The sequence below is a fragment of the Sorex araneus genome, chromosome 4 (assembly GCF_027595985.1).
Source record: "Sorex araneus isolate mSorAra2 chromosome 4, mSorAra2.pri, whole genome shotgun sequence".
Taxonomy (NCBI): Eukaryota; Metazoa; Chordata; class Mammalia; order Eulipotyphla; family Soricidae; genus Sorex; species Sorex araneus.
The window spans coordinates 74,965,982-75,443,481 of record NC_073305.1 but is presented as its reverse complement, the minus strand read 5'-3'; the positions used below and the strand labels follow the sequence as shown (position 1 = coordinate 75,443,481).

The following is a 477,500-nucleotide window of genomic DNA, read 5'->3' as shown; positions in this document are numbered from 1 at the left end:
GGGTTAGTGTTAGGGTTAGGGTTAGAGTTAGGGGGTTGGGGGTCAGGGTTGTGGTGCTTACTGGTGTGCTTTTGCAAGGAAATCCTTGTGGATTTTATTCCCTTTGTGAAAATATAAACACTCTGGCTTCATCCTCTGACTGTCCGGTAGTTGGCGACCCCACAGATTTCCTGCTGACCTGATCCAAGTTCAGGAACGGGAAAAAAATCAACTTTCCTGACCAGAAAGTACCAGGTCAGGAATAGTTGGAATCTGGCCCTTTAACACTCCGGCCGGAAGTGTGGGTGACATCACCGAGTTCCTGTCTGAGGGTGGCGGCATTTCCATTCGGCCGCAGAGCATGGGGACTGGGGCAGGAGGGGAAGGGGGATCCCGGGGCGGACAGGGGGTCCTGGCTGGGTGGCTTTGTGCCGTGGCGGGGGCGGGGGGGAGAGGGGCGGCGGCCCCACCCGGGTGGCCCCCTCGCTCTGCTGAGGTTCCTACAGTTCGTTCCTGCCCTTCAGGGAGACGAGGGGTTTCTGAGGGAACTTACCTCAGGGCTGCCGGCGGGCGAGAGTTCCGGGGAGGCCTGGCCGCGCCCGGCGGGGCTCGGGGCAACTCCGGGCTCTGCACTCGGGATCCTCCGGGGGTCGGGGGACCCCATGGGGTGTCGGTCAAGGCCCCGCCCTCCCCGCTGCCCTGTCGCTCAGGCCCGGCCACAGAGAGAGACAAGAGGGAGCCCCAGTTCCCCAGTTTCCCGCACGTGGGCGGGGCGTGCGCGGCCGCCTCCCCATTGGTTCCTGCGGGGACACTCGGAGCCCCCGGGGGTCTCGGGCTGGGGCGGGGGGTCACCCGGGAATGTTCCCGGGCCGGTCCTTGTCGGGCCACTTCTGTCATTGTGATTATGGAGTCGGGGCCGAAGGGTCGGTTTCCCTGGAAAGGGGGGAGTTAGTCTCTCTTTTAATTAAAAACAAAGTTTTGTTTCATAATACTTGACCGACATCCCGCCGCGTGCAGGGTCCCTCCTGGCTCTGCACCAGGGGACTCTCCTGGCGGGACTCAGGGTCCTGTGGAATGTCAGGCTCGGTCCTGTCAGCCCCGTGCACGGCAGATGCTCTCCCAGTGCACTGCCCTCTGCACTGGCCGGGGACTCAGGAGTGTGTGGCTGACCGTTTGATTTTCCCGGGTTCCTGCGACTGCGGTAGGTTTTTGGGATCCTGGGAGATGCGGAGCTGAAGAGACTCTGGCAGAAGTGGGTCTAGCATCCGGGCTGTGTTGGAGCAGAGTGGTCCTTGCAACCAAATGTAGCAGGTGGTAGGCTGGTCACTTCCAGGATGTACCCCTAGATGTACCATAATGCAATCTAGGATTTCCATTGGTCACCACACCCTTATTTCTTTGTTTTACATAATTTTTAGATTTTTTTAGGGTGAGGGAACACATGGCAATGTTCAGGGGTTATTCCTAACTCTGCACTCAGGGATCACACCTGGGGGTGCTCAGGGAAACATGGGATGCGATGCCGGCAATCAAACCTGGGTAGACACGTGCAAGACAAGAACCCCACCCACTAAATTTCTGTTATTATTATTATTATTATTTGCTTTTTGGGTCACACCCAGCGATGCTCAGGGGTTACTCCTGGCTCTGCACTCAGGAATTACTCCTTGCAGTGCTTGGGGGACCATATGGGTTGCCGGGGATCGAACCCGGGTCGGCCGCGTGCAAGGCAAACGCCCTACCCGCTGTGCTATCGCTCCGGCCCCATTTCTGTTATTATTAATTGTAGTTTTTGGTCCACAGCTGGCAAGTGCTAAGGGCTCACTCTTGGACCTTAGCTCAGGCGTGGCTCTTGGCAGTGCTGGGGTGGGGAAACCTATGTGCTGTTGCATATTAACTCGGGCTCAGCTGCTTGAACGAAAAGCATCCTATACATTTACTATCTCTGCTAACTCTCTGATTTTATTTTTCCTCAGACAAATAATTTCTGCTTTACCTGTCAGGTTTCAGAGCAATCCCTCATTGACGGAGGTATTTCTCCAGGACCAGAGGCTCCCCCTTCTGTTCTGGTGAGTACTTGCAGAAATGGGCTTTTCAGGGACCTGTTGCAGTAGGTTTTAGATGTCTCCCCTAGTACAGCCAGGAGGTTGGTCTTGCTCAGGACGGACCTGGGTTCAATCTTCCCATACCCCATAGGAGGGTCTGAGCATCAAGAGATCTGGCCCAAAAACCACAAAGTAAGAAAAGCTGAGGGGGCTGGAGCGATAGCACAACTGGTAGGGCATTTGCCTTGCATGCAGCCGACCTGCACTCAATTCCCAGCATCCCATATGGTCCCCTGAGCACCGCCAGGAGTAATTCCTGAGTGAAGAGCCAGGAGTATCCCCTGTGCATTGCCAGGCGTTACCCAAAAAAGCAAAAAAAAAAAAAAAAACATGCCGAGCAATAGGAGTGCAGACAGGGCACTTACCTTTCATGCGGCTGAGAGGTTTGTTCTCCAGTACTGCATAGGGTTCCCTGAGCACTGCCTGGTGTCTCCCAAACCTCTTTTTGGCTGCTGTGGGCTTCTCTCCAACCTCATATTTTAGTTTCCCCCTTTATGCTACGAACTTGGAGTTGATCAGGGACTCTTCCCCTCTGTCCATGTGTCTCTGGATGTAGGGGAGCCGTGCCGTGTCCCCCACCAGTAAAGGAGGGGATCAGCCCTTGAGCTACTCTCCCTGGTCTATCTCACTACTTGGGGAGCAATCGAGCTGGGATTTGAGAACACACCTGGCAGTGCTTGAGAGCTACGCCCTGCTCTGTTCACATTAGCAGTGCCAGTGGGTACTGGTGAAGGTCCCCAAGGTTCCATGTGGCCAGCATGTGTTCCAGCCTTGTGTGCTCTCTCCTGCCCCTCTGTTCATACACTCATTGGAAGTTCTTAGATGTTAACATGATGGAAAACTTCCAACAAGAGGCTGTCAGAAGGAAATAAAGGCGTTGGAGTCTTTGAGCAAAATTATAGACTTTCATCATTTTGATTTCTTTGGGGCCAAATGTATGTTCCGCCTACTTTTCTTACACAGGATCACATAACTGAATGAGTAAAATGACATAATCTGTGAAAACTTGACCTGTAAGTTCTAAGCATCCCAGGGTGTGCCCAAAAAGAAACAAACCAAAGAACTGAGCCTTGAGATTTATTCCTGAATTTCACACATCTCTGTTGGCAGACGACTTTCTCTGTGCCTTTGTCAGAGGGGAGGGGAGTGGCGATCTCAAATCCAGCAGTACTCAGGGTGTAAAATTGAGTCAGACGGATGCTAACCTTGGAAATCACAGCCTGTTTTCAGCTCAGAGTCACACCCAGAGCTGCCAGGTGTCCGAAGCCCTGCCATGAACTCTACCAGTTGGGCCGTGTCCTAGCCTCCACCAGCATGCCAGTCTGTTCTTATCAGAGGGTTCACAGGATTTATGTAGAATTTGGATTCTGGGGTAAGAAATAGGCCAGTAGTGCAGGCTCTGGCCTTGGAAGCAGACCGCCACAGTATAATAGTTTCATTTTCAGTTGGTCATGCCTTCGATGCCAATGGGTCAATTCTGGCTCTGCTTTGATCACCCCTTGCAAGATGTGGGGACCCTTTCCATCTGATGGAGATTGAAACTTGATTGAAGTACATGCCAGGCAAGCACCCTATACTCTGTGGTATCGCTGTGGCCATCATAAAAAGGGTTTTACTCTGGTTAAATTCCAGGAAGTTGTGATAGCAAATGTACTTTTTACTACTAAGTACACAACTCACATTTCTTGAGTGTGTGATTTTGCTTTGGGATCACATCCACTAGTAGTCTGGGCTTCCTTCTGAGTCTGCACTCAGGAATTACGCCTGGTGGGCTTTGTGGACGTATGGATGAGGGAGGTCAAACCTGGGTAGCTGTGTGCAAGGCCAGTGCCCACCTTTCCCTGTGATTTATTGATCTGACTCGGGATCTGATTTTTACCTATTCAGCTATATATGTTTTCTCAGAAATTCTAGAATTTTCAGTTAGGGTAGACCCAAGAGCCCTAAGAACATGTTAGCAGGGCAGCTGCTTGCTTTACCTTCCCTGAGAGTGAACAGCATCGTGGATTACAACGCACTTCTGTGTCCCCTGGAGAGGAAGGGACATCGGGCAATGTCTTCCTGGGTGGGTATGTGAGCTCAGCCTGAGGGTGATGCTGGTCAGGGCCATGAATTGTGCTCCATTCTGGAGCTCATAAGTCTGACTTCTCTTCCAGCTGATTCCACGGAGCCACCTGCTGATCCTTGGGAATTACAGAAGCTGCAGGCAATGGTGACGCTTCACTGACACACTGTTCCAGGTGGGAGGAAAACGATGTGGTGACATGATGCAGTAACAGGCACGTACCGGTTTCTAGGGTCTTTGTATCTTGAGTTTCAGGAAGTAGTCCTGGCATGTAATTCCTGGCCTGAGTGCTCCGACTCTCTGCTATTTGAGGCTACTTTGTCCTTGTTTGTTGGTTTCCTTTTATTTGGATTTAGCCACAACCAGCAGTGCTCTGTGAGTACTTCTAACTCTGTGTTCAATTATTCCTACCAGATCTCAGGGACCCTATCGGGTGGTGTGGATTCAAGACTGTCTTCTGTTTCATTTTTTTTCTTTTCAGCAACATTTAGTGATCATTTTTTTTTTATTAGTTTATTTTTAGAGAGTCATCGTGAGGGTACAGTTACAGATCCATACATCTTTGTGCTCATGTTTCCCCCATACAAAGTTCGATAACCCATCCCTTCACCAGTGCCCATTCTCCACCACCAGTAAGCCCAACATCCCTCACCCCCTCCCCAGTCCCGTCTCCCCCCACCCCACCCTGCCACTATGTCAGGGAATTCCCTTTTGTTCTCTCTCTCTGATTAGGTGTTGTGGTTTGCAATAAAGGTGTTGAGTGGCCATTGTGTTCAGTCTCTAGTCTGTATTCGGCCCGCATCACCCTTCCCCCACATGACCTCCAACCACATTTTACTTGGTGGTCCCTTCCCTGAGTTACCCAGAATGAGAGACCAGCCTCCAAGCCATGGAAACAATCTCCTGGTACTTATTTCTACTATTCTTGGGCGTTAGTCTTATAGTCTATTATTCTATATTCCACAGATGAGTGCAATCTTTCTATGTCTGTCTCTCTCTTTCTGACTCATTTCACTTAGCATGATACTTTCCATGTTGATCCACTTATATGCAAACGTCATGACCTCATTTTTTTCTCTCAGCTGCATAGTATTCCATTGTATAGATGTACCAGAGTTTCTTCAACCAGTCATCTGTTCTAGGGCACTCGGGTTTTTTCCAGATTCTGGCTATTGTAAACAGTGCTGCGGTGAACATATAAGTGCATATGTCACTTCGACTATACTTTTTGGCTTTTCTGGGATATATTCCCAGCAGTGGTATTGCTGGGTCAACATTTAGTGATCATTATATTTTAGGACAGGAATGATTGTGTGCTTTATATCTGTTTCACTTATAGTACTTGTCTTTGCAAAGTAACTGTATTTTGATCTATGAAACATTTTCCTTTTTAAAAATTTTAAAAAATTTTTTAATTAGTGAATCACTGTGAGGGTACAGTTAACAGACGTACATATTTTCGTACTTGTGTTTCAGTCATACAATGCTCGTGTACCCATCCGTCCACCAGTAACCATTCTCCACCACCGATGATCCCAATATCTCTCCCACCCCCTCACTCCATACCCCACCACCTGAACCCGCCTCTGTGGCAGGGCATTCTCTTTTTTTTTTTTTTGTGAGGTGATGGGAGGATCACAACGAGTGATCCTCCTGGGTTACTTCTGGCTGTTCACTCAACGTTGCAGCTGGTAGTGCTTGCTGGACCAGATGGGACAGTGGGGATTGACAGTCCTGCCCACTCTCCCCAGACCCACTGTAGTGTAACTCCATCTGCCGCTTTGTTTTCTATTGTATTTGTTGTTATCCCACAGCTGATGTGCTCAGGGCCACTGGAGGCCTGCTACCACCTGCGGGCCTTCGGTGAGAGCAGCCTGGGAGCAGGGCTGGGCTTTGTGTTCCCCAGGCACAGTGGTTCTGATGGGCCAGGATTATTGACAGCAATGCTGATAATTTTCACATGTTCATTTCTCTGTTTCTGTTTTTGTGATTTGGCCACACTTGGCAATTGTCAGGCTTGCTGCTGGGATTCAGGGGATCTACCCAGGTCAGTCAAGAGCATGGGACAGCCCCCCACGTGCTGTACTATCGATAAGCTTCCTGTGAATAGTTCCTTCCATTGCTAAATGAATCACCTTCTTGTACAACCACAGGGGCCTTTATTAGAGGGGAGGGGAGTAGCAAAATCAATTCCAGCTGTACTCAGGGATAACTCCTTAGGGATTCAGGGTGTAAAGTTGAGTCGGACGCATGCATGGCAAGTGCATGCATGGGAAGTTCTCACTTACTGTCCCCTTCAAGCCTTCGAAATCACAGCTTGTTTTTGGCTCAGGGTCTCACCAGGAGCTGCCAGGTGTCTACAGTCCCGCCATGACCACTACCAGTTGGGCCTTGTCCTAGCCTCCGCCTGCATGCCAGTCTGTTTTTATCAGAGGGTTCACAGGATTTATATAGAATTTGAATTTTGGGGTAAGAGATAGGCCAGGAGTGCAGGCCCTGGCCTTGGAAGCAGACTGCCACAGTATAATGGGTTCATTTTCAGTTGGCCATGCCTGTGATGCTAATGGGTTACTTCTGGCTCTTCTCATTGATCACCCATTGCAAGACGTGGGGATACTTTCTGTCTGATGGAGATTGAAACTTGACTGAAGTGCATGCCAGGCAGGTACCCCATGCTCTGTGCTATCTCTGAGGCCAGATTTTGCTCTGGTTAAATTCCAGAAAGTTGTGATAGTAGATGTTCTTTTTCCTACTAAGTACACAACTCACATTTCTTGAGTGTGTGTTTTTTCTTTGGGATCACATCCACCAGTAGTCTGGGCTTCCTTCTGACGCTTCACTCAGGAATCACTCCTGGTGGGCTTTGTGGACTGTAGGGATGAGGGAGGCCAATCCCGGGTAGCTGTGTGCAAGGCCAGTGACCTCCCTTCTCTGTGTTTTATTGATCTGTCTGCAGGATTTGATTTTTACCTATTCAGCTAGATATGTTTGTTAAAAATTATAGAATGTTCAGTTAGTGTGGACCTAGGAGCCCAAACAACGGGACAGCAGGTCAGCTTCTTCCTTTACCTTACGTGAGAGCGAAGGGCATCATGGATTACAATGCACTTGTGTGTCCCCTGGAGAGGAAGGGACATCTAGTAATGTATTTCTGGGTGGGTTTTGAGCTGTGCCTGAGGGTGACGCTGGTCAGGTCCATCAGTTGTGCTCCGTTCTGGTTCTCATGTGTCTGACTTCTCCTCCAGGTGATTCTAATGGAGCCACCTGCTGATCCTTGGGAATAACAGAAGCTTCAGACAATGGTGACACACCATCTGACACACTGTCCCCAGGTGGGAGGAGAATGATGTGGTGACATGATGCAGTGACAGGCAGGTACTTGTTTCTAGGGTCTCTGTCTCTTGAGTTTCAGGAAGGAGTCCTGGGATGTAATTCCTGGCCTGAGTACTCCGACTCTCTGCTATTTGAGGCTACTTTGTCCTTGTCTGTTAGATTCCTTTTATTTGGGTTTAGCCACAACCAGCAGTACTAGAGGAATACTTCTAACTCAGTGCTCAATTATCATTCCTACCAGATCTATTGGAACCGTTCAGTTGGCATGGATTCAAGACTGCCTTCAGATTATTTTTTTTTCTTTTGAGCAACATTTAGTGAACATTATATTTTAGGACAGGAATGATATTGTGTGCTTTATTTCTGTTTCACTTATAGTACTTGTCTTTGCAAAGTAACTGTACTTTGATCTATGCAACATTTTTTTTTTTTTTTTTTTTTTGCTTTTTGGGTCACACCCAGCGATGCTCAGGGCTTACTCCTGGCTTTGCACTCAGGAATTACTCCTGGCGGTGCTTGGGGGACCATATGGGATGCCGGGGATCGAACCCGGGTCGGCTGCGTGCAAGGCAAATGCCCTACCCACTGTGCTATCGCTCCGGCCCCAACATTTTTCTTTTTAAAAAAATCTTTTTAATTAGTGAATCACTGTGAGGGTAGAGTTAACAGATTTACGTATTTCCGTGCTTTTGTTTCAGTCATACAATGCTCAAGTACCCATCCTTCCACCAATTCCCATTCTCCACCACCGATGATCCCAGTATTCCTTCCACCCCCCACTTTATCCCCCCACCCCACCTTGCCTCTGTGGCAGGGTGTAGGATGACATTACTTTGTCCTCTCCCCTGTCACCCTACAGCAGGGAATTCCCTTTGGGTGGTGATGGGAGGGTTACAAAGAGTGATTCTCCTGGGTTACTTCTGGCTCTGCACTCAATGTTGCAGCTGGCAGTGCTTGCCGGACCAGGTGGGACAGTGGGGATTGATAGTCCTGCCCATTGTCCCTGGACCCGCTGTAGTGTAACTCCATCTGCCTTTTTGTCTTCTATTGTATTTGTGTTCTCACACAGCTTTGAGTCACTAACTGGATATTGTGTGTCCCTTTCTCATCCCTAGAACATAGAATAGGGACTGTGGGATATGGCATTGGTAGGGTGTGGTATCTAGTGATTTGGTCCAACCCATTGTTGCTATTTTTGGTCCTGTTGGGTCTGTGCTCAGGTGTTATCCTCTGCAGTGGTCATTGGATTTATTCCTGGGGTGGCTGCAGGCAAGTCCAGAACTTGCAGGAACCTTCTAGTCTAGTGTCATTGTAGTAGATCTGCCTTCTTGTGAGGGATTCCTGGGCTCATCAGCCCCAAATGTGGATGGAGGCTGTTTCCTCCCAATTGGAATGGGGAAGGGAGTGAGGCCCTGAGCTCCTCTAGGGCGCTAGGGTGTCTCATTCTCACGCCCCATAGTATGGGGTGGGATGACATCACTCCTGCTCCATATGTCTGTGTTCAGGACATGGTGACCTTCCCCAACATGGCCATGAGTTCCACCCCAGAGGAAAGAACAAGTGTCAGAAATCAAGTTTTTGCAGGGTACAGGTGAGCTCCAACCTGCTGGAATATCTCCCCAGTCCCTGGCTTTATGTCTTATGAGTCCAACTTATTTTATTTTCTTGCTGTATTTCATTTTTGGGTCAGCTGGCAATGCACATGAGTGACTCCAAGATATGCACTCAGGAATCACTCCTGATTAGATCCCCAGCATCCAATATGGTCCCCAGGCACAGCCGGGAATATTTCCTCAGCCCAGAGCCATGATTAAGCCCTATACATTGCTGTGTGTGACCCAAAACAAACCAAATACATTTACTTCTCTTTCCACACTTGACTTGAGTGCTTTGCTTCTGCTCTTGGTATTGTTTGGGGGACACATTCGGCATTTTCATTTTATTTGTAATTTTTAAATTCCATTCATTTATTTTTTGGCTTTTGGGTCACACTCAGTGGTGTTTAGGGGTTACTCCTGACTCTGCCCTCAGGAATTTCTCCTGGCAGTGCTCAGGGACCACATGGAATGTTGAGATTGGGACCCCGGTGATTTGTGTGCAAGGCAAATGCCCTGCCCTGCACTATGCTGTCATTCCAGCCTCTAAGATCAATTTTGTCTTAGATTCTCACCCACTTAGCCACTGTTTTGCTCAGTGCTTGGGGTCACTTCAACTGATCTTGGGAGAACAGGTGGCACCTGGCATCAACCCAAGGTTCCCACCCGGAATGAGGTGGTGGCGGGTGAGTGCAGGGCCTGGTACGGGGCCTGTGGGCCTTGGGGGTGCGGGAACTGCCAGGAACAAGGGGGCGTGGGTGTGCCAGCCCTCCGGGGACGGGACTTCTTTGGACCCTGTCCAGGAAAATTTGACCCCGACATGGCTACTGTTTTACTTAGATGGGAACAATATCAGAGCACTTAGAGCCTTTGCTTTCCATGTTTCAGACCCAGGTTCCATTCCATGAGCATGACCAGAACTGATTCCTGAGTGCAGAGCCAGGAATAACCACTTAGTATTGGCTGAGTGGTCTTCGAGAGAAAATGTAATAGAAGACAGATTTATTTTGAGGGGCAGAGCGGCAGCTCCCGAAAATCAAGACCATGCTGTTGTTGCTGATGTATTAATTACCATGATGTCTGGGACCATCCAGGAGGCGTGGTCGTCATAGATGCTTAGTGTTTGCAAATGAAAATTTGCTTTTGGGGGCTATTTTTGGTGTTTTTATGAGTGCGAGGGGGTCTGTCCATGCCTGTAGATGCTCAGGGCTTACTCCTGGATCTGGGCTCCATAAGAGATGCCGAGGATTGATCAGGGTGAGCAAGGCAAGCACATTAGCCCTTTACTGTCTGTCTGATTTCAATGTTGGTGTTTTTGTACATCAGGAATTTCTGCTCTCTCACAGCAAGTTGCAAAGCCTCCGCACTTCTCATCTCGCCGTGATCAGGCGACCCAGGCTATTGGGGTGAGTACTGTGGTTAAGTTTTTTTTTTTTTTAAGTAGTCAGACCTTGGGTTTGTGTGTTCGGCCGACAATGTGGAGCTTGGTGCAGTAGTAATTTCTGAGTGCAGAGCCAGGAGGAAATCCTAAGCATCCATCAGGTGTGACCCAAAAAGGGCAAAAAGAATGTGTAGGACTATGTGCTTCTTAAAGTCACAGAGCAAAGCACCCCCTTTGTTTCATCTTTCCCTTAGCAGGCTACCCACAGTGTTGTTTTGAGTAGTGCTGGTAAATAAGATATTTGAAGAAAGAAATTAATTTTTTATGGGGGTCCGGGGTGAATAGAACCTTTGCCTAGGGCTCACTCCTGGTGTGCTGGAAATAATTTATTTAAAAGGGCCAGAATATAGCAAGTATGGTACTTGCCTTGCTAGCGACCAACCCAGGTTCTATCTGTGGCATCTTATCTTTTCCCCGAACCCCACCAGGACTACCTCATCCAGAGTAGGAATAATCCCTGAATACTGTTGGTTTTTGCCCCAAACCAAAGACACGCACAGAGGATGTGAGAGTAGAGAACAAAGAATAAGTATTCAGGATAAAACATGGGCTTCTGCAGCATAATATAAGTCCAGACACAGTGGATTTAAGGATCCACTGTTCAGTTCTTTAAGTGTTTTACTGTAGAAATTGTCTTTGCACATGAATTTACTTTTGGGTTTCTTTTCTTCATTAGTTACCTTTTTTGTTGCAGTATTTGGGGGCCACACCCTGCAGTGTTCATGGCTAACTCCTTTCTCTACTCTCAGTGATCATTTCTCCCAAGGGTCAGGAACCCATCTCGGGTGCTGGGTATCAAACCTGGGTCAGCCAAGAGCAAGGCAAGCACCTTCTCTACTGTATCACTACCTTGGCCCCAACTATAATGCTCATCTTTAAAAAGCAGACTCACTCCAGATGCTCCAACTGTGAGACAGTTTTTTACATCCTGTTGTATAGTAAACACCGGGACATGAGGATAATTTTCTTATCCAAATACATTCCTGCACAACAGTAGTGAATGCTGGATGCAGGCCTATGTAGATGTGTCTTTGGGGTTTAGGGCATTCCAGAGTGAAATCTGCAGTGTTCTGGCTGGAAGGAGTCCTAAGGCCAGGGAACAGAGGCGTGTGTGCTGGTGAGTTGTGTAAGTTCACAAAATAAAAGAGTGAGCTGCGGTGGCAATGGCGTGGTCTCTCATCCACCACATGCTTTTGGTGGCCATGATCTGTTTCCCCCAACACGGGCTGCAGCCACCGACAACAGACACATGAAGGAATGAACAGGGCCGCCAGGCGGTTTGGTGATCAGGTGCTGTTTATTCCATTCTCCCCACGTATTTGTTCCAGTCTCACAAAGCTCCCCGTTCCAGTCTCACACTGACCCTCATTCCTATCTCCTCTTGTCCTCCGAACTAGTCTCTCCGCACTCCGTCTTATAGCCTAGGTCTTGAACCCAACTTCCAAGCATCCTTGGTAGCAACTATACCCATGTGAGGCCACACAATCAACATAGTTTAAGTTAAGAGAAAGATCTTCTGCAGCCAGAAGATCCTCTCAAGGGCAGAATACCACCTAGAGTTGTGTTTCTCCTTTACTTAGTCCCACAACTATTTTAGATTTACTTCTAAATAATCGTTCTCATCAATTTGTGTGGACACAAACTACATGAAGCTTGTAGGGTCGCTGTCCTCGGGACATCTTGCTAAAGATCCCAGAGTATAGATCCGAGACCACAGTTCTCAGGCCACTGTAGTCTTTCCTAACCCTAGCAGGATCCTAATCCAGTTGTTACTTTTGGATCATAAGTGAATTTGTCCATGCTCTTAACTTATAATGCTCTTAACTTACAGTTCCGTATTATAGCACTTGGCCTATCCTGATTCTATGCCAGGGTAGCTCACAGTTTGCCCTGGGTCCATCTAGTCCCTCATCAGGACCGTGCATTTGAGGTGCCAAGAAATATGGACAACAAAGGCTTTAGTGTCTCGAGAAAACAGATGCCCAGGAGTTAATATTCATCGGATTTAAAGGACTTCAAAGTTCCAAAAGCATAGACTTAACTGTCTTCCTGTCTACAGAAAAGACATTGCTATGAAGTAAACTATGCAAAAAGGAGAGGAGAAGGAGAAAAGCAATATTTCACTTATCAAACACATGGGGAGGCGCGGGGCACTCCGGAGGGCACTTTGGTCCTGCCACAAAGTCTGCCTTCACAGCCGCCCTGCCTCAGGGCACCAATTCCTCCTCTACCCACAAGACCAATGGCGGCCCGAGCCAGGCAACCGCAGCTAGATTAGAAAGGATTCCTGAAGGGCCGTCTGTGGCATCACTTCCGTTTTTGCCAGGGGCCTTAAAGAGCCATCGCTAAGATTTAGAGAACCCAGGTGAACTGGTGGTGTAAGGGGAATGGACTAAACAAAGGAGTGGAGAGGCAGCTGATGGGGCGGTGAGCCACAGAGTGAGGAGCTGCGGGGGGAAGGAGAAGAGACCTGATCCTGTACTGATCAGTCAAAAATTCAACCAATGCTATCACAGTCCCCCAGGAAAAACGCGGGTGGGTTGATTGAAAGTAAAACAGGCAGGTAGGTGCAAGTCACCTGATGCTGGGGAATTAAGATGGGGTGAGAGCAGTGACTCCGAAGCCAGCCCTGGAGATGCAGAGAGGAACTGGCCTGGCAGCAGCCCAGAGAGCTGGACAGACACTGCAAAGGGGAAAATGCTGGAAGAACACAGTCTTTGGAAAAAGCCCAACCACTGGACTCTTGCCTACAAGGTAAACCACATCAAGGCAGTTTCAGAAACAAATACAGAGGATGGGTAAGAGGGGTAGTACAGCGGGCTGGGCACTTACTTACCTTGCATGCGGGCAATCTGGGTTCACACCTCAGAATTCCAAATGGTTCCCTGAGCATCACCGAAGAGCAAGAAAGAAACAGCACACTGAATCACTTTGGACACGAGTGGCGCCCCCAAAATGCCTCCAAACTGTGTGCCCGGAGCTTCTGGCCCAGGCGCTGCCAGCGAGTGATGCAATTACCAAAAGAATTTTCCCTGGACTTCATATAGAAATCCAAAACCTCGAGGCTGCGATAGCAGCCACGCGACCTAATATCTTTTGATTGTCAGCAATGTGTAAATGTTCCTTTTTGGCAGGGCTTACCGTGGGGGGAAACTCCAAACAATAGTACTGAGTTTTTTGTTGAAGGGTAAAAAATTGTAACGATAGAATTTTAGGCAGAATTTTCCCTGGACTTTATATAGAAACCCAAAACCGCGTGGCCTCGGCAGCCTAATGTCATCTAATCATCAGCAATATGAAATGGTTCCTTTGTAATGGGTTGGACTTTGGGGGGACCATAATAGGGTTAAAGTTTGTAGCGACGTGTAATTTCTGGCTGTACTTTCCCTGGACTTTATACAGAAATTCAAAGCCGCGAGGCCGCTGCCATGGCCGTGCAACCTATTGTCATTTAATCATCACCAATATGAAATGGTTCCTTCTTAGCGGGTCGGACTTTGGTGGGAAATCCTAACAAGAATAGTAAGTCTGTTGCTGAAATATTGAAGGCTATCAAAGTGGTAGCCATCTCTATAGACTGAACTAAGCCATATCCCCACGCCGGCTGAGAAGAAATATCCTTCTTTCTCGGGAAGAAACGCGGCGTGGCGTTAACCATAGTATGATGTCCATTAAGCTGACATGGACCTGGTGGCGTGGGAATGGGATACAAGGGAATAAATTATTATGTACTTGGAACAGCGGGACGCTGGTGGAATCTCGAGCCGGGGCCGATACCAGCATATTACCTTTGATTCCAGAAACTGCTTGCAGACATTCTACCAGGCTATCAAGTAAGCCAGAGCCCCACGCCGGCTGATGACGGGAAATAACCATCTTTTTTGGTTTGTTTTCCCTTTGTCAGGCAGCGTGGTGATTACTAAACAGGCATGATCTCGGTGGCCCGGGACGAGGGGGGAAAAAAATAGAAAAGTTATGTAACAAACAGCGGGACTTAATATCTCTACATTCTCAGCAATGGAGAGCCATCAAATGCTTCCTTGACAGTGGGACTGTCTTTTCTTTTTTGGGGGAAACCCTAGCAACAATAGTGAGTTATGTGTTGAAACATGGACTGTAACCAAGATAAAGCGTAAACGAAGTGAAACTTATCATTTACAAGGGCAGGGACTGGGGGGGCGGGAGAGGGTGGGAGGTTTAATGGGGTGGTTGGTGATGGAATATGGGCACGGGTGAAGGGAAGGGTGTTTGAGTATTGTATAACTGACATAATCCTGAGAACTATGTAACCCTCCACATGGTGATTCAATAAAATTTAAATTAAAAAAAAAAAGAAACAGCACTGTAGTGCTGTCGTCCCATTGTTCATCGATTTGCTTGAGTGGGCACCAGTAACATCTCCATTGTGAGATTTGTTGTTACTGTTTTTGGAATATCGAGTGTGCCACATGTAGCTTGCCAGGCTCTGCCGTTGAGGTGAGATACCCTCAGTAGGTTGCCGGGCTCTCTGAGAGGGGTGGAGGAAGACAGAAATCAGTATACATTAGGAAACTTATTATTTTACAGGCACGAAAGAACAAAGTATTTGCACTGATGATTAGTTACCAAAGTTGACCGTATTTATGATTTTATTTATTGAAACTATCTGTATGTTTCAGAGCTTTGGCCAGAGTGATAGAACAGTGGGTAAGGTGTTTGCCTTGCACATGACCAGTCCGGGTTTGATCCCTGCATCCCATTTGATGCCCCAAGTAACGCCAGTAGTAATTCATGAGTGCAGAGATATGAGTGACCGCTGAGAATCACTGGGTGTGATCCAAAAAGCCAAAACAAAATAAGAAGCAATCTCTTTTTTATTGTTTTGGTTTGTTTGTTTTTAGACTACAGTCAACGGCACTCGGTGCATACTCCTGGCTCTGTGCTCAGGAACCACTCCTAGTGGGACTCCAGGGACCATATGTGCACATGGTATTGAACTAAGGCCATCCCCTTGCAAGGCAAGCACCCTACCCACTGTACCACATCTCCACACTCACACAGCACTCTCTAAAGGAACATATACTCCCAGGAGTAAACCCAAAGTTCCTACGGCTCCTACCTGCTGCAAATGCCTTCTCCCGCACTTGTGTCTATCCACTGAGCTCCTCTCCAAGGCCCAGCTCGCCCTGCCTTACCACCCACACGGCGGCCTTCTTTCTATGAATCGCTAGAGTACTCACTGTATTGTTTGTCCATGATCTTCCCATGTAAACACTAGCAAACTTTTTAAACAGACATAGTTTCTGTGAGTCATTTTCACAAAGACCTATTTAAGTTTTATTTTTTAATAACTACAGAAACTTCAATGAAATTATCTTATAAAAGTTTCCATGTCTGAGGCTGAAGAGATAACACAATGTGTAGGACCTTGCGTTGTCCACAGCCAACTAAGGTTTGATCCCCAGCATCCCACATGGTCCCCGGTTCACTGCTAGAAGAAGTTCCTGAGTGCAGAGCCAGTAAAGCACCCTGCTTGGTTTATTGATCCAATGAGAGAATTAGCAATACTTTATTGAGTACCTATTTTATTAGTCTGAGCAAGCTGAAATGACTGTTTTAACCAACTAAACTCATGGTTTCACACAGTCCAATCTAATGACAGGCCCAACATATAAGTCCACTAATAATGAAAAAATTGGTGCACTCTGAAGGTCACTTCCTGGAGAAGTTAGGACTGGTGAAGTGGTAAGAGGAGGCCAGCACACAGCAAGAAGACGTCAGAAGACAAAGTGACCAGAGTGGATTACCCACTTAATTATCCCGAATACAAATGACCCAGATACACTGCAAGTCTTATTGTTTTCTATGAACTAACAGTGATCAGCACCCTTTCCCCAAAACTTTATTAATACTTCATTTCTCCCCCAAATTACTAACATAATCTGCTACATTATACTAATCAGCCAACTTTAAAATCAAGATTGAAGACAGATGCTTGTGGAGAGCCTCCACGGGGCCATGCTTCGTAAACAACACCTGTTTCTTGTTAATTGCACCGTGCTTCGTAAACAACTCCTAATAAGGAAACAGGATGTCTTGCCACACCCATAAGCTGTCACTAACCTATCAGATGCAGACACGTGGGCGTAAGCAGGCAGCGAGAGGTATATAAGGGGGGAGGTCCCCTAGCTAGTCGGTTCTCCCTCATGCGTCCCCTTTTCCTCCTTACTCCACGTCCCCGTTCCTGATTTCTTCTCTAACGCATGAGAAAGTTCCTGAATAAATCATAGCCAAAAGGACCTCCGAGTTGCGTGTTTCTTCGCTGGACGAAGCGGCGTGTGGCAGCTGGTGGCCCGTACGGGGAACCCGACCTCCAGTACCCCCCGGTGGATTCAGAACTTGCTGCGATTTATTCAGGACTAAGGTTCACGAGAAATCGTGACGATGAGGTTCCTGTGGTAAGTCAGGACTAAGGTTCACGAGAAGTCGTGACGATCAAGTTCCTGTGGTGAGTCAGGACAATAATATCCATGGATGTGTATGTTTCGTTTGTTGGTTGGATGTTTGTTTGTCTTTCCCTTTTTTTTTTCATTTTTGCTTTCTATGCTTACTCTAAGGATCAAAAGTGCGATAAGGCCGTACAACCAGGACAAGTAGTGTTAGAAGAGACAAAGAAGGACAGAGGCAGCCGTCATGGCATTATAGCCTCTGAGCCAGAGGAGGGTTCGGACGTGGAAAGCGAGGCCTCTAGGGGAACCCCGCTGATGGAGGGATGCGCCCCAAAAAAGAAAGGAAGGCCCCAAGAACCATCCATGACCCGTCCGTCTCTTTATCCCTCGCTACGTCAATTTCAGCAGGGACGGGCTAACGGGGATTCTGACCCCCCTATTGAAGAGGAAGCTGTGATACATGATAGTGACCGATACTTACCGCTAAAGGGCTCTGAGGATGATCTGCACCCTTATCTTAACAAAGCGGGAGGCGGACTTTCTTTTGCAAAACCCAGGCTCTGGGCAGAAATTAGGTGAGAGCTACAGTTAACTTATCCTGTTTTTGAAGATAACAATCAACAGCGATATCACGGGCCCCTAGATTTTAAAATAATTAAGTCCTTGGCAGAATCAGTAAAGATGTATGGAGCCAACACGGCATTTACCTTAACTCAAGTAGGCTTATTCAGATATTGTATGACCCCAAATGATTGGCAACAGGTGGCTAGAGCGGTGTTGACGCCCAGACAATACTTAGACTGGCGTACCTTCTTAATGGAATTTGCAAAATTGAGCAAGCTCTTACTGCTGCTGGCAATACACGCGTGCAGCCTGAATTTCCTATTTTACTTTGTGTGCTTTCAACATATGGGCAACCTACTGCAGTCCTATGGCAGGAGGGACCCCTTCTGTGGATTCATCCTAGGGTCTCTCCGGCAAAAGCCGTGGAATTATACCCTGCAGCTGTAGCCCGTTTGGCTATGATTGGTATTCAGGACTGTTTGCAATACTTTGGAAAACTTCCAGATACTCTTATTACCCCCTATAATTCCACTCAAATAGTTTCGTTGTGTAACTTACATGATGATTGGGCGATTCTCCGATTTTCTTTTCCCAATGTTATTGATAATCATTATCCCAAACATCCACTAATGACCTTCTTTAAAACCCATCTGGTAATTTTCCCCAAAGTCACCTCTTATGTACCCCTTCAGGATGTTCCAAACATTTATACTGATGGTTCAAGTACAGGCTGGGGGGCTTATATGATAGAGGGTCAAGATCCTATTCGTATGCAATTTCCAACTACGTCTCCTCAAGTTGTGGAACTCCGCATTGTCTTGACAGTGTTTGAGCATTGCCCCTTTGCTTTCAATTTGATCTCTGATTCACGATATGTCATAAATGCTCTTTGCTCACTTGAGGTAGCAGGACTCATAAAGGCCTCCAGCTCGATAGCCTCCTTGTTATCTGCTTTACAGCAAATTCTTTGGACCCATGGAAAACCATTTTTTGTCACACATATCCGCTCTCACACAGGCCTTCCGGGTCCCTTAGCAGAAGGCAATGCTTGTGTTGATGCACTCACTAGACCATCTTGTTTTGTTATTCAGTCTCCTTTACAATTAGCAAAAAATTTTCATGACCGTTTCCATGTTTCTTCTCGGACCCTTCAACATAGATTTCAAATACCTCGAGCCGAAGCTCGGGCAATTGTTTTACATTGTCCACACTGTGTCCCTTTTCTTCCTGCCCCCTCCATGGGCATAAACCCTCGTGGTCTTGTGCCTTTACGCATTTGGCAAATGGATGTTACACATTTCTCGGAATTTGGCAGGCTCAAATATCTCCATGTATCCGTGGACACGTGCTCCGGTATCATTCATGCCACTCCCCTTCCTGGAAAGCGGTCCACAAATGTTATCTCTCATTGCCTTGAAGCATGGGCAGCCGGGGGCATCCCAGCCCAACTGAAAACAGATAACGGTCCGGCATACACCTCTGCTAAATTCACCGCATTTTGTGCCCAGATGGGAGTCTCTTTATCTCATGGCCTCCCATATAACCCACAAGGACAGGGCATCGTTGAGCGTGCCCATTCCACCCTTAAAGCATGCCTAATAAAACAAAAAGGGGGAGTTGGCCTGGGACGGCCCCCTCGGGAAATAATCTCTATTGCACTTTTTACTCTAAATTTTTTTATTATTGATGATAAGGGCGCCTCCTCTGCAGACAGGCATTCTTCAAAGATCCCTGTGTGCCAAGGATATGTTAAATGGAAGGATATCCTTTCTGGTGTATGGCATGGCCCGGACCCCGTGTTAACCTGGGCCAGGGGTTCTGTTTGTGTTTTTCCACAGGACAGGGCAGAACCAGTGTGGATTCCTGAACGTCTGACACGGAAGACCACGCCTCCAGTAGATCAAGAGGTGGAAACTGGTGCTCCTGTTCAACCTGGTTCCTGTGATGATACGAGCTGAAGAAGCAGCTTTTTGGGCCATTGCACACCATGGCCTGCTTTTATCCCTTCCTTACCCACCTTAATAAGACCAGAGTAGAAGTCCCCTCTATTTTATCAAAGAGTGGGTGGAGGTGGGAGTAGTACTATCCTTATTGCTTCTCGCTGCTTTGGTTTTTTGCCTGGTGTCTATACAAAATGCAGCAAGAACAACTATTTACAAAGGCGTGGTATTTACAGGTATTCGTGGCCCTGGAGGCACAGCAATCCCCGTAGCTTTGGCTTGCAACTTGGAAACAATAATCTCGCTTAGAACAATCAGGTCTAGCTGGACGTAGCAAAGGTATTATGCAGCTGAGAGCCCTTAACTGCAGGGGACCTCCTGTAGTTGAGGAGTTTGAAAGGGTGCACTATACCCCACCTGACCTGGTGATCAGATGCAGTTTATTCCGTTCTCCCCACGTGTCTTTTCTAGTCTCACAAAGCTACCCATTCCAGTCTCACCCTAGCCCTCATTCCCATCTCCTCCTGTCCTCCAAACTAGTCTCTCCACACTATTTTAGATTTACTTCTAAATAATCGTTCTCATCAATTTGTGTGGACACAAACTACATGAAGCTTGTAGGGTCGCTGTCCTCGGGACATCTTGCTAAAGATCCCAGAGTATAGATCTAAGACCACAGTTCTCAAGCCACTGTAGTCTTTCCTAACCCTAGCAGGATCCTAATCCAGTTGTTACTTTTGGATCATAAGTGAATTTGTCCATGCTCTTAACTTACAGTTCCGTATGATAGTACTTGGCCTATCCTGATTCCATGCCAGGGTAGCTCATAGTTTGCCCTGGGTCCATCAGGACCCTGCATTTGAGGTGCCAAGAACTATGGACAACTGAGGATTTAGTGTCTCGAGAAAACAGATGCCCAGGAGTTAATATTCATCGAAGTTAAAGGATTTAAAGGAGTCAAAGGAGTTAAAGGACTTCAAAGTTCCAAAAGCATAGACTTAACTGTCTTCCTGTCTTTTCCTACAGAAAAGATATTGCTATGAAGTAAACTATGCAAAAAGGAGAGGAGAAGGAGAAAAGCAATATTTCAACTACCAAACACATGGGGAGGCGCAGGGCACTCAGGAGGGCACTTCGGTCCTGCCACAAAATCTGCCTTCACAGCCACCCTGCCGCCGGGCGCCAATTCCTCCTCTACCCACAAGACCAATGGTGGCCCGAGCCAGGCAACCACAGCTAGAATAGAAAGGATCCCTGAAGGGCCCTCTGTGACATCATTTCCGCTTCTGCCAGGGGCCTTAAAGGGCCATGGCTAAGATTTAGAGTGCTATCACAGTCCCTCAGGAAAAATGTGGGTGGGTTGAAGGTAAAACAGGCAGGTAGGTACAAGGCACCTGATGCTGGGAATTAAGATGGGATGAGAGCAGTGACTCTGAAGCCAGCCCTGGAGATGCAGACAGGAACTAGCCTAGCAGCAGTCCAGAGAGCTGGACAGACACTGGAAAGGGGAAAATGCTGGAAGAACACAGTCTTTGGAAAAAGCCCAACCAATGGACGCTTGCCTACAAGGGAAACCACATGAGGCAGTTTCAGAAACACAATTTCACATCCAGAGGATGGGGCAAGAGGTGCACGTGGGCAATCTGGGTTCACACCTCAGAATTCCGAATGGTCCCCTGAGCATCACCGAACTGCAAGAAAGAAACAGCACTGTAGCACTGTCGTCCCATTGTTCATCGATTTGCTCAAGTGGGCACCAGTAACATCTCCATTGTGAGATTTGTTGTAACTGTTTTTGGCATATGGAATATGGCACATGTAGCTGGCCAGGCTCTGCCGTTCTTGTGAGATATGGTCCGTAGCTTATTGGGCTCTCTGAGAGGGATGGAGGAAGCCAGAAATCAGTATACATTAGGAAAATAATTATATTACAGGCAAGAAAGAACAAAGAATTTACACTGATGATTAGTGACCAAAGTTGACCGTTTTTATGATACTATTTACTGAAAATCTCTGCAAATTTGGGAGCTGAAGAAGCAATCTCTTTGGCCAGAGAGATAGACATGGGGTAAGGTGTTTGCCTTGCACATGACCAGTCCGGGTTTGATCCCTGCATCCCATTTGATGCCCCAAGTACCGCCAGTAGTAATTCATGAGTGCAGAGATATGAGTGACCGCTGAGAATCACTGGGTGTGATCCAAAAAGCCAAAACAAAATAAGAAGCAATCTCTTTTTTATTGTTTTGGTTTGTTTGTTTTTAGACTACAGTCAACGGCACTCGGTGCATACTCCTGGCTCTGTGCTCAGGAACCACTCCTAGTGGGACTCCAGGGACCATATGTGCACATGGTATTGAACTAAGGCCATCCCCTTGCAAGGCAAGCACCCTACCCACCGTACCACATCTCCACACTCACACAGCACTCTCTTAAGGAACATATACTCCCAGGAGTAAACCCAAAGTTCCTACGGCTCCTACCTGCTGTAAATGCCTTCTCCCGCACTCGTGTCTATCCACTGAACCTGTCTTCAAGGCCCAGCTCGCCCTGCCATCCCATCCACACGGCGGCCTTCTTTCTATGAATCGCTGGAGTACTCACTGTATTGTTTGTCCATGATCTTCCCATGTAAACACTAGCAAACTTTTTAAACAGACATAGTCAGTTTTTGTGAGTCATTTTCACAAAGACCTTTATAATATTTTTTAGTAACTACAGAAAACTTCAATGAAATTATCTTATAAAAGTTTCCATGTCTGGGGCTGAAGAGATAGTACAATGAGTAGGAACTTGCCTTGTCCAGAGCCAAATAAGCTTTGATCCCCAGCATCTCACATGGTCCCCGGTTTACTGCTAGAACTAGTTCCTGAGTGCAGAGACTGGAGTAACGCCTGAGCATCTCCAGCTGTGCACCCCTACACACACAGAAAAAAATTTACACATCTATATGTCAATTTATATTTGGAATCTACAAAAAGAGTGGGTCTACTTTAATTTCTTAAATACTGGTAGGTAAACAAGGACTGTCTGGACAGATTCTAGTCCTCAAGTCTACGAGTATAAGGCCTTAATACATTAATACTGCCAAGGGATTGGATCAAGCCTAACAGACGTCCACAAATGTACACATCTTTGCAACACTTGTTAGATGACTTATGGCCCTCTAACTTCCAAAGTCTTTGAAATGTAAGACTACTGCCCTAGATATGAACAAGACTGCCTTGGGCCACAGCAATAGTACAGCTGGTAGGGCATTTGCCTTGCATGCAAATGACCTGGGTTTTATCCCTGCCATCACATATGGTCCCCCGAGTACCAACAGGAGTGATTTCTGAGTGTAAAGCCAGGAGTAACCCCTGAGCATCACCATGTGACCCCAAAAAAGAAGACAGGCAACAAAGCACAACAATAGTATTAGCATTATCTCTGCCTTGACTTTGCATCGTATCACAATATTTTTATTCATATTACAGAGATGTTACTGAACATCACTCAATTTTATCACCGCTTTTAAGTTTCATGTATCTTAAACTTGCCATTTAGATCACCTCTGCTCACAGCCTTCCTATCTAAATGAGGATCTGGTAACTCTCCCCAGCATCATTCAGCTACCAAAGTCTAGCATCAGGTCCAGACAGCTCTTTCTCAGCATTCCATACTTCTAAGTGATCTTCAGAGGCCACTCCATACTGATGATTTCCTGTGCACAGTGCAAAAAAGAGTTTCAAGCAGCTATCATTGAAAAAAAAAAATACAGTAACTATTCCCAAGTTTTAATTCAATGATCTTGCTGTTTAATGTGTTAATTTTAAAAGTAAACATTACTATATGACAAGTTTGGATTCTTTTCATTTTGATAACTGTATTTCAGTGTAACTGGCATTATTTGTAGATATGTACTTTATGCACCAAAAACTGTTGTTCTGATAAGGGATTCAAAGCATAAAAAAAATCATAAGAACCCAAGATCCAAGGAGCTACAGAGCAAAACACCCTGTTTGGTTAATTGATCCAATGAAAGAATTAGCAACACTTTATTAAGTACCTATTGTATTAGTCTGAGCAAGCTGAAATGACTGTTTTTAACCAAAAAAAATGATGACTTCACTCAGTCCAATCTAATGACAGGCCCAAAATATAAGCCCACTAATAATGAATGAAAAAATGGCTGCACTGTGAAGGTCACTTCCTGGAGAAGTTAGGACTGATGAAGTGGTAAGAAGAGGCCAGCAGACAGCAAGAATACATCAGAAGACAAAGTGACCAGAGGGGATTACCCACTTAATTATCCCTAATACAAATGGCCCAGATACACTGTAAGTCTTATTGTTTTCTTTTTATTGAATTTTTTTTTTTTTTGCTTTTTGGGTCACACCCAGTGATGCTCAGGTTCTGCACTCCTGGTTCTGCACTCAGGAATCACTCCTAGCGGTGCTTGGGGGACCATATGGGATGCCGAGGATCGAACCCAGGTCTGCCGCGTGCAAGGCAAACGCCCTACCCGCTGTGCTATTGCTCCGGCCCCAAGTCTTATTGTTTTCTATGAACTAACAGTGATCAGAAACTTTATTAATTAATCAAACACCCTTTCCCCAAAACTTTATCAATACTTCATTTCTCCCCCAAATTAATAACATTATCTGCTACTTTATACTAATAAGCCAACTTTAAAATCAAGATTGAAGCCAGAAATAATGCCTTATATTTATACGCCACATCCGTGTGCCTAATGTTCAAAAGGCACTTTAAAACTTCACTGTATCACTGTCATCCTGTTGTTCATCAATTTGCTCGAGTGGGCGCCAGTAATGTCTCCATTTGTCCCTGTCGTATGCCAGTGTAGGCTGATGGCGTAATGAGGGCTCTTTCAGGGTCAGGAGAATGAAGACCGTCATTGTTACTATTTTTGGCATATCAAGTACGCCACGGGTCGCTTGCCAGGCTCTCACTTTATAACTTACAAAATAATTTCACAGCCATGACTCTACTGGATCCGAATCACATCCCTGCAAAATTTCTGGGGGATATCACGATTCTCCAGATTGCAAAACATACATCCACCAAAAGGACTCACAGAGGGGCTGGAGTGATAGCACAGCGGGTAGGGTGTTTGCCTTGCCCGGGTTCCAATCTCAGCATCCCCTATGGTCCTCTGAGCAACGCCAGGGGTGATTCCTGAGTGCATGAGCCAGGAGTAACTCCTGTGCATAGACGGGTGTGACCCAAAAAGCAAATAAAGGAAAACCTCTCCATTTATTTTCCTATGACTACAAAGGCATGAGAAATGACACGCTTTCCACATTTCTCACATTCAATTTCTCTCTAGTATGAAATCGCTTGTGCTGATTAAGGCTGTCTCACAGTCCTTACATTAATATGGTTTCTCTCAAGTGTGAATTCTCCTATGAGTAGTAAATATAATACTAAGGTTATACTACTACTGTATAATGCCTTATGTATGTCAGGCCTTCCCAGACGCCTGACATACATAAGGCTTCTCTGCACTGTGAGTACCCATATGTGTTTTCAGGGCAGATGATCAAATGAAGGCCTTTCTACATGCCTTACATTTCTAAGGTTTCTCGACAGTGTGCATTCTGTTATGTCTAGTCAGCTGAGTATTTGAGAAAGGTCTACGCACACTCCTGACATACAAAAGGCTTCTCTCCCAAATGATTTCTCCTATGTACAGTGAGCATTGAGGATGAGCTAAATGCCTTCCCACATTCCTGACACTAATAAGGCATCTCTCCAGTATGACTTCTCATATGTTGAGTAAAGACCCTTCCACAAACTTTACAATTATGAGGATTCTCTCCATTGTGAATTCTCCTATGTACTGTAAGATAGGAGGACAGCTGAAGGCCTTCCCACACTCCTGACATACATAAGGCACGGATTTCTACTATGTACAATAAGATACGTGGAACTGGTAAAGGTCTTCCCACACTCCTGACATACATAAGGCTGGGATTTCTACTATGTACAATAAGATACGTGGAACTGGTAAAGGTCTTCCCACACTCCTGACATACAAAGGGCTTCTCTCCAGTATGAGTATTCATATGCCTATTGAAACCTATAAATTAGTGAAGGCCTTTCTGCATACCTTACATTTATAAGGTTTCTCCCAGTATGAATTCTCCTATGTACAGTAAGCACTGAGGATCTGCTAAAGTTCTGCCCCCACTCCTGACATATATAAGCCTTCTCTCCAGTATGAGTATCCATGTGCCCTTTAAGGGCTGCCAATCAAGTGAAGGCCTTTCAACATGTCTTACAGTCACTGTTTCTCTCCAGTGTGATTATCCTTGTGCACAGAAAGGCTTGAGTGATAAGCAAAGACGTTTCCACAGTCCTGACATGAATATGGTTTCTCTCCAGAATGACTCTTTCTGTGATGAAAAAGATCAGAAGAGCAAGTTTAGACCTTCCCATCCTGACATGAGTAAGTTTTCATTCCTGTATGAATTTCCCTGAAGACACCAAGTTGTGAGCACAAGGTAATGGCCTCTCCGCATTGCTCATATGCATGAGGTTTGTCTGCAGTGTTATCTCTATGATGTATAATAAGATTTGAGGGGGAAGTGAAAGCTTCCCCACAGTCCATATACATAAACGGTTTTTCTGCAGTTTGCAATCTTTGCACTGAAACACTGCGATGACACCTGAATCAAAGTTTGTTCTCCCTGGTAACAATCCTGGGGATTCTGTCTATTGGGGGTTTCAAAGGGAACATTATTCTTAGACGGGGTCAGTCCATGATGACTTTACTTATGCAAATGTCAGCATGCGGGACTCACCATAAACGGTGCTCCTCTCCCACTGTCCTGGGGCTTCTGCCTTGAGGGGTTTGTGTCCAGAAACTGAGGAGAACAGACTGTGAGGAGTTTTTCCCAGGGGAAAGCTTCTTCACTGTGAGGTTGATCTCTCCACTCTGATCACCCTCAGAAGACATTAGGCCTGTCTCGGCATCCCCATGGGGCAGAGGGCGAGATTGCTCACTCTGAGACACTGTCACACAGTGCAGGATCAGAGACATTCCACTAGGGCTGGCTGCTTCCCTGTAAAAAGCAGAAGAGAATTCCAATGACTGCTCCATTCCTTCATAGTCTCCCTGTCAAAAGAAACTGAGACCAACATTACCACGACTAGGAATGCAATTTCTGATAGGTGGATGGATGTTCTATGGGATGACCCAATGTTTCCACATAGTGACTGCACTTAATTGAAGGCTGCACCATCATTAATTTGTTTAAATTTTTTCAATTCGATAAACACAGACATAAAATGGAAATAATACTATCTGCAGAATTTCAAAGCCGTAGTTTCCAACAAAATAAAATACACCCGAGTCCTGGTTTGTTTGTAGCACAGTGTGGAGCCCCGGATCCGTGTGTTAAGGCAAGGCTGAAACGCAACACAGCAAGATGGACCATGGGAGCTACTGTAAACATTTCACCACAAATAAATCCTCTCCACGACCAATGAGGTTTTTTGTTCTTTTTTGGTTTGTAGGTTGTATTTATTTGAGGTGGACCACACCAAGAGGTACCACGGATCACTGATGGTGGGTCCCATGGAACATTGCTGGGAATAGAACCCAGTTTTCCATCCTGTGGAAGGCAAGTCCGCCCCAATACTCTATCACTCGTGGCAACAAAATAATTCATTTAAACAATTAACTCTCCTGCCTTCTTTCAATTCATTGAAAAATCAGAATATTTCTTCAAAATTAAAGGTAGTAGGAATTGGGATAAGAATGCTAGAACAGTGGGGAGGGTATTTCCACTGCATATGGTGGACTCGGTTTGAATTCTGGCATCCCAGATGGTGCCATTAGTACTTTCCTGCGTTATTCCTCAGTGCTGAGCCTGAAGTAACTAATCAGCATCGCCGTGAGTGAATGAAAAACAAAACCAAGAAATAAAAATAATAATAATAATAATAATAATAACAGCAACAATAATAATATCCTTAGATTTTAAAAGGACTGATTTTAGCACCCAGTAAGACTAGGGTCCCTCTACTCACAACAGTAGGCTACAAAGTTCCACCCTGCAGTGGCCAGAACTCCACTTTCAAGTCACATTCTAGATCCAAGGAACTATCCTGTCAAAATATTTATATTCAACATGCTAATCTTACCAATTCACTCGTTTTTGGTGACTCAATTCCCAAATCAAATTGTTGCAGTGAAAACCCCTGAAGCTACGATTTCCTTTCTGAAATCAAACATAAAACACAATGAAAGAGTTAGTAGTGTTGGGGCTGGAGTGATAGCACTGTGGTTAGGGCATTTTCCTTGCACAAGACCAACCCAGGTTCGATTCTCAGAATCCCATATAGTTCCCCAAGCACTGCCAGCGGGAATTCCTGAGGGAATGATCCAGGAATAACCCTTGAACATTGCTTGGTGTTATCCAACAAGAATTAAAAAAAAAGAATCGGTAATGGAAAGTATTCGAAGGACATCCATTGTGGGGAATGCTGGGAGCAGCTTGCGAATCCACGAAGTAGTGTTTTGGGTTATGTTTTTTAAACAGGCCTGGTGATACCTAGGAGCATATAAGATGTCAGGGTTTTAACCTATGTCTGCCATGTACAGGACAACTACACTCCCGGCTGTAATAGCTCTTTGTCTCAAATCAGCAATTTTTCATAGGCTCATGCATTCACTCTGTAAACAGAAAAGTAAAAGACACTTCTTTTTTACTTCTTATTTTTTTTTTTTTGCTTTTTGGTTCACACCTGGTGACTCACAGGTGTTACTCCAGGCTCTGCACTTAGGAAAAGCTCATGGTGGTGCTCAGGGGACCATATGGGATGCTGGGAATTGAACCCGTGTTGGCCACGTGCAAGGCAAACGCCCTACCTGCTGTATTATGGCTCCAGCCCCACAAATGATATTTCTTAGTGGATTAGATAGAATAGCAGGGAGGCACTTCCCTCACATGAAGCTGACAGGGTCTGATCTCTGAGTACCACCAAAAGTAACCTCTTAAAACTTCCAGGAATAAACACTGAAAATTCCGAGTCTCAAAGTCAAAAATAAATTTAATATACTGACAAAACATGCTAATGATCTGAGGGCAAAAATAAGCATGAAAGAAAGAGTAGAGTGGTAACTAGATTCCCCTGAAAGGGCACACCATCAGTGCAGGCTGAACAACAGAATGGTGAAGCACAGACAGTTGCCCAATGGCTGTGAATCCCATGAATATTCTACATACCTGACAGGTAAGGGAAAATGAGAACAAAGCCAAGAAAGGAAAGAACAGGATCTTTCTATGACAAGCAGTTCATGAAATTAAGGGCACAGTGAGCGTGGCACAGACACCTGTATCCAGGAGCCCGAGGCCTCTAGGGTCAGCAGCGTGACTCACATGAACTCAGGCATCCACACACTTCCCAGAGCCTGAGCCACGGAGGGTCCTCAGACATTTACCTGCACACATGCCTCTTCTTCCTGGGCTCAGGGCTCCTCCTTAAAGCCCAGGAACTCCTGTCCCGGTAAAGAAATGATATTGGTGACAAGCCAACCCAATGTGTCCCAAACAATATTAAACTAATTCCTAAAAGAGCTTGAACAGAAACTCCACTTTTGATATACCCCAAATTAGTAGTTATCAGTCACAGAATTCCGAAGTTTCAATTTCAGTCTGAAATTCTTATGCTGAAGCCCCCCAAAAAGCACAGAAAGTGACTCCAAGCACTGAAATACAACAGCAACTGATGACGTGAGTCCCTAAAAAAAAAAATGAACTCATGCTCAGAGCGATAGTCCAGCAAGGTGGGCACCTGATGACATACAGAGAGAGGTTTGATCCCTAGCAACCATACAGGCCAGGAGCACTGCCACGAGAAATTCCTGAATATACAGCCAGAGTGACCCCTGAGCACTGCTGGGTATAGGCCCCTCACACAATCAAAACTGAAAACAAATAATAACAAATGATGTTACAGGCCAGGTACAATAGAACACCTGCCATATAGTTGCTGACCCGGTTTAGTCCACAGCACCCCCATGGGCCCCTGTGGTCGTACAAGAAGTAGATTCATCTAGCAATGGAAGGAAATATTCACAGGAAGTTTATCGATAGTACATCACGTGGGGGGCTTTCCCATGCTCTTGACTGGCCTGGGTAGACACCCTGCATCCCAGAAGCAAGCCTGACGATTGCCAAGTGTGGCCAAATAACAAAAACAAACAAAGAGAAATGAACATATGAAAGTTATCAGCATTGCTGTCAATAATCCTGGCCCATCAGAACCACTGTCCCTAGGGAACACAAAGCGCAGCCCTGCTCCCAGGCTGCTCTCACCGAAGGCCCGCAGCTGATGGTAGGTCTCCAGTGGCCCTGAGCACATCCACTGTGGGATAACAACAAATACAATAGAAAACAAAGCGGCAGATGGAGTTAAACTACAGCGAGTCCAGGGACAGTGGGCATGACTGTCAATCCCCACTGTCCCATATGGTCCAGCAAGCACTGCCAGCTACAGAGCCAGAAGTAACCCAAAAGAATCACTCGTTGTGACCCTCCCATTACCTCACAAAACATAAGGGAATACCATACCAGAGATGGGGTGGGGTGGTGGGGTATGGAGTGGGGGGTTGGGAGGGATACAGGGATCATCGGTGGTGGAGAATGGGTACTGGTGGAGGGATGGGTACTCGAGCATTGTATGACTGAAACACAAGCACGAAAATATGCAAATATGTTAACTGTATCCTCACGGTGATTCACTAATTGAAAAAAAATTTTTTTAAAAAAGAAAAATGTTGCATAGATCAAACTACAGTTACTTTGCAAAGACAAGTACTGTAAGTGAAACAGATATAAAGCACGCAGTCATTCCTGTCCTAAAATATAATGATCACTAAATGTTTCTGAAAAGAAAAAAAAATGAAACTGAAGAGCCTTTTTATTTATTTTTTTTTTGCTTTTTGGGTCACAGCCAGCAATGTTCAGGGGTCACTCCTGGCTTTGCAGGAATTACTCCTGACGGTGCTCAGGGGACCATATGGGATGCTGGAATCGAACCCGTGTTGGCCGTGTGCAAGGCAAATGCCCTATCCGCTTTTCTATCTCTCCAGCCCCGAAGAAAGTCTTAAATCCATGCCACCCGATAGGGTCCCTGAGATCTGGTAGGAATAATTGAGCACTGAGTTAGAAGTACTCACTGAGCACTGCTGGTTGTGGCTAAATCCAAATAAAAGGAAACCAACAGACAAGGACACAGTAGCATCAAATAGGGAGAGTTGGAGCACTCAGGCCAGGAATTATATCCCAGGACTCCTTCCTGAAACTCAAGATTCAGAGACCCTAGAAACCGATACCTGCCTGTCACTGCATCATGTCACCACATTGTTCTCCTCCAACCTGGGAACAGTGTATCAGATGGCTCTTCAACATTGTCTGCAGCTTCTGTAATTCCCAAGGATCAGCACGTGGGTCCAGGGAATCACCTAGAAGAGAAGTCAGACCCATGAGCTCCAGAACGGAGCACAACTCATGGCCCTGACTGGAAGTCCCCACACTGGATCCAGAAAGGCCCTGACCAGCATCACCCTCAGGCACAGCTCAGAGACACAACCAGAAAAACATTGCTAGATGTCCCTTACTCTCCAGGGGACAAAAAAGTTGCTGTAATCCACGATGCCCTTCGCTCTTAGGGAAGGTAAAACAAGCAGCTGACCTGCTGTCCTGTTCTTAGGGCTCTTGGGTCTACCCTAACTGAAAAGTCTATAATTTCTGAACAAACATATGTAGCTGAATAGGTAAAAATCAGATCCCGGAGTCAGGTCAATAAAACAGGAAAAGGTGGGCACTGGCCTTGCACACAGCTACCCGGGCTTGACCTCCCTCATCCCTACAGTCCAGAAGGCCCAACAGGAGGGATTCCTGAGTGCAGAGTGAGAAGAAAGACTGGGCAGACTACTGGTGGATGTGATCCCAAAGACAAACACACACTCAAGAAATGGGAGTTGTGTACTTAGTAGGAAAAAATACATTTACTATCACAACTTCCTGGAATTTATCCAGAGTAAAAACATTTTTATGATGGCCTCACTGATAGCACAGAGCATAGGGTGCCTCCCTGACATGCACTTCAATCAAGTCAATCTCTATCAGATGGAAAGTGTTCCCACGTCTTGCAGGGGATGACCAATGAGCAGAACAAGAAGTGACCCATTAGCATCGCAGGCAGGACCAACTGAAAATGAAACTATTATACTGTGGCGGTCTGTTTCGAAGGCCAGGGCTTGCACTCCTGGCCTATCTCTTACCCCAGAATTCAAATTCTATATAAATCCCGTGAACCCTCTGATAAGAACAGACTGGCATGGCGGTGGAGGCTAGGACAAGGCCCAACTGGTACAATTCATGGCAGGGCTGCGGACACCTGGCAGCTTCTGGTGTGAAGCTGAGCTGAAAACAAGCTGTGATTTCCAAGGTTTGCATCCGTCCGACTCAACTTTACATCCTGAAATCTTGAGAACTGCTGGATTTGAGATCGCCACACCCCTCCCCTCTGACAAAGGCACAGAGAAAGTCATCTGCCAACAGTGATGTGTGAAATCCAGCCATAAATCTCAGGGCTCAAATCTTTGGTTTGTTTATTTTTGGGCCACACCCTGGGATGCTCAGAACTTATAGGTAGAGTTTACACAGATTATGTCATTTTACTCATTCAGTTATGTGACCCTATGTAAGAAAAGTAGGCGGAACATGCATTTGGCCCAAAAGAAGTCTAAATCATGAATGTCTATAAATTTGCTCAGACACTCCAACCCCTTAGTTTCCTTCTGACAGCCTCTTCTTGGAAGTTTTCCAGCATGTTCACCTCTAAGAACTTCCAATGAAGGTATGAACCGAGGGGCAGGAGAGAGCACACCAGGCTGGAGCACACACTGGCCACATGAAAGCTTGGGGACCTTCACCGGTACCAAATGGCACTGCTAATGTGAACAGAGCAGGGCACAATCCTCAAGCAAGGCCAGTTGTTTCCTCAAATCCCAGCGCGTCTGCTCCCAAAGTAGTGGGACAGACCTAGGGAAAGGAGCTCAAGGGCTGAGCACCTGCTTTACTGGTGGGGAACATGGCACGGTTCCCCTACATGGAGAGACACACGGATAGAGGGGAAGAGTCCCTGATCAACACCAAGTTTTTAGCAAAAAGAGTGAAACTAAAAGATGAGGTTGGATAGAAGCCCACAGCAGCCAAAAAAAAGTTTGAGAGATGCCCGGCAGTGCTCAGGGAACCCTATGGAATACTGGGGAACAAACCCCTCAGCCACATGACAGGCAAGTGCCCTATATGCTCTACTATTGCTTGGCTTTTCTTTCTTTTTTTTTTTTTTTTTTTTTTGCTTTCCGGGGCAAACCTGGCAATGCACAGGAGTTATTCCTTGGTCTTCACTGAGAAATTACTACGGGTGGTGCTCAGGGGACCTATGGGATGCCGGGAATTGAGTACAGGTCAGCCGTATGCAAAGCAAATGCCCTACCAGCTGTGCTATCGCTGCAATCCCATCGGCTTTTCTTTCTTTTTGGTCTTTTAGGCCACATCTCTCGATGTTCAGACACTCCTATGCGGAATGAAAGGATTGAATCCAGGTCCGTCCTGAGCAAGACCAACACTGTCCTGGCTGTACTAAGGCTCCTGCCCCTAGAGTGAGACATTTATAACCTAGTGCAACAAGTCCCTGCAAAGCCCGTTTCTACAAGTACTCACCAGAACAGAAGGGGCAGCCTCTGGTCCGGGAGAAATACCTCCGTCAATGAGAGATTGCTCTGAAACCTGACAGGTGAAGCAGAAATTATTTTTCTGGGGAAAAATAAAATCAGAGAGTTAGCAGAGATAGTAAATGGATAGGATGCTTTTAGTTCAAGCAGCTGAGCCCAGGTTAATATGCAAGAGCACATAGGTTTCCCCAACCCAGCACTGCCAGGAGCCACACCTGAGCTAACCCTGAGCACCTGCCACCTGTGGACCAAAAACTATAATTATTAATAATAAAAATATACTGTGTGGGGTTATTTCTTGCACGTGTCTACCCAGGTTTGATTGTCGGAATGCTGTGTTGCCCTGAGCATCACCAAGAGTGATCCCTCAGTGCAGAGGTAGGAATCACCCCTGAAAATTTTCATGTGTTCCCTCACTATAAATATTATGTAAAACAAAGAAATAAATGCTTGGTGACCAATGGTCATCCTAGATTTTATTATGGTACATCTAGGGGTACATTCTGGAAGTGACCAGACTATTACCTGCAACATTTGGTTGCACGAACCCCTCTGGTACAACACAGCCCAGATGCTACACCCGCATCCACCAGGGTCTCTTACAGCTCTGCATCTCCCAGGATCCCAAAACCTACCGCAGGCGCAGGGAACCCGGGAAAATCAAACGTTAATCCACACATTCCTGAGTCCCCGGCCAGTGCAGAGGGCAGTGCACTGGGAGAGCACCTGCCGTGCACGGGGCTGACAGGATTGACCCTGACATTCACAGGACCCTGAGACCCGCCAGGAGAGTCTCCTGGTGCAGAGCCAGGACGGACACTGAATTCTGCAGGATGTCGGTCAAAAATTACAGAACACAACATAGGTTTTATTTAAAAGAGAGACTCGCCCCCTCCCTTTCCTGGGGAACCGTCCCTTTGGCCCCGACTCCATAATCCCCACAATGACGGATGTGGCCCACAAAGGACCGGCCCGGGAACATTCCCGGGTGACCCCCCCAGTCCCAGCCCGTGACCCCGGGGGCTCCGAGTGTCCCTGCAGGAACCAATGGCGAGGCGGCCTCGCACACTCCGCTGACCTGCGGGGAAACTGGGGAAACTGAGACTCCCTCTTGTCTTTCTCTTTGGTTGGGGCTTAAGCAACAGGGCAAGAGGGGAGGGTGGGGCCTTGACTGACAACCCATGGGGTCCCCAGACCCCCATAGCATCCCAAGCACAGAGCCGGGGGTCGCCCCGATCCCCACTGTGTGCGGCCAGGCCTCCTTGGGACTCAGGCCTGCTGGCAGCACTGAGGCAAGTTCCCTCAGAAACCCCCTCATTTCCCTGAATGGCAGAAAGGGACAAACCTCGGTAGGACGCTGGGGCCGCCAGGGTGGGGCCGTCGCCCCCTCCATTGCATGGAGTGACCCCGCGGGGTACCCCATGTCAGCCCAGGGCACCCCCTTTCCCTCCAACTCCGCTCCCAAAGCTCTGACAATGGCGGCCAATAGGAAATGCTGCCACCCTCACTTCCGGCCGGAGTTTTAAAGGGCCAGACTCCAACTATTCCTGACCGGGTACTTTCTCTAAGGAAAGTTGATTTTTTTCCGTTTCTCATCTTGGATCAGGTCAGCAGGAAATCTGTGGGGTCAACAACTACCAGATACACAAAGTATGAAGCCAAAGTGTATATGTTTTCACTAAGCAAATAAAATCCACAAGGATTTCCTTGCAAGTAACCACTAGTAAGTGCCCCAACCCTGACCCCTAACCAACACCACAAAAAACAATGCTCAGAAATCACTGAGCGTTAATATACAGATATCATAATGTTTTCTGTTCAATGACCATTTTTGGGGGGCACGTTCTGTTGTGCCGAGCACTTTTCCCTGACTGCTCAGGGATCACTCCACACTGGGCTCGGGGAACCCTCTAGGGTTCTAACCATGGATCCTGGGTCAGCACCTCCCAACTGAACTGTCCTGATTGTTGTTTACATTGCACTGAACTTCCAATTGCTGGAGTAGCTCCAACTGTTCATGTATTCAGTTACAGGAGTGGGCTAGAAACTAAGTGAATCACATGCCCAGAATTTGTTAAACTAATTTTGTGGGTGACCTAGAATCAGGCTTAGGAATTGGTGAATGGAAAAGTATTTATTACATGTGTAATCAATATTCCTTTATATGGATCTGTGTGTGCTCATAGCCATTGGTGTTCTCACGCTGCACTTCTCACGCTGACAACCACCTTTCAAGTCACATTGTCGCTCCACTGAACTATCCCGCCAGCATAAAAATATTCCACAGGAGAATCTTGTCATTCACTCCTATTTGGTGACCACATTCTCAAGTCAAATTGCAGCAACAACAAATCCTCATGCTGTGGTTTGAGTTCTAAAATCAATCACAGCAATCAAGGTAAGAATTAGTCGAATAATCCCTGGGTGGATAGGCCGGGCAGGTGGAGGGCATCTCTGGTTCTCACAGTCAAACAGGCACCCAGCAAATGGAAAGTCCTTCGGGAGGATTGCTGTGAGGAGCCTGACTATCCTCAAACTAGTTCTTGGGCTTTTGTATTTGACTAGAACGGTGACATTTGGTGGAGCATAAAGGATACTGGGGATCAAATCCCAGTCGGGCATGGGTAAGACCAACACCCTCCCCTCCCCGTTGTACTGTCGCTCCTCCCAACTAGCTTTGTTATGGGTGCAATCCTTCACTGTTAAACATAAATGTGGAAGAAAATCTCTTATTGGGTCAGAGAGAGAACAGCAGGTTGGTGTACAGGGTGTCAGGGGCTGTTCCCTGAGTACCGCACAAAGGAAGGCTTGAGGACCACGAGGAAAAACCTACAGCAACACAAGGCCCCACAACAAAATAAAAGGTTCCTGGACAGGGTCCAGCACAGTCCTGTGGTGTCAGGGTCAGGAAGACCAAGCCCCGCCCCCCCCTCACAGTAGACCCAGAGCTCAGCCCCGCACCCACCCGCCACTGCCTGATCTGAGGAGGTGGCAATGGTGGCCAAAGGGTTCCCCCAGGATCACATACTAACACACACAACCCCTGTGTCTCAGTACAACCTCACCACATCCTGCAAAAAAATGCATCCCCCTTAAGCCTCCACCGAGACTCCAGAACTGCCGGGGTATCGGGAAACAAGTGAACAACAAGCATGAAAGTGCCCCTCACACTACCGCGTCCCCATCACTCACAGTGTGGTGACGGGGATGAGCAAGGCTCTCACGTGGGTTCTCGTGTCCTGTCACAAAATTGGCCTTCACAGTCAGTTTTCCGCGAGAGACCCTATATTCTCCTTTATCCACGTGCCCTTTATAATGTTTCCAGGATACCAGCCACTGGAGGCACTGAGTTCAATCTCCCTGGGTGCAGAGTCAGGAGTAAACCCAAGCACCCAAGCAAGGACAAAGTTCACAAGCCCACCAAATGTGTATTAAAATAAAAAACAAAGGGGAGAGTGTGGACTGATAGCACAGTGGGTAAGGTGATGGACATACACACGGCCGACCCGGGTTCAATGCCCAGCATCCCATATGGCCCTCAGAGGACATCCAGGAGTAATTCTGAATGCCTGAGCCAGGAGTAACCCCTGTGCAACACCTGGTGTAACCCCCCACAAAAAAGGGAAGATGGGGGTAGGGAGATAGTACAGCAGGTGGGCAAAGGTATTGCCCATCAATCCAGGTTCCATCCCTGACAACCCCATACGGTCCCCCACCAGCCAGGCATGATCCCTGAGTGCAGAGCCCAGGAAAAAACCCCGAGTCCTGCAGGTTTGTCCCAAAGCAAATTTCAAAGACCAAAAAGAGTCCAATGGAGGCAATGCACCGGATTGGGGAACATGCTTTGCACGCAGGGCCCTCTGATTTGATGCCAGGCGCCATCTGGTCTCTGAAGATCACTTGAAGTGACCCCAAGCACTGAGTCAAACAGCAACTGAGGGGATGAGACTCTTCTAAATAAATGATCTTAGGGGCTGCAATGACAACATAGTGGCAGGGCATTTGCCTTGCACGCAATCCACGGGGTTTGAATTCCAGCATTCCATAGCTCAGGGTTCCCCACTTCAGTCAGGAGGAACCAGCCTCCACCCACATTTCAGGCTGATGAGCCCAGAAATCCCTCACAGGAAACCAGATGTGCTACAATGACACTATACCAGAAGGTTCCTGCAGGTTCTGGGCTTGCCAGCAGCCACCCCAGGATTAAATCTGATGAGCACTGCAGAGGGTAACACCTGAGTATAGACTTAGCAGGACCAAATAAAGCAACACTGAGTTGGACCAACACACGAGACACCCCTCCCCCGCCAATGCCACATCCCACAGTCCCTGTTCTGTGTTCCAGGGATGAGAAGGGACACACAATGTCCAGCAAGTGACTCAAAGCTGTGTGAGGACATGTGGGCCCGTAGGACTCGGAAGTCCTCTTTCAGGGCCACCCCAAATCCTTCCCATGGAATGTGTAAGTGACTTGACCCCCAATACCTCTGCTGGCCCTAGATCTTTTGCTCCCTCAGAACTGCACATACACAGCAGCGAGTGAACAAGAGACAGTGACTAAACAGGCGAGGCTCTCTCAGCAGGAAGAACAAAACAGGGAAATGCATGTCCCGGGGCCAGTCACTGGAGCAGCCAGGGTGCAGACAGGCCTGTACTCCTGGGTCCTGCTGATAGTCCGGGGTGAATCCGGAGCAAAGAGCTAAGAGGAAACCATGAGCAGCTGCACTGTGGCACAAAATCAAAAATGAAAGAACACAAAGTAGCAGGATGGAGTAACAGGACAGTGAGTCCAGGAAACCCGGGTAGGGCTGGCGATCCCTGCTGTCCATATGGTCCAGCAAGAACCCTGAGGTGCAATGTTGGAGTGCAGAGCCAGGAATACTCCCAAGAATCACAGGGTGTGGCCCCCCATCACCTCCCCAACAAAACAACCCCCATCAAGTAGTTAGCCTTATACCACTAGTACCCAATAAGATCCGAGTCTGACACCAGTGACCCAGGAGCACAGAGTTGGGAGTACTTCTTGACCACAATTAAGTCTAAATATAACAAAACAAACAGGGACAAAAGTGGCCTCAGAGATCACTCAGTCACCCCTGCCAGGAACCCTGTCCCAGGGCTCCCTCATAAAATAGCTCAAGACAGATCGGCCAGGAAGCTTGTTCACACCCGTGTCCTCCTGTCACTCTTCTCCTACCTGTGGACAGTGAATCAGAAAGCGTGTCACCATCTTCCCATCTCTAATTCCTGAGGATCTGAAATAAGCTCTGTGCAAGACCTGGAGGAGAAGTCAGAGCCATGAGCACCACAGAGCAGCACAATCTACCAACCTTGCCCAGAAGTCCCAGCACTGCAACTGGAAACTCTCTGACCAGCAAAAACAATCCGGCACCAGATCTCTGACCCACCTGGAAGACACTGCCAGAAGCTCCTTCCTCTCCTGCAGACACAAGTGGGTTGGTATCCGGGCTGTCTGACCAGACCAGAGTGTTGGGCTCGGCTACAGGAGAGGAAACTGAGCCCTGGGACCTTCCCTGAATCCTACAAGAAGGTCCGTACAGGCCCGCACCAGGGCTGCCCCTTGTCCGGCCCCCAGTGAACACAGCCCTGAAAGTGGCTCTGCCATGGGGCAGCTAAAGGAATTCAGCAGGGATGAACATTCAGTCACCCTCTGGCAGGGTGGACAGGGAAACGTGCATGGGACATTTCTACTGGAGCCCAGGGTCACTTCTATGTCCAGGTCAGCCCAAGGTACAGCCCCAGGTCTGTTCAGTTAGTACCCATCTCTTCTGGGTCCTGACTTACGCTAATCCCAATCAGCACAACTGCATAGGCCTCACCCAGCACTCGCTCCTGTCCTGCAGCAATATATTTGAGAACTGTACAAACAGCGTGTTGTAGCGTATAAGTATCCTATATCTGGGTGTTGATTAAGAACCATGATATGAACTATTTCTATTATTTAACTACAAATCTTTTATTCCGGGGCACAGAGAGGTAGTACAGCATAAACTATCAGCTTACCCAAGACCAGTACCCATGCAAAGCTTATGGGCGACTGGCAGCAGTGATTCCTGAGTTCAGAGTCAGGAGTAAGGCCTGAGCACTTTAGGGTGTGGCGCAGAAGTACGGCAACAACAAAATGGAAACTAACAAAGGAGGGGGAAAAAAAGAAAAATTCACATGCAAAGACAAATTCTCACATGAACATTTAAACAGTCAAAGAGCGTGTCCTTAAAAGCTTGTTTAACGGCTTTTTCTATGCAGCAGAAGCCTATGGTTTCTCCTGAATCCTCATTCTTCTCTGTCTCTGCTCTCACATATTTCATGTGTGTGTGTATGTTGGACCAGAAAAGGCAGTGCTCAGGAGTGATCCCTAGCTCTGCACTCAGGGATCATTCTCGGCAGGTATGAGGAATCCTGAGGTGCAGGGCTCAGCCTTTGCTTGGCAGGTGCGAGGCATGCACCCTAATCTCTGTAATACGACTCCTGGCATTGCTGAGTAAAATCTTCCCCAGCACACTAGAAGTAATCCCTGAGTAAAGCTCCCCTGTCCACAAAACACTATCTGCCTCCAAACACAGAACCCAGAAAAACAAAACTACTCACTGTACTCACCCAGTGGGCAGTCTCCGGGAGTCACCAGATCAGGGAGATCTGAAATGAGAGGGGTTTCGCTTCTTGACGTGTGAGAATAAAAATTCAAATTCCTGACCTAAACAAAAAAAAAAATTTTGGGGTAAGACAGATAATCAGGTAAGATGTTTGCCTAGCTGGCCCCAACCAATCTTCCACATCTGATACGACCCCCTGAGCACCGAGGGAATAATTCCTGAGCCCAGAGAAAGGAGTAAAACCTGAGCATCTCTGGGTGTAATGCCTTTGAAAAAATTATAAACAGCAAACCAAAATAGGATAAAACGTAAATTTTCTTTGGCAAACCCCAGTCCCTTTTGATACCCACATCCGGAAGGTGCTCAGGGGACCATATGGGATGCTGGGAATCAAACCCAGGTTGGCTGCATGGAAGGCAAATGCCATACTCGCTGTGCTGTCGCTCCAGCCCCCAAACCATTTACCCTATTAAAGAACATTTCCAGGGCCATTTTATTAAGATGGTATCTTTTCGAAATATATAGCTTAATCCATATCAAAGTCTAAAATAATATCTTGAATGCGATGTATGCAAAAAGATGATAAAGCAGGTAAGATGCTTGTAAATATGGGCGACCTGTATTCCAACCCCAGCATCCATGAATGTGTGAACGCTCTCAGGGACGAAGCCCTGACCAGGTGTAGGCCTGACCACAGTCCCTCAGGCATAAAACAGGAAGGCCTGAACAATGAAGGTTTGGCTCATTTTTGATTTATGATTCTCGGCAACATTGTGGTTGATGTCCCTTCAAAACACAGCCTCTTAGCCAAGACAGAATCAGGGCAAAGATTAAGAGAATGGTGAACCTTGGCAGTCCTGAGTGAGGGGCATTTATGCATGTATGTCTTTAATTTACTAAAGACAAAAAGCGCAAACTGTTGTTAAAATGTCTAGGATTGGGGCTGGAGCGATAGCACAGCGGGTAGGGTGTTTGCCTTGCAGGCAACTGACCCGGGTTCGAATCCCAGCATCCCATATGGTCTCCTGAGCACTGCCAGGAGTAATTCCTGAGTGCAGAACCAGGAGTAACCCCTGTGCATCGCCGGGTGTGACCCAAAAAGCAAAAAAAATAAATAAAATAAAATGTCTAGGATTAAAATTGATGAGAAAACTAAGTTGCAATATCAAATAGGTGTAGAAAATAAACTTATGTGAATATTGTTATATCTAAAAGATAGTGCTGAGAGTATCCTGCCCGCACGGCAGAGCCTGGCAAACTCCTCGTGGGGTATTCAATATGCCAAAACAGTAACACTGATGGGTCTCATTCCCCTGACTCTGAAAGAGCCTCCAATGTAGCACCGTTGGGAACGACAGGTAAAGAGAGGCTGCTAAGATCTCAGGGCTAGGACTAATGGAGACGTTACTGGTGCCCGCCCAAGCAAATCCATGAACAATGGAATGACAGTGATATGCTACCTGCCCCGAAAACATAATCACCCCAATGACTGAAGAGGCCCCCCAAGGAACGGCCCGGGAACATTCCCGGGTGACCCCCAGCCCCAACCCGAGACCCCCGGGGGCTCCGAGTGTCCCCGCAGGAACCAATGGGGAGGCGGCCGCGCACGCCCCGCCCACGTGCGGGAAACTGGGGAACTGGGGCTCCCTCTTGTCTCTCTCTGTGGCCGGGCCTGAGCGACAGGGCAGCGGGGAGGGCGGGGCCTTGACCGACACCCCATGGGGTCCCCCGACCCCCGGAGGATCCCGAGTGCAGAGCCCGGAGTTGCCCCGAGCCCCGCCGGGCGCGGCCAGGCCTCCCCGGAACTCTCGCCCGCCGGCAGCCCTGAGGTAAGTTCCCTCAGAAACCCCTCGTCTCCCTGAAGGGCAGGAACGAACTGGACAAACCTCGGCAGGGCGAGGGGCCACCCGGGTGGGGCTGCCACCCCAGGCCATGGCAGTGATCGACCCCGCAGGGATCCCCTGTCCGCTCTGGGCACCACCTTCCTCTCAACCCGCTCCTCATGCTCGGACAATGGCGGCCTACTGGAAATTCCACCCACTTCAGACAGGGACTCTGTGACGTCACCACACTTCCGGCCGGAGTTTTAAAGGGCCAGACTGCAACTAATCCTGACCAAGTACTTTCTGGTCATGAAAGTTGATTTTTTTCCTGTTTTTCGTCTTGGATCAGGTCAGCAGGAAATCTGTGGGGTCTCCATCTACCGGATAGACAGAGTATGAAGTCAAAGATTTTATATTTTCACAAAGGGAATAAAATGCACAAAGATTACCTTGCAAATACCCACCAGTAAGCACCACAACCCTGACCCCCAACCAACACAACAAAAAAATAATGCTCAGAAATCACTGGGCGTTAATATCCAGATATCACAATCACAATGTTTTCCGTTCATTTAAACCGTTTTGAGGGGGCATGTTCTGTAGTGCTGAGCACTTTTCCGTGACTGCTCAGGGATCACTCCACACTGGGCTCGGGGAACCTTCTGGGGTTTCAACCATGGATCCTGGGTCAGCACCTCCCAGCTGGACTCTCCTAGCCTTGATTGTTGTTTACATTGCACTGAACTTCCAATTGTTGCAGGAGCTCCAACTGTTCATGTATTCAGTTACAGGAGTGAGCTAGAAACTAAGTGAATCACATGCCCAGAATTAGTTAAACTAATTTTGTGGGTGACCCAGAATCAGGCTTAGGAATTGGGGAATGTTTAAGTATTATATCTATAATCAATATTCCTTTATATGTGACTGTGTGTGCTCATAGCCATTGGTGTTCTCATGCTGCTCCTAGCTCTGTGCTCAGCAACTCTTCAAACAGTGCTCAAGTTCGACTATGCACTAAATTGAACTGGGATCTAAAATGGATCAGCCATTGGGCTGGAGAGATAGCACAGTGGGTAGGGCGTTTGCCTTGCATGCGCCCAACCCTGGTTCGATTCCCAGCATCCCATATGGTCCCCTGCCTGAGCACCACCAGGGGTAATTCCTGAGCGCAGAGCCAAGAGTGACCCCTGTGTATCGCCAGGTGTGACCCAAAAAGCAAAAAAAAAAAAAAAAATGGATCAGCCACATGAACAGAAGGTCCCTTCCCTGCTCTCTAATGAGTAGTCATATAGTAGTTTAGCAGTGGGTGAATTGCACTGTAGCACTGTGGTCCAGTGGTACATCAATTTGCTCGATAGTACAGAGGGAAGAGTGCTGACCTTGCATTCGGCCAACCCAGGTTCGATCCCCGGCATCCTAGATGGTCCCAGAAGCACCGCCAGGAATAATTCCTGAGTGCAAAGCCAGGAGTAACCCCTGAATGGGTGAATTGTAGCACTGTCATTTGGTTTTTCATTTATTTTCTCAAGCGAGCACCAGTATTGTCTCCATTGTGAGATTTGTTACTGGTTTTTGGCATATCAAATACACCACAGTCAGCCTGACAGGCTCTGCCATGCAGGCGGATACTCTCGGTAGCTTGACGGGCTCTCCGAGAGCGACAGAGGAACCAAACCAAGGTTGGCTGTTGAGTATAAGTATCCCATATCTGGCTGTTTACGAAGGACAATGATATGAACTATTTCTATTATTTAACTAGAAATCTTCTATTCTGGGGGACAGAGTGATAGTACAGCATGTATTAATAGCTTACCCAAGACCAATAACCGCGCAAACCTTATGAGCAACTGGCAGCAGTGATCCCTGAGTTTAGAGTCAGGAGTAAGGCCTGAGCACTGTAGGGTGTGGCCCAGAAGTACAGCGACAACTAAATGGAAATTAACAAAGGAGTGGGAAAAAAATAAAAGTTCACATGCAAAGACAAATTGTCACATGAAACATTTAAACAGTGATAGAGCATGTCCTTAAAACCCTGTTTAATGGCTTTTTCTATGCTGTAGAAGCCTATGGTTTCTCTTGAATCCTCATTCTTCTCTGTCTTTGCTCTCACATATTTTGTGTGTGTGTGTGTGTGTGTGTGTGTGTGTGTGTGTGTGTGTGTGTTTTGGCCAGAATCGGCAGTGCTCAGGAGTGATTTCTAGCTCTGCACTCAGGGATCAGTCTCAGCAGGTATGAGGAATCCTGAGGTGCAGGGCGCAGCTTTTGCTCGGCAGGTGCGAGGTGAGTGCCCTAATCTCTGTACTACGGCTCCTGGCATTGCTGAGTAGAATCTTCCCAAGCACACTACAAGTGATCCCAAGTAAAGCTCCACAAAACCCTATCTGCTCCAAACACACAACCCAGAGAAACAAAATGACCCATGTACTCACCCAGTGGGCAGTCTCCGGGAGTCACCAGATCAGGGAGATTTGAAGTGACGGAGGCTTTGCTTCTTGACGTGTGAGAATAGAAATTCCTGACCTAAACGAAACACCAATTTTGGGGTAAAACAGATAATCAGGTAGGATGCTTGCCTTGCTGGCCCGAACCAATCTTCCGCATCCGATACAACCCTTTGAGCACCGAGGGAATAATTCCTGAGTCCAGAGAGAGGAGTCAAACCTGAGCATCTCTGGGTGGAACGCCTTTGGAAAAAATATTAACAGCAAACCAAAAATAGGGTAAAATGTAAATTTTCTTTGGCAAACCCCAGCCCCTTGTGAAAGCCACATTGGCAGTGCTCAGGGACCATATGGGATGCTGGGAATCAAACCCAGGTTGGCTGCATGAAAGGCAAATGCCATACCCGCTGTGCTATCGCTCCAGCCCACAACCCATCTACCCTATTAAAGAACATTTCCAGGGCCATTCTCCTAAGATGATAGCTTTTGGAAATATATAGCCTTAATCCATATCAAAGTCTAAAATAATATCTTGAACGCTATGTATGCAGAGATGATAAAGCGGGTAAGGTGCTTGTAAATTTGGGCAACCTGTACTCCAACCCCAGCATCTGTGATGTCGTTGATCTCTCCCAGGGACGAAGCCCTGAGCGGAGAGCCAGGTGTAGGCCTGACCACAGTCCCTCAGGCATAAAACAGGAAGGCCTGAACAATAAAGGTTTGGCTCATTTTTGATTTATGATCTCGGCAACATTGTGATTGATGTCCACCATATATCCCTTCAAAAGGGAGCCTCTGAGCCAAGACAGAATCAGGGCAAAGATTAAGAGAATGGTGATGGGGCTGGAGTGATAGCACAGCGGGTAGGGCATTTGCCTTGCACGCGGCCGACCCGGGTTCAAATCCCAGCATCCCATATGGTCCCCTGAGCACCGCCAGGGATGATTCCTGAGTGCATGAGCCAGGAGTGACCCCTGTGCATTGCTGGGTGTGACGCAAAAAAAAAAAAAAAAGCAACAACAAAAAAAAGAGAATGGTGAAACTTGGCAGTCCTGAGTGAGGGGCATTTATACATGTATGTATTTAATTTACAAAAGACAAAAAGCACAAACTTTTTAAAATGTCTCGGATTAAAATTGATGAGAAAACAAGCTTGCAATATCAAATATGTGTAGAAACAAATTTATGTGAATATTGTTATATCTGACAGATAGTGCTGAGAGTATCCTGCCCACACGGCAGAGCCTGGCAAACTCCTCATGGAGTATTTAATATGCCAGAACAGTAACATTGATGGGTCTCTATCCCCTGACCCTGAAAGAGCCTCCAATGCAGCACTGTTGGGGATGACAGGTAAAGCTAGGCTGCTAAAATCTCAGGCCAAGACTAATGGAGACGTTACTTGCGCCCGCCCAAGCAAATCCATGAACAATGGAATGACAGTGATACAGAGATTGTTATATCTGATTACAGGATTTTTAAGACTCTCTAAGAATTTTTGAATCTTTTTGTTGCTTCAAGAGGTATTATCTATTTATGTTTATTTCTTGGAGCAATAGCACAGCGGGTAGGACGTTTCCCTTGCACGTGAGGTTTGATTCCTCCGTCCCTCTCGGAGACCGGCAACCTACCGAGAGTATGCCACCCGAATGGCAGAGTCTGGCAAGCTACCTGTGGCTTATTTGATATGTGAAAAACAGTAACCACAAGTCTCACAATGGAGATGTTCCTTGTGCTGCTCGAGCAAAACAATGAACAATGGGACGACAATACAGTACAGTGCAGTTTTATTTAGTCACCTTAATCCTGACTTCCATCGCAAAGACCCATTATTTACAAGTTAACATACACGCAAAATCAAATGCTGGTCACTACGACGCCCAGGTCATAATCAGCAAGTACCTTTCCCATATATTAATGATGTTACTGGAAGCTTGTCACACGCTACCTGGATTATTCGCTTCTTGGCTGCACTCATCCTGCCCGCTAACACTCCTGGTCCAAACAAAACTTCTCTTCCATAGAGGAGGCTGTTCTGAAGGGATCGACTCATGCATTATGCATTTTATGATGTCTAAAAGCCCTGAGAGTTATACATGGGTCTTCCAACATTTACAAACACAAGATTTCTCTCCGTTATACATTTTCATATGTCTAGTAGGGGTTACAGATTGAGTGAAGGCCTTGCACATTCCTTACATATATAAGATTTCTCTCCACTATAATGTTTCAAATGCATAGTAAGGCTAGAGGGCAGACTAAAGGCCTTCCCAGAAGTTGATTATGTGATTTCTTTTCGGTATGATTTTTTTCTGTGCTTAATAAGATGCCAAGTTTGAGTGAAGGCCTTCCTACAGTCCTTACATATGTAGAGTCTGTCTCCAAGATCAATTTTCCTGTGACTCTAAGGCTTGAGGGCATAATGTATGCCTTCCCACATTGCTCACATATGTAAGTTTTCTTTCCAGTACGAATATGCTATGTGTAATAAGGAGTGAGTGAATGTGTTCCCACAGTCCTTATAAATATGAGAGCCATCCTTAATTCATCTCAAAGTAGGTAAAAATGACTTGACCCTGAGGCCCTTTGCACCAACTCCCTGGGACAGGCCTATGCCCAGAACTGCACACACAGCAGCGTGTGAACGTGAGACTGTGAGACTGTGTGACAGAGCAGGTGAGTCTCTGAGCTGGAAGGACAATATAGGGCAAATGCCAGTCCCGAGGCCTGAGACATTTGTAGCCATCAGGGTACATACATACCCCACATACCTAGGGTCACCAGATGCCCCTAAGGGGTGAATCTGGAGTAGAGAGCCAAGAGGAAGCCCTGAGCAACTCCACTGTGGCAAAAAAATAAACATGAAAGAAACCAGAGCAGCAGGATGGAGTAACATGACAGCGGGTCCATGGACAGTGGGTAGGGCTGGTGATACCGCCCTCCCATATGGCCCCTCTAACACTGCAAGATGGAAACCTGCGTACTGAGTCAGAAATAACCTCTGAGAACCATGGGGTATGGCCCCTCCCCTTCAGCCACTTCCAAAATAAAAACACCCAAATGAGTGTAATCAGCGTTGGGCCCCTTGCACCCCATATAGTCCCCTATCCTGACAAGAGTGATCCTTGAGCACCACTACTGTGGCCCATTCAAATCAACAAAATAAACAACAAAAAAGTGGCCTCAAACAGAGAGCCGGTCCTCAGGCCAGGAGTCACATCCCATCTCTCCTTCCTGAAACTACCCGAGACTCGTGGCCCACTGTGACCCGTCACTGCACAGCGTCCTCTTGTCACTCTCCTGCCTGCGAATGGTGTGGCAGAGGGTGTGTCACCATCTCCTGCCTTTGTTTTTCCTGTGGATCAGAGGAGGCTCCAAGGAAAGGACTGAGCTGTGAGCACCAGAGAGGAGCACAGCCAGCCCCACCCCCACCTGACCAGAAGTCCCTGCACTGGAGCAGAAATGTAGTGACCAGACGGAGACTTAACACCGGCTCACAGACCCATCCTCGGGGAAACACGGACAGATGCTCCTGCCTGTCCAGGGGACAGAGAAGTGGGTTGTGACTCGGCAGCGTACTGGGACAGGAGCGCTCGGCTAAGCCTACAGGGGAGGAAACCACAGCCCTGTCAAGCCCCGGGACTCCACCCAGGCTCACAGGAAGGTCCCTAAGACCAGGGACTCTGAGGACAGGAGCTTCTGCGCAGATGCGGCCGCTGCAGGCCCCAGTGGTCACAGCCCCATTAAAGGCTCTGCCATGGGAGCACCCACAGGGACTCTCCAGGGAACAGAAAAGGGGGTTTGGATAAACCTTCAGCTGCCCTCTTGCAGAGTGGATGGGGCATGGGCCTGGGCGCATGAGAGGAACATAGTCTGGCATGATGGGAGTGGGGGTGCACAGAGATGAGGTCCAGCAGTTAGAGGCCATGGCAGGTCTACTGGTGCTGGGGCTCCCAGTATGATGCCAGTATGCAGCACAGACTGCAGTTTCAAAGCACTTTCAAAGGTTTTCAGGTGTCAGAAAGAAAAAACAGTGGGCAGGGCACTTGTCATGCATGTGGCCGACTTAACTTCATATGCTGAATCCCGGAGAAATACTGGGTGACCCTCCCATCACCTCACAAAACAAAACGGAATTCCCTGCCACAGAGACAGGGTGGGGTGGTGGGTTATGGAGTCCCCTCATCTTGCAGGATGTGATCAATGAGCAGAGCAAGAAGTAACCCATTAACATCGCAGAAATGACCAACTGAAAATCAAACTATTATGCTGTGGCAGTCTGCTTCCAAGGACAGGGCCTGCACTCCTGGCCTATCTCGTACTCCAGTTCAAATGCTGTATGAATCCTGTGAACTCTCTGATAAGAACAAATTGGCAGGCCGGTGGAGTCTAGGACAAGGCCCAACTGGTACAGTTCATGGCAGGTCCTGGTGTGACCTTGCAGCTCCTGGTGTGAACCTGAGCTGAAAACAGGCTGTGATTTCCGAGGTTTGCATCCGTCCAACTCAACTTTACACCCTGAATCCTTGAGTACTGCTGGATTTGAGATCACCACTCCCCTCCCCTCTGACAAAGGCATAAAGTCGTCTGCGAACAGCGATATGTAAAATGCAGCAATAAATCTCAAGGCTCAATTCTTTGGTTTGTTTTATTTTGCGCTACACCCTGGGATGATCAGAACTTACAGGTCAAGTTTTCACAGATTATGTCATTTTACTCATTTAGTTATGTGATGCTCTGTAAGAAAAGTAGATGGAACATACATTTGCCCAAAAGAAATCTAAATGATTAAAGTCTATAATTTTATTCAGAGACTCCAACCCCTTCGTTTCCAGCTGACAGCCTCTTGTTGGAAGTTTTTCAGTGTGTTCACATCTAAAAACTTACAATGAAGGTATGAACAGAGGGGCAGGAGAGGAGCACACCAGGCTGGAGTACATGCTGGCCACATGGAAGCTCGGGGACCTTCACCGTTACCCACTGTCACTGGTCCTGTGAGCAGAGCAGGGCACAGCCCTCAAGCACTGCCAGGTGTGCTGACAAACCCCACCCCATCTGCTCCCCAAGCAGTGCAGGGAAAGGAGCTCAAGGGCTGAGCACCTGCTTTACTTGGGGTAACATGGGACGGCTCCCCTATATCCAGAGACATGTGGACAGAGAGGTAGTGTCCCTGATCAACTCCAAGTTCGTAGCAAATAGAGGGAAACTAAAAGATGAGGTAGGAGAGAAGCCCACAACAGCCAAACAGAAGTTTGGGAGACACCAGGCAGTGCTCAGGGAACACTATGAGTACTGGGGAACAAGCCCCTCAGACGCATGAAAGGTAAGAGCCCTGTCTGCTCTCCTATTGCTCGGCTTTTTTTTTTTTTTTTGCTTTTTGGGTCACACCTGGCGATGCACAGGGGTTATTCCTGGCTCTTCACTCAGTAATTACTCCTGGTGGTGCTCAGGGGACCATATGGGATGCCGGGAATTGAGTGCAGCCTGTGACCCCCGGCAGCTCCGAGTGTCCCTGCAGGAACCAATGGGGAGGCGGCCGCGCATGCCCCACTGACCTGCGGGGAAACTGGGGAAACTGAGGCTCCCTCTTGTCTCTCTTTCTCTGTGGTTGGGGCCTGAGCGACAGGGCAGCGGGGAGGGCGGGGCCTTTTCTGACAATCCATGGGGTCCCCTGACCCCGGAGGATCCCGAGCGCTGAGCCTGGAGTCACCCCGAGCCCCGCCTGGTGCGCCCTGGCCTCCCCGGGACTCGCACACACCCGCAGCCCTGAGGGAAGTTCCCTCAGAAACCCCCTCGTCTCCCTGAAGGGCAGGAACGAACGGGACGTACCTCAGCAGGACGCGGGGGCCACCTGGGTAGGGCCGCCGGCTAGGGCACTAAGCGACCGCGCCAGGAACCCCTCTCCGCCCCAGGTACCCCCTTCCCCTCAGACCCCGCTCCCCAAGCTCTGAAAATGGAGGCCGACCTTTAATTCCACCACCCTGAGGCAGGGACTCTGTGACGTCACCCACACTTCCAGCCGGAGTTTTAAAGGGCCAGAGTACCCGGTCAGGAAAGTTGATTTTTTTCCCGTTTCTCGTCTTGGATCAGGTAAGCAGGGAATCTGTGGGGTCTCCAACTACCGGATAGACAGAGTAGGGATTACCCGTATGGGGTTCTTTGAAACTAAACCTTAGAAAGCAGAAATTCTTGACCTAGTGGAAAATAACACAAAAGTAGGGAGGAGAGACAGTAAAGTGGGTAGGGAATCTGCCTTGCATGCAGCCAACCCAGATCAATCCCAGCATCCCTTGGAGTCCCCGAGTACCATCAGCAGAATTCCCGAGTGCAGAGCCGAATGTAAACCCTGAGCATCTCCTGATATGGTACACAAGCCCAACCAAAACAATAAGGAAAAACTTTCACTTGCAAACCCAAGCACGTGCAGGGACTAAGACACGGGTGGCCCCGCTACAACACGGCAGTCAATAAAGGAGAGAGGATAACTGGGTCTCCTGCTGCAGACGGCCCTGCCCGTGGAAGTGAGTCTGAAGGTTCTACTCGTGATGCCAGGGAAAAGGGCTCCTGACAGGGCCGAGCACAATCCAGTGCTGGCAGGTTCGGAAGGGCTAAGCCCCGCCCACTGCAGGCCCTGTAGCCCCGCACCCACCCGCCTCAGACCATTCCAGAACTGGAGGTGATCCTGGCCAAGGGGAGCCCCTGTGATCACTCGGTCACACTCGCGATCCCTGAACCCCGGCACAGCCCCCACTGCACCGCCCAAAGCCTCTGGATCCCTGAAAGCCTTCGCCACATCTCAGAAACCCCCTGATATCGGAACCAGTGAAAAACAAGCGCGACCTCGCCCCCCAATCTGGTGGGGCCTTGCCTTTTACAGTGCAAAGATGGGGAGGCTCGAGCACTCCCAGAAGGCCGCTCCGGTCCTGCCACAAAATTGGCCTTCACGCCGGGCTTCAATTCCTACACTACCCAGGACACTAACGGCAGACAGAGCCAGGCAACCACAGCTAGAATAGAAAGGATTCCGGAAGGGCCCTCTGTGATGTCACTTCCGTGACTGCCAGGGGCCTTAAAGGGCCATGGCTCATATTTAGAGAACCCAGCTGAACTGGTGGTGCAAAGGGAACAGACTAAATAAAGGAGTGGAGAGACAGCTGATGGGGCGGTGGGCCACAGAGTGGGGAGCTGAGGGGGAAGAAGACCCCTGATCCTGTACTGGTCAGTTAAACATTGAACCAATGCTATCACAGTCCCTCATAAAAATGCGGGTGTGTTGATTGAAGGTAAAACAGGCAGGTAGGTACAAGACACCTGACACTGGCGAATTATCAAGATGGGGTGATATCAGTGACTCCAAAGCCAGCCCTGGAGATGCAGAGAGGAACTGGCCTAGCAGCAGCCCAGAGAGCTGGACAGACACTGGAAAGGGGAAAAGGCTGGAAGAACACAGTCTTTCGAGAAAGCCCCATTTCTAGGATTCTAGGCTACAAGGGAACTTATACGATGCTGGGAATCGAACCTGGGTTGGCTGCGTGGAAGGCAAATGCCATACCCGCTGTGCCATCGCTCCGGCCTCCAATCCATCTACCCTATTAAAGAACATTGCCAGGGCCATTCTCCTAAGATGATAGCTTTTGGAAATATACATCCATAATCCGTATGAAAGTCTGAAATAATATCTTGAATGCTATGTATGCAGAGAGAAGATAAAGCGGGTAAGGTGCTTGTAAATATGGGCAACCTGCATTCCAACCCCAGTATCCATGACGTGCGCGAACTCTCCCAGGGACTGAGCCGTGAGCTGAGAGCCAGGTGCAGGCCTGACCACAGTCCCTCAGGCATAAAGCAGGAAGGTCTAAACAATGAAGGTTTGGCTCATTTTTGATTTATGAGTCTCGGCAACACTGTGGTTGATATCTTCCATAAACCCCTTCAAAACAGGGTCTCTGAGCCAAGACAGAACCAGAGCAAACACTAAGACAATGGTGAATCTTAGCAGTCCCGAGTGAGGGGTGATTATGCATGTATGCATTTAATTTACTAAAGACAAAAAGCTAAAACTGTTGTTAAAAAGTTTCGGATTAAGGTAAAATAACATTAAAAAAAAGTTTCGGATTAAAATTGATGAGAAAACAAATGTGCAATATCAAATAGATGCAGAAAATAAATTTATGTGAATATTGTTATATCTGAAAGATAGTACTGAGAGTATTGTGCCCGCATGGCAGAGCCTGGCAAGCTCCAAGTGGCTTATTCAATTTCCCAAAATGGAAACATTGATGGATCTCTTTCATTGGGAATGCGGAATAAAGGAAGGCTGCTGAAATCTCAGGGCTAGAACGAATGGAGAAGTTACTGGCGCCAGCTCAAGCAAATCTATGGACAATGGGATGACAGTGATATCTATTTATATTTAAGAGATATTACCTATTTACATTTACTTCTTGGAGCGATATCACAGTGGGTAGGGCATTTTTGCCTTGCACACAACTGACCAGGGTTCGATTCCTCCATTCCTCTCGAAGAGCCTGGCAAACTAACGAGTATCCCACCCCCATGGCAGACCCTGAGAAGTTACCCATGTCATATTTGATATGCCAAAATTAGTAAGCACAAGTCTCACAATGGAGGCGTTACTTGTGCAGCTCGAGCAAACCAATGAACAACAGGACGGCACTGCAGTACAATGCAGTTTTATTTAATCACCTTAATCCGGACTTCCATCACCAAGTCCCATTATTTACAAGTCAACGTACATGAAATCCAAACGCCGGGACACTGCTATTGCTGATTCCCAGGTGAGAATCAGCAAGTACCTTTCCCTTATAGCAATGATGTCACTGGAAGTTTGTCACACGCTACCTGGATTATTTGTTTCTTGGCTGCACTTCTGCAGCCCCCTAACACTCCTGGTCCAAACAAAACGCTGGGGGTGCTGTTCTGAAGGTATCAACTCATGGAGTGTGCAAGTATGCAAAGGTCTTCGGACACATACAAACACAAGATTTCTCTCCGGTATACGTGGCTAGTAAGGGTTACAGGTTGAGTGAAGGCTTGCACATTCCTTACATATGTAAGATTTCTCTCCACTATGACTTTTTAAATGCATAGTAAGGCTAGAGGGCAGAGTGAAGGCCTTACCACAAGTCAATTATATGGTTTCTTTCCGGTATGATTTTATTTTATTTGCTTAATAAGACGCCAAGTCTGAGTGAAGGCCTTATCACAGTCCTTACAAATGTACAGTCTGTCTCCAAGATGAATTTTCCTGTGATTCTAAGGCATGAGTGCATAATGTAGGCCTTCCCTCATTGCTCACATATGTAAGTTTTCTTTCCAGTATGAATATTACATTGTGTAATAAGGAAGACTGAATGTGTTCCCACAGTCCTTACAAATATATGGGTTGCCCCAAATTCATCTCAAAATAGGTAAAAGTGACTCGACCCTGAGGCCCTTTGCACCAACTCCCTGGGACAGACGCATACCCAGAACTGCACACACAGCAGCGTGTAAATGTGAGACTGTGTGACTGAGCAGACGAGTCTCTCAGAGCTGGAAGGACAAAACAGGGCAAACGCCAGTCCTGGGGCCTGAGACATTTGTAGCCATCAGCGTACATACATACGCCTCACACTGGGGTCCCCAGATGCCTCTCAGGCATGAATCTGGAGCAGAGAGCCAAGAGGAAGCCCTGAGCACCTCCACTGTGGCAAAAAAATAAACATGAAAGAAACCAAAGCATCAGGATTTGGGTTAACATGACAGTGGGTCTAAGGACAGCGGGTAGGACTGGTGATACCGCCGTCCCCTAACACTGCCAGATGGAATCCTGCATACCGAGCCAGAAATAACCTCTGAGAACTACAGGGAAGGCCCCTCCCCTTCAGAAACTACCAAAACAAAACAACCCAAATTAGTGTAATCAGTGTTGGACCCCTGGTACCCCACACAGTCCCTGTCCTGACAGGAGTGATCCTTGAGCACCACTAATGTGGCTCATTCAAATCAACAAAATAAACAACAAAAAAGTGGCCTCAAACAGAGAGCCGGTCATCAGGCTAGGAGCCACATCCCATCTCTCCTTCCTGAAACTACCCAAGACTGTCGTCCCAGTGTGACCTGTCACTGCACTGTGTCATCTTGTCACTCTCCTGCCTGAGGACGGTGTAGCAGAGGGTGCGTCACCATCTCCTGCCTTTGTTTTTCCTGTGGATCAGAGGAGGCTCCGAGGAAAGTACTGAGCTGTGAGCACCATAGAGGAGCACAGCCAGCCCCACCCCCACCTGACCAGAAGTCTTTGCACTGGAGCCAGAAATGTAGTGACCAGACGGAGACTCAACACCGGCTCACAGACCCATCCTCGGGGAGACACGGACAGATACTCCTGCCTGTCCAGGGGACAGAAAGGTGGGTTGTGACTCGACAGTGTACTGGGACAGGAGCCTCAGCTCAGCCTACAGGGGAGGAAACCATAGCCCTGCCCGAGCCCCAGGACTCCACCCAGGCCCCACAGGAAGGTCCCTCAGGCCAGGGACTAACTCTAAGGACAGGAGCTTCCACGAAGATGTGGCCCCTGCAGGCCCCAGTGACCACAGCCCAACTGGGGCTCTGCCCTGGGGGCACTCACAGGGCCTTTCCAGGGGACAGAGAAGTGGGTTTGGGTAAACCTTCAGCTGCCCTCTTGCAGAGTGGACAGGGACATGGGCCTGGGCACTTTTTCCAGGGACCAAGGTCACTTCGGGGTTCAGGTTAGCCCCAGGCAGTCCCAGCTCTGACCTGCTGGCCCTGGGCCTGTCCTGCTCATGATTCACTGGAATCCCAAGTCAGCACATCTGCATGGGCCTCATCTAGCACTCGCTCCTGCCATGCAGGAATATTTCTGAAAACCACACCATGGTGTGCTGTACCACAAAATTATATAAACATCCAGGGAATTTACTCTAAACCACGTTATGTGTGTCTGACAACTGGAGATTCTAGAGTGAGTCTACTTTTAAGTCATGAATATTGTATCTTAGGGACCAGAGTGGTTACCACAACGGGTAAGGCATTCACCTTGCACTTGGCTGACCCAGGTTCAGTACCCGAGCACATATATGGGCCCCTGACCCCTGCCAGAAGTGATCCCTGAGCTCAGAGGCAGGAATAAGCCACGAACACTGCAGGGTCATCCCATTGCTCATCTATTTGTTTGAGTGGGCACCAGTAATGTCTCCATTGTGAGACTCGTTATTACTTTTTTGGCAAACAGGGGCTTGCCACGCTCTGCTGTGCAGCTGAGAATATCTGGGTAGCATGCCAGACTCTGTGAAGGGGCAGAGGAATCGAACCAGGGTCGGCCATGTGCAAGGCAAAAGCCCTACCCACTGTGCTAATGAAACAAAACAACGACAAAAAGTACTCAAGTGTGAATTCTGCGGTGCCTACCCCGGGTTGCCAGATGTGAAGAAAACTGAGCGTCAGAAAGGAACACAGCCATCCCCGCCTCCATCTGACGGTAGGTCCCATGGTAGGACGCATTCAATGTTCCGTCTCACCAGAGGCACAAAGAGACGGCAACCACAACAATTGATGAACAATGGACCACGGCACAGTGGCCCTTTAATTCAGAACCGAACAGCATACTTATAGAACATGTGAGAGTGTTGAGATACAGGACTGCATCTGTTGTGAGTCACCATTTACAGGTCAACCATTTCAACAGAGGCATTTCTTTTTGGGGAATTAAGTCTAGGAGACGTTCTGTCTGAGACTATACTGAGAAGTTCGCTCAGGGGCTACAAGCATCTATCTTGCTTTGCTCTTAACCTGCTAGTACATATGAAATAATTAAGTTTACTTCTTATTAATATTTGCAGTTATCTGGATACACACAGAAAGAAACATATTCTCAAAATCTTGCTTCTCTGGGGTCCAGGAGCTAAGGTTAAAAGCTGGATGGGCTTTTACCATAAATTCCACATGGAATCCTTGGAACAGTTTAGCTTCCCCTACCCTATGGGGTCGGGTCTTTTAGGTCATGATGGCTTGTAACAATATAGTGCTTCATGATTTCTAGACTATTGCATATTGAAGACAGGGGAGCTTTGCTGCTTGCCACAGGTCCATCCAGAGATTCTCTGTGGATTCAGCTTTCTGGGCTGTTAAAAACTACAGCAACTGAAGACTGAGCAAATTAATTATGACCAAGTAATTATGCCCGGGAGTATATATATTTCAGATTCAATTAACTCTCAAATATCAAGAGTACAGCTTTAATGGCTTTTCTGTTTTGAAGCAAAGAACATAGCTCGATAGTAATAGATTATAGATTATATATAGTGGAAAGAGAAATGCAAATCAGTTACTACAGACATGAAGTATAAAACGGGACACGAGGACCAACCCCAGAATGGACCCATACGTGAAGCTAACAGTCAGTACACCATACTTGTAATTTTGTGTCCTTGTTTGGCATTTTGGACAGATACCAATGGTGTTTTCCATTCTGGTGAATATTAGATTGCTGGAACTTTACTGCTTCCAAGCAAAAGTCTGACCTTTCTTTTTCTCCCCTCACTACTGCTGAATTGAGGTCATTGGAAGCCAGGTTTACCCTTTATTACTAGTAATCATAGTTACGTGGAATTTCCTACTGAGATGGGGGTGGATGTTGGTGAATCTCTCATGTTCCCACCATTTGTAAAACATCTGATTCAGGGGCCTCTGGATCATATCAAAAACCGACAAATGTCTTTCTATGCACAGTAAAGTCCATGCAAAGTGTCTCTATCCACCCTATTAAAGAAACTTGTCAAGGCCATTCGGCTTACTTAATACTTTATGAATTTTTTTCCTTAATGTTTTTCTAAATCTAAAGAAACCTGAATATAGACAGTGCAGAGATGCTGCAGCAGGTAAGGTACTTCCCTGCACACAGCTGATGTGACACCAACCCCAGGGACACATAAGTTTCCGTGAGTCCACCCCAAACGTGGATTGCTGACCTCAGAGGCAGGATGATGTCCTGAGCACAGCTCAGTGAATCTCCCAAGAGCATACTACTAGAGGGCCTGAAGAATGGAGATTTGCCATTTTTCTAATTTCAAAGGGTTTGCATCATGGTTAATCTCTGTCATTAATCCCCACAAACCAAACCAGGGCCTGTGAACCAAGCCAGAGTCTGAGCAAAGAATGAGACAGAGGTGAGCCTTGACAGCATGAAGTGAGGGGAGGATTTGGTACCTGTTTATTTAATTCTAATTTAATCACCATTTTCCGGGCTTCTATCACTAGGGCCCATTAATTACAAGCTAACAGACTCATCAAGTCCAAATGCTGGGACACTGACATTGCTGCACCCGAGTGATAACAAGCAAGTACCTTTCCCTTATGTGCTGACGTCATGGGAAGTGTGTCCCACAATACTCGGATTATTTCCTCCATATCTCCACATTGGGTCACCCCACTTCCTTATACAAACAGACCATGTATTACTGAAGGGGCCTGTTCTTACTTGGGGTTAGGGCATGTCATCCAGTATGAATTTAACATTGTCTCCTAAGGCCTGAGTGGAACAAAAAGGCCTTCCCCCATTCTTAACATTCATAAGATTTCACACTGGTATGCATTTTCATGTCTAGTAAGGGATGAAGACTGAAAAATTGCCTTTTCAATTTCCTTACATATATAAAGCTTCTCTCCATTATAAGTTCTCAGAGGCAGAGTAAAGCCTGAGATTACAGAGTGAAGGCCTTCCCACATGATTGACATTGATGAGGTTTCTATCCACACTGAATATGCTGAGTAAATTATGAGGACATACTGAAGGTTTCCCACCTGTCTGACGGCCTGCGGATTCTCCCCACAATGAATTTCCCAGAGCTTAGCAATCTTTAGAGACTGAGAAAAGGCCTTCTGACATTCCTTAAAAACAAATGGTTTCTCTCCAGTATGCATTTTCTTCTGCCTAGAGAAGACTAAAGAATGAAGGAAGGCTGTCCCACACTCCTCACATAGATAAGGGCTCTCTCCAGTACAAATCCTCTTAAGCACAGAAAGGCCTAAGGTTAGAGTGAAAGCCTTTCCACATAGCAGACACTGATCAAGTTTCTCTCCACTGTTTAGTAAGATCCCTAGATCGATAGAAGACATTTCCACATTGTGTACAAACATAAGGTTTCTCTCCAGTATGTGTTTTACTATGACTAGAAAGACTTGAGGAAAGACCAAACACCTTCCCACATTCCTAAGATACAAAAAGTTTCACTCCAGTATGAAATGTCCTATCCTGACGAAGGCTGGAGGTGTGAATGAAGGCCTTCCCACACTCCTGACATATATAAGACTTCCCTCCAGAATGAGTTTTCAAATGCACAGTAAGGCTGAGGATAGAGCATTCTCATATATATAATGTTTTTTAAAGGATAAGTTTCCCTATGATTCAAAAGGTCTGAGAAACTGGAAAAGGTTTCATCCCAGAATGCTCTGACCCCACAGAAATGAATGCTCAGTTTAGTTACAAGAAAAAGGCTACAGGTGAACACCTTGTGTCCATGACAAAACCCTAGAAAATACAAAAAAGGAATGAACAGGGCTAGAGTGATAGTACAGTGGGTAGGGCTTTTGCCTTGCACACAGCTGACCCAGGTTCGATTCCCTGCATTGCACATGGTCCCCTGAGCACCTCTACAGGTAATTCCTGAGTTCAGAGCCAGGAGTGACCCGTGTGCATCGCCAGGTGTGACCCAAAAAGCAAAAAAATGGGAATATAAAAATCTCCATTTTCTATATGCCCAGATTGGCGCCTATCAGAGACACAATACTCAAAGAACTACTGAGTCATGCTGAAGACTCCCAAGAATCATTAGAAGTGAACCTGCGCAGTGAAGGTTCTGCGCAGATACACTAGCGTGGTATCTGTTGGGGTGAGATCAAAAGCAAAAAACTTCTTGGACCCAGAGCAATAGTACAGCAGGTAGGGTGTTTGCCTTGCATGTAGCTGACACAGGTTCAAACACAGGTATTCCATATGGTCCCTTGATCAACGCCAGGTGTAATTCCTAAGTACAGAGCCAGGAACAATACTGAGCATAGCCAGGTATGACCTAAAATGCCAAAAAAGAAAAATAGGAAAGAAAATGAACATTTCACTGGAATGATAGTACAATGGGGCAGGTATATACTTGATATACAAACATGGATTTCATCCTTGGCATCCGTATGGCTCTGGAGCACTGCAGAAAGAAATTCCCCAACATATACTCAGGAGTAATCTGCATATTGCCAGGTGTAGCCCCCAAACCAAATAGAAAAAAAAAAAAAAACAGCAAAATAATAAATGAAGTTGCAAGCCTGGTGCAGTGGTATAGTGGGCAAGGCACCAGCCTCGTAAGATGCAGACCGGGTTAATCCACAGGACTCCCATGGATGCCTGAGCACTGCCAGAAGTGATCCTTCAGCACAGAGCTAGGAGAAATGTGGATGTGAGCGCTGAATCAAAACCAAAAGGAAAAACTAAAATGAATACACTCAAGTGAAGGGTAGCACAAGAACTATACTAATTCAGGAATAGGAGGGAGTTACTTAGAGGAACTTGAGGGACAGTATGGGACATAGGGTGCTTGCCTTGCATGTGTCTAACTCAAGTCAATCCCCTAAATCCCATTTGATTTATGTTTTTTGCTTGTTGGGTCACACTCAGCGATGCTCAGGGGTTGTTCCTGACTCTACAACCAGGAATTAATCCTTGCGGTGCTTCTGGGACCATATAGGACGCTGGGAATCAAACCCTGGTTGGCTGCATGCAAGGCAAAAGCCCTATCCACTGTGCTATCACTCTAGCCCCACCTGAATGCCATTTGGACCACAACGTCCAGCAAAAGGGGTCCCTGAGTACAGAGCCAGGAGTAACCCCTGAGTACCTACAGGTTTGGACCAATAAGAAAAATAGAAAGAAAAGAGAGGACCACAAGAAATAGTGGTCTGTACAGCTGTCAAACATCCTGTCCATCAGAATCCCAGTCCTTTCTGAACTCACAGGAGCCCCAGTGGATCTTCAGGAAAGTCGGCCACACATGGTTCCCAGCGACAGCCTGCAGGTGCTGGCAGGTCTACAGCATCAAGTCCCCATAGAGCTTCCTCTGAAGGCAGCGTGCAGGCACGTTCTTCTTTGGGGGTGAAGCTTACGGCCACATCAAGGAACATTCTGTGTCTGGTACAAAAGTGGGCATTAGTAAGGGCTTGTTCAAACCCACTCTAGGTAGTGAGAATGGGACCCCCAGGGCCATAGAGGGAATCAGGGCCAACAGTCTCAGGAGAAACGATATTACTTGTGCAACTCCGGTGGATGGGCCCAGAGATCACGCTAAGGTAGCTGGATTGGGTAAAATGTGAGGGTGCTATACTATAAGGTTTCAAGCAAGAGTTGCACATTAAAACCCCAGGCTCAGTCCCAGCACCACTGTTCCAGTAAGCTCTTTAGACAGGAACATCTGAGCACAGACCAAGCAGGACCCCAAATGTGATGCTGGGTTGAAACCAAAAACACTAAGCACACACACCATGCATGCCACAGCCCCTGATCACTAGGGAGAGAACAGGACACTCAATGTCCATGTGTGCCATAGGATTCTGAACTAAGGGTTCAGGGCCGCCCTCAATCCCTCTCAAAGCAGGGAAGCATCTTGGTCCCGAAGCCCTCTGCAGGCTGGAGAGACCCTTTCCTCCAGCTCCCTGGAACCAACACATGCCCAGAACTGCGCACACAGCAGCAAGAGAACGTGAGACTGTGTGACTGCGCAGGCAGAGGCTCTCCAGAGTGGGAAGGACAAAATAGGGTAAACACAGGTACTGGGACCCGAGTCACTGTAGTTTCTAGGGTGCATATGGAGTCAGCACATCTAGAAGCCCCTACCACTGGTCAGGGAGAATCGGTAGCACAGAGCCATGAAGAACTTGTGAGCACCTCCCCTGTGGGACAAAAAATAAGAAAAGAAACAGAGCAGCAGGCTGGAGAAACAGGACAGCAGGCTCAGGGAGAGTGGGTAGAGCGGGTAATCCCGACTTTCCCATCTTGTCCCCCAAGCACTGCAGGTCCAATGTTGATTATTAAGCCAGAATTTACCCTTGAAAATCATAGGGTGTGACCCTCCAATCAACTTACCGCACCTAACCTCACCTTACCTCAGAAAACAAACCTGAACAAATCAGCCTATTTTTCCGGTACATCAAAAGATTCCCAAGACCTGGCATGGGGGATGCTTGAGCACTGAGCTGCAAGTACTCCTTGAGCATCCCTGGGTATGGCCTCCAAACACCGTCACTGTCACTGTAACTGTCATCCCGTTGATCATCAATTTGTTCGAGCGGGCACCAGTCACTAGTAACATCTCTCATTGAGAGACTTATTGTTTGTTTTTGGCATATCCAATATGCACGGGTAGCTTGCCAGACTCTGCCACGCAGGCTCGATACTCTCGGTAGCTTGCCGGGCTCTCCAAGAGGGGTGGAAGAATCGAACTCGTGTCGGCCGTGTGAATGGTGAATGCCCAACTGCTGTGCTATCGCTCCAGCCCCCAAATACAAATTCAACAAAACAAACAGGGACATCCCAGGACTCCTTCCAGAATCAACTCAAGAGACCGATGGCCCTGGAAGCCTGTCATTGCGTTCTGTCATCTTGTCACTCTCCTACTACCTGGGGATGGTCAGCAGGGTGACATGTTACCACTGTCTCCAACGACTAATTCCTGAGGATCAGCATGAAGCTCTGCCCAAAGACTTGGATGACAAATCAGATCTGTGAGCATCAGAGAGGGAACCACCACAGGGCCCTAACCAGAAGTCCCTGCCTGGTGCCAGAACTGTCCTGACTGGCATCACCCTTCGGGACATGCTCACAGACCCACCCAGGTGAGACGCTGTCAGATGCTCCTACGTATCCAGGGGATGCAGAAATGGGCTGGCATCTGGGCTACCCATGGTGAAGACAGGAGCAGCTGAGCTGCTGTCCCATCCCTCAGGTGCCTTGGGTTCACTCTAACTGAAAATACTATAATATCTAAACAGAAATCTTGTATTACAGATGAAAATTAGGTCTGGGAGCAGAGTGACAACATATCAGGGAGGGAATTTGTCATGCACATGGCTGACTCTGGTTTGATTTCCCGCCACCTCATAGGGTCTCCCCAAGCTCAGCAACAGTGATTCCTGAGCTCACATTCAGGAGTGAGCCTGTAGCACTGCTGATTGGCCCCCAAACAAAACCACGCAAATGAAAGAGTAAGTTGCGTTCTAATGAGGAAAAAGAAGATCTAATTTCACAACTTTTTAAAATTTACCCAGAGTAAAAGCATTTTTATGATGGCCAAAAAGATAGCACAGAGCACAGGGTGCTTGTGGCACGCAGCCAACCCAGGTTTATTCCCCATCACCCAGAGGTTCCCAAGCTGTGCATGAGGGGATCAATGAGCACAGAGCCAGGAGTAATTGCTTAGCATTGCCCAGCAGAGCCTCCAACCAACAAAGAATGAATTTATGGGCTGGAGCTACAGACTGCTAGGGTGTTGGCCTTACATACAGCTGACCTGGGTTCAGTTCTCGGAACCCCACTGAATACCATAAGCATCAAACAGAAAAAGCAAATGGAAAAAAATTGTATTCTGTCAACACCCCAATCCACAGCCAGTTTTATAGGACAAAGTTTTGAGTTTTAGGGCCACAAGTGGCAGAACTTTGAGATTATTCATGATAGTGCTTGTGGGACCCTGCATTGTGCCAGAGATTGCCCCATGGCAGGCTGCTTGCAAGGCTAGGGACTGCACGCCTGGCCTATCTCTGACCCCAGGAATTCAAATTCTATGTAAATTCTATGAGCCTTGTGGGAGGAACACAGACTGGCACGATGGGGGTGGGGGTGCACAGAGATGAGGTCCAGCTGTTAGAGGCCATGGCAGGGCTGCTGGTACCTGGGGCTCCCAGCATGATGCCAGTATGCAGCACAGACTGCAGTTTCAAAGATTTCAGGCGCCAGAAAGAAAACCAGTGGGTATGGCACTTGCCATGCATGTGGCAGACTTAACTTCACACCCTGAATCCCCAATGAGTGATCCCGAAGCACTTCTGGGTCTGGCAGCAATCCCAAATCCCATCCCTCCTTACACACATAAATAAAAGCAAAGAAGAAATTGTCTTCCAACAGCAAAGGTTTGGAATCCAGCCTTATATTCTTAAGAGTCAGTTCTTTACTTTGTCTTTCTTTGCGGGCCACACCTGACAGGACTCAGAGCTAACAGGCCAGGCTTTAATGGACTATGTGATTTTACTCCCTTGATAGATATTTTTGCGTAAGAAAATGTAGGGGAAAGATTACATTTACCCCAAAATAAATCTTAATGGTGAAAGTCTTTAATTTTTCTCAGAGCCTCGAACTCCTTTTCTTCCTAACAGCGTTTTGTTGTGGAAGGGCAAAACTGACCCCTGTTAATGTGGCAGAAATCAGCAAAATCAGTCTTGGATACCCAGCAATGAAAGTAGCCAATCTGAACCCACCTGGGAAAGCTCCTAGGCCCAGCAAGTGGGCTCAAACAATCACTATGCCCCTAGTCAAAATGCCCAGAAATTTCTTTTGATAACCCTAAAAGAATGAGTAGGTTATGTAAACAGAACTATTACTGGAAACTTATGTTTGCCTATTGTCTGACCACTATTATGCTATACACTTGTCAAAATACCTTTGTTGGATAACTAGCTAAGTTTTTTTCTGAAATAGTAAGACATGTACTGCTTATATAATCAAACCCTATATAAACTGCTTGCTGCCTGAAGTCAGGTTCGCTGTTAAGAAAGCACTCTGTGGGTGAGATAGTTGACCCCAGTACACTGGAATACAACTCCTACTGCTTTTGCATTATCAAGTTAGTGTCTGTCCTTCTCGCTGCTTGGGAACCCATAGTTCTGGGTTTAACCATTGAAATATTCCAGAATGTTCACATCCAAGAACTTACAACAAATGTATCAACAGAGGGCAGGGGAGAGCACACCAGCCTGGAGCTGTTGCTGGCCAACTGGAAGCCTGGCAAGGGGAGGGAGAGGGGGCTGCTCTGGTACCCACTGTCCACTGGTACTATGAGCAGAGAGCAGGGAGCAGCCCTCAAGCACTGGCAAGTGTGGCCCAAAACCCCACCTCATGTGCTGCCCTAGTAGTGAGGTAGAACCAGGAAGAGGAGCTCAAAGGGCAGAGCACGTGCTTGAAGGAGCTGGACTGGAACTTCAGAGACACCTGGACAGAGGGGCAGAGTCCCTGTCCATCTCCAAGTCAGTAGCAAAAAGAAAAACCAGAGGAGAACAGGCAGGGGGCTGGATCGATAGTACAGCAGGTAGGGTTTTTGCCTTGCATGTGGACTACCCGGGTTCAATTACCAGCATCCCCCCCATATGGTTCCCAAGCACCAACAGGAGTAATTCCTGAGTGCAGAGCCAGGTCTGATCCAAAAAAAATAAAATCAAGGAAAAAAACAAGCAGGAGATATATTCACAAAGCCCAAAAAAGATGTTCAAAGAATGCTCATTGTCATGACAAATTCTGGAGTGTGACTTTTCTCTGGAGGAGTTTTGTGCCAAACCCAGCAGTGTTCATCGAACCGTACGAAATGATGAGGCAAGTTACACACAAGCCAGGTGCCCTACTAGCTGTACCATTGCCTAACACACCTGGTCTGGGAGAGATGGACAGTGGGGAGGGCTGTGCTGAGACACTTGACAGATGAAGCCAAAAATCTGTATAAAAAATTACATAGGGTTAGCAGAGACAGTACAGCTGATAGGTTGTTTTTCTTTCTAGCTGAGAAACCACATTCAATTCTCCACAGCAGATACGGTCCCCGAGCAGTGCCAGGAACAATGTTGAGCTCAGATCCTAGACTAAGCACTGATCACTGAGTGCTGTGAACCAAAATCTACAATTAAAAAAAATAATAATAAATAAAATTTTTTTCTGTGCAAAGGGGTTGTAGACATAGTACAGCAGGAGAAGTGCTTTTCTTGCAAACAGAAAAAACAGATTTGACTACTGGCATGTTTCCCTGAGCACTATCAGGAGTAACCACGTATAGCCAGGTGTGTCCCACACTAAAAATAATTACTAAAAATGAATTAACTGAAATAAATCGATAAAGGCGAGGGAACCAACGGTGACCATATACTGCACTATGGGAGAGCTCAGGGCACCCAGTTAAGTGTGCATGTTACTCCTGCTAAGATTTCACACTAGGTTGCATGACCCCTGAGGTCCTACGCAGCCCTGATGCAGTGCCCCCTCTGCCACCAGTCTCAGCATCCTCTTACAGCTTCCTGTGGGACCCCAAAACCTACCAATGAGTGGGGAAAATGTGAAAGTGAAAAAGCTCCACCAGATACTATTGAGCCCCAAAAAATGAGGAATGGTAACCCCTACCTCCACAGGGCAGGAGGCTAGTACAATGAGAGGACATCTGCCTTGTATGCTACTGTGACTGCAGCCAGCAGCCCCTAGGATCCCCTGAGTACCCCCAGGACAGATCCCTGAGTGCAGAGCCAGGAGTTAGCCCTGAACAAATACTTTTTTAAAGGAAAAGAAAAAAAAAAAAACGCCTCCACAGATACCTTTGAAAAGGGTGTCTGTGACCCTTAATGACTCTGGATTCAGTCTCAGGAATGAAAGGCGGCCAGCAACAGGCTGTCCTAGGGACACTCCCCACATGACCCCTGCCCCCAGCCTGTGAGGGGCTAACACATGCCTAATGCGACCATACATGCCCCGGGGAAGCTGAGGCTCCTTCTGGCTCTGACACTATCTCTTTGGATGGGGGCCTGAGCGACAGGTCAGCAGGGAGGGCGCGGGCCTCGCGTCCGGACTCGTGTCCCAACACCCCTTGGTGTACCCTGACCCCAGCAGGGATCGCTGAGCAAAGCCAGGAGTCGCCCCCAGCACCATGCGAGTGGCCCGAAACACATTGAACAATAATTTAAAAAGAAACGACTCTCTTGTTTGTTCCGTTATTTTGGTTGTTCTGGAACTTTCTGAGCAACCTCACTCACCAGAGCTCATGTTCCTCCCCGGCCCCACGCTGCTTCTCACACCCGGGTTTCTTTGGAGATTTCGAGGTGATCGCTCCGACCGTGCTGGGGGACCCTGTATGGTGGCGGGGACCGGGCCAGCGCCCTCCCAAGACTGACGCCCCCCTCCAAGTCTCTCTAGAGAGTCTCCTCAGGAAAACTCCCGCTGCTCCCAGAAGTCAGTGAATAAAGGGGGGGCGCGGTGCCGGGTGAGGGGCCACAGCCGCCGTCCCCGTCACTGGGCAAACCACTGCCCACTCGGCAACACTCTGCTGGTGACACAAAAGGCCCTTGGGACGCCCCCTGACCCCCAGCGTCCCAACGCCAGCGCCTTCTCTACACCTCAGCAGGCAACAATGGCCGGACTGGAACTTCCGGGAAGCAAAGTGGCCCGGTTCTGTGACGTCACTGCATCTTCGCTCACGGCCTTAAAGGGCCAGGCTCCAAGGACTCCTGACCACCTAGTTTCTGGCAGGAATGTAATTTTTTCTTGTTTCATGCCTTCAGTCAGGTGATCAGTATATCTAGGGGTTACCAGGTCCAGGAAAAATGGAGAGTGAGGGACTGAACAGATGGCATATGCCAAAAGTCTTTATATTTTCATGAAAAGAATAAGAGCTAGAGTGATAATGCAGCGAGTAGGGTGTTTGCCTTGCACACGACCAACCTGAGTTCGATTCCTCCAACCGTCTCAGAGAGACTGGCAAGCTACCAAGAGTATCTCACCTGCACAGCAGAGCCTGGCAAGCTATCCGTGGCATAATCTATATGCAAAAAACAGTAACAAGTCTCACAATGGAGACGTTACTGGTGCCCGCTCGACCAAATCGATGGGCAACAGGATGACAGTGACAGTGAAAAGAATAAAATGCACTAATATTACATGCAAACTACCTCCTGGACCATACCTCACCATGGTCTTATCCTGCCTGTTATTCCCAAGAAACAGCATTAGCCTCCAAAACAGAGACCTGGAGGAGAAATCAGAGTGGTGAGCAGAGAGAAAATCAGAGTGGTGAGCAGAGAGAAGACAAACTTCTAGCCCTAATCTGGAAAGTTCCTGCTTGACCCTGGAGATGTCGTGGTGGGAGGCACCTGGGGTACCAAGTCAAGCCCCAACTCAGAGAGACACTGCCAGTAGCTCCTTCCTCTCCTGAGGATGTAAAGTAGGCAGATTTTTGGGCAGCCAGGAGACAGGAGACGGGTGACGGGCTCCGTGGACAGAGGAGGATATTGCAGCCCTGAGATCCAGGACTCCTCCCTGGATCCCAAGGAAGGTCCTTTTGGGCCCAGCCAGGGGCTGCCTCCTAGGCAAGGAGCCCCTTTGATTAAGCACGCCTGAGCTTCAGGGCTGCCCACAGCAACCACAGCCCCCAAAGTGGCTCTGCGTGGGGGCAGCCACAGGGACTCAGCATGAACAAAACTTTATCCTCATTCTGCTCACAAAATTATCATGAGTGTGTATGTCTCCGTGTGAGTGTGTTTTGATGTTTGGGTCACAACAGGCAGTACTCAGGGCTTATTAGAACTTGGCACTCAGGGATGACTCCCGTTGTGGTTTGGGGGACTGTTTGGAATTCCACGGATTGAACCTGGGTTGGCCTTGTGCAAGGTAAATGTCTTCCCCGCTTTACTGCCACTCCGTCCCTTTCAAAATAATTTTTTTTCCAACAAAGCAGAAGTGATCCCTATATATCCCTATATAAGAATCTCCTCCTCGATGCAGATCAAAACAACCATGAGATACCACCTCACACCACAGAGACTAGCACACATCCAAAAGAACAAAAGCAACCGCTGTTGGAGAGGATGTGGGGAGAAAGGGACCCTTCTTCACTGCTGGTGGGAATGCCGACTGGTTCAGCCCTTCTGGAAAACAATTTGGACGACTCTCAAAAAATTAGATATTGAATTCCCATTTGACCCAGCAATACCACTGCTGGGAATATATCCCAGAGAGGCAAAAAAGTACAATCGAAACAACATCTGCACATGTATGTTCATCGCAGCACTGTTTACAATAGCCAGAATCTGGAAAAAACCCGAATGCCCCAGAACGGATGACTGGTTGAGGAAACTTTGGTACATCTATACAATGGAATACTATGCAGCTGTTAGAAAAAAGGAGGCCAAGAATTTTGTAGTTAAGTGGATGGGCATGAAAAGTTTCATGCTGAGTTAAATGAGTCAGAAAGAGAGAGACAGACATAGAAAGATTGCACTCATCTATGGTATATAGAATAACAGAGTGGGAGACTAACACCCAAGAACTGTAGAAATAAGTACCAGGAGGTTGACTCCATGGCTTCGAGGCTGGCCTCACGTTCCGGGGAAAGGTCAACTCAGAGAAGCGATCACCAACTACATTGCAGTCGAAGGCCATGTGGGGGAAGGGAGTTGCGGGCTGAATGAGGGCTAGAGACTGAGCACAGCGGCCACTCAACACCTTTATTGCAAACCACAACAGCTAATTAGAGAGAGAAAACAGAAAGGAATGCCTTGCCACAGTGGCAGGGTGGGGTGGGGGGGAGATGGGATTGGGGAGGGTGGGAGGGACACTGGGTTTACGGGTGGTGGAGAATGGGCACTGGTGAAGGGATGGGTTCCCAAACTTTGTATGAGGGAAGTATAAGCACAAAAGTGTATAAATCTGTAACTGTACCCTCACGGTGATTCTCTAATTAAAAATAAATAAATTTAAAAAAAAATAAAAAAATAAAAAGTGCCAAAAAAAAAAAAAAAAAAAAGAATCTCCTCCTCAAAAAAACCCAATGACCTGGGATTGGTGTTTGAATATTATGTAATCAAATACAGTAAACTACATTATAAAATAAAAAATAACACCTTACTTTAAAAGTAAACCCATTACAAGCAAAATTTACCCCAACAGCCAGGGTCACCTTGTCAGGGTCAGGGAGCTTATGAAGAATTGAGAGATACTTCTCAATTTTTATTTCAATAAAGAAATTCTTTATCAGGAAAAAACATCAAAATAGATTGGAGAAACATTAAAGAGAATACAGTGCTTCCCTTAGTGAAACCAATCAATCCTTGGCATCCCACTTGAAACCAGAATCACTGATGGAAACAATTTCTGAAGGTAGAGCCTGGAGTAACCTCTGGGGAACCACAGGTGTGCCCGACCCCCCCCCAAAAAAAAAATAAAATAGAAGGTAAATTTTCACTTACAGCCCCCAGCCACATGCTAGGACCAGGCACCCAGGATTCTTAATGGCGGATGCCAAAGAAAAATACGAACTTTAACAGGGTCCTTCGCCACTGGGGGCTGAGGAGCTGCCCCTCAAAGAGATCTGGCAGTTTACATATGCATGTCTACACCAAAAGCGTCAGGAGAGCTTCCGTCTCAAACCCTGGTTGAGAGGGTTGGGATGGTCAAGAATTCTGCCATCAGCAGGTCCGGCACCCTAAGACCCACAGCCTCCCATGCTCTGCTATGCACCCAGGCCTCAGTGCCCCATCGCAGAGCTGGAGGAGGAGATGCCCCCAAAGATCACACGCTCACACCCAAGACCCCTGTACTGCACAAATTTCCCCCCACTGCAACCACAAAAGCTCTACATCCTCCTAATATCTCGGGAGCACAGCGGACCCCAGGAACCAACTGGATATGGTTGAGCGGGAGTGAAAAACAACCACAAAGCCCCCAAAGCTGGCGTGGCCCTGTGGGTCACAGTACAGGGACTGGAAGTGAGAGGCACTCACGCCCTGCCACTAATGGGTCTTCAGTGTCCCTCTTTGATGGTGAAGTATCACTTTGTCCATTAAACCCATGTCCATAAGAAGCCTGATCCACTTGACATCGTTAGGAAATAAATGTGCACATGGAAGACTCCTGTCTGTGACGTCATCCATTCCACAAGGAGCCTTAAAGTGCCAGGTTCCAAGTATAGACAGACCATTATGCCAGCCCAGGTGAATCTGTGCCAGGGTGATGGGCTCGGATAAAGGAGAGGAGAGGCAAGTGCTGGAGGGGCCGGTCACAGAGTTCAGGGCAGTGAGTTAAGACTGAGTCCCCTTATCCTGTACTGGTCAAACTTAGAACCAGTGCTGCCACACACGCCTCCATCATAAAAACAGAAGCAGGCTATTCAAGGCAAAGCAGACAGAGGACTCATGGGTCAACGAGTTTCTCCGGGAAGTCATCCATCAAGATGGGGAAAAATCAGTGACTCTATGCCAGCCCTGAAAATGCAGAGGAACTGGCCTAGCAGCAACCCTGAGAGCTGGAGAGACAATGAACAGGACCGAAGTCTGACAAGAACATCAGAGAGCACTGTACAGTGAGCACTCCACCCCTTGAAAACACGCAAGCAGAGAACTCTCACTTACAAGGAAACCCCATGACACAGCTTTAGAAACATGTTTTCAACCAAGAGTCTGGGGCCGGTGAATTGTACTTTGGCTGAATGCTTGAGTTGAACATGGTTTCACTGATTTCCATTCCGGGATCCAGAACAATGCCAGGACAAACTCCTAAGAACTGCCAAGTATGTCATAAATTACATAAAAGTTACTTCTATAAAAATCCCATATATGGACCAACACTAAGAACAAAGGTGCATAGGAGCTAATGAGCACCAAACCTTGCAGGATCATTTTGTAGACTTGGTCTTTTGGACAGACCCAAAACGGTTTTAATCAATTTGGTGGCTAGTAGGATTGAGATTATGCCAATTCCAAAAGCAACTTTTTGTCATATTTTCTCCTAATATAACTGAAATGAGGAGAGTGGAATCCAGGACCGTGACCGCCCTTTATGTCAGTCATCATGGTTGATGCTATGGCCTGCGGAGATGGGAGTTTGGGCGCTCTTCCAGGTTCCCACCATCTGTAACACATTTTCCTCAAGACGCCCAATCCACCCTTTCCTAGACCATCAGAAATCTTTCTATGCATAGTCAAGTCCATTTCAACTATCTTCAATCCACCCTATCAAAGAACATTGACAGGGCCATTATCCTAAACTTTTCAGAAATATTTATCCTCAATGCTTAGGTAAATCTGATAAAAATCTGAATACAAGGAGTGCAGAGCTGATAGATCGGGAAGGTTCTTAATTACACAAGACAAATGCAAAGGAAGATTCCAATTATTGCCCCATTCAAGAGTCTCTCTGTCAAAAGAAACTGAGGCCTACAGGTTGGTTTCTAACATTTCCACCACGGGGAATGCAATTCATGACAAGTGGATGGATGTTCCACTGAACAACCCAATGTTTCTACATGGTGGATGCACAAAATTGAAGGCTGCGCAATCATTAATTTGTTTTAATTTTTTCCAACTCAAGAAACATATACATAAAATGGACAGACGGCCGTCTGAAGAATGTTAAAGAAATAGTTTCCAGCAAAAAAACACACCCAAGTCTGGGTTTGTTATAGCACAGGATGGAGCCCATAATGTATGTGTTAAGCTATAGCACAGGGGGAAGTGCATAATGTGTTAAGCCAAGGCTGCAACCCTATCAAGGAGGATGGACCATGAAGGCCACTGAAAACACCTCACCACAAATGAGTCCTCTCCAGGATCAATGAATTGTTTTGTTCTTTTTAGGTTTGTAGTTTGTATTTATTTTGAGGTGGGCCACACCAAGCGGTACCAGGGATCATGGACGGTGGTTCCAAGGGACCAGCCGAAATGCTGGGCATGGAGCCACGTTTCCACCCTGGTGGAAGGCAAGTCTACTCCCAAAGCACTATCACTAGTGACAACAAACCAGTTATTTAAACAATGAACTCTTGTGCTTATTTTTTTTTGCCTTTTGGGACACACCCAGCGATGCACAGGTTATGGTACTCCTTGCTCTGCACTGAGGAATTACTCCTGGCGGTGCTCAGGGGACCATATGGGATGCTGGGATTTGACCGGGGTCGACCACGTGCAAGGCAAACGCCCTACCCGCTGTGCTATCACCCCAGTCCATCTTGTGCTTACTTTCGACCCAATAAAAAATGATAGTATTTCTTCGAACTTAAAGATACAGGAATTGGGGTTGGAATGCTAGCACAGTGGGGAGAGCACTTCCACTGCATGTGGTGGATGCAGTTTGACCCTTGGCATCGCACATGATACCCTGTGCACTTCCAGGAGTAATGCCTGAGTGCTGAGCTTGAAGTACCCGATCAGCATTGCTGCGTATGAATGAAAAAGAAAGAAATAGTAAACATAATAACAATAGGAATATCTTTAGATTTTAAAACGACTGATTTTAGCACCAGTGAAACTACAGACCATCTAAACCAGCATTAGACTGCAAAATTCCTCCCTGAAGTTCCTCCTTTCAAGTCACATTCTTGTTCCAATGAACTATCCTGACGGCATAGTATTTATATTCAATGTGCAATTCTTACCAGCTCACTCGTCTTCAGTGACTCTGTTCCCAAATCAAACTGCTGCAATGAAAAACCCTGAAGCTGCGATTGAAGTTCTGAAATCAAACACAACACACAATGGAAGAATTAGCAATGGAATGTAGTCCACTGAGGTCCATTGTGGAGAATGCTGGGAGTAGCTTGGGAATCCACAAAATAGCTTTTTGGGTTTTCTTTTTTAACCAGACCTGGTGATACCTGGGGAACCATATGCAATGCAAGGAATTCAACCTTGGTGAGGCTTAAGAAAGGGAAGTACCCTCCCTGCTGTACTATCTCTCCAGATTGAATTACCTTGGTTATGAGCTCACTCATTTGTCAGGATCCTGGCCATTAGACCCCGGCAAACTGGAGTATGATCCCCCAGCCACCGGACTTACTCCCTATAGGAGAGGGAGTGGGAAGGGAAGAAGCCTCTGCCCTGCCCCCCTGCGCACCGCGGCCACCCTACCACCGCCATCGAGAAAGAACCACGCAGAGAGGGGAGAGTTGGAGGTCAACACAACTCTCGTTTTATTAAGCTCAAATACCAATATTTAAAGAAGAAATTTTAGGGAGGAGTGGGTGGAATGGACAGCTGGTTATCAGCTCTGAAGTAAACATTTTGCTGGGCCCTTTACAGATGTTAATTGATGATTTATGTTCCCTCTTTCCAAGGCCGGGTATGCTTAGCTCAGACAAGCGGTGACTTTCAAGTTTCATCCCACTATCTCCTCGACCAGGGAGCCCTTCTGGGTGGAGTGCTGGCACAGGGCCTTGGGGCCCTGTTTGAAGAGAGCCTGTTTCTGTCTCTAAGGGCAGGGGATTTGGCCAGGGTCTCAGACTGGCTGCTGAGACCCCAACACTCATTCACTTTTTAAATGCAAAACAAAACATATTCTTTCTGGGTTAGAGAGAAGTGCAGGTAGGGCATTTCCCTTGCATGAAGCTGAAGAGCTGATTCCTCAGTACCAACAAAAGTTACCACTGAAAACGGCCAGTAATAAATATTGAAAATTCCCAGGCCCAAAAACCAAAATAAAAAAATTGCAATATACTAACAGAACATGCTAATTATCTGAGGGCAAAAATAAGCATGAAAGAGAGGGCAGAGGGGACTCTAGCAGCTCCTGAAAGGGACCAACACCACTGGAGGCTGGATAGACAGGATGGTGAAGCACAGATGGGTGGCCAAGGGCTGTGAATCCCACGACTATTGTACATGGCTGACAGATAAGTAATAATGAAGACAAAGCCAAGAGAGAAAACATCAGGATCATTCCATGACAGGCAATTCATGCAGTGAAGGGCAGCATGAGCGCAGCACAGATGCTGCATTCAGGAGCCCGAGCCCCCCAGGGTCAGCAGCGCATTTCACAATGATTTTCTGAGGACTCTCCTTGGACTTGGGCCCTGTGCTCTGTGTGGATTCCCTGTGAATGTGTGAAAGGTGCTGCTGACCCTGGAGGCCTCTGGCTCCTGGATCCAGGTTTCTGTGTCACGCTCACACTACACTTCCTTCACCCAAACTGTCAATCATAATGGTCCTGCCTTTGCTTTACTCACTTTGCTCCATTCTTTTTCATCTGTCACGCATCTGTGAGGTTCAGGACCCTACGTGCCCCATCCCCCTCTATCCGTTACTAGCCTGGCTGCACAGCCTGCAATGTTGGGGTGCCATTTTTAGGAGCAGCAGATCCACCTCCCACCCTGCCCCCTCTATCTCTACGTTTGTGTTTTCCCTCAAATCATCAGGATGGTTTTTGAGCATCCTGAAAAAATTACTTTTATTTTGTTGTGGGGACTTGTGTTGCTGTAGGTTTTTCCTGGTGGTCCTCAGGCCTTCCTTTGGGCGGTCCTCAGGGAACAGCCCCTGTCACCCTACCTGCTGTTCTCTCTCTGACTTCCTAAGAGATTTCCTTCAGTGTTTGTGTTTAAAAGTGAAGGAGTGAGCCCATATCAAAGCTAGTTGGGTAGAGCTACAGTACAGCAGGGAGGGTGTTGGTCTTACCCCTGACCGACCAGGGTTTGATCTGCAGTATCCTATATACTCTCCCAAATGTCACCAGTTCTAGTCAAATACAAAAGTCTAAGAATTAGTTTGAGGATTGTCAGGATCCTCACAGTGATCCTCCCGAAGGACCTTCCGTTTGCTGTGTACCCGTTAGGATTGTGAGAACCACAGAGATGTCCTCCACATGTTCGGCCTATCCACCCAGGGGCCATTCAGCTAATTCTTACCTTGCTTGCTGCAATTGATTTCAGAGCTTAAAACACAGCATGAGGATTTGGTGTTGTTGCAATTTGATTTGTAAATGAGGTCACCAAATCTGAGTGAGCTTGCAAGGTTTCCATGTTGAATAGATAGTTTTATGATGGCGGGATAGGTCAGTGGAGCAAGCATGTGACTTGAGAGGTGGGGGTCCAGGCTCCATCCCCAACAAATAGTCTGACAGCTCAGGAAGAAATCCAGAGCCTAATGCTGGGAGTGCAGGGCCTTAGTCCCATTGGGTACTGAAATTAGTCGAATTAAGACTTTAAAAAATTGTACTTTTTATAATAATGGAATAATGTGAATTTGCCATGTATGGAAAGTCAGTACAACTGTTAATTGTATCAAAGGACTGGCTGTGGGCCCTAGCGATAGTGCAGTGGGATGGGCACTTGCTTTGTATGATGTGTGCACCTGGGCTCCATCTCCAACACCTCACATGGCCACCAGCACCCCACATGGACTAATCCCTGAGCACTGCTTGGTGTGCCCCCTCACAAAATTAATACTAGGCTGGAGCAATAGTGCAGTGGGTAGGGCGTTTCCCTTGCACGCAGCCGACACAGGTTTGATGTCCAGCCTCCCTGTGGTCTCCCGAGCACCGCCAGGAGTATTTCTTGAGTGCAGAGCCAGAAGTAACCCCTGTGCATCACTGGGTGTGACCCAAGAAGCACAAAATTAATACAAAAAGAAAACAAAAATAACAAAAATCTCACTGACCCTGAGAGTAATGTGCTTGTGCTGAAATGATTGAAATGGCCCCTGTGGTCCATCTCAAAATGTCATGACCAGGCCTGCTTGGGGCACTGGCTCTGCGTTCAGCTTTCCACGCAGTCCCAGACCCAGACAGTGACTTATACACCTACAGAGAAGATCATTAGCCAACTCTCTGGTGAGAAACACAGGACTCCTGATAGCTAATCTAGAGGTTTCTGGGCATTGATTCTGCCAATGCTTTGGGCAACTGGGCATAGGTTTGAACAAAGCAAAGGCAAATTGGTCCTTTGAACAAATTCTGCAACTGTTCACAGCCAGGGACCTGTTGTGCCAATATCCACCATCAAATCCCAAATGAGCCCCAGCGTTTTTGTTGGGTCAGATTCAAGGAGACATGGAGATATCAAGAAATAAAATTTGGAGGAGTGTATTCACACCAGCTGGCGGGCTGTCCTGCTAGGCAAGAGCAGCAGCTTCACAGCAAAAGCACAGGCTGTTGGTCAAGAAATACCTCATCCTGGCGCACCTGTCATTTTCATAAGCACCCACAAAATTACTTTCACTCACTGAGCCCATGTCCTGAAAACCAGAAGTTATGTAAGCATAGTGAAGCAAGCATTAATATAGAAGAGAGAAAAGATGGTTACACAAAAAAAAACCAATCAACTATTGATCATTAACCACCTCACTGTTGTGGGCCCTAAGCCATTGTTCCTATTTTACTCCTTGACTGGCAGGCGCCCTTCAAGAAATTCAGTATAATAATATGGTTATCAAATAACTCCACTAAATAAAATGTAAAGTTCTAAACTAAGTTTCATCTTTTACTATTAGAAACATCAAATCATAGCTGAACAATTGGTCAACATGTCAGAAAAAAAGGCTTTCTCCTGCACACCCACTGTACAATTCTTCTTGACTTCTGTTTTAAATTTTGAAGAATTCTAGTTTTTGCTACATAATTCATCCACTACTAAACTACTAAATGGCTACTCAGTTACAGAGCAGTGAAGGGAATTTCTGTTCATGCAGATGATCCATTTTAGATCCCAGTTCATATTAGTTCATTTTCGAACTTGAGCACTGTTTGAACAGTTGCTGAGCACAGAGCTAGGGAACACCAATGGCTATTAACATACACAAACACATATACATGAATATTGATAACACATATAATACTTTCCCATTCACCAATTCCTGAGCCTCATTCTGCAACACCCACAAAATTAGCTTCACTAATTCTGGGCATGTGATTCACTTAGTTTCTAGCTCACTCCTGTAACATGAACAGGTGGAGCTACTCCAGCAATTGGAATTTCAGTGAATTGAAATCAAAAATCAGGGTTAGGACAGTCCAGCTGGGAAGTAGCTACCGCAGGTTCTAGGGTTAGGACAACAGAGGGTTCCCCCAGCCCAGTGTGGAGTGGCCCTGAGCAGTCAGGTGTAAGTCCTCAGCACTACAGAATGTGCCCCACCAAATTAGTTAACACAAAACATACTCCTGGATAAATTAACACAAAACATAATATATGGATATTAACGCCCAGTGATTTCTGAGCATTATTTTTTGGTGCTTTTGTTTGTGGGTCAGGGTTGGGGCACTATTCTGGTGGGTATTTGTGAGGAAATCTTTGTGAATTTTATTCCCTTCGTGAAAACATAAAATCTTTGGCGCCATAGGCCATGTGTTCACTCCATCTATCCGGTGCCTGGCAACCCCCCAGATACCCTGCTGACCTGATACAAGACGAGAAACGGGAAGAAAAATTATCTTTCCTAACCTGAAAGTACCCGGTCAGGAATAGTTGGTGTCTGGCCCTTTAAGACTGAGTGGCTAGAAGTGTGGGTGACGTCACAGAGCCCTGTCTGAGGTTCCAGTCGGGCACCATTGTCGCAGCTTGAAGAGTGGGGCTGGAGTGGACAGGGGGTCCCGGCGGGGTTGCTCAGTAGCCGGTGGAGGGGGACCACAACCGGGTGGCCGCAGCGTCCTCCAGAGGTTCGTCCCGTTCGTTCCTGCCCTTCAGGGAGACGAGGGGGATTCTGAGGGAACTTCCCTCAGGGCTGCCGGAGGGGTGCGAGTCCCGGGGAGGCCTGGCGGCGCCTGGCGGGGCTCGGGGCGACTCCGGGCTCAGCGCTCAGGATCCTCCCGGGTCGGGGGACCCCATGGGGTGTCGGACAAGGCCCCGCCCTCCCCGCTGCCCTGTCGCTCAGGCCCCAACCACAGAGAAAGAGAGACAAGAGGGAGCCTCAGTTTCCCCGCAGGTCTGCGGGGCATGCGCGGCCGCCTCCCCATTGGTTCCTGCAGGGACACTCGGAGCCCCCGGGGGTCACAGGCTGGGGCGGGGGGTCACCCGGGAATGTTCCCGGGCCAGTACTTTGCGGGCCACTTCTGTCATTGGGGTGATTATTGAGTCAGGGCCAAAGGGTCGGTTCCCCTGGAAGAGGTGGGAAAGGCGATTCTCTTTTATTTTAATTAAAAAACAATGTTTTGTTTCATTATCTTTGTCCAACATCCCGTAGCATTGAGGGTCACTCCTGGCTCTGCACTAGGGGACTCTCCTGGCGGGACTCAGGGTCCTGTGAATGTCAGGGTCAGTCCTGTCAGCCCCGTGCACGGCAGATGCTCTCCCAGTGCACTGCCCTCTGCACTGGCCGGGGACTCAGGAGTGTGTGGCTGACCGTTTGATTTTCCCGGGTTCCTGCGCCTGCGGTAGGTTTTGGGATCCTGGGAGATGCGAAGTTGTAAGAGACCCTGCCAGAAGGGGGTGTAGCATCCGGGCTGTGTTGGACCAGAGAGGTCCGTGCAACCAAATGTAGCAGGTAATAGGCTGGTCACTTCCAGGATGCAACCCAAGATATACCATAATGCAATCTATGATGACCATTGGTCACCACACCTTTATTTCTTTGTCTTATATAATTTACAGTGTTTTTTTTATTAGGGTGAGGGAACACATGGCAATTTTCAGGGGTTATTCCTACCTCTGCACTGAGGGATCACTCCTGGTGGTGCTCAGGGAAACAAGGGATTCCGGCAATTAAAGCTGGGTAGACACGTGCAAGATAAGAAACCCACACACAATATTTTTATTATTATTAATTGTAGTTTTTGGTCCACAGCTGGTAAGTGCTGAGGGCTCACTCTTGCCTCTTTGCTCAGACATGGTTCCTGGCAGTGCTGGGGTGGGGAAACCTGTGTGCTCTTGCATATTAACCCAGGCTCAGCTGCTTGAACTAAAAACATCCTATCCATTTGCTATCTCTTCTAGCTCTCTGATTTTATTTTCCCCCAGAAATATAATTTCTGTTTCACCTGTCAAATTCCGGGGCTGGAGCGATAGCACAGCGGGTAGGGCGTTTGCCTTGCACGCGGTCGACCTGGGTTCGATTCCCAGCATCCCATATGGTCCCCTGAGCACTGCCAGGGGTGATTCCTGAGTGCATGAGCCAGGAGTAACCCCTGTGCATCGCCGGGTGTGACCTAAAAAGCAAAAAAAAAAAAAAAAATCACTTGTCAAATTTCATAGCATTCCCTCATTGTCAATTTCTCCCGGACAAGAGGCTCCCCCTTCTGTTCTGGTGAGTACTTGCAGAAACGGGCTTTGCAGGAACCTGTTGCACTAGGTTTTAAATGTCTCCCTCTAGGGGCGGGAGCCTTAATACAGCCAGGACACTGTCTTGCTCAGGACAGACCTGGGTTCAATCCTCCCATGCCCCCTAGGAGTGTCAGAGCATTGAGAGGTGTGGCCCAAAAGACCATAAAAAAAAAAAAAAAAGAAAAGCCAATGGGGCTGGAGCGAAAGCACAACGGGTAGGGCGTGCCGTGCACGTGGCTGACCCAGGTTCCATTCCCAGCATCACACATTATTCCCTGAGCACCGCCAGGAGTAATTCTGAGTGCAAAGCCAGAAATAACCCCTGTGCATCGCCAGGTGTGACCCAAAAAGCAAAAAAAGAAAGAAAAGTCAAGCAATAGGAGAGCAGACAGTGCACTTGCTTTTCATGCGGCTGAGGGGTTTGGTCTCCAGTACTCCATAGGGTTCCCTGAGCACTGCCGGGTGTCTCCCAAACCTCTTTTTGGATGTTGTGGGCTTCTCTCCGACCTCATCTTTTTGTTTCCCCTTTTTGCTACAAGCTTGGAGTTGATCAGGGACTCTGCCCTCTGTCCATGTGTCTCTGGATGTAGGGGAGCCGTGGCAAGTCCCCCACCAGTAAAGCAGGAGTTCAGCCCTTGAGCTCCTCTCCATGGGTCTCTCTCACTACTTGGGGAACAGATGGGCTGGGGTTTGAGGATACACCTTGCATTGCTTGAGGCCTGTGTCCTTCTCTATTCACATTAGCAGTGCCACTGGATGCCGGTGAAGGTCCCCAAGCTTTATGTGGCCAGCATGTGCTCCAGCCTGGTGTGCTCTCTCCTGCCCCTCTGTTCATACCTTCATTGGATGTTCTTAGTTGAACATGCTGGAAAAGTTCCAACAAGAGGCTGTCAGAAGGAAACAAAGGGGTTGGAGTCTCTGGGCAAAATTATAGACTTTCATCATTTAGATTTCTTTTGGGCCAAATGTATGTTCCACCTACTTTTCTTACACAGGATCAAATAACTGAATGAATAAAATGACATAATCTGTGAAAACTTGACTTGTAAATTCTGAGCATCCCAGGGTGTGGCCCAAAAATAAACAAACCAAAGAATTGAGCCTTGAGATTTATTGCTGGATTTCACACATCACTGTTGGCAGATGACTTTCTCTGTGACTTTATTAGAGGGGTGGGGAGTGGCAAACTCAAATCCAGCAGTAATCACGGATAACTCCTTAGGGATTCAGGGTGTAAAGTTCAGTCGGACGCATGCATGGGAAGTTCTCACTTACTGTCCCCTGCAAACCTTTGAAATCACAGCTTGTTTTTGGCTCAGGGTCACACCAGGAGCTGCCAGGTGTCTACAGCCCTACCATGACCACTACCAGTTGGGCCTTGTCCTAGCCTCCACCTGCATGTCAGTCTGTTCTTATCAGAGGTTTCACAGGATTTATATAGAATTTGAATTTTGGGGTAAGAGATAGGTCAGGAGTGCAGGCCCTGGCTTTGGAAGCACCCTGCGATGGTATAATGGGTTCATTTTCAGTTGGCCATGCCCGAGATGCTAATGGGTTACTTCTGGCTCTTCTCATTGATCACCCACTGCAAGACGTGGGGACACTTTCTGTCTGATGGAGATTGAAACTTGATTGAAGTGCATGCCAGGCAAGCACCCTATGCTCTGTGCTATCTCTGAGGCCATCAAAAAAAGTTTTTTCTCTGGTTAAATTCCAGAAAGTTGTGATAGTAGATGTTCTTTTTCCTACAGTATACAACTCATATTTCTTGAGTGTGTGTTTTTGCTTTGGTTTCACATTCACCGGTAGTCTGGGCTTCCTTCTGACTCTTCACTCAGGAATCACTCCTGGTGGGCTTTGTGGACTGTAGGGATGAGGGATGTCAAACCCGGGTAACTGTGTGCAATGCCAGTGCCCTCCCTTCTCTGTGTTTTATTGATCTTTCTCCAGGACCTGATTTTTACCTATTGAGCTAGATATGTTTGTTAAAATGTTATAGAATATTCAGTTAGTGTGGATCCAGGAGCCCTAACAACAGGACAGCAGGTCAGTTGCTTGCTTTACCTTCCCTGAGAGTGGAGGGCATCGTGGATTACAACGCACTTTTGTGTCCCCTGGAGAGGAAGGAACATCTAGCAAAGTCTTTCAGGGTGGGTCTTGAGCTGTGCCTTAGGGTGACGCCGGTCAGGTCCATGAGTTGTGCTCCGTTCTGGTTCTCATGTGTCTGACTTCTCTTTCAGATGATTCCATGGAGCCACATGTCGGTCCTTGGGAATTACAGAAGCTGCAGACAATGGTGACACACCATCTGACACACTGTCTCTAGGTGGGAGGAGAATGATGTGGTGACATGATGCAGTGACAGGCATCTAGGTTTCTAGGGTCTCTGTCTTGAGTTTCAGGAAGGAGTCCTGGGATGTAATTCCTGGCCTGAGTGCTCCGACTCTCTGCTATTTGAGGCTACTGTGTCCTTGTCTGTTGGTTTCCTTTTATTTGGGTTTAGCCACAACCAGCAGTGCTCGAGGAGTACTTCTAACTCAGTGCTCAATTATCATTCCTACCAGATCTCAGGGACCCTGTCAGTTGGCATGGATTCAAGACTGTCTTCAGTTTCATTTGTATTTTTTTTATTTTGAGCAACATTTAGTGATCATTATATTTTAGGACAAGAATGATATTGTGTGCTTTAAAACTGTTTCACTTATAGTACTTGTCTTTGCAAAGTAACTGTACTTTGATTTATGCAACGTATTTCTTTTTAAAAAAATCTTTTTAATTAGTGAATCACTGTGAGGGTAGAGTTAACAGATTTATGTATTTTCGTGCTTGTGTTTCAGTCATACAATGCTCAGGTACCCATCCCTCCACCAGTGCCCATTCTCCAACACTGATGATCCCAGTATCCCTCTACCCCTCCCCACTCCATCCCCCCACCCCACCTCGCCTCTGTGGCAGGGAATTCCCTTTTGGGAGGTGATGGAAGGGTCACAACGAGTGATTCTCCTGGGTTACTTCTGGCTCAGGGCACCCACTTAAGTGTGCATGTTACTCCTGGTAAGATTTCACACTAGGTTGCATTACCCCTGATGTCCAAAACAGCTCTGATGCATCACCCCCTCTGCCACCAGGCTCTGCATCCTCTGACAGCTTCCTGCAGAACCCCTAGAACCTACCAATAAGTGGGGAGCATGTGAAAGTCAAAAAGCTCCACCAGATACTATTGAGTCCCAAAAAGTGAGGAATGTATCCCCTAACTTCACAGGGCAGGAGGCTAGTACACTGAGAGGACATCTGCCTTGTATGCTACTGTGACAGGAGCCAGCAGCCCCTAGGATCCCCTGAGCACCCCCAGGACAGAACCCTGAGTGCAGTCAGGAGTTACCCCTAAACAAATATTTTTTAAAGGTATAGAAAAAAAAAAGCCTCCACAGATACCTTTGAAAAGGGTATCTATGACCCTTAGGATGACTCTGGATTCAGTCTCAGGAATGAAAGGCGGCCAGCAACAGGCTGGCCTGGGGACACTCCCCACATGACCCCTGCCCCCACCCCTGTGACCATTTTTGTGAGGGAGCTAACACACGCCTAATGCAGTCGCACATGCCCCGGGGAAACTGAGACTTCTTCTGGCTCTGACACTTTCTCTTTGGATGGGGGCCCAGTGACAAGTCAGCAGGGAGGGCGCAGTCCTGGCATCCCGAATCCCGAAGCACAAAGAAGGGAGTCGCCCTGAGCACTGTGGGTGTGGCCCATAACACATAGAACAGTCATTTAAAAAGAATTGACCCTCACTTGTTTGTCCCGTTATTTTTGCTGTTCTGGAACTTTCCGAGACCTCACTCCCCAAGCTCTTATTCCTCCCAGCCCCGCGCCAGTCTCACACCCGGGTTTCTTTTGAGATTTTGGGGTGATCACTCCCGGCCATGCTGGGGGACCCTGCGTGGTCGCGAGGAACGGGCCAGCGCCCTCCCAAGACTGACACCCCCTCCGCATCTCTCGAGAGTCTCCTGAGGAAAACCCCGCTGCTCCTTGAAATCAGTGAATAAACAAGATAAACTCCCCCACGGTGCAGCGGTGCCAGGTGAAGGGCCGCAGCCCCCCACCCCACCACTGAGCAACCCCTGGCCCACTTGGTGACACTTGGCTGGCGAGACAAAAGGCCCTTGGGGACGCCTCCTGTCCCTTAGCACCCCAATGCCTGCACCTTCCTTGCTCCTCAGCAGGCAACAATGTCAGGACTGGAACTTCCGGGAAGCTAAGTGCTGGGTTCTGTGACATCACTGCATCGCCGCTCATGGCCTTAAAGGGCCAGGCTCCAAGGACTCCTGACCAGGCCATTTCTAGTAAGGAATGTAATTTTTTTCTGTTTCTTGCCTTTAGTCAAGTGACCCGAATGTCTGGAGATCACCAAGTACAAGACAAATAGAGAGTGAGGGATTGAACAGATGGCATATGCAGCAAAGTCTTTGTTTTTTATGAAAAGAAGAAAGATCACTAAGATTCCATGCAAACCACCTCCTGGAGCATGCCTTAGCATGGTCTTACCCTGCCTGTTATTCCCAAGGGTCAGCATTAGGCTCCAAAACAGAGACCTGGAGGAGAAATCAGAGCAGTGAGCAGAGAGAGGACAGACCTCTAGCCCTGACCTGGAAGGTTCCTGCTTGGCCCCAGAGATGTCCTGATGGCAGGCACTCTGGGGTACCAGGTCAAGCCCCACTTCAGGGAGACACTGCCAGATGCTCCTTCCTCTCCTGGGGATGCAAGTAGGCTGGAATTTGGGCTGTCTGTCAGGAGAGGAGTGAGGGGCTCGGTGGATAGTTGAGGATATTGCAGCCCTGAGATCCAGGACTCCTCCCTGGGTCCCAAGGAAAGGTCTTTATGAGCCCAGCCTGGGGATACCTCCTAGGCCAGGAGCCCCTATGATTAAACACCCCTGAGCTTCAGGGCTGCCCACAGCAATCACAGCCCCCTAAGTGGCTCTGTGTGGGTGTTGCCACAGGGAATCAGCATGAACAAAACTTTATCCTTGTTATGCTCACAAAATTATCATGAGTATGTATGTCTGAGTGTGAGTGTGTTTCAATGTTTGGGTCACAACAGGAAGTGCTCAGCGCTATTTGAACTTGGCAGTCAGGGAACACTGCTGTTGTGGCTTGGGGGACCATTTGGAATTCCAGGGATTGAACCTGGGTTGGCCTCGTGCAAGATTAGAGACCTCCCCAAAGTACTAGCAATCAGGCTGTCTAAATAAATTTCTGTCCAACAAAGTACGAGTGATCCCTAGAGAACTATCCCCTCCTCATCAAAAAACCCAACTACCCAGGATTAGTGTTTGAATATTAAATGTAATCAAATATAGTAAACTACCTTATCAAATAGAAAATAAAAAATAACCCCTTGCTTTAAAAATAACCCCTTTACAAGCAATATTCACCCCAACAGCCAGGGTCGCCTAGTCAGGGTCAAAGAGCTGGTGACGAATTGAGAGATTTTTCAACTTAACTTGAGAGAGCAGAAATTCTTTATCAGGAAAAAGACACTAAAGTGGGGGCGGAGAGACAGTTAAGAGAATACGGTGAAAATGATCAATCCTAGGCATCCCATGTGAAAACATGATCACTGATGGAAAAAATTTCTGAGAGTAGAGCCTAGAGTATCCTCTGGGGAATTACAGGTGTGCCACCCCCCCCAAAAAAGAAAAAAACAACAACTAAAATTGTCAGAAAAGTAAATTTTATTTAAAACCCCCAGCCACATGCTAGGACCAGGCCCCCAGGATTCCTAATGGCAGCTGCCAATGAAAAACACGAACTTCAACAAGGTCCTTCACCAATGGGAGCTGAGGAGCTGCCCCTCAAAGAGATCTGGCAGTTTGCATATGCATGTCTAAACCAAAAGCTTCAGGGGAGGATCCATCTCAACCCCTGGTTGAGAGGGTTGGGATGCTGAAGACCTCTGCCAATAGCAGGTCTGGCACCCCAAGACCCGCAGCCCACCATGCTCTGCTCTGCACCCAGGACTCACTGCCCCATCACAGATCTGGAGGAGGAGATGCCCACAAAGATCACACGCTCATACCTGAGACCCCTGTGCTGCGCAAAATTCCCCCCACTACATCTACCAAAGCTCCACATTCTCCTAAAGCCTTGGGAGCACAGTGGACCCCAGAAACAAATTAGATATGGTTGAGGGGGAGTGAAAAACAACCACAAAGTGCCCCCAAAGCTGGCACGGCCCCGTGGGTCGCGGGTACAGGGACTAGAAGGGAGAGGCGCTCACATCCTTCCACTAATTGGCCGTCAGTGTCCCCCTTCGATGGTGATATATCACGTTGTCCTTTAAACCCATGCCCGTAGGATGCCTGATCCACCTGACATCATTAGGATATAAATGTGCACATGGAGGACTCCCATCTGTGGCATCATCAATTTCAGCAAGGAGCCTTAAAGTGCCAGGTTCCAAGTGGAGACAGACCATTATGCCAGCCCAAGTGAATCGGTGCCAGGGGGATGGGCTCGGATAAAGGAGAGGAGAGGCAAGTGCTGGAGGGGCCGGTAACAGACTTCAGGGCAGTGCGTTAAAGGCGGAGTCCCGTTACCCTGTACTGGTCAAACATAGAACCAGTGCTCCCACATATGCCTCCATCATAAAAACAGAAGCAGGCTGATTCAAGGCAAAACAGACAAATGGCTCATGAGTCAACAAGTGTTTAAAACTAAAATAAAAAGAAAGGCGCGGGCGAGGGAAAGAGTGCCTCACTGCACCGAGCCAGGCACAGGGCCTAGGGCAGCAGTGCTGTCTCTCCCGCCACCCGAGTTCGGTACCCTCCGGCCACTTCCCCCACCCCAGGGAGGTTGATGGCGATGATGTGGCAGGCGAAGGAAGGAATGGAGCCAAGATGGTTGGTCTCACTTGCAGTTTATTCCAATCTTCCCTCTATACACTCTCCTCCCCAACTCCTTCTCTCCGAACCCCTTTTATTGATCATGGCCCTTCCAAAGGGCGCAATACATTGACGTCACCAAAGGCACCAAAAGATCTTACAGGAAGAACATTGAGGCAACATAATTCTCTTGTATCTGCAGGCCAGTAATCTAGGAGCTAGGCCCCCCGGAAAGAAGATACAAAACCAAAACTGAAGCCTTCCTTGGGCTGAAAGCACTCGGATTTACATCCCAAAGACCGGGGCTTGGCTGCCACAAGAAATCTACACGTCAATTACAAACTAGACAGCACCTGAAATTTACATCCCAAAGACTAGTCTGGGCCAGAGCCTGGAATCTACAATGTCAAGTCAGGCCTGGCTAGCACCTAAGATCTGCGTGTCAAAGACCAGCTAGGCTTCTTGTGAAAAAAGGGGAAACTGCCTCTGAAATTATCTCCAGAAGGCAGCTGAAAAAGGGAAAATATTCCAACAAATGAGTTTCTCCAGAAGTGATCCATCAAGATGAGGTAAAAGCAGTGATTCTGAAGCCAGCCCTGAAAATGCAGAGGAACTGGCCTAGCAGCAACCCTGAGAGCTGGAGAGACAACAGACAGGACCGAAGTCTGGCAAAAACATCAGAGAGCACTGTACAGTGAGCAATCTACCCCTTGAAAACATGCGAGCAGTGAACTCTCACCTACAAGGAAACCCCAGGATACAGCTTTAGAGACATGTTTTCAACCAAGAGTCTGGGGCTGGAGAATAGTACTTTGGCTTAATGCTTGTGTTGAACATGGTTTATCTGAGTTCCATTCTGGCATCCAGAACAAAACCAGGACAAACCCCTAAGAACTGCCAAGTATGGCATAAATTAATTAAAACGTACTTCAATAAATAAATCCCACGTGTGGACCAATACTAAGAACAGAGGTGCATAGGAGCTAATGAGCACCAAACCTTGCAGGATCATTTTGTAGACTTGGTCTTTTGGACAGACCAAAAATGGTTTTAATCATTCTGGAGGCTAGTAGGGTTGAGATTATACCACTTCCAAAAGCAAACACGCTCAGGGCACAAGCCAGGGAGGGTCCTCAGACACTCACTCCCACACAGGCCTCTTCTTCCTGTGCTTATGGGTCCTCATTACAGACAGGACATCAGCGCAGGCTTCACCCTAAAAAGCCCTGTCACCATAGAAACAGGGTATTAATTAGTGACAAGGAAAACATGACAAGCCATCCCCCTGTGTCCCTAAAAAAATCGGGCACATTCCTCAAAAGGCTTGAATAGAATCCCACATCTGATATGCACTAAGTGGGCAATTAACAGTTACATAAGTCCTAGGTTTTAATTCCAGTCTGAAATTGAGTCATACTGTAGCCCTCCCAAAAAGCCCTGGAAGTGACTCTAAGCTCTAAATAGCATGTGATGGGGTGAGGCCCTAAAAAAAATGAATTCATGTTCAGAGTGATACTCCAGCAGGGTGGGCGCTTGGTGACAGACACATCTGGGTTTGATCCCTGGTAATCATATAGCACTGTCAAGAGAAATTCCCGAGCTTTACTCCCTTTATCAAATCAAATTAATTAAATTTAAATTAATTAAATTTTCAGTTAATCAAATCAACTGAAAAAAAACAGTAATAAATGAAGTTGCAGGCCTAGTAAAGGAGTATAGCGTGTAAGGCAACTGAACTATAGATGCTGACTTGGTGTAGTACAAAGCACCCCCATGGGCTCCTGAGCACTGCAGGAGTGATCAGTCAGCACAGAGCCAAGAGGAATGTGGACTATGGCCCCAAATCAAATCCAAAAGGGTCGGAGTGATAGTCAGCTGGTAGGGAATGTTCTTTGCACACAGCCAAACCGGGTTCAATCCCCAGCATCCTATATTTTTCCCTAGGCACTGCCAGGAGTAATTCCTGAGTGCTGAGCCAGAAGCAACCCCTGAACAATTGCTGAGTGTGACCCCAAAAGCTAAATAAATAAGATGTTAAAAACAAATAAGGAAAACCAAAACAAACAAACTGAAGTGACGGGTAGTACAAGAAGTAAACTGATTTAACAATGGAAGGAATTTTTTTGAGGAACCTGAAACCAGTACAGTATGTGGGCACTTTACCATGCTCAGGCTGCCTGAAGATCCCCTGCATCTCAGCAGTAAAGCCTGACAATTGCCAAGTGTAGCCAATAAACAAAAACAGAAAAAAGAAAAAAACCTGATAAACTGTGATTCGCATCGCTGTCAATGATCCTGGCCTGTCAGAATCACGAATTCTGTAGAAGACACAGCCCAGCATGGTCGCTGCTTGCCCTTGCGGGTCTGGCCAGGCACAGTCAGCCCCACACTGCTCTCAGCACAGCCTGCAGGTGCTGGTAGGTCTCCAGCATCACGTCCCTGTAGAGCTTTCTCTGATCAGCGTCCAGGCATGTCCACTCCTCCGGGGAGAATCTCACGGCCATTTCGGGGTAGGAAACTGTGCCGTGAGCCAAAACACAGGGGAGTGGGAGTCAGGGCCCATCTCCACCTCATTCCCAGGCTGTGAGGATGGGACCCCTCAGAGCGCTAACAGGGCTCAGGCACTTTCCCTAGGAATGAACCAACCTCGATTTCTCTCCATTCACCCTCCTGGCTGACGAGGAGAAATCACAATAGACATCAATCCAAGGCACTCAGATCTAAAAAAATGTGAGGACGCTATACTACAAGTTTTCTGGAGGTGCCAGTCTTGCACACAGCCACCCCAAGGTCAACTCCACACCACTGATCCAGTGAAAACTGCAGAGAGCAACAACTGAGCACTGAACCAGCAGGGTCAAAATGTAAAACTGGGTTTGGCTGAAAACGTTAAAGACACACACACAATGCAAATTGTGGATGACTGGAAACTTCGACCTTTACTTGATTCCATGAGGTCACCTACATTTCCGTCAGATTCTTAAAGGGCCAGGCTCCAATGTTCCTGACCAGGTACTTTCTGGTCAGGAAAGTTAATTTTTCCCCATCTCTGGTCTTGGATCAGATCACCAGGAACACTGGAGGGTCTCCAGATCTGGAATACCAGGAGAGTGACACACTGAACACAGGGCATATGGAGTCAAAGTCCTTGTTTTCCTGAAGGGAATAAAATACACAAAGATTCCTTTGCAAACAGCCACCAAAACTATGCCTCAGATCTGACCCACAAAACACCACCCCCTAAAAATTATTGTTCAGAAATCAATGGTTGTTAATATTCAGCTATCATGCTCTTTTGTGATAACTGATTCATTTTGGGGGAATTTCTGTAGAGCTGAGGACTTATTCCTGACTGCTCATGGATCACTCCACACTGAGATCAGGGACCCTCTGGGGTGCTAAGGATCGAAACTGGGTCGGCTACTTCTCTGCTGGACTGTCTGAGCCTTGATGTTTGTTTACATTGCACTGAACTTCCCGTTGCTGGAGTAACTTCAACTGTTCATGATCTCCATTACAGGAGGAGCTACAAACCAATTGAATCATCTTGCCCAGAATGGGGTTCTGGGATGTTGCAGAAGGGGACTCAGGAATTGATGATGAATGGGAAACTATTTCATGTGTAAGCAATATTCCTGTGTGTGTTTGTGTATGTTCACAGCCATTGGTGTTCTCAAGCTATTCCTCTCTATTCTCAGAAACTCTTCAGACAGTGCTCAAGTTCGGCAATGCACTGAATTCAAACGGGATCTAAAGCGGTTCAGCTGCACAAACAAAAAGGCCCTTTAGCCGCTGGAGCAATAGCACAGCGGGTAGGGCATTTGCTTGCATGCAGCCGAACCAGGTTCGATCAACAACATCACACATGGTCCCCTAAGCATTGACAGGAGTAATTCCTGAGGGAGGAGCCAGGAGTTAACCCTGAGCATCGCTGGGTGTGATCCAAAAGAGTACTTTTAGTGCTGTGTAGCTCAGTAGTCACTTTTAGTTTAGTAGTAGATGAATTATCTACTACCACTACTACTGCAGCAAAAATTAAATTCTTCAAAATTTGAACCAGTGGTGAAGAACAGTTGTACAGTGGGTGTGCAGGAGACGATTTCTTTTTTAGAACAATATATATATATATATTTGTTACCTTTGATATTTGTTACATTAAAATATAAAATTTACTTAGTTTAGAAGTTTAGTTTGAGTTAGTGGATTTGTTCAATAAGCATTCTAGTACACTGAATTTCTTGTAACCCCTCCACTAAGGTGCCTGCCATTCACAGAGTAAAATAGGAACAGTGTTTCAGGATCCACAAAAGGGAGGTGGTTACAATAGCTAATTAGAGGGAGAGAACAGAAGGGAATGCCCTGCCACAGTGACAGGGTGGGGTGGGGGGGGAGATGGGATTGGGGAGGATGGGAGGGATGCTGAGTTTACTGGTGGTGGAATATGGGCACTGGTGAAGGGATGGGTTCCCGAACTTTGTATGGGGGAAGCATAAGCACAGATGTGTATAAATCCGTAACTGTACCCTCATGGTGATTCATTAATTAAAAATAAATAAATTTATTTAAAAAAAAAAGTGAACCACGGACACTCTGCGCCTAAAGACTTTGATTCCAAAGATGTAACACATTGGGGCATCCAGCGCAGCATCCGATAGCGATGCACTGGGACACCGAACTGGGCTACAACTCTGTGCTGCCGGGGGTGGATTTTTTTTTTCCTCCCCACCCTGTCTTCCTGCACGGAAAGCGGCGGGCTGGCGGCACCCACGTGGCAGGCGCCATCTTCTGTGACTCCAAACCCACAGGTATTCGGTTTTTACTGTTGGGGCTCCCAGGAACTCATGGGAAGGGGGCGTAACCGGCACGCCCTCGGCCCAGATAAATCCGGAGCCGCTGAGCGCGAATCGGACCCTCTGCGCCTAAAGACTTTGAATTCAGAGACTTCTTACAGCAATGCACTGGGACTGTGAGCTGGGCTATGTAATTTCTGGCAGAATTTTCCCTGGACTTTATACAGAAATCCAAAACCGCGCGGACGCGGCAGCATCCGCGCGACTTAACATTTATAATTATCAGCAATGTGAAACGGTTCCATTTGAACAGGTCTGACTTGGGGGGGAACTCCAAATAATAACAGTAAGTTTTTGTTGAAATATTGAAGGTTTTTAATGTAGCAGCCACCTCTGGACTGTGAACTAAGCAAAAGCCCCACGCTGGCCGACGCGGCGTGGCGTACACCATACTATGAGGTGCAGGAAGGGGGATGAGGGGGAAAAAGAAAAAAAAAAGGGAAAAGGAAAAAGGAAAAAAAAAGAGAGAGAGAGAGTTATGTACTTGTAGCAGTGGGGCTACATATCTCTTCATTTCCAGCAATGAAAAACTAATTATCAAATGTAGTAGGTCTGTCTCTCTTGGTTGGAAACTCCAACAACTATAGTGAGTTTTGTGTTGCATTATGGAATGTAATCAAGGTAAAGAAAAAATGAAGTGAAATTCATTAGTTATACAGTAGGGGGTAGGGGGTGGGGGCGGGGGGTATACTGGGGTTTCTGGTGGTGGAATATGGGCACTGGTGAAGGGATGGGTGTTTGAACATTGTATAACTGACATATAAACCTGAGAACTTTGTAACTTTCTACATGGTGATTTAATAAAAATTAAAAAAAAAAAGGGAGGTGGTTAGAGATCAAGAGAAGATTGCTTTGTGTAATCACTTTTTCTCACTTCTCTATCAATGCTTCCTTTGCAGTGCTTACAGAAATTTACTGGGTGCCAGGATATGGGCCTGGTGAGTAAACTAATTTTGTAGGTGCTGATTAAAATAACAGGTGGAGGGCTGGAGTGATAGCACAGGGACAAGGGCATTTGCCTTGCACGCGGCAGATCCGGGTTCAATTCCCATCATCCCAAATGGTCCCCTGAGCACCACCAGGGGTAATTCCTGAGTGCAGAGCAAGAAGTGACCCTGTGCATCGCTGGGTGTGACCCGAAAAGCAAACAGAATAAAAAAATAAAATAACAGGTGGGTCAGGATGTGGATTTACCTAATCCAAAGCCTGTGCTTCTTCTGGAAGGCTTCTGCACTTGCCTAGCAGGACAGCCTGCCAGCTGGTGTGAGTACACACCTCCTATTTATGTTTCATTTGAGGGCAACAACCAAGACTGCTCAAGAATTATTTCTAGGGGCCGGAGCAATAGCACAGCGGGTAGGCGTTTACCTTGCACGCGGCCAACCCGGGTTAGATCCCCGGCATCCCATATGGTCCACAAGCACTGCCAGGAGCAATTCCTGAGTGCAGAAACCCCTCAGAATCGCTGGGTGTGATCCAAAAAGCAAAAAAAAAAAAGAATTATTTCTAGATCTGGGATGAGAGATCAGTCCCAGTAGGGCTCGGGGACCATATGAGATGGCAAATATACATAGAACCTGGAAAGACCCGCAAAATCAAGGCCATATTTACTTCAGACAAACAACAACCATCTTTCCCGCAGTACTCACCCCAATAGCCTGGGTCACTGTTCCAGGAGAGATGAGAAGTAGGGGAGGCTTTGCAACCTGATGTGAGCGAGCAGGTTCCTGTGGTACAGAAGCACCAATACTGGAGGACACACAGTAAGGCGGCAGCATGCTTGCCTTGCTGACCCAGATCAACAGTGCATCCCTTACGGAGCCCAGAGCACTGCCAGGAATAATACCTGAGCCCAGAGCCACGGGTAAGCACTGAGCCTATGGGAATAAAATCCCTCCCAAATTAAAACTCACCCAAAATAGCCTAAATTAATTTGCAAATCCTAACTACCTGTGACAACCACGACCTCAGGATGGCCCTGGGCATCAAGGAAACTAATAAATAAACAACAGACAGCAGCATAGTTCTTTGTCTTTGGGGACCTGCCGGCCTGTCCCCATAATAAACCTGCTTCTATTTTATTCCTTTCGGGGGCACATAGCAGACTCTAAACGGGTCTTCCTGACTCTGCTCTCAGGAGTCGGTCCTGGTATTCTGGATAGAATCTGGGTCTATAAGGTGGAGAGCAAAGGCTCCAAGTGCTCTGACAACGCCCCGGCCCTCTAATAAAAATTGGGGGGTCTACATCCCCTCTGCACCCCAAAAAGCCCCGCGTCCCACTGGGTGAAAGGAACAGTGATAAACAGGCGCGAAAGAGCACCCAAGCTGGCTCCCAGTGTGGAGATGAGTGCGAAGTGGTGGTCGAGAGGGCACTCATGGGGGCCTGCCCCATCCTCCCACAAACTGGCCTTCAAAGTCCAGCAGGTAGAAGAGGCACCACGTGAGCAGATGGCTGGACCCGTGTCCAGGCGACCCGCAACTGCCAAGCCCTGTGTGACGTCACTTCCTTTCCTGCAAGCAGTCTTAAAGGGCCAGATTCCAGGTCCGCACAAAACCATTAAGCCCACCAAGGGAAGTATGAGCTGCGATGGGCATGGGTTCGCATAGAGGAGTGGAGAGGCGGCTGCTGATGTGCTCATCACCCAGAGGGCACAGGTGGTTAAGGAGACCCCTAATCCTAAATCAAATGTTCAACCAATGCTTTCACATGCAAGGCCAGCAGGAAAACCACAGGTGAAATAACCTAAGGTAAAACAGGTAAGGTGGCACCAGCTGGGGCCCAGAACAATGAATTTGTCTGGGAGGTAATAGATCCAGATGGCTCTGGAAGTAGACACTGAAGCCAGCACTGGAGACACAGAGAGGAACTGGCCCAGCAGCAGCCCAGAGCTGCAGACACTGGAACAGGAGCAAAGGCTGGGAAGAGAGACTCAGAGAGGACTGTCCGGTTGAAACACTACTCTTTGACAACACAGCTGACTCTCAACGACAAGGAAAACCCCAGGAGGCAGTTTCAGAAACAGGGTATCAAACTCAGCCTATGAACCAGGAGGGATCGTCCAGTAGTTTGATGCCTGCATTGAAATTGATCACCCGGAGCCCATCCCTGCATGGCAAATGGAGCAAGGAGTAACACCTAATCACAGCCAGGTATATCCTCTGCTGCCCAAACATCACCGTATCACTGTCACGGTCATCCCGTTGTTCATCGATTTACGTGAGCAGGTGCCAGTAACATCTTCATTCATCCCAGACCTGAGATTTTAGCAGCTTCTCCTTACTGTTTTTTCACAAGGATTGGAGGCTCTTTTCAGGGTCAGGGGAATGAGACCTGTTATTGTTACTGTATCTGGCATATCCCTAAACATATAGTGTAACAAATAAATCCCAGGATATGGAAAGATACTATGAATGGAGGGATACATTTAGCAAAAGAGCAGCAAACCATACTGGTCACTTTCAACCTTGTGTGGCCTTTTTAGCAATCTAAATAAATTATTTTTATCATTCAGGTTGGCTGAAGCAATAGCACAGTGGTTGTGTGTTCGCCTTTCACACGGCCGACCCAACATCGATTCCTCCGCCCCTCTCGGAGAGCCCAGCAAGCTACTGAGAGTATGGAGCCAGCATGGCAAAGCCTGGCAAGCTACCCATGTGTACTGGATATGCCAAAAACAGTAACAATAAGTCTCTCAATGAGAGATGTTACTGGTGCCCGCTCGAACAAATCTCTGAGCAATGGGATGACAGTGATCATTCAGGTGACTACTAGATGGTTTAGATTTAACCGCTTCCCAATGCAAAAGTTTTGTTTTCTAATACTATGAAGTGAAGTGTGGGATCCAAGACTGAGACCCAGGAATGTGACCATCATTATTATTAGTCATCACAGCTGAAATTGCCTGTGGGGATGGGGGAGGGAGGGCGGGAGCTTTGGGGCTCTCCATGTTCTCACCATATGGAAAACATTGGACTCAGGGGATCCCTTCCACAGTTTAAAAAACTAGCAAATGTATCTCTGTGCCCAGTAAAATCCATTTCAAACATCTCCAATCCACCCTATGAGGAGCCTTGCCAGAGCCATTTTCATAAGATGATAATTTGGGGTAATATTAATATCCAGTGCATATGTATATTTAACAAAAATATTAATATAAGGAGTGTAGAAACGATACAGCAGATAAGGTGCTTGCTTACTGACCTGGATTTCAAACCCTCATAAAGACACCTATGTCCCCCCATATGGATCCCTGAGCTTAGAGCCAGCAGAAAGTCCTGAGAAACTGGGGCTTGGCTCCCCAAAACCTAAAACAAGAAGTTTTGAAGAATGAAGGTTCATCTGCTTTTCCACTTTCAAAGAATTCACTGCAGCATCGTAATTGATTTCTCCCATAATTCCCACAAACCAGAGCCTCTGAGCCAAGCCAGAGTGAGAGCAAACAGTGACACAGTGAGCCTTGACAGCTCCGAGCAAGCGGTGTTTTTGTACCTGTTGTTTATTCGCCTTCCTCCTGCTTCTGTCACCAAGAAACATTATAAGTTAACACACACAGAATAATGACAAAAACCAGGACACTGGCATATCTGCAACCCGGGTGATAATCTGCAAGTACCTTTGCCTTATAGAACGGACGTCATGACGTCATGGGAAGGTTGTCAATGCAGCAGGATTATTTCCTTCTTGGCTGCACTTTTGTACCACCTGCGTCCTCACATTCAAAGAAAAGTTGCTGTATTGCAGGGGTCTGTTGTGACCTTAGGGATTGTTATTAGGGGATCAAACCATCCAGCGTGAATTTTAGAGTTTACTCAGGCTTGGACTGAAGCGATAGCACATTGGGCAGGGTGTTTGCCTTGCACAACCCAGGTTCGATTCCTCCATCCCTCTCAGAGAGCCCGGCAAGCTACCGAAAGCTACTTTCAAAGGATTCACTGCTGTTTTTACCCTATTTTCACCGTTTTCTGTGCCAAATGCACTGCACCTCCCACAGCCAGGGAGGGGCTCAGGGCCCCTCCTTCAGAAGGAACCACGTAAACTACTGGCTGACAGGACCCAGAAATCAGTCTAAGGCAGCCAGATATGGAGCAATGTGAGGACACAATATTAGGGTGTTCCTGGAGGTGCCAGCATTATACAACACTCTCACCTCATGGCCAATCTCAGCTCCACTGGTCAAGCAAGCACTGCAGAGAGTAAGACCTAAGCACAGTTTCAGTGGAACACAAAAGAGCTATATTCGGTACAGCCCGAAACACTAAAGACCCCCTCAGCTCCCCTCTAGGCATGACCACCATGACAAAAGGGACAAGAAGGTGACACTCATGTCCAGTGAGCTACCCGAAGCTGTGAGTGGATATATGTGCCTATAGGACTCAGAACTCACAGTTTGGCAAAAGTCCCCATATCCAAAGTCCCAAAAACAAAGACAAAGTTATCTGCCAAGAGCAGAGGTGTGATTCGATAGTATATTCTCCAGGGCCAGCTCTTCGGTTTGTTTTTGCTTGGGGGCTCAGAAGTGCTCAAAGATTACAGGTCAAGTTCTCAGTGATTATATATGATATTTCTTTCCTGGTTATGTGATTTTTCTAAGAGAAGAAGGAAAGAGAAAATTATACTTATCCAAAACAGATCTCAATGGTGTAAGTACATAACTTTGCTCAGAGCCTACAAGTCCTTCTCCTCTTGACAGCCTATTTTTGAGAGTATTCCAGAATGCTCACATCTAAGAACTTCCAATGAAGGTAGGAACAGAGAGGCAGGAGAGCGCACACCAAGCTGGAGTGGATGCAAACCAGCTGGAAGCCCTGATACCACTATCCACTGGTTCCCTGAGCACAGAGCAGGGAGCAGCCCTCAGTCACTGCCAGATGTGTCTCCAAATTCAACTCCATCTGCTCCCTGGGATAGTGAGGGGATCAACTTTAAATCTGTGGAAGGGGCCCCTTGAGTCTAATGTTTTCCAGATCTGGAAGCAGATGGAGTTGAATTTGGAGACACATCTGGCAGTGACTGAGATAGACCCAGGAAAAGGAGATCAGACGACTAAAAACATCCTTTATTGGCTGTGACATGGCAAGTCTCTGCTGCATCTTAGAGACTCATGGACAGAGTGGCCGAGTCCCTGACCAGCTCCAAGTCTGTGTCAATGGGGGAAAGAAAAGGCAGGAGAAATTCCCCCCAACCACCAAAACTTCAAATAATTCTCATGTGCCAAGACAAATTCTGGGGTGAGACCCTTTTGTGAGATGGGCTTGGAGCCATACCTGATAATGCTGAGCGGGCCCAGTGGTGTGCCAGTGCACAAGACAAACGCCCCTATGGCAGTGCTATTGCAAGGTCACTAGAGTGAGACATTTAAAACCTGATGTTGGTGCGGCACTGGCCCCGCCAACTGCCGAGATGTGATCCCAGGGGCTGCACCTGTGCGGCCTCTCCGCAGCTGCACGAGCATGACTCCAGAGGCCAGCTAAACTACTATGGTAGTGAGAGTGGTGGGATCCAGGAATGAGACCGCCCTTTGTTGTTAGGAATCACAGCTGAATGGAATTGCCTGCTGTGGTGTGGGAGCAGGGGGCTCTCCCATGTCCAGATCTGGAAAACATTAGACTCAAGGGGCCCCTTCCACAGATTTAAAGTCACAGCAAATGTCTTTCTGTGGGGGCTGGAATGATAGTAGAGTGGGTAGGCCATTTGCCTTGCACGTGGCCAACCCGGGTTCGATTCCCATCATCCCAGATGGTCCCCCGAGCACCATCAGGGGTAATTCCTGAGTGCAAAGCCAGGAGTAAGCCCGAAGCATCTCCAGGTGTGATACAGAAAGCAAAAAAAAATCTTTCTTTGCACAGTAAATTTCATTTCAAGAGTCTCAAATCCAGCCTATTCAAGGACCTTGCCAGACAACTTTCATTAGATACTTAATGTGAATATTAATCTTCAGCATATGTGTAAATTAACAAAAATATACATTCAAGAAGTGTAGAAATGATACAGAAGACAAAGTGCTTGCTACACAAGGCTGACCTGAATTATAAGCCCCTGTAAGGATACCTATGACCCCTCAGGTATGGATACCTGAGCCAGGACCAACACTAAGGCCTGAACCTGTGGGTGCGGCTCCCCAAAACCTAACACAGGAAGCCATGGAAAATGGAGGTTTTCCCATTTTTCTACTTTCAAAAGATTCACTGCAGCATCGTGGTTGATCTCTGCCATCATTCCCACAAATCTGTTCATCTTGGCCAAGCCAGAGTGAGAGCAAACAATGATGTAGTGGTGAGCTGAGACAGCTCCAAGCAAGGGGCATTTTGTACCTGTTTATTTAGTCATCTTCATCCTGCTTCCATCACCAAGACCCATTATTTACAAGTTAACATACACAGAAATCCAAGCACAAAGCAACAGGGTATCAAAAAAACAAAGAGAAAAATAAGCAACCTGAGATTCACCAGGAAAAGCCCTGAGTATCACTGAGCCCCTCCAAAAAAACAAGGAATTCTTACTGTATCTGACGACTAGTGTACTGATCTGAGAGCAAGGATATGCCGGACAGAGAAGACAAAGGTCACCCAGCTGATCCTGGAAAGGGCACCCGAGCCTGTACATTGGAGGCTGTCCAGCCAGGCTGGTGAGGCACAGACGGGGATCAAAAGGGCCCTGAATCCCCTGGACAAATCTACATGCATGAAAGATGAAGCAAAATGATAAAGGCAGAAACCAAAGCACTCGGTAATTCTGTGAATGAAAGTTCAAGGGGAAGTAGAACAGCATGAGCACAACACAGATGCCTGGATGCAGGAGCCCGAACCCCCAGACAGAGCCACATGTCTGTCACGAGCTCAGGACACCCACACACTGCCAAGCAGCTAGCCATGGAGGATCCTCGACAACCACCTGCACACACACCTCTCCTCCCTGGCCTCAGGGCTCATGCTTCCAGCCAAGAGATCACCACAGGCTTCACCTCAGAATGTCCTGCTCCCAGAGACATGGATCAGTGACAAGGAAAAGGCGACAGGTTAATCCCATGTGTCCGTACGAAATCGGGCAAATTCCTCAAAAGGTATGAAACAGTATCTCTATTTTCGATATGCTGCAGATGGCTGGTAATCAGTGACACAGAACCCAGGTTCCCATTTAAGAGTGAAATAGGAGAGACCAGAAAATACTGCAAATAGGATAGCTCTGGCATCATGCATAGTTTACACGCCTTTGACTGAGCACTGTATTTAATTTTGTCAGGGTCATACCAGAGATGATCAGGGGTCACTCCTGACTCTATACTCAGTAATCACCCAGCAAGTGCTTGGTGACCATATGGGATGCCCTCCTCTTTGTAGTTATCTCTCTGTCCTGGCACCATACTGAGTTTCCTGAGTCCCTCTAAAAGTGGTTACTGAGTGCAGTCAACCCAAGTGCAAAAGAAACCCCAAAATAGACAGAGATGGCAGGACCCCCCATTTTTTTTTTTTGCTTTTTTTTTTTGGTCACACCCAGCAATAATGCACAGGGGTCACTCCTGGCTCATGCACTCAGGAATCACCCCTGGCGGTGCTCAGGGGACCATATGGGATGCTGGGATTTGAACCCGGGTCAGCCGTGTGCAAGGCAAACGCCCTACCCGCTGTGCTATCACTCCAGCCCCAGGACCCCCCATTTTTTAAAAACTTTTAAAAATCAACAGATATTAACAGAGCCCAGCAGGTGGACATTTGCTTTGGTCAAGTGTAGGAATACATAGCCTTAGGTAGTTTAGGTTTATTAGGTTACTCCCGTCACAGTGCTCCCATTCCTCTGTGTTTATTTGTAACTTCTTTCTTAGTGTTCTGTTGACTTGTAAATATTGTTTTTCTCTTCTCCTTGAGTCCTTTGCATAGTTTATTCAGAGCCATGTCCTTTTTGTATGGACACAGGAAGACTTAGCTAATGCCACGCTTTTGTAACCTGGGAATCATTTAACTCTACATGATATTTTCCTCCTGGGCATCTGTTATCTTGACCTAAGCCTCAGCTGCCCTTACTTCCTAGCACCCCCAAAAGCAGGGTCCCGACGACGGACGGGAAGAACCCAAGGCAATCGGTGTGTTGTATGCTACCCTGGCATCGAGATGGGCCTGGCCAAAGTGCCTAATGTTTAACTATAAGTTAGGAGCTTGATCATGGACAAATGTTGTCATGATCCAAACAGTGATAACTAGATTTAGACCCTGCTAGGGTGAGGAATGATTAATCTGGCCTGAGTGCTGTGGTAAGATGTGGCAGTCTGTGGCAAGATGTTGCCAGGAGAGCTGCCTTACAAGCCTCAATGTATCTCTTGCAATGTCCATACAAAAATAACTAGCATTAAGATGTTAATGAGTGTCTGGACTAAGGAAAGGAGAAAAATAGCTTAAGAGTCAGGAAGGACTTTGAAATGCCAGCCCTCAGGAAGGGCTTTCTTATCGTGATTTTGCTACCTGGCAGTGTGTAACCTGGGGGCAAGGGCAAGAGGAAAAAGGGAGAAGAGAGACAAGGGATCCACAGAGGGCTGCAGTAGATCCAGAGAGAGGACTGAGCTGGGAGTGTGGGAGATGAGAAAGATGGAAGATTGAATAAATAGTAACTAATCCGCAACCAGCTTGGTCCTCGTTCTTCCTTCGACTGTCCTTGGCCAAAGGCCATCCCGATCCAGCCCATACATAGTGGTTCCAGAGCACTGAACGCGGGCAGTGAGACACAGCCGCCCAGAGAGCCCGTGAATGCACAAGCCCCTCGGCATGCCTTAGATTTTTACAGTCAAGGTCAATCCCAGTTGGATCATTAACAACATCTTATATGGACACCTGAGGCTGCCAGTAGTGATCGCTGAGTGCAGAGTCCAGGAGCAAACCCTGAGTCATGCTGAAGTATCATTATCCCAAGAAATACTGCAAGTGACCCTGAACACTAAAATAGATCAGGACCTGATGGCTGAATTCCTAAGAAATAAATAAACTTCTGTTGGGGAAGATAGTACAGCGGGCAGGACACCTGTGCTGTGCACAAATATCGGTTTGATCCCCTTTAGCCCACAAGCTCCCAGAGCATAGCCAGGAGTAATCCCGCAGTGTTCTCAGTGAAACCCCCAAACCAAATCAAAACAAAACAAAATTCTTGAACTTAACAGCATGGTGAGATTGTACTGGAAGTAATGCTCCGACCATTGGAGCTGACAACCGGGACAAATTATAAGCAGCTCCCAGGTCTCTGAGCAGCCCGAGATGATCATTTACACAGCCAGGTAGAATGTGTACTTGGACAGAAATTAAAACCAAAACCAAACCAAACACACTGAAGTTGTCTGTAATAGAAGCAAATGGATTTAGCACTGGAAAGAACTACTCAGATCACAGACCCTGTTGAAGACGCAGACCTGGCTATACCCCAAGAGTGCAAGGAGGTCTAAGCCGCAGGGTGCACCCCATGCGGGTCTTACCGACGGCTTGCAGGTGCTGGTAGGTCTCCAGCATCACGGAGACAGCTTTCACTGAGAGGCATCCAGACATGTCCACTCTTCCGGAGTGAAGTTCACAGACACATCGGAGAAGGTCACTGTGTCCTGAGCAGACACTCACAAGGTTGGGGAGTCAGGGCCTGTCCCCACTCTTGTTTTCTGGGGCCTGAGGACGGCCCTACATGGGCTCAGGACATCTCCCCTGTTCCCTTGAGAGGAACCAGCCTCCATGCACTTTCCTGGCTGACTGGCACAAGAAATCACAATAAGACAGCCACGTATGCGGCAATGTCAAGGTGCTGCACTTGAAGGTTCTTGGAGGCACTGGCCTTACACCATGGCCACCCCATGACACCCCATGGCCAAGCCCAGCACCACTGGTCCTGTGAGTGCTGCAGAGAGTAAAAGCTGAGCACGCCCCCAGGAGGACCGAACAGAAGCAACACTAGGGTGGACCAATACAGTAGACATGACCTCCCACATGATACATCTCACATTCCTGCTCTAGGGATGAGAAGGGATACTCAATGTCCAGTCAGAAATTCAAAGCTGTGGGTGGACATATGTGCCAATGAGACTCTGGAATCACGGTTCAAGACTGGGCAAAATCTCTCTAAGATTAAAAGTTTCTTGGCACCCAATAACTCAGGCGGCCCCAGAGATCTTCTGACCGGTATCCATGGGAACAGCGCATGCTCAGAGAGACACATAAGCATCTTTTGAACCCGAGACTGTGGCGAAGCAGCTAAGACTCTCCAGAGTGGGAAGAATAAAATAGGGAATCGCAAGTTGTGGGGTCTGAGTCATTAGAGGGGCCAGCACACCCTAGGGTCCCTGATGCCCGTCAGGTGGGAATCCTAAGCTCTTCCTCTTAGAAGCCCTGAGCACCTCCACTGTGGGAAGACGAGAGATATGAAAGGAAACAAAGCAGAAGGCTGGAGTAACAGTACAGTGGGTACAGGAACAGCGGGTAGGTCTGTCGATAACCCTGTCCCATATAGTCCCCCAAGCACTGTAGGCGCATTCCCTGGGTGGGTCCCTCCAAGAGTCACAAGGTGTGATCCCGCCCCCTAACCACTCACATCCCTAACAAAAAGAGCAAAACCCCCAAGAAGTCAGCCTGGCCTGTCATCTGTAAGGCCCGGGAGACCTGTCGTGATTGACAACTGATCACTAAACTGTGAGCTCTCCTTGAGAGCCACTGAGTGTCACACCAAAGCCAAACATAAAAAAGAATGTGGACAAAAGTGGCCTCAGACAGCAGAATCAGGCACTCCCACCGGAGCCACATCCCACATCTCTTTCCTGAAGTGACTCCCAGACAGTCCACACTGGAGACCTGTGCACTCCTTTCCCTGTAGAGCTTCCTCGCGTCACTCTCCTCCTACCTGGGGACAGCGTGTCAGACACCATCTTCTCCAGACTGTTATTCTTGAGGACCCCACCGAGGCTTTGACAGAGACTTGGAAATGTCAGAGCCGTGAGCAAGAGAGGAGCACAATCTGTATGACCCTGACTGGAAGTCGTGCATTAGATTCGTAAAGGTCTGACTGGGTGCACCCTTGGGCAGCAGCTCACATAAACACCCAGGGAGAGTCTACCAGATGCTCCTTCCTCTTTAAGGGATGCAGAAGCGGATTAGAATCTGGGCTACCCATTGCTCTCAGGGAAGGCAAGGCAAAAGCAGACCTGTGGTGTTGTCTCTCAGAACCCTTGGGTCCACTGTAACAGAAAATGTTATAACATCTAAACAGAAATCTAGTGGATCAGATAAAAATTAGGTTCTGGGGCTTGAGTGAAAGCACATCAGATATGGCACTTGCTTTGCATACACCTGACTCTGGTTTGTTCCCCGCATCCCATAGGGTCCCACAAGTTTACAAGCCCCCAAGTGATTCAAAAGGTAACTAATGAAACAAAGCAACAACAACAACAAAAAATACTCAAGTGTGAATTCTAAGGCGCCCTCCCCAGGTCGCCAGATGTGAAGATTAGTGAGGAGGTTAGGTCCCATGGTACAACATGTTTGATGGTCTCTCTCGCCAGAGAAACAAAGACATGGGGATGACAACAACTGATGGCCAATGGGCAGTGCATAGTGAGCCTTTAATTCCGAGCCGAATAGCATACTTATAGAACACCTGAGAGGTGTTGAGGGACAGGCCTGCATGTATTGTGCTTTATCATTTACAAAGGTCAAGCATTTCAACAGAGACAACTCTTTTGGAGGAATTAACTCAAGAAAACGTTCTGTCTGAGACTAGACTGAGAAATTCACTCAGGGGCTACAAGCATCTGTGTTGCTTTGCTCTTTACCTACTTGTACGTATTTAACAATTAAGTTTACTTCTTATTAATATTTGTATTTATCTGAATCACACAGTAAGAAACATTCCAAAACTTACTTCTCTGGGATCCAGGAGTTAAGGTTAAAAGCTGGATGTGCTTTTATCATAAATTTTACATGGAGTGTTCAGGCTGGTATACCTTCCCCTTCCCCTAAAGGGTCTGGTCTTTTAAGTCATGACAGCATGGAAACAAAACCATGATTTATGATTTCTAGACTGTCCCGTATTGAAGCCAAAATAGCTTTGCTGCTTGCCCCAGGTCCATCCAGAGATTCTTGGTGAGATCCAGTTCTCTGGGGTTAGAAACTATGGCAACTGAAGCCTGAGTCAAGTAAATACGATGGATGCCCAGGAATAAATATTCTAGTCAATTAACCCTCAAATAGTAAGTGCTTAGCATTAACTTTTTTCTTTTGAAGCAAAGAACATTGCTCTATAGTAATAGATTATAGATAATATCAGTTATAGCGGAAAGAGAAATACAAATAATTGACCACAGATGCAAAGTCTGGAATCACCAGTAGGTTTGATTTTATGAGTTAAAGATAAAATCGGAGGATTAGGAGAGCTCATGAGAGCACTATAACCTTCTATGGGGGAAGAAAACTGGCAATTTATGGATCAAGCCTAAAGCGCTTAGGGTTAACATCCAACACTCATGTGCAAAGACAAATTCAAGAGTGACACATTTAAAGTGGGTCCTTAAGCCCTCTTTTCTGTTTTTTTCTACACTACAGAAATTCATATTTTCTCTTGAATTCTAGTACTCTCTTTCATTGCTCTCACATCCTCTCTGTATGTCTGTGTGTGTGCATGTGTTTCGATTTTGGACGGCAACTGGCAGTGCTCAGAGGTTATTGCAGCTCTGGGATCAGGGCTCAGCCCTAGTGATGCTAAAGGACTATATGGAATACCACACGTAAATTGAACCTGGGATGGCCGAATGCAAGGCAAGCACCCTACTTGTTGTACTTGTTCTGGAACTTTCTAAGTGAATTATTTCCACCACATCAGGAGTGACCCTGAGCAAAGCTTCCCCAACACTACCAACAACCCTGGAAATCAATTATTTCTCTCTAAAGAAACCCCAAAACTTTAGCCCCATTACTCATCACAATAGCTGGAGGTAGTCTGGCCAGGGAGGGATTACATGTGTGGGGTGCTTTGCAAATAAACCTTTGAAATTAGAAATTCTTGACCTAGGGGAAAAAATCACAAAAGTTGGGAGAAGAGACAGTAAAGCGGGTAGGGAATCTGCCTTGCATGCAGCCAACCCAGATAAATCCCCAGCATCCCATGCAGACCCCGAGTACTATCAGCAGATTTCCAGACCCCAGAGCTGAATGTAAACCCAGAGCATCTCCTGATATGGTACACAAGTCCAACCAAAACAATAATCAAAAAGTTTCACTTGCAAATCCCACCCACCGCAGGGAGCACGACATGGGTGGCCCCACCCCACCATGGCAGTAAATCAAAGGACAGAGGACAACTGGGTCTCCTGCTGCAGATGGCCCTGCCTGTGGAAATGAGTCTGAAGGTTCTACACTCGTGATGCAAGGACCAAGAGCTCTGGACAGGGCCAAGCACAGTTCGGTGCTGGCAGGTTCAGGAGGGCTAAGCCTTGCCCTCTGCAGCCCCTGCAAATCCGCACCCACTCGCCTCGGACCCCTTCCACAGCTGGAGGCGATCCTGGCCAAGGGGAGCCCCCAAGATCACTCGCTCACACCCGAGACGCCTGCACCCTGGCACAACCCCCACTGCAACGCCCAAAGCCTCTGGATCCCCGAAAGCCTTCGCCACACCTCAAAAACCACCTGGATATCCAGAACCAGTGAAAAACAAGCGAAACAGCAAACCCAGCTGGCAGGCCCCGCCCCTCACAGTGCAGAGATCTGGAGGCGCCAGGCACTCGCGATGGCCACTCCGATCTTGCCACAAAATCTGTATTCACAGTCGCCTTGCCACGCCGGGCACCAATTCCTCCTCTACCCACGAGACCAATGGCAGCCCGAGCCAGGCAACCACAGCTTGAATAGAAAGCATTCCTGAAGGGCCCTCTATGACGGCACTTCCTCTTCTGCCAGGGACCTTTAAGGGCCATGGCCCAGATTTACAGAACCCAGGTGAACTGGTGGTGCAAGGGGAACGGACTAAATAAAGGAGTGGAGAGGCAGCTGATGGGGTGGTGGGCCACAGAGTGGGGAGCTGCGGGGGAAGGAGAAGGCCCCTGATCCTGTACTGGTCAGTCAGACATTCAATCAATGCTATCACAGTCCCTCAGGAAAAACGCGGGTGGTCTGATTGAAGGTAAAAGAGGCAGGTAGTTTCAAGACACCTGATACTGGCGAATTATCAAGATAGGCTGAGAGCAATGACTCCAGAGCCAGCCCTGGAGATGCAGAGAGGAACTGGCCTAGCAGCAGCCCAGAGTCCTGGACAGACATTGCAAAGGAAAAAGGCTGGAAGAACAGAGTCTTTGGAAAAAGCGCAACCACTGGACTCTTGCCTACAAGGGAAACCACAGAAGGCAGTTTCAGAAACACAATTTCAAATCCAGAGGATGGGGGAAGAGGGGTAGTACAGTGGGCTGGGCACTTGTCTTGCATGCGGGAAATCTGGGTTCACACATCAGAATTCGGAATGGTTCCCTGAGCATCACCGAAGTGCAAGAAAGAAAAAGCACTGTAGCACTGTCGTCCTGTTGTTTATCGATTTGATCGAGTAGGCACCAATAACATCTCCATTGTGAGATTTATTGTTACTGTTTTTGGCATATTGAATATGCCACGTGTACCTTGCCAGGCTCTGCCGTTCCGGCGAGATACGCTCCGTAGCTTGCAGGGCTCTCTGAGAGTGGTGGAGGAAGCCAGTAATCAGTATACATTAGGAAAATAATTATTTTACAAACATAAAAGAACAAAGAATTTGCACTGATGATTAGTTACCAAAGTTGACCATTTCTATGGTTCTATTTATTGAAACTCTATGCATGTGTGGGAGCTTAAGAAGCAATCTCTTTGGTCAGAGTGAAAGAACAGTGGGTAAGGTGTTTGCCTTGCACATGACCAGTCCAGGTTTGATCCCTGCATCCCATGTATTCCCCCAAGTACCGCCAGTAGTAATTCATGAGTGCAGAGATATGAGTGACCGCTGAGAATCACTGGGTGTGACCTAAAAAGCCAAACAAAAATAAGAAGCAATCTCTTTTTTTATTGTTTTGGTTAGTTTGTTTTTAGACTATAGTCAAGGGCACTCTGTGCATACTCCTGTCTCTGTGCTCAGGAACCGCTCCTGGTGGTGCTCCAGGGACCATATGTGTGCATGGTATTGAATTCAGGCCATCCCCTTGCAAGGCAAGAACGCTACCCGCTGTACCACATCTCCAAACTCAAGCAGCATTCTCTGAAGTAACATATACTCCCAGGAGCAAACCCAAAGTTCCTACACCTCCTCCCTGATGCAAATGTCTTCTCCCGCACTCGTGTCTATCCACTGAACTCCTCCTCTCCAAGGCCCAGCTCGCCCTGCCATCCCATCCACACGGCGGCCTTCTTTCTCTGAACCACTGGAGTACTCACTGTATCATTTGCACATGATCTTCCCATGTAAACACTAGCACACTTTTTTAACAGACACAGTTTTTGTGAGTCATTTTCACAAAGTCCTTTTTAAATTTTATATTTTAGTAACTATAGAAAATTTCAATGGAATTCTCTTTAAAAAGTTTGCATGTCTGGAGCTAAAGAGATAGTACAATTTGTAGGACCTTGTCTTGTACACAGCCAACCAAGATTTGATCTCCAGTATCTCACACGGTCCCCGGTTCACTGCTAGAAGTAGTTCCAGAGTGCAGAGCCAGGAGTAACTCCAGAGCATCTCCAGCTGTGCACCCCTACACACACAGCAAAAAGGTTCCACATCTATATGTAAATTTATATTTGGAATCTACAAGCAAAATAATATAAATAGAGTCCATTAAATTTCTTAAAAACTGGTAGGCAAACAAGGACTGTCTGGACAGATTCTAGCCCTCAAGTCTGGAAGTATAAAGCCTTAATACTTTAATACTGCCAAAGCATTGGATCAAGCCTAGCAGACGTCCACAAATGTAGACATCTTTGCAACACTTGTAAGATGATTTATGGCCTTCTAACTTCCAAAGTCTTTGAAATGTAAGACTACAGCCCTAGATATGAACAAGACTGCCTTGGGCCACACCAATAGTACAGCGGGTAGGGCATTTGCCTTGCATGCAAATGACCTGGGTTTGATCTCTGGCATCCCATATGGTCCCCTGAGTAGCACCAGGAGTGATTTCTGAGTGTAAAGCCAGGAGTAACCCCTGAGCAACACCAGGTGACGCCCAAAAAAGAAGATAGGCAACAAAGCATAACAACAGTATTAGCACTATCTCTGCCTTGACTTTACATCATATCACAATATTTTTACTCGTATGACAGTGATGTTACTGACATCAGTCACATTTATCACCGCTTTTAAGTTTTAAGTATCTTAAACTTGCCACTTAGATCACCTCTGCTAACAGCCTTCCATTCTAAATGAGAATCTGGTAACTCTCCCCAGTGATCATTCAGCTACCAAAGGTAGCTGACAGCTCTCAGGTGCTGACAGCTCTTTCTCAGCATTCCATATTTCTCAGTGATCATCAGAGGCCATTCCATAATGATCATCTCCTATGCACAGTGCAAAAAAGTTTCAAGCAGCTATCATTAAAAAAACAAGTAACTATTCCCAAGTTTTAATTCAATGATCTTGCTGTTCAATGAATTAATTTTAAAAGCACACATTACTATGTGACAAGTTTGGATTCTTTTAATTTCCATAACTGTATTTCAATGTAACTGGCATTATTTGTAGATATGCATTTTAAGCACCAAAAATTCTTATTCTGATAAGGGATTAGAAGCATAAAAAAATCATAAAAAACCACGATCCAAGGAGCTAGAAAGCAAAACACCCTGCTTGGCTTATTGATCCAATGAGAGAATTAGCAACACTTTATTGAGTACCTATTGTATTAGTCTGAGCAAGCTGAACTGACTGTTTTTAACCAACCAAAATGATGATTTCACACCGTCCAATCTGATGACAGGCCCAACATATAAGCCCACTAATAATGAATGAAAATATAGCTGCACTGTAAAGGTCACTGCCTGGAGGAGAAGTGAGGACGGATTAAGTGGTAAGAGGAGGCCAGCACACAGAAAGAAGATGTCAGAAGACAAAGTGACCAGAGGGGATTACCCACTTAATTATCCCAAATACAAATGACCCAAATAAACTGCAAGTCTTATTGTTTTCTATGACCTAACAGTGATCAGAACCCTTTCCCCAAAACATTATTAATACGTCATTTCTCCCCCAAATTCCTTTAACATAATCTGCTACTTTATACTAATAAGCCAACTTTAAAATAAAGATTAAAGCCAGAAATACCGACTTATATTTATATGCCACATCCATGTGCCTAATGTTCAAATGGCACTTTATAACTTCACTGTAGAACTGTCATCCTGTTGTTCATCAATTTGCTCGAGTGGGTGCCAGTAACGTCTCCATTTGTCCCTGGCACATGCCAGTGTAGGCTGATGGCGTATTGGGGGATCTCTCAGGGTCAGCTGAATGAGGACCGTCATTGTTAATATTTTTGGCACATCAAGTATGCCACGGGTAGCTTGCCAGGCTCTCACTTTATAACTTACAAAATAATTTCACAGCAATGACTCTACTTGATCCGATTCACATCCTTGCATAATTTGTGAGGGATATCCCCATTCTCCAGATTATACAACATACACCACCCAAAACAACTCAGAACCCCAGAACTAACATTTAAAAAATGGAGGAAAAAGGGAAACATATAGCTTCTCTCCAGTATTGTTCCTATGACTACAAAGGTGTTGCGTGAACGTTCTGCAATCGGAGGCGCTGAGATAGGAACGCGGAAGAAATATTCACTGATTGGAGGACTAAGGCTCGCTCTGGCTCTTAGCAAAGGCAGAGGGCCTCGTGGACCTCCTTTTATTGATCATGGTACCTCTAAAGGGCGCAATATAGTGACTTCACCAAAGGCATCAAAAAATGTTACAGGGAGAACATTGAGACAATGGAACATATTGTTTCCTTGTATGGGTAGGCCTATAGCCTCGGGAAAAGAATACAGAACTGAGAAGGGAAAGATACAAAACCGAAACTGAAACCTACAGGCACCTGGATACAAAACCGAAACTGAAACCTTCTTCAGGCACCTGGATTTACATCCCAAAGACTAGGCTGTGCTTGCCACTTCAAATACAAACTGGGCAGGCACCTGAAATCTGCATCCCAAAGACAAAGCTGGGCCTGCACCTGAAATCTACAATTTACAATATCAAAGGTCAGGCCTGGCTAACACCATCTGCATGTCAAAGACCAGCCAGGCTTCTGTGAGAGAAGGAAAAACTGCTCTTTTCAGTATTCTGAAATTATTTTTCTGAAGGCAGCTTGAAGGGGGAAAATGTTCAGCTTCATCCAAACCAGTCAGGACACACGAGAAGTCTCGCCCATTTTCATGGGTCCCTATGTTCCTGTCCGTAGTACGGTACAGTATACATGGGCTCACCCTGATAGCTCAGTCCAGCCCCAACACAAAGGCATGAGAAATAATACGCTTTCCACATTTCTCACATTCAATTTCTCTCTAGTATGAAATCGCTGGTGCTGATGAAGGCTGTCTCACAGTCCTTACATTAATATGGTTTCTCTCAAGTGTGAATTCTCCTATGAGTACACGTAAGTGTTAAGGCTATCCTACTACTGTATTATGCCTTATGAATGTCAGGCCTTCCCAGACTCCTGACATACATAAGACTTCTCTGCACTGTACGTACCCATATGTGTTATAAGGGAAGATGATCAAATGAAGGACTTTCTATATGCCTTGCGTTTCTAAGGTTTCTCGACAGTGTGCATTCTATTATGTCTAGTCAGCTCTGAGTATCTGAGAAAGATCTACCCACACTCCTGACATACAAAAGGCTTCTCTCCCAAATGAGTTCTCCTATGTACAGTGAGCACTGAGCATGAGCTAAAGGCCTTCCCACATTCCTGACACTACTAAGGCATCTCTCCAGTATGACTTCTCATATGCTGAGTAAAGATTGACTGCTGAGTGAAGACCCTTCCACAAACTTAAAAATTATGAGGCTTCTCTCCAGTGTGAATTCTCCTATGTACTGAAAGATAGGAGGACATGCTGAAGGCCTTCCAAAACTCCTGACATACATAAGGCTGGGATTTCTACTATGTATAGTAAGATACGTGGATCTGCTAAAGGTCTTCCCACACTCCTGACATACAAAGGGCTTCTCTCCAGTATGAGTATTCATATGCCTATTAAGGGCTCATAAATCACTGAAAGCCTTTCCACATGCCTTAAGTTTATGAAGTTTCTTGCCAGTATGAATTCTCCTATGTATACTAAGAACTGAGGATCTGCTAAAGTTCTTCCCCCACTCCTGACATATATAAGACTTCTCTCCAGAATGAGTATTCATGTGCCCTTTAAGGGCTGCCCATCAAGTGAAGGCCTTTCCATATGTCTTACAGAATCACTGTTTCTCTCCAGTGTGATTATCCTTGTGCACAGAATGGCTTCAGTGATAAGCAAAGACCTTTCCACAGTCCTGACGTGAATAAGGTTTCTCTCCAGAATGACTCTTTCTGTGATGAAAGAGATCAGAGGAGCAAGTTTAGGCCTTCCCACAGTCCTGCCATGAGTAAGTTTTCATTCCTGTATGAATTTCCCTGAGGCCATCAAGTTGTGAGGACAAGGTAAAGGCCTCTCCACATTGCTCACATGCATGAGGTTTCTCAGCAGTGTGAATTCTCTGATGTATAATACGTTTTGAGGGGGAAGTGAAAGCGTTCCCACAGTCTGTAAACATAAACAGTTTCTCTCCAGTTTGGAATCTTTGCACTGACACACTGCGATGATACCTGCCTCAAAGTTTGTTCTCCCTGGTAACGATCCTGGGGATTCTGTCTAATGTAGGTTTCTAAGGGAACATTATTCTTGGACAGGGTCAGTACATGGTGACTTTCCTTATGCCAATGTCGGAATGTGGGACTCACTATAAACAGTGCTCCTCTCCCACATTCCTGGGGCTGCTGCCTTGAGGTGTTTGTGTCCAGAAACTGAGGAGAACAGACTGTGAGGAACTTTTCCCAGGTGAGAGGTTCTTCACAGTGAGGTCGCTCTCTCCACACTGATATCCCTCAGAAGACATTAGCCTTTCTCAGCATCCCCATGGAGCAGAGGGCGGGATTGCTGACTTGGAGATATTGTCACAGAGTGCAGGATCAGAGACATTCCACTGGGGTTGGCTGCTTCCTTGTACAATGCACAGGAGGATTCCAATTACTGCTCCATTCCTTTATAGTCTCTGTGAAAAGAAACTGCGGCCAACATTTCCACGACTAGGAATGCAATTTATGACAGGTGGATGGATGTTCTATGGGATGACCCAATGTTTCCACATAATGAAGGCTGCACAATCATTAAATTGTTCAAATATTCTCAACTCGATAAACATATACATAAAATGGACATAGTACTGTCTGCAGAATGCCAAAGAAGTAGTTTCCAACAAAATAAAATACACCCGAGTCTGGGTTTGTTTGTAGCACAGTGTGGAGCCCCTATCCATGTGTTAAGGCATGGCTACAATCCTACACAGCAAGATGGACCATGGGGGCCACTGAAAACATTTCACAACAAACAAATCCTCTCTAGGATCAAGGTTTTTTATTCTTTTTTGGTTTGTAGTTTGTATTTATTTTGAGAATGACCACACCAAGAAGTGACAAGGATCACTGACGGTGAGTCCCATGGAACAGTGCTGGGAATAGAGTCCAGGTTTCCAGCCTGTGGAAGGCAAGTCTGCCCCAATACTCTATCACTCGTGGCAACAAACCAATTCTTTTAAGCAATTAACTCTTGTGCCTACTTTCAATCCAGTGAAAAATCACAGTATTTCTTCTAAATACTAGTAGGAATTCGGTTAAGAATGCTAGAACAGCATTAAGAATGCTAGGACAGGTTATGAATGCTAGAAGAGTGGGGAGGGCATTCCCACTGCATTTGGTGGACCCAGTTTGAATTCTGGCATCCCAGATGGTGCTCTAAGCACTTCCCAGAGATATTCCTGAGAGCTGAGCCTGAAGTAACTAGTCAGCATCACCGTGAGAGAATGAAAAAGCAAGAAATATGAATAATAATAACCAAAATTATATCCTTCGATTTTAAAAGGACTGATTTTAGCATCCACTAAGACTCTGGACCCTCTACTCAAACATTAGGCTACAAAGTTCCACCCTGCAGTGGCCAGACCTCCACTTTCAAGTCACATTCTTCTTCCAAGGAACTATCCTGCCAACATAATATTATATTCAATATGCAAATCATACCGACTCACCCGTTTTTGGTGACTCAATTCCCAAATCAAATTGTTGCAGTGAAATCCCCTGAAGCTGTGATTTCCTTTCTGAAATCAAACATAAAACACAATGGAAGGGTTAGTAATATTGGGACTGGAGTGATAGCACTATGGATAGGGCATTTTCCTTGCACAAGACCAACCCAGGTTCGATTCTCAGAATCCCATATAGTTCCCCAAGCACTGCCAGTGGTAATTCCTGAGTGAATGATCCAGGAGTAACCCCTGAGCATTGCTTGGTGTTATCCAACAAAAATTAAAAAAAAGAATCAGTAATGGAAAGTATTTGAATGACGTCCATTGTGGGGAATGCTAGGAGCAGCTTGCAAATCCACAAAGGAGCCTTTTCAGTTTTGCTTTTTATCCAGACCTGGTGATACCTGGGAACATATGAGATGTCAAGTTTTCACCTGTGTCTGCCATGTGCAATGCAACTACCCTTCCTGAGGTATCAGCTCTCTATCTCAAATCAGTATTTTATCGTAGGCTCATACATTCATTATGTAAACAGAAAAGCAAAAGACACTTCTTTTTTACTTCTTATTTTTTTGCTTTTTGGGTCACACCTGGCGATTCACAGGGGTTACTCCAGGCTCTGCACTTAGGAACTGCTCCTGGCGGTGCACAGCAGATCATATGGGATGCTGGGAATTGGACCCGGGTTGGCCACATGCAAGGCAAGCACCCTAACTGCTGTATTATTGCTCCAGCCCCACAAAAGTTGTGTCTTAGTGGATTAGATAGAACAGCAGGGAAGGCACTTCCATCACATGAAGCTGACAGGGTTTGATCCCTGAATACCACCAAAAGTAACCTCTGAAAACTGCCAGGAATAAACACTGAAAATTCTGAGCCCTACAGCCAAAAATAAATTTAATATACTGCCAAAACATTCTAATGATCTGAGGGCAAAAATAAGCATGACACAGAGAGAAGAGTGGTAAACAGATTCCCCTGAAAGGGTATACCACCAGTGCAGGCTGTACAAGAAACCACTGAAGCACAAACAGGGGGCCAATGGCTGTGAATCCCATGAATATTGTACATTACCTGACAGATAAGGAAAAATGACAACAAAGCCAAGAAAGGAAAGCACAGGATCATTCTATGACAAGCAGTTCGTGAAATAAAGGGCATCGTGAGCGTGAACAGACACCTGTATCCAAGAGCCCGAGGCCTCCATGGTCAGCAGCGTGACTCACATGAACTCAGGCATCCACACACTTCGCAGGGCCCGAGCCACAAAGGGTCCTCAGACACTCACCTGCACACATGCCTCTTCTACCCCACCTTAGGGCTCCTCCTTCAAGCCAGGAGATCACCGCAGGCTTCACCCCAGAAATCCCTGTCCCAATAGAGAAATGATATTGGTGACAAGCCAACACCATATGTCTCAAACAAAATTAAGCTAATTCCTAAAAGAGCTTGAACAGAAACTCTGATATCCCCAAATTGGTAGTTATCAGTCACAGAAGTCCCAAGTTTTAAATTCAGTCTGAAATTGTTATGCTGAAGAACCCCAAAAAGCACAGGAAGTGACTCAAAGCACTGAAATACAACAGAAACTAATGGCATGAGTCCCTAAAAAGAAAGTGAACTTATGCTCAGAGCGATAGTCCAGCAGGGCAGGCACCTGATGACGCACAGAGATAGGTTTGATCCCTAGCAACCATAAGGGCCAGGAGCAATGCCACAAGAAATTCCTGAATATACAGCCAGAGTTATCCCTGAGCACTGCTGGGTATAGTCCCCTAAAATAATCAAAACTGAAAAAAATAACAAATGAAGTTGCAGGTCAGGTACAATAGAATACGTGCCATATAGGTGCTGAGCCGGTTTAGTCCACAGCACCCCCATGGGCCCCTGTGGTCGTACAAGAAGTAGATTCATCTAGCAATGGAAGGAAATATTCACAGGAAGTTTATCGATAGTACATCACGTGGGGGGCTTTCCCATGCTCTTGACTGGCCTGGGTAGACACCCTGCATCCCAGAAGCAAGCCTGACGATTGCCAAGTGTGGCCAAATAACAAAAACAAACAAAGAGAAATGAACATATGAAAGTTATCAGCATTGCTGTCAATAATCCTGGCCCATCAGAACCACTGTCCCTGGGGAACACAAAGCGCAGCCCTGCTCCCAGGCTGCTCTCACCGAAGGCCCGCAGCTGATGGTAGGTCTCCAGTGGCCCTGAGCACATCCACTGTGGGATAACAACAAATACAATAGAAAACAAAGCGGCAGATGGAGTTACACTACAGAGGGTCTGGGGACAGTGGGCAGGACTGTCAATCCCCACTGTCCCATCTGGTCCGGCAAGCACTGCCAGCTGCAACATTGAGTGCAGAGCCAGAAGTAACCAAAGAGAATCACTCGTTGTGACCCTCCCCTCACCTCACAAAACAAAAGTGAGTGCCCTGCCACAGAGGCGGGGATGGGTGGTGGGGTATGGAATGAGGGGGTGGGAGGGATATTGGGATCATCAGTGGTAGAGAAGGGGTACTGGTGGATGGATGGGTACTCGAGCATTGTATGACTAAAATACAAGTAGGAAAATATGTATATCCGTGAACTGTACCCTCACGGTGATTCACTAATTAAAAATTTTTTTAAAAAAATTTAAAAAGGAAAATGTTGCATAGATCAAAGTACAGTCACTTTGCAAAGACAATTACTATAAGTGAAACAGATATAAAGCACACAATCATTCCTGTCCTAAAATATAATGATCACTAAATGTTGCTCAAAAGAAAACAAAAAACAAATGAAACTGAAGACAGTCTTGAATCCACGCCACCTGATAGGGACCCTGAGATCTGGTAGGAATAACTGAACACTGAGATAGAAGTACTCAGAGAGCACTGCTTGTTGTGGCTAAATCCAAATAAAAGGAAAACAACAGACAAGGACAAAGTAGCCTCAAATAGCAAAGAGTCGGAGCACTCAGGCCAGGAATTACATCCCAGAACTCCTTCCTGAAACTCAAGAGACAGAGACACTAGAAACCGGTACGTGCCTGTTACTGCATCATGTCACCACATTGTTCTCCTCCCACCTGAAACAGTGTGTCAGTGGCATGTCACCATTGTCTGCAGCTTCTGTAATTCCCAAGGATTAGCAGGTGGCTCCGTGGAATCACCTGGAAGAGAAGTCAGACCTATGAGCTCCAGAATGGAGCACAATTCATGGGCCTCATGATGATGGCCCAGCATCACCCTCAGGCCAGCTCACAGACCCACTCAGAAAGACATCCCCGGATGTTCCTTCCTCTCCAGGTGACAAAGAAGTGCGTTGTAATCCACGATGCCATTCGCTCTCATGGAAGGTAAAGCAAGCAGCTGACCTGCTGACCTGTTCTTAGGGCTCTTGGGTCTACCCTAATTGAAAATTCTATAATTTCTGAAAAAAGATATATAGCTGAATAGTTAAAAATCAGATCCCAGAGTCAGATCAATAAAACACAGGGAAAGGTGGGCACTGGCCTTCTACACAGCTACCGGGGTTTGACCTCCCTCATCCATACCGTCCACAAACCCACCAGGCGTAATTCCTGAGTGCAGACTCAGAAGGAAGCCCAGACTACTGGTGGATGTAATCCCAAAGCAAAATCACACACTCAAGAATAGTGAGTTGTGTACTTAGTAGGAAAAAGTACATTTACTATCACAACTTCCTGGAATTTAACCAGAGTAAAACCCTTTTTATGATGGCCTCAGTGATAGCACAGAGCATAGGGTGCTTGCCTGGCATGTACTTCAATCAACTTTCAATCTCCGTCAGATGGAAACGGTTCCCACGTCTTGCAGGAGGTTATCAATGAGCAGAGCCAGGAGTGACCCATTAACATCGAAGGCATGACCAACTGGAAATGAAACTATTATACTGTGGCAGTCTGCTTCTAAGGCCAGGGCCTGCACTCCTGGCCTATCTCTTACACCAGAATCCAAATTCTACATAAATCCTGTGAACCTTCTGATAAGAACAGACTGGCATGCCGGTGGAGGCTAGGACATGGCCCAACTGGTAGAGTTCATAGCAGGGCTGCGGACACCTGGCAGCGCCTGGTGTGACCCTGAGCTGAAAACAGGCTGTGATTTCCAAGGATTGCATCTGTCTGACTCAACTTTACACCCTGAATACCTGAGTACTGCTGGATTTGAGATCGCCACTCCCCTCCCCTCCGACAAAGGCACAGAAAAAGTAGTCTGCTAACAGATATGTGTGAAATCCAGCAATAAATCTCAAGGCTCAATTCTTTGGTTTATTTTTGGGCCACACCCTGAGATGCTCAAAACTTACAGGTCAAGTTTTCACAGATTATGTCATTTTACTCATTCAGTTATGTGATCCTGTGTAAGAAAAGTAGGTGGAACATACATCTGGCCCAAAAAGAAATCTAAATGATGAAAGTCTATAATTTTTCTCAAAGACTCCAACCCCTTTGTTTCCTCTGACAGCATCTTGTTGGAAGTTTTCCAGCATGTTCACATCTAAGAACTTCCAATGAAGGTATGAACACAGGGGCAGGAGAGAGCACCCCAGGCTGGAGCACATGCTGGTCATATGAAACCTCGGGGACCTTCACCAGTACCCACTGGCACTGCTAATGTGAACAGAGCAGGGCACAACCCTCAAGCACTGCCAGGTATGTCCTCAAATCCCAGCCCGTCTGCTCTCCAAGTAGTGAGATAGACCAGGGAGAGTAGCTCAATGGCTGAGCACCTCCTTTACTGGTGGGGGACACGGCACGGCTCCCCTACATCCAGAGACACATGGACAGAGGGGAAGAGTCCCTGATCAACTCCAAGTTTGTAGCATAAAGGGGGAAACAAAAAGATGAGGTAGGAGAGAAGCCCACAGCAGCCAAAAAGAGGTTTGGGAGACACCAGGCAGTGCTCAGGGAACCCTATGCAGTACTGGAGAACAAACCCCTCAGCCGCATGAAAGGCAAGTGCCCTGTCTGCTCTCCTACTGTTCGGCTTTTCTTTCTTTGCTTTGCTTTTTGGGTCACACCTGACGATGCACAGGGGATATTCCTGGCCCTTCACTCAGGAATTGCTCCTGGCGGTGCTCAGGGGACCATATGGGATGCTGGGAATTGAGTGCAGCTCGGCCGCGTGCAAGGCAAATGCCCTGCCAGCTGTGCTTTCGCTCCAGCCCCCTCAGCTTTTCTTTCTTTGTGGTTTTTGGGCCAGATCTCTTGATGCTCAGACACTCCTATGGGGTATGGGAGGATTGAACCCAGGTCCGTCCTGAGCAAGACCAACACTGTCCTGGCTGTACTAAGGCTCCCGCCCCTAGAGTGATACATCTAAAACCTAGTGCAACAGGTCCCTGAAAATCCCATTTCTGCAAGTACTCACCAGAACAGAAAGGGCAGCCTCTCGTCCTGGAGAAATACCTCCGTCAATGAGGGATTGCTCTGAAACCTAACAGGGGAAGCAGAAATTATTTTTCTGGGGAAAAATAAAATCAGAGTTAGCAGAGATAGTAAATGGATAGGATGCTTTTTGTTCAAGCAGCTGAGCCCGGGTTAATATGCAAGAGCACATAGATTTCCCCACCCCAGCACTGCCAGGAGCCACGCCTGTGCTAAGATCCAAGAGTGAGCCCTGAGCACTTGCCAGCTGTGGACCAAAAACTACAATTGATAATAACAGAAATATAGTGGGTGGGGTTCTTGTCTTGCACGTGTCTACCCAGGTTTGACTGCCGGCATTCCATGTTTCTCTGAGCACCCCCAGGTGTGATCCCTGAATGCAGAGATAGGAATAACCCCTGAACATTGCCATGTGTTCCCTCACCCTAAAAAAATCTAAAAATTATGTAAAACAAAGAAATAAGGGTGTGGTGACCAATGGAAATCCTAGATTGCATTATGGTACATCTAGGGGTACATCCTGGAAGTGACCAGCCTACCACCTGCTACATTTGGTTGCAAGGACCACTCTGCTCCAACACAGCCCGGATGCTAGACCCACTTCTGCCAGAGTCTCTTCAGCTCCGCATCTCCCAGGATCCCAAAAACCTACCGCAGTCGCAGGAACCCGGGAAAATCAAACGGTCAGCCACACACTCCTGAGTCCCCGGCCAGTGCAGAGGGCAGTGCACTGGGAGAGCATCTGCCGTGCACGGGGCTGACAGGACCGAGCCTGACATTCCACAGGACCCTGAGTCCCGCCAGGAGAGCCCCCTGGTGCAGAGCCAGGAGGGACCCTGCACGCGGCGGGATGTCGGTCAAGTATTATGAAACAAAACTTTGTTTTTAATTAAAAGAGAGACTAACTCCCCCCTTTCCAGGGAAACCGACCCTTCGGCCCCGACTCCATAATCACAATGACAGAAGTGGCCCGACAAGGACCGGCCCGGGAACATTCCCGGGTGACACCCCGCCCCAGCCCGAGACCCCCGGGGGCTCCGAGTGTCCCCGCAGGAACCAATGGGGAGGCGGCCGCGCACGCCCCGCCGACCTGCAGGAAACTGGGGAACTGGGGCTCCCTCTTGTCTCTCTCTGTGGCCGGGCCTGAGCGACAGGGCAGCGGGGAGGGCGGGGCCTTGACCGACACCCCATGGGGTCCCCCGACCCCCGGAGGATCCCGAGTGCAGAGCCCGGAGTTGCCCCGAGCCCCGCCGGGCGCCGCCAGGCCTCCCTGGGACTCGCGCCCGCCGGCAGCCCTGAGGTAAGTTCCCTCAGAATCCCCCGCGTCTCCCTGAAGGGCAGGAACGAACTGTAGGAACCTCAGCAGAGCGAGGGGGCCACCCGGGTGGGGCCGCCGCCCCTCTCCCCCCCGCCCCCGCCATGGCACAAAGCCACCCAGCCAGGACCCCCTGTCCGCCCCGGGATCCCCCTTCCCCTCCTGCCCCAGTCCCCATGCTCTGCGGCCGAATGGAAATGCTGCCACCCTCAGACAGGAACTCGGTGACGTCACCCACACTTCCGGCTGGAGTGTTAAAGGGCCAGACTCCAACTATTCCTGACCTGGTACTTTCTGGTCAGGAAAGTTGATTTTTTTCCCGTTCCTGAACTTGGATCAGGTCAGCAGGAAATCTGTGGGGTTGCCAACTACCGGACAGTCAGAGGATGAAGCCAGAGTGTTTATATTTTCACAAAGGGAATAAAATCCACAAGGATTTCCTTGCAAATACCCACCAGTAATAGCCCCAAACCTGACCCCCAACCAACACCGCAAAAAAACAATGCTCAGAAATCACTGGGCGTTAATATCCAGATATCATAATATTTTGTGTTCATTATCCGTTTTGGGGGTGCACATTCTGTAGTGCCGAGCATTTTCCCTGACTGCTCAGGGATCACTCCACACTGGGCTCGGGGAACCCTCTGGGGTTCTAACCATGGATCCTGGGTCAGCACCTCCCAACTGAACTGTCCTGATTGTTGTTTACATTGCACTGAACTTCCAATTGCTGGAGTAGCTCCAACTGTTCATGTATTCAGTTACAGGAGTGGGCTAGAAACTAAGTGAATCACATGCCCAGAATTTGTTAAACTAATTTTGTGGGTGACCTAGAATCAGGCTTAGGAATTGGTGAATGGAAAAGTATTACATGTGTAATCAATATTCCTTTATATGGATCTGTGTGTGCTCATAGCCATTGGGGTTCTCAAGCTGCTCTTAGCTCTGTGCTCAGCAACTCTTCAAACAGTGCTCAAGTTTGACTATGTACTGAATTTAACTGGGATCTAAAATGGATCAGCCACATGAACAGAAGGTCCCTTCTCTCCTCTGTAATGAGTAGTCATTTAGTAGTTTGGTAGTGGATGAATTGCACTCTAGCACTGTCATTCAGTTGCTCATTAGTTTGCTCGAGCGGGCACCAGTAATGTCTCCATTGTGAGACTTCTTGTTACTGTTTTTGGCATATCAAATATGCCACGTGGAGCTTGCCAGGTTCTGCTGTACTGGCAGGACACTCTCGGTAGCATACCAGGCTCTCCGAGAAAGACCGAGCAATCGAACCCAGGAAGGCCGCATGTAAGGCTCTACTGCTGTGCTATTATGACACAAAAATGAAATTCTTCAAAATTTGTACTAGTAGTCAAGAATTGTACCTTGGTTGTGCAGAGAAAGTCTCTTTTTTTGAGATATGCTGATGTAATGTTCAGCTATAATTTTATGTTTCTTATCACATTGTTCATCCAATTGTTCGAGTTGGCACTAGTAACGTCTCTATTGTGAGACTTCTTGTTACTGTTTTGGGTATATCGAATACGCCACGGGTAGCTTGCCAGGCTCTGCCGTGTGGGATGGAGGAATCGAACCCAGGTCAGCTATGTGCAAGGCTAACGCACTGCCTGTTATGCTATCGCTCCAGCAATGTATTAATTTTGTGAGGGGGCACATCAAGCAGTGCTCAGGGATGGGTCCTAGTGGGGTGCTGGGGACCTTCTGGGTGTTGGGGATGGATCCAGCTTTCTACTTCATACAAAGCCAAGCATCCTCCCCACTGTGCTATCACTAGGGCCCACCAACCACTTCTTTGAAACATTAACACTTGCACGAACATTCTACAGAGGCAAACACAGTATTCCATTAGTATGAAGAATAATACAATGTATTTAGGTTTTAATTTGACTAATGTCAGTGCCCAGTGAGACTAAGGCCCTCCACTCCCAGCATTACACTCTGGATTTCCTCTTGAGCTGTTGCGGGAACACAGATGAGGTGCAGGGATGGAGCCTGGACCCCACCTTTCAAGTCACATGCTCGCTCCACTGAGCTATCCCGCCAGCATAGAAATATGTCTATTCCACGTGTGAATCTTGCCATTCACTCCTATTTGGTGACAACATTCTCAAGTGAAATTTCAGCAACAACAAATCCTCATGCTGTGGTTTGAGTTCTGAAATCAATCACAGCAATCAAGGTAAGAATTAGTCGAACAATCCCTGGGTGGATAGGCCGGGCAGGTGGAGGGCATCTCTGTGGTTCTCACAGTCCAAACAGGCCAACAGCAGAGGGAAGATCCTTCGGGAGGATCCCTGTAAGGAGCCTGACAACCCTCAAACTAATTCTTAGGCTTATGTATTTGCATAGAACCGGTGACATTTGGGGGAGCATATAGGATACTGGGGATCAAACCCCAGTCAGTCATGGGTAAGACCAACACCCACCCCGCAGTACTGTCACTCCACCCAACTAGCTTTGTTATGGGCTCACTCCTTCACTTTTAAACACAAACACTGAGGGAAATCTCTTAGAAAGTCAAAGAGAGAACAGCAGGTAGGGTGACAGGGGCTGTTCCCTGAGGACCGCCCAAAGGAAGGCCTGAGGACCACCAGGAAAACCTACAGCAACACAAGTCCCCACAACAAAATAAAAGGTTCTGGACAGGGTCCAGCAAAGTCCTGTGCTGTCAGAGTCAGGAAGGCCAATCCCCGCCCACCCTCACAGCAGGCCCAGTGCTCAGCCCCACAGCCACCCGCTGCTGCCCGATCCCGGAGCTGGAGGCGATGGTGGCGAAAGGGGCCCCCCAGGATCACATAGTCACACAAACGACCCCTGCATCCTAGTGGGGCTCAGAGACTATATAAAATGCCAGATGTAGATCGAAGCTGAGTTCGCTGCTTATAAGGAAAGCACCCTACTTGCTTTACTATTGCTCTGGCAATTTATAATCAAATTATTTTCACCACATCAGTAGTGACCCTGAGCAAAGCTTCCAAAACAACACCACCCACCCCAGAAAACAACTATTTCTCTTTTAAAAAAATGCAAAACTTTAACCTCACTACTCACCATAACAAACAGGTAGGGGTCATCTGGTCAGGAGAGGTATTATTCAACTGGACCTTAAGAAGCAGCAATTCTTGACCTAGAAAAAAACGCACAAAAGTTGGAATAAAGTGGGTAGGAAACTTGCGTACATGCACATACAGCCAAACCAGATTGATCAACAGCATCCCATATGGTCCGCAAAGCAACGGCAGCAGGAATTCCCGAGTGCAGAGCCGAGAGTAAACCCTGAGTATCTCCGGATGTGGTACACAAGCCAAACCTAAACAACACTGAAAACATGTCAGTTGCAAACACCAGCAGGGACCCAATGACTGAGTAACCCAGCCCCATCATGACAGTCATAGAACAGAGGACAACTGGGCCTCCTGCTGCAGGGGGGCTGGGGCCCTGCCCTTCAAAGTGAATCTGGAGGTTCTACACTAGTGGCACCAGGACCAACAGCTCTGGGACAGAGCCAGCTCAGTCCCATACTGGGAGGTTAGGGATGGCCAACCCCTGCCCTCTGCAGGTCCTGAAGCCCTCAGGCCCGAAGCCACCGATCTCAGCCCTGCACCCACACGCTGCTGAACCTTTATAGAGCTGGAGGCGATCGTGGACAAAGGTACACCCCCACAATCACCCACTCATGTACGAGACCCCTGCATCCGGACACAGCCCCCACGACAGCCCCAAAGCCTCTGGGTCCCTCAAAGCCCCGCCGCGCCTCAGGAACAACCTGCTTATCAGAAACAGGTGAAGAACAAGTCCTAAAGGACCCCCCCAAGCTGGCGCAGCCCCACTGCTCACAGTGCAGGGATGGGGAGACGCAGTGTGCTCACAGGACTCCACTCACTTCAGGTCCCAACATTGCTCTAAGAGAGATGCATCTGCTGAAATGTGAGGATGCTCTACTGGAAGGTTACTGAAGGTGGCGGCCTTGCTCACAGTAACCCCAGGGACATCCCAGTCACTACTCCTATGAGCACTGTGGGGAGTAACAACTGAGCACGGAACCAGTGGGACCCAAAGGAGTAACCCTGCTTTTAGGCCAAAACACTAAAGATACACCCCCTGCACCCAACAGCCCATGTTCTAGGGAGAAGGGGACACTCCATGTCCAGCATCGACTGAAAGTTGTGTGTGCACATATGAGCCTGTAGGACTCTGAGCAAAGTTCAGGGTCACTGCACATGCCTCTCAAAGCAGTTAAAAGTGTCTTGAGCCAAAAGCCCGAGATCCTTTGCTCCGTCTCCCTGGAACTGGGGCTTGCTCAGAACTGTAAACACCTTCCCTTCCGGACCCAGCCTGCTCCGCGGCCCTGAGCACCCCGGGCTTCCCTCCCCTCCGGACTGCCGGCCGAGTGGCCGGCACGCCGACCCCAAGCGCCGCCGCCGTCCTGTCTTCCGGCAAAGGTCTGTGACGCTCCCTCGACCCGCCCTTCCGGACCCAGCCTGCTCCGCGGCCCTGAGCACCCCGGGCTTCCCTCCCCTCCGGACTGCCGGCCGAGTGGCCGGCACGCCGACCCCAAGCGCCGCCGCCGTCCTGTCTTCCCGCAAAGGTCTGTGGGAAAGGGGCGTGGCCTAAGAAAAGTGGGCGTCGCCTCATTGCCGGCGGCCAAAGCTCACGCGGCGGAAAGTAGTTTTCTCAACATCCTATCCAAGACTAACATCCTAGCTATTCGCAAGCAGTAGGACAATAAAATACAAGACTTCACATAAGAACATCTCAGTAGGAGACCAGGTTCTACACCGGCAAGTAAGAAGCCAACCACTATTAACTGAGCCTATCCACAATCCTTTTTCGCAACAAAAGGAAACAGGGACACTCATCATCAAGAGCCCTCTTTTATATCACCACAAACAACATGAAGAAACAGCGAAAATCCCCATTGCAACCAGAGGACGATCAAAGGAGTCCGGAAACCTCAATGGGCGCCTCCTACAAACTTGACCTCTCTGAGAAAGAATTCAGACTTGAAATCCTCAACATGTTCAATCAACTCAATGCAAAGATGGACAACTTCAAGGAAGACCTGGCGGAAACAATACAACAGACAGCCGACAAAATACGGGAAGAAATGAGAGCAGAAATAAAAAACCTTCAAAAAGAAATGAAGGATTCCGTACATGAAATCAAAAACTCTCTGACTGCCCTCAACAATAGGATGACTGCAGCCGAAGACAGAATCAGTATGCTTGAAGATGAGCTGCAAGAGGCCTACAGACAACATCAAACCATGGCAAGAGACCTCAAAATAGCTCTAGCCAGAATCAGAGTCCTAGGGGATGAATTCAAGAGGAACAACATTAGAATCATTGGACTACCAGAACCACAGGGAACCAACCCCAACGAAAAAGACACAGTCAAACAAATCATTGCGGAAAACTTCCCACAGCTGGACAATGCAGGCATCCAGATTCAAGGCGCCCGGAGAGTGCCAGCTAAAAGAGATCCTAACAGAAAAACCCCAAGACATATCATAGTTACAATGATGGACATCTTCCAGAGAGACACAATACTCCAAGCAGCAAGGTCCAAGAAGGAAATCGCATACAAAGGAGCACCCCTTAGGCTCACAGCAGATCTATCAGAGGAAACCCTCCAAGCTCGAAGGCAATGGTGGGATATAGTGAAAAAACTCAATGAAATCAACGCTTCACCAAGAATACTTTATCCGGCTAAACTCTCATTCAAACTAGAAGGAATCATACACTACTTTGGGGATAAACAACAGCTCAGGAACTTCATAGACTCAAAACCAAACCTAAAAGAAGCACTAAAGGGGCTATTGTAAGACAAGAACAACCTCTACAAGCACAACAAACCCTTGCACAAAGACGGCACAAAATCCCATAACAATAATCTCCCTTAATGTCAATGGTCTGAATTCACCAATTAAGAGACACAGACTGGCAAAATGGATTCAGAGACTCAACCCAACCTTCTGTTGCCTGCAAGAAACACATCTGAATAGCCAGAACAAACACAGACTCAAAGTCAAAGGATGGAAAACAATCCTGCAAGCAAACAACTCCCTCAAGAAAGCCGGAGTGGCTTTACTAGTATCGGACAACATAGACTTCAGGTTGAAAAAGATTAGAAGGGATAGTGAAGGCCACTTTTTATTAATCAAGGGATGTGTACATCAGGAAGAAATCACACTCCTGAATGTCTACGCACCCAATGAGGGACCAGCTAAATACCTACAACAGCTGCTAAGAGACCTCGAGAAGGACATCTCGAGCAACACAATAGTAGTTGGAGACTTCAACACTGCACTGTCTCCTCTGGACAGATCTAGAAGATTAAAACTCACCAATGAAATACTGGCTTTGAAGGAAGAAATAGAAGAGAGAGGGCTAATAGATCTATACAGGGCTTTATATCCCCAAAAAAAGGAATACACATTCTTTTCCAGTGCACATGGAACATTTTCCAGAATAGACCATGCGCTGGGCCACACAACATACCTCAACAGAATCAACAAGATAGACATTGTACCAGCTATCTTTTCAGACCATGATGCACTGAAGATAAAACTTAACTGTGGACAGATGCAGAAAACCAAATCAAACACCTGGAAATTAAATAGCTCGATATTGAACAATGAGTGGGTCAGGAAGGAAATCAAGGAAGAAATCAAAAGGTACCTAGAAACAAATGAGAATGAAGACACGAGCTACCAGAACCTGTGGGACGCAGCTAAAGCCGTTTTAAGGGGAAAATTTATAGCTCTGCAAGCGTCTCTCAGGAAGGAAGAAAGGGTCCACATAAATAACTTGACTTCACAGCTCAAGACCTCAGAAAAGGACCAACAAAAGGAGCTAAAACCAGGCAGAAGGAAAGAGATAATAAAACTTAGAGCAGAAATTAATGACATGGAAACCCAAAAGACAATCCGGAAGATCAATGAAACCAAGAGCTGGTTCTTCGAGAAAATAAACAAGATTGATAAACCACTAGCAAGACTCACAAAGAAAGAGAGAGAGAGAACCCTTATAAGCCGAATCAGAAATGAAAAGGGGGACATCACGACAGAAACCAATGAAATTCAAAAGATCATCAGAGACTACTTTGAAAATCTCTATGCCACGAAACAAGAGAATCTAGAAGAAATGGATAAATTCCTCGACTCCTATAATCTCCCAAGGCTGAACCAAGAAGACCTGGAGTACCTGAATAGTCCAATTAACATCAAGGAAATTGAAATGGTAATCAAAAGTCTCCCCAAAAACAAAAGCCCAGGTCCAGACGGATTCACTAGTGAGTTCTTCCAAACATTTAAAGAGGACCTTTTGCCAGTCCTTCTCAAGCTCTTCCAGGAAATTGAAGAAACAGAAACCCTCCCTAACAGTTTCTATGAGGCTCATATCTCCCTAATACCAAAAGCAAACAAAGACACCACAAAAAAAGAAAACTACAGGCCAATATCCCTGATGAACACAGATGCAAAAATTCTCAACAAAATATTAGCAAATAGAATTCAACAACTTATCAAAAAGATCATACACCACGACCAAGTGGGATTCATCCCGGGGATGCAAGGATGGTTTAACATCCGGAAATCAATCAACATAATCCACCATATCAACAAAAGAAAAGATAAAAATCATATAATCATATCAATAGATGCAGAGAAAGCATTTGACAAGATCCAGCATCCGTTTATGATGAAAACACTAGCCAAAATAGGTATAGAAGGGACCTTCCTCAATATAGTCAAAGCCATTTATCACAAGCCTATGGCAAGCATTGTCCTCAATGGGGAAAAACTAAGAGCCTTCCCTCTGAGAACAGGGACGAGACAAGGATGCCCACTCTCTCCACTTCTGTTCAATATAGTACTGGAAGTACTTGCAATAGCGATTAGGCAAGAAAAAGACATTAAGGGCATTCAGGTAGGAAAGGAAGAAATCAAGCTCTCACTATTCGCAGATGATATGATACTATACTTAGAGAACCCTAAAACCTCTACCAAGAAACTCCTAGAAACAATAGACTCGTACAGTAAAGTTGCAGGCTATAGAATCAATACCCAAAAGTCCATGGCTTTCCTATATGCAAATAATGAGAGAGAAGAAAGTGACCTGAGAAAAGCAATCCCATTCACAATTGCGCCTCAAAAAATCAAATACCTCGGAATCAGCTTAACAAAGGAGGTAAAGGACTTGTATAATGAAAACTATAAAACACTACTTCAGGAAATAAAAGAGGACACGAGGAAATGGAAAGACATCCCCTGCTCATGGATTGGAAGAATTAATATTGTCAAAATGGCAATTCTCCCCAAAGCATTGTACAAATTCAATGCGATCCCTATAGGGATACCCTTGACATTCTTCAAAGAAATGGAGCAAGCGCTCCTGAAATTCATATGGAACAATAAGCTCCCACGAATAGCTAAAGCAATCCTTGGGAAAAAGAAAATGGGAGGAATCAACCTCCCCAACTTCCAACTCTACTACAAAGCGGTAGTCATTAAAACAGCATGGTACTGGAACAAAGGCAGAGCGGCAGACCAATGGAACAGGGTTGAATACTCTGACATACACCCCCAAATATATGATCATCTAATCTTTGATAAGGGAGCAAGAAATGTGAAGTGGAGCAAGGAAAGCATGTTTAACAAATTGTGCTGGCAAAACTGGACGGCTACATGCAAAAAAATGGGCTTAGACCTCCATCTATCACCATGTACAAAAATCAGATCAAACTGGATTAAAGACCTCAACATCAGACCAGAATCCCTAAGGTACATTGAAGATAAGGTCGGCAAAACCCTCCACGACATTGAATCCAAAGGTATCTTCAAAGCTGACACGCCACTGGCTAAGCTAGTGAAAACAAAGATAAATAAATGGGACTATCTCAAACTAAGGAGCTTCTGCAACTCAAAAGAAACAGTGACCAAAATACAAAGACAGTCTACAGAATGGGAAAGGATATTTATGCAGTACCCATCCGATAAAGGGTTGATAACAAGGATATACAATGCACTGGTTGAACTCCACAAGAAGAAAACTGCCAACCCGATCAAAAAATGGGCTGATGAAATGAACAGAAACTTTTCCAAAGAAGAAATCCGAATGGCTAAGAGGCACATGAGAAAATGTTCAACATCACTAATCATCAGGGAAATGCAGATCAAAACAACAATGAGATATCATCTCACACCACAGAGACTGGCCCACATCCCCAAAAACAAAAGCAACCGGTGTTGGCGTGGATGTGGGGAGAAAGGGACTCTCCTTCACTGCTGGTGGGAATGCCGACTGGTTCAGCCCTTTTGGAAAACAATATGGACGATTCTCAAAAAGTTAGAAATTGAGCTCCCATTTGACCCAGCAATACCACTCCTGGGAATATATCCCGGAGAGGCAAAAAGGTATAGTAGAGATGACATCTGCATTTCCATGTTCATTGCCGCTCTGTTCACAATAGCCACAATATGGAAAAAACCAGAGTGCCCGAAAACAGATGATTGGCTAAAGAAACTCTGGTATATTTACACAATGGAATACTATGTAGCTGTCGGGAAACATGAAGTCATGAAATTTGCATACAAGTGGATCAACATGGAAAGTATCATGTTGAGTGAAATGAGTCAGAAAGAAAGAGACAGACATAGAAAGATTGCACTCATATGTGGAATATAATGTAACTGAGAAGTACAAGTTGGCAACGATGCAACTTCTGGCAGATATCTCTCTGGACTTAGTTACTAAAATACTAAATTACAGAAACCCAAAACTGAGAGGCCGCTAAGTGTGGTCACTCGACCTCACACTTCTTCATCCTCAGCAATGGAAAACAAATTACCTAATGCTTCCTTTTCAGCAGGTCTGACTTTAGGGGAGAGACTCTCCAAACAATAATAGTGAGTTTTGTTGAAATATTGTATGCAATCAAAGTGAAAGTAAAGTGAAATTTATTAGTTACACAGGCGGGGGGGGCTTAGGGTGGGGGGGCTAGGGGCGTGGGGGTGTTTGGGGTGTGAGGGGGCGGGGTGGAGCTATACTGGGATTCTTGGTGGTGGAATATGAGCACTGGTGAAGGGATGGGTATTCGAGCATTGTATAACTGAGATTTAAACCTGAAAACTTTGTAACTTTGTAACTTTCCACAATAAAAAAAAAAAAAGGATTAAAGGCTAAGCCTTTGGTTAAAAAAAAAAAAAAAAGAACTGTAAACAGCAGCAAGTGAATGTGGGACTGTGAGAGAGAGCAGGCGAGGCTCTCCACAGAGGGAAGGACAAAATGGGAGACGCACCTAACCTGGGACCTGAGTCACTCTAGCTACCAGGGCGCAAATGAGGCCAGCACATCCGGGGGACCAGTGATGAGTATCAGGTCAGAATCCAGAGCACAGAGCCAAGAAGGCCTGAGCACCTCCACTGTCGCACAAAAATAAATACAAAAGAAAACATAGCAGCAGGACAGAGTAACAGGACAGCAGGTCGGGCTGGTGAACCCAATCGTCACACATGGTTCCACAAGCACTGCCAGGTGCAATGCCAGGGTGCAGAGCCAAGAGTATTCCCAGAGTCACTGGTTGTAGCCCTCCAAAGAAAACAAAACACTCCGAAGCCAGCCTTTGACCCCTCAGCACCCTCTATGGTCCCTGAGACGTGTCAAAACTGATCCTTAAGCACTGAGGTATGAGTACCCTTTACACTGGGTGTGGTGCAAAAGCCAAATACAACTGACTCAAATGTGGGTTCATACAGAAAAGAGCTGGGCCCTCCGACAAGGAGTCATATGGCAGGGTCCTTCCTGAAACATCTTAGAGACATTCAGCCCAGGAAGCCTCCTGTCACTGCCTCGCCTCATCCTGTCACTCTCCTCCTACCTGGGGATGGTGTGTCTGATGGCATGTCATCACCCAGCCACACCCTCAGGCACCAGCTCACAGACCTGCCTGGGGGACACTGCCCGATGCTTCTGTCTCCCCAGGGGAGGCAAAATGGGTTGGCATCTGTGCTGCCTTTCGCAACACAAGCTCTGGGTTTGGCTACAAGACTGAAAACTCATCCCTGCCTTGGCCTGAGAATTCCTCCCTGGGACCCACAAAAGTTTCTCAAAGGCGTAGCCAGGGGCAGATTCCAAGGACAGGAGCTCCTGCACATCAGCGACAACCAACATCAGGACTGTACCCCCTGCAAAAAAAGCCTGAAATGTGGCTCTATAAGGGTAGGGGGTGAGGGGAATCCCTCACTCCCTCTCCTCTGAAAAACAACTTTCTACACATGCTCGAGCGCACGCACACACACACACACACACACACACACACACACTCTCACACACACACACACCCTTTACGTGCTATACTTTCTACAAATACACACATACCCTTTACCTGCAGTACTCACCTCATAGCCAGGGGTCTCAGCAGAGCTTGCAACTTGATGTTACAATGCAGAAATTCCTGTTCGAACAGACAGTAAAGCTGTTACGATACTTTCCTTGCTGACACCAGACAATCCTCTGCATCCCCACAGCCCCCAGAACACTCCAGGAATAATATCTGAGTCGGGGGCCAGAGTAAGCCCTCGGGGTATCCCAGGGCATAATAGCCACCCAAAAATAGCCCACACCAAAAATGGCCCAAAAAGAAAACTGTCATTGGCAAACCCCAGTCACCTACAGATCCACTGCTCGGGATGCCCCATCCCACCAGGGCAGCCAATAAAAAGTAGGACCGGAACAGGATCTCTTGCCATTGAGTGTGATTCGACTCTACCCCTCAAAGTGAATCTGGAGATTCTACAGCAGCGAGACTGGGGCCAAGGCTCCAACACGGTCAGCTGGGGGGTCAGATGGCCAAGCTCCTGCCCACGGCAGGTCCCTAAGCCCCAGGCCCACAGCCCCCGCTCTGAGCCCTGCACCCACCTGCCATTGCCCCATCTCACAGCTGGAGGCGATTGTGGCTGCAGGAGCCCCTCAAGATCACACACTCACACCCTCGACCCCTGCACCCCCCAAAGCTCCGTTGCACCTCAGGAACCACCTGGATATCAGGGAACAAGTGAAAAACAAGTGCAAAAGTGCCCCCCAAGCTGGTGGTGACCCGCAGCTCAGTATGGAGATGGGGAGGCACTGAGCACTCATGGGAGCCTGCTCCCGTCCTGCCACAAAATCGACTTCAGATCCCCACGTGCTCACAGGGGCCCCACTTTGTCCTTTACCCAAGTGAACAATGACTCTCACCCATTTCCAGGAATAGAATCACCAGGAAGGCCCCACTGTGATGTCACTTCCATTTCAGCAAGCAGCCTTAAAGGTCCAGACTTCAGATGTGCAGAAAACCATTATCCCCACCCAGCTGAATCTGTGGCTCGAAGGGGTGGGCTTGCGTAAAGGGGTGGAGAGGGAGCTGCTGGAGTGGCCTGTCACACATTGGGGGATAGTGGGGATTAAGGAGTATCCTCTGGTCTTGTGCTGGGCAAACAATGAACCAATGCTCTCACACAGTCCATCAGGAGAAATGCAAAGGGGGCTCTTTAAAGGAAAACAGGAAGATAGGAAGCATGTGGGGCATGGGGCAATGAGTTTCTGGGGAAGTCATCAATCAAGGTGGGGTGAAAGCAGTGACCTCCAAGTCAGTCCTGAAGATGCAGAGAGGAACTGGCCACGCAGCAGCCCAGAGACCTGGAGAGACACTGGAACAGGAGCAAGGGCTGGTAAGACATCAGAGAGCACTGTCCAGTCAACATTCTACCCCTTGATAACACACAAGTAGTAGATTTTTTTCTGTAAGGAAAACCCAGGAGGCAGTTCCAGAACAAAATTATAAACACAGAGAGAGAGTACAGTGCACTGCCACCTGCTGTGAACTTGGTCGACGTGAATTCCATTCCTGGTATCCCAAATAGGGTCCGAGCACCACCTTGAGTGACCCTTAAGAATTACCAGGTGTGCCACCAAACGAAAATATATAAGTAAGCATATAAAACGGGGCACGTAGACCAACCCCAGAATGGACGCATACATGAAGCTAACAGTCAGTAAACCATACTTGTAATTTTGTGTCCTTGTTTGGCCTTTTTGACAGATCACAATGGTGTTTTCCATTCTGGTGAGTATTAGATTGCTGGAACTTTACTGCTTCCAAGCAAAAGTCTGACCTTTCTTTTTCTCCCCTTACTACTGCTGAATTGAGGTCACTGGAACCCAGGTTTACCCTTTATTACTAGTAATCACAGTTACGTGGATTTTCCTACTGAGATGGGGGTGGATGTTGGTGAATCTCTCATGTTCCCACCATTTGTAAAACATCTGATTCAGGGGCCTCTGGATCATCTCAAAAAACAGCAAATGTCTTTCTATGCACAGTAAAGTCCATGTAAAGTGTCTCTATCCACCCTATTAAAGAAACTTGTCAAGGCCATTCGGCTTACTTAATACTTTATGAAATTTTTTCCTTAATGGTTTTCTAAATCTAAGGAAACCTGAATATAGAGAGTGCAGAGATGCTGCAGCAGGTAAGGTACTTCCCTGCATGCAGCTGATGTGACACCAACCCCAGGGACACATAAGTTTCCGTGAGTCCACCCCAAACGTGGATTGCTGACCTCAGAGACAGGATGATGTCCTGAGCACAGCTCAGTGACTCTCCCAAGAGCATACTACTAGAGGGCTTGAAGAATGGAGGTTTGCCGTTTTTCTAATTTCAAAGGGTTTGCATCATGGTTAATCTCTGTCATTAATCCCCACAAACCAAACCAGGGCCTGTGAACCAAGCCAGAGTCTGAGCAAAGAATGAGACAGAGGTCAGCCTTGACAGCCTGAAGTGAGGGGAGGATTTAGTACCTGTTTATTTAATTCTAATTTAATCACCATTTTCCTGGCTTCAATCACTAAGGCCCATTAATTACAAGGTAACAGACTCATCAAGTCCAAATGCTGGGACACTGACATCGCTGCACCCGAGTGATAACAAGCAAGTACCTTTCCCTTATGTGCTGACGTCATGGGAAGTGTGTCCCACAATACTCGGATTATTTCCTCCATATCTCCACATTGGGTCACCCCACTTCCTTATACAAACAAACCATGTATTACTGAAGGGGCCTGTTCTTACTTGGGGTTAGGGCATGTCATCCAGTATGAATTTAACATTGTCTCCTAAGGCCTGAGTGGAACACAAAGGCCTTCCCACATTCTTAACATTCGTAAGATTTCACACTGGTATGCATTTTCTTTTTTTTTTCTTTTCTTTTTTTTTTTTTTTTGCTTTTTGGGTCACACCCAGCAATGCTCAGGAGTTACTCCTGGCTTTGCACTGAGGAATTACTCCTGGCGGTGCTTGGGGGACCATATGGGATGCCGGGGATCGAACCCGGGTCGGCCGCGTGCAAGGCAAACGCCCTACCCGCTGTGCTATCGCTCCGGCCCCTGGTATGCATTTTCATGTCTAGTAAGGGATGAAGACTGACAAATTGCCTTTTCAAGTTCCTTACATATATAAAGCTTCTCTCCATTATAAGTTCTCAGAGGCAGAGTAAAGCCTGAGTAAAGACTGAAGACCTTCCCACATGATTGACATTGACGAGGTTTCTATCCACACTGAATATGCCGAGTAAATTATGAGGACATACTGAAGGTTTTCCCACCTGTCTGACAGCCTGCAGATTCTCCCCACAATGAAATCCCCACCTGTCTGACAGCCTGAGGATTCTCCCCACAATGAATTTCCCAGTGCTTAGCAACCTTTAGAGACTGAGAAAAGGCCTTCCGACATTGCTTAAAAACAAAAGGTTTCCCTCCAGTATGCATTTTCTTGTGCCTGGTGAAGGCTAAAAATAAAGGAAGGCTGTCCCACACTCCTCACATAGATAAGGGCTCTCTCCAGTACAAATCCTCTTAAGCACAGTAAGGCCTAAGGGTAGAGTGAAAGCCTTCCCACATAGCAGACACTGATGAAGTGTCTCTCCACTGTTTAGTAAGATCCCCAGATTGATAGAAGACATTTCCACATTGTGTACAAACATAAGGTTTCTCTCCAGTATGTGTTTTACTATGACTAGAAAGACTTGAGGAAAGACCAAACACCTTCCCACATTCCTAAGATACAAAAGGTTTCACTCCAGTATGAAATGTCCTATCCTGACGAAGGCTGGAGGTGTGAATGAAGGCCTTCCCACACTCCTGACATATATAAGGCTTCCCTCCAGAATGAGTTTTCATATGCACAGTAAGGCTGAGGATAGACAATTCTCACATATATAAGGTTTTTTACAGGATAAATTTCCCTATGATTCAAAAGGTCTGAGAAACTGGAAAAGGTTTCATTCCAGAATGCCCTGACCCCACAGAAATGAATGCTCAGTTTAGTTACAAGGAAAAGGCTATAGGTCAACACCTTGTGTCCATGATAAAACCCTAGAAAATACAGGAAAGGAATGAACAGGGCTAGAGTGATAGTACAGTGGGTAGTGCTTTTGCCTTGCACACAGCTGACCCAGGTTCGATTACCTGCATCGCACAGGGACCCCTGAGCAACTCCACTGGTAATTCCTGAGTTCAGAGCCAGGAGTGACCCATGTGCATTGCCAGGTGTGACCCAAAAAACCAAAAAAGATGGGAATATAAAAATCTCCATTTTCTATATGCCCAGATTGGCGCCTATCAGAGACACAATACTCAAAGAACTACTGAGTCATGCTGAAGACTCCCAAGAATCATTAGAAGTGAACCCGCGCAGTGAAGTAGCGTGGTATCTGATGGGGTGAGACCAAAAGCAAATAACTTCTTGGATCCAGAGCAATAGTACAGCAGATAGGGTGTTTGCCTTGCATGTAGCTGACACAGGTTCAAACCCAGGTATTCCATATGGTATCTTGATCAACGCCAGCTGTAATTCCTAAGTACAGAGCCAGGAACAATACTGAGCATAGCCAGGTATGACCCAAAATGCCAAAAAATAAAAATAGAAAAGAAAATGAACATGTCACTGGAATGATAGTACAATGGGGCAGGCACATACTTGATATACAAACATGGATTTCATCCTTGGCATCCATATGGCTCTGGAGCACTGCAGGGAGAAATTTCCCAACATATACTCAGGAGTAATCTGCATATTTCCAGGTGTAGCCCCCAAACCAAATAGAAATAAAATGACAAAATAATAAATGAAGTTGCAAGCCTGGTGCAGTAGTAGAGTGGGTAATGCACCAGCCTCGTAAGCTGCAGACTGGGTTAATCCACAGGACCCCCATGGATGCCTGAGCACTGCCAGAAGTGATCCTTCAGCACAGAGCTAGAAGAAATGTGGATGTGAGCGCTGAACCAAAACCAAAAGGAAAAACTAAAATGAATACACTCAAGTGAAGGGTAGCACAAGAACTATACTGATTCAGGAATAGGAGGGAGTTACTTAGAGGAACTTGAGGGACAGTATGGGACATAGGGTGCTTGCCTTGCATGTATCCAACTTGAGTCAATCTCCTAAATCCCATTTGATTTATGTTTTTTTGCTTTTTGGGTCACATTCAGCAATGCTCAGGGGTTGTTCCTGACTCTACAACCAGGAATTAATCCTGGCGGTGCTTCTGGGACCATATAGGACGCTGGGAATCAAACCCTGGTTGGCTGCATGCAAGGCAAAAGCCCTATCCACTGTGCTATCACTCTAGCCCCACCTGAATGCCATTTGGACCACAACATCCAGCAAAAGGGGATGTTGTGGTCCAAATGCACAGTTTTCATATGCACAGTAAGGCTGAGGATAGACAATTCTCACATATATAAGGCTTTTTATATATGTGAGAATTGTTTTTTATATATGTGTACTCCTGAGTACAGAGCCAGGAGTAACCCCTGAGTACCTACAGGTTTGGCCCAATAAGAAAAACAGAAAGAAAAGAGAGGACCACAAGAAATAGTGGTCTGTACAGCTGTCAAACATCCTGTCCATCAGAATCCCAGTCCTTTCTGAACTCACAGGAGCCCCGGTGGATCTTCCAGGAAAGTCGGACACACATGGCTCCCAGCGACAGCCTGCAGGTGCTGGCAGGTCTACAGCATCAAGTCCCCATAGAGCTTCCTCTGAAGGCAGCGTGCAGGCACGTTCTTCTTTGGGGGTGAAGCTTACGGCCACATCAAGGAACATTCTGTGTCTGGTACGCAAGGGGGCATTAGTAAGGGCCTGTTCCACCCGGTTGTAGATAGTGACAATGGGACCCCCAGGGCCATAGAGGGACTCAGGGCAAACAGTCTCAGGAGAAACGATATTACATGTGCAACTCCGGTGGATGGGCCCAGAGATCACGCTAAGGTAGCTGGATTGGGTAAAATGTGAGGGCGCTATACTAGAAGGTTTCAAGAGAGAGTTGCACATTAAAACCCCAGGCTGAGTCCCAGCACCACTGTTCCAGTGAGCACTGTAGAGAGGAACATCTGAGCACAGACCAAGCAGGACCCCAAATGTGATGCTGGGTTGAAACCAAAAACACTAAGCACACACACCATGCATGCCACAGCCCCTGATCACTAGGGAGAGAACAGGACACTCAATGTCCAGTGAGTGACTCAAAGCTGTACAAGGACATGTGTGCCATAGGATTCTGAACTAAGGGTTCAGGACCGCCCTCGATCCCTCTCAAAGCAGGGAAGCGTCTTGGTCCCGAAGCCCTCTGCAGGCTGGAGAGACCCTTTCCTCCAGCTCCCTGGAACCAGCACATGCCCAGAACTGCGCATACAGCAGCAAGGGAACGTGAGACTGTGTGACTGCGCAGGCAGAGGCTCTCCAGAGTGGGAAGGACAAAATAGGGTAAACACAGGTACTGGGACCCGAGTCACTGTAGTTTCTAGGGTGCATATGGAGTCAGCACATCTAGAAGCCCCTACCACTGGTCAGGGAGAATCGGTAGCACAGAGCCATGAAGAACTTGTGAGCACCTCCCCTGTGGGACAAATAATAAGAAAAGAAACAGAGCAGCAGGCTCTCTGGAGAAACAGGAGGGCAGGCTCAGGGAGAGTGTGTAGAGCGGGCAATCCCCATTTTCCTATCTTGTCCCCCAAGCACGCTGGTCCAATGTTTAGTATTAAGCCAGAAGTGACCCCTGAGAATCATAAAACGCAACCCGGAGATTCTTCTTGCAGCGATTTATTAAGAAACCTTCTCATGCAAACGGAAAAGAGGACAAACAATGGATGGACGAAGGAAGAGGAACCAGGGGGGAACCCACTAGCTAGGCAGCTTCCCTCCTTATATACCTCTCGCTGCTTGTTTACGCCCAAGTGTCTGCAGCTGATAGGCTAGTTACACCTTGTGGGCGTGACAGGACATCCTGTTTTCAAAGCACGGTGAAATTAACAAGAACAGGTGTTGTTTAGGAGGCACTCGGTCCTGTGGAGGCTCTCCACAGTAGGGTGTGACCCTCCCATCAACTCCCCGCAAGTCACCTCATCTTACCTCAGAAAACAAACCTGAACAAACCAGCCTATTTTTCTGGTACATCAAAAGATTCCCAAGACCTGGCATGGGGGATGCTTGAGCACTGAGCTGCAAGTACTCCTTGAACATCCCTGGGTATGGCCCCCAAACACTGTCACTGTAACTGTCATCCCGTTGATCATCGATTTGTTCGAGTGGGCACCAGTAACATCTCTCATTGAGAGACTTATCATTACTGTTTTTGGCATATCCAATACACACGGGTAGCTTGCCAGACTCTGCCGCAGGCTCGATACTCTCGGTAGCTTGCCGGGCTCTCCGAGAGCGGTGGAGGAATCAAACTCGTGTCGGCCGCGTGAATGGTGAACGCCAACTGCTGCCCTATCGCTCCAGCCCCCAAATACAAATTCAACAAAACAAACAGGGACAAAGATGTCAAACACCAGAGCATGGGGCACTCCGACCAGGAGACACATCCCAGGGCTCCTTCCAGAATCAACTCAAGAGTTTGACAGCCCTGGAAGCCTGTCATTGTGCTCTGTCATCTTGTCACTCTCCAACTACCTGGGGATGGTCAGCAGGGTGACACTCTCTCCAAGGTCTAATTCCTGAGGATCAGCACGAAGCTCTGCCCAAAACTTGGACGATAAATCAGAGCTGTGAGCATCAGAGAGGGAACCACCACAGGGCCCTAACCAGAAGTCCCTGCCCTGGTGCCAGAACTGTCCTGACTGGCCACACCCTTCAGCACATGCATGTTAATCGCGTTGTCGCGGTTTCCCTTCGCCAGCAAAGAGAGACGACACCGGTTGAGGGTCCTTCTGCAGCAGTTTATTGGAGATCTCCACACTTACACAAATGGGGGAGGAAGGCCCCGACCCTCAGAGCGATACCCTTTTTATAGAGAAGACCCCTCACTTCTGACGTGTTGCTCGCCAGTTGGCTGCCTTCCAATCACCCCATGGGGGGCGATGCCGGGGCCCGCGCTCTGGAGGTTATTTATTACCTAGGGCAGCCGGAGTCGGCGCCATCTTTGCTCCACGTGCTCTGGCTCCCTACAACTCCCCCTTATCTCTTTACTAAGGAGCCGGTCTCTGCGAGAAAGGGGGCGACGGACACCACTGCCTGTAAAAATATCAGGGACTGAGGTGGCCTCAACGGGTCCCTCTTCAGGATCCGATGAGGCTCCTCCTGTCCCGCCGTCCGCTTTTCCAGGCAGGGCAAAATTTCGACGGCGGCCCTATGCAAGCAGCTTGTCGCCCTGGGTCAGGGAGGAGAGAGACCCAGTGCAGTACCATCTAGTCTGACACCCTTCCCTGAGACCATTGCCGGTGCACCCAAACTCGTGCAATGGATTCACAGATCCCGAGTGTGCAGGGGCTACACTCAGCATAAAAAAAAAAAAGCACTGAGCAGCTTGATTTAAAGCGGCGATGCCTCCGGCGGGGGGACAGACCACCTAGGCTGAGCAACCGTTGGGACTAAACGATCTAAAAAGACTAGGCATCATCACCTACGCCAGCTTAAACTCTGCTAAGATTCAATCAAAAACAAGGCACGGTATTATACGCAATCAAAAACAAGGCACGGTATTATACGGAGGTGCAGAACAGAATGTTGTACAAGTATCATTCAGAGTCTTCCCCTGGGTAGGCTTGCACCAGGCGGTGATAGTACACTTCCACCTTACGTGAGGTCACGGCATTCACCTGATCTTTAATAAACTGAGTTAGGCGTTGGAATGCCCAAGGACCAAAGGAGATCAGTAATAATGCTCCAACAAGGGGCCCCAAAAGGGGGAGGAGATAGGGCAACACACCCCCCCCACGCCGACCAAAACGGGTGCTCATAAAACTCATGTCTCCTTTTTTCTAATTCTTCTTGGTGTTTTCTAACCCGGTCCCTCACTATACCCGACTTGTTGGCATAAAAACAGCATTTCTCCTGAAGTGTCAGGCAAATTCCCCCTTATTTATAAAAGTAGGCTTGGGCACGCACTGCCAAAACTGGGTTAGTCCGCCCCGAGCACTGGGCCGAGTGACGAGATATATAGTAAGAGTCCCTCAGTCCACGGTTTTCGTGTAGCTCATTGGGGTCACCGAAGATTTCCTCCCTGACAGTTGCACGGGGTCCCATACAGCTGTTGTAGGGGCGTGTAGGGTGAGCCGGTCGGCCCAATCCGGCCTCCGTGGGTTGCACAGTCAGCAGCAGGATCATCATTGCAAACCCGCAGGGTCTACTATCCTCAGAGTCTGTTGAAGGTCTTATCGGGTGCGGTTTCACAGGGGGGAGGGGTCTCAGGATTCTCCTCCCTGGAGACTTTGATGATCTAAGTTTCATTGCCAGGGGCCTTTCCCTATCTACCTGCCTACATCATATTCCCCCCTAGAGATTTCACCACCTTAAATCTTTAAGGGGAAAATGGCTGAAGGTCCATCTTCTGGAGCTGCTTCATGCTGACAAAGGGGCGCTGGCCCTGCCTGCACAAGGGGTGAAACCTCATGCTACCTTAGTTTTAGTGGGCCCCAGGCAATGAACTGGTTGGGATCCTGAAGTTATCTGAAAGAAGAGATCAGATCAATTAGACTGAGGAATGTCACTTTGAAATGATTAGACCTTGGAGTAGAATATTGCCTCTGATCTAGCAAGAGCAGAGTGATCTACAGTTTTAGATAACATTCTGCCTGGGATGGTGAGACAGAAATTAAAGCAGCAGAAACCAACACAACATAATCCTACACCTATTTCTGTCATAAAAACAATGGAAAGGAATAACTGCTTCACCCATTGGTTGATAGAAAATGACTTCCTATGTTCAGATTTTTCTAGTGGCCTAGAAGCACCACACCGCTTCTCAGGTTGGAAAAGCTACCCATCCACTGAAGCTGTCATTTGGAAGCAGTAGATGTTCGTATCTTGAATATATGAGCGTTTGATCATTTGCATGTCAATCTGCCAATCCTTTCCTCGGCAAGTTCCTTGAAGTTACAAGTGTTAGGAAAGGAGGCCCACAATTCATTAATGAAACAGAAAGCACAGTTCTGAGTTCCTTCCCATGAAAGATGGCTTTCACTAGTGTTGGAAGCTTAGTGTAACCCTTTATCAATTTCCTTTTGAAAACCTTGTTCCAATGCCTATTGTTCCTCTTTTGCAGAGTATCTTAGATGAGTATTCTCTGGATGGGGTATTAATCCCATGATGGAACGAGAATTAAGAGCTGTTAAAATTCTAGTTCTCTCCAAATGACTGTGTTCATAGAACTAAAAGTGAATACTTAGAACCAGTTTAAATGTCCACACTTGGCACTGTAGCCAATTGACAGGTTGGGGGAAAGCATTAATTCTGCACTTTGAGCTGAGGTTCCCCCCACTAAAGCTCTGGCTTCCAATACCCTGGTCAGACTAGTGACAGCATCTTCAACATTGAGTCCCAAAGACTAGGCTGCTTACTTTACAGTCAGCAAAACACATTATACCTGAATTACCCAAAAGGGATACCTTTTAGATCCAGATTAGAATACATTTACTAGATTACTCTGTAGAATTTGAATCTGATTCTTTAAAAAGCAAGTTACAGAAACATGGTTTTCTCTTCACCTTCATTTTAAAATTTGCCTGATGGCTTAACAAATCTGACTTGTTATTTTGCATAAACACAGCAAGATTGGAGAACTCTCCATTTGGGGTACCCCATTATTTACTGAGAAGTCCTGGGGGTTGGCTAAAGACAGGAGGCACGCCAATAATGGCATTAATTCTATGTGGCACGTCAGAGCTACCCAGGCCTGGCCATAAATGTCCCACGATGAACTGGATGGTCTCGAGCCTTCAGGTTGAACTGGAGGTGGCCTTTTCCGTAGATGCATCCTGGCAGAAAGGAGTCCATCCCCTCCCTTTTTCAGGGCTGGGAGAGATCCTGGTTTCCAGGGTTTTTCTTGATGCTGAGTAGGCCCAGATTGTGTCAGTCACACAGATTGCCGGATTTCTCATTTTCCATAGCAGTGATGATTTCCATTCTTTCCTTAAGCCAACTGGCCTCTAGGGTCTCCCTGAGGTTTGTAGGGTACTTGAAACAGTACCTGTTAAATACCTGCTCCTGTCATTTAGACCAATCCCTTGACTCTTTCCCTGAAAGAGGGCTTTGGGGTCTCATAACTGATTTTCCTGTCTGCATGAGGGGTAGACCCTATTACAGAGAGGAAAGACTTTTATCTGGATTTATGCAAACCAACATAGTGCCATGAAACATCAAAAACATACTGAAGGTACAAAAGAAGAGAAAAGCAAACATTTCACTTTACTCACAGTGAGATGCAACACACCCATTTGTTGTGGGTCCTAGTCAAAGAAGCTAAAATCTGTAGAGGAAAAGTGTACAATTTACATCATGTTTAACCCATTCAATTCCATGTTGAAAACCTTGACTTCCCATTAATAAAAGCACTGTACTGGGAGTACTAGAACAATTCCGCATGAGATTTAAAGAGTTTCTTAAAACAGTGATCAATTTCTTTCCTTCAAACACAACTTCAAACCTTCTACACATTCCTCTATATTTATTCTGTCCTGTAACTTTCCTTCAACTCATTTCAAAATCAACTTCACTTTAACAGGATTCCTTGCCTTTTTTCAACTGATGATATCTGCATCCATTATCTTTCTGACTTAAGACATACATCTATATTCTTTATAGTCCCACAAGTCTAAACTCTTATTTTTACTGAACTTAGTACAACATGATCTTCCAAGTTTGGGCACAAATTACCAATCATTTCATTTAACATGACAAAACTACTTTCAGTGTTATTTCAAAAGCATTAGGTCAGTTCTATAGATATTCAACAAATTTAAAGATGCTCACAACTAAAGTTCTTACAACATATTCATTGGGCAAAGGTTCACTCCACATAGAAATTAACCAGGAGACATCTTAGAATTCTGATTTCTAGGAAAACACAAATATAAAGATTAAAACACTCATAGATTACCATAAAACATTAAGGATCTCACACTTGCATACAAACTTCTATGTGATGGTCAGAGCTAGATATGATATCTGGTGACAAAGCTTTGCAATGAATAAAGTTATCAGAATAATAACATGCATTTTCATGTACTAGACAGACTGATTTAACAATAGTCAGTAAAATTTCCCACATTTTCCATGAAATACTCCATTCCTATCTCAAACTTTAACCAAGGCACAATGCTATGGCTTCAGACTATCAGGCTGACACCTGAGATTAATCTATTATAATTCTTCGCTAAGTATCTCTAGAAATTTTAGTTACCAAAAGTCTCAGAGATCAAATAAAATACCAGTAGGATAAGATTTGCAACCAAATTCATAACTCTAGAAACTCATGTCTTAACTAAACTATTACTCTTTGAACCTGCTTTTCCACAATTATTTCAGCTCACATTCTAATAATCCAATGCAGATGCATATGTACACTGACACAACAGCATAAGACCTTTAAACCATCAATTTTTATAAAACATGAGTAAACCTTCTTTGGCTTAAATCCAATAGTTTTTGTATCTTAGTTATTTCAAATCATGAGCTCTCTAACAATTCCACAATACAAACATGCTTTCAGACACAAAAAGAGTTCCTTTTTTTTTTTTTTTTTTTGACTAACCTTTGATAATAACATAGAAAAGACACTTGGACTGTCAATGTTTATGGAAACATAAGAAAACTATTTTGATGGCTTCTGTACCTCTGTTTGTAAACTGGCTAAATTCCTCATTAAGATTGGCTGAATCTTGTAAAATAAAGCCTTGCATCCTCTGAACGCTTTATTTCACTTTAGTTTTAGGCGCTACTTCTGCAGCTCTTCCTAGATAGTAGAGACTCTGAACTTCAGAAGAATTACAACTGTTAATAGCCATTAATGTTCTTACAATAAGAAATCTAGATTGAGAATTTCAATCCCTTCGTGGTCGCCACATTCTGATTAGAAATCTTTCTTTAAACCTGATCTAACAAGTTCCAAAGATACCTAAATCTTTTAAATTGCTGGACTACATATCACTCTGACTCCCTTGATTTTGTTTGCTCAGTTCTAAGAATTAATGACTTCAAACTAGCTCTAACACTCGAGTGTTCCACAGACAGACAGACAGACAGACAGACAGTCAGACAGACAGACAGACAATGAACTGACTAAAAAACACCACTACACGTGCACACATTTGCAGTTGATCGATCGATCTGACCCTTCAAAAACGGCAGGGAGAAAAACTGATAGACAGAGAAAGGAAAGAGCAGTCCCCAGGGCAAATTGAGCCCTGTCGGCCGATTGGGAACATTGCTCCCCGTTTCTCTGTCTGACCAGCCAGTTTCCTGCTTGTTAAAAACGGGTCAAGAAAGCGCTTTTGTTGATACAAGCCGGCAAAACTATGACCAAGTTGTTGAAACTTAAGGTTGCCAGATGTTACTATTTTAAGATCAAGACTACTTCTGAGGTGGATAGACCACCTTAGCGACACTCTTTTTCATTCCTGATATTATTAAACACTCAACCACATGATCTTGCATTTTCCTGACTTCTCTGCTGATAATAATAAGCATAACTAAGAGAAATATAATGAGACAAATATACACACACACTAAAGGCACTCGCGCAAATCACACTCCTGCACTCATTCGGACCAGTCCTCTTTCATTCCGGTGCGCACCCAACGCAGTACATTCACACAGAAATTCTTAAACCTGCCCTACGGGAGTCCACATTACCTTTGGTCTTGTCCCCCTGACAATGGGGTTGCTACAATGTACATCCGGCTCTTTCTAATAAGAAGCTAGCAATCTAGAGGCAAAAGGGGGGGGGTCATCCTATCCCGGGCCAGTCTTTCAAGTAGGGAAATGGTATAATTGGCATTTGCCCCATATTTTCTGACCGCTTCTGCCAACTCTTTAATCTGATTGAATTCTACCTGAGCATGAACTCTTCCATTCCCATCTCCCTCAAAGACAGGAAAGGCTAGTCTCATCTGCTTATACAGGTCAGCAGAAAGTAACGATGTTTGGGATGCATGGGCTCCTTCCGTCCCCCCGTGCGTATGGCGGGGGTGGGGGAGCCGAGGGTACGGGGCGCGGTAAGTGCGCTCTGCTGCTTCGGTTCCGATTACAGAGGTCAGGGGGGCGATAGCGTGCCGCTTCGTAGCGGTGTGCCGCTTTGTAGCGTGCCGCTTCCTGGTCTAGAATTTGCTCTTCTTCAGAACTCGAAAGGGAGTCTTCTGAAGAGCTCTCTTTGGGTTTCAGGCTGGCTGCAGCCATATCCCCCCAGGGATAGATTTTCCTCGGCCCACCCGGCCTAGAGCAAGTTGTGTAAACTGTGGGGGGAGGTGTGGCCTCCTCCTCTCCCGTCTCATTCTCGCCCCCTCCGGGCGGTCCTTTTTCCTTGGTTGCGAGTGGGTGAGAACTCTCCCCTCCCCCTTCCCTCGCCCTTGCCTCCATCGGGCAATCTTTTTTTTTTTTTTTTTCTTAATCCCGGGTACCCTTTCATGCGCGCTTAATCTTTCCGACCGCTCGGTTTCTGACAGACTATAGTCTGCCTCTCCGAGCCACCCCTCGGTTTCTGACAGACTATAGTCTGCCTCTCCGAGTCACCCCTCGGTTTCTGACAGACTTATAGTCTGCCTCTCCGAGCCACCCCTCGGTTTCTGACAGACTTATAGTCTGCCTCTCCGAGTCACCCCTCGGTTTCTGACAGACTTATAGTCTGCCTCTCCGAGTCACCCCTCCTGCAGTTCTGAACCCTCCCTTCGGAATGAAGGGGCCTTCCCCAAGGTGCGAATGAAACTTACCCGGCGTCCCGGGTTTCGGCACCAGTTGTTAATCGCGTTGTCGCGGTTTCCCTTCGCCAGCAAAGAGAGACGACACCGGTTGAGGGTCCTTCTGCAGCAGTTTATTGGAGATCTCCACACTTACACAAATGGGGGAGGAAGGCCCCGACCCTCAGAGCGATACCCTTTTTATAGAGAAGACCCCTCACTTCTGACGTGTTGCTCGCCAGTTGGCTGCCTTCCAATCACCCCATGGGGGGCGATGCCGGGGCCCGCGCTCTGGAGGTTATTTATTACCTAGGGCAGCCGGAGTCGGCGCCATCTTTGCTCCACGTGCTCTGGCTCCCTACACATGCACCCAGGGGAGACACTGTCAGATGCTCCTTTGTATCCAGGGGATGCAGAAGTGGGTTGGCATCTGGGCTACCCATGGTGAAGACAGGAGCAGCTGAGCTGCAGGCCCATCCCTCAGGTGCCTTTGGTCCACTCTAACTGAAAATACTATAATATCTAAACAGAAATCTTGTACAAAAGATAAAAATTAGGTCTGGGAGCAGAGTGACGACATATCAAGGAGGGCATTTTTCATACGCATGTCTCACCTCATAAGGTCTACCCAAGCCCAGCAGGAGTGATTCCTGAGCTCACACTCAGGAGTGAGCCCGTAGCACAGCTGACTGGACCCCAAATAAAAACACACAACTGAAAGAGTAAGTTGCGTTCTAATGAGAAAAAAGAAGATCTAATTTCACAACTTTTTTAACTTTACCCATAGTAAAATCATTTTTATGACGGCCACAGAGATAGCACAGAGCACAGGGTGCTTGCTGGCACGGAGTCAACCCAGATTCATTCCCAATCACCCAGAAGTTCCCACGCCGTGCATGAGGGGATCAATGAGCACAGAGTCAGGAGTAATTTCTGAGCAATGCCTAGCAGAGCCTCCAATCAAAAATGAATAAATTTATGGGCTGGAGCTACAGTCTGCTAGGATGTTGGCCTTGCATACAGCTGGCCTGGGTTTAGTCCTCGGAACCCCACTGAGTATCATAAGCATGAAACAGAAAAAGAATGGGAAAAAAGAATGGTATTTTGTCAACAACACCCACCAGCCAGATTCATAGAACAAAGTTTTGAATTTTAGGGCCACAAGTGGCAGAACTTTGAGATTACTCATGACAGTGCTTGAGGGACCCTGCATTGTGCCAGAGATTGCCACATGGCAGGCTGCTTGCAAGGCCAGGAACTGCACTCCTGGCCTATCAATGACCCCAGGAATTCAAATTCTATATAAATACGATCGGCCTTGTGAGAGGAACACTGACTGGCACGATGGGGCTGGTGGTGCAAAGAGATGAGGTCCAGCTGTTAGAGGTCATGGCAGGGCTGCTGATGCCTGGGGCTCCCAGCATGATGCCAGTATGAAGCACAGACTGCAGCTTCAAAGCAGTTTCAAAGGTTTGCAGGTGTCAGAAAGAAAAACCAGTGGGCAGGGATCTCGCCATGCATGTGGAGCCTTAACTTCATACGCTGAATCCCCAAGGAGTGATCCCAGAGCACTGCTGGGTCTGGCAGCAATACCAAATCCCCTCCCCTCCCTACACACATAAATAAAGCAAAGAGGAAGTTGTCTACAAACAGCAAAGTTTTAAAATGCAGCCATATATTCTCAAGATTCAGTTCTTTATTTTGTCTTTATTTGGGGGCGACATCTGACAGGACTCAGATCTTACAGGACAGGCTTTAACAGACTTTATGAGTTTACTCCTTTGATAAATATTTTTGTGTAAAAAATGAAGGAGAAAGAATACACTTACCCCAAAACAAATCTTAACGGTGCAAGTCTGTAATTTTTCCCAGAGCCTCCTACTCTTTCTTTTCCGCCTAACAGTGTTTTCTTGTGGAAGGGCAATACTGACGCCTGTTAATGTTGCAGAAATCAGCAAAACCAGTCTCGGTTTCTCAGCAATGAAAGTAGCCAACCGGAACCCACCTGGGAAAGTTCCTAGGCCAGCAAGTGGGCTCAAACATTCATTATGCCCCTAGTCAAAATGGCCCAGAACTGTCTTTTGTGAACCCTAAAAGAATGAGTTGCATATGTAACCAGAACTATTAATGGAAACTTATGTTTAACTATTGCCTGACCACTGTTATGCTAGACATTTGCCAAAACACCTTTGTGTGATAGCTAGCTGAGATTTTTTCAGAAACAATTAGACAAGTACTGCTTATGTAATCAAACCCTTATTAAACTGCTTGCTGCCTAAATTCGGGTTAGCAGTCAAGAAACCACTCTGTGGGTGAGATAGTTGACCCCAGTATACTGGAATAGAACCCTACTGCTTTCACACTATCAAGTTAGTGTCTCTGTCCTTCTCGCTGCTTGGGAATCTATAGTTCCAGGCTTAAGAGTTGAAAGATTTGGAATGTTCACATCCAAGAACATACAAACTGCCGGCCCAAACCAACCTGGCCCTGCCGGCCCAAACCAACCTGGCCCTGCCGGCCCAAACCAAGCTGGCCTTGCCGGTCCAAACCAACCTGGCCTTGCCGGCCCAAACCAACCTGGCCCTGACAGCCCAAACCAACCTGGCACTGCCGGGCCAAACCAACCTGCTCAACAGGACCAAAACAACCTGGCACTGCCGGCCCCAAGCAAGCAGGCCCTGCTGGCCCAAACCAACCTGGTGCTGCCTGCCCAAACCAACCTGGACCTGCCAGCCCTTCCGGCCCAAACCAACCTGGCTCTGCCAGCCCTGCCGAGCAAACCAACCTGGCCCTGCCAGCCCAAACCAACCTGACACTGCCGGGCCAAACCACCCCGGCCCTGCCTCTACAAACCAGCCTGGCCCTGCCTGCACAAACCAACCTGGTTCTGCCAGCCGAAACCAAACTGGCCTTTCCAGCCCAAACCAACCTGGCCCTGCCTCTCCAAACCAACCTGGCCCTGCCGGAGCGAACCAACCTGGCCCAGCCGGCCCAAACCAACTTGGCCCTGCTGGCCTGCCAGCCCAAACCAACCTGGCCCTGCCAGCCCAAACCAACCTGGCCTAGCCGGCCAAAACCAACCTGGTCCTGCCGGCCAAACCCAAACTGGCCCTGCCAGCCCAAACCTACCTAGCCCTGCTTGCCCTACCGGCCCAAACCAACCTGGCCCTGCCAGCCCTGCCGGCCCAAACCAACCTGGTCCTCCCGGCCCAAACCAACCTGGCCTTGCCGGCCCTGCCGGCCCAAACCAACCTGGTCCTGATGGCCCAAACCAACCTGGCCCTGTCGGCCCTGCCGGCCCAAACCAACCTCGTCCTGCGGGCCCAAATCTACCTGGCCCTGCCGGCCCAAACCAACCTGGCCCTGCCGGCCCAAACCAACCTGGCCCTGCCAGCCCAAACCATCCTGACCCTGCCGCCCGAAGCAACCTGGCCCTGCCGGACAAAACCAACCTGGCCCTGCCTGCCCTGCTGGCCCAAACCAACCTGGCCCTGCCTGCCCAAACCAACCTGGCCCTGCAGGCGCAAACCAAACCAACCCTGCCGGCCCAAACTAACCAGGCCCTGCCGTCACAAACCTACCTGGCCCTGCCTGCCCAAACCAACCTGGCCCTGCCGGCCCAAACTAACCTGGCCCTGCCGGCGCAAACTAACCTGGTCCTGCCGGCCCAAACCAACGTGGCCCTGCCGGCCCAAACCAAGCTGGCAATGCCTTCCCTGCCGGCCAAAACCAACCTGGCCCTGCCTGCCCAAACCTACCTGGCTGTGCCGGCCCAAATCAACCTGGCCCTGCCAGCCAAACCATCCTGGCCCTGCCTGCACTGCAGGCCCAAACCAACCTGGCCATGCCTGCAAAAACCAACCTGGTTATGCCGGCCCAAACAAACCTGGCCCTACGGCCAAAACAAACCTGGTCATGCCTGCCCTGCCGGCCCAAACAAACCTGGCACTGCCAGCGCAAACCTACCTGGCCCTGCCGGCCAAAACTAACCTGGTCCTGCTGGCCCTGCCGGCCCAAACCAACGTGGCCCTACCTACCCAGCAGGCCCAAACAAAACTGGCCCTGTCCTCCCAAACCATCCTGGCCCTACCGGCCCAAACCAATCTGGCCCTGCCTCGACAAACCAACCTGGCCCTGCTGGCGCAAACCAACCTGGCCCTGCACGTCCACCCAACCTGGCCCTGCACGCCCAAACCAACCTGGCCCAGCCCGCCCAAACCAACCCGGGCCTGCCGGCCCAAACCACCCTGACCCTGCCTGCCCTGCCGGCCCAAACCAACCCGGGCCTGCCGGCCCAAACCACCCTGACCCTGCCTGCCCTGCCGGCCCAAACCTACCTGGACCTTCCGGCCCAAACCAACCTGGCCCTGCCTGCCCTGCGGCCCAAACCAGCCTGGTCCTGCCGGCGCAAAACTAACTGGCCCTGTCGGCCCAAACCAACCTGGCCCTGCCGGCCCAAAGCAACCTGGCCCTGCCGGCCCAAACCAACCTGGCCCAGCTGGCCCAAATCAACCTTGCCCTGCCTGCCCTGCCGGCCCAAAACACCTGGCCGTGCCGGCCCAAACCAACCTGGACCTTCCGGCCCAAACCAACTTGGCCCTGCCTTCCCTGCCCGCCCAAACCAACCTGGCCATGCCGGCCCAAACCAACTTGGCCCTGCCTGCACAAACCAACATGGTCCTGCGGGCCCAAAAAAACCTGGCCTTGCCGGCCCAAACCAACCTGGCCATGCCTGCCCTGCCTGCCCAAACAAACCTGGCCCTGCCTGCCATGCCGGCCAAAACCAACCCGGCCCTGCCGGCCCAAACCAATCTGGCCCTGCCCGCCCAAACCAAACTGACTCTGCCTGACCTGCCGGCCCAAACCAAGCTGGCCCTGCTGGCCCTGCCGGCCCCAAACTACCTAAACTTGCCGGCCCAAACCAACCTGGCCCTGCCAGCCCAAACAAAACTGGCCCTGCCTGCCCTGCTAGCCCAAACTTACCAGGCCCTGTCGGCCAAAACCAACCTGGCCCTGCCTGCCTGCCTGGCCCAAATCAACGTGGCCCTGCCGGCAAAAACCAACCTGGCCCTGCTGGCTTAACAACCTGGCCCTGCCGGCCCAAACCAACCTGGCCCTACCTGCCCTGCCAGCCAAAACTAAGCTGGCCCTGCCTGCCCAAATCAACCTGGCCCTGCCGGCCCAAACCGAACTGGCCCTGCCGGCCCAGAACATCCTGGCCCTGCCGGCCCTGCCGGCCCAAACCAACCTGGCCCTGCCTGCCCTGCTGGCCCAATCCAACCTGGCGATGACGGCCCAAACCAACCTGGCCCTGCTGGTGCGAACCAACCTGGCCCTGCCGCCCCCCAAAAACCTGGCCCTGCCGGCCCAAATCAACCAGGTTCTATCTGCCCAAACATACATGGACCGGCCTGCCCTGCCGGCCCAAAGCAACCTTGCCCTGCCTTCCCTGCCGGCCCAAGCCATCCTGGCCAAGTGGCCCAAACCAATCTGGCTCTGCCGGCCCAAACCAACCTGGCCCTGCCGGCCCAAAGCAACCTTGCCCTGCCTTCCCTGCCGGCCCAAGCCATCCTGGCCAAGTGGCCCAAACCAATCTGGCTCTGCCGGCCCAAACCAACCTGGCCCTGCCGGCCCAAAGCAACCTTGCCCTGCCTTCCCTGCCGGCCCAAGCCATCCTGGCCAAGTGGCCCAAACCAACATGGCCCTGCCGGCCCAAACCAACCTGGCCCTGCCTGGCCAAACCAACTTGGGCCTGCTTTGCCAAACCAACCTGGCCCTGACGGCCGAAACCAACCTGGCCCTGCCTGCCCTGCCGGCCCAAACCAACCTGGCCCTGCCGGCCAAAACAAACCTGGCGCTGCTGGCCCAAACCAACCTGGCCCTGCTGGCCCAAACCAACCTGGCCCTGCCAGCCCTTCCGGCCCAATCCACCCTGGCCCTGCGTGCCCTGCCGGCCCAAACCAACCTGGCCCTGCCTGCAAGAACCAACCTGGCCCTGCCGGCCCAAACTAACCTGGCCCTGCCGGCACACACCACCTGGCCCTGGCTGCCCTGCCGGCCCAAACCAACCAGGTCTTGCCAGCCCAAACCAAACTGGCCCTGCAGGCCCAAAACAATCTGGCCCTGCCGGCCGAAACCAAACCGGCCCTGCCGGCCCAAACCAACCTGGTCCTGCCTGCCCTGCCGGCCCAAACTTACCTGCACTTGTCGGCCCAATCCAACCTGGCCCTGCCGACCCAAAACAACCTGGCACTGTCGGCACAAACCAACCTGACCCCGCCGGCCCAACCAACTTAGCCCTACCAGTCCAAACTAACCTGGCCCTGCCGGCCCAAACCAACCAGGCCCTGCTTGCCCTGCCGGCCCAAAACAACCTGGCCCTGCGTGCCCTGCCGGCCGAAAACAACCTGGCCCTGCGTGCCCTGCCGGCCCAAACCACCCAGGCCCTGCGTGCCCTGCCGGCCCAAACCAACCTGGCCCTGCCTGCAAGAACCAACCTGGCCCTGCCGGCCCAAACTAACCTGGCCCTGCCGGCGAAACCAACCTGGCCCTGCCGGCCCGTACCTACCTGCCCTGCCTGCCCTGCCGACCCCAACCATCCTGGCCCTGCCGACCCAAACCAACCTGGCCCTGCCGGCCCAAACCAACCTCGCCCTGCCGGCCCAAACCAACCTGGCCTTGCCTGCCCAAAACAACCAGGCCCTGTCTGTCCTGCCGGCCCAAAGCAACCTGGCCCTGCCTGTCCTGCCTGCCCAAACCAACCTGGCCCTGCCGGCCCAAATCAACCAGGTTCTATCTGCCCAAACATACATGGACCGGCCTGCCCTGCCGGCCCAAAGCAACCTTGCCCTGCCTTCCCTGCCGGCCCAAGCCATCCTGGCCAAGTGGCCCAAACCAATCTGGCTCTGCCGGCCCAAACCAACCTGGCCCTGCCGGCCCAAACCAACCTCGCCCTGCCGGCCCAAACCAACCTGGCCTTGCCTGCCCAAAACAACCAGGCCCTGTCTGTCCTGCCGGCCCAAAGCAACCTGGCCCTGCCTGTCCTGCCTGCCCAAACCAACCTGGCCCTGCCGGACCAAACCGAACTGGCCCTGCCTGCACTGCCAGCCCAACCCAACTGGCCCTGCTGGCCCAAACCAACCTGGCCCTGCCGGCCCAAACCAACCAGGCCCTGCCGGTCCAAACCAACCTGGTCCTGCCGGCCCAAAGCAACCTGGCCCTGCCGGCCATAACCAACCTGGCCCTGTTGGCCCAAAACAACCTGGCCCTGCCGACCCTGCCGGGCCAAACCAACCTGGACATGCCGGCCAAACCAATCTTGCTCTGCCTGCCATGTGGGCCCAAACCAACCTGGCCCTGCATTCCCTGCCGGCCCAAACCAACCTGGCCCTGCCGGCCCAAACCAAAATGGTCCTGCCGGCCTAATCAACCTGGCCCTGCTGGCGCAAACCAACCTGGCCCTGCCGGAACAAACCGACCTGGCCCTGCCTGCCCTGCCGGACCAACCCACCTGGCCCTGCTGGCCCAAACCAACCTGGCCCTGCTGGCCCAAAGCAACCTGGCCCTGCAGATCCAAAACAACCTGGCCCTGCCTGCCCTGCCTGCCCAAACCAACCTTGACCTGAAGGCCCAAATCAACCAGGCCCTGCCTGCTCTGCCGGCCAAAACCAACAGGGCCCTGCCGGCAAAAACCAACCCAGTCCTGCCGCCCAAACCAAACTGACCCTGCCGGCCCAAACTAACTGGCCCTGCCGGCCCAAACCATCCTGGGTCTGCTGGCCTAAACAACCAGGCCCTGCCGGCCCAAACCAACCAGGCCCTGCCTGCCCTGCCTGCCCAAACCAACCTGGCACTGCCTGCCCTGCCGGCCCAAACAAACCTGACCCTGCCGGCCCAAACCAACCTGGCCCTGCCGGCCCAACCAACCCAGCCGTGCCGGCCTAAACCAACCTGATCTTGCCTCCCCTGACGGCCCAATCCAACCTGGCCCTGACGGCCCATAACAACCTGGCCTGCCGCCCCAATCCAACCTGGTCTTTCTGGCCCAAACCAATCTGGCCCTGCCTGTCCAAACCAACCTGGCCCTGCCTGCCCTGCCGGCCCAAACCAACCTGGCACTGCCAGCGCAAACCAACCTGGCCCTGCCGGCCCAAAACAACCTGTCCCTGCCGGACCCAAACCAACCTGCTTCAGCCTGCTCAAACCAACCTGGCCCTGCCTGCCCTGCCTGCGCAAACTAACCTGGCCCTGCCAGCCCAAACCAACCTGGCCCTGCCGGCCCAAATAAACCTGGCCCTGCCTGCACTGCCGGGGCAAACCAACCTGGCCCTGCCGGCCACTTCCAACCTGGTCTTGCCTGCACTGCCAGCCCAAACCAACCTGGCCCTGCCGGCCCAAACTAACGTGGGCCTGCCTGCCCTGCCGGCCCAATCCAACCTGGCCTTGACGGCCCAAAACAACCTGGCCTGCCGGCCGAAACCAACCTGGCCTTGCTGGCCCAAACCAACCTGGCCCTTCCTGCCCAAACCTACCTGGACTTGCCTGCCCTTCCAGCCAAAACCAACCTGGCCTGCCGGCCCAATCCAACCTCGGCCTGCTGTCCCAAACCAACCAGGCCCTGCCGGCCCAAACCAAACAGGCCCTGCCGGCCCTGCCAGGCCAAACCAACCTGGACCGCCGACCCAAACCAACCTGGCCCTACCTGCCCTGCCTGCCCAAACCAACCGGGCCCTGCCTGCCCTGCCGGCCCAAACAAACCTGGCCCTGCCGGCAAAAAACAACCTGGCACTGCCGGCCCAAACTAACCTGGCCCTGCCGGCCCAAACCAACCGGGACCTGCCGGCCCATACAAACCCGGCCCTGCCAGCCCAAATCAACCTGGCCCTGCCTGCCCTTCCAACCCAAAGCAACCTGGTCCTGCCATCCCAAACCAACCTTACACTGCCTGCCGTGCCGGCCCAAACCAACCTGGGCCTACCGGCCCAAAGCAACCCGGCCCTGCCGGCCCAAACCAACCTGGTCTTGCCTGCTATGCCGGCCCAAACCAACCTGGACTTGCCAGCCCAAACCAACCTGGCCCTGCCTGTCCTGCTGGCCCAATCCAACCTGGCCCTGACGGCCCATATAACCTGGCCTGCCGGACCAAACCAACCTGGCCTTTCTGGCCCAAACCAACCTGGCCCTGCCTGCCCAAACAAATGTGGCCCTGCCTGCGCTGCCAGCTCAAACCAACCTGGCCCTGCCGGCGCAAACCAACCTGGCCCGGCCGGCCCAAACCAACCTGGGCCTGCCGGCCAAAACCACCCTGATTCTGCCTTCCCAAACCAACCTGGCCCTGCCTGCCCTGCCGGCCCAAACCAACCTGGCCCTTCCTCCCCAAACCAACCGGGCCCTGCCGGCCCAAACCAACCTTGTCTTGCCTGCCCTGCCGGCCCAATGCAACCTGGCCCTGACAGCCCCAAACAACCTGGCCTGCCTGCCCAAAGAAACCTGGCCTTGCTGGCCCAAACCAACCTGGCCCTGACAGCCCCAAACAACGTGGCCCTGCTGGCCACACCAACCCGGCCCTGCCGGCCCATACCGACCTGGTCTTGCCTGCCCTGCTGGCCCAAACCAACCTAGACCTGCCAGCCCAAACCAACCTGGCCCCCCTGTCCTGCCGGCCCAATCCAACCTGGCCCTGACGGCCCATAACAACCTGGCCTGCCAGCCCAAACCAACCTGGCCTTTCTGGCCCAAACCAACCTGGCCCTGCCTGCCCAAACCAACCTGGCCCTGCCTGCCCTGCCGGCCCAAACCAACCTGGCCCTGCCTGCCCAAACCAACCTGGCCCTGCCTGCCCTGCCGGCCCAAACCAACCTGGCCCTGCCTGCCCAAACCAACCGGGTTCTACCTGCCAAAACCAACCTGACCCTGCCGGCGCAAAACAACCTGGCCCTGCCGGCCCAAAACAACCTGGTTCTACCTGCCAAAACCCACCTGGCCCTGCCTACCGTACCGGCCCAATCCAACCTGGCCCTGCCTGCCCTGCCTGCCCGAACTAACCTGGCTCTGCCTGCCCAAACCGACCTGGCCCTGCCGGCCCAAACCCCCCGACCCTGCCTGCACTGCCGGCCCAATCCAACCTGCCCTGCCTGCCCTGCTGGCCCAACAAAACTGGCCCTGCCTGCGCAAACCAACCTGGCCCTGCCGGCCAGGCCCTGCCTACAGGTCACACCCAGCCTTGTAGTGCCAGGGATTGAACTGAATCAGGGCTGGGCCCATTCTCTGTCTTTGCCTTAACTGCTTTACTATCTCCCAGCCCCCTGATTTCTTTTGTTCAAGGGTAGCTTTTGTGCCAGACCCGTGGGTGCTCTGTTGAACCCTATGTAGTGCTAGTCATTGAATGGGAGGCAAGATGTAAACCCTGTACTATGAGTTTACATAAAAGGCCCTCTTTTTGGGGGGATAGGGGCATGAATTTTTTTTTTCTTTTTGGGTCACACTCGGTGATGCACAGGAGTTACTCCTGGGTCATGCACTCAGAAATTACTCCTGGCAGTGCTCAGGGGACCATATGGGATGCTGGGAATCGAACTCCAGTCTGCTGCGTGCAAGGCAAACACCCTACTCACTGTGCTATTGCTCCAGCCCTGAGCATGAATTTTTTTTTAAAGTAAAAAATTACAGTGGATTCTGAGTACTTTATCAGATCTATTTGGAGTCAAATGTTAATCTATCAGTGACCCAGAAGTACAGTTATGTGCTCCTTTTTAAAATGAGGAATTAATAGATATCAATAAGAATATTTTAGGGGGCTAGAGCAATAGCACAGAGAGTAGGGTGTTTGCCTTGCACGTGGCAGACCCGGGTTTGATTTCCAGCATCCCATATGGCCCCCTGAGCTCCACCGGGGGTAATTCCTCACTCCTGTGCATTGCCAGGTGTGACCCAAACAGAAAAAAAAAGAATATTCTAGGGAGAAATTCATACCAAAGGAAATGCAGGGACGGAGATGGCGACTGCTGGCTGTCTTCAGCTGCAGGGCCCCGGATGCAGCCAGTCAGAGGGATGGGAGAGGCAGCACTGCAGCTGCTGAAGTGGCAGCACGGGTAGCAAAAGCACAAGGGCATCTCCGTTATTTTCAGAACCTTTGTCTCCAGATTTTGCTCCTGGAGCAGGAGTGATGCTACTTCCTTCTGTTCACTCAGTGGAACCCTCCTGCAAGCAGTCCGTGTTATGGTGCTGTGGAATAACATCAAATTTTGGACTTAAGGTCCTTCATCTCTCTTACCAGATCATTCCATTCTGGCAGACTTTCTTGGTCCATGGGAAGGGAGATACTGAGAATTTTATATGTGCCTACCCCCAATGGCTGATGTCACAAGGGAGGGGACCCCATGGACAAGTCACAGGCGACTCTCAGGTGCTCGCCTGGCCAGACCCCTCTCGGGATCTTAGCTTAAGAGTGCTGGTGTGAGCCCCACATTTGGATCAACCTCGAAGGACCAGCATCTGAGACGGACATCTCCATTAGGCTGAAATGGCCATCCACAGAACTGCATGTTAGAGCCCACTCAGATCCTGTGGATGCTGTGGGACCAAATCAGTCACTCACCCAGGCATTCCCCACACAAACCAGAGTCTAGAAGACATTCCCAAAAACCCAGAAAACCAGTAGTGCAGAAAAAATGGTGCACAAACCTTAGAAAATAGTGCTGATCAACATCAGAGGCCTCAGTGGCACCTAAATTCCTGTGTTTCCTGTAGAGGCCAGTGCCACCTCTGGAACTTCATCAGAGGCTTCGGCCGCAAATCCTCAAGCAGGGAGATCAGTCCTGGGGAACCAAATTCAGCATGAAAGACACACCCAGCAGCACTCCAGGGTTACTCCTGGCTCTGCACTCAGGAATCACTCCTGGCAGTGTGGGGAACCTTGTGTGCCTACACACCAGTAAATGATGTCACAAGGGAGGAACCCCATGGACCCCCGTGGGGTGCCCGGGATAGAACCTGGCTTGGCCATGTGAAAGGCAACCCCACTGTACTCTCTCCTGGAGGTGTGGCCAGGTTGGAGGGCCGCCAGGGAGTTTGGCCTCACTTCCCTACACAGCCTCACTGCAGTAACCTGCTCACAGTAACTAAGGCTTCTCCACAGTAGAGAGGGGGCCACAATCACATATTCGCATTACATATGAAAGTATGAAAGCCCACATCCCAAGAGGGGAGATGTGGGTGACACATATGCTCAGGCACCACATAAGCAGAGCAGCCTATGCGGTCAAGTTGGCTTTTAGAGGGTTTCTCATGGGCTGCCCCATCAAAGTCCACTGCTAGGTTTGCTGCCAAGGGGTGGGAGGAGTAAGGTCTCACCGATACAGCAGGAATGGATGGAGGGGCTGTGACTGAGGTTCTGTCTGCGCCCAAACCCATCCTCGTCGTCTGCCTCCTGCTGTTCCTCTGGGAGGGTCGCGGACTCGGGTCAGCGCGGCCGCGCGGGGCGTTTTCTCCGCATCCCGCCTCAGCGGCCCCTTCGCTGCCGACTTTTCCCGAGTGAGGCCGCATGAGGGCGTCGGGCTTTTCCCTCACGGGCCTTCGGGGCCCAGAGAGCGGAGTTGCTCTGGCCAGAGCCAAGCGGGTTTTCTTTTCTTCAGATTTGCCTCCCTGAGACAGGACATTTTCCTCGCTGAGACCGAGCCCGTCCCCCTGGCTGGGGTGATGCGGTGTTTCCTGAGGAAGGTTCAGAGAGGGGTGAGCGGGGAGGGGAGGGAGAGGAGTGGGTGCCTGGGGAGCGGCCGCAAACAGCTGCAGGTGTGCGGATTCGCCTTGGCACCTGCCGTGCTCTCGCCTTGGCACCTGCCGTGAGGCCCCGCTGGGAAAGCGCCACCGTGCGGCGTGTGGGTGCGACCCCAGGCGGATCAGTGTGTGTGGAGATTGTCTGACACTCGCTGCCGAGCTCCAGGCCTTTGGTTGGACTGTTCTGAGTGACCTTTGGGGATGCGGAGCCGCTGCACCTGACTGGAAGGGGCGGTGCTCGCTGTGGCACCTGCTCGGGACAGCAGCCTGATGGCGCTCAGGTCCCCTGAAACTTGGAGTCCTGGGGTTGCATCCGTTTGACTGCTGGGTAGGGCGCGGCACTTCAGGGGGTGGAGACAGATTTCTCTGTCAACATCTGTTCCCGTTTCAGCACTGGCCGGTGATGCCAAGCCGTGCTCATAGTTGGGGGAACTGTCCCCCACTTTCTTGTCTTTTTAAAGAAAGCTTTAATTTTTGTTTTCCGAATATTTCTTTAAATGGAATCACAGTGAGATACACGTTAAGAAGTTGTTAATAATTGGATTTCAGTCATGAAGTCCTAATGTTCCCACACCCACCTACTCCCAGTGTAGGCTTTTCACCATCAGTGTCTGGTTTCCTTCCCCAGGGCCGGGTACCCTTGTGTGCAACAGAAATGTGCCTTACCTGACTCTGTGTTCTTCTGTCACTGGGTTCCATTGGAAGCTGTGGATGGGCACCAGAAAATGAGGTCAGAGGGGCTGAGCTTCAGATGTAGGACTCGTGCTTGGCTATTCCTCCCCTTTAGCGTAGTAACCAATGTTTCTATAAGAAGATCATTATTGCCCTTTCTTAGCATACGTGTCTCAAGGGAGCAGCTCTAAAAGATCATGAACCTGACCCTAACCCAAACCCTTACCCTAACCCTACCCCTAAACCTAAATCTAACACTAACCTTAAACCTAACCCTACCCCTACCCCTACCCTTAACCCTAACCCAACGCCTAACCAAAACCCTAACCCTAACCCTCCGCCTACCCCTACCCCTAATCGTAACCCTAACCCTACCCCTAACCCTAACCGAAACCCAACCCTAACGCTAACACTAACCCTAACCGTAACCCTAACCCTACGGCTATCCCTACCCCTAACCCACCCCTACAACTAACCAGACCCCTACCCCTACCCCTACCCCTACACCTGACCCTGACCCAGACCCTAACCCTAACCCTAACCCTAATCCCTAACACTAACCCCAACCCTAATCCCTAACACTAACCCCAACCCTAACGGGAACCCTAAAGCCTAACCCTAAACCCTAACACTAACCCTAATCCTAACCCAACCCTAACCCTACCCCTACCCCTAATCCTTAACTCTAACCCTGACCCTAATCCTGACCCTGACCCTGACCCAGACCCTGACCCAAACCAACCCTAAACCTAACACTAACCCTAACCCTAATCCTAGCCCTAACCCTAACCATTGATAACACTAACACTAACCCTAACCTTAACCCACACTCTAACGCTAACCCTAACCCTAAACCCTGATCCTGACCCAAACCCTGACCCTAACCCTACCCCTAACCCAACCCTAACCCTACACCTACTGCTGCCCCTACCCCTACCCCTAACCCTAACACTAATCCTAACCCTATACCTAACACTATCCCAAACCCTACACCTACCCTACCCTTAACCCTAAACCTAACACTAACCCAAACCCTAACCCTACCCCTACACCTAACCCTAACATAACCCAACCCTAACCCAAACCTAACACTAACCCTAACCCTAACCGTAACCCTAACCCTACGGCTATCCATACCCCTACCCTTACCCCATCCCTACCCCTACCCCTAAGCCTACCCTTACCCCTACCCCTGACCCTGACCCAGACCCTGACCCAACCCAATCCTAACCCTAACCCTAACCCTAACCCTAATCCTAAACCTAATCCTAACCCTAAGACTAACCCTAACCCTAACCCTTACCCTACCGCTTACCCCTAACCCTAACCCTAACCCTATCCCTGACCCTGACCCTGAACAAAACCCTAACCCTAAACCCTGACCCTGACCCTGACCCTAACCCTAACCCTAAATCCTAACCCTAACCCTACCCTAACCCAACCCTACTTCTACCCCTAACCCTAACCCTAACCCTAAACCCTAACCCAGACCCGGACCCTGACCCTGACCCTGACCTAGACCCTGACCCAACCCAACCCAAACCAACCCTAACCCTAATCCTAAACCTAACCCTAACACTAACCCTAACACCTAACCCTAACCCTAACCCTAATCCTTGATAACCCTAACCCTAACCTTAACCAAAACCCTAAACATAACCATAGCCCTAAACCCTAACCCTAACCCAAAACCTAACCGTAACCCTATCCCTAACCCTAACGCTTGGTATCCCTAACCCTAACCCTAACCCTATCCTTAACCCTATCCTTAACCCTAACCCGGATCTGCCTCTATGTGTAAGAGATCCTTGAAAGGAATTAACCATTTATGGGAATGCGTTTATCTCATTGTCAGTGCAGTTTCAGTTTAGCATTCATGGTTCCATTTTCTCTTCCTTTACGGAACTTGTTTGAGGTGTGTTCAATAAAGGTCTATACACGGTTTCCAAAAGCCCTCGTCTTGATGTGCTCGTTTAAGGGTGTTTTCAGTACCTAACCCTAACCGTAACCCGAACCCTACCCCTATCCCTAAACCTACCGCTACCCCTGACCCTACCCCTAAACCTAACCCTAACCCTATCCCTGACCCAGACCCTGACCCTGACCCTAACCTAACCCTAAACCATGACCCTGAACATGACCCTGACCTTGACCTTAACCCTAACCCTAAACCCTAACTTTAACCCTAACCTTACCCCTACCCCTAACCCGAACCGTAACCCTAACCCTACCCCTACCCCTAACCCTACAAATAAACCTAAACCTAAACCTAACCCTACCCCTAACCCTGACCCAGAAACTGACCCTGACCCTAAACCCTGACCTTGACCCTGACACAGTCCCTAACCCAAACCCTTACCCTAACCCTAACCCTACCCACACCCCTACACCTACCCTTAATCCTAACGCAAACACTAACCCTACACCTAAACCTACACCTGACACTGACCCTGACCCTAACCCTAAACCCTGATCCTGACCCTAACCCTAAACCTAACCATAACCCTACCACTACCCCTACCACTACCCCTAAACCTAACCCTACCCCTAGCCCTACCCCTCACACTCCCCCTAACTCTAACCCTAACACTATTCCTAACCCTAACCCTACCCCTACCATACCCCTACCCCTAACCCTAACCCAATCCCAAACCATACCCCTACCCCTACCCCTAATTGTAACCCTACCCCTAACCCTAACCATAACCCTAACCCTACCCCTACCCCTAACCCAACCTAATGCAAACCCTAACCCTAACCCTAACTGTAACCCTAACCCTACCCCTACCCCTAACGCTACACCAAACCCTAACTCTAACCCTACCACTACCCCTACCCCTGAGCCTGAACCTGACCCTGACCCTAAACACTGACCCTGCCCCTGACATTGACCCTAAGCCTAACCCCTAACTAACAATAACCCGAACCCTACCCCTAAGCCTAAACCTAACCTAACCACTAACCCTAACTGCTAACCCTAACCTTAACACTAACCCTAACCCCAAACCCGAACCTGAACCCCTAACCCTAAACCTAACCCCTAACCCCTAACCCTAACCCATGCTAACCCTAACCCTAACCCTAATCTTAACCAAAACCCTAACCCTAATCCTAATCCTAAACCCTAACCCTAACCTTAACACAAACCCTAACCCTAACCGTAACACTAACCGTAACCCTAACCCTAAATCCTAACCCTAACCCTAACTCTAACCCTATCCCTAACACTAACCCTAACCCTAACCCTAGCCCTAACCCTACCCTAACCTTAACCTTAACCCTAACCCTAACGCTTGCTAACCCTAACCCTAAACCTAACAATAACCCTACGCCTACCCCTAACCCTAACCCAGACCCAGACCTTGACCCTGACCCTGACCTTGATCCAATACCATTACCCTGACCCTGACTCTGACCCTACCATAAATCTAACCCTAACCCTAATCCTAACCCCAACCCTAGAGCTGTAAGGTTCCTTGTTTTACAACCAATACATCAAAACTGCAAACCCACGTCCAATGACACAAAATCATTGACCTAAAAGGAAGCCCAACCTCAAGTACCTCCCGCGCATACATCGAAGCACGACCAAAGTGGAATCCTTCGGTTCACCGAAAAAAAGAAGTTCAATGAGAGCTGTCACTGTGACACTCAAGCTCCAATGCTTCCAACATAAACTCACAGGAAATATAGGGGGACCACGAGAGTTGTATTGGTTTCTAGTCAGAACTGCAGTGAAACTCCAAGTCCAATGACAGAAACACATTCACCTAAAAAGTAGCCTGATTTCAAGAGTCCCAAACCATGCACGAACATACATGAATGAAATGGATGTCTCCAAATACACAGAACTGACACTTAAATAGGAGCTCTCACTGATACACTCGAGTCCCCTCAACTAACTCACATCAACTCATGTCGACTTTTGCCGTCGTACGTCAAGACCCTCTTAACCAAGCTCATCCATGCAAAGAGACTCAGGAACCATACCTCAGAGGAGCTCCAATGCTACTAGCATAAATTCACATGAAATATGGGTACCACGGGGCCATGCCAAGTCCTCACTTCCTCATCGTATCACAAGGCTATCAAGTAATCCGTTTCGGACGAAAAAGAAACATGGCTTATACTACAGCCTAGAGGTTTTATAAATAGAAAAAACTTTCATCTACACTGAAAGTCCACTGCGAACGATAGACACATTCCCCCAATGGTAGAGCCATTTCCCGTGTCTCTTCCCCGCCAAAGTAAAAAACTTTCTAATATACTGGTAAAGAAGTTCAATGAGAGCTGTTACCACCACACTCTAGTGCCGATGAAAGAATGGGACACAACGTAACATCCACTGACCGGATGAATGTTCAAGGCACTCTGTACAGTACTCCTCAATGCTTCTGGACACCCGGAGCAGACGAACTAGGAACTCACCTGAAACGAGAGTTGTATTGGTTTCTAGAACACAAGTATCAGAACTACAGTGAAATTCCAAGTCCAATGACAGAAAAATTCACCTAGACTGTAGCCTGATTTCAAGTGCACCCAAACCATAGGCGAACATTCACGAATAAAACGGATGTCTCCAAGTATACAGATATTGACACTTCAATAGGAGCTCTCACTGCTACACTCGAGTTCCACTCAACTAACTCACATCAACTCACGTCTACTTTTGCCATCGTACGTCAAAGCCCTCTTAACCAAGCTCATCCACGCAAAGAGACTAGGATACAGTGCTCAGACGGAATAGGAACACACCGGAAAGTAGAGCTGGAAAGCTCGTGAAAACTGAACTTTCACAGACACACTGTATCTCCGCTTTCTGAATCTGAATCAAATTCACCAAAATGTAGCCAACCTGAAATTATCTCGTTCTCATTCTGGCAGATTAAGCATGCAGAAGGAATCCATCAAATCTATGGGGCTCTCAATGTTACTTTAGTTTCAAAGATAGAGACTAACACAAATGATCGTCAATATAAAGGTATTTCAAGTCCGTTTTAAGTGTACTCATATTTGCAAAAGAGTGGAGGAAACCCGCGTCAGGATGAAATAGGAACTCACCTGACACTAGAGCTGTGAGGTTCCTTGTTTTACAACGGACACAGCTACACTGCAAACCCACGTCCAATGACAGACACTCTATGACATAAAAGGAAGCCTAATCTCAGGTACCTCCCGGGCATACCTCCAATCACGACCGTGGTGGAATCCTTCTACTTCACCGAGAAAATGATGTTCAATGTGAGCTGTCACTGCGACACTCGAGCTCCAATGCGTCCAACATACACTCACAAGAAATATAGGGGTACCACGAGGCCATCTTTCACTTCCTCATCGCATCCCAACGGTATCAAGAAATCCGGCTCAGACAAAATAGAACTATAGCAGAAACTACAGACGAGGGGTTTTTTTTGAAAAGAAACTCTGACATCTCCAATGACACTCCACTGCAACGACAGAAACACCTTTCCACGATCACAACCCCATACAGGTGGATCCCAACCAAAATACAAAGTTTCAAATATAATGGTAAAGGAAGTTCAATGAGAGCTGTTACCGTGAGTCTAGTGCCGATGAAGGAATGGGACACAAACTAACATCCACTGAAGGGATGAGTGTTAAAGGCCCTCTGAACACTACGCCTCAATGCAAAGGGCTTCAGGAAACCCGGAGCAGACGAACTAGGAACTCACCTGAAACGAGAGTTGTATTGGTTTCTAGAACACAAGTGTCAGAAATGCAGTGAAACTCCAAGTCCAATGACAGAAACACATTCACCTGGACAGTAGCCTGATTTCAAGTGTCTCCTAACCATGCACGAACATACACGAATAAAATGGATGTCTCCAACTATACAGATACTGACACTTCAATAGGAGCTCTTAGTGCTACACTCGAGTTCCCCTCAACTAACTCAAATCAACTCACGTCTACTTTTGCCATCGTACGTCTAGGCCCACTTAACCAAGCTCATCCACGCAAAGAGACTTAGGAAAGACACATCAGACGATCTCCAATTTTTGCAACATAAATTCACATGAAATATGGGGTACCACGAGGCCAGTTTTCACTTCCTCATCGCATCACAAGCCGAGAGGTTTTTTAAAAGGAAATTCACATCTACAGTGAAAGTTCACTGCAAACGATAGACACACATTTCCCCAATGGTAGAGCGAATTCTTTTGTCTCTTCCCCGCCAAAGTATAAAACTTTCTAATATACTGGTAAAGGAAGTTCAATGAGTGCTGTTACCGCCACACTCTAGTGCCGATGACGGAATGTGACACAAAGTAACATCCATTGACCGGATGAATGTTCAAGGCCCTCTGAACAAAGGGCTCCTCAATGCAAAGGGCTTCAGGACACCCGGAGCAGATGAACTAGGAACTCACCTGAAACGAGAGTTGTATTCGTTTCTAGAACACAAGCATCAGAACTACAGTGAAACTCCAAGTCCAATGACAGAAACTTGACTGTAGCCTGATTTCAAGTGTCCCCTAACCGTACGCGAACATTCACGAATAAAACGGATGTCTCCAAGCATACAGATACTGACACTTCAATAGAAGCTCTCACTGCTACACTCGAGTTCCACTCAACTAACTCACATCAACTCACGTCTACTTTTGCCATCGTACGTCCAAGCCGTCTTAACCAAGCTCATCCACGCAAAGAGACTAGGAAACAGTGCTCAGACGGAATAGGAACACACCGGAAAGGAGAGCTGGAAAGCTCGTGAAAACTGAACTTTCACAGACACACTGTATCTCCGCTTTCTGAACCTGAATCAAATTCACCAAAATGTAGCCAACCTGAAAGTATCTCGTGCTCCTTCAGGCAGATTCAGCATGCAGAAGGAATCCTTCAAGTCTATGGGGCTCTCAATGTTACTTTACTTTCAAAGATAGAGACTCAAACAAACGATCGTCGATACAATGGTATTTCAAGTCCGTTTTAAATGTACTCATATTTGCAAAGGACTGGAGGAAACCCGCATCAAGAGGAAATAGGAACTCACCTGTGACACTAGAGCTCTGAGGTTCCTTGTTTTACAACGGACACAGATAACTGCAAACCCACGTCCAATGACAGACACTCTATGACATAAAAGGAAGCCTAATCTCAGGTACCTCCAATCACGACCCTGATCTGCCTGTATGTGTAAGAGATCCTTGAAAGGAATGTACCGATTCAAGAAATTTGTTTCTCTCAATGTCAGTGGAGTTTCAGTTTCGCAAGAAATTGCCAATTTCTCCACCTTCCCAGCACGAGTATGATGTGTGTTCCATACTCGTCTGAACAGAGTTTCTTAAAGTGATCGTCTTGTTGTGCTCTTTGAAGGGGGTTATAATTAATGTACTTATAGAGGATGTCAGTTTGTTTGAGTGTCTTTCATTAGAACCAGTGTGTAGCCGTGAGAGATAACATCTGTAACTATGACTGTCTGTATGTTTCAAGGGTCCTAGGTCCTTGGTGAATCTTCCAGTGTGTTTCGTAAACACTGAAAAGAGGCTAGTGTGTAGTTGAATATCTTTCTGTCTCTAGACGTGCAGTGTTACAAGTGCATCCAGTGACTATTCAATGTTAACCCACTGTTACAGCTCTGGTTTGAGGTGTGTTTCAATTTCGTCTGACTCGGGTTTCCTGAAGGCCTTCGCATTGACATGTACGGATAACAGCGTTATTTAGAACGCGGAAGTCATTCTATGTGAGCTTCACTCATGGGAACGGGAATGCAGCGGTTGAGAGTGCACACGGAACTAACCGATTCTCTATACTTGAAAAGATATATGGTCTTCGTGCCATCTTCCTGTTTATTCAAGAGTTACTTTAAAATACGCTACCATTTAGGAGAATAAGTTTCTGGCAATGTTCTTTTTGGAGATTCAGTGTTCTGCTGACTGTTCAATTTCATGCATCGTTCCAGCACTAGTTTCAGGTGCGTTCCAATTTAGTGTGACCCATGTTTCCTGAATCCCGTTGGAATAGGGACTCCTCCAAAAAGGCCTTTAGTACCATTTCAGTGGATGTGCGGAGATGCCCCTTTCTTTCATTGCAAATACAGTGTCACAGGAGCAGCACTCATGTATCTTCCGATCTCCCATACTTGAAAGTTTGTACACTGGTCCTAATCTGCTTGTTTTGGAAGAGATCCTTGAAAAGAATTTACCCATTCGGGGAATTTGTTTCTCTCAATGTCAGGGGAGTTTCAGTTTCGCTTTGAAAGTGCAATTTCTCGACATTTACTGCATGCGTTAGAAGTGTGTTCCATACTCGTCTGAACAGGGTTTCTTAAAGCGATCGTCTTGATGTGCTCTAGAGGGTTATGACCTACTTCTAAAAGAGATATGAATTTGTTTGAGTGCCTTACATTGGAACTAGTGTGTAGCAGTGAGAGATCACGTCTGTAAGTATCAGTGTCCATATATTTCAAGGGACTTAGTTTGATGGTGAATCTTCCAGTGTGTTTCATAATTACAGAAGAGACTACTCTCTAGGTGAATGTGCTTCTGTCATTAGATGTGCAGTGTTACAAGAGCATTAGTGACGGTTCAATGCGCACTCACTGTTACAGTCTGGTTTTAGGTGTGTTCCCATTTCGTCTGACCCGGGTTTCCTGAAGCCCTTAGAATCAACGTATATGGTTAACAGCGTTTTCTAGAAAGCGGATATCAATGTCAGTGAGTTTCCCTACACACTATTTCCAATGAAAGACACTCAAACAAACTCACATCTCTTTTAGAAGTGGGTCATAACACTCTAGAGCACATCAAGACGATCGCTCTAAAGAAACCGTGTTCAGACGAGTATGAACACACTTCTAACTCATGCAGTAAATGTCGAGAAATTGCACTTTCAAAGCGAAACTGAAACTCCCCTGACAATGAGAGAAACACATTCCCCGAATGGATAAATTCTTTGCAAGGATCTCTTCCACAAAAAGGCAGATTAGGACCAATGTACAAACTTTCAAGTATGGGAGAACGGAAGATACATGAGTGCTGCTCCTGTGACACTCTAGTTGCAATGAAAGAAAGGGGCATCTCCTCACATCCACTGAAATGGTACTAAAGGCCTTTTTGAAAAAGTACCTAATCCAACGGGACTCAGGAAACATGGGTCACACTATATTGGAACGCACCTGAAACTAGTGCTGGAACGATGCATGAAATGGAACAGTCAGCAGAACACTGAAACTCCAAAAAGAACATTGCCAGAAACTCATTCTCCGAAACGGTAGAATATTTTAAAGTTACTCTTGTATACACAGGAAGATGGCACGAATACTATATATCTTTTCAAGTATAGAGAATCGGTTAGTTCCGTGTGCACTCTCAACCGCTGCATTCCCGTTCCCATGAGTGAAGCTCATATAGAATGACTTCCGCGTTCTGAAAAACGCTGTTATCCGTACACGTCAATGCTAAGGCCTTCAGGAAACCCGTGTCAGACGAAATTGAAACGCACCTAAACCCAGAGCTGTAACAGTGGGTTAACATTAAATAGTCACTTGATGCACTTGGAACACTGCACGTCTAGAGACAGAAAGACATTCAACTAGAAACTAGCCTCTTTTCAGTGTTTACGAAACACACTGGAAGATTCACCAAGGACCTAGGACACTAGAAATATACAGACAGTCCTAGTTACAGATGTTATCTCTCACGGCTACACACTAGTTCCAATGAAAGACACTCAAAGAAACTGACATCCCTCTATAAGTACATTATAACCCCCTTCAAAGAGCACATCAAGGCGATCACTTTAAGAAACTCTGTTCAGACGAGTATGGAACACACATCATACTCGTGCTGTAAAGTTGGAGAAATTGGCAATGTCCTGCGAAACTGAAACTCCACGGTGACAATGAGAGAAAAACATTTCTTGAATCGCTACATTCCTTTCAAGGATCTCTTACACAAACAGGCAGATCAGGACCAATGAAAAAACTTTCAAATATACAGAGAACGGAAGATACATGAACGCCTCTCCTGTGACACTCCAGTTCCAAAGAAAGATAGGGGCATCTCTTCACATCCACTAAGTGCTACTAAAAGACCTTCTCAGGTGGAGTCCTCAATGAAACGGGACACAGAAAACATTGGTTACACTCAATTGGAACGCACATGAAAATAGTTCTGGAACGATGCACGCAATTGAACAAGTATGCCGAAACACCAGAAAGAACACTGCCAGAAACTCATTCTCCTAAACGGTAGCCTAATTGCAAGTATCATACTCATGTATATACAGGAAAATTTCATGAATACAATAGATCTTTTCAGACATAGAGATACTGTTATTTCCGTGTGCGCTCTCCCTGCTGCACTCCAAGCCCCCTGAGGGAAACTCACTGACATTGATATCCGCTTTCTAGAAAACGCTGTTAACCATAATCATTGATGCTAAGGGCTTCAGGAAACCGGGTCAGACGACATGGGAACACACCTAAAACCAGAGCTGTAACAGTGGGTGAGCATTGAACCGTCACTAATGCTCTTGGAACACTGCACATCTAATGACAGAAGCACATTCACCCAGACAGTAGCCTCTTTTCAGTAATTATGAAACACACTGGAAGATTCACCGTCAAACTAAGTCCCTTGAAATATATGGACACTGATACTTACAGACATGATCTCTCACTGCTACACACTGGTTCCAATGAAAGACACTCAAACAAACTCACATCTCTTTTAGAAGTAGGTCATAACCTTCTAGAGCACATCAAGACGATCGCTTTAAGAAACCCTGTTCAGACGAGTATGGAACACACTTCTAACTCATGCAGTAAATGTCGAGAAATTGCACTTTCAAAGCGAAACTGAAACTCCCCGGACAATGAGAGAAACACATTCCCCGAATGGGTAAATTCTTTGCAAGGATCTCTTCCACAAAAAGGCAGATTAGGACCAATGTACAAACTTTCAAGTATGGGAGAACGGAAGATACATGAGTGCTGCTCCTGTGACACTCTAGTTGCAATGAAAGAAAGGGGCATCTCCTCACATCCACTGAAATGGTACTAAAGACCTTTTTGGAGGAGTCCCTAATACAACGGGACTCAGGAAACATGGGTCACACTAAATTGGAACGCACCTGAAACTAGTGCTGGAACGATGCATAAAATGGAAGTCAGCAGAACACTGAAACTCCAAAAAGAACATTGTCAGAAACTCATTCTCCGAAACGGTAGAATATTTTAAAGTTACTCTTGTATACACAGGAAGATGGCACGAATACTATATATCATTTCAAGGATAGAGATCGGTTAGTTCCGTGTGCACTCTCAACTGCTACGTTCCCGTTCCCATGAGTGAAGCTCACATAGAATGACTTCCGCGTTCTGAAAAACGCTGTTATCCGTACACGTCAATGCTAAAGCCTTCAGGAAACCCGTGTCAGACGAAATTGAAACGCACCTAAACCCAGAGCTGTAACAGTGGGTTAACATTGAATGCACTTGTAACACTGCACGTCTAGAGACACAAAGACATTCAACTAGACACTAGCCTCTTTTCAGCGTTTACGAAACAAACTGGAAGATTCACCAAGGACCTAGGCTCTGGTTTTTGGTGTGTTCCCATGTCGTCTGACCCGGGTTTCCTGAAGCCCTTAGCATCAACGATTATGGTTAACAGCGTTTTCTAGAAAGCAGATATCAATGTCAGTGAGTTTCCCTCAGGGGGCTTGGAGTGCAGCAGGGAGAGCGCACACGGAAATAACAGTATCTCTATGTCTGAAAAGATCTATTGTATTCATGAAATTTTCCTGTATATACATGAGTATGATACTTGCAATTAGGCTACCGTTTAGGAGAATGAGTTTCTGGCAGTGTTCTTTCTGGTGTTTCGGCGTACTTGTTCAATTGCGTGCATCGTTCCAGAACTAGTTTCAGGTGCGTTCCAATTGAGTGTAACCAATGTTTTCTGTGTCCCGTTTCATTGAGGACTCCACCTGAGTAAGTTTTTTAGTAGCACTTAGTGGATGTGAAGAGATGCCCCTATCTTTCTTTGGAACTGGAGTGTCACAGGAGAGGCGTTCATGTATCTTCCGTTCTCTGTATATTTGTGTAATCTGCTTGTTTGTGTAAGAGATCCTTGAAAGGAATGTAGCGATTCAAGAAATGTTTTTCTCTCATTGTCACAGTGTAGTTTCAGTTTCGCAGGACATTGCCAAATTCTCCAACTTTACAGCACGAGTATGATGTGTGTTCCATACTCGTCTGAACAGAGTTTCTTAAAGTGATCGCCTTGATGTGCTCTTTGAAGGGGGTTATAATGGTAGAGGGATGTCAGTTTCTTTGAGTGTCTTTCATTGGAACTAGTGTGTAGCCGTGAGAGATAACATCTGTAACTATGACTGTCTGTTGAATGTCTTTCTGTCTCTAGACGTGCAGTGTTCCAAGTGCATCAAGTGACTATTCAATGTTAACCCACTGTTACAGCTCTGGGTTTAGGTGCGTTTCAATTTCGTCCTACACGGGTTTCCTGAAGGCCTTAGCATTGACGTGTACGGAAAACAGCGTTTTTCAGAACGCGGAAGTCATTCTATGTGAGCTTCACTCATGGGAACGGGAATGCAGCGGTTGAGAGTGCACACGGAACTAACCGATTCTCTATACTTGAAAAGATATATAGTATTCGTGCCATCTTCCTGTGTATACAAGAGTAACTTTAAAATATTCTACCGTTTCGGAGAATGAGTTTCTGGAAATGTTCTTTTTGGAGTTTCAGTGTTCTGCTGACTGTTCCATTTCATGCATCGTTCCAGCACTAGTTTCAGGTGCGTTCCAATTTAGTGTGACCCATGTTTCCTGAATCCCGTTGTATTAGGGACTCCTCCAAAAAGGCCTTTAGTACCATTTCAGTGGATGTGAGGAGATGCCCCTTTCTTTCATTGCAACTAGAGTGTCACAGGAGCAGCACTCATGTATCTTCCGTTCTCCCATACTTGAAAGTTTGTACATTGGTCCTAATCTGCCTTTTTGTGGAAGAGATCCTTGCAAAGAATTTACCCATTCGGGGAATGTGTTTCTCTCATTGTCAGGGGAGTTTCAGTTTCGCTTTGAAAGTGCAATTTCTCGACATTTACTGCATGAGTTAGAATTGTGTTCCATACTCGTCTGAACAGGGTTTTTTAAAGCGATCGTCTTGATGTGCTCTTTGAAGGGGGTTATAATTTAGTTATAGAGGGATGTCAGTTTCTTTGAGTGTCTTTCATTGGAACTAGTGTGTAGCCGTGAGAGATAACATCTGTAACTATGACTGTCTGCATATTTCTGGGGTCCAAGTTCCTTGGTGAATCTTCCAGTGTGTTTCGTAAACACTGAAAAGAGGCTAGTGTCTAGTTGAATGTCTTTCTGTCTTTAGACGTGCAGTGTTCCAAGTGCATCAAGTGACTATTCAATGTTAACCCACTGTTACAGCTCTGGGTTTAGGTGCGTTTCAATTTCGTCCTACACGGGTTTCCTGAAGGCCTTAGCATTGACGTGTACGGATAACAGCGTTTTTCAGAACGCGGAAGTCATTCTATGTGAGCTTCACTCATGGGAACGGGAATGCAGCGGTTGAGAGTGCACACGGAACTAACCGATTCTCTATACTTGAAAAGATATATAGTATTCGTGCCATCTTCCTGTGTATACAAGAGTAACTTTAAAATATTCTACCGTTTCGGAGAATGAGTTTCTGGCAATGTTCTTTTTGGAGTTTCAGTGTTCTGCTCACTTCCATTTCATGCATCGTTCCAGCACTAGTTTCAGGTGCGTTCCAATTTAGTGTGACCCATGTTTCCTGAATCCCGTTGTATTAGGGACTCCTCCAAAAAGGCCTTTAGTACCATTTCAGTGGATGTGAGAAGATGCCCCTTTCTTTCATTGCAACTAGAGTGTCACAGGAGCAGCACTCATGTATCTTCCGTTCTCCCATACTTGAAAGTTTGTACATTGGTCCTAATCTGCCTTTTTGTGGAAGAGATCCTTGCAAAGAATTTACCCATTCGGGGAATGTGTTTCTCTCATTGTCAGGGGAGTTTCAGTTTCACTTTGAAAGTGCAATTTCTCGACATTTACTGCATGAGTTAGAAGTGTGTTCCATACTCGTCTGAACAGGGTTTCTTAAAGCGTTCGTCTTGATGTGCTCTAGAGGGTTATGACCTACTTCTAAAAGAGATGTGAGTTTGTTTGAGTGTCTTTCATTGGAACCAGTGTGTAGCAGTGAGAGATCACGTCTGTAACTATCCGTGTCCATATATTTCAAGGGACTTAGTTTGATGGTGAATCTTCCAGTGTGTTTCATAATTACTGAAAAGAGGCTACTGTCTGGGTGAATGTGCTTCTGTCATTAGATGTGCAGTGTTCCAAGAGCATTAGTGACGGTTCAATGCTCACCCACTGTTACAGCTCTGGTTTTAGGTGTATTCCCATGTCGTCTGACCCGGGTTTCCTGAAGCCCTTAGCATCAACGATTATGGTTAACAGCGTTTTCTAGAAAGCGGATATCAATGTCAGTGAGTTTCCCTCATGGGGCTTGGAGTTCAGCAGGGAGAGCGCACACGGAAATAACAGTATCTCTATGTCTGAAAAGATCCATTGTATTCATGAAATTTTCCTGTATATACATGAGTATGATACTTGCAATTAGGCTACCGTTTAGGAGAATGAGTTTCTGGCAGTGTTCTTTCTGGTGTTTATGCGTACTTGTTCAATTGCGTGCATCGTTCCAGAACTAGTTTCAGGTGCGTTCCAATTGAGTGTAACCAATGTTTTCTGTGTCCCGTTTCATTGAGGACTCCACCTGAGTAGGTCTTTTAGTAGCACTTAGTGGATGTGAAGAGATGCCCCTATCTTTCTTTGGAACTGGAGTGTCACAGGAGAGGCGTTCATGTATCTTCCGTTCTCTGTATATTTGTGTAATCTGCTTGTTTGTGTAAGAGATCCTTTAAAGGAATGTAGCGATTCAAGAAATGTTTTTCTCTCATTGTCACAGTGGAGTTTCAGTTTCGCAGGACATTGCCAATTTCTCCAACTTTACAGCACGAGTATGATGTGTGTTCCATACTCGTCTGAACAGAGTTTCTTAAAGTGATCGCCTTGATGTGCTCTTTGAAGGGGGTTCTAATGGACTTATAGAGGGATGTCAGTTTCTTTGAGTGTCTTTCATTGGAACTAGTGTGTAGCCGTGAGAGATAACATCTGTAACTAGACTGTCTGTTGAATGTCTTTCTGTCTCTAGACGTGCAGTGTTACAAGTGCATCCAGTGACTATTCAATGTTAACCCACTGTTACAGCTCTGGGTTTAGGTGTGTTTCAATGTCGTCTGACACGGGTTTCCTGAAGGCCTTAGCATTGACGTGTAAGGATCACATCGTTTTTCAGAACGCGGAAGTCATTCTATGTGAGCTTCACTCATGGGAACGGGAATGCAGCGGTTGAGAGTGCACACGGAACTAACCGATTCTCTATACTTGAAAAGATATATTGTATTCGTGCCATCTTCCTGTTATACAAGAGTTACTTTAAAATATTCTACCGTTTCGGAGAATGAGTTTCTGGCAATGTTCTTTTTGGAGTTTCAGTGTTCTGCTGACTGTTCCATTTCATGCATCGTTCCAGCACTAGTTTCAGGTGCGTTCCAATTTAGTGTGACCCATGTTTCCTGAGTCCCGTTGTATTAGGGACTCCTCCAAAAAGGCCTTTAGTACCATTTCAGTGGATGTGAGGAGATGCCCCTTTCTGTCATTGCAACTAGAGTGTCACAGGAGCAGCACTCATGTATCTTCCGTTCTCCCATACTTGAAAGTTTGTACATTGGTCCTAATCTGCCTTTTTGTGGAACAGATCCTTGCAAAGAATTTACCCATTCGGGGAATGTGTTTCTCTCATTATCAGGGGAGTTTCAGTTTCGTTTGAAAGTGCAATTTCTCGACATTTACTGCATGAGTTAGAAGTGTGTTCCATACTCGTCTGAACAGGGTTTCTTAAAGCGATCGTCTTGATGTGCTCTAGAGGGTTATGACCTACTTCTAAAAGAGATGTGAGTTTGTTTGAGTGTCTTTCATTAGAACCAGTGTGTAGCAGTGAGAGATCATGTCTGTAAGTATCAGTGTCCATATATTTCATGGGACTTAGTTTGACGGTGAATCTTCCAGTGTGTTTCATAATTACTGAAAAGAGGCTACTGTCTGGGTGAATGTGCTTCTGTCATTAGATGTGCAGTGTTCCAAGAGCATTAGTGACGGTTCAATGCTCACCCACTGTTAAAGCTGTGGTTTTAGGTGTGTTCCCATGTCGTCTGACCCGGGTTTCCTGAAGCCCTTAGCTTCAACGATTATGGTTAACAGCGTTTTCTAGAAAGCGGATATCAATGTCAGTGAGTTTCCCTCAGGGGGCTTGGAGTGCAGCAGGGGGAGCGCACACGGAAATAACAGTATCTCTATGTCTGAAAAGATCTATTGTATTCATGAAATTTTCCTGTATATACATGAGTATGATACTTGCAATGAGGCTACCGTTTAGGAGAATGAGTTTCTGGCAGTGTTCTTTCTGGTGTTTCGGCGTACTTGTTCAGTTGCGTGCATCGTTCCAGAACTAGTTTCTGGTGCATTCCAATTGAGTGTAACCAATGTTTTCTGTGTCCCGTTTCATTGAGGACTCCACCTAAGAAGGTCTTTTAGTAGCACTTAGTGGATGTGAAGAGATGCCCCTATCTTTCTTTGGAACTGGAGTGTCACAGGAGAGGCGTTCATGTATCTTCCGTTCTCTGTATATTTGTGTAATCTGCTTGTTTGTGTAAGAGATCCTTGAAAGGAATGTAGCGATTCAAGAAATGTTTTTCTCTCATTGTCACAGTGGAGTTTCAGTTTCGCAGGCCATTGCCAATTTCTCCAACTTTACAGCACGAGTATGATGTGTGTTCCATACTCGTCTGAACAGAGTTTCTTAAAGTGATCGCCTTGTTGTGCTCTTTGAAGGGGGTTATAATGGACTTATAGAGGGATGTCAGTTTCTTTGAGTGTCTTTCATTGGAACTAGTGTGTAGCCGTGAGAGATAACATCTGTAACTAGACTGTCTGTTGAATGTCTTTCTGTCTCTAGACGTGCAGTGTTACAAGTGCATCCAGTGACTATTCAATGTTAACCCACTGTTACAGCTCTGGGTTTAGGTGTGTTTCAATGTCGTCTGACACGGGTTTCCTGAAGGCCTTAGCATTGACGTGTAAGGATCACATCGTTTTTCAGAACGCGGAAGTCATTCTATGTGAGCTTCACTCATGGGAACGGGAATGCAGCGGTTGAGAGTGCACACGGAACTAACCGATTCTCTATACTTGAAAAGATATATTGTATTCGTGCCATCTTCCTCTTATACAAGAGTTACTTTAAAATAGGCTACCATTTTGGAGTATGAGTTTCTGGCAATGTTCTTTTTGGAGTTTCAGTGTTCTGCTGACTGTTCCATTTCATGCATCGTTCCAGCACTAGTTTCAGGTGCGTTCCAATTTAGTGTGACCCATGTTTTCTGAGTCCCGTTGTATTAGGGACTCCTCCAAAAAGGCCTTTAGTACCATTTCAGTGGATGTGAGGAGATGCCCCTTTCTTTCATTGCAACTAGAGTGTCACAGGAGCAGCACTCATGTATCTTCCGTTCTCCCATACTTGAAAGTTTGTACATTGGTCCTAATCTGCCTTTTTGTGGAAGAGATCCTTGCAAAGAATTTACCCATTCGGGGAATGTGTTTCTCTCATTGTCAGGGGAGTTTAAGTTTCGCTTTGAAAGTGCAATTTCTCGACATTTACTGCATGAGTTAGAAGTGTGTTCCATACTCGTCTGAACAGGGTTTCTTAAAGCGATCATCTTGATGTGCTCTAGAGGGTTATGACCTACTTCTAAAAGAGATGTGAGTTTGTTTGAGTGTCTTTCATTAGAACCAGTGTGTAGCAGTGAGAGATCATGTCTGTAAGTATCAGTGTCCATATATTTCAAGGGACTTAGTTTGACGGTGAATCTTCCAGTGTGTTTCATAATTACTGAAAAGAGGCTACTGTCTGGGTGAATGTGCTTCTGTCATTAGATGTGCAGTGTTCCAAGAGCATTAGTGACGGTTCAATGCTCACCCACTGTTAAAGCTGTGGTTTTAGGTGTGTTCCCATGTCGTCTGACCTGGGTTTCCTGAAGCCCTTAGCATCAACGATTATGGTTAACAGCGTTTTCTAGACAGCGGATATCAATGTCAGTGAGTTTCCCTCAGGGGGCTTGGAGTGCAGCAGGGGGAGCGCACACAGAAATAACAGTATCTCTATGTCTGAAAAGATCTATTGTATTCATGAAATTTTCCTGTATATACATGAGTATACTTGCAATGAGGCTACCGTTTAGGAGAATGAGTTTCTGGCAGTGTTCTTTCTGGTGTTTCGGCGTACTTGTTCAGTTGCGTGCATCGTTCCAGAACTAGTTTCAGGTGCGTTCCAATTGAGTGTAACCAATGTTTTCTGTGTCTCGTTTCATTGAGGACTCCACCTGAGAAGGTCTTTTAGTAGCACTTAGTGGATGTGAAGAGATGCCCCTATCTTTCTTTGGAACTGGAGTGTTCCAGGAGAGGCGTTCATGTATCTTCCATTCTCTGTATATTTGAAAGTTTTTTCATTGGTCCTGATCTGCCTGTTTGTGTAAGAGATCCTTGAAAGGAATGTAGCGATTCAAGAAATGTTTTTCTCTCATTGTCACAGTGGAGTTTCAGTTTCGCAGGACATTGCCAATTTCTCCAACTTTACAGCACGAGTATGATGTGTGTTCCATACTCGTCTGAACAGAGTTTCTTAAAGTGATCGCCTTGATGTGCTCTTTGAAGGGGGTTCTAATGGACTTATAGAGGGATGTCAGTTTCTTTGAGTGTCTTTCATTGGAACTAGTGTGTAGCCGTGAGAGATAACATCTGGAACTAGACTGTCTGTTGAATGTCTTTCTGTCTCTAGACGTGCAGTGTTACAAGTGCATCCAGTGACTATTCAATGTTAACCCACTGTTACAGCTCTGGGTTTAGGTGTGTTTCAATGTCGTCTGACACGGGTTTCCTGAAGGCCTTAGCATTGACGTGTAAGGATCACATCGTTTTTCAGAACGCGGAAGTCATTCTATGTGAGCTTCACTCATGGGAACGGGAATGCAGCGGTTGAGAGTGCACACGGAACTAACCGATTCTCTATACTTGAAAAGATATATTGTATTCGTGCCATCTTCCTGTTATACAAGAGTTACTTTAAAATAGGCTACCATTTTGGAGTATGAGTTTCTGGCAATGTTCTTTTTGGAGTTTCAGTGTTCTGCTGACTGTTCCATTTCATGCATCGTTCCAGCACTAGTTTCAGGTGCGTTCCAATTTAGTGTGACCCATGTTTCCTGAGTCCCGTTGTATTAGGGACTCCTCCAAAAAGGCCTTTAGTACCATTTCAGTGGATGTGAGGAGATGCCCCTTTCTGTCATTGCAACTAGAGTGTCACAGGAGCAGCACTCATGTATCTTCCGTTCTCCCATACTTGAAAGTTTGTACATTGGTCCTAATCTGCCTTTTTGTGGAAGAGATCCTTGCAAAGAATTTACCCATTCGGAGAATGTGTTTCTCTCATTGTCAGGGGAGTTTCAGTTTCGCTTTGAAAGTGCAATTTCTCGACATTTACTGCATGAGTTAGAAGTGTGTTCCATACTCGTCTGAACAGGGTTTCTTAAAGCGATCGTCTTGATGTGCTCTAGAGGGTTATGACCTACTTCTAAAAGAGATGTGAGTTTCTTTGAGTGTCTTTCATTAGAACCAGTGTGTAGCAGTGAGAGATCATGTCTGTAAGTATCAGTGTCCATATATTTCAAGGGACTTAGTTTGACGGTGAATCTTCCAGTGTGTTTCATAATTACTGAAAAGAGGCTACTGTCTGGGTGAATGTGCTTCTGTCATTAGATGTGCAGTGTTCCAAGAGCATTAGTGACGGTTCAATGCTCACCCACTGTTAAAGCTGTGGTTTTAGGTGTGTTCCCATGTCGTCTGACCCGGGTTTCCTGAAGCCCTTAGCATCAACGATTATGGTTACCAGCGTTTTCTAGAAAGCGGATATCAATGTCAGTGAGTTTCCCTCAGGGGGCTTGGAGTGCAGCAGGGGGAGCGCACACGGAAATAACAGTATCTCTATGTCTGAAAAGATCTATTTTATTCATGAAATTTTCCTGTATATACATGAGTATGATACTTGCAATTAGGCTACCGTTTAGGAGAATGAGTTTCTGGCAGTGTTCTTTCTGGTGTTTCGGCGTACTTGTTCAATTGCGTGCATCGTTCCAGAACTAGTTTCAGGTGCGTTCCAATTGAGTGTAACCAATGTTTTCTGTGTCCCGTTTCATTGAGGACTCCACCTGAGAAGGTCTTTTAGTAGCACTTAGTGGATGTGAAGAGATGCCCCTATCTTTCTTTGGAACTGGAGTGTCACAGGAGAGGCGTTCATGTATCTTCCGTTCTCTGTATATTTGAAAGTTTTTTCATTGGTCCTGATCTGCCTGTTTGTGTAAGAGATCCTTGAAAGGAATGTAGCGATTCAAGAAATGTTTTTCTCTCATTGTCACAGTGGAGTTTCAGTTTCGCAGGACATTGCCAATTTCTCCAACTTTACAGCACGAGTATGATGTGTGTTCCATACTCGTCTGAACAGAGTTTCTTAAAGTGATCGCCTTGATGTGCTCTTTGAAGGGGGTTCTAATGGACTTATAGAGGGATGTCAGTTTCTTTGAGTGTCTTTCATTGGAACTAGTGTGTAGCCGTGAGAGATAACATCTGTAACTAGACTGTCTGTTGAATGTCTTTCTGTCTCTAGACGTGCAGTGTTACAAGTGCATCCAGTGACTATTCAATGTTAACCCACTGTTACAGCTCTGGGTTTAGGTGTGTTTCAATGTCGTCTGACACGGGTTTCCTGAAGGCCTTAGCATTGACGTGTAAGGATCACATCGTTTTTCAGAACGCGGAAGTCATTCTATGTGAGCTTCACTCATGGGGACGGGAATGCAGCGGTTGAGAGTGCACACGGAACTAACCGATTCTCTATACTTGAAAAGATATATTGTATTCGTGCCATCTTCCTGTTATACAAGAGTTACTTTAAAATAGGCTACCATTTTGGAGTATGAGTTTCTGGCAATGTTCTTTTTGGAGTTTCAGTGTTCTGCTGACTGTTCCATTTCATGCATCGTTCCAGCACTAGTTTCAGGTGCGTTCCAATTTAGTGTGACCCATGTTTCCTGAGTCCCGTTGTATTAGGGACTCCTCCAAAAAGGCCTTTAGTACCATTTCAGTGGATGTGAGGAGATGCCCCTTTCTGTCATTGCAACTAGAGTGTCACAGGAGCAGCACTCATGTATCTTCCGTTCTCCCATACTTGAAAGTTTGTACATTGGTCCTAATCTGCCTTTTTGTGGAAGAGATCCTTGCAAAGAATTTACCCATTCGGAGAATGTGTTTCTCTCATTGTCAGGGGAGTTTCAGTTTCGCTTTGAAAGTGCAATTTCTCGACATTTACTGCATGAGTTAGAAGTGTGTTCCATACTCGTCTGAACAGGGTTTCTTAAAGCGATCGTCTTGATGTGCTCTAGAGGGTTATGACCTACTTCTAAAAGAGATGTGAGTTTGTTTGAGTGTCTTTCATTAGAACCAGTGTGTAGCAGTGAGAGATCATGTCTGTAAGTATCAGTGTCCATATATTTCAAGGGACTTAGTTTGACGGTGAATCTTCCAGTGTGTTTCATAATTACTGAAAAGAGGCTACTGTCTGGGTGAATGTGCTTCTGTCATTAGATGTGCAGTGTTCCAAGAGCATTAGTGACAGTTCAATGCTCACCCGATGTTAAAGCTGTGGTTTTAGGTGTGTTCCCATGTCGTCTGACCCGGGTTTCCTGAAGCCCTTAGCATCAACGATTATGGTTAACAGCGTTTTCTAGAAAGTGGATATCAATGTCAGTGAGTTTCCCTCAGGGGGCTTGGAGTGCAGCAGGGGGAGCGCACACGGAAATAACAGTATCTCTATGTCTGAAAAGATCTATTGTATTCATGAAATTTTCCTGTATATACATGAGTATACTTGCAATGAGGCTACCGTTTAGGAGAATGAGTTTCTGGCAGTGTTCTTTCTGGTGTTTCGGCGTACTTGTTCAGTTGCGTGCATCGTTCCAGAACTAGTTTCTGGTGCGTTCCAATTGAGTGTAACCAATGTTTTCTGTGTCCCGTTTCATTGAGGACTCCACCTGAGTAGGTCTTTTAGTAGCACTTAGTGGATGTGAAGAGATGCCCCTATCTTTCTTTGGAACTGGAGTGTCACAGGAGAGGCGTTCATGTATCTTCCGTTCTCTGTATATTTGTGTAATCTGCTTGTTTGTGTAAGAGATCCTTGAAAGGAATGTAGCGATTCAAGAAATGTTTTTCTCTCATTGTCACAGTGGAGTTTCAGTTTCTCAGGACATTGCCAATTTCTCCAACTTTACAGCACGAGTATGATGTGTGTTCCATACTCGTCTGAACAGAGTTTCTTAAAGTGATCGCCTTGATGTGCTCTTTGAAGGGGGTTCTAATGGACTTATAGAGGGATGTCAGTTTCTTTGAGTGTCTTTCATTGGAACTAGTGTGTAGCCGTGAGAGATAACATCTGGAACTAGACTGTCTGTTGAATGTCTTTCTGTCTCTAGACGTGCAGTGTTCCAAGTGCATCCAGTGACTATTCAATGTTAACCCACTGTTACAGCTCTGGGTTTAGGTGTGTTTCAATGTCGTCTGACACGGGTTTCCTGAAGGCCTTAGCATTGACGTGTAAGGATCACATCGTTTTTCAGAACGCGGAAGTCATTCTATGTGAGCTTCACTCATGGGAACGGGAATGCAGCGGTTGAGATTGCACACGGAACTAACCGATTCTCTATACTTGAAAAGATATATTGTATTCGTGCCATCTTCCTGTTATACAAGAGTTACTTTAAAATAGGCTACCATTTTGGAGTATGAGTTTCTGGCAATGTTCTTTTTGGAGTTTCAGTGTTCTGCTGACTGTTCCATTTCATGCATCGTTCCAGCACTAGTTTCAGGTGCGTTCCAATTTAGTGTGACCCATGTTTCCTGAGTCCCGTTGTATTAGGGACTCCTCCAAAAAGGCCTTTAGTACCATTTCAGTGGATGTGAGGAGATGCCCCTTTCTGTCATTGCAACTAGAGTGTCACAGGAGCAGCACTCATGTATCTTCCGTTCTCCCATACTGGAAAGTTTGTACATTGGTCCTAATCTGCCTTTTTGTGGAAGAGATCCTTGCAAAGAATTTACCCATTCGGGGAATGTGTTTCTCTCATTGTCAGGGGAGTTTCAGTTTCGCTTTGAAAGTGCAATTTCTCGACATTTACTGCATGAGTTAGAAGTGTGTTCCATACTCGTCTGAACAGGGTTTCTTAAAGCGATCGTCTTGATGTGCTCTAGAGGGTTATGACCTACTTCTAAAAGAGATGTGAGTTTGTTTGAGTGTCTTTCATTAGAACCAGTGTGTAGCAGTGAGAGATCATGTCTGTAAGTATCAGTGTCCATATATTTCAAGGGACTTAGTTTGTCGGTGAATCTTCCAGTGTGTTTCATAATTACTGAAAAGAGGCTACTGTCTGGGTGAATGTGCTTCTGTCATTAGATGTGCAGTGTTCCAAGAGCATTAGTGACGGTTCAATGCTCACCCACTGTTAAAGCTGTGGTTTTAGGTGTGTTCCCATGTCGTCTGACCCGGGTTTCCTGAAGCCCTTAGCATCAACGATTATGGTTAACAGCGTTTTCTAGAAAGCGGATATCAATGTCAGTGAGTTTCCCTCAGGGGGCTTGGAGTGCAGCAGGGGGAGCGCACACGGAAATAACAGTATCTCTATGTCTGAAAAGATCTATTGTATTCATGAAATTTTCCTGTATATACATGAGTATGATACTTGCAATGAGGCTACCGTTTAGGAGAATGAGTTTCTGGCAGTGTTCTTTCTGGTGTTTCGGCGTACTTGTTCAGTTGCGTGCATCGTTCCAGAACTAGTTTCAGGTGCGTTCCAATTGAGTGTAACCAATGTTTTCTGTGTCCCGTTTCATTGAGGACTCCACCTGAGAAGGTATTTTAGTAGCACTTAGTGGATGTGAAGAGATGCCCCTATCTTTCTTTGGAACTGGAGTGTCACAGGAGAGGCGTTCATGTATCTTCCGTTCTCTGTATATTTGTGTAATCTGCTTGTTTGTGTAAGAGATCCTTGAAAGGAATGTAGCGATTCAAGAAATGTTTTTCTCTCATTGTCACAGTGGAGTTTCAGTTTCGCAGGACTTTGCCAATTTCTCCAACTTTACAGCACGAGTATGATGTGTGTTCCATACTCGTCTGAACAGAGTTTCTTAAAGTGATCGCCTTGATGTGCTCTTTGAAGGGGGTTCTAATGGACTTATAGAGGGATGTCAGTTTCTTTGAGTGTCTTTCATTGGAACTAGTGTGTAGCCGTGAGAGATAACATCTGGAACTAGACTGTCTGTTGAATGTCTTTCTGTCTCTAGACGTGCAGTGTTACAAGTGCATCCAGTGACTATTCAATGTTAACCCACTGTTACAGCTCTGGGTTTAGGTGTGTTTCAATGTCGTCTGACACGGGTTTCCTGAAGGCCTTAGCATTGACGTGTAAGGATCACATCGTTTTTCAGAACGCGGAAGTCATTCTATGTGAGCTTCACTCATGGGAACGGGAATGCAGCGGTTGAGAGTGCACACGGAACTAACCGATTCTCTATACTTGAAAAGATATATTGTATTCGTGCCATCTTCCTCTTATACAAGAGTTACTTTAAAATAGGCTACCATTTTGGAGTATGAGTTTCTGGCAATGTTCTTTTTGGAGTTTCAGTGTTCTGCTGACTGTTCCATTTCATGCATCGTTCCAGCACTAGTTTCAGGTGCGTTCCAATTTAGTGTGACCCATGTTTCCTGAGTCCCGTTGTATTAGGGACTCCTCCAAAAAGGCCTTTAGTACCATTTCAGTGGATGTGAGGAGATGCCCCTTTCTGTCATTGCAACTAGAGTGTCACAGGAGCAGCACTCATGTATCTTCCGTTCTCCCATACTTGAAAGTTTGTACATTGGTCCTAATCTGCCTTTTTGTGGAAGAGATCCTTGCAAAGAATTTACCCATTCGGGGAATGTGTTTCTCTCATTGTCAGGGGAGTTTCAGTTTCGCTTTGAAAGTGCAATTTCTCGACATTTACTGCATGAGTTAGAAGTGTGTTCCATACTCGTCTGAACAGGGTTTCTTAAAGCGATCGTCTTGATGTGCTCTAGAGGGTTATGACCTACTTCTAAAAGAGATGTGAGTTTCTTTGAGTGTCTTTCATTAGAACCAGTGTGTAGCAGTGAGAGATCATGTCTGTAAGTATCAGTGTCCATATATTTCAAGGGACTTAGTTTGACGGTGAATCTTCCAGTGTGTTTCATAATTACTGAAAAGAGGCTACTGTCTGGGTGAATGTGCTTCTGTCATTAGATGTGCAGTGTTCCAAGAGCATTAGTGACGGTTCAATGCTCACCCACTGTTAAAGCTGTGGTTTTAGGTGTGTTCCCATGTCGTCTGACCCGGGTTTCCTGAAGCCCTTAGCATCAACGATTATGGTTAACAGCGTTTTCTAGAAAGCGGATATCAATGTCAGTGAGTTTCCCTCAGGGGGCTTGGAGTGCAGCAGGGGGAGCGCACACGGAAATAACAGTATCTCTATGTCTGAAAAGATCTATTGTATTCATGAAATTTTCCTGTATATACATGAGTATGATACTTGCAATGAGGCTACCGTTTAGGAGAATGAGTTTCTGGCAGTGTTCTTTCTGGTGTTTCGGCGTACTTGTTCAGTTGCGTGCATCGTTCCAGAACTAGTTTCAGGTGCGTTCCAATTGAGTGTAACCAATGTTTTCTGTGTCCCGTTTCATTGAGGACTCCACCTGAGAAGGTCTTTTAGTAGCACTTAGTGGATGTGAAGAGATGCCCCTATCTTTCTTTGGAACTGGAGTGTCACAGGAGAGGCGTTCATGTATCTTCCGTTCTCTGTATATTTGTGTAATCTGCTTGTTTGTGTAAGAGATCCTTGAAAGGAATGTAGCGATTCAAGAAATGTTTTTCTCTCATTGTCACAGTGGAGTTTCAGTTTCGCAGGACATTGCCAATTTCTCCAACTTTACAGCACGAGTATGATGTGTGTTCCATACTCGTCTGAACAGAGTTTCTTAAAGTGATCGCCTTGATGTGCTCTTTGAAGGGGGTTCTAATGGACTTATAGAGGGATGTCAGTTTCTTTGAGTGTCTTTCATTGGAACTAGTGTGTAGCCGTGAGAGATAACATCTGGAACTAGACTGTCTGTTGAATGTCTTTCTGTCTCTAGACGTGCAGTGTTCCAAGTGCATCCAGTGACTATTCAATGTTAACCCACTGTTACAGCTCTGGGTTTAGGTGTGTTTCAATGTCGTCTGACACGGGTTTCCTGAAGGCCTTAGCATTGACGTGTAAGGATCACATCGTTTTTCAGAACGCGGAAGTCATTCTATGTGAGCTTCACTCATGGGAACGGGAATGCAGCGGTTGAGAGTGCACACGGAACTAACCGATTCTCTATACTTGAAAAGATATATTGTATTCGTGCCATCTTCCTGTTATACAAGAGTTACTTTAAAATAGGCTACCATTTTGGAGTATGAGTTTCTGGCAATGTTCTTTTTGGAGTTTCAGTGTTCTGCTGACTGTTCCATTTCATGCATCGTTCCAGCACTAGTTTCAGGTGCGTTCCAATTTAGTGTGACCCATGTTTCCTGAGTCCCGTTGTATTAGGGACTCCTCCAAAAAGGCCTTTAGTACCATTTCAGTGGATGTGAGGAGATGCCCCTTTCTGTCATTGCAACTAGAGTGTCACAGGAGCAGCACTCATGTATCTTCCGTTCTCCCATACTTGAAAGTTTGTACATTGGTCCTAATCTGCCTTTTTGTGGAAGAGATCCTTGGAAAGAATTTACCCATTCGGGGAATGTGTTTCTCTCATTGTCAGGGGAGTTTCAGTTTCGCTTTGAAAGTGCAATTTCTCGACATTTACTGCATGAGTTAGAAGTGTGTTCCATACTCGTCTGAACAGGGTTTCTTAAAGCGATCGTCTTGATGTGCTCTAGACGGTTATGACCTACTTCTAAAAGAGATGTGAGTTTGTTTGAGTGTCTTTCATTAGAACCAGTGTGTAGCAGTGAGAGATCATGTCTGTAAGTATCAGTGTCCATATATTTCAAGGGACTTAGTTTGACGGTGAATCTTCCAGTGTGTTTCATAATTACTGAAAAGAGGCTACTGTCTGGGTGAATGTGCTTCTGTCATTAGATGTGCAGTGTTCCAAGAGCATTAGTGACGGTTCAATGCTCACCCACTGTTAAAGCTGTGGTTTTAGGTGTGTTCCCATGTCGTCTGACCCGGGTTTCCTGAAGCCCTTAGCATCAACGATTATGGTTAACAGCGTTTTCTAGAAAGCGGATATCAATGTCAGTGAGTTTCCCTCAGGGGGCTTGGAGTGCAGCAGGGGGAGCGCACACGGAAATAACAGTATCTCTATGTCTGAAAAGATCTATTGTATTCATGAAATTTTCCTGTATATACATGAGTATGATACTTGCAATGAGGCTACCGTTTAGGAGAATGAGTTTCTGGCAGTGTTCTTTCTGGTGTTTCGGCGTACTTGTTCAGTTGCGTGCATCGTTCCAGAACTAGTTTCAGGTGCGTTCCAATTGAGTGTAACCAATGTTTTCTGTGTCCCGTTTCATTGAGGACTCCACCTGAGTAGGTCTTTTAGTAGCACTTAGTGGATGTGAAGAGATGCCCCTATCTTTCTTTGGAAATGGAGTGTCACAGGAGAGGCGTTCATGTATCTTCCGTTCTCTGCATATTTGTGTAATCTGCTTGTTTGTGTAAGAGATCCTTGAAAGGAATGTAGCGATTCAAGAAATGTTTTTCTCTCATTGTCACAGTGGAGTTTCAGTTTCGCAGGACATTGCCAATTTCTCCAACTTTACAGCACGAGTATGATGTGTGTTCCATACTCGTCTGAACAGAGTTTCTTAAAGTGATCGCCTTGATGTGCTCTTTGAAGGGGGTTATAATGGACTTATAGAGGGATGTCAGTTTCTTTGAGTGTCTTTCATTGGAACTAGTGTGTAGCCGTGAGAGATAACATCTGTAACTAGACTGTCTGTTGAATGTCTTTCTGTCTCTAGACGTGCAGTGTTACAAGTGCATCCAGTGACTATTCAATGTTAACCCACTGTTACAGCTCTGGGTTTAGGTGTGTTTCAATGTCGTCTGACACGGGTTTCCTGAAGGCCGTAGCATTGACGTGTAAGGATCACATCGTTTTTCAGAACGCGGAAGTCATTCTATGTGAGCTTCACTCATGGGAACGGGAATGCAGCGGTTGAGAGTGCACACGGAACTAACCGATTCTCTATACTTGAAAAGATATATTGTATTCGTGCCATCTTCCTCTTATACAAGAGTTACTTTAAAATAGGCTACCATTTTGGAGTATGAGTTTCTGGCAATGTTCTTTTTGGAGTTTCAGTGTTCTGCTGACTGTTCCATTTCATGCATCGTTCCAGCACTAGTTTCAGGTGCGTTCCAATTTAGTGTGACCCATGTTTCCTGAGTCCCGTTGTATTAGGGACTCCTCCAAAAAGGCCTTTAGTACCATTTCAGTGGATGTGAGGAGATGCCCCTTTCTGTCATTGCAACTAGAGTGTCACAGGAGCAGCACTCATGTATCTTCCGTTCTCCCATACTTGAAAGTTTGTACATTGGTCCTAATCTGCCTTTTTGTGGAAGAGATCCTTGGAAAGAATTTACCCATTCGGGGAATGTGTTTCTCTCATTGTCAGGGGAGTTTCAGTTTCGCTTTGAAAGTGCAATTTCTCGACATTTACTGCATGAGTTAGAAGTGTGTTCCATACTGGTCTGAACAGGGTTTCTTAAAGCGATCGTCTTGATGTGCTCTAGAGGGTTATGACCTACTTCTAAAAGAGATGTGAGTTTGTTTGAGTGTCTTTCATTAGAACCAGTGTGTAGCAGTGAGAGATCATGTCTGTAAGTATCAGTGTCCATATATTTCAAGGGACTTAGTTTGACGGTGAATCTTCCAGTGTGTTTCATAATTACTGAAAAGAGGCTACTGTCTGGGTGAATGTGCTTCTGTCATTAGATGTGCAGTGTTCCAAGAGCATTAGTGACGGTTCAATGCTCACCCACTGTTAAAGCTGTGGTTTTAGGTGTGTTCCCATGTCGTCTGACCCGGGTTTCCTGAAGCCCTTAGCATCAACGATTATGGTTAACAGCGTTTTCTAGAAAGCGGATATCAATGTCAGTGAGTTTCCCTCAGGGGGCTTGGAGTGCAGCAGGGGGAGCGCACACGGAAATAACAGTATCTCTATGTCTGAAAAGATCTATTGTATTCATGAAATTTTCCTGTATATACATGAGTATGATACTTGCAATGAGGCTACCGTTTAGGAGAATGAGTTTCTGGCAGTGTTCTTTCTGGTGTTTCGGCGTACTTGTTCAGTTGCGTGCATCGTTCCAGAACTAGTTTCAGGTGCGTTCCAATTGAGTGTAACCAATGTTTTCTGTGTCCCGTTTCATTGAGGACTCCACCTGAGTAGGTCTTTTAGTAGCACTTAGTGGATGTGAAGAGATGCCCCTATCTTTCTTTGGAAATGGAGTGTCACAGGAGAGGCGTTCATGTATCTTCCGTTCTCTGCATATTTGTGTAATCTGCTTGTTTGTGTAAGAGATCCTTGAAAGGAATGTAGCGATTCAAGAAATGTTTTTCTCTCATTGTCACAGTGGAGTTTCAGTTTCGAAAGACATTGCCAATTTCTCCAACTTTACAGCACGAGTATGATGTGTGTTCCATACTCGTCTGAACAGAGTTTCTTAAAGTGATCGCCTTGATGTGCTCTTTGAAGGGGGTTATAATGGACTTATAGAGGGATGTCAGTTTCTTTGAGTGTCTTTCATTGGAACTAGTGTGTAGCCGTGAGAGATAACATCTGTAACTAGACTGTCTGTTGAATGTCTTTCTGTCTCTAGACGTGCAGTGTTACAAGTGCATCCAGTGACTATTCAATGTTAACCCACTGTTACAGCTCTGGGTTTAGGTGTGTTTCAATGTCGTCTGACAAGGGTTTCCTGAAGGCCGTAGCATTGACGTTTAAGGATCACATCGTTTTTCAGAACGCGGAAGTCATTCTATGTGAGCTTCACTCATGGGAACGGGAATGCAGCGGTTGAGAGTGCACACGGAACTAACCGATTCTCTATACTTGAAAAGATATATAGTATTCGTGCCATCTTCCTGTTATACAAGAGTTACTTTAAAATAGGCTACCATTTTGGAGTATGAGTTTCTGGCAATGTTCTTTTTGGAGTTTCAGTGTTCTGCTGACTGTTCCATTTCATGCATCGTTCCAGCACTAGTTTCAGGTGCGTTCCAATTTAGTGTGACCCATGTTTCCTGAGTCCCGTTGTATTAGGGACTCCTCCAAAAAGGCCTTTAGTACCATTTCAGTGGATGTGAGGAGATGCCCCTTTCTGTCATTGCAACTAGAGTGTCACAGGAGCAGCACTCATGTATCTTCCGTTCTACCATACTTGAAAGTTTGTACATTGGTCCTAATCTGCCTTTTTGTGGAAGAGATCCTTGGAAAGAATTTACCCATTCGGGGAATGTGTTTCTCTCATTGTCAGGGGAGTTTCAGTTTCGCTTTGAAAGTGCAATTTCTCGACATTTACTGCATGAGTTAGAAGTGTGTTCCATACTGGTCTGAACAGGGTTTCTTAAAGCGATCGTCTTGATGTGCTCTAGAGGGTTATGACCTACTTCTAAAAGAGATGTGAGTTTCTTTGAGTGTCTTTCATTAGAACCAGTGTGTAGCAGTGAGAGATCATGTCTGTAAGTATCAGTGTCCATATATTTCAAGGGACTTAGTTTGACGGTGAATCTTCCAGTGTGTTTCATAATTACTGAAAAGAGGCTACTGTCTGGGTGAATGTGCTTCTGTCATTAGATGTGCAGTGTTCCAAGAGCATTAGTGACGGTTCAAAGCTCACCCACTGTTAAAGCTGTGGTTTTAGGTGTGTTCCCATGTCGTCTGACCCGGGTTTCCTGAAGCCCTTAGCATCAACGATTATGGTTAACAGCGTTTTCTAGAAAGCGGATATCAATGTCAGTGAGTTTCCCTCAGGGGGCTTGGAGTGCAGCAGGGAGAGCGCACACGGAAATAACAGTATCTCTATGTCTGAAAAGATCTATTGTATTCATGAAATTTTCCTGTATATACATGAGTATGATACTTGCAATGAGGCTACCGTTTAGGAGAATGAGTTTCTGGCAGTGTTCTTTCTGGTGTTTCGGCGTACTTGTTCAATTGCGTGCATCGTTCCAGAACTAGTTTCAGGTGCGTTCCAATTGAGTGTAACCAATGTTTTCTGTGTCCCGTTTCATTGAGGACTCCACCTGAGAAGGTCTTTTAGTAGCACTTAGTGGATGTGAAGAGATGCCCCTATCTTTCTTTGGAACTGGAGTGTCACAGGAGAGGCGTTCATGTATCTTCCGTTCTCTGCATATTTGTGTAATCTGCTTGTTTGTGTAAGAGATCCTTGAAAGGAATGTAGCGATTCAAGAAATGTTTTTCTCTCATTGTCACAGTGGAGTTTCAGTTTCGCAGGACATTGCCAATTTCTCCAACTTTACAGCACGAGTATGATGTGTGTTCCATACTCGTCTGAACAGAGTTTCTTAAAGTGATCGCCTTGATGTGCTCTTTGAAGGGGGTTATAATGGACTTATAGAGGGATGTCAGTTTCTTTGAGTGTCTTTCATTGGAACTAGTGTGTAGCCGTGAGAGATAACATCTGTAACTAGACTGTCTGTTGAATGTCTTTCTGTCTCTAGACGTGCAGTGTTACAAGTGCATCCAGTGACTATTCAATGTTAACCCACTGTTACAGCTCTGGGTTTAGGTGTGTTTCAATGTCGTCTGACACGGGTTTCCTGAAGGCCTTAGCATTGACGTGTAAGGATCACATCGTTTTTCAGAACGCGGAAGTCATTCTATGTGAGCTTCACTCATGGGAATGGGAATGCAGTGGTTGAGAGTGCACACGGAACTAACCGATTCTCTATACTTGAAAAGATATATTGTATTCGTGCCATCTTCCTCTTATACAAGAGTTACTTTAAAATAGGCTACCATTTTGGAGTATGAGTTTCTGGCAATGTTCTTTTTGGAGTTTCAGTGTTCTGCTGACTGTTCCATTTCATGCATCGTTCCAGCACTAGTTTCAGGTGCGTTCCAATTTAGTGTGACCCATGTTTCCTGATTCCCGTTGTATTAGGGACTCCTCCAAAAAGGCCTTTAGTACCATTTCATTGGATGTGAGGAGATGCCCCTTTCTTTCATTGCAACTAGAGTGTCACAGGAGCAGCACTCATGTATCTTCCGTTCTCCCATACTTGAAAGTTTGTACATTGGTCCTAATCTGCCTTTTTGTGGAAGAGATCCTTGCAAAGAATTTACCCATTCGGGGAATGTGTTTCTCTCATTGTCAGGGGAGTTTCAGTTTCGCTTTGAAAGTGCAATTTCTCGACATTTACTGCATGAGTTAGAAGTGTGTTCCATACTCGTCTGAACAGGGTTTCTTAAAGCGATCGTCTTGATGTGCTCTAGAGGGTTATGACCTACTTCTAAAAGAGATGTGAGTTTGTTTGAGTGTCTTTCATTAGAACCAGTGTGTAGCAGTGAGAGATCATGTCTGTAAGTATCAGTGTCCATATATTTCAAGGGACTTAGTTTGACGGTGAATCTTCCAGTGTGTTTCATAATTACTGAAAAGAGGCTACTGTCTGGGTGAATGTGCTTCTGTCATTAGATGTGCAGTGTTCCAAGAGCATTAGTGACGGTTCAATGCTCACCCACTGTTAAAGCTGTGGTTTTAGGTGTGTTCCCATGTCGTCTGACCCGGGTTTCCTGAAGCCCTTAGCATCAACGATTATGGTTAACAGCGTTTTCTAGAAAGCGGATATCAATGTCAGTGAGTTTCCCTCAGGGGGCTTGGAGTGCAGCAGGGGGAGCGCACACGGAAATAACAGTATCTCTATGTCTGAAAAGATCTATTGTATTCATGAAATTTTCCTGTATATACATGAGTATGATACTTGCAATGAGGCTACCGTTTAGGAGAATGAGTTTCTGGCAGTGTTCTTTCTGGTGTTTCGGCGTACTTGTTCAGTTGCGTGCATCGTTCCAGAACTAGTTTCAGGTGCGTTCCAATTGAGTGTAACCAATGTTTTCTGTGTCCCGTTTCATTGAGGACTCCACTTGAGAAGGTCTTTTAGTAGCACTTAGTGGATGTGAAGAGATGCCCCTATCTTTCTTTGGAACTGGAGTGTCACAGGAGAGGCGTTCATGTATCTTCCGTTCTCTGTATATTTGAAAGTTTTTTCATTGGTCCTGATCTGCCTGTTTGTGTAAGAGATCCTTGAAAGGAATGTAGCGATTCAAGAAATGTTTTTCTCTCATTGTCACAGTGGAGTTTCCGTTTCGCAGGACATTGCCAATTTCTCCAACTTTACAGCACGAGTATGATGTGTGTTCCATACTCGTCTGAACAGAGTTTCTTAAAGTGATCGCCTTGATGTGCTCTTTGAACGGGGTTATAATGGACTTATAGAGGGATGTCAGTTTCTTTGAGTGTCTTTCATTGGAACTAGTGTGTAGCCGTGAGAGATAACATCTGTAACTAGACTGTCTGTTGAATGTCTTTCTGTCTCTAGACGTGCAGTGTTACAAGTGCATCCAGTGACTATTCAATGTTAACCCACTGTTACAGCTCTGGGTTTAGGTGTGTTTCAATGTCGTCTGAGACGGGTTTCCTGAAGGCCTTAGCATTGACGTGTAAGGATCACATCGTTTTTCAGAACGCGGAAGTCATTCTATGTGAGCTTCACTCATGGGGACGGGAATGCAGCGGTTGAGAGTGCACACGGAACTAACCGATTCTCTATACTTGAAAAGATATATTGTATTCGTGCCATCTTCCTGTTATACAAGAGTTACTTTAAAATAGGCTACCATTTTGGAGTATGAGTTTCTGGCAATGTTCTTTTTGGAGTTTCAGTGTTCTGCTGACTGTTCCATTTCATGCATCGTTCCAGCACTAGTTTCAGGTGCGTTCCAATTTAGTGTGACCCATGTTTCCTGAGTCCCGTTGTATTAGGGACTCCTCCAAAAAGGCCTTTAGTACCATTTCAGTGGATGTGAGGAGATGCCCCTTTCTGTCATTGCAACTAGAGTGTCACAGGAGCAGCACTCATGTATCTTCCGTTCTCCCATACTTGAAAGTTTGTACATTGGTCCTAATCTGCCTTTTTGTGGAAGAGATCCTTGGAAAGAATTTACCCATTCGGGGAATGTGTTTCTCTCATTGTCAGGGGAGTTTCAGTTTCGCTTTGAAAGTGCAATTTCTCGACATTTACTGCATGAGTTAGAAGTGTGTTCCATACTGGTCTGAACAGGGTTTCTTAAAGCGATCGTCTTGATGTGCTCTAGAGGGTTATGACCTACTTCTAAAAGAGATGGGAGTTTGTTTGAGTGTCTTTCATTAGAACCAGTGTGTAGCAGTGAGAGATCATGTCTGTAAGTATCAGTGTCCATATATTTCAAGGGACTTAGTTTGACGGTGAATCTTCCAGTGTGTTTCATAATTACTGAAAAGAGGCTACTGTCTGGGTGAATGTGCTTCTGTCATTAGATGTGCAGTGTTCCAAGAGCATTAGTGACGGTTCAATGCTCACCCACTGTTAAAGCTGTGGTTTTAGGTGTGTTCCCATGTCGTCTGACCCGGGTTTCCTGAAGCCCTTAGCATCAACGATTATGGTTAACAGCGTTTTCTAGAAAGCGGATATCAATGTCAGTGAGTTTCCCTCAGGGGGCTTGGAGTGCAGCAGGGGGAGCTCACACGGAAATAACAGTATCTCTATGTCTGAAAAGATCTATTGTATTCATGAAATTTTCCTGTATATACATGAGTATGATACTTGCAATGAGGCTACCGTTTAGGAGAATGAGTTTCTGGCAGTGTTCTTTCTGGTGTTTCGGCGTACTTGTTCAGTTGCGTGCATCGTTCCAGAACTAGTTTCAGGTGCGTTCCAATTGAGTGTAACCAATGTTTTCTGTGTCCCGTTTCATTGAGGACTCCACCTGAGTAGGTCTTTTAGTAGCACTTAGTGGATGTGAAGAGATGCCCCTATCTTTCTTTGGAAATGGAGTGTCACAGGAGAGGCGTTCATGTATCTTCCGTTCTCTGCATATTTGTGTAATCTGCTTGTTTGTGTAAGAGATCCTTGAAAGGAATGTAGCGATTCAAGAAATGTTTTTCTCTCATTGTCACAGTGGAGTTTCAGTTTCGCAGGACATTGCCAATTTCTCCAACTTTACAGCACGAGTATGATGTGTGTTCCATACTCGTCTGAACAGAGTTTCTTAAAGTGATCGCCTTGATGTGCTCTTTGAAGGGGGTTATAATGGACTTATAGAGGGATGTCAGTTTCTTTGAGTGTCTTTCATTGGAACTAGTGTGTAGCCGTGAGAGATAACATCTGGAACTAGACTGTCTGTTGAATGTCTTTCTGTCTCTAGACGTGCAGTGTTACAAGTGCATCCAGTGACTATTCAATGTTAACCCACTGTTACAGCTCTGGGTTTAGGTGTGTTTCAATGTCGTCTGACACGGGTTTCCTGAAGGCCTTAGCATTGACGTGTAAGGATCACATCGTTTTTCAGAACGCGGAAGTCATTCTATGTGAGCTTCACTCATGGGAACGGGAATGCAGCGGTTGAGAGTGCACACGGAACTAACCGATTCTCTATACTTGAAAAGATATATTGTATTCGTGCCATCTTCCTGTTATACAAGAGTTACTTTAAAATAGGCTACCATTTTGGAGTATGAGTTTCTGGCAATGTTCTTTTTGGAGTTTCAGTGTTCTGCTGACTGTTCCATTTCATGCATCGTTCCAGCACTAGTTTCAGGTGCGTTCCAATTTAGTGTGACCCATGTTTCCTGAGTCCCGTTGTATTAGGGACTCCTCCAAAAAGGCCTTTAGTACCATTTCAGTGGATGTGAGGAGATGCCCCTTTCTGTCATTGCAACTAGAGTGTCACAGGAGCAGCACTCATGTATCTTCCGTTCTCCCATACTTGAAAGTTTGTACATTGGTCCTAATCTGCCTTTTTGTGGAAGAGATCCTTGCAAAGAATTTACCCATTCGGGGAATGTGTTTCTCTCATTGTCAGGGGAGTTTCAGTTTCGCTTTGAAAGTGCAATTTCTCGACATTTACTGCATGAGTTAGAAGTGTGTTCCATACTGGTCTGAACAGGGTTTCTTAAAGCGATCGTCTTGATGTGCTCTAGAGGGTTATGACCTACTTCTAAAAGAGATGTGAGTTTGTTTGAGTGTCTTTCATTAGAACCAGTGTGTAGCAGTGAGAGATCATGTCTGTAAGTATCAGTGTCCATATATTTCAAGGGACTTAGTTTGACGGTGAATCTTCCAGTGTGTTTCATAATTACTGAAAAGAGGCTACTGTCTGGGTGAATGTGCTTCTGTCATTAGATGTGCAGTGTTCCAAGAGCATTAGTGACGGTTCAATGCTCACCCACTGTTAAAGCTGTGGTTTTAGGTGTGTTCCCATGTCGTCTGACCCGGGTTTCCTGAAGCCCTTAGCATCAACGATTATGGTTAACAGCGTTTTCTAGAAAGCGGATATCAATGTCAGTGAGTTTCCCTCAGGGGGCTTGGAGTGCAGCAGGGGGAGCGCACACGGAAATAACAGTATCTCTATGTCTGAAAAGATCTATTGTATTCATGAAATTTTCCTGTATATACATGAGTATGATACTTGCAATGAGGCTACCGTTTAGGAGAATGAGTTTCTGGCAGTGTTCTTTCTGGTGTTTCGGCGTACTTGTTCAGTTGCGTGCATCGTTCCAGAACTAGTTTCAGGTGCGTTCCAATTGAGTGTAACCAATGTTTTCTGTGTCCCGTTTCATTGAGGACTCCACCTGAGTAGGTCTTTTAGTAGCACTTAGTGGATGTGAAGAGATGCCCCTATCTTTCTTTGGAACTGGAGTGTCACAGGAGAGGCGTTCATGTATCTTCCGTTCTCTGCATATTTGTGTAATCTGCTTGTTTGTGTAAGAGATCCTTGAAAGGAATGTAGCGATTCAAGAAATGTTTTTCTCTCATTGTCACAGTGGAGTTTCAGTTTCGCAGGACATTGCCAATTTCTCCAACTTTACAGCACGAGTATGATGTGTGTTCCATACTCGTCTGAACAGAGTTTCTTAAAGTGATCGCCTTGATGTGCTCTTTGAAGGGGGTTATAATGGACTTATAGAGGGATGTCAGTTTCTTTGAGTGTCTTTCATTGGAACTAGTGTGTAGCCGTGAGAGATAACATCTGTAACTAGACTGTCTGTTGAATGTCTTTCTGTCTCTAGACGTGCAGTGTTCCAAGTGCATCCAGTGACTATTCAATGTTAACCCACTGTTACAGCTCTGGGTTTAGGTGTGTTTCAATGTCGTCTGACACGGGTTTCCTGAAGGCCGTAGCATTGACGTGTAAGGATCACATCGTTTTTCAGAACGCGGAAGTCATTCTATGTGAGCTTCACTCATGGGAACGGGAATGCAGCGGTTGAGAGTGCACACGGAACTAACCGATTCTCTATACTTGAAAAGATATATTGTATTCGTGCCATCTTCCTGTTATACAAGAGTTACTTTAAAATAGGCTACCATTTTGGAGTATGAGTTTCTGGCAATGTTCTTTTTGGAGTTTCAGTGTTCTGCTGACTGTTCCATTTCATGCATCGTTCCAGCACTAGTTTCAGGTGCGTTCCAATTTAGTGTGACCCATGTTTCCTGAGTCCCGTTGTATTAGGGACTCCTCCAAAAAGGCCTTTAGTACCATTTCAGTGGATGTGAGGAGATGCCCCTTTCTGTCATTGCAACTAGAGTGTCACAGGAGCAGCACTCATGTATCTTCCGTTCTCCCATACTTGAAAGTTTGTACATTGGTCCTAATCTGCCTTTTTGTGGAAGAGATCCTTGGAAAGAATTTACCCATTCGGGGAATGTGTTTCTCTCATTGTCAGGGGAGTTTCAGTTTCGCTTTGAAAGTGCAATTTCTCGACATTTACTGCATGAGTTAGAAGTGTGTTCCATACTGGTCTGAACAGGGTTTCTTAAAGCGATCGTCTTGATGTGCTCTAGAGGGTTATGACCTACTTCTAAAAGAGATGTGAGTTTCTTTGAGTGTCTTTCATTAGAACCAGTGTGTAGCAGTGAGAGATCATGTCTGTAAGTATCAGTGTCCATATATTTCAAGGGACTTAGTTTGACGGTGAATCTTCCAGTGTGTTTCATAATTACTGAAAAGAGGCTACTGTCTGGGTGAATGTGCTTCTGTCATTAGATGTGCAGTGTTCCAAGAGCATTAGTGACGGTTCAAAGCTCACCCACTGTTAAAGCTGTGGTTTTAGGTGTGTTCCCATGTCGTCTGACCCGGGTTTCCTGAAGCCCTTAGCATCAACGATTATGGTTAACAGCGTTTTCTAGAAAGCGGATATCAATGTCAGTGAGTTTCCCTCAGGGGGCTTGGAGTGCAGCAGGGGGAGCGCACACGGAAATAACAGTATCTCTATGTCTGAAAAGATCTATTGTATTCATGAAATTTTCCTGTATATACATGAGTATGATACTTGCAATGAGGCTACCGTTTAGGAGAATGAGTTTCTGGCAGTGTTCTTTCTGGTGTTTCGGCGTACTTGTTCAATTGCGTGCATCGTTCCAGAACTAGTTTCAGGTGCGTTCCAATTGAGTGTAACCAATGTTTTCTGTGTCCCGTTTCATTGAGGACTCCACTTGAGAAGGTCTTTTAGTAGCACTTAGTGGATGTGAAGAGATGCCCCTATCTTTCTTTGGAACTGGAGTGTCACAGGAGAGGCGTTCATGTATCTTCCATTCTCTGCATATTTGTGTAATCTGCTTGTTTGTGTAAGAGATCCTTGAAAGGAATGTAGCGATTCAAGAAATGTTTTTCTCTCATTGTCACAGTGGAGTTTCAGTTTCGCAGGACATTGCCAATTTCTCCAACTTTACAGCACGAGTATGATGTGTGTTCCATACTCGTCTGAACAGAGTTTCTTAAAGTGATCGCCTTGATGTGCTCTTTGAAGGGGGTTATAATGGACTTATAGAGGGATGTCAGTTTCTTTGAGTGTCTTTCATTGGAACTAGTGTGTAGCCGTGAGAGATAACATCTGTAACTAGACTGTCTGTTGAATGTCTTTCTGTCTCTAGACGTGCAGTGTTACAAGTGCATCCAGTGACTATTCAATGTTAACCCACTGTTACAGCTCTGGGTTTAGGTGTGTTTCAATGTCGTCTGACACGGGTTTCCTGAAGGCCTTAGCATTGACGTGTAAGGATCACATCGTTTTTCAGAACGCGGAAGTCATTCTATGTGAGCTTCACTCATGGGAATGGGAATGCAGTGGTTGAGAGTGCACACGGAACTAACCGATTCCCTATACTTGAAAAGATATATTGTATTCGTGCCATCTTCCTCTTATACAAGAGTTACTTTAAAATAGGCTACCATTTTGGAGTATGAGTTTCTGGCAATGTTCTTTTTGGAGTTTCAGTGTTCTGCTGACTGTTCCATTTCATGCATCGTTCCAGCACTAGTTTCAGGTGCGTTCCAATTTAGTGTGACCCATGTTTCCTGATTCCCGTTGTATTAGGGACTCCTCCAAAAAGGCCTTTAGTACCATTTCATTGGATGTGAGGAGATGCCCCTTTCTTTCATTGCAACTAGAGTGTCACAGGAGCAGCACTCATGTATCTTCCGTTCTCCCATACTTGAAAGTTTGTACATTGGTCCTAATCTGCCTTTTTGTGGAAGAGATCCTTGGAAAGAATTTACCCATTCGGGGAATGTGTTTCTCTCATTGTCAGGGGAGTTTCAGTTTCGCTTTGAAAGTGCAATTTCTCGACATTTACTGCATGAGTTAGAAGTGTGTTCCATACTCGTCTGAACAGGGTTTCTTAAAGCGATCGTCTTGATGTGCTCTAGAGGGTTATGACCTACTTCTAAAAGAGATGTGAGTTTGTTTGAGTGTCTTTCATTAGAACCAGTGTGTAGCAGTGAGAGATCATGTCTGTAAGTATCAGTGTCCATATATTTCAAGGGACTTAGTTTGACGGTGAATCTTCCAGTGTGTTTCATAATTACTGAAAAGAGGCTACTGTCTGGGTGAATGTGCTTCTGTCATTAGATGTGCAGTGTTCCAAGAGCATTAGTGACGGTTCAATGCTCACCCACTGTTAAAGCTGTGGTTTTAGGTGTGTTCCCATGTCGTCTGACCCGGGTTTCCTGAAGCCCTTAGCATCAACGATTATGGTTAACAGCGTTTTCTAGAAAGCGGATATCAATGTCAGTGAGTTTCCCTCAGGGGGCTTGGAGTGCAGCAGGGGGAGCGCACACGGAAATAACAGTATCTCTATGTCTGAAAAGATCTATTGTATTCATGAAATTTTCCTGTATATACATGAGTATGATACTTGCAATGAGGCTACCGTTTAGGAGAATGAGTTTCTGGCAGTGTTCTTTCTGGTGTTTCGGCGTACTTGTTCAGTTGCGTGCATCGTTCCAGAACTAGTTTCAGGTGCGTTCCAATTGAGTGTAACCAATGTTTTCTGTGTCCCGTTTCATTGAGGACTCCACTTGAGAAGGTCTTTTAGTAGCACTTAGTGGATGTGAAGAGATGCCCCTATCTTTCTTTGGAACTGGAGTGTCACAGGAGAGGCGTTCATGTATCTTCCGTTCTCTGTATATTTGAAAGTTTTTTCATTGGTCCTGATCTGCCTGTTTGTGTAAGAGATCCTTGAAAGGAATGTAGCGATTCAAGAAATGTTTTTCTCTCATTGTCACAGTGGAGTTTCAGTTTCGCAGGACATTGCCAATTTCTCCAACTTTACAGCACGAGTATGATGTGTGTTCCATACTCGTCTGAACAGAGTTTCTTAAAGTGATCGCCTTGATGTGCTCTTTGAAGGGGGTTATAATGGACTTATAGAGGGATGTCAGTTTCTTTGAGTGTCTTTCATTGGAACTAGTGTGTAGCCGTGAGAGATAACATCTGTAACTAGACTGTCTGTTGAATGTCTTTCTGTCTCTAGACGTGCAGTGTTACAAGTGCATCCAGTGACTATTCAATGTTAACCCACTGTTACAGCTCTGGGTTTAGGTGTGTTTCAATGTCGTCTGACACGGGTTTCCTGGAGGCCTTAGCATTGACGTGTAAGGATCACATCGTTTTTCAGAACGCGGAAGTCATTCTATGTGAGCTTCACTCATGGGAACGGGAATGCAGCGGTTGAGAGTGCACACGGAACTAACCGATTCTCTATACTTGAAAAGATATATTGTATTCGTGCCATCTTCCTGTTATACAAGAGTTACTTTAAAATAGGCTACCATTTTGGAGTATGAGTTTCTGGCAATGTTCTTTTTGGAGTTTCAGTGTTCTGCTGACTGTTCCATTTCATGCATCGTTCCAGCACTAGTTTCAGGTGCGTTCCAATTTAGTGTGACCCATGTTTCCTGAGTCCCGTTGTATTAGGGACTCCTCCAAAAAGGCCTTTAGTACCATTTCAGTGGATGTGAGGAGATGCCCCTTTCTGTCATTGCAACTAGAGTGTCACAGGAGCAGCACTCATGTATCTTCCGTTCTCCCATACTTGAAAGTTTGTACATTGGTCCTAATCTGCCTTTTTGTGGAAGAGATCCTTGGAAAGAATTTACCCATTCGGGGAATGTGTTTCTCTCATTGTCAGGGGAGTTTCAGTTTCGCTTTGAAAGTGCAATTTCTCGACATTTACTGCATGAGTTAGAAGTGTGTTCCATACTGGTCTGAACAGGGTTTCTTAAAGCGATCGTCTTGATGTGCTCTAGAGGGTTATGACCTACTTCTAAAAGAGATGTGAGTTTGTTTGAGTGTCTTTCATTAGAACCAGTGTGTAGCAGTGAGAGATCATGTCTGTAAGTATCAGTGTCCATATATTTCAAGGGACTTAGTTTGACGGTGAATCTTCCAGTGTGTTTCATAATTACTGAAAAGAGGCTACTGTCTGGGTGAATGTGCTTCTGTCATTAGATGTGCAGTGTTCCAAGAGCATTAGTGACGGTTCAATGCTCACCCACTGTTAAAGCTGTGGTTTTAGGTGTGTTCCCATGTCGTCTGACCCGGGTTTCCTGAAGCCCTTAGCATCAACGATTATGGTTAACAGCGTTTTCTAGAAAGCGGATATCAATGTCAGTGAGTTTCCCTCAGGGGGCTTGGAGTGCAGCAGGGGGAGCGCACACGGAAATAACAGTATCTCTATGTCTGAAAAGATCTATTGTATTCATGAAATTTTCCTGTATATACATGAGTATGATACTTGCAATGAGGCTACCGTTTAGGAGAATGAGTTTCTGGCAGTGTTCTTTCTGGTGTTTCGGCGTACTTGTTCAGTTGCGTGCATCGTTCCAGAACTAGTTTCAGGTGCGTTCCAATTGAGTGTAACCAATGTTTTCTGTGTCCCGTTTCATTGAGGACTCCACCTGAGTAGGTCTTTTAGTAGCACTTAGTGGATGTGAAGAGATGCCCCTATCTTTCTTTGGAAATGGAGTGTCACAGGAGAGGCGTTCATGTATCTTCCGTTCTCTGCATATTTGTGTAATCTGCTTGTTTTTGTAAGAGATCCTTGAAAGGAATGTAGCGATTCAAGAAATGTTTTTCTCTCATTGTCACAGTGGAGTTTCAGTTTCGCAGGACATTGCCAATTTCTCCAACTTTACAGCACGAGTATGATGTGTGTTCCATACTCGTCTGAACAGAGTTTCTTAAAGTGATCGCCTTGATGTGCTCTTTGAAGGGGGTTATAATGGACTTATAGAGGGATGTCAGTTTCTTTGAGTGTCTTTCATTGGAACTAGTGTGTAGCCGTGAGAGATAACATCTGTAACTAGACTGTCTGTTGAATGTCTTTCTGTCTCTAGACGTGCAGTGTTACAAGTGCATCCAGTGACTATTCAATGTTAACCCACTGTTACAGCTCTGGGTTTAGGTGTGTTTCAATGTCGTCTGACACGGGTTTCCTGAAGGCCGTAGCATTGACGTTTAAGGATCACATCGTTTTTCAGAACGCGGAAGTCATTCTATGTGAGCTTCACTCATGGGAACGGGAATGCAGCGGTTGAGAGTGCACACGGAACTAACCGATTCTCTATACTTGAAAAGATATATAGTATTCGTGCCATCTTCCTGTTATACAAGAGTTACTTTAAAATAGGCTACCATTTTGGAGTATGAGTTTCTGGCAATGTTCTTTTTGGAGTTTCAGTGTTCTGCTGACTGTTCCATTTCATGCATCGTTCCAGCACTAGTTTCAGGTGCGTTCCAATTTAGTGTGACCCATGTTTCCTGAGTCCCGTTGTATTAGGGACTCCTCCAAAAAGGCCTTTAGTACCATTTCAGTGGATGTGAGGAGATGCCCCTTTCTGTCATTGCAACTAGAGTGTCACAGGAGCAGCACTCATGTATCTTCCGTTCTACCATACTTGAAAGTTTGTACATTGGTCCTAATCTGCCTTTTTGTGGAAGAGATCCTTGGAAAGAATTTACCCATTCGGGGAATGTGTTTCTCTCATTGTCAGGGGAGTTTCAGTTTCGCTTTGAAAGTGCAATTTCTCGACATTTACTGCATGAGTTAGAAGTGTGTTCCATACTGGTCTGAACAGGGTTTCTTAAAGCGATCGTCTTGATGTGCTCTAGAGGGTTATGACCTACTTCTAAAAGAGATGTGAGTTTCTTTGAGTGTCTTTCATTAGAACCAGTGTGTAGCAGTGAGAGATCATGTCTGTAAGTATCAGTGTCCATATATTTCAAGGGACTTAGTTTGACGGTGAATCTTCCAGTGTGTTTCATAATTACTGAAAAGAGGCTACTGTCTGGGTGAATGTGCTTCTGTCATTAGATGTGCAGTGTTCCAAGAGCATTAGTGACGGTTCAAAGCTCACCCACTGTTAAAGCTGTGGTTTTAGGTGTGTTCCCATGTCGTCTGACCCGGGTTTCCTGAAGCCCTTAGCATCAACGATTATGGTTAACAGCGTTTTCTAGAAAGCGGATATCAATGTCAGTGAGTTTCCCTCAGGGGGCTTGGAGTGCAGCAGGGGGAGCGCACACGGAAATAACAGTATCTCTATGTCTGAAAAGATCTATTGTATTCATGAAATTTTCCTGTATATACATGAGTATGATACTTGCAATGAGGCTACCGTTTAGGAGAATGAGTTTCTGGCAGTGTTCTTTCTGGTGTTTCGGCGTACTTGTTCAATTGCGTGCATCGTTCCAGAACTAGTTTCAGGTGCGTTCCAATTGAGTGTAACCAATGTTTTCTGTGTCCCGTTTCATTGAGGACTCCACCTGAGAAGGTCTTTTAGTAGCACTTAGTGGATGTGAAGAGATGCCCCTATCTTTCTTTGGAACTGGAGTGTCACAGGAGAGGCGTTCATGTATCTTCCGTTCTCTGCATATTTGTGTAATCTGCTTGTTTGTGTAAGAGATCCTTGAAAGGAATGTAGCGATTCAAGAAATGTTTTTCTCTCATTGTCACAGTGGAGTTTCAGTTTCGCAGGACATTGCCAATTTCTCCAACTTTACAGCACGAGTATGATGTGTGTTCCATACTCGTCTGAACAGAGTTTCTTAAAGTGATCGCCTTGATGTGCTCTTTGAAGGGGGTTATAATGGACTTATAGAGGGATGTCAGTTTCTTTGAGTGTCTTTCATTGGAACTAGTGTGTAGCCGTGAGAGATAACATCTGTAACTAGACTGTCTGTTGAATGTTTTTCTGTCTCTAGACGTGCAGTGTTACAAGTGCATCCAGTGACTATTCAATGTTAACCCACTGTTACAGCTCTGGGTTTAGGTGTGTTTCAATGTCGTCTGACACGGGTTTCCTGAAGGCCTTAGCATTGACGTGTAAGGATCACATCGTTTTTCAGAACGCGGAAGTCATTCTATGTGAGCTTCACTCATGGGAATGGGAATGCAGTGGTTGAGAGTGCACACGGAACTAACCGATTCTCTATACTTGAAAAGATATATTGTATTCGTGCCATCTTCCTCTTATACAAGAGTTACTTTAAAATAGGCTACCATTTTGGAGTATGAGTTTCTGGCAATGTTCTTTTTGGAGTTTCAGTGTTCTGCTGACTGTTCCATTTCATGCATCGTTCCAGCACTAGTTTCAGGTGCGTTCCAATTTAGTGTGACCCATGTTTCCTGATTCCCGTTGTATTAGGGACTCCTCCAAAAAGGCCTTTAGTACCATTTCATTGGATGTGAGGAGATGCCCCTTTCTTTCATTGCAACTAGAGTGTCACAGGAGCAGCACTCATGTATCTTCCGTTCTCCCATACTGGAAAGTTTGTACATTGGTCCTAATCTGCCTTTTTGTGGAAGAGATCCTTGCAAAGAATTTACCCATTCGGGGAATGTGTTTCTCTCATTGTCAGGGGAGTTTCAGTTTCGCTTTGAAAGTGCAATTTCTCGACATTTACTGCATGAGTTAGAAGTGTGTTCCATACTCGTCTGAACAGGGTTTCTTAAAGCGATCGTCTTGATGTGCTCTAGAGGGTTATGACCTACTTCTAAAAGAGATGTGAGTTTGTTTGAGTGTCTTTCATTAGAACCAGTGTGTAGCAGTGAGAGATCATGTCTGTAAGTATCAGTGTCCATATATTTCAAGGGACTTAGTTTGACGGTGAATCTTCCAGTGTGTTTCATAATTACTGAAAAGAGGCTACTGTCTGGGTGAATGTGCTTCTGTCATTAGATGTGCAGTGTTCCAAGAGCATTAGTGACGGTTCAATGCTCACCCACTGTTAAAGCTGTGGTTTTAGGTGTGTTCCCATGTCGTCTGACCCGGGTTTCCTGAAGCCCTTAGCATCAACGATTATGGTTAACAGCGTTTTCTAGAAAGCGGATATCAATGTCAGTGAGTTTCCCTCAGGGGGCTTGGAGTGCAGCAGGGGGAGCGCACACGGAAATAACAGTATCTCTATGTCTGAAAAGATCTATTGTATTCATGAAATTTTCCTGTATATACATGAGTATGATACTTGCAATGAGGCTACCGTTTAGGAGAATGAGTTTCTGGCAGTGTTCTTTCTGGTGTTTCGGCGTACTTGTTCAGTTGCGTGCATCGTTCCAGAACTAGTTTCAGCTGCGTTCCAATTGAGTGTAACCAATGTTTTCTGTGTCCCGTTTCATTGAGGACTCCACTTGAGAAGGTCTTTTAGTAGCACTTAGTGGATGTGAAGAGATGCCCCTATCTTTCTTTGGAACTGGAGTGTCACAGGAGAGGCGTTCATGTATCTTCCGTTCTCTGTATATTTGAAAGTTTTTTCATTGGTCCTGATCTGCCTGTTTGTGTAAGAGATCCTTGAAAGGAATGTAGCGATTCAAGAAATGTTTTTCTCTCATTGTCACAGTGGAGTTTCAGTTTCGCAGGACATTGCCAATTTCTCCAACTTTACAGCACGAGTATGATGTGTGTTCCATACTCGTCTGAACAGAGTTTCTTAAAGTGATCGCCTTGATGTGCTCTTTGAACGGGGTTATAATGGACTTATAGAGGGATGTCAGTTTCTTTGAGTGTCTTTCATTGGAACTAGTGTGTAGCCGTGAGAGATAACATCTGTAACTAGACTGTCTGTTGAATGTCTTTCTGTCTCTAGACGTGCAGTGTTACAAGTGCATCCAGTGACTATTCAATGTTAACCCACTGTTACAGCTCTGGGTTTAGGTGTGTTTCAATGTCGTCTGACACGGGTTTCCTGAAGGCCTTAGCATTGACGTGTAAGGATCACATCGTTTTTCAGAACGCGGAAGTTATTCTATGTGAGCTTCACTCATGGGGACGGGAATGCAGCGGTTGAGAGTGCACACGGAACTAACCGATTCTCTATACTTGAAAAGATATATTGTATTCGTGCCATCTTCCTGTTATACAAGAGTTACTTTAAAATAGGCTACCATTTTGGAGTATGAGTTTCTGGCAATGTTCTTTTTGGAGTTTCAGTGTTCTGCTGACTGTTCCATTTCATGCATCGTTCCAGCACTAGTTTCAGGTGCGTTCCAATTTAGTGTGACCCATGTTTCCTGAGTCCCGTTGTATTAGGGACTCCTCCAAAAAGGCCTTTAGTACCATTTCAGTGGATGTGAGGAGATGCCCCTTTCTGTCATTGCAACTAGAGTGTCACAGGAGCAGCACTCATGTATCTTCCGTTCTCCCATACTTGAAAGTTTGTACATTGGTCCTAATCTGCCTTTTTGTGGAAGAGATCCTTGCAAAGAATTTACCCATTCGGGGAATGTGTTTCTCTCATTGTCAGGGGAGTTTCAGTTTCGCTTTGAAAGTGCAATTTCTCGACATTTACTGCATGAGTTAGAAGTGTGTTCCATACTCGTCTGAACAGGGTTTCTTAAAGCGATCGTCTTGATGTGCTCTAGAGGGTTATGACCTACTTCTAAAAGAGATGTGAGTTTCTTTGAGTGTCTTTCATTAGAACCAGTGTGTAGCAGTGAGAGATCATGTCTGTAAGTATCAGTGTCCATATATTTCAAGGGACTTAGTTTGACGGTGAATCTTCCAGTGTGTTTCATAATTACTGAAAAGAGGCTACTGTCTGGGTGAATGTGCTTCTGTCATTAGATGTGCAGTGTTCCAAGAGCATTAGTGACGGTTCAATGCTCACCCACTGTTAAAGCTGTGGTTTTAGGTGTGTTCCCATGTCGTCTGACCCGGGTTTCCTGAAGCCCTTAGCATCAACGATTATGGTTAACAGCGTTTTCTAGAAAGCGGATATCAATGTCAGTGAGTTTCCCTCAGGGGGCTTGGAGTGCAGCAGGGGGAGCTCACACGGAAATAACAGTATCTCTATGTCTGAAAAGATCTATTGTATTCATGAAATTTTCCTGTATATACATGAGTATGATACTTGCAATGAGGCTACCGTTTAGGAGAATGAGTTTCTGGCAGTGTTCTTTCTGGTGTTTCGGCGTACTTGTTCAGTTGCGTGCATCGTTCCAGAACTAGTTTCAGGTGCGTTCCAATTGAGTGTAACCAATGTTTTCTGTGTCCCGTTTCATTGAGGACTCCACCTGAGTAGGTCTTTTAGTAGCACTTAGTGGATGTGAAGAGATGCCCCTATCTTTCTTTGGAAATGGAGTGTCACAGGAGAGGCGTTCATGTATCTTCCGTTCTCTGCATATTTGTGTAATCTGCTTGTTTGTGTAAGAGATCCTTGAAAGGAATGTAGCGATTCAAGAAATGTTTTTCTCTCATTGTCACAGTGGAGTTTCAGTTTCGCAGGACATTGCCAATTTCTCCAACTTTACAGCACGAGTATGATGTGTGTTCCATACTCGTCTGAACAGAGTTTCTTAAAGTGATCGCCTTGATGTGCTCTTTGAAGGGGGTTATAATGGACTTATAGAGGGATGTCAGTTTCTTTGAGTGTCTTTCATTGGAACTAGTGTGTAGCCGTGAGAGATAACATCTGTAACTAGACTGTCTGTTGAATGTCTTTCTGTCTCTAGACGTGCAGTGTTACAAGTGCATCCAGTGACTATTCAATGTTAACCCACTGTTACAGCTCTGGGTTTAGGTGTGTTTCAATGTCGTCTGACACGGGTTTCCTGAAGGCCTTAGCATTGACGTGTAAGGATCACATCGTTTTTCAGAACGCGGAAGTCATTCTATGTGAGCTTCACTCATGGGAATGGGAATGCAGTGGTTGAGAGTGCACACGGAACTAACCGATTCTCTATACTTGAAAAGATATATTGTATTCGTGCCATCTTCCTCTTATACAAGAGTTACTTTAAAATAGGCTACCATTTTGGAGTATGAGTTTCTGGCAATGTTCTTTTTGGAGTTTCAGTGTTCTGCTGACTGTTCCATTTCATGCATCGTTCCAGCACTAGTTTCAGGTGCGTTCCAATTTAGTGTGACCCATGTTTCCTGAGTCCCGTTGTATTAGGGACTCCTCCAAAAAGGCCTTTAGTACCATTTCAGTGGATGTGAGGAGATGCCCCTTTCTGTCATTGCAACTAGAGTGTCACAGGAGCAGCACTCATGTATCTTCCGTTCTCCCATACTTGAAAGTTTGTACATTGGTCCTAATCTGCCTTTTTGTGGAAGAGATCCTTGGAAAGAATTTACCCATTCGGGGAATGTGTTTCTCTCATTGTCAGGGGAGTTTCAGTTTCGCTTTGAAAGTGCAATTTCTCGACATTTACTGCATGAGTTAGAAGTGTGTTCCATACTCGTCTGAACAGGGTTTCTTAAAGCGATCGTCTTGATGTGCTCTAGAGGGTTATGACCTACTTCTAAAAGAGATGTGAGTTTGTTTGAGTGTCTTTCATTAGAACCAGTGTGTAGCAGTGAGAGATCATGTCTGTAAGTATCAGTGTCCATATATTTCAAGGGACTTAGTTTGTCGGTGAATCTTCCAGTGTGTTTCATAATTACTGAAAAGAGGCTACTGTCTGGGTGAATGTGCTTCTGTCATTAGATGTGCAGTGTTCCAAGAGCATTAGTGACGGTTCAATGCTCACCCACTGTTAAAGCTGTGGTTTTAGGTGTGTTCCCATGTCGTCTGACCCGGGTTTCCTGAAGCCCTTAGCATCAACGATTATGGTTAACAGCGTTTTCTAGAAAGCGGATATCAATGTCAGTGAGTTTCCCTCAGGGGGCTTGGAGTGCAGCAGGGGGAGCTCACACGGAAATAACAGTATCTCTATGTCTGAAAAGATCTATTGTATTCATGAAATTTTCCTGTATATACATGAGTATGATACTTGCAATGAGGCTACCGTTTAGGAGAATGAGTTTCTGGCAGTGTTCTTTCTGGTGTTTCGGCGTACTTGTTCAGTTGCGTGCATCGTTCCAGAACTAGTTTCAGGTGCGTTCCAATTGAGTGTAACCAATGTTTTCTGTGTCCCGTTTCATTGAGGACTCCACCTGAGTAGGTCTTTTAGTAGCACTTAGTGGATGTGAAGAGATGCCCCTATCTTTCTTTGGAAATGGAGTGTCACAGGAGAGGCGTTCATGTATCTTCCGTTCTCTGCATATTTGTGTAATCTGCTTGTTTGTGTAAGAGATCCTTGAAAGGAATGTAGCGATTCAAGAAATGTTTTTCTCTCATTGTCACAGTGGAGTTTCAGTTTCGCAGGACATTGCCAATTTCTCCAACTTTACAGCACGAGTATGATGTGTGTTCCATACTCGTCTGAACAGAGTTTCTTAAAGTGATCGCCTTGATGTGCTCTTTGAACGGGGTTATAATGGACTTATAGAGGGATGTCAGTTTCTTTGAGTGTCTTTCATTGGAACTAGTGTGTAGCCGTGAGAGATAACATCTGTAACTAGACTGTCTGTTGAATGTCTTTCTGTCTCTAGACGTGCAGTGTTACAAGTGCATCCAGTGACTATTCAATGTTAACCCACTGTTACAGCTCTGGGTTTAGGTGTGTTTCAATGTCGTCTGAGACGGGTTTCCTGAAGGCCTTAGCATTGACGTGTAAGGATCACATCGTTTTTCAGAACGCGGAAGTCATTCTATGTGAGCTTCACTCATGGGGACGGGAATGCAGCGGTTGAGAGTGCACACGGAACTAACCGATTCTCTATACTTGAAAAGATATATTGTATTCGTGCCATCTTCCTGTTATACAAGAGTTACTTTAAAATAGGCTACCATTTTGGAGTATGAGTTTCTGGCAATGTTCTTTTTGGAGTTTCAGTGTTCTGCTGACTGTTCCATTTCATGCATCGTTCCAGCACTAGTTTCAGGTGCGTTCCAATTTAGTGTGACCCATGTTTCCTGAGTCCCGTTGTATTAGGGACTCCTCCAAAAAGGCCTTTAGTACCATTTCAGTGGATGTGAGGAGATGCCCCTTTCTGTCATTGCAACTAGAGTGTCACAGGAGCAGCACTCATGTATCTTCCGTTCTCCCATACTTGAAAGTTTGTACATTGGTCCTAATCTGCCTTTTTGTGGAAGAGATCCTTGGAAAGAATTTACCCATTCGGGGAATGTGTTTCTCTCATTGTCAGGGGAGTTTCAGTTTCGCTTTGAAAGTGCAATTTCTCGACATTTACTGCATGAGTTAGAAGTGTGTTCCATACTCGTCTGAACAGGGTTTCTTAAAGCGATCGTCTTGATGTGCTCTAGAGGGTTATGACCTACTTCTAAAAGAGATGTGAGTTTGTTTGAGTGTCTTTCATTAGAACCAGTGTGTAGCAGTGAGAGATCATGTCTGTAAGTATCAATGTCCATATATTTCAAGGGACTTAGTTTGACGGTGAATCTTCCAGTGTGTTTCATAATTACTGAAAAGAGGCTACTGTCTGGGTGAATGTGCTTCTGTCATTAGATGTGCAGTGTTCCAAGAGCATTAGTGACGGTTCAATGCTCACCCACTGTTAAAGCTGTGGTTTTAGGTGTGTTCCCATGTCGTCTGACCCGGGTTTCCTGAAGCCCTTAGCATCAACGATTATGGTTAACAGCGTTTTCTAGAAAGCGGATATCAATGTCAGTGAGTTTCCCTCAGGGGGCTTGGAGTGCAGCAGGGGGAGCGCACACGGAAATAACAGTATCTCTATGTCTGAAAAGATCTATTGTATTCATGAAATTTTCCTGTATATACATGAGTATGATACTTGCAATGAGGCTACCGTTTAGGAGAATGAGTTTCTGGCAGTGTTCTTTCTGGTGTTTCGGCGTACTTGTGCAGTTGCGTGCATCGTTCCAGAACTAGTTTCAGGTGCGTTCCAATTGAGTGTAACCAATGTTTTCTGTGTCCCGTTTCATTGAGGACTCCACCTGAGTAGGTCTTTTAGTAGCACTTAGTGGATGTGAAGAGATGCCCCTATCTTTCTTTGGAAATGGAGTGTCACAGGAGAGGCGTTCATGTATCTTCCGTTCTCTGCATATTTGTGTAATCTGCTTGTTTGTGTAAGAGATCCTTGAAAGGAATGTAGCGATTCAAGAAATGTTTTTCTCTCATTGTCACAGTGGAGTTTCAGTTCCGCAGGACATTGCCAATTTCTCCAACTTTACAGCACGAGTATGATGTGTGTTCCATACTCGTCTGAACAGAGTTTCTTAAAGTGATCGCCTTGATGTGCTCTTTGAACGGGGTTATAATGGACTTATAGAGGGATGTCAGTTTCTTTGAGTGTCTTTCATTGGAACTAGTGTGTAGCCGTGAGAGATAACATCTGTAACTAGACTGTCTGTTGAATGTCTTTCTGTCTCTAGACGTGCAGTGTTACAAGTGCATCCAGTGACTATTCAATGTTAACCCACTGTTACAGCTCTGGGTTTAGGTGTGTTTCAATGTCGTCTGACACGGGTTTCCTGAAGGCCTTAGCATTGACGTGTAAGGATCACATCGTTTTTCAGAACGCGGAAGTCATTCTATGTGAGCTTCACTCATGGGAACGGGAATGCAGCGGTTGAGTGTGCACACGGAACTAACCGATTCTCTATACTTGAAAAGATATATTGTATTCGTGCCATCTTCCTGTTATACAAGAGTTACTTTAAAATAGGCTACCATTTTGGAGTATGAGTTTCTGGCAATGTTCTTTTTGGAGTTTCAGTGTTCTGCTGACTGTACAATTTCATGCATCGTTCCAGCACTAGTTTCAGGTGCGTTCCAATTTAGTGTGACCCATGTTTCCTGAGTCCCGTTGTATTAGGGACTCCTCCAAAAAGGCCTTTAGTACCATTTCAGTGGATGTGAGGAGATGCCCCTTTCTTTCATTGCAACTAGAGTGTCACAGGAGCAGCACTCATGTATCTTCCGTTCTCCCATACTTGAAAGTTTGTACATTGGTCCTAATCTGCCTTTTTGTGGAAGAGATCCTTGCAAAGAATTTACCCATTCGGGGAATGTGTTTCTCTCATTGTCAGGGGAGTTTCAGTTTCGCTTTGAAAGTGCAATTTCTCGACATTTACTGCATGAGTTAGAAGTGTGTTCCATACTCGTCTGAACAGGGTTTCTTAAAGCGATCGTCTTGATGTGCTCTAGAGGGTTATGACCTACTTCTAAAAGAGATGTGAGTTTGTTTGAGTGTCTTTCATTAGAACCAGTGTGTAGCAGTGAGAGATCATGTCTGTAAGTATCAGTGTCCATATATTTCAAGGGACTTAGTTTGACGGTGAATCTTCCAGTGTGTTTCATAATTACTGAAAAGAGGCTACTGTCTGGGTGAATGTGCTTCTGTCATTAGATGTGCAGTGTTCCAAGAGCATTAGTGACGGTTCAATGCTCACCCACTGTTAAAGCTGTGGTTTTAGGTGTGTTCCCATGTCGTCTGACCCGGGTTTCCTGAAGCCCTTAGCATCAACGATTATGGTTAACAGCGTTTTCTAGAAAGCGGATATCAATGTCAGTGAGTTTCCCTCAGGGGGCTTGGAGTGCAGCAGGGGGAGCGCACACGGAAATAACAGTATCTCTATGTCTGAAAAGATCTATTGTATTCATGAAATTTTCCTGTATATACATGAGTATGATACTTGCAATGAGGCTACCGTTTAGGAGAATGAGTTTCTGGCAGTGTTCTTTCTGGTGTTTCGGCGTACTTGTTCAGTTGCGTGCATCGTTCCAGAACTAGTTTCAGGTGCGTTCCAATTGAGTGTAACCAATGTTTTCTGTGTCCCGTTTCATTGAGGACTCCACCTGAGTAGGTCTTTTAGTAGCACTTAGTGGATGTGAAGAGATGCCCCTATCTTTCTTTGGAACTGGAGTGTCACAGGAGAGGCGTTCATGTATCTTCCGTTCTCTGCATATTTGTGTAATCTGCTTGTTTGTGTAAGAGATCCTTGAAAGGAATGTAGCGATTCAAGAAATGTTTTTCTCTCATTGTCACAGTGGAGTTTCAGTTTCGCAGGACATTGCCAATTTCTCCAACTTTACAGCACGAGTATGATGTGTGTTCCAAACTCGTCTGAACAGAGTTTCTTAAAGTGATCGCCTTGATGTGCTCTTTGAACGGGGTTATAATGGACTTATAGAGGGATGTCAGTTTCTTTGAGTGTCTTTCATTGGAACTAGTGTGTAGCCGTGAGAGATAACATCTGTAACTAGACTGTCTGTTGAATGTCTTTCTGTCTCTAGACGTGCAGTGTTACAAGTGCATCCAGTGACTATTCAATGTTAACCCACTGTTACAGCTCTGGGTTTAGGTGTGTTTCAATGTCGTCTGACACGGGTTTCCTGAAGGCCTTAGCATTGACGTGTAAGGATCACATCGTTTTTCAGAACGCGGAAGTCATTCTATGTGAGCTTCACTCATGGGGACGGGAATGCAGCGGTTGAGAGTGCACACGGAACTAACCGATTCTCTATACTTGAAAAGATATATTGTATTCGTGCCATCTTCCTGTTATACAAGAGTTACTTTAAAATAGGCTACCATTTTGGAGTATGAGTTTCTGGCAATGTTCTTTTTGGAGTTTCAGTGTTCTGCTGACTGTTCCATATCATGCATCGTTCCAGCACTAGTTTCAGGTGCGTTCCAATTTAGTGTGACCCATGTTTCCTGATTCCCGTTGTATTAGGGACTCCTCCAAAAAGGCCTTTAGTACCATTTCAGTGGATGTGAGGAGATGCCCCTTTCTTTCATTGCAACTAGAGTGTCACAGGAGCAGCACTCATGTATCTTCCGTTCTCCCATACTTGAAAGTTTGTACATTGGTCCTAATCTGCCTTTTTGTGGAAGAGATCCTTGCAAAGAATTTACCCATTCGGGGAATGTGTTTCTCTCATTGTCAGGGGAGTTTCAGTTTCGCTTTGAAAGTGCAATTTCTCGACATTTACTGCATGAGTTAGAAGTGTGTTCCATACTCGTCTGAACAGGGTTTCTTAAAGCGATCGTCTTGATGTGCTCTAGAGGGTTATGACCTACTTCTAAAAGAGATGTGAGTTTGTTTGAGTGTCTTTCATTAGAACCAGTGTGTAGCAGTGAGAGATCATGTCTGTAAGTATCAGTGTCCATATATTTCAAGGGACTTAGTTTGACGGTGAATCTTCCAGTGTGTTTCATAATTACTGAATAAGGCTACTGTCTGGGTGAATGTGCTTCTGTCATTAGATGTGCAGTGTTCCAAGAGCATTAGTGACGGTTCAATGCTCACCCACTGTTAAAGCTGTGGTTTTAGGTGTGTTCCCATGTCGTCTGACCCGGGTTTCCTGAAGCCCTTAGCATCAACGATTATGGTTAACAGCGTTTTCTAGAAAGCGGATATCAATGTCAGTGAGTTTCCCTCAGGGGGCTTGGAGTGCAGCAGGGGGAGCGCACACGGAAATAACAGTATCTCTATGTCTGAAAAGATCTATTGTATTCATGAAATTTTCCTGTATATACATGAGTATGATACTTGCAATGAGGCTACCGTTTAGGAGAATGAGTTTCTGGCAGTGTTCTTTCTGGTGTTTCGGCGTACTTGTTCAGTTGCGTGCATCGTTCCAGAACTAGTTTCAGGTGCGTTCCAATTGAGTGTAACCAATGTTTTCTGTGTCCCGTTTCATTGAGGACTCCACCTGAGAAGGTCTTTTAGTAGCACTTAGTGGATGTGAAGAGATGCCCCTATCTTTCTTTGGAACTGGAGTGTCACAGGAGAGGCGTTCATGTATCTTCCGTTCTCTGTATATTTGTGTAATCTGCTTGTTTGTGTAAGAGATCCTTGAAAGGAATGTAGCGATTCAAGAAATGTTTTTCTCTCATTGTCACAGTGGAGTTTCAGTTTCGCAGGACATTGCCAATTTCTCCAACTTTACAGCACGAGTATGATGTGTGTTCCATACTCGTCTGAACAGAGTTTCTTAAAGTGATCGCCTTGATGTGCTCTTTGAAGGGGGTTATAATGGACTTATAGAGGGATGTCAGTTTCTTTGAGTGTCTTTCATTGGAACTAGTGTGTAGCCGTGAGAGATAACATCTGTAACTAGACTGTCTGTTGAATGTCTTTCTGTCTCTAGACGTGCAGTGTTACAAGTGCATCCAGTGACTATTCAATGTTAACCCACTGTTACAGCTCTGGGTTTAGGTGTGTTTCAATGTCGTCTGACACGGGTTTCCTGAAGGCCTTAGCATTGACGTGTAAGGATCACATCGTTTTTCAGAACGCGGAAGTCATTCTATGTGAGCTTCACTCATGGGAACGGGAATGCAGCGGTTGAGAGTGCACACGGAACTAACCGATTCTCTATACTTGAAAAGATATATTGTATTCGTGCCATCTTCCTGTTATACAAGAGTTACTTTAAAATAGGCTACCATTTTGGAGTATGAGTTTCTGGCAATGTTCTTTTTGGAGTTTCAGTGTTCTGCTGACTGTTCCATTTCATGCATCGTTCCAGCACTAGTTTCAGGTGCGTTCCAATTTAGTGTGACCCATGTTTCCTGAGTCCCGTTGTATTAGGGACTCCTCCAAAAAGGCCTTTAGTACCATTTCAGTGGATGTGAGGAGATGCCCCTTTCTTTCATTGCAACTAGAGTGTCACAGGAGCAGCACTCATGTATCTTCCGTTCTCCCATACTTGAAAGTTTGTACATTGGTCCTAATCTGCCTTTTTGTGGAAGAGATCCTTGGAAAGAATTTACCCATTCGGGGAATGTGTTTCTCTCATTGTCAGGGGAGTTTCAGTTTCGCTTTGAAAGTGCAATTTCTCGACATTTACTGCATGAGTTAGAAGTGTGTTCCATACTCGTCTGAACAGGGTTTCTTAAAGCGATCGTCTTGATGTGCTCTAGAGGGTTATGACCTACTTCTAAAAGAGATGTGAGTTTGTTTGAGTGTCTTTCATTAGAACCAGTGTGTAGCAGTGAGAGATCATGTCTGTAAGTATCAGTGTCCATATATTTCAAGGGACTTAGTTTGACGGTGAATCTTCCAGTGTGTTTCATAATTACTGAAAAGAGGCTACTGTCTGGGTGAATGTGCTTCTGTCATTAGATGTGCAGTGTTCCAAGAGCATTAGTGACGGTTCAATGCTCACCCACTGTTAAAGCTGTGGTTTTAGGTGTGTTCCCATGTCGTCTGACCCGGGTTTCCTGAAGCCCTTAGCATCAACGATTATGGTTAACAGCGTTTTCTAGAAAGCGGATATCAATGTCAGTGAGTTTACCTCAGGGGGCTTGGAGTGCAGCAGGGGGAGCGCACACGGAAATAACAGTATCTCTATGTCTGAAAAGATCTATTGTATTCATGAAATTTTCCTGTATGTACATGAGTATGATACTTGCAATGAGGCTACCGTTTAGGAGAATGAGTTTCTGGCAGTGTTCTTTCTGGTGTTTCGGCGTACTTGTTCAGTTGCCTGCATCGTTCCAGAACTAGTTTCAGGTGCGTTCCAATTGAGTGTAACCAATGTTTTCTGTGTCCCGTTTCATTGAGGACTCCACCTGAGTAGGTCTTTTAGTAGCACTTAGTGGATGTGAAGAGATGCCCCTATCTTTCTTTGGAACTGGAGTGTCACAGGAGAGGCGTTCATGTATCTTCCGTTCTCTGTATATTTGTGTTATCTGCTTGTTTGTGTAAGAGATCCTTGAAAGGAATGTAGCGATTCAAGAAATGTTTTTCTCTCATTGTCACAGTGGAGTTTCAGTTTCGCAGGACATTGCCAATTTCTCCAACTTTACAGCACGAGTATGATGTGTGTTCCATACTCGTCTGAACAGAGTTTCTTAAAGTGATCGCCTTGATGTGCTCTTTGAAGGGGGTTATAATGGACTTATAGAGGGATGTCAGTTTCTTTGAGTGTCTTTCATTGGAACTAGTGTGTAGCCGTGAGAGATAACATCTGGAACTAGACTGTCTGTTGAATGTCTTTCTGTCTCTAGACATGCAGTGTTACAAGTGCATCCAGTGACTATTCAATGTTAACCCACTGTTACAGCTCTGGGTTTAGGTGTGTTTCAATGTCGTCTGACACGGGTTTCCTGAAGGCCTTAGCATTGACGTGTAAGGATCACATCGTTTTTCAGAACGCGGAAGTCATTCTATGTGAGCTTCACTCATGGGAACGGGAATGCAGCGGTTGAGAGTGCACACGGAACTAACCGATTCTCTATACTTGAAAAGATATATTGTATTCGTGCCATCTTCCTGTTATACAAGAGTTACTTTAAAATAGGCTACCATTTTGGAGTATGAGTTTCTGGCAATGTTCTTTTTGGAGTTTCAGTGTTCTGCTGACTGTTCCATTTCATGCATCGTTCCAGCACTAGTTTCAGGTGCGTTCCAATTTAGTGTGACCCATGTTTCCTGAGTCCCGTTGTATTAGGGACTCCTCCAAAAAGGCCTTTAGTACCATTTCAGTGGATGTGAGGAGATGCCCCTTTCTGTCATTCCAACTAGAGTGTCACAGGAGCAGCACTCATGTATCTTCCATTCTCCCATACTTGAAAGTTTGTACATTGGTCCTAATCTGCCTTTTTGTGGAAGAGATCCTTTCAAAGAATTTACCCATTCGGGGAATGTGTTTCTCTCATTGTCAGGGGAGTTTCAGTTTCGCTATGAAAGTGCAATTTCTCGACATTTACTGCATGAGTTAGAAGTGTGTTCCATACTCGTCTGAACAGGGTTTCTTAAAGCGATCGTCTTGATGTGCTCTAGAGGGTTATGACCTACTTCTAAAAGAGATGTGAGTTTGTTTGAGTGTCTTTCATTAGAACCAGTGTGTAGCAGTGAGAGATCATGTCTGTAAGTATCAGTGTCCATATATTTCAAGGGACTTAGTTTGTCGGTGAATCTTCCAGTGTGTTTCATAATTACTGAAAAGAGGCTACTGTCTGGGTGAATGTGCTTCTGTCATTAGATGTGCAGTGTTCCAAGAGCATTAGTGACGGTTCAATGCTCACCCACTGTTAAAGCTGTGGTTTTAGGTGTGTTCCCATGTCGTCTGACCCGGGTTTCCTGAAGCCCTTAGCATCAACGATTATGGTTAACAGCGTTTTCTAGAAAGCGGATATCAATGTCAGTGAGTTTCCCTCAGGGGGCTTGGAGTGCAGCAGGGGGAGCTCACACGGAAATAACAGTATCTCTATGTCTGAAAAGATCTATTGTATTCATGAAATTTTCCTGTATATACATGAGTATGATACTTGCAATGAGGCTACCGTTTAGGAGAATGAGTTTCTGGCAGTGTTCTTTCTGGTGTTTCGGCGTACTTGTTCAGTTGCGTGCATCGTTCCAGAACTAGTTTCAGGTGCGTTCCAATTGAGTGTAACCAATGTTTTCTGTGTCCCGTTTCATTGAGGACTCCACCTGAGTAGGTCTTTTAGTAGCACTTAGTGGATGTGAAGAGATGCCCCTATCTTTCTTTGGAAATGGAGTGTCACAGGAGAGGCGTTCATGTATCTTCCGTTCTCTGCATATTTGTGTAATCTGCTTGTTTGTGTAAGAGATCCTTGAAAGGAATGTAGCGATTCAAGAAATGTTTTTCTCTCATTGTCACAGTGGAGTTTCAGTTTCGCAGGACATTGCCAATTTCTCCAACTTTACAGCACGAGTATGATGTGTGTTCCATACTCGTCTGAACAGAGTTTCTTAAAGTGATCGCCTTGATGTGCTCTTTGAAGGGGGTTATAATGGACTTATAGAGGGATGTCAGTTTCTTTGAGTGTCTTTCATTGGAACTAGTGTGTAGCCGTGAGAGATAACATCTGTAACTAGACTGTCTGTTGAATGTCTTTCTGTCTCTAGACGTGCAGTGTTACAAGTGCATCCAGTGACTATTCAATGTTAACCCACTGTTACAGCTCTGGGTTTAGGTGTGTTTCAATGTCGTCTGACACGGGTTTCCTGAAGGCCTTAGCATTGACGTGTAAGGATCACATCGTTTTTCAGAACGCGGAAGTCATTCTATGTGAGCTTCACTCATGGGAATGGGAATGCAGTGGTTGAGAGTGCACACGGAACTAACCGATTCTCTACACTTGAAAAGATATATTGTATTCGTGCCATCTTCCTCTTATACAAGAGTTACTTTAAAATAGGCTACCATTTTGGAGTATGAGTTTCTGGCAATGTTCTTTTTGGAGTTTCAGTGTTCTGCTGACTGTTCCATTTCATGCATCGTTCCAGCACTAGTTTCAGGTGCGTTCCAATTTAGTGTGACCCATGTTTCCTGATTCCCGTTGTATTAGGGACTCCTCCAAAAAGGCCTTTAGTACCATTTCATTGGATGTGAGGAGATGCCCCTTTCTTTCATTGCAACTAGAGTGTCACAGGAGCAGCACTCATGTATCTTCCGTTCTCCCATACTTGAAAGTTTGTACATTGGTCCTAATCTGCCTTTTTGTGGAAGAGATCCTTGCAAAGAATTTACCCATTCGGGGAATGTGTTTCTCTCATTGTCAGGGGAGTTTCAGTTTTGCTTTGAAAGTGCAATTTCTCGACATTTACTGCATGAGTTAGAAGTGTGTTCCATACTCGTCTGAACAGGGTTTCTTAAAGCGATCGTCTTGATGTGCTCTAGAGGGTTATGACCTACTTCTAAAAGAGATGTGAGTTTGTTTGAGTGTCTTTCATTAGAACCAGTGTGTAGCAGTGAGAGATCATGTCTGTAAGTATCAGTGTCCATATATTTCAAGGGACTTAGTTTGACGGTGAATCTTCCAGTGTGTTTCATAATTACTGAAAAGAGGCTACTGTCTGGGTGAATGTGCTTCTGTCATTAGATGTGCAGTGTTCCAAGAGCATTAGTGACGGTTCAATGCTCACCCACTGTTAAAGCTGTGGTTTTAGGTGTGTTCCCATGTCGTCTGACCCGGGTTTCCTGAAGCCCTTAGCATCAACGATTATGGTTAACAGCGTTTTCTAGAAAGCGGATATCAATGTCAGTGAGTTTCCCTCAGGGGGCTTGGAGTGCAGCAGGGGGAGCGCACACGGAAATAACAGTATCTCTATGTCTGAAAAGATCTATTGTATTCATGAAATTTTCCTGTATATACATGAGTATGATACTTGCAATGAGGCTACCGTTTAGGAGAATGAGTTTCTGGCAGTGTTCTTTCTGGTGTTTCGGCGTACTTGTTCAGTTGCGTGCATCGTTCCAGAACTAGTTTCAGGTGCGTTCCAATTGAGTGTAACCAATGTTTTCTGTGTCCCGTTTCATTGAGGACTCCACTTGAGAAGGTCTTTTAGTAGCACTTAGTGGATGTGAAGAGATGCCCCTATCTTTCTTTGGAACTGGAGTGTCACAGGAGAGGCGTTCATGTATCTTCCGTTCTCTGTATATTTGAAAGTTTTTTCATTGGTCCTGATCTGCCTGTTTGTGTAAGAGATCCTTGAAAGGAATGTAGCGATTCAAGAAATGTTTTTCTCTCATTGTCACAGTGGAGTTTCAGTTTCGCAGGACATTGCCAATTTCTCCAACTTTACAGCACGAGTATGATGTGTGTTCCATACTCGTCTGAACAGAGTTTCTTAAAGTGATCGCCTTGATGTGCTCTTTGAACGGGGTTATAATGGACTTATAGAGGGATGTCAGTTTCTTTGAGTGTCTTTCATTGGAACTAGTGTTTAGCCGTGAGAGATAACATCTGTAACTAGACTGTCTGTTGAATGTCTTTCTGTCTCTAGACGTGCAGTGTTACAAGTGCATCCAGTGACTATTCAATGTTAACCCACTGTTACAGCTCTGGGTTTAGGTGTGTTTCAATGTCGTCTGAGACGGGTTTCCTGAAGGCCTTAGCATTGACGTGTAAGGATCACATCGTTTTTCAGAACGCGGAAGTCATTCTATGTGAGCTTCACTCATGGGGACGGGAATGCAGCGGTTGAGAGTGCACACGGAACTAACCGATTCTCTATACTTGAAAAGATATATTGTATTCGTGCCATCTTCCTGTTATACAAGAGTTACTTTAAAATAGGCTACCATTTTGGCGTATGAGTTTCTGGCAATGTTCTTTTTGGAGTTTCAGTGTTCTGCTGACTGTTCCATTTCATGCATCGTTCCAGCACTAGTTTCAGGTGCGTTCCAATTTAGTGTGACCCATGTTTCCTGAGTCCCGTTGTATTAGGGACTCCTCCAAAAAGGCCTTTAGTACCATTTCAGTGGATGTGAGGAGATGCCCCTTTCTGTCATTGCAACTAGAGTGTCACAGGAGCAGCACTCATGTATCTTCCGTTCTCCCATACTTGAAAGTTTGTACATTGGTCCTAATCTGCCTTTTTGTGGAAGAGATCCTTGGAAAGAATTTACCCATTCGGGGAATGTGTTTCTCTCATTGTCAGGGGAGTTTCAGTTTCGCTTTGAAAGTGCAATTTCTCGACATTTACTGCATGAGTTAGAAGTGTGTTCCATACTCGTCTGAACAGGGTTTCTTAAAGCGATCGTCTTGATGTGCTCTAGAGGGTTATGACCTACTTCTAAAAGAGATGTGAGTTTGTTTGAGTGTCTTTCATTAGAACCAGTGTGTAGCAGTGAGAGATCATGTCTGTAAGTATCAGTGTCCATATATTTCAAGGGACTTAGTTTGACGGTGAATCTTCCAGTGTGTTTCATAATTACTGAAAAGAGGCTACTGTCTGGGTGAATGTGCTTCTGTCATTAGATGTGCAGTGTTCCAAGAGCATTAGTGACGGTTCAATGCTCACCCACTGTTAAAGCTGTGGTTTTAGGTGTGTTCCCATGTCGTCTGACCCGGGTTTCCTGAAGCCCTTAGCATCAACGATTGTGGTTAACAGCGTTTTCTAGAAAGCGGATATCAATGTCAGTGAGTTTCCCTCAGGGGGCTTGGAGTGCAGCAGGGGGAGCGCACACGGAAATAACAGTATCTCTATGTCTGAAAAGATCTATTGTATTCATGAAATTTTCCTGTATATACATGAGTATGATACTTGCAATGAGGCTACCGTTTAGGAGAATGAGTTTCTGGCAGTGTTCTTTCTGGTGTTTCGGCGTACTTGTTCAGTTGCGTGCATCGTTCCAGAACTAGTTTCAGGTGCGTTCCAATTGAGTGTAACCAATGTTTTCTGTGTCCCGTTTCATTGAGGACTCCACCTGAGTAGGTCTTTTAGTAGCACTTAGTGGATGTGAAGAGATGCCCCTATCTTTCTTTGGAAATGGAGTGTCACAGGAGAGGCGTTCATGTATCTTCCGTTCTCTGCATATTTGTGTAATCTGCTTGTTTGTGTAAGAGATCCTTGAAAGGAATGTAGCGATTCAAGAAATGTTTTTCTCTCATTGTCACAGTGGAGTTTCAGTTCCGCAGGACATTGCCAATTTCTCCAACTTTACAGCACGAGTATGATGTGTGTTCCATACTCGTCTGAACAGAGTTTCTTAAAGTGATCGCCTTGATGTGCTCTTTGAACGGGGTTATAATGGACTTATAGAGGGATGTCAGTTTCTTTGAGTGTCTTTCATTGGAACTAGTGTGTAGCCGTGAGAGATAACATCTGTAACTAGACTGTCTGTTGAATGTCTTTCTGTCTCTAGACGTGCAGTGTTACAAGTGCATCCAGTGACTATTCAATGTTAACCCACTGTTACAGCTCTGGGTTTAGGTGTGTTTCAATGTCGTCTGACACGGGTTTCCTGAAGGCCGTAGCATTGACGTGTAAGGATCACATCGTTTTTCAGAACGCAGAAGTCATTCTATGTGAGCTTCACTCATGGGAACGGGAATGCAGCGGTTGAGAGTGCACACGGAACTAACCGATTCTCTATACTTGAAAAGATATATTGTATTCGTGCCATCTTCCTGTTATACAAGAGTTACTTTAAAATAGGCTACCATTTTGGAGTATGAGTTTCTGGCAATGTTCTTTTTGGAGTTTCAGTGTTCTGCTGACTGTTCCATTTCATGCATCGTTCCAGCACTAGTTTCAGGTGCGTTCCAATTTAGTGTGACCCATGTTTCCTGAGTCCCGTTGTATTAGGGACTCCTCCAAAAAGGCCTTTAGTACCATTTCATTGGATGTGAGGAGATGCCCCTTTCTTTCATTGCAACTAGAGTGTCACAGGAGCAGCACTCATGTATCTTCCGTTCTCCCATACTTGAAAGTTTGTACATTGGTCCTAATCTGCCTTTTTGTGGAAGAGATCCTTGCAAAGAATTTACCCATTCGGGGAATGTGTTTCTCTCATTGTCAGGGGAGTTTCAGTTTCGCTTTGAAAGTGCAATTTCTCGACATTTACTGCATGAGTTAGAAGTGTGTTCCATACTCGTCTGAACAGGGTTTCTTAAAGCGATCGTCTTGATGTGCTCTAGAGGGTTATGACCTACTTCTAAAAGAGATGTGAGTTTGTTTGAGTGTCTTTCATTAGAACCAGTGTGTAGCAGTGAGAGATCATGTCTGTAAGTATCAGTGTCCATATATTTCAAGGGACTTAGTTTGACGGTGAATCTTCCAGTGTGTTTCATAATTACTGAAAAGAGGCTACTGTCTGGGTGAATGTGCTTCTGTCATTAGATGTGCAGTGTTCCAAGAGCATTAGTGACGGTTCAATGCTCACCCACTGTTAAAGCTGTGGTTTTAGGTGTGTTCCCATGTCGTCTGACCCGGGTTTCCTGAAGCCCTTAGCATCAACGATTATGGTTAACAGCGTTTTCTAGAAAGCGGATATCAATGTCAGTGAGTTTCCCTCAGGGGGCTTGGAGTGCAGCAGGGGGAGCGCACACGGAAATAACAGTATCTCTATGTCTGAAAAGATCTATTGTATTCATGAAATTTTCCTGTATATACATGAGTATGATACTTGCAATGAGGCTACCGTTTAGGAGAATGAGTTTCTGGCAGTGTTCTTTCTGGTGTTTCGGCGTACTTGTTCAGTTGCGTGCATCGTTCCAGAACTAGTTTCAGGTGCGTTCCAATTGAGTGTAACCAATGTTTTCTGTGTCCCGTTTCATTGAGGACTCCACCTGAGTAGGTCTTTTAGTAGCACTTAGTGGATGTGAAGAGATGCCCCTATCTTTCTTTGGAACTGGAGTGTCACAGGAGAGGCGTTCATGTATCTTCCGTTCTCTGCATATTTGTGTAATCTGCTTGTTTGTGTAAGAGATCCTTGAAAGGAATGTAGCGATTCAAGAAATGTTTTTCTCTCATTGTCACAGTGGAGTTTCAGTTTCGCAGGACATTGCCAATTTCTCCAACTTTACAGCACGAGTATGATGTGTGTTCCAAACTCGTCTGAACAGAGTTTCTTAAAGTGATCGCCTTGATGTGCTCTTTGAACGGGGTTATAATGGACTTATAGAGGGATGTCAGTTTCTTTGAGTGTCTTTCATTGGAACTAGTGTGTAGCCGTGAGAGATAACATCTGTAACTAGACTGTCTGTTGAATGTCTTTCTGTCTCTAGACGTGCAGTGTTACAAGTGCATCCAGTGACTATTCAATGTTAACCCACTGTTACAGCTCTGGGTTTAGGTGTGTTTCAATGTCGTCTGACACGGGTTTCCTGAAGGCCTTAGCATTGACGTGTAAGGATCACATCGTTTTTCAGAACGCGGAAGTCATTCTATGTGAGCTTCACTCATGGGGACGGGAATGCAGCGGTTGAGAGTGCACACGGAAATAACCGATTCTCTATACTTGAAAAGATATATTGTATTCGTGCCATCTTCCTGTTATACAAGAGTTACTTTAAAATAGGCTACCATTTTGGAGTATGAGTTTCTGGCAATGTTCTTTTTGGAGTTTCAGTGTTCTGCTGACTGTTCCATATCATGCATCGTTCCAGCACTAGTTTCAGGTGCGTTCCAATTTAGTGTGACCCATGTTTCCTGATTCCCGTTGTATTAGGGACTCCTCCAAAAAGGCCTTTAGTACCATTTCAGTGGATGTGAGGAGATGCCCCTTTCTTTCATTGCAACTAGAGTGTCACAGGAGCAGCACTCATGTATCTTCCGTTCTCCCATACTTGAAAGTTTGTACATTGGTCCTAATCTGCCTTTTTGTGGAAGAGATCCTTGCAAAGAATTTACCCATTCGGGGAATGTGTTTCTCTCATTGTCAGGGGAGTTTCAGTTTCGCTTTGAAAGTGCAATTTCTCGACATTTACTGCATGAGTTAGAAGTGTGTTCCATACTCGTCTGAACAGGGTTTCTTAAAGCGATCGTCTTGATGTGCTCTAGAGGGTTATGACCTACTTCTAAAAGAGATGTGAGTTTGTTTGAGTGTCTTTCATTAGAACCAGTGTGTAGCAGTGAGAGATCATGTCTGTAAGTATCAGTGTCCATATATTTCAAGGGACTTAGTTTGACGGTGAATCTTCCAGTGTGTTTCATAATTACTGAATAAGGCTACTGTCTGGGTGAATGTGCTTCTGTCATTAGATGTGCAGTGTTCCAAGAGCATTAGTGACGGTTCAATGCTCACCCACTGTTAAAGCTGTGGTTTTAGGTGTGTTCCCATGTCGTCTGACCCGGGTTTCCTGAAGCCCTTAGCATCAACGATTATGGTTAACAGCGTTTTCTAGAAAGCGGATATCAATGTCAGTGAGTTTCCCTCAGGGGGCTTGGAGTGCAGCAGGGGGAGCGCACACGGAAATAACAGTATCTCTATGTCTGAAAAGATCTATTGTATTCATGAAATTTTCCTGTATATACATGAGTATGATACTTGCAATGAGGCTACCGTTTAGGAGAATGAGTTTCTGGCAGTGTTCTTTCTGGTGTTTCGGCGTACTTGTTCAGTTGCGTGCATCGTTCCAGAACTAGTTTCAGGTGCGTTCCAATTGAGTGTAACCAATGTTTTCTGTGTCCCGTTTCATTGAGGACTCCACCTGAGAAGGTCTTTTAGTAGCACTTAGTGGATGTGAAGAGATGCCCCTATCTTTCTTTGGAACTGGAGTGTCACAGGAGAGGCGTTCATGTATCTTCCGTTCTCTGTATATTTGTGTAATCTGCTTGTTTGTGTAAGAGATCCTTGAAAGGAATGTAGCGATTCAAGAAATGTTTTTCTCTCATTGTCACAGTGGAGTTTCAGTTTCGCAGGACATTGCCAATTTCTCCAACTTTACAGCACGAGTATGATGTGTGTTCCATACTCGTCTGAACAGAGTTTCTTAAAGTGATCGCCTTGATGTGCTCTTTGAAGGGGGTTATAATGGACTTATAGAGGGATGTCAGTTTCTTTGAGTGTCTTTCATTGGAACTAGTGTGTAGCCGTGAGAGATAACATCTGTAACTAGACTGTCTGTTGAATGTCTTTCTGTCTCTAGACGTGCAGTGTTCCAAGTGCATCCAGTGACTATTCAATGTTAACCCACTGTTACAGCTCTGGGTTTAGGTGTGTTTCAATGTCGTCTGACACGGGTTTCCTGAAGGCCTTAGCATTGACGTGTAAGGATCACATCGTTTTTCAGAACGCGGAAGTCATTCTATGTGAGCTTCACTCATGGGAACGGGAATGCAGCGGTTGAGAGTGCACACGGAACTAACCGATTCTCTATACTTGAAAAGATATATTGTATTCGTGCCATCTTCCTGTTATACAAGAGTTACTTTAAAATAGGCTACCATTTTGGAGTATGAGTTTCTGGCAATGTTCTTTTTGGAGTTTCAGTGTTCTGCTGACTGTTCCATTTCATGCATCGTTCCAGCACTAGTTTCAGGTGCGTTCCAATTTAGTGTGACCCATGTTTCCTGAGTCCCGTTGTATTAGGGACTCCTCCAAAAAGGCCTTTAGTACCATTTCAGTGGATGTGAGGAGATGCCCCTTTCTGTCATTGCAACTAGAGTGTCACAGGAGCAGCACTCATGTATCTTCCGTTCTCCCATACTTGAAAGTTTGTACATTGGTCCTAATCTGCCTTTTTGTGGAAGAGATCCTTGCAAAGAATTTACCCATTTGGGGAATGTGTTTCTCTCATTGTCAGGGGAGTTTCAGTTTCGCTTTGAAAGTGCAATTTCTCGACATTTACTGCATGAGTTAGAAGTGTGTTCCATACTCGTCTGAACAGGGTTTCTTAAAGCGATCGTCTTGATGTGCTCTAGAGGGTTATGACCTACTTCTAAAAGAGATGTGAGTTTCTTTGAGTGTCTTTCATTAGAACCAGTGTGTAGCAGTGAGAGATCATGTCTGTAAGTATCAGTGTCCATATATTTCAAGGGACTTAGTTTGACGGTGAATCTTCCAGTGTGTTTCATAATTACTGAAAAGAGGCTACTGTCTGGGTGAATGTGCTTCTGTCATTAGATGTGCAGTGTTCCAAGAGCATTAGTGACGGTTCAATGCTCACCCACTGTTAAAGCTGTGGTTTTAGGTGTGTTCCCATGTCGTCTGACCCGGGTTTCCTGAAGCCCTTAGCATCAACGATTATGGTTAACAGCGTTTTCTAGAAAGCGGATATCAATGTCAGTGAGTTTACCTCAGGGGGCTTGGAGTGCAGCAGGGGGAGCGCACACGGAAATAACAGTATCTCTATGTCTGAAAAGATCTATTGTATTCATGAAATTTTCCTGTATGTACATGAGTATGATACTTGCAATGAGGCTACCGTTTAGGAGAATGAGTTTCTGGCAGTGTTCTTTCTGGTGTTTCGGCGTACTTGTTCAGTTGCCTGCATCGTTCCAGAACTAGTTTCAGGTGCGTTCCAATTGAGTGTAACCAATGTTTTCTGTGTCCCGTTTCATTGAGGACTCCACCTGAGTAGGTCTTTTAGTAGCACTTAGTGGATGTGAAGAGATGCCCCTATCTTTCTTTGGAACTGGAGTGTCACAGGAGAGGCGTTCATGTATCTTCCGTTCTCTGTATATTTGTGCTATCTGCTTGTTTGTGTAAGAGATCCTTGAAAGGAATGTAGCGATTCAAGAAATGTTTTTCTCTCATTGTCACAGTGGAGTTTCAGTTTCGCAGGACATTGCCAATTTCTCCAACTTTACAGCACGAGTATGATGTGTGTTCCATACTCGTCTGAACAGAGTTTCTTAAAGTGATCGCCTTGATGTGCTCTTTGAAGGGGGTTATAATGGACTTATAGAGGGATGTCAGTTTCTTTGAGTGTCTTTCATTGGAACTAGTGTGTAGCCGTGAGAGATAACATCTGGAACTAGACTGTCTGTTGAATGTCTTTCTGTCTCTAGACGTGCAGTGTTACAAGTGCATCCAGTGACTATTCAATGTTAACCCACTGTTACAGCTCTGGGTTTAGGTGTGTTTCAATGTCGTCTGACACGGGTTTCCTGAAGGCCTTAGCATTGACGTGTAAGGATCACATCGTTTTTCAGAACGCGGAAGTCATTCTATGTGAGCTTCACTCATGGGAACGGGAATGCAGCGGTTGAGAGTGCACACGGAACTAACCGATTCTCTATACTTGAAAAGATATATTGTATTCGTGCCATCTTCCTGTTATACAAGAGTTACTTTAAAATAGGCTACCATTTTGGAGTATGAGTTTCTGGCAATGTTCTTTTTGGAGTTTCAGTGTTCTGCTGACTGTTCCATTTCATGCATCGTTCCAGCACTAGTTTCAGGTGCGTTCCAATTTAGTGTGACCCATGTTTCCTGAGTCCCGTTGTATTAGGGACTCCTCCAAAAAGGCCTTTAGTACCATTTCAGTGGATGTGAGGAGATGCCCCTTTCTGTCATTGCAACTAGAGTGTCACAGGAGCAGCACTCATGTATCTTCCATTCTCCCATACTTGAAAGTTTGTACATTGGTCCTAATCTGCCTTTTTGTGGAAGAGATCCTTTCAAAGAATTTACCCATTCGGGGAATGTGTTTCTCTCATTGTCAGGGGAGTTTCAGTTTCGCTATGAAAGTGCAATTTCTCGACATTTACTGCATGAGTTAGAAGTGTGTTCCATACTCGTCTGAACAGGGTTTCTTAAAGCGATCGTCTTGATGTGCTCTAGAGGGTTATGACCTACTTCTAAAAGAGATGTGAGTTTGTTTGAGTGTCTTTCATTAGAACCAGTGTGTAGCAGTGAGAGATCATGTCTGTAAGTATCAGTGTCCATATATTTTAAGGGACTTAGTTTGACGGTGAATCTTCCAGTGTGTTTCATAATTACTGAAAAGAGGCTACTGTCTGGGTGAATGTGCTTCTGTAATTAGATGTGCAGTGTTCCAAGAGCATTAGTGACGGTTCAATGCTCACCCACTGTTAAAGCTATGGTTTTATGTGTGTTCCCATGTCGTCTGACCCGGGTTTCCTGAAGCCCTTAGCATCAACGATTATGGTTACCAGCGTTTTCTAGAAAGCGGATATCAATGTCAGTGAGTTTCCCTCAGGGGGCTTGGAGTGCAGCAGGGGGAGCGCACACGGAAATAACAGTATCTCTATGTCTGAAAAGATCTATTGTATTCATGAAATTTTCCTGTATATACATGAGTATGATACTTGCAATGAGGCTACCGTTTAGGAGAATGAGTTTCTGGCAGTGTTCTTTCTGGTGTTTCGGCGTACTTGTTCAGTTGCGTGCATCGTTCCAGAACTAGTTTCAGGTGCGTTCCAATTGAGTGTAACCAATGTTTTCTGTGTTCCGTTTCATTGAGGACTCCACCTGAGTAGGTCTTTTAGTAGCACTTAGTGGATGTGAAGAGATGCCCCTATCTTTCTTTGGAACTGGAGTGTCACAGGAGAGGCGTTCATGTATCTTCCGTTCTCTGTATATTTGTGTAATCTGCTTGTTTGTGTAAGAGATCCTTGAAAGGAATGTAGCGATTCAAGAAATGTTTTTCTCTCATTGTCACAGTGGAGTTTCAGTTTCGCAGGACATTGCCAATTTCTCCAACTTTACAGCACGAGTATGATGTGTGTTCCATACTCGTCTGAACAGAGTTTCTTAAAGTGATCGCCTTGATGTGCTCTTTGAAGGGGGTTATAATGGACTTATAGAGGGATGTCAGTTTCTTTGAGTGTCTTTTATTGGAACTTGTGTGTAGCCTTGAGAGATAACATCTGTAAGTAGACTGTCTGTTGAATGTCTTTCTGTCTCTAGACGTGCAGTGTTACAAGTGCATCCAGTGACTATTCAATGTTAACCCACTGTTACAGCTCTGGGTTTAGGTGTGTTTCAATGTCGTCTGACACGGGTTTCCTGAAGGCCTTAGCATTGACGTGTAAGGATCACATCGTTTTTCAGAACGCGGAAGTCATTCTATGTGAGCTTCACTCATGGGAACGGGAATGCAGCGGTTGAGAGTGCACACGGAACTAACTGATTCTCTATACTTGAAAAGATATATTGTATTCGTGCCATCTTCCTGTTATACAAGAGTTACTTTAAAATAGGCTACCATTTTGGAGTATGAGTTTCTGGCAATGTTCTTTTTGGAGTTTCAGTGTTCTGCTGACTGTTCCATTTCATGCATCGTTCCAGCACTAGTTTCAGGTGCGTTCCAATTTAGTGTGACCCATGTTTCCTGAGTCCCGTTGTATTAGGGACTCCTCCAAAAAGGCCTTTAGTACCATTTCAGTGGATGTGAGGAGATGCCCCTTTCTGTCATTGCAACTAGAGTGTCACAGGAGCAGCACTCATGTATCTTCCATTCTCCCATACTTGAAAGTTTGTACATTGGTCCTAATCTGCCTTTTTGTGGAAGAGATCCTTTCAAAGAATTTACCCATTCGGGGAATGTGTTTCTCTCATTGTCAGGGGAGTTTCAGTTTCGCTATGAAAGTGCAATTTCTCGACATTTACTGCATGAGTTAGAAGTGTGTTCCATACTCGTCTGAACAGGGTTTCTTAAAGCGATCGTCTTGATGTGCTCTAGAGGGTTATGACCTACTTCTAAAAGAGATGTGAGTTTGTTTGAGTGTCTTTCATTAGAACCAGTGTGTAGCAGTGAGAGATCATGTCTGTAAGTATCAGTGTCCATATATTTCAAGGGACTTAGTTTGACGGTGAATCTTCCAGTGTGTTTCATAATTACTGAAAAGAGGCTACTGTCTGGGTGAATGTGCTTCTGTCATTAGATGTGCAGTGTTCCAAGAGCATTAGTGACGGTTCAATGCTCACCCACTGTTAAAGCTATGGTTTTATGTGTGTTCCCATGTCGTCTGACCCGGGTTTCCTGAAGCCCTTAGCATCAACGATTATGGTTAACAGCGTTTTCTAGAAAGCGGATATCAATGTCAGTGAGTTTCCCTCAGGGGGCTTGGAGTGCAGCAGGGGGAGCGCACACGGAAATAACAGTATCTCTATGTCTGAAAAGATCTATTGTATTCATGAAATTTTCCTGTATATACATGAGTATGATACTTGCAATGAGGCTACCGTTTAGGAGAATGAGTTTCTGGCAGTGTTCTTTCTGGTGTTTCGGCGTACTTGTTCAGTTGCGTGCATCGTTCCAGAACTAGTTTCAGGTGCGTTCCAATTGAGTGTAACCAATGTTTTCTGTGTCCCGTTTCATTGAGGACTCCACCTGAGTAGGTCTTTTAGTAGCACTTAGTGGATGTGAAGAGATGCCCCTATCTTTCTTTGGAACTGGAGTGTCACAGGAGAGGCGTTCATGTATCTTCCGTTCTCTGTATATTTGTGTAATCTGCTTGTTTGTGTAAGAGATCCTTGAAAGGAATGTAGCGATTCAAGAAATGTTTTTCTCTCATTGTCACAGTGGAGTTTCAGTTTCGCAGGACATTGCCAATTTCTCCAACTTTACAGCACGAGTATGATGTGTGTTCCATACTCGTCTGAACAGAGTTTCTTAAAGTGATCGCCTTGATGTGCTCTTTGAAGGGGGTTATAATGGACTTATAGAGGGATGTCAGTTTCTTTGAGTGTCTTTCATTGGAACTAGTGTGTAGCCGTGAGAGATAACATCTGTAACTAGACTGTCTGTTGAATGTCTTTCTGTCTCTAGACGTGCAGTGTTCCAAGTGCATCCAGTGACTATTCAATGTTAACCCACTGTTACAGCTCTGGGTTTAGGTGTGTTTCAATGTCGTCTGACACGGGTTTCCTGAAGGCCTTAGCATTGACGTGTAAGGATCACATCGTTTTTCAGAACGCGGAAGTCATTCTATGTGAGCTTCACTCATGGGAACGGGAATGCAGCGGTTGAGAGTGCACACGGAACTAACCGATTCTCTATACTTGAAAAGATATATTGTATTCGTGCCATCTTCCTGTTATACAAGAGTTACTTTAAAATAGGCTACCATTTTGGAGTATGAGTTTCTGGCAATGTTCTTTTTGGAGTTTCAGTGTTCTGCTGACTGTTCCATTTCATGCATCGTTCCAGCACTAGTTTCAGGTGCGTTCCAATTTAGTGTGACCCATGTTTCCTGAGACCCGTTGTATTAGGGACTCCTCCAAAAAGGCCTTTAGTACCATTTCAGTGGATGTGAGGAGATGCCCCTTTCTGTCATTGCAACTAGAGTGTCACAGGAGCAGCACTCATGTATCTTCCATTCTCCCATACTTGAAAGTTTGTACATTGGTCCTAATCTGCCTTTTTGTGGAAGAGATCCTTGCAAAGAATTTACCCATTCGGGGAATGTGTTTCTCTCATTGTCAGGGGAGTTTCAGTTTCGCTTTGAAAGTGCAATTTCTCGACATTTACTGCATGAGTTAGAAGTGTGTTCCATACTCGTCTGAACAGGGTTTCTTAAAGCGATCGTCTTGATGTGCTCTAGAGGGTTATGACCTACTTCTAAAAGAGATGTGAGTTTCTTTGAGTGTCTTTCATTAGAACCAGTGTGTAGCAGTGAGAGATCATGTCTGTAAGTATCAGTGTCCATATATTTCAAGGGACTTAGTTTGACGGTGAATCTTCCAGTGTGTTTCATAATTACTGAAAAGAGGCTACTGTCTGGGTGAATGTGCTTCTGTCATTAGATGTGCAGTGTTCCAAGAGCATTAGTGACGGTTCAATGCTCACCCACTGTTAAAGCTATGGTTTTATGTGTGTTCCCATGTCGTCTGACCCGGGTTTCCTGAAGCCCTTAGCATCAACGATTATGGTTAACAGCGTTTTCTAGAAAGCGGATATCAATGTCAGTGAGTTTCCCTCAGGGGGCTTGGAGTGCAGCAGGGGGAGCGCACACGGAAATAACAGTATCTCTATGTCTGAAAAGATCTATTGTATTCATGAAATTTTCCTGTATATACATGAGTATGATACTTGCAATGAGGCTACCGTTTAGGAGAATGAGTTTCTGGCAGTGTTCTTTCTGGTGTTTCGGCGTACTTGTTCAGTTGCGTGCATCGTTCCAGAACTAGTTTCAGGTGCGTTCCAATTGAGTGTAACCAATGTTTTCTGTGTCCCGTTTCATTGAGGACTCCACCTGAGAAGGTCTTTTAGTAGCACTTAGTGGATGTGAAGAGATGCCCCTATCTTTCTTTGGAACTGGAGTGTCACAGGAGAGGCGTTCATGTATCTTCCGTTCTCTGTATATTTGTGTAATCTGCTTGTTTGTGTAAGAGATCCTTGAAAGGAATGTAGCGATTCAAGAAATGTTTTTCTCTCATTGTCACAGTGGAGTTTCAGTTTCGCAGGACATTGCCAATTTCTCCAACTTTACAGCACGAGTATGATGTGTGTTCCATACTCGTCTGAACAGAGTTTCTTAAAGTGATCGCCTTGATGTGCTCTTTGAAGGGGGTTATAATGGACTTATAGAGGGATGTCAGTTTCTTTGAGTGTCTTTCATTGGAACTAGTGTGTAGCCGTGAGAGATAACATCTGTAACTAGACTGTCTGTTGAATGTCTTTCTGTCTCTAGACGTGCAGTGTTACAAGTGCATCCAGTGACTATTCAATGTTAACCCACTGTTACAGCTCTGGGTTTAGGTGTGTTTCAATGTCGTCTGACACGGGTTTCCTGAAGGCCTTAGCATTGACGTGTAAGGATCACATCGTTTTTCAGAACGCGGAAGTCATTCTATGTGAGCTTCACTCATGGGAACGGGAATGCAGCGGTTGAGAGTGCACACGGAACTAACCGATTCTCTATACTTGAAAAGATATATTGTATTCGTGCCATCTTCCTGTTATACAAGAGTTACTTTAAAATAGGCTACCATTTTGGAGTATGAGTTTCTGGCAATGTTCTTTTTGGAGTTTCAGTGTTCTGCTGACTGTTCCATTTCATGCATCGTTCCAGCACTAGTTTCAGGTGCGTTCCAATTTAGTGTGACCCATGTTTCCTGAGTCCCGTTGTATTAGGGACTCCTCCAAAAAGGCCTTTAGTACCATTTCAGTGGATGTGAGGAGATGCCCCTTTCTGTCATTGCAACTAGAGTGTCACAGGAGCAGCACTCATGTATCTTCCGTTCTCCCATACTGTAAAGTTTGTACATTGGTCCTAATCTGCCTTTTTGTGGAAGAGATCCTTGCAAAGAATTTACCCATTCGGGGAATGTGTTTCTCTCATTGTCAGGGGAGTTTCAGTTTCGCTTTGAAAGTGCAATTTCTCGACATTTACTGCATGAGTTAGAAGTGTGTTCCATACTCGTCTGAACAGGTTTCTTAAAGCGATCGTCTTGATGTGCTCTAGATGGTTATGACCTACTTCTAAAAGAGATGTGAGTTTCTTTGAGTGTCTTTCATTAGAACCAGTGTGTAGCAGTGAGAGATCATGTCTGTAAGTATCAGTGTCCATATATTTCAAGGGACTTAGTTTGACGGTGAATCTTCCAGTGTGTTTCATAATTACTGAAAAGAGGCTACTGTCTGGGTGAATGTGCTTCTGTCATTAGATGTGCAGTGTTCCAAGAGCATTAGTGACGGTTCAATGCTCACCCACTGTTAAAGCTGTGGTTTTAGGTGTGTTCCCATGTCGTCTGACCCGAGTTTCCTGAAGCCCTTAGCATCAACGATTGTGGTTAACAGCGTTTTCTAGAAAGCGGATATCAATGTCAGTGAGTTTCCCTCAGGGGGCTTGGAGTGCAGCAGGGGGAGCGCACACGGAAATAACAGTATCTCTATGTCTGAAAAGATCTATTGTATTCATGAAATTTTCCTGTATATACATGAGTATGATACTTGCAATGAGGCTACCGTTTAGGAGAATGAGTTTCTGGCAGTGTTCTTTCTGGTGTTTCGGCGTACTTGTTCAGTTGCGTGCATCTGAACTAAACTAGTTCCAGAACTAGTTCCAGAACTAGTTTCAGGTGCGTTCCAATTGAGTGTAACCAATGTTTTCTGTGTCCCGTTTCATTGAGGACTCCACCTGAGAAGGTCTTTTAGTAGCACTTAGTGGATGTGAAGAGATGCCCCTATCTTTCTTTGGAACTGGAGTGTCACAGGAGAGGCGTTCATGTATCTTCCGTTCTCTGCATATTTGTGTAATCTGCTTGTTTGTGTAAGAGATCCTTGAAAGGAATGTAGCGATTCAAGAAATGTTTTTCTCTCATTGTCACAGTGGAGTTTCAGTTTCGCAGGACATTGCCAATTTCTCCAACTTTACAGCACGAGTATGATCTGTGTTCCATACTCGTCTGAACAGAGTTTCTTAAAGTGATCGCCTTGATGTGCTCTTTGAAGGGGGTTATAATGGACTTATAGAGGGATGTCAGTTTCTTTGAGTGTCTTTCATTGGAACTAGTGTGTAGCCTTGAGAGATAACATCTGTAAGTAGACTGTCTGTTGAATGTCTTTCTGTCTCTAGACGTGCAGTGTTACAAGTGCATCCAGTGACTATTCAATGTTAACCCACTGTTACAGCTCTGGGTTTAGGTGTGTTTCAATGTCGTCTGACACGGGTTTCCTGAAGGCCTTAGCATTGACGTGTAAGGATCACATCGTTTTTCAGAACGCGGAAGTCATTCTATGTGAGCTTCACTCATGGGAACGGGAATGCAGCGGTTGAGAGTGCACACGGAACTAACCGATTCTCTATACTTGAAAAGATATATTGTATTCGTGCCATCTTCCTGTTATACAAGAGTTACTTTAAAATAGGCTACCATTTTGGAGTATGAGTTTCTGGCAATGTTCTTTTTGGAGTTTCAGTGTTCTGCTGACTGTTCCATTTCATGCATCGTTCCAGCACTAGTTTCAGGTGCGTTCCAATTTAGTGTGACCCATGTTTCCTGAGTCCCGTTGTATTAGGGACTCCTCCAAAATGGCCTTTAGTACCATTTCAGTGGATGTGAGGAGATGCCCCTTTCTGTCATTGCAACTAGAGTGTCACAGGAGCAGCACTCATGTATCTTCCGTTCTCCCATACTGGAAAGTTTGTACATTGGTCCTAATCTGCCTTTTTGTGGAAGAGATCCTTGCAAAGAATTTACCCATTCGGGGAATGTGTTTCTCTCATTGTCAGGGGAGTTTCAGTTTCGCTTTGAAAGTGCAATTTCTCGACATTTACTGCATGAGTTAGAAGTGTGTTCCATACTCGTCTGAACAGGGTTTCTTAAAGCGATCGTCTTGATGTGCTCTAGAGGGTTATGACCTACTTCTAAAAGAGATGTGAGTTTGTTTGAGTGTCTTTCATTAGAACCAGTGTGTAGCAGTGAGAGATCATGTCTGTAAGTATCAGTGTCCATATATTTCAAGGGACTTAGTTTGACGGTGAATCTTCCAGTGTGTTTCATAATTACTGAAAAGAGGCTACTGTCTGGGTGAATGTGCTTCTGTCATTAGATGTGCAGTGTTCCAAGAGCATTCGTGACGTTTCAAAGCTCACCCACTGTTAAAGCTGTGGTTTTAGGTGTGTTCCCATGTCGTCTGACCCGGGTTTCCTGAAGCCCTTAGCATCAACGATTATGGTTAACAGCGTTTTCTAGAAAGCGGATATCAATGTCAGTGAGTTTCCCTCAGGGGGCTTGGAGTGCAGCAGGGGGAGCGCACACGGAAATAACAGTATCTCTATGTCTGAAAAGATCTATTGTATTCATGAAATTTTCCTGTATATACATGAGTATGATACTTGCAATGAGGCTACCGTTTAGGAGAATGAGTTTCTGGCAGTGTTCTTTCTGGTGTTTCGGCGTACTTGTTCAGTTGCGTGCATCGTTCCAGAACTAGTTTCAGGTGCGTTCCAATTGAGTGTAACCAATGTTTTCTGTGTCCCGTTTCATTAAGGACTCCACCTGAGAAGGTCTTTTAGTAGCACTTAGTGGATGTGAAGAGATGCCCCTATCTTTCTTTGGAACTGGAGTGTCACAGGAGAGGCGTTCATGTATCTTCCGTTCTCTGTATATTTGTGTAATCTGCTTGTTTGTGTAAGAGATCCTTGAAAGGAATGTAGCGATTCAAGAAATGTTTTTCTCTCATTGTCACAGTGGAGTTTCAGTTTCGCAGGACATTGCCAATTTCTCCAACTTTACAGCACGAGTATGATGTGTGTTCCATACTCGTCTGAACAGAGTTTCTTAAAGTGATCGCCTTGATGTGCTCTTTGAAGGGGGTTCTAATGGACTTATAGAGGGATGTCAGTTTCTTTGAGTGTCTTTCATTGGAACTAGTGTGTAGCCTTGAGAGATAACATCTGTAACTAGACTGTCTGTTGAATGTCTTTCTGTCTCTAAACGTGCAGTGTTACAAGTGCATCCAGTGACTATTCAATGTTAACCCACTGTTACAGCTCTGGGTTTAGGTGTGTTTCAATGTCGTCTGACACGGGTTTCCTGAAGGCCTTAGCATTGACGTGTAAGGATCACATCGTTTTTCAGAACGCGGAAGTCATTCTATGTGAGCTTCACTCATGGGAACGGGAATGCAGCGGTTGAGAGTGCACACGGAACTAACCGATTCTCTATACTTGAAAAGATATATTGTATTCGTGCCATCTTCCTGTTATACAAGAGTTACTTTAAAATAGGCTACCATTTTGGAGTATGAGTTTCTGGCAATGTTCTTTTTGGAGTTTCAGTGTTCTGCTGACTGTTCCATTTCATGCATCGTTCCAGCACTAGATTCAGGTGCGTTCCAATTTAGTGTGACCCATGTTTCCTGAGTCCCGTTGTATTAGGGACTCCTCCAAAAAGGCCTTTAGTACCATTTCAGTGGATGTGAGGAGATGCCCCTTTCTTTCATTGCAACTAGAGTGTCACAGGAGCAGCACTCATGTATCTTCCGTTCTCCCATACTGGAAAGTTTGTACATTGGTCCTAATCTGCCTTTTTGTGGAAGAGATCCTTGCAAAGAATTTACCCATTCGGGGAATGTGTTTCTCTCATTGTCAGGGGAGTTTCAGTTTCGCTTTGAAAGTGCAATTTCTCGACATTTACTGCATGAGTTAGAAGTGTGTTCCATACTCGTCTGAACAGGTTTCTTAAAGCGATCGTCTTGATGTGCTCTAGAGTGTTATGACCTACTTCTAAAAGAGATGTGAGTTTCTTTGAGTGTCTTTCATTAGAACCAGTGTGTAGCAGTGAGAGATCATGTCTGTAAGTATCAGTGTCCATATATTTCAAGGGACTTAGTTTGACGGTGAATCTTCCAGTGTGTTTCATAATTACTGAAAAGAGGCTACTGTCTGGGTGAATGTGCTTCTGTCATTAGATGTGCAGTGTTCCAAGAGCATTAGTGACGGTTCAATGCTCACCCACTGTTAAAGCTGTGGTTTTAGGTGTGTTCCCATGTCGTCTGACCCGGGTTTCCTGAAGCCCTTAGCATCAACGATTGTGGTTAACAGCGTTTTCTAGAAAGCGGATATCAATGTCAGTGAGTTTCCCTCAGGGGGCTTGGAGTGCAGCAGGGGGAGCGCACACGGAAATAACAGTATCTCTATGTCTGAAAAGATCTATTGTATTCATGAAATTTTCCTGTATATACATGAGTATGATACTTGCAATGAGGCTACCGTTTAGGAGAATGAGTTTCTGGCAGTGTTCTTTCTGGTGTTTCGGCGTACTTGTTCAGTTGCGTGCATCTGAACTAAACTAGTTCCAGAACTAGTTCCAGAACTAGTTTCAGGTGCGTTCCAATTGAGTGTAACCAATGTTTTCTGTGTCCCGTTTCATTGAGGACTCCACCTGAGAAGGTCTTTTAGTAGCACTTAGTGGATGTGAAGAGATGCCCCTATCTTTCTTTGGAACTGGAGTGTCACAGGAGAGGCGTTCATGTATCTTCCGTTCTTTGCATATTTGTGTAATCTGCTTGTTTGTGTAAGAGATCCTTGAAAGGAATGTAGCGATTCAAGAAATGTTTTTCTCTCATTGTCACAGTGGAGTTTCAGTTTCGCAGGACATTGCCAATTTCTCCAACTTTACAGCACGAGTATGATCTGTGTTCCATACTCGTCTGAACAGTTTCTTAAAGTGATCGCCTTGATGTGCTCTTTGAAGGGGGTTATAATGGACTTATAGAGGGATGTCAGTTTCTTTGAGTGTCTTTCATTGGAACTAGTGTGTAGCCTTGAGAGATAACATCTGTAAGTAGACTGTCTGTTGAATGTCTTTCTGTCTATAGACGTGCAGTGTTACAAGTGAATCCAGTGACTATTCAATGTTAACCCACTGTTACAGCTCTGGGTTTAGGTGTGTTTCAATGTCGTCTGACACGGGTTTCCTGAAGGCCTTAGCATTGATGTGTAAGGATCACATCGTTTTTCAGAACGCGGAAGTCATTCTATGTGAGCTTCACTCATGGGAACGGGAATGCAGCGGTTGAGAGTGCACACGGAACTAACCGATTCTCTATACTTGAAAAGATATATTGTATTCGTGCCATCTTCCTGTTATACAAGAGTTACTTTAAAATAGGCTACCATTTTGGAGTATGAGTTTCTGGCAATGTTCTTTTTGGAGTTTCAGTGTTCTGCTGACTGTTCCATTTCATGCATCGTTCCAGCACTAGTTTCAGGTGCGTTCCAATTTAGTGTGACCCATGTTTCCTGAGTCCCGTTGTATTAGGGACTCCTCCAAAATGGCCTTTAGTACCATTTCAGTGGATGTGAGGAGATGCCCCTTTCTGTCATTGCAACTAGAGTGTCACAGGAGCAGCACTCATGTATCTTCCGTTCTCCCATACTGGAAAGTTTGTACATTGGTCCTAATCTGCCTTTTTGTGGAAGAGATCCTTGCAAAGAATTTACCCATTCGGGGAATGTGTTTCTCTCATTGTCAGGGGAGTTTCAGTTTCGCTTTGAAAGTGCAATTTCTCGACATTTACTGCATGAGTTAGAAGTGTGTTCCATACTCGTCTGAACAGGGTTTCTTAAAGCGATCGTCTTGATGTGCTCTAGAGGGTTATGACCTACTTCTAAAAGAGATGTGAGTTTCTTTGAGTGTCTTTCATTAGAACCAGTGTGTAGCAGTGAGAGATCATGTCTGTAAGTATCAGTGTCCATATATTTCAAGGGACTTAGTTTGACGGTGAATCTTCCAGTGTGTTTCATAATTACTGAAAAGAGGCTACTGTCTGGGTGAATGTTCTTCTGTCATTAGATGTGCAGTGTTCCAAGAGCATTAGTGACGGTTCAATGCTCACCCACTGTTAAAGCTGTGGTTTTAGGTGTGTTCCCATGTCGTCTGACCCGGGTTTCCTGAAGCCCTTAGCATCAACGATTGTGGTTAACAGCGTTTTCTAGAAAGCGGATATCAATGTCAGTGAGTTTCCCTCAGGGGGCTTGGAGTGCAGCAGGGGGAGCGCACACGGAAATAACAGTATCTCTATGTCTGAAAAGATCTATTGTATTCATGAAATTTTCCTGTATATACATGAGTATGATACTTGCAATGAGGCTACCGTTTAGGAGAATGAGTTTCTGGCAGTGTTCTTTCTGGTGTTTCGGCGTACTTGTTCAGTTGCGTGCATCTGAACTAAACTAGTTCCAGAACTAGTTCCAGAACTAGTTTCAGGTGCGTTCCAATTGAGTGTAACCAATGTTTTCTGTGTCCCGTTTCATTGAGGACTCCACCTGAGAAGGTCTTTTAGTAGCACTTAGTGGATGTGAAGAGATGCCCCTATCTTTCTTTGGAACTGGAGTGTCACAGGAGAGGCGTTCATGTATCTTCCGTTCTCTGCATATTTGTGTAATCTGCTTGTTTGTGTAAGAGATCCTTGAAAGGAATGTAGCGATTCAAGAAATGTTTTTCTCTCATTGTCACAGTGGAGTTTCAGTTTCGCAGGACATTGCCAATTTCTCCAACTTTACAGCACGAGTATGATCTGTGTTCCATACTCGTCTGAACAGAGTTTCTTAAAGTGATCGCCTTGATGTGCTCTTTGAAGGGGGTTATAATGGACTTATAGAGGGATGTCAGTTTCTTTGAGTGTCTTTCATTGGAACTAGTGTGTAGCCTTGAGAGATAACATCTGTAAGTAGACTGTCTGTTGAATGTCTTTCTGTCTCTAGACGTGCAGTGTTACAAGTGCATCCAGTGACTATTCAATGTTAACCCACTGTTACAGCTCTGGGTTTAGGTGTGTTTCAATGTCGTCTGACACGGGTTTCCTGAAGGCCTTAGCATTGATGTGTAAGGATCACATCGTTTTTCAGAACGCGGAAGTCATTCTATGTGAGCTTCACTCATGGGAACGGGAATGCAGCGGTTGAGAGTGCACACGGAACTAACCGATTCTCTATACTTGAAAAGATATATTGTATTCGTGCCATCTTCCTGTTATACAAGAGTTACTTTAAAATAGGCTACCATTTTGGAGTATGAGTTTCTGGCAATGTTCTTTTTGGAGTTTCAGTGTTCTGCTGACTGTTCCATTTCATGCATCGTTCCAGCACTAGTTTCAGGTGCGTTCCAATTTAGTGTGACCCATGTTTCCTGAGTCCCGTTGTATTAGGGACTCCTCCAAAAAGGCCTTTAGTACCATTTCAGTGGATGTGAGGAGATGCCCCTTTCTTTCATTGCAACTAGAGTGTCACAGGAGCAGCACTCATGTATCTTCCGTTCTCCCATACTGGAAAGTTTGTACATTGGTCCTAATCTGCCTTTTTGTGGAAGAGATCCTTGCAAAGAATTTACCCATTCGGGGAATGTGTTTCTCTCATTGTCAGGGGAGTTTCAGTTTCGCTTTGAAAGTGCAATTTCTCGACATTTACTGCATGAGTTAGAAGTGTGTTCCATACTCGTCTGAACAGGGTTTCTTAAAGCGATCGTCTTGATGTGCTCTAGAGGGTTATGACCTACTTCTAAAAGAGATGTGAGTTTCTTTGAGTGTCTTTCATTAGAACCAGTGTGTAGCAGTGAGAGATCATGTCTGTAAGTATCAGTGTCCATATATTTCAAGGGACTTAGTTTGACGGTGAATCTTCCAGTGTGTTTCATAATTACTGAAAAGAGGCTACTGTCTGGGTGAATGTGCTTCTGTCATTAGATGTGCAGTGTTCCAAGAGCATTCGTGACGGTTCAAAGCTCACCCACTGTTAAAGCTGTGGTTTTAGGTGTGTTCCCATGTCGTCTGACCCGGGTTTCCTGAAGCCCTTAGCATCAACGATTATGGTTAACAGCGTTTTCTAGAAAGCGGATATCAATGTCAGTGAGTTTCCCTCAGGGGGCTTGGAGTGCAGCAGGGGGAGCGCACACGGAAATAACAGTATCTCTATGTCTGAAAAGATCTATTGTATTCATGAAATTTTCCTGTATATACATGAGTATGATACTTGCAATGAGGCTACCGTTTAGGAGAATGAGTTTCTGGCAGTGTTCTTTCTGGTGTTTCGGCGTACTTGTTCAGTTGCGTGCATCGTTCCAGAACTAGTTTCAGCTGCGTTCCAATTGAGTGTAACCAATGTTTTCTGTGTCCCGTTTCATTGAGGACTCCACCTGAGTAGGTCTTTTAGTAGCACTTAGTGGATGTGAAGAGATGCCCCTATCTTTCTTTGGAACTGGAGTGTCACAGGAGAGGCGTTCATGTATCTTCCGTTCTCTGTATATTTGTGTAATCTGCTTGTTTGTGTAAGAGATCCTTGAAAGGAATGTAGCGATTCAAGAAATGTTTTTCTCTCATTGTCACAGTGGAGTTTCAGTTTCGCAGGACATTGCCAATTTCTCCAACTTTACAGCACGAGTATGATGTGTGTTCCATACTCGTCTGAACAGAGTTTCTTAAAGTGATCGCCTTGATGTGCTCTTTGAAGGGGGTTATAATGGACTTATAGAGGGATGTCAGTTTCTTTGAGTGTCTTTCATTGGAACTAGTGTGTAGCCGTGAGAGATAACATCTGTAACTAGACTGTCTGTTGAATGTCTTTCTGTCTCTAGACGTGCAGTGTTACAAGTGCATCCAGTGACTATTCAATGTTAACCCACTGTTACAGCTCTGGGTTTAGGTGTGTTTCAATGTCGTCTGACACGGGTTTCCTGAAGGCCTTAGCATTGACGTGTAAGGATCACATCGTTTTTCAGAACGCGGAAGTCATTCTATGTGAGCTTCACTCATGGGAACGGGAATGCAGCGGTTGAGAGTGCACACGGAACTAACCGATTCTCTATACTTGAAAAGATATATTGTATTCGTGCCATCTTCCTGTTATACAAGAGTTACTTTAAAATAGGCTACCATTTTGGAGTATGAGTTTCTGGCAATGTTCTTTTTGGAGTTTCAGTGTTCTGCTGACTGTTCCATTTCATGCATCGTTCCAGCACTAGTTTCAGGTGCGTTCCAATTTAGTGTGACCCATGTTTCCTGAGTCCCGTTGTATTAGGGACTCCTCCAAAAAGGCCTTTAGTACCATTTCAGTGGATGTGAGGAGATGCCCCTTTCTTTCATTGCAACTAGAGTGTCACAGGAGCAGCACTCATGTATCTTCCGTTCTCCCATACTGGAAAGTTTGTACATTGGTCCTAATCTGCCTTTTTGTGGAAGAGATCCTTGCAAAGAATTTACCCATTCGGGGAATGTGTTTCTCTCATTGTCAGGGGAGTTTCAGTTTCGCTTTGAAAGTGCAATTTCTCGACATTTACTGCATGAGTTAGAAGTGTGTTCCATACTCGTCTGAACAGGGTTTCTTAAAGCGATCGTCTTGATGTGCTCTAGAGGGTTATGACCTACTTCTAAAAGAGATGTGAGTTTCTTTGAGTGTCTTTCATTAGAACCAGTGTGTAGCAGTGAGAGATCATGTCTGTAAGTATCAGTGTCCATATATTTCAAGGGACTTAGTTTGACGGTGAATCTTCCAGTGTGTTTCATAATTACTGAAAAGAGGCTACTGTCTGGGTGAATGTGCTTCTGTCATTAGATGTGCAGTGTTCCAAGAGCATTCGTGACGGTTCAAAGCTCACCCACTGTTAAAGCTGTGGTTTTAGGTGTGTTCCCATGTCGTCTGACCCGGGTTTCCTGAAGCCCTTAGCATCAACGATTATGGTTAACAGCGTTTTCTAGAAAGCGGATATCAATGTCAGTGAGTTTCCCTCAGGGGGCTTGGAGTGCAGCAGGGGGAGCGCACACGGAAATAACAGTATCTCTATGTCTGAAAAGATCTATTGTATTCATGAAATTTTCCTGTATATACATGAGTATGATACTTGCAATGAGGCTACCGTTTAGGAGAATGAGTTTCTGGCAGTGTTCTTTCTGGTGTTTCGGCGTACTTGTTCAGTTGCGTGCATCGTTCCAGAACTAGTTTCAGCTGCGTTCCAATTGAGTGTAACCAATGTTTTCTGTGTCCCGTTTCATTGAGGACTCCACCTGAGTAGGTCTTTTAGTAGCACTTAGTGGATGTGAAGAGATGCCCCTATCTTTCTTTGGAACTGGAGTGTCACAGGAGAGGCGTTCATGTATCTTCCGTTCTCTGTATATTTGTGTAATCTGCTTGTTTGTGTAAGAGATCCTTGAAAGGAATGTAGCGATTCAAGAAATGTTTTTCTCTCATTGTCACAGTGGAGTTTCAGTTTCGCAGGACATTGCCAATTTCTCCAACTTTACAGCACGAGTATGATGTGTGTTCCATACTCGTCTGAACAGAGTTTCTTAAAGTGATCGCCTTGATGTGCTCTTTGAAGGGGGTTATAATGGACTTATAGAGGGATGTCAGTTTCTTTGAGTGTCTTTCATTGGAACTAGTGTGTAGCCGTGAGAGATAACATCTGTAACTAGACTGTCTGTTGAATGTCTTTCTGTCTCTAGACGTGCAGTGTTACAAGTGCATCCAGTGACTATTCAATGTTAACCCACTGTTACAGCTCTGGGTTTAGGTGTGTTTCAATGTCGTCTGACAAGGGTTTCCTGAAGGCCTTAGCATTGACGTGTAAGGATCACATCGTTTTTCAGAATGCGGAAGTCATTCTATGTGAGCTTCACTCATGGGAACGGGAATGCAGCGGTTGAGAGTGCACACGGAACTAACCGATTCTCTATACTTGAAAAGATATATTGTATTCGTGCCATCTTCCTCTTATACAAGAGTTACTTTAAAATAGGCTACCATTTTGGAGTATGAGTTTCTGGCAATGTTCTTTTTGGAGTTTCAGTGTTCTGCTGACTGTTCCATTTCATGCATCGTTCCAGCACTAGTTTCAGGTGCGTTCCAATTTAGTGTGACCCATGTTTCCTGAGTCCCGTTGTATTAGGGACTCCTCCAAAAAGGCCTTTAGTACCATTTCAGTGGATGTGAGGAGATGCCCCTTTCTTTCATTGCAACTAGAGTGTCACAGGAGCAGCACTCATGTATCTTCCGTTCTCCCATACTGGAAAGTTTGTACATTGGTCCTAATCTGCCTTTTTGTGGAAGAGATCCTTGCAAAGAATTTACCCATTCGGGGAATGTGTTTCTCTCATTGTCAGGGGAGTTTCAGTTTCGCTTTGAAAGTGCAATTTCTCGACATTTACTGCATGAGTTAGAAGTGTGTTCCATACTCGTCTGAACAGGGTTTCTTAAAGCGATGGTCTTGATGTGCTCTAGAGGGTTATGACCTACTTCTAAAAGAGATGTGAGTTTGTTTGAGTGTCTTTCATTAGAACCAGTGTGTAGCAGTGAGAGATCATGTCTGTAAGTATCAGTGTCCATATATTTCAAGGGACTTAGTTTGACGGTGAATCTTCCAGTGTGTTTCATAATTACTGAAAAGAGGCTACTGTCTGGGTGAATGTGCTTCTGTCATTAGATGTGCAGTGTTCCAAGAGCATTAGTGACGGTTCAATGCTCACCCACTGTTAAAGCTGTGGTTTTAGGTGTGTTCCCATGTCGTCTGACCCGGGTTTCCTGAAGCCCTTAGCATCAACGATTATGGTTAACAGCGTTTTCTAGAAAGCGGATATCAATGTCAGTGAGTTTCCCTCAGGGGGCTTGGAGTGCAGCAGGGGGCGCGCACACGGAAATAACAGTATCTCTATGTCTGAAAAGATCTATTGTATTCATGAAATTTTCCTGTATATACATGAGTATGATACTTGCAATGAGGCTACCGTTTAGGAGAATGAGTTTCTGGCAGTGTTCTTTCTGGTGTTTCGGCGTACTTGTTCAGTTGCGTGCATCGTTCCAGAACTAGTTTCAGGTGCGTTCCAATTGAGTGTAACCAATGTTTTCTGTGTCCCGTTTCATTGAGGACTCCACCTGAGTAGGTCTTTTAGTAGCACTTAGTGGATGTGAAGAGATGCCCCTATCTTTCTTTGGAACTGGAGTGTCACAGGAGAGGCGTTCATGTATCTTCCGTTCTCTGTATATTTGTGTAATCTGCTTGTTTGTGTAAGAGATCCTTGAAAGGAATGTAGCGATTCAAGAAATGTTTTTCTCTCATTGTCACAGTGGAGTTTCAGTTTCGCAGGACATTGCCAATTTCTCCAACTTTACAGCACGAGTATGATGTGTGTTCCATACTCGTCTGAACAGAGTTTCTTAAAGTGATCGCCTTGATGTGCTCTTTGAAGGGGGTTATAATGGACTTATAGAGGGATGTCAGTTTCTTTGAGTGTCTTTCATTGGAACTAGTGTGTAGCCGTGAGAGATAACATCTGTAACTAGACTGTCTGTTGAATGTCTTTCTGTCTCTAGACGTGCAGTGTTACAAGTGCATCCAGTGACTATTCAATGTTAACCCACTGTTACAGCTCTGGGTTTAGGTGTGTTTCAATGTCGTCTGACACGGGTTTCCTGAAGGCCTTAGCATTGACGTGTAAGGATCACATCGTTTTTCAGAACGCGGAAGTCATTCTATGTGAGCTTCACTCATGGGAACGGGAATGCAGCGGTTGAGAGTGCACACGGAACTAACCGATTCTCTATACTTGAAAAGATATATTGTATTCGTGCCATCTTCCTCTTATACAAGAGTTACTTTAAAATAGGCTACCATTTTGGAGTATGAGTTTCTGGCAATGTTCTTTTTGGAGTTTCAGTGTTCTGCTGACTGTTCCATTTCATGCATCGTTCCAGCACTAGTTTCAGGTGCGTTCCAATTTAGTGTGACCCATGTTTCCTGAGTCCCGTTGTATTAGGGACTCCTCCAAAAAGGCCTTTAGTACCATTTCAGTGGATGTGAGGAGATGCCCCTTTCTTTCATTGCAACTAGAGTGTCACAGGAGCAGCACTCATGTATCTTCCGTTCTCCCATACTGGAAAGTTTGTACATTGGTCCTAATCTGCCTTTTTGTGGAAGAGATCCTTGCAAAGAATTTACCCATTCGGGGAATGTGTTTCTCTCATTGTCAGGGGAGTTTCAGTTTCGCTTTGAAAGTGCAATTTCTCGACATTTACTGCATGAGTTAGAAGTGTGTTCCATACTCGTCTGAACAGGGTTTCTTAAAGCGATCGTCTTGATGTGCTCTAGAGGGTTATGACCTACTTCTAAAAGAGATGTGAGTTTCTTTGAGTGTCTTTCATTAGAACCAGTGTGTAGCAGTGAGAGATCATGTCTGTAAGTATCAGTGTCCATATATTTCAAGGGACTTAGTTTGACGGTGAATCTTCCAGTGTGTTTCATAATTACTGAAAAGAGGCTACTGTCTGGGTGAATGTGCTTCTGTCATTAGATGTGCAGTGTTCCAAGAGCATTCGTGACGGTTCAAAGCTCACCCACTGTTAAAGCTGTGGTTTTAGGTGTGTTCCCATGTCGTCTGACCCGGGTTTCCTGAAGCCCTTAGCATCAACGATTATGGTTAACAGCGTTTTCTAGAAAGCGGATATCAATGTCAGTGAGTTTCCCTCAGGGGGCTTGGAGTGCAGCAGGGGGAGCGCACACGGAAATAACAGTATCTCTATGTCTGAAAAGATCTATTGTATTCATGAAATTTTCCTGTATATACATGAGTATGATACTTGCAATGAGGCTACCGTTTAGGAGAATGAGTTTCTGGCAGTGTTCTTTCTGGTGTTTCGGCGTACTTGTTCAGTTGCGTGCATCGTTCCAGAACTAGTTTCAGCTGCGTTCCAATTGAGTGTAACCAATGTTTTCTGTGTCCCGTTTCATTGAGGACTCCACCTGAGTAGGTCTTTTAGTAGCACTTAGTGGATGTGAAGAGATGCCCCTATCTTTCTTTGGAACTGGAGTGTCACAGGAGAGGCGTTCATGTATCTTCCGTTCTCTGTATATTTGTGTAATCTGCTTGTTTGTGTAAGAGATCCTTGAAAGGAATGTAGCGATTCAAGAAATGTTTTTCTCTCATTGTCACAGTGGAGTTTCAGTTTCGCAGGACATTGCCAATTTCTCCAACTTTACAGCACGAGTATGATGTGTGTTCCATACTCGTCTGAACAGAGTTTCTTAAAGTGATCGCCTTGATGTGCTCTTTGAAGGGGGTTATAATGGACTTATAGAGGGATGTCAGTTTCTTTGAGTGTCTTTCATTGGAACTAGTGTGTAGCCGTGAGAGATAACATCTGTAACTAGACTGTCTGTTGAATGTCTTTCTGTCTCTAGACGTGCAGTGTTACAAGTGCATCCAGTGACTATTCAATGTTAACCCACTGTTACAGCTCTGGGTTTAGGTGTGTTTCAATGTCGTCTGACAAGGGTTTCCTGAAGGCCTTAGCATTGACGTGTAAGGATCACATCGTTTTTCAGAATGCGGAAGTCATTCTATGTGAGCTTCACTCATGGGAACGGGAATGCAGCGGTTGAGAGTGCACACGGAACTAACCGATTCTCTATACTTGAAAAGATATATTGTATTCGTGCCATCTTCCTCTTATACAAGAGTTACTTTAAAATAGGCTACCATTTTGGAGTATGAGTTTCTGGCAATGTTCTTTTTGGAGTTTCAGTGTTCTGCTGACTGTTCCATTTCATGCATCGTTCCAGCACTAGTTTCAGGTGCGTTCCAATTTAGTGTGACCCATGTTTCCTGAGTCCCGTTGTATTAGGGACTCCTCCAAAAAGGCCTTTAGTACCATTTCAGTGGATGTGAGGAGATGCCCCTTTCTTTCATTGCAACTAGAGTGTCACAGGAGCAGCACTCATGTATCTTCCGTTCTCCCATACTGGAAAGTTTGTACATTGGTCCTAATCTGCCTTTTTGTGGAAGAGATCCTTGCAAAGAATTTACCCATTCGGGGAATGTGTTTCTCTCATTGTCAGGGGAGTTTCAGTTTCGCTTTGAAAGTGCAATTTCTCGACATTTACTGCATGAGTTAGAAGTGTGTTCCATACTCGTCTGAACAGGGTTTCTTAAAGCGATGGTCTTGATGTGCTCTAGAGGGTTATGACCTACTTCTAAAAGAGATGTGAGTTTGTTTGAGTGTCTTTCATTAGAACCAGTGTGTAGCAGTGAGAGATCATGTCTGTAAGTATCAGTGTCCATATATTTCAAGGGACTTAGTTTGACGGTGAATCTTCCAGTGTGTTTCATAATTACTGAAAAGAGGCTACTGTCTGGGTGAATGTGCTTCTGTCATTAGATGTGCAGTGTTCCAAGAGCATTAGTGACGGTTCAATGCTCACCCACTGTTAAAGCTGTGGTTTTAGGTGTGTTCCCATGTCGTCTGACCCGGGTTTCCTGAAGCCCTTAGCATCAACGATTATGGTTAACAGCGTTTTCTAGAAAGCGGATATCAATGTCAGTGAGTTTCCCTCAGGGGGCTTGGAGTGCAGCAGGGGGAGCGCACACGGAAATAACAGTATCTCTATGTCTGAAAAGATCTATTGTATTCATGAAATTTTCCTGTATATACATGAGTATGATACTTGCAATGAGGCTACCGTTTAGGAGAATGAGTTTCTGGCAGTGTTCTTTCTGGTGTTTCGGCGTACTTGTTCAGTTGCGTGCATCGTTCCAGAACTAGTTTCAGGTGCGTTCCAATTGAGTGTAACCAATGTTTTCTGTGTCCCGTTTCATTGAGGACTCCACCTGAGAAGGTCTTTTAGTAGCACTTAGTGGATGTGAAGAGATGCCCCTATCTTTCTTTGGAACTGGAGTGTCACAGGAGAGGCGTTCATGTATCTTCCGTTCTCTGTATATTTGTGTAATCTGCTTGTTTGTGTAAGAGATCCTTGAAAGGAATGTAGCGATTCAAGAAATGTTTTTCTCTCATTCTCACAGTGGAGTTTCAGTTTCGCAGGACATTGCCAATTTCTCCAACTTTACAGCACGAGTATGATGTGTGTTCCATACTCGTCTGAACAGAGTTTCTTAAAGTGATCGCCTTGATGTGCTCTTTGAAGGGGGTTATAATGGACTTATAGAGGGATTTCAGTTTCTTTGAGTGTCTTTCATTGGAACTAGTGTGTAGCCGTGAGAGATAACATCTGTAACTAGACTGTCTGTTGAATGTCTTTCTGTCTCTAGACGTGCAGTGTTACAAGTGCATCCAGTGACTATTCAATGTTAACCCACTGTTACAGCTCTGGGTTTAGGTGTGTTTCAATGTCGTCTGACAAGGGTTTCCTGAAGGCCTTAGCATTGACGTGTAAGGATCACATCGTTTTTCAGAACGCGGAAGTCATTCTATGTGAGCTTCACTCATGGGAACGGGAATGCAGCGGTTGAGAGTGCACACGGAACTAACCGATTCTCTATACTTGAAAAGATATATTGTATTCGTGCCATCTTCCTGTGTATACAAGAGTAACTTTAAAATATTCTACCGTTTCAGAGAATGAGTTTCTGGCAATGTTCTTTTTGGAGTTTCAGTGTTCTGCTGACTGTTCCATTTCATGCATCGTTCCAGCACTAGTTTCAGGTGCGTTCCAATTTAGTGTGACCCATGTTTCCTGAGTCCCGTTGTATTAGGGACTCCTCCAAAAAGGCCTTTAGTACCATTTCAGTGGATGTGAGGAGATGCCCCTTTCTTTCATTGCAACTAGAGTGTCACAGGAGCAGCACTCATGTATCTTCCGTTCTCCCATACTGGAAAGTTTGTACATTGGTCCTAATCTGCCTTTTTGTGGAAGAGATCCTTGCAAAGAATTTACCCATTCGGGGAATGTGTTTCTCTCATTGTCAGGGGAGTTTCAGTTTCGCTTTGAAAGTGCAATTTCTCGACATTTACTGCATGAGTTAGAAGTGTGTTCCATACTCGTCTGAACAGGGTTTCTTAAAGCGATCGTCTTGATGTGCTCTAGAGGGTTATGACCTACTTCTAAAAGAGATATGAGTTTGTTTGAATGTCTTTAATTAGAACCAGTGTGTAGCAGTGAGAGATCATGTCTGTAAGTATCAGTGTCCATATATTTCAAGGGACTTAGTTTGACGGTGAATCTTCCAGTGTGTTTCATAATTACTGAAAAGAGGCTACTGTCTGGGTGAATGTGCTTCTGTCATTAGATGTGCAGTGTTCCAAGAGCATTAGTGACGGTTCAATGCTCACCCACTGTTAAAGCTGTGGTTTTAGGTGTGTTCCCATGTCGTCTGACCCGGGTTTCCTGAAGCCCTTAGCATCAACGATTATGGTTACCAGCGTTTTCTAGAAAGCGGATATCAATGTCAGTGAGTTTCCCTCAGGGGGCTTGGAGTGCAGCAGGGGGAGCGCACACGGAAATAACAGTATCTCTATGTCTGAAAAGATCTATTGTATTCATGAAATTTTCCTGTATATACATGAGTATGATACTTGCAATGAGGCTACCGTTTAGGAGAATTAGTTTCTGGCAGTGTTCTTTCTGGTGTTTCGGCGTACTTGTTCAGTTGCGTGCATCGTTCCAGAACTAGTTTCAGGTGCGTTCCAATTGAGTGTAACCAATGTTTTCTGTGTCCCGTTTCATTGAGGACTCCACCTGAGAAGGTCTTTTAGTAGCACTTAGTGGATGTGAAGAGATGCCCCTATCTTTCTTTGGAACTGGAGTGTCACAGGAGAGGCGTTCATGTATCTTCCGTTCTCTGTATATTTGTGTAATCTGCTTGTTTGTGTAAGAGATCCTTGAAAGGAATGTAGCGATTCAAGAAATGTTTTTCTCTCATTGTCACAGTGGAGTTTCAGTTTCGCAGGACATTGCCAATTTCTCCAACTTTACAGCACGATTATGATGTGTGTTCCATACTCGTCTGAACAGAGTTTCTTAAAGTGATCGCCTTGATGTGCTCTTTGAAGGGGGTTATAATGGACTTATAGAGGGATGTCAGTTTCTTTGAGTGTCTTTCATTGGAACTAGTGTGTAGCCGTGAGAGATAACATCTGTAACTAGACTGTCTGTTGAATGTCTTTCTGTCTCTAGACGTGCAGTGTTACAAGTGCATCCAGTGACTATTCAATGTTAACCCACTGTTACAGCTCTGGGTTTAGGTGTGTTTCAATGTCGTCTGACACGGGTTTCCTGAAGGCCTTAGCATTGACGTGTAAGGATCACATCGTTTTTCAGAACGCGGAAGTCATTCTATGTGAGCTTCACTCATGGGAACGGGAATGCAGCGGTTGAGAGTGCACACGGAACTAACCGATTCTCTATACTTGAAAAGATATATTGTATTCGTGCCATCTTCCTGTTATACAAGAGTTACTTTAAAATAGGCTACCATTTTGGAGTATGAGTTTCTGGCAATGTTCTTTTTGGAGTTTCAGTGTTCTGCTGACTGTTCCATTTCATGCATCGTTCCAGCACTAGTTTCAGGTGCGTTCCAATTTAGTGTGACCCATGTTTCCTGAGTCCCGTTGTATTAGGGACTCCTCCAAAAAGGCCTTTAGTACCATTTCAGTGGATGTGAGGAGATGCCCCTTTCTTTCATTGCAACTAGAGTGTCACAGGAGCAGCACTCATGTATCTTCCGTTCTCCCATACTGGAAAGTTTGTACATTGGTCCTAATCTGCCTTTTTGTGGAAGAGATCCTTGCAAAGAATTTACCCATTCGGGGAATGTGTTTCTCTCATTGTCAGGGGAGTTTCAGTTTCGCTTTGAAAGTGCAATTTCTCGACATTTACTGCATGAGTTAGAAGTGTGTTCCATACTCGTCTGAACAGGGTTTCTTAAAGCGATCGTCTTGATGTGCTCTAGAGGGTTATGACCTACTTCTAAAAGAGATGTGAGTTTGTTTGAATGTCTTTCATTAGAACCAGTGTGTAGCAGTGAGAGATCATGTCTGTAAGTATCAGTGTCCATATATTTCAAGGGACTTAGTTTGACGGTGAATCTTCCAGTGTGTTTCATAATTACTGAAAAGAGGCTACTGTCTGGGTGAATGTGCTTCTGTCATTAGATGTGCAGTGTTCCAAGAGCATTAGTGACGGTTCAATGCTCACCCACTGTTAAAGCTGTGGTTTTAGGTGTGTTCCCATGTCGTCTGACCCGGGTTTCCTGAAGCCCTTAGCATCAACGATTATGGTTACCAGCGTTTTCTAGAAAGCGGATATCAATGTCAGTGAGTTTCCCTCAGGGGGCTTGGAGTGCAGCAGGGGGAGCGCACACGGAAATAACAGTATCTCTATGTCTGAAAAGATCTATTGTATTCATGAAATTTTCCTGTATATACATGAGTATGATACTTGCAATGAGGCTACCGTTTAGGAGAATGAGTTTCTGGCAGTGTTCTTTCTGGTGTTTCGGCGTACTTGTTCAGTTGCGTGCATCGTTCCAGAACTAGTTTCAGGTGCGTTCCAATTGAGTGTAACCAATGTTTTCTGTGTCCCGTTTCATTGAGGACTCCACCTGAGAAGGTCTTTTAGTAGCACTTAGTGGATGTGAAGAGATGCCCCTATCTTTCTTTGGAACTGGAGTGTCACAGGAGAGGCGTTCATGTATCTTCCGTTCTCTGTATATTTGTGTAATCTGCTTGTTTGTGTAAGAGATCCTTGAAAGGAATGTAGCGATTCAAGAAATGTTTTTCTCTCATTGTCACAGTGGAGTTTCAGTTTCGCAGGACATTGCCAATTTCTCCAACTTTACAGCACGATTATGATGTGTGTTCCATACTCGTCTGAACAGAGTTTCTTAAAGTGATCGCCTTGATGTGCTCTTTGAAGGGGGTTATAATGGACTTATAGAGGGATGTCAGTTTCTTTGAGTGTCTTTCATTGGAACTAGTGTGTAGCCGTGAGAGATAACATCTGTAACTAGACTGTCTGTTGAATGTCTTTCTGTCTCTAGACGTGCAGTGTTACAAGTGCATCCAGTGACTATTCAATGTTAACCCACTGTTACAGCTCTGGGTTTAGGTGTGTTTCAATGTCGTCTGACACGGGTTTCCTGAAGGCCTTAGCATTGACGTGTAAGGATCACATCGTTTTTCAGAACGCGGAAGTCATTCTATGTGAGCTTCACTCATGGGAACGGGAATGCAGCGGTTGAGAGTGCACACGGAACTAACCGATTCTCTATACTTGAAAAGATATATTGTATTCGTGCCATCTTCCTGTTATACAAGAGTTACTTTAAAATAGGCTACCATTTTGGAGTATGAGTTTCTGGCAATGTTCTTTTTGGAGTTTCAGTGTTCTGCTGACTGTTCCATTTCATGCATCGTTCCAGCACTAGTTTCAGGTGCGTTCCAATTTAGTGTGACCCATGTTTCCTGAGTCCCGTTGTATTAGGGACTCCTCCAAAAAGGCCTTTAGTACCATTTCAGTGGATGTGAGGAGATGCCCCTTTCTTTCATTGCAACTAGAGTGTCACAGGAGCAGCACTCATGTATCTTCCGTTCTCCCATACTGGAAAGTTTGTACATTGGTCCTAATCTGCCTTTTTGTGGAAGAGATCCTTGCAAAGAATTTACCCATTCGGGGAATGTGTTTCTCTCATTGTCAGGGGAGTTTCAGTTTCGCTTTGAAAGTGCAATTTCTCGACATTTACTGCATGAGTTAGAAGTGTGTTCCATACTCGTCTGAACAGGGTTTCTTAAAGCGATCGTCTTGATGTGCTCTAGAGGGTTATGACCTACTTCTAAAAGAGATGTGAGTTTCTTTGAGTGTCTTTCATTAGAACCAGTGTGTAGCAGTGAGAGATCATGTCTGTAAGTATCAGTGTCCATATATTTCAAGGGACTTAGTTTGACGGTGAATCTTCCAGTGTGTTTCATAATTACTGAAAAGAGGCTACTGTCTGGGTGAATGTGCTTCTGTCATTAGATGTGCAGTGTTCCAAGAGCATTCGTGACGGTTCAAAGCTCACCCACTGTTAAAGCTGTGGTTTTAGGTGTGTTCCCATGTCGTCTGACCCGGGTTTCCTGAAGCCCTTAGCATCAACGATTATGGTTAACAGCGTTTTCTAGAAAGCGGATATCAATGTCAGTGAGTTTCCCTCACGGGGCTTGGAGTGCAGCAGGGGGAGCGCACACGGAAATAACAGTATCTCTATGTCTGAAAAGATCTATTGTATTCATGAAATTTTCCTGTATATACATGAGTATGATACTTGCAATGAGGCTACCGTTTAGGAGAATGAGTTTCTGGCAGTGTTCTTTCTGGTGTTTCGGCGTACTTGTTCAGTTGCGTGCATCGTTCCAGAACTAGTTTCAGGTGCGTTCCAATTGAGTGTAACCAATGTTTTCTGTGTCCCGTTTCATTGAGGACTCCACCTGAGAAGGTCTTTTAGTAGCACTTAGTGGATGTGAAGAGATGCCCCTATCTTTCTTTGGAACTGGAGTGTCACAGGAGAGGCGTTCATGTATCTTCCGTTCTCTGTATATTTGTGTAATCTGCTTGTTTGTGTAAGAGATCCTTGAAAGGAATGTAGCGATTCAAGAAATGTTTTTCTCTCATTGTCACAGTGGAGTTTCAGTTTCGCAGGACATTGCCAATTTCTCCAACTTTACAGCACGAGTATGATGTGTGTTCCATACTCGTCTGAACAGAGTTTCTTAAAGTGATCGCCTTGATGTGCTCTTTGAAGGGGGTTATAATGGACTTATAGAGGGATGTCAGTTTCTTTGAGTGTCTTTCATTGGAACTAGTGTGTAGCCGTGAGAGATAACATCTGTAACTAGACTGTCTGTTGAATGTCTTTCTGTCTCTAGACGTGCAGTGTTCCAAGTGCATCCAGTGACTATTCAATGTTAACCCACTGTTACAGCTCTGGGTTTAGGTGTGTTTCAATGTCGTCTGACACGGGTTTCCTGAAGGCCTTAGCATTGACGTGTAAGGATCACATCGTTTTTCAGAACGCGGAAGTCATTCTATGTGAGCTTCACTCATGGGAACGGGAATGCAGCGGTTGAGAGTGCACACGGAACTAACCGATTCTCTATACTTGAAAAGATATATTGTATTCGTGCCATCTTCCTGTTATACAAGAGTTACTTTAAAATAGGCTACCATTTTGGAGTATGAGTTTCTGGCAATGTTCTTTTTGGAGTTTCAGTGTTCTGCTGACTGTTCCATTTCATGCATCGTTCCAGCACTAGTTTCAGGTGCGTTCCAATTTAGTGTGACCCATGTTTCCTGAGTCCCGTTGTATTAGGGACTCCTCCAAAAAGGCCTTTAGTACCATTTCAGTGGATGTGAGGAGATGCCCCTTTCTGTCATTGCAACTAGAGTGTCACAGGAGCAGCACTCATGTATCTTCCGTTCTCCCATACTGGAAAGTTTGTACATTGGTCCTAATCTGCCTTTTTGTGGAAGAGATCCTTGCAAAGAATTTACCCATTCGGGGAATGTGTTTCTCTCATTGTCAGGGGAGTTTCAGTTTCGCTTTGAAAGTGCAATTTCTCGACATTTACTGCATGAGTTAGAAGTGTGTTCCATACTCGTCTGAACAGGGTTTCTTAAAGCGATCGTCTTGATGTGCTCTAGAGGGTTATGACCTACTTCTAAAAGAGATGTGAGTTTCTTTGAGTGTCTTTCATTAGAACCAGTGTGTAGCAGTGAGAGATCATGTCTGTAAGTATCAGTGTCCATATATTTCAAGGGACTTAGTTTGACGGTGAATCTTCCAGTGTGTTTCAAAATTACTGAAAAGAGGCTACTGTCTGGGTGAATGTGCTTCTGTCATTAGATGTGCAGTGTTCCAAGAGCATTAGTGACGGTTCAATGCTCACCCACTGTTAAAGCTGTGGTTTTAGGTGTGTTCCCATGTCGTCTGACCCGGGTTTCCTGAAGCCCTTAGCATCAACGATTATGGTTACCAGCGTTTTCTAGAAAGCGGATATCAATGTCAGTGAGTTTCCCTCAGGGGGCTTGGAGTGCAGCAGGGGGAGCGCACACGGAAATAACAGTATCTCTATGTCTGAAAAGATCTATTGTATTCATGAAATTTTCCTGTATATACATGAGTATGATACTTGCAATGAGGCTACCGTTTAGGAGAATGAGTTTCTGGCAGTGTTCTTTCTGGTGTTTCGGCGTACTTGTTCAGTTGCGTGCATCGTTCCAGAACTAGTTTCAGGTGCGTTCCAATTGAGTGTAACCAATGTTTTCTGTGTCCCGTTTCATTGAGGACTCCACCTGAGAAGGTCTTTTAGTAGCACTTAGTGGATGTGAAGAGATGCCCCTATCTTTCTTTGGAACTGGAGTGTCACAGGAGAGGCGTTCATGTATCTTCCGTTCTCTGTATATTTGTGTAATCTGCTTGTTTGTGTAAGAGATCCTTGAAAGGAATGTAGCGATTCAAGAAATGTTTTTCTCTCATTGTCACAGTGGAGTTTCAGTTTCGCAGGACATTGCCAATTTCTCCAACTTTACAGCACGAGTATGATGTGTGTTCCATACTCGTCTGAACAGAGTTTCTTAAAGTGATCGCCTTGATGTGCTCTTTGAAGGGGGTTATAATGGACTTATAGAGGGATGTCAGTTTCTTTGAGTGTCTTTCATTGGAACTAGTGTGTAGCCGTGAGAGATAACATCTGTAACTAGACTGTCTGTTGAATGTCTTTCTGTCTCTAGACGTGCAGTGTTACAAGTGCATCCAGTGACTATTCAATGTTAACCCACTGTTACAGCTCTGGGTTTAGGTGTGTTTCAATGTCGTCTGACACGGGTTTCCTGAAGGCCTTAGCATTGACGTGTAAGGATCACATCGTTTTTCAGAACGCGGAAGTCATTCTATGTGAGCTTCACTCATGGGAACGGGAATGCAGCGGTTGAGAGTGCACACGGAACTAACCGATTCTCTATACTTGAAAAGATATATTGTATTCGTGCCATCTTCCTCTTATACAAGAGTTACTTTAAAATAGGCTACCATTTTGGAGTATGAGTTTCTGGCAATGTTCTTTTTGGAGTTTCAGTGTTCTGCTGACTGTTCCATTTCATGCAACGTTCCAGCACTAGTTTCAGGTGCGTTCCAATTTAGTGTGACCCATGTTTCCTGAGTCCCGTTGTATTAGGGACTCCTCCAAAAAGGCCTTTAGTACCATTTCAGTGGATGTGAGGAGATGCCCCTTTCTTTCATTGCAACTAGAGTGTCACAGGAGCAGCACTCATGTATCTTCCGTTCTCCCATACTGGAAAGTTTGTACATTGGTCCTAATCTGCCTTTTTGTGGAAGAGATCCTTGCAAAGAATTTACCCATTCGGGGAATGTGTTTCTCTCATTGTCAGGGGAGTTTCAGTTTCGCTTTGAAAGTGCAATTTCTCGACATTTACTGCATGAGTTAGAAGTGTGTTCCATACTCGTCTGAACAGGGTTTCTTAAAGCGATCGTCTTGATGTGCTCTAGAGGGTTATGACCTACTTCTAAAAGAGATGTGAGTTTGTTTGAGTGTCTTTCATTAGAACCAGTGTGTAGCAGTGAGAGATCATGTCTGTAAGTATCAGTGTCCATATATTTCAAGGGACTTAGTTTGACGGTGAATCTTCCAGTGTGTTTCATAATTACTGAAAAGAGGCTACTGTCTGGGTGAATGTGCTTCTGTCATTAGATGTGCAGTGTTCCAAGAGCATTAGTGACGGTTCAATGCTCACCCACTGTTAAAGCTGTGGTTTTAGGTGTGTTCCCATGTCGTCTGACCCGGGTTTCCTGAAGCCCTTAGCATCAACGATTATGGTTAACAGCGTTTTCTAGAAAGCGGATATCAATGTCAGTGAGTTTCCCTCAGGGGGCTTGGAGTGCAGCAGGGGGAGCGCACACGGAAATAACAGTATCTCTATGTCTGAATAGATCTATTGTATTCATGAAATTTTCCTGTATATACATGAGTATGATACTTGCAATGAGGCTACCGTTTAGGAGAATGAGTTTCTGGCAGTGTTCTTTCTGGTGTTTCGGCGTACTTGTTCAGTTGCGTGCATCGTTCCAGAACTAGTTTCAGGTGCGTTCCAATTGAGTGTAACCAATGTTTTCTGTGTCCCGTTTCATTGAGGACTCCACCTGAGAAGGTCTTTTAGTAGCACTTAGTGGATGTGAAGAGATGCCCCTATCTTTCTTTGGAACTGGAGTGTCACAGGAGAGGCGTTCATGTATCTTCCGTTCTCTGTATATTTGTGTAATCTGCTTGTTTGTGTAAGAGATCCTTGAAAGGAATGTAGCGATTCAAGAAATGTTTTTCTCTCATTGTCACAGTGGAGTTTCAGTTTCGCAGGACATTGCCAATTTCTCCAACTTTACAGCACGAGTATGATGTGTGTTCCATACTCGTCTGAACAGAGTTTCTTAAAGTGATCGCCTTGATGTGCTCTTTGAAGGGGGTTATAATGGACTTATAGAGGGATGTCAGTTTCTTTGAGTGTCTTTCATTGGAACTAGTGTGTAGCCGTGAGAGATAACATCTGTAACTAGACTGTCTGTTGAATGTCTTTCTGTCTCTAGACGTGCAGTGTTCCAAGTGCATCCAGTGACTATTCAATGTTAACCCACTGTTACAGCTCTGGGTTTAGGTGTGTTTCAATGTCGTCTGACACGGGTTTCCTGAAGGCCTTAGCATTGACGTGTAAGGATCACATCGTTTTTCAGAACGCGGAAGTCATTCTATGTGAGCTTCACTCATGGGAACGGGAATGCAGCGGTTGAGAGTGCACACGGAACTAACCGATTCTCTATACTTGAAAAGATATATTGTATTCGTGCCATCTTCCTGTTATACAAGAGTTACTTTAAAATAGGCTACCATTTTGGAGTATGAGTTTCTGGCAATGTTCTTTTTGGAGTTTCAGTGTTCTGCTGACTGTTCCATTTCATGCATCGTTCCAGCACTAGTTTCAGGTGCGTTCCAATTTAGTGTGACCCATGTTTCCTGAGTCCCGTTGTATTAGGGACTCCTCCAAAAAGGCCTTTAGTACCATTTCAGTGGATGTGAGGAGATGCCCCTTTCTTTCATTGCAACTAGAGTGTCACAGGAGCAGCACTCATGTATCTTCCGTTCTCCCATACTGGAAAGTTTGTACATTGGTCCTAATCTGCCGTTTTGTGGAAGAGATCCTTGCAAAGAATTTACCCATTCGGGGAATGTGTTTCTCTCATTGTCAGGGGAGTTTCAGTTTCGCTTTGAAAGTGCAATTTCTCGACATTTACTGCATGAGTTAGAAGTGTGTTCCATACTCGTCTGAACAGGGTTTCTTAAAGCGATCGTCTTGATGTGCTCTAGAGGGTTATGACCTACTTCTAAAAGAGATGTGAGTTTCTTTGAGTGTCTTTCATTAGAACCAGTGTGTAGCAGTGAGAGATCATGTCTGTAAGTATCAGTGTCCATATATTTCAAGGGACTTAGTTTGACGGTGAATCTTCCAGTGTGTTTCATAATTACTGAAAAGAGGCTACTGTCTGGGTGAATGTGCTTCTGTCATTAGATGTGCAGTGTTCCAAGAGCATTAGTGACGGTTCAATGCTCACCCACTGTTAAAGCTGTGGTTTTAGGTGTGTTCCCATGTCGTCTGACCCGGGTTTCCTGAAGCCCTTAGCATCAACGATTATGGTTACCAGCGTTTTCTAGAAAGCGGATATCAATGGCAGTGAGTTTCCCTCAGGGGGCTTGGAGTGCAGCAGGGGGAGCGCACACGGAAATAACAGTATCTCTATGTCTGAAAAGATCTATTGTATTCATGAAATTTTCCTGTATATACATGAGTATGATACTTGCAATGAGGCTACCGTTTAGGAGAATGAGTTTCTGGCAGTGTTCTTTCTGGTGTTTCGGCGTACTTGTTCAGTTGCGTGCATCGTTCCAGAACTAGTTTCAGGTGCGTTCCAATTGAGTGTAACCAATGTTTTCTGTGTCCCGTTTCATTGAGGACTCCACCTGAGAAGGTCTTTTAGTAGCACTTAGTGGATGTGAAGAGATGCCCCTATCTTTCTTTGGAACTGGAGTGTCACAGGAGAGGCGTTCATGTATCTTCCGTTCTCTGCATATTTGTGTAATCTGCTTGTTTGTGTAAGAGATCCTTGAAAGGAATGTAGCGATTCATGAAATGTTTTTCTCTCATTGTCACAGTGGAGTTTCAGTTTCGCAGGACATTGCCAATTTCTCCAACTTTACAGCACGAGTATGATGTGTGTTCCATACTCGTCTGAACAGAGTTTCTTAAAGTGATCGCCTTGATGTGCTCTTTGAAGGGGGTTATAATGGACTTATAGAGGGATGTCAGTTTCTTTGAGTGTCTTTCATTGGAACTAGTGTGTAGCCGTGAGAGATAACATCTGTAACTAGACTGTCTGTTGAATGTCTTTCTGTCTCTAGACGTGCAGTGTTACAAGTGCATCCAGTGACTATTCAATGTTAACCCACTGTTACAGCTCTGGGTTTAGGTGTGTTTCAATGTCGTCTGACACGGGTTTCCTGAAGGCCTTAGCATTGACGTGTAAGGATCACATCGTTTTTCAGAACGCGGAAGTCATTCTATGTGAGCTTCACTCATGGGAACGGGAATGCAGCGGTTGAGAGTGCACACGGAACTAACCGATTCTCTATACTAGAAAAGATATATTGTATTCGTGCCATCTTCCTCTTATACAAGAGTTACTTTAAAATAGGCTACCATTTTGGAGTATGAGTTTCTGGCAATGTTCTTTTTGGAGTTTCAGTGTTCTGCTGACTGTTCCATTTCATGCATCGTTCCAGCACTAGTTTCAGGTGCGTTCCAATTTAGTGTGACCCATGTTTCCTGAGTCCCGTTGTATTAGGGACTCCTCCAAAAAGGCCTTTAGTACCATTTCAGTGGATGTGAGGAGATGCCCCTTTCTTTCATTGCAACTAGAGTGTCACAGGAGCAGCACTCATGTATCTTCCGTTCTCCCATACTGGAAAGTTTGTACATTGGTCCTAATCTGCCGTTTTGTGGAAGAGATCCTTGCAAAGAATTTACCCATTCGGGGAATGTGTTTCTCTCATTGTCAGGGGAGTTTCAGTTTCGCTTTGAAAGTGCAATTTCTCGACATTTACTGCATGAGTTAGAAGTGTGTTCCATACTCGTCTGAACAGGGTTTCTTAAAGCGATCGTCTTGATGTGCTCTAGAGGGTTATGACCTACTTCTAAAAGAGATGTGAGTTTCTTTGAGTGTCTTTCATTAGAACCAGTGTGTAGCAGTGAGAGATCATGTCTGTAAGTATCAGTGTCCATATATTTCAAGGGACTTAGTTTGACGGTGAATCTTCCAGTGTGTTTCATAATTACTGAAAAGAGGCTACTGTCTGGGTGAATGTGCTTCTGTCATTAGATGTGCAGTGTTCCAAGAGCATTAGTGACGGTTCAATGCTCACCCACTGTTAAAGCTGTGGTTTTAGGTGTGTTCCCATGTCGTCTGACCCGGGTTTCCTGAAGCCCTTAGCATCAACGATTATGGTTACCAGCGTTTTCTAGAAAGCGGATATCAATGGCAGTGAGTTTCCCTCAGGGGGCTTGGAGTGCAGCAGGGGGAGCGCACACGGAAATAACAGTATCTCTATGTCTGAAAAGATCTATTGTATTCATGAAATTTTCCTGTATATTCATGAGTATACTTGCAATGAGGCTACCGTTTAGGAGAATGAGTTTCTGGCAGTGTTCTTTCTGGTGTTTCGGCGTACTTGTTCAGTTGCGTGCATCGTTCCAGAACTAGTTTCAGGTGCGTTCCAATTGAGTGTAACCAATGTTTTCTGTGTCCCGTTTCATTGAGGACTCCACCTGAGAAGGTCTTTTAGTAGCACTTAGTGGATGTGAAGAGATGCCCCTATCTTTCTTTGGAACTGGAGTGTCACAGGAGAGGCGTTCATGTATCTTCCGTTCTCTGCATATTTGTGTAATCTGCTTGTTTGTGTAAGAGATCCTTGAAAGGAATGTAGCGATTCATGAAATGTTTTTCTCTCATTGTCACAGTGGAGTTTCAGTTTCGCAGGACATTGCCAATTTCTCCAACTTTACAGCACGAGTATGATGTGTGTTCCATACTCGTCTGAACAGAGTTTCTTAAAGTGATCGCCTTGATGTGCTCTTTGAAGGGGGTTATAATGGACTTATAGAGGGATGTCAGTTTCTTTGAGTGTCTTTCATTGGAACTAGTGTGTAGCCGTGAGAGATAACATCTGTAACTAGACTGTCTGTTGAATGTCTTTCTGTCTCTAGACGTGCAGTGTTACAAGTGCATCCAGTGACTATTCAATGTTAACCCACTGTTACAGCTCTGGGTTTAGGTGTGTTTCAATGTCGTCTGACACGGGTTTCCTGAAGGCCTTAGCATTGACGTGTAAGGATCACATCGTTTTTCAGAACGCGGAAGTCATTCTATGTGAGCTTCACTCATGGGAACGGGAATGCAGCGGTTGAGAGTGCACACGGAACTAACCGATTCTCTATACTAGAAAAGATATATTGTATTCGTGCCATCTTCCTCTTATACAAGAGTTACTTTAAAATAGGCTACCATTTTGGAGTATGAGTTTCTGGCAATGTTCTTTTTGGAGTTTCAGTGTTCTGCTGACTGTTCCATTTCATGCATCGTTCCAGCACTAGTTTCAGGTGCGTTCCAATTTAGTGTGACCCATGTTTCCTGAGTCCCGTTGTATTAGGGACTCCTCCAAAAAGGCCTTTAGTACCATTTCAGTGGATGTGAGGAGATGCCCCTTTCTTTCATTGCAACTAGAGTGTCACAGGAGCAGCACTCATGTATCTTCCGTTCTCCCATACTGGAAAGTTTGTACATTGGTCCTAATCTGCCGTTTTGTGGAAGAGATCCTTGCAAAGAATTTACCCATTCGGGGAATGTGTTTCTCTCATTGTCAGGGGAGTTTCAGTTTCGCTTTGAAAGTGCAATTTCTCGACATTTACTGCATGAGTTAGAAGTGTGTTCCATACTCGTCTGAACAGGGTTTCTTAAAGCGATCGTCTTGATGTGCTCTAGAGGGTTATGACCTACTTCTAAAAGAGATGTGAGTTTCTTTGAGTGTCTTTCATTAGAACCAGTGTGTAGCAGTGAGAGATCATGTCTGTAAGTATCAGTGTCCATATATTTCAAGGGACTTAGTTTGACGGTGAATCTTCCAGTGTGTTTCATAATTACTGAAAAGAGGCTACTGTCTGGGTGAATGTGCTTCTGTCATTAGATGTGCAGTGTTCCAAGAGCATTAGTGACGGTTCAATGCTCACCCACTGTTAAAGCTGTGGTTTTAGGTGTGTTCCCATGTCGTCTGACCCGGGTTTCCTGAAGCCCTTAGCATCAACGATTATGGTTACCAGCGTTTTCTAGAAAGCGGATATCAATGGCAGTGAGTTTCCCTCAGGGGGCTTGGAGTGCAGCAGGGGGAGCGCACACGGAAATAACAGTATCTCTATGTCTGAAAAGATCTATTGTATTCATGAAATTTTCCTGTATATTCATGAGTATACTTGCAATGAGGCTACCGTTTAGGAGAATGAGTTTCTGGCAGTGTTCTTTCTGGTGTTTCGGCGTACTTGTTCAGTTGCGTGCATCGTTCCAGAACTAGTTTCAGGTGCGTTCCAATTGAGTGTAACCAATGTTTTCTGTGTCCCGTTTCATTGAGGACTCCACCTGAGAAGGTCTTTTAGTAGCACTTAGTGGATGTGAAGAGATGCCCCTATCTTTCTTTGGAACTGGAGTGTCACAGGAGAGGCGTTCATGTATCTTCCGTTCTCTGCATATTTGTGTAATCTGCTTGTTTGTGTAAGACATCCTTGAAAGGAATGTAGCGATTCATGAAATGTTTTTCTCTCATTGTCACAGTGGAGTTTCAGTTTCGCAGGACATTGCCAATTTCTCCAACTTTACAGCACGAGTATGATGTGTGTTCCATACTCGTCTGAACAGAGTTTCTTAAAGTGATCGCCTTGATGTGCTCTTTGAAGGGGGTTATAATGGACTTATAGAGGGATGTCAGTTTCTTTGAGTGTCTTTCATTGGAACTAGTGTGTAGCCGTGAGAGATAACATCTGTAACTAGACTGTCTGTTGAATGTCTTTCTGTCTCTAGACGTGCAGTGTTACAAGTGCATCCAGTGACTATTCAATGTTAACCCACTGTTACAGCTCTGGGTTTAGGTGTGTTTCAATGTCGTCTGACACGGGTTTCCTGAAGGCCTTAGCATTGACGTGTAAGGATCACATCGTTTTTCAGAACGCGGAAGTCATTCTATGTGAGCTTCACTCATGGGAACGGGAATGCAGCGGTTGAGAGTGCACACGGAACTAACCGATTCTCTATACTAGAAAAGATATATTGTATTCGTGCCATCTTCCTGTTATACAAGAGTTACTTTAAAATAGGCTACCATTTTGGAGTATGAGTTTCTGGCAATGTTCTTTTTGGAGTTTCAGTGTTCTGCTGACTGTTCCATTTCATGCATCGTTCCAGCACTAGTTTCAGGTGCGTTCCAATTTAGTGTGACCCATGTTTCCTGAGTCCTGTTGTATTAGGGACTCCTCCAAAAAGGCCTTTAGTACCATTTCAGTGGATGTGAGGAGATGCCCCTTTCTTTCATTGCAACTAGAGTCTCACAGGAGCAGCACTCATGTATCTTCCATTCTCCCATACTGGAAAGTTTGTACATTGGTCCTAATCTGCCGTTTTGTGGAAGAGATCCTTGCAAAGAATTTACCCATTCGGGGAATGTGTTTCTCTCATTGTCAGGGGAGTTTCAGTTTCGCTTTGAAAGTGCAATTTCTCGACATTTACTGCATGAGTTAGAAGTGTGTTCCATACTCGTCTGAACAGGGTTTCTTAAAGCGATCGTCTTGATGTGCTCTAGAGGGTTATGACCTACTTCTAAAAGAGATGTGAGTTTCTTTGAGTGTCTTTCATTAGAACCAGTGTGTAGCAGTGAGAGATCATGTCTGTAAGTATCAGTGTCCATATATTTCAAGGGACTTAGTTTGACGGTGAATCTTCCAGTGTGTTTCATAATTACTGAAAAGAGGCTACTGTCTGGGTGAATGTGCTTCTGTCATTAGATGTGCAGTGTTCCAAGAGCATTAGTGACGGTTCAAAGCTCACCCACTGTTAAAGCTGTGTTTTTAGGTGTGTTCCCATGTCGTCTGACCCGGGTTTCCTGAAGCCCTTAGCATCAACGATTATGGTTAACAGCGTTTTCTAGAAAGCGGATATCAATGTCAGTGAGTTTCCCTAAGGGGGCTTGGAGTGCAGCAGGGGGAGCGCACACGGAAATAACAGTATCTCTATGTCTGAAAAGATCTATTGTATTTATGAAATTTTTCTGTATATACATGAGTATGATACTTGCAATGAGGCTACCGTTTAGGAGAATGAGTTTCTGGCAGTGTTCTTTCTGGTGTTTCGGCGTACTTGTTCAGTTGCGTGCATCGTTCCAGAACTAGTTTCAGGTGCGTTCCAATTGAGTGTTACCAATGTTTTCTGTGTCCCGTTTCATTGAGGACTCCACCTGAGAAGGTCTTTTAGTAGCACTTAGTGGATGTGAAGAGATGCCCCTATCTTTCTTTGGAACTGGAGTGTCACAGGAGAGGCGTTCATGTATCTTCCGTTCTCTGTATATTTGTGTAATCTGCTTGTTTGTGTAAGAGATCCTTGAAAGGAATGTAGCGATTCATGAAATGTTTTTCTCTCATTGTCACAGTGGAGTTTCAGTTTCGCAGGACATTGCCAATTTCTCCAACTTTACAGCACGAGTATGATGTGTGTTCCATACTCGTCTGAACAGAGTTTCTTAAAGTGATCGCCTTGATGTGCTCTTTGAAGGGGGTTATAATGGACTTATAGAGGGATGTCAGTTTCTTTGAGTGTCTTTCATTGGAACTAGTGTGTAGCCGTGAGAGATAACATCTGTAACTATGACTGTCTGTTGAATGTCTTTCTGTCTCTAGACGTGCAGTGTTACAAGTGCATCCAGTGACTATTCAATGTTAACCCACTGTTACAGCTCTGGGTTTAGGTGTGTTTCAATGTCGTCTGACACGGGTTTCCTGAAGGCCTTAGCATTGACGTGTAAGGATCACATCGTTTTTCAGAACGCGGAAGTCATTCTATGTGAGCTTCACTCATGGGAACGGGAATGCAGCGGTTGAGAGTGCACACGGAACTAACCGATTCTCTATACTTGAAAAGATATATTGTATTCGTGCCATCTTCCTGTTATACAAGAGTTACTTTAAAATAGGCTACCATTTTGGAGTATGAGTTTCTGGCAATGTTCTTTTTGGAGTTTCAGTGTTCTGCTGACTGTTCCATTTCATGCATCGTTCCAGCACTAGTTTCAGGTGCGTTCCAATTTAGTGTGACCCATGTTTCCTGAGTCCCGTTGTATTAGGGACTCCTCCAAAAAGGCCTTTAGTACCATTTCAGTGGATGTGAGGAGATGCCCCTTTCTTTCATTGCAACTAGAGTGTCACAGGAGCAGCACTCATGTATCTTCCGTTCTCCCATACTGGAAAGTTTGTACATTGGTCCTAATCTGCCGTTTTGTGGAAGAGATCCTTGCAAAGAATTTACCCATTCGGGGAATGTGTTTCTCTCATTGTCAGGGGAGTTTCAGTTTCGCTTTGAAAGTGCAATTTCTCGACATTTACTGCATGAGTTAGAAGTGTGTTCCATACTCGTCTGAACAGGGTTTCTTAAAGCGAACGTCTTGATGTGCTCTAGAGGGTTATGACCTACTTCTAAAAGAGATGTGAGTTTCTCTGAGTGTCTTTCATTAGAACCAGTGTGTAGCAGTGAGAGATCATGTCTGTAAGTATCAGTGTCCATATATTTCAAGGGACTTAGTTTGACGGTGAATCTTCCAGTGTGTTTCATAATTACTGAAAAGAGGCTACTGTCTGGGTGAATGTGCTTCTGTCATTAGATGTGCAGTGTTCCAAGAGCATTAGTGACGGTTCAAAGCTCACCCACTATTAATGCTGTGGTTTTAGGTGTGTTCCCATGTCGTCTGACCCGGGTTTCCTGAAGCCCTTAGCATCAACGATTATGGTTACCAGCGTTTTCTAGAAAGCGGATATCAATGGCAGTGAGTTTCCCTCAGGGGGCTTGGAGTGCAGCAGGGGGAGTGCACACGGAAATAACAGTATCTCTATGTCTGAAAAGATCTATTGTATTCATGAAATTTTCCTGTATATACATGAGTATGATACTTGCAATGAGGCTACCGTTTAGGAGAATGAGTTTCTGGCAGTGTTCTTTCTGGTGTTTCGGCGTACTTGTTCAGTTGCGTGCATCGTTCCAGAACTAGTTTCAGGTGCGTTCCAATTGAGTGTAACCAATGTTTTCTGTGTCCCGTTTCATTGAAGACTCCACCTGAGTAGGTCTTTTAGTAGCACTTAGTGGATGTGAAGAGATGCCCCTATCTTTCTTTGGAACTGGAGTGTCACAGGAGAGGCGTTCATGTATCTTCCGTTCTCTGTATATTTGTGTAATCTGCTTGTTTGTGTAAGAGATCCTTGAAAGGAATGTAGCGATTCAAGAAATGTTTTTCTCTCATTGTCACAGTGGAGTTTCAGTTTCGCAGGACATTGCCAATTTCTCCAACTTTACAGCACGAGTATGATGTGTGTTCCATACTCGTCTGAACAGAGTTTCTTAAAGTGATCGCCTTGATGTGCTCTTTGAACGGGGTTATAATGGACTTATAGAGGGATGTCAGTTTCTTTGAGTGTCTTTCATTGGAACTAGTGTGTAGCCGTGAGAGATAACATCTGTAACTAGACTGTCTGTTGAATGTCTTTCTGTCTCTAGACGTGCAGTGTTCCAAGTGCATCCAGTGACTATTCAATGTTAACCCACTGTTACAGCTCTGGGTTTAGGTGTGTTTCAATGTCGTCTGACACGGGTTTCCTGAAGGCCTTAGCATTGACGTGTAAGGATCACATCGTTTTTCAGAACGCGGAAGTCATTCTATGTGAGCTTCACTCATGGGAACGGGAATGCAGCGGTTGAGAGTGCACACGGAACTAACCGATTCTCTATACTTGAAAAGATATATTGTATTCGTGCCATCTTCCTGTTATACAAGAGTTACTTTAAAATAGGCTACCATTTTGGAGTATGAGTTTCTGGCAATGTTCTTTTTGGAGTTTCAGTGTTCTGCTGACTGTTCCATTTCATGCATCGTTCCAGCACTAGTTTCAGGTGCGTTCCAATTTAGTGTGACCCATGTTTCCTGAGTCCCGTTGTATTAGGGACTCCTCCAAAAAGGCCTTTAGTACCATTTCAGTGGATGTGAGGAGATGCCCCTTTCTTTCATTGCAACTAGAGTGTCACAGGAGCAGCACTCATGTATCTTCCGTTCTCCCATACTGGAAAGTTTGTACATTGGTCCTAATCTGCCGTTTTGTGGAAGAGATCCTTGCAAAGAATTTACCCATTCGGGGAATGTGTTTCTCTCATTGTCAGGGGAGTTTCAGTTTCGCTTTGAAAGTGCAATTTCTCGACATTTACTGCATGAGTTAGAAGTGTGTTCCATACTCGTCTGAACAGGGTTTCTTAAAGCGATCGTCTTGATGTGCTCTAGAGGGTTATGACCTACTTCTAAAAGAGATGTGAGTTTGTTTGAGTGTCTTTCATTAGAACCAGTGTGTAGCAGTGAGAGATCATGTCTGTAAGTATCAGTGTCCATATATTTCAAGGGACTTAGTTTGACGGTGAATCTTCCAGTGTGTTTCATAATTACTGAAAAGAGGCTACTGTCTGGGTGAATGTGCTTCTGTCATTAGATGTGCAGTGTTCCAAGAGCATTAGTGACGGTTCAATGCTCACCCACTGTTAAAGCTGTGGTTTTAGGTGTGTTCCCATGTCGTCTGACCCGGGTTTCCTGAAGCCCTTAGCATCAACGATTATGGTTACCAGCGTTTTCTAGAAAGCGGATATCAATGGCAGTGAGTTTCCCTCAGGGGGCTTGGAGTGCAGCAGGGGGAGCGCACACGGAAATAACAGTATCTCTATGTCTGAAAAGATCTATTGTATTCATGAAATTTTCCTGTATATTCATGAGTATACTTGCAATGAGGCTACCGTTTAGGAGAATGAGTTTCTGGCAGTGTTCTTTCTGGTGTTTCGGCGTACTTGTTCAGTTGCGTGCATCGTTCCAGAACTAGTTTCAGGTGCGTTCCAATTGAGTGTAACCAATGTTTTCTGTGTCCCGTTTCATTGAGGACTCCACCTGAGAAGGTCTTTTAGTAGCACTTAGTGGATGTGAAGAGATGCCCCTATCTTTCTTTGGAACTGGAGTGTCACAGGAGAGGCGTTCATGTATCTTCCGTTCTCTGCATATTTGTGTAATCTGCTTGTTTGTGTAAGAGATCCTTGAAAGGAATGTAGCGATTCATGAAATGTTTTTCTCTCATTGTCACAGTGGAGTTTCAGTTTCGCAGGACATTGCCAATTTCTCCAACTTTACAGCACGAGTATGATGTGTGTTCCATACTCGTCTGAACAGAGTTTCTTAAAGTGATCGCCTTGATGTGCTCTTTGAAGGGGGTTATAATGGACTTATAGAGGGATGTCAGTTTCTTTGAGTGTCTTTCATTGGAACTAGTGTGTAGCCGTGAGAGATAACATCTGTAACTAGACTGTCTGTTGAATGTCTTTCTGTCTCTAGACGTGCAGTGTTACAAGTGCATCCAGTGACTATTCAATGTTAACCCACTGTTACAGCTCTGGGTTTAGGTGTGTTTCAATGTCGTCTGACACGGGTTTCCTGAAGGCCTTAGCATTGACGTGTAAGGATCACATCGTTTTTCAGAACGCGGAAGTCATTCTATGTGAGCTTCACTCATGGGAACGGGAATGCAGCGGTTGAGAGTGCACACGGAACTAACCGATTCTCTATACTAGAAAAGATATATTGTATTCGTGCCATCTTCCTCTTATACAAGAGTTACTTTAAAATAGGCTACCATTTTGGAGTATGAGTTTCTGGCAATGTTCTTTTTGGAGTTTCAGTGTTCTGCTGACTGTTCCATTTCATGCATCGTTCCAGCACTAGTTTCAGGTGCGTTCCAATTTAGTGTGACCCATGTTTCCTGAGTCCTGTTGTATTAGGGACTCCTCCAAAAAGGCCTTTAGTACCATTTCAGTGGATGTGAGGAGATGCCCCTTTCTTTCATTGCAACTAGAGTCTCACAGGAGCAGCACTCATGTATCTTCCATTCTCCCATACTGGAAAGTTTGTACATTGGTCCTAATCTGCCTTTTTGTGGAAGAGATCCTTGCAAAGAATTTACCCATTCGGGGAATGTGTTTCTCTCATTGTCAGGGGAGTTTCAGTTTCGCTTTGAAAGTGCAATTTCTCGACATTTACTGCATGAGTTAGAAGTGTGTTCCATACTCGTCTGAACAGGGTTTCTTAAAGCGATCGTCTTGATGTGCTCTAGAGGGTTATGACCTACTTCTAAAAGAGATGTGAGTTTGTTTGAGTGTCTTTCATTAGAACCAGTGTGTAGCAGTGAGAGATCATGTCTGTAAGTATCAGTGTCCATATATTTCAAGGGACTTAGTTTGACGGTGAATCTTCCAGTGTGTTTCATAATTACTGAAAAGAGGCTACTGTCTGGGTGAATGTGCTTCTGTCATTAGATGTGCAGTGTTCCAAGAGCATTAGTGACGGTTCAAAGCTCACCCACTGTTAAAGCTGTGTTTTTAGGTGTGTTCCCATGTCGTCTGACCCGGGTTTCCTGAAGCCCTTAGCATCAACGATTATGGTTAACAGCGTTTTCTAGAAAGCGGATATCAATGTCAGTGAGTTTCCCTAAGGGGGCTTGGAGTGCAGCAGGGGGAGCGCACACGGAAATAACAGTATCTCTATGTCTGAAAAGATCTATTGTATTCATGAAATTTTCCTGTATATACATGAGTATGATACTTGCAATGAGGCTACCGTTTAGGAGAATGAGTTTCTGGCAGTGTTCTTTCTGGTGTTTCGGCGTACTTGTTCAGTTGCGTGCATCGTTCCAGAACTAGTTTCAGGTGCGTTCCAATTGAGTGTAACCAATGTTTTCTGTGTCCCGTTTCATTGAAGACTCCACCTGAGTAGGTCTTTTAGTAGCACTTAGTGGATGTGAAGAGATGCCCCTATCTTTCTTTGGAACTGGAGTGTCACAGGAGAGGCGTTCATGTATCTTCCGTTCTCTGTATATTTGTGTAATCTGCTTGTTTGTGTAAGAGATCCTTGAAAGGAATGTAGCGATTCAAGAAATGTTTTTCTCTCATTGTCACAGTGGAGTTTCAGTTTCGCAGGACATTGCCAATTTCTCCAACTTTACAGCACGAGTATGATGTGTGTTCCATACTCGTCTGAACAGAGTTTCTTAAAGTGATCGCCTTGATGTGCTCTTTGAAGGGGGTTATAATGGACTTATAGAGGGATGTCAGTTTCTTTGAGTGTCTTTCATTGGAACTAGTGTGTAGCCGTGAGAGATAACATCTGTAACTAGACTGTCTGTTGAATATCTTTCTGTCTCTAGACGTGCAGTGTTACAAGTGCATCCAGTGACTATTCAATGTTAACCCACTGTTACAGCTCTGGGTTTAGGTGTGTTTCAATGTCGTCTGACACGGGTTTCCTGAAGGCCTTAGCATTGACGTGTAAGGATCACATCGTTTTTCAGAACGCGGAAGTCATTCTATGTGAGCTTCACTCATGGGAACGGGAATGCAGCGGTTGAGAGTGCACACGGAACTAACCGATTCTCTATACTTGAAAAGATATATTGTATTCGTGCCATCTTCCTGTTATACAAGAGTTACTTTAAAATAGGCTACCATTTTGGAGTATGAGTTTCTGGCAATGTTCTTTTTGGAGTTTCAGTGTTCTGCTGACTGTTCCATTTCATGCATCGTTCCAGCACTAGTTTCAGGTGCGTTCCAATTTAGTGTGACCCATGTTTCCTGAGTCCCGTTGTATTAGGGACTCCTCCAAAAAGGCCTTTAGTACCATTTCAGTGGATGTGAGGAGATGCCCCTTTCTTTCATTGCAACTAGAGTGTCACAGGAGCAGCACTCATGTATCTTCCGTTCTCCCATACTGGAAAGTTTGTACATTGGTCCTAATCTGCCGTTTTGTGGAAGAGATCCTTGCAAAGAATTTACCCATTCGGGGAATGTGTTTCTCTCATTGTCAGGGGAGTTTCAGTTTCGCTTTGAAAGTGCAATTTCTCGACATTTACTGCATGAGTTAGAAGTGTGTTCCATACTCGTCTGAACAGGGTTTCTTAAAGCGATCGTCTTGATGTGCTCTAGAGGGTTATGACCTACTTCTAAAAGAGATGTGAGTTTCTTTGAGTGTCTTTCATTAGAACCAGTGTGTAGCAGTGAGAGATCATGTCTGTAAGTATCAGTGTCCATATATTTCAAGGGACTTAGTTTGACGGTGAATCTTCCAGTGTGTTTCATAATTACTGAAAAGAGGCTACTGTCTGGGTGAATGTGCTTCTGTCATTAGATGTGCAGTGTTCCAAGAGCATTAGTGACGGTTCAATGCTCACCCACTGTTAAAGCTGTGGTTTTAGGTGTGTTCCCATGTCGTCTGACCCGGGTTTCCTGAAGCCCTTAGCATCAACGATTATGGTTACCAGCGTTTTCTAGAAAGCGGATATCAATGGCAGTGAGTTTCCCTCAGGGGGCTTGGAGTGCAGCAGGGGGAGCGCACACGGAAATAACAGTATCTCTATGTCTGAAAAGATCTATTGTATTCATGAAATTTTCCTGTATATTCATGAGTATACTTGCAATGAGGCTACCGTTTAGGAGAATGAGTTTCTGGCAGTGTTCTTTCTGGTGTTTCGGCGTACTTGTTCAGTTGCGTGCATCGTTCCAGAACTAGTTTCAGGTGCGTTCCAATTGAGTGTAACCAATGTTTTCTGTGTCCCGTTTCATTGAGGACTCCACCTGAGAAGGTCTTTTAGTAGCACTTAGTGGATGTGAAGAGATGCCCCTATCTTTCTTTGGAACTGGAGTGTCACAGGAGAGGCGTTCATGTATCTTCCGTTCTCTGCATATTTGTGTAATCTGCTTGTTTGTGTAAGAGATCCTTGAAAGGAATGTAGCGATTCATGAAATGTTTTTCTCTCATTGTCACAGTGGAGTTTCAGTTTCGCAGGACATTGCCAATTTCTCCAACTTTACAGCACGAGTATGATGTGTGTTCCATACTCGTCTGAACAGAGTTTCTTAAAGTGATCGCCTTGATGTGCTCTTTGAAGGGGGTTATAATGGACTTATAGAGGGATGTCAGTTTCTTTGAGTGTCTTTCATTGGAACTAGTGTGTAGCCGTGAGAGATAACATCTGTAACTAGACTGTCTGTTGAATGTCTTTCTGTCTCTAGACGTGCAGTGTTACAAGTGCATCCAGTGACTATTCAATGTTAACCCACTGTTACAGCTCTGGGTTTAGGTGTGTTTCAATGTCGTCTGACACGGGTTTCCTGAAGGCCTTAGCATTGACGTGTAAGGATCACATCGTTTTTCAGAACGCGGAAGTCATTCTATGTGAGCTTCACTCATGGGAACGGGAATGCAGCGGTTGAGAGTGCACACGGAACTAACCGATTCTCTATACTAGAAAAGATATATTGTATTCGTGCCATCTTCCTCTTATACAAGAGTTACTTTAAAATAGGCTACCATTTTGGAGTATGAGTTTCTGGCAATGTTCTTTTTGGAGTTTCAGTGTTCTGCTGACTGTTCCATTTCATGCATCGTTCCAGCACTAGTTTCAGGTGCGTTCCAATTTAGTGTGACCCATGTTTCCTGAGTCCTGTTGTATTAGGGACTCCTCCAAAAAGGCCTTTAGTACCATTTCAGTGGATGTGAGGAGATGCCCCTTTCTTTCATTGCAACTAGAGTCTCACAGGAGCAGCACTCATGTATCTTCCATTCTCCCATACTGGAAAGTTTGTACATTGGTCCTAATCTGCCTTTTTGTGGAAGAGATCCTTGCAAAGAATTTACCCATTCGGGGAATGTGTTTCTCTCATTGTCAGGGGAGTTTCAGTTTCGCTTTGAAAGTGCAATTTCTCGACATTTACTGCATGAGTTAGAAGTGTGTTCCATACTCGTCTGAACAGGGTTTCTTAAAGCGATCGTCTTGATGTGCTCTAGAGGGTTATGACCTACTTCTAAAAGAGATGTGAGTTTGTTTGAGTGTCTTTCATTAGAACCAGTGTGTAGCAGTGAGAGATCATGTCTGTAAGTATCAGTGTCCATATATTTCAAGGGACTTAGTTTGACGGTGAATCTTCCAGTGTGTTTCATAATTACTGAAAAGAGGCTACTGTCTGGGTGAATGTGCTTCTGTCATTAGATGTGCAGTGTTCCAAGAGCATTAGTGACGGTTCAATGCTCACCCACTGTTAAAGCTGTGGTTTTAGGTGTGTTCCCATGTCGTCTGACCCGGGTTTCCTGAAGCCCTTAGCATCAACGATTATGGTTACCAGCGTTTTCTAGAAAGCGGATATCAATGGCAGTGAGTTTCCCTCAGGGGGCTTGGAGTGCAGCAGGGGGAGCGCACACGGAAATAACAGTATCTCTATGTCTGAAAAGATCTATTGTATTCATGAAATTTTCCTGTATATTCATGAGTATACTTGCAATGAGGCTACCGTTTAGGAGAATGAGTTTCTGGCAGTGTTCTTTCTGGTGTTTCGGCGTACTTGTTCAGTTGCGTGCATCGTTCCAGAACTAGTTTCAGGTGCGTTCCAATTGAGTGTAACCAATGTTTTCTGTGTCCCGTTTCATTGAGGACTCCACCTGAGAAGGTCTTTTAGTAGCACTTAGTGGATGTGAAGAGATGCCCCTATCTTTCTTTGGAACTGGAGTGTCACAGGAGAGGCGTTCATGTATCTTCCGTTCTCTGCATATTTGTGTAATCTGCTTGTTTGTGTAAGAGATCCTTGAAAGGAATGTAGCGATTCATGAAATGTTTTTCTCTCATTGTCACAGTGGAGTTTCAGTTTCGCAGGACATTGCCAATTTCTCCAACTTTACAGCACGAGTATGATGTGTGTTCCATACTCGTCTGAACAGAGTTTCTTAAAGTGATCGCCTTGATGTGCTCTTTGAAGGGGGTTATAATGGACTTATAGAGGGATGTCAGTTTCTTTGAGTGTCTTTCATTGGAACTAGTGTGTAGCCGTGAGAGATAACATCTGTAACTAGACTGTCTGTTGAATGTCTTTCTGTCTCTAGACGTGCAGTGTTACAAGTGCATCCAGTGACTATTCAATGTTAACCCACTGTTACAGCTCTGGGTTTAGGTGTGTTTCAATGTCGTCTGACACGGGTTTCCTGAAGGCCTTAGCATTGACGTGTAAGGATCACATCGTTTTTCAGAACGCGGAAGTCATTCTATGTGAGCTTCACTCATGGGAACGGGAATGCAGCGGTTGAGAGTGCACACGGAACTAACCGATTCTCTATACTAGAAAAGATATATTGTATTCGTGCCATCTTCCTGTTATACAAGAGTTACTTTAAAATAGGCTACCATTTTGGAGTATGAGTTTCTGGCAATGTTCTTTTTGGAGTTTCAGTGTTCTGCTGACTGTTCCATTTCATGCATCGTTCCAGCACTAGTTTCAGGTGCGTTCCAATTTAGTGTGACCCATGTTTCCTGAGTCCCGTTGTATTAGGGACTCCTCCAAAAAGGCCTTTAGTACCATTTCAGTGGATGTGAGGAGATGCCCCTTTCTTTCATTGCAACTAGAGTGTCACAGGAGCAGCACTCATGTATCTTCCGTTCTCCCATACTGGAAAGTTTGTACATTGGTCCTAATCTGCCGTTTTGTGGAAGAGATCCTTGCAAAGAATTTGCCCATTCGGGGAATGTGTTTCTCTCATTGTCAGGGGAGTTTCAGTTTCGCTTTGAAAGTGCAATTTCTCGACATTAACTGCATGAGTTAGAAGTGTGTTCCATACTCGTCTGAACAGGGTTTCTTAAAGCGAACGTCTTGATGTGCTCTAGAGGGTTATGACCTACTTCTAAAAGAGATGTGAGTTTCTCTGAGTGTCTTTCATTAGAACCAGTGTGTAGCAGTGAGAGATCATGTCTGTAAGTATCAGTGTCCATATATTTCAAGGGACTTAGTTTGACGGTGAATCTTCCAGTGTGTTTCATAATTACTGAAAAGAGGCTACTGTCTGGGTGAATGTGCTTCTGTCATTAGATGTGCAGTGTTCCAAGAGCATTAGTGACGGTTCAAAGCTCACCCACTATTAAAGCTGTGGTTTTAGGTGTGTTCCCATGTCGTCTGACCCGGGTTTCCTGAAGCCCTTAGCATCAACGATTATGGTTAACAGCGTTTTCTAGAAAGCGGATATCAATGTCAGTGAGTTTCCCTCAGGGGGCTTGGAGTGCAGCAGGGGGAGCGCTCACGGAAATAACAGTATCTCTATGTCTGAAAAGATCTATTGTATTCATGAAATTTTCCTGTATATACATGAGTATGATACTTGCAATGAGGCTATCGTTTAGGAGAATGAGTTTCTGGCAGTGTTCTTTCTGGTGTTTCGGCGTACTTGTTCAGTTGCGTGCATCGTTCCAGAACTAGTTTCAGGTGCGTTCCAATTGAGTGTAACCAATGTTTTCTGTGTCCCGTTTCATTGAAGACTCCACCTGAGTAGGTCTTTTAGTAGCACTTAGTGGATGTGAAGAGATGCCCCTATCTTTCTTTGGAACTGGAGTGTCACAGGAGAGGCGTTCATGTATCTTCCGTTCTCTGTATATTTGTGTAATCTGCTTGTTTGTGTAAGAGATCCTTGAAAGGAATGTAGCGATTCAAGAAATGTTTTTCTCTCATTGTCACAGTGGAGTTTCAGTTTCGCAGGACATTGCCAATTTCTCCAACTTTACAGCACGAGTATGATGTGTGTTCCATACTCGTCTGAACAGAGTTTCTTAAAGTGATCGCCTTGATGTGCTCTTTGAAGGGGGTTATAATGGACTTATAGAGGGATGTCAGTTTCTTTGAGTGTCTTTCATTGGAACTAGTGTGTAGCCGTGAGAGATAACATCTGTAACTAGACTGTCTGTTGAATATCTTTCTGTCTCTAGACGTGCAGTGTTACAAGTGCATCCAGTGACTATTCAATGTTAACCCACTGTTACAGCTCTGGGTTTAGGTGTGTTTCAATGTCGTCTGACACGGGTTTCCTGAAGGCCTTAGCATTGACGTGTAAGGATCACATCGTTTTTCAGAACGCGGAAGTCATTCTATGTGAGCTTCACTCATGGGAACGGGAATGCAGCGGTTGAGAGTGCACACGGAACTAACCGATTCTCTATACTTGAAAAGATATATTGTATTCGTGCCATCTTCCTGTTATACAAGAGTTACTTTAAAATAGGCTACCATTTTGGAGTATGAGTTTCTGGCAATGTTCTTTTTGGAGTTTCAGTGTTCTGCTGACTGTTCCATTTCATGCATCGTTCCAGCACTAGTTTCAGGTGCGTTCCAATTTAGTGTGACCCATGTTTCCTGAGTCCCGTTGTATTAGGGACTCCTCCAAAAAGGCCTTTAGTACCATTTCAGTGGATGTGAGGAGATGCCCCTTTCTTTCATTGCAACTAGAGTGTCACAGGAGCAGCACTCATGTATCTTCCGTTCTCCCATACTGGAAAGTTTGTACATTGGTCCTAATCTGCCGTTTTGTGGAAGAGATCCTTGCAAAGAATTTACCCATTCGGGGAATGTGTTTCTCTCATTGTCAGGGGAGTTTCAGTTTCGCTTTGAAAGTGCAATTTCTCGACATTTACTGCATGAGTTAGAAGTGTGTTCCATACTCGTCTGAACAGGGTTTCTTAAAGCGATCGTCTTGATGTGCTCTAGAGGGTTATGACCTACTTCTAAAAGAGATGTGAGTTTCTTTGAGTGTCTTTCATTAGAACCAGTGTGTAGCAGTGAGAGATCATGTCTGTAAGTATCAGTGTCCATATATTTCAAGGGACTTAGTTTGACGGTGAATCTTCCAGTGTGTTTCATAATTACTGAAAAGAGGCTACTGTCTGGGTGAATGTGCTTCTGTCATTAGATGTGCAGTGTTCCAAGAGCATTAGTGACGGTTCAATGCTCACCCACTGTTAAAGCTGTGGTTTTAGGTGTGTTCCCATGTCGTCTGACCCGGGTTTCCTGAAGCCCTTAGCATCAACGATTATGGTTACCAGCGTTTTCTAGAAAGCGGATATCAATGGCAGTGAGTTTCCCTCAGGGGGCTTGGAGTGCAGCAGGGGGAGCGAACACGGAAATAACAGTATCTCTATGTCTGAAAAGATCTATTGTATTCATGAAATTTTCCTGTATATACATGAGTATGATACTTGCAATGAGGCTACCGTTTAGGAGAATGAGTTTCTGGCAGTGTTCTTTCTGGTGTTTCGGCGTACTTGTTCAGTTGCGTGCATCGTTCCAGAACTAGTTTCAGGTGCGTTCCAATTGAGTGTAACCAATGTTTTCTGTGTCCCGTTTCATTGAAGACTCCACCTGAGTAGGTCTTTTAGTAGCACTTAGTGGATGTGAAGAGATGCCCCTATCTTTCTTTGGAACTGGAGTGTCACAGGAGAGGCGTTCATGTATCTTCCGTTCTCTGTATATTTGTGTAATCTGCTTGTTTGTGTAAGAGATCCTTGAAAGGAATGTAGCGATTCAAGAAATGTTTTTCTCTCATTGTCACAGTGGAGTTTCAGTTTCGCAGGACATTGCCAATTTCTCCAACTTTACAGCACGAGTATGATGTGTGTTCCATACTCGTCTGAACAGAGTTTCTTAAAGTGATCGCCTTGATGTGCTCTTTGAACGGGGTTATAATGGACTTATATAGGGATGTCAGTTTCTTTGAGTGTCTTTCATTGGAACTAGTGTGTAGCCGTGAGAGATAACATCTGTAACTAGACTGTCTGTTGAATGTCTTTCTGTCTCTAGACGTGCAGTGTTACAAGTGCATCCAGTGACTATTCAATGTTAACCCACTGTTACAGCTCTGGGTTTAGGTGTGTTTCAATGTCGTCTGACACGGGTTTCCTGAAGGCCTTAGCATTGACGTGTAAGGATCACATCGTTTTTCAGAACGCGGAAGTCATTCTATGTGAGCTTCACTCATGGGAACGGGAATGCAGCGGTTGAGAGTGCACACGGAACTAACCGATTCTCTATACTTGAAAAGATATATTGTATTCGTGCCATCTTCCTGTTATACAAGAGTTACTTTAAAATAGGCTACCATTTTGGAGTATGAGTTTCTGGCAATGTTCTTTTTGGAGTTTCAGTGTTCTGCTGACTGTTCCATTTCATGCATCGTTCCAGCACTAGTTTCAGGTGCGTTCCAATTTAGTGTGACCCATGTTTCCTGAGTCCCGTTGTATTAGGGACTCCTCCAAAAAGGCCTTTAGTACCATTTCAGTGGATGTGAGGAGATGCCCCTTTCTTTCATTGCAACTAGAGTGTCACAGGAGCAGCACTCATGTATCTTCCGTTCTCCCATACTGGAAAGTTTGTACATTGGTCCTAATCTGCCTTTTTGTGGAAGAGATCCTTGCAAAGAATTTACCCATTCGGGGAATGTGTTTCTCTCATTGTCAGGGGAGTTTCAGTTTGGCTTTGAAAGTGCAATTTCTCGACATTTACTGCATGAGTTAGAAGTGTGTTCCATACTCGTCTGAACAGGGTTTCTTAAAGCGATCGTCTTGATGTGCTCTAGAGGGTTATGACCTACTTCTAAAAGAGATGTGAGTTTCTTTGAGTGTCTTTCATTAGAACCAGTGTGTAGCAGTGAGAGATCATGTCTGTAAGTATCAGTGTCCATATATTTCAAGGGACTTAGTTTGACGGTGAATCTTCCAGTGTGTTTCATAATTACTGAAAAGAGGCTACTGTCTGGGTGAATGTGCTTCTGTCATTAGATGTGCAGTGTTCCAAGAGCATTAGTGACGGTTCAATGCTCACCCACTGTTAAAGCTGTGGTTTAAGGTGTGTTGCCATGTCGTCTGACCCGGGTTTCCTGAAGCCCTTAGCATCAACGATTATGGTTACCAGCGTTTTCTAGAAAGCGGATATCAATGGCAGTGAGTTTCCCTCAGGGGGCTTGGAGTGCAGCAGGGGGAGCGCACACGGAAATAACAGTATCTCTATGTCTGAAAAGATCTATTGTATTCATGAAATTTTCCTGTATATACATGAGTATGATACTTGCAATGAGGCTACCGTTTAGGAGAATGAGTTTCTGGCAGTGTTCTTTCTGGTGTTTCGGCGTACTTGTTCAGTTGCGTGCATCGTTCCAGAACTAGTTTCAGGTGCGTTCCAATTGAGTGTAACCAATGTTTTCTGTGTCCCGTTTCATTGAAGACTCCACCTGAGTAGGTCTTTTAGTAGCACTTAGTGGATGTGAAGAGATGCCCCTATCTTTCTTTGGAACTGGAGTGTCACAGGAGAGGCGTTCATGTATCTTCCGTTCTCTGTATATTTGTGTAATCTGCTTGTTTGTGTAAGAGATCCTTGAAAGGAATGTAGCGATTCAAGAAATGTTTTTCTCTCATTGTCACAGTGGAGTTTCAGTTTCGCAGGACATTGCCAATTTCTCCAACTTTACAGCACGAGTATGATGTGTGTTCCATACTCGTCTGAACAGAGTTTCTTAAAGTGATCGCCTTGATGTGCTCTTTGAAGGGGGTTATAATGGACTTATATAGGGATGTCAGTTTCTTTGAGTGTCTTTCATTGGAACTAGTGTGTAGCCGTGAGAGATAACATCTGTAACTAGACTGTCTGTTGAATATCTTTCTGTCTCTAGACGTGCAGTGTTACAAGTGCATCCAGTGACTATTCAATGTTAACCCACTGTTACAGCTCTGGGTTTAGGTGTGTTTCAATGTCGTCTGACACGGGTTTCCTGAAGGCCTTAGCATTGACGTGTAAGGATCACATCGTTTTTCAGAACGCGGAAGTCATTCTATGTGAGCTTCACTCATGGGAACGGGAATGCAGCGGTTGAGAGTGCACACGGAACTAACCGATTCTCTATACTTGAAAAGATATATTGTATTCGTGCCATCTTCCTGTTATACAAGAGTTACTTTAAAATAGGCTACCATTTTGGAGTATGAGTTTCTGGCAATGTTCTTTTTGGAGTTTCAGTGTTCTGCTGACTGTTCCATTTCATGCATCGTTCCAGCACTAGTTTCAGGTGCGTTCCAATTTAGTGTGACCCATGTTTCCTGAGTCCCGTTGTATTAGGGACTCCTCCAAAAAGGCCTTTAGTACCATTTCAGTGGATGTGAGGAGATGCCCCTTTCTTTCATTGCAACTAGAGTGTCACAGGAGCAGCACTCATGTATCTTCCGTTCTCCCATACTGGAAAGTTTGTACATTGGTCCTAATCTGCCTTTTTGTGGAAGAGATCCTTGCAAAGAATTTACCCATTCGGGGAATGTGTTTCTCTCATTGTCAGGGGAGTTTCAGTTTCGCTTTGAAAGTGCAATTTCTCGACATTTACTGCATGAGTTAGAAGTGTGTTCCATACTCGTCTGAACAGGGTTTCTTAAAGCGATCGTCTTGATGTGCTCTAGAGGGTTATGACCTACTTCTAAAAGAGATGTGAGTTTCTTTGAGTGTCTTTCATTAGAACCAGTGTGTAGCAGTGAGAGATCATGTCTGTAAGTATCAGTGTCCATATATTTCAAGGGACTTAGTTTGACGGTGAATCTTCCAGTGTGTTTCATAATTACTGAAAAGAGGCTACTGTCTGGGTGAATGTGCTTCTGTCATTAGATGTGCAGTGTTCCAAGAGCATTAGTGACGGTTCAATGCTCACCCACTGTTAAAGCTGTGGTTTAAGGTGTGTTCCCATGTCGTCTGACCCGGGTTTCCTGAAGCCCTTAGCATCAACGATTATGGTTACCAGCGTTTTCTAGAAAGCGGATATCAATGGCAGTGAGTTTCCCTCAGGGGGCTTGGAGTGCAGCAGGGGGAGCGCACACGGAAATAACAGTATCTCTATGTCTGAAAAGATCTATTGTATTCATGAAATTTTCCTGTATATTCATCAGTATACTTGCAATGAGGCTACCGTTTAGGAGAATGAGTTTCTGGCAGTGTTCTTTCTGGTGTTTCGGCGTACTTGTTCAGTTGCGTGCATCGTTCCAGAACTAGTTTCAGGTGCGTTCCAATTGAGTGTAACCAATGTTTTCTGTGTCCCGTTTCATTGAGGACTCCACCTGAGAAGGTCTTTTAGTAGCACTTAGTGGATGTGAAGAGATGCCCTTATCTTTCTTTGGAACTGGAGTGTCACAGGAGAGGCGTTCATGTATCTTCCGTTCTCTGCATATTTGTGTAATCTGCTTGTTTGTGTAAGAGATCCTTGAAAGGAATGTAGCGATTCAAGAAATGTTTTTCTCTCATTGTCACAGTGGAGTTTCAGTTTCGCAGGACATTGCCAATTTCTCCAACTTTACAGCACGAGTATGATGTGTGTTCCATACTCGTCTGAACAGAGTTTCTTAAAGTGATCGCCTTGATGTGCTCTTTGAAGGGGGTTATAATGGACTTATAGAGGGATGTCAGTTTCTTTGAGTGTCTTTCATTGGAACTAGTGTGTAGCCGTGAGAGATAACATCTGTAACTAGACTGTCTGTTGAATGTCTTTCTGTCTCTAGACGTGCAGTGTTACAAGTGCATCCAGTGACTATTCAATGTTAACCCACTGTTACAGCTCTGGGTTTAGGTGTGTTTCAATGTCGTCTGACACGGGTTTCCTGAAGGCCTTAGCATTGACGTGTAAGGATCACATCGTTTTTCAGAACGCGGAAGTCATTCTATGTGAGCTTCACTCATGGGAACGGGAATGCAGCGGTTGAGAGTGCACACGGAACTAACCGATTCTCTATACTTGAAAAGATATATTGTATTCGTGCCATCTTCCTGTTATACAAGAGTTACTTTAAAATAGGCTACCATTTTGGAGTATGAGTTTCTGGCAATGTTCTTTTTGGAGTTTCAGTGTTCTGCTGACTGTTCCATTTCATGCATCGTTCCAGCACTAGTTTCAGGTGCGTTCCAATTTAGTGTGACCCATGTTTCCTGAGTCCCGTTGTATTAGGGACTCCTCCAAAAAGGCCTTTAGTACCATTTCAGTGGATGTGAGGAGATGCCCCTTTCTTTCATTGCAACTAGAGTGTCACAGGAGCAGCACTCATGTATCTTCCGTTCTCCCATACTGGAAAGTTTGTACATTGGTCCTAATCTGCCTTTTTGTGGAAGAGATCCTTGCAAAGAATTTACCCATTCGGGGAATGTGTTTCTCTCATTGTCAGGGGAGTTTCAGTTTGGCTTTGAAAGTGCAATTTCTCGACATTTACTGCATGAGTTAGAAGTGTGTTCCATACTCGTCTGAACAGGGTTTCTTAAAGCGATCGTCTTGATGTGCTCTAGAGGGTTATGACCTACTTCTAAAAGAGATGTGAGTTTCTTTGAGTGTCTTTCATTAGAACCAGTGTGTAGCAGTGAGAGATCATGTCTGTAAGTATCAGTGTCCATATATTTCAAGGGACTTAGTTTGACGGTGAATCTTCCAGTGTGTTTCATAATTACTGAAAAGAGGCTACTGTCTGGGTGAATGTGCTTCTGTCATTAGATGTGCAGTGTTCCAAGAGCATTAGTGACGGTTCAATGCTCACCCACTGTTAAAGCTGTGGTTTAAGGTGTGTTGCCATGTCGTCTGACCCGGGTTTCCTGAAGCCCTTAGCATCAACGATTATGGTTACCAGCGTTTTCTAGAAAGCGGATATCAATGGCAGTGAGTTTCCCTCAGGGGGCTTGGAGTGCAGCAGGGGGAGCGCACACGGAAATAACAGTATCTCTATGTCTGAAAAGATCTATTGTATTCATGAAATTTTCCTGTATATACATGAGTATGATACTTGCAATGAGGCTACCGTTTAGGAGAATGAGTTTCTGGCAGTGTTCTTTCTGGTGTTTCGGCGTACTTGTTCAGTTGCGTGCATCGTTCCAGAACTAGTTTCAGGTGCGTTCCAATTGAGTGTAACCAATGTTTTCTGTGTCCCGTTTCATTGAAGACTCCACCTGAGTAGGTCTTTTAGTAGCACTTAGTGGATGTGAAGAGATGCCCCTATCTTTCTTTGGAACTGGAGTGTCACAGGAGAGGCGTTCATGTATCTTCCGTTCTCTGTATATTTGTGTAATCTGCTTGTTTGTGTAAGAGATCCTTGAAAGGAATGTAGCGATTCAAGAAATGTTTTTCTCTCATTGTCACAGTGGAGTTTCAGTTTCGCAGGACATTGCCAATTTCTCCAACTTTACAGCACGAGTATGATGTGTGTTCCATACTCGTCTGAACAGAGTTTCTTAAAGTGATCGCCTTGATGTGCTCTTTGAAGGGGGTTATAATGGACTTATATAGGGATGTCAGTTTCTTTGAGTGTCTTTCATTGGAACTAGTGTGTAGCCGTGAGAGATAACATCTGTAACTAGACTGTCTGTTGAATATCTTTCTGTCTCTAGACGTGCAGTGTTACAAGTGCATCCAGTGACTATTCAATGTTAACCCACTGTTACAGCTCTGGGTTTAGGTGTGTTTCAATGTCGTCTGACACGGGTTTCCTGAAGGCCTTAGCATTGACGTGTAAGGATCACATCGTTTTTCAGAACGCGGAAGTCATTCTATGTGAGCTTCACTCATGGGAACGGGAATGCAGCGGTTGAGAGTGCACACGGAACTAACCGATTCTCTATACTAGAAAAGATATATTGTATTCGTGCCATCTTCCTCTTATACAAGAGTTACTTTAAAATAGGCTACCATTTTGGAGTATGAGTTTCTGGCAATGTTCTTTTTGGAGTTTCAGTGTTCTGCTGACTGTTCCATTTCATGCATCGTTCCAGCACTAGTTTCAGGTGCGTTCCAATTTAGTGTGACCCATGTTTCCTGAGTCCCGTTGTATTAGGGACTCCTCCAAAAAGGCCTTTAGTACCATTTCAGTGGATGTGAGGAGATGCCCCTTTCTTTCATTGCAACTAGAGTCTCACAGGAGCAGCACTCATGTATCTTCCATTCTCCCATACTGGAAAGTTTGTACATTGGTCCTAATCTGCCTTTTTGTGGAAGAGATCCTTGCAAAGAATTTACCCATTCGGGGAATGTGTTTCTCTCATTGTCAGGGGAGTTTCAGTTTCGCTTTGAAAGTGCAATTTCTCGACATTTACTGCATGAGTTAGAAGTGTGTTCCATACTCGTCTGAACAGGGTCTCTTAAAGCGATCGTCTTGATGTGCTCTAGAGGGTTATGACCTACTTCTAAAAGAGATGTGAGTTTGTTTGAGTGTCTTTCATTAGAACCAGTGTGTAGCAGTGAGAGATCATGTCTGTAAGTATCAGTGTCCATATATTTCAAGGGACTTAGTTTGACGGTGAATCTTCCAGTGTGTTTCATAATTACTGAAAAGAGGCTACTGTCTGGGTGAATGTGCTTCTGTCATTAGATGTGCAGTGTTCCAAGAGCATTAGTGACGGTTCAAAGCTCACCCACTGTTAAAGCTGTGTTTTTAGGTGTGTTCCCATGTCGTCTGACCCGGGTTTCCTGAAGCCCTTAGCATCAACGATTATGGTTAACAGCGTTTTCTAGAAAGCGGATATCAATGTCAGTGAGTTTCCCTAAGGGGGCTTGGAGTGCAGCAGGGGGAGCGCACACGGAAATAACAGTATCTCTATGTCTGAAAAGATCTATTGTATTTATGAAATTTTCCTGTATATACATGAGTATGATACTTGCAATGAGGCTACCGTTTAGGAGAATGAGTTTCTGGCAGTGTTCTTTCTGGTGTTTCGGCGTACTTGTTCAGTTGCGTGCATCGTTCCAGAACTAGTTTCAGGTGCGTTCCAATTGAGTGTTGCCAATGTTTTCTGTGTCCCGTTTCATTGAAGACTCCACCTGAGTAGGTCTTTTAGTAGCACTTAGTGGATGTGAAGAGATGCCCCTATCTTTCTTTGGAACTGGAGTGTCACAGGAGAGGCGTTCATGTATCTTCCGTTCTCTGTATATTTGTGTAATCTGCTTGTTTGTGTAAGAGATCCTTGAAAGGAATGTAGCGATTCAAGAAATGTTTTTCTCTCATTGTCACAGTGGAGTTTCAGTTTCGCAGGACATTGCCAATTTCTCCAACTTTACAGCACGAGTATGATGTGTGTTCCATACTCGTCTGAACAGAGTTTCTTAAAGTGATCGCCTTGATGTGCTCTTTGAAGGGGGTTATAATGGACTTATAGAGGGATGTCAGTTTCTTTGAGTGTCTTTCATTGGAACTAGTGTGTAGCCGTGAGAGATAACATCTGTAACTAGACTGTCTGTTGAATATCTTTCTGTCTCTAGACGTGCAGTGTTACAAGTGCATCCAGTGACTATTCAATGTTAACCCACTGTTACAGCTCTGGGTTTAGGTGTGTTTCAATGTCGTCTGACACGGGTTTCCTGAAGGCCTTAGCATTGACGTGTAAGGATCACATCGTTTTTCAGAACGCGGAAGTCATTCTATGTGAGCTTCACTCATGGGAACGGGAATGCAGCGGTTGAGAGTGCACACGGAACTAACCGATTCTCTATACTTGAAAAGATATATTGTATTCGTGCCATCTTCCTGTTATACAAGAGTTACTTTAAAATAGGCTACCATTTTGGAGTATGAGTTTCTGGCAATGTTCTTTTTGGAGTTTCAGTGTTCTGCTGACTGTTCCATTTCATGCATCGTTCCAGCACTAGTTTCAGGTGCGTTCCAATTTAGTGTGACCCATGTTTCCTGAGTCCCGTTGTATTAGGGACTCCTCCAAAAAGGCCTTTAGTACCATTTCAGTGGATGTGAGGAGATGCCCCTTTCTTTCATTGCAACTAGAGTGTCACAGGAGCAGCACTCATGTATCTTCCGTTCTCCCATACTGGAAAGTTTGTACATTGGTCCTAATCTGCCGTTTTGTGGAAGAGATCCTTGCAAAGAATTTACCCATTCGGGGAATGTGTTTCTCTCATTGTCAGGGGAGTTTCAGTTTCGCTTTGAAAGTGCAATTTCTCGACATTTACTGCATGAGTTAGAAGTGTGTTCCATACTCGTCTGAACAGGGTTTCTTAAAGCGATCGTCTTGATGTGCTCTAGAGGGTTATGACCTACTTCTAAAAGAGATGTGAGTTTCTTTGAGTGTCTTTCATTAGAACCAGTGTGTAGCAGTGAGAGATCATGTCTGTAAGTATCAGTGTCCATATATTTCAAGGGACTTAGTTTGACGGTGAATCTTCCAGTGTGTTTCATAATTACTGAAAAGAGGCTACTGTCTGGGTGAATGTGCTTCTGTCATTAGACGTGCAGTGTTCCAAGAGCATTAGTGACGGTTCAATGCTCACCCACTGTTAAAGCTGTGTTTTTAGGTGTGTTCCCATGTCGTCTGACCCGGGTTTCCTGAAGCCCTTAGCATCAACGATTATGGTTACCAGCGTTTTCTAGAAAGCGGATATCAATGGCAGTGAGTTTCCCTCAGGGGGCTTGGAGTGCAGAAGGGGGAGCGAACACGGAAATAACAGTATCTCTATGTCTGAAAAGATCTATTGTATTCATGAAATTTTCCTGTATATACATGAGTATGATACTTGCAATGAGGCTACCGTTTAGGAGAATGAGTTTCTGGCAGTGTTCTTTCTGGTGTTTCGGCGTACTTGTTCAGTTGCGTGCATCGTTCCAGAACTAGTTTCAGGTGCGTTCCAATTGAGTGTAACCAATGTTTTCTGTGTCCCGTTTCATTGAGGACTCCACCTGAGAAGGTCTTTTAGTAGCACTTAGTGGATGTGAAGAGATGCCCTTATCTTTCTTTGGAACTGGAGTGTCACAGGAGAGGCGTTCATGTATCTTCCGTTCTCTGCATATTTGTGTAATCTGCTTGTTTGTGTAAGAGATCCTTGAAAGGAATGTAGCGATTCAAGAAATGTTTTTCTCTCATTGTCACAGTGGAGTTTCAGTTTCGCAGGACATTGCCAATTTCTCCAACTTTACAGCACGAGTATGATGTGTGTTCCATACTCGTCTGAACAGAGTTTCTTAAAGTGATCGCCTTGATGTGCTCTTTGAAGGGGGTTATAATGGACTTATAGAGGGATGTCAGTTTCTTTGAGTGTCTTTCATTGGAACTAGTGTGTAGCCGTGAGAGATAACATCTGTAACTAGACTGTCTGTTGAATGTCTTTCTGTCTCTAGACGTGCAGTGTTACAAGTGCATCCAGTGACTATTCAATGTTAACCCACTGTTACAGCTCTGGGTTTAGGTGTGTTTCAATGTCGTCTGACACGGGTTTCCTGAAGGCCTTAGCATTGACGTGTAAGGATCACATCGTTTTTCAGAACGCGGAAGTCATTCTATGTGAACTTCACTCATGGGAACGGGAATGCAGCGGTTGAGAGTGCACACGGAACTAACCGATTCTCTATACTAGAAAAGATATATTGTATTCGTGCCATCTTCCTCTTATACAAGAGTTACTTTAAAATAGGCTACCATTTTGGAGTATGAGTTTCTGGCAATGTTCTTTTTGGAGTTTCAGTGTTCTGCTGACTGTTCCATTTCATGCATCGTTCCAGCACTAGTTTCAGGTGCGTTCCAATTTAGTGTGACCCATGTTTCCTGAGTTCCGTTGTATTAGGGACTCCTCCAAAAAGGCCTTTAGTACCATTTCAGTGGATGTGAGGAGATGCCCCTTTCTTTCATTGCAACTAGAGTCTCACAGGAGCAGCACTCATGTATCTTCCATTCTCCCATACTGGAAAGTTTGTACATTGGTCCTAATCTGCCTTTTTGTGGAAGAGATCCTTGCAAAGAATTTACCCATTCGGGGAATGTGTTTCTCTCATTGTCAGGGGAGTTTCAGTTTCGCTTTGAAAGTGCAATTTCTCGACATTTACTGCATGAGTTAGAAGTGTGTTCCATACTCGTCTGAACAGGGTCTCTTAAAGCGATCGTCTTGATGTGCTCTAGAGGGTTATGACCTACTTCTAAAAGAGATGTGAGTTTGTTTGAGTGTCTTTCATTAGAACCAGTGTGTAGCAGTGAGAGATCATGTCTGTAAGTATCAGTGTCCATATATTTCAAGGGACTTAGTTTGACGGTGAATCTTCCAGTGTGTTTCATAATTACTGAAAAGAGGCTACTGTCTGGGTGAATGTGCTTCTGTCATTAGATGTGCAGTGTTCCAAGAGCATTAGTGACGGTTCAAAGCTCACCCACTGTTAAAGCTGTGTTTTTAGGTGTGTTCCCATGTCGTCTGACCCGGGTTTCCTGAAGCCCTTAGCATCAACGATTATGGTTAACAGCGTTTTCTAGAAAGCGGATATCAATGTCAGTGAGTTTCCCTAAGGGGGCTTGGAGTGCAGCAGGGGGAGCGCACACGGAAATAACAGTATCTCTATGTCTGAAAAGATCTATTGTATTTATGAAATTTTCCTGTATATACATGAGTATGATACTTGCAATGAGGCTACCGTTTAGGAGAATGAGTTTCTGGCAGTGTTCTTTCTGGTGTTTCGGCGTACTTGTTCAGTTGCGTGCATCGTTCCAGAACTAGTTTCAGGTGCGTTCCAATTGAGTGTTGCCAATGTTTTCTGTGTCCCGTTTCATTGAGGACTCCACCTGAGAAGGTCTTTTAGTAGCACTTAGTGGATGTGAAGAGATGCCCCTATCTTTCTTTGGAAATGGAGTGTCACAGGAGAGGCGTTCATGTATCTTCCGTTCTCTGTATATTTGTGTAATCTGCTTGTTTGTGTAAGAGATCCTTGAAAGGAATGTAGCGATTCATGAAATGTTTTTCTCTCATTGTCACAGTGGAGTTTCAGTTTCGCAGGACATTGCCAATTTCTCCAACTTTACAGCACGAGTATGATGTGTGTTCCATACTCGTCTGAACAGAGTTTCTTAAAGTGATCGCCTTGATGTGCTCTTTGAAGGGGGTTATAATGGACTTATAGAGGGATGTCAGTTTCTTTGAGTGTCTTTCATTGGAACTAGTGTGTAGCCGTGAGAGATAACATCTGTAACTATGACTGTCTGTTGAATGTCTTTCTGTCTCTAGACGTGCAGTGTTACAAGTGCATCCAGTGACTATTCAATGTTAACCCACTGTTACAGCTCTGGGTTTAGGTGTGTTTCAATGTCGTCTGACACGGGTTTCCTGAAGGCCTTAGCATTGACGTGTAAGGATCACATCGTTTTTCAGAACGCGGAAGTCATTCTATGTGAGCTTCACTCATGGGAACGGGAATGCAGCGGTTGAGAGTGCACACGGAACTAACCGATTCTCTATACTTGAAAAGATATATTGTATTCGTGCCATCTTCCTCTTATACAAGAGTTACTTTAAAATAGGCTACCATTTTGGAGTATGAGTTTCTGGCAATGTTCTTTTTGGAGTTTCAGTGTTCTGCTGACTGTTCCATTTCATGCATCGTTCCAGCACTAGTTTCAGGTGCGTTCCAATTTAGTGTGACCCATGTTTCCTGAGTCCCGTTGTATTAGGGACTCCTCCAAAAAGGCCTTTAGTACCATTTCAGTGGATGTGAGGAGATGCCCCTTTCTTTCATTGCAACTAGAGTGTCACAGGAGCAGCACTCATGTATCTTCCGTTCTCCCATACTGGAAAGTTTGTACATTGGTCCTAATCTGCCGTTTTGTGGAAGAGATCCTTGCAAAGAATTTACCCATTCGGGGAATGTGTTTCTCTCATTGTCAGGGGAGTTTCAGTTTCGCTTTGAAAGTGCAATTTCTCGACATTTACTGCATGAGTTAGAAGTGTGTTCCATACTCGTCTGAACAGGGTTTCTTAAAGCGAACGTCTTGATGTGCTCTAGAGGGTTATGACCTACTTCTAAAAGAGATGTGAGTTTCTTTGAGTGTCTTTCATTAGAACCAGTGTGTAGCAGTGAGAGATCATGTCTGTAAGTATCAGTGTCCATATATTTCAAGGGACTTAGTTTGACGGTGAATCTTCCAGTGTGTTTCATAATTACTGAAAAGAGGCTACTGTCTGGGTGAATGTGCTTCTGTCATTAGATGTAAAGTGTTCCAAGAGCATTAGTGACGGTTCAAAGCTCACCCACTATTAAAGCTGTGGTTTTAGGTGTGTTCCCATGTCGTCTGACCCGGGTTTCCTGAAGCCCTTAGCATCAACGATTATGGTTAACAGCGTTTTCTAGAAAGCGGATATCAATGGCAGTGAGTTTCCCTCAGGGGGCTTGGAGTGCAGCAGGGGGAGCGCACACGGAAATAACAGTATCTCTATGTCTGAAAAGATCTATTGTATTCATGAAATTTTCCTGTATATACATGAGTATGATACTTGCAATGAGGCTACCGTTTAGGAGAATGAGTTTCTGGCAGTGTTCTTTCTGGTGTTTCGCCGTACTTGTTCAGTTGCGTGCATCGTTCCAGAACTAGTTTCAGGTGCGTTCCAATTGAGTGTAACCAATGTTTTCTGTGTCCCGTTTCATTGAAGACTCCACCTGAGTAGGTCTTTTAGTAGCACTTAGTGGATGTGAAGAGATGCCCCTATCTTTCTTTGGAACTGGAGTGTCACAGGAGAGGCGTTCATGTATCTTCCGTTCTCTGTATATTTGTGTAATCTGCTTGTTTGTGTAAGAGATCCTTGAAAGGAATGTAGCGATTCAAGAAATGTTTTTCTCTCATTGTCACAGTGGAGTTTCAGTTTCGCAGGACATTGCCAATTTCTCCAACTTTACAGCACGAGTATGATGTGTGTTCCATACTCGTCTGAACAGAGTTTCTTAAAGTGATCGCCTTGATGTGCTCTTTGAAGGGGGTTATAATGGACTTATAGAGGGATGTCAGTTTCTTTGAGTGTCTTTCATTGGAACTAGTGTGTAGCCGTGAGAGATAACATCTGTAACTAGACTGTCTGTTGAATATCTTTCTGTCTCTAGACGTGCAGTGTTACAAGTGCATCCAGTGACTATTCAATGTTAACCCACTGTTACAGCTCTGGGTTTAGGTGTGTTTCAATGTCGTCTGACACGGGTTTCCTGAAGGCCTTAGCATTGACGTGTAAGGATCACATCGTTTTTCAGAACGCGGAAGTCATTCTATGTGAGCTTCACTCATGGGAACGGGAATGCAGCGGTTGAGAGTGCACACGGAACTAACCGATTCTCTATACTTGAAAAGATATATTGTATTCGTGCCATCTTCCTGTTATACAAGAGTTACTTTAAAATAGGCTACCATTTTGGAGTATGAGTTTCTGGCAATGTTCTTTTTGGAGTTTCAGTGTTCTGCTGACTGTTCCATTTCATGCATCGTTCCAGCACTAGTTTCAGGTGCGTTCCAATTTAGTGTGACCCATGTTTCCTGAGTCCCGTTGTATTAGGGACTCCTCCAAAAAGGCCTTTAGTACCATTTCAGTGGATGTGAGGAGATGCCCCTTTCTTTCATTGAAACTAGAGTGTCACAGGAGCAGCACTCATGTATCTTCCGTTCTCCCATACTGGAAAGTTTGTACATTGGTCCTAATCTGCCGTTTTGTGGAAGAGATCCTTGCAAAGAATTTACCCATTCGGGGAATGTGTTTCTCTCATTGTCAGGGGAGTTTCAGTTTCGCTTTGAAAGTGCAATTTCTCGACATTTACTGCATGAGTTAGAAGTGTGTTCCATACTCGTCTGAACAGGGTTTCTTAAAGCGATCGTCTTGATGTGCTCTAGAGGGTTATGACCTACTTCTAAAAGAGATGTGAGTTTCTTTGAGTGTCTTTCATTAGAACCAGTGTGTAGCAGTGAGAGATCATGTCTGTAAGTATCAGTGTCCATATATTTCAAGGGACTTAGTTTGACGGTGAATCTTCCAGTGTGTTTCATAATTACTGAAAAGAGGCTACTGTCTGGGTGAATGTGCTTCTGTCATTAGATGTGCAGTGTTCCAAGAGCATTAGTGACGGTTCAGTGCTCACCCACTGTTAAAGCTGTGGTTTTAGGTGTGTTCCCATGTCGTCTGACCCGGGTTTCCTGAAGCCCTTAGCATCAACGATTATGGTTACCAGCGTTTTCTAGAAAGCGGATATCAATGGCAGTGAGTTTCCCTCAGGGGGCTTGGAGTGCAGAAGGGGGAGCGAACACGGAAATAACAGTATCTCTATGTCTGAAAAGATCTATTGTATTCATGAAATTTTCCTGTATATACATGAGTATGATACTTGCAATGAGGCTACCGTTTAGGAGAATGAGTTTCTGGCAGTGTTCTTTCTGGTGTTTCGCCGTACTTGTTCAGTTGCGTGCATCGTTCCAGAACTAGTTTCAGGTGCGTTCCAATTGAGTGTAACCAATGTTTTCTGTGTCCCGTTTCATTGAAGACTCCACCTGAGTAGGTCTTTTAGTAGCACTTAGTGGATGTGAAGAGATGCCCCTATCTTTCTTTGGAACTGGAGTGTCACAGGAGAGGCGTTCATGTATCTTCCGTTCTCTGTATATTTGTGTAATCTGCTTGTTTGTGTAAGAGATCCTTGAAAGGAATGTAGCGATTCAAGAAATGTTTTTCTCTCATTGTCACAGTGGAGTTTCAGTTTCGCAGGACATTGCCAATTTCTCCAACTTTACAGCACGAGTATGATGTGTGTTCCATACTCGTCTGAACAGAGTTTCTTAAAGTGATCGCCTTGATGTGCTCTTTGAAGGGGGTTATAATGGACTTATAGAGGGATGTCAGTTTCTTTGAGTGTCTTTCATTGGAACTAGTGTGTAGCCGTGAGAGATAACATCTGTAACTATGACTGTCTGTTGAATGTCTTTCTGTCTCTAGACGTGCAGTGTTACAAGTGCATCCAGTGACTATTCAATGTTAACCCACTGTTACAGCTCTGGGTTTAGGTGTGTTTCAATGTCGTCTGACACGGGTTTCCTGAAGGCCTTAGCATTGACGTGTAAGGATCACATCGTTTTTCAAAACGCGGAAGTCATTCTATGTGAGCTTCACTCATGGGAACGGGAATGCAGCGGTTGAGAGTGCACACGGAACTAACCGATTCTCTATACTTGAAAAGATATATTGTATTCGTGCCATCTTCCTGTTATACAAGAGTTACTTTAAAATAGGCTACCATTTTGGAGTATGAGTTTCTGGCAATGTTCTTTTTGGAGTTTCAGTGTTCTGCTGACTGTTCCATTTCATGCATCGTTCCAGCACTAGTTTCAGGTGCGTTCCAATTTAGTGTGACCCATGTTTCCTGAGTCCCGTTGTATTAGGGACTCCTCCAAAAAGGCCTTTAGTACCATTTCAGTGGATGTGAGGAGATGCCCCTTTCTTTCATTGCAACTAGAGTGTCACAGGAGCAGCACTCATGTATCTTCCGTTCTCCCATACTGGAAAGTTTGTACATTGGTCCTAATCTGCCGTTTTGTGGAAGAGATCCTTGCAAAGAATTTACCCATTCGGGGAATGTGTTTCTCTCATTGTCAGGGGAGTTTCAGTTTCGCTTTGAAAGTGCAATTTCTCGACATTTACTGCATGAGTTAGAAGTGTGTTCCATACTCGTCTGAACAGGGTTTCTTAAAGCGAACGTCTTGATGTGCTCTAGAGGGTTATGACCTACTTCTAAAAGAGATGTGAGTTTCTCTGAGTGTCTTTCATTAGAACCAGTGTGTAGCAGTGAGAGATCATGTCTGTAAGTATCAGTGTCCATATATTTCAAGGGACTTAGTTTGACGGTGAATCTTCCAGTGTGTTTCATAATTACTGAAAAGAGGCTACTGTCTGGGTGAATGTGCTTCTGTCATTAGATGTGCAGTGTTCCAAGAGCATTAGTGACGGTTCAAAGCTCACCCACTATTAAAGCTGTGGTTTTAGGTGTATTCCCATGTCGTCTGACCCGGGTTTCCTGAAGCCCTTAGCATCAACGATTATGGTTAACAGCGTTTTCTAGAAAGCGGATATCAATGGCAGTGAGTTTCCCTCAGGGGGCTTGGAGTGCAGAAGGGGGAGCGAACACGGAAATAACAGTATCTCTATGTCTGAAAAGATCTATTGTATTCATGAAATTTTCCTGTATATACATGAGTATGATACTTGCAATGAGGCTACCGTTTAGGAGAATGAGTTTCTGGCAGTGTTCTTTCTGGTGTTTCGGCGTACTTGTTCAGTTGCGTGCATCGTTCCAGAACTAGTTTCAGGTGCGTTCCAATTGAGTGTTACCAATGTTTTCTGTGTCCCGTTTCATTGAAGACTCCACCTGAGTAGGTCTTTTAGTAGCACTTAGTGGATGTGAAGAGATGCCCCTATCTTTCTTTGGAACTGGAGTGTCACAGGAGAGGCGTTCATGTATCTTCCGTTCTCTGTATATTTGTGTAATCTGCTTGTTTGTGTAAGAGATCCTTGAAAGGAATGTAGCGATTCAAGAAATGTTTTTCTCTCATTGTCACAGTGGAGTTTCAGTTTCGCAGGACATTGCCAATTTCTCCAACTTTACAGCACGAGTATGATGTGTGTTCCATACTCGTCTGAACAGAGTTTCTTAAAGTGATCGCCTTGATGTGCTCTTTGAAGGGGGTTATAATGGACTTATAGAGGGATGTCAGTTTCTTTGAGTGTCTTTCATTGGAACTAGTGTGTAGCCGTGAGAGATAACATCTGTAACTAGACTGTCTGTTGAATATCTTTCTGTCTCTAGACGTGCAGTGTTACAAGTGCATCCAGTGACTATTCAATGTTAACCCACTGTTACAGCTCTGGGTTTAGGTGTGTTTCAATGTCGTCTGACACGGGTTTCCTGAAGGCCTTAGCATTGACGTGTAAGGATCACATCGTTTTTCAGAACGCGGAAGTCATTCTATGTGAGCTTCACTCATGGGAACGGGAATGCAGCGGTTGAGAGTGCACACGGAACTAACCGATTCTCTATACTTGAAAAGATATATTGTATTCGTGCCATCTTCCTGTTATACAAGAGTTACTTTAAAATAGGCTACCATTTTGGAGTATGAGTTTCTGGCAATGTTCTTTTTGGAGTTTCAGTGTTCTGCTGACTGTTCCATTTCATGCATCGTTCCAGCACTAGTTTCAGGTGCGTTCCAATTTAGTGTGACCCATGTTTCCTGAGTCCCGTTGTATTAGGGACTCCTCCAAAAAGGCCTTTAGTACCATTTCAGTGGATGTGAGGAGATGCCCCTTTCTTTCATTGCAACTAGAGTGTCACAGGAGCAGCACTCATGTATCTTCCGTTCTCCCATACTGGAAAGTTTGTACATTGGTCCTAATCTGCCGTTTTGTGGAAGAGATCCTTGCAAAGAATTTACCCATTCGGGGAATGTGTTTCTCTCATTGTCAGGGGAGTTTCAGTTTCGCTTTGAAAGTGCAATTTCTCGACATTTACTGCATGAGTTAGAAGTGTGTTCCATACTCGTCTGAACAGGGTTTCTTAAAGCGAACGTCTTGATGTGCTCTAGAGGGTTATGACCTACTTCTAAAAGAGATGTGAGTTTCTTTGAGTGTCTTTCATTAGAACCAGTGTGTAGCAGTGAGAGATCATGTCTGTAAGTATCAGTGTCCATATATTTCAAGGGACTTAGTTTGACGGTGAATCTTCCAGTGTGTTTCATAATTACTGAAAAGAGGCTACTGTCTGGGTGAATGTGCTTCTGTCATTAGATGTGCAGTGTTCCAAGAGCATTAGTGACGGTTCAATGCTCACCCACTGTTAAAGCTGTGGTTTTAGGTGTGTTCCCATGTCGTCTGACCCGGGTTTCCTGAAGCCCTTAGCATCAACGATTATGGTTACCAGCGTTTTCTAGAAAGCGGATATCAATGGCAGTGAGTTTCCCTCAGGGGGCTTGGAGTGCAGAAGGGGGAGCGAACACGGAAATAACAGTATCTCTATGTCTGAAAAGATCTATTGTATTCATGAAATTTTCCTGTATATACATGAGTATGATACTTGCAATGAGGCTACCGTTTAGGAGAATGAGTTTCTGGCAGTGTTCTTTCTGGTGTTTCGCCGTACTTGTTCAGTTGCGTGCATCGTTCCAGAACTAGTTTCAGGTGCGTTCCAATTGAGTGTAACCAATGTTTTCTGTGTCCCGTTTCATTGAAGACTCCACCTGAGTAGGTCTTTTAGTAGCACTTAGTGGATGTGAAGAGATGCCCCTATCTTTCTTTGGAACTGGAGTGTCACAGGAGAGGCGTTCATGTATCTTCCGTTCTCTGTATATTTGTGTAATCTGCTTGTTTGTGTAAGAGATCCTTGAAAGGAATGTAGCGATTCAAGAAATGTTTTTCTCTCATTGTCACAGTGGAGTTTCAGTTTCGCAGGACATTGCCAATTTCTCCAACTTTACAGCACGAGTATGATGTGTGTTCCATACTCGTCTGAACAGAGTTTCTTAAAGTGATCGCCTTGATGTGCTCTTTGAAGGGGGTTATAATGGACTTATAGAGGGATGTCAGTTTCTTTGAGTGTCTTTCATTGGAACTAGTGTGTAGCCGTGAGAGATAACATCTGTAACTATGACTGTCTGTTGAATGTCTTTCTGTCTCTAGACGTGCAGTGTTACAAGTGCATCCAGTGACTATTCAATGTTAACCCACTGTTACAGCTCTGGGTTTAGGTGTGTTTCAATGTCGTCTGACACGGGTTTCCTGAAGGCCTTAGCATTGACGTGTAAGGATCACATCGTTTTTCAAAACGCGGAAGTCATTCTATGTGAGCTTCACTCATGGGAACGGGAATGCAGCGGTTGAGAGTGCACACGGAACTAACCGATTCTCTATACTTGAAAAGATATATTGTATTCGTGCCATCTTCCTGTTATACAAGAGTTACTTTAAAATAGGCTACCATTTTGGAGTATGAGTTTCTGGCAATGTTCTTTTTGGAGTTTCAGTGTTCTGCTGACTGTTCCATTTCATGCATCGTTCCAGCACTAGTTTCAGGTGCGTTCCAATTTAGTGTGACCCATGTTTCCTGAGTCCCGTTGTATTAGGGACTCCTCCAAAAAGGCCTTTAGTACCATTTCAGTGGATGTGAGGAGATGCCCCTTTCTTTCATTGCAACTAGAGTGTCACAGGAGCAGCACTCATGTATCTTCCGTTCTCCCATACTGGAAAGTTTGTACATTGGTCCTAATCTGCCGTTTTGTGGAAGAGATCCTTGCAAAGAATTTACCCATTCGGGGAATGTGTTTCTCTCATTGTCAGGGGAGTTTCAGTTTCGCTTTGAAAGTGCAATTTCTCGACATTTACTGCATGAGTTAGAAGTGTGTTCCATACTCGTCTGAACAGGGTTTCTTAAAGCGAACGTCTTGATGTGCTCTAGAGGGTTATGACCTACTTCTAAAAGAGATGTGAGTTTCTCTGAGTGTCTTTCATTAGAACCAGTGTGTAGCAGTGAGAGATCATGTCTGTAAGTATCAGTGTCCATATATTTCAAGGGACTTAGTTTGACGGTGAATCTTCCAGTGTGTTTCATAATTACTGAAAAGAGGCTACTGTCTGGGTGAATGTGCTTCTGTCATTAGATGTGCAGTGTTCCAAGAGCATTAGTGACGGTTCAAAGCTCACCCACTATTAAAGCTGTGGTTTTAGGTGTATTCCCATGTCGTCTGACCCGGGTTTCCTGAAGCCCTTAGCATCAACGATTATGGTTAACAGCGTTTTCTAGAAAGCGGATATCAATGGCAGTGAGTTTCCCTCAGGGGGCTTGGAGTGCAGAAGGGGGAGCGCACACGGAAATAACAGTATCTCTATGTCTGAAAAGATCTATTGTATTCATGAAATTTTCCTGTATATACATGAGTATGATACTTGCAATGAGGCTACCGTTTAGGAGAATGAGTTTCTGGCAGTGTTCTTTCTGGTGTTTCGGCGTACTTGTTCAGTTGCGTGCATCGTTCCAGAACTAGTTTCAGGTGCGTTCCAATTGAGTGTTACCAATGTTTTCTGTGTCCCGTTTCATTGAAGACTCCACCTGAGTAGGTCTTTTAGTAGCACTTAGTGGATGTGAAGAGATGCCCCTATCTTTCTTTGGAACTGGAGTGTCACAGGAGAGGCGTTCATGTATCTTCCGTTCTCTGTATATTTGTGTAATCTGCTTGTTTGTGTAAGAGATCCTTGAAAGGAATGTAGCGATTCAAGAAATGTTTTTCTCTCATTGTCACAGTGGAGTTTCAGTTTCGCAGGACATTGCCAATTTCTCCAACTTTACAGCACGAGTATGATGTGTGTTCCATACTCGTCTGAACAGAGTTTCTTAAAGTGATCGCCTTGATGTGCTCTTTGAAGGGGGTTATAATGGACTTATAGAGGGATGTCAGTTTCTTTGAGTGTCTTTCATTGGAACTAGTGTGTAGCCGTGAGAGATAACATCTGTAACTAGACTGTCTGTTGAATATCTTTCTGTCTCTAGACGTGCAGTGTTACAAGTGCATCCAGTGACTATTCAATGTTAACCCACTGTTACAGCTCTGGGTTTAGGTGTGTTTCAATGTCGTCTGACACGGGTTTCCTGAAGGCCTTAGCATTGACGTGTAAGGATCACATCGTTTTTCAGAACGCGGAAGTCATTCTATGTGAGCTTCACTCATGGGAACGGGAATGCAGCGGTTGAGAGTGCACACGGAACTAACCGATTCTCTATACTTGAAAAGATATATTGTATTCGTGCCATCTTCCTGTTATACAAGAGTTACTTTAAAATAGGCTACCATTTTGGAGTATGAGTTTCTGGCAATGTTCTTTTTGGAGTTTCAGTGTTCTGCTGACTGTTCCATTTCATGCATCGTTCCAGCACTAGTTTCAGGTGCGTTCCAATTTAGTGTGACCCATGTTTCCTGAGTCCCGTTGTATTAGGGACTCCTCCAAAAAGGCCTTTAGTACCATTTCAGTGGATGTGAGGAGATGCCCCTTTCTTTCATTGCAACTAGAGTGTCACAGGAGCAGCACTCATGTATCTTCCGTTCTCCCATACTGGAAAGTTTGTACATTGGTCCTAATCTGCCGTTTTGTGGAAGAGATCCTTGCAAAGAATTTACCCATTCGGGGAATGTGTTTCTCTCATTGTCAGGGGAGTTTCAGTTTCGCTTTGAAAGTGCAAGTTCTCGACATTTACTGCATGAGTTAGAAGTGTGTTCCATACTCGTCTGAACAGGGTTTCTTAAAGCGATCGTCTTGATGTGCTCTAGAGGGTTATGACCTACTTCTAAAAGAGATGTGAGTTTCTTTGAGTGTCTTTCATTAGAACCAGTGTGTAGCAGTGAGAGATCATGTCTGTAAGTATCAGTGTCCATATATTTCAAGGGACTTAGTTTGACGGTGAATCTTCCAGTGTGTTTCATAATTACTGAAAAGAGGCTACTGTCTGGGTGAATGTGCTTCTGTCATTAGATGTGCAGTGTTCCAAGAGCATTAGTGACGGTTCAATGCTCACCCACTGTTAAAGCTGTGGTTTTAGGTGTGTTCCCATGTCGTCTGACCCGGGTTTCCTGAAGCCCTTAGCATCAACGATTATGGTTACCAGCGTTTTCTAGAAAGCGGATATCAATGGCAGTGAGTTTCCCTCAGGGGGCTTGGAGTGCAGCAGGGGGAGCGCACACGGAAATAACAGTATCTCTATGTCTGAAAAGATCTATTGTATTCATGAAATTTTCCTGTATATACATGAGTATGATACTTGCAATGAGGCTACCGTTTAGGAGAATGAGTTTCTGGCAGTGTTCTTTCTGGTGTTTCGCCGTACTTGTTCAGTTGCGTGCATCGTTCCAGAACTAGTTTCAGGTGCGTTCCAATTGAGTGTAACCAATGTTTTCTGTGTCCCGTTTCATTGAAGACTCCACCTGAGTAGGTCTTTTAGTAGCACTTAGTGGATGTGAAGAGATGCCCCTATCTTTCTTTGGAACTGGAGTGTCACAGGAGAGGCGTTCATGTATCTTCCGTTCTCTGTATATTTGTGTAATCTGCTTGTTTGTGTAAGAGATCCTTGAAAGGAATGTAGCGATTCAAGAAATGTTTTTCTCTCATTGTCACAGTGGAGTTTCAGTTTCGCAGTACATTGCCAATTTCTCCAACTTTACAGCACGAGTATGATGTGTGTTCCATACTCGTCTGAACAGAGTTTCTTAAAGTGATCGCCTTGATGTGCTCTTTGAAGGGGGTTATAATGGACTTATAGAGGGATGTCAGTTTCTTTGAGTGTCTTTCATTGGAACTAGTGTGTAGCCGTGAGAGATAACATCTGTAACTAGACTGTCTGTTGAATGTCTTTCTGTCTCTAGACGTGCAGTGTTACAAGTGCATCCAGTGACTATTCAATGTTAACCCACTGTTACAGCTCTGGGTTTAGGTGTGTTTCAATGTCGTCTGACACGGGTTTCCTGAAGGCCTTAGCATTGACGTGTAAGGATCACATCGTTTTTCAGAACGCGGAAGTCATTCTATGTGAGCTTCACTCATGGGAACGGGAATGCAGCGGTTGAGAGTGCACACGGAACTAACCGATTCTCTATACTTGAAAAGATATATTGTATTCGTGCCATCTTCCTGTTATACAAGAGTTACTTTAAAATAGGCTACCATTTTGGAGTATGAGTTTCTGGCAATGTTCTTTTTGGAGTTTCAGTGTTCTGCTGACTGTTCCATTTCATGCATCGTTCCAGCACTAGTTTCAGGTGCGTTCCAATTTAGTGTGACCCATGTTTCCTGAGTCCCGTTGTATTAGGGACTCCTCCAAAAAGGCCTTTAGTACCATTTCAGTGGATGTGAGGAGATGCCCCTTTCTTTCATTGCAACTAGAGTGTCACAGGAGCAGCACTCATGTATCTTCCGTTCTCCCATACTGGAAAGTTTGTACATTGGTCCTAATCTGCCGTTTTGTGGAAGAGATCCTTGCAAAGAATTTACCCATTCGGGGAATGTGTTTCTCTCATTGTCAGGGGAGTTTCAGTTTCGCTTTGAAAGTGCAAGTTCTCGACATTTACTGCATGAGTTAGAAGTGTGTTCCATACTCGTCTGAACAGGGTTTCTTAAAGCGATCGTCTTGATGTGCTCTAGAGGGTTATGACCTACTTCTAAAAGAGATGTGAGTTTCTTTGAGTGTCTTTCATTAGAACCAGTGTGTAGCAGTGAGAGATCATGTCTGTAAGTATCAGTGTCCATATATTTCAAGGGACTTAGTTTGACGGTGAATCTTCCAGTGTGTTTCATAATTACTGAAAAGAGGCTACTGTCTGGGTGAATGTGCTTCTGTCATTAGATGTGCAGTGTTCCAAGAGCATTAGTGACGGTTCAATGCTCACCCACTGTTAAAGCTGTGGTTTTAGGTGTGTTCCCATGTCGTCTGACCCGGGTTTCCTGAAGCCCTTAGCATCAACGATTATGGTTACCAGCGTTTTCTAGAAAGCGGATATCAATGGCAGTGAGTTTCCCTCAGGGGGCTTGGAGTGCAGCAGGGGGAGCGCACACGGAAATAACAGTATCTCTATGTCTGAAAAGATCTATTGTATTCATGAAATTTTCCTGTATATACATGAGTATGATACTTGCAATGAGGCTACCGTTTAGGAGAATGAGTTTCTGGCAGTGTTCTTTCTGGTGTTTCGCCGTACTTGTTCAGTTGCGTGCATCGTTCCAGAACTAGTTTCAGGTGCGTTCCAATTGAGTGTAACCAATGTTTTCTGTGTCCCGTTTCATTGAAGACTCCACCTGAGTAGGTCTTTTAGTAGCACTTAGTGGATGTGAAGAGATGCCCCTATCTTTCTTTGGAACTGGAGTGTCACAGGAGAGGCGTTCATGTATCTTCCGTTCTCTGTATATTTGTGTAATCTGCTTGTTTGTGTAAGAGATCCTTGAAAGGAATGTAGCGATTCAAGAAATGTTTTTCTCTCATTGTCACAGTGGAGTTTCAGTTTCGCAGGACATTGCCAATTTCTCCAACTTTACAGCACGAGTATGATGTGTGTTCCATACTCGTCTGAACAGAGTTTCTTAAAGTGATCGCCTTGATGTGCTCTTTGAAGGGGGTTATAATGGACTTATAGAGGGATGTCAGTTTCTTTGAGTGTCTTTCATTGGAACTAGTGTGTAGCCGTGAGAGATAACATCTGTAACTAGACTGTCTGTTGAATGTCTTTCTGTCTCTAGACGTGCAGTGTTACAAGTGCATCCAGTGACTATTCAATGTTAACCCACTGTTACAGCTCTGGGTTTAGGTGTGTTTCAATGTCGTCTGACACGGGTTTCCTGAAGGCCTTAGCATTGACGTGTAAGGATCACATCGTTTTTCAGAACGCGGAAGTCATTCTATGTGAGCTTCACTCATGGGAACGGGAATGCAGCGGTTGAGAGTGCACACGGAACTAACCGATTCTCTATACTTGAAAAGATATATTGTATTCGTGCCATCTTCCTGTTATACAAGAGTTACTTTAAAATAGGCTACCATTTTGGAGTATGAGTTTCTGGCAATGTTCTTTTTGGAGTTTCAGTGTTCTGCTGACTGTTCCATTTCATGCATCGTTCCAGCACTAGTTTCAGGTGCGTTCCAATTTAGTGTGACCCATGTTTCCTGAGTCCCGTTGTATTAGGGACTCCTCCAAAAAGGCCTTTAGTACCATTTCAGTGGATGTGAGGAGATGCCCCTTTCTTTCATTGCAACTAGAGTGTCACAGGAGCAGCACTCATGTATCTTCCGTTCTCCCATACTGGAAAGTTTGTACATTGGTCCTAATCTGCCGTTTTGTGGAAGAGATCCTTGCAAAGAATTTACCCATTCGGGGAATGTGTTTCTCTCATTGTCAGGGGAGTTTCAGTTTGGCTTTGAAAGTGCAATTTCTCGACATTTACTGCATGAGTTAGAAGTGTGTTCCATACTCGTCTGAACAGGGTTTCTTAAAGCGATCGTCTTGATGTGCTCTAGAGGGTTATGACCTACTTCTAAAAGAGATGTGAGTTTCTTTGAGTGTCTTTCATTAGAACCAGTGTGTAGCAGTGAGAGATCATGTCTGTAAGTATCAGTGTCCATATATTTCAAGGGACTTAGTTTGACGGTGAATCTTCCAGTGTGTTTCATAATTACTGAAAAGAGGCTACTGTCTGGGTGAATGTGCTTCTGTCATTAGATGTGCAGTGTTCCAAGAGCATTAGTGACGGTTCAAAGCTCACCCACTATTAAAGCTGTGGTTTTAGGTGTGTTCCCATGTCGTCTGACCCGGGTTTCCTGAAGCCCTTAGCATCAACGATTATGGTTAACAGCGTTTTCTAGAAAGCGGATATCAATGTCAGTGAGTTTCCCTCAGGGGGCTTGGAGTGCAGCAGGGGGAGCGCACACGGAAATAACAGTATCTCTATGTCTGAAAAGATCTATTGTATTCATGAAATTTTCCTGTATATACATGAGTATGATACTTGCAATGAGGCTACCGTTTAGGAGAATGAGTTTCTGGCAGTGTTCTTTCTGGTGTTTCGGCGTACTTGTTCAGTTGCGTGCATCGTTCCAGAACTAGTTTCAGGTGCGTTCCAATTGAGTGTAACCAATGTTTTCTGTGTCCCGTTTCATTGAAGACTCCACCTGAGTAGGTCTTTTAGTAGCACTTAGTGGATGTGAAGAGATGCCCCTATCTTTCTTTGGAACTGGAGTGTCACAGGAGAGGCGTTCATGTATCTTCCGTTCTCTGTATATTTGTGTAATCTGCTTGTTTGTGTAAGAGATCCTTGAAAGGAATGTAGCGATTCAAGAAATGTTTTTCTCTCATTGTCACAGTGGAGTTTCAGTTTCGCAGGACATTGCCAATTTCTCCAACTTTACAGCACGAGTATGATGTGTGTTCCATACTCGTCTGAACAGAGTTTCTTAAAGTGATCGCCTTGATGTGCTCTTTGAAGGGGGTTATAATGGACTTATAGAGGGATGTCAGTTTCTTTGAGTGTCTTTCATTGGAACTAGTGTGTAGCCGTGAGAGATAACATCTGTAACTAGACTGTCTGTTGAATGTCTTTCTGTCTCTAGACGTGCAGTGTTACAAGTGCATCCAGTGACTATTCAATGTTAACCCACTGTTACAGCTCTGGGTTTAGGTGTGTTTCAATGTCGTCTGACACGGGTTTCCTGAAGGCCTTAGCATTGACGTGTAAGGATCACATCGTTTTTCAGAACGCGGAAGTCATTCTATGTGAGCTTCACTCATGGGAACGGGAATGCAGCGGTTGAGAGTGCACACGGAACTAACCGATTCTCTATACTTGAAAAGATATATTGTATTCGTGCCATCTTCCTGTTATACAAGAGTTACTTTAAAATAGGCTACCATTTTGGAGTATGAGTTTCTGGCAATGTTCTTTTTGGAGTTTCAGTGTTCTGCTGACTGTTCCATTTCATGCATCGTTCCAGCACTAGTTTCAGGTGCGTTCCAATTTAGTGTGACCCATGTTTCCTGAGTCCCGTTGTATTAGGGACTCCTCCAAAAAGGCCTTTAGTACCATTTCAGTGGATGTGAGGAGATGCCCCTTTCTTTCATTGCAACTAGAGTGTCACAGGAGCAGCACTCATGTATCTTCCGTTCTCCCATACTGGAAAGTTTGTACATTGGTCCTAATCTGCCGTTTTGTGGAAGAGATCCTTGCAAAGAATTTACCCATTCGGGGAATGTGTTTCTCTCATTGTCAGGGGAGTTTCAGTTTGGCTTTGAAAGTGCAATTTCTCGACATTTACTGCATGAGTTAGAAGTGTGTTCCATACTCGTCTGAACAGGGTTTCTTAAAGCGAACGTCTTGATGTGCTCTAGAGGGTTATGACCTACTTCTAAAAGAGATGTGAGTTTCTTTGAGTGTCTTTCATTAGAACCAGTGTGTAGCAGTGAGAGATCATGTCTGTAAGTATCAGTGTCCATATATTTCAAGGGACTTAGTTTGACGGTGAATCTTCCAGTGTGTTTCATAATTACTGAAAAGAGGCTACTGTCTGGGTGAATGTGCTTCTGTCATTAGATGTGCAGTGTTCCAAGAGCATTAGTGACGGTTCAATGCTCACCCACTGTTAAAGCTGTGGTTTTAGGTGTGTTCCCATGTCGTCTGACCCGGGTTTCCTGAAGCCCTTAGCATCAACGATTATGGTTACCAGCGTTTTCTAGAAAGCGGATATCAATGGCAGTGAGTTTCCCTCAGGGGGCTTGGAGTGCAGAAGGGGGAGCGAACACGGAAATAACAGTATCTCTATGTCTGAAAAGATCTATTGTATTCATGAAATTTTCCTGTATATACATGAGTATGATACTTGCAATGAGGCTACCGTTTAGGAGAATGAGTTTCTGGCAGTGTTCTTTCTGGTGTTTCGCCGTACTTGTTCAGTTGCGTGCATCGTTCCAGAACTAGTTTCAGGTGCGTTCCAATTGAGTGTAACCAATGTTTTCTGTGTCCCGTTTCATTGAAGACTCCACCTGAGTAGGTCTTTTAGTAGCACTTAGTGGATGTGAAGAGATGCCCCTATCTTTCTTTGGAACTGGAGTGTCACAGGAGAGGCGTTCATGTATCTTCCGTTCTCTGTATATTTGTGTAATCTGCTTGTTTGTGTAAGAGATCCTTGAAAGGAATGTAGCGATTCAAGAAATGTTTTTCTCTCATTGTCACAGTGGAGTTTCAGTTTCGCAGGACATTGCCAATTTCTCCAACTTTACAGCACGAGTATGATGTGTGTTCCATACTCGTCTGAACAGAGTTTCTTAAAGTGATCGCCTTGATGTGCTCTTTGAAGGGGGTTATAATGGACTTATAGAGGGATGTCAGTTTCTTTGAGTGTCTTTCATTGGAACTAGTGTGTAGCCGTGAGAGATAACATCTGTAACTATGACTGTCTGTTGAATGTCTTTCTGTCTCTAGACGTGCAGTGTTACAAGTGCATCCAGTGACTATTCAATGTTAACCCACTGTTACAGCTCTGGGTTTAGGTGTGTTTCAATGTCGTCTGACACGGGTTTCCTGAAGGCCTTAGCATTGACGTGTAAGGATCACATCGTTTTTCAGAACGCGGAAGTCATTCTATGTGAGCTTCACTCATGGGAACGGGAATGCAGCGGTTGAGAGTGCACACGGAACTAACCGATTCTCTATACTTGAAAAGATATATTGTATTCGTGCCATCTTCCTGTTATACAAGAGTTACTTTAAAATAGGCTACCATTTTGGAGTATGAGTTTCTGGCAATGTTCTTTTTGGAGTTTCAGTGTTCTGCTGACTGTTCCATTTCATGCATCGTTCCAGCACTAGTTTCAGGTGCGTTCCAATTTAGTGTGACCCATGTTTCCTGAGTCCCGTTGTATTAGGGACTCCTCCAAAAAGGCCTTTAGTACCATTTCAGTGGATGTGAGGAGATGCCCCTTTCTTTCATTGCAACTAGAGTGTCACAGGAGCAGCACTCATGTATCTTCCGTTCTCCCATACTGGAAAGTTTGTACATTGGTCCTAATCTGCCGTTTTGTGGAAGAGATCCTTGCAAAGAATTTACCCATTCGGGGAATGTGTTTCTCTCATTGTCAGGGGAGTTTCAGTTTGGCTTTGAAAGTGCAATTTCTCGACATTTACTGCATGAGTTAGAAGTGTGTTCCATACTCGTCTGAACAGGGTTTCTTAAAGCGATCGTCTTGATGTGCTCTAGAGGGTTATGACCTACTTCTAAAAGAGATGTGAGTTTCTTTGAGTGTCTTTCATTAGAACCAGTGTGTAGCAGTGAGAGATCATGTCTGTAAGTATCAGTGTCCATATATTTCAAGGGACTTAGTTTGACGGTGAATCTTCCAGTGTGTTTCATAATTACTGAAAAGAGGCTACTGTCTGGGTGAATGTGCTTCTGTCATTAGATGTGCAGTGTTCCAAGAGCATTAGTGACGGTTCAAAGCTCACCCACTATTAAAGCTGTGGTTTTAGGTGTGTTCCCATGTCGTCTGACCCGGGTTTCCTGAAGCCCTTAGCATCAACGATTATGGTTAACAGCGTTTTCTAGAAAGCGGATATCAATGTCAGTGAGTTTCCCTCAGGGGGCTTGGAGTGCAGCAGGGGGAGCGCACACGGAAATAACAGTATCTCTATGTCTGAAAAGATCTATTGTATTCATGAAATTTTCCTGTATATACATGAGTATGATACTTGCAATGAGGCTACCGTTTAGGAGAATGAGTTTCTGGCAGTGTTCTTTCTGGTGTTTCGGCGTACTTGTTCAGTTGCGTGCATCGTTCCAGAACTAGTTTCAGGTGCGTTCCAATTGAGTGTAACCAATGTTTTCTGTGTCCCGTTTCATTGAAGACTCCACCTGAGTAGGTCTTTTAGTAGCACTTAGTGGATGTGAAGAGATGCCCCTATCTTTCTTTGGAACTGGAGTGTCACAGGAGAGGCGTTCATGTATCTTCCGTTCTCTGTATATTTGTGTAATCTGCTTGTTTGTGTAAGAGATCCTTGAAAGGAATGTAGCGATTCAAGAAATGTTTTTCTCTCATTGTCACAGTGGAGTTTCAGTTTCGCAGGACATTGCCAATTTCTCCAACTTTACAGCACGAGTATGATGTGTGTTCCATACTCGTCTGAACAGAGTTTCTTAAAGTGATCGCCTTGATGTGCTCTTTGAAGGGGGTTATAATGGACTTATAGAGGGATGTCAGTTTCTTTGAGTGTCTTTCATTGGAACTAGTGTGTAGCCGTGAGAGATAACATCTGTAACTAGACTGTCTGTTGAATGTCTTTCTGTCTCTAGACGTGCAGTGTTACAAGTGCATCCAGTGACTATTCAATGTTAACCCACTGTTACAGCTCTGGGTTTAGGTGTGTTTCAATGTCGTCTGACACGGGTTTCCTGAAGGCCTTAGCATTGACGTGTAAGGATCACATCGTTTTTCAGAACGCGGAAGTCATTCTATGTGAGCTTCACTCATGGGAACGGGAATGCAGCGGTTGAGAGTGCACACGGAACTAACCGATTCTCTATACTTGAAAAGATATATTGTATTCGTGCCATCTTCCTGTTATACAAGAGTTACTTTAAAATAGGCTACCATTTTGGAGTATGAGTTTCTGGCAATGTTCTTTTTGGAGTTTCAGTGTTCTGCTGACTGTTCCATTTCATGCATCGTTCCAGCACTAGTTTCAGGTGCGTTCCAATTTAGTGTGACCCATGTTTCCTGAGTCCCGTTGTATTAGGGACTCCTCCAAAAAGGCCTTTAGTACCATTTCAGTGGATGTGAGGAGATGCCCCTTTCTTTCATTGCAACTAGAGTGTCACAGGAGCAGCACTCATGTATCTTCCGTTCTCCCATACTGGAAAGTTTGTACATTGGTCCTAATCTGCCGTTTTGTGGAAGAGATCCTTGCAAAGAATTTACCCATTCGGGGAATGTGTTTCTCTCATTGTCAGGGGAGTTTCAGTTTGGCTTTGAAAGTGCAATTTCTCGACATTTACTGCATGAGTTAGAAGTGTGTTCCATACTCGTCTGAACAGGGTTTCTTAAAGCGAACGTCTTGATGTGCTCTAGAGGGTTATGACCTACTTCTAAAAGAGATGTGAGTTTCTTTGAGTGTCTTTCATTAGAACCAGTGTGTAGCAGTGAGAGATCATGTCTGTAAGTATCAGTGTCCATATATTTCAAGGGACTTAGTTTGACGGTGAATCTTCCAGTGTGTTTCATAATTACTGAAAAGAGGCTACTGTCTGGGTGAATGTGCTTCTGTCATTAGATGTGCAGTGTTCCAAGAGCATTAGTGACGGTTCAAAGCTCACCCACTATTAAAGCTGTGGTTTTAGGTGTGTTCCCATGTCGTCTGACCCGGGTTTCCTGAAGCCCTTAGCATCAACGATTATGGTTAACAGCGTTTTCTAGAAAGCGGATATCAATGTCAGTGAGTTTCCCTCAGGGGGCTTGGAGTGCAGCAGGGGGAGCGCACACGGAAATAACAGTATCTCTATGTCTGAAAAGATCTATTGTATTCATGAAATTTTCCTGTATATACATGAGTATGATACTTGCAATGAGGCTACCGTTTAGGAGAATGAGTTTCTGGCAGTGTTCTTTCTGGTGTTTCGGCGTACTTGTTCAGTTGCGTGCATCGTTCCAGAACTAGTTTCAGGTGCGTTCCAATTGAGTGTAACCAATGTTTTCTGTGTCCCGTTTCATTGAAGACTCCACCTGAGTAGGTCTTTTAGTAGCACTTAGTGGATGTGAAGAGATGCCCCTATCTTTCTTTGGAACTGGAGTGTCACAGGAGAGGCGTTCATGTATCTTCCGTTCTCTGTATATTTGTGTAATCTGCTTGTTTGTGTAAGAGATCCTTGAAAGGAATGTAGCGATTCAAGAAATGTTTTTCTCTCATTGTCACAGTGGAGTTTCAGTTTCGCAGGACATTGCCAATTTCTCCAACTTTACAGCACGAGTATGATGTGTGTTCCATACTCGTCTGAACAGAGTTTCTTAAAGTGATCGCCTTGATGTGCTCTTTGAAGGGGGTTATAATGGACTTATAGAGGGATGTCAGTTTCTTTGAGTGTCTTTCATTGGAACTAGTGTGTAGCCGTGAGAGATAACATCTGTAACTAGACTGTCTGTTGAATGTCTTTCTGTCTCTAGACGTGCAGTGTTACAAGTGCATCCAGTGACTATTCAATGTTAACCCACTGTTACAGCTCTGGGTTTAGGTGTGTTTCAATGTCGTCTGACACGGGTTTCCTGAAGGCCTTAGCATTGACGTGTAAGGATCACATCGTTTTTCAGAACGCGGAAGTCATTCTATGTGAGCTTCACTCATGGGAACGGGAATGCAGCGGTTGAGAGTGCACACGGAACTAACCGATTCTCTATACTTGAAAAGATATACTGTATTCGTGCCATCTTCCTGTTATACAAGAGTTACTTTAAAATAGGCTACCATTTTGGAGTATGAGTTTCTGGCAATGTTCTTTTTGGAGTTTCAGTGTTCTGCTGACTGTTCCATTTCATGCATCGTTCCAGCACTAGTTTCAGGTGCGTTCCAATTTAGTGTGACCCATGTTTCCTGAGTCCCGTTGTATTAGGGACTCCTCCAAAAAGGCCTTTAGTACCATTTCAGTGGATGTGAGGAGATGCCCCTTTCTTTCATTGCAACTAGAGTGTCACAGGAGCAGCACTCATGTATCTTCCGTTCTCCCATACTGGAAAGTTTGTACATTGGTCCTAATCTGCCTTTTTGTGGAAGAGATCCTTGCAAAGAATTTACCCATTCGGGGAATGTGTTTCTCTCATTGTCAGGGGAGTTTCAGTTTCGCTTTGAAAGTGCAATTTCTCGACACTTACTGCATGAGTTAGAAGTGTGTTCCATACTCGTCTGAACAGGGTTTCTTAAAGCGATCGTCTTGATGTGCTCTAGAGGGTTATGACCTACTTCTAAAAGAGATGTGAGTTTCTTTGAGTGTCTTTCATTAGAAACAGTGTGTAGCAGTGAGAGATCATGTCTGTGAGTATCAGTGTCCATATATTTCAAGGGACTTAGTTTGACGGTGAATCTTCCAGTGTGTTTCATAATTACTGAAAAGAGGCTACTGTCTGGGTGAATGTGCTTCTGTCATTAGATGTGCAGTGTTCCAAGAGCATTAGTGACGGTTCAATGCTCACCCACTGTTAAAGCTGTGTTTTTAGGTGTGTTCCCATGTCGTCTGACCCGGGTTTCCTGAAGCCCTTAGCATCAACGATTATGGTTAACAGCGTTTTCTAGAAAGCGGATATCAATGTCAGTGAGTTTCCCTCAGGGGGCTTGGAGTGCAGCAGGGGGAGCGCACACGGAAATAACAGTATCTCTATGTCTGAAAAGATCTATTGTATTCATGAAATTTTCCTGTATATACATGAGTATGATACTTGCAATGAGGCTACCGTTTAGGAGAATGAGTTTCTGGCAGTGTTCTTTCTGGTGTTTCGGCGTACTTGTTCAGTTGCGTGCATCGTTCCAGAACTAGTTTCAGGTGCGTTCCAATTGAGTGTAACCAATGTTTTCTGTGTCCCGTTTCATTGAGGACTCCACCTGAGAAGGTCTTTTAGTAGCACTTAGTGGATGTGAAGAGATGCCCCTATCTTTCTTTGGAACTGGAGTGTCACAGGAGAGGCGTTCATGTATCTTCCGTTCTCTGTATATTTGTGTAATCTGCTTGTTTGTGTAAGAGATCCTTGAAAGGAATGTAGCGATTCAAGAAATGTTTTTCTCTCATTGTCACAGTGGAGTTTCAGTTTCGCAGGACATTGCCAATTTCTCCAACTTTACAGCACGAGTATGATGTGTGTTCCATACTCGTCTGAACAGAGTTTCTTAAAGTGATCGCCTTGATGTGCTCTTTGAAGGGGGTTATAATGGACTTATAGAGGGATGTCAGTTTCTTTGAGTGTCTTTCATTGGAACTAGTGTGTAGCCGTGAGAGATAACATCTGTAACTAGACTGTCTGTTGAATGTCTTTCTGTCTCTAGACGTGCAGTGTTACAAGTGCATCCAGTGACTATTCAATGTTAACCCACTGTTACAGCTCTGGGTTTAGGTGTGTTTCAATGTCGTCTGACACGGGTTTCCTGAAGGCCTTAGCATTGACGTGTAAGGATCACATCATTTTTCAGAACGCGGAAGTCATTCTATGTGAGCTTCACTCATGGGAACGGGAATGCAGCGGTTGAGAGTGCACACGGAACTAACCGATTCTCTATACTTGAAAAGATATATTGTATTCGTGCCATCTTCCTCTTATACAAGAGTTACTTTAAAATAGGCTACCATTTTGGAGTATGAGTTTCTGGCAATGTTCTTTTTGGAGTTTCAGTGTTCTGCTGACTGTTCCATTTCATGCATCGTTCCAGCACTAGTTTCAGGTGCGTTCCAATTTAGTGTGACCCATGTTTCCTGAGTCCCGTTGTATTAGGGACTCCTCCAAAAAGGCCTTTAGTACCATTTCAGTGGATGTGAGGAGATGCCCCTTTCTTTCATTGCAACTAGAGTGTCACAGGAGCAGCACTCATGTATCTTCCGTTCTCCCATACTGGAAAGTTTGTACATTGGTCCTAATCTGCCTTTTTGTGGAAGAGATCCTTGCAAAGAATTTACCCATTCGGGGAATGTGTTTCTCTCATTGTCAGGGGAGTTTCAGTTTCGCTTTGAAAGTGCAATTTCTCGACATTTACTGCATGAGTTAGAAGTGTGTTCCATACTCGTCTGAACAGGGTTTCTTAAAGCGATCGTCTTGATGTGCTCTAGAGGGTTATGACCTACTTCTAAAAGAGATGTGAGTTTCTTTGAGTGTCTTTCATTAGAACCAGTGTGTAGCAGTGAGAGATCATGTCTGTAAGTATCAGTGTCCATATATTTCAAGGGACTTAGTTTGACGGTGAATCTTCCAGTGTGTTTCATAATTACTGAAAAGAGGCTACTGTCTGGGTGAATGTGCTTCTGTCATTAGATGTGCAGTGTTCCAAGAGCATTAGTGACGGTTCAATGCTCACCCACTGTTAAAGCTGTGGTTTTAGGTGTGTTCCCATGTCGTCTGACCCGGGTTTCCTGAAGCCCTTAGCATCAACGATTATGGTTAACAGCGTTTTCTAGAAAGCGGATATCAACGTCAGTGAGTTTCCCTCAGGGGGCTTGGAGTGCAGCAGGGGGAGCGCACACGGAAATAACAGTATCTCTATGTATGAAAAGATCTATTGTATTCATGAAATTTTCCTGTATATACATGAGTATGATACTTGCAATGAGGCTACCGTTTAGGAGAATGAGTTTCTGGCAGTGTTCTTTCTGGTGTTTCGGCGTACTTGTTCAGTTGCGTGCATCGTTCCAGAACTAGTTTCAGGTGCGTTCCAATTGAGTGTAACCAATGTTTTCTGTGTCCCGTTTCATTGAGGACTCCACCTGAGAAGGTCTTTTAGTAGCACTTAGTGGATGTGAAGAGATGCCCCTATCTTTCTTTGGAACTGGAGTGTCACAGGAGAGGCGTTCATGTATCTTCCGTTCTCTGTATATTTGTGTAATCTGCTTGTTTGTGTAAGAGATCCTTGAAAGGAATGTAGCGATTCAAGAAATGTTTTTCTCTCATTGTCACAGTGGAGTTTCAGTTTCGCAGGACATTGCCAATTTCTCCAACTTTACAGCACGAGTATGATGTGTGTTCCATACTCGTCTGAACAGAGTTTCTTAAAGTGATCGCCTTGATGTGCTCTTTGAAGGGGGTTATAACGGTAGAGGGATGTCAGTTTCTTTGAGTGTCTTTCATTGGAACTAGTGTGTAGCCGTGAGAGATAACATCTGTAACTAGACTGTCTGTTGAATGTCTTTCTGTCTCTAGACGTGCAGTGTTACAAGTGCATCCAGTGACTATTCAATGTTAACCCACTGTTACAGCTCTGGGTTTAGGTGTGTTTCAATGTCGTCTGACTCGGGTTTCCTGAAGGCCTTAGCTTTGACGTGTAAGGATCACATCGTTTTTCAGAACGCGGAAGTCATTCTATGTGAGCTTCACTCATGGGAACGGGAATGCAGCGGTTGAGAGTGCACACGGAACTAACCGATTCTCTATACTTGAAATCATATATAGTATTCGTGCCATCTTCCTGTGTATACAAGAGTAACTTTAAAATATTCTACCGTTTCGGAGAATGAGTTTCTGGCAATGTTCTTTTTGGAGTTTCAGTGTTCTGCTGACTTCCATTTCATGCATCGTTCCAGCACTAGTTTCAGGTGCGTTCCAATTTAGTGTGACCCATGTTTCCTGAGTCCCGTTGTATTAGGGACTCCTCCAAAAAGGCCTTTAGTACCATTTCAGTGGATGTGAGGAGATGCCCCTTTCTTTCATTGCAACTAGAGTGTCACAGGAGCAGCACTCATGTATCTTCCGTTCTCCCATACTTGAAAGTTTGTACATTGGTCCTAATCTGCCTTTTTGTGGAAGAGATCCTTGCAAAGAATTTACCCATTCGGGGAATGTGTTTCTCTCATTGTCAGGGGAGTTTCAGTTTCGCTTTGAAAGTGCAATTTCTGGACATTTACTGCATGAGTTAGAAGTGTGTTCATACTCGTCTGAACAGGGTTTCTTTAGAGCAATCGCCTTGATGTGCTCTAGAGTGTTATGACCCACTTCTAAAAGAGATGTGAGTTTGTTTGAGTGTCTTTCATTGGAAATAGTGTGTAGGGAAACTCACTGACATTGATATCCGCTTTCTAGAAAACGCTGTTAACCATATACGTTGATTCTAAGGGCTTCAGGAAACCCGGGTCAGACGAAATGGGAACACACCTAAAACCAGACTGTAACAGTGAGTGCGCATTGAACCGTCACTAATGCTCTTGTAACACTGCACATCTAATGACAGAAGCACATTCACCTAGAGAGTAGTCTGTTCTGTAATTATGAAACACACTGGAAGATTCACCATCAAACTAAGTCCCTTGAAATATATGGACACTGATACTTACAGACGTGATCTCTCACTGCTACACGCTAGTTCCAATGTAAGGCACTCAAACAAATTCATATCTCTTTTAGAAGTAGGTCATAACCCTCTAGAGCACATCAAGACGATCGCTTTATGAAACCCTGTTCAGACGAGTATGGAACACACTTCTAACGCATGCAGTAAATGTCGAGAAATTGCACTTTCAAAGCGAAACTGAAACTCCCCTGACAGTGAGAGAAACAAATTCCCCGAATGGGTAAATTCTTTTCAAGGATCTCTTCCAAAACAAGGCAGATTAGGACCAGTGTACAAACTTTCAAGTATGGGAGATCGGAAGATACATGAGTGCTGCTCCTGTGACACTGTAGTTGCAATGAAAGAAAGGGGCATCTCCTCACATCCACTGAAATGGTACTAAAGGCCTTTTTGGAGGAGTCCCTAATCCAACGGGATTCAGGAAACATGGGTCACACTAAATTGGAACGCACCTGAAACTAGTGCTGGAACGATGCATGAAATTGAACAGTCAGCAGAACACTGAATCTCCAAAAAGAACATTGCCAGAAACTTATTCTCCTAAATGGTAGCGTATTTTAAAATAACTCTTGAATAAACAGGAAGATGGCACGAAGACCATGTATCTTTTCAAGTATAGAGAATCGGTTAGTTCCGTGTGCACTCTCAACCGCTGCATTCCCGTTCCCATGAGTGAAGCTCACATAGAATGACTTCCGCGTTCTAAATAACGCCGTTATCCGTACATGTCAATGCGAAGGCCTTCAGGAAACCCGAGTCAGACGAAATTGAAAAGCACCTAAACCCAGAGCTGTAACAGTGGGTTAACATTGAATAGTAACTTGATGCACTTGTAACACTGCACGTCTAGAGACAGAAAGACATTCAACTACACACTAGCCTCTTTTCAGTGTTTACGAAACACACTGGAAGCTTCACCAAGGACCTAGGACCCTTGAAACATACAGACAGTCATAGTTACAGATGTTATCTCTCACGGCTACACACTGGTTCTAATGAAAAACACTCAAACAAACTGACATCCTCTATAAGTACATTAATTATAACCCCCTTCAAAGAGCACAACAAGACGATCACTTTAAGAAACTCTGTTCAGACGAGTATGGAACACACATCATACTCGTGCTGGGAAGGTGGAGAAATTGGCAATTTCTTGCGAAACTGAAACTCCACTGACATTGAGAGAAACAAATTTCTTGAATCGTTACATTCCTTTCAAGGATCTCTTACACATACAGGCAGATCAGGGTCGTGATTGGAGGTACCTGAGATTAGGCTTCCTTTTATGTCATAGAGTGTCTGTCATTGGACGTGGGTTTGCAGTTATCTGTGTCCGTTGTAAAACAAGGAACCTTAGAGCTCTAGTGTCACAGGTGAGTTCCTATTTTGTCTTGACGCGGGTTTCCTCCAGTCCTTTGCAAATATGAGTACATTTAAAACGGACTTGAAATACCATTGTATCGACGATCGTTTGTTTGAGTCTCTATCTTTGAAAGTAAAGTAACATTGAGAGCCCCATAGACTTGAAAGATTCCTTCTGCATGCTGAATCTGCCTGAATGAGCACGAGATACTTTCAGGTTGGCTACATTTTGGTGAATTTGATTCAGGTTCAGAAAGCGGAGATACAGTGTGTCTGTGAAAGTTCAGTTTTCACGAGCTTTCCAGCTCTACTTTCCGGTGTGTTCCTATTCCGTCTGAGCACTGTTTCCTAGTCTCTTTGCGTGGATGAGCTTGGTTAAGACGGCTTGGACGTACGATGGCAAAAGTAGACGTGAGTTGATGTGAGTTAGTTGAGTGGAACTCGAGTGTAGCAGTGAGAGCTTCTATTGAAGTGTCAGTATCTGTATGCTTGGAGACATCCGTTTTATTCGTGAATGTTCGCGTACGGTTAGGGGACACTTGAAATCAGGCTACAGTCAAGTTTCTGTCATTGGACTTGGAGTTTCACTGTAGTTCTGATGCTTGTGTTCTAGAAACGAATACAACTCTCGTTTCAGGTGAGTTCCTAGTTCATCTGCTCCGGGTGTCCTGAAGCATTGAGGAGTACTGTACAGAGGGCCTTGAACAGTCATCCGGTCAGTGGATGTTACGTTGTGTCCCATTCCTTCATCGGCACTAGAGTGTGGCGATAACAGCACTCATTGAACTTCCTTTACCAGTATATTAGGAAGTTTTTTACTTTGGCGGGGAAGAGACACGGGAAATGGCTCTCCTACTGGAGGAATGTGTGTCTATGTTGGCAGTGGATTTTCAGTGTAGATGTGAATTTCCATTTAAAAAACTTCTCGGCTTCCGATGCAATGAGGAAGTGAAAACTGGCCTCGTGGTACCCCATATTTCATGTGAATTTCTGTTGCAAGAATTGGAGATGGTCTGATGTGTGTTTCGATGTCTCTTTGCGTAGATGAGCTTGGTTAAGAGGGCCTAGAGGTACGATAGCAAAAGTAGACGCGAGCTGATGTGAGTTAGTTGAGGGGAACTCGAGTGCAGCAGTGACAGCTCCGATTGAAGTGTCAGTATCTGTGTAGTCGGAGACATCCATTTTGTACGTGTATGTTCGTGCATGGTTAGAGGACACTTGAAATGAGGCTGCTGCCTCCGTGAATGTGTTTCTGTCATTGGACTTGGAGTTTCACTGCATTTCTGACACTTGTGTTCTAGAAACGAATACAACTCTCGTTTCAGGTGAGTTCCTAGTTCGTCTGCTCCGGGTGTCCTGAAGCCCTTTGCATTGAGGAGCCCTTTGTTCAGAGGGCCTTGAACATTCATCCGGTCAATGGATGTTACTTTGTGTCACATTCCGTCATCGGCACTAGAGTGTGGCGGTAACAGCACTCATTGAACTTCCTTTACCAGTATATTAGAAAGTTTTATACTTTGGCGGGGAAGAGACAAAAGAATTCGCTCTACCATTGGGGAAATGTGTGTCTATCGTTTGCAGTGAACTTTCACTGTAGATGTGAATTTCCTTTTAAAAAACCTCTCGGCTTGTGATGCGATGAGGAAGTGAAAACTGGCCTCGTGGTACCCCATATTTCATGTGAATTTATGTTGCAAAAATTGGAGATCGTCTGATGTGTCTTTCCTAAGTCTCTTTGCGTGGATGAGCTTGGTTAAGTGGGCCTAGACGTACGATGCAAAAGTAGACGTGAGTTGATTTGAGTTAGTTGAGGGGAACTCGAGTGTAGCACTAAGAGCTCCTATTGAAGTGTCAGTATCTGTATAGTTGGAGACATCCATTTTATTCGTGTATGTTCGTGCATGGTTAGGAGACACTTGAAATCAGGCTACTGTCCAGGTGAATGTGTTTCTGTCATTGGACTTGGAGTTTCACTGCATTTCTGACACTTGTGTTCTAGAAACCAATACAACTCTCGTTTCAGGTGAGTTCCTAGTTCGTCTGCTCCGGGTTTCCTGAAGCCCTTTGCATTGAGGCGTAGTGTTCAGAGGGCCTTTAACACTCATCCCTTCAGTGGATGTTAGTTTGTGTCCCATTCCTTCATCGGCACTAGACTCACGGTAACAGCTCTCATTGAACTTCCTTTACCATTATATTTGAAACTTTGTATTTTGGTTGGGATCCACCTGTATGGGGTTGTGATCGTGGAAAGGTGTTTCTGTCGTTGCAGTGGAGTGTCATTGGAGATGTCAGAGTTTCTTTTCAAAAAAAACCCCTCGTCTGTAGTTTCTGCTATAGTTCTATTTTGTCTGAGCCGGATTTCTTGATACCGTTGGGATGCGATGAGGAAGTGAAAGATGGCCTCGTGGTACCCCTATATTTCTTGTGAGTGTATGTTGGACGCATTGGAGCTCGAGTGTCGCAGTGACAGCTCACATTGAACATCATTTTCTCGGTGAAGTAGAAGGATTCCACCACGGTCGTGATTGGAGGTATGCCCGGGAGGTACCTGAGATTAGGCTTCCTTTTATGTCATAGAGTGTCTGTCATTGGACGTGGGTTTGCAGTGTAGCTGTGTCCGTTGTAAAACAAGGAACCTCACAGCTCTAGTGTCAGGTGAGTTCCTATTTCATCCTGACGCGGGTTTCCTCCACTCTTTTGCAAATATGAGTACACTTAAAACGGACTTGAAATACCTTTATATCGACGATCATTTGTGTTAGTCTCTATCTTTGAAACTAAAGTAACATTGAGAGCCCCATAGATTTGATGGATTCCTTCTGCATGCTTAATCTGCCAGAATGAGAACGAGATAATTTCAGGTTGGCTACATTTTGGTGAATTTGATTCAGATTCAGAAAGCGGAGATACAGTGTGTCTGTGAAAGTTCAGTTTTCACGAGCTTTCCAGCTCTACTTTCCGGTGTGTTCCTATTCCGTCTGAGCACTGTATCCTAGTCTCTTTGCGTGGATGAGCTTGGTTAAGAGGGCTTTGACGTACGATGGCAAAAGTAGACGTGAGTTGATGTGAGTTAGTTGAGTGGAACTCGAGTGTAGCAGTGAGAGCTCCTATTGAAGTGTCAATATCTGTATACTTGGAGACATCCGTTTTATTCGTGAATGTTCGCCTATGGTTTGGGTGCACTTGAAATCAGGCTACAGTCTAGGTGAATTTTTCCGTCATTGGACTTGGAATTTCACTGTAGTTCTGATACTTGTGTTCTAGAAACCAATACAACTCTCGTTTCAGGTGAGTTCCTAGTTCGTCTGCTCCGGGTGTCCAGAAGCATTGAGGAGTACTGTACAGAGTGCCTTGAACATTCATCCGGTCAGTGGATGTTACGTTGTGTCCCATTCTTTCATCGGCACTAGAGTGTGGTGGTAACAGCTCTCATTGAACTTCTTTACCAGTATATTAGAAAGTTTTTTACTTTGGCGGGGAAGAGACACGGGAAATGGCTCTACCATTGGGGGAATGTGTCTATCGTTCGCAGTGGACTTTCAGTGTAGATGAAAGTTTTTTCTATTTATAAAACCTCTAGGCTGTAGTATAAGCCATGTTTCTTTTTCGTCCGAAACGGATTACTTGATAGCCTTGTGATACGATGAGGAAGTGAGGACTTGGCATGGCCCCGTGGTACCCATATTTCATGTGAATTTATGTTAGTAGCATTGGAGCTCCTCTGAGGTATGGTTCCTGAGTCTCTTTGCATGGATGAGCTTGGTTAAGAGGGTCTTGACGTACGACGGCAAAAGTCGACATGAGTTGATGTGAGTTAGTTGAGGGGACTCGAGTGTATCAGTGAGAGCTCCTATTTAAGTGTCAGTTCTGTGTATTTGGAGACATCCATTTCATTCATGTATGTTCGTGCATGGTTTGGGACTCTTGAAATCAGGCTACTTTTTAGGTGAATGTGTTTCTGTCATTGGACTTGGAGTTTCACTGCAGTTCTGACTAGAAACCAATACAACTCTCGTGGTCCCCCTATATTTCCTGTGAGTTTATGTTGGAAGCATTGGAGCTTGAGTGTCACAGTGACAGCTCTCATTGAACTTCTTTTTTTCGGTGAACCGAAGGATTCCACTTTGGTCGTGCTTCGATGTATGCGCGGGAGGTACTTGAGGTTAGGCTTCCTTTTAGGTCAATGATTTTGTGTCATTGGACGTGGGTTTGCAGTTTTGATGTATTGGTTGTAAAACAAGGAACCTTACAGCTCTAGGGTTGGGGTTAGGATTAGGGTTAGGGTTAGATTTATGGTAGGGTCAGAGTCAGGGTCAGGGTAATGGTATTGGATCAAGGTCAGGGTCAGGGTCAAGGTCTGGGTTAGGGTTAGGGGTAGGCGTAGGGTTATTGTTAGGTTTAGGGTTAGGGTTAGCAAGCGTTAGGGTTAGGGTTAAGGTTAAGGTTAGGGTAGGGTTAGGGTTAGGGTTATGGTTAGGGTTTAGGGTTCGGGTAAGGTTAGGGTTAGGGTTAGGGTTAGCAAGCGTTAGGGCTAGGGTTAGGGTTAGGGTTAGTGTTAGGGATAGGGTTAGAGTTAGGGTTAGGGTTAGGATTTAGGGTTAGGGTTACGGTTAGTGTTATGGTTAGGGTTTAGGGTTAGGGTTAGGGTTTGTGTTAAGGTTAGGGTTAGGGTTTAGGATTAGGATTAGGGTTAGGGTTTTGGTTAAGATTAGGGTTAGGGTTAGGGTTAGCATGGGTTAGGGTTAGGGTTAGGGGTTAGGGGTTAGGTTTAGGGTTAGGGGTTCAGGTTCGGGTTTGGGGTTAGTGTTAAGGTTAGGGTTAGCAGTTAGGGTTAGTGGTTAGGTTAGGTTTAGGCTTAGGGGTAGGGTTCGGGTTATTGTTAGTTAGGGGTTAGGCTTAGGGTCAATGTCAGGGGCAGGGTCAGTGTTTAGGGTCAGGGTCAGGTTCAGGCTCAGGGGTAGGGGTAGTGGTAGGGTTAGAGTTAGGGTTTGGTGTAGCGTTAGGGGTAGGGGTAGGGTTAGGGTTACGGTTAGGGTTAGGGTTTGCATTAGGGTTGGGTTAGGGGTAGGGGTAGGGTTAGGGTTATGGTTAGGGTTAGGGGTAGGGTTACAATTAGGGGTAGGGGTAGGGGTATGGTTTGGGATTGGGTTAGGGTTAGGGGTAGGGGTATGGTAGGTGTAGGGTTAGGGTTAGGAATAGTGTTAGGGTTAGAGTTAGGGGGAGTGTGAGGGGTAGGGCTAGGGGTAGGGTTAGGTTTAGGGGTAGGGGTAGGGGTAGTGGTAGGGTTATGGTTAGGTTTAGGGTTAGGGTCAGGATCAGGGTTTAGGGTTAGGGTCAGGGTCAGTGTCAGGTGTAGGTTTAGGTGTAGGGTTAGTGTTTGCGTTAGGGTTAAGGGTAGGTGTAGGGGTGTGGATAGGGTTAGGGTTAGGGTAAGGGTTTGGGTTAGGGACTGTGTCAGGGTCAAGGTCAGGGTTTAGGGTCAGGGTCAGGTTCTGGGTCAGGGTTAGGGGTAGGGTTAGGTTTAGGTTTAGGTTTATTTGTAGGGTTAGGGGTAGGGGTAGGGTTAGGGTTACGGTTCGGGTTAGGGGTAGGGGTAAGGTTAGGGTTAAAGTTAGGGTTTAGGGTTAGGGTTAAGGTCAAGGTCAGGGTCAGGTTCAGGGTCATGGTTTAGGGTTAGGTTAGGGTCAGGGTCAGGGTCTGGGTCAGGGATAGGGTTAGGGTTAGGTTTAGGGGTAGGGTCAGGGGTAGCGGTAGGTTTAGGGATAGGGGTAGGGTTCGGGTTACGGTTAGGGTTAGGTACTGAAAACACCCTTAAACGAGCACATCAAGACGAGGGCTTTTGGAAACCGTGTATAGACCTTTATTGAACACACCTCAAACAAGTTCCGTAAAGGAAGAGAAAATGGAACCGTGAATGCTAAACTGAAACTGCACTGACAATGAGATAAACGCATTCCCATAAATGGTTAATTCCTTTCAAGGATCTCTTACACATAGAGGCAGATCCGGGTTAGGGTTAAGGATAGGGTTAAGGATAGGGTTAGGGTTAGGGTTAGGGTTAGGGATACCAAGCGTTAGGGTTAGGGATAGGGTTAGGGTTAGGTTTTGGGTTAGGGTTAGGGTTTAGGGCTATGGTTATGTTTAGGGTTTTGGTTAAGGTTAGGGTTAGGGTTATCAAGGATTAGGGTTAGGGTTAGGGTTAGGTGTTAGGGTTAGTGTTAGAGTTAGGTTTAGGATTAGGGTTAGGGTTGGTTTGGGTTGGGTTGGGTCAGGGTCTAGGTCAGGGTCAGGGTCAGGGTCCGGGTCTGGGTTAGGGTTTAGGGTTAGGGTTAGGGTTAGGGGTAGAAGTAGGGTTGGGTTAGGGTAGGGTTAGGGTTAGGATTTAGGGTTAGGGTTAGGGTCAGGGTCAGGGTCAGGGTTTAGGGTTAGGGTTTTGTTCAGGGTCAGGGTCAGGGATAGGGTTAGGGTTAGGGTTAGGGGTAAGCGGTAGGGTAAGGGTTAGGGTTAGGGTTAGTCTTAGGGTTAGGATTAGGTTTAGGATTAGGGTTAGGGTTAGGGTTAGGGTTAGGATTGGGTTGGGTCAGGGTCTGGGTCAGGGTCAGGGGTAGGGGTAAGGGTAGGCTTAGGGGTAGGGGTAGGGATAGGGGTAAGGGTAGGGGTATGGATAGCCGTAGGGTTAGGGTTACGGTTAGGGTTAGGGTTGGTGTTAGGTTTGGGTTAGGGTTGGGTTATGTTAGGGTTAGGTGTAGGGGTAGGGTTAGGGTTTGGGTTAGTGTTAGGTTTAGGGTTAAGGGTAGGGTAGGTGTAGGGTTTGGGATAGTGTTAGGTATAGGGTTAGGATTAGTGTTAGGGTTAGGGGTAGGGGTAGGGGCAGCAGTAGGGGTAGGGTTAGGGTTGGGTTAGGGGTAGGGTTAGGGTCAGGGTTTGGGTCAGGATCAGGGTTTAGGGTTAGGGTTAGCGTTAGAGTGTGGGTTAAGGTTAGGGTTAGTGTTAGTGTTATCAATGGTTAGGGGTAGGGCTAGGATTAGGGTTAGGGTTAGTGTTAGGTTTAGGGTTGGTTTGGGTCAGGGTCTGGGTCAGGGTCAGAGTCAGGATTAGGGTCAGGGTTAGAGTTAAGGATTAGGGGTAGGGGTAGGGTTAGGGTTGGGTTAGGATTAGGGTTAGTGTTAGGGTTTAGGGTTAGGCTTTAGGGTTCCCGTTAGGGTTGGGGTTAGTGTTAGGGATTAGGGTTGGGGTTAGTGTTAGGGATTAGGGTTAGGGTTAGGGTTAGGGTCTGGGTCAGGGTCAGGTGTAGGGGTAGGGGTAGGGGTCGGGTTAGTTGTAGGGGTGGGTTAGGGGTAGGGATAGCCGTAGGGTTAGGGTTACGGTTAGGGTTAGTGTTAGCGTTAGGGTTGGGTTTCGGTTAGGGTTAGGGGTAGGGTTAGGGTTACGATTAGGGATAGGGGTAGGCGTAGTGTTAGGGTTAGGGTTTTGGTTAGGCGTTGGGTTAGGGTTAAGGGTAGGGGTAGGGGTAGGGTTAGGTTTAAGGTTAGTGTTAGATTTAGGTTTAGGGGTAGGGTTAGGGTAAGGGTTTGGGTTAGGGTCAGGTTCATGATCTTTTAGAGCTGCTCCCTTGAGACACGTATGCTAAGAAAGGGCAATAATGATCTTCTTATAGAAACATTGGTTACTACGCTAAAGGGGAGGAATAGCCAAGCACGAGTCCTACATCTCTAGCTCAGCCCCTCTGACCTCATCTTCTGGTGCCCATCCACAGCTTCCAATGGAACCCAGTGACAGAAGAACACAGAGTCAGGTAAGGCACATTTCTGTTGCACACAAGGGTACCCGGCCCTGGGGAGGGAAACCAGACACTGATGGTGAAAAGCCTACACTGGGAGTAGGTGGGTGTGGGAACATTAGGACTTCATGACTGAAATCCAATTATTAACAACTTCTTAACGTGTATCTCACTGTGATTCCATTTAAAGAAATATTCGGAAAACAAAAATTAAAGCTTTCTTTAAAAAGACAAGAAAGTGGGGGACAGTTCCCCCAACTATGAGCACGGCTTGGCATCACCGGCCAGTGCTGAAACGGGAACAGATGTTGACAGAGAAATCTGTCTCCACCCCCTGAAGTGCCGCGCCCTACCCAGCAGTCAAACGGATGCAACCCCAGGACTCCAAGTTTCAGGGGACCTGAGCGCCATCAGGCTGCTGTCCCGAGCAGGTGCCACAGCGAGCACCGCCCCTTCCAGTCAGGTGCAGCGGCTCCGCATCCCCAAAGGTCACTCAGAACAGTCCAACCAAAGGCCTGGAGCTCGGCAGCGAGTGTCAGACAATCTCCACACACACTGATCCGCCTGGGGTCGCACCCACACGCCGCACGGTGGCGCTTTCCCAGCGGGGCCTCACGGCAGGTGCCAAGGCGAGAGCACGGCAGGTGCCAAGGCGAATCCGCACACCTGCAGCTGTTTGCGGCCGCTCCCCAGGCACCCACTCCTCTCCCTCCCCTCCCCGCTCACCCCTCTCTGAACCTTCCTCAGGAAACACCGCATCACCCCAGCCAGGGGGACGGGCTCGGTCTCAGCGAGGAAAATGTCCTGTCTCAGGGAGGCAAATCTGAAGAAAAGAAAACCCGCTTGGCTCTGGCCAGAGCAACTCCGCTCTCTGGGCCCCGAAGGCCCGTGAGGGAAAAGCCCGACGCCCTCATGCGGCCTCACTCGGGAAAAGTCGGCAGCGAAGGGGCCGCTGAGGCGGGATGCGGAGAAAACGCCCCGCGCGGCCGCGCTGACCCGAGTCCGCGACCCTCCCAGAGGAACAGCAGGAGGCAGACGACGAGGATGGGTTTGGGCGCAGACAGAACCTCAGTCACAGCCCCTCCATCCATTCCTGCTGTATCGGTGAGACCTTACTCCTCCCACCCCTTGGCAGCAAACCTAGCAGTGGACTTTGATGGGGCAGCCCATGAGAAACCCTCTAAAAGCCAACTTGACCGCATAGGCTGCTCTGCTTATGTGGTGCCTGAGCATATGTGTCACCCACATCTCCCCTCTTGGGATGTGGGCTTTCATACTTTCATATGTAATGCGAATATGTGATTGTGGCCCCCTCTCTACTGTGGAGAAGCCTTAGTTACTGTGAGCAGGTTACTGCAGTGAGGCTGTGTAGGGAAGTGAGGCCAAACTCCCTGGCGGCCCTCCAACCTGGCCACACCTCCAGGAGAGAGTACAGTGGGGTTGCCTTTCACATGGCCAAGCCAGGTTCTATCCCGGGCACCCCACGGGGGTCCATGGGGTTCCTCCCTTGTGACATCATTTACTGGTGTGTAGGCACACAAGGTTCCCCACACTGCCAGGAGTGATTCCTGAGTGCAGAGCCAGGAGTAACCCTGGAGTGCTGCTGGGTGTGTCTTTCATGCTGAATTTGGTTCCCCAGGACTGATCTCCCTGCTTGAGGATTTGCGGCCGAAGCCTCTGATGAAGTTCCAGAGGTGGCACTGGCCTCTACAGGAAACACAGGAATTTAGGTGCCACTGAGGCCTCTGATGTTGATCAGCACTATTTTCTAAGGTTTGTGCACCATTTTTTCTGCACTACTGGTTTTCTGGGTTTTTGGGAATGTCTTCTAGACTCTGGTTTGTGTGGGGAATGCCTGGGTGAGTGACTGATTTGGTCCCACAGCATCCACAGGATCTGAGTGGGCTCTAACATGCAGTTCTGTGGATGGCCATTTCAGCCTAATGGAGATGTCCGTCTCAGATGCTGGTCCTTCGAGGTTGATCCAAATGTGGGGCTCACACCAGCACTCTTAAGCTAAGATCCCGAGAGGGGTCTGGCCAGGCGAGCACCTGAGAGTCGCCTGTGACTTGTCCATGGGGTCCCCTCCCTTGTGACATCAGCCATTGGGGGTAGGCACATATAAAATTCTCAGTATCTCCCTTCCCATGGACCAAGAAAGTCTGCCAGAATGGAATGATCTGGTAAGAGAGATGAAGGACCTTAAGTCCAAAATTTGATGTTATTCCACAGCACCATAACACGGACTGCTTGCAGGAGGGTTCCACTGAGTGAACAGAAGGAAGTAGCATCACTCCTGCTCCAGGAGCAAAATCTGGAGACAAAGGTTCTGAAAATAACGGAGATGCCCTTGTGCTTTTGCTACCCGTGCTGCCACTTCAGCAGCTGCAGTGCTGCCTCTCCCATCCCTCTGACTGGCTGCATCCGGGGCCCTGCAGCTGAAGACAGCCAGCAGTCGCCATCTCCGTCCCTGCATTTCCTTTGGTATGAATTTCTCCCTAGAATATTCTTTTTTTTTCTGTTTGGGTCACACCTGGCAATGCACAGGAGTGAGGAATTACCCCCGGTGGAGCTCAGGGGGCCATATGGGATGCTGGAAATCAAACCCGGGTCTGCCACGTGCAAGGCAAACACCCTACTCTCTGTGCTATTGCTCTAGCCCCCTAAAATATTCTTATTGATATCTATTAATTCCTCATTTTAAAAAGGAGCACATAACTGTACTTCTGGGTCACTGATAGATTAACATTTGACTCCAAATAGATCTGATAAAGTACTCAGAATCCACTGTAATTTTTTACTTTAAAAAAAAATTCATGCTCAGGGCTGGAGCAATAGCACAGTGAGTAGGGTGTTTGCCTTGCACGCAGCAGACCGGAGTTCGATTCCCAGCATCCCATATGGTCCCCTGAGCACTGCCAGGAGTAATTTCTGAGTGCATGACCCAGGAGTAACTCCTGTGCATCACCGAGTGTGACCCAAAAAGAAAAAAAAAATTCATGCCCCTATCCCCCCAAAAAGAGGGCCTTTTATGTAAACTCATAGTACAGGGTTTACATCTTGCCTCCCATTCAATGACTAGCACTACATAGGGTTCAACAGAGCACCCACGGGTCTGGCACAAAAGCTACCCTTGAACAAAAGAAATCAGGGGGCTGGGAGATAGTAAAGCAGTTAAGGCAAAGACAGAGAATGGGCCCAGCCCTGATTCAGTTCAATCCCTGGCACTACAAGGCTGGGTGTGACCTGTAGGCAGGGCCTGGCCGGCAGGGCCAGGTTGGTTTGCGCAGGCAGGGCCAGTTTTGTTGGGCCAGCAGGGCAGGCAGGGCAGGTTGGATTGGGCCGGCAGTGCAGGCAGGGTTGGGGGGTTTGGGCCGGCAGGGCCAGGTCGGTTTGGGCAGGCAGAGCCAGGTTAGTTCGGGCAGGCAGGGCAGGCAGGGCCAGGTTGGATTGGGCCGGTACGGTAGGCAGGGCCAGGTGGGTTTTGGCAGGTAGAACCAGGTTGTTTTGGGCCGGCAGGGCCAGGTTGTTTTGCGCCGGCAGGGTCAGGTTGGTTTTGGCAGGTAGAACCCGGTTGGTTTGGGCAGGCAGGGCCAGGTTGGTTTGGGCCGGCAGGGCAGGCAGGGCCAGGTTGGTTTGGGCAGGCAGGGCCAGGTTGGTTTGGGCCAGAAAGGCCAGGTTGGTTTGGGCTGGCAGGCCAGGTTGTTATGGGCCGTCAGGGCCAGGTTGGATTGGGCCGGCAGGACAGGGGGGCCAGGTTGGTTTGGGCTGGCAGGTCTAGGTTGGTTTGGGCCAGCAGGGCAGGCAAGACCAGGTCGGTATGGGCCGGCAGGGCCGGGTTGGTGTGGCCAGCAGGGCCACGTTGTTTGGGGCTGTCAGGGCCAGGTTGGTTTGGGCCAGCAAGGCCAGGTTTCTTTGGGCAGGCAGGCCAGGTTGTTTGGGGCTGTCAGGGCCAGGTTGCATTGGGCCGGCAGGGCAGGCAAGACAAGGTTGGTTTGGGCCAGAAAGGCCAGGTTGGTTTGGGCTGGCAGGCCAGGTTGTTATGGGCCGTCAGGGCCAGGTTGGATTGGGCCGGCAGGTCCAGGTTGGTTTGGGCTGGCAGTGCAGGCAAGACCAGGTTGGAAGTGGCCGGCAGGGCCAGGTTGGTTTGGGCAGGCAGGGCCAGCTTGGTATGGGCCGGCAGGGCCAGGTTGGTTTGCCCCGGCAGTGCAGGCAGGGCCAGGTTTATTTGGGCCGGCAGGGCCAGGTTGGTTTGGGCTGGCAGGGCCAGGTTAGTTTGCGCAGGCAGGGCAGGCAGGGCCAGGTTGGTTTGAGCAGGCTGAAGCAGGTTGGTTTGGGTCCGGCAGGGACAGGTTGTTTTGGGCCGGCAGGGCCAGGTTGGTTTGCACTGGCAGTGCCAGGTTGGTTTGGGCCGGCAGGGCAGGCAGGGCCAGGTTGGTTTGGACAGGCAGGGCCAGATTGGTTTGGGCCAGAAAGACCAGGTTGGATTGGGGCGGCAGGCCAGGTTGTTATGGGTCGTCAGGGCCAGGTTGGATTGGGCCGTCAGGGCAGGCAAGATCAGGTTGGTTTAGGCCGGCACGGCTGGGTTGGTTGGGCCGGCAGGGCCAGGTTGGTTTGGGCCGGCAGGGCAGGCAGGGCCAGGTTGGTTTGGACAGGCAGGGCCAGATTGGTTTGGGCCAGAAAGACCAGGTTGGATTGGGGCGGCAGGCCAGGTTGTTATGGGTCGTCAGGGCCAGGTTGGATTGGGCCGTCAGGGCAGGCAAGATCAGGTTGGTTTAGGCCGGCACGGCTGGGTTGGTTGGGCCGGCAGTGCCAGGTTGGTTTGGGCAGGCAGGGCAGGCAGGGCCTGGTTGGTTTGGGCAGGCAGGGCCTGGTTGTTTAGGCCAGCAGACCCAGGATGGTTTGGGCCGGCAGGGCCAGTTGGTTTGGGACGGCAGGGCCAGGATGGTTTTGGCCGGCAGGGCCAGGTTGGTTTGGGCCGGCAGGGTCAGTTTGGTTTGGGCGGCAGGACTGGGTTGGTTTTTGCCGGCAGGGCCCTGTTGGTTTTGGCCGGCAGAGCAGGCAGGGCCTGGTTGATTTGGGCCTTCAGGTCAAGGTTGGTTTGGGCAGGCTGGGCAGGCAGGGCCAGGTTGTTTTGGATCTGCAGGGCCAGGTTGCTTTGGGCCAGCAGGGCCAGGTTGGTTTCGGCCGGCAGGGCCAGGTTGTTTTTTGCCGGCAGGGCCTGTTTGATTTGGGCCAGCAAGGCCGGCAGGGCAAGATTGGTTTGGGCAGGCAGGGAAGGCAGGCCAGGTTTGTTTGGGCCATCAGGTTCAGGTTGGTTTGGCCCGGCAGGGCCGGCAGGGCGAGGTTTTTTTGGGCCGGCAGGGCAGGCAAGACCAGGTTGGTTTTGGCCGGCAGGGCCAGGTAGTTTTGGGCCGACAGGCCAGGTAGGTTTGGGCCGGCAGTGCAGGCAGGGCCAGGTTTGTTTGGGCCGGCAGGGCCAGGTTGGTTTGGGCTGGCAGGGCCAGGTTAGTTTCGGCCGGAAGTGCCAGGATGGTTTTGGCCGGCAGGGCCAGGTTGGTTTGGGCCAGCACAGCCAGGTTGGTTTGGGCCGTCAGGGCAAGGTTGCATTGGGCCACTAGGGCTGGCAGGGCCAGGTTGTTTTGGGCCAGAAGGTCCAGGTTCGTCTGGACCTGCAGGGCAGGCATGACCAGTTTGGTTTGCGCCAGCAGGGCCGGGTTTGTTTGGGCTGGCAGGGCCAGGTTGCTTTGGGCCGGCAGGGCCAGGTTGCTTTGGGCCGGCAGGGCCAGGTTGGTTTGGGCCAGCAGGGCCAGGTGGGTTGGTCCGGCAGGGCAGGCAGGGCCAGGTCGGTTTGTTCCGGCAGGGCCAGGTTGGTTTGCGCCAGCAGGGCCAGGTTGATTAGGCCGGCAGGACCATTTTGGTTTGGGCCGGCAGGGCCAGGTTGGTTTGGGCCGGCAGGGAATGCAGGGCCAGGTTGGTTTGGGCCCACATGGCAGGCAGAGCAAGATTGGTTTGGCCGGCATGTCCAGGTTGGTTTGGCCCGGCAGGGTCGGCAGGGCCAGGTTGTTTTGGGCCGACAGGGCCAGGTTGGTTATGGCCGGCAGGGCCAGGTTGCTTTGGGCCGGCAGGGCCTGGTTGCTTTGGGCCGGCAGGACCAGGTTGGTTTGGACCGGCAGGGCCTGGTTGGTTTGGGCCGGCAGGGCCAGGTTGGTTTGGGCCAGCAGGGCCAGTTGGGTTGGGCTGGCAGTGCAGGCAGGGCCAGTTCGGTTTGGTCCGGCAGGGCCAGGTTGGTTTGGGCAGGCAGGACAGGCAGGGCCAGGTTGCTTTGGGCCGGCAGGACAGACAGGGCCTGGTTGTTTTGGGCAGGCAAGGCCAGGTTGGTTTGGGCCGGCAGGGCCAGGTTGGTTTGGACCGGCAGGGCCAGGTTGGTTTGGGCCGGCAGGGCCAGGTTGGTTTGGGTCGGCAGGGCCAGGATGGTTGGGGCCGGCAGGGCAGGCAGGGCAGGTAGGTAAGGGCCGGCAGGGCCAGGTTGGTTTCGCCGGCAGGGCCAGGTTAGTTTGGGCCGGCAGGGCCAGGTTGGTTCTTGCAGGCAGGGCCAGGTTGGTTTGGGCCGGCAGGGCACGCAGGGCCTGGGTGGTTTGGGCCGGCAGGGCATGCAGGGCCAGGTTGTTTTCGGCCGGCAGGGCATGCAGGGCCAGGTTGTTTTGGGCCGGCAGGGCACGCAGGGCCTGGTTGGTTTGGGCCGGCAGGGCCAGGTTAGTTTGGGCTGGTAGGGCTAAGTTGGTTGGGCCGGCGGGGTCAGGTTGGTTTGTGCCGACAGTGCCAGGTTGTTTTGGGTCGGCAGGGCCAGGTTGGATTGGGCCGACAAGTGCAGGTAAGTTTGGGCCGGCAGGGCAGGCAGGACCAGGTTGGTTTGGGCCGGCAGGGCCGGTTTGGTTTCGGCCGGCAGGGCCAGATTGTTTTGGGCCTGCAGGGCCAGTTTGGTTTGGGCTGGCAAGACCTGGTTGGTTTGGGCCGGCAGGGCAGCCAGGGCCAGGTGGTGTGTGCCGGCAGGGCCAGGTTAGTTTGGGCCTGCAGGGCCAGGTTGGTTCTTGCAGGCAGGGCCAGGTTGGTTTGGGCCAGCAGGGCACGCAGGGCCAGGGTGGATTGGGCCGGAAGGGCTGGCAGGGCCAGGTTGGTTTGGGCCAGCAGGGCCAGGTTGGTTTGGGCCGGCAGGGCCAGGTTGGTTCTTGCAGGCAGGGCCAGGTTGGTTTGGGCCGGCAGGGCAGGCAGGGCCAGGTTGGTTTCGGCCGTCAGGGCCAGGTTGGTTTGGCAAAGCAGGCCCAAGTTGGTTTGGCCAGGCAGGGCCAGGTTGGTTTGGGCCGGCAGGGCCAGGTTGGTTTGGGCCAGCAGGGCCATATTGGTTTGGGCCACTTGGCCAGGATGGCTTGGGCCGGCAGGGAAGGCAGGGCAAGGTTGCTTTGGGCCGGCAGGGCCAGGTTGGTTTGGGCCGGCAGAGCCAGATTGGTTTGGGCCACTTGGCCAGGATGGCTTGGGCCGGCAGGGAAGGCAGGGCAAGGTTGCTTTGGGCCGGCAGGGCAGGCCGGTCCATGTATGTTTGGGCAGACAGAACCTGGTTGATTTGGGCCGGCAGGGCCAGGTTTTTGGGGGGCGGCAGGGCCAGGTTGGTTCGCACCAGCAGGGCCAGGTTGGTTTGGGCCGTCATCGCCAGGTTGGATTGGGCCAGCAGGGCAGGCAGGGCCAGGTTGGTTTGGGCCGGCAGGGCCGGCAGGGCCAGGATGTTCTGGGCCGGCAGGGCCAGTTCGGTTTGGGCCGGCAGGGCCAGGTTGATTTGGGCAGGCAGGGCCAGCTTAGTTTTGGCTGGCAGGGCAGGTAGGGCCAGGTTGGTTTGGGCCGGCAGGGCCAGGTTGTTAAGCCAGCAGGGCCAGGTTGGTTTTTGCCGGCAGGGCCACGTTGATTTGGGCCAGGCAGGCAGGCAGGGCCAGGTTGGTTTTGGCCGACAGGGCCTGGTAAGTTTGGGCTAGCAGGGCAGGCAGGGCCAGTTTTGTTTGGGCTGGCAGGGCCAGGTTGGTTTGGGCCGGCAAGTTTAGGTAGTTTGGGGCCGGCAGGGCCAGCAGGGCCAGGTTGGTTTGGGCCGGCAGGTCAGGCAGAGTCAGTTTGGTTTGGGCGGGCAGGGCCAGATTGGTTTGGGCCGGCAGGGCCGGGTTGGTTTTGGCCGGCATGGCAGGCAGGGCCAGGTTTGTTTGGGCAGGCAGGGCAGGCAGGGCAGGCAGAGCCATGTTGGTTTGTGCAGGCAGGGCCAAGTTGGTTTGGGCCAACAGGACCGGGTTGGTTTTGGCTGGCATGGCAGGCAGGGCCAGGTTTGTTTGGGCAGGCAGGGCAGGCATGGCCAGGTTGGTTTGGGCCGGCAAGGCCAGGTTTTTTTGGGCCCGCAGGACCATGTTGGTTTGTGCAGGCAGGGCCAAGTTGGTTTGGGCCGGCATGGCCAGGTTGGTTTGGGCGGGCAGGGAAGGCAGGGCCAAGTTGGTTTGGGCCGGAAGGTCCAGGTTGGTTTGGGCCGGCACGGCCAGGTGTTTTGGGCCGGCAGGGCAGGCAGGGCAAGGTTGATTTGGGCCAGCTGGGCCAGGTTGGTTTGGGCCGGAGGGCCAGGTTGGTTTGGGCCAACAGGGCAGACACGGCTAGGTTGGTTTGGGCCGGCAGGGCCAGGTTGGTTTGGGCCGACAGGGCCAGTTAGTTTTGCGCCGGCAGGACCAGGTTGGTTTGGGCCGCAGGGCAGGCAGGGCCAGATTGGTTTGGGCCGGAAGGTCCAGGTAGGTTTGGGCCGGCAGGGCAGGCAGGGTCAGGGTGGTTTGGGCCGGCAGGCCCGGGTTGGTTTGGGCCGGCAGGGCAGGCAGGGTCAGGGTGGTTTGGGCCGGCAGGCCCGGGTTGGTTTGGGCGGGCTGGGCCAGGTTGGTTTGGGCGTGCAGGGCCAGGTTGGGTGGACGTGCAGGGCCAGGTTGGTTTGCGCCAGCAGGGCCAGGTTGGTTTGTCGAGGCAGGGCCAGATTGGTTTGGGCCGGTAGGGCCAGGATGGTTTGGGAGGACAGGGCCAGTTTTGTTTGGGCCTGCTGGGTAGGTAGGGCCACGTTGGTTTGGGCCGGCAGGGCCAGCAGGACCAGGTTAGTTTTGGCCAGCAGGGCCAGGTAGGTTTGCACTGGCAGTGCCAGGTTGGTTTGGGCCGGCAGGGCAGGCATGACCAGGTTTGTTTTGGCCGTAGGGCCAGGTTTGTTTGGGCCGGCATAACCAGGTTGGTTTTTGCAGGCATGGCCAGGTTGGTTTGGGCCGGCAGTGCAGGCAGGGCCAGGATGGTTTGGCTGGCAGGGCCAGGTTGATTTGGGCCGGCACAGCCAGGTAGGTTTGGGCAGGCAGGGCCAGGTTGGTTTTGGCCGGCAGGGAAGGCATTGCCAGCTTGGTTTGGGCCGGCAGGGCCACGTTGGTTTGGGCCGGCAGGACCAGGTTAGTTTGCGCCGGCAGGGCCAGGTTAGTTTGGGCCGGCAGGGCCAGGTTGGTTTGGGCAGGCAGGGCCAGGTAGGTTTGTGACGGCAGGGCCAGGTTGCTTCGGGCGGCAGGGTCAGGATGGTTTGGGCTGGCAGGGCCAGGTTGGTTTGGGCCGGCAGGGCCAGGTTGGTTTGGGCCGGCAGGGCAAGGTTGATTTTCACCTGCAGGGCCAGGTTGGTTTAGGCCGGCAGGGCCAGGTAGATTTGGGCCCGCAGGACGAGGTTGGTTTGGGCCGGCAGGGCCGACAGGGCCAGGTTGGTTTGGGCCATCAGGACCAGGTTGGTTTGGGCCGGCAGGGCCGGCAAGGCCAGGTTGGTTTGGGCCGGGAGGACCAGGTTGGTTTGGGCCGGCAGGGCTGGCAGGGCCAGGTTGGTTTGGGCCGGTAGGGCAAGCAGGGCTAGGTAGGTTTGGGCTGGCAGGGCCAGTTTGGGTTTGGCCGGCAGGACCAGGTTGGTTTTGGCCGGCTAGGCCAGGTTGGTTTGGGCTGGCAGGGCCAGGTTGGTTTGGGCCGGCAGGCCAGCAGGGCCAAGTTGGTTTGGGCCGGCTGGGCCAGGTTGGTTCGCTCCGGCAGGGCCAGGTTGGTTTGGAGAGGCAGGGCCAGGTTGGTTTGGGCTGGAAAGGCCAGTTTGGTTTCGGCTGGCAGAACCAGGTTGGTTTGTGCAGGCAGGGCCAGGCTGGTTTGTAGAGGCAGGGCCGGGGTGGTTTGGCCCGGCAGTGTCAGGTTGGTTTGGGCTGGCAGGGCCAGGTTGGTTTGCTCAGCAGGGCTGGCAGAGCCAGGTTGGTTTGGGCCGGAAGGGCTGGCAGGTCCAGGTTGGTTTGGGCAGGCAGCACCAGGTTGGTTTGGGCCAGCAGGGCCTGCTTGCTTGGGGCCGGCAGTGCCAGGTTGTTTTGGTCCTGTTGAGCAGGTTGGTTTGGCCCGGCAGTGCCAGGTTGGTTTGGGCTGTCAGGGCCAGGTTGGTTTGGGCCGGCAAGGCCAGGTTGGTTTGGACCGGCAAGGCCAGCTTGGTTTGGGCCGGCAGGGCCAGGTTGGTTTGGGCCGGCAGGGCCAGGTTGGTTTGGGCCGGCAGTTTGTATGTTCTTGGATGTGAACATTCCAAATCTTTCAACTCTTAAGCCTGGAACTATAGATTCCCAAGCAGCGAGAAGGACAGAGACACTAACTTGATAGTGTGAAAGCAGTAGGGTTCTATTCCAGTATACTGGGGTCAACTATCTCACCCACAGAGTGGTTTCTTGACTGCTAACCCGAATTTAGGCAGCAAGCAGTTTAATAAGGGTTTGATTACATAAGCAGTACTTGTCTAATTGTTTCTGAAAAAATCTCAGCTAGCTATCACACAAAGGTGTTTTGGCAAATGTCTAGCATAACAGTGGTCAGGCAATAGTTAAACATAAGTTTCCATTAATAGTTCTGGTTACATATGCAACTCATTCTTTTAGGGTTCACAAAAGACAGTTCTGGGCCATTTTGACTAGGGGCATAATGAATGTTTGAGCCCACTTGCTGGCCTAGGAACTTTCCCAGGTGGGTTCCGGTTGGCTACTTTCATTGCTGAGAAACCGAGACTGGTTTTGCTGATTTCTGCAACATTAACAGGCGTCAGTATTGCCCTTCCACAAGAAAACACTGTTAGGCGGAAAAGAAAGAGTAGGAGGCTCTGGGAAAAATTACAGACTTGCACCGTTAAGATTTGTTTTGGGGTAAGTGTATTCTTTCTCCTTCATTTTTTACACAAAAATATTTATCAAAGGAGTAAACTCATAAAGTCTGTTAAAGCCTGTCCTGTAAGATCTGAGTCCTGTCAGATGTCGCCCCCAAATAAAGACAAAATAAAGAACTGAATCTTGAGAATATATGGCTGCATTTTAAAACTTTGCTGTTTGTAGACAACTTCCTCTTTGCTTTATTTATGTGTGTAGGGAGGGGAGGGGATTTGGTATTGCTGCCAGACCCAGCAGTGCTCTGGGATCACTCCTTGGGGATTCAGCGTATGAAGTTAAGGCTCCACATGCATGGCGAGATCCCTGCCCACTGGTTTTTCTTTCTGACACCTGCAAACCTTTGAAACTGCTTTGAAGCTGCAGTCTGTGCTTCATACTGGCATCATGCTGGGAGCCCCAGGCATCAGCAGCCCTGCCATGACCTCTAACAGCTGGACCTCATCTCTTTGCACCACCAGCCCCATCGTGCCAGTCAGTGTTCCTCTCACAAGGCCGATCGTATTTATATAGAATTTGAATTCCTGGGGTCATTGATAGGCCAGGAGTGCAGTTCCTGGCCTTGCAAGCAGCCTGCCATGTGGCAATCTCTGGCACAATGCAGGGTCCCTCAAGCACTGTCATGAGTAATCTCAAAGTTCTGCCACTTGTGGCCCTAAAATTCAAAACTTTGTTCTATGAATCTGGCTGGTGGGTGTTGTTGACAAAATACCATTCTTTTTTCCCATTCTTTTTCTGTTTCATGCTTATGATACTCAGTGGGGTTCCGAGGACTAAACCCAGGCCAGCTGTATGCAAGGCCAACATCCTAGCAGACTGTAGCTCCAGCCCATAAATTTATTCATTTTTGATTGGAGGCTCTGCTAGGCATTGCTCAGAAATTACTCCTGACTCTGTGCTCATTGATCCCCTCATGCACGGCGTGGGAACTTCTGGGTGATTGGGAATGAATCTGGGTTGACTCCGTGCCAGCAAGCACCCTGTGCTCTGTGCTATCTCTGTGGCCGTCATAAAAATGATTTTACTATGGGTAAAGTTAAAAAAGTTGTGAAATTAGATCTTCTTTTTTCTCATTAGAACGCAACTTACTCTTTCAGTTGTGTGTTTTTATTTGGGGTCCAGTCAGCTGTGCTACGGGCTCACTCCTGAGTGTGAGCTCAGGAATCACTCCTGCTGGGCTTGGGTAGACCTTATGAGGTGAGACATGCGTATGAAAAATGCCCTCCTTGATATGTCGTCACTCTGCTCCCAGACCTAATTTTTATCTTTTGTACAAGATTTCTGTTTAGATATTATAGTATTTTCAGTTAGAGTGGACCAAAGGCACCTGAGGGATGGGCCTGCAGCTCAGCTGCTCCTGTCTTCACCATGGGTAGCCCAGATGCCAACCCACTTCTGCATCCCCTGGATACAAAGGAGCATCTGACAGTGTCTCCCCTGGGTGCATGTGCTGAAGGGTGTGGCCAGTCAGGACAGTTCTGGCACCAGGGCAGGGACTTCTGGTTAGGGCCCTGTGGTGGTTCCCTCTCTGATGCTCACAGCTCTGATTTATCGTCCAAGTTTTGGGCAGAGCTTCGTGCTGATCCTCAGGAATTAGACGTTGGAGAGAGTGTCACCCTGCTGACCATCCCCAGGTAGTTGGAGAGTGACAAGATGACAGAGCACAATGACAGGCTTCCAGGGCTGTCAAACTCTTGAGTTGATTCTGGAAGGAGCCCTGGGATGTGTCTCCTGGTCGGAGTGCCCCATGCTCTGGTGTTTGACATCTTTGTCCCTGTTTGTTTTGTTGAATTTGTATTTGGGGGCTGGAGCGATAGGGCAGCAGTTGGCGTTCACCATTCACGCGGCCGACACGAGTTCGATTCCTCCACCGCTCTCGGAGAGCCCGGCAAGTTACCGAGAGTATCGAGCCTGCGGCAGAGTCTGGCAAGCTACCCGTGTGTATTGGATATGCCAAAAACAGTAATGATAAGTCTCTCAATGAGAGATGTTACTGGTGCCCACTCGAACAAATCGATGATCAACGGGATGACAGTTACAGTGACAGTGTTTGGGGGCCATACCCAGGGATGTTCAAGGAGTACTTGCAGCTCAGTGCTCAAGCATCCCCCATGCCAGGTCTTGGGAATCTTTTGATGTACCAGAAAAATAGGCTGGTTTGTTCAGGTTTGTTTTCTGAGGTAAGATGAGGTGACTTGCGGGGAGTTGATGGGAGGGTCACACCCTATTGTGGAGAGCCTCCACAGGACCGAGTGCCTCGTAAACAACACCTGTTCTTGTTAATTTCACCGTGCTTTGAAAACAGGATGTCCTGTCACGCCCACAAGGTGTAACTAGCCTATCAGCTGCAGACACTTGGGCGTAAACAAGCAGCGAGAGGTATATAAGGAGGGAAGCTGCCTAGCTAGTGGGTTCCCCCCTGGTTCCTCTTCCTTCATCCATCCATTGTTCGTCCTCTTTTCCGTTTGCATGAGAAGGTTTCTTAATAAATCGCTGCAAGAAGAATCTCCGGGTTGCGTTTTATGATTCTCAGGGGTCACTTCTGGCTTAATACTAAACATTGGACCAGCGTGCTTGGGGGACAAGATAGGAAAATGGGGATTGCCCGCTCTACACACTCTCCCTGAGCCTGCCCTCCTGTTTCTCCAGAGAGCCTGCTGCTTTGTTTCTTTTATTATTTGTCCCACAGGGGAGGTCTCACAAGTTCTTCATGGCTCTGTGCTACCGATTCTCCCTGACCAGTGGTAGGGGCTTCTAGATGTGCTGACTCCATATGCACCCTAGAAACTACAGTGACTCGGGTCCCAGTACCTGTGTTTACCCTATTTTGTCCTTCCCACTCTGGAGAGCCTCTGCCTGCGCAGTCACACAGTCTCACGTTCCCTTGCTGCTGTATGCGCAGTTCTGGGCATGTGCTGGTTCCAGGGAGCTGGAGGAAAGGGTCTCTCCAGCCTGCAGAGGGCTTCGGGACCAAGACGCTTCCCTGCTTTGAGAGGGATCGAGGGCGGTCCTGAACCCTTAGTTCAGAATCCTATGGCACACATGTCCTTGCACAGCTTTGAGTCACTCACTGGACATTGAGTGTCCTGTTCTCTCCCTAGTGATCAGGGGCTGTGGCATGCATGGTGTGTGTGCTTAGTGTTTTTGGTTTCAACCCAGCATCACATTTGGGGTCCTGCTTGGTCTGTGCTCAGATGTTCCTCTCTACAGTGCTCACTGGAACAGTGGTGCTGGGACTCAGCCTGGGGTTTTAATGTGCAACTCTCTCTTGAAACCTTCTAGTATAGCGCCCTCACATTTTACCCAATCCAGCTACCTTAGCGTGATCTCTGGGCCCATCCACCGGAGTTGCACATGTAATATCGTTTCTCCTGAGACTGTTTGCCCTGAGTCCCTCTATGGCCCTGGGGGTCCCATTGTCACTATCTACAACCGGGTGGAACAGGCCCTTACTAATGCCCCCTTGCGTACCAGACACAGAATGTTCCTTGATGTGGCCGTAAGCTTCACCCCCAAAGAAGAACGTGCCTGCACGCTGCCTTCAGAGGAAGCTCTATGGGGACTTGATGCTGTAGACCTGCCAGCACCTGCAGGCTGTCGCTGGGAGCCATGTGTGTCCGACTTTCCTGGAAGATCCACCGGGGCTCCTGTGAGTTCAGAAAGGACTGGGATTCTGATGGACAGGATGTTTGACAGCTGTACAGACCACTATTTCTTGTGGTCCTCTCTTTTCTTTCTGTTTTTCTTATTGGGCCAAACCTGTAGGTACTCAGGGGTTACTCCTGGCTCTGTACTCAGGAGTACACATATATAAAAAACAATTCTCACATATATAAAAAGCCTTATATATGTGAGAATTGTCTATCCTCAGCCTTACTGTGCATATGAAAACTGTGCATTTGGACCACAACATCCCCTTTTGCTGGATGTTGTGGTCCAAATGGCATTCAGGTGGGGCTAGAGTGATAGCACAGTGGATAGGGCTTTTGCCTTGCATGCAGCCAACCAGGGTTTGATTCCCAGCGTCCTATATGGTCCCAGAAGCACCGCCAGGATTAATTCCTGGTTGTAGAGTCAGGAACAACCCCTGAGCATTGCTGAATGTGACCCAAAAAGCAAAAAAACATAAATCAAATGGGATTTAGGAGATTGACTCAAGTTGGATACATGCAAGGCAAGCACCCTATGTCCCATACTGTCCCTCAAGTTCCTCTAAGTAACTCCCTCCTATTCCTGAATCAGTATAGTTCTTGTGCTACCCTTCACTTGAGTGTATTCATTTTAGTTTTTCCTTTTGGTTTTGGTTCAGCGCTCACATCCACATTTCTTCTAGCTCTGTGCTGAAGGATCACTTCTGGCAGTGCTCAGGCGTCCATGGGGGTCCTGTGGATTAACCCAGTCTGCAGCTTACGAGGCTGGTGCATTACCCACTCTACTACTGCACCAGGCTTGCAACTTCATTTATTATTTTGTCATTTTATTTCTATTTGGTTTGGGGGCTACACCTGGAAATATGCAGATTACTCCTGAGTATATGTTGGGGAATTTCTCCCTGCAGTGCTCCAGAGCCATATGGATGCCAAGGATGAAATCCATGTTTGTATATCAAGTATGTGCCTGCCCCATTGTACTATCATTCCAGTGACATGTTCATTTTCTTTTCTATTTTTATTTTTTGGCATTTTGGGTCATACCTGGCTATGCTCAGTATTGTTCCTGGCTCTGTACTTAGGAATTACAGCTGGCGTTGATCAAGATACCATATGGAATACCTGGGTTTGAACCTGTGTCAGCTACATGCAAGGCAAACACCCTATCTGCTGTACTATTGCTCTGGATCCAAGAAGTTCTTTGCTTTTGGTCTCACCCCATCAGATACCATGCTACTTCACTGCGCGGGTTCACTTCTAATGATTCTTGGGAGTCTTCAGCATGACTCAGTAGTTCTTTGAGTATTGTGTCTCTGATAGGCGCCAATCTGGGCATATAGAAAATGGAGATTTTTATATTCCCATCTTTTTTGGTTTTTTGGGTCACACCTGGCGATACACATGGGTCACTCCTGGCTCTGAACTCAGGAATTACCAGTGGAGTTGCTCAGGGGTCCCTGTGCGATGCAGGTAATCCAACCTGGGTCAGCTGTGTGAAAGGCAAAAGCACTACCCACTGTACTATCACTCTAGCCCTGTTCATTCCTTTCCTGTATTTTCTAGGGTTTTATCATGGACACAAGGTGTTGACCTATAGCCTTTTCCTTGTAACTAAACTGAGCATTCATTTCTGTGGGGTCAGGGCATTCTGGGATGAATTTTCCAGTTTCATCCCAGAAACTGAGAAACTTTTCCAGTTTCTCAGACCTTTTGAATCATAGGGAAATTTATCCTGTAAAAAACCTTATATATGTGAGAATTGTCTATCCTCAGCCTTACTGTGCATATGAAAACTCATTCTGGAGGGAAGCCTTATATATGTCAGGAGTGTGGGAAGGCCTTCATTCACACCTCCAGCCTTCGTCAGGATAGGACATTTCATACTGGAGTGAAACCTTTTGTATCTTAGGAATGTGGGAAGGTGTTTGGTCTTTCCTCAAGTCTTTCTAGTCATAGTAAAACACATACTGGAGAGAAACCTTATGTTTGTACACAATGTGGAAATGTCTTCTATCAATCTGGGGATCTTACTAAACAGTGGAGAGACACTTCATCAGTGTCTGCTATGTGGGAAGGCTTTCACTCTACCCTTAGGCCTTACTGTGCTTAAGAGGATTTGTACTGGAGAGAGCCCTTATCTATGTGAGGAGTGTGGGACAGCCTTCCTTTATTTTTAGCCTTCACCAGGCACAAGAAAATGCATACTGGAGGGAAACCTTTTGTTTTTAAGCAATGTCGGAAGGCCTTTTCTCAGTCTCTAAAGGTTGCTAAGCACTGGGAAATTCATTGTGGGGAGAATCCTCAGGCTGTCAGACAGGTGGGGATTTCATTGTGGGGAGAATCTGCAGGCTGTCAGACAGGTGGGAAAACCTTCAGTATGTCCTCATAATTTACTCGGCATATTCAGTGTGGATAGAAACCTCGTCAATGTCAATCATGTGGGAAGGTCTTCAGTCTTTACTCAGGCTTTACTCTGCCTCTGAGAACTTATAATGGAGAGAAGCTTTATATATGTAAGGAACTTGAAAAGGCAATTTGTCAGTCTTCATCCCTTACTAGACATGAAAATGCATACCAGGGGCCGGAGCGATAGCACAGCGGGTAGGGCGTTTGCCTTGCACGCGGCCGACCCGGGTTCGATCCCCGGCATCCCATATGGTCCCCCAAGCACCGCCAGGAGTAATTCCTCAGTGCAAAGCCAGGAGTAACTCCTGAGCATTGCTGGGTGTGACCCAAAAAGCAAAAAAAAAAAAAAAGAAAAGAAAAAAAAAAGAAAATGCATACCAGTGTGAAATCTTACGAATGTTAAGAATGTGGGAAGGCCTTTGTGTTCCACTCAGGCCTTAGGAGACAATGTTAAATTCATACTGGATGACATGCCCTAACCCCAAGTAAGAACAGGCCCCTTCAGTAATACATGGTTTGTTTGTATAAGGAAGTGGGGTGACCCAATGTGGAGATATGGAGGAAATAATCCGAGTATTGTGGGACACACTTCCCATGACGTCAGCACATAAGGGAAAGGTACTTGCTTGTTATCACTCGGGTGCAGCGATGTCAGTGTCCCAGCATTTGGACTTGATGAGTCTGTTACCTTGTAATTAATGGGCCTTAGTGATTGAAGCCAGGAAAATGGTGATTAAATTAGAATTAAATAAACAGGTACTAAATCCTCCCCTCACTTCAGGCTGTCAAGGCTGACCTCTGTCTCATTCTTTGCCCAGACTCTGGCTTGGTTCACAGGCCCTGGTTTGGTTTGTGGGGATTAATGACAGAGATTAACCATGATGCAAACCCTTTGAAATTAGAAAAACGGCAAACCTCCATTCTTCAAGCCCTCTAGTAGTATGCTCTTGGGAGAGTCACTGAGCTGTGCTCAGGACATCATCCTGTCTCTGAGGTCAGCAATCCACGTTTGGGGTGGACTCACGGAAACTTATGTGTCCCTGGGGTTGGTGTCACATCAGCTGCATGCAGGGAAGTACCTTACCTGCTGCAGCATCTCTGCACTCTCTATATTCAGGTTTCCTTAGATTTAGAAAACCATTAAGGAAAAAATTTCATAAAGTATTAAGTAAGCCGAATGGCCTTGACAAGTTTCTTTAATAGGGTGGATAGAGACACTTTACATGGACTTTACTGTGCATAGAAAGACATTTGCTGTTTTTTGAGATGATCCAGAGGCCCCTGAATCAGATGTTTTACAAATGGTGGGAACATGAGAGATTCACCAACATCCACCCCCATCTCAGTAGGAAAATCCACGTAACTGTGATTACTAGTAATAAAGGGTAAACCTGGGTTCCAGTGACCTCAATTCAGCAGTAGTAAGGGGAGAAAAAGAAAGGTCAGACTTTTGCTTGGAAGCAGTAAAGTTCCAGCAATCTAATACTCACCAGAATGGAAAACACCATTGTGATCTGTCAAAAAGGCCAAACAAGGACACAAAATTACAAGTATGGTTTACTGACTGTTAGCTTCATGTATGCGTCCATTCTGGGGTTGGTCTACGTGCCCCGTTTTATATGCTTACTTATATATTTTCGTTTGGTGGCACACCTGGTAATTCTTAAGGGTCACTCAAGGTGGTGCTCGGACCCTATTTGGGATACCAGGAATGGAATTCACGTCGACCAAGTTCACAGCAGGTGGCAGTGCACTGTACTCTCTCTCTGTGTTTATAATTTTGTTCTGGAACTGCCTCCTGGGTTTTCCTTACAGAAAAAAATCTACTACTTGTGTGTTATCAAGGGGTAGAATGTTGACTGGACAGTGCTCTCTGATGTCTTACCAGCCCTTGCTCCTGTTCCAGTGTCTCTCCAGGTCTCTGGGCTGCTGCGTGGCCAGTTCCTCTCTGCATCTTCAGGACTGACTTGGAGGTCACTGCTTTCACCCCACCTTGATTGATGACTTCCCCAGAAACTCATTGCCCCATGCCCCACATGCTTCCTATCTTCCTGTTTTCCTTTAAAGAGCCCCCTTTGCATTTCTCCTGATGGACTGTGTGAGAGCATTGGTTCATTGTTTGCCCAGCACAAGACCAGAGGATACTCCTTAATCCCCACTATCCCCCAATGTGTGACAGGCCACTCCAGCAGCTCCCTCTCCACCCCTTTACGCAAGCCCACCCCTTCGAGCCACAGATTCAGCTGGGTGGGGATAATGGTTTTCTGCACATCTGAAGTCTGGACCTTTAAGGCTGCTTGCTGAAATGGAAGTGACATCACAGTGGGGCCTTCCTGGTGATTCTATTCCTGGAAATGGGTGAGAGTCATTGTTCACTTGGGTAAAGGACAAAGTGGGGCCCCTGTGAGCACGTGGGGATCTGAAGTCGATTTTGTGGCAGGACGGGAGCAGGCTCCCATGAGTGCTCAGTGCCTCCCCATCTCCATACTGAGCTGCGGGTCACCACCAGCTTGGGGGGCACTTTTGCACTTGTTTTTCACTTGTTCCCTGATATCCAGGTGGTTCCTGAGGTGCAACGGAGCTTTGGGGGGTGCAGGGGTCGAGGGTGTGAGTGTGTGATCTTGAGGGGCTCCTGCAGCCACAATCGCCTCCAGCTGTGAGATGGGGCAATGGCAGGTGGGTGCAGGGCTCAGAGCGGGGGCTGTGGGCCTGGGGCTTAGGGACCTGCCGTGGGCAGGAGCTTGGCCATCTGACCCCCCAGCTGACCGTGTTGGAGCCTTGGCCCCAGTCTCGCTGCTGTAGAATCTCCAGATTCACTTTGAGGGGTAGAGTCGAATCACACTCAATGGCAAGAGATCCTGTTCCGGTCCTACTTTTTATTGGCTGCCCTGGTGGGATGGGGCATCCCGAGCAGTGGATCTGTAGGTGACTGGGGTTTGCCAATGACAGTTTTCTTTTTGGGCCATTTTTGGTGTGGGCTATTTTTGGGTGGCTATTATGCCCTGGGATACCCCGAGGGCTTACTCTGGCCCCCGACTCAGATATTATTCCTGGAGTGTTCTGGGGGCTGTGGGGATGCAGAGGATTGTCTGGTGTCAGCAAGGAAAGTATCTAACAGCTTTACTGTCTGTTCGAACAGGAATTTCTGCATTGTAACATCAAGTTGCAAGCTCTGCTGAGACCCCTGGCTATGAGGTGAGTACTGCAGGTAAAGGGTATGTGTGTATTTGTAGAAAGTATAGCACGTAAAGGGTGTGTGTGTGTGTGAGAGTGTGTGTGTGTGTGTGTGTGTGTGTGCGTGCGCTCGAGCATGTGTAGAAAGTTGTTTTTCAGAGGAGAGGGAGTGAGGGATTCCCCTCACCCCCTACCCTTATAGAGCCACATTTCAGGCTTTTTTTGCAGGGGGTACAGTCCTGATGTTGGTTGTCGCTGATGTGCAGGAGCTCCTGTCCTTGGAATCTGCCCCTGGCTACGCCTTTGAGAAACTTTTGTGGGTCCCAGGGAGGAATTCTCAGGCCAAGGCAGGGATGAGTTTTCAGTCTTGTAGCCAAACCCAGAGCTTGTGTTGCGAAAGGCAGCACAGATGCCAACCCATTTTGCCTCCCCTGGGGAGACAGAAGCATTGGGCAGTGTCCCCCAGGCAGGTCTGTGAGCTGGTGCCTGAGGGTGTGGCTGGGTGATGACATGCCATCAGACACACCATCCCCAGGTAGGAGGAGAGTGACAGGATGAGGCGAGGCAGTGACAGGAGGCTTCCTGGGCTGAATGTCTCTAAGATGTTTCAGGAAGGACCCTGCCATATGACTCCTTGTCGGAGGGCCCAGCTCTTTTCTGTATGAACCCACATTTGAGTCAGTTGTATTTGGCTTTTGCACCACACCCAGTGTAAAGGGTACTCATACCTCAGTGCTTAAGGATCAGTTTTGACACGTCTCAGGGACCATAGAGGGTGCTGGGGGGTCAAAGGCTGGCTTCGGAGTGTTTTGTTTTCTTTGGAGGGCTACAACCAGTGACTCTGGGAATACTCTTGGCTCTGCACCCTGGCATTGCACCTGGCAGTGCTTGTGGAACCATGTGTGACGATTGGGTTCACCAGCCCGACCTGCTGTCCTGTTACTCTGTCCTGCTGCTATGTTTTCTTTTGTATTTATTTTTGTGCGACAGTGGAGGTGCTCAGGCCTTCTTGGCTCTGTGCTCTGGATTCTGACCTGATACTCATCACTGGTCCCCCGGATGTGCTGGCCTCATTTGCGCCCTGGTAGCTAGAGTGACTCAGGTCCCAGGTTAGGTGCGTCTCCCATTTTGTCCTTCCCCCTGTGGAGAGCCTCGCCTGCTCTCTCACACAGTCCCGCATTCACTTGCTGCTGTTTACAGTTCTGAGCAAGCCCCAGTTCCAGGGAGACGGAGCAAAGGATCTTGGGCTTTTGGGCTCAAGACACTTTTAACTGCTTTGAGAGGCATGTGCAGTGACCCTGAACTTTGCTCAGAGTCCTACAGGCTCATATGTGCACACACAACTTTCAGTTGATGCTGGACATGGAGTGTCCCCTTCTCCCTAGAACATGGGCTGTTGGGTGCAGGGGGTGTATGTTTAGTGTTTTGGCCTAAAAGCAGGGTTACTCCTTTGGGTCCCACTGGTTCCGTGCTCAGTTGTTACTCCCCACAGTGCTCATAGGAGTAGTGACTGGGATGTCCCTGGGGTTACTGTGAGCAAGGCCGCCACCTTCAGTAACCTTCCAGTAGAGCATCCTCACATTTCAGCAGATGCATCTCTCTTAGAGCAATGTTGGGACCTGAAGTGAGTGGAGTCCTGTGAGCACACTGCGTCTCCCCATCCCTGCACTGTGAGCAGTGGGGCTGCGCCAGCTTGGGGGGGTCCTTTAGGACTTGTTCTTCACCTGTTTCTGATAAGCAGGTTGTTCCTGAGGCGCGGCGGGGCTTTGAGGGACCCAGAGGCTTTGGGGCTGTCGTGGGGGCTGTGTCCGGATGCAGGGGTCTCGTACATGAGTGGGTGATTGTGGGGGTGTACCTTTGTCCACGATCGCCTCCAGCTCTATAAAGGTTCAGCAGCGTGTGGGTGCAGGGCTGAGATCGGTGGCTTCGGGCCTGAGGGCTTCAGGACCTGCAGAGGGCAGGGGTTGGCCATCCCTAACCTCCCAGCATGGGACTGAGCTGGCTCTGTCCCAGAGCTGTTGGTCCTGGTGCCACTAGTGTAGAACCTCCAGATTCACTTTGAAGGGCAGGGCCCCAGCCCCCCTGCAGCAGGAGGCCCAGTTGTCCTCTGTTCTATGACTGTCATGATGGGGCTGGGTTACTCAGTCATTGGGTCCCTGCTGGTGTTTGCAACTGACATGTTTTCAGTGTTGTTTAGGTTTGGCTTGTGTACCACATCCGGAGATACTCAGGGTTTACTCTCGGCTCTGCACTCGGGAATTCCTGCTGCCGTTGCTTTGCGGACCATATGGGATGCTGTTGATCAATCTGGTTTGGCTGTATGTGCATGTACGCAAGTTTCCTACCCACTTTATTCCAACTTTTGTGCGTTTTTTTCTAGGTCAAGAATTGCTGCTTCTTAAGGTCCAGTTGAATAATACCTCTCCTGACCAGATGACCCCTACCTGTTTGTTATGGTGAGTAGTGAGGTTAAAGTTTTGCATTTTTTTAAAAGAGAAATAGTTGTTTTCTGGGGTGGGTGGTGTTGTTTTGGAAGCTTTGCTCAGGGTCACTACTGATGTGGTGAAAATAATTTGATTATAAATTGCCAGAGCAATAGTAAAGCAAGTAGGGTGCTTTCCTTATAAGCAGCGAACTCAGCTTCGATCTACATCTGGCATTTTATATAGTCTCTGAGCCCCACTAAGGATGCAGGGGTCGTTTGTGTGACTATGTGATCCTGGGGGGCCCCTTTCGCCACCATCGCCTCCAGCTCCGGGATCGGGCAGCAGCGGGTGGCTGTGGGGCTGAGCACTGGGCCTGCTGTGAGGGTGGGCGGGGATTGGCCTTCCTGACTCTGACAGCACAGGACTTTGCTGGACCCTGTCCAGAACCTTTTATTTTGTTGTGGGGACTTGTGTTGCTGTAGGTTTTCCTGGTGGTCCTCAGGCCTTCCTTTGGGCGGTCCTCAGGGAACAGCCCCTGTCACCCTACCTGCTGTTCTCTCTTTGACTTTCTAAGAGATTTCCTTCAGTGTTTGTGTTTAAAAGTGAAGGAGTGAGCCCATAACAAAGCTAGTTGGGTGGAGTGACAGTACTGCGGGGTGGGTGTTGGTCTTACCCATGACTGACTGGGGTTTGATCCCCAGTATCCTATATGCTCCCCCAAATGTCACCGGTTCTATGCAAATACATAAGCCAAGAATTAGTTTGAGGATTGTCAGGCTCCTTACAGGGATCCTCCCGAAGGATCTTCCCTCTGCTGTTGGCCTGTTTGGACTGTGAGAACCACAGAGATGCCCTCCACCTGCCCGGCCTATCCACCCAGGGATTGTTCGACTAATTCTTACCTTGATTGCTGTGATTGATTTCAGAACTCAAACCACAGCATGAGGATTTGTTGTTGCTGAAATTTCACTTGAGAATGTTGTCACCAAATAGGAGTGAATGGCAAGATTCACACGTGGAATAGACATATTTCTATGCTGGCGGGATAGCTCAGTGGAGCGAGCATGTGACTTGAAAGGTGGGGTCCAGGCTCCATCCCTGCACCTCATCTGTGTTCCCGCAACAGCTCAAGAGGAAATCCAGAGTGTAATGCTGGGAGTGGAGGGCCTTAGTCTCACTGGGCACTGACATTAGTCAAATTAAAACCTAAATACATTGTATTATTCTTCATACTAATGGAATACTGTGTTTGCCTCTGTAGAATGTTCGTGCAAGTGTTAATGTTTCAAAGAAGTGGTTGGTGGGCCCTAGTGATAGCACAGTGGGGAGGATGCTTGGCTTTGTATGAAGTAGAAAGCTGGATCCATCCCCAACACCCAGAAGGTCCCCAGCACCCCACTAGGACCCATCCCTGAGCACTGCTTGATGTGCCCCCTCACAAAATTAATACATTGCTGGAGCGATAGCATAACAGGCAGTGCGTTAGCCTTGCACATAGCTGACCTGGGTTCGATTCCTCCATCCCACACGGCAGAGCCTGGCAAGCTACCCGTGGCGTATTCGATATACCCAAAACAGTAACAAGAAGTCTCACAATAGAGACGTTACTAGTGCCAACTCGAACAATTGGATGAACAATGTGATAAGAAACATAAAATTATAGCTGAACATTACATCAGCATATCTCAAAAAAAGAGACTTTCTCTGCACAACCAAGGTACAATTCTTGACTACTAGTACAAATTTTGAAGAATTTCATTTTTGTGTCATAATAGCACAGCAGTAGAGCCTTACATGCGGCCTTCCTGGGTTCGATTGCTCGGTCTTTCTCGGAGAGCCTGGTATGCTACCGAGAGTGTCCTGCCAGTACAGCAGAACCTGGCAAGCTCCACGTGGCATATTTGATATGCCAAAAACAGTAACAAGAAGTCTCACAATGGAGACATTACTGGTGCCCGCTCGAGCAAACTAATGAGCAACTGAATGACAGTGCTAGAGTGCAATTCATCCACTACCAAACTACTAAATGACTACTCATTACAGAGGAGAGAAGGGACCTTCTGTTCATGTGGCTGATCCATTTTAGATCCCAGTTAAATTCAGTACATAGTCAAACTTGAGCACTGTTTGAAGAGTTGCTGAGCACAGAGCTAAGAGCAGCTTGAGAACCCCAATGGCTATGAGCACACACAGATCCATATAAAGGAATATTGATTACACATGTAATACTTTTCCATTCACCAATTCCTAAGCCTGATTCTAGGTCACCCACAAAATTAGTTTAACAAATTCTGGGCATGTGATTCACTTAGTTTCTAGCCCACTCCTGTAACTGAATACATGAACAGTTGGAGCTACTCCAGCAATTGGAAGTTCAGTGCAATGTAAACAACAATCAGGACAGTTCAGTTGGGAGGTGCTGACCCAGGATCCATGGTTAGAACCCCAGAGGGTTCCCCGAGCCCAGTGTGGAGTGATCCCTGAGCAGTCAGGGAAAATGCTCGGCACTACAGAATGTGCACCCCCAAAACGGATAATGAACACAAAATATTATGATATCTGGATATTAACGCCCAGTGATTTCTGAGCATTGTTTTTTTGCGGTGTTGGTTGGGGGTCAGGTTTGGGGCTATTACTGGTGGGTATTTGCAAGGAAATCCTTGTGGATTTTATTCCCTTTGTGAAAATATAAACACTCTGGCTTCATCCTCTGACTGTCCGGTAGTTGGCAACCCCACAGATTTCCTGCTGACCTGATCCAAGTTCAGGAACGGGAAAAAAATCAACTTTCCTGACCAGAAAGTACCAGGTCAGGAATAGTTGGAGTCTGGCCCTTTAACACTCCAGCCGGAAGTGTGGGTGACGTCACCGAGTTCCTGTCTGAGGGTGGCAGCATTTCCATTCGGCCGCAGAGCATGGGGACTGGGGCAGGAGGGGAAGGGGGATCCCGGGGCGGACAGGGGGTCCTGGCTGGGTGGCTTTGTGCCATGGCGGGGGCGGGGGGGAGAGGGGCGGCGGCCCCACCCGGGTGGCCCCCTCGCCCTGCTGAGGTTCCTACAGTTCGTTCCTGCCCTTCAGGGAGACGCGGGGGATTCTGAGGGAACTTACCTCAGGGCTGCCGGCGGGCGCGAGTCCCGGGGAGGCCTGGCGGCGCCCGGCGGGGCTCGGGGCAACTCCGGGCTCTGCACTCGGGATCCTCCGGGGGTCGGGGGACCCCATGGGGTGTCGGTCAAGGCCCCGCCCTCCCCGCTGCCCTGTCGCTCAGGCCCGGCCACAAAGAGAGACAAGAGGGAGCCCCAGTTCCCCAGTTTCCCGCAGGTCGGCGGGGCGTGCACGGCCGCCTCCCCATTGGTTCCTGCGGGGGACACTCGGAGCCCCCGGGGGTCTCGGGCTGGGGCGGGGTGTCACCCGGGAATGTTCCCGGGCCGGTCCTTGTCGGGCCACTTCTGTCATTGTGACTATGGAGTCGGGGCCGAAGGGTCGGTTTCCCTGGAAAGGGGGGAGTTAGTCTCTCTTTTAATTAAAAACAAAGTTTTGTTTCATAATACTTGACCGACATCCCGCCGCGTGCAGGGTCCCTCCTGGCTCTGCACCAGGGGACTCTCCTGGCGGGACTCAGGGTCCTGTGGAATGTCAGGCTCGGTCCTGTCAGCCCCGTGCACGGCAGATGCTCTCCCAGTGCACTGCCCTCTGCACTGGCCGGGGACTCAGGAGTGTGTGGCTGACCGTTTGATTTTCCCGGGTTCCTGCGACTGCGGTAGGTTTTTGGGATCCTGGGAGATGCGGAGCTGAAGAGACTCTGGCAGAAGTGGGTCTAGCATCCGGGCTGTGTTGGAGCAGAGTGGTCCTTGCAACCAAATGTAGCAGGTGGTAGGCTGGTCACTTCCAGGATGTACCCCTAGATGTACCATAATGCAATCTAGGATTTCCATTGGTCACCACACCCTTATTTCTTTGTTTTACATAATTTTTAGATTTTTTTAGGGTGAGGGAACACATGGCAATGTTCAGGGGTTATTCCTATCTCTGCATTCAGGGATCACACCTGGGGGTGCTCAGAGAAACATGGAATGCCGGCAGTCAAACCTGGGTAGACACGTGCAAGACAAGAATCCCACCCACTATATTTCTGTTATTATCAATTGTAGTTTTTGGTCCACAGCTGGCAAGTGCTCAGGGCTCACTCTTGGATCTTAGCACAGGCGTGGCTCCTGGCAGTGCTGGGGTGGGGAAATCTATGTGCTCTTGCATATTAACCCGGGCTCAGCTGCTTGAACAAAAAGCATCCTATCCATTTACTATCTCTGCTAACTCTGATTTTATTTTTCCCCAGAAAAATAATTTCTGCTTCCCCTGTTAGGTTTCAGAGCAATCCCTCATTGACGGAGGTATTTCTCCAGGACGAGAGGTTGCCCTTTCTGTTCTGGTGAGTACTTGCAGAAATGGGATTTTCAGGGACCTGTTGCACTAGGTTTTAGATGTATCACTCTAGGGGCGGGAGCCTTAGTACAGCCAGGACAGTGTTGGTCTTGCTCAGGACGGACCTGGGTTCAATCCTCCCATACCCCATAGGAGTGTCTGAGCATCAAGAGATCTGGCCCAAAAACCACAAAGAAAGAAAAGCTGAGGGGGCTGGAGCGAAAGCACAGCTGGCAGGGCATTTGCCTTGCACGCGGCCGAGCTGCACTCAATTCCCAGCATCCCATATGGTCCCCTGAGCACCGCCAGGAGCAATTCCTGAGTGAAGGGCCAGGAATATCCCCTGTGCATCGTCAGGTGTGACCCAAAAAGCAAAGCAAAGAAAGAAAAGCCGAACAGTAGGAGAGCAGACAGGGCACTTGCCTTTCATGCGGCTGAGGGGTTTGTTCTCCAGTACTGCATAGGGTTCCCTGAGCACTGCCTGGTGTCTCCCAAACCTCTTTTTGGCTGCTGTGGGCTTCTCTCCTACCTCATCTTTTTGTTTCCCCCTTTATGCTACAAACTTGGAGTTGATCAGGGACTCTTCCCCTCTGTCCATGTGTCTCTGGATGTAGGGGAGCCGTGCCGTGTCCCCCACCAGTAAAGGAGGTGCTCAGCCATTGAGCTACTCTCCCTGGTCTATCTCACTACTTGGAGAGCAGACGGGCTGGGATTTGAGGACATACCTGGCAGTGCTTGAGGGTTGTGCCCTGCTCTGTTCACATTAGCAGTGCCAGTGGGTACTGGTGAAGGTCCCCGAGGTTTCATATGACCAGCATGTGCTCCAGCCTGGGGTGCTCTCTCCTGCCCCTGTGTTCATACCTTCATTGGAAGTTCTTAGATGTGAACATGCTGGAAAACTTCCAACAAGATGCTGTCAGAGGAAACAAAGGGGTTGGAGTCTTTGAGAAAAATTATAGACTTTCATCATTTAGATTTCTTTTTGGGCCAGATGTATGTTCCACCTACTTTTCTTACACAGGATCACATAACTGAATGAGTAAAATGACATAATCTGTGAAAACTTGACCTGTAAGTTTTGAGCATCTCAGGGTGTGGCCCAAAAATAAACCAAAGAATTGAGCCTTGAGATTTATTGCTGGATTTCACACATATCTGTTAGCAGACTACTTTTTCTGTGCCTTTGTCGGAGGGGAGGGGAGTGGCGATCTCAAATCCAGCAGTACTCAGGTATTCAGGGTGTAAAGTTGAGTCAGACAGATGCAATCCTTGGAAATCACAGCCTGTTTTCAGCTCAGGGTCACACCAGGCGCTGCCAGGTGTCCGCAGCCCTGCCATGAACTCTACCAGTTGGGCCATGTCCTAGCCTCCACCGGCATGCCAGTCTGTTCTTATCAGAAGGTTCACAGGATTTATGTAGAATTTGGATTCTGGTGTAAGAGATAGGCCAGGAGTGCAGGCCCTGGCCTTAGAAGCAGACTGCCACAGTATAATAGTTTCATTTCCAGTTGGTCATGCCTTCGATGTTAATGGGTCACTCCTGGCTCTGCTCATTGATAACCTCCTGCAAGACGTGGGAACCGTTTCCATCTGACGGAGATTGAAAGTTGATTGAAGTACATGCCAGGCAAGCACCCTATGCTCTGTGCTATCACTGAGGCCATCATAAAAAGGGTTTTACTCTGGTTAAATTCCAGGAAGTTGTGATAGTAAATGTACTTTTTCCTACTAAGTACACAACTCACTATTCTTGAGTGTGTGATTTTGCTTTGGGATTACATCCACCAGTAGTCTGGGCTTCCTTCTGAGTCTGCACTCAGGAATTACGCCTGGTGGGTTTGTGGACGGTATGGATGAGGGAGGTCAAACCCCGGTAGCTGTGTAGAAGGCCAGTGCCCACCTTTCCCTGTGTTTTATTGATCTGACTCTGGGATCTGATTTTTAACTATTCAGCTATATATCTTTTTTCAGAAATTATAGAATTTTCAATTAGGGTAGACCCAAGAGCCCTAAGAACAGGTCAGCAGGTCAGCTGCTTGCTTTACCTTCCATGAGAGCGAATGGCATCGTGGATTACAACGCACTTCTTTGTCACCTGGAGAGGAAGGAACATCCGGGGATGTCTTTCTGAGTGGGTCTGTGAGCTGGCCTGAGGGTGATGCTGGGCCATCATCATGAGGCCCATGAATTGTGCTCCATTCTGGAGCTCATAGGTCTGACTTCTCTTCCAGGTGATTCCACGGAGCCACCTGCTAATCCTTGGGAATTACAGAAGCTGCAGACAATGGTGACATGCCACTGACACACTGTTTCAGGTGGGAGGAGAACAATGTGGTGACATGATGCAGTAACAGGCACGTACCGGTTTCTAGTGTCTCTGTCTCTTGAGTTTCAGGAAGGAGTTCTGGGATGTAATTCCTGGCCTGAGTGCTCCGACTCTTTGCTATTTGAGGCTACTTTGTCCTTGTCTGTTGTTTTCCTTTTATTTGGATTTAGCCACAACAAGCAGTGCTCTCTGAGTACTTCTATCTCAGTGTTCAGTTATTCCTACCAGATCTCAGGGTCCCTATCAGGTGGCGTGGATTCAAGACTGTCTTCAGTTTCATTTGTTTTTTGTTTTCTTTTGAGCAACATTTAGTGATCATTATATTTTAGGACAGGAATGATTGTGTGCTTTATATCTGTTTCACTTATAGTAATTGTCTTTGCAAAGTGACTGTACTTTGATCTATGCAACATTTTCCTTTTTAAATTTTTTTAAAAAAATTTTTAATTAGTGAATCACCGTGAGGGTACAGTTCACGGATATACATATTTTCCTACTTGTATTTTAGTCATACAATGCTCGAGTACCCATCCATCCACCAGTACCCCTTCTCCACCACTGATGATCCCAATATCCCTCCCACCCCCTCATTCCATACCCCACCACCCGTCCCCGCCTCTGTGGCAGGGCACTCACTTTTGTTTTGTGAGGTGAGGGGAGGGTCACAACGAGTGATTCTCTTTGGTTACTTCTGGCTCTGCACTCAATGTTGCAGCTGGCAGTGCTTGCCGGACCAGATGGGACAGTGGGGATTGACAGTCCTGCCCACTGTCCCCAGACCCTCTGTAGTGTAACTCCATCTGCCGCTTTGTTTTCTATTGTATTTGTTGTTATCCCACAGTGGATGTGCTCAGGGCCACTGGAGACCTACCATCAGCTGCGGGCCTTCGGTGAGAGCAGCCTGGGAGCAGGGCTGCGCTTTGTGTTCCCCAGGGACAGTGGTTCTGATGGGCCAGGATTATTGACAGCAATGCTGATAACTTTCATATGTTCATTTCTCTTTGTTTGTTTTTGTTATTTGGCCACACTTGGCAATCGTCAGGCTTGCTTCTGGGATGCAGGGTGTCTACCCAGGCCAGTCAAGAGCATGGGAAAGCCCCCCACGTGATGTACTATCGATAAACTTCCTGTGAATATTTCCTTCCATTGCTAGATGAATCTACTTCTTGTACGACCACAGGGGCCCATGGGGGTGCTGTGGACTAAACCGGCTCAGCACCTATATGGCACGTATTCTATTGTACCTGACCTGCAACTTCATTTGTTATTTTTTTCAGTTTTGATTATTTTAGGGGACTATACCCAGCAGTGCTCAGGGATAACTCTGGCTGTATATTCAGGAATTTCTTGTGGCATTGCTCCTGGCCCTTATGGTTGCTAGGGATCAAACCTATCTCTGTGCGTCATCAGGTGCCTGCCCTGCTGGACTATCGCTCTGAGCATAAGTTCACTTTCTTTTTAGGGACTCATGCCATTAGTTTCTGTTGTATTTCAGTGCTTTGAGTCACTTCCTGTGCTTTTTGGGGTTCTTCAGCATAACAATTTCAGACTGAATTTAAAACTTGGGACTTCTGTGACTGATAACTACCAATTTGGGGATATCAGAGTTTCTGTTCAAGCTCTTTTAGGAATTAGCTTAATTTTGTTTGAGACATATGGTGTTGGCTTGTCACCAATATCATTTCTCTATTGGGACAGGGATTTCTGGGGTGAAGCCTGCGGTGATCTCCTGGCTTGAAGGAGGAGCCCTGAGGTGGGGTAGAAGAGGCATGTGTGCAGGTGAGTGTCTGAGGACCCTTTGTGGCTCGGGCCCTGCGAAGTGTGTGGATGCCTGAGTTCATGTGAGTCACGCTGCTGACCATGGAGGCCTCGGGCTCTTGGATACAGGTGTCTGTTCACGCTCACGATGCCCTTTATTTCACGAACTGCTTGTCATAGAATGATCCTGTGCTTTCCTTTCTTGGCTTTGTTGTCATTTTTCCTTATCTGTCAGGTAATGTACAATATTCATGGGATTCACAGCCATTGGCCCCCTGTTTGTGCTTCAGTGGTTTCTTGTACAGCCTGCACTGGTGGTATACCCTTTCAGGGGAATCTGTTTACCACTCTTCTCTCTGTGTCATGCTTATTTTTGCCCTCAGATCATTAGAATGTTTTGGCAGTATATTAAATTTATTTTTGGCTGTAGGGCTCAGAATTTTCAGTGTTTATTCCTGGCAGTTTTCAGAGGTTACTTTTGGTGGTATTCAGGGATCAAACCCTGTCAGCTTCATGTGATGGAAGTGCCTTCCCTGCTGTTCTATCTAATCCACTAAGACACAACTTTTGTGGGGCTGGAGCAATAATACAGCAGTTAGGGTGCTTGCCTTGCATGTGGCCAACCCGGGTCCAATTCCCAGCATCCCATATGATCCGCTGTGCACCGCCAGGAGCAGTTCCTAAGTGCAGAGCCTGGAGTAACCCCTGTGAATCGCCAGGTGTGACCCAAAAAGCAAAAAAATAAGAAGTAAAAAAGAAGTGTCTTTTGCTTTTCTGTTTACATAATGAATGTATGAGCCTACGATAAAATACTGATTTGAGATAGAGAGCTGATACCTCAGGAAGGGTAGTTGCATTGCACATGGCAGACACAGGTGAAAACTTGACATCTCATATGTTCCCAGGTATCACCAGGTCTGGATAAAAAGCAAAACTGAAAAGGCTCCTTTGTGGATTTGCAAGCTGCTCCTAGCATTCCCCACAATGGACGTCATTCAAATACTTTCCATTACTGATTCTTTTTTTTAATTTTTGTTGGATAACACCAAGCAATGCTCAGGGGTTACTCCTGGATCATTCACTCAGGAATTACCACTGGCAGTGCTTGGGGAACTATATGGGATTCTGAGAATCGAACCTGGGTTGGTCTTGTGCAAGGAAAATGCCCTATCCATAGTGCTATCACTCCAGTCCCAATATTACTAACCCTTCCATTGTGTTTTATGTTTGATTTCAGAAAGGAAATCACAGCTTCAGGGGATTTCACTGCAACAATTTGATTTGGGAATTGAGTCACCAAAAACGAGTGAGTCGGTATGATTTGCATATTGAATATAATATTATGTTGGCAGGATAGTTCCTTGGAAGAAGAATGTGACTTGAAAGTGGAGGTCTGGCCACTGCAGGGTGGAACTTTGTAGCCTAATGTTTGAGTAGAGGGTCCAGAGTCTTAGTGGATGCTAAAATCAGTCCTTTTAAAATCGAAGGATATAATTTTGGTTATTATTATTCATATTTCTTGCTTTTTCATTCTCTCACGGTGATGCTGACTAGTTACTTCAGGCTCAGCTCTCAGGAATATCTCTGGGAAGTGCTTAGAGCACCATCTGGGATGCCAGAATTCAAACTGGGTCCACCAAATGCAGTGGGAATGCCCTCCCCACTCTTCTAGCATTCATAACCTGTCCTAGCATTCTTAATGCTGTTCTAGCATTCTTAAACGAATTCCTACTAGTATTTAGAAGAAATACTGTGATTTTTCACTGGATTGAAAGTAGGCACAAGAGTTAATTGCTTAAAAGAATTGGTTTGTTGCCACGAGTGATAGAGTATTGGGGCAGACTTGCCTTCCACAGGCTGGAAACCTGGACTCTATTCCCAGCACTGTTCCGTGGGACTCACCGTCAGTGATCCTTGTCACTTCTTGGTGTGGTCATTCTCAAAATAAATACAAACTACAAACCAAAAAAGAATAAAAAACCTCGATCCTAGAGAGGATTTGTTTCTTGTGAAATGTTTTCAGTGGCCCCCATGGTCCATCTTGCTGTGTAGGATTGTAGCCATGCCTTAACACATGGATAGGGGCTCCACACTGTGCTACAAACAAACCCAGACTCGGGTGTATTTTATTTTGTTGGAAACTACTTCTTTGGCATTCTGCAGACAGTCCTATGTCCATTTTATGTATATGTTTATCGAGTTGAGAATATTTGAACAATTTAATGATTGTGCAGCCTTCATTATGTGGAAACATTGGGTCATCCCATAGAACATCCATCCACCTGTCATAAATTGCATTCCTAGTGGTGGAAATGTTGGCCGCAGTTTCTTTTCACAGAGACTATAAAGGAATGGAGCAGTAATTGGAATCCTCCTGTGCATTGTACAAGGAAGCAGCCAACCCCAGTGGAATGTCTCTGATCCTGCACTCTGTGACAATATCTCCAAGTCAGCAATCCCGCCCTCTGCTCCATGGGGATGCTGAGAAAGGCTAATGTCTTCTGAGGGATATCAGTGTGGAGAGAGCGACCTCACTGTGAAGAACCTCTCACCTGGGAAAAGTTCCTCACAGTCTGTTCTCCTCAGTTTCTGGACACAAACACCTCAAGGCAGCAGCCCCAGGAATGTGGGAGAGGAGCACTGTTTATAGTGAGTCCCACATTCCGACATTGGCATAAGGAAAGTCACCGTGTACTGACCCTGTCCAAGAATAATGTTCCCTTAGAAACCTACAGTAGACAGAATCCCCAGGATCGTTACCAGGGAGAACAAACTTTGAGGCAGGTATCATCGCAGTGTGTCAGTGCAAAGATTCCAAACTGGAGAGAAACTGTTTATGTTTACAGACTGTGGGAACGCTTTCACTTCCCCCTCAAAACGTATTATACATCAGAGAATTCACACTGCTGAGAAACCTCATGCATGTGAGCAATGTGGAGAGGCCTTTACCTTGTCCTCACAACTTGATGGCCTCAGGGAAATTCATACAGGAATGAAAACTTACTCATGGCAGGACTGTGGGAAGGCCTAAACTTGCTCCTCTGATCTCTTTCATCACAGAAAGAGTCATTCTGGAGAGAAACCTTATTCACGTCAGGACTGTGGAAAGGTCTTTGCTTATCACTGAAGCCATTCTGTGCACAAGGATAATCACACTGGAGAGAAACAGTGATTCTGTAAGACATATGGAAAGGCCTTCACTTGATGGGCAGCCCTTAAAGGGCACATGAATACTCATTCTGGAGAGAGAAGTCTTATATATGTCAGGAGTGGGGGAAGAACTTTAGCAGATCCTCAGTTCTTAGTATACATAGGAGAATTCATACTGGCAAGAAACTTCATAAACTTAAGGCATGTGGAAAGGCTTTCAGTGATTTATGAGCCCTTAATAGGCATATGAATACTCATACTGGAGAGAAGCCCTTTGTATGTCAGGAGTGTGGGAAGACCTTTAGCAGATCCACGTATCTTACTGTACATAGTAGAAATCCCAGCCTTATGTATGTCAGGAGTTTTGGAAGGCCTTCAGCATGTCCTCCTATCTTTCAGTACATAGGAGAATTCACACTGGAGAGAAGCCTCATAATTTTTAAGTTTGTGGAAGGGTCTTCACTCAGCAGTCAATCTTTACTCAGCATATGAGAAGTCATACTGGAGAGATGCCTTAGTAGTGTCAGGAATGTGGGAAGGCCTTTAGCTCATGCTCAGTGCTCACTGTACATAGGAGAACTCATTTGGGAGAGAAGCCTTTTGTATGTCAGGAATGTGGGTAGATCTTTCTCAGATACTCAGAGCTGACTAGACATAATAGAATGCACACTGTCGAGAAACCTTAGAAACGCAAGGCATATAGAAAGTCCTTCATTTGATCATCTTCCCTTATAACACATATGGGTACGTACAGTGCAGAGAAGTCTTATGTATGTCAGGAGTCTGGGAAGGCCTGACATTCATAAGGCATAATACAGTAGTAGGATAGCCTTAACACTTACGTGTACTCATAGGAGAATTCACACTTGAGAGAAACCATATTAATGTAAGGACTGTGAGACAGCCTTCATCAGCACCAGCGATTTCATACTAGAGAGAAATTGAATGTGAGAAATGTGGAAAGCGTATTATTTCTCATGCCTTTGTGTTGGGGCTGGACTGAGCTATCAGGGTGAGCCCATGTATACTGTACCGTACTACGGACAGGAACATAGGGACCCATGAAAATGGGCGAGACTTCTCGTGTGTCCTGACTGGTTTGGATGAAGCTGAACATTTTCCCCCTTCAAGCTGCCTTCAGAAAAATAATTTCAGAATACTGAAAAGAGCAGTTTTTCCTTCTCTCACAGAAGCCTGGCTGGTCTTTGACATGCAGATGGTGTTAGCCAGGCCTGACCTTTGATATTGTAAATTGTAGATTTCAGGTGCAGGCCCAGCTTTGTCTTTGGGATGCAGATTTCAGGTGCCTGCCCAGTTTGTATTTGAAGTGGCAAGCACAGCCTAGTCTTTGGGATGTAAATCCAGGTGCCTGAAGAAGGTTTCAGTTTCGGTTTTGTATCCAGGTGCCTGTAGGTTTCAGTTTCGGTTTTGTATCTTTCCCTTCTCAGTTATGTATTCTTTTCCCGAGGCTATAGGCCTACCCATACAAGGAAACAATATGTTCCATTGTCTCAATGTTCTCCCTGTAACATTTTTTGATGCCTTTGGTGAAGTCACTATATTGCGCCCTTTAGAGGTACCATGATCAATAAAAGGAGGTCCACGAGGCCCTCTGCCTTTGCTAAGAGCCAGAGCGAGCCTTAGTCCTCCAATCAGTGAATATTTCTTCCGCATTCCTATCTCAGCGCCTCCGATTGCAGAACGTTCACGCAACACCTTTGTAGTCATAGGAACAATACTGGAGAGAAGCTATATGTTTCCCTTTTTCCTCCATTTTTTAAATTTTAGTTCTGGGGTTCTGAGTTGTTTTGGGTGGTGTATGTTGTATAATCTGGAGAATGGGGATATCCCTCACAAATTATGCAAGGATGTGAATCGGATCAAGTAGAGTCATTGCTGTGAAATTATTTTGTAAGTTATAAAGTGAGAGCCTGGCAAGCTACCCGTGGCATACTTGATGTGCCAAAAATATTAACAATGACGGTCCTCATTCAGCTGACCCTGAGAGATCCCCCAATACGCCATCAGCCTACACTGGCATGTGCCAGGGACAAATGGAGACGTTACTGGCACCCACTCGAGCAAATTGATGAACAACAGGATGACAGTTCTACAGTGAAGTTATAAAGTGCCATTTGAACATTAGGCACATGGATGTGGCATATAAATATAAGTCGGTATTTCTGGCTTTAATCTTTATTTTAAAGTTGGCTTATTAGTATAAAGTAGCAGATTATGTTAAAGGAATTTGGGGGAGAAATGGCGTATTAATAATGTTTTGGGGAAAGGGTTCTGATCACTGTTAGGTCATAGAAAACAATAAGACTTGCAGTTTATTTGGGTCATTTGTATTTGGGATAATTAAGTGGGTAATCCCCTCTGGTCACTTTGTCTTCTGACATCTTCTTTCTGTGTGCTGGCCTCCTCTTACCACTTAATCCGTCCTCACTTCTCCTCCAGGCAGTGACCTTTACAGTGCAGCTATATTTTCATTCATTATTAGTGGGCTTATATGTTGGGCCTGTCATCAGATTGGACGGTGTGAAATCATCATTTTGGTTGGTTAAAAACAGTCAGTTCAGCTTGCTCAGACTAATACAATAGGTACTCAATAAAGTGTTGCTAATTCTCTCATTGGATCAATAAGCCAAGCAGGGTGTTTTGCTTTCTAGCTCCTTGGATCGTGGTTTTTTATGATTTTTTTATGCTTCTAATCCCTTATCAGAATAAGAATTTTTGGTGCTTAAAATGCATATCTACAAATAATGCCAGTTACATTGAAATACAGTTATGGAAATTAAAAGAATCCAAACTTGTCACATAGTAATGTGTGCTTTTAAAATTAATTCATTGAACAGCAAGATCATTGAATTAAAACTTGGGAATAGTTACTTGTTTTTTTAATGATAGCTGCTTGAAACTTTTTTGCACTGTGCACAGGAGATGATCATTATGGAATGGCCTCTGATGATCACTGAGAAATATGGAATGCTGAGAAAGAGCTGTCAGCACCTGAGAGCTGTCAGCTACCTTTGGTAGCTGAATGATCACTGGGGAGAGTTACCAGATTCTCATTTAGAATGGAAGGCTGTTAGCAGAGGTGATCTAAGTGGCAAGTTTAAGATACTTAAAACTTAAAAGCGGTGATAAATGTGACTGATGTCAGTAACATCACTGTCATACGAGTAAAAATATTGTGATATGATGTAAAGTCAAGGCAGAGATAGTGCTAATACTGTTGTTATGCTTTGTTGCCTATCTTCTTTTTTGGGCGTCACCTGGTGTTGCTCAGGGGTTACTCCTGGCTTTACACTCAGAAATCACTCCTGGTGCTACTCAGGGGACCATATGGGATGCCAGAGATCAAACCCAGGTCATTTGCATGCAAGGCAAATGCCCTACCCGCTGTACTATTGGTGTGGCCCAAGGCAGTCTTGTTCATATCTAGGGCTGTAGTCTTACATTTCAAAGACTTTGGAAGTTAGAAGGCCATAAATCATCTTACAAGTGTTGCAAAGATGTCTACATTTGTGGACGTCTGCTAGGCTTGATCCAATGCTTTGGCAGTATTAAAGTATTAAGGCTTTATACTTCCAGACTTGAGGGCTAGAATCTGTCCAGACAGTCCTTGTTTGCCTACCAGTTTTTAAGAAATTTAATGGACTCTATTTATATTATTTTGCTTGTAGATTCCAAATATAAATTTACATATAGATGTGGAACCTTTTTGCTGTGTGTGTAGGGGTGCACAGCTGGAGATGCTCTGGAGTTACTCCTGGCTCTGCACTCTGGAACTACTTCTAGCAGTGAACCGGGGACCGTGTGAGATACTGGAGATCAAATCTTGGTTGGCTGTGTACAAGACAAGGTCCTACAAATTGTACTATCTCTTTAGCTCCAGACATGCAAACTTTTTAAAGAGAATTCCATTGAAATTTTCTATAGTTACTAAAATATAAAATTTAAAAAGGACTTTGTGAAAATGACTCACAAAAACTGTGTCTGTTAAAAAAGTGTGCTAGTGTTTACATGGGAAGATCATGTGCAAATGATACAGTGAGTACTCCAGTGATTCAGAGAAAGAAGGCCGCCGTGTGGATGGGATGGCAGGGCGAGCTGGGCCTTGGAGAGGAGGAGTTCAGTGGATAGACACGAGTGCGGGAGAAGACATTTGCATCAGGGAGGAGGTGTAGGAACTTTGGGTTTGCTCCTGGGAGTATATGTTACTTCAGAGAATGCTGCTTGAGTTTGGAGATGTGGTACAGCGGGTAGCGTTCTTGCCTTGCAAGGGGATGGCCTGAATTCAATACCATGCACACATATGGTCCCTGGAGCACCACCAGGAGCGGTTCCTGAGCACAGAGACAGGAGTATGCACAGAGTGCCCTTGACTATAGTCTAAAAACAAACTAACCAAAACAATAAAAAAAGAGATTGCTTCTTATTTTTGTTTGGCTTTTTAGGTCACACCCAGTGATTCTCAGCGGTCACTCATATCTCTGCACTCATGAATTACTACTGGCGGTACTTGGGGGAATACATGGGATGCAGGGATCAAACCTGGACTGGTCATGTGCAAGGCAAACACCTTACCCACTGTTCTTTCACTCTGACCAAAGAGATTGCTTCTTAAGCTCCCACACATGCATAGAGTTTCAATAAATAGAACCATAGAAATGGTCAACTTTGGTAACTAATCATCAGTGCAAATTCTTTGTTCTTTTATGTTTGTAAAATAATTATTTTCCTAATGTATACTGATTACTGGCTTCCTCCACCACTCTCAGAGAGCCCTGCAAGCTACGGAGCGTATCTCGCCGGAACGGCAGAGCCTGGCAAGGTACACGTGGCATATTCAATATGCCAAAAACAGTAACAATAAATCTCACAATGGAGATGTTATTGGTGCCTACTCGATCAAATCGATAAACAACAGGACGACAGTGCTACAGTGCTTTTTCTTTCTTGCACTTCGGTGATGCTCAGGGAACCATTCCGAATTCTGATGTGTGAACCCAGATTTCCCGCATGCAAGACAAGTGCCCAGCCCACTGTACTACCCCTCTTCCCCCATCCTCTGGATTTGAAATTGTGTTTCTGAAACTGCCTTCTGTGGTTTCCCTTGTAGGCAAGAGTCCAGTGGTTGCGCTTTTTCCAAAGACTCTGTTCTTCCAGCCTTTTTCCTTTGCAATGTCTGTCCAGGACTCTGGGCTGCTGCTAGGCCAGTTCCTCTCTGCATCTCCAGGGCTGGCTCTGGAGTCATTGCTCTCAGCCTATCTTGATAATTCGCCAGTATCAGGTGTCTTGAAACTACCTGCCTCTTTTACCTTCAATCAGACCACCCGCGTTTTTCCTGAGGGACTGTGATAGCATTGATTGAATGTCTGACTGACCAGTACAGGATCAGGGGCCTTCTCCTTCCCCCGCAGCTCCCCACTCTGTGGCCCACCACCCCATCAGCTGCCTCTCCACTCCTTTATTTAGTCCGTTCCCCTTGCACCACCAGTTCACCTGGGTTCTGTAAATCTGGGCCATGGCCCTTAAAGGTCCCTGGCAGAAGAGGAAGTGCCGTCATAGAGGGCCCTTCAGGAATGCTTTCTATTCAAGCTGTGGTTGCCTGGCTCGGGCTGCCATTGGTCTCGTGGGTAGAGGAGGAATTGGTGCCCGGCGTGGCAAGGCGACTGTGAATACAGATTTTGTGGCAAGATCGGAGTGGCCATCGCGAGTGCCTGGCGCCTCCAGATCTCTGCACTGTGAGGGGCGGGGCCTGCCAGCTGGGTTTGCTGTTTCGCTTGTTTTTCACTGGTTCTGGATATCCAGGTGGTTTTTGAGGTGTGGCGAAGGCTTTCGGGGATCCAGAGGCTTTGGGCGTTGCAGTGGGGGTTGTGCCAGGGTGCAGGCGTCGCGGGTGTGAGCGAGTGATCTTGGGGGCTCCCCTTGGCCAGGATCGCCTCCAGCTGTGGAAGGGGTCCGAGGCGCGTGGGTGCGGATTTGCAGGGGCTGCAGAGGGCAAGGCTTAGCCCTCCTGAACCTGCCAGCACCGAACTGTGCTTGGCCCTGTCCAGAGCTCTTGGTCCTTGCATCACGAGTGTAGAACCTTCAGACTCATTTCCACAGGCAGGGCCATCTGCAGCAGGAGACCCAGTTGTCCTCTGTCCTTTGATTTACTGCCATGGTGGGGTGGGGCCACCCATGTCGTGCTCCCTGCGGTGGGTGGGATTTGCAAGTGAAACTTTTTGATTATTGTTTTGGTTGGACTTGTGTACCATATCAGGAGATGCTCTGGGTTTACATTCAGCTCTGGGGTCTGGAAATCTGCTGATAGTACTCGGGGTCTGCATGGGATGCTGGGGATTTATCTGGGTTGGCTGCATGCAAGGCAGATTCCCTACCCGCTTTACTGTCTCTTCTCCCAACTTTTGTGATTTTTTCCCCTAGGTCAAGAATTTCTAATTTCAAAGGTTTATTTGCAAAGCACCCCACACATGTAATCCCTCCCTGGCCAGACTACCTCCAGCTATTGTGATGAGTAATGGGGCTAAAGTTTTGGGGTTTCTTTAAAGAGAAATAATTGATTTCCAGGGTTGTTGGTAGTGTTGGGGAAGCTTTGCTCAGGGTCACTCCTGATGTGGTGGAAATAATTCACTTAGAAAGTTCCAGAACAAGTACAACAAGTAGGGTGCTTGCCTTGCATTCGGCCATCCCAGGTTCAATTTACGTGTGGTATTCCATATAGTCCTTTAGCATCACTAGGGCTGAGCCCTGATCCCAGAGCTGCAATAACCTCTGAGCACTGCCAGTTGCCGTCCAAAATCGAAACACATGCACACACACAGACATACAGAGAGGATGTGAGAGCAATGAAAGAGAGTACTAGAATTCAAGAGAAAATATGAATTTCTGTAGTGTAGAAAAAAACAGAAAAGAGGGCTTAAGGACCCACTTTAAATGTGTCACTCTTGAATTTGTCTTTGCACATGAGTGTTGGATGTTAACCCTAAGCGCTTTAGGCTTGATCCATAAATTGCCAGTTTTCTTCCCCCATAGAAGGTTATAGTGCTCTCATGAGCTCTCCTAATCCTCCGATTTTATCTTTAACTCATAAAATCAAACCTACTGGTGATTCCAGACTTTGCATCTGTGGTCAATTATTTGTATTTCTCTTTCCGCTATAACTGATATTATCTATAATCTATTACTATGGAGCAATGTTCTTTGCTTCAAAAGAAAAAAGTTAATGCTAAGCACTTACTATTTGAGGGTTAATTGACTAGAATATTTATTCCTGGGCATCCATCGTATTTACTTGACTCAGGCTTCAGTTGCCATAGTTTCTAACCCCAGAGAACTGGATCTCACCAAGAATCTCTGGATGGACCTGGGGCAAGCAGCAAAGCTATTTTGGCTTCAATACGGGACAGTCTAGAAATCATAAATCATGGTTTTGTTTCCATGCTGTCATGACTTAAAAGACCAGACCCTTTAGGGGAAGGGGAAGGTATACCAGCCTGAACACTCCATGTAAAATTTATGATAAAAGCACATCCAGCTTTTAACCTTAACTCCTGGATCCCAGAGAAGTAAGTTTTGGAATGTTTCTTACTGTGTGATTCAGATAAATACAAATATTAATAAGAAGTAAACTTAATTGTTAAATACGTACAAGTAGGTAAAGAGCAAAGCAACACAGATGCTTGTAGCCCCTGAGTGAATTTCTCAGTCTAGTCTCAGACAGAATGTTTTCTTGAGTTAATTCCTCCAAAAGAGTTGTCTCTGTTGAAATGCTTGACCTTTGTAAATGATAAAGCACAATACATGCAGGCCTGTCCCTCAACACCTCTCAGGTGTTCTATAAGTATGCTATTCGGCTCGGAATTAAAGGCTCACTATGCACTGCCCATTGGCCATCAGTTGTTGTCATCCCCATGTCTTTGTTTCTCTGGCGAGAGAGACCATCAAACATGTTGTACCATGGGACCTAACCTCCTCACTAATCTTCACATCTGGCGACCTGGGGAGGGCGCCTTAGAATTCACACTTGAGTATTTTTTGTTGTTGTTGTTGCTTTGTTTCATTAGTTACCTTTTGAATCACTTGGGGGCTTGTAAACTTGTGGGACCCTATGGGATTCGGGGAACAAACCAGAGTCAGGTGTATGCAAAGCAAGTGCCATATCTGATGTGCTTTCACTCAAGCCCCAGAACCTAATTTTTATCTGATCCACTAGATTTCTGTTTAGATGTTATAACATTTTCTGTTACAGTGGACCCAAGGGTTCTGAGAGACAACACCACAGGTCTGCTTTTGCCTTGCCTTCCCTGAGAGCAATGGGTAGCCCAGATTCTAATCCGCTTCTGCATCCCTTAAAGAGGAAGGAGCATCTGGTAGACTCTCCCTGGGTGTTTATGTGAGCTGCTGCCCAAGGGTGCACCCAGTCAGACCTTTACGAATCCAATGCACGACTTCCAGTCAGGGTCATACAGATTGTGCTCCTCTCTTGCTCACGGCTCTGACATTTCCAAGTCTCTGTCAAAGCCTCGGTGGGGTCCTCAAGAATAACAGTCTGGAGAAGATGGTGTCTGACACGCTGTCCCCAGGTAGGAGGAGAGTGACGAGAGGAAGCTCTACAGGGAAAGGAGTGCACAGGTCTCCAGTGTGGACTGTCTGGGAGTCACTTCAGGAAAGAGATGTGGGATGTGGCTCCGGTGGGAGTGCCTGATTCTGCTGTCTGAGGCCACTTTTGTCCACATTCTTTTTTATGTTTGGCTTTGGTGTGACACTCAGTGGCTCTCAAGGAGAGCTCACAGTTTAGTGATCAGTTGTCAATCACGACAGGTCTCCCGGGCCTTACAGACGACAGGCCAGGCTGACTTCTTGGGGGTTTTGCTCTTTTTGTTAGGGATGTGAGTGGTTAGGGGGCGGGATCACACCTTGTGACTCTTGGAGGGACCCACCCAGGGAATGCGCCTACAGTGCTTGGGGGACTATATGGGACAGGGTTATCGACAGACCTACCCGCTGTTCCTGTACCCACTGTACTGTTACTCCAGCCTTCTGCTTTGTTTCCTTTCATATCTCTCGTCTTCCCACAGTGGAGGTGCTCAGGGCTTCTAAGAGGAAGAGCTTAGGATTCCCACCTGACGGGCATCAGGGACCCTAGGGTGTGCTGGCCCCTCTAATGACTCAGACCCCACAACTTGCGATTCCCTATTTTATTCTTCTCACTCTGGAGAGTCTTAGCTGCTTCGCCACAGTCTCGGGTTCAAAAGATGCTTATGTGTCTCTCTGAGCATGCGCTGTTCCCATGGATACCGGTCAGAAGATCTCTGGGGCCGCCTGAGTTATTGGGTGCCAAGAAACTTTTAATCTTAGAGAGATTTTGCCCAGTCTTGAACCGTGATTCCAGAGTCTCATTGGCACATATGTCCACCCACAGCTTTGAATTTCTGACTGGACATTGAGTATCCCTTCTCATCCCTAGAGCAGGAATGTGAGATGTATCATGTGGGAGGTCATGTCTACTGTATTGGTCCACCCTAGTGTTGCTTCTGTTCGGTCCTCCTGGGGGCGTGCTCAGCTTTTACTCTCTGCAGCACTCACAGGACCAGTGGTGCTGGGCTTGGCCATGGGGTGTCATGGGGTGGCCATGGTGTAAGGCCAGTGCCTCCAAGAACCTTCAAGTGCAGCACCTTGACATTGCCGCATACGTGGCTGTCTTATTGTGATTTCTTGTGCCAGTCAGCCAGGAAAGTGCATGGAGGCTGGTTCCTCTCAAGGGAACAGGGGAGATGTCCTGAGCCCATGTAGGGCCGTCCTCAGGCCCCAGAAAACAAGAGTGGGGACAGGCCCTGACTCCCCAACCCTGTGAGTGTCTGCTCAGGACACAGTGACCTTCTCCGATGTGTCTGTGAACTTCACTCCGGAAGAGTGGACATGTCTGGATGCCTCTCAGTGAAAGCTGTCTCCGTGATGCTGGAGACCTACCAGCACCTGCAAGCCGTCGGTAAGACCCGCATGGGGTGCACCCTGCGGCTTAGACCTCCTTGCACTCTTGGGGTGTAGCCAGGTCTGCGTCTTCAACAGGGTCTGTGATCTGAGTAGTTCTTTCCAGTGCTAAATCCATTTGCTTCTATTACAGACAACTTCAGTGTGTTTGGTTTGGTTTTGGTTTTAATTTCTGTCCAAGTACACATTCTACCTGGCTGTGTAAATGATCATCTCGGGCTGCTCAGAGACCTGGGAGCTGCTTATAATTTGTCCCGGTTGTCAGCTCCAATGGTCGGAGCATTACCTCCAGTACAATCTCACCATGCTGTTAAGTTCAAGAATTTTGTTTTGTTTTGATTTGGTTTGGGGGTTTCACTGAGAACACTGCGGGATTACTCCTGGCTATGCTCTGGGAGCTTGTGGGCTAAAGGGGATCAAACCGATATTTGTGCACAGCACAGGTGTCCTGCCCGCTGTACTATCTTCCCCAACAGAAGTTTATTTATTTCTTAGGAATTCAGCCATCAGGTCCTGATCTATTTTAGTGTTCAGGGTCACTTGCAGTATTTCTTGGGATAATGATACTTCAGCATGACTCAGGGTTTGCTCCTGGACTCTGCACTCAGCGATCACTACTGGCAGCCTCAGGTGTCCATATAAGATGTTGTTAATGATCCAACTGGGATTGACCTTGACTGTAAAAATCTAAGGCATGCCGAGGGGCTTGTGCATTCACGGGCTCTCTGGGCGGCTGTGTCTCACTGCCCGCGTTCAGTGCTCTGGAACCACTATGTATGGGCTGGATCGGGATGGCCTTTGGCCAAGGACAGTCGAAGGAAGAACGAGGACCAAGCTGGTTGCGGATTAGTTACTATTTATTCAATCTTCCATCTTTCTCATCTCCCACACTCCCAGCTCAGTCCTCTCTCTGGATCTACTGCAGCCCTCTGTGGATCCCTTGTCTCTCTTCTCCCTTTTTCCTCTTGCCCTTGCCCCCAGGTTACACACTGCCAGGTAGCAAAATCACGATAAGAAAGCCCTTCCTGAGGGCTGGCATTTCAAAGTCCTTCCTGACTCTTAAGCTATTTTTCTCCTTTCCTTAGTCCAGACACTCATTAACATCTTAATGCTAGTTATTTTTGTATGGACATTGCAAGAGATACATTGAGGCTTGTAAGGCAGCTCTCCTGGCAACATCTTGCCACAGACTGCCACATCTTACCACAGCACTCAGGCCAGATTAATCATTCCTCACCCTAGCAGGGTCTAAATCTAGTTATCACTGTTTGGATCATGACAACATTTGTCCATGATCAAGCTCCTAACTTATAGTTAAACATTAGGCACTTTGGCCAGGCCCATCTCGATGCCAGGGTAGCATACAACACACCGATTGCCTTGGGTTCTTCCCGTCCGTCGTCGGGACCCTGCTTTTGGGGGTGCTAGGAAGTAAGGGCAGCTGAGGCTTAGGTCAAGATAACAGATGCCCAGGAGGAAAATATCATGTAGAGTTAAATGATTCCCAGGTTACAAAAGCGTGGCATTAGCTAAGTCTTCCTGTGTCCATACAAAAAGGACATGGCTCTGAATAAACTATGCAAAGGACTCAAGGAGAAGAGAAAAACAATATTTACAAGTCAACAGAACACTAAGAAAGAAGTTACAAATAAACACAGAGGAATGGGAGCACTGTGACGGGAGTAACCTAATAAACCTAAACTACCTAAGGCTATGTATTCCTACACTTGACCAAAGCAAATGTCCACCTGCTGGGCTCTGTTAATATCTGTTGATTTTTAAAAGTTTTTAAAAAATGGGGGGTCCTGGGGCTGGAGTGATAGCACAGCGGGTAGGGCGTTTGCCTTGCACGCGGCTGACCCGGGTTCAAATCCCAGCATCCCATATGGTCCCCTGAGCACCGCCAGGGGTGATTCCTGAGTGCATGAGCCAGGAGTGACCCCTGTGCATTATTGCTGGGTGTGACCAAAAAAAAAAGCAAAAAAAAAAAAAAATGGGGGGTCCTGCCATCTCTGTCTATTTTGGGGTTTCTTTTGCACTTGGGTTGACTGCACTCAGTAACCACTTTTAGAGGGACTCAGGAAACTCAGTATGGTGCCAGGACAGAGAGATAACTACAAAGAGGAGGGCATCCCATATGGTCACCAAGCACTTGCTGGGTGATTACTGAGTATAGAGTCAGGAGTGACCCCTGATCATCTCTGGTATGACCCTGACAAAATTAAATACAGTGCTCGGTCAAAGGCGTGTAAACTATGCATGATGCCAGAGCTATCCTATTTGCAGTATTTTCTGGTCTCTCCTATTTCACTCTTAAATGGGAACCTGGGTTCTGTGTCACTGATTACCAGCCATCTGCAGCATATCGAAAATAGAGATACTGTTTCATACCTTTTGAGGAATTTGCCCGATTTCGTACGGACACATGGGATTAACCTGTCGCCTTTTCCTTGTCACTGATCCATGTCTCTGGGAGCAGGACATTCTGAGGTGAAGCCTGTGGTGATCTCTTGGCTGGAAGCATGAGCCCTGAGGCCAGGGAGGAGAGGTGTGTGTGCAGGTGGTTGTCGAGGATCCTCCATGGCTAGCTGCTTGGCAGTGTGTGGGTGTCCTGAGCTCGTGACAGACATGTGGCTCTGTCTGGGGGTTCGGGCTCCTGCATCCAGGCATCTGTGTTGTGCTCATGCTGTTCTACTTCCCCTTGAACTTTCATTCACAGAATTACCGAGTGCTTTGGTTTCTGCCTTTATCATTTTGCTTCATCTTTCATGCATGTAGATTTGTCCAGGGGATTCAGGGCCCTTTTGATCCCCGTCTGTGCCTCACCAGCCTGGCTGGACAGCCTCCAATGTACAGGCTCGGGTGCCCTTTCCAGGATCAGCTGGGTGACCTTTGTCTTCTCTGTCCGGCATATCCTTGCTCTCAGATCAGTACACTAGTCGTCAGATACAGTAAGAATTCCTTGTTTTTTTGGAGGGGCTCAGTGATACTCAGGGCTTTTCCTGGTGAATCTCAGGTTGCTTATTTTTCTCTTTGTTTTTTTGATACCCTGTTGCTTTGTGCTTGGATTTCTGTGTATGTTAACTTGTAAATAATGGGTCTTGGTGATGGAAGCAGGATGAAGATGACTAAATAAACAGGTACAAAATGCCCCTTGCTTGGAGCTGTCTCAGCTCACCACTACATCATTGTTTGCTCTCACTCTGGCTTGGCCAAGATGAACAGATTTGTGGGAATGATGGCAGAGATCAACCACGATGCTGCAGTGAATCTTTTGAAAGTAGAAAAATGGGAAAACCTCCATTTTCCATGGCTTCCTGTGTTAGGTTTTGGGGAGCCGCACCCACAGTTTCAGGCCTTAGTGTTGGTCCTGGCTCAGGTATCCATACCTGAGGGGTCATAGGTATCCTTACAGGGGCTTATAATTCAGGTCAGCCTTGTGTAGCAAGCACTTTGTCTTCTGTATCATTTCTACACTTCTTGAATGTATATTTTTGTTAATTTACACATATGCTGAAGATTAATATTCACATTAAGTATCTAATGAAAGTTGTCTGGCAAGGTCCTTGAATAGGCTGGATTTGAGACTCTTGAAATGAAATTTACTGTGCAAAGAAAGATTTTCTTTGCTTTCTGTATCACACCTGGAGATGCTTCGGGCTTACTCCTGGCTTTGCACTCAGGAATTACCCCTGATGGTGCTCGGGGGACCATCTGGGATGATGGGAATCGAACCCGGGTTGGCCACGTGCAAGGCAAATGGCCTACCCACTCTACTATCATTCCAGCCCCCACAGAAAGACATTTGCTGTGACTTTAAATCTGTGGAAGGGGCCCCTTGAGTCTAATGTTTTCCAGATCTGGACATGGGAGAGCCCCCTGCTCCCACACCACAGCAGGCAATTCCATTCAGCTGTGATTCCTAACAACAAAGGGCGGTCTCATTCCTGGATCCCACCACTCTCACTACCATAGTAGTTTAGCTGGCCTCTGGAGTCATGCTCGTGCAGCTGCGGAGAGGCCGCACAGGTGCAGCCCCTGGGATCACATCTCGGCAGTTGGCGGGGCCAGTGCCGCACCAACATCAGGTTTTAAATGTCTCACTCTAGTGACCTTGCAATAGCACTGCCATAGGGGCGTTTGTCTTGTGCACTGGCACACCACTGGGCCCGCTCAGCATTATCAGGTATGGCTCCAAGCCCATCTCACAAAAGGGTCTCACCCCAGAATTTGTCTTGGCACATGAGAATTATTTGAAGTTTTGGTGGTTGGGGGGAATTTCTCCTGCCTTTTCTTTCCCCCATTGACACAGACTTGGAGCTGGTCAGGGACTCGGCCACTCTGTCCATGAGTCTCTAAGATGCAGCAGAGACTTGCCATGTCACAGCCAATAAAGGATGTTTTTAGTCGTCTGATCTCCTTTTCCTGGGTCTATCTCAGTCACTGCCAGATGTGTCTCCAAATTCAATTCCATCTGCTTCCAGATCTGGAAAACATTAGACTCAAGGGGCCCCTTCCACAGATTTAAAGTTGATCCCCTCACTATCCCAGGGAGCAGATGGAGTTGAATTTGGAGACACATCTGGCAGTGACTGAGGGCTGCTCCCTGCTCTGTGCTCAGGGAACCAGTGGATAGTGGTATCAGGGCTTCCAGCTGGTTTGCATCCACTCCAGCTTGGTGTGCGCTCTCCTGCCTCTCTGTTCCTACCTTCATTGGAAGTTCTTAGATGTGAGCATTCTGGAATACTCTCAAAAATAGGCTGTCAAGAGGAGAAGGACTTGTAGGCTCTGAGCAAAGTTATGTACTTACACCATTGAGATCTGTTTTGGATAAGTATAATTTTCTCTTTCCTTCTTCTCTTAGAAAAATCACATAACCAGGAAAGAAATATCATATATAATCACTGAGAACTTGACCTGTAATCTTTGAGCACTTCTGAGCCCCCAAGCAAAAACAAACCGAAGAGCTGGCCCTGGAGAATATACTATCGAATCACACCTCTGCTCTTGGCAGATAACTTTGTCTTTGTTTTTGGGACTTTGGATATGGGGACTTTTGCCAAACTGTGAGTTCTGAGTCCTATAGGCACATATATCCACTCACAGCTTCGGGTAGCTCACTGGACATGAGTGTCACCTTCTTGTCCCTTTTGTCATGGTGGTCATGCCTAGAGGGGAGCTGAGGGGGTCTTTAGTGTTTCGGGCTGTACCGAATATAGCTCTTTTGTGTTCCACTGAAACTGTGCTTAGGTCTTACTCTCTGCAGTGCTTGCTTGACCAGTGGAGCTGAGATTGGCCATGAGGTGAGAGTGTTGTATAATGCTGGCACCTCCAGGAACACCCTAATATTGTGTCCTCACATTGCTCCATATCTGGCTGCCTTAGACTGATTTCTGGGTCCTGTCAGCCAGTAGTTTACGTGGTTCCTTCTGAAGGAGGGGCCCTGAGCCCCTCCCTGGCTGTGGGAGGTGCAGTGCATTTGGCACAGAAAACGGTGAAAATAGGGTAAAAACAGCAGTGAATCCTTTGAAAGTAGCTTTCGGTAGCTTGCCGGGCTCTCTGAGAGGGATGGAGGAATCGAACCTGGGTTGTGCAAGGCAAACACCCTGCCCAATGTGCTATCGCTTCAGTCCAAGCCTGAGTAAACTCTAAAATTCACGCTGGATGGTTTGATCCCCTAATAACAATCCCTAAGGTCACAACAGACCCCTGCAGTACAGCAACTTTTCTTTGAATGTGAGGACGCAGGTGGTACAAAAGTGCAGCCAAGAAGGAAATAATCCTGCTGCATTGACAACCTTCCCATGACGTCATGACGTCCGTTCTATAAGGCAAAGGTACTTGCAGATTATCACCCGGGTTGCAGATATGCCAGTGTCCTGGTTTTTGTCATTATTCTGTGTGTGTTAACTTATAATGTTTCTTGGTGACAGAAGCAGGAGGAAGGCGAATAAACAACAGGTACAAAAACACCGCTTGCTCGGAGCTGTCAAGGCTCACTGTGTCACTGTTTGCTCTCACTCTGGCTTGGCTCAGAGGCTCTGGTTTGTGGGAATTATGGGAGAAATCAATTATGATGCTGCAGTGAATTCTTTGAAAGTGGAAAAGCAGATGAACCTTCATTCTTCAAAACTTCTTGTTTTAGGTTTTGGGGAGCCAAGCCCCAGTTTCTCAGGACTTTCTGCTGGCTCTAAGCTCAGGGATCCATATGGGGGGACATAGGTGTCTTTATGAGGGTTTTAAATCCAGGTCAGTTTTGTGTAAGCAAGCACCTTATCTGCTGTATCGTTTCTACACTCCTTATATTAATATTTTTGTTAAATATACATATGCACTGGATATTAATATTACCCCAAATTATCATCTTATGAAAATGGCTCTGGCAAGGCTCCTCATAGGGTGGATTGGAGATGTTTGAAATGGATTTTACTGGGCACAGAGATACATTTGCTAGTTTTTTAAACTGTGGAAGGGATCCCCTGAGTCCAATGTTTTCCATATGGTGAGAACATGGAGAGCCCCAAAGCTCCCGCCCTCCCTCCCCCATCCCCACAGGCAATTTCAGCTGTGATGACTAATAATAATGATGGTCACATTCCTGGGTCTCAGTCTTGGATCCCACACTTCACTTCATAGTATTAGAAAACAAAACTTTTGCATTGGGAAGCGGTTAAATCTAAACCATCTAGTAGTCACCTGAATGATCACTGTCATCCCATTGCTCAGAGATTTGTTCGAGCGGGCACCAGTAACATCTCTCATTGAGAGACTTATTGTTACTGTTTTTGGCATATCCAGTACACATGGGTAGCTTGCCAGGCTTTGCCATGCTGGCTCCATACTCTCAGTAGCTTGCTGGGCTCTCCGAGAGGGGCGGAGGAATCGATGTTGGGTCGGCCGTGTGAAAGGCGAACACACAACCACTGTGCTATTGCTTCAGCCAACCTGAATGATAAAAATAATTTATTTAGATTGCTAAAAAGGCCACACAAGGTTGAAAGTGACCAGTATGGTTTGCTGCTCTTTTGCTAAATGTATCCCTCCATTCATAGTATCTTTCCATATCCTGGGATTTATTTGTTACACTATATGTTTAGGGATATGCCAGATACAGTAACAATAACAGGTCTCATTCCCCTTACCCTGAAAAGAGCCTCCAATCCTTGTGAAAAAACAGTAAGGAGAAGCTGCTAAAATCTCAGGTCTGGGATGAATGAAGATGTTACTGGCACCTGCTCACGTAAATCGATGAACAACGGGATGACCGTGACAGTGATACGGTGATGTTTGGGCAGCAGAGGATATACCTGGCTGTGATTAGGTGTTACTCCTTGCTCCATTTGCCATGCAGGGATGGGCTCCGGGTGATCAATTTCAATGCAGGCATCAAACTACTGGACGATCCCTCCTGGTTCATAGGCTGAGTTTGATACCCTGTTTCTGAAACTGCCTCCTGGGGTTTTCCTTGTCGTTGAGAGTCAGCTGCTCCCGTGTTGTCAAAGAGTAGTGTTTCAACCGGACAGTCCTCTCTGAGTCTCTCTTCCCAGCCTTTGCTCCTGTTCCAGTGTCTGCAGCTCTGGGCTGCTGCTGGGCCAGTTCCTCTCTGTGTCTCCAGTGCTGGCTTCAGTGTCTACTTCCAGAGCCATCTGGATCTATTACCTCCCAGACAAATTCATTGTTCTGGGCCCCAGCTGGTGCCACCTTACCTGTTTTACCTTAGGTTATTTCACCTGTGGTTTTCCTGCTGGCCTTGCATGTGAAAGCATTGGTTGAACATTTGATTTAGGATTAGGGGTCTCCTTAACCACCTGTGCCCTCTGGGTGATGAGCACATCAGCAGCCGCCTCTCCACTCCTCTATGCGAACCCATGCCCATCGCAGCTCATACTTCCCTTGGTGGGCTTAATGGTTTTGTGCGGATCTGGAATCTGGCCCTTTAAGACTGCTTGCAGGAAAGGAAGTGACGTCACACAGGGCTTGGCAGTTGCGGGTCGCCTGGACACGGGTCCAGCCATCTGCTCACGTGGTGCCTCTTCTACCTGCTGGACTTTGAAGGCCAGTTTGTGGGAGGACGGGGCAGGCCCCCATGAGTGCCCTCTCGACCACCACTTCGCACTCATCTCCACACTGGGAGCCAGCTTGGGTGCTCTTTCGCGCCTGTTTATCACTGTTCCTTTCACCCAGTGGGACGCGGGGCTTTTTGGGGTGCAGAGGGGATGTAGACCCCCCAATTTTTATTAGAGGGCCGGGGCGTTGTCAGAGCACTTGGAGCCTTTGCTCTCCACCTTATAGACCCAGATTCTATCCAGAATACCAGGACCGATTCCTGAGAGCAGAGTCAGGAAGACCCGTTTAGAGTCTGCTATGTGCCCCGAAAGGAATAAAATAGAAGCAGGTTTATTATGGGGACAGGCCGGCAGGTCCCCAAAGACAAAGAACTATGCTGCTGTCTGTTGTTTATTTATTAGTTTCCTTGATGCCCAGGGCCATCCTGAGGTCGTGGTTGTCACAGGTAGTTAGGGTTTGCAAATTAATTTAGGCTATTTTGGGTGAGTTTTAATTTGGGAGGGATTTTATTCCCATAGGCTCAGTGCTTACCCGTGGCTCTGGGCTCAGGTATTATTCCTGGCAGTGCTCTGGGCTCCGTAAGGGATGCAGTGTTGATCTGGGTCAGCAAGGCAAGCATGCTGCCGCCTTACTGTGTGTCCTCCAGTATTGGTGCTTCTGTACCACAGGAACCTGCTCGCTCACATCAGGTTGCAAAGCCTCCCCTACTTCTCATCTCTCCTGGAACAGCGACCCAGGCTATTGGGGTGAGTACTGCGGGAAAGATGGTTGTTGTTTGTCTGAAGTAAATATGGCCTTGATTTTGCGGGTCTTTCCAGGTTCTATGTATATTTGCCATCTCATATGGTCCCCGAGCCCTACTGGGACTGATCTCTCATCCCAGATCTAGAAATAATTCTTTTTTTTTTTTTGCTTTTTGGATCACACCCAGCGATTCTGAGGGGTTTCTGCACTCAGGAATTGCTCCTGGCAGTGCTTGTGGACCATATGGGATGCCGGGGATCTAACCCGGGTTGGCCGTGTGCAAGGTAAACGCCTACCCGCTGTGCTATTGCTCCGGCCCCTAGAAATAATTCTTGAGCAGTCTTGGTTGTTGCCCTCAAATGAAACATAAACAGGAGGTGTGTACTCACACCAGCTGGCAGGCTGTCCTGCTAGGCAAGTGCAGAAGCCTTCCAGAAGAAGCACAGGCTTTGGATTAGGTAAATCCACATCCTGACCCACCTGTTATTTTATTTTTTTATTCTGTTTGCTTTTCGGGTCACACCCAGCGATGCACAGGGTCACTTCTTGCTCTGCACTCAGGAATTACCCCTGGTGGTGCTCAGGGGACCATTTGGGATGATGGGAATTGAACCCGGATCTGCCGCGTGCAAGGCAAATGCCCTTGTCCCTGTGCTATCACTCCAGCCCTCCACCTGTTATTTTAATCAGCACCTACAAAATTAGTTTACTCACCAGGCCCATATCCTGGCACCCAGTAAATTTCTGTAAGCACTGCAAAGGAAGCATTGATAGAGAAGTGAGAAAAAGTGATTACACAAAGCAATCTTCTCTTGATCTCTAACCACCTCCCTTTTTTTTTTTAATTTTTATTAAATCACCATGTAGAAAGTTACAAAGTTCTCAGGTTTATATGTCAGTTATACAATGTTCAAACACCCATCCCTTCACCAGTGCCCATATTCCACCACCAGAAACCCCAGTATACCCCCCGCCCCCACCCCCTACCCCCTACTGTATAACTAATGAATTTCACTTCATTTTTTCTTTACCTTGATTACATTCCATAATGCAACACAAAACTCACTATAGTTGTTGGAGTTTCCAACCAAGAGAGACAGACCTACTACATTTGATAATTAGTTTTTCATTGCTGGAAATGAAGAGATATGTAGCCCCACTGCTACAAGTACATAACTCTCTCTCTTTTTTTTTCCTTTTTCCTTTTCCCTTTTTTTTTTTCTTTTTCCCCCTCATCCCCCTTCCTGCACCTCATAGTATGGTGTACGCCACGCCGCGTCGGCCAGCGTGGGGCTTTTGCTTAGTTCACAGTCCAGAGGTGGCTGCTACATTAAAAACCTTCAATATTTCAACAAAAACTTACTGTTATTATTTGGAGTTCCCCCCCAAGTCAGACCTGTTCAAATGGAACCGTTTCACATTGCTGATAATTATAAATGTTAAGTCGCGCGGATGCTGCCGCGTCCGCGCGGTTTTGGATTTCTGTATAAAGTCCAGGGAAAATTCTGCCAGAAATTACATAGCCCAGCTCACAGTCCCAGTGCATTGCTGTAAGAAGTCTCTGAATTCAAAGTCTTTAGGCGCAGAGGGTCCGATTCGCGCTCAGCGGCTCCGGATTTATCTGGGCCGAGGGCGTGCCGGTTACGCCCCCTTCCCATGAGTTCCTGGGAGCCCCAACAGTAAAAACCGAATACCTGTGGGTTTGGAGTCACAGAAGATGGCGCCTGCCACGTGGGTGCCGCCAGCCCGCCGCTTTCCGTGCAGGAAGACAGGGTGGGGAGGAAAAAAAAAATCCACCCCTGGCAGCACAGAGTTGTAGCCCAGTTCGGTGTCCCAGTGCATCGCTATCGGATGCTGCGCTGGATGCCCCAATGTGTTACATCTTTGGAATCAAAGTCTTTAGGCGCAGAGTGTCCGTGGTTCACTTTTTTTTTAAATAAATTTATTTATTTTTAATTAATGAATCACCATGAGGGTACAGTTACGGATTTATACACATCTGTGCTTATGCTTCCCCCATACAAAGTTCGGGAACCCATCCCTTCACCAGTGCCCATATTCCACCACCAGTAAACTCAGCATCCCTCCCATCCTCCCCAATCCCATCTCCCCCCCCACCCCACCCTGTCACTGTGGCAGGGCATTCCCTTCTGTTCTCTCCCTCTAATTAGCTATTGTAACCACCTCCCTTTTGTGGATCCTGAAACACTGTTCCTATTTTACTCTGTGAATGGCAGGCACCTTAGTGGAGGGGTTACAAGAAATTCAGTGTACTAGAATGCTTATTGAACAAATCCACTAACTCAAACTAAACTTCTAAACTAAGTAAATTTTATATTTTAATGTAACAAATATCAAAGGTAACAAATATATATATATATGTCTATTGCATCATAGACAAGCAATAGGACGACAGTTCTGAAAAAGAAATCGTCTCCTGCACACCCACTGTACAACTGTTCTTCACCACTGGTTCAAATTTTGAAGAATTTAATTTTTGCTGCAGTAGTAGTGGTAGTAGATAATTCATCTACTACTAAACTAAAAGTGACTACTGAGCTACACAGCACTAAAAGTACTCTTTTGGATCACACCCAGCGATGCTCAGGGTTAACTCCTGGCTCCTCCCTCAGGAATTACTCCTGTCAATGCTTAGGGGACCATGTGTGATGTTGTTGATCGAACCTGGTTCGGCTGCATGCAAGCAAATGCCCTACCCGCTGTGCTATTGCTCCAGCGGCTAAAGGGCCTTTTTGTTTGTGCAGCTGAACCGCTTTAGATCCCGTTTGAATTCAGTGCATTGCCGAACTTGAGCACTGTCTGAAGAGTTTCTGAGAATAGAGAGGAATAGCTTGAGAACACCAATGGCTGTGAACATACACAAACACACACAGGAATATTGCTTACACATGAAATAGTTTCCCATTCATCATCAATTCCTGAGTCCCCTTCTGCAACATCCCAGAACCCCATTCTGGGCAAGATGATTCAATTGGTTTGTAGCTCCTCCTGTAATGGAGATCATGAACAGTTGAAGTTACTCCAGCAACGGGAAGTTCAGTGCAATGTAAACAAACATCAAGGCTCAGACAGTCCAGCAGAGAAGTAGCCGACCCAGTTTCGATCCTTAGCACCCCAGAGGGTCCCTGATCTCAGTGTGGAGTGATCCATGAGCAGTCAGGAATAAGTCCTCAGCTCTACAGAAATTCCCCCAAAATGAATCAGTTATCACAAAAGAGCATGATAGCTGAATATTAACAACCATTGATTTCTGAGCAATAATTTTTAGGGGGTGGTGTTTTGTGGGTCAGATCTGAGGCATAGTTTTGGTGGCTGTTTGCAAAGGAATCTTTGTGTATTTTATTCCCTTCAGGAAAACAAGGACTTTGACTCCATATGCCCTGTGTTCAGTGTGTCACTCTCCTGGTATTCCAGATCTGGAGACCCTCCAGTGTTCCTGGTGATCTGATCCAAGACCAGAGATGGGGAAAAATTAACTTTCCTGACCAGAAAGTACCTGGTCAGGAACATTGGAGCCTGGCCCTTTAAGAATCTGACGGAAATGTAGGTGACCTCATGGAATCAAGTAAAAGTCGAAGTTTCCAGTCATCCACAATTTGCATTGTGTGTGTGTCTTTAACGTTTTCAGCCAAACCCAGTTTTACATTTTGACCCTGCTGGTTCAGTGCTCAGTTGTTGCTCTCTGCAGTTTTCACTGGATCAGTGGTGTGGAGTTGACCTTGGGGTGGCTGTGTGCAAGACTGGCACCTCCAGAAAACTTGTAGTATAGCGTCCTCACATTTTTTTAGATCTGAGTGCCTTGGATTGATGTCTATTGTGATTTCTCCTCGTCAGCCAGGAGGGTGAATGGAGAGAAATCGAGGTTGGTTCATTCCTAGGGAAAGTGCCTGAGCCCTGTTAGCGCTCTGAGGGGTCCCATCCTCACAGCCTGGGAATGAGGTGGAGATGGGCCCTGACTCCCACTCCCCTGTGTTTTGGCTCACGGCACAGTTTCCTACCCCGAAATGGCCGTGAGATTCTCCTCGGAGGAGTGGACATGCCTGGACGCTGATCAGAGAAAGCTCTACAGGGACGTGATGCTGGAGACCTACCAGCACCTGCAGGCTGTGCTGAGAGCAGTGTGGGGCTGACTGTGCCTGGCCAGACCCGCAAGGGCAAGCAGCGACCATGCTGGGCTGTGTCTTCTACAGAATTCGTGATTCTGACAGGCCAGGATCATTGACAGCGATGCGAATCACAGTTTATCAGGATTTTTTCTTTTTTCTGTTTTTGTTTATTGGCTACACTTGGCAATTGTCAGGCTTTACTGCTGAGATGCAGGGGATCTTCAGGCAGCCTGAGCATGGTAAAGTGCCCACATACTGTACTGGTTTCAGGTTCCTCAAAAAAATTCCTTCCATTGTTAAATCAGTTTACTTCTTGTACTACCCGTCACTTCAGTTTGTTTGTTTTTGTTTTCCTTATTTGTTTTTAACATCTTATTTATTTAGCTTTTGGGGTCACACTCAGCAATTGTTCTGGGGTTGCTTCTGGCTCAGCACTCAGGAATTACTCCTGGCAGTGCCTAGGGAAAAATATAGGATGCTGGGGATTGAACCCGGTTTGGCTGTGTGCAAAGAACATTCCCTACCAGCTGACTATCACTCCGACCCTTTTGGATTTGATTTGGGGCCATAGTCCACATTCCTCTTGGCTCTGTGCTGACTGATCACTCCTGCAGTGCTCAGGAGCCCATGGGGGTGCTTTGTACTACACCAAGTCAGCATCTATAGTTCAGTTGCCTTACACGCTATACTCCTTTACTAGGCCTGCAACTTCATTTATTACTGTTTTTTTTCAGTTGATTTGATTAACTGAAAATTTAATTAATTTAAATTTAATTAATTTGATTTGATAAAGGGAGTAAAGCTCGGGAATTTCTCTTGACAGTGCTATATGATTGCCAGGGATCAAACCCAGATGTGTCTGTCACCAAGCGCCCACCTTGCTGGAGTATCACTCTGAACATGAATTCATTTTTTTTAGGGCCTCACCCCATCACATGCTATTTAGAGCTTAGAGTCACTTCCAGGGCTTTTTGGGAGGGCTACAGTATGACTCAATTTCAGACTGGAATTAAAACCTAGGACTTATGTAACTGTTAATTGCCCACTTAGTGCATATCAGATGTGGGATTCTATTCAAGCCTTTTGAGGAATGTGCCCGATTTTTTTAGGGACACAGGGGGATGGCTTGTCATGTTTTCCTTGTCACTAATTAATACCCTGTTTCTATGGTGACAGGGCTTTTTAGGGTGAAGCCTGCGCTGATGTCCTGTCTGTAATGAGGACCCATAAGCACAGGAAGAAGAGGCCTGTGTGGGAGTGAGTGTCTGAGGACCCTCCCTGGCTTGTGCCCTGAGCGTGTTTGCTTTTGGAAGTGGTATAATCTCAACCCTACTAGCCTCCAGAATGATTAAAACCATTTTTGGTCTGTCCAAAAGACCAAGTCTACAAAATGATCCTGCAAGGTTTGGTGCTCATTAGCTCCTATGCACCTCTGTTCTTAGTATTGGTCCACACGTGGGATTTATTTATTGAAGTACGTTTTAATTAATTTATGCCATACTTGGCAGTTCTTAGGGGTTTGTCCTGGTTTTGTTCTGGATGCCAGAATGGAACTCAGATAAACCATGTTCAACACAAGCATTAAGCCAAAGTACTATTCTCCAGCCCCAGACTCTTGGTTGAAAACATGTCTCTAAAGCTGTATCCTGGGGTTTCCTTGTAGGTGAGAGTTCACTGCTCGCATGTTTTCAAGGGGTAGATTGCTCACTGTACAGTGCTCTCTGATGTTTTTGCCAGACTTCGGTCCTGTCTGTTGTCTCTCCAGCTCTCAGGGTTGCTGCTAGGCCAGTTCCTCTGCATTTTCAGGGCTGGCTTCAGAATCACTGCTTTTACCTCATCTTGATGGATCACTTCTGGAGAAACTCATTTGTTGGAATATTTTCCCTTTTTCAGCTGCCTTCTGGAGATAATTTCAGAGGCAGTTTCCCCTTTTTTCACAAGAAGCCTAGCTGGTCTTTGACACGCAGATCTTAGGTGCTAGCCAGGCCTGACTTGACATTGTAGATTCCAGGCTCTGGCCCAGACTAGTCTTTGGGATGTAAATTTCAGGTGCTGTCTAGTTTGTAATTGACGTGTAGATTTCTTGTGGCAGCCAAGCCCCCGTCTTTGGGATGTAAATCCGAGTGCTTTCAGCCCAAGGAAGGCTTCAGTTTTGGTTTTGTATCTTCTTTCCGGGGGGCCTAGCTCCTAGATTACTGGCCTGCAGATACAAGAGAATTATGTTGCCTCAATGTTCTTCCTGTAAGATCTTTTGGTGCCTTTGGTGACGTCAATGTATTGCGCCCTTTGGAAGGGCCATGATCAATAAAAGGGGTTCGGAGAGAAGGAGTTGGGGAGGAGAGTGTATAGAGGGAAGATTGGAATAAACTGCAAGTGAGACCAACCATCTTGGCTCCATTCCTTCCTTCGCCTGCCACATCATCGCCATCAACCTCCCTGGGGTGGGGGAAGTGGCCGGAGGGTACCGAACTCGGGTGGCGGGAGAGACAGCACTGCTGCCCTAGGCCCTGTGCCTGGCTCAGTGCAGTGAGGCGCTCTTTCCCTCGCCCGCGCCTTTCTTTTTATTTTAGTTTTAAACACTCGTTGACTCATGAGCCATTTGTCTGTTTTGCCTTGAATCAGCCTGCTTCTGTTTTTATGATGGAGGCATATGTGGGAGCACTGGTTCTATGTTTGACCAGTACAGGGTAACGGGACTCCGCCTTTAACGCACTGCCCTGAAGTCTGTTACCGGCCCCTCCAGCACTTGCCTCTCCTCTCCTTTATCCGAGCCCATCCCCCTGGCACCGATTCACTTGGGCTGGCATAATGGTCTGTCTCCACTTGGAACCTGGCACTTTAAGGCTCCTTGCTGAAATTGATGATGCCACAGATGGGAGTCTTCCATGTGCACATTTATATCCTAATGATGTCAGGTGGATCAGGCATCCTACGGGCATGGGTTTAAAGGACAACGTGATATATCACCATCGAAGGGGGACACTGACGGCCAATTAGTGGAAGGATGTGAGCGCCTCTCCCTTCTAGTCCCTGTACCCGCGACCCACGGGGCCGTGCCAGCTTTGGGGGCACTTTGTGGTTGTTTTTCACTCCCCCTCAACCATATCTAATTTGTTTCTGGGGTCCACTGTGCTCCCAAGGCTTTAGGAGAATGTGGAGCTTTGGTAGATGTAGTGGGGGGAATTTTGCGCAGCACAGGGGTCTCAGGTATGAGCGTGTGATCTTTGTGGGCATCTCCTCCTCCAGATCTGTGATGGGGCAGTGAGTCCTGGGTGCAGAGCAGAGCATGGTGGGCTGCGGGTCTTGGAGTGCCAGACCTGCTATTGGCAGAGGTCTTCAGCATCCCAACCCTCTCAACCAGGGGTTGAGATGGATCCTCCCCTGAAGCTTTTGGTTTAGACATGCATATGCAAACTGCCAGATCTCTTTGAGGGGCAGCTCCTCAGCTCCCATTGGTGAAGGACCTTGTTGAAGTTCGTGTTTTTCATTGGCAGCTGCCATTAGGAATCCTGGGGGCCTGGTCCTAGCATGTGGCTGGGGGTTTTAAATAAAATTTACTTTTCTGACAATTTTAGTTGTTGTTTTTTTCTTTTTTTGGGGGGGTGGCACACCTGTAATTCCCCAGAGGATACTCTAGGCTCTACTCTCAGAAATTTTTTCCATCAGTGATCATGTTTTCACATGGGATGCCTAGGATTGATCATTTTCACCGTATTCTCTTAACTGTCTCTCCGCCCCCACTTTAGTGTCTTTTTCCTGATAAAGAATTTCTGCTCTCTCAAGTTAAGTTGAAAAATCTCTCAATTCGTCACCAGCTCTTTGACCCTGACTAGGCGACCCCGGCTGTTGGGGTGAATATTGCTTGTAAAGGGGTTATTTTTATTTATTTTTTATTTTTATTTTTTTTTTATTTTATTTTATTTTATTTTTTATTTTTTTTTTAATTTTTATTATATCACCATGTGGAAAGTTACAAAGTTTTCAGGTTTATGTCTCAGTTATACAATATTCAAACACCATCCCTTCACCAGTGCCCATATTCCACCACCAAAATCCCCAGTATACCCCCCGCCACAGCCCCCCCAACTGTATAACTGATGAATTTCACTTCATTTTCTCTCTACCTTGCTTACATTCCATATTGCAAAACAAAACTCACTATTGTTGTTGGAATTTCCCTCCAATGAAGACAGCCCTACTAAGGAAGCGTTTGATAATTGGTTTGTCATTAAAAGATTGTATGTTTTAAGTTTTTAGAAAAGGTCGCGCGACCGCGTCAGCGGCCGCGCGGCTCGGATGTGTTCCAGTCCCGAAACCCGGAGCCGTGTTAGTTGCTTCTCAGTGTCGCCAGGGTTCCATCCGGAGAAGGTGTACCAGCTGTACCTCCTCCGTCTGGATCCCCGGTGTTGTTGGCCCGGATTCGGGTCCGGAGCATTTCTCCGGCCGCGTTGCTCACCAGACTGCCTGGCCTCTTCTCTGTTGAAGGTGGGAAGATGGCGCCGAGGGTGGGTCGAGGGCGGGGCTTCTGGCGGCCGGGACCATTTGGAGTTTGGGCAGGCGCTGCCCCGCTCCAGTGCCCCCCCGCGGCTCGGATGTGTTCCAGTCCCGCAACCCGGAGCCATGTTAGTTGCTTCTCAGTGTCGCCAGGGTTCCATCCGGAGAAGGTGTACCAGCTGTACCTCCTCCGTCTGGATCCCCGGTGTTGTTGGCCCGGATTCGGGTCCGGAGCATTTCTCCGGCCGCGTTGCTCACCAGACTGCCTCAAAAGGGGTTATTTTTAAAGCAAGGGGTTATTTTTTATTTTCTATTTGATAAGGTAGTTTACTATATTTGATTACATTTAATATTCAAACACTAATCCTGGGTAGTTGGGTTTTTTGATGAGGAGGGGATAGTTCTCTAGGGATCACTCGTACTTTGTTGGACAGAAATTTATTTAGACAGCCTGATTGCTAGTACTTTGGGGAGGTCTCTAATCTTGCACGAGGCCAACCCAGGTTCAATCCCTGGAATTCCAAATGGTCCCCCAAGCCACAACAGCAGTGTTCCCTGACTGCCAAGTTCAAATAGCGCTGAGCACTTCCTGTTGTGACCCAAACATTGAAACACACTCACACTCAGACATACATACTCATGATAATTTTGTGAGCATAACAAGGATAAAGTTTTGTTCATGCTGATTCCCTGTGGCAACACCCACACAGAGCCACTTAGGGGGCTGTGATTGCTGTGGGCAGCCCTGAAGCTCAGGGGTGTTTAATCATAGGGGCTCCTGGCCTAGGAGGTATCCCCAGGCTGGGCTCATAAAGACCTTTCCTTGGGACCCAGGGAGGAGTCCTGGATCTCAGGGCTGCAATATCCTCAACTATCTACCGAGCCCCTCACTCCTCTCCTGACAGACAGCCCAAATTCCAGCCTACTTGCATCCCCAGGAGAGGAAGGAGCATCTGGCAGTGTCTCCCTGAAGTGGGGCTTGACCTGGTACCCCAGAGTGCCTGCCATCAGGACATCTCTGGGGCCAAGCAGGAACCTTCCAGGTCAGGGCTAGAGGTCTGTCCTCTCTCTGCTCACTGCTCTGATTTCTCCTCCAGGTCTCTGTTTTGGAGCCTAATGCTGACCCTTGGGAATAACAGGCAGGGTAAGACCATGCTAAGGCATGCTCCAGGAGGTGGTTTGCATGGAATCTTAGTGATCTTTCTTCTTTTCATAAAAAACAAAGACTTTGCTGCATATGCCATCTGTTCAATCCCTCACTCTCTATTTGTCTTGTACTTGGTGATCTCCAGACATTCGGGTCACTTGACTAAAGGCAAGAAACAGAAAAAAATTACATTCCTTACTAGAAACGGCCTGGTCAGGAGTCCTTGGAGCCTGGCCCTTTAAGGCCATGAGCGGCGATGCAGTGATGTCACAGAACCCAGCGCTTAGCTTCCCGGAAGTTCCAGTCCTGACATTGTTGCCTGCTGAGGAGCAAGGAAGGTGCAGGCATTGGGGTGCTAAGGGACAGGAGGCGTCTCCAAGGGCCTTTTGTCTCGCCAGCCAAGTGTCACCAAGTGGGCCAGGGGTTGCTCAGTGGTGGGGTGGGGGGCTGCGGCCCTTCACCTGGCACCGCTGCACCGTGGGGGAGTTTATCTTGTTTATTCACTGATTTCAAGGAGCAGCGGGGTTTTCCTCAGGAGACTCTCGAGAGATGCGGAGGGGGTGTCAGTCTTGGGAGGGCGCTGGCCCGTTCCTCGCGACCACGCAGGGTCCCCCAGCATGGCCGGGAGTGATCACCCCAAAATCTCAAAAGAAACCCGGGTGTGAGACTGGCGCGGGGCTGGGAGGAATAAGAGCTTGGGGAGTGAGGTCTCGGAAAGTTCCAGAACAGCAAAAATAACGGGACAAACAAGTGAGGGTCAATTCTTTTTAAATGACTGTTCTATGTGTTATGGGCCACACCCACAGTGCTCAGGGCGACTCCCTTCTTTGTGCTTCGGGATTCGGGATGCCAGGACTGCGCCCTCCCTGCTGACTTGTCACTGGGCCCCCATCCAAAGAGAAAGTGTCAGAGCCAGAAGAAGTCTCAGTTTCCCCGGGGCATGTGCGACTGCATTAGGCGTGTGTTAGCTCCCTCACAAAAATGGTCACAGGGGTGGGGGCAGGGGTCATGTGGGGAGTGTCCCTAGGACAGCCTGTTGCTGGCCGCCTTTCATTCCTGAGACTGAATCCAGAGTCATCCTAAGGGTCATAGATACCCTTTTCAAAGGTATCTGTGGAGGCTTTTTTTTTCTATACCTTTAAAAAATATTTGTTTAGGGGTAACTCCTGACTGCACTCAGGGTTCTGTCCTGGGGGTGCTCAGGGGATCCTAGGGGCTGCTGGCTGCAGTCACAGTAGCATACAAGGCAGATGTCCTCTCAGTGTACTAGCCTCCTGCCCTGTGAAGTTAGGGGATACATTCCTCACTTTTTGGGACTCAATAGTATCTGGTGGAGCTTTTTGACTTTCACATGCTCCCCACTTATTGGTAGGTTCTAGGGGTTCTGCAGGAAGCTGTCAGAGGATGCAGAGCCTGGTGGCAGAGGGGGTGATGCATCAGAGCTGCTTTGGACATCAGGGGTAATGCAACCTAGTGTGAAATCTTACCAGGAGTAACATGCACATTTAAGTGGGTGCCCTGAACCAGAAGTAACCCAGGAGAATCACTCGTTGTGACCCTTCCATCACCTCCCAAAAGGGAATTCCCTGCCACAGAGGCGAGGTGGGGTGGGGGGGTGGAGTGGGGAGGGGTAGAGGGATACTGGGATCATCAGTGTTGGAGAATGGGCACTGGTGGAGGGATGGGTACCTGAGCATTGTATGACTGAAACACAAGCACGAAAATACATAAATCTGTTAACTCTACCCTCACAGTGATTCACTAATTAAAAAGATTTTTTTAAAAAGAAATACGTTGCATAAATCAAAGTACAGTTACTTTGCAAAGACAAGTACTATAAGTGAAACAGTTTTAAAGCACACAATATCATTCTTGTCCTAAAATATAATGATCACTAAATGTTGCTCAAAATAAAAAAAATACAAATGAAACTGAAGACAGTCTTGAATCCATGCCAACTGACAGGGTTCCTGAGATCTGGTAGGAATGATAATTGAGCACTGAGTTAGAAGTACTCCTCGAGCACTGCTGGTTGTGGCTAAACCCAAATAAAAGGAAACCAACAGACAAGGACACAGTAGCCTCAAATAGCAGAGAGTCGGAGCACTCAGGCCAGGAATTACGTCCCAGGACTCCTTCCTGAAACTCAAGACAGAGACCCTAGAAACCTAGATGCCTGTCACTGCATCATGTCACCACATCATTCTCCTCCCACCTAGAGACAGTGTGTCAGATGGTGTGTCACCATTGTCTGCAGCTTCTGTAATTCCCAAGGACCGACATGTGGCTCCATGGAATCATCTGAAAGAGAAGTCAGACACATGAGAACCAGAACGGAGCACAACTCATGGACCTGACCGGCGTCACCCTAAGGCACAGCTCAAGACCCACCCTGAAAGACTTTGCTAGATGTTCCTTCCTCTCCAGGGGACACAAAAGTGCGTTGTAATCCACGATGCCCTCCACTCTCAGGGAAGGTAAAGCAAGCAACTGACCTGCTGTCCTGTTGTTAGGGCTCCTGGATCCACACTAACTGAATATTCTATAACATTTTAACAAACATATCTAGCTCAATAGGTAAAAATCAGGTCCTGGAGAAAGATCAATAAAACACAGAGAAGGGAGGGCACTGGCATTGCACACAGTTACCCGGGTTTGACATCCCTCATCCCTACAGTCCACAAAGCCCACCAGGAGTGATTCCTGAGTGAAGAGTCAGAAGGAAGCCCAGACTACCGGTGAATGTGAAACAAAAACACACACTCAAGAAATATGAGTTGTATACTGTAGGAAAAAGAACATCTACTATCACAACTTTCTGGAATTTAACCAGAGAAAAAACTTTTTTTGATGGCCTCAGAGATAGCACAGAGCATAGGGTGCTTGCCTGGCATGCACTTCAATCAAGTTTCAATCTCCATCAGACAGAAAGTGTCCCCACGTCTTGCAGTGGGTGATCAATGAGAAGAGCCAGAAGTAACCCATTAGCATCTCGGGCATGGCCAACTGAAAATGAACCCATTATACCATCGCAGGGTGCTTCCAAAGCCAGGGCCTGCACTCCTGACCTATCTCTTACCCCAAAATTCAAATTCTATATAAATCCTGTGAAACCTCTGATAAGAACAGACTGACATGCAGGTGGAGGCTAGGACAAGGCCCAACTGGTAGTGGTCATGGTAGGGCTGTAGACACCTGGCAGCTCCTGGTGTGACCCTGAGCCAAAAACAAGCTGTGATTTCAAAGGTTTGCAGGGGACAGTAAGTGAGAACTTCCCATGCATGCGTCCGACTGAACTTTACACCCTGAATCCCTAAGGAGTTATCCGTGATTACTGCTGGATTTGAGTTTGCCACTCCCCACCCCTCTAATAAAGTCACAGAGAAAGTCATCTGCCAACAGTGATGTGTGAAATCCAGCAATAAATCTCAAGGCTCAATTCTTTGGTTTGTTTATTTTTGGGCCACACCCTGGGATGCTCAGAATTTACAAGTCAAGTTTTCACAGATTATGTCATTTTATTCATTCAGTTATTTGATCCTGTGTAAGAAAAGTAGGTGGAACATACATTTGGCCCAAAAGAAATCTAAATGATGAAAGTCTATAATTTTGCCCAGAGACTCCAACCCCTTTGTTTCCTTCTGACAGCCTCTTGTTGGAACTTTTCCAGCATGTTCAACTAAGAACATCCAATGAAGGTATGAACAGAGGGGCAGGAGAGAGCACACCAGGCTGGAGCACATGCTGGCCACATAAAGCTTGGGGACCTTCACCGGCATCCAGTGGCACTGCTAATGTGAATAGAGAAGGACACAGGCCTCAAGCAATGCAAGGTGTATCCTCAAACCCCAGCCCATCTGTTCCCCAAGTAGTGAGAGAGACCCATGGAGAGGAGCTCAAGGGCTGAACTCCTGCTTTACTGGTGGGGGACTTGCCACGGCTCCCCTACATCCAGAGACACATGGACAGAGGGCAGAGTCCCTGATCAACTCCAAGCTTGTAGCAAAAAGGGGAAACAAAAAGATGAGGTCGGAGAGAAGCCCACAACATCCAAAAAGAGGTTTGGGAGACACCCGGCAGTGCTCAGGGAACCCTATGGAGTACTGGAGACCAAACCCCTCAGCCGCATGAAAAGCAAGTGCACTGTCTGCTCTCCTATTGCTTGACTTTTCTTTCTTTTTTTGCTTTTTGGGTCACACCTGGCGATGCACAGGGGTTATTTCTGGCTTTGCACTCAGAATTACTCCTGGCGGTGCTCAGGGAATAATGTGTGATGCTGGGAATGGAACCTGGGTCAGCCACGTGCACGGCACGCCCTACCCGTTGTGCTTTCGCTCCAGCCCCATTGGCTTTTCTTTTTTTTTTTTTTTTTTTATGGTCTTTTGGGCCACACCTCTCAATGCTCTGACACTCCTAGGGGGCATGGGAGGATTGAACCCAGGTCTGTCCTGAGCAAGACAGTGTCCTGGCTGTATTAAGGCTCCCGCCCCTAGAGGGAGACATTTAAAACCTAGTGCAACAGGTTCCTGCAAAGCCCGTTTCTGCAAGTACTCACCAGAACAGAAGGGGGAGCCTCTTGTCCGGGAGAAATTGACAATGAGGGAATGCTATGAAATTTGACAAGTGATTTTTTTTTTTTTTTTGCTTTTTAGGTCACACCCGGCGATGCACAGGGGTTACTCCTGGCTCATGCACTCAGGAATCACCCCTGGCAGTGCTCAGGGGACCATATGGGATGCTGGGAATCGAACCCAGGTCGACCGCGTGCAAGGCAAACGCCCTACCCGCTGTGCTATCGCTCCAGCCCCGGAATTTGACAGGTGAAACAGAAATTATATTTCTGGGGGAAAATAAAATCAGAGAGCTAGAAGAGATAGCAAATGGATAGGATGTTTTTAGTTCAAGCAGCTGAGCCTGGGTTAATATGCAAGAGCACACAGGTTTCCCCACCCCAGCACTGCCAGGAACCATGTCTGAGCAAAGAGGCAAGAGTGAGCCCTCAGCACTTACCAGCTGTGGACCAAAAACTACAATTAATAATAATAAAAATATTGTGTGTGGGTTTCTTATCTTGCACGTGTCTACCCAGCTTTAATTGCCGGAATCCCTTGTTTCCCTGAGCACCACCAGGAGTGATCCCTCAGTGCAGAGGTAGGAATAACCCCTGAAAATTGCCATGTGTTCCCTCACCCTAATAAAAAAAACACTGTAAATTATATAAGACAAAGAAATAAAGGTGTGGTGACCAATGGTCATCATAGATTGCATTATGGTATATCTTGGGTTGCATCCTGGAAGTGACCAGCCTATTACCTGCTACATTTGGTTGCACGGACCTCTCTGGTCCAACACAGCCCGGATGCTACACCCCCTTCTGGCAGGGTCTCTTACAACTTCGCATCTCCCAGGATCCCAAAACCTACCGCAGGCGCAGGAACCCGGGAAAATCAAACGGTCAGCCACACACTCCTGAGTCCCCGGCCAGTGCAGAGGGCAGTGCACTGGGAGAGCATCTGCCGTGCACGGGGCTGACAGGACTGACCCTGACATTCACAGGACCCTGAGTCCCGCCAGGAGAGTCCCCTAGTGCAGAGCCAGGAGTGACCCTCAATGCTACGGGATGTTGGACAAAGATAATGAAACAAAACATTGTTTTTTAATTAAAATAAAAGAGAATCGCCTTTCCCACCTCTTCCAGGGGAACCGACCCTTTGGCCCTGACTCAATAATCACCCCAATGACAGAAGTGGCCCGCAAAGTACTGGCCCGGGAACATTCCCGGGTGACCCCCCGCCCCAGCCTGTGACCCCCGGGGGCTCCGAGTGTCCCTGCAGGAACCAATGGGGAGGCGGCCGCGCATGCCCCGCAGACTTGCGGGGAAACTGAGGCTCCCTCTTGTCTCTCTTTCTCTGTGGCCGGGCCTGAGCGACAGGGCAGCGGGGAGGGCGGGGCCTTGTCCGACACCCCATGGGGTCCCCCGACCCGGGAGGATCCTGAGCGCTGAGCCCGGAGTCGCCCCGAGCCCCGCCAGGCGCCGCCAGGCCTCCCCGGGACTCGCACCCCTCCGGCAGCCCTGAGGGAAGTTCCCTCAGAATCCCCCTCGTCTCCCTGAAGGGCAGGAACGAACGGGACGAACCTCTGGAGGACGCTGCGGCCACCCGGTTGTGGTCCCCCTCCACCGGCTACTGAGCAACCCCGCCGGGACCCCCTGTCCACTCCAGCCCCACTCTTCAAGCTGCGACAATGGTGCCCGACTGGAACCTCAGACTGGGCTCTGTGACGTCACCCACACTTCTAGCCACTCAGTCTTAAAGGGCCAGACACCAACTATTCCTGACCGGGTACTTTCAGGTTAGGAAAGATAATTTTTCTTCCCGTTTCTCGTCTTGTATCAGGTCAGCAGGGTATCTGGGGGGTTGCCAGGCACCGGATAGATGGAGTGAACACATGGCCTATGGCGCCAAAGATTTTATGTTTTCACGAAGGGAATAAAATTCACAAAGATTTCCTCACAAATACCCACCAGAATAGTGCCCCAACCCTGACCCACAAACAAAAGCACCAAAAAATAATGCTCAGAAATCACTGGGCGTTAATATCCATATATTATGTTTTGTGTTAATTTATCCAGGAGTATGTTTTGTGTTAACTAATTTGGTGGGGCACATTCTGTAGTGCTGAGGACTTACACCTGACTGCTCAGGGCCACTCCACACTGGGCTGGGGGAACCCTCTGTTGTCCTAACCCTAGAACCTGCGGTAGCTACTTCCCAGCTGGACTGTCCTAACCCTGATTTTTGATTTCAATTCACTGAAATTCCAATTGCTGGAGTAGCTCCACCTGTTCATGTTACAGGAGTGAGCTAGAAACTAAGTGAATCACATGCCCAGAATTAGTGAAGCTAATTTTGTGGGTGTTGCAGAATGAGGCTCAGGAATTGGTGAATGGGAAAGTATTATACGTGTTATCAATATTCATGTATATGTGTTTGTGTATGTTAATAGCCATTGGTGTTCCCTAGCTCTGTGCTCAGCAACTGTTCAAACAGTGCTCAAGTTCGACAATGAACTAATATGAACTGGGATCTAAAATGGATCATCTGCATGAACAGAAATTCCCTTCACTGCTCTGTAACTGAGTAGCCATTTAGTAGTTTAGTAGTGGATGAATTATGTAGCAAAAACTAGAATTCTTCAAAATTTAAAACAGAAGTCAAGAAGAATTGTACAGTGGGTGTGCAGGAGAAAGCCTTTTTTTCTGACATGTTGACCAATTGTTCAGCTATGATTTGATGTTTCTAATAGTAAAAGATGAAACTTAGTTTAGAACTTTACATTTTATTTAGTGGAGTTATTTGATAACCATATTATTATACTGAATTTCTTGAAGGGCGCCTGCCAGTCAAGGAGTAAAATAGGAACAATGGCTTAGGGCCCACAACAGTGAGGTGGTTAATGATCAATAGTTGATTGGTTTTTTTTTGTGTAACCATCTTTTCTCTCTTCTATATTAATGCTTGCTTCACTATGCTTACATAACTTCTGGTTTTCAGGACATGGGCTCAGTGAGTGAAAGTAATTTTGTGGGTGCTTATGAAAATGACAGGTGCGCCAGGATGAGGTATTTCTTGACCAACAGCCTGTGCTTTTGCTGTGAAGCTGCTGCTCTTGCCTAGCAGGACAGCCCGCCAGCTGGTGTGAATACACTCCTCCAAATTTTATTTCTTGATATCTCCATGTCTCCTTGAATCTGACCCAACAAAAACGCTGGGGCTCATTTGGGATTTGATGGTGGATATTGGCACAACAGGTCCCTGGCTGTGAACAGTTGCAGAGTTTGTTCAAAGGACCAATTTGCCTTTGCTTTGTTCAAACCTATGCCCAGTTGCCCAAAGCATTGGCAGAATCAATGCCCAGAAACCTCTAGATTAGCTATCAGGAGTCCTGTGTTTCTCACCAGAGAGTTGGCTAATGATCTTCTCTGTAGGTGTATAAGTCACTGTCTGGGTCTGGGACTGCGTGGAAAGCTGAACGCAGAGCCAGTGCCCCAAGCAGGCCTGGTCATGACATTTTGAGATGGACCACAGGGGCCATTTCAATCATTTCAGCACAAGCACATTACTCTCAGGGTCAGTGAGATTTTTGTTATTTTTGTTTTCTTTTTGTATTAATTTTGTGCTTCTTGGGTCACACCCAGTGATGCACAGGGGTTACTTCTGGCTCTGCACTCAAGAAATACTCCTGGCGGTGCTCGGGAGACCACAGGGAGGCTGGACATCAAACCTGTGTCGGCTGCGTGCAAGGGAAACGCCCTACCCACTGCACTATTGCTCCAGCCTAGTATTAATTTTGTGAGGGGGCACACCAAGCAGTGCTCAGGGATTAGTCCATGTGGGGTGCTGGTGGCCATGTGAGGTGTTGGGGATGGAGCCCAGGTGCACACATCATACAAAGCAAGTGCCCATCCCACTGCACTATCGCTAGGGCCCACAGCCAGTCCTTTGATACAATTAACAGTTGTACTGACTTTCCATACATGGCAAATTCACATTATTCCATTATTATAAAAAATACAATTTTTTAAAGTCTTAATTCGACTAATTTCAGTACCCAATGGGACTAAGGCCCTGCACTCCCAGCATTAGGCTCTGGATTTCTTCCTGAGCTGTCAGACTATTTGTTGGGGATGGAGCCTGGACCCCCACCTCTCAAGTCACATGCTTGCTCCACTGACCTATCCCGCCATCATAAAACTATCTATTCAACATGGAAACCTTGCAAGCTCACTCAGATTTGGTGACCTCATTTACAAATCAAATTGCAACAACACCAAATCCTCATGCTGTGTTTTAAGCTCTGAAATCAATTGCAGCAAGCAAGGTAAGAATTAGCTGAATGGCCCCTGGGTGGATAGGCCGAACATGTGGAGGACATCTCTGTGGTTCTCACAATCCTAACGGGTACACAGCAAACGGAAGGTCCTTCGGGAGGATCACTGTGAGGATCCTGACAATCCTCAAACTAATTCTTAGACTTTTGTATTTGACTAGAACTGGTGACATTTGGGAGAGTATATAGGATACTGCAGATCAAACCCTGGTCGGTCAGGGGTAAGACCAACACCCTCCCTGCTGTACTGTAGCTCCACCCAACTAGCTTTGATATGGGCTCACTCCTTCACTTTTAAACACAAACACTGAAGGAAATCTCTTAGGAAGTCAGAGAGAGAACAGCAGGTAGGGTGACAGGGGCTGTTCCCTGAGGACCGCCCAAAGGAAGGCCTGAGGACCACCAGGAAAAACCTACAGCAACACAAGTCCCCACAACAAAATAAAAGTAATTTTTTCAGGATGCTCAAAAACCATCCTGATGATTTGAGGGAAAACACAAACGTAGAGATAGAGGGGGCAGGGTGGGAGGTGGATCTGCTGCTCCTAAAAATGGCACCCCAACATTGCAGGCTGTGCAGCCAGGCTAGTAACGGATAGAGGGGGATGGGGCACGTAGGGTCCTGAACCTCACAGATGCGTGACAGATGAAAAAGAATGGAGCAAAGTGAGTAAAGCAAAGGCAGGACCATTATGATTGACAGTTTGGGTGAAGGAAGTGTAGTGTGAGCGTGACACAGAAACCTGGATCCAGGAGCCAGAGGCCTCCAGGGTCAGCAGCACCTTTCACACATTCACAGGGAATCCACACAGAGCACAGGGCCCAAGTCCAAGGAGAGTCCTCAGAAAATCATTGTGAAATGCGCTGCTGACCCTGGGGGGCTCGGGCTCCTGAATGCAGCATCTGTGCTGCGCTCATGCTGCCCTTCACTGCATGAATTGCCTGTCATGGAATGATCCTGATGTTTTCTCTCTTGGCTTTGTCTTCATTATTACTTATCTGTCAGCCATGTACAATAGTCGTGGGATTCACAGCCCTTGGCCACCCATCTGTGCTTCACCATCCTGTCTATCCAGCCTCCAGTGGTGTTGGTCCCTTTCAGGAGCTGCTAGAGTCCCCTCTGCCCTCTCTTTCATGCTTATTTTTGCCCTCAGATAATTACTAAGTTCTGTTAGTATATTGCAATTTTTTTATTTTGGTTTTTGGGCCTGGGAATTTTCAATATTTATTACTGGCCGTTTTCAGTGGTAACTTTTGTTGGTACTGAGGAATCAGCTCTTCAGCTTCATGCAAGGGAAATGCCCTACCTGCACTTCTCTCTAACCCAGAAAGAATATGTTTTGTTTTGCATTTAAAAAGTGAATGAGTGTTGGGGTCTCAGCAGCCAGTCTGAGACCCTGGCCAAATCCCCTGCCCTTAGAGACAGAAACAGGCTCTCTTCAAACAGGGCCCCAAGGCCCTGTGCCAGCACTCCACCCAGAAGGGCTCCCTGGTCGAGGAGATAGTGGGATGAAACTTGAAAGTCACCGCTTGTCTGAGCTAAGCATACCCGGCCTTGGAAAGAGGGAACATAAATCATCAATTAACATCTGTAAAGGGCCCAGCAAAATGTTTACTTCAGAGCTGATAACCAGCTGTCCATTCCACCCACTCCTCCCTAAAATTTCTTCTTTAAATATTGGTATTTGAGCTTAATAAAACGAGAGTTGTGTTGACCTCCAACTCTCCCCTCTCTGCGTGGTTCTTTCTCGATGGCGGTGGTAGGGTGGCCGCGGTGCGCAGGGGGGCAGGGCAGAGGCTTCTTCCCTTCCCACTCCCTCTCCTATAGGGAGTAAGTCCGGTGGCTGGGGGATCATACTCCAGTTTGCCGGGGTCTAATGGCCAGGATCCTGACATCTGGCGCCACGAACAGGGACGGTGTGGACGTGGACAGCAAGGACATCGCTGGAATAAGGTATGATCCCCTGACCACCCCGCATCCATGCAGTAAAATAGGCGACTGCATTGGAGATGCCAGGCTGGTAATTCTGGAAGGGGAATGCAACTGGAGCTAAAGCTCTGCCCCCTGATAGTAAGGCAGGCTATCAGAAGAGTCCTCCTCGGGACAGGACTGTTTCAGTCAATTCTCACTTTGTTTTCGCTTCTCCCCCTGCCTATGGGGTGCCTAGCATCTGTTCTGTATTGTCTCATTCTTGCTGTGTATTTTCAAAAGGCCAGCAGCAACCACCTTTCTCCCCGCGGGCACGGGTCGAGCACTTAAATGCCACAGGGCGCTCGCCGCTAGAAAAGACACCCGTGATAGGATGAGGGGGTCACAGCCTCGGGTTCCAGATAAACTCGAGTCCCCCGCAGAAGAAAAACTGTGCAACGGGCAGGAACTCGTAAATAAGCATTCCATCCGTCACCATTTATTGCGGGCGCTGCTGAGTCTCTCTCCTCCGTATTCTTTCCTTTGCCTTGGTGGTCTCCTAGAGGGGCCATCATCTATCCTGACCTTTTTGACACTACTAGATTCCCTAACATCATGGACAACTCCATTCAGAAGGTGCATCACCTGGCTCTGAAAGCCCTATGTTATCTGCTAAAGAGTCGGGGGCTAGAATTCTCTGAAGATAGGGCAGCTAAGATCTGGGGCACTATCCTTGAGGTGGCTCCGTGGGTTCCCACTGGGGACCTCTTCTCCTGGGACACCTGGATCAGGTCGAAAAGCTTGTTAGGGGACAGACAGAAAAAACAGGCAAAAGTCCCCCACCAGGTTTGCATGCAACAGTAGCAGATCTAAAAGCATGCTTCCAGGAGTGGCCTGGAGAGTGGGCCTCTCCAGATTCTAAACAAGCAGCTGTCTCAGGGCTGCCCCTTACTGATCAGGACATAGAAGATGAGTAGCTGAAGAAATTCTTGGGGGAGATAGACCTGAGCCTGTTCACCCCACTGCCCCTCCAGAAGGAGCTTCTACTCCCTTTTTCGACCCAAGACTGGAGAAGGACTGTTGGAAACCCCTCTGGGCCTTCCCGGTTCAACCCGGGGGGAGCCTGGCCTGCAGTTTGATATGGGGCGCTTTCTTTAAGGAAGAATGCCACATGCAGGCAGACCGCAATGCTGCTGCCCAACCTCCCATCCCCATAACATACAGGCAGCAGATCAGTGGAGCGCAGGCCCCCAGCAGGCAGCCATCCCGGACCTTATCAAGATCAGGTTCGCGCCTTGGCGTTATCAGCCTGGAGGCGGCTTGAGGAAGCCCCTCTGAGGCTCCCCGGGGTGGAATGCAACAAACTACAGAGCATAGGGCCGCTTGTACGGGCATGAAAACCAGCCCCATAGATAATTGGACATGTGCTACCCAAGATTCAGGGTCCCCTAGGCAGACCCAGGTTCTAACTGCAACCTTGCAGAATCAGAATAAACTACAGAAGGGGCAACCCCCAGGCTTGTCAATAAAAGGGGGAAAAGAGACCAGTGTGCATGTTAGCATCCCCATTGTCAGCAGGGCACCACCAAAGATACCCATACTGCTGGCGGCAAGGAGTTCAAAGGACAGCTAGACTCAGCCGCAGATAGAACTATGATTAGAATTGAGGAGCCCCTTCCAGAATGGAAAGAAGTGTGTCACTAAGGCAGCCTATCCCCATGTCTGATAAGAAGATACTAGTTCCCTGCCTCAAACTAGTCTTGGCCAAGAAAGAAAAATGCTAGCATCTGACCACCTTAGGTTTCAACAACTTTGAAAAGGTTTTGCCGGCTTATATCAACAAAAGCGCTTTTTTGATCCATTTCTAACAAGCAGGAAACTGGCTGATCAGGCTGGGAAACGGGGGAGCAATGTTCCCAATCGGCCGACAGGGCTCACTTTGCCCTGGGGACTGCCCCCTCCTTTCTCAGTCTATCAGTTTTCTCCCTGCCCTTTCTGAAGGATCAGATCGATCAATCAACTGCTGATGTGTGCACATGTACATGTAGTGATTTTAGTCAGTTTATTGTTCATCTGTCTGTCTGTCTGTCTGTCTGTGGAACACTCGAGTGTTAGAGTTAGTTTAAAGTCAGCAATTCTTAGACCTGGGCAAATAAAATCAAGGGAGGTCAGAGTGATACGAAGCCCAGCAATTTAAAAGATCTAAGTATCTTTGAAACTTGTTAGATCAGGATTAAACAAAGATTTCTAATCAGAATGTGGCGCCTACAAAGAAATTAAAATTTTCAATCTAAATTTCTTATTGGAAGAACATTAATAATTGAAATTATTTTGAATTCCAGTATCTGTACTATCTAAGAAAAGCTACAGAATTAGAGCCAGAAACTAAAATGAAATAAGAGTTCAGAGAATACAAGGCTTTATCCTACAAGGTTCAGCCAATTTAATAATAATAATAATAATAATAATAATAATAATAGGCCATTTTATAAACAATAGAGGTACAGAAGACATTAAAATTAAGTTTTTTCATGTTTTCATAAACAGTGGCTGTTCAAGTATTTTCTTACGCTAATACCAAAGTTTGGTAAGAACCAAAGGCCTTTTTCTGTGTCTGAAAGCATGTTTGTATTATTGTAAAGTATCTGGTATAGAAAATTCATGATTTGAAATAACTAAGGCAGAAGAACTATTGTCTAAATGTGTATATTTGTTTGCATCTGAATTGGATTGTTAGAACAACTGACCCAGGGGCATCTCAGGCAGTCAACTAACCCCTGGACCATCCCTGTGTTTGTCATCCGAAAAGCCTCAGGGAAGTGGAGAATGCTTCAGGACCTTAGGAAGGTAAATGAGCGAATGAGAATCCAGGGGATCCCGTTGAGTGAATGCCTTGGATCCCTGCCATCGATTGTAGCCTCTTCCTAACTGTTCTTGATATAAAAGACTGCTTTTTTTTTTCATCCCCCTACACCCAAATGATTGTGAAAAATTTGCCTTCTCAATCCCCAGCACCAATTTTTCAGGCCCAGATGAGAGATATGAATGGACAGTACTGCCCCAACGTATGGCAAATAGCCCCTCTTTTGCCAACAGTATGTAGCATCCTTATTGACACCCATACAAGAAATGACTAATGTAATTCTTTATATTTATATGAATGATGTTATAATAGGGAGCCCCAACGAGGCTGTTGTCAGTCAAGCATATCAGAAACTCCAGGAGCTCTTGAAAGAAGGTTTAGACATTTTGAAATTTTGATAAATTTCAAAAGTTGGCACCTTTTTCCATCCTTGGCACTACCCTCTGGCTCGACCATGCCACCCCTCTAAAACCCCAGCTCAGTGTACAGGAAGCCTATTCTCTCCCTGGGTTGCAAAGACTCTTAGGAGAGATTAACTGGTTCCGGGTGTGGATCCCTATCTCCTCAGGACAGCTTGCCCCCTTGTCCTCAGCACTGAGGGGACGAGAGCTGGCAGATGTTATTGAACTAGGGCCTGCGGAAAGAGCTGCACTAAAACCAGCTTTTAAAACAAAAAGGGGGAGCCAGCCCCCACCAGCAGTTAGGACTTGCACTCTTCACATTAAATATATTAAATTTTTCAAAAGTATGCCTTTTCACCGGCACTGGCAACTAAAAATTTTAGAGCTACTTAGCAAAAGGCTATTAAGGGGCTAATTTCAGATGTCAGCCCTATAGTCTGAAGCCACAGCATTGTGCATTCCCAGCTCAGCCAGCCCTGCCTCAGTTGAAGACTGTATTTCAGACCCTCCCTAACCTCAACAGTAAATTCTAATCACACTTTCACCCAGCAGATAAGACTTGCTAATTTAGTTTGTTAACTCTTCTTCCAGGTATCTGGTTCTTGCAACTTTATAAATGAGAATGGGCTTGGGAAACAATTGATTCTTATATTTGCATTAAAATCTGACAGACACACAAAAAAGAAATAGTGGGAAACCTCCTTGTAGGAGGAAAAGTCTATGCTTATATTTTGACAGATAAACACCTACTAATGTACTTTGGGTCCTGCTATGGCTTCATCTGGAGTAAACTTCATCCTCCTGGTATAGACCTCAAACCACCTGAGACTCCACAACCCTCCAAACTTCAACCTCAAACAGATCTCAGCTGGAAATCACAAGCAAATCTGAGGAAGAGTCAAAGGACCCCCATAGGGAAGGACAGGCTGAATTGGCCTGAGGACTTAGTCTGGGATTTACGGTACCAACCTAATCCTGAACCTCAGAGAATTTTGTACACAAGTGTAAAATCCTTACTGTTTCATGGTAATCTATGAGTGTTTTAATCCTTAAAAAGTGTTTTCCTAGAAATCAGAATTCTAAAAATGTCTCCAGGTTAATACATGTTGTAAGAACTTTAGTTGTGAGCATCTTTAAATCCATAAGAACTGATATAATGTTTGTGACTGCAGAGTAGTTTTGCCATGTTAAATAAGATGATTGCCAATTTGTGTCCAAACTTGTGATATCATTTTGTACCAGTTTCAGTGAGTTTAAACTTGTGGGATGACTACAGATGTATGTCTTAAGTCAGAAAGATAATGTATGGAGATATCATCAGTGAAAAGTAGAAAAGCAAAGTGTAGTTGGCTTTGAAATGGAAAAGTTATAGGACATAATGGATGTAAAGGAAGTTTGAGGTTGTGTTTTGAGGAAAAGAAACTGTAATCAATTCATATTGTTGTAAAAACTCTTTAAAGTATATCTGCAGAATTGTTCTAGTATCCAGACTCCTGTTACAGTGCTCTTGGATCATTGCCCTGAATCCTTTACTATAAAGGAGACTCTTTACCCCTACAGGTAACCCATCAGCCCATTCAGAAGAGGGAGGTGATATCCACTCTAACCATAGCCACGCTGTTTGGAATTGAACTGGCAGGAGCCAGGACCGGTATCGCTTCATTCGCGACCCAGCAGAGTGGATTCTCATCCCTCAGAGCGGCCATCGATGAAGACTTGGAGAGGATCGAGACCTCCATCAGTCATCTTGAGAATCCTGACGTCCCTGTCAGAAGTGGTGTTGCAGAACAGGAGAGGACTGGACTTATTAATGTTGCAGCAGGGGGGGTTGTGCACTGCATTAGGGGAAGAGTGTTGTTTTTATGCTGACCACACTGGAGTTGTACGTGATTCTATGGCTAAGCTGAGAGATGGGATAGCTAAGCGAAAAAGGGAGCGTGAGGCACAAGAAGGAAGGTTTGAGAGATGGTTTAGAATGTCACCTTGGCTTACCACACTTGTGTCTGCCCTGGTTGGGCCGGTCATTTTGCTGTTGTTACTTCTAACTCTTGGACCATGTATTGTAAACTGCCTTGTTCAGATGATAAGAACCCGATTCGGGGCTGTGGTAATGCTTACCCACGCAATAGATAAACTTGCAGACCCTCGGCCAGGAGATGCAGCCTGGGTGCATGTGGCCATGGAAGGAGTGTGTGAGTGTGTCACCTAGCCACCACTCGGGGAACAACGCTGGGTCGGAGAGCCAGAGATGGGTAAGACCTCAGAGGAGGCAACCTAAGACAGGCCCGACCCCTAAGGCCCCAGCGTGAGGCTGTCGGGTGGCCCCCGGCAGCTGGCTCTTATAAAACAAAAAGGGGGAGATGTTGGGGTCTCAGCAGCCAGTCTGAGACCCTGGCCAAATCCCCTGCCCTTAGAGACAGAAACAGGCTCTCTTCAAACAGGGCCCCAAGGCCCTGTGCCAGCACTCCACCCAGAAGGGCTCCCTGGTCGAGGAGATAGTGGGATGAAACTTGAAAGTCACCGCTTGTCTGAGCTAAGCATACCCGGCCTTGGAAAGAGGGAACATAAATCATCAATTAACATCTGTAAAGGGCCCAGCAAAATGTTTACTTCAGAGCTGATAACCAGCTGTCCATTCCACCCACTCCTCCCTAAAATTTCTTCTTTAAATATTGGTATTTGAGCTTAATAAAACGAGAGTTGTGTTGACCTCCAACTCTCCCCTCTCTGCGTGGTTCTTTCTCGATGGCGGTGGTAGGGTGGCCGCGGTGCGCAGGGGGGCAGGGCAGAGGCTTCTTCCCTTCCCACTCCCTCTCCTATAGGGAGTAAGTCCGGTGGCTGGGGGATCATACTCCAGTTTGCCGGGGTCTAATGGCCAGGATCCTGACAAATGAGTGAGCTCATAACCAAGGTAATTCAATCTGGAGAGATAGTACAGCAGGGAGGGTACTTCCCTTTCTTAAGCCTCACCAAGGTTGAATTCCTTGCATTGCATATGGTTCCCCAGGTATCACCAGGTCTGGTTAAAAAAGAAAACCCAAAAAGCTATTTTGTGGATTCCCAAGCTACTCCCAGCATTCTCCACAATGGACCTCAGTGGACTACATTCCATTGCTAATTCTTCCATTGTGTGTTGTGTTTGATTTCAGAACTTCAATCGCAGCTTCAGGGTTTTTCATTGCAGCAGTTTGATTTGGGAACAGAGTCACTGAAGACGAGTGAGCTGGTAAGAATTGCACATTGAATATAAATACTATGCCGTCAGGATAGTTCATTGGAACAAGAATGTGACTTGAAAGGAGGAACTTCAGGGAGGAATTTTGCAGTCTAATGCTGGTTTAGATGGTCTGTAGTTTCACTGGTGCTAAAATCAGTCGTTTTAAAATCTAAAGATATTCCTATTGTTATTATGTTTACTATTTCTTTCTTTTTCATTCATACGCAGCAATGCTGATCAGGTACTTCAAGCTCAGCACTCAGGCATTACTCCTGGAAGTGCACAGGGTATCATGTGCGATGCCAAGGGTCAAACTGCATCCACCACATGCAGTGGAAGTGCTCTCCCCACTGTGCTAGCATTCCAACCCCAATTCCTGTATCTTTAAGTTCGAAGAAATACTATCATTTTTTATTGGGTCGAAAGTAAGCACAAGATGGACTGGGGTGATAGCACAGCGGGTAGGGCGTTTGCCTTGCACGTGGTCGACCCCGGTCAAATCCCAGCATCCCATATGGTCCCCTGAGCACCGCCAGGAGTAATTCCTCAGTGCAGAGCAAGGAGTACCATAACCTGTGCATCTCTGGGTGTGTCCCAAAAGGCAAAAAAAAATAAGCACAAGAGTTCATTGTTTAAATAACTGGTTTGTTGTCACTAGTGATAGTGCTTTGGGAGTAGACTTGCCTTCCACCAGGGTGGAAACGTGGCTCCATGCCCAGCATTTCGGCTGGTCCCTTGGAACCACCGTCCATGATCCCTGGTACCGCTTGGTGTGGCCCACCTCAAAATAAATACAAACTACAAACCTAAAAAGAACAAAACAATTCATTGATCCTGGAGAGGACTCATTTGTGGTGAGGTGTTTTCAGTGGCCTTCATGGTCCATCCTCCTTGATAGGGTTGCAGCCTTGGCTTAACACATTATGCACTTCCCCCTGTGCTATAGCTTAACACATACATTATGGGCTCCATCCTGTGCTATAACAAACCCAGACTTGGGTGTGTTTTTTTGCTGGAAACTATTTCTTTAACATTCTTCAGACGGCCGTCTGTCCATTTTATGTATATGTTTCTTGAGTTGGAAAAAATTAAAACAAATTAATGATTGCGCAGCCTTCAATTTTGTGCATCCACCATGTAGAAACATTGGGTTGTTCAGTGGAACATCCATCCACTTGTCATGAATTGCATTCCCCGTGGTGGAAATGTTAGAAACCAACCTGTAGGCCTCAGTTTCTTTTGACAGAGAGACTCTTAAGGAATGGGGCAATAATTGGAATCTTCCTTTGCATTTGTCTTGTGTAATTAAGAACCTTCCCGATCTATCAGCTCTGCACTCCTTGTATTCAGATTTTTATCAGATTTACCTAAGCATTGAGGATAAATATTTCTGAAAAGTTTAGGATAATGGCCCTGTCAATGTTCTTTGATAGGGTGGATTGAAGATAGTTGAAATGGACTTGACTATGCATAGAAAGATTTCTGATGGTCTAGGAAAGGGTGGATTGGGCGTCTTGAGGAAAATGTGTTACAGATGGTGGGAACCTGGAAGAGCGCCCAAACTCCCATCTCCGCAGGCCATAGCATCAACCATGATGACTGACATAAAGGGCGGTCACGGTCCTGGATTCCACTCTCCTCATTTCAGTTATATTAGGAGAAAATATGACAAAAAGTTGCTTTTGGAATTGGCATAATCTCAATCCTACTAGCCACCAAATTGATTAAAACCGTTTTGGGTCTGTCCAAAAGACCAAGTCTACAAAATGATCCTGCAAGGTTTGGTGCTCATTAGCTCCTATGCACCTTTGTTCTTAGTGTTGGTCCATACATGGGATTTTTATAGAAGTAACTTTTATGTAATTTATGACATACTTGGCAGTTCTTAGGAGTTTGTCCTGGCATTGTTCTGGATCCCGGAATGGAAATCAGTGAAACCATGTTCAACTCAAGCATTCAGCCAAAGTACAATTCACCGGCCCCAGACTCTTGGTTGAAAACATGTTTCTAAAGCTGTGTCATGGGGTTTCCTTGTAAGTGAGAGTTCTCTGCTTGCGTGTTTTCAAGGGGTGGAGTGCTCACTGTACAGTGCTCTCTGATGTTCTTGTCAGACTTCGGTCCTGTTCATTGTCTCTCCAGCTCTCAGGGTTGCTGCTAGGCCAGTTCCTCTGCATTTTCAGGGCTGGCATAGAGTCACTGATTTTTCCTCATCTTGATGGATGACTTCCCGGAGAAACTCGTTGACCCATGAGTCCTCTGTCTGCTTTGCCTTGAATAGCCTGCTTCTGTTTTTATGATGGAGGCGTGTGTGGCAGCACTGGTTCTAAGTTTGACCAGTACAGGATAAGGGGACTCAGTCTTAACTCACTGCCCTGAACTCTGTGACCGGCCCCTCCAGCACTTGCCTCTCCTCTCCTTTATCCGAGCCCATCACCCTGGCACAGATTCACCTGGGCTGGCATAATGGTCTGTCTATACTTGGAACCTGGCACTTTAAGGCTCCTTGTGGAATGGATGACGTCACAGACAGGAGTCTTCCATGTGCACATTTATTTCCTAACGATGTCAAGTGGATCAGGCTTCTTATGGACATGGGTTTAATGGACAAAGTGATACTTCACCATCAAAGAGGGACACTGAAGACCCATTAGTGGCAGGGCGTGAGTGCCTCTCACTTCCAGTCCCTGTACTGTGACCCACAGGGCCACGCCAGCTTTGGGGGCTTTGTGGTTGTTTTTCACTCCCGCTCAACCATATCCAGTTGGTTCCTGGGGTCCGCTGTGCTCCCGAGATATTAGGAGGATGTAGAGCTTTTGTGGTTGCAGTGGGGGGAAATTTGTGCAGTACAGGGGTCTTGGGTGTGAGCGTGTGATCTTTGGGGGCATCTTCTCCTCCAGCTCTGCGATGGGGCACTGAGGCCTGGGTGCATAGCAGAGCATGGGAGGCTGTGGGTCTTAGGGTGCCGGACCTGCTGATGGCAGAATTCTTGACCATCCCAACCCTCTCAACCAGGGTTTGAGACGGAAGCTCTCCTGACGCTTTTGGTGTAGACATGCATATGTAAACTGCCAGATCTCTTTGAGGGGCAGCTCCTCAGCCCCCAGTGGCGAAGGACCCTGTTAAAGTTCGTATTTTTCTTTGGCATCCGCCATTAAGAATCCTGGGTGCCTGGTCCTAGCATGTGGCTGGGGGCTGTAAGTGAAAATTTACCTTCTATTTTAGTTTTTTTTTGGGGGGGGTCGGGCACACCTGTGGTTCCCCAGAGGTTACTCCAGGCTCTACCTTCAGAAATTGTTTCCATCAGTGATTCTGGTTTCAAGTGGGATGCCAAGGATTGATTGGTTTCACTAAGGGAAGCACTGTATTCTCTTTAATGTTTCTCCAATCTATTTTGATGTTTTTTCCTGATAAAGAATTTCTTTATTGAAATAAAAATTGAGAAGTATCTCTCAATTCTTCATAAGCTCCCTGACCCTGACAAGGTGACCCTGGCTGTTGGGGTAAATTTTGCTTGTAATGGGTTTACTTTTAAAGTAAGGTGTTATTTTTTATTTTATAATGTAGTTTACTGTATTTGATTACATAATATTCAAACACCAATCCCAGGTCATTGGGTTTTTTTGAGGAGGAGATTCTTATATAGGGATATATAGGGATCACTTCTGCTTTGTTGGAAAAAAAATTATTTTGAAAGGGACGGAGTGGCAGTAAAGCGGGGAAGACATTTACCTTGCACAAGGCCAACCCAGGTTCAATCCGTGGAATTCCAAACAGTCCCCCAAACCACAACGGGAGTCATCCCTGAGTGCCAAGTTCTAATAAGCCCTGAGTACTGCCTGTTGTGACCCAAACATCAAAACACACTCACACGGAGACATACACACTCATGATAATTTTGTGAGCAGAACGAGGATAAAGTTTTGTTCATGCTGAGTCCCTGTGGCTGCCCCCACGCAGAGCCACTTTGGGGGCTGTGGTTGCTGTGGGCAGCCCTGAAGCTCAGGCGTGCTTAATCAAAGGGGCTCCTTGCCTAGGAGGCAGCCCCTGGCTGGGCCCAAAAGGACCTTCCTTGGGATCCAGGGAGGAGTCCTGGATCTCAGGGCTGCAATATCCTCCTCTGTCCACGGAGCCCGTCACCCGTCTCCTGTCTCCTGGCTGCCCAAAAATCTGCCTACTTTACATCCTCAGGAGAGGAAGGAGCTACTGGCAGTGTCTCTCTGAGTTGGGGCTTGACTTGGTACCCCAGGTGCCTCCCACCACGACATCTCCAGGGTCAAGCAGGAACTTTCCAGATTAGGGCTAGAAGTTTGTCTTCTCTCTGCTCACCACTCTGATTTTCTCTCTGCTCACCACTCTGATTTCTCCTCCAGGTCTCTGTTTTGGAGGCTAATGCTGTTTCTTGGGAATAACAGGCAGGATAAGACCATGGTGAGGTATGGTCCAGGAGGTAGTTTGCATGTAATATTAGTGCATTTTATTCTTTTCACTGTCACTGTCATCCTGTTGCCCATCGATTTGGTCGAGCGGGCACCAGTAACGTCTCCATTGTGAGACTTGTTACTGTTTTTTGCATATAGATTATGCCACGGATAGCTTGCCAGGCTCTGCTGTGCAGGTGAGATACTCTTGATAGCTTGCCGGTCTCTCTGAGAGGGTTGGAGGAATCGAACTCAGGTTGGTCGTGTGCAAGGCAAACACCCTACTCGCTGCATTATCACTCTAGCTCTTATTCTTTTCATGAAAATATAAAGACTTTTGGCATATGCCATCTGTTCAGTCCCTCACTCTCCATTTTTCCTGGACCTGGTAACCCCTAGATATACTGATCACCTGACTGAAGGCATGAAACAAGAAAAAATTACATTCCTGCCAGAAACTAGGTGGTCAGGAGTCCTTGGAGCCTGGCCCTTTAAGGCCGTGAGCGAAGATGCAGTGACGTCACAGAAACCGGGCCACTTTGCTTCCCGGAAGTTCCAGTCCGGCCATTGTTGCCTTCTGAGGTGTAGAGAAGGCGCTGGCGTTGGGACGCTGGGGGTCAGGGGGCGTCCCAAGGGCCTTTTGTGTCACCAGCAGAGTGTTGCCGAGTGGGCAGTGGTTTGCCCAGTGACGGGGACGGCGGCTGTGGCCCCTCGCCCGGCACCGCGCCCCCCCTTTATTCACTGACTTCTGGGAGCAGCGGGAGTTTTCCTGAGGAGACTCTCTAGAGAGACGTGGAGGGGGGCGTCAGTCTCGGGAGGGCGCTGGCCCGGTCCCCGCCACCATACAGGGTCCCCCAGCACGGTCGGAGCGATCACCTCGAAATCTCCAAAGAAACCCGGGTGTGAGAAGCAGCGTGGGGCCGGGGAGGAACATGAGCTCTGGTGAGTGAGGTTGCTCAGAAAGTTCCAGAACAACCAAAATAACGGAACAAACAAGAGAGTCGTTTCTTTTTAAATTATTGTTCAGTGTGTTTCGGGCCACTCGCATGGTGCTGGGGGCGACTCCTGGCTTTGCTCAGCGATCCCTGCTGGGGTCAGGGTACACCAAGGGGTGTTGGGACACGAGTCCGGACGCGAGGCCCGCGCCCTCCCTGCTGACCTGTCGCTCAGGCCCCCATCCAAAGAGATAGTGTCAGAGCCAGAAGGAGCCTCAGCTTCCCCGGGGCATGTATGGTCGCATTAGGCATGTGTTAGCCCCTCACAGGCTGGGGGCAGGGGTCATGTGGGGAGTGTCCCTAGGACAGCCTGTTGCTGGCCGCCTTTCATTCCTGAGACTGAATCCAGAGTCATTAAGGGTCACAGACACCCTTTTCAAAGGTATCTGTGGAGGCGTTTTTTCTTTCTTTTCCTTTAAAAAAGTATTTGTTCAGGGCTAACTCCTGGCTCTGCACTCAGGGATCTGTCCTGGGGGTACTCAGGGGATCCTAGGGGCTGCTGGCTGCAGTCACAGTAGCATACAAGGCAAATGTCCTCTCAGTGTACTAGCCTCCTGCCCTGTGGAGGTAGGGGTTACCATTCCTCACTTTTGGGGGCTCAATCGTATCTGGTGGAGCTTTTTCACTTTCACATTTTCCCCACTCATTGGTAGGTTTTGGGGTCCCACAGGAAGCTGTAAGAGGATGCTGAGACTGGTGGCAGAGGGGGCACTGCATCAGGGCTGCGTAGGACCTCAGGGGTCATGCAACCTAGTGTGAAATCTTAGCAGGAGTAACATGCACACTTAACTGGGTGCCCTGAGCTCTCCCATAGTGCAGTATATGGTCACCGTTGGTTCCCTCGCCTTTATCGATTTATTTCAGTTAATTCATTTTTAGTAATTATTTTTAGTGTGGGACACACCTGGCTATACGTGGTTACTCCTGATAGTGCTCAGGGAAACATGCCAGTAGTCAAATCTGTTTTTTCTGTTTGCAAGAAAAGCACTTCTCCTGCTGTACTATGTCTACAACCCCTTTGCACAGAAAAAAATTTTATTTATTATTATTTTTTTTAATTGTAGATTTTGGTTCACAGCACTCAGTGATCAGTGCTTAGTCTAGGATCTGAGCTCAACATTGTTCCTGGCACTGCTCGGGGACCGTATCTGCTGTGGAGAATTGAATGTGGTTTCTCAGCTAGAAAGAAAAACAACCTATCAGCTGTACTGTCTCTGCTAACCCTATGTAATTTTTTATAAAGATTTTTGGCTTCATCTGTCAAGTGTCTCAGCACAGCCCTCCCCACTGTCCATCTCTCCCAGACCAGGTGTGTTAGGCAATGGTACAGCTAGTAGGGCACCTGGCTTGTGTGTAACTTGCCTCATCATTTCGTACGGTTCGATGAACACTGCTGGGTTTGGCACAAAACTCCTCCAGAGAAAAGTCACACTCCAGAATTTGTCATGACAATGAGCATTCTTTGAACATCTTTTTTGGGCTTTGTGAATATATCTCCTGCTTGTTTTTTTCCTTGATTTTATTTTTTTTGGATCAGACCTGGCTCTGCACTCAGGAATTACTCCTGTTGGTGCTTGGGAACCATATGGGGGGGATGCTGGTAATTGAACCCGGGTAGTCCACATGCAAGGCAAAAACCCTACCTGCTGTACTATCGATCCAGCCCCCTGCCTGTTCTCCTCTGGTTTTTCTTTTTGCTACTGACTTGGAGATGGACAGGGACTCTGCCCCTCTGTCCAGGTGTCTCTGAAGTTCCAGTCCAGCTCCTTCAAGCACGTGCTCTGCCCTTTGAGCTCCTCTTCCTGGTTCTACCTCACTACTAGGGCAGCACATGAGGTGGGGTTTTGGGCCACACTTGCCAGTGCTTGAGGGCTGCTCCCTGCTCTCTGCTCATAGTACCAGTGGACAGTGGGTACCAGAGCAGCCCCCTCTCCCTCCCCTTGCCAGGCTTCCAGTTGGCCAGCAACAGCTCCAGGCTGGTGTGCTCTCCCCTGCCCTCTGTTGATACATTTGTTGTAAGTTCTTGGATGTGAACATTCTGGAATATTTCAATGGTTAAACCCAGAACTATGGGTTCCCAAGCAGCGAGAAGGACAGACACTAACTTGATAATGCAAAAGCAGTAGGAGTTGTATTCCAGTGTACTGGGGTCAACTATCTCACCCACAGAGTGCTTTCTTAACAGCGAACCTGACTTCAGGCAGCAAGCAGTTTATATAGGGTTTGATTATATAAGCAGTACATGTCTTACTATTTCAGAAAAAAACTTAGCTAGTTATCCAACAAAGGTATTTTGACAAGTGTATAGCATAATAGTGGTCAGACAATAGGCAAACATAAGTTTCCAGTAATAGTTCTGTTTACATAACCTACTCATTCTTTTAGGGTTATCAAAAGAAATTTCTGGGCATTTTGACTAGGGGCATAGTGATTGTTTGAGCCCACTTGCTGGGCCTAGGAGCTTTCCCAGGTGGGTTCAGATTGGCTACTTTCATTGCTGGGTATCCAAGACTGATTTTGCTGATTTCTGCCACATTAACAGGGGTCAGTTTTGCCCTTCCACAACAAAACGCTGTTAGGAAGAAAAGGAGTTCGAGGCTCTGAGAAAAATTAAAGACTTTCACCATTAAGATTTATTTTGGGGTAAATGTAATCTTTCCCCTACATTTTCTTACGCAAAAATATCTATCAAGGGAGTAAAATCACATAGTCCATTAAAGCCTGGCCTGTTAGCTCTGAGTCCTGTCAGGTGTGGCCCGCAAAGAAAGACAAAGTAAAGAACTGACTCTTAAGAATATAAGGCTGGATTCCAAACCTTTGCTGTTGGAAGACAATTTCTTCTTTGCTTTTATTTATGTGTGTAAGGAGGGATGGGATTTGGGATTGCTGCCAGACCCAGAAGTGCTCCGGGATCACTCATTGGGGATTCAGGGTGTGAAGTTAAGTCTGCCACATGCATGGCAAGTGCCATACCCACTGGTTTTCTTTCTGGCGCCTGAAATCTTTGAAACTGCAGTCTGTGCTGCATACTGGCATCATGCTGGGAGCCCCAGGTACCAGCAGCCCTGCCATGGCCTCTAACAGCTGGACCTCATCTCTGTGCACCCCCACCCCCATCGTGCCAGTCTGTGTTCCTCCCACAAGGCTCATAGAATTTACATAGAATTTGAATTCCTGGGGTCAGAGATAGGCCAGGCGTGCAGTCCCTAGCCTTGCAAGCAGCCTGCCATGGGGCAATCTCTGGCACAATGCAGGGTCCCACAAGCACTATCATGAATAATCTCAAAGTTCTGCCACTTGTGGCCCTAAAACTCAAAACTTTGTCCTATAAAACTGGCTGTGGATTGGGGTGTTGACAGAATACAATTTTTTTCCATTTGCTTTTTCTGTTTGATGCTTATGGTATTCAGTGGGGTTCCGAGAACTGAACCCAGGTCAGCTGTATGTAAGGCCAACACCCTAGCAGTCTGTAGCTCCAGCCCATAAATTCATTCTTTGTTGGTTGGAGGCTCTGCTGGGCAATGCTAAGCAATTACTCCTGGCTCTGTGCTCATTGATCCCCTCATGCACAGCTTGGGAACCTCTGGGTGATGGGGAATAAACCTGGGTTGGCTGCGTGCCAGCAAGCACCCTGTGCTCTGTGCTATCTTTTTGGCCATCATAAAAATGCTTTTACTCTGGGTAAATTTTAAAAAGTTGTGAAATTAGATCTTCTTTTTCCTCATTAGAACGCAACTTACTCTTTCATTTGCGTGGTTTTGTTTGGGGGCCAATCAGCAGTGCTACAGGCTCACTCCTGAATGTGAGCTCAGGAATCACTGTTGCTGAGCTTGGGGAGACCCTATGAGGTGGCGGGAAATCAAACCAGAGTCAGCCATGTGCATGACAAATTCCCTCCCTGATATGTTGTCACTCTGCTCCCAGACCTAATTTTCATCTGTAGTACAAGATTTCTGTTTAGATATTATAGTATTTTCAGTTAGAGTGAACCCAAGGCACCTGAGGGATGGGACAGCAGCTCAGCTGCTCCTGTCTTCACCATGGGTAGCCCAGATGCCAACCCATTTCTGCATCCCCTGGATACGTAGGAGCATCTGACAGCGTCTCACCTGGGTGGGTCTGTGAGCATGTCCCGAAGGGTGATGCCAGTCAGGACAGTTCTGGCACCAGGCAGGGACTTCTGGTTAGGGCCCTGTGGTGGTTCCCTCTCTGATGCTCACAGATCTGATTTGTCATCCAGGTCTTTGGGCAGAGCTTCATGCTGATCCTCAGGAATTAGTCGTTGGAGACAGTGGTAACATGTCACCCTGCTGACCATCCCCAGGTAGTAGGAGAGTGACAAGATGACAGAACGCAATGACAGGCTTCCAGGGCCATCGGTCTCTTGAGTTGATTCTGGAAGGAGTCCTGGGATGTCCCTGTTTGTTTTGTTGAATTTGTATTTGGGGGCTGGAGCGATAGCACAGCAGTTGGGCATTCACCATTCACACGGCCGACACGAGTTCGATTCTTCCACCCCTCTTGGAGAGCCCGGCAAGCTACCGAGAGTATCGAGCCTGCGTGGCAGAGTCTGGCAAGCTACCCGTGCATATTGGATATGCCAAAAACAAACAATAAGTCTCTCAATGAGAGATGTTACTAGTGACTGGTGCCCGCTCGAACAAATTGATGATCAACGGGATGACAGTTACAGTGACAGTGACGGTGTTTGGAGGCCATACCCAGGGATGCTCAAGGAGTACTTGCAGCTCAGTGCTCAAGCATCCCCCATGCCAGGTCTTGGGAATCTTTTGATGTACCGGAAAAATAGGCTGATTTGTTCAGGTTTGTTTTCTGAGGTAAGGTGAGGTTAGGTGCGGTAAGTTGATTGGAGGGTCACACCCTATGATTTTCAAGGGTAAATTCTGGCTTAATAATCAACATTGGACCTGCAGTGCTTGGGGGACAAGATGGGAAAGTGGGGATTACCCGCTCTACCCACTCTCCCTGAGCCTGCTGTCCTGTTTCTCCAGCCTGCTGCTCTGTTTCTTTTCTTATTTTTTGTCCCACAGGGGAGGTGCTCACAAGTTCTTCATGGCTCTGTGCTACCGATTCTCCCTGACCAGTGGTAGGGGCTTCTAGATGTGCTGACTCCATATGCACCCTAGAAACTACAGTGACTCGGGTCCCAGTACCTGTGTTTCCCCTATTTTGTCCTTCCCACTCTGGAGAGCCTCTGCCTGCGCAGTCACACAGTCTCACGTTCTCTTGCTGCTGTGTGTGCAGTTCTGGGCATGTGCTGGTTCCAGGGAGCTGGAGGAAAGGGTCTCTCCAGCCTGCAGAGGGCTTCGGGACCAAGATGCTTCCCTGCTTTGAGAGGGATTGAGGGCGGCCCTGAACCCTTAGTTCAGAATCCTATGGCACACATGTCCTTGTACAGTTTTGAGTCACTCACTGGACATTGAGTGTCCTGTTCTCTCCCTAGTGATCAGGGGCTGTGGCATGCATGGTGTGTGTGCTTAGTGTTTTTGGTTTCAACCCAGCATCACATTTGGGGTCCTGCTTGGTCTGTGCTCAGATGTTCCTGTCTAAAGAGCTTACTGGAACAGAGGTGCTGGGACTGAGCCTGGGGTTTTAATGTGCAACTCTTGCTTGAAACCTTATAGTATAGCACCCTCACATTTTACCCAATCCAGCTACCTTAGGGTGATCTCTGGGCCCATCCACCGGAGTTGCACAAGTAATATCGTTTCTCCTGAGACTGTTGGCCCTGATTCCCTCTATGGCCCTGGGGGTCCCATTCTCACTACCTAGAGTGGGTTTGAACAAGCCCTTACTAATGCCCACTTTTGTACCAGACACAGAATGTTCCTTGATGTGGCCGTAAGCTTCACCCCCAAAGAAGAACGTGCCTGCACGCTGCCTTCAGAGGAAGCTCTATGGGGACTTGATGCTGTAGACCTGCCAGCACCTGCAGGCTGTCGCTGGGAACCATGTGTGGCCGACTTTCCTGGAAGATCCACTGGGGCTCCTGTGAGTTCAGAAAGGACTGGGATTCTGATGGACAGGATGTTTGACAGCTGTACAGACCACTATTTCTTGTGGTCCTCTCTTTTCTTTCTATTTTTCTTATTGGTCCAAACCTGTAGGTACTCAGGGGTTACTCCTGGCTCTGTACTCAGGGACCCCTTTTGCTGGATGTTGTGGTCCAAATGGCATTCAGGTGGGGCTAGAGTGATAGCACAGTGGATAGGGCTTTTGCCTTGCATGCAGCCAACCAGGGTTTGATTCCCAGCGTCCTATATGGTCCCAGAAGCACCGCAAGGATTAATTCCTGGTTGTAGAGTCAGGAACAACCCCTGAGCATCGCTGAGTGTGACCCAACAAGCAAAAAACATAAATCAAATGGGATTTAGGGGATTGACTCGAGTTGGACACATGCAAGGCAAGCACCCTATGTCCCATACTGTCCCTCAAGTTCCTCTAAGTAACTCCCTCCTATTCCTGAATTAGTATAGTTCTTGTGCTACCCTTCACTTGAGTGTATTCATTTTAGTTTTTCCTTTTGGTTTTGATTCAGCGCTTACATCCACATTTCTCCTAGCTCTGTGCTGAAGGATCACTTCTGGCAGTGCTCAGGCATCCATGGGAGTCCTGTGGATTAACCCGGTCTGCATCTTACGAGGCTGGTGCCTTGCCCACTATACCACTGCACCAGGCTTGCAACTTCATTTATTATTTTGCTGTTTTTTTTTTTTTTTCTATTTGGTTTGGGGGCTACACCTGGCAATATGCAGATTACTCCTGAGTATATGTTGGGGAATTTCTTTCTGCAGTGCTCCAGAGCCATACGGATGCCAAGGATGAAATCCATGTTTGTATATCAAGTATATACCTGCCCCATTGTACTATCATTCCAGTGAAATGTTCATTTTCTTTCCTATTTTTCTTTTTTGGCATTTTAGGTCATACCTGGCTATGCTCAGTATTGTTCCTGGCTCTGTACTTAGGAATTACACCTGGCGTTGATCAAGGGACCATATGGAATACCTGTGTTTGAACCTGTGTCAGCTACATGCAAGGCAAACACCCTACCTGCTGTACTATTGCTCTGGGTCCAAGAAGTTTTTTGCTTTAGATCTCACCCCAACAGATACCACGCTAGTGTATCTGCGCAGAACCTTCACTGCGCAGGTTCACTTCTAATGATTCTTGGGAGTCTTCAGCATGACTCAGTAGTTCTTTGAGTATTGTGTCTCTGATAGGCGCCAATCTGGGCATATAGAAAATGGAGATTTTTATATTCCCATTTTTTTGCTTTTTGGGTCACACCTGGCGATGCACACGGGTCACTCCTGGCTCTGAACTCAGGAATTACCTGTAGAGGTGCCCAGGGGACCATGTGCAATGCAGGGAATCGAACCTGGGTCAGCTGTGTGCAAGGCAAAAGCCCTACCCACTGTACTATCACTCTAGCCCTGTTCATTCCTTTTTTGTATTTTCTAGGGTTTTGTCATGGACACAAGGTGTTCACCTGTAGCCTTTTTCTTGTAACTAAACTGAGCATTCATTTCTGTGGGGTCAGAGCATTCTGGGATGAAACCTTTTCCAGTTTCTCAGACCTTTTGAATCATAGGGAAACTTATCCTTTAAAAAACATTATATATATGAGAGTGCTCTATCCTCAGCCTTACTGTGCATTTGAAAACTCATTCTGGAGGGAAGTCTTATATATGTCAGGAGTGTGAAAAGGCCTTCATTCACACCTCCAGCCTTCGTCAGGATAGGACATTTCATACTGGAGTGAAACTTTTTGTATCTTAGGAATGTGGGAAGGTGTTTGGTCTTTCCTCAAGTCTTTCTAGTCATAGTAAAACACATACTGGAGAGAAACCTTATGTTTGTACACAATGTGGAAATGTCTTCTATCGATCTAGGGATCTTACTAAACAGTGGAGAGAAACTTGATCAGTGTCTGCTATGTGGAAAGGCTTTCACTCTAACCTTAGGCCTTTCTGTGCTTAAGAGGATTTGTACTGGAGAGAGCCCTTATCTATGTGAGGAGTGTGGGACAGCCTTCCTTCATTCTTTAGTCTTCTCTAGGCAGAAGAAAATGCATACTGGAGAGAAACCATTTGTTTTTAAGGAATGTCAGAAGGCCTTTTCTCAGTCTCTAAAGATTGCTAAGCTCTGGGAAATTCATTGTGGGGAGAATCCGCAGGCCGTCAGACAGGTGGGAAACCTTCAGTATGTCCTCATAATTTACTCAGCATATTCAGTGTGGATAGAAACCTCATCAATGTCAATCATGTGGGAAGGCCTTCACTCTGTAATCTCAGGCTTTACTCTGCCTCTGAGAACTTATAATGGAGAGAAGCTTTATATATGTAAGGAAATTGAAAAGGCAATTTTTCAGTCTTCATCCCTTACTAGACATGAAAATGCATACCAGTGTGAAATCTTATGAATGTTAAGAATGGGGGAAGGCCTTTTTGTTCCACTCAGGCCTTAGGAGACAATGTTAAATTCATACTGGATGACATGCCCTAACCCTTCAGTAATACATGGTTTGTTTGTATAAGGAAGTGGGGTGACCCAATGTGGAGATATGGAGGAAATAATTCGAGTATTGTGGGACACACTTCCCATGACGTCAGCACATAAGGGAAAGGTACTTGCTTGTTATCACTCGGGTGCAGCAATGTCAGTGTCCCAGCATTTGGACTTGATGAGTCTGTTAGCTTGTAATTAATGGGCCCTAGTGATAGAAGCCCGGAAAATGGTGATTAAATTAGAATTAAATAAACAGGTACCAAATCCTCCCCTCACTTCATGCTGTCAAGGCTCACCTCTGTCTCATTCTTTGCTCAGACTCTGGCTTGGTTCACAGGCCCTGGTTTGGTTTGTGGGGATTAATGACAGAGATTAACCATGATGCAAACCCTTTGAAATTAGAAAAATGGCAAATCTCCATTCTTCAGGCCCTCTAGTAGTATGCTCTTGGGAGATTCACTGAGCTGTGCTCAGGACATCATCCTGCCTCTGAGGTCAGCAATCCACGTTTGGGGTGGACTCAGGGAAACTTATGTGTCCCTGGGGTTGGTGTCACATCAGCTGTGTGCAGGGAAGTACCTTACCTGCTGCAGCATCTCTGCACTGTCTATATTCAGGTTTCTTTAGATTTAGAAAAACATTAAGGAAAAAAATTCATAAAGTATTAAGTAAGCCGAATGGCCTTGACAAGTTTCTTTAATAGGGTGGATAGAGACACTTTGCATGGACTTTACTGTGCATAGAAAGACATTTGTCGGTTTTTGATATGATCCAGAGGCCCCTGAATCAGATGTTTTACAAATGGTGGGAACATGAGAGATTCACCAACATCCACCCCCATCTCAGTAGGAAATTCCACGTAACTGTGATTACTAGTAATAAAGGGTAAACCTGGCTTCCAATGACCTCAATTCAGCAGTAGTGAGGGGAGAAAAAGAAAGGTCAGACTTTTGCTTGGAAGCAGTAAAGTTCCAGCAATCTAATATTCACCAGAATGGAAAACACCATTGGTATCTGTCCAAAATGCCAAACAAGGACACAAAATTACAAGTATGGTGTACTGACTGTTAGCTTCACGTATGCGTCCATTCTGGGGTTGGTCCTCGTGCCCCGTTTTATACTTCATGTCTGTAGTAACTGATTTGCATTTCTCTTTCCACTATATATAATCTATAATCTATTACTATCGAGCTATGTTCTTTGCTTCAAAACAGAAAAGCCATTAAAGCTGTACTCTTGATATTTGAGAGTTAATTGAATCTGAAATATATATACTCCCGGGCATAATTACTTGGTCATAATTAATTTGCTCAGTCTTCAGTTGCTGTAGTTTTTAACAGCCCAGAAAGCTGAATCCACAGAGAATCTCTGGATGGACCTGTGGCAAGCAGCAAAGCTCCCCTGTCTTCAATATGCAATAGTCTAGAAATCATGAAGCACTATATTGTTACAAGCCATCATGACCTAAAAGACCCGACCCCATAGGGTAGGGGAAGCTAAACTGTTCCAAGGATTCCATGTGGAATTTATGGTAAAAGCCCATCCAGCTTTTAACCTTGCTCCTGGACCCCAGAGAAGCAAGATTTTGAGAATATGTTTCTTTCTGTGTGTATCCAGATAACTGCAAATATTAATAAGAAGTAAACTTAATTATTTCATATGTACTAGCAGGTTAAGAGCAAAGCAAGATAGATGCTTGTAGCCCCTGAGCAAACTTCTCAGTATAGTCTCAGACAGAACGTCTCCTAGACTTAATTCCCCAAAAAGAAATGCCTCTGTTGAAATGGTTGACCTGTAAATGGTGACTCACAACAGATGCAGTCCTGTACCTCAACACTCTCACATGTTCTATAAGTATGCTGTTCGGTTCTGAATTAAAGGGCCACTGTGCCGTGGTCCATTGTTCATCAATTGTTGTGGTTGCCGTCTCTTTGTGCCTCTGGTGAGACGGAACATTGAATGCGTCCTACCATGGGACCTACCGTCAGATGGAGGCGGGGATGGCTGTGTTCCTTTCTGACGCTCAGTTTTCTTCACATCTGGCAACCCGGGGTAGGCACCGCAGAATTCACACTTGAGTACTTTTTGTCGTTGTTTTGTTTCATTAGCACAGTGGGTAGGGCTTTTGCCTTGCACATGGCCGACCCTGGTTCGATTCCTCTGCCCCTTCACAGAGTCTGGCATGCTACCCAGATATTCTCAGCTGCACAGCAGAGCGTGGCAAGCCCCTGTTTGCCAAAAAAGTAATAACGAGTCTCACAATGGAGACATTACTGGTGCCCACTCAAACAAATAGATGAGCAATGGGATGACCCTGCAGTGTTCGTGGCTTATTCCTGCCTCTGAGCTCAGGGATCACTTCTGGCAGGGGTCAGGGGCCCATATATGTGCTCGGGTACTGAACCTGGGTCAGCCAAGTGCAAGGTGAATGCCTTACCCGTTGTGGTAACCACTCTGGTCCCTAAGATACAATATTCATGACTTAAAAGTAGACTCACTCTAGAATCTCCAGTTGTCAGACACACATAACGTGGTTTAGAGTAAATTCCCTGGATGTTTATATAATTTTGTGATACAGCACACCATGGTGTGGTTTTCAGAAATATTCCTGCATGGCAGGAGCGAGTGCTAGATGAGGCCCATGCAGATGTGCTGACTTGGGATTCCAGTGAATCATGAGCAGGACAGGCCCAGGGCCAGCAGGTCAGAGCTGGGACTGCCTGGGGCTAACCTGAACCCCGAAGTGACCTTGGTCCCTGGAAAAAGTGCCCAGGCCCATGTCCCTGTCCACTCTGCAAGAGGGCAGCTGAAGGTTTACCCAAACCCACTTCTCTGTCCCCTGGAAAGGCCCTGTGAGTGCCCCCAGGGCAGAGCCCCAGTTGGGCTGTGGTCACTGGGGCCTGCAGGGGCCACATCTTCGTGGAAGCTCCTGTCCTTAGAGTTAGTCCCTGGCCTGAGGGACCTTCCTGTGGGGCCTGGGTGGAGTCCTGGGGCTCGGGCAGGGCTATGGTTTCCTCCCCTGTAGGCTGAGCTGAGGCTCCTGTCCCAGTACACTGTCGAGTCACAACCCACCTCTCTGTCCCCTGGACAGGCAGGAGTATCTGTCCGTGTCTCCCCGAGGATGGGTCTGTGAGCCGGTGTTGAGTCTCCGTCTGGTCACTACATTTCTGGCTCCAGTGCAAAGACTTCTGGTCAGGTGGGGGTGGGGCTGGCTGTGCTCCTCTATGGTGCTCACAGCTCAGTACTTTCCTCGGAGCCTCCTCTGATCCACAGGAAAAACAAAGGCAGGAGATGGTGACGCACCCTCTGCTACACCGTCCTCAGGCAGGAGAGTGACAAGATGACACAGTGCAGTGACAGGTCACACTGGGACGACAGTCTTGGGTAGTTTCAGGAAGGAGAGATGGGATGTGGCTCCTAGCCTGATGACCGGCTCTCTGTTTGAGGCCACTTTTTTGTTGTTTATTTTGTTGATTTGAATGAGCCACATTAGTGGTGCTCAAGGATCACTCTTGTCAGGACAGGGACTGTGTGGGGTACCAGGGGTCCAACACTGATTACACTAATTTGGGTTGTTTTGTTTTGGTAGTTTCTGAAGGGGAGGGGCCTTCCCTGTAGTTCTCAGAGGTTATTTCTGGCTCGGTATGCAGGATTCCATCTGGCAGTGTTAGAGGGACCATAGGGGACGGCGGTATCACCAGTCCTACCCGCTGTCCTTAGACCCACTGTCATGTTAACCCAAATCCTGATGCTTTGGTTTCTTTCATGTTTATTTTTTTGCCACAGTGGAGGTGCTCAGGGCTTCCTCTTGGCTCTCTGCTCCAGATTCATGCCTGAGAGGCATCTGGGGACCCCAGTGTGAGGCGTATGTATGTACGCTGATGGCTACAAATGTCTCAGGCCCCAGGACTGGCGTTTGCCCTGTTTTGTCCTTCCAACTCTGAGAGACTCGTCTGCTCAGTCACACAGTCTCACATTTACACGCTGCTGTGTGTGCAGTTCTGGGTATGCGTCTGTCCCAGGGAGTTGGTGCAAAGGGCCTCAGGGTCGAGTCACTTTTACCTATTTTGAGATGAATTTGGGGCAACCCATATATTTGTAAGGACTGTGGGAACACATTCAGTCTTCCTTATTACACAATGTAATATTCATACTGGAAAGAAAACTTACATATGTGAGCAATGAGGGAAGGCCTACATTATGCACTCATGCCTTAGAATCACAGGAAAATTCATCTTGGAGACAGACTGTACGTTTGTAAGGACTGTGATAAGGCCTTCACTCAGACTTGGCGTCTTATTAAGCAAATAAAATAAAATCATACCGGAAAGAAACCATATAATTGACTTGTGGTAAGGCCTTCACTCTGCCCTCTAGCCTTACTATGCATTTAAAAAGTCATAGTGGAGAGAAATCTTACATATGTAAGGAATGTGCAAGCCTTCACTCAACCTGTAACCCTTACTAGCCACGTATACCGGAGAGAAATCTTGTGTTTGTATGTGTCCGAAGACCTTTGCATACTTGCACACTCCATGAGTTGATACCTTCAGAACAGCACCCCCAGCGTTTTGTTTGGACCAGGAGTGTTAGGGGGCTGCAGAAGTGCAGCCAAGAAACAAATAATCCAGGTAGCGTGTGACAAACTTCCAGTGACATCATTGCTATAAGGGAAAGGTACTTGCTGATTCTCACCTGGGAATCAGCAATAGCAGTGTCCCGGCGTTTGGATTTCATGTACGTTGACTTGTAAATAATGGGACTTGGTGATGGAAGTCCGGATTAAGGTGATTAAATAAAACTGCATTGTACTGCAGTGCCGTCCTGTTGTTCATTGGTTTGCTCGAGCTGCACAAGTAACGCCTCCATTGTGAGACTTGTGCTTACTAATTTTGGCATATCAAATATGACATGGGTAACTTCTCAGGGTCTGCCATGGGGGTGGGATACTCGTTAGTTTGCCAGGCTCTTCGAGAGGAATGGAGGAATCGAACCCTGGTCCGTTGTGTGCAAGGCAAAAATGCCCTACCCACTGTGATATCGCTCCAAGAAGTAAATGTAAATAGGTAATATCTCTTAAATATAAATAGATATCACTGTCATCCCATTGTCCATAGATTTGCTTGAGCTGGCGCCAGTAACTTCTCCATTCGTTCTAGCCCTGAGATTTCAGCAGCCTTCCTTTATTCCGCATTCCCAATGAAAGAGATCCATCAATGTTTCCATTTTGGGAAATTGAATAAGCCACTTGGAGCTTGCCAGGCTCTGCCATGCGGGCACAATACTCTCAGTACTATCTTTCAGATATAACAATATTCACATAAATTTATTTTCTGCATCTATTTGATATTGCACATTTGTTTTCTCATCAATTTTAATCCGAAACTTTTTTTTTTAATGTTATTTTACCTTAATCCGAAACTTTTTAACAACAGTTTTAGCTTTTTGTCTTTAGTAAATTAAATGCATACATGCATAATCACCCCTCACTCGGGACTGCTAAGATTCACCATTGTCTTAGTGTTTGCTCTGGTTCTGTCTTGGCTCAGAGACCCTGTTTTGAAGGGGTTTATGGAAGATATCAACCACAGTGTTGCCGAGACTCATAAATCAAAAATGAGCCAAACCTTCATTGTTTAGACCTTCCTGCTTTATGCCTGAGGGACTGTGGTCAGGCCTGCACCTGGCTCTCAGCTCACGGCTCAGTCCCTGGGAGAGTTCGCGCACGTCATGGATACTGGGGTTGGAATGCAGGTTGCCCATATTTACAAGCACCTTACCCGCTTTATCTTCTCTCTGCATACATAGCATTCAAGATATTATTTCAGACTTTCATACGGATTATGGATGTATATTTCCAAAAGCTATCATCTTAGGAGAATGGCCCTGGCAATGTTCTTTAATAGGGTAGATGGATTGGAGGCCGGAGCGATGGCACAGCGGGTATGGCATTTGCCTTCCACGCAGCCAACCCAGGTTCGATTCCCAGCATCGTATAAGTTCCCTTGTAGCCTAGAATCCTAGAAATGGGGCTTTCTCGAAAGACTGTGTTCTTCCAGCCTTTTCCCCTTTCCAGTGTCTGTCCAGCTCTCTGGGCTGCTGCTAGGCCAGTTCCTCTCTGCATCTCCAGGGCTGGCTTTGGAGTCACTGATATCACCCCATCTTGATAATTCGCCAGTGTCAGGTGTCTTGTACCTACCTGCCTGTTTTACCTTCAATCAACACACCCGCATTTTTATGAGGGACTGTGATAGCATTGGTTCAATGTTTAACTGACCAGTACAGGATCAGGGGTCTTCTTCCCCCTCAGCTCCCCACTCTGTGGCCCACCGCCCCATCAGCTGTCTCTCCACTCCTTTATTTAGTCTGTTCCCTTTGCACCACCAGTTCAGCTGGGTTCTCTAAATATGAGCCATGGCCCTTTAAGGCCCCTGGCAGACACGGAAGTGACATCACAGAGGGCCCTTCCGGAATCCTTTCTATTCTAGCTGTGGTTGCCTGGCTCTGTCTGCCGTTAGTGTCCTGGGTAGTGTAGGAATTGAAGCCCGGCGTGAAGGCCAATTTTGTGGCAGGACCGGAGCGGCCTTCTGGGAGTGCTCGAGCCTCCCCATCTTTGCACTGTAAAAGGCAAGGCCCCACCAGATTGGGGGGCGAGGTCGCGCTTGTTTTTCACTGGTTCCGATATCAGGGGGTTTCTGAGATGTGGCGAAGGCTTTCAGGGATCCAGAGGCTTTGGGCGGTGCAGTGGGGGCTGTGCCGGGGTTCAGGGATCGCGAGTGTGACCGAGTGATCACAGGGGCTCCCCTTGGCCAGGATCACCTCCAGTTCTGGAATGGTCTGAGGCGGGTGGGTGCGGGGCTACAGGGCCTGCAGTGGGCGGGGCTTAGCCCTTCCGAACCTGCCAGCACTGGATTGTGCTCGGCCCTGTCAGGAGCCCTTTTCCCTGGCATCACGAGTAGAACCTTCAGACTCACTTCCACGGGCAGGGCCGTCTGCAGCAGGAGACCCAGTTATCCTCTCTCCTTTATTGACTGCCGTGTTGTAGCGGGGCCACCCGTGTCTTAGTCCCTGCACGTGCTTGGGTTTGCAAGTGAAAGTTTTTCCTTATTGTTTTGGTTGGGCTTGTGTACCATATCAGGAGATGCTCAGGGTTTACATTCGGCTCTGCACTCGGGAATTCTGCTGATGGTACTCGGGGACTCCAAGGGATGCTGGGATTGATCTGGGTTGGCTGCATGCAAGGCAGATTCCCTACCCACTTTACTGTCTCTCCTCCCTACTTTTGTGTTATTTTCCACTAGGTCAAGAATTTCTGCTTTCTAAGGTTTAGTTTCAAAGAACCCCATACGGGTAATCCCTACTCTGTCTATCCGGTAGTTGGAGACCCCACAGATTCCCTGCTTACCTGATCCAAGACGAGAAACGGAAAAAAAAATCAACTTTCCTGACCGGAAAGTACCCGGTCAGGAATAGTTGGAGTCTGGCCCTTTAAAACTCCGGCCGGAAGTGTGGGTGACGTCACAGAGTCCCTGCCTCAGGGTGGTGGAATTTCCGGTCGGCCTCCATTTTCAGAGCTTGGGGAGCGGGGTCTGCGGGGAAGGGGGTACCTGGGGCGGAGAGGGGTTCCTGGCGCGGTCGCTTGGTGCCCTAGCCGGCGGCCCTACCCAGGTGGCCCCCGCGTCCTGCTGAGGTACGTCCCGTTCGTTCCTGCCCTTCAGGGAGACGAGGGGGTTTCTGAGGAACTTCCCTCAGGGCTGCGGGTGTGTGCGAGTCCCGGGGAGGCCAGGGCGCACCAGGCGGGGCGCGGGGTGACTCCAGGCTCAGCGCTCGGGATCCTCCGGGGTCAGGGGACCCCATGGATGGTCAGAAAAGGCCCCGCCCTCCCCGCTGCCCTGTCGCTCAGGCCCCAACCACAGAGAAAGAGAGACAAGAGGGAGCCTCAGTTTCCCCAGTTTCCCCGCAGGTCAGTGGGGCATGCGCGGCCGCCTCCCCATTGGTTCCTGCAGGGACACTCGGAGCCCCCGGGGGTCACAGGCTGCACTCAGTTCCCGGCATCCCATATGGTCCCCTGAGCACCGCCAGGAGTAATTACTGAGTGAAGAGCCAGGAATAACCCCTGTGCATCGCCAGGTGTGGCCCAAAAAGCCGAGCAATAGGAGAGCAGACAGGGCTCTTACCTTTCATGCGTCTGAGGGGCTTGTTCCCCAGTACTCATAGTGTTCCCTGAGCACTGCCTGGTGTCTCCCAAACTTCTGTTTGGCTGTTGTGGGCTTCTCTCCTACCTCATCTTTTAGTTTCCCTCTATTTGCTACGAACTTGGAGTTGATCAGGGACACTACCTCTCTGTCCACGTGTCTCTGGATATAGGGGAGCCGTCCCATGTTACCCCAAGTAGAGCAGGTGCTCAGCCCTTGAGCTCCTTTCCCTGCACTGCTTGGGGAGCAGATGGGGTGGGGTTTGTCAGCACACCTGGCAGTGCTTGAGGGCTGTGCCCTGCTCTGCTCACAGGACCAGTGGCAGTGGGTAACGGTGAAGGTCCCCGAGCTTCCATGTGGCCAGCATGTACTCCAGCCTGGTGTGCTCCTCTCCTGCCCCTCTGTTCATACCTTCATTGGAAGTTTTTAGATGTGAACACACTGAAAAACTTCCAACAAGAGGCTGTCAGCTGGAAACGAAGGGGTTGGAGTCTCTGAATAAAATTATAGACTTTAATCATTTAGATTTCTTTTGGGCAAATGTATGTTCCATCTACTTTTCTTACAGAGCATCACATAACTAAATGAGTAAAATGACATAATCTGTGAAAACTTGACCTGTAAGTTCTGATCATCCCAGGGTGTAGCGCAAAATAAAACAAACCAAAGAATTGAGCCTTGAGATTTATTGCTGCATTTTACATATCGCTGTTCGCAGACGACTTTATGCCTTTGTCAGAGGGGAGGGGAGTGGTGATCTCAAATCCAGCAGTACTCAGGGATTCAGGGTGTAAAGTGGAGTTGGACGGATGCAAACCTCGGAAATCACAGCCTGTTTTCAGCTCAGGTTCACACCAGGAGCTGCAAGGTCACACCAGGACCTGCCATGAACTGTACCAGTTGGGCCTTGTCCTAGACTCCACCGGCCTGCCAATTTGTTCTTATCAGAGAGTTCACAGGATTCATACAGCATTTGAACTGGAGTACGAGATAGGCCAGGAGTGCAGGCCCTGTCCTTGGAAGCAGACTGCCACAGCATAATAGTTTGATTTTCAGTTGGTCATTTCTGCGATGTTAATGGGTTACTTCTTGCTCTGCTCATTGATCACATCCTGCAAGATGAGGGGACTCCATAACCCACCACCCCACCCTGTCTCTGTGGCAGGGAATTCCGTTTTGTTTTGTGAGGTGATGGGAGGGTCACCCAGTATTTCTCCGGGATTCAGCATATGAAGTTAAGTCGGCCACATGCATGACAAGTGCCCTGCCCACTGTTTTTTCTTTCTGACACCTGAAAACCTTTGAAAGTGCTTTGAAACTGCAGTCTCTGCTGCATACTGGCATCATACTGGGAGCCCCAGCACCAGTAGACCTGCCATGGCCTCTAACTGCTGGACCTCATCTCTGTGCACCCCCACTCCCATCATGCCAGACTATGTTCCTCTCATGCGCCCAGGCCCATGCCCCATCCACTCTGCAAGAGGGCAGCTGAAGGTTTATCCAAACCCCCTTTTCTGTTCCCTGGAGAGTCCCTGTGGGTGCTCCCATGGCAGAGCCTTTAATGGGGCTGTGACCACTGGGGCCTGCAGCGGCCGCATCTGCGCAGAAGCTCCTGTCCTCAGAGTCCCTGGTCTTAGGGACCTTCCTGTGAGCCTGGGTGGAGTCCCGGGGCTTGACAGGGCTGTGGTTTCCTCTCCTGTAGGCTTAGCCGAGCGCTCCTGTCCCAGTACGCTGCCGAGTCACAACCCACTTCTCTGTCCCCTGGACAGGCAGGAGCATCTGTCCGTGTTTCCCCGAGGATGGGTCTGTGAGCCGGTGTTGAGTCTCCGTCTGGTCACTACATTTCTGCTCCAGTGCAGGGACTTCTGGTCAGGTGGGGGTGGGGCTGGCTGTGCTCCTCTCTGGTGCTCACAGCTCAGTCCTTTCCTTGGAGCCTCCTCTGATCCACAGGAAAAACAAAGGCAGGAGATGGTGACACACCCTCTGCCACACCATTCGCAGGCAGGAGAGTGACAAGAGGACGCTGTGCAGTGACGGGTCACAGTGGGCCACGAGTCTCGGGTAGTTTCAGGAAGGAGAGATGGGATGTGACTCCTGGCCTGAGGACCGGCTCTCTGTTTGAGGCCACTTTTTTGTTGTTTATTTTGTTGATTTGAATGGGCCACAGTAGTGGTGCTCAAGGATCACTCTTGTCAGGATAGGGGACTATATGGGGTGCAAGGGGCCCAACGCTGATTACACTCATTTGGGTGTTTTTATTTTGGAAGTGGCTGAAGGGGAGGGGCCATACCCCATGGTTCTCAGAGGTTATTTCTGACTCAGTACGCAGGTTTCCATCTTGCAGTGTTAGAGGGGCCATATGGGAGGGCGGTATCACCAGCCCTACCCACTGTCCATGGACCCGCTGTCATGTTACTCATCCTGCTGCTCTGGTTTCTTTCATGTTTATTTTTTTGCCACAGTGGAGTTGCTCAGGGCTTCCTCTTGGCTCTCTACTCCAGATTCACCCCTTAGGGGCATCTGGTGACCCTAGGTATGTGGGGTATGTATGTACCCTGATGGCTACAAATGTCTCAGGCCTCGGGACTGGCATTTGCCCTATATTGTCCTTCCAGCTCAGAGACTCACCTGCTCTGTCACACAGTCTCACGTTCACACGCTGCTGTGTGTGCAGTTCTGGGCATAGGCCTGTCCCAGGGAGTTGGTGCAAAGGGCCTCAGGGTCAAGTCATTTTTACCTACTTTGAGATGAATTAAGGATGGCTCTCATATTTATAAGGACTGTGGGAACACATTCACTCACTCCTTATTACACATAGCATATTCGTACTGGAAAGAAAACTTACATATGTGAGCAATGTGGGAAGGCATACATTATGCCCTCAAGCCTTAGAGTCACAGGAAAATTGATCTTGGAGACAGACTCTACATATGTAAGGACTGTAGGAAGGCCTTCACTCAAACTTGGCATCTTATTAAGCACAGAAAAAAATCATACCGAAAAGAAATCACATAATCAACTTCTGGGAAGGCCTTTAGTCTGCCCTCTAGCCTTACTATGCATTTGAAACATTATAGTGGAGAGAAATCTTATATATGTAAGGAATGTGCAAGGCCTTCACTCAATCTGTAACCCCTACTAGACATATGAAAATGTATAACGGAGAGAAATCTTGTGTTTGTAAATGTTGGAAGACCCATGTATAACTCTCAGGGCTTTTAGACATCATAAAATGCATAATGCATGAGTCGATCCCTTCAGAACAGCCTCCTCTATGGAAGAGAAGTTTTGTTTGGACCAGGAGTGTTAGCGGGCAGGATGAGTGCAGCCAAGAAGCGAATAATCCAGGTAGCGTGTGACAAGCTTCCAGTAACATCATTAATATATGGGAAAGGTACTTGCTGATTATGACCTGGGCGTCGTAGTGACCAGCATTTGATTTTGCGTGTATGTTAACTTGTAAATAATGGGTCTTTGCGATGAAAGTCAGGATTAAGGTGACTAAATAAAACTGCACTGTACTGTATTGTCGTCCCATTGTTCATTGTTTTGCTCGAGCAGCACAAGGAACGTCTCCATTGTGAGACTTGTGGTTACTGTTTTTCACATATCAAACAAGCCACAGGTAGCTTGCCAGACTCTGCCATTCGGGTGGCATACTCTCGGTAGGTTGCCGGTCTCCGAGAGGGACGGAGGAATCAAACCTCACGTGCAAGGGAAACGTCCTACCCGCTGTGCTATTGCTCCAAGAAATAAACATAAATAGATAATACCTCTTGAAGCAACAAAAAGATTCAAAAATTCTTAGAGAGTCTTAAAAATCCTGTAATCAGATATAACAATCTCTGTATCACTGTCATTCCATTGTTCATGGATTTGCTTGGGCGGGCGCAAGTAATGTCTCCATTAGTCTTGGCCTGAGATTTTAGCAGCCTAGCTTTACCTGTCATCCCCAACAGTGCTGCATTGGAGGCTCTTTCAGGGTCAGGGGATAGAGACCCATCAATGTTACTGTTCTGGCATATTAAATACTCCATGAGGAGTTTGCCAGGCTCTGCCGTGCGGGCAGGATACTCTCAGCACTATCTGTCAGATATAACAATATTCACATAAATTTGTTTCTACACATATTTGATATTGCAAGCTTGTTTTCTCATCAATTTTAATCCGAGACATTTTAAAAAGTTTGTGCTTTTTGTCTTTTGTAAATTAAATACATACATGTATAAATGCCCCTCACTCAGGACTGCCAAGTTTCACCATTCTCTTTTTTTTGTTGTTGCTTTTTTTTTTTTTTTTGCTTTTTGCGTCACACCCAGCAATGCACAGGGGTCACTCCTGGCTCATGCACTCAGGAATCATCCCTGGCGGTGCTCAGGGGACCATATGGGATGCTGGGATTTGAACCTGGGTCGGCCGCGTGCAAGGCAAATGCCCTACCCGCTGTGCTATCACTCCAGCCCCATCACCATTCTCTTAATCTTTGCCCTGATTCTGTCTTGGCTCAGAGGCTCCCTTTTGAAGGGATATATGGTGGACATCAATCACAATGTTGCCGAGATCATAAATCAAAAATGAGCCAAACCTTTATTGTTCAGGCCTTCCTGTTTTATGCCTGAGGGACTGTGGTCAGGCCTACACCTGGCTCTCCGCTCAGGGCTTCGTCCCTGGGAGAGATCAACGACATCACAGATGCTGGGGTTGGAGTACAGGTTGCCCAAATTTACAAGCACCTTACCCGCTTTATCATCTCTGCATACATAGCGTTCAAGATATTATTTTAGACTTTGATATGGATTAAGGCTATATATTTCCAAAAGCTATCATCTTAGGAGAATGGCCCTGGAAATGTTCTTTAATAGGGTAGATGGGTTGTGGGCTGGAGCGATAGCACAGCGGGTATGGCATTTGCCTTTCATGCAGCCAACCTGGGTTTGATTTCCAGCATCCCATATGGTCCCTGAGCACTGCCAATGTGGCTTTCACAAGGGGCTGGGGTTTGCCAAAGAAAATTTACATTTTACCCTATTTTTGGTTTGCTGTTAATATTTTTTCCAAAGGCGTTCCACCCAGAGATGCTCAGGTTTGACTCCTCTCTCTGGACTCAGGAATTATTCCCTCGGTGCTCAAAGGGTTGTATCGGATGCGGAAGATTGGTTCGGGCCAGCAAGGCAAGCATCCTACCTGATTATCTGTTTTACCCCAAAATTGGTGTTTCGTTTAGGTCAGGAATTTCTATTCTCACACGTCAAGAAGCAAAGCCTCCGTCACTTCAAATCTCCCTGATCTGGTGACTCCCGGAGACTGCCCACTGGGTGAGTACATGGGTCATTTTGTTTCTCTGGGTTGTGTGTTTGGAGCAGATAGGGTTTTGTGGAGCTTTACTTGGGATCACTTGTAGTGTGCTTGGGAAGATTCTACTCAGCAATGCCAGGAGCCGTAGTACAGAGATTAGGGCACTCACCTCGCACCTGCCGAGCAAAAGCTGCGCCCTGCACCTCAGGATTCCTCATACCTGCTGAGACTGATCCCTGAGTGCAGAGCTAGAAATCACTCCTGAGCACTGCAGATTCTGGCCAACACACACACACACACACACACACACACACACACACACACACACACACACACACACACACACACACAAAATATGTGAGAGCAAAGACAGAGAAGAATGAGGATTCAAGAGAAACCATAGGCTTCTACAGCATAGAAAAAGCCATTAAACAGGGTTTTAAGGACATGCTCTATCACTGTTTAAATGTTTCATGTGACAATTTGTCTTTGCATGTGAACTTTTATTTTTTTCCCACTCCTTTGTTAATTTCCATTTAGTTGTCGCTGTACTTCTGGGCCACACCCTACAGTGCTCAGGCCTTACTCCTGACTCTAAACTCAGGGATCACTGCTGCCAGTTGCTCATAAGGTTTGCGCAGTTATTGGTCTTGGGTAAGCTATTAATACATGCTGTACTATCACTCTGTCCGCCAGAATAGAAGATTTCTAGTTAAATAATAGAAATAGTTCATATCATTGTCCTTCGTAAACAGCCAGATATGGGATACTTATACTCAACAGCCAACCTTGGTTTGGTTCCTCTGTCGCTCTCGGAGAGCCCGTCAAGCTACCGAGAGTATCCGCCTGCATGGCAGAGCCTGTCAGGCTGACTGTGGTGTATTTGATATGCCAAAAACCAGTAACAAATCTCACAATGGAGACAATACTGGTGCTCGCTTGAGAAAATAAATGAAAAACCAAATGACAGTGCTACAATTCACCCATTCAGGGGTTACTCCTGGCTTTGCACTCAGGAATTATTCCTGGCGGTGCTTCTGGGACCATCTAGGATGCCGGGGATCGAACCTGGGTTGGCCGAATGCAAGGTCAGCACTCTTCCCTCTGTACTATCGAGCAAATTGATGTACCACTGGACCACAGTGCTACAGTGCAATTCACCCACTGCTAAACTACTATATGACTACTCATTAGAGAGCAGGGAAGGGACCTTCTGTTCATGTGGCTGATCCATTTTTTTTTTTTTTTGCTTTTTGGGTCACACCTGGCGATACACAGGGGTCACTCTTGGCTCTGCGCTCAGGAATTACCCCTGGTGGTGCTCAGGCAGGGGACCATATGGGATGCTGGGAATCGAACCAGGGTTGGGCGCATGCAAGGCAAACGCCCTACCCACTGTGCTATCTCTCCAGCCCAATGGCTGATCCATTTTAGATCCCAGTTCAATTTAGTGCATAGTCGAACTTGAGCACTGTTTGAAGAGTTGCTGAGCACAGAGCTAGGAGCAGCATGAGAACACCAATGGCTATGAGCACACACAGTCACATATAAAGGAATATTGATTATAGATATAATACTTAAACATTCCCCAATTCCTAAGCCTGATTCTGGGTCACCCACAAAATTAGTTTAACTAATTCTGGGCATGTGATTCACTTAGTTTCTAGCTCACTCCTGTAACTGAATACATGAACAGTTGGAGCTCCTGCAACAATTGGAAGTTCAGTGCAATGTAAACAACAATCAAGGCTAGGAGAGTCCAGCTGGGAGGTGCTGACCCAGGATCCATGGTTGAAACCCCAGAAGGTTCCCCGAGCCCAGTGTGGAGTGATCCCTGAGCAGTCACGGAAAAGTGCTCAGCACTACAGAACATGCCCCCTCAAAACGGTTTAAATGAACGGAAAACATTGTGATTGTGATATCTGGATATTAACGCCCAGTGATTTCTGAGCATTATTTTTTTGTTGTGTTGGTTGGGGGTCAGGGTTGTGGTGCTTACTGGTGGGTATTTGCAAGGTAATCTTTGTGCATTTTATTCCCTTTGTGAAAATATAAAATCTTTGACTTCATACTCTGTCTATCCGGTAGTTGGAGACCCCACAGATTTCCTGCTGACCTGATCCAAGACGAAAAACAGGAAAAAAAATCAACTTTCCTGACCAGAAAGTACTTGGTCAGGATTAGTTGCAGTCTGGCCCTTTAAAACTCCGGCCGGAAGTGTGGTTACGTCACAGAGTCCCTGTCTGAAGTGGGTGGAATTTCCAGTAGGCCGCCATTGTCCGAGCCTGAGGAGCGGGTTGAGAGGAAGGTGGTGCCCAGAGCGGACAGGGGATCCCTGCGGGGTCGATCACTGCCATGGCCTGGGGCGGCGGCCCCACCCGGGTGGCCCCTCGCCCTGCCGAGGTCTGTCCAGTTCGTTCCTGCCCTTCAGGGAGACACGGGGGATTCTGAGGGAACTTACCTCAGGGCTGCCGCGGGCGCGAGTCCCGGGGAGGCCTGGCCGCGCCCGGCGGGGCTCGGGGCGACTCCGGGCTCTGCACTCGGGATCCTCCGGGGGTCGGGGGACCCCGTGGGGTGTCGACAAGGCCCCGCCCTCCCCGCTGCCCTGTCGCTCAGGCCCGGCCACAGAGAGAGACAAGAGGGAGCCTCAGTTCCCCAGTTTCCCGCACGTGGGCGGGGCGTGCGCGGCCGCCTCCCCATTGGTTCCTGCGGGGACACTCGGAGCCCCCGGGGGTCTCGGGCTGGGGCGGGGGGTCACCCGGGAATGTTCCCGGGCCGGTCCTTGGGGGGCCTCTTCAGTCATTGGGGTGATTATGTTTTCGGGGCAGGTAGCATATCACTGTCATTCCATTGTTCATGGATTTGCTTGGGCGGGCACCAGTAACGTCTCCATTAGTCCCAGCCCTGAGATCTTAGCAGCCTCTCTTTACCTGTCGTTCCCAACGGTGCTACATTGGAGGCTCTTTCAGAGTCAGGGGAATGAGACCCATCAGTGTTACTGTTTGGGCATATTGAATACGCCACGAGGAGTTTGCCAGGCTCTGCCGTGCGGGCAGGATACTCTCAGCACTATCTTTTAGATATAACAATATTCACATAAGTTTATTTTCTACACCTATTTGATATTGCAACTTAGTTTTCTCATCAATTTTAATCCTAGACATTTTATTTTATTTTTTTTTTTGCTTTTTGGGTCACACCCGGCGATGCACAGGGGTTACTCCTGGTTCTGCACTCAGGAATTACTCCTGGCAGTGCTCAGGAGACCATATGGGATGCTGGGATTCGAACCCGGGTCAGTTGCCTGCAAGGCAAACACCCTACCCGCTGTGCTATCGCTCCAGCCCCAATCCTAGACATTTTAACAACAGTTTGCGCTTTTTGTCTTTAGTAAATTAAAGACATACATGCATAAATGCCCCTCACTCAGGACTGCCAAGGTTCACCATTCTCTTAATCTTTGCCCTGATTCTGTCTTGGCTAAGAGGCTGTGTTTTGAAGGGACATCAACCACAATGTTGCCGAGAACCATAAATCAAAAATGAGCCAAACCTTCATTGTTCAGGCCTTCCTGTTTTATGCCTGAGGGACTGTGGTCAGGCCTACACCTGGTCAGGGCTTCGTCCCTGAGAGCATTCACACATTCATGGATGCTGGGCTTGGAATACAGGTCGCCCATATTTACAAGCATCTTACCTGCTTTATCATCTTTTTGCATACATCGCATTCAAGATATTATTTTAGACTTTGATATGGATTAAGCTATATATTTCGAAAAGATACCATCTTAATAAAATGGCCCTGGAAATGTTCTTTAATAGGGTAAATGGGTTGGGGGCTGGAGCGACAGCACAGCGAGTATGGCATTTGCCTTCCATGCAGCCAACCTGGGTTTGATTCCCAGCATCCCATATGGTCCCCTGAGCACCTTCCGGATGTGGGTATCAAAAGGGACTGGGGTTTGCCAAAGAAAATTTACGTTTTATCCTATTTTGGTTTGCTGTTTATAATTTTTTCAAAGGCATTACACCCAGAGATGCTCAGGTTTTACTCCTTTCTCTGGGCTCAGGAATTATTCCCTCGGTGCTCAGGGGGTCGTATCAGATGTGGAAGATTGGTTGGGGCCAGCTAGGCAAACATCTTACCTGATTATCTGTCTTACCCCCAAATTTTTTTTTTTGTTTAGGTCAGGAATTTGAATTTTTATTCTCACACGTCAAGAAGCGAAACCCCTCTCATTTCAGATCTCCCTGATCTGGTGACTCCCGGAGACTGCCCACTGGGTGAGTACAGTGAGTAGTTTTGTTTTTCTGGGTTCTGTGTTTGGAGGCAGATAGTGTTTTGTGGACAGGGGAGCTTTACTCAGGGATTACTTCTAGTGTGCTGGGGAAGATTTTACTCAGCAATGCCAGGAGTCGTATTACAGAGATTAGGGTGCATGCCTCGCACCTGCCAAGCAAAGGCTGAGCCCTGCACCTCAGGATTCCTCATACCTGCCGAGAATGATCCCTGAGTGCAGAGCTAGGGATCACTCCTGAGCACTGCCTTTTCTGGTCCAACATACACACATGAAATATGTGAGAGCAGAGACAGAGAAGAATGAGGATTCAGGAGAAACCATAGGCTTCTGCTGCATAGAAAAAGCCGTTAAACAAGCTTTTAAGGACACGCTCTTTGACTGTTTAAATGTTCATGTGAGAATTTGTCTTTGCATGTGAATTTTTCTTTTTTTCCCCCTCCTTTGTTAGTTCCCATTTTGTTGTTGCCGTACTTCTGCGCCACACCCTAAAGTGCTCAGGCCTTACTCCTGACTCTGAACTGAGGAATCACTGCTGCCAGTCGCCCATAAGCTTTGCATGGGTACTGGTCTTGGGTAAGCTGATAGTTTATGCTGTACTACCTCTCTGTGCCCCGGAATAAAAGATTTGTAGTTAAATAATAGAAATAGTTCATATCATGGTTCTTAATCAACACCCAGATATAGGATACTTATACGCTACAACACGCTGTTTGTACAGTTCTCAAATATATTGCTGCAAGACAGGAGCGAGTGCTGGGTGAGGCCTATGCAGTTGTGCTGATTGGGATTAGCGTAAGTCAGGACCCAGAAGAGATGGGTACTAACTGAACAGACCTGGGGCTGTACCTTGGGCTGACCTGGACATAGAAGTGACCCTGGGCTCCAGTAGAAATGTCCCATGCACGTTTCCCTGTCCACCCTGCCAGAGGGTGACTGAATGTTCATCCCTGCTGAATTCCTTTAGCTGCCCCATGGCAGAGCCACTTTCAGGGCTGTGTTCACTGGGGGCCGGACAAGGGGCAGCCCTGGTGCGGGCCTGTACGGACCTTCTTGTAGGATTCAGGGAAGGTCCCAGGGCTCAGTTTCCTCTCCTGTAGCCGAGCCCAACACTCTGGTCTGGTCAGACAGCCCGGATACCAACCCACTTGTGTCTGCAGGAGAGGAAGGAGCTTCTGGCAGTGTCTTCCAGGTGGGTCAGAGATCTGGTGCCGGATTGTTTTTGCTGGTCAGAGAGTTTCCAGTTGCAGTGCTGGGACTTCTGGGCAAGGTTGGTAGATTGTGCTGCTCTGTGGTGCTCATGGCTCTGACTTCTCCTCCAGGTCTTGCACAGAGCTTATTTCAGATCCTCAGGAATTAGAGATGGGAAGATGGTGACACGCTTTCTGATTCACTGTCCACAGGTAGGAGAAGAGTGACAGGAGGACACGGGTGTGAACAAGCTTCCTGGCCGATCTGTCTTGAGCTATTTTATGAGGGAGCCCTGGGACAGGGTTCCTGGCAGGGGTGACTGAGTGATCTCTGAGGCCACTTTTGTCCCTGTTTGTTTTGTTATATTTAGACTTAATTGTGGTCAAGAAGTACTCCCAACTCTGTGCTCCTGGGTCACTGGTGTCAGACTCGGATCTTATTGGGTACTAGTGGTATAAGGCTAACTACTTGATGGGGGTTGTTTTGTTGGGGAGGTGATGGGGGGCCACACCCTGTGATTCTTGGGAGTATTCCTGGCTCTGCACTCCAACATTGCACCTCAGGGTTCTTGCTGGACCATATGGACAGCAGGGATCGCCAGCCCTACCCGGGTTTCCTGGACTCACTCTCCTGTTACTCCATCCTGCTACTTTGTGTTCTTTCATTTTTGATTTTGTGCCACAGTGCAGCTGCTCATGGTTTCCTCTTAGCTCTTTGCTCCGGATTCACCCCGGACTATCAGCAGGACCCAGGAGTACAGGCCTGTCTGCACCCTGGCTGCTCCAGTGACTGGCCCCGGGACATGCATTTCCCCTGTTTTGTTCTTCCTGCTGAGAGAGCCTCGCCTGTTTAGTCACTGTCTCTTGTTCACTCGCTGCTGTGTATGTGCAGTTCTGAGGGAGCAAAAGATCTAGGGCCAGCAGAGGTATTGGGGGTCAAGTCACTTACACATTCCATGGGAAGGATTTGGGGTGGCCCTGAAAGAGGACTTCCGAGTCCTACGGGCCCACATGTCCTCACACAGCTTTGAGTCACTTGCTGGACATTGTGTGTCCCTTCTCATCCCTGGAACACAGAACAGGGACTGTGGGATGTGGCATTGGCGGGGGAGGGGTGTCTCGTGTGTTGGTCCAACTCAGTGTTGCTTTATTTGGTCCTGCTAAGTCTATACTCAGGTGTTACCCTCTGCAGTGCTCATCAGATTTAATCCTGGGGTGGCTGCTGGCAAGCCCAGAACCTGCAGGAACCTTCTGGTATAGTGTCATTGTAGCACATCTGGTTTCCTGTGAGGGATTTCTGGGCTCATCAGCCTGAAATGTGGGTGGAGGCTGGTTCCTCCTGACTGAAGTGGGGAACCCTGAGCTATGGAATGCTGGAATTCAAACCCCGTGGATTGCGTGCAAGGCAAATGCCCTGCCACTATGTTGTCATTGCAGCCCCTAAGATCATTTATTTAGAAGAGTCTCATCCCCTCAGTTGCTGTTTGACTCAGTGCTTGGGGTCACTTCAAGTGATCTTCAGAGACCAGATGGCGCCTGGCATCAAATCAGAGGGCCCTGCGTGCAAAGCATGTTCCCCAATCCGGTGCATTGCCTCCATTGGACTCTTTTTGGTCTTTGAAATTTGCTTTGGGACAAACCTGCAGGACTCAGGGTTTTTTCCTGGGCTCTGCACTCAGGGATCATGCCTGGCTGGTGGGGGACCGTATGGGGTTGTCAGGGATGGAACCTGGATTGATGGGCAAGACCTTTGCCCACCTGCTGTACTATCTCCCTACCCCCATCTTCCCTTTTTTGTGGGGGGTTACACCAGGTGTTGCACAGGGGTTACTCCTGGCTCAGGCATTCAGAATTACTCCTGGATGTCCTCTGAGGGCCATATGGGATGCTGGGCATTGAAACCGGGTCGGCCGTGTGTATGTCCATCACCTTACCCACTGTGCTATCAGTCCACACTCTCCCCTTTGTTTTTTATTTTAATACACATTTGGTGGGCTTGTGAACTTTGTCCTTGCTTGGGTGCTTGGGTTTACTCCTGACTCTGCACCCAGGGAGATTGAACTCAGTGCCTCCAGTGGCTGGTATCCTGGAAACCATATAAAGGGCACGTGGATAAAGGAGAATATAGGGTCTCTCGGAAAACTGACTGTGAAGGCCAATTTTGTGACAGGACACGAGAACCCACGTGAGAGCCTTGCTCATCCCCGTCACCACACTGTGAGTGATGGGGACGCGGTAGTGTGAGGGGCACTTTCATGCTTGTTGTTCACTTGTTTCCCGATACCCCGGCAGTTCTGGAGTCTCGGTGGAGGCTTAAGGGGGATGCATTTTTTTGCAGGATGTGGTGAGGTTGTACTGAGACACAGGGGTTGTGTGTGTTAGTATGTGATCCTGGGGGAACCCTTTGGCCACCATTGCCACCTCCTCAGATCAGGCAGTGGCGGGTGGGTGCGGGGCTGAGCTCTGGGTCTACTGTGAGGGGGGGGCGGGGCTTGGTCTTCCTGACCCTGACACCACAGGACTGTGCTGGACCCTGTCCAGGAACCTTTTATTTTGTTGTGGGGCCTTGTGTTGCTGTAGGTTTTTCCTCGTGGTCCTCAAGCCTTCCTTTGTGCGGTACTCAGGGAACAGCCCCTGACACCCTGTACACCAACCTGCTGTTCTCTCTCTGACCCACTAAGAGATTTTCTTCCACATTTATGTTTAACAGTGAAGGATTGCACCCATAACAAAGCTAGTTGGGAGGAGCGACAGTACAACGGGGAGGGGAGGGTGTTGGTCTTACCCATGCCCGACTGGGATTTGATCCCCAGTATCCTTTATGCTCCACCAAATGTCACCGTTCTAGTCAAATACAAAAGCCCAAGAACTAGTTTGAGGATAGTCAGGCTCCTCACAGCAATCCTCCCGAAGGACTTTCCATTTGCTGGGTGCCTGTTTGACTGTGAGAACCAGAGATGCCCTCCACCTGCCCGGCCTATCCACCCAGGGATTATTCGACTAATTCTTACCTTGATTGCTGTGATTGATTTTAGAACTCAAACCACAGCATGAGGATTTGTTGTTGCTGCAATTTGACTTGAGAATGTGGTCACCAAATAGGAGTGAATGACAAGATTCTCCTGTGGAATATTTTTATGCTGGCGGGATAGTTCAGTGGAGCGACAATGTGACTTGAAAGGTGGTTGTCAGCGTGAGAAGTGCAGCGTGAGAACACCAATGGCTATGAGCACACACAGACCCATATAAAGGAATATTGATTACACATATAATACTTTTCCATTCACCAATTCCTAACCCTGATTCTGGGTCACCCACGAAATTAGTTTAACTAATTCTGGGCATGTGATTCACTTAGTTTCTAGCCCACTCCTATAACTGAATACATGAACAGTTGGAGCTACTCCAGCAATTGGAAGTTCAGTGCAATGTAAACAACAATCAGGACAGTTCAGTTGGGAGGTGCTGACCCAGGATCCATGGTTAGAACCCCAGAGGGTTCCCCGAGCCCAGTGTGGAGTGATCCCTGAGCAGTCAGGGAAAAGTGCTCGGCACAACAGAACGTGCCCCCCAAAAATGGTCATTGAACAGAAAACATTATGATATCTGTATATTAACGCTCAGTGATTTCTGAGCATTGTTTTTTGTGGTGTTGGTTAGGGGTCAGGGTTGGGGCACTTACTAGTGGTTACTTGCAAGGAAATCCTTGTGGATTTTATTTGCTTAGTGAAAACATATACACTTTGGCTTCATACTTTGTGTATCTGGTAGTTGTTGACCCCACAGATTTCCTGCTGACCTGATCCAAGATGAGAAACGGAAAAAAATCAACTTTCCTTAGAGAAAGTACCCGGTCAGGAATAGTTGGAGTCTGGCCCTTTAAAACTCCGGCCGGAAGTGAGGGTGGCAGCATTTCCTATTGGCCGCCATTGTCAGAGCTTTGGGAGCGGAGTTGGAGGGAAAGGGGGTGCCCTGGGCTGACATGGGGTACCCCGCGGGGTCACTCCATGCAATGGAGGGGGCGGCGGCCCCAGCGTCCTACCGAGGTTTGTCCCTTTCTGCCATTCAGGGAAATGAGGGGGTTTCTGAGGGAACTTGCCTCAGTGCTGCCAGCAGGCCCGAGTCCCAAGGAGGCCTGGCCGCACACAGTGGGGATCGGGGCGACCCCCGGCTCTGTGCTTGGGATGCTATGGGGGTCTGGGGACCCCATGGGTTGTCAGTCAAGGCCCCACCCTCCCCTCTTGCCCTGTTGCTTAAGCCCCAACCAAAGAGAAAGACAAGAGGGAGTCTCAGTTTCCCCAGTTTCCCCGCAGGTCAGCGGAGTGTGCGAGGCCGCCTCGCCATTGGTTCCTGCAGGGACACTCGGAGCCCCCGGGGTCACGGGCTGGTACTGGGGGGTCACCCGGGAATGTTCCCGGGCCGGTCCTTGGTGGGCCACATCCGTCATTGTGGGGATTATGGAGTCGGGGCCAAAGGGACGGTTCCCCAGGAAAGGGAGGGGGCGAGTCTCTCTTTTAAATAAAACCTATGTTGTGTTCTGTAATTTTTGACCGACATCCTGCAGAATTCAGTGTCCGTCCTGGCTCTGCACCAGGGGGCTCTCCTGGCGGGTCTCAGGGTCCTGTGAATGTCAGGGTCAATCCTGTCAGCCCCGTGCACGGCAGGTGCTCTCCCAGTGCACTGCCCTCTGCACTGGCCGGGGACTCAGGAATGTGTGGATTAACGTTTGATTTTCCCGGGTTCCCTGCGCCTGCGGTAGGTTTTGGGATCCTGGGAGATGCAGAGCTGTAAGAGACCCTGGTGGATGCGGGTGTAGCATCTGGGCTGTGTTGTACCAGAGGGGTTCGTGCAACCAAATGTTGCAGGTAATAGTCTGGTCACTTCCAGAATGTACCCCTAGATGTACCATAATAAAATCTAGGATGACCATTGGTCACCAAGCATTTATTTCTTTGTTTTACATAATATTTATAGTGAGGGAACACATGAAAATTTTCAGGGGTGATTCCTACCTCTGCACTGAGGGATCACTCTTGGTGATGCTCAGGGCAACACAGCATTCCGACAATCAAACCTGGGTAGACACGTGCAAGAAATAACCCCACACAGTATATTTTTATTATTAATAATTATAGTTTTTGGTCCACAGGTGGCAGGTGCTCAGGGTTAGCTCAGGTGTGGCTCCTGGCAGTGCTGGGTTGGGGAGACCTATGTGCTCTTGCATATTAACCTGGGCTCAGCTGCTTGAACTAAAAGCATCCTATCCATTTACTATCTCTGCTAACTCTCTGATTTTATTTTTCCCCAGAAAAATAATTTCTGCTTCACCTGTCAGGTTTCAGAGCAATCTCTCATTGACGGAGGTATTTCTCCCGGACCAGAGGCTGCCCCTTCTGTTCTGGTGAGTACTTGTAGAAACGGGCTTTGCAGGGACTTGTTGCACTAGGTTATAAATGTCTCACTCTAGGGGCAGGAGCCTTAGTACAGCCAGGACAGTGTTGGTCTTGCTCAGGACGGACCTGGGTTCAATCCTTTCATTCCGCATAGGAGTGTCTGAACATCGAGAGATGTGGCCTAAAAGACCAAAAAGAAAGAAAAGCCGATGGGATTGCAGCGATAGCACAGCTGGTAGGGCATTTGCTTTGCATACGGCTGACCTGTACTCAATTCCCGGCATCCCATAGGTCCCCTGAGCACCGCCCGTAGTAATTTCTCAGTGAAGACCAAGGAATAACTCCTGTGCATTGCCAGGTTTGCCCCGAAAAGCAAAAAAAAAAAAAAAAAAAGAAAGAAAAGCCAAGCAATAGTAGAGCATATAGGGCACTTGCCTGTCATGTGGCTGAGGGGTTTGTTCCCCAGTATTCCATAGGGTTCCCTGAGCACTGCCGGGCATCTCTCAAACTTTTTTTTGGCTGCTGTGGGCTTCTATCCAACCTCATCTTTTAGTTTCACTCTTTTTGCTAAAAACTTGGTGTTGATCAGGGACTCTTCCCCTCTATCCGTGTGTCTCTCCATGTAGGGGAACCGTGCCATGTTCCCCACCAGTAAAGCAGGTGCTCAGCCCTTGAGCTCCTTTCCCTAGGTCTGTCCCACTACTTTGGGAGCAGACGCGCTGGGATTTGAGGAAACAACTGGCCTTGCTTGAGGATTGTGCCCTGCTCTGTTCACATTAGCAGTGCCATTTGGTACCGGTGAAGGTCCCCAAGCTTTCATGTGGCCAGTGTGTGCTCCAGCCTGGTGTGCTCTCTCCTGCCCCTCGGTTCATACCTTCATTGGAAGTTCTTAGAGGTGAACATGCTGGAAAACTTCCAAGAAGAGGCTGTCAGAAGGAAACGAAGGGGTTGGAGTGTCTGAGCAAATTTATAGACATTCATGATTTAGACTTCTTTTGGGCCAAATGCATGTTCCGCCTACTTTTCTTACATAGGGTCACATAACTGAATGAGTAAAATGACATAATCTGTGTAAACTCTACCTATAAGTTCTGAGCATCCCAGGGTGTGGCCCAAAAATAAACAAACCAAAGATTTGAGCCCTGAGATTTATGGCTGGATTTCACACATCACTGTTGGCAGATGACTTTCTCTGTGCCTTTGTCAGAGGGGAGGGGTGTGGCGATCTCAAATCCAGCAGTTCTCAAGATTTCAGGATGTAAAGTTGAGTCGGACGGATGCAAACCTTGGAAATCACAGCTTGTTTTCAGCTCAGCTTCACACCAGAAGCTGCCAGGTGTCCGCAGCCCTGCCATGAACTGTACCAGTTGGGCCTTGTCCTAGCCTCCACCGCCATGCCAGTCTGTTCTTATCAGAGGGTTCACGGGATTTATATAGAATTTGAATTCTGGGGTAAGAGATAGGCCAGGAGTGCAAGCCCTGGCCTTCGAAACAGACCGCCACAGTATAATAGTTTCATTTTCAGTTGGTCCTGCCTGCGATGCTAATGGGTCACTTCTTGTTCTGCTCATTGGTCATCCCCTGCAAGACGTGGGAACACTTTCCATCTGATAGAGATTGACTTGATTGAAGTGCATGTCAGGGAGGCACCCTATGCTCTGTGCTATCAGTGAGGCCATCATAAAAATGTTTTTACTCTGGATAAATTCCAGGAAGTTGTGATAGTAAATGTATTTTTTCCTACTAAGTACACAACTCCCATTTCTTGAGTGTGTGTTTGTCTTTGGGATCACATCCACCAGTAGTCTGCCCAGTCTTTCTTCTCACTCTGCACTCAGGAATCCCTCCTGTTGGGCCTTCTGGACTGTAGGGATGAGGGAGGTCAAGCCCGGGTAGCTGTGTGCAAGGCCAGTGCCCACCTTTTCCTGTTTTATTGACCTGACTCCGGGATCTGATTTTTACCTATTCAGCTACATATGTTTGTTCAGAAATTATAGACTTTTCAGTTAGGGTAGACCCAAGAGCCCTAAGAACAGGACAGCAGGTCAGCTGCTTGTTTTACCTTCCCTAAGAGCGAAGGGCATCGTGGATTACAGCACACTTTTTTGTCCCCTGGAGAGTAAGGGACATCTAGCAATGTTTTTCTGGTTGTGTCTCTGAGCTGTGCCTGAGGGTGATGCTGGTCAGGGCCTTTCTGGATCCAGTGTGGGGACTTCCAGTCAGGGCCATGAGTTGTGCTCCGTTCTGGAGCTCATGGGTCTGACTTCTCTTCTAGGTGATTCCCTGGACCCACGTGCTGATCCTTGGGAATTACAGAAGCTGCAGACAATGTTGAAGAGCCATCTGATACACTGTTCCCAGGTTGGAGGAGAACAATGTGGTGACATGATGCAGTGACAGGCAGGTATCGGTTTCTAGGGTCTCTGAATCTTGAGTTTCAGGAAGGAGTCCTGGGATATAATTCCTGGCCTGAGTGCTCCAACTCTCCCTATTTGATGCTACTGTGTCCTTGTCTGTTGGTTTCCTTTTATTTGGATTTAGCCACAACCAGCAGTGCTCAGTGAGTACTTCTAACTCAGTGCTCAATTATTCCTACCAGATCTCAGGGACCCTATCGGGTGGCATGGATTTAAGACTTTCTTCGGGGCTGGAGAGATAGAAAAGCGGATAGGGCATTTGCCTTGCACACGGCCAACACGGGTTCGATTCCAGCATCCCATATGGTCCCCTGAGCACCGTCAGGAGTAATTCCTGCAAAGCCAGGAGTGACCCCTGAACATTGCTGGCTGTGACCCAAAAAGCAAAAAAAAAAAAAAATAAAAAGGCTCTTCAGTTTCATTTTTTTTTCTTTTCAGAAACATTTAGTGATCATTATATTTTAGGACAGGAATGACTGCGTGCTTTATATCTGTTTCACTTACAGTACTTGTCTTTGCAAAGTAACTGTAGTTTGATCTATGCAACATTTTTCTTTTTTAAAAAAATTTTTTTTCAATTAGTGAATCACCGTGAGGATACAGTTAACATATTTGCATATTTTCGTGCTTGTGTTTCAGTCATACAATGCTCGAGTACCCATCCCTCCACCAGTACCCATTCTCCACCACCGATGATCCCTGTATCCCTCCCAACCCCCCACTCCATACCCCACCACCCCACCCCATCTCTGGTATGGTATTCCCTTATGTTTTGTGAGGTAATGGGAGGGTCACAACGAGTGATTCTTTTGGGTTACTTCTGGCTCTGTAGCTGGCAGTGCTTGCCGGACCAGATGGGACAGTGGGGATTGACAGTCCTGCCCACTGTCCCCAGACCCTCTGTAGTGTAACTCCATCTGCCGCTTTGTTTTCTATTGTATTTGTTGTTATCCCACAGTGGATGTGCTCAGGGCCACTGGAGACCTACCATCAGCTGCGGGCCTTCGGTGAGAGCAGCCTGGGAGCAGGGCTGCGCTTTGTGTTCCCCAGGGACAGTGGTTCTGATGGGCCAGGATTATTGACAGCAATGCTGATAACTTTCATATGTTCATTTCTCTTTGTTTGTTTTTGTTATTTGGCCACACTTGGCAATCGTCAGGCTTGCTTCTGGGATGCAGGGTGTCTACCCAGGCCAGTCAAGAGCATGGGAAAGCCCCCCACGTGATGTACTATCGATAAACTTCCTGTGAATATTTCCTTCCATTGCTAGATGAATCTACTTCTTGTACGACCACAGGGGCCCATGGGGGTGCTGTGGATTAAACCGGGTCAGCAACTATATGGCAGGTGTTCTATTGTACCTGGCCTGTAACATCATTTGTTATTATTTGTTTTCAGTTTTGATTGTGTGAGGGGCCTATACCCAGCAGTGCTCAGGGGTCACTCTGGCTGTATATTCAGGAATTTCTCGTGGCAGTGCTCCTGGCCTGTATGGTTGCTAGGGATCAAACCTCTCTCTGTATGTCATCAGGTGCCCACCTTGCTGGACTATCGCTCTGAGCATGAGTTCATTTTTTTTTTTAGGGACTCACGTCATCAGTTGCTGTTGTATTTCAGTGCTTGGAGTCACTTTCTGTGCTTTTTGGGGGGCTTCAGCATAAGAATTTCAGACTGAAATTGAAACTTCGGAATTCTGTGACTGATAACTACTAATTTGGGGTATATCAAAAGTGGAGTTTCTGTTCAAGCTCTTTTAGGAATTAGTTTAATATTGTTTGGGACACATTGGGTTGGCTTGTCACCAATATCATTTCTTTACCGGGACAGGAGTTCCTGGGCTTTAAGGAGGAGCCCTGAGCCCAGGAAGAAGAGGCATGTGTGCAGGTAAATGTCTGAGGACCCTCCGTGGCTCAGGCTCTGGGAAGTGTGTGGATGCCTGAGTTCATGTGAGTCACGCTGCTGACCCTAGAGGCCTCGGGCTCCTGGATACAGGTGTCTGTGCCACGCTCACTGTGCCCTTAATTTCATGAACTGCTTGTCATAGAAAGATCCTGTTCTTTCCTTTCTTGGCTTTGTTCTCATTTTCCCTTACCTGTCAGGTATGTAGAATATTCATGGGATTCACAGCCATTGGGCAACTGTCTGTGCTTCACCATTCTGTTGTTCAGCCTGCACTGATGGTGTGCCCTTTCAGGGGAATCTAGTTACCACTCTACTCTTTCTTTCATGCTTATTTTTGCCCTCAGATCATTAGCATGTTTTGTCAGTATATTAAATTTATTTTTGACTTTGAGACTCGGAATTTTCAGTGTTTATTCCTGGAAGTTTTAAGAGGTTACTTTTGGTGGTACTCAGAGATCAGACCCTGTCAGCTTCATGTGAGGGAAGTGCCTCCCTGCTATTCTATCTAATCCACTAAGAAATATCATTTGTGGGGCTGGAGCCATAATACAGCAGGTAGGGCGTTTGCCTTGCACGTGGCCAACACGGGTTCAATTCCCAGCATCCCATATGGTCCCCTGAGCACCACCATGAGCTTTTCCTAAGTGCAGAGCCTGGAGTAACACCTGTGAGTCACCAGGTGTGAACCAAAAAGCAAAAAAAAAAAAATAAGAAGTAAAAAAGAAGTGTCTTTTACTTTTCTGTTTACAGAGTGAATGCATGAGCCTATGAAAAATTGCTGATTTGAGACAAAGAGCTATTACAGCCGGGAGTGTAGTTGTCCTGTACATGGCAGACATAGGTTAAAACCCTGACATCTTATATGCTCCTAGGTATCACCAGGCCTGTTTAAAAAACATAACCCAAAACACTACTTCGTGGATTCGCAAGCTGCTCCCAGCATTCCCCACAATGGATGTCCTTCGAATACTTTCCATTACCGATTCTTTTTTTTTAATTCTTGTTGGATAACACCAAGCAATGTTCAAGGGTTATTCCTGGATCATTCCCTCAGGAATTCCCGCTGGCAGTGCTTGGGGAACTATATGGGATTCTGAGAATCGAACCTGGGTTGGTCTTGTGCAAGGAAAATGCCCTAACCACAGTGCTATCACTCCAGCCCCAACACTACTAACTCTTTCATTGTGTTTTATGTTTGATTTCAGAAAGGAAATCGTAGCTTCAGGGGTTTTCACTGCAACAATTTGATTTGGGAATTGAGTCACCAAAAACGAGTGAATTGGTAAGATTAGCATGTTGAATATAAATATTTTGACAGGATAGTTCCTTGGATCTAGAATGTGACTTGAAAGTGGAGTTCTGGCCACTGCAGGGTGGAACTTTGTAGCCTACTGTTGTGAGTAGAGGGACCCTAGTCTTACTGGGTGCTAAAGTCAGTCCTTTTAAAATCTAAGGATATTATTATTGTTGCTGTTATTATTATTATTATTATTATTTTTATTTCTTGGTTTTGTTTTTCATTCACTCATGGCGATGCTGATTAGTTACTTCAGGCTCAGCACTGAGGAATAACGCAGGAAAGTACTAATGGCACCATCTGGGATGCCAGAATTCAAACCGAGTCCACCATATGCAGTGGAAATACCCTCCCCACTGTTCTAGCATTCTTATCCCAATTCCTACTACCTTTAATTTTGAAGAAATATTCTGATTTTTCAATGAATTGAAAGAAGGCAGGAGAGTTAATTGTTTAAATGAATTATTTTGTTGCCACGAGTGATAGAGTATTGGGGCGGACTTGCCTTCCACAGGATGGAAATCTGGGTTCTATTCCCAGCAATGTTCCATGGGACCCACCATCAGTGATCCGTGGTACCTCTTGGTGTGGTCCACCTCAAATAAATACAACCTACAAACCAAAAAAGAACAAAAAACCTCATTGGTCGTGGAGAGGATTTATTTGTGGTGAAATGTTTACAGTAGCTCCCATGGTCCATCTTGCTGTGTTGCGTTTCAGCCTTGCCTTAACACACGGATCCGGGGCTCCACACTGTGCTACAAACAAACCAGGACTCGGGTGTATTTTATTTTGTTGGAAACTACGGCTTTGAAATTCTGCAGATAGTATTATTTCCATTTTATGTCTGTGTTTATCGAATTGAAAAAATTTAAACAAATTAATGATGGTGCAGCCTTCAATTAAGTGCAGTCACTATGTGGAAACATTGGGTCATCCCATAGAACATCCATCCACCTATCAGAAATTGCATTCCTCGTCGTGGTAATGTTGGTCTCAGTTTCTTTTGACAGGGAGACTATGAAGGAATGGAGCAGTCATTGGAATTCTCTTCTGCTTTTTACAGGGAAGCAGCCAGCCCTAGTGGAATGTCTCTGATCCTGCACTGTGTGACAGTGTCTCAGAGTGAGCAATCTCGCCCTCTGCCCCATGGGGATGCCGAGACAGGCCTAATGTCTTCTGAGGGTGATCAGAGAAGCTTTCCCCTGGGAAAAACTCCTCACAGTCTGTTCTCCTCAGTTTCTGGACACAAACCCCTCAAGGCAGAAGCCCCAGGACAGTGGGAGAGGAGCACCGTTTATGGTGAGTCCCGCATGCTGACATTTGCATAAGTAAAGTCATCATGGACTGACCCCGTCTAAGAATAATGTTCCCTTTGAAACCCCCAATAGACAGAATCCCCAGGATTGTTACCAGGGAGAACAAACTTTGATTCAGGTGTCATCGCAGTGTTTCAGTGCAAAGATTGCAAACTGCAGAAAAACCGTTTATGTATATGGACTGTGGGGAAGCTTTCACTTCCCCCTCAAATCTTATTATACATCATAGAGATAACACTGCAGACAAACCTCATGCATATGAGCAATGCGGAGAGGCCATTACCTTGTGCTCACAACTTGGTGTCTTCAGGGAAATTCATACAGGAATGAAAACTTACTCATGTCAGGATGGGAAGGTCTAAACTTGCTCCTCTGATCTTTTTCATCACAGAAAGAGTCATTCTGGAGAGAAACCATATTCATGTCAGGACTGTGGAAACGTCTTTGCTTATCACTCAAGCCTTTCTGTGCACAAGGATAATCACACTGGAGAGAAACAGTGACTGTAAGACATGTTGAAAGGCCTTCACTTGATTGGCAGCCCTTAAAGGGCACATGGATACTCATACTGGAGAGAAGGCTTATATATGTCAGGAGTGGGGGCAGAACTTTAGCAGATCCTCAGTGCTTACTGTACATAGGAGAATTCATACTGGGAGAAACCTTATAAATGTAAGGTATGCAGAAAGGCCTTCACTAATTTATAGGTTTCAATAGGCATATGAATACTCATACTGGAGAGAAGCCCTTTGTATGTCAGGAGTGTGGGAAGACCTTTACCAGTTCCACGTATCTTATTGTACATAGTAGAAATCCCAGCCTTATGTATGTCAGGAGTGTGGGAAGACCTTTACCAGTTCCACGTATCTTATTGTACATAGTAGAAATCCGTGCCTTATGTCTGTCAGGAGTGTGGGAAGGCCTTCAGCTTTCCTCCTATCTTACAGTACATAGGAGAATTCACAATGGAGAGAATCCTCATAATTGTAAAGTTTGTGGAAGGGTCTTTACTCAACATATGAGAAGTCATACTGGAGAGATGCCTTATTAGTGTCAGGAATGTGGGAAGGCATTTAGCTCATCCTCAATGCTCACTGTACATAGGAGAAATCATTTGGGAGAGAAGCCTTTTGTATGTCAGGAGTGTGCGTAGACCTTTCTCAAATACTCAGCTGACTAGACATAACAGAATGCACACTGTCGAGAAACCTTAGAAATGTAAGGCATGTAGAAAGGCCTTCATTTGATCATCTGCCCTGAAAACACATATGGGTACTCACAGTGCAGAGAAGCCTTATGTATGTCAGGCGTCTGGGAAGGCCTGACATACATAAGGCATTATACAGTAGTAGTATAACCTTAGTATTATACTTACTACTCATAGGAGAATTCACACTTGAGAGAAACCATATTAATGTAAGGACTGTGAGACAGCCTTAATCAGCACAAGCGATTTCATACTAGAGAGAAATTGAATGTGAGAAATGTGGAAAGCGTGTCATTTCTCATGCCTTTGTAGTCATAGGAAAATAAATGGAGAGGTTTTTCTTTATTTGCTTTTTGGGTCACACCCGTCTATGCACAGGGGTTACTCCTGGCTCATGCACTCAGGAATCACCCCTGGCGTTGCTCAGAGGACCATAGGGGATGCTGAGATTGGAACCCGGGCAAGGCAAACACCCTACCCGCTGTGCTATCACTCCAGCCCCTCTGTGAGTCCTTTTGGTGGATGTATGTTTTGCAATCTGGAGAATCGTGATATCCCCCAGAAATTTTGCAGGGATGTGATTCGGATCCAGTAGAGTCATGGCTGTGAAATTATTTTGTAAGTTATAAAGTGAGAGCCTGGCAAGCGACCCGTGGCGTACTTGATATGCCAAAAATAGTAACAATGACGGTCTTCATTCTCCTGACCCTGAAAGAGCCCTCATTACGCCATCAGCCTACACTGGCATACGACAGGGACAAATGGAGACATTACTGGCGCCCGCTCGAGCAAATTGATGAACAACAGGATGACAGTGATACAGTGAAGTTTTAAAGTGCCTTTTGAACATTAGGCACACGGATGTGGCGTATAAATATAAGGCATTATTTCTGGCTTCAATCTTGATTTTAAAGTTGGCTTATTAGTATAAAGTAGCAGATAATGTTATTAATTTGGGGGAGAAATGAAGTATTGATAAAGTTTTGGGGAAAGGGTGTTTGATTAATTAATAAAGTTTCTGATCACTGTTAGTTCATAGAAAACAATAAGACTTGGGGCCGGAGCAATAGCACAGCGGGTAGGGCGTTTGCCTTGCACGCGGCAGACCTGGGTTCGATCCTCGGCATCCCATATGGTCCCCCAAGCACCGCTAGGAGTGATTCCTGAGTGCAGAACCAGGAGTGCAGAACCTGAGCATCACTGGGTGTGACCCAAAAAGCAAAAAAAAAAAAAATTCAATAAAAAGAAAACAATAAGACTTGCAGTGTATCTGGGCCATTTGTATTAGGGATAATTAAGTGGGTAATCCCCTCTGGTCACTTTGTCTTCTGATGTATTCTTGCTGTCTGCTGGCCTCTTCTTACCACTTCATCAGTCCTAACTTCTCCAGGAAGTGACCTTCACAGTGCAGCCATTTTTTCATTCATTATTAGTGGGCTTATATTTTGGGCCTGTCATTAGATTGGACTGTGTGAAGTCATCATTTTTTTTGGTTAAAAACAGTCATTTCAGCTTGCTCAGACTAATACAATAGGTACTTAATAAAGTGTTGCTAATTCTTTCATTGGATCAATTAACCAAACAGGGTGTTTTGCTCTGTAGCTCCTTGGATCTTGGGTTCTTATGATTTTTTTTATGCTTTGAATCCCTTATCAGAACAACAGTTTTTGGTGCATAAAGTACATATCTACAAATAATGCCAGTTACACTGAAATACAGTTATCAAAATGAAAAGAATCCAAACTTGTCATATAGTAATGTTTACTTTTAAAATTAACACATTAAACAGCAAGATCATTGAATTAAAACTTGGGAATAGTTACTGTATTTTTTTTTTCAATGATAGCTGCTTGAAACTCTTTTTTGCACTGTGCACAGGAAATCATCAGTATGGAGTGGCCTCTGAAGATCACTTAGAAGTATGGAATGCTGAGAAAGAGCTGTCTGGACCTGATGCTAGACTTTGGTAGCTGAATGATGCTGGGGAGAGTTACCAGATCCTCATTTAGATAGGAAGGCTGTGAGCAGAGGTGATCTAAATGGCAAGTTTAAGATACATGAAACTTAAAAGCGGTGATAAAATTGAGTGATGTTCAGTAACATCTCTGTAATATGAATAAAAATATTGTGATACGATGCAAAGTCAAGGCAGAGATAATGCTAATACTATTGTTGTGCTTTGTTGCCTGTCTTCTTTTTTGGGGTCACATGGTGATGCTCAGGGGTTACTCCTGGCTTTACACTCAGAAATCACTCCTGTTGGTACTCGGGGGACCATATGTGATGGCAGGGATAAAACCCAGGTCATTTGCATGCAAGGCAAATGCCCTACCAGCTGTATTATTGCTGTGGCCCAAGGCAGTCTTGTTCTTATCTAGGGCTGTAGTCTTACATTTCAAAGACTTTGGAAGTTAGAGGGCCATAAGTCATCTAACAAGTGTTGCAAAGATGTGTACATTTGTGGACGTCTGTTAGGCTTGATCCAATCCCTTGGCAGTATTAATGTATTAAGGCCTTATACTCGTAGACTTGAGGACTAGAATCTGTCCAGACAGTCCTTGTTTACCTACCAGTATTTAAGAAATTAAAGTAGACCCACTCTTTTTGTAGATTCCAAATATAAATTGACATATAGATGTGTAAATTTTTTTCTGTGTGTGTAGGGGTGCACAGCTGGAGATGCTCAGGCGTTACTCCAGTCTCTGCACTCAGGAACTAGTTCTAACAGTAAACCGGGGACCATGTGAGATGCTGGGGATCAAAGCTTATTTGGCTCTGGACAAGGCAAGTTCCTACTCATTGTACTATCTCTTCAGCCCCAGACATGGAAACTTTTATAAGATAATTTCATTGAAGTTTTCTGTAGTTACTAAAAAATAAATATTATAAAGGTCTTTGTGAAAATGACTCACAAAAACTGACTATGTCTGTTTAAAAAGTTTGCTAGTGTTTACATGGGAAGATCATGGACAAACAATACAGTGAGTACTCCAGCGATTCATAGAAAGAAGGCCGCCGTGTGGATGGGATGGCAGGGCGAGCTGGGCCTTGAAGACGGGTTCAGTGGATAGACACGAGTGTGGGAGAAGGCATTTGCAGCAGGTAGGAGCCGTAGGAACTTTGGGTTTACTCCTGGGAGTATATGTTCCTTAAGAGAGTGCTGTGTGAGTGTGGAGATGTGGTACGGTGGGTAGGGTGCTTGCCTTGCAAGGGGATGGCCTTAGTTCAATACCATGTGCACATATGGTCCCTGGAGTCCCACTAGGAGTGGTTCCTGAGCACAGAGCCAGGAGTATGCACCGAGTGCCGTTGACTGTAGTCTAAAAACAAACAAACCAAAACAATAAAAAAGAGATTGCTTCTTATTTTGTTTTGGCTTTTTGGATCACACCCAGTGATTCTCAGCGGTCACTCATATCTCTGCACTCATGAATTACTACTGGCGGTACTTGGGGCATCAAATGGGATGCAGGGATCAAACCCGGACTGGTCATGTGCAAGGCAAACACCTTACCCCATGTCTATCTCTCTGGCCAAAGAGATTGCTTCTTCAGCTCCCAAATTTGCAGAGATTTTCAGTAAATAGTATCATAAAACGGTCAACTTTGGTCACTAATCATCAGTGTAAATTCTTTGTTCTTTCTTGCCTGTAATATAATTATTTTCCTAATGTATACTGATTTCTGGCTTCCTCCATCCCTCTCAGAGAGCCCAATAAGCTACGGACCATATCTCACAAGAACGGCAGAGCCTGGCCAGCTACATGTGCCATATTCCATATGCCAAAACCAGTTACAACAAATCTCACAATGGAGATGTTACTGGTACCCACTTGAGCAAATCGATGAACAACGGGACGACAGTGCTACAGTGCTGTTTCTTTCTTGCAGTTCGGTGATGCTCAGGGGACCATTCGGAATTCTGAGGTGTGAACCCAGATTGCCCACGTGCACCTCTTGCCCCATCCTCTGGATGTGAAATTGTGTTTCTGAAACTGCCTCATGTGGTTTCCCTTGTAGGCAAGCGTCCATTGGTTGGGCTTTTTCCAAAGACTGTGTTCTTCCAGCATTTTCCCCTTTCCAGTGTCTGTCCAGCTCTCTGGACTGCTGCTAGGCTAGTTCCTGTCTGCATCTCCAGGGCTGGCTTCAGAGTCACTGCTCTCATCCCATCTTAATTCCCAGCATCAGGTGCCTTGTACCTACCTGCCTGTTTTACCTTCAATCAACCCACCCACATTTTTCCTGAGGGACTGTGATAGCACTCTAAATCTTAGCCATGGCCCTTTAAGGCCCCTGGCAGAAGCGGAAATGATGTCACAGAGGGCCCTTCAGGGATCCTTTCTATTCTAGCTGTGGTTGCCTGGCTCGGGCCACCATTGGTCTTGTGGGTAGAGGAGGAATTGGCGCCCGGCGGCAGGGTGGCTGTGAAGGCAGATTTTGTGGCAGGACCAAAGTGCCCTCCGGAGTGCCCTGCGCCTCCCCATGTGTTTGGTAGTTGAAATATTGCTTTTCTCCTTCTCCTCTCCTTTTTGCATAGTTTACTTCATAGCAATATCTTTTCTGTAGGAAAAGACAGGAAGACAGTTAAGTCTATGCTTTTGGAACTTTGAAGTCCTTTAACTCCTTTGACTCCTTTAAATCCTTTAACTTCGATGAATATTAACTCCTGGGCATCTGTTTTCTCGAGACACTAAATCCTCAGTTGTCCATAGTTCTTGGCACCTCAAATGCAGGGTCCTGATGGACCCAGGGCAAACTATGAGCTACCCTGGCATGGAATCAGGATAGGCCAAGTACTATCATACGGAACTGTAAGTTAAGAGCATGGACAAATTCACTTATGATCCAAAAGTAACAACTGGATTAGGATCCTGCTAGGGTTAGGAAAGACTACAGTGGCTTGAGAACTGTGGTCTTAGATCTATACTCTGGGATCTTTAGCAAGATGTCCCGAGGACAGCGACCCTACAAGCTTCATGTAGTTTGTGTCCACACAAATTGATGAGAACGATTATTTAGAAGTAAATCTAAAATAGTGTGGAGAGACTAGTTTGGAGGACAGGAGGAGATGGGAATGAGGGCTAGGGTGAGACTGGAATGGGTAGCTTGGTGAGACTAGAAAAGACACGTGGGGAGAACGGAATAAACTGCATCTGATCACCAGGTCAGGTGGGGTATAGTGCACCCTTTCAAACTCCTCAACTACAGGAGGTCCCCTGCAGTTAAGGGCTCTCAGCTGCATAATACCTTTGCTACGTCCAGCTAGACCTGATTGTTCTAAGCGAGATTATTGTTTCCAAGTTGCAAGCCAAAGCTACGGGGATTGCTGTGCCTCCAGGGCCACGAATACCTGTAAATACCACGCCTTTGTAAATAGTTGTTCTTGCTGCATTTTGTATAGACACCAGGCAAAAAACCAAAGCAGCGAGAAGCAATAAGGATAGTACTACTCCCACCTCCACCCACTCTTTGATAAAATAGAGGGGACTTCTACTCTGGTCTTATTAAGGTGGGTAAGGAAGGGATAAAAGCAGGCCATGGTGTGCAATGGCCCAAAAAGCTGCTTCTTCAGCTCGTATCATCACAGGAACCAGGTTGAACAGGAGCACCAGTTTCCACCTCTTGATCTACTGGAGGCGTGGTCTTCCGTGTCAGACGTTCAGGAATCCACACTGGTTCTGCCCTGTCCTGTGGAAAAACACAAACAAGAACCCCTGGCCCAGGTTAACACGGGGTCCGGGCCATGCCATACACCAGAAAGGATATCCTTCCATTTAACATATCCTTGGCACACAGGGATCTTTGAAGAATGCCTGTCTGCAGAGGAGGCGCCCTTATCATCAATAATAAAAAAATTTAGAGTAAAAAGTGCAATAGAGATTCTTTCTCGAGGGGGCCGTCCCAGGCCAACTCCCCCTTTTTGTTTTATTAGGCATGCTTTAAGGGTGGAATGGGCACGCTCAACGATGCCCTGTCCTTGTGGGTTATATGGGAGGCCATGAGATAAAGAGACTCCCATCTGGGCACAAAATGCGGTGAATTTAGCAGAGGTGTATGCCGGACCGTTATCTGTTTTCAGTTGGGCTGGGATGCCCCCGGCTGCCCATGCTTCAAGGCAATGAGAGATAACATTTGTGGACCGCTCTCCAGGAAGGGGAGTGGCATGAATGATACCGGAGCACGTGTCCACGGATACATGGAGATATTTGAGCCTGCCAAATTCCGAGAAATGTGTAACATCCATTTGCCAAATGCGTAAAGGCACAAGACCACGAGGGTTTATGCCCATGGAGGGGGCAGGAAGAAAAGGGACACAGTGTGGACAATGTAAAACAATTGCCCGAGCTTCGGCTCGAGGTATTTGAAATCTATGTTGAAGGGTCCGAGAAGAAACATGGAAACGGTCATGAAAATTTTTTGCTAATTGTAAAGGAGACTGAATAACAAAACAAGATGGTCTAGTGACAACACAAGCATTGCCTTCTGCTAAGGGACCCGGAAGGCCTGTGTGAGAGCGGATATGTGTGACAAAAAATGGTTTTTCATGGGTCCAAAGAATTTGCTGTAAAGCAGATAACAAGGAGGCTATCGAGCTGGAGGCCTTTATGAGTCCTGCTACCTCCAAGTGAGCAAAGAGCATTTACGACATATCGTGAATCAGAGATCAAATTGAAAGCAAAGGGGCAATGCTCAAACACTGTCAAGACAATGCGGAGTTCCACAACTTGAGGAGACGTAGTTGGAAATTGCATACGAATAGGATCTTGACCCTCTATCATATAAGCCCCCCAGCCTGTACTTGAACCATCAGTATAAATGTTTGGAACATCCTGAAGGGGTACATAAGAGGTGACTTTGGGGAAAATTACCAGATGGGTTTTAAAGAAGGTCATTAGTGGATGTTTGGGATAATGATTATCAATAACATTGGGAAAAGAAAATCGGAGAATCGCCCAATCATCATGTAAGTTACACAAAGAAACTATTTGAGTGGAATTATAGGGGGTAATAAGAGTATCTGGAAGTTTTCCAAAGTATTGCAAACAGTCCTGAATACCAATCATAGCCAAACGGGCTACAGCTGCAGGGTATAATTCCACGGCTTTTGCCGGAGAGACCCTAGGATGAATCCACAGAAGGGGTCCCTCCTGCCATAGGACTGCAGTAGGTTGCCCATATGTTGAAAGCACACAAAGTAAAATAGGAAATTCAGGCTGCACGCGTGTATTGCCAGCAGCAGTAAGAGCTTGCTCAATTTTGCAAATTCCATTAAGAAGGTACGCCAGTCTAAGTATTGTCTGGGCGTCAACACCGCTCTAGCCACCTGTTGCCAATCATTTGGCGTCATACAATATCTGAATAAGCCTTCTACTTGAGTTAAGGTAAATGCCGTGTTGGCTCCATACATCTTTACTGATTCTGCCAAGGACTTAATTATTTTAAAATCTAGGGGCCCGTGATATCGCTGTTGATTGTTATCTTCAAAAACAGGATAAGTTAACTGTAGCTCTTACCTAATTTCTGCCCAGAGCCTGGGTTTTGCAAAAGAAAGTCCGCCTCCCGCTTTGTTAAGATAAGGGTGCAGATCATCCTCAGAGCCCTTTAGCGGTAAGTATCGGTCACTATCATGTATCACAGCTTCCTCTTCAATAGGGGGGTCAGAATCCCCGTTAGCCCGTCCCTGCTGAAATTGACGTAGCGAGGGATAAAGAGACGGACGGGTCATGGATGGTTCTTGGGGCCTTCCTTTCTTTTTTGGGGCGCGTCCCTCCATCAGCGGGGTTCCCCTAGAGGCCTCGCTTTCCACGTCCGAACCCTCCTCTGGCTCAGAGGCTATAATGCCATGACGGCTGCCTCTGTCCTTCTTTGTCTCTTCTAACACTACTTGTCCTGGTTGTACGGCCTTATCGCACTTTTGATCCTTAGAGTAAGCATAGAAAGCAAAAATGAAAAAAAAAGGGAAAGACAAACATCCAACCAACAAACGAAACATACACATCCATGGATATTATTGTCCTGACTCACCACAGGAACTTGATCGTCACGACTTCTCGTGAACCTTAGTCCTGACTTACCACAGGAACCTCATCGTCACGATTTCTCGTGAACCTTAGTCCTGAATAAATCGCAGCAAGTTCTGAATCCACCGGGGGGTACTGGAGGTCGGGTTCCCCGTACGGGCCACCAGCTGCCACGCGCCGCTTCGTCCAGCGAAGAAACACGCAACTCGGAGGTCCTTTTGGCTATGATTTATTCAGGAACTTTCTCATGCGTTAGAGAAGAAATCAGGAACGGGGACGTGGAGTAAGGAGGAAAAGGGGACGCATGAGGGAGAACTGACTAGCTAGGGGACCTCCCCCCTTATATACCTCTCGCTGCCTGCTTACGCCCACTTGTCTGCATCTGATAGGTTAGTGACAGCTTATGGGTGTGGCAAGACATCCTGTTTCCTTATTAGGAGTTGTTTACGAAGCACGGTGCAATTAACAAGAAACAGGTGTTGTTTACGAAGCATGGCCCCGTGGAGGCTCTCCACAAGCATCTGTCTTCAATCTTGATTTTAAAGTTGGCTGATTAGTATAATGTAGCAGATTATGTTAGTAATTTGGGGGAGAAATGAAGTATTAATAAAGTTTTGGGGAAAGGGTGCTGATCACTGTTAGTTCATAGAAAACAATAAGACTTGCAGTGTATCTGGGTCATTTGTATTCGGGATAATTAAGTGGGTAATCCACTCTGGTCACTTTGTCTTCTGACATCTTCTTGCTGTGTGCTGGCCTCCTCTTACCACTTCACCAGTCCTAACTTCTCCAGGAAGTGACCTTCAGAGTGCACCAATTTTTTCATTATTAGTGGGCTTATATGTTGGGCCTGTCATTAGATTGGACTGTGTGAAACCATGAGTTTAGTTGGTTAAAACAGTCATTTCAGCTTGCTCAGACTAATAAAATAGGTACTCAATAAAGTATTGCTAATTCTCTCATTGGATCAATAAACCAAGCAGGGTGCTTTACTGGCTCTGCACTCAGGAACTTCTTCTAGCAGTGAACCGGGGACCATGTGGGATGCTGGGGATCAAACCTTAGTTGGCTGTGGACAACGCAAGGTCCTACACATTGTGTTATCTCTTCAGCCTCAGACATGGAAACTTTTATAAGATAATTTCATTGAAGTTTCTGTAGTTATTAAAAAATAAAACTTAAATAGGTCTTTGTGAAAATGACTCACAGAAACTATGTCTGTTTAAAAAGTTTGCTAGTGTTTACATGGGAAGATCATGGACAAACAATACAGTGAGTACTCTAGCGATTCATAGAAAGAAGGCCGCCGTGTGGATGGTAAGGCAGGGCGAGCTGGGCCTTGGAGAGGAGCTCAGTGGATAGACACGAGTGCGGGAGAAGGCATTTGCAGCAGGTAGGAGCCGTAGGAACTTTGGGTTTACTCCTGGGAGTATATGTTCCTTTAGAGAGTGCTGTGTGAGTGTGGAGATGTGGTACGGTGGGTAGGGTGCTTGCCTTGCAAGGGGATGGCCTTAGTTCAATACCATGTGCACATATGGTCCCTGGAGTCCCACTAGGAGTGGTTCCTGAGCACAGAGCCAGGAGTATGCACCGAGTGCCGTTGACTGTAGTCTAAAAACAAACAAACCAAAACAATAAAAAAGAGATTGCTTCTTATTTTGTTTTGGCTTTTTGGATCACACCCAGTGATTCTCAGCGGTCACTCATATCTCTGCACTCATGAATTACTACTGGCGTTACTTGGGGCATCAAATGGGATGCAGGGATCAAACCCGGACTGGTCATGTGCAAGGCAAACACCTTACCCACTGTTCTATCACTCTGGCCAAAGCTCTGAAACATACAGATAGTTTCAATAAATAAAATCATAAATACGGTCAACTTTGGTAACTAATCATCAGTGCAAATACTTTGTTCTTTCGTGCCTGTAAAATAATAAGTTTCCTAATGTATACTGATTTCTGTCTTCCTCCACCCCTCTCAGAGAGCCCGGCAACCTACTGAGGGTATCTCACCTCAACGGCAGAGCCTGGCAAGCTACATGTGGCACACTCGATATTCCAAAAACAGTAACAACAAATCTCACAATGGAGATGTTACTGGTGCCCACTCAAGCAAATCGATGAACAATGGGACGACAGCACTACAGTGCTGTTTCTTTTTTTTTTTAATTTAAATTTTATTGAATCACCATGTGGAGGGTTACATAGTTCTCAGGATTATGTCAGTTATACAATACTCAAACACCCTTCCCTTCACCCGTGCCCATATTCCATCACCAACCACCCCATTAAACCTCCCGCCCTCTCCCGCCCCCCCAGTCCCTGCCCTTGTAAATGATAAGTTTCACTTCGTTTACGCTTTATCTTGGTTACAGTCCATGTTTCAACACATAACTCACTATTGTTGCTAGGGTTTCCCCCAAAAAAGAAAAGACAGTCCCACTGTCAAGGAAGCATTTGATGGCTCTCCATTGCTGAGAATGTAGAGATATTAAGTCCCGCTGTTTGTTACATAACTTTTCTATTTTTTTCCCCCCTCGTCCCGCGCCACCGAGATCACGCCTGTTTAGTAATCACCACGCTGCCTGACAAAGGGAAAACAAACCAAAAAAGATGGTTATTTCCCGTCATCAGCCGGCGTGGGGCTCTGGCTTAGTTGATAGCCTGGTAGAATGTCTGCAAGCAGTTTCTGGAATCAAAGGTAATATGCTGGTATCGGCCCCGGCTCGAGATTCCACCAGCATCCTGCTGTTCCAAGTACATAATAATTTATTCCCTTGTATCCCATTCCCACACCACCAGGTCCATGTCAGCTTAATGGACATCATACTATGGTTAACGCCACGCCGCGTTTCTTCCCGAGAAAGAAGGATATTTCTTCTCAGCCGGCGTGGGGATATGGCTTAGTTCAGTCTATAGAGATGGCTACCACTTTGATAGCCTTCAATATTTCAGCAAAAGACTTAGTATTCTTGTTAGGATTTCCCACCAAAGTCCGACCCGATAAGAAGGAACCATTTCATATTGGTGATGATTAAATGACAATAGGTTGCACGGCCATGGCAGCGGCCTCGCGGCTTTGAATTTCTGTATAAAGTCCAGGGAAAGTACAGCCAGAAATTACACGTCGCTACAAACTTTAACCCTATTATGGTCCCCCCAAAGTCCAACCCATTACAAAGGAACCATTTCATATTGCTGATGATTAGATGACATTAGGCTGCCGAGGCCACGCGGTTTTGGGTTTCTATATAAAGTCCAGGGAAAATTCTGCCTAAAATTCTATCGTTACAATTTTTTACCCTTCAACAAAAAACTCAGTACTATTGTTTGGAGTTTCCCCCCACGGTAAGCCCTGCCAAAAAGGAACATTTACACATTGCTGACAATCAAAAGATATTAGGTCGCGTGGCTGCTATCGCAGCCTCGAGGTTTTGGATTTCTATATGAAGTCCAGGGAAAATTCTTTTGGTAATTGCATCACTCGCTGGCAGCGCCTGGGCCAGAAGCTCCGGGCACACAGTTTGGAGGCATTTTGGGGGCGCCACTCGTGTCCAAAGTGATTCAGTGTGCTGTTTCTTTCTTGCTCTTCGGTGATGCTCAGGGAACCATTTGGAATTCTGAGGTGTGAACCCAGATTGCCCGCATGCAAGGTAAGTAAGTGCCCAGCCCGCTGTACTACCCCTCTTACCCATCCTCTGTATTTGTTTCTGAAACTGCCTTGATGTGGTTTACCTTGTAGGCAAGAGTCCAGTGGTTGGGCTTTTTCCAAAGACTGTGTTCTTCCAGCATTTTCCCCTTTGCAGTGTCTGTCCAGCTCTCTGGGCTGCTGCCAGGCCAGTTCCTCTCTGCATCTCCAGGGCTGGCTTCGGAGTCACTGCTCTCACCCCATCTTAATTCCCCAGCATCAGGTGACTTGCACCTACCTGCCTGTTTTACTTTCAATCAACCCACCCGCGTTTTTCCTGGGGGACTGTGATAGCATTGGTTGAATTTTTGACTGATCAGTACAGGATCAGATCTCTTCTCCTTCCCCCCGCAGCTCCTCACTCTGTGGCTCACCGCCCCATCAGCTGCCTCTCCACTCCTTTGTTTAGTCCATTCCCCTTACACCACCAGTTCACCTGGGTTCTCTAAATCTTAGCGATGGCTCTTTAAGGCCCCTGGCAGAAACGGAAGTGATGCCACAGACGGCCCTTCAGGAATCCTTTCTAATCTAGCTGCGGTTGCCTGGCTCGGGCCGCCATTGGTCTTGTGGGTAGAGGAGGAATTGGTGCCCTGAGGCAGGGCGGCTGTGAAGGCAGACTTTGTGGCAGGACCAAAGTGCCCTCCGGAGTGCCCCGCGCCTCCCCATGTGTTTGATAAGTGAAATATTGCTTTTCTCCTTCTCCTCTCCTTTTTGCATAGTTTACTTCATAGCAATGTCTTTTCTGTAGGAAAAGACAGGAAGACAGTTAAGTCTATGCTTTTGGAACTTTGAAGTCCTTTAAATCCGATGAATATTAACTCCTGGGCATCTGTTTTCTCGAGACACTAAAGCCTTTGTTGTCCATATTTCTTGGCACCTCAAATGCACGGTCCTGATGAGGGACTAGATGGACCCAGGGCAAACTGTGAGCTACCCTGGCATAGAATCAGGATAGGCCAAGTGCTATAATACGGAACTGTAAGTTAAGAGCATTATAAGTTAAGAGCATGGACAAATTCACTTATGATCCAAAAGTAACAACTGGATTAGGATCCTGCTAGGGTTAGGAAAGACTACAGTGGCCTGAGAACTGTGGTCTCGGATCTATACTCTGGGATCTTTAGCAAGATGTCCCGAGGACAGCGACCCTACAAGCTTCATGTAGTTTGTGTCCACACAAATTGATGAGAACGATTATTTAGAAGTAAATCTAAAATAGTTGTGGGACTAAGTAAAGGAGAAACACAACTCTAGGTGGTATTCTGCCCTTGAGAGGATCTTCTGGCTGCAGAAGATCTTTCTCTTAACTTAAACTATGTTGATTGTGTGGCCTCACATGGGTATAGTTGCTACCAAGGATGCTTGGAAGTTGGGTTCAAGACCTAGGCTATAAGACGGAGTGCGGAGAGACTAGTTCGGAGGACAAGAGGAGATAGGAATGAGGGTCAGTGTGAGACTGGAACGGGGAGCTTTGTGAGACTGGAACAAATACGTGGGGAGAATGGAATAAACAGCACCTGATCACCAAACTGCCTGGCGGCCCTGTTCATTCCTTCATGTGTCTGTTGTCGGTGGCTGCAGCCCGTGTTGGGGGAAGCAGATCATGGCCACCAAAAGCATGTGGTGGATGAGAGACCACGCCATTGCCACCGCAGCTCACTCTTTTATTTTGTGAACTTACACAACTCACCAGCACACACGCCTCTGTTCCCTGGCCTTAGGACTCCTTCCAGCCAGAACACTGCAGATTTCACTCTGGAATGCCCTAAACCCCAAAGACACATCTACATAGGCCTGCATCCAGCATTCACTACTGTTGTGCAGGAATGTATTTGGATAAGAAAATTATCCTCATGTCCCGGTGTTTACTATACAACAGGATGTAAAAAACTGTCTCACAGTTGGAGCATCTGGAGTGAGTCTGCTTTTTTTTTTTTTTTTTTAATTTTTAATTAGAGAATCACCGTGAGGGTACAGTTACAGATTTATACACTTTTGTGCTTATACTTCCCTCATACAAAGTTTGGAACCCATCCCTTCACCAGTGCCCATTCTCCACCACCCGTAAACCCAGTGTCCCTCCCACCCTCCCCAATCCCATCTCCCCCCCACCCCACCCTGCCACTGTGGCAAGGCATTCCCTTCTGTTTTCTCTCTCTAATTAGCTGTTGTGGTTTGCAATAAAGGTGTTGAGTGGCCGCTGTGCTCAGTCTCTAGCCCTCATTCAGCCCGCAACTCCCTTCCCCCATATGGCCTTCGACTACAATGTAGTTGGTGATCGCTTCTCTGAGTTGACCTTTCCCCGGAACGTGAGGCCAGCCTCGAAGCCATGGAGTCAACCTCCTGGTACTTATTTCTACATTTCTTGGGTGTTAGTCTCCCACTCTGTTATTCTATATACCATAGATGAGTGCAATCTTTCTATGTCTGTCTCTCTCTTTCTGGTGAGTCTGCTTTTTAAAGATGAGCATTATAGTTGGGGCCAAGGTAGTGATACAGTAGAGAAGGTGCTTGCCTTGCTCTTGGCTGACCCAGGTTTGATACCCAGCACCCGAGATGGGTTCCTGACCCTTGGGAGAAATGATCACTGAGAGTAGAGAAAGGAGTTAGCCATGAACACTGCAGGGTGTGGCCCCCAAATACTGCAACAAAAAAGGTAACTAATGAAGAAAAGAAACCCAAAAGTAAATTCATGTGCAAAGACAATTTCTACAGTAAAACACTTAAAGAACTGAACAGTGGATCCTTAAATCCACTGTGTCTGGACTTATATTATGCTGCAGAAGCCCATGTTTTATCCTGAATACTTATTCTTTGTTCTCTACTCTCACATCCTCTGTGTGTGTCTTTGGTTTGGGGCAAAAACCAACAGTATTCAGGGATTATTCCTACTCTGGATGAGGTAGTCCTGGTGGGGTTCGGGGAAAAGATAAGATGCCACAGATAGAACCTGGGTTGGTTGCTAGCAAGGCAAGTACCATACTTGCTATATTCTGGCCCTTTTAAATAAATTATTTCCAGCACACCAGGAGTGAGCCCTAGGCAAAGGTTCTATTCACCCCGGACCCCCATAAAAAATTAATTTCTTTCTTCAAATATCTTATTTACCAGCACTACTCAAAACAACACTGTGCCTGCTAAGGGAAAGATGAAACAAGGGGGGTGCTTTGCTCTGTGACTTTAAGAAGCACATAGTCCTACACATTCTTTTTGCCCTTTTTGGGTCACACCTGATGGATGCTTAGGATTTCCTCCTGGCTCTGCACTCAGAAATTACTACTGCACCAAGCTCCACATTGTCGGCCGAACACACAAACCCAAGGTCTGACTACTTAAAAAAAAAAAACCCTTAACCACAGTACTCACCCCAATAGCCTGGGTCGCCTGATCACGGCGAGATGAGAAGTGCGGAGGCTTTGCAACTTGCTGTGAGAGAGCAGAAATTCCTGATGTACAAAAACACCAACATTGGAATCAGACAGACAGTAAAGGGCTAATGTGCTTGCCTTGCTCACCCTGATCAATCCTCGGCATCTCTTATGGAGCCCAGATCCAGGAGTAAGCCCTGAGCATCTACAGGCATGGACAGACCCCCTCGCACTCATAAAAACACCAAAAATAGCCCCCAAAAGCAAATTTTCATTTGCAAACACTAAGCACCTATGACGACCACGCCTCCTGGATGGTCCCAGACATCATGGTAATTAATACATCAGCAACAACAGCATGATCTTGATTTTCGGGAGCTGCCGCTCTGCCCCTCAAAATAAATCTGTCTTCTATTACATTTTCTCGAAGACCACACAGCCAATACTAAGTGGTTATTCCTGGCTCTGCACTCAGGAATCAGTTCTGGTCATGCTCATGGAATGGAACCTGGGTCTGAAACATGGAAAGCAAAGGCTCTAAGTGCTCTGATATTGTTCCCATCTAAGTAAAACAGTAGCCATGTCGGGGTCAAATTTTCCTGGACAGGGTCCAAAGAAGTCCCGTCCCCGGAGGGTTGGCACAGCCACGCCCCCTTGTTCCTGGCAGTTCCCGCACCCCCAAGGCCCACAGGCCCCGTACCAGGCCCTGCACTCACCCGCCACCACCTCATTCCGGGTGGGAACCTTGGGTTGATGCCAGGTGCCACCTGTTCTCCCAAGATCAGTTGAAGTGACCCCAAGCACTGAGCAAAACAGTGGCTAAGTGGGTGAGAATCTAAGACAAAATTGATCTTAGAGGCTGGAATGACAGCATAGTGCAGGGCAGGGCATTTGCCTTGCACACAAATCACCGGGGTCCCAATCTCAACATTCCATGTGGTGCCTGAGCACTGCCAGGAGAAATTCCTGAGGGCAGAGTCAGGAGTAACCCCTAAACACCACTGAGTGTGACCCAAAAGCCAAAAAATAAATGAATGGAATTTAAAAATTACAAATAAAATGAAAATGCCGAATGTGTCCCCCAAACAATACCAAGAGCAGAAGCAAAGCACTCAAGTCAAGTGTGGAAAGAGAAGTAAATGTATTTGGTTTGTTTTGGGTCACACACAGCAATGTATAGGGCTTAATCGTGGCTCTGGGCTGAGGAAATATTCCCGGCTGTGCCTGGGGACCATATTGGATGCTGGGGATCTAATCAGGAGTGATTCCTGAGTGCATATCTTGGAGTCACTCATGCGCATTGCCAGCTGACCCAAAAATGAAATACAGCAAGAAAATAAAATAAGTTGGACTCATAAGACATAAAGCCAGGGACTGGGGAGATATTCCAGCAGGTTGGAGCTCACCTGTACCCTGCAAAAACTTGATTTCTGACACTTGTTCTTTCCTCTGGGGTGGAACTCATGGCCATGTTGGGGAAGGTCACCATGTCCTGAACACAGACATATGGAGCAGGAGTGATGTCATCCCACCCCATACTATGGGGCGTGAGAATGAGACACCCTAGCGCCCTAGAGGAGCTCAGGGCCTCACTCCCTTCCCCATTCCAATTGGGAGGAAACAGCCTCCATCCACATTTGGGGCTGATGAGCCCAGGAATCCCTCACAAGAAGGCAGATCTACTACAATGACACTAGACTAGAAGGTTCCTGCAAGTTCTGGACTTGCCTGCAGCCACCCCAGGAATAAATCCAATGACCACTGCAGAGGATAACACCTGAGCACAGACCCAACAGGACCAAAAATAGCAACAATGGGTTGGACCAAATCACTAGATACCACACCCTACCAATGCCATATCCCACAGTCCCTATTCTATGTTCTAGGGATGAGAAAGGGACACACAATATCCAGTTAGTGACTCAAAGCTGTGTGAGAACACAAATACAATAGAAGACAAAAAGGCAGATGGAGTTACACTACAGCGGGTCCAGGGACAATGGGCAGGACTATCAATCCCCACTGTCCCACCTGGTCCGGCAAGCACTGCCAGCTGCAACATTGAGTGCAGAGCCAGAAGTAACCCAGGAGAATCACTCTTTGTAACCCTCCCATCACCACCCAAAGGGAATTCCCTGCTGTAGGGTGACAGGGGAGAGGACAAAGTAATGTCATCCTACACCCTGCCACAGAGGCAAGGTGGGGTGGGGGGATAAAGTGGGGGGTGGAAGGAATACTGGGATCATCGGTGGTGGAGAATGGGAATTGGTGGAAGGATGGGTACTTGAGCATTGTATGACTGAAACAAAAGCACGGAAATACGTAAATCTGTTAACTCTACCCTCACAGTGATTCACTAATTAAAAAGATTTTTTTAAAAAGAAAAATGTTGGGGCCGGAGCGATAGCACAGTGGGTAGGGCATTTGCCTTGCACGCAGCCGACCCGGGTTCGATCCCCGGCATCCCATATGGTCCCCCAAGCACCGCCAGGAGTAATTCCTGAGTGCAAAGCCAGGAGTAAGCCCTGAGCATCGCTGGGTGTGACCCAAAAAGCAAAAAAAGAAAAAAGAAAAAAGAAAAATGTTGCATAGATCAAAGTACAGTTACTTTGCAAAGACAAGTACTATAAGTGAAACAGAAATAAAGCACACAATATCATTCCTGTCCTAAAATATAATGTTCACTAAATGTTGCTCAAAAGAAAAAAAAATAATCTGAAGGCAGTCTTGAATCCATGCCAACTGAACGGTTCCCATAGATCTGGTAGGAATGATAATTGAGCACTGAGTTAGAAGTATTCCTCTAGTACTGCTGGTTGTGGCTAAACCCAAATAAAAGGAATCTAACAGACAAGGACAAAGTAGCCTCAAATAGCAGAGAGTCGGAGTACTCAGGCCAGGAATTACATCCCAGGACTCCTTCCTGAAACTCAAGAGACAGAGACCCTAGAAACAAGTACCTGCCTGTCACTGCATCATGTCACCACATCATTCTCCTCCCACCTGGGGACAGTGTGTCAGATGGTGTGTCACCATTGTCTGAAGCTTCTGTAATTCCCAAGGATCAGCAGGTGGCTCCATAGAATCACCTGGAGGAGAAGTCAGACACATGAGAACCAGAACGGAGCACAACTGATGGACCTGACTGGCGTCACCCTCAGGCACAGCTCAAAACCCACCCAGAAATACATTACTAGATGTCCCTTCCTCTCCAGGGGACACACAAGTGCATTGTAATCCATGATGCCCTTCGCTCTCACGTAAGGTAAAGGAAGAAGCTGACCTGCTGTCCCGTTGTTTGGGCTCCTAGGTCCACACTAACTGAACATTCTATAATTTTTAACAAACATATCTAGCTGAATAGGTAAAAATCAAATCCTGCAGACAGATCAATAAAACACAGAGAAGGGAGGTCACTGGCCTTGCACACAGCTACCCGGGATTGGCCTCCCTCATCCCTACAGTCCACAAAGCCCACCAGGAGTGATTCCTGAGTGAAGCGTCAGAAGGAAGCCCAGACTACTGGTGGATGTGATCCCAAAGAAAAAACACACACTCAAGAAATGTGAGTTGTGTACTTAGTAGGAAAAAGAACATCTACTATCACAACTTTCTGGAATTTAACCAGAGCAAAATCTGGCCTCAGAGATAGCACAGAGCATGGGGTACCTGCCTGGCATGCACTTCAGTCAAGTTTCAATCTCCATCAGACAGAAAGTATCCCCACGTCTTGCAATGGGTGATCAATGAGAAGAGCCAGAAGTAACCCATTAGCATCACAGGCATGGCCAACTGAAAATGAACCCATTATACTGTGGCAGTCTGCTTCCAAGGCCAGGGCCTGCACTCCTGGCCTATCTCTTACCCCAAAATTCAAATTCTATATAAATCCTGTGAACCCTCTGATAAAAACAGACTGGCATGCAGGCGGAGGCTAGGACAAGGCCCAACTGGTAGTGGTCATGGCGGGACTGTAGACACCTGGCAGCTCCTGGTGAGACCCTGAGCCAAAAACAAGCTGTGATTTCGAAGGCTTGAAGGGGACAGTAAGTGAGAACTTCCCATGCATGCACTTGCCATGCATGCGTCCGACTCAACTTTACACCCTGAATCCCTAAGGAGTTATCCCTGAGTACAGCTGGAATTGATTTTGCTACTCCCCTCCCCTCTAATAAAGGCCCCTGTGGTTGTACAAGAAGGTGATTCATTTAGCAATGGAAGGAACTATTCACAGGAAGCTTATCGATAGTACAGCACGTGGGGGGCTGTCCCATGCTCTTGACTGACCTGGGTAGATCCCCTGAATCCCAGCAGCAAGCCTGACAATTGCCAAGTGTGGCCAAATCACAAAAACAGAAACAGAGAAATGAACATGTGAAAATTATCAGCATTGCTGTCAATAATCCTGGCCCATCAGAACCACTGTGCCTGGGGAACACAAAGCCCAGCCCTGCTCCCAGGCTGCTCTCACCGAAGGCCCGCAGGTGGTAGCAGGCCTCCAGTGGCCCTGAGCACATCAGCTGTGGGATAACAACAAATATAATAGAAAACAAAGCGGCAGATGGAGTTACACTACAGTGGGTCTGGGGAGAGTGGGCAGGACTGTCAATCCCCACTGTCCCATCTGGTCCAGCAAGCACTACCAGCTGCAACGTTGAGTGAACAGCCAGAAGTAACCCAGGAGGATCACTCGTTGTGATCCTCCCATCACCTCACAAAAAAAAAAAAAGGGAATGCCCTGCCACAGAGGCGGGTTCAGGTGGTGGGGTATGGAGTGAGGGGGTGGGAGAGATATTGGGATCATCGGTGGTGGAGAATGGTTACTGGTGGACGGATGGGTACACGAGCATTGTATGACTGAAACACAAGTACGAAAATATGTACGTCTGTTAACTGTACCCTCACAGTGATTCACTAATTAAAAAATTTTTTTAAATTTTTAAAAAGGAAAATGTTTCATAGATCAAAATACAGTTACTTTGCAAAGACAAGTACTATAAGTGAAACAGATATAAAGCACACAATCATTCCTGTCCTAAAATATAATGATCACTAAATGTTGACCCAGCAATACCACTGCTGGGAATATATCCCAGAAAAGCCAAAAAGTATAGTCGAAGTGACATATGCACTTATATGTTCACCGCAGCACTGTTTACAATAGCCAGAATCTGGAAAAAACCCGAGTGCCCTAGAACAGATGACTGGTTGAAGAAACTCTGGTACATCTATACAATGGAATACTATGCAGCTGAGAGAAAAAAATGAGGTCATGACGTTTGCATATAAGTGGATCAACATGGAAAGTATCATGCTAAGTGAAATGAGTCAGAAAGAGAGAGACAGACATAGAAAGATTGCACTCATCTGTGGAATATAGAATAATAGACTATAAGACTAACGCCCAAGAATAGTAGAAATAAGTACCAGGAGATTGTTTCCATGGCTTGGAGGTTGGTCTCTCATTCTGGGTAACTCAGGGAAGGGACCACCAAGTAAAATGTGGTTGGAGGTCATGTGGGGGAAGGGTGATGCGGGCCGAATACAGACTAGAGACTGAACACAATGGCCACTCAACACCTTTATTGCAAACCACAACACCTAATCAGAGAGAGAGAACAAAAGGGAATTCCCTGCCATAGTGGCAGGGTGGGGTGGGGGGAGACGGGACTGGGGAGGGGGTGAGGGATGTTGGGCTTACTGGTGGTGGAGAATGGGCACTGGTGAAGGGATGGGTTATCGAACTTTGTATGGGGGAAACATGAGCACAAAGATGTATGGATCTGTAACTGTACCCTCACGATGACTCTCTAAAAATAAACTAATAAAAAAAAATGATCACTAAATGTTGCTGAAAAGAAAAAAAATGAAACAAAAGACAGTCTTGAATCCACACCACCCGATAGGGTCCCTGAGATCTGGTAGGAATAATTGAACACAGAGTTAGAAGTACTCACAGAGCACTGCTGGTTGTGGCTAAATCCAAATAAAAGGAAACCAACAAACAAGGACAAAGTAGCCTCAAATAGCAGAGAGTCGGAGCACTCAGGCCAGGAATTACATGCCAGGACTCCTTCCTGAAACTCAAGAGACAGAGACCCTAGAAACCGGTACGTGCCTGTTACTGCATCATGTCACCACATCGTTTTCCTCCCACCTGGAACAGTGTGTCAGTGAAGCGTCACCATTGCCTGCAGCTTCTGTAATTCCCAAGGATCAGCAGGTGGCTCCGTGGAATCAGCTGGAAGAGAAGTCAGACTTATGAGCTCCAGAATGGAGCACAATTCATGGCCCTGACCAGCATCACCCTCAGGCTGAGCTCACATACCCACCCAGGAAGACATTGCCCGATGTCCCTTCCTCTCCAGGGGACACAGAAGTGCGTTGTAATCCACGATGCTGTTCACTCTCAGGGAAGGTAAAGCAAGCAGCTGCCCTGCTAACATGTTCTTAGGGCTCTTGGGTCTACCCTAACTGAAAATTCTAGAATTTCTGAGAAAACATATATAGCTGAATAGGTAAAAATCAGATCCCGAGTCAGATCAATAAATCACAGGGAAAGGTGGGCACTGGCCTTGCACACAGCTACCCAGGTTTGACCTCCCTCATCCATACCGTCCACAAAGCCCACCAGGCGTAATTCCTGAGTGCAGACTCAGAAGGAAGCCCAGACTACTAGTGGATGTGATCCCAAAGCAAAATCACACACTCAAGAAATGTGAGTTGTGTACTTAGTAGTAAAAAGTACATTTGCTATCACAACTTCCTGGAATTTAACCAGAGTAAAACCCTTTTTATGATGGCCACAGCGATACCACAGAGTATAGGGTGCTTGCCTGGCATGTACTTCAATCAAGTTTCAATCTCCATCAGATGGAAAGGGTCCCCACATCTTGCAAGGGGTGATCAAAGCAGAGCCAGAATTGACCCATTGGCATCGAAGGCATGACCAACTGAAAATGAAACTATTATACTGTGGCGGTCTGCTTCCAAGGCCAGAGCCTGCACTACTGGCCTATTTCTTACCCCAGAATCCAAATTCTACATAAATCCTGTGAACCCTCTGATAAGAACAGACTGGCATGCTGGTGGAGGCTAGGACACGGCCCAACTGGTAGAGTTCATGGCAGGGCTGCGGACACCTGGCAGCTCCGGGTGTGACTCTGAGCTGAAAACAGGCTGTGATTTCCAAGGTTCGCATCCGTCTGACTCAATTTTACACCCTGAGTACTGCTGGATTTGAGATCGCCACTCCCCTCCCCTCTGACAAAGGCACAGAGAAAGTCGTCTGCCAACAGAGATGTGTGAAATTCAGGAATAAATCTCAAGGCTCAGTTCTTTGGTTTGTTTCTTTTTGGGCACACCCTGGGATGCTTAGAACTTACAGGTCAAGTTTTCACAGATTATGTCATTTTACTCATTCAGTTATGTGATCCTGTGTAAGAAAAGTAGGCGGAACATACATTTGGCCCCAAAGAAATCAAAATGATGAAAGTCTATAATTTTGCTCAAAGACTCCAACGCCTTTATTTCCTTCTGACAGCCTCTTGTTGGAAGTTTTCCATCATGTTAACATCTAAGAACTTCCAATGAGTGTATGAACAGAGGGGCAGGAGAGAGCACACAAGGCTGGAACACATGCTGGCCACATGGAACCTTGGGGACCTTCACCAGTACCCACTGGCACTGCTAATGTGAACAGAGCAGGGCGTAGCTCTCAAGCACTGCCAGGTGTGTTCTCAAATCCCAGCTCGATTGCTCCCCAAGTAGTGAGATAGACCAGGGAGAGTAGCTCAAGGGCTGATCCCCTCCTTTACTGGTGGGGGACACGGCACGGCTCCCCTACATCCAGAGACACATGGACAGAGGGGAAGAGTCCCTGATCAACTCCAAGTTCGTAGCATAAAGGGGGAAACTAAAATATGAGGTTGGAGAGAAGCCCACAGCAGCCAAAAAGAGGTTTGGGAGACACCAGGCAGTGCTCAGGGAACCCTATGCAGTACTGGAGAACAAACCTCTCAGCCGCATGAAAGGTAAGTGCCCTGTCTGCACTCCTATTGCTCGGCATGTTTTTTTTTTTTTTTTGCTTTTTTGGGTAACACCTGGCAATGCACAGGGGATACTCCTGGCTCTTCACTCAGGAATTACTCCTGGCGGTGCTCAGGGGACCATATGGGATGCTGGGAATTGAGTGCAGGTCGGCTGCATGCAAGGCAAATGCCCTACCAGCTGTGCTATCGCTCCAGCCCCCTCAGCTTTTCTTACTTTGTGGTTTTTGGGCCAGATCTCTTGATGCTCAGACCCTCCTATGGGGTATGGGAAGATTGAACCCAGGTCCGTCCTGAGCAAGACCAACCTCCTGGCTGTACTAGGGGAGACATCTAAAACCTACTGCAACAGGTCCCTGAAAAGCCCATTTCTGCAAGTACTCACCAGAACAGAAGGGGGAGCCTCTGGTCCTGGAGAAATACCTCCATCAATGAGGGATTGCTCTGAAACCTAACAGGTAAAGCAGAAATTATTTGTCTGAGGAAAAATAAAATCAGAGAGTTAGCAGAGATAGTAAATGTATAGGATGCTTTTCGTTCAAGCAGCTGAGCCCGGGTTAATATGCAACAGCACATAGGTTTCCCCACCCCAGCACTGCCAAGAGCCACGCCTGAGCTAAGGTCCAAGAGTGAG

The 477,500-nt window shown here is 46.4% G+C and overlaps 4 long non-coding RNA genes across 14 annotated transcripts; 3 read left to right on the top strand and 1 right to left on the bottom strand.

Moving 5' to 3' along the window:
• Nucleotides 1–5,785: 5,785 nt before the first annotated feature.
• On the top strand, nucleotides 5,786–363,077 carry LOC129404418 (uncharacterized). 2 transcript variants are annotated; one of them, XR_008629848.1, is made up of 5 exons: nucleotides 5,786–6,196; nucleotides 358,211–358,291; nucleotides 359,508–359,576; nucleotides 360,596–362,798; nucleotides 362,834–363,077. It is a non-coding gene; the product is annotated as an uncharacterized LOC129404418 (long non-coding RNA). The 2 variants fall into 2 exon arrangements; XR_008629849.1 differs by having other exon boundaries at nucleotides 359,508–359,584.
• On the bottom strand, nucleotides 109,552–114,513 carry LOC129404419 (uncharacterized). 2 transcript variants are annotated; one of them, XR_008629850.1, is made up of 3 exons: nucleotides 114,429–114,513; nucleotides 113,144–113,212; nucleotides 109,552–112,124 (listed from the first exon to the last, which is right to left on the bottom strand). It is a non-coding gene; the product is annotated as an uncharacterized LOC129404419 (long non-coding RNA). The 2 variants fall into 2 exon arrangements; XR_008629851.1 differs by having other exon boundaries at nucleotides 109,552–112,111.
• A 29,146-nt stretch (nucleotides 363,078–392,223) lies between the features above and the next one.
• LOC129404420 (uncharacterized) lies at nucleotides 392,224–396,147 on the top strand. The gene is made up of 3 exons (XR_008629852.1): nucleotides 392,224–392,481; nucleotides 393,653–393,837; nucleotides 394,657–396,147. It is a non-coding gene; the product is annotated as an uncharacterized LOC129404420 (long non-coding RNA).
• Nucleotides 396,148–412,258: 16,111 nt separating this feature from the next.
• Nucleotides 412,259–456,644, top strand: LOC129404178 (uncharacterized). Of its 9 annotated transcripts, none has more exons than XR_008629724.1 (12): nucleotides 412,259–412,643; nucleotides 418,534–418,708; nucleotides 434,648–434,738; nucleotides 438,905–439,001; nucleotides 439,467–439,591; nucleotides 440,338–440,418; nucleotides 445,514–445,606; nucleotides 447,874–448,002; nucleotides 451,123–451,199; nucleotides 452,281–452,516; nucleotides 452,925–453,038; nucleotides 455,619–456,644. It is a non-coding gene; the product is annotated as an uncharacterized LOC129404178 (long non-coding RNA). The 9 variants fall into 9 exon arrangements; XR_008629723.1 differs by lacking the exon at nucleotides 452,925–453,038 and adding an exon at nucleotides 449,843–449,899 and having other exon boundaries at nucleotides 412,261–412,643; XR_008629729.1 differs by lacking the exon at nucleotides 452,925–453,038 and having other exon boundaries at nucleotides 412,261–412,643; nucleotides 445,541–445,606.
• The last annotated feature ends 20,856 nt before the right edge of the window (nucleotides 456,645–477,500 follow it).